The following is a 576,716-nucleotide window of genomic DNA, read 5'->3' on the forward strand; positions in this document are numbered from 1 at the left end:
ATTTTTGTGTTTGGCCAGCGAGAGGGGTTTCATATGAAGCAAGACTGTTTTTATATACTTATGCAATCTCTCACTGGGTCTGTGCAAACAACAAAAGGATAATATGATAGGACCTGTGTTGTTATTTCAGATTACTATGACCATTTATAATTCCTCCCTTTAACACCTTATGTTTATCATCAAAACAAACACATACATTTCATTTTGTTCATTCACCCATTACTGGTAATGGAGATGCATTTCTGTAGTGTAAAGTCAGTCATAATTTGTATATATTGGCTTTGTACATGTTAACTGAAATGAGCAAGATTCTTGCATATTCCCCTTGACCAATATAAACGAAATTACATTTTGGAAATAATAACATATGTTATTGGGTATAATAATGGCATATAGACCTGAGTTAGGTCTGGCAGTTTATCCTTAGTACCAGATGTTTTCTAAGTAAACATGGATTTTGTGCTCTTCCAGAGTGTGAAAATACAATACATATTTGCAAAAAAAGGGGACTTTGTATTCTGATAATGACAACAAAATACCCACATAGTGTCTTAACATCCAGCATGGCTGAATCTCAGAACCATATTTAACCCCTGATATACTATACTGTAATAAATTTCTGTGTTTCGGGCTATGCTGCTCTACTGTGTCTTCAGCTTTACAAAAGACTTCACCCCTGAATTACACAGGGAGTCAGCGTGTGACGGCCAAAGATAGTGTGTGGCTATTTAGGCAAAGCAGTGGCCCTGTCTTACCACTGAGCACACCTGCACCAATTACCTTACTCTCCTGAAGGCTTTTTAGACATGAATCATCTCATGGACCCAGCTTGCACAAACACTTAGCAGGCTAATCATTCTCCACAAGGGAGAGCTATTACTCAAGTAGCTTTTTGGGTCTATCTTTATTAAAAGAAAAATAGTACTATGAGCCCTACAGCAACATGATCTGAAAAATGAACTCACAAATATTTGCACTCACAAAATGTGTATGTAGGTAATAAAAGAGGCAAAACAAACCATACCCCATGCAGAGATGCTGTTGTTGTTTTTCTTTTTTTTTTTCTTGACTGATATTGTTCACTTTGAGAAGCCCAGTTATAGAAGTATTCACCTAGTGCATGCCTATACAGGTAACTTTGATATCATTAATAGGTGCATCACAGGTGCATCACAAGTTGTGTGTTCAAAATCAAAATAGCATTTTTCTTTAAATGACCATATTTTAAATACTCTAACATTTGAACACCAAAACAAAGAACATATACATATATGTGAATCAGGAAATGTGTATTATTAAATGATTACTGAATTGAGAAATGTTACAAATTACCTTATTTTATTGGAACAATCTAGATATAATCTAATCCAAAATGGCACAAATCTTTATCACTCTGAATTAAACTTATAGCAAACCACGTATTTATGTTTGTTATTTATTATTACTACTGTCTGAGTCTTTTATCCAGGTTTAAAGGGTTCACTCTTCCAATGCCTGTCTTTAATAAAGCACTCATTTAAAGTCTTAGGATCAGATAGTAACCAGTGAACAAGTTCTACAGTTTAGTTTCCTTATTTAATTGCTGTACTATATGTTTGGCTGTGGCAATAATAACGATTAAACTCTAATAAACCTCCAGGTGTTCAAAAGTGTATATAATCTCTATCATATCCAACCACAACAATATCCAGCCTAGACCTACAGTATGTACAGCAGGGGTGGTGTGTAAGAATAACTGCGTGACATTGTTAACTCAGATCCTGTTTTTTGGCATATATCATTTGAAACTGTCTAAACAGCACAAGAGCTGAATGAACAGCACAAGATCTGACTGAATGTCACAATATCTGTCAAATCGGATTTCATGTTTTCTTTCTCTGTCATTTGGTGAAATTTGCTTCTTTTGTGAAATTTGTGACAAGAACAACAACATTAACAAAAACCAGCCTGAAGGAAGGTCAGGGGAAGAGTGTACCTGGGCCTATAGCAGATGAAGGGGTGACCTGTGTCCTTTTTTGAGTGGGGATGCCACCAATCATTCTTCCTTTCTGGGTCCTTTTTGAACTGTAGTAGACAGTTCAAACAATGACAACAACAAACAAGTCAAATGTGCTTCCTCCTATTTCAGCTTCTCAGCCTGCAGCAGATGTTATGCCATCTCCAAACTGAGCGGAGCTTTATTCGCTCTGTACTAAAGTAAGTACACTAATGCTTCATATGGTGGCTCTTACACATCCCTAAGACTGGGTTCTGCTTTTTCCTCCAAATACAATAGTAGCCCCTGACCCACAGGCATGTGACTTCCTTGACCCACTATCTTGATACACTGACCTGTAGGCTTGTGAGTTTCCTGACCCACCAGCACGCAAGTGTCAGCTCTGGGTCCCCAGCAGATGTTACCGCTCTTTCATTCCCTAAGGCTGCTGAAGCCTGTCTTAGTATTGTCTCTGTTCTTTCCTTCAATGCAATCATAAGATTAAAGTAGACCACAAGAAAAAAAAAATAAATAAATAAATAAATAAATAAATAATAATAATATATGGTTCCCTGGAGGACTAGTGGTTGGGCCACAGCGCTCTCACTGCTGTGGCCCGGGTTTTGATTCCTGGCCAGGGAACCAACCCTAGCTAATGGGGATGCGTGCAACAGTGCACTCTCAGTGCCGGTCCCAAGCCCGGATAAAATTGGGGAGGGCTGCGTCAGAAGGGGCATCCGGTGTAAAAACTGTGCCAAATCAAATACGCGGACCAATGATCTGCTGTGGCAAACCCCCTATGGGAGCAGCCGAAAGAGGAACAACAGCAACATATAAGAATATAATGTACAATAAAAATGACTTAAAAAAAAGAACCTAAAGAATTGCAAATACAAGCAGTTGGCTGGGTTTAGTATGGCAAAAATCAATAAAGTAGCTGCACAATTTTGTCTTTGGTTTCATGGAATGAAAAAGTGCTTCAAATGCAGTAGGGACATGAAAGTAAAGTGGCTTGGTATCTCAAGGGTGCCTAGAAATGAGTCTATACTAGGAACTGAAGTGGATCAAAGAAACATGCTATATAATGCACCTTAGTACATGTTAGTTGATGTCAGCAACTACTCAAGCTTATCCCTTGGGAACCTTTGACATGTAGTGAGAAAGTTCGTGATCTACGGTAATGATATATCCTATGGTAATATTGCATTTTTTGTATTTGTATTTTTAATGACTGAGTAGATAGATAAAATACTGTGTAACATACAGTTTGGATGGAATCGCCTTTAAATAGACAAGTACTGCATGACACATTAATTGGCTGTACTAATGAAACCCACACTCAGCCTGGAGGCTTATTCTATTTACATTTCTATTATATTTAAATCCCTCTCTCACATCCAAAGCTCCAGACTTAAGATGAAAAGCCCTGCATTGAGGTATGATCTTGCCTAGCTCAACTCAAAACATTTTAATTTAAGAATTAAAATTGTTCAAGAAAAAAGGCAAATCAGGGACAGTATTGAATAATACACAATATATGTTTGGCTGTTACTTTCTAATTCACTATGAAAATATATATGTACATTTGTCATTATATAAAGGGAGTTATCATGAGCTCTAAAATAAATGGTGTAATGACATTAATCAATCTATACCTTCTAATCCATGAGTGCAGGGGCTTCAGGTAGTGACTCTGCTAGAGATTTTATCACATCTTATACTCTAATCTGTACACTAGATAAAGATCATATTTTGGTACACTAATCACACAGAACAGGGTTTTATCATTTCAGGTTACTTCTTCATTAAAAAGATTTGTGGCAGTTTGATGTGCCCTGAAGAAGGAAAGTAAATTCTGAGAATTAGGCCTCAGTTTACATGCCTCGGTGAGTGCTGTCAGCATACACTGTATAGCCAAAAGTTTGTGGACACCTGACCATCACACTTTTGTACATTTCATTCCAGATTTAGTCTCGCCGTTGCAGTTATATTAATGTCCACTCTTCTAGGAAGGCTTGCCACTAGGTTTTGGAACGTGGCTGTGGGGTTTTGCCCATTCAGCCACAAAAGCATTAGTCAGGTATTGGACAAGGAGGCGTGTGTCGAAGTCATCATTTCAGTTCATCCCAAAGGTATTTAGTGGGGCTGAGGTAGGGGCTCTGTTCAGGCACCAACCTTGGCAAATCATGTCTTCATGGACTTCACAAACTAATCTCGCTGCAAAGGTCTTAAAAGAACAGTTGTTTCCTATAACTTTTGCATTGTTCTTAATCTGAATTAAGCAAAATCAGATCTCATGTTGTGGGAGAACTGCAGATTGTTTTGGAGGTGTATCTGAAAAGAGAGCAAAATTGTGTTTTCAGGAGTCTAAAGTGTGAGAACACCTTGGTGATAGTGAGTAGGAAAAAATGTGTATCTCAAAAATAACTCACAGTAGGAATATTCAGCATGTCTTTAGATGTTGCATCAGTTATGGGAGGTGTTTTCATGAGGTTTATGCCAATCAGGGAAGATAAGTTCAGTCAAGCATCAGATGTATGTGAATCACTGAGGGAGAGAAAGACAGAGTTAAGACGTAGGGAGGGGGGGTTAAAAAAAAGAAGCGATGTAAAAGAGAAAGACACCAGAGGCAAGCAGCTAAGAATAACATGTGATTCTGGGCTGCTTGGCTGATAAATTCCCTGCTGGAAAAAGAGGCATTTAGGTCTATGTGAAGTCAGCAAGCATTAACCGCGCTAAACTCCATGACAACTGCACGAATGTGGGAATTTAAAATGTTGGGATCATTAGCATGAACTGAAACCTAGCTGATACCTCTCTTACCTAGAGAGAACAGATCTTCCAGGCATTGGCTTAGCAAAGTGCAAAAAGATGTGGGGGGGGAAACAGCAGCACACCATGTATCAGCCTCTGAAAAAACATACTCTGTTAACTTACTTAGAGTCATTATACTGAATATATTATTCTAATGCAAACTCAAGTCCTGGAAATCTGTCACCTTATAGAATATAGTATACACCTAGCTCTTATATTCAAAGAGTTATCAGCTAGATCAAGGCTGTAATTAAACTAAGGTGCTGGATCAGGGTTAAGCAGCATTGATGTACAGTAAAGTAACTGATCTTTGTAGGGATCCAGTTCATCACTTCACACACTGGCTTCATTCCTTTCCACACAGCCTATATGTGTTTTGACCCTTAAATGTGAACTAGCTTTAGTATTTAATTCCCCCCTGATTACTTTGTGTATTCTTCAAGTTCCTTCTCATGCAGTGCAACATTTTATCACTAAAAATCTAATGCAGTGGCAGACGTGAAATAATAGAGGAGATTTAAATTTTCACTAGCATGGATTTAACATATTATTTCCAGTCCTCCATGGCAATATGCAGTGCTATTTATAGCCACTGTTCATGGGATGCAGTGATGGTACACGTGAGGCTTAAATGTTTTGCTGGAGAGAATGAAATGTCAGTAGTGATGAACTGCTTCTGTAATTAATAAAGAAAAAAAATCTTTAAATATCCACTACTTAGTGCCATTCAAGAAATTATTTAAAAAATTGCTCCTTTTTAATACACAAGCCTGATAAAAAGGGAAGTGATTAATCTACCAGCTTGTGAGTGGATAAATCAATGACAAAACCATTTGATCACCCATTAGAGCTTATTGTTTTACTTGGAAAAAATGTACTTGGGATAAAATGAGGGCACATTTTGAAGATATTGCTCTTGAAAAATTGCTTTGTGTGAGCACTGAAATGCACTTTGAAAACTCGCATAGACCCAAATGAAAACTCTTGAAAGGATTTTAATTATGGTTCAAAATAGCATCACACTCATATAAAAGATGGAGGTTAAATGGGCACGCCTTCTCTTTCATCAATCATTCAAACGAGGGTGTCATGGGGTTGACCCTGAGATATCACTCCTTGCCTGGCCATAATGAGGCGAACTGGATCTGCACTGTGCTAACTAGGGCAAACAATGTCTATAAAGACAGAGACAACTGCAGTCTTCGGGAGCTGATGCATTCAGCTAGAAAGTAAATCAAACTGTCTTCTGGCAAAGTCAAGACAGAAGGTTCTAAACTACAAGAATGAGTGAAATATAGGAAATGAGTGGCTAGATAATAGGCACTAAAAGTATAATGCTATCTCAGAAAGTAGCAAGAGAACATTCAACCTAAGGTGAGATATGGTATAAGCATTGTTCAGTTTCTCTAAAGCTATACAGTAGAGGAGTTCTACAGCTGTAAAAGCACACATATTTCAGCTGTAAAAGCATATATATATATATATATATAGAGTACTGTGCAAAAGTCTTAGGCTCATGCAAAGAAATGCTATAGAGCAACGATGCCTTCAAAAATAATGACATTGAATGTTTCTACATTAAAAAAAGTAAATGAAACAATAAATGAAACCAAGTCAGTCTTTGGTGTGATGACTTTTTGCTTTAAAAAAAAATAGTAGTCTCAGGTACAATGTGTGCAGTTTTATAAGGAAATGAGCTGTAAGTGTTACTGAGCATCTTGCAGAAGCAGCCACAGTTCTTCTGGAGACTTTGACTGTCACACTTGCTTCTTATTTTTGCAGCAAAATCCAGCAGCTTTCATTATGTTTTTTGTCTGAAAAGTGTCTCTTATGTAATATGCTGCTTTCTTTACTGACATACAAACATTTTTCTGTAACAATTTTGTTTGGAATGTTTGGAAATATAAAATGTTTTTGTACAAAAAAAAATAGGTTTGTACTAAAAAAATAGGGTGCTTAAGACTTGCGTGCACACACACACACACACACACACACATTTGCTGCAATAATTAAATGAAATATATTGAGCTGTTTAGTCACTTAAATTGTGCCAAAGCCAGCAGCGAAGTGATCTATGCCAAACAGTAAGGAGCATGTAATTTTGGCACACACAACACAACAGAAAATTCCCTTCATAGGATAGAAAATGGAACCAGTAATTCAGCCCATGGACCTGGGGTGTTTTATGAACCAGAATGCATATTGCACAATGTGCACAATTTTGCAAATACCTCACACATTAAAATATTTCAGTGCATTTATTCACTACATTCATACCATGCTGCAGGGCTCTCAGTGTGAGGACAGCATGTGTGTAAGAACTGCGGGTTCATGGGAAGTGCAGTGACTCATGATGTAAAGCCAGCCATGTTCACCCATGCAAGCTGATCGAACAGTTTACAAGACTCCCAAATGCCATCCAGCCTCTAGGGGCTGCAGCAAAATGAAAAGACACTTTTCATATTGGATTGGTTGGTGTACCTCCCTGTATTTTCCTCAGGAAACAAACAAACACAAAAAAAATCTCTCTAGTAGTTTGAGTTCAAGATGATAGGATTTGTGTTTATTTTCAGTGCAGTATACATACACTGTATCACTGCCATTAGCCCTTTGATGTAAAATACTTTTTCATGCAGAATTATCATAAAAAGGCAAATATCTCATTATTGTGTTGTGTGCCAAAATTTCATGTCCTGATTGGCATTGATGGCTGTAATTTTAGCAGTTAAATTAGATTTAAAGTCTCAGCTTTTTGTCAAAGGATCAGAGTGTTCTAAATATTAGTCCTTTCCTTATTGTTACTTTAAGTCTAGTTTTAGCTGCAAACAACAACAACAACAACAAGAAGCAGAAATATTCGTTAATGAAACCTAAATAGGCCTATCTTTGATTTTCACAATTTTTCAAATTGTTTTTTTAGGTTTCAAAGAGTAAATGCATTCTTTTTAATTCTCATCACTCTGCACACTGCCATCACTGGCTTTGCCAAAATTATTACATAGTAAAACTTGCATGACTTTGGTAGGGTGTCATCTTGTATGCTAGTTGCAGTGTCTTATTTGGGCTAATATCTGCAAGCTAATATCTGCAAGCTCTCAAGACAATACGAAAAAGCAGGAGTACTTTTTTGAAAGGTTGGGGGTCATGCCTCAGCACTCTCACCACCACGGCCCGGGTTCGATTCCTGGCCAGAGCCCGGATAAAATTATGGAGGGTTGTGTCAGTAAGGGCATCCGCTGTGAAAAAAAATTAAAAATAATAAACATAAAACTGATCCGCTCTGGCGACCCCTAACGAGAGTAGCCGAAAGAAGAACAACTTTTTTTGAAAGGTTAAACATTTTATCACAAAAAAATTCTGTACTTAGCAAATTGCCAATGTTACATTACACATAAGCACTATGCATGTTTCTGCAATCACAAAGCTTTACTGTAAACAACGATACACAGATCAGAGAAGAAAACTGGTCTTTAGTTGTTCTAGCAGCTAACACACAACCACAGTAGCACTACTGGTAATCTAGAAGGATTGTGAAAGCAGCAGTAACTGATTAACTTTTAATTATTGAGGTCAGTTATCAGAAGAATATTAATCACTACACACTGTTACCATTATTCTCCCTTGTCCTTGGTCACAAAATCCAGTATTCACAGCGATATACTTATTGTAGTCTGTTTCCCTCATTCTCAATGAACAGCCCTACCCCAGTGAGAGTCTTTCATAGCAGAGAGCACACTGTCTGTCACGTTTTCCCTAATCATTTGGAAAAGCCCTGGAGTCTCAACTGTGCTTTGCCTGCTTCCCGCTGGTGCATGTGTGTCCTTAACCTGCCACTACTGATTGTGTTTCATAAGAGGAGGCACGCATTTCCATTCTGTCAACTTCTGTGGTAAGGTCTGCTGAAGGCAAAAGACTAACCCATTCAGATGTAATGTATTAAAATATGAATGCAAAAACCTGGGATATGAAATGGTAGATATTTTTTATTGCGTGCACATCATGCATTATGCGTTATAGTGATACTGACTGTGCATGTCTTAATGCAGAACACTGGTTTAACGTGTTCTGCTCAAAGCCTTATTGTTCTCTGTTTGCATGTTTGTAGGGTATACACACACACACACTTATGTGAACAGATTTAGCTGTAGTGGCAGGTAAAATGCTAACTTTATACTGATTGCAATATATAGTGCCAGTTAAGGGTTTTTGAACAGTTAAAAGTCCCAATTATTATTGTTACAGAAGATTCAGATCAAAAAGATTCAGAAATGCAATTAAATAAGGAAACCTTAATGTAGAACTCACTTTCAGATCCGAATAGGACTCTAAATGAGTGCTTTATTAAAGGCAGATACAGTTGGAGGGTAATAGAGCCTATAGTCAAATAGGACTGGATTTAGCTTGTCTGGATTGGGGGTGCAGTCAAAATGTTCGGTGGGCGTCTTTTACAATCGAGTTTGCTGATAATCAATTAATAAGTTTATTCTATCTATCTATAGTGACCCCCAAAAGTATTTGGACACTTAAGCTACACTTACAAATAAATGAATTTTCACTGCATTAGAAAACAATATGCCAAACCAAGTGGCATTTATTTTAAAGAAAGATGCCACAAGCACACTTTTCAAGCAAAACATTTCATCAAAAAATAGATTATGTTTAAAAGATGTACTGTTCAAAATTAGACAAGAAAGTATTCAGACACTTAATAGTGGCTTTATTAAAGATCACAGTTACAGTGTCTTAGTATTTAATTTGTCATCCTTTGCTTTGCAGAACTTCTGGACAATGTCTTGGCATGGAATCAGCCAGTTCCTGTAACAGTTGCTGTGGATGTTTCCTCTAAGTTTCAACTAACAATACTTTCAGTTCATACACACTAGAGCATCGATAATCTGCTCATTTCCTCTCCATTGCATCCCATAGATGCTCTGTATGGTTTAGGTCAAGGATCTAGGAGGGTCATTCTAAGACTTTACTTTTCTTCTTAGCAAAGTATTCTTTCAAAAGGCGGCTTGTATGCTTTGATCATTATCCTGCTGAAAAACCCATTTCTGTCACTTGAATAATGTCTTAGCTGATTTCTGCAAGTTTGCATCCATAAAGCCTTTATACACTTCTGAGTGTACATGTAGTGTGCTATATGTGCCTAACTAATTGATAAATATTTTGGCCTTTTCTTTTCTAGTTCTAGATTGTTCCAATAGAATAGTCATTTAATTAACATTTAATAACAAACACTCCTCAATAGTTTTGAGATATGTTGTTGCATTCCATACAAGAAAAAAGTAGTGTGTTAAAAAGTACACATGTAGAAGTCATAGTGACACTGCTGTAAAAAAGCTAGGATTAGGACAAGGATTAACAAGACAATCAATACCATGTGTATGATTTAATCTTCTAAATCCTTGGAAAATTAAGTCCTGTGGCTCTTGTCTATCCCTTCATATGAGCTGTCAGCCAGGCTTAATGTTATCATTACCTTTCCAGCATCTGTGATTAGACCTGGCTATGTCTTGGGCAGATGTGCACTTTGACCTTCCTGATGGTATGCTTAAATGATTTGGAGTTCCATGCATGCAAGTGAAATAAATTAGTGTGTATATTTTGTACTTAAACAACTATGAAATATACTAGAATACAATTTATCATCTTGGCACGTATCATGGCAATAAATTCATTGTGTTTTATTCATTATTGTTCATACATTTTTATATTTAATGACATACAAATGAAATACACATGTGTAATGTTAATTATGTGCAAGACTGCTTCCACTGTGGGGTGAGAGTGGATGTTTTCTACTGAGTTGAAAGCACATTGTAAACACTAAAACCACAAAAGTATCCTTCTCTAGAGAAGTGACTATTTTCGGAACAGAAGTCATCTTAAGCATGCAAGCAGATAGCGGATAGTCTCACTGAAAGCAATACCTCATACTTTCCTAGTTTTCTAGTATTTTAAATATGCTGGCTGTCTCCTCTGACAAACACTCCATAGATATTAGCATAATGTTAATGAGAGGTGCCTTATTTGCATATTTCTAAAAAGATGCAATATGCATGGACATTGAGTAGGATGAACTAGGATGCAATAGTGTCAGATTAGTTAAATCTTCTCCTCAGTGACATGCAGTTTTGAATTTATTTTACTGCTTTTATTGCAAGAAACTTCTGTCCCAGACAACTTCATTGTTAAATGTGATAAAAGCAGTGAGCTTGAATATTGCATTGACTTTAACAAATTTAAATAAATACTGTCCTATGTGTCAGGGGCATGTAATATACCTCCTTGTACAGAGTGCAGTTATTTCTGGATGAAGTGACCTGGATTCTACCTTTTTAATATAATTTGACAATGGATTACTAAAATTACTTTATCCTCAGTAAATTGGCCCCTAGTGCTCTCCCCTAATGCTCTGGAGGTCTTGTGGAATAATTGTCTCCATTAGGATATGACAGAGAGATGGCCTAATGGACAACAGGAACAATATGAAACTGATTCATTGACTGGGAGTGACTGATAAGGAATTTAGAGAGATTGAAATTGTCATTTACTCTAAATTTGTCAACTTCAGCTAAATTTTATAACGTTCAGGTTTTTAAACCCTCCGAGGAGATTAGGAAAGGTGTTGGGTATTCGGTGCAGTGAGATAGCATGGCATATTGGAGTTTCATTTAACTATGGGATTTCTAGCCATTCAGGTTACTCTCTCTGTGGAGTTACTCATGTTCTCCCTGTGTCTGTGTGGGTTTCCTCCCACTACCCAAAAACATGCTAGTAGGTGGATTGGCTATGTTAAATTACCCCAGATGTAATAAGATGTGAATAAGTGAGAATGTGTGTGGATGTGATTTTTCATCAACGGACTAATGATCCATTCCCAACTCTTTACCACCACACTTACATGCACATATCAGTATAAATAATAAAGTTTGATAAGACAACTAATTGGCAAACAAATGGAACATGACCAAGAACATTTTCTCTAATTCTAATTTTCACACCTAAAACTTCTTAACTGGACTTATGAGAAATATAAAAATACAATTTGTTTAATGTATTATGTGCTCCATTATTTCTAAGACTGAACTGTCTGAATCATCGTTCTCCGGAAGACCACTGCAATATATTCTGCTGTTTTATGGCCTGGCTTTATGTTTTCAAGCATACAGTCGATTATACTTAATATTTCCTATAAAAGATGCCATTTTTGTTATAACCCAATCAAATCTTTCTTGTATTAGTCAGAAATAAGTCTCCCTCAATCGATGTGAGTGCTGTATTAGTACTAGTAATTAATCTCATCTAAGAGGGACTGACCTCTAGCTAATGTATGAATGTCATTTACTGTATTGTATTTGCTTCTGTCATCAACTTAGAGTGGCGATAAAGCACTCTAATTTATTCAACAATAAATGAAACGTATAGAGCAGCATTAAAACTGATGCCATTAGTGCCATTGTGTGTTTCAGTGTACTGTGAATGTGTCTAACAGTAGGGTTATTAAAAATGTATGTTACTTATGTATTCAGAGGGCTTATTAATATGCATCAGGACAAAAGCAGACAGTCGCAGTTATGTACAGTTTTCTGCTGCACAGGAGTGTGGACTATATTACTCTGACAAGATTATGTAATGTGGAAGCCGGAAAAAATTGCACATGACAATAAACAGAGCACATGCAACATGAGGGCAGGAAACAGCTGTACACTTGGCGCTCTCTCAATTAGCTTGTGTATTATGACCTCTGGCATGTTTGCCTGAGGGACCAGCCCCATAATTTCACCAAACATGACATTCTTAGCTTCATCCTTATTTTTCTCTCCCACTTTACCTCCTTTAACTCCCTTTAGGTATGTCTCTTTATTACTTTCTCTGCCTCTCTCTTTCTGTCTTTCAAGCTTTCAAAAAAGCCCTATTTTGTATCTCTAGACACATCATTAGTGAGAACAAATACTGTGCACCCGGGTATTTCTGAAACAGTTCTGTGTAGAGTACATTATTCATAAAGATGCCTCATTCACAGGGTGTGCTTAACTCTGCAGTCTTCTCATTTAAAGAAAGATAAAGGTTATCACATGATTAATCTAATTAAATCTTGTCTGTGATAGTCAATGTTGTCATCTGTGTCAAAAAGTAACATCTGAAGCAAATTCCCAATACTAAACGTTGAAAATATAATATCCTTTCATGCATGTGGCTTTTGGGAATGTATAATTCTGGATGCTTGCAAAACTGAAAAAATCTGCTTGTTTTAGTACAAATGATTTTGTCATATTGAGAGATGTTTGCTCCAGGCCTACAGACTGATTCCACCCTCAGTGTCATCCCAATCTTTGCTCTGTGTTACACTGATATCTTCTCCATCCATCTGCACTAAGCTGTCTCTAAAACATCTCAGAAGGAGTTCTCAAGGATGAATACTATCATTTGTCACACTCAATCTCCATTCAGAAGATCACATTTAAAAAGAGTTGAATGAGTGTTTCAAGAGAATGATTGGTTGTGAAAGTTGTATCTTCAACTACAACTGAGGACTGAGTAGGGAATTCCTGTAACCCTAGGACTGGACTGAATATATGTTAATAATGTATACACCCTAGTTCTTGGGTACTTGGCATGCCCCACTCTAAGATGCCTCTAATCTAATCTAAGATTGTGAAAAGCCTTGCATCATCATCCTTCCTATAGTTGTAGAGCTCACAATGGTCCCATGCCTCTAGTCCTTATGCAAAGGTCTGACCTTCCTCTTCTGACAGTAATTAGGATAGGGGCAGTCTTAATTCTAGCGTTAAGATGGATAGTTTTGGTTCTAAAATCAGATTTGCTGAGAGGTTGTAAAATCTTTGATGTATACACATCTGTCTGCATTAAATGTACCAGGTTTTAAACCAATAAAACAGTTACAGTTGAGCCATTGTTCTGTTCATAGAATACCCTATTCAATGAATGCCTGTTATGTTGCTTAGCAGCCAAAGTACATTGCATTGCTGCTTTACAAAACCGATAAGCCACTTGTGCTTATGTGCATTACAGTGATTTTATCATGGGCAAGAGTGTTCTTAGGCTCGACGTGAAGCAAAAGCTGAGGGAAAGCCAAAGTAAATACTCCCATTTACTCCCATTCCTGTATTTTGCATAGGATCCCAAACGCACTAACTCCACCACTGTCCAGGATAACACTTTGTTAATTAATATTCTCTATATATACTATATACTCTGCTTTGATCTCCTTCTGTATTACTTCTTAGTTTTGAATTTATTTGTATAATTGTTTATGCACTTAGTTTTGAAAGTGTGCATTTGTTACTGATTGTCTAAACACTTAGGTTGAAATTCCAGCACTTCTACAAACTAGGAGCTGACTCTTGTCTTTCAGATAATGAGTACTTGCACAGGTACACTAGGTGCTTTGTATTGCTGCACCTTCAACTTCAAGAGTGTCTGCTAAATGACTAAATGTAAATCTAAATTATTTTAGTGTCTGTACCTGCTTTCATTTTTCCTCACTCATTGTTTTGTTTGCATTGCATGTTCAATCTAAATTCCTTTTAGCTGCTAATGCATTATTTTCCATTATTTATATGTTATTGTGCAGGCAGAGGTTAAAATAGGATTTAGGAGGTGGGGGAGTCCTACAATATAGGTATGGTACTGTTCAATTTCTGTGTTATTTGGTCAACAAAAGTATTCAACCCCCTTAAAAGTCATCAGATTTGTCTGGATTACAAATGACGCTTTGATAGTTTGTGCTTTTTCATATATTATTTTAAAAGGCTGACCCTCAAACCTAATTAATTTACAGTAATGTTGGTTTTGTATAAGAGAGTATTCTCTGACAAAAAATCGTAACTGAAAAATGCTGTTTGCATAAATATTCAACCCCTGTGCTGTGGAAGCTCCAAGTTTATACAGATGAAAGATATTGCTCTAGCAAGGACACAATTGGATTACAATTTTATGGATGAAAGATAAATTCAAGTACCATTGACAGCCTGTTGAAGTTTTTGGGGTCAGATGAGACATCGGTGGAGCTTTTTGGCCAAAATTCAAAACTTCCCAGCAGTGAAGTATGGAGGTGGCAGCATCATGTTGTGGGGGTGCTTTTCCTTAGCGGGAACTGTTAAAATTGAAGAATGGAAGGATGGTGCAAAATATAGGGAGATATTGCCAGCCAACCTGCTTTAGTCTGGTAAAAAAAAAAAAAAAAAGCTTGAGAGAAACTTCACTTTTCAGCAGGCCCATGATCCCAAGCACAAGGCCAAAGCAACACAGGAGTGCTGGTACAATGGCCAAGTTAAAATGCAGATCTCAATCCAGTTGAGAATCTGTGACATTGTTCGAAAATTTTGGTCCACAACGTCATCCAACCAACCTGAACAACCTGAAGCAAATCTGCCTGGAACCAGTGTGCAAAGCTGGTAGGATCTTACCCCAACAGATTTAACACTGTTCTTACAGCAAAAGGTCTACTAGGTACTAGTATAGTAGTAGGTACTAGAAGGTACTACTTATTCAAGCAGTATTTTTCAGTTTTTAATTAAAAAAAAAGATTTGCTGACAAATAATGAATTTTGACTAAGGTGTTTTATTTGGAAGGCACTGTATATATACACAGTGGATATAAAAATCTACACACTCCTGTAAAAATTCCAAGTTTTTGTGATTAAAAAAATTAAACCAAAACAAGTTTAATTCTGTATTCCTCATATGTTATTAGTTCTCACAAAGATACATGTAAAAGCCCTTATACTAAGAAAGTAAAGCCCTTATACTAAGAAATACATAATGATAAAAAAGTGTATGCCATATTGTGATTTACATGGTAGAGGTTACACAGAATGTACTTGGTTGTGGAAGTGTGGGTTTTGTTTTGACTTTCTTTAGTCTTTAAATGGCAATCAGTGTATGTGTCTAATGACTGTTATGGAGAAGCCTTTGTTTTAATTGTTTGGTCTAAATAAAAGTATTTGTTCATGTTTAGCATATCTTATTTGCAGCCATTCCCCATAACCAGATCTTCCTGGGCAAATAAAGGTCCTGGCACCATACAAGTAATATTAGTCATTCAGGTGAGTATTTTATGAAAAACTGCACAGTATCATTCACTAATATACCCAAACTTTTACATAAGAAACTCACCTTGAAAACAGTAACAAACAACTATAGAGTTATAGGAAGGTGTGTTTGTATTGTCACATGACACAGGTTGAGATAGACAAATTCCAAAAAAAATAAAAAAGACCATTGTTTATTGCCTTGAAGCCTAAATGCAATGTATCATTGACTCGGCTGTAGCTGGCACTTGTCAATATACAAGAGGAAGTTTGTAAGTTGTCCATTTTACTACTTTTACAACACCAATCTGTAAGTGTCTCAGAGAAAGATAACCTCACTTTGTAGCTTTTCTTTCAGCATAAATTGGGTTTTTCCCCTGCATGGAAAGTGATGAAGATTAAAACTGGAATGTTCGGGCTGGTGGAAAAATAGCACAAAGTATGAACTACGAAAACAATGAGAAATTATTAGGATTTATATTTATTTGTCTCAATTACCTTGTTACTTTGATCCTCTACTTAAAATAAAGAGTATTTCACTGTTATTGTTTTCCGATCTGAATCAACTGAAAAGATTCATGTTTTATTACAAAGGTTTTTGCTGATAGTTCTGAAAGGTATATGAAATAAAAATCTGCTTATTAGGTCAGGATTCTTAAATCTGTAAACCAATGGCAGCCTTCAAATAAATTTATAGTGCAGATCACTGCAACATATGACTATACTATGTTTTTGTTAGGCTCCCACATGTTTCAGCATAAATCTAGGCAAATACATAAATGGTCTGCATATAAAGGAGTTTCACAGTCTTGCATCAGAAAATAGATTTTCGTTTAAAACAATGCAACCATTAGCATTAGACCTTTTCTCATGCTGAGTCTTTTACAATGTTGTGATAAGCTATTGATAAAGATTAAAATGCATTTTTATTCATATTTGCATTCAGTATTGATACACTTCATTCACTTTTCCTCTCTTATTCACTGATGTTCAGAAACTGCTTGCCTTCTTTGTTCTCCACAAACATTGCTGAATGTACAACAGTGCACATGTACAACTGCAGTAATGCTTACTACAATAGTATTTACTGTGAATATGTGAATGTGTAACGTGTAATTTAGAAAGATTAGAAAACATGCAAACGCATGAGAGACTTAATTGAATATGAATATAAAATTAGACCAAACAAAGTAGCACAAGAGCAATCCTATAGAGTTTTCAGGCAGATAAACACAATTTCTAGTATTTACAACGGACAATTTTCTAATATCTGACATCTACCATATAGCTATATATATATATATATATATATATATATATATATATATATATATATATATATATATATATATATGTATATATATATATGTAGCTATACGGTAGATGTCAGATATTAGAAAATTGTCTGTTGTACATGTTGTATAGCTACATATATATATATATATATATATATATATATATATATGTATATATATGTATGTCTGTGGTATACAAATTTCAAAGGATGACAAATCTGAGAATTTTCTAGCAGAAAACTAGTATAAATCTGGAATACACAAAGGGGTATTGGCTGTAAATTAGGATTGAAATCCTTCCTTTTCTGTTCTCCATCTTTCTCTTGCTTTTCATCTCCAACTTCAACACCTTGACCTCATTCTTTGTACTTCAGAATTAGATGGCAACAAGAGCCTAATTCACATTTCTTATCTCTCACCATCCATTCCCTTTAAATCTACTCTGCAGAGGATTATCTCTTTGACCCAGTCTTCACTCTTTACCTCCAAACTGACTCCTTCATACTAACCTTGCTCTGTGTCATGCCTGTGGAATGAGTGTGGGAATGACTTTGTAGAATGGCCATAAATTAACTCGGGGTTCTACATTCTAACATATGACCATTGTTCTGCAGACATAGACAGCAGCTATACATTCACAGTAGCTCAAATTACATCACCTTTTTGATTTGAAGATACTATGACAATTACTGTTATAAAGTGAAAAATATTGACTGAAATGACCTGCATTGCTCAGGTCATGTCTGAAGTCAGTCTATGTGGTGCAGTACATTTCATAGTTGAGATACAGTATACTTACAAATATCTTGTATATGAGATCACTTGGGTATGTAGTCATGAGGTCAGGAAAGAATCTTGATAGGCTGCATAAAATGTTATGACTGATGTAAGCTCCATACCTGAGATATTGAATTAAGAAAATGATAAATGCCACTACCGCATTTCTGCAACCCAGTACCAGGAACCAGGTATGTGCAAAGTACTACTCCATAATTGTTATTCACAGCTCTGTAGCCTAGAGGAAGGACCAGCACAGCGCGCAAACCTTGCATGAATATTCACTGTCTTTTGCACCTTTCTACATCTGGTAATGTCTAACATCTGTAGGTGCAAATTATTTTTATTGAGACCAACGCTTAATTAAACAAACATTATAGCTGCAAGTCTTCTGGGATCAGCTTTGCACATCTGCATCTTTTACACATTCAGCTTCTTGGTTTTGTACCACTCCAGTGTAACTTTGGCAGTGTGCTTGGGATCAGTGTCCTGTTGGATGGTGAACCTCCACCCCAATCTCATGTCTCTTGCATACTGGAACAGGTTTTCTTCTAGGATTGCCCAGTATTTGGCTCCATCCGTTATGCCCTTAGCCATATCCAATTTCACTGTCACTGCTGATGAAAAGCATCACCGCTTCAAGATTTTGGCTAACCTCTCGTATTTCTTACTGACTTCATTGCTTTCATGCTGATTTCACGCTGCCTGCTTCAATGACTGTTCCCTTGTGCCAGCACAAACAATGGAATGGAAAATAGGAATGGGGTATGATTTAATGTGTGTAAAAAATAATAAAGTTAAATAATCAATTTAACTTTAACTCCTTATTATAAAGGTAATCAATTTAACTCCTCCCACTTACCTAGTGCATCTAGACAGAAATAAAAAATACATTGCTTCCACTACTACACCTTGTCATGCATTGCAGTAGTGGAAGCAAACAATACTAAGAGAAAACAACAGACAGCAGCGCTAAACAGAGCAGAAAAATCAGGGCATTGCCTTCCCAAGAGAAACTGATAGTAAAGTATCAAAGATTAAGGTCTTTCTATTCTCACAACATCTCTGAGATCGACTGGTTGGCAGTAATGGAGGCCTTTGCACTGTGCAGTTCCAGCAGAACTTTTTTTTTCAGATCCTATTAATTTCAACAAAAATCTGAGGCAATGACTGTTTTTAGCTGCTATAACATAAATGATAACAGGAACTAATTTGGATGTTACACAGATGTTCCACATTACATGGGACTATCCACCTTATTCCTGAAGCTAATAGTGTAGAAATCGTTCTGGATGAAACTTCCAGTAACTAGCATAAGTAACAGTAATAGCTGATGTTGGATGAAATGTGTTTTGCTGTGGTTTTGTTAAATTGTTTACTTTGCACTTTCTCTGTATTTTAATGCACAGTATGTTGTATTATAACTGAATGAATAGTGAAAATGTCATTATGGTGGACAAGTGTGCTGTCATTTTGGGACAAGAGTGCCATTAATGGCTGTACTAACGATCAGGCTAAGCTAAAGCAATTGCTGAAACAGGAGTGGTATGAACACAAGTGCAATCAAAACAGGAATGTTCCTATCAGCAATTGTACAGTTTTCACTGTGTGCCAAATGAAAATGAACAAAGAAGAACATGGCTGAAGAATTTATACTGAAACAGCCCTCCCAGAACTCTGTATGTGTGATTTTTTGACAATAATCCAGCACAAAAGAACCCGAATCCTCTGCTGTGGCTAGGCTAGAGACACCGGCGAAGAGATCATGAGTCCTCTAGAGCATTAACATGATGTTTCTTGACCTTTCAGAGTAAAGATAATGCCTGTACGTGCAGAATGCGAATTTTGTTTTTGGTGTTTAAAGACAAATTTTATTGCTGTTACAGAATGACCTATTAGTAATGAAGTTTTTTTTACATTGTGCTGTTAATTCCTGTACAGATGAAATAAGCGAAATAAGTGTACAAACCAGTTGTCTGTGTACTGCACACCAGTTGTCAGAGTCAAAAGAACTAAATATGCTACTGTAGGAACATGTTTGATCATTCTGGAACATGTTTGGGGCTCTTAGCTCCAGTGAAGGGAAATTATAATGATACAGCATACAACACATCTTTTATGTGCTTCCAAATTCATGGCAACAGTTTAGGGAAGGCCCACATATGGGTGTGATGGTCAGGTGTCTACAAACTTTTAGCCATATAGTGTATGACATATCATACTTTGATGGTTGATGGTTGGATCACTTGGTATATTTTACTAGCAGGAATTCAAGTAGAAAGGTTTTTTTAAAAAGCATTTTGTAGAAGGGGACGCCCAGGACAACCCACTGCACAAGATCAGGCTACAACACATGTCTTTGGACTGGGGGAGGAAACAGTTACAGTATGTTACAGTATGTTGGCCATTAACGGAAGTCATGACAGTTTTGTATGATTTGGATTTGGGCTGTATATTCCAGCTCTTAATTTACTGTGCTTACATTTTCTATATAGAGTAAGTGCAGCTTTGGAGAGGCCAAAGGCAGGCATCAAAACAAGATAAACGGATTTAGCCAAGACAGAAAAAAGGAGCAAAGTGGGTTCAGTTTTAAAAGATGACCTTCACATCAAGAGCCCCACATCCTTTTTCTTCTCTTTCAACAGTTCAGCTCCTTCAAAAAGACTCTTTTTTTGGTTCTGTATTTTTCCCCTAAACCCACTGCCCTTTGCTTAAAAGGGTTCAATTGCTAAAGATAAAATGCAAGATACAGCCTTTACTCCACACATTTTTTTTTGTGCTTAAGTGATGACATTTATATTTCATATTATTCACCCCACTTCTTAATCTGACTGTGATTTCAAGAAGTGAATTTTTTTTTTTTCAAAAATTGTTATGCATTTCAAAAAAGAAAACACAACTGTTTTGTACAGGCAATTATTACTTTTTATTCTATTTTTTCACAATCTTATTTTATTTTATTTTCCACATTTGTGCTGAGTATCATACAAATATTTTAGATCTACTCTTTAAACTACACCATGGAATTTTTTTCCTTAACCTACAAGGTAGAGTACTTTACAAATACTCATTACTCATTCCCAATTGTAGTTTAATTTCACACAGCCCTTTCAATATCTAATAATGAAGTGGCAGCCGTGGGCCTCAGCAACATTAGGTCTTTAAAGCATTTAAAGAAAGTGTTAAAAATTTGTGAACAAAATTCTACTAAATATAGTTTTAATTCTTACTCTGTATTTCTCTCTTATTTCACTCTGTACCAGAATAATGACAATGTTGGGGGAAGTCATGACTGCATCTCCTTCAGAAGCCTGTCAGTCTCCCTCTACTCAATATACTGATTGTTGTAAGTATTTTTTGGAAGAAGGGGATTTGACATCTGCCTTTATTTATTGGATAGCACTGAGCTCTCTTTATGCTGGGATAGATATAGGTACAGCCGTGCGATGAGGCATGCTCTCTGAAGAACGGCACACTTAATACCTGCCGTTATCTCTGGTAATCTCCTGTGACTATCACTCACCTAAACCAAATAACAGCACATGGTCACCTTCCCACCACACGTCAGAGACAGATGTCACCATTGTTCATGCTTGTGTTCAAGCTGTCTGCGTTTACACTTGCCATAAATGGGGACACTTTGTTGTCATTTTCAGACAGATTGCAGTAACTGAGGATGTGCTGCAATGACAGGAAGAACACCAAAACAAGAACCTAGAAATGTTCAATAGGAGAGAATTTATTTTGGTTTGTTTGGCTTTCAATAGGAGAGAATTTATTTTGGTTTGTTTGTTTTCAAAGAAGACATAATAATATCTTTTCTATAATCCTTTTGGGGAAAAAATTAATGCTGCATATAGTGAGTCTAACCATTTCTTTCCTTGATTTCTACCATTCTTTTTTTTTGTCAATGAAAACATTTTAGTCCTTAGTGTGTGTAAATGTCATCAGTTTGCTACCCTGTGAGAGTTCACACAATTGGGCTGCTCAGTTCCAACTGTTTTTTGGTTCTACACTCATTAACAGACACACATATATAATAAACACTCACTGGCCAGTTTATTAGGAACACCTGTATACTCACATATTCATGCAAATATCCAGTCAGTTAATCATGTGGCAGCAGCACAATGCGTAAAGTCATGCAGATACTGGTAAAGAGCTTCAGTTCATTTTCATATCAAACATCAGAATGGAGAAAAAACATGATCTCTGTGACTTTGACAGCTCTAGGTTTGTTGGTACCCGACTGCCTGGTTTGAGTATTTCAGAAACTGCTGATCTCCTGGGATTTTTACACACAACAATCTCTAGAGTCTACACAGGATGGTGCAAAAAACACCCAGTAAGCAGCAGTTCTGCAGGTGGAAACGCCTTGTTGATGAGAGAGGTCCGAGGAGAATGGTCAGACAGAATCGGAGGCTACATAGCTTGCTACCAAACCTGGACTGTTGAAGATTGGAAAAACAATGCCTGGTCTTTTTCCAATCTTTTCCAACAAGACTGGGCCCACTCTTGGCTGACAGGAGAGGAATCCCATGTGGCATTGTGTGCTGTAGCCCATTAACCTCAAGGGTCAATATGTTGTGCATTCTGATATGCTTTTCTGCTCATCATGGATGTAAAGAGTGCTTATGTCACATTACAAGAAAACACCTGTTTAAAGAATTGAAAGGTGTCTGACAGGTCTGTGTGTGTGTTTTTTTTAACTAAAGAAGTTGCTACATATTGCAGATGTATTTCACAGTTTATAATGTATGCAGGTTTATTTATGTTGGTGTATGTAGATCTTTTATATTCGTATGGGGTAATATAAATAGTGAACATCCACAAAATGAGGTTGTAAGACTGCACTTGAGGTCTTATCCTTGTGCCTGGGTCTTGGGTCTTGGGAGGAGATAAGGCATGTGCATGTTTGAAACAAAACAAAATAACAAAATAAAAATTCATGGATTCTGAACGAAGACTGGAGACTGACATGGTCACGGCAAAACTTTGTAAAAATATATTTTTTCTATTTATTTTGCCTTGTGTTTTGGATTGTTGTCTTTTTGCAGGACACACACATTTCATTTTTGACTTCCTGGAATTATTTTAGTATATATTCTATTTTTACCCATTCAAAAGCAAAGGGGGATGCAAAGTTTTGCACTCAATTGTACACATGCACATATTTTTAAATAGGATCAAACAGAGCACAAATGGTACCAATCTTATGTTTTTGCAACATTTATGAAAGAAAGAAAGAAAGAAAGAAAGAAAGAAAGCTCAAATTATGAGGCTCTGCAACATGTCTAAACAATCTGACATTATATTATTTCATATCAATATTTTTCCATTAGAAGCAGTTAATATCACCTTAAGCTAACTTTAACAGATTCTATTTATTAGTTTCTCTATTCTATTGTGTCGAGCTAAAAAAAAACAAAAAACCTTGGTGTAACCTCTAAGTGTCAGGTCTTTTCAGGAACTTTAGAAATCTTTTGAGTAGTGAGTTCATGTTTAGCCTGCTAACCTGGCCTGCCCTCTTCTCACTAACCTCAACAGGGAGGTGACTAGGCACAACACTGCCTCTGTGTGGAGGAGCTACAATGTCTGCTTTCCCTCAGCATCCTGAGCCCTGGATGAAAGGAGCAGAATGAGCAAGGCTACAGTAATTCTCTCTTCTGATATGCTACTTAACTGAAGTTCTGAAGTAATCCAGCAAAACTTATTTAAAAGTTCTTTTGGAATTCAGCAAAACTGATTTTGATATTTTACTTTGTTTAGAGGAAACAAAATAATCTAGCATTGGAACATCATACTGCACCAATGTTATACTACTACTACTACTACTACTACTACTACTAATAATAATAATAATAATAATAGCTTGTTATTTATGTGCTTATCTCTAGATAATGTTGCACAGTTTACACTACAATTTGAATTTTGAATTTGTATGCAGTTTCTTTGTGCTCACCCGCTCTAATGAATACACATTGAATTCTGAGCTGAGGTTTTATTGTGACCTTCAGTCAGTAACAGTGTTTGAACAGTTATACCTCACACTGAAAGACATCTGTAAAAACTCCACTCAACAAAGTAATTATTGTGCTGAATTTTTCAATCTGTGGTATAATTCCTAGAAAACAGGCACTGAAACATGCTTCAGCTTAAAAAGTTTGGAACAAAAACCTTTGGAACACACATCATGAAAAATGACCCGTCTGACAATTTTCCTGGAATGATATTTCCATAATATTCCAAATATTTCCAGAAATTGATAGTCAGGTATATGTCCCTCACTGAATGATATTAAAATACACAGTCAATTATTTTATAATGAAATTCACATGGATAAAATGTTACTAATACTGGAAAATCTGCTATAGGAAAGCAAAGATGAATATCAGGATGGAAGTTCACACACACAGTCTATTTGGTCAGGATTTTCTCCTGCCAGAGGTTTATTTTTTATCTACAGAAAGCCAATCTTGCAACTGGACCAAAAATGAAGCCTGCAGGACTACAATGCCAATATCTGTATTGTTTGGATTATACACAGCTGATCTAGGGAGGAGGGGAATTTGAGAAGTTAGTAGTTTGTTTAATACTGAAACTATGCTGGAAATCGTTTCAAGAAGTCATATCAGTGCCAACACACTGATTTGCCAGAGTTTATATGGTACCTAATAAACAGGCATCTCAGGATAAATTAATATACACTGAGTCGACAGTTTATTCTGCACTAGATTAAAGCATGTAATAGAAATCATAGGTTTACTTTAATGCACTTAGTCTAATATCATTTAGATAGTAACAGCTAATTCACAGGCACTTCTATGGTGGACACTCCACACTATTTAAGACGAATGATAAAAGGATTTAAACATGTGCTTTTATTTTAAAAAGAAAAACATATCATTGCTGATATGGTGAAGTGTACTGAAAAGAGGTGTCTCAGGTGTCAGCGCTTTGTAATGCTCAGTAGGTTTTCCACTACAGGAGAGTCTTCAGGAGGATTTTGCGCATATAGAGTTCTTGGATTGCCTTGTCTTATTAACTTCAAAAGAAATAAAATGAGCCTGGTGAGGGAATGACTGTTTATAGCTGCTATAGCACAAGAGATAAAAGGAACTACATGTCTTGCAGATGTTTCACAACATTAAATGAAACTATGACATTTTGTTCTTTAATTAAGAGTAAATAAAAAAAGCCCACTTCTTCACACCCAATCATATGATCCAATCACATAATTGAATGTTTTCCTACAGTATAACAGCATGTTCCCAAAATACTTTATTCCTTACGTAATAACAATGATATTGAACAAATCTTAACAATGTTTCATAGTAACATTTTGTATTATGAATTGTTATAATAATCAGATCCATTCAATACCTTAACAGATAATCATTTTATAGTTGCACCCATTATGCAGTTTGTTTCTATTTTTTAGAAATATCTGTGCTAACTAATATATACAGTGTATCTGTGTAGTATATTGAAGGCATGCAAAATTGTAGATTTGTATTGGATGCACTGGACCACACAAAGAAGTGACTCCAAGTCTACAGAAATACAAGGGAATTCCTATTCCATACATTTGTGTATGCAGACGGTGATGTACCACAAACGATGGCTAAAATCTCTCTACCCCATACTTCTCTAACTACATACATTGCATACAAGACGTGGCTCGGGTTTAGTTGGCCCTCTTGTCTAGATGGATCCAGATGCCCTTCTCTGGACGGAGGATGAGCTCCCCCAGGGGTCTCAGCTCTTCACGACTCTGACACGCCTGCACATCAAAGTGACGCAACACAGTGGCAAGAACAACCTTCTCTTCCATCATAACAAAGCGCTGGCCTGGAGTTACACACACACACAGACACAGGAGAAATCTGTCATATACTACATTTCTACCTCACATTTTATACCACTGTAATCTTTGTATTCTGATACAAAGTTCAGTGCAGGCAGGCTGCAGACAGAGGGCTGAACTGATTAATCTCTGAAGACATATCACATTCTTCTACACACTCTCTCTCCGCTCTCTCTTGCACATGCAGTGATGCTCCCTTTTGAGTGGCCCGTGGGCTGGAACTGCCAGTACCACTTGATGAGAGACACTCTGTCTCAGTCAACAGTGGAAGACAGGTCTGTGCTCTCTGGAGATAAATGCAGGAGGAAAGTTAGCAGCTCCTCCGTTTTAGCCGGCCATGCTAAATGGGTGATTGATTCTGGGTGGAGTGTAGATACGCTTCCATGAATTGCAGTGTAATGGTGCTGGGACGCCATATCAAAACAAGTGGTCTTGCTAATAGGATGTGACCTGCCTGATAAAACAGAATAACCCTGACCCAGAAATTTAGCACCCTGAAGTTTTTCACTTCTTCACTAAGAGTTGCGAAGGTGGTTTACAAAGTTAAGGGTCACAGACTGTTTTGCTGTGATTGGAATGGAGTGTGATTGATTATGCTTCAGCAGCTTTCTTTTGGCTCTTACCAATGCAGTTACGAGCACCGGCGGAGAATGGGATGTATGCATATGGGTGTCTTCCTGTACTGTTCTCTGGAAGGAAGCGCTCTGGTCTGAACTCCTCAGGGTCTGGAAAGAAACGAGGATCACGATGGAGAGCGTAGGGGATGATCACAGCATTTACGCCTTCTGGAACTTTGAAATCATCTGCGGAAAAATAGTAGAGCCATACTTTTTACAACAATCAGTCTGTGATTAAAAAAGTGAACATTACGTGACAATGAATAATTCCGTCACATAACCCTGAAATGTTTTCTGTCTGTTATGGGACATTTTCAACAACAGTGTTCATTAACTGGGTTCCCTTTCAGCTGTAATTCTATTTAGCTTCATAGAGAGTGTGATGTAGGTGAAGCAGCTGAATGTTTGATCTCAGGCAGGTAAAAAGGTTGGAGCCACTTGGAATCTGATTCAGGAAGACAAAACGTCTGGTGTTTCACTGAGATGCAAATGGAGGCAGTGACTTCAATGATCCACGTTTCAGTGCACCAAATGATATGATGACAATGTGTTATAGCCTACTTATGTGACAGTCCTCGCATATGCTGCGTGCAAACAGCGGCACTGCAGGGAAGAGTCGCAGACTTTCCTTGATGACACACTCCAGGTACCGCAGCTTTTTCAGGTCCTCCACTCCCACGTGGCGCTGTGATGAACCTGACGACAGTGCAGAGAGAGAAAGAGAGAGAGAGAGGGAGAGAGAGGAGGAAGGGCAAGTAAGACATTTCTCATAGCTGCATTTACAAATCAGTATGGTTTAAGTTCTGTCTACAGAAAATGAGAAGTTATTCAGTTTTTTAAGTGACATTTGAAATAAAAGCTGCAAACCCAGCAGTTGACCAAATACTCAATTTTTTAATAAGAAATTTCATAGTTTATATTACAGTGCTTATATTTATGTTATTTGGACCTAGGATTAACAATGCAAAATGTGTTAAAATGATCGTTTCACATTTCGTGTCCTATTTGCACTCTTTCCATCAGCATATGAAGGGGGTTTGCATGTCGCTGCCATAAATATTATTTTGATTGCTGATAATGATCTGTTCAATTATTAGCAATAAAAAAACAACATTTATGGCAGTTAACACACACTTTCCATCAACATGTGAATGGGTTTTCTGTGTTGACTACCATAAATATTGTTATTATAGCTAATAATGGAACAGAACATGAGAATATAAGCGGTGTTACCAAACACTTCCTGTAGCTCTGCTTGTACTTTCTTCTGGACTTCTGGATGAGAGCCTATGAGATGTAAGGCCCAGTTCATGGAAGCTGCTGTGGTGTCATGCCCCTATTAAAGATACCATAAAAAGTTGGTATCAGTTACAAGCTTGTCCACTTCTAGTGTAGTGTAGTGTATTTTGCTCCTACCTCAAACATGAAGGTGTCCACCTCCTCCTGAATGTCCTCATGGCTCAGCACAGCACCAGCATCATCTTTGGTTTTTAACAGCATGTCCAAGAAGGCCCTTCTCTTTCTCAGTCCATGGTCTGACTCATTGTCAGATCCTTCACTCGCATACTCTGCTCTCTCTTTGATCACCTTCAAAACACAAACGGCATGAAAGACTTGAAAACACACTTAGATTTTGGGTCAAAGTCCGTCGGCTATATTTTCCATCAAGAGGTTTGCTGTTTTGGCTTCAAGCTGTGGGTGTTTAAAAAAAGAGTAGGATCTACCAAAAAACTTATTTTATCATGTATTTATGATATTTTATTGCATTCATGTATTGTTGATTTTTATTATTTGAGAATGAATTATATCAATGATATATGATTGCATGATTTGTAGTTTGAGTGTGTTGCAAGAGGTTTACACTCACCGTCCACTTTATTAGGAACACCTGTATAACTGCACATTCATGCAGTTAATTAATCAGCCAGTCATGGAGCAGGAGCACAATGCAAAAAAAATCATGCAGATACAGATCAAGAGCTTCAGTTAATGTTCATATCAAATATCAGAATGAAGAAAAAGTGTGAGAAACGTCTGTGGGTGGAAATGCCTTGTTGATAAGAGGTCAGAGGAAAATGGCCAAATTGGTTCAAGCTGCCAGGAAGGATATATTAACTCAAATAATCACTCTTTACAACCGTGGTGAGCAGAAAAGCATCTCAGCATGCACAAAACATCGAACCTTGAGGTTGATGGGCTACAGCAGCAGAAGACTGTTAGAAGTGTCAGTCAAGAACAAGAATCTTGTTTTTTGTTTTTTGTTTTTCGCTTTTCGCAGTCGTGGCCTAATGGTTAGAGTCTCGGACTTGTAACCCGAAGGTAACCTGAAGGTTGTGGGTTTGAGTCTCAGGTCCAGCAGGGATTGTAGGTGGGGGGAGTGAATGACCAGCTCTCAATACCACAACTGAGGTGAGACCCTTGAGCAAGGCACAGAACCCCCAACTGCTCCCCGGGCACCACAGCAAAAAAAAAAAAAAAAAAAAAAAGGCTGCCCACTGCTCCGGGTGTGTGTTCATGGTGTGTGTGTGTGTGTGTGTTCACTACTGTGTGTGCACTTGGATGGGCTAAATGAGCAGAAATTCCGAGTATGGGTCACCATACTTGGCCACAAGTAAAAGAATAGAATAGAATTCTGTGTAAACTCTAGAGACTGTTGTGTGTAAAAATCCCAGGAGATCAGTAGTTTATGAAATACTCACATGCCATGGTTAAAGTGACTGAGATCACATTTTCTCCCCATTCTGATCTTTGATGTGAACACTAACTGAAGCTGTATTTGCATGATTTTCGCACTGCGCTTCTGCCACATGACTGGCTGACTGGATAACTGCATAAATGAGCACTTGTACAAGTGTTCCTGTTAAAGTGTCCGGTGAGCGAATATCCTGAACACATGCTGGTATTTGGATTTGCAACTCTCAATTGCCGCTAGGTGTGAATGAGTGTGAGGATGCATGTGTGTATGGTGCCATGTGATGCTTTGGCATGTTCCAAGGATAGGCTCTGCAGCCACTGGGACCTGACCAGGATAAGAGTTTAATGATCATGACTGAATGTTTGTAGCACTCCTGTCACACTGACCTGAACAAATACATTTCACTTGATTTCCAGTTGCTCCATCACCTAACCTGTCACTGGACTCACAACTGACCTATTACCTACATACACTCGTAGTCCCCTGATTACTGACCACACACAACTCATCTATATACACACTGTACTATCCATAATGTCTTGGCAAAGATACACTCTGTGATGTTACTGAGCCTTTTCTCCATGTTCTAGATCTTGAACATGTCTGTTTAGATCATGTGCTAGATGTTGAACATGTCTGTTTAGATCTTAAACATGCTTTAGTCTATACTACTGCCTTTTTGGTTTTGCCCAGTTTGTGCCTGTTTGCTTGTTTCTCAGCCTTTTGCCTGTTTTTGGTTTCGATTATCACCTTGCCATTCTGTTGTCTTGTTACTGGTTAATAGACAAAGCCCTGCATTTGCATCAACTTGTCTGCTAGTCAACCCCTACAGTACAATTCCATCCCACATGTTTAGTCATAGCTCACTTTGCTGCTACTGCTGTATGTTTGCTATCCATTTGTTTTTCAATTGGCAATTCTTGTATCACTTTCAGCTCCTTAATAGAATTTAACCTCAACTGTAAGTTGTTTTGGACAAAAACTGTAAATGAAATTTTTGGAAAAAAAAGTAAATGAAAAAATGCAATAAAACCTTTGGATCTTTGGATCTTACAGTAACTTAGTTAATATATTAAAATTATCTGAAGCTTAATCATATAATTACTAATGGCCATACAAAATATATGGATCAAAATGTTCATGCCTTACAGTTAATCAAAAATGAGAAAAGGGACTTACACCTGCAGTGAAGGCGTGTAAAATCCTGAGTCTTTTTGCATGCTCTTTACCCTCTCCGAACAAGTTATAAATCCAGTCAGGCCACCACCACGGTGCTCTCTGTCTCCGAGTGATGATGTCACTCATCCTGCGGGAAGTTTAAGTGAAGATTGGATTACATTGTACAGAGTATAAATATATGCTACATGGTATACATTTTTCTCCAGCATAATTCAATGACCAGTCACATAACCCCTATCTCTGTTCACAGCCCCCTGAGTACTAATCATGCAGACCTGTCTCATATTCACACACTTCCTGAAATATCCTGGACTTTCACACACATACACTTAAGCAGTCTTGCTTGTGTGATTCCAAGTATGAGCTCTTTGCTGTTATTCATGTAGTTTTACTCATAGTCAGTACAAGTTTGTTAGTACTGCTTAGTCTAGTCTGTTTGATGATCGCATCAGTGTTTGCCTGGTTTTGATTATGATTTTGGATTTTCCCTTGTCTGCCTTGTGATTTTCAATAAACTCCCTGCACTTGCATCTCTGCATCATACTTGACAAGTACAGTTTCTGATGTGGCCTTATGAACTCTAGTTTTTTATTATAAGGGTGTTTGCTCAACTACTTAATTTACTTTTGCTTATTCAGTCACACTGACATTTGTATTTAACTGATTTGTTTTCTAAGAAATGACCATAGAGACTTGCTTGTGATGATTATGCTTTTAGGGCTTAGCCTGAACTAAAATCAAAATAATTATCACTAATTATGTACAACTAAAATTGTACATATTGTAGAGTTACATCTACAGTATTAGAGGCCCCTAAAATAGAGCTACAAAAACTGCAGCCTCCCTTTACTCCATCCATTCAAAGGACCACTATAGGACCACTACTGTACAGATATCATCATCGCAGTGCTTAATACATTCATACCAGTGCAACACATACTACAAAGTCACTACTCTCAGTGTCACTGGTCTGTTTCCAGTGAGTAAAGGGCGGTGGGAAACAGTCAATAATTTTATTCCAACAAAATGCACTTATATAGTAGATGTACCTGTTGATACATATATTAATGTAAATACTTACTTATACACAGTCTGGACATATTCTGAGTCTGCATTACTCTGCGCATAGATCCTTTTGCCCATTGCTGTTTCTGTTTTGTGTGGAAAATACATGCCCACAATATTAAAATTACTGCATAGATATATCTGCATAGACAGATACTGTATACCTCTCAAGTACCTAATTATAATGGCCACATGAGTATTTGGTAATTAGCAGTTAAGAGTTTAATTTCAAACAATACTGGTGATTCAAATGTATTGGAATGACAGACAGCAGAAAGAAACTATACCAACCGCATATAATGTCCAAGGCACAGAAAGTAATGTAGCTGAAACAGTTAAATGGTTCTCCGCCTACATGTTTCAGCAGCTTCTGGATCAAAATATCACTCTGTTCATTCATCACCTCCAGGAAGTCAGTGAGGATAGAGAAGTGAAATGTTGGGGTCAGCATTTTCCGTCGACTGCGCCACTTGTCTCCTGTACTGTAATGTGTGGGTGGCAAATAATAAAATGCTTGTAGTTTAGCTTTCTGAAACATTTGAATAGTGTTTTCTTAATGTTTATTGAGAACAGCTGTCAAAAGCTGTCAAAAGAAGTGATTTACCTCCCAGCTAAGAAATTCTCTAGGTGGGACCTATCCATCATCACTTACACCCCCTGGCTAAGAATCTATGTATGGATGGACTCAACCTCTCCAATCACATCAAACAACAGATCCTAGTGACTACAGATGGCTACAGAGTCTCATACAAACTCTAATTATTTCCAGACCTAATGACTGCAACTTGCTTCTTGTTGGACTCCCTTCATATATCATACCTCCTCTCAATGCATTCAGAAAGCTGCTGCTTGCCTTGTTCGTAACCTCCTAAAATTCTGTCATAAGACTGCAAGCACCCCTCTCCCACTCATTCCCTATTGAGATCACTCCACTGGCTTCCTGTTGCAGGAAAGATATAATTTAAAGCTGTTGTCCTCACATTCCAGGCATCAAAGGGCTATGCACCTTTATCTATGCACAATGGTTCAAAATTACATACCTGCACACCAACTCAGGTCTTCAACTTCAGTACAACTGGCAAATCTGTCTCCAAATCTGAGGTCCAAGTCTGCTCATAACAAAAAACTCACTGCTTCAGTGTCCTGGCTTCTCACTGGTGGAATATCTTTCTCTCTACTTTGACTAAGTCCATATCTATTTTTTTTTTTAGGATAATGTATTATTTTTTTCTCTGCACTTATTTTGTGTTGGTTGTCTTTTGTAATACTTCATGGTTTTCTGAACGTTGTGTATTTAGTTTTAAAATTCACAGGCATTAGGCTCTAGCCATTTGTAATTGCCTAGATGAGACTCTGGTACTTGCACAAACTAGCATTAGTCTCAGCATTAGTTACTCTGGATCAGAGCAACTGCTTGTTGATAACTTAAATGTAATGCTCTTAACTAAAAACAATTATTCAAGAGGCTGGTGAATCCAGCCTTAAATCCATGCAATTCACAGTAGACAGGTGCTTATCTGTACCTGGTGAGTAAACCTGTGCCAAGCCAAGGGTGCAGAAATCTGTAGGGATAAGATTTATCTAGATGCTTGGAATTGCTGAGGACAGCCTGGAGAAAAAAAGAAGCAACCAAATTTAAACAAGAAAATAAATGCCTTACCTAAACAAGCCATTAATAAACTGATGACATCATTAATAATTTTTTTTATGTGGAACAAATATTTGGCAGTTTCCTAGCATCACATAGAGTGACCATATGAACATGATTCATCACATTTTGTTGCCAGAATAGCAGGTATTATAACTAATGCTTTAATTATACACACCTCAATTGTCTCTGCATGATATAAAATAAGGAAGGGGATGGGTCCCACCCAGACCTTCACGAGAGGCCTGTGTCTGTTTTCATTAGTCCCTTCAATAATCTGGTTGAAAAAATCTTAAATGACATACAAATATAAAATGCAATGCACCAATTCTTTGTATTGTACACAACAAAGGTAACTCTATTCAATGAGGAAACATGACAAAATAACAACGTTTGCAACACCTTACCTCCTGCATTAGCTTTGAACTGTAGAGCATTACCAATGAAAGGGAAGGCACCTTCCATTCCTGGAATTGGCTTCATCTCTCTCCATATATGTATGTAACTTTTAATTGGAGAACGTAACATACACATCAGAAGAATAAGCAGGAAAGTTATGCTCCCCAGAGTGTACAATCCAAACAGAATTTCCATTTTGCAGTAAAGGAGTTGGCATCAGTGAATGTTCTGATTCACTCAGAACATTCCCTCTTAAATGAACTTCAGACTTAACTTTCACTGATTCACAAACAAACAAAGGGTTATCGGGCCATGCTAGTTTATTTATGGCCTCCAGCTAAATCATTGACAGGAGAAGAGCAACAGGATATCACATATTTTGCCATGCAATCTGTTCTTCAGTTTGGATGATTGCAAAAGTGGTGTGTTTGTGTGTAACACTGACTAGCTTTATTCACTATTTCACTGCTATGCCAGGCCAGAAACTGAAAAGAAAATAAATGCAGGAATATGGAGTACATTGCGTATAAATGGTAAATATTGCAGTTATGGCCATTCATATTCTGGTAGAAACAGTAATATCAGTAGTGGCTAACCAGGGAAAAAAGTACAGAAAAATATGTTTATGTGCAAGTATAGGTATTGTGTCAAAATCTTACTCAAATACATGTGAAACCAGCAAGTCAAAATTATAGTCAAGTGAAAATGTCAACACTTAAAAGTAGTCTAGTATTTAAAATATAAACAAGTAAAGTAAAAAGAAGTATTTTTTTTAAATAAAATCAGAAGTTCAAGTTCAATCCACATGAAAAGATATTAAAGTTAGAGTTGAAGCCTTACAAATATTTTTGTTTGAATTAGTACAGAGTTTTTGATGTGGTTTTTTCATTAAAGCATTTTTAACATATCCAGTGAAACTATTATGCAGTTCATAATTATTCACTGTGTTTAAGAGGATGTAACTGACTAAAATTAGAAGTATATAGTGACAGACTATAAGTGAGGTATTCAAATATCTCTGGGTATAGCAACCATACAACACACAGTTCTCCAACTACAGTAAAAATCATTTATTGCACTACATAATGATACAGTAATTTTCACATATACACTGACTTGGCATTTAACACAGGCATGTAATTCCTAATACAAAATAAGTGAGAACATAACAAATGGTAACCCGTATGTTAATTTTAAATGTTGTCAGCATAATTACTAATATCTGGGTGTTTCCACAGTAATATAAAATTACTGTGCAACTGGCCATAATACAACACATTCTGATAGTGCAAGTAAAATATATACTGCAAAGCACCAAATTATATTATTCTTCTACATTATTAGAGTTGGTGATGAGATGCATTCTTTGCAGTGTCCTTCAGCATTGTAAACATCCTTTAAGTGTGCTGTGGCATTACAACATGAAACTTCTTCCTCCCATGTATTGGAAACCGACTCAATGCCTTCCGAGCACCTGAGAAATGTTAAGATACATTTGTATTTGTTTACAGATAAATCAAAGAAGAATGCGGTACTCTTGGTTTTTGTGTTTGTCCTTCAGCTCTCCTTATTAAACACATTAATTAATCCCAGTGACTTATAAACAAAACAATATTTCATCTCATGCATTATTCTAAAAAGGTTTCTCATACTTAAAAGCCCCTCTTGTATTTGTTATTACTTACAATTTAGTTTGAAAGAATGCACTGTATATCTATGGAGATCAAAATTCAGTTCTACTCGCCTCCTGCTTGAGCTAGTTTGAGCTAAAACATTTAAGATCAGAATCAAATTAGACATGTCACATTAGATTTAATATGATCTACTTATGCCACTAGTATAACAGTGCAATACGTAGCTCTGTTGCCCAGTACCCTGAATTGGCAATGAGACACTGACTATGAGGTTGCAGAATATAAGCTTTAATTTGAGGGTATTGACCTTTATTGTGGGGATAAGCCTGTTTTAAGTGATCAATATTAAAAATTAGTACACTTACGTATTGTGGTTGATGTCCCCCTACAAAGTGAAATCATTCCACTGGGTTCAGAGGCATTTACTTGTACCTGAAAGGTGCTTCTTTGCACAGAATTTATCCTACTGATGGTCAGCACAACATCATTGATGACAAGTGAACCTGATCTTGCAAGCTTATTTTGCATAAACAAACAACATGTGGTGGGTTGGCACAGTGACGCAGGGGGAAGCAGTGCTACCTCATAGCTCAAGGGTGTGTCGAGCCCCAAAGATCTGGTAAGCCACTGAGTGTTTCAGGAGGGGGAGAGGAGACCTTGCACAAGCTCTGCTGAAAAAGTGTGAGTATTGACAGCTACTGCGGATACTGCTGATCAAGGATGGGGCACTTTGGGGCCCTCCTTAACCCAGTGGATATCTGGGGTATTTTCAAGTCCATCTCAGTGCCTAAGTTTCCTATGGAATTTAAAAACCTTCATACCTTCAAAAAGCAGATATGGCCAGAGTTGTTAGGACAAGGCTGGGATTGTGATGTTAACACATCTATTCAATCTTGCATGGAGAGCTGGGGAACCTCCAACACCCACTTGAATGTTTAGCTGTGAAGCAACTGGGATGAAAGTCAGACCTGGTCCAGACCTGGAAGATCAGACCTGGTCCGATCCCAAAGATGGCCTCCTCTAAAAAAAGAATGGGATGTTTCTTTTAGGTGAGGGGACAGACCTTGCTCATAGTAGAGAACCTTGGGATCTTATTCATGAGCGATGAAAAACTAGAGTGTGACAAATGTATTGTGTTTATATTCGCAATGTTGGAGTCTTTTTGGTGATGACGATGGAGATCGGTTTCAGGTGAGGTCATCTGTTTACCTTTCAATCTACATCTCTATCCTCAGCTATGGTCATGGGACTGAAAGAATAAATGAGGTACCTCCACAGGGTTGATAAGATGAGGAGACAATCTGGGAGTGCCTTGGAGTAAACATGCTGTTCCACAGAATCAAAAGGACCCAGATGACATAATTCAGGCACCTTAAAAGGATACCCCAGATCAGCTCCCGCTACAGCTGTATTAGGCACTTCCTACTGGATGGACACTGCAGGACAGACCCAGGACACACTGGCGAGATTATATCTCACAGCATTGGGAACATCTAAGGAGGAGCTGGCTGTGGATAGAGAGGTCTGTGCTGACCTTCTCAGTCTGTTTCTACTGCAACCCCCAGCAGGAAAAGTGTAAGGAAAATGAATGCATGAACATCCCAGAATTTAAGCTGACCTTCTGCACTTATAGTCCATCTGCATTTATAGTCATTGTTTCATATCAAATCCAGAGTGCTGTATTAGAGAACCAGAAACCTAACTGCCAGTGTCCAAATATGTGTTGCTTAAGCATAAATAATTGCTGTATATTTACCTAATGATCCAAGTACAGTTATGTTCCCCCCCTCGCCATCAGAGGAGGACAGAAGATGTGTGCGTCTCTTCGGTGGTGTGGCACAGTCAGAAAAGCCATTAGCTGTAGAAGAGGTGATGCCCATGCTGAAGCCTGTTACACCCATAGGTGTGCCATCACCTGAGATACAAATTCAACATACAGTTTAGTAACACTTCAGACACAGACAAAACTCAGATCACAATGACCCTACATACACTCTAATAGATTTAAAAGTGAGTAGTTATTTATGGGGTATGTGTAATAATGTGCATGGATTTGAGCCGTGATAAACTATTGTAATATACATTTTAACTTGTTATTCAAAGAGATAAACCTAGTATTAAATAAGACTTTATATTAAAGCAATATATTAGCAATATACTGTACAGTCCCCTCTGAAAATATTGGAACAGCAAGGCCAATTCTTTTATTTTTGCTATACACTGAAGAAATTTGGGTTTGATATCAAAAGATGAATATGAGATTTCAGCTTTCATTTCCTATTATAGGAAATGATATTTACTTCTAGATGTGTTAAACAACTTAGAACATGGCAGACCACCCAATTTTTAGGTGAGCAAAAGTATTCATCATATTCATCTTTCGATCTCAAACCCAAATGTCTTCATAGCATAACAAAAACAAAAGAATTAGCCTTCCACTCCATTACTTTTGAAGGGGACTGTATGTAATATTAATAATCAGAAACAAGTAAGCGTAATATGCGTGTGTAACAGTAACACACATGTAGCCTAGCTCTCACTCAGTCACCTGTTTTGGAGAAGTTCCCAGTGAAAAGGCTTCTCCCTGTCTTCATACTAAAGGCAAAATCCATGGCTGTGTAGGAACTTTTCATGGGTGTTTCTGACTGCAGAATGTAACGAGACATGAATTACACCAGACCTTGTTATCTTACCCTCCATATAAATTGTTTGTACAGCAACACCGTATTTTAACAACACAATAATGCAAACTCAGAGGAATCTGGTGTTAATAGTTCAGTGAACACTTGCACTGCAGCAATTATAAACACCCTACAACGCCCACAACATAAAGCTCCTTGGGAAACCATCTCTATAACACTATAACATTCTTATCTTTATCTATGAACAGACAGTTGAGTAATCCCAGCTGTTGCAAGGCTATTATGATTGGGCATTATGAATAACTGAAAAAGGGGAGCTGTCCTTCTTCTTAAGGTAAAATACCTTCCCCAACAAAATACACTATATGGCCAAAGGTTTGTGGATAATATGTGCTTTTGAACATCTCATTTGTCCTCCCTTTTTGTTGTTTGCTTTTTTGCCAGATTTTGTCCTCCCTTTCCTCCACTCTTTTTAGAAAGGCTTTCCATCAGATTTTGGAACATGGCTGTGGATATTTGTCCATTCAGCCACAAGAGCATTAGTGAGAACAGGCACTGATGTGCCTGGGTGAGGAGGCCTGGGTCAGTGTTCCAGTTCATCCCAAAGATATTCAGTGGGGTTGAGGTCAGGGCTCTGTGCAGGCCACTTGTGCATGCAACTTCTGTTCTTCCACTCTTGGCAAACCATTTCTTCATGGACCTCACTTTATGCACAGGCGCACTATTGTACTGGAACAGGTTCGGGCTCCTTAGTTACAGTGAAGGAAAATTGTAATGATATGGCATACAAAAACATTCTAGATAATTGTGTTCTTCCAAGATTGTGGCAACAGTTTGGGGAAAGCCCACATATGTGATGTGATGGTCTGGTGTCCACAAACATTTGGCCATATAGTGTAACAGCAGAATAAGCACTCCCAATTCTACATTTCTCTACAGGTCTGCATACCAGCAGGTCTCACAGGACATGGTATAGTCCAATTTAACTAAAACTGCTTTTAAACGGCCTTCAAACAAACCTATTACATAATCCTAGTCCAATCAATTTCCAATCCAGGTTCACTAGCACTTCAGGTGTTTTTGTGCTTCAAACATCTGAAATTAATCAAGAATTGTCTACTACTATGGGTGCAGGTAGCACAGGATAGCAGAAATCCCCAACTTTGAGTCATGTGAAGGAAGAAGAGCTGAGCACTAACACTCCTGCAAGTATGTGTGTATGTTTTTATTTGTTTGTCGTGTTTCATTGTAATTTATACCCTGATAAGGTGTTAGGCTACCACAAGCATGGAATGATATAGCATCCAGTCACCACAACCCTGTGTCAACTCAAATAAATACTTATTAGAGATTTTGGAGTGACATGGTAAACAGTGCTCTCTTTTGAAAGAATGGTGCTCCTCCCTCCAGTTCAGATCCAGAGACTTATGCAAAAGACATTAAATTTGTTCTGGTGGCTCATGATGGCCCAACACCTTATTAAAATGACACCTTATTAGTCACCATCAGTGAGCTCTACAAACAGCTCCTTTAAGGACTCTTACTCTGAACGTGTGGTTGGTGTTGGGGCGGGATAGGGACTCCAGCAGTAGAGTTGGCTCTTTCAGGGGTGGGAGGCTGGACACTGTGTGCACTGCACCACCTCTCATGATCCGACCCCTGAGCTAGAAAAAGTGAGTGTCATATCACACTGCCATTCATTCAGTTTCATAAACACTACTATGCATTTAACCATACATTTCTGCTAGAAAAAAGAAAAAAAAAATTATATATATATATATATATATATATATATATATATATATATATATATATATATATATTACACATACACACACACACACACACACACACACACGCGCACACACACAGCAATGTCCATGTTACAGCATCAACTAAAAATCAAGGAGGCAATTGGATCAGGCCACCAGTGACAATGTATGTTACCTGTGTATGTCTCAGAGCAGGAATGTTACAATCTTGCTCTGCACAGTCAGAGTGGATGAGAGGAAGTCTGTGGTTCTGAACTGCACTCACAGGTGGAGTGAGCAGGTCCTCAGCCACAGTGGATCTGCAGCACAAACACACAGTCACCAATTAAAAGAAGTGTGCTTACGTCTGCGGATATGTCTGGAGATGCTCCAAGCTAGCTCTGTGATCATTCCTGGTGATAAAGTTCATAAAGTGTCATCGTTCATTTAGGGTCCAATTTACCAAGTTTTGACCCTCAGACGACCATCTACAGTGTAAATCCCGCTGCCGTCACATTGTTCTAAAGTTGCGTTATGTATTAAGTCTGCTTTACAAAAGAAACAAAAACTTCCTGTAAATGGCTTTAACCACACAGGCAAAAAAAAAGAGAAAGAATCTTAAATATGTACACAGAATTGCTAGAGCAAAGAGTTTTTTTTTTTTGGAAACTTTAGTTCCCACTAACTAGCAAAATTAGTTATTGTTTAGTATCATCTAGGTTTGTGAGACCGTATCAGTGGGTAAATCTGGGATTATGACTAACAGTCTGGTTCCTCGCAGGGAGCTTTGTGCTGGGAAGTTGTGTCGCAGAAGAGCTCTGCCGCTGAGTCTGGGGAGAATCCGCTGGCCAGAGGGTTTGTGTGAGTGTGTGCTCATTCCACTTGGGGTCTTCAGGGTGGTGAGTATGGTGCTTCCATCATCTGAGTCACACCTTTAACAGAATCAACACAAAGCAAAAAAACCTGTGCTGGCAAAATTGAACTTTTGGTAACTACAAACAGAATAACTCAATCCAAATACATAAATCAGAACCCCTTTGACTAAACCAAATATAATAATGCATTTTTTCATTACCAGTTATGTATATCAAGATAACTCAGTGCAACTAGATTTTGCGTGTGGTATACTAGGCAGTACAATGAAAATAAGATAGCATCTCCTAATGTTTTATGAATAAAGAACATGTATGTCAGAGAACACTGTATATATTAGGAAGCACTTTGCACTATATTCTTATCAGCATAGCATAATCAGCATAGTTATAAAAGCATTACAGTCAGGGGTATAATTCAAAAGAGCACTGCTCAACCATTATTATATATCGGTTTTGCAAGTGCTACAATGATTTTGTGTGAGATTTTGTGACTATATGAGACTTACAATGACCTCTCGCCATATCCCTGCTGTCTTTGTTGCAAAGGCTTTGCTTGGATTGTCATAACACCATTTAAATTAGTCTTAAAGACATTTGAGTCCTAATCAAACACAAAATGAGAGAGTTCATTTATAAGAGCAGAACTGTATTGCTCACATAACAGCTTTCTGTATTTCTGTCTTGTGTTTTTGTTGTAGGTTGGTACCTGCCCATGATAGGTGTTTGGCCATAGAAACATGCTCCTGCTATTAGGGCCTCTGCTAGGAGAAATGTGGCTTCCCCTTGATGGGAGGTGTGATGAAGTTTCACAAACGATTTGGCTTGAGCTCTCCAGCGTCCATCTCTGTGTTGCGCCGTCTGATACCAAAGTGGCATAATGAAGACAAGGGAAAACTCTGATGGTGCCTTTAAGTACTAGCAAAATAGTAACTTTGAATTTTTTATATGTATATATATATATATATATATATATATATATATATATATATATATACACACACATATATAAAAGATAAATCACAGATCTAAACAACTTCAAACAGACTGCTATGTGTAATGTTCACTTTGTGTACATACATCACCCAAGATCACTTGATCCTCTATATAATACTCTTGTTACACTGAACCTTCCTAAATATTTAATCATAAGCCTAGATGTCCTTAATTCCAAATAAATTACTTAATGCTCTTCTTTTCTTTCTTTCTTCCTGTCTGGATTGTGTCTCCTATTATTGCAACTTTGTACCAATATGAATTAAGGATTGGCCTCACTGTGCTTCCTGAAATTTATGGAAATGTATGACAGAAGCACTGGCGTACAAATGTGAGCATCTCTGTCAATTTGAATTAGGTACACTCACCAGAATGTTGCTTCTCCCAGTGTTTGCGCAACAAATCTTCCAGTAAACACACTACTTCCCGCCATACATCATCAAACAGCTCATCAGCCACAGCACCACGGATGCAGGCGTTGGGGGACATGCGGGGGATACCATCCCAGGAGGCAATGGCTGAGGCCTTCCTCTGATCCATTCCCTCATTGTCCCTAACAAAAAAGAGCCACGCACACTCTCACACACTTCATCCTCAATGTGTAATGTACACAAATGTCTCTACTGGTGTAATAAACTAGCAGGACATTTTCTCCCGATCAACACTAATTAATAATTTATGAAAACTAGTTTACGGACACTGAAACAATCCTATTTTAGTGCTTGTTTTTTTAGGCCAAAATTTTAATAAATATGAAGCAATATTATAATCGATTTTTACATCATGAAATTTTATAGTCTGGATCAATTTATATAACAAATTTTATACAGTCACAGATACATTCCTGATTTCTTTAACTGTACAGACACCTGCCATCAGCAGGATCCCAAAGTGTAAAGGTTTTGTGTGTCTATGTTAAAAGCCTGTGGCATGGGTCAATGTGACATCTATTTCTATGTACACTCCAAGAAAAAAAAAAAAGGTTTGGTGTAGCATACTGTGTCAAGGAGAAAAAAAAAGGTTCATTGTAACTACAATATCTTTTCTTTGGTCAATAACAACAACGCACTGAATGTGCATTAAAAACAATTATAGTTTGCTTTAATTACAGTAACTTATTTTTGAAAGGAACACTACTGTTAAAATTCTTATAAGAATTATGATTTGGTGGCAAAAAAGTATTTTCTCCAAATCATATTTTTATTGGATATTATTTTTTTTAATATATAATTTTATTCAAAATTCACATTTTTAATGTAGTCATTGTTCATAACATTTATTTTCCACAATATTTTCAGCCAATTCTATTAATGGGTGATTCTATTAATAATTCTGTATGTTGAACACAGTAAAACCACTCCAGGTAGCTCTAATTCTTAACCAACCAGAAAACCCATCAGGAAGCCTCTTTAAAGAGTGTAGTCAACAGAACAGAAATATGTGTACCTGAATCTGATGTGAAGAAAAGAAAAAAAGCTCCTAGGATCATAAAGTTATTTGGATTGTCCCTGTGAAGGAACCCTTTATTTAAGGTTTTTACTGAGAACCATGTGAGATTCTGTTTTAGAAAATGTATTTACTTTACTTACTTTTGCTTAATTACTTACTTTCTACACAGTGCACAGTGAATGCTTAAATAAAGCATATATAATGTTAATGTGGAAAAACAGAAGATTGATCGTGTACAAGAACTGTTGTGGCTTACGTTTCTCTCCCATCATAAGCTAGAAACTCCTCTATCCTGCCCTCTACCTCGTAGATCTCCTCCTCTTGAGGGATAAGAGTGCATGATAGCTCTGAAATAGGCAACCCAGAGTGTACAGACTGACCAGACCAGGATCCCGGGGCTAGTCTGTGGCCCTCCACACATAGCCTGCAGAAAGGGAGGAAGAAGAGGAATCAGTGCAAGACAAAGAATGCAAAAGAGAGAGAGAGAGAGAGAGAGAGAGAGAAAGAGAGAGAAAGAGAGCTCTCTTCATAACTGGGCCAGACTGATAAATGCAGCACTTATGGGCATTTTCACTACAATCTCATCCCATTACTCCACAAAGCACTGCATATTTTAAATCAGGTATGGAGCTTTCTGCTAGAGGGCTGGTACATGGCAGTGTACATAAAATAAAAACATGATTTGCGCTGTACATTTGGAGTCAGTTGATGAATGCTTTCTAGTGAAAGAAAAAGCAGCCCTCAAACAATTCAGTAGCATGAATCCATGCATCAAGGGCTAACACATTACAGCGCTGAAATGAAAAGTAAGAGAAAAGTACCTTTAGAAGGTTTACTAGTAATTCTAAAGAAAATGCTAAAGAATAAAAAAAACATCACACATAGGGCAACATTTGAGGGCACACCCTGGTAAAGAAATTAGGGTATTGAATACTAACAAACTATGGATGGAATTTAGGTCAATCTCATAGCTATAATTGTTGCCATGCACGTGGGTCACATGAGCATATTATTGTAGTTTTCATTGAAATGGTAGGACAACAGGTCCTTAGCAGATTTATGCAATATGTGAATCAGATAAACATTTGCTTGAATTTGTGATATAATAAAGTGTTACCCCATTTTGAATGGGCTCAACACATGCAGACTACATGACTAAAAGCTGTGATGGCATAAACTCAACCTAGAAGTAGCCCTTAATCGCCTTAGTGCTGGTTCTGTGATAACTGTTGTTGTTCTTTTGGCTGCTCCCGTTAAGGTTTGCCACAGCGGATCATTGGTCCGCGTATTTGATTTGGCACAGTTTTTACATCGGATGCATCTGACGCAACCCTCCCCAATTTTTATCCAGGCTTGGAACGGGAACTGAGAGCGCACTGTGGCACGCAACCCCAGTGGCTGGGGTTAGGGTTAGAGTTAGGCCAGGAATCGAACCCGGGCCGCAGCATTGAGAGTGCTGTGGCCTAACCACTAGTCCTCCAAGGTCCTGCTAGCTCTGAGATAACTAATAATTACAAAATTATTTATTTATTTATTCATTTATTTTTTAACTTGCACAAATTATGGGCAAATTGTCAAATTTGTAGAAAAAAAACCCACTGAATGTAGAACTTCACACCACAAGAAGTCTATGAAAAACTCTTAAAGCACTGAAATGCCCAGAGGGGATGGATATCTCGCGTAGGCTGTGTTCTTAATCTGGTCGTTCCCCGCTCTGCAGCACGTGCGTCCCTTATCCATCTGTCTTATCTGTCTGCTGTTGGCCTTGTGCCTACCGGAGCCGGTCATCATTTCTCTCCACTATCAGAATCTCCCACAGGGCCAGCCATCACTTTCATTCAGTCAAACACAAAATGTCACTCTCCAACTGGGACTCTAATAGGCCTACAACACTGGAGTGTAATACCAGTTAATTAGCACTGCTTCTTTCAAATTTCACTGTTTATCCGCAATTTGTTTCTGTAATAAATATGAATTAAATTAGTTTGTTAATCAATTTAGACAAATGTTTATTCAGACAAATATATTTTTCAAATTCAGATTTATTTAAAATTATATACATACATACATACATACAAACACACACACGTGTATATATATATATATATATATATATATATATATATATATATATGAGAGAGAAAAAGAGAGAGAGAGAGAGAGAGGGTAATTGTCTAAATACATGTTATAATAAATATTATTTAAGTAGTTTTTCATAGTAACCAGATTGATCTGGTCAGGGTTATGGTAGATCCAGACCCTATGCCAGTAACACTCATTTCAAGTTAGGAACATATCTATCAACCAATTTCTCTCTCTCTCTCTCTCTCTCTCTCTCTCTCTCACACACACACACACACACACACACAGTAGCAATTTAGAGTAGACATTTTAACTACCATCAAGGAAAGGAAGATGGAAGGGAACTGTAAACATTTGAGGAAACTCAGGATCGAAAAATAATTTTTATGATTTTGCAAGTGGGATAAAATCTCAAGAGATACGAGAGACTGGGGGAAGTACACATGCATCTCTAAGTAGTGCACAGAAAATGAGTCTTAATCAGACTAATTTAGGTATGCTGTCAGCAAACATATTGTCTTTCACAGGTTTGCATCACATTATAACATAGTCGGTTCTAGTGTGTGTGGATGGGTAGATAGGTGAGGGCTTACTCGCTGTGGTTGTCTCTTGTATCCAGGCATGCAAGTGACGCTGCAGTCCTAGTGCTAGTGGCTCTCCAGTGCACATACTGAATTCCCTCTTGCTTTGGAGGCTCCAACTGATTGCCTAAAATCCTGGGGCATCACCAAATGCAGTTTGTTTAAATAGCCATTGTTTTTTTTGTTTTCTTTTTTGTTATATGAAAATGTTGCTACTCTGTTACATTAAAATGATAAAGAATAATAAAATTCAACATACATACATCATACATATATGATACAGTATTTCTATCCGCAAAAATAAAAAAATAAAATAAACAAATAAATGGATTTTAAAAATGAGCATTTCTACAATTTGAGGAGTCAACAAAAACTTTCAACTATTCCTTAATGGTGCTTAATGGTATTTTAAACTGCTTATGTTTTTATATCCATTACCTATCAAGCTGTCTCTTTATTATTGAAAACTCTAGATGACAAATTTTTCCCCCTAGGATTTGTTTACACTTATTTTAAATATTCTTTACGGGTGTCAGTGAGTTTACTATCATTTCTATCATTTATCATACCATTAATCAGTGTGTATAATGTTTATTTTATAGAATCATTTCAACCAATATCTTTAAGGGTGCCAATAATTCTGGAGTTGACTGTTTTTCTCCCACTTTCCTTCCATGAACAAACCAGTAGTCACACTCTAAAGTCAGAAAGGCACAAGCACATCCAGGTGCTGAGGTACTGAGAACATGTAGATGGGTGTGTACCTGAGGTGGGGGGAGTGTGTGTTCCACTCCTCACACTCCTTGCGCAGAGACTCTGATTTACTGCACACTTTACCTTCATACAGCAGTTCATCCAGGGCGCTAAAGAGCTGTCGTACATGCTGAGTATTCTCCTGGTCAAACTCCTGCATGTACAGCACAGAACACAACTCACACCATCACCCCAATGGACTAGTAATGTGCTCATAATCAGTTAATCAACAGTATATTGTCATATTCCCCACACAATATGTTTTCTTCAGTTGAAAATATTGTTACGGCCCTGGTGTTCCATTTGGGAGCCAGGTTTCAGGGTAGGGAGAAATTCTAGACAATGTTGGTGCACGCCAAAGATAAAGAGTGCCCAATTTGGATGCCAGCATATGGAGAGCTGTCTTCTATTTCAGCATGTATTTTTCTTTGCAAAGGCAATCGAATAATTCTGCACTGGCAAGTGTTCCATGTTTGAGAAACATGGCAGACAGAACTGGCTCACTGTCTGCCTTTCAATGATGTATGGGTGACAAAAACTGATCCAAAACGTTGGGGCCTGTGATTTTAGTGGCTGTGTTAATAATAAACTTGTCAATTAATCTAGAATGGCTGCACGAAAGAGTGCTTTAATCTATTAGACAAATCATTTACTTTGCTCCTGACATGTATAGTCGAGTCCATAAGTATTTGGACAGTGACACACTTTTCATAATTTTGCCTCTGTACACCACCACAATGGATTTGAAATGTAGCAATCAAGATGACTGAAGTGTAGACTTTCAGCTTTAATTAAAGGGGTTTAACAAAAATATTGCATTAACCATTTAGGAATTACAGCTGTTTTTACACATTCCCCCAATCTTCACCTTAAATTAAAGCTGAAAGTCTACACTTCAGTCACATCTTGATTGCTTTATTTCAAATCCATTGTGGTGTATACGGAGACAAAATTACAAAAATTGTGTTACTGTCCAAATACTTATGGACCTGACTATATATCCAGCTAATCAAAACCATGTGATTGATATATGACAGAATCAAAACTACGCTATGTTTTAGATGATAAATAATAGTACTTGAGTGTGCTTTATATGCATCGACTTGAAAACAAATGTCAAGCATAAGGCTTTAGATCAAAATGACGTTGGAATTTACTGCAGATTATTTCAGATGTTTATCCTTTTTTGTTGCATGCAAATTCACATACTAAACAGTGATGGGATATACTGAGCAACAGATGGCATCAAAATCCTTACATCATATCTCCAGGAGTAGATGGAGCTGTGTTCGGTGGAGAAGCCTGTGGCGTAGCCAGCGCTGCATGAACACGTTGTCAGAAGGCTCGCTGGGCTACAGTCACCAGTGGAGCTCTGAGAACACACTGAGTCACTGAAACAAAAAAAAAACCCATAAATGCCCTAATTACAGCACTGCTTGCTAGAGGATATTTATTTGAGCATGAAGCTAAAACTGTACTAAACTAATCATGAAAGAAACACAATAAGTCATCTTCTCCAGTGAAAGCTGACAGAATGCAAGTCTATTCACACATGGACAAATTACCTTTGGTCATTTGATAGGCCTCTGTTAGCACTTCTGGTGAGTTGGACAGGGCCTGAACAACTGTATTTGTTTGGTTCTCTGAGAAGCTTTTTCCTAGAGCATAAAACACAGACAGGAACATAAATACATACAGTGGATCAGCTTTATATCAAAGTGGAAAGTTAGTCATTGCTGGGGTAAAATTGCCTGTCAGTTCAGAGTATAATTTTCCTTTAAAAATATAAATGTCATGCCATGAATTTGTAATGATTTACAGTGTGCTGCTCCAAGTTTTCACTCTGATGAAGCTAATCCTCACTCAGCTGATTATTGTAACATGAATAATTCAGATATAACAAGGACAAAATACAATATGCAGACATGCGAGACATGAAGTGTCACATGTTTCATGATGATATATAGCTTCCAGTGAAACACATGGCTCGACTGTTGTCTTCTGATATTTATATTAAAAAACAAACATTAGTTTTTAGTATTAGGAAATAATCTGTAAACTATAATAAAAAATGTAAAAATCTAAAATGTAATACCACACTAATCTCAAAGGAATTTCTAAAGCATTTAGAGAAAATAACATTTAATTAAGAAATCATACTTAAATAAAGAATTTATTTTAAAAAATTACTATGGTTTTCCACAATTGAAGGGGCTCTGAAATTCCATAAATGCACCAACTTACCCAATAACAATGAGTTCCACATTCCTGCCGGACCACCCTTTCCTGTAGCAGTCTGTATAAACGTGAGTGGGCAGAGAGCGCAAACTGGGTACTGAAGTAGAATACCCAAAACTACCCAATGTTGCATTCATGGATGCCACTTGCTATAGTGCCAGGGGACAGAATGCATTTACAGGCAGCATCCTCACCTGTCCATCCACATAAACCCTCAGCGTCTGGAGGAGGATCTGTTTACCTGTCTGCTCTCTCAGCTTGAAAAGGTCAAAGCAAACCCCAGGGTTAAAGACAACCTCATCCAGCTCAGAGACTCATCTTCGCCCTGCCGTCGCTCCTCAAATTCCTTTCTCTCCTGTCCCAGCCTTCACACGTCACCTGTGGTCCATTAGCAAACAATGCTCTTCCTTGCTCTCATTGCTACTCTCAGTGCTACTCATCTGTACTACAGTTGATCCAGCCTTAGATAACTTGAGATGACTTTGTGGTTCTTTGGGGGTTTTCCTCTGTCCACTCTTTCTCCCGCCCTCCCTTTCTATCCTTCTGCCCTCCCTCTTTCTTTCCTTCTTTTTCTATCTGCTTCCCCACATAACCCTAATACACAGCAATGAAATGCACAGATGTGGCTTCTGTTGTCACAAAATACCTGCTAAATTTTGAAACTGATAAAGCAAAGCTAATTTATAGCATTGCACGTACACCATGATTTAAATCAAGATGCAGACAAGGATGCAAAGTAATCCAAATACTGGGCAAATAAAAATCACAAAGTGAGGCTAGCTCAAAAATTAATGGACATGTCACTGTTGAAAGAACCACAGATGCAGTTCTGCTGAGTTTAAGGGGCTAAGGAATTCCAATATCTGATAATACCAGAGTTTATCATTTCATATAGTCAAAACTTACACAGAGGCGCTCCCAAGAGTGTGTGCACAACTGGCTAAGGTTTCTGATAACCCTGCTACTGCAATTCAAGAGAGCATCATCTACTCTCAGAAGAGAAGGGTTCCAAAATGTTCCTTTGGATGTGTACCCATTTTAGATCCCCATAGGGGATCTACTACAACTTTTGTACAAATTAACTCTTACAGGAAAAAAGAACACTTTTTGCAAATTATCTACAATGGTTGTTTGAATTAGCATCACATTAATGAATGCACTTTTCCTATACAACTGTTATAGGGTAAGGGCATTATTAACTAACCATTAAACCATTTGTTTGTGCCTCTGTGAGACCCTTTAAATGGTCCACTTTAGAAAGCAACTATCCAAAGCTCCCTTGAGAAACACTTTTCTTTCTAACAATGACAAAAAGCCTGGGGAACAATATGTTGGCTGACTGCTGACAGCCTACAAAATTATTTAGTTATCTGCTGAACTTTCACGCTAAAATGCAACACAGAAGCAACGTTGCAGCCAAGAAACAGTGAAAAGAAAACTAATTAGCAGAAGAGTTTGGGCTTTAACGGGTGATGGAGGCTGAAGAGTAACCTTTGGCACTGGTGACAGATCATGTTTCCCCTAGAGAGCAAACAGCAAATAATTTCAGCAGTTTGCTTGCCAGGCCTTTATGAAACATGCATGACCTTCATGAAAGCCAAAAGAGGCGGCTGACTGATGTGGATTCAGTTTATCATCAACCTTTTACCACCAAAAACAAAGGTGCTGTTATTTAACAGAACAGATATGTTGTAAATTCTCAGCTCACTTTCAGAGTCACGACACTGACATGACTGAAAGAAAGTAAATGGGTTAAGTTGTGTTCTTTTTGTGGGTACATTGTGGGTCATTCTGGTCAGTAACTCCCATGTGTCTCATTTTGGGTCAGTGTGTTCTGAAAAATGTCCTACCACTAGAACATCAATCTATCACTAATCTCACTTACCAGTGCATTCACCATTTGCACCATTAAAGAATAAATGAATAGAATTAAACAATCATATGTATAAATATATATATACAGTATTTTAAAGTTTATTGCACATTTACCCATATGATTGTTTAATTCTACTCATTTATTCTTACTTTATTTATATATATATATATATATATATATATATATATATATATATATATATATATATATATATATATATATATATATATATAATTAAAACACACACACACATATCTTCTTGTGTATATACTATATGGCCAAAAGTATGTCAACATGACCATCATACACTTATGTGGGCCTTCCTCAAACTGTTGCCACAATGTCTTTGTATACTGTAGCTTTAAGGTTTTCCTTCACTGGAACTAAGGGGCCCAAACCTGTTCCAGCTTGAAAATGCCCCTGTGCACAAAGCCAGGTCCATAAAGGTCCATACTGTTTGGGTTGGTGTGGAAGAACTTGAGTGGCCTGCACAAAGTCCTGACGTCAACCCCACTAAGCACCTTTGGGATGAAATGAATGCCGACCGTGTGCCAGGCCTCCTCGCCTGACATCAATGCCTGATCTCCCTAATGCTCTTGTGACAGAATGAGCACAAATCCCCGCAACCGTGTTCCAAAATCTAGTGGAAAGCCTTCCCAGAAGAGCTAAGGCTGTTAAATACAGCAAATAGGAGACTAAATCTGGAATGGGATGTTTGACAAGCACATACGGGTGTAATGCTCAGGTATCCACATCATTTTGGCCATATAGTGTATTTACTTTATTTTTGCATCTCTATACCATTGCTCCTTATCTTCATCATACCTTTAATTTATATAACCTAGTTTACTTTAGGTAAGTTTATTCCTTTATCTATTTCTTGTACCAGGCAGTATACATATAAATAATACTCATATGTGCAACATATCACGCAATAAAACTGCAACTGATTCTAAATAACTAATTGTATGCAAACTGGTTTATGTAATATTTTACTTATTTTGGAACTGACCTTCTTCATGTGGTTTTGTTAGATAACACACTGTAAGTACATAACATTAAAACATTTCCTGACCCTGTGATGGACATTGATCTGTGTAATGTGTTATAAATAAGCAAATTTGATTTTGCAGTTATAACCACAAAATGCACAAGGAAATCCTAATAAAATATACATGTGTAATAAGATCAGTGGTATGAAGTATTTGATTTTATGAAAGACAGCCTAATTCAAGCTGATCAAATACTTTATCATTTACTTATCCTTGATTAAACCCTTTGCTTGTGAAAAGATATGCATATTCTGCATCCTTAAAAGATCAATAATATAGAAAATGGAAAGTGAAGATAAGATAAGATAAGAAAAGAAGACTTTATCGTCATTATACAGCTGTGCAAAACAACGAGATTAATATGGTATTCCCTGAGTTCTTCAGAAAACAACATAAAGCAACACACACACATAAATATAAAATAGTAAATTAAACAACTGTAAATAAAGCAAAGTGGTGCAATAGGACAATAAGACAGTAGGACAGACAATAACACAAGATGTGCGGAGGTGCATGTGCAATTGCATGCATGGAAATAATTGTAAACTAACCATTTCTTTGTCCTTTTCCAAAGAAAGGCTATAATTGGAGCAAAGGCGAAACTAAATGCTGGTGTAGATGCAGCAATTAGATATGCTAGGCCCAAAGGAAAGACAATACGCACAATCAGTCCCATTAGCCTTGCATGTGATGTGCAGCACTGCCCAGGAAAAGGCATGGTGAGTGACATGAATTACAATAAATTAAAATTACAATACATTTCAGACTAAAAGATGTCCTGTAGCACTGCATTTTTTCTTGGATTTTCATCCTATCCATTACAAGCCACTAAAGGCAAAACAAGTTGGCTTAAACAAACAAACAAACAAACAAGCAAGCAAACAAACACAAACAAACAAACAAACAATCAAACAAAACATCTGGTTCAACTACCAGGATTCAACTAACAAAGCACCTTAATGCACCTGATTCTCCTTCTTCATCATCTTCTCTCAAAAAGTGGGTTCCCTGCCAAGTCTTACCTTAGGCTGATGTCTTGGCTTGAGTTCACTGTATCTGGCTCCTTCCTCATCTTTTTGCCTGGAAATTTCCGGCTGAGATGCGACTGATGCTTTTCCAAGTTGGAGCCGGAACTCCTGGCCAGGGAGCCAAAGCACTTGGAGGCGATGGAGGCGCACCGTGGCGCAGAGATGTTCTCCACAGTCACTTGCATGTAAGTGCAGAAGTTTGCACATGTAAAGAGCTGTGTTCATGAGCTGGAACAGCCGCCTGCCTCAGATAAGCAGGAAAAAACCAGGTAGCTAAGGACGCTTAAAGTCAAAACCTGCCCTCAATGCGTCACTGATTGAGTTCCTCAACAACCGAAGATGTTTCTGTGGAGCTGAATATGGCTCTATCTGATTGGTTCTCGTCGCTTGTCTGTCAAGAAATGTCCCTCCCTAAATTTTACAACTCTGCACGCGCTGTGAACGCACTGCTGATGGGCGAGTCGCGAGCGAGTCGGTTCCTTTGAACCACTCAGGTGAATCGATTTGCTCTTTTTGAACGAGTCACTAAAGTGAACAAACTGATATCAGTCTGAAACTTGGAAGCCAAAGCAATCCATTTCCATCCACATAAATGGGTAGGTAGGTTTAAGTTGTAAGTGTATGGAAGTAAAAAAAAAAAAAATCAAATTAAAGATCTGAATAAAAAAAATATTGAATGGCACTGAATTCTTAATACTGAAAATTAAAGACAACTGAATTAATAATAATAAAACCTTGAAATTAATTTCTTTTTCAGTGTTCAGAAATTCACAGTCTTCTCTATGTGTGTCGCGTGTACTTCAATATGACAGGAGTTGTACATAATTTAATATTTTTTTGTGTTTCCTTAGTAAATGTTTAGTAGCAAAGATGAAATGAATACAGTCATAGAAAAGTGGTGCATGACTTTTTCTACTCGATTTGCATATGGGTCTGAGGAACTTTAAAATGATTTAATTTTAAAACTTATGGAAAGGTTGTTTTCAGTGTTTCTTGATTTGTGTTCACTTTAAGGCCTAGGGTTATTGTGTTAGAAGAGAAGAGCGAGGCTGTAATAACAGGAAAGGGGGACCAAGTCCGTATTAACGCCCATGGTTTTGGAATGGGATGTTCAAGGACAGATTGGGTTGTAATGGTCAGGTGTCCACAAACATTGGCCATATTGTGTATTTCCCATTGACCTCCTTACTCGGTAAATACGGCATTGACATTGGCCACTGAAAAACACATATCAGCCAACTACTAGCCACAAGCTGTGCAGGATATTTCCGAACTCTCTATGCAGTCTGGCAGTGGGTTCAGTGAATAGAGAAAAGGAGCAGGTTGTAGGTGTCAAAGCAATTGCCAGAATCAGGAAGTGTCAGGAGACCCGACCTGTGGTTGTCAAGTCAACATAAATGTAACAAATGACTCAGAGGCAGATAACAGTGCCAATCACCTGTAAATTACCAAACATGTTCATGGCACAGCAGATTTACATATACAGATTTACATATACAGATTTACAGATTTACATGATGCCTGTCACAGAGAGTTGAAAATGTCAAAATGACATCTAAATTGTGAAAGCGTGCCTTCTAATAGTCCAGTAATGCAGCTCAGCCATCATAAAACCTAAAGTTTTATGAAGGCATGAAATAATGGCAACAATTCACAATACTTTTTTTCTCATTGTAATTGCTTCATCTAGACCAAATCTAAACCACACTGTGTGATGAAGACAAAGTCTTCACAAATGAGGCCAATGCTGATAAAGAAAGCTCCCCACTTTGAGCCTAGCTACTCTTGGATTCTGTTTTTCAGCTCCTGTGAGACGATGTGACAACAGCAGTCTCTCTAACCACAGACAGGGCACACGCTTAAAGTGCACTCATCGCATCCAGACCGTAAAATTATAATGATATTTTTTGATCATTGAATAAGTTCAATGATTAATGATCAATGGCCGTTAGTCTGGATATGGATATTCAGCATAGTCCTTCTCATGACCAGAATGTAGAAAGCACTCAGAAAACCTCTTCCTTCCCACACTTGAGATATAGAGGCTTTAAAAAGGGTGTGTGGCCCCATAAAAACGAGTGCTAAAGAAAAAGTTACAATGTTCCATAAGTCATTACGTATGAATTATTAATTCTAGATGCATTATTTTTTTAGGGATTGTTGACTTCTAAAATGGAAGATCCACAGATGAATATTTGCCAGTTTATGGCCTGCTGAAAATAAAAAACAAACAAAAAACAAACAAACAAAAAAAAAAAACAAAAAGTGTAAAGTGTAAAAAACATGTGTTTTCATTGTCATTATATATTGATTTTTGTAGGACTTTCAGAACTGTAAATTTTAGCAATTTTAGATGACAACTTAATGAGCCTACAGATATTTATTATATGTCTAACACAGACACACACACAGTTTATACAGTATATACAGTATGCCCATGCATGACAAGATTTACCATGAAAAGAATGATACCACTAGGATGTTTTAATTAGCAATGCAAAGTATGTTTTTTTTTTTTTTTTTTTGGATAGGTAGGGTTTTTTGATTTGGTTTGTTTGTTTTTGGTTTCATTTTGTTTAGCTGGGATTTTTACCCCTGTTTTTCTTCCCAATGTTTTAGTCATTACCAGTTCCCACGCACTAGCTAGACACACCTAAATTATTTATTATTTTTATTCTTCCAGTGCTCCAACACTAAGGGCTATGTGTTGTAGCATGTGTTGGATATACCAACAAGGGTGCAGTGGCATTACATGGATAAAATGAATCAATAAAATGTGTGTGCAATTGCCCAGCTGGTCACAGCACAAATGTCATGAACAGAAACACCTCTAAGCAAGGTCCCTGATGTCACCATGCTGTTTGGACTGAGCTCTCAGTAAGACTCTCTATGCTAAACCAGTCAATCAACCATCTAATGGTGTAAATGCTAGCTGGGACAAATCAGGCTTTCCCTTATGAGAAATTGCTCAGGGTACAAAAAGCACATTGCTATTCCTAAAGATTTTCAGTCAGACTTTGTTCTTTTTCTTAAAAGAACTTGGGGGCAGAAGAAGAATTAAGTGGTAATGCATGAAGTGTGCTTATTCGCTCAGTAGATACCAGACCAATAATCAAACACAACCTTCAGTGAAAGCTCTATATAATAACACATATTGAAATCATAACAATACATATAACAAATTGAAATCAACACTGAAATGTCTCACCCCTGAAAGTAGAAAATGGAGTCAAGAGAGTATGTGGTATCAGAGACAGCCACACCCCAACTAGTTTTTTTTTTTTTTTTGTAGATATAAATTTAAATATAAATATAAATTTATATGTAGATATAAATTTAAATGCCTTAATCCACTGTTCTGAGGTCCGTTTTAGAGCTAAATGACAACAAACATGGAGCATGGAAATCTAGTCCCATAATTGTGTGTGTGTGTGTGTGTGTGTGTGTGTTAGATCAGTGTCTCCTTACTGCTTCTCTTACACCTGTGCTTTAAATAACCTCTGCTGGTGTCATGTCACTCAGGAGCTGAAGATACAAAATCCTTCCAGGTGAAAATTAAACTTGTTCTATTTAAAATGGCAAATGTAGTGTATCTTATTTTCAGTTTGTTATGCGCTTGTTCATGTTATAGTTCATTTTTATATGCTAAGACAGGTATAGGGTGAATTATTATATGTAGGCTTGTCTTGTCAGTAGAGTAACAACAAGACCATATTACTTTTTCCCCCATCCTTCTTTTTTCTTTATTGTTAGTGATACTGTGATATTGACTGATATCTGACTTGCTTTGAAAGTGCAACCGTTATAGATTGAAGGTAAATTATACAATAAATAGTTTAAGTATAGCTTTAGAATGTCCTTAATGTCCTTATGCCATTATCACAGATGCATTATTTCCTAAGTCTATGAAAAAAAACAACAAAAAAAAACCCTTATCCCTGTTACTTATTTAGTAACAAAAGGCAGCCTGTCAGAAAAGAAAAAAAACAAAACAAAGAAGACTGTTGCCTGACATGTTGCCTTAAACATGCTTTCTTAGATTCATGTTGATAGTGACGTTAATGTTAATTTACAAAGTTTAAGTTACAAAGCACCCCTATCATGGAATCACCCCTACACTGCAGTACTACTATTGCAAAATGCACTGTACTATATCAAGTAATGTCATGCAATACATTTTAATGAGGCCATATTAAAAATACAGAACTTCCTCTGGCAGAAGTTTAACAGCTCAGAGCCCTCTTCAAGCCAAAATTATGGTGCAGAATGTCCTAGAAAGACGCACACTGAATTATACAGCCTCATGCTGATTTGGTTTTTAGTTCTTCCGTCATTTAGAGTATTTTAGAGTATACAGCAAGCCTTAATGTCCACTGAGAAAGCCAAGCCAAGAGTGACAGGATAAGGAGAAGATACCTTGGGAGAAACCAAGACTCAGAAGAGGTAAGCAAGAGGAACGTCATCATCCTTACCAGCGTGAATCACGAGTCTCCTGTGTATCAGATAATCCAGGTTACACACAACAGAAAGGGTAAAATATGATAGTTTTTACTCTAGGTAAATGTTGATCAGAGTCAATTGTCAATCAATAAAGCGAGAACAGGAGCTTGTGGGCTCCAGGATGACTGGATGATTTTTATAGTAAAGGAGTTTCATGCATCATCAAATACGTCTAGTCATGTGTTTATTGTCAGAGTGACACCTGTCAATGAATTAGAAAAGGCTGTCATCTTGAGCATCTCGTTCTTCTCATTCTTCTGGACCAGCAGCTTAACACAATGCCTATAGCTGTATTTTACTATTAAGGTTTATTTCAAATTTAATCTTTCCTATTAAGTGCTTGCATTTGAAATAGAAGAAATGTAAAAAAAAAAAAAAACTTTAATGTACTTGGTGTAATATTACTGTGCACGCACTGGTGAGTTATTTCTATTAACGTCTATATTCTGTGTGTCTGTACTGTGTGTCTTTGTGTGTGTGTGTTTGTGTATGTCTGAACTTGTGCCCTTCACACTGCTGGGGAAGCACACATCTGAAGTTCCCTTGGTAGGAACTAAGGTCATGACTAAGCAGGGATTTCCTGACAGCATGTATGCCCAAGTGGCCAGTGCTTTCTGAGCAGCCTGTGTGGAGGAAACGCTGGATTACAGGGTTATCCATTATGCCTCCATCCCACACACAGCTGCTGGAGATGCTGAGAATGCAAAGCAAAATGAACTTTTGGCTTATGAGCTGGCATTCAATATTCTGAAATGTAAGTCATGCCATTAGTAGTTTGCACATTTATTTATTTAGTGATATCATTAACAATCTCTAGGTTGAGTTCTTTTGGAATTGCTTAAGCATATATCCCGAAATATTAATAATATTAATAAAATTCTCTAATGATTTCTGTGGATGATCCTACATAGATACCCTAATGTATTATTGTACTTCCCAATAAGAGCCCAAGTCTCACCCTTGCTTCAGAGGATAATCTCACCTGGATATTGTAGCTTTGTACATGAGACCTGCTCCTGCAATCATAAAGACTATCCTGTGTTCATTCACAATTTTACTGAACATCATTTCAACACACTGAGTAATGTTTTTACTCTTCTACACCTGCATACTGTAATGAGTTATAATCACATTATTCTGCATCACCCAGAAGAGGATAGGTTCCCTTTTGAATCTGGCTCCTCTCAGAGTTTCTTCCTTATGTTGTCTCAGTATGTTTTTTCTCTCTGTGGCCTGATTGCTGAATTTTGTGTAATGTGGGCAGAATAAATGGTATACACACATATAGAGTCCTCTCTGAAATGGCAAGGCCAATTCTTTTGCTTTTGCTATTAACAGAAACATTTGGGTTTGAGATGAAAAGATGAATATGAGATGATAGGTCTGAATTTCAGCTTTCATTTCCTTATATTTACATCTAGATGTGTTAAACAACTTAGAACATTGCACCTTTGGTGGCAGACTGCACAGTATTTAGGTGAGCAAAAGTATTGGAACAGATAGTCTTAAAGTAAATAACACTTAATATTTGGTTGCACATCCATTGCTTGCAATAACTGTATCAAGATGGCGACCGACTGACACCAAACGGTTGCATTTTTCTTTTGTAATGCTTTTCCAGGATTGTAACACAGGTTTTTTGAGCTGTTTGTTTTGGGGTTTTGAAGAGGAGACTGAAATGCATGTCCTGTTGAGTTAAGGTCTGGTGATTGACTTGGCCAGTCTAAAACCCACTTTTTTCCCCTGATGAAGTTCTTTGTTGTGTTGGCTGTGTGTTTTGGGTCATTGTCTTGCTGCATGATGAAGTTTCTCCCAATTAGATCGGATGCTTTTCCCTGTAAATTGTCAGACAGAATGTTTCTGTAGACTTCTGAATTCATTCCGCTGCTAGTATCATGAGTTACATCATCAATAAAGATTAGTGAGCCTGTTCCAGAAGCAGCCAATGAGCTTGTATGTTTTGGATCATGAGCAGATCCTTTCCTTCTCCACACTTTGGCCTTTCCATCACTTTGGTAGAGGTTAATCTTGGATCCAGAGCTTTTGTGGCTCATTTCTGTATTTCTTTGTGAATTCCAATCTGGCCTTCTGATTCTTGAAGCTGAAATGTGTTTAGCAAAAACAAAAGAATTGGCCTTGCTATTCCAATACTTTCAGAAGGAACTATATATACACAACAGCCTGGACACAGATAATGATGCACACCAAAGGTTTTGCAATGTATATGACATTTAGCATATGACTCTTTTTGTGTTAATACTGAAAAAAACATTTCCCATCAGAATAAAAGCATTTCTTACCTATAGATGACTGCACACTGAACCTTTTAAATGGTTTGAATACATTAAATGCATTGATATTTTACTATCCACATAAACAATAGAAATAATTCATGGAAAATGTCAGAATATGTGAAATCGACATTCTAAAGGGGGTCCGTTAATGGATATGACTTCAATTTATGCACATGCATTTGTATGCATTTGTATAGCATAAGCAGTAAAACAAGTACAACAAAATATAATTGCAGCTTCCTTACTGGATGCTATTAGCATGCATTAACAAATCATTTGGCAGACACCCTTATCTAGAATGACTTACATTTTATCTCATTTATACAACTAAGGGCCTTGCTCAATGGCCAAGCAGTGGCAGCGTGGCAGTGCTGAGATTTGAACTCAGGACCTTCCAATCAGTAGTCCATGTTAGAGCATGTGAAACACTAAAATGTGTAGCACAAGGGGTACGCCAGGGTTTGGAACCTGTGCCCTAGTGTATACATCACCCATAATGCAACCACTTTGCAGTTGGCCATTACGAACATACGCAAAGCGGTCACATGTTTACGTAATGAAGCTTTGAACATGTGCTTAGATCATGTGTTTATGGCATATTATCCCACACATCGAAACAGTTGAGTTCATTAACGTAAATGTTTTGAGGTAATCCGTTTACGCAAGAAAATCAAATTAATTGAAATTGAAATACAGCTGTATTGATTCGTAATTTTAATTGGACAATGTATTTTTCAGTAGCCGCTAAAGATGTATTTATGGCAGCATAGTTCTTTAATAATTTAACTGGATGTACATTTTAAATGCTGTCATTAAGACATGGGTTATTACATAGGATTGCCTAAAGGGAAGCTATGAAGGTGGTTGTGTTGGGAAACAATAGATACCATGTAATCTGGATTGCATTACCCAAATAAAAAAAACTCAGGTGCTTGATGTTTGAGTACGATACTTTTCAAAGTATACTTGTGCATACATTAGTTAATTTTATGGATTACTTGACTACATCTTTTATAGCCTATCAAAGAATCATAGTCTCCTCCATCAGTTCCTAATTTACTCATTGCACCCAAGTGAATATAGCTGTGTGTGGTTTGTATAATCCCACTTAGTATCATTTAGTACTAAAAATGAACTATGTGAATTATGTAATTTTTAGGCTTGCTGCATTTGAGCTGCAAAGTAGGGAAAAACATGGATGCCTTCATGAAAGCATGTGTTTTGTTAGCAATAAGCTTGCAAGCTAATATTAGTGACCATGAGTGTATCATGCATTTATGTTCTCAAAACAGTGAAGTGTATGGTTAGTGTTATAGATTTAATCAATTTATGTGTCACTGTTGACTGACCTAAAGTAAAAGCTACTACAAACTCATTTAACGTAGTAAAGTGATATTTTATTTACTGTTGATTGTATGAGCGGCCATGTTGACATGACGTCACGTGGTGAACTGGGGGTTAAGGACACCTCAACTTTCTGAGAAGGAATTCTTGGTTGAGGGGGGCATTTTCTTTGGGTTTAGTTGGACACTAGACATGGAGGACAAAGAAATTTGTGTGCCTCATATGCATCTGTAGGAAGTCCTACTCACCACTAGGGTGAGCCACAGTATTGGAAACATAAATCAAAACCTTCACGCTGTAGAACCCAACAACTAGTTCAACAGAAACTAATAAAATCTAGTTTCCTGACTTTGCTATTTTCAGTTCATTTAAAATATGTACAATTAAAAGACCACAAAGGCAAATAATCTTCATTCAGTTCACATTATTAGGAATATATCCTAACACTGTAACAGTTGGTTATGTTTGTTGGCCTGCTGACAACATGTCTGGGGTGTGAAACAAACACACATGTCCTACAACACTGTGAACATGAGGCTACTCCTTGTATGTACAACATTTGTGCGAGTGATCCTTTCAGCTGCCTGTCAAATTTGTTAGGCATTCCACAGGAATTCGTTTATTGCTACCTCAGCTGGAGTCACAGAAATGCCTGCAGGCGCAATAATTGTTTATATGGGTGCAGAGTTAATCTAATGGATGGCTTGATTTTATACTTCTTGAAATGGACATATTTGCAAGAAGATGTAAAAAAAAAAAGACAATTAAATGAAATGTGTGAAATATGTACAGCTGTCTGTATACATGGTTCAGTTGTATATGTGCTATGTGTTTGTGTGTGATTGAATTTGGAACAGAAAAATTATTAACACAAGAGCTATATCTTAAGCAACACATTGAGAGACAAATGTGCTATCCATTTGGGCTCTTTTTTAACAGATTTTAAAACCATATCTTTAAAGATAAATCCCCTTCATCAACGTTTCAACTAGAAATATAGCAAACGTGTAACTTTTGCTAGCAATAGTAATTACGCATTTAATTATTATTTAAAAAAAAATTACAGAGAAGGAATTGTCCGCAGTTCATAGATGTTTATATAGCTTGCATTTCTATAATTTGGATTAAAAATAGCGTGATATGACAGAATGAATGGTCCTCACTTTGAACATTGTGTAACACAGCAACAACTGTACAAAAACATTATCTTGACTTGTCTATGTACAAAACCTTTTTGGAACTAAAATAAACAAATGACCAACATACGCCTACGATGCAGATATGTCTGTTAGGGCCATTACAGGGAGCTCTTGTTTTTAAGGTGCTTTGGTGGCAGGCTTATTTATGAAAGCAGGTATAAATAGAGCAAGGGGATACAGTGTGATCAGGGTTGCGGGTTAGGGGCTGTGAATCCTGGGAGATGGAGAGATGAGAGAGCTGGCGTCGCCTTGGGAGGGCGTGTGTTGAGAGGTATTGAAAGGTCATGTTGAAAGTGATAGGGCCATAATTCAAGCCCCTCATCCAGACATCTCCCAGCTCTCTGTGGATGCCACTTTACATCTTTGTTAAACATAGGCAGTAACCATGAGAGGTGTGATGTAATCCAAATGAATCAGATGACCTATAGTCAGCTTAACTTCCCTCAAACCATCATCATCATGATGTATTATACATGAATAGAATGCTGATCATACTTGTATTTGGTGTTTATTTTTTATTTCTTTGTTTAATACAGTATACTGGATACCATGTATACTGTTTGGTAATGATGCATTATTTTAGTAAATGTTGTATAAGGAAAATATTCATAAATCCATAGTGTTACATTATTTGTCTAATTCTAATTAGCTTGTGTTGCAGTGAATATTGAACATTGGTGTTTATTTTTAGTACATAATGTACAGTTCAAAGCTTATCAGTCACATCATAACTGGCTAAAATGTTACTATGAAAACAAACTAATAGGTCTGGTGACCCTCCATGGTAATTGGGCAGTATTTATGCTTTATAAGCATAGTGCTAGTAAAATGGATTATTCCTGCTTGCAGACACTGAGCACTTATAACCTTCACTGATATATTCAGTCCGTCTGCTTTGATTTAATGCCGATTACCCAGCCTACCCCACTGCCTCTGAGCTCTGATTGGTCCGCTCCTGTGCTAATCCCAGACAGCTTATTGTATTTGTAAAACGTGAGACACAAAGAGCACATTTGTTCCATTTGCTGGAAGGCTCTGTCTGGTGCTGCATGTAGAGGATGCTCCTCATAGCTGAAAATCAACTCATCTCCTGCTTGCACTCCAATCTGTGTCAGACCGCAGCATCATAGAGCAGCAACGGGCAATTAGGTCTGTGTGGAAGCTTGTGGGAGCTTTGTCCTCAGCTGAAGGTTAAACACAAAGGAGATACATTCCAGTGGCAGGGTGAAAAGGAGAAGACAAGCAGGCATCTCAGTTTGGATAGCTGGCAAAAGAGCAATTGAGGTGACAGACACGTGTTTGGGATAGCAGCAGAGGGGCTGATATGATTCCCCATGCAGAGAAGATAACCAGAGGGCTTTGGATTTATCAGTGATTTTGGGTTTGTGTTCATTTGTGTGTCCCTGTGCCAGAACTAACAGCCCTTAATGACATTACACAGCCAGAATGCCTTCATATGAAGGTAAGTGCAAGTTAAACATGTGGGATTTAAGTCTGTCAGTTATTTGATTTTTTTTCTTTGGAAATGTATTATTTGTATTAATTATAGAATTAAGCATTCTAATAATTTGTATTGTTAAATAATAATTCTCCACAATTTTCACAAAAAGCACAACAATATAATAAAATAACTACATTGTTAAAGATAGTAGACTTGATTAAAAAAAAGATTGTAAATTTAAGAGGAATCAAAAGGAATTACTTATATATAACATGTTAAAGAAAGTATTTATGGCTCGCATACAAATTAATAAAACATTAAATTGAAATATACAAATATAAACTTATACATATAAATTGAAAAAAATTTAAACATAATCCACACCATAATCCACAATCCAATGTTCATTAAGATATTTAATGTACTAATAAATGTTGTTGCCTTTGTGCAGACGCAGGGCCACACACTGGCTTTGTAATTTCTGAATTATCGTTCAGTTTAAAACTTCATTACCAAGGGCTGCATGGCACAAGATCACCTGCAGGCATAGTTAAATATTGTTGCATAAGTCAGTTGGCACTTTGTCATTTATGTTTCTGGACAACTTGATTTACATTTCAAAGTGACCATCAGTGAAGGATTGTCATTCCTTGTGCCAAGTTTAATCTTACACTGGAATCCAATACGTCTTTAAATAAGTACTGTTTAATAGGTGTGAGTCAAGTGTAGTCATCAATAAATCAATTTAGCATAATTATCTGCTGACTGTTAACTTCTGGTAACACGTGAAATGGCTTAATGTGTGAGTACTGAATGATGTATGTTTTTGTGATATATAACTTGGGAAATGCAATCCTTGTTTACATTCTACCAGCATGAGGTAAACTGATGTTCATAGGTAGGCTGTTGTGAGTGTATACAGATGAAATGTTGAGAGAATGTGAGATTTTGTGATGTTGTGACACATTATTGGGTCGCTACTGCCAGACTAGACAGCACTTCCTCTCTAAGACCAGAAAAATGGTAAGCTGCTTGAACCCTGCTGTTGCTGATGTCCTCTATAACAGCTGCCCAAGCTTTTGTGTGCAGGTGTAGCCCACCGTAACCATATACCTTCCCTTTGTGAAACTGAATCATGCCAGTTGAATTAATAGCTTAGGTTGGGAATGATCTGACATAAAACAGTCACACTGTGACCTGTAGATTTTATGGTTTGCATTAGTGCATTATACATTTATTTAAATTATTATCTGCACCAAAAAAGCTATACTCTACAAAAGCAGTAGATCACTATTAAGGAACACTTCTTTATAAGGAATACAGCTACCTCTGTGTTTCAGCCACAGATCCTGTGTGTTTTATCCAGCTCCAAAGTGAACTTTTTTCTGAACGTAGAGTTCCTTGAATAGCATTCCAGTAAACTGCTCACTGTTTTGTCTCATTCACAGAACATAGAGTGAAGCAGAGACTTTATTTATGTCACATGGACAAATCCCAAACGTCTTGAAGGACAAGCCATTAACCTGATTATTTATCCCTGCTGTGCTGAAAAATATTGTACAGAACACAGAACTATGTGTACTCTGACCTCTGAATAGAATTTCTTTTAAATTGCAAATGTCTTATATTTATTTTGATCCCTATGTGAGGGCCCAATTCATTGTTCTTCATGTGCTTTTTTTTAAATTAAAACTATGGGGAAAAAACTTTTTGAAAACGGTTCTGTACCTCCTGTACCACCATGTCCATTTTTTAAAAATAACTTATTATTAGTATTTTAAATGGAAATACTATGTAGATACTATGTACTATGTAGATTTTCACTGTGCTACATCAAACACACTGCAGGTAAAATTCACATTATGGTCACACAAGTCCTCAGCAATTTGTGCACTTGCAAGATCATACTAATACCCACTAATACCCAACTTTTTAATAGGTCAGAAACAGAGTGATGATATTTGTGTAATTTGATAGCCTCCCTGGATACAGATACAAATTCACTTGGTCCAGTTTCCTGTGAGCTCCAGGGTTTGGTGTGTCTTTGTGGCCATTGTGCAAAAGGAGTATGGACAAATATGACCTGTTTTTCCCAGCCTGTGGCTCTAGAACAACCGTGCTTGTCTCCTGTGTCATTGTACTCAAGCAGATTCCAGTTTCGCCCAAGTGGGTGTGTTAGTGGGAAAATATAAAAGAAGAATGGCATGGAAGCCACTCTTTAGTGGACAGAGGCTTCTCTGTCCTCAGGTAAACCTATCCTTTCGGGGGTCCCCCAGCGATCAGGAGCGACAGGGCTTCATCGGTTTAGGGTAGTGATGGTTTCCTACACCTCTAATCAGAGATCCTTTTCTTACTGTGTACTCCAAAGAACAATGAAAGGAATCCTGTTGGACTTGTTGGTTGATATTCTAGTTTTGGTTGCCTGTAGACATGGTGAAAGTGAACTTTTAATGTGTTTCATTCCATAGTATCTGTTTCAATACAGAGTGAAATATCAAGAATGTGCTCTGTGTATCTGAGTTATTCAAAACAATTTAAGGACAAAAAAAAAACTCTTTAAAGGTGAAACTCCTAAAAAACATATGTTTCATGGAATTTTCCATGACTGTCCATATAGAATTCCAGGATAGTAAGAATTCCAGTGCCTAAAAGACAACACCGTCCTGCACAGTTTCCCTGTTCAAAGACACTTGATTTACCAATTAATTACTAGTTTTAGCATGTGTGTTACACCAGGGAAACTGTGCTGGACAAAAGCCCTCCTGAGTCAATAACCTTTGGAATAGGCCATTATGTTTTCTGGCAATGTTAAACTCGGTCAATCAGCTACATGTATCTCTAATAGTTTGACTCACTGGTGTGTTATCTCAGGTCATCATTAAGTGGTATTTCTCAGTTGGATAGAACAAATGTAGGGCATCATACAAAAATAATAATGGGATACTATACATAGTGCTGGTAGTACTCTATATTTGGCTATAACAGTCATGGTGCTATTCACATTATAATGTGAAGAACTGCACACAAATAGTATAATGCTGAGGTTTAATCCACCTACGGATGTACAAAAATATCTCTAGGTTTATCCCCTTATATGTATGTGATATTACATCAGGCTACTAAGTTGGCCTATTTGTCTCTACCAGGTGTTTGTGCTTCTCAGTAAATCCTAAAAAGAGAACAAATATTTCCTTTGAACCAGATTAACATGAGTGGCATTCCTGTGATCTTAAAGAGCTGAATAAAGCTTTTGAGCTGAATTCTGAGCACTAAGTAAACATGCTCCGCTTTTAGGAAATAACAATTTTGATGGTTAACCACTTAAACTCACAGGACCTGTTGGTGGGTGCGACTGACATTCCTCACTCTTGTAACCTCATACCTTTCCTATTAGTTTCACTGTGGTTACTGACTAATTCAAATTAGTTACTATACATCACTACTTAGGGGACTGATTGAAGCAGTTGAAATACATACATGAGGTGAATCTCAGCTGTTAGACTTTGTTATGCATTTGAGTTTTATGATGATTGATTGTGCAGGTACCACAAACCCTTAGCGTAAACAAGTGTGTTTCTAATACTGGCCATTATCCACCACTTAGTTTTCATATCAGCCTTGTATAGTCTTCTTATCAACTGTGTGTCTGTGCCTAAGGTATAATTATGCCCTTCTTTGGTAGCACAGTCCAGTAGTAAAGGGTTGTTGACAGTTCTGTTAAATTTAGATATGCAGCTGAATTTATCAGGCCCAGAGTGCTCCTTGGTGTATTTAGATTGGCAGTTTGTATTTAGATGGTGTTCATAGTATTCTAACAAAGCATTCATATATCATTATTTGTGTATTGTGACAAAGAGTACACAGAATTAATGTTTAACTACAAAAGTTTCCTAGCTGACATTACGCCTAGGTTTTTCATGCAAGTATGTAACAGGAACGTTTCTGATATAATATGCTAACCCTTGCAGAAAAGTCACATGAATTTCACATGTTAATAATCGCATGCTCCACATGTTAATTTTAAATGTGGGTTTTAGACACCGCACATGTTATATTTGCATATGTGGACTTTTTACATGTAGTTCATGTGTTTTTATTTTTCCATGTGATTTCTCACACAATTCATTTATTTTCACATGTGAACTTTTCTGTTTCTGACATGCTGTTTTTATTTTCACATTGTGATTTTCTCATATGATTATTTTTTCACATGTCAGGCATGATGGTTTCACTTTTCACATACATAATGTACATGGTCTCTATTTTTGTAGCACATAAAATTTATGGGCTTTATCATATCGTAATTAATAATTTTTTCATCAGTCAATCATTCATAAGTTTGGATGAGCCAAGTAGTTAATTGTGTTTAGCCTAATAATATTTCATATCAAATTTGATGCAGGAAAAATACTGTAATAATAATAATAATAATAATAATAATAATAATAATAATAATAATAATTTTTTTAAGTTAAAAAAAATAATACTCTCTTGAGCGTAAAAGCCCTCTCATGCACAACACTTACCAAATTTATAACTCTAGATCCACTTGCTACCAATTTTCTTCAATAAGAAATGTGTCATTAGTCATTTGATAGATAGATAGATAGATAGATAGATAGATAGATTTTTCTGGAAAAAATTTAATATAAAAGTCCTCTTATACACAACACTGTACTAGTACTAATACTAGTACTAATAATTATTAGCATTATTAATATAAGCATTATTTTCATCAATAACAAATCATTAGACAATCATTCCTGACTGTGAATGGGTCAAGTTGCTTGCTTTTAGATTAAGAATGTTTGATGATAGATAGATAGATAGATAGATAGATAGATAGATAGATAGATAGATAGATAGATTTTTTCTGGAAAAAATCTAATTTTCTCATTAATAAGTCCTCTTATATACAACACTGTACTAAAGATGATTATTTTTTATCAATAACAAGTCATTAGACAATCATTGATTACTTTGGATAGGTCAAGTAGTTGCTTATGTTTAGCCTAAGAGTGTTTATTGCTACTCATTTTTACACAGGAAAAAATGAAATAAGAATGTGTGGAATTTTAGGTTAGATAAACAGACAAACAAACAAACAAACAAACTTTATTTTCTTGAAAAAAATCTCTTCAATATAAAAACCCTCTCACGTCTAATATGTTTTAATCATTTATTTTAAAGAAAGAAAGAACACAGCGTACTGCTGTACTAAAGAGCATAGCAAAACCTGCATATAGGTACTATTTCAGCATGCTGTTTAGTAGGCTTCTCTCTAGTACGCATTCCTGCGTGCTGTGTACTGCGCCATGTCCGAGCGCGCGACAAGCCAAGCGCGCTGTTGGACATCTCTATGGCAACCAGGATCCTCTTCACGCCAATGAGAGCGCTCCTCAGTAGCGTTAAAGCCAGGCGGGGTCGCCATGCCTCCTCAGTGATGCGCGCTTCTGCTGCTCGGCAGGAAAACACGCGGGAGACTGAATACTAATCAGAGGAAGGATGGCTCGGAGAGCTGTAGTCGGTTAGCTGTTAGCTCCGGCAGCTGCACTTGTCCGGAAACGTGTTGAGCGCTACATCAGTGTCAGTACTGCGTCTTTTTAATCCTGATAAACAGAAGGATACGAGGCAGAAGTGTGTGTGTGTGTGTGTGTGTCTGACTGACTGGAGGACATGGACCTGTGGGGTTTCTCAGGTTCCGTTTGTTTGGCTCCACAGCTTGTTTAAGGTAGGTAAAATGAATCATGAAGATATTTCTGTAGCACATCTGGCTATGTCTGTGAACATGTCTGTGAATGAGACACACACACCATGTCAGTAGCACAGAAGAGTGAATTACGGACGCAGGACAATTAAACAGCGTATTGAGTTTATTCAGCCTGGATGTTTGTAGTGATAAACTCCAGCAGGGGGTTGTTTAAACATTAACCAGCAAACAGTTGCTGAGCGACTGTCATTAATGTGTAACCGACCGTGTGGCTCATCCGGCTTGCTGCAGGTTCCAGGAGTCTATAAAGCTCGAGCATCAAACACGCACGAGGGGCATACTGTCCTGCAGCTGCGTGACGTCACGAGCCACCTGCACTCATGACGTCACGCAGGTGCAGGACGGTTTCACCCTCGTGCAGCTGCGTGACGTCACGAGCGAGCTGCACTGACAGCAGGCTTTCATGAATTTCATGAAAACATAAATGCTTATTGCACTCAAAACACAGCGTGGGGAAAAACACAGAAAACTGATAGCAAAAGTTAAAAGAGAAAAGCATTTTAATAGTCGATGACGTGAACCATGTTCTCCCTGTGACTGCATGGGTTTCCTTCAGTTCCTAGATTTCCTTCCCTCATAAAAGTGTCCCAGTGGATTGGCTACTCTAAATTGCCCTAGGTGTAAAAGTGTGTATATGTGTGTGTGTGTGTGTGTGTGTGTGTGTGATGGACTGGGTGATCCAGGGTGTATTCCTCCTGCCTCATGCCCACTGCTCCAGGGATAGGCTCCGGGTTCACCGCAACCCCAACCAGGATGCTGGCCAGCTGTTACTGAAGATAAAATGAATAAATAATGTGAACCTGTGGCTGCCAGAGTGCTCTAACACTGTTTAAATTCATAATCTGCTAATCCATACAAAACCAGTGTAAGACCTTTGTTTTTGTACTTAAATACCAGCATGCAAAATCTCTATTTATTGTTATCAAAGAAAAATTGCATTGTACTGAATATACAGTTTAGTAAATTCAATTGAGTGGTTTATTCCCACAGTGAGAATTAATAATGCAAAATGTGTTTACATTGAAAAAGTATATCTTAAAAAAAAAAACTTTCTAAAGTACAGAGCTGTAATTGCAGTGCTTTATTGGGAAGTTAAAAAGTGAAGTGTAAAAGGAGACACAATGTGTGATTCACTGACAAAGTGCAAATCCGGATAAACAATAGCAGATGTTTTAGAGGAACATGTGAAGTTGAATTAGTCATGCAACACAAATGAGGCTTTTTCAGGAAACAGTGTTTAAACATGGTTTTTATTGCAACCATCAGTATATTTGATAACAGGGTTAATATTTATTAATCCCCATAATCATGTTGGATAGCATCTAACATGTGTTTTTTGACCTTGTCGCTTTTTGAGCAACCAAGAGAAACGAAGGTTCTTCATGTTTCATGTCTGCATGTCTGTTTTTGGAAAGAGGCAAAGGTGTGTATCAGATCCTATCAGTATCAGTTTTAAGGGTTCGCCTGGCGTAACTCCGCAGCCATCTCTGGTATGAGAATATGAGTAATGTTAGCTTTGTGGGGCGGTTTTCTTTGGCTCAGGTTTGTGCTGACATCTTCAGTCACGGTGCATTTTCTGAGCTCCTGGGTGATGCTTTCCCTTCTGTTCAGTAGGTTTCCAGGTGACTGATCTCCTATGTAAATAGCTTTATTTCTTGTGCTACAAACTGCTTAATATGAGGTCATGCACCTTGTTATGAGGATCAATTCAAAATGGTAGTTTGCTGTACATGGTCATGGTTTTAGACATATTCATGACATACCTAAGGAGTATTATGTGTGCTTGTTTTTTTTCTCAACACTTTGTTGAACATTCCTCTGCAAACATTAAAGTTTAACTCAAATTTGTGTCAAATCCATGTTATATTGCACGTGTAATGAAGCATCATAAATTGGTTTGAAATCGTTTCAGCATGACATATTCATGACGCCGACTCCTTTGACTGAAGGTTGTTGCTTACATGATAAATGAGAACTGTCATCACAAACAAACCTTAGAAGCAAAAATAGAGTTCACGTCATAAATGTTACCAGAGCTGAACACGGTTTCACCTGAGGTTGTTTTTCAAATGTGAGCCCTTGACTTTGTTTGCTTTTTTCATATCTCTCGTTATGTTACGCACTTTTCCTGTTTGCTTCCTCTGAGGTTAAACAAGGAGATAATGTGATCAGAAACAGAAAAAAAACACATACATTTTTGGCTTATGGGAAACTCTAACTCTTCAGAGACAGTGATTGATTTTGGCTAACTTGCCAGTTAGCATTAGTGTTTTCAGCTCGTACACAGCATGTGGCATGCCGAGGCCCCAGCCGAGCTCAGATGTTTGTCCTCCTTCTGTGCACTTTAAGTGTTGTCAGTTTCCCTTCCTGAGGCACGGAGTAACTTTCAAGCCTCCAGACATGCATGTCTCCATCTGAAAATAGCTCAAACCGCAGGGCTTGAGCTCTGGAGCGGGGGCTTACTTTCTCCCCTCTTCTGCCTCCAGAAACGGGCAGCAGCCTACCAGTTTAACGCTGAAAATCTCAGAGTCCTCCTGCGCTGAAGGCTGAAGAGGAAGAAGGGGAAGTGGAGCTTGCTGCCTGGCGGCACAGATGTCTTTCAGCTCTAACACGTAACCTGGCTCGCTCTTAATGCCTGGTAAGGAGTGAGTCCTCTCTGCCTTTCATGCTGGGATACAGGTGAATTAGAGTGTTTAGAGGAGGCTCAAAGGATTCAAACAATCTTATCTTCATAAAACTCCTATTTATATTCTGTCATGGAATGGGAAAGAGCACTTCTTCATGAACAAGGTCTAATATTTCTCATATTTTGTATCACCACATATTTTTTACAACAACACATAATGATATTGTTAGTGTTGATAACAGGGCTTTAACCATTATTTGATTTTACTATGTGAAAATTTATTTTCCTTGTTTTGTGTATTTAAAAAAAATATATTCAGTACATTTTTAGCCAGAATAGTATTTTTAGATCAGGGCAGCCTGAGTGAATTAACACCATTAGGTTCTTTCTTTCTTTTGGTGACAGTCTTAGTTAAAAGGGTTACTTAGCCAGGGCAATCTTTAAAGTCTTGCTAATTAAATCATGTATGCTGAAAGCAGGGCTGCTTCTTGCTGTAAGTGGTATAAGCAGATGTTTAGGGCCCCAGGACCACCAAGAGGCCCCATGATTTTTATATGATATGCATATATGCAAAACAGATATGCAAAAAACAAACTTTGCTGTCATTTTGCGAAAATTTTTATGTATATGCAGTTAACGTAACTAAATTAGGTAACTAACGTAACTAATGTCAGAAGATTGCAAAGAAGTGGTGATCATTAAGTGGTCATATTTATCTGGAAATGAGAAACAAAAAGTAAAACGTAGAAGAGGCAAAATGGCTTCAAAACACTCGCAAGAAATTACTTTTAATTATTTGCATTTAGTCAATTTTTCTGCTTTCTTCCTTCCGCTTGTTGATTTAATTTGATTTTAAAATGGAAAAAGCTAGTGTCAAACTAGTTAGTTAGTTAAATAGTTAGTATCTAGAGTAAGAAGTGTTAGGCTAACACCTTTTAAGTTGCTAGCGTGTTGCTACTAGCTATGACAACAGTAATCTGTTGACTCATCCAAGATAAGGAAGCATTAATTCTGTTCATTCTTGAATATAAAACAATATGTTTGGTGAAGGCCCCCTGAATAAGTTGTCGCTTAGGGCTTCCACGTGTTCAGATAAGGTACAGTAGAAAGCAAGAGGAATCCAAATCTATCACGTGTTTAAGCCCTAGTCCACACTAACATGAATAATTTTGAAAATGCCATCATTACGTTTAGGCCACAGTAATATTTGCGGTGCATTTCCCAAAAGTTTCCCATCCACAATGAATTATACTGGGAACGTGCACTGGGGGCCATATTCAGAGTTGAGTTATGTGCGTGTATTGAGGATTTATTGAGATAGTATTCCACATATCAGTACTGAGAAGCCATAGGTCTTCTTCCCCTGTTCAGAGATTTGCGTGAGATTTGCGCACATGGGTGGGGTTTCTCTAAAACCGAGGCATGTCTCAGTTACATGCGATTCTCAACCTTGGACTTAAGCACATTTTTCTTGCACCACGACACAACCTAAAAAAGGCTGTATTTTTAAATTATTATTATTTTTATTGTTGTTGTGGTATTTGGTGTAATTGTTTCAACATAATTAGCCACAAGAAACTATCTAAACCATGTGACTTTACATGCAGTTATGCATATAGTATGTACACAGAGATCCTGTTTGCGCTTGGTTGTTTCATGTGTCTTGAGTATTGATATTAATCGACCACATAAACATGCAGGTTGAACTGTACCCTGATACATTTTTAAACAAATTTAAATTTGATGGCTCAAACCGTTTCAGGAGGTCAGATGTTATGCATCCAGCTCCCCAAGCCACATTCCCTCCCAAAACATTGCATAATAATGACGTGGTGCATAACTATTTAAGTTTTCACCTATAAGAACGTTAAAAACACTTGTCATAATTTCTAAAAATATAAAATCATAAAAAAGCATATTTTTTTTGTTTGGCAGCCATCTTTTGAATTGAACAATTTAAATGAACAGAACAGGAAGATGGTTGTCAAATGTAATGAGCTGATTTGCATGTAGTCAAAATATTTTCAGGAAACAGTCCATATACAAGGACATGATAAGATAGTATAAATGGTGTCAAAGATCTGGAAGCATGACAGGGTTTCTTTAAAGAATAGTGTTTGCTAGAAGAACAAAGACACTTTTTTTCAAAATTGTTTGAACGTGAGGTAATAATATTCCCCTATTCAGATTATATGCATTTTCATGTTAATATCTGAAATGTGTGTCTTAGTTCTGCAATTCAATCTGTATGTTCCACACTGAATAACCATGAGACCCTAAATATTTGACAAAAAATTTATTTACTGCCATTCATTTATTCATCTTCAATAAGCGAATTTATCTTGGCCAGCAGAGTTGTTGGATCCAGAATCTATTGGCAGGAATATGGCCTGGATTGGACGTCAATGCATTGCAGGGCACAATGCACACACACATGTTCACACACTCATCCACACATGGGGCGATTTGGAGTAGCCAGTCCACCTATCGGCGTGTTTTTGGGATATGGATGAAAAGTAGAGAACCCAGAGGAAACAGGCACAGGCGCAAGGAGAACTGATTATATTGACCTTATTTTGCATGGTTATTGGTAGCTACCCACCCAATATAATGTGAGCTATGGAGGCAAATCAACCCAAGTATAGAGAAAAATGGATGGGTTTAGTACTTAACAGTGTATAGTATTTTTCAAGGAGAGCTACTCTTAGATGCTAGCAACATGTTAGCCACAATCTCTGCTAGCCTGCTAGTTGGTGGGGAATGTGGAATGATGAGAAAACGCAAATGGATGGATCGCCTAAGTGGAAAAAATGAGCAGAATCTGCAGCTCACTGTATGGTCAATATACAGTCAGATCTGTAAATATATGGAAATTGAGAAGGTAATACTGTATGTAGTAATACTGCTGAGAAGAACATTCCTTACAGCCTGTAGCGATAAATGTTCACATACAAGAACCACAAGTGTATAAATGCACGCAATACAAAATTGACTTGAGGCTAACAGGTGCTAAGTTGCAGAGTATCATTCCACAAATAACGAGTAAGAAGAAAAGCACGCTCGGCAAAGTAGAAAGAAATGAGAGGTGGCTATCCCCACCTACACATCAGGTTACCTGTAACTCAGATTGTGGTCACAAACTATTAAGCCAGGGGTTCCCAAACTTTTTGAACTCCAAACCCTGACCACCCTACATTTTTTTAATTCCAGATTTACAATTGAGGACTTGTAAATCCATATTCAGTAAATGTTTTGGCATAATTTTGTGTTGGTTTTCTTGACTTCTGTTGTTCAGCTGAGCCAGAGTTACTGGATGTTTTTGAGGAACTAGTGGCAGAAATTTGTCCATTTTTATAGCTTATCTCCTACAATAATTCTGTATGTCTGGACACTGAAAAAGACTACAACAGCATGTACGCTTTTAATTTAAATATAGCTTGTTTAACACTCACTACCCCAATTGTAATTCAAGCGACCCCACATGGGGTCACGACACTTAGTTTGGGAACCTGTGTTAAGCAGATAGCTCCATGCCATGCTCATGCAGTCTGAAATGCACACGGTGAGAGTGAGAAAGGGAATGATGTATGCCGGTAGTTGTGTTTATGTCACTATGTCACCTTGTTAGAATATATCTGCATGTGGTATTCAGGGGTTACTCACCACACCTGGTCGTCAGAAGGGATGAAATTGAACAATAATATTAGCAATATAATTAATGAAGTAACTGACTTCCTGACTGCTGGTAAGCAATACGTACAGGACTGCTGGATATTCTTTGCATGCTGATCTCATGTTATGTCTCATTATTAACATAATAGCTCCCTAAACAAAGGTCAACTCTCCTCCAAAGGTCAAATTTCTAGTTATTAGTTAATTTTACTTCTAGTTAATAGACTGTTCTTAACCATGGGACTTCTGCTACCAGCCAAACAATTGTTTATTTAGTTTCCGCAAAGCACAGATCTGAAAGTGCCACTGTTCATGAATGTTAAGTGGTTTGTAGGTATTTCTTCTGGTGTACACTGTCTGCACTGGTGGTTCCATTTATTTCTTATGCACGCCACCATCCCAAGCTTTTCTCTCAGAGGTAAATAATGCCAAACTGCAATAACAGTAGATTAGTTCAATGTGATGCGTGAGCTGTGGAGCATTTTGGGATTTTGTTCTACTATGTAAATGCCACAGTAATACTTTGGCACTGTGCCAAGTATACACATTTTATTTATTAATTCCTTCCAAGAAATTAATGTTCCTTGTTTCTAATTTGGCAGAGCAGCAGAATCTGATGAGCTGAGTCACCCACCACACTCAGGCATGATGCATAAATTATTCCGACATTTCCATTTTCTAGTTGTTGGTGATTGAGTATGAGTTCAGCGGTAATGAATAAACACTCGTTATATGGTCAAATCCAAACCGCAGGTTCAACCACCTCATGACTCCCTCATTCTTGATGTTATTCTTGCACCTATGGCTGAGAGGTCTGGCTGTGAGGGGGGGGGGGGGGGGGGGGGGGGGGCTGAGAGTGATAGGTAGCAGACCCCATTACAGTCGAGGTGATGTGAAAGTGGAAGTGTAAATGAAATAGTTTTAGTCTTTCTTATTTCTAAAATCCATTATATCTGTTGGCTATATACACCATACCTGCAATAACCATAAATCATATCTGTAAAAATATACTAGGACATGCCCACCCTTAAGTTTCCTGACCCCCACCCAAGTATTGTCAGATCTGTGGGAAACATTGAATTGTGGAAGCATAACTAGTGTGACCTAAAAAGATTAAAGAAAGGCAGTGAAGTGGCACTAGAGACTGAAGCCTTCCTATAGCCAGTCATGTTTTAATCATGCTGTTATAACCATCAAATAAAGGTAGGTCCCTGTTAGAAACCTATGCTTGAAAATAATCATGTGCTCATATTAACTCTCACTATTTGATGATATAGCTTGAGCTTCTATTTCACATGCTCATGTGCTGCAGTGTGAACATACTTGAGCATGTGATAAAAATGTCACCCCAAGAAAGAATCCAGCATGCATAATTTCACCTGCTCTGAATGTCTTGCACATTTCAGAGAAGTGCTTGTTATGTGTAGAAATGTTTGCTTTGCTTACTGTACAGACACTTTGTGCTGTTGATTAGTTTGCTAAGTAGCACAGCAGCACATATCGCATATTCTTGTAAATTTAAAGCTCCTTGTTGTTGTCCTGTCCTTGGTCTGTGTAACCCCTGTATAAATGTAACTCCCCTTCTGTTATATATTTATGTGTAAATAATATAAATAAATACTTTTAAAAGTAGCACAGCAGCATAATCTTAAATCTAGAGGCAGTGGAATGATTGTTATTTTTTGCATTCTTCTGGGATCTGTTCTCAAGTGGCAGCTTTTCCCCTCTAACACGATACTTCACGACCACTTACATACCCAGTAATAAACTTCTGGATAATTTATTTGCTTAATAATGTTCCTCCACTTGCCAGAATCATTACTATGACAACAGTTACTTCAGAAGCACTTTTGTGTTTTGAACCAACTATGAGATGAAGCTGGCGATGTTCTGTTTATGAGGACAGGAGGACCTGCAATAACTTAAGTAGTTAAATAAGTGACTTTGCAGGTTCTCGGTAGGCTCCTTTAGATTCCCTAACCCTATTTATAAAGTTCCTTAAAAGACATCTTATCTGTGAGTGCTGCAATCAGCATTCACCATGGCCCAAACATAACTCAGTGTCGCGCCATGCTTTGAATTCCATACAGAAATAAATAACACTATCAGAGCCAAGCTTGACTTTTCTCAGAAGCTCTTGAACTCGGTGTGTGCGGCTGTGTGTGATTGAGGCAGATTGTTGAGCTGAGGGAGGCTCAGTGACTTACACTCAAGCTGTTTGAATGTTAAGTGGCTGTCTCTGAGATTCCGAGGCTCTCTACAGCGTTGGCTAGTCCCGCACAGCTCTTCACTAGCACCTGCCCGCTCTGCCAGCTGGACCTCTCAGCCCTGGCATGTATTCCCGCCTTTTCCTAGCCCAGCAGCCTAACAATGCCCAGCTGGAGTCTGGCTCTCACTTTCTCACCCAACCCTGCAGACACCAGTCATAGCGATATTTGCACAAAATCTGCTGCATCATGAGGGGAGGGTTTGCAGTCTCTATCTTAGGCAGCTGCATCAAGAGGCATATAGTTTGCATGGTCACTTAACCCCAACAGAGAGACCACAGACTGCCAGTCCACAAACACAACCATGCCTTATTTGGATATTTACAGCTTGTGTCCTGGATACCAATAGCATACTGATGAGCTTATATAGCACATTTAATAATTTAAAGCCTGTTGCTTAATTTAAAACTGAACAGAGCAAAATGTCACTTTTTCTTAGCTTCTTTATTAAAAATTTTTGTTATGTTTATATACAGTCAGAAAAAGGGTACAGTATGATACAGTACGATTTCCATTCTTAAGACAACTATTAGATGTTTGACAATATCACTGAATCTGCTACAGTATGATTTGATTTAGTGACCAACTTTTGTCACAGTCTGCAGTGGGTAATGTGAATTTGTGAATTATGATTCTCAGGTCTGTTTTAAGTATTTAAGAGTTATGGGCTACATCACCATGTTATCCTATTTGCAGGGTTCCTGTATCAGTTTTTTTTATAATAATTGGTTTATAATTTTATGGATAATAGTCGCTTTATAATTGTTGCCTCGATTAATTTCAATTGTTGCCTTTTAAACTGATGCATCAATCCAAGTTGCCCAATCATTACAACCCCATTTTGTACCTTTAGCATATATCTTTTACCTAGAAAGGTGCATGTTGTGTAGCGTTAAATCTTTAATTTAAAAGGTAATTATGGTCCAATTATGTATCTTAAATCTTTTTTTTTAAGTGTACATTACATCCGCTTTTCCACGTGAAAGCTTAAAGTTAAAAAAGATAAGGGTACACCAGAAATAAGGAAAGGTACAACTTCGTAGACTTTTTTCTGAGAGTGTGTAACATTCTAGAGTTTGCCATCCAACAGCAAAACTATTGAATCCTTTAATTTTTATGTAAATATCTTAAAAGAATGGTATTCATAAAACTCTTGGTAACAGCTACACAAATTGTCCTGTATACCGAACAGCACAGAAAAAAGTGATATTCTAGCCAATAAACCATGGCACAACAAATGTTTCACAGGGTTTCTTTTAATAAAATTTTGATTGAGAAGCTGCTTTTAAAAACCACACAGGCTATCTTGTGTCCTCACAAAAATGTTAATATAAATAGCTCAACTGCAAATCCCAGATGAGAGGAAGATTCTTCCTATTTTGGCTTTAGTAAGCAACATGGCAAGGATCCGGAGCTCTTTTTGGCTTTTGACAGAGAGCACAGTTTGGCACACTCTATTTTACTTGTTTATTTTACTGTTTTGCTCGATAGGCAACACTTTCTCGGTGTAATCATTGCATATTTTTTCATGAAGACAACCCGGGCAAGGAATTTGGTATAATAGCAGTACCAGGTAGGACTATTTTGTGTTGCAGAGCATGTGATATGGCTAGAATTTGTTCATGAACAGTATAAGAAAAGCTTGGTAGGATGCACAATATGCATGATGTTAAAAATAAATGTCTTATTCAGTGAAAACTTGTTTTAATTGTTATTTGTTATCTGTATATTGATAGTCTTTTTGTCTTACAATATATATTAAAAATGGCACATCACCACCAATGATCATCATATTAGCAATAACCAAGGTAGAATCCATGTCTTATGTATATATTTTCATATATAAACACTGTGCCTGATAAGCGAGTTTAGGTAGAAAGAATTATCAGTTCATGTTACTAGAGTTTTTGAGCAGATTTTCAATTTGAGTATATATGAAATACCCAGCAGGCTGCATGCTATTATGTGTAGGAGTGTGTTTCTGTGTCTTTCCGAAGTGCATATAACTACTAATTAAGCCTGTGGCATGATAATTTATCTTAATACCATCACAACCCATCGGTCAATCTGTGATAGCGTTTGGAGCTACAAATCTGTTGTTGTTTGTTATGTAGTAAGTTAACTATACTTTGGGTTGTCTATATATATATGACTTTTTTTAAATTTTGTACTATTAGTAAATGAAAATGAGTTTTAATGTATGAGCTTTAACGGTGTATGTTGTGATGTTGTAGATGGTGTGGCATATCACCATGATGTATTTAGTCCTGTATCAACACTTAGCTGATTGTCAATGAGGTGTGAGGTATGAGTTTCACGCGTCTCCTGCCAAGAGCAATCAGGTCTGTGGGGGGGTTCAGTTTCCTGTCTCTCCAATACACTGTAGCCATAAATCAGGCTAAACATAAGCTGCTATCAACAAGAGACAATACTATTTATCAGGAGCCAGCTATGTTGACAATGCTTTCTGCTGTTGTAGCTCAGTAATCTCAGTGCCTGTTTAAGCCTGTCACAGTTATTACATAACCATCTAATCCATTATTAGAGCTGTCTGGGATTATTTGTTCTGATTGTGATTAATTGTTAGACTCCACAATTATACGTTTCCATCTAAATATATTATACCTAATCAGTAAACATGACACTCATTCTCAACTGATATAATCAAATGGCTGCACCATTATATAAGTAGAAAGAATTATAATCATTATTCTTTGTTTTGAACTATGAAAGATTTGTAACTATGTTTTGTCATGTAACATTGGTATTTAGTGCAGTTGTAAAGTAACCACTACCACTAAAACATATATAAGATGACAAAATGTAATACACCATTATAAAATAGTACATTATTATTATTATTATTATTATTATTATTATTATTAATAAGATTTCTTTGTGTGTCTTCCCTTTGCAGTTTTTTATAGACAGAATTTTAGTGTTTATAATTAGTTGTTTATTATTTTAATATCCTAACAGCATATTTGGTGTCATGGTTTCTCACAAGGTATTCAGGAAACCACAGCCGAGCACTTTAGTCCTGGTCATACATGTGGCTTCTTGGGTGGCTGTCCTGTTCCCATCCCAGCTGTTCTGTCGCCACTAGTCTGCCCTCTTGAAACCCAACTCCATAATCTCCTCTTCATTTATTGCTGACAGGCCGTTAGAACTTTTGATTTACCCCATGTCCGGCGGTGTGACAGGCAAATGTGTCCCCTGTGTTTTTCACCTCCGATTTATAGGCCACGCTGGTTGAAGATTTGTTTTGGGCTTGACACTCAGGCTCTCTTTTCATGGGAGAAATATGAGATGGTGCCACATTTTATTAAGGGTCAAAATAAATATATAGTACTTCTCTTTAATCTGAGATTGGAAAGAGTACATGAGTTTGTTATCTGGCATGATTTAACTTGAAGTCTTTAACTAGGATGGTCAGTTAATCATGCATCAGTGACTCTGCAGAATATCATCTTGTATGGCATTTGACCTCTAAGACAACATGTGCTGAGCTGTTTCCATGATAGGCTGTCAGGTTGGGCAGGTGCCTCTGTGTACAGACACGCAGGTGTACCTTGTCTGAAGTGTTTACATATTGCTGTGTATTTATTAAGACTTACATACACTGCGTACCTCTGCATGTGTTGGAGGATTAGGTAATAGAATAACGTAATGAAATTACTTCCCCACATAGACTCTTCTAGAAATATTTGGCTCATACCAAAATAAACTGGGTATTTTAGGAACAGGGTCATAAGAGCTGTCAATCTGTCACCCAAAAGTGATCAATCTAGGACAAACTGAAGTGGAGTAAAATTTCTTGAGGCTGCTCAACTTGTGCCTATAGTGCATGTTTTTCAGATATTCAGTCAGGTGTTAAGCTGTAACATACCAAAAGAGGTAATAAGTGTCTTTCACAGTGTGTGTGTGTGTGTGTGTATTTTGAAACCAAGCTGCATGTTTCAGAGCAGAAATGCTGGGCTTGTATCACCTTTCACATGGGAGCTCACTCACAGGGGGATTGAACAGCCACACAGAACGAGGACTTGCTGCCCAACACTGCACAGTCATGAAACTGAGAGGCTCACAGAGCTCTTTATGATCAATGTCACATTATCAATACTTACTGTGTGGCTGGTGCCATGTTTATTTGCTTAGACTTTTGTAATAGCACACTAATGGACTTTGTGGTTTTTCAGGACCGTGTGATTTTAAGACCACACTAGAGGAAAAGTTCTTCAACATGAATACAGGTATGATGAAGCCTTTATTAAGGATGTTACTGTGAAAATGAATAGCTCGAGAGTTACCATTATTCCACAGCAAGTTAAGTTGACCTTAGGCTTGATTTACAGCTCAGAATCCATCTGTAGCATCTGTAAAGAGTCTTTATTTTACATTAGTTAAAATTGCAAAAACAAACAGTTAGGTTAAAACAGGTTTCTTAGCTAAAGAGAAAGGTTTTGGGGAAAATAAAACTGAGCGGCGTTATTCGTTAGTCAGATGTATAAATGCTTGGATACTGTTGGATGGATCACTTGATTCCTCTGCGAAACCGAGTGAAAGTGCTTCATTCCTCTGCTACCCATGTCATCGTGCAGTGTCTTTGAGATTTGTTTTTGTAGCATGCTATTGTGCATTCAGCTCAGGGTTTCTGGGAAGCGCTGTGCAGTGCTCCTTGTTAATGTGCTGTTGTTTTTTTTAAATGAAAAAGAAGAAGGTACATAACTACAGTGCTAGGCCACTCAGCACCCAGCCCTTCCTGAGACACAGAACCAAGCGTGGGATTCAGGAGGGAAACCACCAGGCACTGTCTGGCACTGTTAGCACCCCACCCTGGCTCTCTGCAAAACACTGTGTCTCACACTAGTCAGTCTGATGCACTGTTATACAGCTTCATTTTTTTCACACGGGTGATGAAGCACTGACATGTTGTTCTTAGGAGGGATACAATACAATCATATTTTAAAATTGTGATCATTAGTCAAGCATAATCAACTGTGATATGTGAGCTTTTAGCTAATTGCCTAGTGTTAGATAGCAGTGTTTATTATCTTTGGTGCATTTAAATACAAGCTCCCCACTCATATGATTTAACTGTCTGTTAGAATGTAATTATGTTCATGTCTAGAAATTAAGTTAAGACGATCACGTGAGTATGAAGCAGGGTTATTTTGATGGACAGATTTATACATGTGAAGGTATACAGCAGTATAATGTACAATCATTCTAGCTATCATGCAGCCATATTTTAGGGGGATCATAGCATTTTATTAGACACTCTTGATACCTGGCGACTTTCTCAGCAGTTGGTGTGCAGCAGTTTATTAAACTTGTGGACAACATTTAAAGTCTTTAGAAACATTTTAGGTCATTACTTATGTGTCACTTAACAAGAAGCTTTGCATGCAGCTTGATTTGAAGAAATCATAACATGCTTGCCTAAATGCAGTTTGTGTTTTTTTCATGATTGTGCCAGAAAGTGTTTTTGATGCATGTGCTTTGGCCCTGTGTGGGATGTTTGTATGTGTATGCTGCCATGCTTCTCACAGACAGCGGAGGACGAGCTCACAAGAGCACCACGCTCTCACTCACTCTAACCCCCATGAAGAGAGTCCAGAGTTCCCCAAACCTATGTGGGCTTGCAGGTACTCTTTCCACCCGCTGCAAACTCACACACCCACTACTTCGCTTTAATACTAAGCAATAGACGTATATGGGATGGGTTTTCCCTAAGCATTATAAAACAAAAATCTAAATCCGCTCTACAATCTTTAAGCTGGACCCAGACCGATTTAGAGCTCAATTATTACTTGTTAATATATGATGGAGGGATTTCTCACTTCTGTCACCAGAAAAGAGACAAAAGTTAGTATCAAAATCTAAAAAGTCTAACAAGGGCATTGCTAAAGAGCTGCTGATCATGTTGGCTCAAATGCCTTATATAATTGATGCCTTTTGGTCCCTTACATGTGAGATCAGTGTTTGCATATAAATTGACAACCTGTGGCCAAGAGTCAGTCAGCAGGCAGGAATTCCTCTTCACTCGATAAGCATCATTCACTTCTGTCTCCTGCTTTCCTGCTTTCTCTCACTCCATCTAACCAGCATTCAGGGTGGTTTGTTTTGGGTTTCAGTAGCTGCAACTGTTCCTCCCCATTACTTAAATGGAAACAGACTTTCACAGGAGTTGGATTGTTGCCATATTTGTGCCGCTCCATGGCAACAATTGTGCAGCCCATTGCTTTTTTCCTCCCTGTTTTTGCAGCCTCGTTTCATTTGTTGGTGACCCTTTTTGTTTGAGCAGCTTTATCGACTATGACCTCACACACACAGTTTTCATTGTTTAATTATTCTGCCTGTGGGGCTGAGAGAAGACTTAAGGGTCATGAATATGCTCAGTAGGCAAGCTTTAGGTGAGAGAAAAGTTATTAAGTTAAAAAAAAGTCAATATCAAATAACACAAAAGTGTGTTTGTCTTTTCAAAGTGTGTTTTTAACTTTATCAAAGAGTTTCAATAATGCATAAAACAATGTGTATTTGGACGTGTGACCTCACCAAGAGTCAAGTCTTGGTTTGGCTTTGCATTCTGATCTAAATATTTGTTTTTACTCTACTTGGTCCTACTTGATCTGGAATAAGAGTGAAAACTCTCTTTCATTACTCCATCCGGTTTGTCCAAATATCTTCCTCTCTCATGTTCTCCTGCTGTGAGCTGGAGCAGTGGTCTGGAACACAGCCAGTAATTATATCTGATGAGCCACACAATATTCACACACAATGGACACTGATGAGTGTTATAGAGCTTTAGCCATCTGTGCAGGTGCTGCGTAGCTTCTAATCTTTGAAGACTTCATGCTGCATAGCCATATTCAGTACATGGTCAGGAAGAAGCTTTCCATATGCCTTTTAAAAGCCTCTCAAACACCTAACTGCCTCGTTTCTTTTATGGTTTAGGCACAGAATCTCCACTGACAGATTCAGGTAAAAAATATTATTCTTAGAAGCAATATTCATAGTCCCAGATTAAACAGCAGTTATTTTATAAGCGTATCATGATGATTTATGGTAAACTAAAATGGAGCTTTTGGTGCTGATATATTGTTTGTTTCATGTGGAATGTTCTAGATATGTGGTGGCACTACACTGCTGGAGATGCTCTAAGAAATGGCAACATGGCCACTTCCTCTTTGGCGGCTAAAGGATTCAGAAGTGTTAGGCCCAACCTGCAGGATAAGAAGTCGCCCACTCCGGTAGGTTAAGCTCCACTCTCTTTGGCTCAACAAGTATCAGGAAGCTGGGTTTTTTTTTAACCCTTCCGCAGGACATGCTTGTGGAAATTCAGCGGACAAGCGTCACTAAATTTATTGTTCTCTGTTGGGCAAAGGTAGCAAACAGATACATGTCTCTACTTGCTCCTAACACAGTGGTTAAATTTGTAGTGCTATTATTAATTACTGTTTTGCTCTCAGTTACGATGCACAGTTACATGAGAGAGAGTTGTGACTGAGTTACCTATTGCTAAATTGCAAATCTGCAATGACGATGGCCCCTGTTTTCATGATCATGGAGAGCAGGATTGTGATATTAGCTATATATTTTTGGTATATTTGTGACCATCAGCACAGGCAGCAACCTGTTGATGGGAGAGAGGCATAGTTGTAAAATGGGGTTGACTTGAATGATGCATTATCAAAGTGTTAAAAGTGTAATAAATGCGTTTTCTGGCTTTTCATGTGCATTTGTGGCTGTTCGCCCACATGTGTGAACCTCTTAGAGATAGTGTTTATATTGTCTAATTCCTGGTCTCACTGATGGGAATAAATTTGGCCATTTGGCTATTTAGTGTGTGTTTTTTGTAGACATTTTACTGATCCAATTAAATACATTATATTTTGACCATCAAATGACAAATTCCCATTTAGTACGCATAAACTGAGCTGTGTGTTTTTATTTGTTATGGATAAAATAATTCAACTAAATAATAATAATTATATATATATATATGTATGTAAATATCAGCATATTGATGCTATATGCTTTCCCCACTATAAATGGGGAGTTTTTTTTCACTTGAATTTCCTTGTAAATAAGTATATTTGGCTCATAATATAACTTTTTTCTACTGTCTTATTTCTTGCTTGTTTGCATGTTTTTATGGCTACACAGGGCCTCGCTCCTCAGAGAGAGAGCTCTCAGCTGCATCCTGCTGACTGTAATCCAGGAACATTTAGCCTCCATAATTATCCCACACAATGCTATGATGGCCCACTGCTCACAACACACAACTCATTCTCCAGGGGAGCAATGTCTGCAAGCTCAGAGCAGAGCTCCAGAGGCAACCAGTTCTCTGACTCCAACACCAATGACTCTAAACAGCCTCTCAGCTTTAGCAGTTTCCCCAGGGTATGTGGCCCTGAGAAAGCTAGCATCCATCCATCGCCCTTAGATCACCTTAACTCACACGCCCCAGTTAGGCAGAAAAAGCAACATGTAGCCTCCCTGTCCATATGCATTACACCACGGCATCAGACAGAAGCCAGATACACACAGACTCTGTCTCTCAGCCCCCACACTCCACCCAAAAGGAAGGACCCTCTGGATTCCAGAACAGTCTTTCACCCTTCACTGCCCCCTGCAGTCCAACAAGTGGTATTCATGTTTATATTCATAGTTGCTATTCCATCATCATAATAACACCCAGCATATTTACAGTTCACCATGACAAAGTACTAATGTCATTCAATCCTATTGTATCTTAGTATCACAAATCTGAAGTCATTTGGATTTTGCTTTATTTTATTTGGTACATGTTCACACAGCACTTACAAGGCATTTTCATGTTCATATTAATCATTATCCTTATTTTATATTCATGGCATTTATCACAAGTGCAGAATTATTACTACTGAAATCTGATAGTTTTACAACACAAAACCTCCATCATAGAAATGAAGACATCTCTCCTAAGGCTGTAATAATTATGGACTAATTATTGTTATGCAATGCAATGCATACATGCTCTTTTATCCATCTAGCAATCAATTATTTTTTATTTTTCCCCCCGAAGCAGATGACATCACTTTCACCGCACTGTCTAATACATGGCAATCATCCCCATCAAACTACCACTTTCTTCCACTGTTTCAGCCACTGAAGCTCACCTCCCACTCTCCTCTGTGTCAGGCCTACCCAGGACCACCGCTGGCCTCCTGCTCGCCCCCTAACAGGCCACGCTTCTTTACCGACTACACCTGCTCTAGTGCCTCTGACCACCATTCACTTCCTCTTTCCCATGGGCTTGCCTATTCCAACTTGGATCCATATCCACCTCTGAGTGGCTGTTCTTCTCGTGCTCAGAGTGTGTCTTCCATGGCCATGCTGGAGGAGCTGAGAACGTGTGGAATAGACTCGGAGGGAGGTTCTGCGTCCCCTTCACCCACCCACTGCCAGCTGAGCAGTTCCACTGACAACATGGCGATAGACATCCCTACAGCTAGCTCTGCTAATGTAACTATTCCCCAGGGTCTGGATCTCTGAACAGCTTCCTCATTCTGTCTTACTGTTTTCTTCCTGTTCTATATTTTCCACAATGGACCTCACTGCTTTTACCTGCTCTGATTCCCAGTGTCTAAAGCTTCACTCAGTTGACCAAAGTGTTTACCAGTGTGTTCCTGTTTCAAATATTCTCAACTTTACTACATTCTTAGTTTCCTCTGTGTTCTTTCTCCTCTCTTCTTGAATTCCTCCATTTGTTTTTTCTGTTACTTTTTGTACTTTTCTCACACTTTCCCTTTGACCTTTCTCTCCATTTCTTATTCTGTTTGATTGGTTAGTGCCCTCCCTCTGTCCATTGCTCTTTCTCCCTCCCCATTCACTCTCTCCTGCCTTCTTTTATTCAGAATTCAAAGGCTTAATCCACAGACACCAACCACCCTGTGATTCACATTGACTGGTTTTACCGCCTTTGGCCTTTGGAATGTTTGTGTGTGGAACAATACTAATGATAGTCTAGTTCCAGACCCGCATTTACTTTTTCTCAGGACTCTGCTAACTGCATTTGCCTTTCAGCTTCCCCTAGTCTCATAGTTCACATAAGTGCTAGGATGCTTAAGTGGTAGCCTTCCTTTGTAGAAGGAGCTTGGGTTTGGGTACAGGATGAGATCGTGGTGGTATTTTGATTGTGCCTAAACAATATCAATGTCAGGGGAAATAGCTGTAGCAAAAGCATACCACACCCTGCTTCCTCTCTGCATTCTTATTCTTTGTCTTTAACACTTTGTCTTTATCCTTTTGACGTAATTATTTCCTGATTAAAACCTTAGTAACATATTAAACAATACTGCTAAAATTAATCTGTTAAATCTTTTCATCTCTTGACTAAGTTTTTTTAAATTCAGTATTTTTTTATACTGCTAATAACCCATTGTTTTGTTTCTTCTTTCTTACATCTAACATTGTCATTGGTCACTCCACAGGGTTTTGCTGCTCTTTGCTCTTACGAAGTTTGTCTCAAGCCTTCATAGTTAGAACACACAATATGGTCCAGTGATAATAGCTCTAGTGATGAATGCCTTTACATTGTGTTGCTTTAATACTGTCTGGTGTTTTTTTTTTCTTTTCTCTATTACCAAGGGCCAAATGACTGTAAATGGAAGTGTAGGTGTGACCACAGGCCTAAAGAGTCACCTCCAAAGACCCTTCTCCCCTTCCACGTATCCTCCTCTTCCCTCTTTCAGCCCTAGTCTCACAGCCATGCAGCAGGGCCGGAGCACTCGTGAGTACAAGCTACAGACGAACTGGAATTTCCTAAAGTGATTAGAAATATGTTTGTCCCTGTTGCACTGTTCAGTCATATTTATCCTTTAATCCTGAAAATCTGAAACAGATAATTTTAAGCACATGAAAAGATTTATCCAGTTAAAGGAGAATGTGTCTGAGGTTTTTATGTTTAGAAATGTGTGCACCCAAACGCAACATCTACCACAAAGTAAGGGCGAATGTTTCACTCCTCACACTTCTTGATAAGTCACTTGTGTGGCATGTCAAGCTGTAGTGCATTGCTGATGAGTGTGAATGTGCAGCCACAGTTTAGTCCACTGACAAGTGATGCTTCCTTGTTCATTTTTCATCACTTGATCTCTCTAATCCCAAGTGGCAAGTGAGATCTGTTTTAGGAAGTGTTTGAGGGTAAATAAAGGGGGATTAACGCAATTTTCATACATATTGAGGCTGCATCCAAACGCCAGGCAGTGCACTCGTGTATGGAGACAGATTTAGAGTTGGAGCATTGTGCTGGTGTTTGTGAATTTATTATATTCATTTTATCTCTTGTGATGTAGGTTCCCAAATTCTATTAAATAAAATCATTGCATTGATTACTACTACTACTAACAGATTTTTGTCTGACCCTGCCTTTCCCCCTCCAGCTGCTGAGTCCATTTCTCCAGTCTGTGCCACTGTGGGTTCAGTGACTTCTATGCATGCACCAGATGATGAGAGGAGAGGTACAATGGGCAAAACTCCCCATTACTCAGGCATTGGCCCTGTGGATGAGTCTGGAATTCCCATCGCCACTAGGACTGTAAGCAGACCATGCGGAGTTATGTAATCTTTATGCTATCAGTCTTTTTTGTGCTCTCTCTCTCTCTCTCTCTCTCTATATATATATATATATACACACACACACATAAATTGATGTTATAAAGTCAAACATTGATTTTTGTACCCTTGCATTATGAAAGTACAATTGTGTTGCCTCATATGAATGTAGTTTATGGGCCTAGAGTATTTGAGTCTGGCTGTTAGAGCATTTTCTAATGTTTATCCTCAGGGAAGCAGGTAACAGCTAAGGTCAGCATTATTGAATGGCCAGACAGCAATGTTAGTGTTTCAGTGTTTCACATCTCAACATAATATTGGCATCTATATTTTTCATCAGACTCACATTTTATCAGCAATCATTTTATTGAGTACAGAGCAAAAACATCTGAGAAACTGCTGTTTTGTTGCTAACTTAGACTGTGGACAGGCCAAAAGACTGGTACAAGACTATGTTCAAGCAGATTCACGTGGTGCATAAACCAGGTGAGATGGAATCTTTTACACAATACTATATATTGATAATTAGAATCATATCCATGTCATGAAATCCATATAATATTTTATAGTGTAACATCCATTATATGCACAACAGTAAGGAACTCCTGATATAGTTTTGTATTATGTTCAACATACTGAACTGTTCAGATTAGACTGACGTCCTCTGCCCATTCATCATGCAATAGATGAATCTCCTTAGATGAATCCCAGTATATGTAGGGCATCTGCTCTTGCCATGTGTTTATAGCTCAAGCTTTCTAAGATCAATCTGCAAAGAGAGGAATTGACAAGTTTTTCAAATAGTGCAACATTAAAAGAGCTTCACTCAGCAGATTGTGGATTAGAGCTGAATCATTCCTGGAACCTGACTGTGCAGCCCCACTAGTATCTGTCAGATGTTGTCCTGGGGATTACAGAGGTCAAAGGGACATATGCACTGAGCAGGAATGGCAGCTGATCTCTCTGCCTAACTCATTATGAGCTTTAAATTAGGTTTATTTTAAGTCTCATTGTGCTGGAAGAAGTGGAACTGTTTACTTGAATACCACTATTAAGTTTTGACTAATCTTTGTTTCTATTTACAATCTGTTTTTACAGAGTTTGAATATTCTGGTTCCCGTACTGCCACTCAGCCTACTATGAATGATGGTGTGTGTCCTGTTCACTTTCTCAAGAATTACACAATCATAAGTAATTTTTCATGATTAGCCAGAGGTACTGCTAACACATTTTGTAACTAATAATAAGGAAGAAATGCTAGTTTTGTTCACAGTAAAAGTCCAGCTGGTAGCAAATAAGCACTCTAAAAATTCATTCAAATTGGGGATTTTAATGTATTAGCAAATGGATTTTTATTTTTACTATTGGCTGTTTTTTACAGAGAAGCATAGTCCAACTAATAATGTCCAGGCACACCCTGCACCTAAGAGCAATACATACAGACCCATAACCAAGAGCATCTCTGATAATGGCACATGTGGATTCAGAACATCCAGCTCTTCCTCCCTGCCAACTTCATCATCAGCTCAGCCATTGTCTCAGAACCGTAATATCCACCAGAGTGGCAGTAGCACCCCAGACATGTGAGATCCAGTTCCTTCTCTGTTTCTTATTTACTGTTAAAAAGTGTTAAAAAGTGGATTTGTCTAATGTAATGTTGAGCCTGGGATGAGCCTGATAGTAAGATTAAGCAGCCTGAAGCATAACTGTGTGTGGTCTCCACAGAGTGTGAATTATACATCTAAGACATTGAAGTCTGAAGTAGATATAGCAGACATGCTGTAGTCACCTTCCAAAGTTTGTACAAACTTTGCCTCAGGCTTGTACAAAACTGTGGTTGTTATATGATATTATTTAAAAGCATTTTATTGCTTCTCTTATGCTCTTAGGAATCAGTGGGGTCCTCCAGATAGAAAAGTGGACACTCGCAAATACAGAGCCGAGCCCAGGAGTATCTTTGACTATGAGCCAGGGAAATCCTCTATTCTAGATCAAGAGAAAGCAGTAAGTGTACTCTGATTTTTCCTCATTATGTAGCACTGCAAATAGTTAAGATAGTGTTGCCAGTTGTATTTTACATGATTTCAGCTTTAGAAAAAAGAACATATAGAGACAATACAGAGCTCCCAAAATGTTTAGTGATTTGTATTCCTGTGGAAATTATATTATAATTATGTCAATATCAATTCTGTTTATATAGCACCATTAAAAACAACACAGGTTGACTAAAGTGCTTTACAACAATAATTACAGAAGCTAAAATAGAAATAAAATAATATCAGTAAAAAAACCAACATTATAACTGTTGTTTCATAACAATCATATAACAAATTTGAAACTTTCTCTACAGCTGGTCGAATGCCAAGGAAAAGAAATAAGTTTTTAACTTTGATTTGAAAATAGTTAAGGTGGGAGCAGTTCTACTGTGTAGAAGCAGGCTATTCCATAGCTTAGGGCCAGCCACAGTGAAAACACGATTACCTCTATGCTTCAGTCTAGATCTGTGAACTGTTAGTAGCGCTTGATCACAAGACCTGAGACTTCTAGAGGGATTACGAACAGACAGAATCTCTGTAAGGTATAAAGGAGCTAGATTGTTCAGAGATTTATTAACTATTAGAAGTTATTTGAAATCAATTCTGTAGCTCACCGGTAGCCAGTTTAGTGAAGCAAGAATAGGGTAATGTGCTCACACTTCCGTGTACCCATCAGGAGTCTGGCGGCAACATTCTGGACTAATTGTAATTGGGCCATAGATGTCTGATTAATTCCAGTGTAGAGAGAGTTGCAATAATCCAGACGAGAAGCGATAAAAGCATGGGTCACTTTTTGAGGATCCTTAAATGTTAGAAAAGACTTTAGGTAAGAGCCTAAGTTGAAAAAAAAACTCGATCTGACAACCGCATTAATCTGCTTGTCAAGTTTGTGATCACTATCCAGTAATAAGCCGAGATTTTTTACGTGCAGTTTAATATAGGATGCAAATTGTTCCAAGTTAGGTATTAAATTTGGTGCGGTAGACACCGGACCAAAAATAGCAATCTCAGCCTTACTCTCATTTAAATGTAGGAAATCTGAAGACAGCCATAATGTAAGTACTTCTAGGCAAGACAAAATTGGTTCAAGAGCATTTGAGTCTCCAGGTTTCAGAGGCAAGTAGTTTTGGGTATCGTCAGCATAACAGGGAAAAAGACACCCCATGCCTCTTAAAGATAGCACCAATAGGGAGCTTATAAAGGGAAAATAAAACTAATTAATTCATTAATTTGATAGTCTAAGGTGATAGTCTCCTAACATCCAATAGCAAGTCTGTCTCAGAAATACATTATCTTGATAAGGAGTATTTCTAGGGCTGCCTTGAATACCAGAATACTCAAGTATTCCTTAGTTACCTTGGTATTTGTTTCTCTTTTTTATTTGGAATCTATAGCACCAAGTAGGCAGTGAAAAAGTGGTTTATTCACTCTATGTAGTGCCCTGTATGTTCAAATCGTGAACCGTTTGAGATTCACTAATATGCAAATAATTTCCTGGAACACTGACACTACTTCATAACTACTGATCAAAGACATTGTCAGACAAAAGTCTGTCTATATGTATCCCTGAATCAAAGTTATAATATTGGGGACTCAAGCCAGATGCACAAGGTTAACACCTACAACCCTTATTTTTAATTTTTTACCTGTGATTGTTGCACAGCTACTGAAATACTTTCTACTTTCTATGTGCAGCTGATTTCAGTTTATTTGCACAGTCACCAATATTAACTTTCAATACAGTGTTGCCATCTACTGGAGATATTTGGACCTGCAATAATATTCATATTTCAATATTTGGTTAATTATGAATTGTAAATATTACTGCTTTTTAGAGTGGTATTTGGGAACTTGTTTGGAAACCCCAGTGAGTATTCAAAGCCTGTAAAATGCTGTTCAGGCCTACCTTAATTATTTGAAATGATTCCTAAATGATTTTTTTTTACTTTGTATGGGGTTTGTATTATTGGCAAATGATTATAATTTCTAAGATAAGGGTAATCTTCCAGAGGTTAGGATTATTAAATGCAGTAGGAGGACATTGTAGTTAGTAATTATGTTGTGTGGTTAAGTGGTGGGAAAAGGTCTGTTACTGCTCTCTGTTGGAATGGGCGGGGTACTGCAGCTGACCGTTAAACTGCAACGCAACATCCCATTTTTTGTTGTATTATTTATTAATATTTAGGATACTGTAGAAATAATGCACTGGCCTTAACAAATATTCATATTTCACAGTTTCTATCTTGTCAAAGCCATTCTTTATGTTGACACTTGCATGTCTATGGCCATTACTCCTTTTCATTCCTGTTCCCTCTCTCATCCCTCTCCTCTTTACCCACTTTTGTCCATTCTACAACCAGAAGAGTAACTTAACACCAGAAGAGCTAGCTTTAGAGAATGAGCCCTGGTATAAGTTCTTTGCAGAGCTGGAGTTTGGACGGCCGGTAAGTGGGGTGTAGTTGTGTGTGTTTGGTTTGATGCTGCTAGCATGGCACATACAGTGGGAAGCTTGTTGGCTTCCACAGTAGTTCCCTTACTGCTGTGGTCAGGTCTGGAATGACTGGTTGGAATGAGCAGAAGCATTTAGGGGAGCTTCTTGATAATAAACTGTATGATAAACTGTAACTTGACCAGTTCTGCTCTGACCTTCCAACATTTTAGCCTTGTGTCTCAGTATGTCACCAAGCCTCTGTTCTTCACACATCCAGCTCTGCGGTTTTTAGCACATGCAAATGGCATGTTTGATTTTGAGACCACTTGCATGATTACATATTGCTTTGGTGAAAGGTGTAAGGGCTAATTGTAGTGACCAGTAGTTAGTACTGTGTGTAGTGGTGCTAATTGTGTGCTGGTGTATAGTGGCATGCCATCTGATTCTTCTTCTGCAGTCAGGTAACTACTTCCTCCTTTTTTTCCTTTCATTTCTGGCTCACCTCAACTCCTTCTGCCCTTTCTTCCTGCTCTGGGTCAAGCCTCCTAAAAAACGCCTGGACTATGATCCAGAGAGTGCGCTCCGAATCCGTAATGAGGTAATGAGGGACTGGGGAAGAGAATGAGTGATAAATAAATGATTGAATGAAAATTAGTGATGGGACAATTCAATTCAATTCAGTTGTATTTTTATAGGGCTTTTAACAATGGACATTGACACAAAGCAGCTTTACAGAAATATATAAATATACATTATAAATTTATCCCTAATGAGCAAGCCAGAAGACATGAGGAAGAAACCTTGAGAGGAACCAGACGCAAAAGGGAACCCATCCTCATCTGGGTGAAGATAATAAGTAATGGTGTAACGTACAATCCATCACCCTATAGTTGGGAGATCACAAGTTTGAATCCCATTGCTGTCACAGCTATCTGTGGCCAGGAGTCCATGAAAGCAAAATTGGCCATGCTCTCTGGAATTATTCTCTGCCCTGTCAATCATTGTGACACTAACCAATCGTAGGTGTCTGTAAGCTCATGTATACAGAAGAGGGCAGTTGGAGCTTTCCTCCAGGTGTGTTCAGCTGCCCTGTGATGTAACATGAGCATCAGTTGTGTCTCAGAAGAAGCGATGTCGATCTTCACCCGCCCTTTTTGGTAGGTGTCATATGATAGGGGAGAACTAGATAGTGGGTGGGAATGCAAAATGACCGCAATTGGGTGAAATGAGGTAAAAAAAAAAAAGGAAAGAAAATGAGTCAAAGATGGATGGATTTCTGAATATGAGATAAAGAAAGCATACAGTAAGACAAAATATTGGTTCATGTTACTTCATTTTTCATCACATGTTCATCATTCTCTGTCAGAAACATCTTTCCTTTTTTGTTATATCCATCTAATTAGAAATGAGATGTTATATAACAAATGAGCATATAACAAATTGGTTATATGCACAAAAATGTTTCAGTGCACATGGTTCATGACTTCCTGTGCTAGGTGTTTTGTTGTGAGACAAGAGAACTAGTTGGAGTAAGTCAAGGATGTAGGCATGCTTCATTAAGGATCAAATGACATCCCATTTCACACAAGCTGTTTGGATAAAATTAGCCTGCTGCCACCTCTGTCAGTTAAAAATAGTCAGCCCCTTTGTTAATGTTTCCACTTATGTTTATAACATATATGTGTGCAGATAGGGCAACCTTTCTGAGTAATCTTATTTCTATGCGATTAACTATTATTCAATGCATCACCAATTACAGAGACTGAATAGTGCGAAACATGTGAGACGATGGTAAGACCTAGACCCCTTTTGTAGGCAAAGATAGTGGGTGCTCACAATTACACTTATGTGTGGAAGACTGCTATAAAGCCATACAGAGAGCTACTTAAAATTGTAGTGGGGCTTCACCGCCCTATTAAGAGCTTGCCTGTGAGTTAGCTGTCACTTGCTCCTGTTATTTATGTTGACTGGCCACAAATGTGTCACAGCAAGTGGACATTCCTGCCACCTCACAGAGGCTACTTTTAAAACCTGTTAAAAAAAAATAGATGACCAGCTCCCACAGCTCGAGAGAATAACTCCAGTTGATCCTCCTCAGAGCTTCAGTAGAAGGGAAAATGGTTATTTACTCCAGCCATGCGCACAAGGAATTCCCTGCTTCATTTGACATCGAAACACTTGTAAGTGTTCTGCATACAGCTGCTCTGCAAGTGACTGAGCTTTTCTTCTCAAGCGCAACTGCATCTGTTGTTCCCTTTTGGAAAGACAGCAAACATGTAATTTGGGGAAAGACGGCAAATACGGCATTTGAGGCAACTTTGTTAGCTTTACTGAGTGTATTGGGATTTAACTGGATCTATAAGATTACACAATTAACGGAATCCCTTTACTCTTTATTCTCTGTTTCAGACCTTTCTTTATCAGCCGTCTGCTGACAGAAGCTTTGAACGGCCCTCAAGGTAAGTTGTTTTTCCCGTCTACTGTACAGCAGCCATTATTCATTTTACCCTCAGATAAGAAATATGAAGATGTGTCTTTGTTTGGATTAAGATGAATTAGAAATATGTCTATGCTTTCACATTTAGTTTTTCTGAATAACATTGATTGTTTATGTACAGTAGTAGTAGTAGTAGTTCTGAAAGAGTAGGACAGCTGAAAAAGCCTTGTCCTTGTGGACTGTCAGCAGGGCATCAATCATTGTCCACTGACCCTTCCCTCTGACCTGGCACAGCCTGTCCTCACTGTCTCCTCTAAATATTATGTGTTAGAATAAGGACTTTTAGGGCCATGTGTTTATTGTGTTTAGATGTATTTTTGTAAAAAAAAAAACAACTGTATTTTTATCTGTATAGTACTGTTTGGTTCTGATTTCATCCTAATGTTATTTTGAAGCAAGATGTTTAATAGCCAGGATGTTATCTAGCTAGTGTAGCCTTACAGCTGTTGATTGCTATAATTTATCCTTCTGGTAGAGGCATTTCCCCACAATCTGAGGGAAAAAAAATCAACATCTAAGATTGAATCTCCCAACATGTCTGCTTCACACTAGAATGCTTTGATCTGTACCCAGTATAATCAGTATTGCACTGTTTCAATTCTAATGGCTGATGTGTAGAGGGGAAATTATGACATAGAAAAACTGAAAAGTTCTCATTAGAATTTAAAAAGCTGCTTAATGGTTCATCTAAGGTAAAAGAAATATTGCAAATAATAACCTTTTATTGGAAAATTATCACAGTTCTATGAATTTAAATGCAATGTGTGAATTCTACAAATCCTGTGAAAACAGAAGCCCTACAATTTTATAACAGAAGACGTAGTAAAACAAATTACTAAAGACTTCTCAGTCTCCTATATACGTCGAAGAGTCCTACTTTGTGGCTGTGATCCATGGTCAATTTGCCAAGCAAAATATATATATATATATATTCTAGCCTCAAATACTCCTGATTTAACCTATTTCAAATATATGATCTTTCCCCTCACCATTTTTTAGTTCTGCCAGTGATAACAGGACAAGAAGGAAGTCAGAGCCCACGGCCTCCCAGTCTCGGCCTCAAAGCTCACTAAGCTCCACCCAAAGCATTGGAAAACCAATGGAGATTCATGCTGCTCACCTTCCTGAACCAACCAGGACCAGCATTACCCAGAGAAAGTCCTTAAACACCCCTTCTACTTCCTCCTTGTCCAGGTCAAAAGGTAGATGTCACACATAGTACTAGGCAAAAGCTTAAGTTTTCATTTTTGCCTCGTGTCAGTTCATTGCAGAAACAAAATCTTAAAAAGCTGCTCTGATTGCATGAATCAGATTTTTTTTTTTTTGTTACAGTTTTCACTGTTTCAGTTACGTTTGATGTATAATTATAAGCCTTATATCAGGGAATTTTTTTTTTCAGAAATGAGTAGAAAATATATTTGTTTTTCTTATATTTGGATAGATGTGCTGCTGTAGCATGCACAAATCCATTCTTCTCAGCTAAAGTCATGTTAATGCCTTCTCAATGTCTCTCTCTCTTGTCATGCTGCTCGTGGTGGATATATAAAGGTGGGGATATTAGCACAATGCACTCAGCACATTTAAATGGTCAGAATCCGAGCCATGATACCTCATTTGAAGTAGTGGCCTCATATGGAAATAATGACCAAAATGAGGGCTTATTCACTGAAAAAAAATCAAACAATGATACCTCACATGTTTCAGTAGCCACATCTCAAAATGATGACCAAAATGAAGACACAATCATTCTGTCTGCCTCAGACGACTTAAAGAATGGCTGGCAATCAGAACGAGAGAGTCCTAAGCCCAGATCCTGGAGCTATGACGATCTTCTCTCTGATGGTCAGGATAAAGGAATGGGAAAATGGCCTGAAGGCATTGTCTCGGTGATGCAGAATGGAGAACAAAAAGTTTTTTCCCACAGTGACAATAGGAATTCTGAGGAATGCAGAGAGCGCAGCCGACACTGCTCAGCCCATACTGCACCAGGTTTCCTCAAATTGTACAAGAAGATGCACTACATCAACCGACAAGAGCTTAGCAATTCACATGTTTGCTCTGTCAAAACCAGGATTCAGAATTATGAGAGTGATCAGCGCAAGGACCACTGCTTGAGCAACAATGGTTCCAGCAGTGAGATACCTCATGATATGGTGCACAACAGGATCTCTGAATTTGAGCGTTTAATCCAAAAATCCAAATCCATGCCAAACCTAGAGGGTGATTGCCAGAATACAGGTCCTTCCAGGATTACCAACCAAAATCGCAGCTACTCCATTGAGTCCTTGCTGGATGAAGAGCCACAAGCCAGAAATCCTCCAGAAGGACAGCCACAGTACCACAAGATTGTGCCAACAGTGCCAATTCACATCCAAGGGTCCAACAACCACATAAGATGCCCTACTGTCCAGCAAGATTTCTCAGACAGTGACCATGATGCTGTTGTGTCTGATGTTGGTGACTTTGTACAGATTGAGGGCTCATCCTACTGCAGTGAGAGTGACTTTGACCACTGCTCCTTCACATCTTCTGAGAGCTTCTGTGGATCAGGCCATCATCATCAGTATAACAGGCAGCTAGTGAGCTCCTGTAAAGGCGTGTGCCCAGCCTCCTTCACACGCTTTACTACCATGATAAAACACGAGAGGGCCAAGAAAGAACAAAGGCATCGACTGCATGTGGAGGAGTCTGACATCGGCCTCAGTAAACTGGCCTTTCTGGTCAGCCCAGTGCCTTTCCGTAGAAAGAAGAACTCCCACATACCAAAACCCAAGAGGTGCATGTACAGAGCTCTTGACTCAGCCTTGAAGGACATCTATGAACACATTTGCACTGAAAAACGCAGGGGCAGCCTGCCAGAAAACAGCATCCTCCACAGGCTTCTGGCAGAGTTGCTACCTGAAGTTCCTGAGAGGAAGTCCTCTCTGCAGGCTCTGGACCAATCCAGTCCAGCCCAGCTTTCGCCTTGCCATGCCCTGCCTGATGGAATGTACATGCAGGACCAGCCAGAGTACTCCCATCTGGCCTGCAGTTCCTCCTGCCACCACAAAGACAACAATCAGAGCAATCATAATGCTACGAGATGCTCTCAAGGTGGATTATATTGATCAATCACCAATGTTCCCATATTCTCTTTCGTGTTTGGGCTCACATTCCTCCAACCACCCTCCATGGCCTGCACTCAAATCATCTACATGTTTTTGTGAATGTGTTTTGTAGTAGAAAAAATTTTGTCATTCTTCATTGGATGTTTCATTGAACCATGATTTCGCTGATTTTTTGTTTGTATAATAATTTGTTAGTACTTACAATATCTTTTGAATGGACCTGCTGTATACGTGGGTGTTTCCTGAAAAAAAAAATGGAAAAGTGAAGGTTGCAGTCTAAAACGCTGTATGCCAACCTACCAGTGGATAGCCGACCTGTGATTGTGTTCTATGTCTTATGGCATGCATGCTACATCTTTTATTTACATTGGCACAGGGTTTATCTTTCCAGTCTTTAAATAAACCTAATGGACATGAAGTCCTACTTACTTTTGAAAGGAGCCAAGAGCTTTTAAATGACTACTCCCCTGAGCAAAGAGCCATGCAAGCATTTGGCAATGAGAAATCCTTACCATGTGAGACTTGCATAAATACATTTGTTCCATGCAGGGGATCTGTTTCCAGTGCTAGACTATAAATCTGCCTGAGTTGGCTGGTAGAAGTCATTCAAAAGAGATCAAAGAGATTTTAAAGATCAGATTTATGTGTATTTTTGTATTAGTGAATTAGCTTCTTTCTTTCATATAATTAGCTATATTGCTTCTATAATTGTTCTGAATAAACACACCATAACTTCACCAGTCCATACATTCTGCATGTAATTGTAGTAGGTCTTCTGTCTGGATGAATTGAATTTCTTCTTCCTCATTTTTTTTTGCTTCTCTCTTCTCTCTAGATCAAGACACATCCAGAGGTTATTCCTATCCTGATGTAGGCCGACAAACTCCACAGAGCAGGAGGCCTACACCTGAAGTCAGAGAGGTTATTGGCTCAACAGCTCATTGCTCTTTAGCATTGAAAAAAGAATTGGCAGTGGAATAGCCTACCTCAGAAAATAGAAGTTAAAAAAAAAAAAAAGCCAATTCAGATCAAACCACAGGCCATGCTCAAAGTCACCACCACATAATTTTTTTTGGCTGAAATCATCTGTTGATAAGTTAATCTAATTTAATCTGTTAGATTAATTATTAGATAGAAAAGCTTCGAACTGAATAATTGAGCAATTGTGGTATTACACTGTTATACACACACAAACACACACACACAGTTTATATGAAGTTACTCAACAAGACAATCAGCCTACAATCAGTCTTCCCTTTGTTTCTCCAAAGTACAGCTGATTGCATCCCTGGCAGGAAAAAGAATAAATAGCTCTTGTGGTGACGCATGAGAAGTGATGAGAGACAAAACCGGTCCTTTAGGGCCTGTGATTATAGTAGTTGTTTAAATAAATGTGCATGTTGAAGGGTCTTAATGTGCACGTTGAAGGGTTAAATACTTATAGATATGCCATACTTATTATTACACTGATCATTTACTTCACTCCTGATAGGCATGTCTATGATGTTTTTTTAATCTCGTCTGTAAGAAATAAGTGGAAAAAGGAAGTAGTCTGGGGTTCATCCTGGAGGATTTGGAAGTTTTGAAGTTCTGCCACTGTTTTATTAGTAGGATAGGAATTCTATATGACCTTCTTAGAAAATCCACAGTTATAAAATTAATAATCATTTCCTTACTTTTCATAAAGTAAATGTGTTTAAGTCTCAGGAACAATGCAGATCTTGGGATGGGAGGAATTGTACTGTAAGAATGGGAATCTGTTGGTTTATAATGGAAGATGGTTTTCAAAAAGAAGAATCTTCTGACTTCTTCTGGAGTTTCTAATATCAAACATTTCTAATATCAACTTGTTTCACCTCCTACAGTCTCAAAAGCAATTTGCTTGCACAACTGATAAAGGACTTTCATCCAGAACATCCTGTTTCTCTGGAAACTTTGTGTACCTTCAACAATGACTACATCTACTGTTATAACTGAAGTACACTGCAGTTACTTCCTTAGAAAGTTCCTTAGAAAAAGTTCAAATGTTACAGAAAAATATTTGTATGTCAGTAAAGAAAGTAACATATGTTATAGACCACTTTTCAGACAAAAACATAATGAAGGTTGTCGGGTTTCACCTGCAAAAACAGAAGCAAGTGGAACAGTCAAAGTCTCCAGAAAAACTGTGGCAGGCTGACCAGACAATATTCTCATAAAACTGTATGAAGTGCATCTGAGACTACTGATGCATTTTTAAAAGCAAAGGGTCACACCAAGTGTTGATTTTATTTAGTTAAATGCTGTCTACTGCTATTTACAATAGATTTTGTTCTTATGTAGAAAACGTTTAATTTCATTATTTTTGAAGGCATCTTTGCCTAAGACTTTTGTGCAGTACTGTACATATAGAAAACTGAGCTTGTTATCCATTTATTCATTTTAAGTATGTTATTCAGTAACTACAGTGAAACTGTACGCATGTGGTTAGGAGAGTGAGGGAAGTCTTAAGGGGTTAAATCCTTAAGTCATGGATTATAGGAATTGTGCATCAATATCTAATGTCAAGGCAGACATTTTAATCTCTATGCTTTTCATATCATACAGAAACTGCCAGCCAGAGCAATATACGACTTCAAGGCACTGACAGCAAAGTAAGAAATGTTCTGTATATTTACAAATTTAGGTTTTTGTTCAAGCAAAAATTATTATATTTTACAATCATTGTGCATGCCACAAACATCCTCTATAATAAAATGACTTTTTGTTTATCTTAAATTACCTATGCAGAGAGCTTTCATTCAATAAAGGGGAGATTGTGTACATCACACGGCAGATAGATAATAACTGGTTTGAAGGAGAACACCATGGGAAAGTGGGCATCTTTCCTATCTCTTATGTGGAGGTTTGTGATATTCAGACATAACTTGATCCCATGTCAATACCAATTTTGATTTGTGTATGTTGATTAACTCTTTATGCTTCTTGTGCTGTCTTTGTGTGTTGCTGTTTTCAGAAAATCTCTCCATTAGACAGACACCAGCCTGCAAGGCCTCCTCCTCCAGCCCAGAGTACAGAGATTGGGGAAGCTGTGGCTCGCTACAACTTCAGCGCTGACACTAATGTGGAACTTTCCTTAAGAAAGGCAAGGCTCAGTCAATGTTGTAGAATATGGTGGTGCTGTTTTGCAGCTAGTAAATATTGGAGATATCATGAATTTCAGATGGAAAACCTGGTTGATTCTGCCAGGAGGTTAAGTTTGTGGATTTTAAGCCTGTTGAAACCTGTAGTCTCAATTAAAGAGGGCAGTCCAGATGCAGAAAGTGGAGTGTCTAAGATCCCTCTACAGGTTTATCCAACCTTTTTAGACGTTATAGGTAGAAGCTTAGTGCTGTTATTCTCTCCAGACAAGGATTCACCAAATATTAGTTGTGGGGTTGCAGGTAATTTTAAAGCCAATACAGAAATATATTTACGTTATTTAACAAACGATGGAACGTCGTAATATATTTAAGTCAGAAACATCATTCATTGTATGTTATGCATCTTTCTGCAGTCGGCTGTCTAAGTCTTTATATTATGTAATGCACATGCAGTTACTATACACGTGTTGTATTCATTATGGACGTATTCAGAGTTAAGTTATGTGCATGTAGTGAGGAGATTTGAACTTATACAATTCAATATTCAGACCTCAGGTCTCAAAAATTGTCTAGGAGTTGCAGATGGGGTGGAGTTTGTCAAAAAAAAGAGGTGTGCATAATCTAAATCTAGCCAAGTACTATATTATAAGCTGCTGAATAATGATGAATAATTTGAAGGCTTGCCATCTTCTCATTTATTTATCATTGTGTTAGATTTTCTTTTCATTTGTTTATTTTAAAATTGTCTCATGCTTTTATATTACATTGTATTGTCTCCAACTCTGAATACAGTCTTAAGTGAACATTGCCTCAATCTCTTCCAGGGTGAACGTGTTATAGTGCTGCGCCAAGTGGACCAGAACTGGTTCGCAGGAAAGATCCCTGGCACAAACAAACAGGGCATCTTTCCAGTGTCTTACGTGGACATCATCAAGAAATCTCCTGTGAAAAGTCCTAGCCAGCCACCAGGAGTTGCACATAGTTCCTCCAGTGACCGAATGCACAGCAGGGTAAGTATAAGAGTGGACACCGCATATGGGCTATATCTCTTGCTAGCTATATAGGTCAAGGTGTGGGAACATTCAAAGCTATGAACTGTGATGTCAGAAATAAACAATATAGTCTCTTACTCATATTAACTTTCAAAGGAGGCGGTAATGGCGATGGTCACAGTTCAAATGCCTAATAAATCATGACAAAAATAACATGTCAAAAAGTTGATTCAGTAGGATATTTATGCCCTGGATTAATGGGACCTTGTTTGGCTGAGTGCCAAATACTTCATTACAGCAGCCCTGTACATTAGCTCTGTGTTAACTGTCATTAAGTGCACTTGAATTGTAATGCTATCTGAAGCACAAAGCAGTAGACACTTGACCCTCTGCTCACATGACCCATGTTAAGACAGACCTAGCTTAGCCCAGATAAATTATCCAGCCTGTGCAATCATTCTGTTAGGCTAATTATGGGCTGCAAAAGTCAAGTGTTACTTCTGCATGTATGTACTGATTGGGCTGCTGTGTCCTTCAATTAGCTGTTTCTAAACAGAGAGATGGAAGTGAAACCATGGGTACATAGTCTTCACAAATTCAGAGTATACAGCATCTCAGCTTTGGCGGCAAATTATATACATTTGTACCAGTGCCAAACACACAACCATACCAGTGTCATTGCTATGCTGAGAATGATTCACCACTCAAATAATATCTCAGTGGTTGTCTACCAGTGGTTCCTTTCCAATGATAGACAGGATAAAGAGGTTCTGACAAATTGTACATAACAACAAATGGGCTGCAATCCATTCAGCAATGTCCTGGAAATGCTTCACTATAAGACCATAAGCATTATGAAGCAGACAGACGGACAACAAGTGCAGGATTTCTGGTTTTATGAAAACCAGTGTAGCAGACAAACTAAAGGGCTAGGCACTAATCAGGTCAGGTGATCATCAAACAGGCATAAACTAGACAAGACCAAATCCGTAAGCATAAAGCAGGCACTAATCAAGACAGGCAGATAACAAATACTTGGCCTCATCACAGACATGATGCTGGAATGAGACTAAGCAAAGTAATGCTGAGAGTCCGGGTTATTTAAAGGGAGCAAACAGGTGTCATTAGTAATCATGTGCCGTGGAGCTTCACTGGGCAGCATGTGATTGTATTGTGGGAGGTGTTTTGAACATGGGGAGTTGTAGACATTTGTGGAATTTTGTGCTGGAATTTTTTTTAGATAAACTGTTAAATAGAGGTTTGTTTTTTATTCATTTGTTTACCCAGAAAGCAAAGGGGATGCCTGGTGGTCATATTCTACACTGCAAAATTTTTATTTTTATTTATTTATTTATTTTTAATTTTGTAATAAACCATTATGAATCGGACTGCTATTATATATTAGCAGAGTTTTCAAAGGCACTGTTGTTGTTTTTGTGGGTTACTTCTTCTCTGTTGAAATAGCAGGCAGCACATTAGCCAGAGAGGTTTCTCATAGGAAGTTATAAACTATTGCACTTCTTTAAACTAATGCTGAAGGGCACCATGGTTTATTAATAATGATGTAATGTGCATATAGTGCCGTGTAATCATCATAGGGCCAGGAGGGCCAGTCTGATGTGTTGACATGCATTTTTCCCCTCTGAATCAATGTTGTTTTCAGAAAACAAAGGTATGCTCTTTCATGTTTCATCCATCAATCCTTTACCTTTTCCTTCCTGCTACATTTTCAGTCTGTGCTTTCACTTTCCTCTTTCTCTCTGTTTTTTCTAAGCCATCATCTGCACGCCTCATGACCTGCTCTCCCTCATCCACTCCTCGCCAGCACACCTCACCCTCCCTCAGCTCCCAGAGGGCAGCTCATCTGCAGGCAGTGACTGGCGAGTGGCTCGCCCTCACACTCGGTCTGTCTCCCTCAGGCACTCCTGCCCCTACACCTCCCCCTTTACCCTCTAATTTTCAGCTAGATTATGAAAGGCTGGACTCCCCTGCTGCCTCTGCTTCCTTCACACCATGCACCCTCACCCCACCACTCAAAGAGGGTCACTTTGTTCCCATCAGCTCTCCGAAATCGTACATGTCTCCTGATCCCAGTCCCTCACCTCAGGCCTACCTCACCTCAGCGTCCTTTACCCCGTCCCCCATCTCCCCCACTTTTGACTCCAGCCCCAAGTGTGGCAGCGTGATAGAAGTGAACACAAGCCTCAAGCCTGGTCTGCTTGAGAAAGAGCAACATTTTTCAGATAGCTGTGGCTTTGATAAGTTGGACTCACCTAGATCTTGCTACCCAAATTATCTGGTTGTGTATGAACCTGAGGAGCAGCCCTCATCCTCAGGGTTTCCCTTATCCTCCAGAGAAACTGAGGAGGATGTGTGTGAAGAGCTTGTGTCCATCATCCAGGCCAGCCAGGCAGAGCGCCCCATTTTGGAGACAGCAGAGTTTCATAGGCAAGAGTTGACAGATGATTCAGATGATCTACCCAAACTGTTCATAGAGGAGGATCCAAGTGATGACAGCAGGGCTTATTCAGACTCCCAGTCATCAAATACCTTCACTCCAGTCCACCTGGTTTGTAGTGAGATGTCAGAACATGAGGTAGTGTTCGGTTTGGTTGTGTGATTTGGTTAATGTGTCTGTACTAATAAGAGCAGAAAATATGCTTGACTAACCCATACTTACTTGAAGTATATACGTCTCAGTGATTGCTAGATGCTGAATTTTTTTCACTTCTTCAATTTTCCCTGAATTTAAGTTCATCATTTCTTCCTGTTAGCAGGCTGAAGTTACACAAAGTCCCCCTATGTGTCCGTCATCCCCTATTTCTTCAAAGCCTTTGAGTTCCACACCCCCTGCATCTCCCAAGTTCTCCTCCCCTACCCCCCGCTCCACCCCTCCACTCCCTGGGGTGTCTCACTCCCCTCCTCCTTCCTCCAAACAGCTCCGATCCCCCAAGGTCAAGGTAAAGAGGAGATGCTTGACAGTAACTTTCCTCAAAAACCTTCTCTACCCACATAGTGTCCGTAACTCAGACATTAACAAGCCCTGATTAAAGTGTTGTATCTGTATCCACTCCTATACTGTATATTGGAAGTAAATTTATTGTTACTGGATGTAGCTACTGTGTGGTGTTTCTGTACCACCAAAACAATTCCACACTAGTCATCGCATGTTTATAGTTACAACGGATATCTGTCTCGTTCTTGGTTCAGTCTGCCTCAGTGTCCCTTTACAAGCTTTACAGACATTCTCCTTAAAACAGTGTCCACTGGCAAGGAAATAAACTGGCCGTAGTGCACAGAGACTGTAGAGTATGATGAGATGGACAGATGGGCACATAGAGCATTATTCAGAGTTGGTAACTTAAATCCAAAAGTGATGTCAGTATTTACACTGGGAATGTTATTCACATCCAGAGAGGGATTACGCAGATGCTTCCGTTGATTTTCTGGGTGGCCCATTCAGATTATGCAAATGACCTGTGTCTGAGACAGAGTTTTTTTTTAAATTATGTTTAGACCACCACCTTTAAACACAAGGGTACTGATAAATGTAATATAATGTCATATAAAAGCAAGAGACAGTTTAAAAATGAAATATATTGCTGCATGAATAGTCCTAGTTGCACCTGTCACATTAGTCACTGAGCATTTGGATTAATTTAAAAAATGTGGCTTCTACCCTCATTATTTGGCAGTTTAAAAAAAATAGAAAACATAAAAACCTGCAGATCCTATTATTTTGCATTATATTTGTTTATATCATGCACTGACAGCTTCTTGTGCACACAATTTAATGTAGCCAATCATAATGTATGTACAAGATGTAGGCTATTTTATTGTACTTCTAATTCACCATTTTGAGAGGTCAAATTAATAAAATAATGAAATAATTTTGTTCATAGATTTATCCATAAAAATAAAGGGATTTTTATATTAAATATTTAACTGTCATATTTATCTAATTAATATTGGCCTCAAATTACATTGTGTAGTTTTTTGAGTGTATTTACAGCCCAAAACATGAATTTCAGCATGGCTTATTGTGGTTACATCAAACTGTCAGAGAGTGGCACAGGAGGACTTCATGCTGCTTCTCACTTGAGCCGATATTACGCAAGAAAAATGTGCTCAGAATTTCAGAATTGGAGACACGCCTCTGTTTTTGGCGTGTTCAGCTTTTGAACAGCTGAATAGGTCTTATGGCTGTAGTAATCTCTGAGGTCTGAATTAAGGATGTGTGTAATGTCAGTACTAATTTCTCACTATGCGTGCATAACTGAATACAGCTCGTAATGTGTAAACAAAGAAAAGAAATGTACTTCATTCTCTAGATTCATACAGTCTCTGCATGCAAAATTACAACGATTACATAATGTACATAATGGCCATATACCAAAAATAGATTCGTTCTCTAATTTAAATTTGAGTGCTTGGTTCAATTGTACTTAAAGTTTTCTAGTTAACCAAACCATTGCCCCTGCAATATGTACCGCATATTTTTCTCTCTGTTTATTTTTGTGTGGGTGGTGTGTGTGTGTGTGACAACCCTGATGGAAGACTCTTCTGGCTCTGGTTCTTACAGCCTGTGTTAAGGCATGATGTTGTGGTTGTCGGTAAGCCCCCCCGTAGCCCTGTGATGTCTAGGAGGTCCTGTGGATCACCTGTTAGAGGGCAAAACTATTCACCATCTCATAGGGTACGAAAACGTGCACTTTGTGGAAATGGATCAAAGCTGTGTCTAAACCTACGCTAGTGTTTGTCGTGTCAGACCATATACATGCTGTATACATTCTAATATATCAGTATGTTATCTAAAACTAATGCATTGACTTGGGTTATTTCTATGCAGCAAATTAACAATGGATTTATTTTTTAAGAATGTTGGGCACTGACACTGAATTTTGCCTTCATGCATGATAGACAGCTATTATCTAGAATTAATTGCCCATCTGTTTCACTATAATTTAAAGTACCCGTGAGTCTATGAATAAAGTAATATAAATAATATTTAAAAGCTGAGTTCATTTGAACACATGCCTTTTTTTGTACCCATTTTACCAAGAGTGACAATAATAGCACAGTTCAGCAAGTTTCGCAATATCTGCTAAATAAGGATGTACCAGTTCTATTAGGCATGTACTTTTTTTCTTTTGTGAGGTTAATAATATCTAATCAGGAGCAAATAAGCAATTATGACAGCAACAATATGTGTTTATTGCGCCTGTTGTGTTTGTGTCTATGTAGATTTTGTTGCATGAGCATCAGGATGGCTGTTTGGTCAGAAACTGCGAGCTGCTGCAGTCTGCCAGTGTGTGACCTGGATGTGTCTGCGCATTACAAATAGCTTTTAGCCTTGCAGCCGAAATGTGCATAAGGGCCTCTTCTGCTGTGTAGTGAGATGAACAATGAGTACAAGTGCTTAGTCTACCTGGGATTGCTTGTAGGAATGTCCAATGATTTTTCCTGTGTACACAGCTTAAGCAAGGTGTTCTCCCCAGAGCTAGACAAGTGGCTCATTCCCCCAAAGTCCAGCTCGACAAGGGGAGTACAGTACTCATTTTTGGGATCTCAAACACGACTGTGCACTGGGTTGACTAGAAAAATCAGTGGATATGTTACCACAGTCTGGTGCAATGCTTAGAAACAATCCTTAGCCCCTGGTGGACCTTGATTTCATGTGTCTATGAACTTTCAGTGCTGTTGTTCTTCTGTCTCTCCAAATTACTTTAAATGTGATGGAACGATTGTTTCATTCTGTGTGTTCATATACACATTTAATCCAGGCATTACTATATGAGTTACTACAAGCTCCTGTGGATACCTTATTATCAGCTGGGCATATAATTCAGTGATGTGTGTGCAACATGCAGCATGTTTATATCAGGCCTGTTTTTTTTTTTCTCAGCGTCCAGCACAGGATCCTCTGGAAGGAGGTGGAGAACCGTGAGTGTCTCATTATTTCATACTAATACCAAAAGATTGCCACTGTAAATCTGTACATTTGTTTTTGTTTATTTGTTTTGTATTTAATTTTCCTAAAGTTAGATTGTGTTCTGCTTTAACACTGTAATTGCTAAAGGATCAGTGTGAAAAATAGATGACATTGTCCTGTTCCAGACTGACTATAACTGTTTGAATATTTAAACCACCAGGTTTCAGGCCCTGTATAATTATATGCCACGCAACGAGGATGAGCTGGAACTGAAAGAAGGAGACATCGTCGATGTGATGGAGAAGTGTGATGATGGCTGGTTTGTGGGTAAGTCTACAGTATATACACTGCACACTTCACCACAAGATGGCACTGTTCTCCAAGTAATATCTACTGGCTCGAGACCCTGCTCTTACTATAAATAGAATAATATAGAAAAATAGTAAAAAAAAATATAGTCTAAATAAGATCTGAATCTGCTCTTCAAACTCTTTCTTTATTTCTTTCCAACAAAATCACTCCACACATCGTTTGGAATGATTTCAGGAACGTCCAGGAGGAGCAAGTTTTTTGGAACCTTCCCTGGAAACTATGTGAAGAGGGTCTAAGCTGAGCTTCTCTCTGTGTTCTTCTGTACATGTCTGCTGATATGAATCCACAGAGTAAATGAAGAACGTCACCTATTTTTCAGCTACATTATATTACTATCAGCCCAATACTGCATGAGAAAAGTGTGTGCAACCTAGTCTCATTGGTCTCGGAGTGGATTATTACACCTTGTACATTAGCTGAAGGACTGGAATCCCTCAATTCTCAAGCAATCATATATAAACATAGAATTGCATCAAAGACTTAAAAAGTTGGCTTTTTTGATTGCCTATATTTTTAACATTATTTTTCATTAAAGAAAATCGGCATGCCTGCCATTTAGTAAAGTTGATGAGTTTCAAAGGAAAGAATTAACAAAGTGCCCTATTTATCTTTATTTATTGAGAGGGATATATTTTTTCTTGTTTTGGGGTACATTGGAAGGTTTAGAGAATAGATTAGGAATGTTCTGATGTTTTAGAGACAAGGACATGCCCCTGCTAATCTGAACCTGCAGTCTGATCTAATCTACATCTAGATTGACCAGTATCGCAGTGTCATGCTGAGTAGGATACTTCACTACTTCTGGCACATGCACATATTTCTATGATTTTTGTCCCTCCAGACATTCCTATAAATATCTAAAGGATTTTCTAAATGCTTATGGTATTTTTAGGTCAGAGAGTGTCATGTTTTATACAGTGCAAAAGTCATTAACATTGATTTTGGAGAATAACTGTGTGCTCTGCATAGCTGTGTATGCATTTTAACGGTATAATTTAATTGAACCACAATATTGTCTACTGCCTAATACTAATATTTAATGCCATATGATCATGCACACTGTAATCTCTTATTTATAATTCAACATGATATAGCTTGTATGTAATATGGCCATTTTAATATGTATGAATCTGAGTGAAAAGTGTATTTTTTAAAAAAGAAATCTATTATTTTAATTCATTAGACAGAAGTGTTATTCTCTTTCAGAATTATTAACTATATATTTTGTTAATTTTAATCTTCAACATATGTTTTGTTCAGGCTTTAAGACTGATTTAGGAAATAATTAATCCCCCCCCGTTTGGTCTTGCCAAATCCCACCCACAAGCTAAATCTCCCCTATCACATGACAGCTACCAGCTGAGGAGGGTGGAGCAAACACATGCTTCCTCAGAGACACGTGAAGCCTCCACATCTTTTCAAACTGCTACTCATGCAGCGTCACAGGGCAGCTTAACACACTCGGAGGAAAGCACTATCTGCCCTCTTCTGCATACATGAGCTCACAGATGCCCACAATTGCGTAGTGTCGCTCTGATTGACAGAGGAGAGATAGTAATGCCACTTCTCCCACCCAGTAAGCATGGCCAATTTTACTCTCTTGACTCCCAGCCACAGATGGCTGTGGCATTGTTGGGGTTCAAGTGCTCGATCTCCCAACGATAGGCAAATGCTTTTCTGTTGCACCACTCGGGAGCCCCCCAAACCTTACGCTTTAACTGAAGCACAGAAATCATCCAAAAGCATCTGCATTATTGGGAGTGTTACTTTTATTTGAGGCATTATATATATTTTTTGCAGACTTACATGTGTTGTCATACAGTTTGGGTTACCAGCTTCTTCCAATTTCACATTAATTCGTAAAGCATAATAATCAGTGCAAGACTCTTCTCAAATTCTACATAATTCTACAGTCTCAAAATGTGTTCAGTGACCTTTGCCATAATAATGACATTGTTCTACTGTGGACAGGAAGACACTTAGCACTAAACAGAGCAATAGTTTGATTATCTCTGACCTCAACTAGTATTAAAGTTACCCAATAACCACTGCAGTGCTTTGTGTTGGTGTCTAGGTTACATGAGAACTGTGTGCTTATTTAAACTAGATCCCTAGTCTTCCATCGTTTAGTAGCAGGTCTAGCAAAATGAGGTAAAGTTGCTAGTATAGTGCACTTGGTGAATAAATCTACAAAATGTCCTTTATGCAATTCAGTGTAGAATGTAACACAAAACTATATCTGTCCAGGAAACTGTGTCCAAGTGTTAATTGTGTAAAAGATGGAATGTATAGAAGAGTTTATCTCATGCAGTTATTTGACACTATGTTTAGACAGACTGTGTGGCATAAAGATACAAATCCAAACAGATGAATCAAATCGATGTGATTTAATTATCTGGACTATCATCTTAAATTTTGTCTTATTAATACTGTTTAACTGAACACTTAACAACTGATTAAAGGTGCAGTATTTTTGCATACTATGATTATCTGATGCTGAGTAAATTAAATAAATCAGTGGTGTAATTAGATAGTACCACTTTACAGTGTTGAGATGTCAAAAATATACACTACAGGCCAAATGTTTGAAAGCAACACCAGCAATGTAAAACACAATTCTTTTTAAGGGATAACACAAAAAAAATGTGTTTATTAACTTAGATCAAAACTGTTGGCTGAATGCCTGCAGCGATAGTGTACAACTGAGTGAATCCTACAGTTTAAATGGTTTTAAATGGTTTAAATTCAGTTTAAATGACTCCGGATATCCTTTTATGATTTTTCATCATGTATGTTGCTGGTATAACATTCCAAGTCTTTGTAAGTCCTTTATAAATCATTGTTGACATGTTTTTCTCACTGAGCATTTGGACTGGTGAGAGATGCAATTAGCATTTGTAGTATACCTTAGTATACTAAATGTGATATTGTGTTGGTTAAGAATTCATTTAAAAAAATCACAGCTTGTTTTCACACTTTTGGCCTGTAGTATATATGTGTGTATGTATATACTGTAGTTAATATCACAGTGTCTTCCCAGCTGTGTACAGTATATGCAGACGTCCACCAGGACATCATCTCTAAAAGCAATCTGTTAAACCCAAGGCCAATGTTTATTTTTATATTTCTTTCTTGTTTCTCTCTGTGGAACTGTACATTTAATAAACAGATGCTAATCTAATATTTTCTGAATGTGATTTCTTCACTTACAGTTTAAGCTCATATGAACAGCACTCTGGCACTGCTGAGCTGCAGCTATTGGTGTTTCAGTTAGGGAAGACCTGCAGGAACTATGCAGTTTTGTGAACTTCCAGTTACAGCTTATTATGACTACACAGTGCTGATAATAAGGGAATGTCTAGACAGAAATGTATAACTCAATTATGGTTCTAGACAATACCATTTCAGGTGCAATCCTTTATCCAGATTGAACAAATTAAAATGTTATGTACGTATGTATTTTTTAGTTAGAGCTGCAGTCATGCATTACCAGTGTCTTGTAGTGTTGAGCGGTGCTTTAAGCCCTGGCTATTAATATCCTCACTCCTTCCTATAGTTGTCCACTCACCACCATAGCAACCCCATAAACAGAGAGTTGCGGGGAGCAGCCTGGGTTTCCTCTTGCTGAGAAAGAATCAGAGGCATCTGTTGTCCTGATGGGATGCCAAAGCTTATATCCACACTTGGAGCTTTTTTACTGTAGGCTTTTTAATATGAAGCAAATCCCGCCAGCATTCTATTAATCACTCAATAATGATAGCTGAGAAGTGAGCTTTAGCTCAGGCTCACTGCTGCATTAAACCCACTGAAGTTAATACAGCTGAATGAAGGCATATGCACACAACAGCATGTCCAGAACAATTTTAGAGAAGGGAGGCACATATTTAGGCATGGACGCCACCAATCTCAGAACAAGCGGCTATTTTAGCTAGCAACAAAAATGACATTAACTCAGCCCAGCTTTTTAAAGTTACTTTTCATGAATCAAAATGAAACCGCATAGTTTTCACAATATTGGTTTACCAAGTTTCCTCTCTGCTCGATCATCAAACATCCTTCTTAAATTTTCCCCCCTATGTTTACAAGCCAACATTAAACATTTGATATCCAAGGATGTTAGTTCCACATAGCGCATTAGGCAAGCAAGTGCAAGTCAAAGCACTACAGTTTCAGAATTTTATTTAAAGCCACAATTCGAATGTAAACATAACACGTTTTGTGTAATTTTTCACTGATATAGACTATTTTTTAAATCTGGTGTTGGTTGTCATTGAAGCTACAGGTTGAAATGCATTATTATTATTTGGAATATTGTATTTTATTGAGCTCCAGTTGGCCATGTTTGAGATAGTTCTTCTTCAAGCATTAATATTGGTATCTTACTACGGGACATGCCCCCTTATATTGTCGCCCAGAAGTATTAGGGCAGACAAGATGTGTGCATTGCAGAAGCTCGACTTCCTTCTGCCTTATATCTCATGCTGCTATGTCATCTATTCAGTCTAAAACCTGTTCTCGCTCTCTGATGATGAGCAAAACCTGTGGGTTAGCTAAACCGTTCATAAGGGTGAGCCAACAACTCAGTCAGAGAACGCTGCCTGTACCAGTGTCATCTCACAAGAGAACATTCATCTGTTTACAGTTCACCTGTCTCCAAACAGTAGCCTTAGCCAGCTTGCTACAACAATATGAAAGAAAAGCATGTTTGATGGAGGACATCTGTGTCTAAACCTTTGAATACTCCATGGGATTTAGCTATAGTGCTGGAGGTACTTGAATAATTAGATGCTTTTGCTGAAAATGATTCTGTTGCTGACACTGGCCTTAGCAGAGTGTGTTAGCAACATCCATGCTTTGTCAGTAAGCATATTGTGTATGAAATTTCTGCAGGACTATGCTAAGGTTTTACTAAAACTTAATCCTGCACTGATACTAAAGTTAGCATGTTGCTGAGCTTATCAGCTCTTCGTATCATGGACTGTGCCTCACTTACTGTTGGCATCAGTTTTCAAGCCTGTATGGCAATTCAGTGGTCACAAAATCTCATAACAAGATACCAAAATGATTGTTTCAAAGAGAACTTTACATTATAACCATAACCCTGGTTCTTTGATAGCTACACTATATGGCTATGTGGACACCTGACCATCACACCCATGTGTGGTTCTTCCCCAAACTGTTGCTACAAAGTTGGAAGCACACAATTGTCTAGAATGTCTTTGTATCCTGTAGAATGTCTTTCCTTCCACTGGAACCCAGAGGCTCAAACGTGGTCCAGCATGACAATGCCCCTTGCTCAACAACAGCCCAAGACTGAATAGATGATCTTGCGGCATACAAGTCATGACTTATTGCTTCTGGAGGACACTGCAAGAGGGTGTGTCCCTTATTGAGATACATCACTGCTGCTATGAGAGAACCAGGGTTACAGTTGGTGGCTTATGGTAAATTTCCACTTTCGAGTTCTACACGCTACTTCCTATTCATCAGCGGAGTACTCTGCCAGATCCTCATGGCAAAATCGGTCTAGTTGTTCTCTGGGAAATGTTCAGCAATGTTCAACTTTATGCAACTGCAGCAGCCATGTTGCATTTAGCTAAATAGGCGATGGTTTGACGAAGGGACAAACTTTTAATTCACCATAACAAAATCCGTGTCAGTAGGAGCTGGTGGCAGAAATGTTTAAAATGTTATGTAAAAATGTTCCTAGAAACCTGATAGGTTGAATCAAAAGTTCATAGAACTATAGTTTTGGCTAGGTTACTAACACAAAATAACACCAAGAACATTTTACATAATGAGGAATGTCATTGTTTCTTTAGCACCTTATGGAATTACAAAAACATACTTATTAGGGAAATAAAACTCAGAAAAGTTTTGTCTTAGTTCAGCATCATCCTTTGTCACCAGCGAGAGACAGTAGTTCAGTATTGTTGCCTGAAGCCTCAACCAAATAAGGAGTTGTTCATGTCTGAAACACAATCAAGGAGATCTCTATTCATAAACAGAACAGCCACCCTTAACATCTCACACAGTAAAGATGGCCCTCGCTTGCCATAAAGTACAGAGTGACTCTTAATTTATTTTGTTGAAACTTGGGTTTCATTTGGTGAACATATCATAAATCAGCTACAGGGAGATTTCCATGGATAATATAATTCAAACAGATTATACACACAAGGATGGCTTAAGATGAATGGCAAGTTAGAGGTCTTATGTGGTTGCTCCAGGAGGGAAACCACATGTAAGATCATGCAGGAATGTTGAATAGGTAAAAATGTCAGCACTGATCTCAGTTGCCATGTGATACCTGCGTACTGTTACTGTGGCATGCAGCCTTTGAAAGAGGAGCTCATGCTTCGCTCCAGGTGATCCATCACTCGCCAGTTCTGAATCAGAATCAGGGTCAGAGCAGTTTCACAATCGTCTACTGAAAGCCAGTGGCTTCCTCATTTCTGACACCTTCAAGCTTGCAGTGAACAGCTGAGATGGTGAGCTGATGCGTTTGCTTGATCTTCTCTGTAGGCCAAGTCTCTGACTCATGTCATATCTTTGATATGGTGAGTGATGCGTGAGTGATGTTCCTGTCAGATCTACACAGATGTCTGTCTGAGAGAGAAGAGAAAACTCTTGAGTAGACGGCTAGAGTGGCATATAGAGTGAGAGATAGTGTAGGAGAGTGAGTGGTTGAGTAGCAAAATAAATTGGGAGAGAGAGAGAGAGAGAGAGAGAGAGCGAGAGAGAGAGAGAGAGAGAACATGCTGTAGTGCACTACCTCAGACCTTCAGTTTGCAGCATGATCTCACTCTGAGAGGTGGGGCATCCTGGCATCCACCTCACACTGACTGACACACACATAAAAGGGATTTAGGCACAGGCACTGACTGCCAATCAGTGTTGGTGTGTCTAGATACAGAGGAACAGCTGATTCTTGCAGTTGTGCAGCTGCTACCCTGTGCTCGGGTAAAGAGCGAAAGACAAGAACAAAAAGAGAAAGAAGGGAACAAGCAGAACGAAGTAGAGACATGCCGCAGAACGTGCTGCTGGAAGGGCCTGCCCCATGGGGATTTCGACTGTGTGGTGGCAAAGATTTCAACCAACCTCTAACCATCACAAGGGTGAGTGATAATAAGCGGGCACTTTGCTACAGTCTGGGGTTCATCACACACTCCAGCAGCGGTTGAGATAGGAATGCCTTAGATGTGCTGGGCAGGAGAGGCACAGGCAGGAGAAACCTGTGGGTTGAACTGAAAAACAATACAGCTTTTCTCTTTAAGTCCTGGACAAGACACATTTGATTGTGAAGCCAAAGGGCTGGAAAACATATGGAGTATGTAGATCTGACCCACATGAAGTGTGAGTGTATATATTTATGTAGTGCAGTATATATACACTATTTGTACTGTTTAATATGATACACACCATCTACGTTGTTTTATGGATCACATGAATTTGCACTCTTACACTCACCCGTTCATTCTGTGAAAAAAAAATTATGTGTGTGATGTCTGTGGCATTGCAGTATTTCACATTAGGGGAGTGATAATATACAGTATGTTATACAGCATAGAGAAAATGTCATAAAATATATGCAAGTTTGGATTATATTGAAAGAACAAACATACCATGTGAAAATCTACTAGCAGTTTCATCAGCCAAAGAATTTAATATATGGACAGCAGGGTTATGTCAATTAATGTCATCCTCTTTGAACAAAGTTATAAGCAGAAACTTTTAAAATGTTTTTAAGCCCTCTATGTTTAACATATGTTGTTTATATTTCAGCTGAATATATTTCAATCAGTCAATGATGGCTCCACTTTTTTATATGAATATAAGCTTGTCTGGCTGGTTTTCATAACATTCATTACCCTGGAAATGCATGGATTGTCCACCCTCAGGGTACTGCTAAATATAGGGAAGGATTATACTATCACTGCACCAGACTAATTCTCTCTCTCTCTCTCCTCTCTCTCTCTGTCTCATTAGCCTTGTAAGGACCTTTCATTCACATCATTATTACCGTAACTAATTAATTATTAATTAACAATTAATGCTATGCCTACACCTAAACCTAACTTTAACCTCAGTAACCAAAAAGAAATATTTCAGCTGATTACATTTTTTTGTTTGTTTGTTTGTTTGAATTTTTTTTTTTTTTAATTTTAAATAAAAGTTTTTCTCAACAGCCTCCACAAGGTCAAATCTATCAGATATTCTTGTCCTACTCTTGTAGGCATATTTGGTCCCGACCAAGAAATAAAATCATGCCCAAACCACCACCCCCCCACACACACAAACACACATATATGTCTACAATCTGGCTCCAGAGGGCTTCTCCACACCTGTTGCTTAGTGATTTGTTGGTCCCTCAAGCCCACAGCTCCTTATCCATCTGCTGAAGGAGGAAATTCATGAAGGGTGGAAGGTTAACTAAGAGGTAGTAGATATAGTTTTTCTGGGTGAACTTTGTTCAACTGAGGAATTTGGAGTTATTCCTGAGTAGCTCCTTGCCACTCTGAATCTGCATAACTGACCACTAAATTCTCTACTGTGTAATCTCTCTTAACATTTTGCAGTTGACAGACAGTTGCTATTACTCAATGTAGCTTGACAAGATGTTACATTCACTTTGTCTCACTTTAGTGTAAGTTGAATGGTTCTGATTAATATCGTAACACAAAATTGGCTAATGTTGCTATTAGTACTGACATTAGATACCTGCAGTAAGTGATAAAATCTGCATGCAGTTTCTTTCACTGCTATGTAACTCTGATGGACTATTTTATTTAGTGGAAAGTAGTAAACAGCAAATCAATATTTTGCTTGTTTTTTTTTTTTTCTTACCATAGCAAATGATCAAATTCTGTGTAGTTTTGGCAACACATTTTATGATTGTTTTAGGCTATGTACTGTAAGTCTGTGTTCAGGATGATAGAGTTTTATGCTTGAAGATGGCTGCAGTTTGGTGGAATACACTCATAATTTGTAAGACATAGTTTAGACTCATTCTGTTAAAACTCTCATCTCTGGTGACAGCTGGTTATTTTTTTATACCTCCTACACAATGCACCATTCATAGGCTTTGATGGACTAACAGTGTATGAAAACTGACTGTACAATGAATAGTATAATGAAAAGTGACTGTGGCAGCATGAGGCCTGGTTTTCATTCATTCATTTTGTCCAAGTTTAGTTGAGTTCCAAAGCTCTAAAATTATGGCTAGGGAATACTAATTATAGGTCTCTGATTAAATCATAAATTATGAGCCCTGAACAGTGGCCCAGTTGTGACATTTCATATAAATTGCATATAATAATAATGAAAAAAGACTTAAATTGCCTCAGAATGTTTTAAATGTATCTAATTTGGAGAAAATCAGCAGGAACCATAAGATTTTATTATGCAATAGAATAATACAGTCTGTTTCTGCCTGTGGTTGGTTGGACAGACGCATTCAGCAGACATAAATAGTGATGTCATTCTTTCAGTCTAATGGTTTTTCTTGCAGAATTTACTTACAGTCAAGTGAAAGATCAGATTTAAAGTAAACAGTATTCAGAAGGATTATTATGCGAGTTAGTTATGAGTGAAAACTGTACGTGGCTGACTTAACATAATCGCAGATATAATACTATAATACAAATGAAGGGCGAATTTACACAGCTGTCTTGCTTCTTTCCACAAAATACACCAAAAAGAAAACTGGATACAACAGTGGTTTTTAACACTGATGCCTGTGTGATGACATCATGGCAACCTTCAGCTGTGAGCAAGCTGGTTTCTTCTTATATTAACCTTCATAAACAAAAGTGCAAGGAAAGTAAGAAAAGAAAAAAAGAAAAGAAAAGAAAAGTTGACCATGAGAAATTCCTTCTCCTTTTTCCCCTGTTGTAATATCATGCGTTGATATGCAGCATGTTTCAACACGTATCATAATACCTTTATGTTGTATTTTACTCATTCTTTAAGTCTGAAGTCTGAAGTCTGAACACAGACAACAGGTGTTCTCTACAACCAAAATGGGCTTATGTGTTTTTCTACGATATTTACAGTCCAGCCTTGCTAGCAGCTGCTCTGTATCCTCATTTGCATCTGAGAAACCTGTTGGTCATTTGCTAGAGTGGTGTTATGGGACCAATCTGATTTTCTTTGTTCTAAAGTGCTGTTGGGGCACATTTCTACAGCAATTATCTTCAATTTTGACTAGCACAATAGTACCAGGTGTTTGCATTAAAGCAGATCGTGTAACAGTACAACATTCAGACAACAGCCTACCTCCAATAGAGCAAAGACTCTGCTTATCACAGACTGTCTCATCAAAAACTCTGGTCTGGTGAGCAGACGATAGTCATTTGTACCTCGGGCTATATAACAGAGAATTCAACACGTTGTCAGTGAACATGTTAAATACACAAGTGTATGTATAGTCCTGTTTTACTCGATACTATCTTCAGCTAATAAATCAGGAGGTCAAAATAAAAACCTCAAAAATTTTTAAGACATTAACACCAACTACAAGAAACTAAACCCCCTCATCTATAATAGTTGCCATGGCATGATTTAAACCTCTCTGGGGAGAGGCACAGAGCTGAAAGATGATAGGGAGTAGGATCTTATCAGTCCAGATTAGTCACAGCCTCAGGTAGACAACCAACACATCAAGCAAAGGAGATAAATGTCTGCAGGGGGAGAAAAATACCTGGGAAATGAGTTGGTCAGGGATAAGAAGAATGAAGGATGAGACAAGTAAGGAATGATGTCAGGATCCAGTAATGAAGCAGAGGCAGATCTACTGGAGTGCACTGAATGCCACAGAGGTTAGATCAGTGAGCCACCAAGCTTTAGCCCCTCTGTGGGTGATACTACACTTCAATTGACAGATGCACTTCACTATTTATAGATGACTTTCTGCATGGAAGAGTCAAGAGATAACTATAAAATATCATTCTGTCTATGAGTTCCTTCCTAGAAATGCAGCATAATTCTGGCTTTTCCCAAGATTATTACTTGTATGATCATTGTGTGGCTTTACAACAAGTATACCATTAAACACTGTTTTTAGGTGACTCCTGGCAGTAAGGCCTCACTGGTCAACCTGTGCCCGGGAGACGTCATCCTGGCTATTGAGGGAGTCCCAACAGAGGGAATGACTCATGCGGAGGCACAGAACAAGATAAAAGAGACTACTAATCAGCTGTGCCTCAAAATAGAGAGGTGAGGATGATGAAGGCATTGCATCATTAAAGACTTAAGGTTTTTTTTTGAAGATACCATTATCACTTTGATTCAGAGCTAAACTGCAGGTTTGTGTCAGGTTACAATCTGTATCTTTCCTGTCATTATTCCACACCTGTTTTGTTGCATCTTGTACTAAAAGGTAAGAAAAGAAAGAAAAGATGATGATGGCTGATGTGTAATGGTACAGCCAGGTCTTGTTAGATATAAGACCTTGTTGCCCTTTTGATGTTTGCTGATACATGTTATAACCATGTTATTAAACTCCTTCCCTAACATCTTCCAAATTGATCATATTGTCTCATGTGGAACATTTTTAACAGACTGGATGTATACTGTATATCTTGCAGGCCTGAAACCAAACTCTGGTCACCACAAGTCGTGGAGGAGGGCAAAGCACACCCATTCAAAGTCAACCTGGAAGCAGAGCAACAAGTAAGATTAACAAGGAAAGCAAAAAAGAGCCACATGTGCAACCATACTTTTCTGCTTTCTCATAATGTAACAGAGGCTTCTCTGTGTATTTCTTCTTGAATGCTTAAGTGCATGAGAAATATGGAAGAGATTGACTGCCATTGCTCTGGTTTATTTGATGGAAGGGAGCACTCGTTGATTTAGAAGCAGTGTAGTCTTACTCTTGGCTAATAGGACCTGCAATAAAGTTTTAACTGCCTGCATATTTCCTTTAACCAAGGCTAACAATCTGCTTCTAGGCAGATCCAGACTTGTGTTGTGCACGCATGCTTTTTCTATCAGTTTCTTTTTATAACCACTAATTTTCTTTAATTTCTACACGTTGCCACCTGTAAGAAAATCCTGACTGACAATTTTTTTCATCTTTTTTGTCAAGTCCCCTTCGATTTGTTTGGAAATTGTTTCGTGAATAAATCATAGATTAAGTCATTAGAAACTGGTGGAAAAAAAGAGACTTTTAAAAATTGAACAGTATGTCTTTTGGGTTGTCAAAGCTACACCAACAAGATTGCCGACCTCAGACTAATGGAATCCAGACACAGACCACTGGGTGTTGTTAGAGGCACATAAAACATACATGGACCATACAAATAATATTTAGAATTTCAGTCTAGTTTATACAGACAGGTCCATAAGTATTTGGATATTGACACAATTTTCATAATTTTGCCTCTGTACACCACCACAATGGATTTGAAATGAAGCAATCAATATGTAATTGAAATGTAGACTTTCAGATTTAATTCAACGGGTTTAACAAAAATATTGTATTAACCTTTTAGGAATTACAGCTATTTTTGCAGAGTCCCTCCATTTTCACAGATTCAAAAGTAATTGGATAATTGACTGATAAGAAGTTTTATGACCAGGTGTAGCTTATTTCATGAAAAATTAAGGAGATAAAAGGTCTGGAGTTGAGTTCCAAGCGTTGAATTTGCATTTGCTAACTGTTCATGGGAACTCTCAATATGCGGTCCAAAGAGGTGTCAATGCAAGTGAAGGAGGCCATCATTAAGCCAGACCTATCAGAGACATAGCAGAAATTTTACAAGTGGCCAAATCAACAATTTGGTACATTTTTAAAAAGAAGGAAAGCAATGGTGAGCTCAGCAACACCAAAAGGCCTGGAAGACCATGGAAGACAGTTAAAGTGGATGAATACTGAATTCTTTCCTTGTTGAAGAAAAACCCCCTTTACGACATCTAGCCATGACAAAAACACTCTCAAGGAGGTATGCGTATCTTTGTCAAAGTCTATAATCAAGAGACACCTTCGAGAATGTAAATACTGGTAACACTCAAGAACAAAAAGGCTAGATTAGACTTTGCTAAAAAGCCTCTATACATAGCAAGATAACAAGATTAACTTTTACCAGAATGATGGGAAGAGAAGAGTATGGAGAAGGAAAGGGAGGGCTCATGTTCCAAAGCATACCATATCATCTGTCAAACGTGGTGGAGGCAGTGTTATGGCATGGGCATTTATGGCTGCCAGTGGACCTGGGTCACTGGTGTTTATTGATGATGTGCCTGCTGATAGAAGTAGCAGGATGAATTCTGAAGTTTTATAGAGCTATACTTTCTGCTCAGACTCAGTCAAATGCTGCAAAACAGTGCCTCAAAGTACAGATGGATAAAGACCCAAAACATACAGTGAAAGCAACCCAATGGCTTTTTTCAAAATAAATGTAATGCTCTTAAATGTCCACTTACTGAAGACAAAACTAAAGGCAGAAAGTCCCACAAACAAGCAGCAACTGAAGGCGGCTGCAGTAAAAGCCTGGCAAAGCATCTCAAGGAAGGAAACTCAGCATGTGGCGATGTCCATGGGTTCAGATTACAGGCAGTCATTGACTACAAAGGACTTGCATTCAAGTATTAAAAATAATCCTAATATTTATGATCATGTTATTTTGTCCAATTACTTTTGAGCCTGTGAAAATGGAGGGAGTATAATTCCTAACAGGTTAATGCAATATTTTTGTTAAACCCCTTGAATTGAATCTGAAAGTGTACACTTCAATCACATATTGATTGCTTCATTTCAAATCCATTATTGTGGTGAACAGAGGCAAAATTATGAAAATTTTGTCATTATCCAAATACTTAATTACCTGACTGTAGCCATGGCTAATTTAATGTTAGCAATAACAGTCATGGGAAAAAAGACAGTACAACCTCCTTCTGTTCTATGCTTTTATTAATCAGGGCCTAAATAATGATTGTGTGGTCCTCACCAACTTCTATAAACAAACAAATAACCTTGGTTTTCACCAAACAAGGTACTGTGCTTGAGGACCAAACATCTCCAGCTTGGCCACATCAGTCCAAAGGATATTGTTCCAGAACTTTTGTGGTTTATTCAGATGCAATTTTGCAAACCTAAGTTGTGCTGCCATATTCTTTTTGAAGAGAAAATCCATAAAAACCATACCTGTTGGATCTTTTTTCTGATTGTGCTGTCATGAATGTAAACATTTAATGTGCTAGCAGCGGTCTGTAGGTCACATCATGTAGCTCTTGGTTTTTCCTTTATAACGCCGAGCATTAAAAGATTTGACCTTGGACTGAATTTGCAAGGATGTCCACTCCTGGGGCAACTGTCTTGAAGGCTGTTTGTAAACAATCCTCACTGTAGAATAGTGAATTTCAAATTGTTTGGAGATGGCCTTATAACCCTTCCCAGGTTGATGAGCGTTGAGCACTGATGTCCTTTCTTTTGGCATGATGTAGACACACACTTGAGTGTTCCAGAACACCAAACTATCAAAAGTTCTGCTTTTTTAGAGGTAGTCACACTTCTTAATGATTAACTAATCTTGTGCATTTCATTTGTAACACTTGGCTGCTAATTACTCTCTTAATGTTTGTGGAAGTAGGAAGGGTGTACTTATTTTTTCCCATCTGGCAATTGTTAGAACATAGAATTGAAGGACGATGTACTTTCTTCTTCCCATGACTCTATTTCTTGCTGCTATAGGACTGTTATATGATTTGCAAATGTTTCCACTCATCAGAAAGAAATCAGATGAACTAGTTGTCAGGTAATAATAATTAAACTTCACTAACAATGTTTTTTTTTTTTTTTTTTAACTAAAATTTGTAATAATAAATGTTTTTACTAAAATTATTAAATATGACTAAATATGATTTATTCCAACTAAGACTAAATAAAAAAAGATGTGATTGATGTGATGTGATTATGTATGCATCATCATTTCTAAGACATAAGTGGTGGAGAGATTAAGGGCAACAAAAAGTGAATAAGAGGTAGAATGTCACAGTGGGTAGCATAGCCACCATATACTGTAGCTCCAGTGTCTAATATGCCAGTAGGTGAACTGGCTACACTAAATTGTCCCTAGATGTAAATGAGTATGTGAATGTGTGTGTGCATAGTGCCCTATGATTGGCCCATTGGCTTTGGATCCACCGCCACTCTGACCAGGATAAAACAGTTACTGAAGACAAATGAATGAATGAATGAATGAATGAATGAGAGGTGTGTGAGCAGAATGATTGACTTGGGAGAAATATCAGTTCTGAAGTAGTTGTTATTCTACAAGTAGATTAAAATGCAAAAAGTGATCATGAATAGCAGCAAAAAGTAAAACTTATAAAAGGAAATTGCAATGTGTTGTGATTTTTGCCTCAAAAATGTATGGTCCATGTAATGCTTCAGCATGCAGTGTGTGTATGTGTCCAAACATACAGGAGTTTAAGCCAATAGGCACAGGCCATAACAGAAGAGCACAGCCGTTTGTGGCTGCTGCCAACCTGGATGACAAAAGGCAGGTGGTGAGCTCTTCTTACAACAGTCCCATAGGCCTCTACTCTGAAGGCAACATCCAGGATGCCCTGCATGGACAAATCCGCGGCCTGGTGCATGACAGGCCTAATGGGTGAGTGACAGTCTGACTATCAGCAGCTATAGAAAGAACCTCACTAGTGTCTCATCTTCCCGGAGTAACCTGCTTGAACTCTAACATGTGTCTGTGTTTTAACACATCTTCAGTTGGGGCAGAAGTTCTCCTAGGTCCTGCTAGATAGCAGAGGTCCATCCAGTCCAGGTTTACAGCAAATAAGCAATTCAGGGCACAAATTTATGCTGTTTGGATTGGAGAGAGGAAAATTAAAACTAGAAAAAAGGAACTAAATTATTCTATTTCACACCAAAGGTATAGTTTTTTTTACCCAGGTAGTTTCGACTGAGTTTGCTTAGTCCATAGACCAAGTCAATAGTCAGTAGACCAGATGTCTTTAGGTAAGAAATGTCAGACCTAGGAGGACTTCTGCTCTCTTCCTGTCAACCTCTAACTGACTCTCTAAAGTCTCCTTCCTCCCTTCTTATGTCTTGCAGGACCTTGGCTATTTCGAACACCAGTTTAATGTCAGGCCAAAGCCCTTCACACCTGGGGGTCAAAGCAGGTTGTTAGACTATTACTCGATTACAACAATCTCCAGTTTCTGTAATGAGAAAAAACATAAAATTCATACCTTCGGTTCAATGGTAATCCAATGAAATCTGTCAAATGTAGACATTGTATTATGTTGAACAACATACTTTCCTGTAGAAGTTAAAATCTTCATTTGGACTTTTCTAACTTTCTTTTTTCACTATTTCCTGTCCTTTGGGTCCGTCTCCTCCCTGTGCTCCTTGCTGTCCCTTTGACCAACACTATTTCCACCATGGCTTTCTATAACCCAAACTGTTCAACTTCAGAGATAACAGATCTCAGAGGGTGACGCCGAATGTAGTTAAGGGGACCGCACCAGTTACTAATCGCAGTCAGATTGAAGCCCTGGCTCGTTCCACTCAGTATAACTCCCCCATTAACATGTACTCAGATGCCAATCTATCAGAAGCTCTACAGCACACTCAGTTATCTGCTGTAGCTGATAAACCAGGAACCAGGTAACCCATGCTTGATTAAACTTCCATTATCTCATCTTAACCAACTCACACATCTACAATAAACACCATATTGATAAAAATGAAATTACATGTCTTTTTGTACTATATTGATATATTTTGGGACACTAACATGCCAGTAGTTAGTAGTGTTTAGGACATGTATTATTGATGTAGCTTATACTACAGATGTTAACTCTACATGTAACATTAGTGTGCTTTTGTCCTGTTTTTGTTCTCAGTGGAAAAGCCCTGACATCCATTGAGGACTCTGATGTGTACCGAATGCTGCAGGAGGATCATGAAACTCCTCATGAACCGCGCCAGTCTGGCTCCTTTAAGGCCCTGCAGGACTACATAGAGAGTGACGGTCAGTTACCAGAACATGTATGAATGATACAAAATGGAGCAGCTATAGTATCTTGTTGCTACTCCACTTCTAGAATACACTTAACTAAGTCGTGCAGCATGGTGGCACAGTGGGTGGCATTGCTGCCTCACAGCTCCAGGGTTCCTGGTTCAATCCTGACGCTGGGTTACTTTGCATGTTCTCCCTGTATCTGTGTTGGTTTCCTCCAACTGTCCAAAAATATGCTAAACTGCCTGTGAATGTGTGTGCCTAGTGCCCTGTGATGGACTGGTGTCCCATCTGGGGTGAATTCCTGCTTCTTGCCCAGTGTTCAAGATCCACTATTATCCTTACCAGGATAAAGTGGTTACTAGAAGATAAATGAATGAACTAAATATTGAGTACCACCCGAGTGTGGCATATCTAAGAATACATCATTTATAAGAACCTACTGGAATTTTTGACAGGTACCAAGCCCTTGGTAACCAGAAGTGTCAAAGCTCCAGTGACGAAGCCCCAAGCAGCCTCAGCCACGCTACAGAAACTGCCTCTGTGTGACAAATGTGGCAATGGCATTGTGTGAGTTCAGCCTCAAATATTTCAGAATGAATCCAACCTATTGCAAGAAACCACAGTGTGCTGTACAAGGCTCTGTATAACATCCAACCCCTCCACAGTACAGCACCCTTTTGAGATGTAGTTGTAAATGCTAAGCTGAGATATAAATTCTAACGTTAACTCATATGGCTGATTGACAGGGGTACCGTGGTCAAAGCCCGGGACAAGTTCCGCCACCCTGCGTGCTTTGTGTGCTCTGACTGTGGAATGAACCTGAAGCAGAAAGGATACTTCTTTGTGGAGGGACAGCTGTATTGTGAGACTCACGCTCGAATCCGAATGAGGCCTCCCGAGGGACACGACCTGGTCACTGTGTACCCTAATGCTTAAAAGACACTACAGCTCCAGTCTTCACTGCCTATTGATGCTGCAATCCATTGAAGCATGCAGGAATGTTTGTTGCTTGCTGAACCCTGGTCTGGCGTGTCTGCTCTAAGGGAAATATTTACATTATAAGAGAATGCTTGCTTGACAGTTTGAGTGCCATAGTGAGACACCAAATAAGAAAAAGCAAGTGACTGAACATAGTGTCATTTTTGCAGTGCTGTTATGTTAGAATGACAAAACAGGTTCTTTCAGGTGTAACATTTTGATTCTTTTAAAATGACATTATTTCTGTAATGTATGAAAAGCTGATTTCAAACAAATTCAAATGTGCCATCAAATATCTACAAGGTCATATTTATTTGTTCCAGAATTTTTGTAATTGTAACTATTATTTCTTAACCTTAACACATTAATGTAAGAAACTACCAGTTTAAGAAAAACAAAAACCCACAATGTCCTTAAAAAGACAGAGTAAAAAGTTTGATATGTGAAAATGGACTCTATGGACACTCTCTTCGTAGCCATATAAGCTTTTAATAATTAACCAAAACAGTGTTAGTGAAATGTTTTGTAAACAAGTTATGATAGTTGGGAGATCATGTGATATATATAGCAAAGTCCTCTCACACCCCATTGCCAACAGTGAAAGATCCCGCAGTAATTGACTATTACTGTTTTATAATAAAGATTTTGAGATTTGTTTTTACCACTTACTGGAGCTCAGTATACAGGGCAGAGTTCATTTCTAATCTGGACTAATTCCTCTTTATATAACTGGAGGTGGTCAGCCCTCAATTGGGTTATTTAGCTACTAGGCCTGCTGCACTACATAGCTCTGTCCACAGGGTGGCAGTATTACAGCCTGAATATGTTGTAATTAAAATCACCAAAACATTTACAAAATAGTTACTTTGGGTGTTTTTATTACATGATCGATGAAAGCGCATGCACTAAACAACAAACTTTGAGAAGGCAGGGCAATATTGTCTTCTAGATACAGCCTCAGCTTCCGTATACATGTTCTGCAAGTGAAAATGTTCCACACATGCAAAGTTATGATATGCAATCTCTTTTGCAAATCTGACCACAGTGAGCTCTGTTGCCTTGTCCTGCTTTGCTGCCGTATCTTTTAAACTGACAACATACTTCAGAACATAATAATGATGAGAAGATAAAAGATGTTTGTAAGAAAAGTATGACATGTATGGTTTACTTTTGTGCACCTCCAACCACAATAACATTCTTGTCTGGCATTGAAATTATACTTGCATCAGTACGTTGCCAGAAGATAGAATTCATCTTCAGTTTTCCAAGAGCATCATCAAATGGCTCAGGCCAGACATCGCCACTTAATATGCCATTACAGAGGGGACTTGATTGTAGTTGGTGGCGTTCACAAACCTGCAAACAGAACAGTGAAAATGTCCGTAATTTATTATCCTGCCTTGGCTGACGTCCTGCAAAGATCATGTTAGATAAAGAGCCAGTTTAACAAATGCGGTGGTGAAAGGTCAGTCTGCTTAAAGATGCCTAAAAGTTAGCCAAGTGTGATTTCCTCACACAGTGAATGTTAGTTACATGTGGTAATTAAATCTACATACGCCTAACCAATTCATACCAGATATCAGCTGTCAAACATCTGTAATGCTCCACTGTAATGCGCCACTATTGCAATGGAATATTTAAATGCAATTTTCTCCTTTTTTAATTTATGTTTAACCAGACTTTAAATTGCTGTATACTACAGTGCCGGTACATTCTTGAATCTGATTGGACAGAAGGTGTTTATTAATTTTCTGTAACAGCATCTCTGACAGTTGTTCCAGCTGTAACTCAAATCACAAGTTTATATTAATGTGCTCTTTCTAATACTGTATTTTACCGTTTCTATAGTAACAACTCATTCACAGGGACTTGCATGGCAGATACTCCACATAATCTAAGTTTAATAATAAACAGCTTAAAAATGTGGTGTTATTTAACAAATAAAAATGTATAATCAAAATGTTCTGTAAGTAGACATTTATTTAACATTTATGGAGCCTCGGGTGTTAGTGCTTTGTAAGGTCAGTAAGTGTTGTGCGACAGGAGAGTCTTTTTACATCTTTGCACTTTCTGGTTTCTTAACACAGTAGGTTTTTTTTTATTAAGCTTATTAACTTTAAGAGAGAGAAACAAAGACAGGCTGGTGTCTGAGAACGACTGTTTAAGAAGAAGAAGATGAAGAAGAAGAAGAAGGCTGTAACTTTTTAACTATTATAATGTAAGTGGTACCAGGAATTAACCTGACTCATTGATGATCCACAATATTACAAGTAATTATAATAGGTTAAAAAGCACAATGTATCATTCATTAATAAACATTAAAAAGCAGTGGTTAGCAAGTAATAAAAGGAATAAAATCCACTCTGGGGTGGTAACAGTAACTCGCATTGCTGTTTCCTATAACAGCATGCCCTGTCTTGTATTATTCCTTACATTTACTTCTGGTTGAGATATACACAAACAGGAAACATGCTTCAGTTCAGGAAAAACTGGAGTTTGCAATACTATATATAGTATAGTAGACAATGACAAGCTTCCATCATATGAAGGCGTTTCCCAGGCTGCTCCACACATACATATGTGGTATTTGCACTTTCAACAGCTTACACAATACAGTTTTCATATTAACATCAAAAACAGTGATCTTATTAATATGGTGATATGACAAGCTGATTTCTATATGAGAACAAGTACATTTTTGTCAGTTTGTTTAAACCGTATGGTATAGGCTAAAAATCATTCTGCATATCATGCTTGTTTTAGCAGGAGTCTTACCTGTTCACATTGAGAGAGATAATGCTCTTCACTGGAGTGCTCTTTGGGCCGGGCGATGGGCGAAAGACCCCCTTATTTGTGCTCAGAGAATCTGATTTCGGCTTCTTAATGATGTAGGGGTCTGTGGAATGGGATGGGTATGGATCGAATGTGCCTGCTTTCATTCCTCCAATCTGATATATTGTGAAGAGAAAATAAATTAATCTATTAATAACCACTAAATAGAAATGCATTGGTGTTTAAACCTTGCATATAGCATGTATTACCCTTTTGCTAGGAGATGATGGTTTGAAAGGCACAGCGAAGTGTGTCTTTTTTCCCTCTGCCATGTTTGAAAGTGGCAGAGGTTTATTTAGCTTGTAAGGATTGCTATCGAAACATTCCGTTGGATGAAGGTTCAAAAGAAATGGCCCCCCTTTCATCTGAGATTTGTGAGCTGCCATTTCACGCTGGAAAACAGATTATCCGGCTTTCATTTGCAATGCAGAAGTATGGTGACCTCTTCTCAAAAGGCAACATTACAGTTTTTTTTTTTTATTTCATAATTGTTTACCTTTAGCAGCTCTCTCACTCGGTCATAGGAGTCAGAAGAATACAATTCCAATTTGGACAGTGTGACACCTGGAAAGCTATTGAACAGATGGGAATATAACTCGGTCTCAGTTCCAGTTATGTCTGAACTGAAAGCACTTTCCTCAGGCTCCACTGTAGTGGAATTAAAAATGGTTAAGCGAATTCCCCATGAGAGGAAATTCCCTAAGCAACATCACTGATCTCTAACTCCCAGTCTTTCATTCTAAATCACATCCATGCAGTTATGAGACGAGTTAGATCAAAAATGGTTTGTGCCTGCGATATCCTCAAGAGGAAAAGTGTCATTCTAACAATACATGGAGTCAAGACAACATAAGCACACACAGATCAAGGAACTGTCTTTATATTAGTTCACACACAAAAAAAAGTAAAGACATGCCAGTAGGAATGATGAAGTCCTTACTGACCCATATCCACTTCCTTTCTTGGGTGGACTGGTGTATATGTTCTTGCCTGGGGATTTGTATGTCTTCTTGGGAATCTCTAGGGGACTCATAGCCTTAACAGGACCCCCGAGTGTTCCATAGTAACTGCCAATACCTGAGCTGCATAGCATTAACAAATATAAATAACTTATTTACAAGGCACAGAAACAGTAAATTGCAGAACAACTGTCTAATTAGAGGATGTTTAGGGGAAAAAACTTCACTATAGATTAATATTCATTGTACTAAAATGTACCTTCTTTTTTAAGTATTATGTGGTAGTGTGGTAGTCTGAGAACATGGGCAGAGTGTGGTTTGTCCTCATTAAGATCATGACGATACCTTGGCTGGAGTTCTGTATTTGGGCCAGACTCCAGAGCGGTGAGGCCCATGATGGAATGGAAATTCTGAGTGTAGGCTCTTCTCAGTGAAAATGACCATTACATCATATTGCCCTCTGTGGCCTCACATTCAAGTCACTGTCATGAGCCTAAGTACTGCTTAGAATAAACTTTTAATGAGTCCACCGTGTCGTAATATGCATTAATATGTGTAAGAGTCCATTTTCCATCAACCTATGCCAAAGGTGACTGCTATAACATTTTTATCTAATGAAATGTCTCAGGAAAATTGGAATGCAACGGGACACTGTAAGTTGCTTCAGTCTAACAGCTACATTATCCATTCTGCCCTCCAATCACTGTAAAAGTAAATTCAAATGTACACTTTCTCAAAAGAAAATCGACAAAATAAAAAAATGAGTGTTTTTCTTACGATTTCTTTTCCCCACTGCTGGGCAAAAACGCCTTTGCTAAGTTCTTCTTTGCCTGCTGAATCTGGTACTGCCTTTGGATTTTGATAAGGTCCGTCAATGCCTCGTTCTCAAAGATCCGCTTGAACCGAGCGTCAAAGTAGCCAGCCTGGAGTGCTGATTTCTTCTTCAGCCCACTGACCAACATCTGCTTATTTTTATAAGCAGCTTCATTAAATGGACCTTTCAAGAAAATATATAAGAGGAATACACACGGTTCCTCTTATAAACGCTATGAAACAACATTCAAGTTCAGGTTTAAGGTTTAACAAATATCACCGGGGCAGACTTAGCACTAGGCAAAGGTAGGCAACCGCCTTGGGCCCCGGAATCCAAGGGGCCCCTAAAAATGCTAATTATATATATATTTAATGATTAATGCTAAATAATGGGCCCATTCCTATATTTTGCCTAGGGCCCCCAAATCACTAATTCCACCCCAGAATATCACCATGTGAAATCATATACAATTCCAGCACCAGCAACACAGATCAGCATGCGAGTTGCTTACAGTGGGATTTCGTGTAATAATATTTAGACCTACGATAAATAACGGGTTTGTATTTGTCCCCTATGGAGATGTAGCCCATTTCCTTGAAGAGCCCAACTCGCTCCATGTCAGACTTTGCATCAGGCATGTTTCCAAACTCCTGCAGGAATTTCCTGTAAGAAACAGCTATATAAATTGAAATTAAACATATTAAAACAGTAATTAAAGCTTTTTTTTTTTTTTTTTTTACATTTTTTTTAAATACTCCAATTACACATTCAGTGAATTTGTCCTACATAGCTAATTTATTCAGAAACCCTACCCCCAGACTGCCAAAAATAAACAAAAACCCATTAATTAATGTGTTAATAACCTACCTTTAATATCCACGTATTTTGTTGAGGTCGTTATATAACTTGTTGATGGTCTGAATTAAGTTGTTGCTTGTGTGTTTTCGTGGTTGTTGAGGTATTTGTGTACGTTTGTCTCCTTGGTACCGGGTGTAAGCTAACCGCTAACACTCACCCTGAGCTGAGGCGTCTCACCGGTCAGCTCCTGCTAGCACTCACACAGCAGAGGAAAACAATAACAACAATCAGCAACGAGAACTAGCAATAAAGTGCTTTAGTTTAGCATATGACATTAATACACGACTACAAGGCTTTCAAACTCTTAGTCCAGTAATACCGTGGGGGTGGTAGGAATTCTGGGTCTTGTAGTTACACAGAGCATTAAAGCCACCATCAGCACTCACTCATCCCTGGTGTATATTAAACTATAGGTCTATGGTCCAGTGTTTTATAAATCAACTCAACACACTTCAAATCTGGATATATACTGTACTCAACTTTCCTGAAACTTTATTGAAAAACATGCACAGGGGAAACAAGATTGCACTGATCAAAAACAAATGTAACATTAACATTACATTTCACACACAATAGAACAGCTGATCAGATTTGCTCTTGGTCTGTGTAACAGCTCTGATCAGCTGAGCTCACGCCGCTCAGGTCATCCATGGTGACAGCGACCACCTGAAAAGACAGAACACGTGACAAAAAAAAAAAAAAAAAAAAAAAACTCTTTTTGCATTCACTAAACTAACTGCATTCACATTAATGAAGCTTTGTGAAGTTTACATTTTGATGCTGCGGGTCGTGATAGTCGCAGATTTCCTCCGGGAAGGCGGCGCGGATCAGCTGCTTCACTTCAGCCGGATACACGTACGTGGGTTTGTGCAGCTTCCCGCATCCAACACCGTGATGCAGCTGACAGCGGGACGGACACGAGTGTGTATTTAGGACAGAAGGAGCACTTTGGTGTTGGGACATCTAACCAGAGGCACAGGTACTAGATGCGGGATTTTAAATCTGAACCCTTTGAAATGTTTAATGACAGTTCCAAATGCTTATTCCTGGGTGGATAACATGACACACATACAGCGCAGATAACTCTATACAAGTTAAATAACACTGTTCTGCGCAATTAATGCGCTATAATGATGTTTATAAAGGTCAATCATTCAAGTCATTATTAGGATTCCCTATTTAACCGCCGAACACGTCCGTTAATTGTTTAATAACATTTTATTGGCTACCAGCTGCTACGGTGAGAAGCAGGATTAACCAATCAGAATCGAAATTGAAAGACACTATGGAGCTTACACTCTTACAGAGCTTACAGTCTTACACCACACTCTGAGCTTACAGCTGAGCAAAGACTAGAGGTTTACTGCAGCAGGATAAAAAGAAAGGTAGCTATTGTTTTGTAAGGTAAGATGGCCGTATTGCTATATTAATAATTAAGGAACTGTCATGACTGTATTTTTTTTCTACGCCTATTAACATTATCGTTATAGTTATTAATAATATTGTTATTTAAAACAAAAACAAACAAACAAAAAAACATATCCTCATCCCAGCTGAAATGAATTCCTAGCTACGCCAGTGGATGTAGTGTGTTTGCTCCTCGTTTTCTTACTAGTCTCCGCTGGATGAGGCGGTAGGCTTTCCTCCGCCTGGCCGGGTCACCTTTCAGCCTGGACGCTGCGAGCAGTAATGGCGCCACCCAGAGAGGAACACTGTGCAGTGAGCACGCAGCGTGAGGGATAACAGGTTTAATTGTTCTCTAAGAATTCACACAACTTGTAACAGACAACAGTTGCTAAATGACATTTTGGACTGCCGTTCGTAACCGTGTGCGTATTAAACTGACAGAAAACAGCGTTCAGTTTGGTAAAAAAGTGATTTGTGACACGGTCATAGCAAGATTTTACCTGAAAGAAGAGCACAGAGCAAAGTAAATGTCCATCTTTCTCATGTCGGTCATTGAGACAAAATAAATGAACAACCTGCTTCACCAAAAAGCACCATATACAGAGTGGCAGGTTCCTTTTGTAACAGTCCAGTACAGAATAGACGTTTGTACGCATGCGCAAAACAGCAACCACAATGTCCATATTGAAGAAAAAAAAAAGAACATACAAAGAAGGCACTAGACTTCTTAAACCCCATGATTTAAATTCATTTTAAAAATTAAATGGTTTGAGTACAGTCTGCAAATGAATAACATTTATATTTACTACAAATTCCTGAGGTATTCCAATTTAAGTCTCTAATTATTTAAATATATTTATAATGTTACAGATAAATATCTCTATTATACAGTTTCACTGAGTTAAACGTGGATGACAGTCATGTGACTGTGAACAGTCAGTACTCATTAAAATCATAAATTTCATTTCACCATTTTCTTCTGTTCTCCCTCAGATTTGAACTGCCATGTTCACAATTAGTGTGTTAATCATCTTAATTTCCTCTATAAGGAACATGGTCCAAATGCCACTAAAACTACTCTATCAGATGTACTGGACAGCTGTGCTGTGTGCTGGAGCAGCATCATTTGCCTTCCTTGTCTGACCATTCCTTGTAACCTCCTGCATAGTTCCGTGCACTGGAGAGAGAGCACACACACACACACACACACACACACAGTGATTAATTAAGAGAAGAAATAAATATTCAGATGAAAAGGTTTTGACCCCTATTTCTATACACAGACTGTATTAGCTGCTAACACAATAACACATTTAATCCTGATCATACTTCTTGAAGCCGAGGCTTCTGGCTTTCTCTGTAGCAGCTCCTCCACGCCGTCCCATCTGGCAGTGAAACACCAGATCACGGCTATCCAGCAGGGGCTTGGGGACACCAAATTTCTCTTGAAAGGCATGTGCATCCAAAGAGAATTCCTTTTCCACATTGTCCACTACAAAACACAGTAAGGACAATAAGGACATGGCATATTCATGGGTTAATAACAGAATAATAGATATCCTATTAAAGGACAATTCCACCCTGAAACACATTAAATGTCTGTGATGTGCTCAGCTATTCTGGTATTATCGGTTTTTTTTTTATGCTGTATTTTCATTCATTTCTGTGAGAAGTTAGTGTTTGTTTGCCACACTGACATCACGGGGGATGCTGATAATTATTATAATTATAATTATCTCAAAACATACGGGATAATGGTAAGGTTTGCTCAAAAAAAAAAAAGAAAGAAAAGAACAAGAGCTTCTTTTCTCATTCACAATTTTCCAGTGGCGTTCAGTGTCATATTAATGGAAATCTAACATAGCTGTAGTGGAGACAGTAAATGCTGAACTCAAAGTTCCTGAATGTAATAGGAATGTAACAGTTGCCCTGAGTAATAGCAGAGACTCAGCTTGGCTTGTCTTGGCTTGACAATAAAGTTGAAGCCTCAGAGCCTGATCTTTTTTTTCTTTTCCCCTGAGTTTCTCTTTAATTTAGTCTTGGCCAATTCCCGCCCACCAGTCAGGTTTCCCCTATCAGGGGACAACTACCAACTAGGAAGGGTGAAGGCTAACACATGTGTCCTCTGAGACACGTGAAGCCAACTAAATGCACCTTTCAAGCTGCTGCTCATGCTGTGTCATGGGTGGTGTAACTCAGTCAGAGGAAAGCACTATCCACCCCCTTCTGCATGCATGAACCTACAGATGCTCGTGATGCTAGTGTTGCTGTGATTGACGAGGGGGGAGGGGGTATGCCATCTATCCCACCCAGAGAGCACAGACTTGGGCTGCTGGACTACCAGCCATGGATGGCTGTGGCAGCTTTGAGAGTCGAACTCGCAATCTCTGGATGGTAGGGCAAAAGCGTTTCTGTTGCACCACTCGGGAGCTCGAGTCTGATCTGTTTGAGCAAAGTGTACAGATGAGGAGGTGGGAGAGCTGGACAGACTAAAGGACTAAAGTGCTGCTGCATCAGTCTCTTTTGGTAGAGATGAAATGAGGCTAAATACTAATGATGCCACTATTATTTGGCCATCAAATGGCATTGTGGGTAATTCAGGAAACAGTTAACCAAAGTGAAGATAGACCAAAACAGTAGCCTCAGATTTCCATTACAAAATAAATCTTGGACACCATTGAATCTCAGTGTTAATTATACAAATGAATATGCTTTTAATATTCCTTTACTAATGAATTAATAATTAATACCAGCCGTAGTACTGCGCAGTATTACAGTTTGTTGCTCTGTAACTCACGTGGGATATGGATGGAGCCTGGGATGCGTCCTCTGTCCACTTCATCTTTGGAGCGCACATCCACAAGCAGAAGGTCTTTACTCTTCTCTCTGAGGGATTTGAGATCGCTGTAGGAGATATCTTTATCTAGAAATATATAACAAAAATGTCACATGCCGAGGCTTGCTTAGCTGCAGAGCAGTGGTCCTCAAAGCGGAATCTGTGATTTTCTTTTTTTAATTTTGTTACAGTGGTGGAAATCACAACCTACTATTATCAAAATTATTATTACATTTATTATTTAGGTTCTTATAGTTATTAGCCTTAATTGAATGGGTTTAATCCAAACCTCAATAACTCAAAAACAAGAAGGTCTATGAATAATGTATAAATAATTGGACCTAATGTGTTCTGTCTGTGTAAAGTTCAGGAATAATTAGCTCTTTGTCTCCAATAGATAGGCAAAATATTACTGTGCCCATTTAAACAATGAGTTTAATATTTGATTATTAGGATTATGTTCATAAAATAAATCTGTACTGAAGGAGACTCTGATTTATTTATTTATTTATTTATTTTTTTGGTTTAGTAGTTAAAAGAGGTCTTTGGCTGTGAAAAGTCTGCAAACCCTGCTGTAGAGGAGCTACTGTCTGGCATGGCCAGCCTGAAAAACAGGAAACACAGGCTCTTTGATAGAGAAGGTTTGTAATATTATTATTATATTATGCAATAAAATCTACACACAGCGTGTCTCGAGTATGCAGTCGTTATTTCAAGCAGAAATCTGACTTTAAGAATAGAATGGTTATTTTCCAGTAGATTTTACTTTAATGTGAGCAGTGTATTAGACTGGAGAACAGTAATTTCACCACATCTCTGAAACCTTCTTCAGAAGTGGCAAGAAAGTGCAAGTCATTATTATCTGACGTCAGTAATCTCCAAGGATCACTTAGTCACATCAGGGAAACACAAGTGATGAAAAACAATAGTTACAGCAGAATAAAGTCACAAAAGAATATAAAGACCAGGATACACGTAACACGGGCCACGCTAACTGCAACATTTGTAAATAAAATCAATAATGTATACTAAATATGAACCTGACCAGATCCCAGGACACAAAGCTTTTTATCTGCCGCCTTAATCCCAAATCAGACCTCACCGCCGGTAATGCATACCGCTAATGAAACATTATTCCCGGTTTTACTGTACAGAAGCGTCGTGTTGTGTTGGGGAAAATGAAATGCTACAGGTTGTAGAATATACTTACCTGTATTTGCCATGTTGACACTTTCACCCGGTCGACAGCCAACAGATGTATGTACAGCTATACTTCCTCGTTGTTGTATTCATATACGGGTAGGCGTGGCACAAACGGGCCGTCCAATAGCAAATGCCTTAATATTAATATTCAAAATAGACACCGCCCTTCAACCCACCCCCATACGCTACTATGTATAAAATAAAAGTTCCATACCACGGTTAAAAAAAAGACTAAAACGAATACAAACAAATAAAGAATAAATTTAAAAACAAGTTTTAAAATGTCGACTTATAAGGTGTAAAATTAAGATAGGGCTTGCATATTTGAAATGGACTCTATCAGTAATTTATGCAAAACGATCTGCTATTGTGTTCTTTTATAGTAGGCTGATTGTAGTGTAGGTACTGTGTCTATGAAATGTATAATCACGACCTGGTAGTGTACTCATTTACATTTACATTTATGGCATTTGGCAGACGCCTTTATCCAGAGCGACTTACAGAAGTGCTTTGAAGTCTATCAAAAATACATTCTGATACTGGCTCACTAGGTCACAAACTAGGAATACCATCAGTCCAAAACTCTGTTGGGGATTTTTTTGTTTTGTTTTGTTTTGTCTTTTTGTGAAAGTGCTAACTTAAGTACTTTATGAAGAGGTAAGTCTTTAGGCGTCGTTTGAAGACTGCCAGTGACTCAGCTGTTCGGACATCTAGGGGAAGTTCATTCCACCACCTTGGTGCCAGAACAGAGAAGAGTCTCGATGCATGCCTTTCTTGTACCCATTTACACAGGCACAAAGTAAAACAACTTTATTTATTTATTTAATATAAGGCTATCACATATAATAACTGTGAATTGAATACCTTTACTTTCCCCCTTCAGCAACTCTATCTTATCTTTATATTAATTTTTCATATTTCAGGACTGGTGGATGCTGCTCTTAGTATTTAATTTCATAAGTCTTCCCTAAAAACATACCAGATGGCCAAAGATATGGAGTATGTATATATACATTAAGTGTATGGTGTATAGGGTGCTATTTGTGACAGACTTACTTTGTGTTTAAAAAAAACAGTCATTATGCTAGATATTTAAATGCGCAATAAGCTTTAAGTGGTTTAACTTTAACTCATTAGATCACTGCCTAACCAGCCTTATTTCCCTCTCTTGAAATTAATAAGACAATAAACATAGACTGTCAGGTCATAGAGAACCTGGTTATGGAAAAATTCCTCTGTCCTGAAGACATGTTTTTAATCTGATAATATGTTTTGATTTGAGTTGTTACTATGGAAATGATAACATATCAGAATGAATGCATTGATATAAATATTAATATTAACCTTTATATTAATCATCTGAATTGCAGCTGGCACTACCATCAGAACTGCTGTTATAGAAAATGAATCAACACCCTCTGACCAGTCAGATTTGAGAATTCAATGACGCTGTGCTATAATTAAATTTATATTTATTCTACACCTTATTGAAGGCTACACATGCATCGCAATCAAATTTATTTATTTATTTGTTTGTTTGTTTTGGTTACAGCTCTGTCATATCTTCAGAGTGCGAGTAATAAAAGATCCTTACTTTTTCAGTATTCAGAAATGCAACAGACAAATCAAACTCACATGAAGTAAACCTTTTATTGATCAGGTCTCAGAGAAGACTTGCTTAAGTGTACGAATCCCTCAATACTGATTTGGTACATAATGACATCCATAATGAGTCTCTTCACAGTGGATAGAATCCATTTCTATGGTTTTGGGTTCTAGTACAGCAACTTTGCATAAAAACAAACCTAATCAAACAAAACATCAAACTGGGGATCAATACTGTTTATCTGGAATATTGGAGTGCCACAGATCCTAGCGTCTTATACCAGCTATAGGTTTGCACATTACAAGCCACCTTTTGTTAGAAATATAAAATGTGATATTATGAACAATATTCTACTGCATAAAGGAAAATCTATACACTGTACATAGAGATATTTCGAAAAAAGCAAGTTTCACAGTTTTAAACTTTATTTAAAGTATAAACAATTTTGAACACTTTACATAAATTATTTTTGTCTATGACTAATTTGCTTAAGCAACTCAAAATTAATATAAAAACTTAATGAACATTTCTTACATATTTTACAAAAGAAAATACTCTGTTTTCTTGGCTAAAAATGGTGAAGTCTTCATGATTGTCATTGAGTACTAAGAATAATAAATACATAAATAAAAAGAAAGAACGTAAAATAAAAATAAATAATTTCTTACACTAGTTACAGTTAAGCAGTTAATCTTGATAGCATGAATGTTTTTCTTTTTTTTTCTGATGTTTCTGTACAGAAGTGCCCTGGTGAGCATCTCACAAATCTACTGCAACTGAGATGTACAAAACTATCTCATCTAAAGCCCACTCGGAACATCAGTGTTATCTGACACACCACAGATATTATTCTAATCTTCCAGTGACAAAACAAAACTATGCTGGACATTGACCTTATGCAAATATAGCCATAATTTTTCCTTGTTTAAAAAATCAAAAACAAATCAAACAAACAAACAGTTATCCTTTGTAGGAGTTCTGCTTTCTTGAAGAAACATAAAGCAGTCTGTGGATGGGACTTGCCGCAGCCGCAGTTGGCAGTCCTATTATTGAGAATATGAGGCCTGAGACTGATATGACTGATAATCCACTTTGTGGACGTTGCTCAGTTCCAGCGTTGTGACTAGGCCTCTGTAACAACTCAAGAGAACCGTCTTCTCTGCAATCCGGATCACATAGGAACATAAAGTACCATCTGGCACCAACATCCTCTCCGAACCCAAAAAATATGGGTAAAAATAGTATCTTTTTTAAAAAGGGGATTTTGTTTCATATTAACAGCCGATCTGTTTTATTTGCAGTTATTTGCAGTGCACAAAACAAAGACAAGTTCTTGCAAATTATTTTTTGCCCATGGCAGTAATAATAATATTCTTTTTAAAAGTCCCTGCAGCGTTCAGAGAGTTACCCCATAAGTTTATTTATTCTCCGTGGGTAAAGGAGATATAGTTAAAAGGAGAACGGGGTGAGACAAAGAGTGGTGCAGAGAAAGAGAGAATGAAGATTGCAGAAGATAAGAATGCGCTCATAGTTCTGTTACCTCTTGCCCATCTCATTCTGTCTGAGGAACTGGATGTTGGTGCTGCTGTCAGCCAGTTCAGGGTATTGCTCCACGGGTAGCACATAGTAACCGTCATAGCCCTGAACTCTCCCTGTGGAGAGCAGCTGCTGTCTCTCACCCTCGGTCCACAGGCGGCTCCCTTCCTTACCATCCCGTGTCCTCTGCTGCTCTCGCAGCCAGGCGCCTGCCAGTGCCCGCTGGCGTGCCAGCTCTAGCAGCCGGGCGCGTTCCTCATCCAGTGTGTCCTGCGCCAGGCCGTAGCGCACGCTCAGGGACAGTGCAGTCGACCGCAGCTCTACAGTGACACCACGCCGTGAGCGCCCACTCACTGTAACATTGATACCAGCTCCCTCCAGCACCCTGCGCCCATTGCTGAGGCCCAGCGCCAGCAGGTCTGCATCAGCTGAGCCGATCTTCACAAAGAAGTGGCAGTCGTGGCCATCCTGCACGTAATGCGTTCCCTCCAGGTAGATGGCGTTGTTGAGAACTAGAGCTACCTTCCTGCTGTTGTCACTGGCCGTACTAGAGACACCTGTCACTACACGACCCTCTTTCACAGCCAACATCATGCCCCGCCCAATGATGGATGGCACTGTGCCAAACCAGTGGCCTGGTTTATCATGCTTGTTCTGTCGATCTTTATTGAGCAGCTGACCCTCTAAAGCCATGAAGGCCTGGTTGTGCCTCTCAGCCTCCTGCTGAACTCCAGACATCAGCTGCAGGGAAAAGAAGATGGCTGGAGTTTAGCGGCAGTACCCTTAAATATTATGGATAATTAACATGGACAAGAATTCCAAACTACGGACAGTTGTTAGAGCAGTCAAATAAATAGTTATGAGAAACATTATGTAGTATGCTTTCATTAATTCATTAAAGAGTGTTTGCACATTAATTTCTAAATCTGTTTAACTGTTCATTTCAGAGATGAAATGAGAAAATTTGTGGTTATGTTATCAATGCAGTCAGTGTAGCTTAAACATGGAAGTGCCTCATTTTCCAGCTGATCAAAAAGTTAGAGAATACCTTAATAACCAAAATAACTTTTTACTGTATTGAATCAGTGGTTGTAGTTCTGTTACAGTTGTAAAATTTACATTATATAGACATTTATTGATGGAATTGTCATTAAAAGTGAGTTTTGCTTTGGCAGGTCTTTACACATTTTTCTGAGTACAGGGAAATGTGTAGGAAAGTATCGTGGTAATCACCTATACACTACAGATGCAGTTGAAGTTCGCTCAAGTTTTCCTATAATTTATAGCATTTTCCCTCAGGGATATGATGATCCTGTTTTACTATGGCTTTAACTTGTTAACTCACCTGGCCATTTTCAGACTCCTGACTGGCTTGTAGCTCATATGGTGGATCCACAAAGTATAATGTGTGTTTAGGAAAGCCAGGGATGATGTTACTGAGCTGGAAGCCGAACATCACCAGCCAACTCTTTACATCTGAGCAAGAAAGATAAAACCCTTGTGATTTTAATTCACAGAAACCCAGTTCAAAAGACTGTTTTTTTTTTCATTTGATATACTGATGTCAAAAACTCATATTAAATGAGTCTCATTAAATGGTCTCATTTTGTGTCATCCCAATCGGTGAGTCTGTTCCCCCTGCTGTAAGACCAAACACTTACCTGTGACATAATTCTTCACATCCAGCATATCGCTGAGAGGATTATTGTTCTTGAACATGTACAAGTTAAATGGAGCCAGGTCCTTGCTGATCTTCTGCCACATGGTATAATCAGGTGATGTCCATCTGGCAGCTAATACATCATAGTCCCTCTGTGTGAAGTGCACTAGCTTGGTCAGCGAATCATAGAGGCCACCGTGGAATCCGATTACCAGCTGGAACTCAGGATTGGAGTCGTGGTACACCTCACCGTAGGCCGTGTACTGCACCTGCTTGATCATCTGCCCGTTGCTGCTAAAGACGGCCAGTGGTGTTCCTGTGTTGTCCGAGGCAATATAGTACTCTTCGCCGCTGCTCACCTCCATGGCGAACAGATGGCCTTGCAGGTCATAGTAGAGTGAGGTGATTTCCGAGCTTGAGTGGTTGAACACATGTGTGACTCGAACTGGGTTGTTCAGGTCTGCATAGAAAAACTGCAGGTGCTGGCCCAGGCTGTTCTTGGTGGAGACTCGTCGTCCGAGGCCATCATAGCGGTACTGCACACTCCATCCTCCTCCTACACGGCTGTAGGCTCTCACTAACTGTCCTTTGGAGTTATAGTCAAAGATGTCTGTGCCCCTCTGGCTGAGAAAGCCATCCTCGTCCAGCTTGTACTGCACATCGCCGAGGCGTGTGATTCGGTCGCGCAGGTCGTAACGTAGTGGCATGAGACGGGCACTGTTGCCAGGGTTCAGTAGGTGCAGATTGCCATTGAGGTCATAGCTGTAGCGCCAGGTGGACCAGTCATTGACTTTGACCCCACTGAGCTGCCCATCACCATCATACTCATAGCGGTATTGTGTGGTGTTGGCATATGGCCCAATCTTCAGCTCGCGTTTGATCACGCGACCCATGTTGTCATACTGCACCGTCATCCAGTACATGAGCGAGCGAAAGATTTCGTACTGCACCTCTTTTATGCGGCCGTGTGCATCAAAGTGCTTGCTAAGTGTCATTACAGCTGTGGTGATGATCTGATTGATGTCATAATAAATGACACCGAACTTGCCAAAATGCTCCACCTTGCCAGAAATCTCATCATAGCGGTACAGGTCCACAGGTAGTGGTGTTTCACTGATGACTGGCTTCATGCTTGCTATGCGGAAACTGTTGTCGTGATAGGTGTAGTCAAAGCGGGCATTCACCATGCCTTCCTCAGAGAAGCGGTAGATCTGTTTGTCCACTAGGGGTCCCATCTTACGATATCTTATAGTGCAAGAGAAGCCTCCACTCTGCAGATTGACCATCTTGAGTACACCAGATGTTTCATCATAGCCAAAAGTGACAGCAGTGCTGTCATATAAAATCTCAGAGAGCTTGGCCAGTTTGCCATATTTGTAAAGGACACGGCGTCCTGTACCCAGGAAGTATGTGGCCTGAGGGCGGCTGTCTTCACTGAAGTCATAGATGATGGAGGCATTGCTTTCAGGGGGGTTGTAAGTGTTTCGGATATAGCCGATGGAGACATGGGTAAACATTGTGTGCCGAGCCACGCTAGGCATGGTGACCGCAGTGATACGATCAGATGGATCAAACTCAAAGATGTACTGCCTCTGACTCTGCAGGAGCAGCACCATGGACTGTATAAAGAAAAACATGAGACATTTATCTTTATTGCAATCATTGGTTATATAAATAAGAAATCTCAAAACAGTATAGCAACCATTAGTAATACTACACTAATCTAGTACACAATACTATACACATAGCAATGTAGTAGCAATATGTAATTTTTAAAGGCATTTGCTGTCATAGAGGTGATCTGAAATTGCAATAAAGTAATCTGAAATTGGACTGACAAGTCTGGGCAGCTACAGACACACTCACCTTGTCCAGGTAGCTGTAGCTCCACACCTTGCCATCAACAAACGTGCGGGAGAGGATTCGTCCTTGTTGGTCAAACTCTGTCCTCTCACTCATACTGCCACGGTGCAGGCCCACAAGCCGTCCTGTGGAGGAGTAGGAAACGTTTACCACAGCCAAGCTACTGCTGGGCTGCCAAATAGCAGGTCTGCCCTGAGCATCATAAGTGATCCTTAGTGTGAACTTCCTGTGGTCATCATAAATCTTCTCTGTCCGCGTGTTTCTGTCAAAGTCGATGGAGAGCAGGTTGCGTCCGTGGGCCTGAAAAAGAGACATGTTAGGTGAAGGGTAATTTCCATGAAGGGACTCTGTTGCTATGCCTCTGGACATAGCTGTCCACACCAATTGAGAATGTTTGATGAAATGCAAGTAGTGCATCAGCTTTACTCACCCTTAGTTTCCTGCCGAACACCGTGACTTTGCCCTTGGTCAGCTCCTTACGCAGTCGCCACTCTATGGAGTTGAGACCATTGTCGGTGGGCAGGGTGATGTTTCTGCGGCCAATGGTAGGGCTCACAGAACCGGCCAGAATGTGAGGTTCTGTGTGGTAGCTGATACCCATCCCGTTAGCATAGATCACTCTCAGTGTGCCATTGTTACACAGCTGGTAGCTGTTCCGTACTTGATCTGTAGAGGCCAACAGAGATTTAGAACAAAGTAATCTAACATTACATTTCTGAAAAAAGCCAATTAAATGACTTAAAATTTTACAGGCTGATGTTGCTGTTGACTATAAGTAACTTTTGTTATTTGATTTGCTATTTGGTTACTTTTGTTCAAATATTTTTGATGGCTCTCACATTGAAAGTTCAATTTCAAAGCATGCTGTATAACACCCACCCACCACATAATTATCACAATATATATATATATATATATATATATATATATATATATATATATATATATATATATGTGTATATAAGACTTGGATTGGCTATTAGAATTGCTGTTCTGCACTTGAAATGCATTAAATAGACCAACAGACTGAATGTTTTATAAATATGCTGATTTCTCTTATCTGTTACTAAGTCACACAGTAAATTAAGAGGTGGAAGTAGGATTCTAATGAGAATTCTGTGTGAACAGATGTCGAGCAGGAAACATCTGGAGATTTTAATGATTCTCAACTTCAGGTAGCTGAAGTTCTTTCACTGAGGCTGACTCCTCAATTAAACTTGTATATTTTCCCTCTCCAGGCCCCTAGAATGCACGCTAATGGTATTAATTTTGGCTCTGTCTCACCTGTTGTATGGGTCAGGGAAAGGGGGCCCAATTGCTCCTTTTCTTTAGGTGTGTATCTCATACCTGTTCTAGTCTCTTTCCCCTCTCTATCACTCACTCTCAAACACACACACTCACACACACACTTTGTTCTCTCTCTCTCTTTCTCTCTCACTGCTTCTGGCAGTTCAAAAGATAGCAAGGATTTACGGTTTCACCCAAATCATATTTGGTGCGGCAAGGCAGAAGCATAGGAGACAGAGGGCTAATATTTTAACTGAGACGTACAAAAGTTGTATGTCACTGCAGAAATAATGTATGTCAAAAAGTATGGTGCATACAGTACATTGCATAACCTTTTGTACAAATATATAATTTATATAGAACACAGTTAAAATTATTGAATATATATTTCCATGTACATTTTATGAATCTACGTGCTGTAGAAAATTAATACCTCTGAAAATAGTCACCATAGAATTCTGTGGATTTGAAGGGAAAGATCTTCAAACCCCACAATCTATGCAGAGTTCGTTAAAATCAAAATTTAAGATACAGCATATAAATAAGAGCTTAAAACATGTTATCGGACAAACTATAGTTCATAATAAAACACTGTTAGAGTAAACACCTTGCACTACAGTGTAGGACGCCTCTACTGATGAAAGATTTGTAATGACAGTGATGTCATCATCTCTGTTTGAGCTCTCGATGTCAATGTTAATGGATTTCTCAATCTCTCTGTGTAGGCTTGTCACCATTCCGGTCGGATAGGTCATATTGGTAAGCCTTCCCTCGCTGTCATACCTGCAGGCACAACAAGAAGTTCACAAAACTAAACTTCACAAAAAACAATTCTGAAATGATGAGAGGAACCACAATCAAGTTCTGTGATTTTTATGACTTTAAAACTGCCTCAGCAGGCTGTTTCTCATGTAAATGCATCATTGCATCATTTGGGTCTGAATGATTTTTATCATCAGAAGCACAGCAGAAACTGTGTGAGTATGACAGTTCTGTCACATGAAAGCTGGCATCTGTTGCTCTCATGTGAACTTGTAGGGTAATCTCTGAGATCAAAAGATTAGAATGCAGATCGAATGGTGAGGGTCTCTGTATTGGCTGGCATGTCCCTAGCCTGCTCTCTCACTTTCTTTCTCTCCATCTCTGTCTGGAATTCCATGGAGACTGTGTTTAGCGCCTTTTCACAGATCTGTTCCAGACTAACTGATGTCTGTTTCAGTGGAGTGCAGTGGAGGGAACACGTTCTCCCTGTTTTTTTGCTTCCCCTTTTTTATTTATTTTTTTTATTTTTTTTGCAGACGGGTGCAATTACATAGGCAGACAGCAGATGGAAGCAATGTTTCACATAATTCCCATTATGTAGGGATGATCCTGAATACAAATATTTACACATCCTGATTTCATACAGTCATAGGGGAATAGACACGTCATGCAAACCTCCACAACCCATTTTTATTCAGAGGAAATTGAATCTGAACCTTATTAAAATGCTGAGCTCTTGCATGTGTGTTTCTAAACACAATACTGAATAGAAGATTTAAACGAAATGACTCTGCAGAGTCTCTCTCTCTCTCACACACATACACACACACACACACACACACTCACTTACTCGTAAAATGTTGTCCAGCCTGTCTCGTCAGCCTTACTGGCCAGCAGGCCTGTGCTTCCACTGTAGCTGAACTGTACAATCTCTTGGTCAGCAGTGGAGATGGAGCGCAGACTGCCTCCTATATCCATTCCCACAGTTAACACCTTGTTGTCAGGCAGTAGGTGGAGTCTAACTGTGCTAGCTCCACTCAGGCCGCCACCCTCCCTGCGCACTAGCACAGTGTTGTTACAGTTATCCACGACAGCAGCAAGCTCTCCTTCAGGCGTGTAGCTAAAGTTGTAGAGACTCATTCCACTGACCAGACTGATGGTATGCAGGTGGAGTCCCTCCTCACTGAACACATAGAGCTCCTGTTCTCGTGGTGATGCCACTTCATATTGGCCTGCTGCATTTGGGCCTGGGCGGTTGGCATGTACAGCACGAATGCGGATGTTGTTGAGGTCAGCGATGTAGAGTGTGCCGTCAGGAGCCACTGCTAGTGAGGTGGGGGCATTGAGGCTGGCATCAGTCGCATAGCCTTCATCGCCAGCAAAGCAGTTGCAGTTGACATCGTTCTTGCAGTCACACTCGGAGGTGGCACCAGCCAGCAATGAGATCTCACCATTGGCACTGACCTGCCGGACACGGTTTATTTTTTTCTCATCGCTCTCAGCAATGTACAGGACGCCAGAATGGGAGACAGCAATGGCAGTGGCACTCTCCAGTGCTGAGTGGATAGCCAGCCTGCTGAGGGAGTAGTCGATGCCTGGAACCTGGCAGTGCATGGGCCGCCCAGCCACAATGCTTACCTGATGGTTTTCAGTGATGCGTAGGATGACATTGTTCTCTAAAACGTACAAGGAATTGTCCATGGGGTTGACTGCTAGGTCAGTGGGCCACTCCAAACGCACCTAAAACAGAGCAGCAATAATGGTACATATGCCAAATAGATATCCATTCTCAAACATTTTTAAGGACTCATCTAATAGTCTACCAATCAGAATTCATAACATGTTTCTTAGTCCAGCTTCTACAGAGCTGCCTTCTGATCAGCTTAAAGTGTGTTGCATTTTAGGGTCAGACAGTGTGAAAATCTGGAGCCAGTTCACTATTCAAAAGCATAGGTAAGAAAAAAGGGACTTCTACTTTGAGGATTTGTGTGATCCCCTGGGCATGCAAGGATTAGTCCTCTTGGCGCACCTGGCTGACGTCCATGCTGGTGTCACAGCTGAGTGGCCGTACAGCAGTGAGATCATTAGCCCCCAGCAGTGTAGAGATAATCCCATTCTGGTCCACCTTCCTGATCATGGTGGCATCCACAAAGAACATCAGCCCATTTTTGTCAACTGCAATACCTAAGATAGAGAGAGTAAAGAAGAGAAATAGTCTGCCAAGGATTCTTTTTTTTTTTTGCAAGTGTACCATCAGTCGTTTTAAATGGTAGACCCTCCTATCCCATTTCCGCTCCAGCAAATAATATCCATCCATCAAATGTCACCTTCATCAGAGCATATCAGGTTCACATATGGGGGCAGAAAATGAAATAGACCAAAATAGCTTTCAGAGACATTGAGACAATGAGAAACAAATAGAGGAACTTATGTAGGTGTCTGACGTACGGAGGTCAAAGCTCCTTTTCAGCACCGTTGTGACTGAACTGAGAGGCAGAAAGACAGGAAGACAGACTCAAAGAGAGCAAATGCAGGGCACAGTAGATGCAAGAGTGCCTCTGCTGATGCTTCACTGCTCACAGTCATCTGGGAGTTAGGAATCAGGCCTCTGTAGTCTGCTACCCTCTCTATTCATGATTCCATGTCAAAGATGAAAAATGTGACAGTGTGACATTTCTGACAGTTTGGTGTCAAGTTTCTTTTTTTTTTACAATCCATCACAGGATTTCACTATAAGGGTCGTATTCAAAGTCGGCAACGTAAGTTCAACAAATACATCAATATTTAAACAGGGAAAATTCTCTCCATTCAGTTACCCAATGCACAGTTCAGGCCACTGTGGTTGCCAGATTTTTCTTGTTAAGCGCTTTTGGGACTGGAGATTTTATTAGTTGTGTCTAGCATACTGCCTTTCAGTACAAGCATTACAAAATGTGGACTGACAAAACAGGCTGCATTGTTTCCTGTGCTGTTAACTGCAATATGATTTGCCAACAAGAGACAATAAAAATACAGTTTACACTGTGTTAATATTATAATATACAAATGAGAAGAAAGCAAATAAAAATCAAATATACTATAATCTACTATATTGCGAATATATTAAGACTGATTGTCATCAACAACATGAGGAACAGATCTTAGTTGTTAATCGTGCGATCACCACAGTTTTTCAAATTTGACAAGATGGGTTCCACCTACATTAATTGGCTGCAAGCCACTTAATAGCACTTGATACAGCACATCCTAATTTCTGCATGATGAACTAGAAATAGTTTAATATTATGTAATGCAGCAGCATAAATCATGGAGCTTATGCAGAAGTGAAAACGCAAAAGTTACAGAATCATTAATCGAATCATGGGAAGAATTATTATTTATTTCTTATTCCGTGTCTCAATGTAGTAAATTAGACACATAATTTAATATGACAACAAGAAGCTGAGGTCATGAGTATGAGGTGGTGTGTGTATTTATTTCATGCTTTAATTAATATTCTGAATTATTATTATTAATAAATTGTCCCCATGGTTAAATGGATAAGCTGTAGTTAGGTAAGAGGTCTGAATACTAATGTGCACAATTTTGGTGTTCTCCTCACTTAGTGCACATAGCTCATTCGTAACTCTGAATGTGGTGCATAATGTATTTATATTAATTGTGATTCTTACCTATGATTTAATATTTCATATTTCACATTCAGTATTTTTTTCCACCTTATGCTGTGATGGAATGTATTCATTTTGTATTCATTCATACTAAATTGTCCAAACTGTTAGATATTCACAATAATATACCATGATTTTACTAATAAGTATTCCATAAATATATTTCATAAAATCAGTGCATTTTGTGCATTTGAATTTTTAATAATTAAACATGATGGGTATCCTGGTTTACTGCTCCTCCTTCTGTTAAATATGTTTATAGCTCTTAGTGCCAGTAAAATGTTTAAAGCCCAAGCCAGGGGGAACACCGACTAGAAAGACAGCAAAGACTATAAGGCTGCACTGACTGTTGATTGAACAATCAAACCTAAAAAGAATTAATAAGGTTGAATGTTCACTTTCACTGAAACAGGACTCTTTTATACGTTAGATGTCAAAGGCAAGAGAACCAAGACAAATGTATTATCGCCTCTACCTGCTGCATAATTGAATTTACCTAGTTTTTCTTCTTTTCTTTTCTTTTTACCTTTTGGGCTCATAAGAGTAGCCTCCACAGCTTTTCCTCCATCCCCACACCGCTCGTCGAAGGGTAGACACTGCTCTCCTGTTCCTGCTACCACCTCAGCATTGTCAGCCAGTAGCCGACCCCCAGTGAGTGAACGCACTCTGTAAATCCTTCGAGAGTTTGTGTCTGAGATGAACAGAGCCCCTGTAACTGGGTCTACAGCCAGGAAGTACTTATGTGTTGGGTTGTTGCTACAGGAAATGAACACCAGATTTAATTTTTAACATATTATTCAAGGATCAACACTTAAGTTACTTAAGTTAGAGAAAAAGCCAAGGCTCACCTGTGTCGAAAATCCTTATTTCTTTGGGGCAGAAAAATGGAAGATAAGAAAATATAATTCTGACATGTGCAACTACGGTAAATATATAAGAAAGTATATGCAAGAAATAGATGAATCCTCTTGGTATACCTGAGTTCTAGCACACGAGTAGTATTGAGAGACGGATAAACCCTGCGCACAAAATTCAGGTCACCCACGTACAGGCTGCCATCGATACCCGCTGCCAGTGCGACTGGTGCCAACAGTTTATTCCCATCTGCTAATCCGTTACAGCTCGGACACGAGATACTCCGTCGACGCCCATTACCCATAATGCTGGTGATGACTGGGGGCTGTTGGCAAACAAAGACGTTCTCCCCACAGCCTTTATGAAGGATCCCTGAAATGTAAAAGAAAGCAGAATGTGTAAAGATTTTATAGTAAAAAGAAAAAACTACTTTCAAAAAGTCAGTTTCAATAAAAGCAGTTTATAAGTTGTACTTTATAAGCTTTGTGTTTTCACTGCTGCAGCCATATCGTGAGACTGTGCATTAGGTTATTGATTGACTCAACATCGCTCTCCACAAAAAGCACAGGATGAGCTTTCACTGAGCTACACTCAGTCTTTTCTGCATTTGAGCAATGCCACTCAGTGTAGCAATAAATCTACTTTTATATTGACAGAATTCAACACAAGTACAATTATTTATTAGGTTAATTCATAGACCTAAATACTACCCGAGATGTTAAAAACATAAGAGAATGCATGACGAATAAGCATGATTGAACATGGTTAGAATGTGTGCTAGAAGGAAGGGCATACCACTGCGCAGGTTGAGGATGTGGTGTTTGTCCAGAGACCATCCTCCAAGGTTAGAGGGCTCAAGTTCATACCCCTGCAGCACAGCTGTCCTCTTCTCCCATAACACCAGACTAGGACATGTCTCATACTCATAACCCACGGAGACTGCAGAGAGAATATATAGAGAGAGGGAGAGAGAAAGAGATGGAGGGAGCAAAGGGGAGAGGAACATAGACAGTGCATGTCACTCAAAAGACATTAAAACATTTAATTGATTAAGTGTCAAGGTCCACATTAAAGATGAATCATCTGAAAATGAAGCTAGCTGAAAGAGGGGGAGGATAGATAAATCCTACAGTTCCAAATCTGAAGGATGAGAACCAACATAACTACAAAAGCTCAGAATTAATTTAATTTAACCAGGTAAAAGTATCGGTGAGAATAAAAGTGTTTTTTTTTTTTTTAAAGAGATACCTGGCCAAGGGCGCAGCAGCAAGCAAACAGACAAAGCAAACATACAATACAATCAACAAAGCATCATTAAAAAAATTCACAAAAAACAAAAAAACATCACATCTGTGAGAGATAATAGTAGTTGAGCCACCCTATCTCATCCCAAAAGCTTTATAGTCCTTATAACCTGTATCTCAGTGAGACAGTAAGGATGATGGATCTGCATATAAAATCCTCATATAATCATGCACGCATGGACGTGGCTCTCTACCCTCTCTGCATAGACCTGTACAATTTTGCATGTAACAGGTGCATGTTTTGCATGTTAGGGATGGGTGATAATACTAATATAAAAAAGAAACTCTTTGATTTCTACAGTGAGAATTTATACATTTTAAATCAAATATTCTATTTAAAAGTCATTTCATTAGTGTAAAATAAAATTTAGGCTTTCAGAACACACTCCAGCTCCTCAGCTCTTCCATTGCAGTACTTGCTTTTTATGGAAACGATTAGAATAAACTAATATTATAATTGTTGGTGCCTGGATAATGCCTCACTCTCCAAAGACAGCCTACAGTCTACCTCACTCTGGCTCACAATGGACTATTTGTATTCACTTGCATTCATGTATATCTGACTGCTCCTACTGTACCTAATGTTCTTTTACGTGACTGATTTTTAAAAGGTTTGGTATTCCAACAATATTGATCTGAATACTGACACATCACATTTTGAAACAGCTTCATACAGCTTCAAAATGTACTTTTTGTCTATCTCACATAGAAGAGAAGACATTCCTGTCATCTTGTTGCTGTGTTGTCTGAGTCTATGACTGCGCCTGTTTCCTGGCATGGTTGGTTGAGGGATCACAGGGAGAAAACAGACGGAAATGTAGTTCTTATCTTATTCGGCAACTATTTAACTTTCTTAAATATTTATGTAAATGACAGATTACATATTCAATCTGATAAAAATAAATGCCAGGATCAGAAGTATCAAAACTTCAGTATCAATCCACCCATCCCCAATGAAAAACCCACCTGCATATATTGTAATAATGAGATGCTGGACACAACTGCAGAATTTTACATACATTAGTATAAATCTGTTAGAGAGTAAGACAAATTTCTGCACTTGAATTTGCCAAGATTTGCTATGTAGCTACAATGAGATGAGTTGAGAGGCAGAGTAAATAGAGCCAAGTAGATAAAGGGGGTGGAGTTGCTATCACACTGTTTGCACACACCAAATCAGTGACAGAGCGCGATGCTCAGCAATTTCCTCCCAGCACTAACATCAGCACGGATACCTGAAGCCATTTCCCAAAGTCATTGCTGACAGGGGCTATGGGCAGAGTGCTCTCTTATATCACACTGAATCCTTGGTTAACATGGCTGAGCACCGATATTCTTTATGTGTAAATAAACCTCTATGTGAGCCCATATTACATAGATATATTCTAATGTATTTGAACCGAATTGTTTACTCACCCACTGCCTCAGAAAGGCCATAGACTCGCTGACCATAAGCATCTGTCTTATCCCATATGAAGGTGTAGGCCAGGTTGGGCGAGGCGTGGAACCACTTTTGGAAGAGGTGACCTTCCACAGCCACCATCAGGTGCACCTTGATCAGGCTGAGGGGCACCACCGCCTGGGTCATGGTGATCTTCAGCAGGGAGCGGTAGCCTGCTGCCCGTGAGCTCAGGTGACACAATTTCAGATTGCTGCCTGGTATCTCAATCATTTCATGAAGAACCTAAAGAACAAAAGGCCTGAGTTAGCAGTTAATAGAAATTGGTGGAAGAATTTCTCCCTCAGGGCTAATGAAAAAATAGATTAAGCTCAGCAACAAAGGAAAAGCATGATGGAAAAGAAAACAAGATTGGATAAGGGAAATGAAACTAGGAAGAAAAAAGTTTAAACTCCAATTTACTCGGGTTCAGAAGTAGCTCATTTACGCAAAAAAGTACGCTAGTTAAAATGTAATATCTGTACCCTGCAGTCTCTGCAATGTCAAAGGCTGCTACTCAAGAGAAGCCTGGTTAACTGATGTGCAGTGTAATGTCTGGATAAGTAAAAGGCTTTGACAGAGAAGGGCTCTGGCAGAAAAAAACAGCTTTTATTCAATAACCTTGATAAAAAATAGAGCATGACCCAGAACATTTTGTAGGACCTAGTTCTGACCTGAGTCTCTGGGATAATGGACCTTTCTCCGGGCCGAGAGCTAAAGAACGAGGACAGAGGTGAAGCCACCACAACTGGATCAGGCCTCACAAAACCGCTCAAGTCGCAGCCTGGGATTGTGTTCTCCTCCGTTTTCATCATGAGCGTGTCCATGGCATAGAAGCTGTTCCACGGTAGCCACACTGTGCGCTCTTGGCTCAGGAATGGCGCGCGCTCGAAATGCAGTGTGAGAGAAGCACCTCCGTTAGCGATGAGGTCAAAGCTGTGGGAAAGAGCAGAGAAGAGGAAAGCGTGGAGAAAGAAGAAAAACATAATTACTTGTGCTGTACACATTATTGATGGCACTATTATACTCTAAATGATTTTACAAGTCAAAACAACAGTTTTCTGGGGGGAATAATTAATTTTATTGATAAATTATAGCCATTTCAGCAGAAAAGCTCTGGGTTTACATGACTACTAATGAATGTAATAAACATTTGTTCTGTATTTGTTTTTAATGCAGTGGTATACATCAACAGCACTTCAAGCTGTAATAAACAACAGCGTAGTGGGTTTTAACAATGTCATAAGTAAGCTAAACTCCTAACAATGAAGAGGGTGGGAGGAAAGTATTAAAGCCATTTAATGGTTGCTGATGGATAACTCTTAATGTTAAGGCTTTGAAGTCACTCACGTTCCATCCTGTCGTGTAAGGGTATATCCATAGTGGGGGTACTTAACAAAGGACACGTTGACCCCCACCAGGGGGGTTCCATCTGTAGTCAGAACCTGGCCTCTTATCAGGGATGCCAGACTAAAAAAGACAAAAGTGCATTTAACTGGTGAACTTCTTTAAACAATCCCTGGCAATAAGTCAAAATCAATCAATCACACTGATGTCCTACTGACACAATACAGTGCATTTAGAGTAAACCTGCTGATGTACCTGGCATTGAAAGGGTTTTCTCCCTGAATAATATGCGTGCTATCCCGGCCCACCAGCATGTTGACACGCTCATAGAAGGAGCGAACCTTCTGCACTGGCAGCTGGCTCTGCTGGATCACCTGCAATGGGTCTCGAGAGCCACGACACAGTGGGCTGTTCTGACATGGGCTCTGGATACAGCAATCTGGGTCCATGCAGTCTGTCAGACCATCTACAGAGAGAAAAACCCAGAGAGTCACAGGCATTAAGATCATTTGATTCATTCTTTGCTTTCACTTGTCCTCTCCTTTAAAATATAAACTGATGCTTTTTTCTCCTTCCTAGTACTCCAAAAACAATAGTACTAAAGCAATTTTTTTATTTAGATTTTCTGCTGCTCAGTTACTGCAGTTTTATATTCCACCAAATTATTTGGTCTTTCCCTGATGTTTTTAGTTAGCAAAATAAAGAGGATCGCTAAAATGCTGCAAGCGTAAGCACTGTACATTTTCTGTACCAGCAATCCTTTTCTAAAGCCAGATTATTTTATGTTGCTGTAGCTGAAAGTGAAAGGGAGAAATGAGAAAAAGAGAGAGAGAGAGAGAGAGAGAGAAAGGTGAATACATAAGGTGGGCCTAGAAAAAGGCACCTTGGGTCAGAGAAAGCATTTATCTCTTTAACTGCATCCCACTGAGACGAGCTGTCCACTCAAAGTCACTCTGACCCTTGAGTGGGGAGACTTTCAAGGCCACCATAATACACACACAGATAACACTGTGCTAGACCACAATTAAAATTTCCTGTTTGACCTATTTGACTAAAAGTGGAGGCCGTACTAAAAAAGGTCCAATCTGTAACTTTATGTGCTTGGTGCAATTTCTCTAATAAAATTTTTATATATTACAGTGATTATGTTCAGGGCATTTCAGCCCAAGGGTAACAAGGTGAAATAAAAGTGATTAAAAATGAAGGTCTTGGTACAAATCGAACATTCAAGTGGTTTTAGTTTCTGACTCTGTCCTTCTACCATCTTTTATTCATGCTTTCACACTCCATGATTCACAGACAAAGGGATGCAAGTGCAGGTCAAGCTTAATAAAAAGAGAGAAGCAAACAAGACAGCAGGATTAGAAAATACTTTAAACTGGAAAAAGTACAAAAAGTCAGATTATCAGCTACCAGGTATGAATTGAGAAAAGGGTTATATGTTTATCTTGTGGCCACTGAGGTGAAATATTGTAAAAATGGAGAGCTTGGATTATTTCTCTGTCTATGTCCCAACTGAGGGCTGCCACAAAACATGACTCTGGTGTGATTGGTTTGGGACTAGACAGCACATCAGTTTTGAAATTCTTGGATCCTGGATAATATGAAAATGGAGACCTAGAAAAGTGGAGTGCCCATATAGCTTGTTGAAGTGTAAGGTGTGTAGCATTTTTCTAGCATTCGAGGTTCTTTAGTGATCTTTGTATATAGCGAATACGTGTTCAACCCCCTCTAGCCATTGATGACATTTTTTATCATGCATTTTTATAATGCTAGTTTTACAGCCAATACTTCTCTGTTACCAATTTCGAAATTCCTTTTGGCAGGTGCAGGTTTATATGAAATAAGGCAATAGTGTACATTTTGGCTAGGGACCCTTGGCAGAGAGCTCTGACCCCTTCTTCAGAAGCATCTATTTTAACCGTGAAAGGTCTTAGGTCTTGGTGTTTTATAATACAGGCTGTGGTGAATGCTCACTTGAGAATTTTTTTTAAAATCCCCTCCATACAATCAAGGTGAGGGGGCAGGTATGGCACAAAGACTTTTAATAAAACATTGGTAAAAGTTGGTGAAGCCTAGAAATCTTTGGAGATTATGAAAAGTTAGTCATTCTGTGATAGCACATTGGAGTTGTTCATGTAGACTCCCTCTCTCCAGATAATGTATCCCAGGAATGCAACTTGGGGTACATGGAGCTTGATTTTGGAGAGCATGGAGAAATGATTTTCCATTAACCTCTGCAGCACTGTCCTGACATGGTGAATGTGTTCTTCTAATGAACTGGAGTATATTAAGATATCTAAGTGATGAGAAATCTGCTCAATAGATCTCTGAGGATGACATTTATGAATGCATGAAATATGGAAGAAATTTTGACCAAGCCAAATAGCCTCACTAAATATTGATATCGAGCATCTTCCATTTGTCTTCTCTTGTATGTAAATCAGACTATAGGAATTTGGGAGGTCAAGTTTCATGAATATGGTAGATGTCTTCATTTGCTGTGTCAGAATCTGCTGTCTTGGCATAGCTGATCTGCATGGAGGGATGAACATGTTGGTGGGACTTGAATAGCAGCATACTTTCCTCTCCCAGGGAGAGGTTTATCACAAGTAATTGAAAAGTCAGTGAGAAAGTACAAAGACCACTGACTGTCTCTATAGGCCACTTCAGTGACTACATCCCTTCTAAGCCCTTGACAATAAGTGATGATGAGAGCTGGGTCGTCTCACCACCTGCAGCAAGGGTTCTGAACTCCAAGGTGAACTCTGCCACTTTGTACTGTTCCTGCTTGCAAGTTAATAGGTGCTCACCTGCCTCTTTACCCTTGGGTGATGATTGAAGACAAAATAAGTTAACAAAACAATGATATGAGCAGTGAGAGCTTACTGTGAATCTATGTAACCTCTTGCATCCATTCTTGCAGTGAAGTCATCTATCAGACAGAGGGATGCGAGCAATACAAGCTATTACACTAGCTGAGAATCATGGTAGTGTAATTCGATTATTTTGTGAAGAGGCAAAGATGCCACAGACATCTGCCATCATCCAGGCATGTCTAATTCCAGTAGTACTGCTTACAGTTTCAAAAATTGAAGTGCATGCAATTTATTTTTTTGTAATTGAGTATTTACTGTATTACTGTAAAAAATTGACTTGTGTTTTTTATATTTTGTAAAGGTGGATGTCAGCTATGCTGGCTTATTTGATGCCGTCTGACCTCCTTCATTGTCTTTGTTGTCTGCGCAGGAGGTTTCCATGGCGACGTTGCACCCAGTGCCCCTCCAGCCTGTCTTGCACTCACAGTGCCAGCTGTTCTGTCCCATGGTGCACTGCCCGTTGCCATTGCACAGGTTAGGACAGCCATCTGCAAAAGAGGTGGGGCACAGGGAAAAAGAGAGAGGGAGTGACAGAGGGTACAGTTGGAGTTAGAGTAAAGTAAACCACAAAATGGCAAAAGTTAAGTCGAGTCACTGGTTGACACGTCCTATGGTGCCTAAGGGCATGCAGTAACATGCACACTCACACACATGCAATGTAGACATAAACACACTTGCAGCACTCCCTTGAGTTCTTGTTGATTTGGGAATATTCGATAAGAACACGTATAGAAGCTCCCAGTGGGTTAATTTGGGGGAGATGATTTGATTCCCTTGGCTTGCGCACGCAGCTCTCCATGTGCGAATGTGATTAGGAGAAGCTAGAGACAGATCAGATCAGATTAGAAGTCTTGTGTGTATCTAGGTGAGAGTGTGTGCATGGGTGAACTTGAGATAGTAGGCAGATTTAGCAAGAGAGATGAGTGGGAGCGAGGTGACAGAGTAGGTGAGAGCCTTGGGTTATGTGATGAGCTACATGTAAGAGTGGGAATAAATTTGTGTGAGTGATTTTGTCAAATGTGTGCCAGAGGCTGAGATATGCCTTAGAATTAAGTTCAGAGTTCCTACTTAATAACTTCATAAAGCATTTATAAGATATATATTTATAACTTCATAACTTCTAAAACTGCAAATGGTGTTTCCATAAAGTCAGAAGAGATGCGTTTTTTATTTGGAGAGTTTATAAATAAGTTAAAAATTTATGTTGGAATGTTTGTAAGAATGAAAAATAAAAGACAGTAAAAGAAAGTAAAATAGCCAACATACTTTCTTATTTTCTTTATAAAGGGATCTCTGGAAAGGTCCAAAATTAAAGTGAAAACAAACCTGTCACAGCTGTTTCTTGTGAGGTCACCGCATGTATTTGTGGATGCTCTGGGGAGTGTCTGTGTTTATGACTGACGGCTGAGCACACCGAACCATGAAAAGGGCAAACTCCATATTCCTGCAGCTTTACCAGGACATAATTAAGCACCCTGGAGTTATGACCTGACATTCCTTCGTAATCTGGCACTTTGGTAATTAAAACAGCAAATATTGTACCCAACAGTGACAAGATTAATGATCGGAATCAGGTATTATCAATTATATTCTAATATACACCAAAATTTCAAGCATGGAGGAAATTTAAGCTCAGTTTGTATTACTCTAAGAGGATTAGCACATATGTCAGTGTGAGTTTAGCCATGCTTAGGCCAAAAGCCCAAAGATTAACCTTAAACAGTTAACACCTTAGCATGTCGGTGACATCGCTGTTGGTCACCATGCAGATATGGCCTTTTGGAGCAGGCCAGTATCTTTTATCATATGGTCATTATTTCTGCTTGATTTGGCACAGGTGACATTTCAGTGGATTTGTGGTTAGGGAGGACGTTATGAGCAAAAGAGCATGAAAAACCTTGAATGCACTAAGGCCCATTTACCCTTCATGAATTAAATGCAATGCGGCTTTAATTAATACAATTTTTCGACATCTGAGGTCCTTGAGATGCCACATTAACAGCCCACTATGCATTGATTGTCACACTATATTGAGTTGAGAGAAAAGTCACTTAGAAATTATTGCTTTTTAAATTAAGTTGCCATTTTAGACAGCCAAATACTTATGAAGCATCAAGACAGCAGAATCTATAGTGGCCATTGATCTTTTTCGTTGGGCAGGACTGAGCACAGCCCCCCTTTTATGCCAAAGGCCAGTCAATTCTCCTCACAGTACCTAGAATAAAGTGGGGCTTCACAAAGTATTAAGACACCAAGCTAAAGTAATGTGATTGGACATCATTGTAATCCCTTGAAAAAGGAGGTGAAATTGCCTTGGGTTATGGGTCAGTACACATGCTCAGAGAAAGAGAGATGAAGGTGGAGGGAAGGCAGAGAGAATCCCTATATGTAGTTAGAAACCAGAAGGACTATGTACTACGGAAAGAAAGAAAGAAAGAAAGAAAGAAAGAAGAAGAAAGAAAGAAAGAAAGAAAGAAAGAAAGAAAGAGACAGACCTTAAGGTCTGAGCGTGTGAGGCAGTGAAAGAAACAGGCCAGGAGGGAAAACCTGCTCTCCACCACATTCCACAATCTGCTTGTGTGCAGCTCTATCCCCTTTAAAGGTCATAAAACTAAAGGTTAGATTCATAAATCCTTGAAACTATCCTTAGGATGGGACTGATAAAAATCACATAGTGAGAGAACCTATAAACTACCCTCCACTAGGACTCACCTCAGCTTGATAGTTGTACAACCACAAAGTCAAATTTCTCCCTAAACTTCTCATAGACAGAAACTACTAGAAGATTAGATGAGTGTTTTCACAAAGCTCAGACAGTCTACTGCTATAATACCACATACAAGAGAAGTATGAAGAATGTATATCTGAGAGCTGTCTGAATTTATAAACACAGATATGATACACTTCTGGGACAACTCATAAATAATGGCAGAATGTATGGCACATTGTAGACGATATGGTTTCTTGTTCAATTGTCTTAAACATGTCAAATGTAAATCTTATTCTCAGGCTTTGATTAAACATTGATGGACAAATTGAGAAATGCACATTTGTCTTGCATGCCTCTTCATTCCCAGTGACCATGGCTTACACATGTGGTCCAGTCATGCATTTGATCAAGTGTAAACCACGTTCACCAGGAGTGCACCAGCATGTAAAGTTAATGTGCACACTGAACAAGTTTCTGCAATCAGTCTTTTCCTCTTCCCATTCTTTTAATTAATTTTGCATTAGGTATATGCTTTTATTTCAATATATTACAACTAAATGATAATGCATGTTATTTTGGAAGAATATACCAGGAGGAATTCAGCACTGGGTTTTCTCCTTTCTCTAATTTAAATGTTAAAGGCCCCACCGATGCATCGTAATGGGGTGATTACTGAAGGTCCATCCTGTACCACATAGTTACTTCTTACACACTGTTGGAGTGCAGCACACTCCAATCCCTCCATTAGTAGACACTGAGACAAAGTCATTACAATGTCTTGCTATGGCCCTGTGCCCTGCGAGCAAAAATATTACAGAAAAATTCTGCACCATCTCCCTGCCCTCAAAACTCTGCACCATTGGCTCATGAAATTCAACAATTACCTCAGGAACTGTGCTTTCCCTGGTGCCTTTAACCTCAGCTATAGTCCACCAATTTCAGCCTTTGCAAATCTGGTGCACATGTTCCAGCCCCACCTTCGTTTGTTTTCTCTAATTCAGCTCTTTTTGTTTGAGCTCTAGTCTGTAGGGCAAATAGGAAAAAAAAAGACTTGTCCTCCCATGTTTTTTTTTTTTTTTTATGGGAGAACACTATAGCAGGCTCACACAGTCTGCTAAGAGTAGATGGATCCTGAAGAGACACATCATGTTTGATTTCTATTACTCTGCCAGAGATGAACTCTCAGTGACCGCTGAGTCCTTTCATTGCACTTTGTCTTTGTGATGGGTACCATGTGGAGACAGATATGAATCCTGGAAACCTGGATATGAATCCTGGAAACCTGGCTTACACCACCATTGATGATGTACTGGACCACTGGAAATTCACCAGTGGTTATTTTAGAGGCATCTGAAGCTTCTATTATCTAAAAGCTTAAATCCATTTGCATTAGAAAATATTACACATCACAGAAAGATAGAGAATGATCTGAGGCTTTATAACCTTCATGTTTATAATAATCTGGTACAAGAAAACACGGACGTGAAGAAACACACACACCTGCTCTACACAGCTAGGCGCTCTACTGTACACCACCAAAATCTAGTCTACAGGACACACTGTGGGAAGCACACAGTCTCTACACAGCCAAGCTGTCAGGAGAAGTGCTTGCGGCCAGTGCCACGGTGCAGCTAGCACTAGGACATAGTGCGGACGAGGTACAATACCTTCTTTAGTCTCATCCCAATAGTCTGCAATAGAGAGAGCACGCAAAGAGGGGGGAACAAGAGGGCGAAGTGAGAGGCAGGAGACATGCATACATGCAGTTATTTTGGTATATATGAGAGATTTCTGAAGCGATGCCGCTTGGCTTTGAAAAGGGTTTAAGGGACCATATATGGAACTTGATGGCTGACTATTTCAGAGGGGATATGATGACAATAGCCAGACAAGCTCTCTGTAAAACTGTAGGGGGGAATGAACTAAAATCAAGAGATGTTCAGACAGGTAAGACTTCGTTTGAGACACTTGTGTCATCCTGCAAGTGACAGACTCTCTCTCTCTCTCTGGCTCAGACATGTATGCACACATACGCACTCACATACAAACGTAAACTCACACTGAGACTTCCAGACACTGACAGAAAGACATGCTCATGCTCATCGATTTTTTATGTCTATTTTTATGAGAGAGAAGTCAGTGGCAAGCTAAAGGTGTGATAGTTTTCAGGGGAAGACATCTGGAGCTTTCACTTGCTGTTCTATTATGTGAGTCAACATACCTGTCTGTATTGTTTGGCATGTGAGAGCAAATTTTTCTCTCATTCAAACAAAACACAGTTCGAAACCTCCCCAATTCCTCCGATCCACTATAACCCTTTTTTTTTCCTTCAACTGTTTTACCCCAAGTCCAAACTTTCAAATAGACTTGATCAAATACTCTTGTAAATACAACTGCTGACTTTGGATTATGTCTCCTTATTGACAATAAAATGGCCTAAAGCAAACTCCCCTCAACATTCTGTATATCTTCCACTTTGAAACTCAGACACTCTGTTCTTATTATGTAGGTTTTCTTTGTAAGTCTCAAATTGGACTGTGTAATTGGACTTTATTATTGTATTATTCCTTTTAATTTTATTAGAGTCCTATTCCTACATGTCCTACAGTTCTCATCATATATAAGATAAAGTTAAAGACTTCTACTCCAGCTTCTCCTATCAGTCAGAAAACCCAGTGTACCACTTTGAACCAGTGGTTTTCAATTTCAGATCTAGGGAAACTATTTCTGTTTTGCACGCTCTGGCACCCTTTATTCAGACCACAAAGTGCTTGCTCTTGAGATGATGGGCTGCATCAGACAAGTGCAAAGATTGGAGTTCTTATGACTATAAAACATTGTTGTAGCTGATCACTGTGTTTCTTTTGTACTAAAGAAGGACTTTGTCCCTCCCAATGCTCTGTTGCTTTGAATGAATGTGTCAAGACAGGCAGAGTGTCTACTGAGAGTGGATGTGTGTATAAATGGAAAGAGGGAAGCTCTGGCCATGTACCTACCGATGGTGCAGTGTTCTCCATTCCATCCCTGGTGACACTCGCACTTGCCGTCTTTGCAGGTGCCATGCTTTACACACAGGGGACTGCACACACGCTGATCACATGCCTCCCCTGTCCAGCCTTCTTCACAGCGGCATGAGCCACCCATACACACGCCGTGAGTCCCGCAGTCCACTGAGCACACCTCTGTAGACACATGCAGGAGACATATTATATGTATATTTTTAAACGTAAGATAATTTGAACAACCACACTTTAAAGCATTATCAGATGATGTCTTGTTCCTATGTCCATGTAGTTTCAACAGCTATTATCAGGCCTCTCAATGTCTACAAATTAAATAGCAGCTCCATTTTTTTCCAGAATTTTTTAGAAGGAGGCATCCAGCTAAATATCTCAACAATTTAATGACGTGATAAAGTTGATCACGAGTTATTATGTCTCACTGCAGAACTTGGTTAGCCTTTCTGATTCAGATCCTAATTAATTGCTGTGAATACTATGTCCGACTGGGTATTTTAAGATCTATGCAACATCCTGCAGAGTCCCACAAGGCTAAATCATGGATCCCTTATTTCATAATCTAAATATGCTGCCCCAAACTAGGAGAATTAACTATTTGTATTTAGCACCAAATGCCTACAAGACGATCAGCTTCTTGTTTGATCACATTATCCAGTACAAGTTTGACCTACCAGTTTCTGACCTGCCCAATAATTCTGCTCCTAAGTCAAATGTTCACAATGCTTCAGCCAGAATCCTCGCATGCTTGAGAATGAGGGATCACATTACACAAGCTTTTAAATCCCTTTGTTGGCTAACCATATCCTGATTTAAGAATTGATATATGAGTCTGGTATTAATTTTGAAAGCTATTCTACCTTAGTCAATTGAATATTATGTACACTGTTTGCTTCAGGTAGATCAACAGGTTGGGCATAAGCAATTTATAGATCATTCCAGAAAAGAAAAGGGAACATTCAGATTTTAGTTACCTCTGAAATTCCCTCCGTGCTGTTTTTTTTTTTTGCATGCTGTTGACTCTCTTATCGTTTTTAAAAAGCAAATGCATTATTCTTCAGCTTATCTCCTCTGTATATTTCACTGTGTTTTAATTGCTCTGTACATCACTTTGTAAGGTTCATTAAAAAGTGCTATATAAGTAAGTATTACTATTCACAATTGCAGTCCTAACATTGAAATAACCCTAAATTTGAGATAAAATGTGTAAGCCTAGTAACAAACTAACATCAAAGGTGGCTCATATATTATTGACACCTCATTTAAATGCAAAAACCTGCAAAAGCAGTGAGGTGGTACTGACCAATGGAGCAGTCTGGGCCCATCCAGTTAGGGTCGCAGCTACATAGGCCCGTGTCAGGAATGAAGGCACCATGACCGTGACACTGATCAGGGCACTGGGCTCTGGGCAGCTCACAGTGTGTTCCTCCCCAGCCTGGCTTACAGTGGCACTCACCACTCACACAGATACCATTATTCGAGCAGGAAGGGTCCAGGCAGTCCACTGCACACAAAACACACCACACAGAGTGCTAATGTTGTAAAAGAGAATAAACCATTAGACCTCATCAACATTAAAAGAGGATTGATTTAGGAAATACTATAAATGAGTCTAATAGATGAACTGAATGCACTAATAGTAGATTACATTTGAAGAATGTAAGTGAAAATCTAACAGGCACATGAGATAGCCAGTGGACTTGAGTCTGAGGGGTTTGTGACAATAACATACACACACACAAAACCTTTCATTTGAGCATGAAAAATCGATATCCTCCACACTGTAGGTCTGTGAATGAGTCTTTCCTCTCAAATGCTTTTCCCATCTCCCCCTCTCTCCCTCCCCAATCTATCTCCTTCTCTAGTCTTTCTGAATTGTCTAGCCCGCTCTTTGCACACTAGCTTGAGCTGTTCAAGAGAAACTGACATTGACTGCTAAGTTGCCAAGGTGATCAGACTACTTAAACAGTGTGAAAGCTATTTGACAAATTGGCTGCCCCTAGCCCCATTTTGGGGGTATCACCTCCTCTCTGTACAACACCGTCTCAACCTTCACTTTCATACCATAAAGTCGTTTGTGGAAGGCTGTTCTTTTTAGGCCGCAGAAATGGTGCATCGCGTTTATTGATTTTTGTGCTTCTGCTACTCCAGATAAATTGTCTGAGCAACTATACTGTGATGAAAATCTGACATGAGGGAAGAAAGAGAGAGAAAAATGTGCTGTAAAAAAAAAAAAGGAATAAGTGCCAACCTTGTACTCGAAACAAACTCCAGCTCTTTTCATTGCTGATGTGCTCTCACTTTCTGTCCACAAGATGATGTGCCTGCCCTCCTCTCAACCCAATATTTCCTCTTACCTTCACCTATTTTTGTATGTAACCCTCTCTCTCTCTATGTAACAATTTCCTTGTCTGAGTGAAAAACATACAACTCATCTCTCACCTATCCATTCAACAAATATCATTCTCATGAGAATTTTTTTTTTAATTAATAGTGTTTTGTGTCAAAACTAAGTTGCACACTTATAGAATAAGTGTTTATATAAAATAATCATTGATGCCTTGGAGCTGCTTTGAGGCTAATGGTCCAGGTATTCTTGCAAAGATATTTGATGGCATGAACATACATGCCGATCAACACAGAAATGCTTATGGGAACACTAAATCAATGTTTAAAGTCTGGATTTTTGAACACCAGTGAAAAATTGAGAGATTCAGTCTCTGGATTTTTGAACCCTAGTGAAAAATTGTACTACTTAAGAAAACACACACACACACACACACACACACACCTTCAGCACAGTTCTCTCCCTTGTAACCCAGTGAACAGACACAGGTGCCCTCCTTGCAGGTTCCATGGCCACCACACTGAGGATCAATGCATTGATTTATAGGAATGTCACACTCTGGCCCCTTCCATCCACTGTAGCACGTACATGAGCCTTTATCATACTGTCCATTACCACTGCAGAGCACTGGACATGCAGCTGTGAGAGAGTGAGAGAGAGAGAGAGAGAGAGAGAGAGAGAATTCACTGACACATGATGGATCTATAGTATTCTCTCAGACAGGTATGTTAGTAAATCACTGAGACACAATAAATATAAAAAAATCACAATAAACTAGACCTCAAGTTTGTGTAAGCAGTTTACAAAGAGCTCACAGACTCCACTGATGACAGATGGAGAAAAAGACTTGATTGCGGATTACATGTGCCTGTGATTACAGCGTTGTAGGAACAGAGAATATGAGGAACAAAGAAATAATGGGCATGCACAATCTGCATACATGACAGCAGAAGAACAGCAGGGAACCATTCCAACACATTTTTTTATGGATCCGCGTATGATTGTGGCACAGATTTATTTTACTTCATTCATCTTCATAATTATCTTCAGTAACCGATTATCCTGGTCAGGGTCACAGCAGATTCCAGGAGCACTGAGTGTGAGGTGGGAATACACCCTGCAGGGGACACATAAACACACTCACTCATACACTCATTCACACCCAGGGACAATTTAGCGTAGCCAGTTCACCTAGCAGCACGTCTTTGGAAGGAACCTGGTGTACCCTGAGAACATGCACAGAAACTGTGCATAGACAGTAACTGTGGACCCTGTAGCTGTGCTGCCTTTATTTTAATTTCCCCTCTTAAATTATTAAGTACATTAGACAAAAAATGTACAACCATAATTACTTATTGGCGCCACTGGGGCTTTTTTATTGCTGAACTTTTCACCCATAAAACAGAAACCAGTAGGTTGTGATATAATATCGATTTGAAACCTTTTATATCATAATAACTGCATTTTTACTAGTTCTTGCAATTTGATTCAAGCTGACATTATTTATACATATTTGTAAATTATTGGGCTTTAGATAAAATACATTTAATTATAGTTAGCAGTCAGTTAGGTTTATAATGATAACAACAGCTAAATAATAACTAAATCAACTATAATCGACCACTTATATACTTGAAACACAAACTAAAAAACAAACAAATACATAAGGCTATACATCATGGACCCCACTTTTGTCATGAATTCCATTGTGGCTCCCAGCACAAATAGCGCTGCTTCTGTGTTTTGTATTTAGTTCCTGTCATATTTTGTTTATAGTCATATGGTTTTGTTTACGTCATGTGATAAATGTGCATTTTGTTTTGATTCAGTCTTGTCTCCGCCTCTTCCGTGTTTCCTGGTTATGACTTGCTCCTGTTTCCTTGGATTATCCCAGTTTGTTTCTGCCTGTCTGTTCTTTGACCTTGATGATGACCTTGATGATGATATGTAGGATATATAAGATATATGGCCAAATAAAACACACATTGAGTATATGCTCTTGCATCCTGCCTCATCTCACTGCATGTCACAGCTGTGAGAACAATGGGTTTAAAGAACTGTACCAATAAAGTTTGCACTATAATTTTTGAAATCAGAATAATCTCTTGTTAACAGACAAAATTTGATAAGGCAATATGAAGCACACTGCTGTTGTGTGTGGATGACTATAATTGGTTGGGACTTGTGAATAGTGTGTATGTAAGTGAATACAAGTCTCTCACTATGTGTGTCAGTGTGTGCTCATTAATGAGTTGTGATGGATGAGTGTAGGGATGTGAGAACAGATGTGCTCATTGGTTTTTGTCTCATTTATAAGTCTGCAACCATAAAGAGTGAACTCCTTCCTTTCAAACACCCCTGACGACAGCACACACACACACAATGCACAGTGCAGTAGTTCACCAGGCTGTTACAAGCTGTGGGGTTGAGATGGTTGCCTCTGGTGATACATTTGCAATTTACTTTAATGGATGCTGCTCAAACATGTTCCCCAGTTGCATTTGACAACAGCTGACTATGGCAGATTCACCCTCAGCAATGTCCCCCAACTACATCACCCATAACCCTGCCTTAGATCTGTGCATCTCTCGCTGGTGTAATCTCCACCTTTTATTAGAGCATCCAAGGTTAAAGAGGAATCTGATAGCATCTAATGTTTTCAGCACACACACACACACACACACACATGCAAATCAGCATAGATGGAGATGAAAGAAGAGAAATAGAGATAAATAGATGTGTAGCTATGCAGTGAGAGGAGAAGGGAGGTCAGAGCTTACAAAGGAGGAGAAGATGGCAGAAGGCTTAAGATGAAGAAAACTGTAATGAAACAAAATGTAATCTAACAGTGAGGTAACTAAACTATTAATCACAAGGCTCCCAGGTGAACAATGGGAGATATTGGCTTGCATGAACTCACATCCATCATCGCAATGCCTTAGAGACGCCTGCGTGCGCAACCATACCCTCCCCCCAACACACACACAGACCCAGAGAGAGAGAGATGTGTGAATACAAGAACTGTTTTTAACACTTTAGATGAATTGGGATGTGGTTATTACTTTGAGCAGCCTGTGTCAATACACTAATTTTGTGAAAGCACAGCAGAGATATTATCTAGTAAGACTTTAAGACACAGACACACACACATACATACACACACACTCACAGTGCTACTCAGGAAGTTCCAAGGGTTGCAAGGGATGGGGCAGTGAGAATAACAATCCCTGGGACATATGGTGAATTAAAAGCCTCTAAGGTCAGGGGCTAGATTAGGCAGGAGTGCATGGGGGTTCAACGTTCTGGCATTTTTGGTAAATGTAAATGGCAACCTCTATTTATCTTTCTGATAGGCAGCCCCTAGATACATTTTATCTATTTGATGGATGTGGGTTATGCTACTAACCCCTGTTGCTGCCCTGCTGATGTTCCATGATCATTCCAATCCCTGATGTTTACTGGCGCTGCATGTTTATAGCTATGATTGGGATGAGGCAAGAATACACTATGAACAGGACACCAATCCAGCACAGGACCCCATGCACACACACACACACACACACACACACAATTTAGAGTCTCAAATCCACCTACTGGCATGTTTTTGAGAGGTGGGAGGAAACCCACACAGATGTGGAGAGAACATGCAAAACTCTGTACAGATAGTAACACGAGATCAGGATCAAACGGAGAACCCTAGAGCTGTGAGGCAGCAATGCTACCCGCTGCACCACCATGCTGACAATTTTCCCCAGATGAAGGTAATTGTTTATGTCAATGCAGTTGTTACCAGCTGTGTATAGATTTGATCGTTGATGCAATGTGTGCTCATTTTGCTGGTTTAAAGCTTTACTATATCATGTATCATTGCCAGAATATAATCAGAAAATATTTTGATATGATTTTGATGCCAAAACGTACAAACAAAAAATATTGAACACCTAAGCTCTGGACACGCAACTGCAGTTTGTTAAATTAAACCCTTAGGAAAGAAAAAGATATCAAAAAACTTTACATTTACATCATACCAATGTTGATAACTCCAAATAATAACACCCATGGAAGAAGTACAACTCCCCGTAATTTCCTCACGCCGAAGGTGTTTTAATATAAGAGATGTTTCAACAAGGTCTCCCACTCTTATTTATAGTCCAAATAAACAAAACAAATGCACACTTCGTTTTCCCTTTTATGATTATCAATGTTATGTTCTACTTTATGTCTCATCTCCTTTTTTTCCTCATGTTTTTTCCTTTTCACTGTCTTGCTCTTGACTTTGTTATCCCAGCCTCTTATAAAACCACTGAACACACTATTTCCTCTGTACATAACCTTGTTTCTTCTTTGACTCTAGCATGTACCAGGGGACTGTAATCTTTCCCCTGCCAGTCTCCATGTGTACACTTATGACAGAGGTCAGCACGTAAATTGGAAGGTGTCCTACCTTTCGAGCAGTCCATGCCATGGAAGCCGGGGAAGCAGTGACACACTCCTGACACACATTCGCCGTTTCCATGGCAATTCCTCGGGCACTCTTGCACTGAGTCTGTGAAAGGGAGGACACTTGTCTGAGAAATGGCGGTTATAACAGGAAAGATGACTGAAACCTTGATAGGAAGTGCCTATTACACTTATCCTATTCTTGTTCATCTTTCCAACCCTTCATCTCTACCTCGTCTTTCACAATCCTAAAATAGATGAAAACTCTTTTTATAATTTCATGTTCCAAGGTCATATATGTGCAACTGCAACTCCAGCTGAGTCCTTGGCAAAGCCCTCTTTGTTAAGTGAGCATTCTTGAAAATTCATGACATTGACAATATTCCATCAGGTTCTGATGAATCTTGGTGGGGTGGACTGAACAATAAGAAACATTTCATGTGTAAGTCTATCCTTTAGGCTATGTACACTTACTATGAAGGTGATTTGATGACTGATTTCTTTAGTGTGTCTCAAATATCATTTTAAGCCACTGCCAGCAGGTGTCTATGCTCTTGCACCCCAAGGGTCAAATAAGCAAAGAGCCCTGGGCTAAACATTGGCTTGAATCATTCTCTTCTCTTCTTGTCTCTCTCTCTCTCTCTCTCTCTTTCTCTCTCTCTCCCCAGAGCCCTGCATCATTATTGTTACAACCAATTCAAACCTCAAAGCATTTAATTAGCCATGTTCAGCAGCACAACTGATGTGCATAATGTTAATTGGTGTGATATCACTTATTACAGTTATCTATTCATGTGTGAATAATATTTCTGTATGTGCAAGGTGTGTGTCTCACTCAAAGTTAAAAGGCTGTGAAGTATTTAATTTATTTAAATGCTTTACAGTATCTTGGTATTAATGATGAAAAAGGCATTAGAGGCATGTTCCTTATGCCAAGACTGCACTCAAAACACAAGTCATTCAATACATCTGTTGTTTAAGATGCTTCTCCATCTACCTTATCACATCTCTTGTTGTGACTTCTCTTTAATCCTGAGGGGTGATCTCTGACATTTACTCTGTTTATCCATACATATAACAATATTTTATTACACAGTGATTTGAATGGCAGATGCTCCACTCACATGGATTTTTTATTATTTTTTTAATATGATGAAGTTTTCTGTGAGAAGATGTTTCCTTTGTATTTTTGAAAGGAGTGTCTAGTGTCAGAGCTTTGTTACAGTCAGAGGTAAAGCTTGTTTTAAATTCAGGACAGAAGGCTTCACGTTAACATTTAACAAACAACATTGTTTGTATCTTATTAGCTTAATAACTTTTGTTTACAAGAGAGAGAAAAAAGAGAGGCTGATGAGAGAACGACTGCTTCTAGCTGCTACAATGTAAGTCAGGGCTTTTAAAACTTTTTGAAACAGGGAAATAAATGAAACAAATAAATTCCATGTACAGATGTTCATAGACCCACCTGTTTTTCATTTTTGGATTAAATAATAATAATAACTCAATAATAAACATAATAGGTTTGCTGAAGTTGGATTGTAATTTCCAAAGGAAAAAAAAGAAAGAAAAGAAACGAAACCCCATAAAAAATCACCCTGGCTATTTGGCTATGCTTCACAGACCCCTTGGGGCCCTTCACTTTCAGAACCACTGACGTAAATGATAACAGGAACTAACTTGTAGACATTCCACAAAATTGAAATTTAACTATAAACAAATACAATGTATGATGTATCATTCTTTAACTGGTAAAAATGTAATCATTGTCAAATTACTGTGGTATAAAAGGAATAATACACCTGGGACATGCTGTTATTGGAAAATAATTCCTTATTCAATATTGCTAAACCCAAACAGCTGTGTTCTCAGTTGACAGTTGTATTGGACCTTCCAATCTCTGCCAATCACTGTAGTCTTAAACTCCTGTGAGAAGGGTAGAAAAATCAGAGAGGCACCAACCCTCTACCTCTTTGCTTTTCCTGTACCACTCTTCAAACCTCTCTGCTCTCTCCAAATGGAAGTGGAAAACAACTCTGAGTGAATTTATTGGCCAGTGGGAGATAAAGGCATAGAGAGTGAGTGAGTGAGTGAGTGAGTGCGTGAGTGGATGTGAGTGCGGGAGGCTGGCTGACCTAATATAGCCGTGCTGAAGGACACAGACTCTTTCTCCTTGCCATCATTGTAAAAGGCCAGGTGCCATGTGCCTGGATCCAGATACTGCACAAACACGGCTTCGTTCAGAACCACCGTCTGGATGCTGCGTCGCTCTCGAGGAGACTCCACCACACTCCATTTCTCCTTCCCATCTAAGCACTCCATATAGTCATACTACAGAGAGAGAGAGAGAGACAGAGAGAGAGAGATGGTGAGTGTCAATAACAAAAAAATTTGGCATCTATGGGTATATACCAGTGCTGTATACCAGTGCTAACTGATCATTTACAGAAGTTAATAAAAACACTGATCCCTGTGTGTAACCTGGACACAGACTACATAATTAAAGAATCTTCCTGTCCTTGTCATCTTTTTATAAATGAGACACTATGACTGGCTATAGTGTGACCTACCTGAGCCAGATAAAACACACACACACACACACACACACACACAAACCTACATACCACCTATGTATCACCTGTATGAAAACTGATCCATATACAAAATCACAGAAAAAGCAGTGATGCTCAAACGATGAGGATTCTCACTGTTTAACACACTGCAGGCAGTACACTACATAAAATTACCTGTGCATGAGATGGGGGCAGGCCTTTGCGGATATACACCCCAAAAAGTGCATCTTTTCCCAGGGAAATGTTGAATTTGAGAAACTGGGGCTGGCTGAGATGGAGCAGGGATCTCCAGAAGACACCTGGTGGCACCTCCTGGGTCACCCGCCTGCCTACCTCCAGATTTCCTGTATCTATGCTGCTGTTTCGAAACGCACCAGGCCCTAAGATAGACAGAAATGTGGAAAAATTAACCTCTCTCTTATGGGAGGAGAATAGAGAATAACAAAGAAAGCATCCTCTATATGTCTCAGAAATAAAGCAATCTTAGCCTCAGATCTGATTCAAAATGGATGAAAAAGAAAGCGCTTCCTCCTACTGCTGGATGTACAGTGAAAACAAAAAGTAAGTGAACTGTTAGAGAGTTGAAGAAAAAGAAAGGAAGGGGTTTATATTTTATTTAAAGTGATAATGCACATACGTTAAATATTGCATGCTTTGCAACTTGTTCTTTTTTAATTAAGCATAAAATATTCCATGTTCTATTGTACAGAAGATCAGGGATGTATCATGCATGCAGTATCTTCAGCTTATAGGAAATGTCTACACTGAAAGAAAACCGGGGCAGAAACTGTAATGCACCAAGATACTTTAGATAGTACCACATTTACTGATCTACAACTTCGTCATAGCACATTTCAAACTTTCATTATAGGCTGAAGGATATGTTTGAAGTCAATATGGTACAACTAAGAGGAGATCATTTGTTTCATCACATCTGCAAGATAAAGAAAGCCAAGAAATGTATCGGTTTTTGATGAATCCATAGGGAATATGTGAATTAGGCTTCTACATTACCCCTTCCTCTGATAGCAGCTCCAGACAGGAAAAGTAGGAAATAGGAAATGACACACTCTTGCAGCTACAGTATCTGTCACTCAGTCTCTCTCACTCTTGTCCATCTCCTCCGAGACTTCATCAAAGTTTAAAGAGAGCTCCAACATGATAAGAGCGTGTATATTCTCCAGCCTGAGGCCTGTAGCGCATGTCAACAAAACACAGTCCCTGTTTACCCTCCTAATGACACATGCTGTTATCCACTTCTGATTTAATGGAAAACACTCTCTCTCTTTCTCTCTCTCTCTCTCTCTCTCTCTCTCTCTCTCTCTCTCTCACATACACACACATACACTCAGTCTATCACTTTTTGTTGCTTCCAGTGATGGTTGAGTGTAAATGGATGCAGCAGACTCTTATTCTCTCTTTTGCTTTTGTGTGAGGGAGAACACACACACATACACGCACACACACAGTCCTGCTGTAATCAGGTCAGTTCGACGCAGGAGACCACTGGCCTGACAGAGTAAAGCTGTGAAAAATGGCAAAGGAATAAAGAACAATGAAAACACAATCAGGAAAAAGTGGCTATCACCAGAGTGGAGTGAGCCACTGCTCATTAATACAGGGCAGCGGAGAGCAGGGCGAGAAATGGAGCAACGGCGGGAGGAAAAAAAAAGAGTTGGGTCGGGAAGGAGACTCCTCAGGGATAGCTTGGTGGCACTGCACTGAAACAATAGTCCGGCTCTATTTCCTAGGAAAGTATTCGTTAGTTAGGGCACAGTCAAATAACATATAAGAGTTATCTTAGAGCAGACATAAAAGTTAGCTAGAAAAAATTAAAAAAGCATACAACACTGATTACCCTGAACAAAGAGAAACATGAAAAGCCACAGTAATAGAGAAATACAGCAAAGCAGAGAAACACAGATTAAAAATACGGCATAGAGGAGAACAAAAGCATCGTTAAACAGCCGAGATCAATCAGAAAACAGAGAAATAAGAAATGCCTGAAATGCATATTCATAAAGTGCACATGTGCAGGTGAGAGTAGGCCTGATGCAACCATGTTGAAAGGTGGAGATTTGAAGCTCTTGAAATGGAGTGCATTTTTTCCAGCCCACACTTTAATCAGAGAGGAGAGCACTTCCAACTCATCACACACTCACTCGGATAGCAGTGTGCGGAGAGGGAGAATGAATGCAAAACTGAATAGAGGGGGGAAAGAGAGAGAGATTTGTGCTCGACACTGCCATGAAGTTAAGCGCTTGAAGATTATGATTGGGGAAACTGTTCAGCTGTCTTTGCGGGTAAGAGGGAATGTATTGTGACAGAAAGTGTGTGTGAGTGTGTGAACTGCGAGAGAGAGGCTGCAAGACTGGGGTGCAATTGCAGAGCTCAGGGTGAGTGAGTGTTTGACTAAATGCTAGAGCATCACTATACTCTTCAATGTGTGATGTCTGTCAAGATCTGGAGATATTTTATAAGAGACTTGAAAGAGATTTTGAACCTGTGTGAACAGTGTGGGATTATCTCAAGCATACTGTACCAAAACATTTCTGTTCTTCTGCAGAAGTACCAGAGCTGCAGCTAAAGGAATTAAATATCCAAGGAGACGTGCAGATGAAAGATGAAAGAGTATGCGGCTTTGTGTGTGAGAAAGAGTGGCCGAGAGAGGCAGTGAGAAGGCTAGAGAGAGAGACAGAAAAAAAGAGCTTCCTCAGCAGCTTCGCCGAAATATTGTGCGGGTCATTATAGTGTGAGAGAACAGAAATCATTAACCAAATGACATGTGCTGCTCTGTTAGAGATGTCCAAGTCTACAAATTAGTCAGAACGTGAGGCGGCCTTTGGTCTGTTCACTCTCTAAACTCTTACACGTACACCTCTGTGCCACTCATTCCCACCTAAATGCAGCCTCGTTGAGTGTTTGGACCACAGTCCTGTCGCTCCAGAGACTGTGTTGCTTACCTCTGCCTCCAGAGGGCCCTGTGGTATCATCGTTGGTGCCAGGCATGCCTGCTGTGCCCAAGCCGTGGCTCAGCACGGGAGCTTCCACGGGCTTCAGCTGCCAGGTCAACCCCAACAGGTTTAAAGCTGCAAGTATGAGGGAAAGAACAGAGCAAAAAGAAAAGGAAAAGTGTCAGTGAAAACAGTACTGAGGACAAAACGCCTACCCCAGGGGTGTCAGACTCCAGTCCTGGAGGGTTGCAGCACTGCAGAGTTTCGCTTTCTTTCTACCTCATTTAACACACTTGATTCAACTCGTAAGCTAATTCCCACAGCTTTCATGGTCTGAATTTACTGTGTTAGAAGGCAAACACAAATCTCTATAGGACTGATGCCCTCCAGGATGTGAGTTTGATATGCCTACTCTACACCAATATTTCTGGTGAGCATTTCATTCAAAAGGATTGAAGGTGTAAATGAAAGATAGAAAGCAACATGAAGTGCAGAGATTAATATCTGGAGGGATGTGAATCAGATCTCAACAGAGACTGGATGACAAACACATGCGATGGTTGAATGACTTCTTGACAGAAACTTCTGATTATACATTTAGTGGGACTAATGGGAGTGCTTTAGTCTCTGTTCAGACTTAATCGCAATTGCTAACTATTTCTGTACCTATTTCGATTCTCCCAGCACAGTCCTGGCTTTTGTATATTCTTGAAAAATCTTCCATATTTTCCAACAAAATCATTCCCATGACTGACCACTAAACAAAAAACACTTTATATCTTTACTCAACATTTACTTTACATTTATTTATTTTTATACATTTATATATTTTATACAAAAATAGCAAGAATGTGTTACTATTAAGTCAACAGGATTAAGGAAGATCTCTTTTTATAGAATTCAGAATTCAGGAAGAAACTTTCTTTTTATATTTTTGGGACAAGACAACCCTAAGGTTTGGAAAATATCCCTTTTTCTGAGGTGCCAAGGTTGGCACCTGTGGCTTGGGCAATGATGAAAGCTATCTAACACATCTAATCCTCACCCATTTAGAAATCTTTGCAATTCTGTCTTTGTAAGGAGAATGACAATTATGACTCTCCGTTCTGTATTATTTTCCGCTTGCAGATGTTGGGAAAATAGACGGTAATTGGCACTTTTCACAAAATGCCTCAACACTCTTTTTTTTGTGGAGGAAATCATGGACCAGTGGGAGGCAGCAAGAGAGAGAGAGAGAGAGAGAGAGAGAGAGAGGGAGAGAGCAAAACAACAACCAAAGCTAAAAAGAAACAAAGTATCTGAAAGACGGGAGATAAAAATAGACTTCCTCACATAACAAGAAACTTGAAGACACCTCTTTTTGTGTAAGAGCTGACACCATTTTGAGTACGCAGTAAGCGACAGGCAAAAAGCAGGCAGTTTCTCTTTCTTCCCTTTCCTTCATTACTCACTCTGAAGCGATTTGATTTGTTTGAGGCCTGAGTTCAGTCAGCAGCTCCACATCTCCTCAGCTTCTTCTTTCAACTGCTGCCAAGTAACTTTAGCAGAAAGACACGGAAAGACAAAGCTAACTTCCCTAAAATGCACCAAAGAGCCACAGAAAGTAGACACACCGCCAGGCTGATTGTGGGTCTTTGGTCTGAATTTCTGTCACCAGCTCCTCCTCCTTAATTAAAGCAGACTTGCTTCTGAGAAAATGTCCTTCAGCATCTCTATCTTCCTCACTGTTGACACCGTTCACAATAAAAAAAAAAAGCGGACGACTCTCAAGAAAAACGAAACCACCATGAACAACAGAAACCATAATGAACATTTCACTGATAAATATCATGTAATGGACAATGCCCAATGGAAATGCAGGGAGGCTCTGCCAGCACTGCCACGCTGAGACATATGATGTCTCCATTGACAAATCTCTGCAGAATACATACAAGTTTTATAGTGACTGGGTTAGTAGAGTAAGGTGAAAGATTAAACTATTTTCTTGTGAATCTTTTTCCTCCTATTTGCTCAGTTAGTCATTTCCTTTCACACACACACACACACACAAACACACTCACAAACACATCTTCCCCGCAGTGATGGCGTGGATAGCGGGCTGTGTGTTAATGACTCCCGCCCCTTTGCTCACCTTCATTCTACTTGCCTATCACACCTAAATCTCATCCCAGAAAATCAATTTTCTCTCTTGTCAAATTCCATCTCCCCTCTGTCTGTGCCTCGGAGAGAACAGGGCCCCCCTCTCTGTCACTCTCTGCTGAAGGAAAGAGCTGACACACATAGAGAGTGTGCAGATATACTGCACTAGCTTTTTTGCCTCTCACTTCTCTCTCATTTTATCTCTCATTTCACTGATGCACTTTTCCTCTCTTTCTCTCACCCTTCTTTTTTCCTCCTCTTATTGTATCACTCCATGCTGCTGTTCTGCTGAAGATACAGGTTAAATGGAAATTATATAATCAGTAAGGAAATGAGTCAGTAACACACAATGAGCAGCATCCGTGGCGGCATAGAGAGATCAGACACAGACGGATTAACTGCAGTTTAGACACTTTGGCTCTCTGTGCTAAGCTATATATATTTGTGTGTGTGTGTGTGTGTGTGTGTGTGTGTGTATGTGTATATGTGTATGTATGTATGTGTGTGTGTGTGTGTGTGTGTGTGTGTGTGTGTGTGTGTGCCCTTGCAGTGTCAGTAGATGGCAGTGTTGAGTTGAAGCCACACTGTGGAATGCAACAGGCGATCGGTGAAAATACGGAGTGAGTGAAAATGATGAAGCGAGAAAAAGAAAGCAAGGAAAAGATAGTTTGAGGCACCCTTGTGTCATGCTATAATGCATACACCCTCCGACACACACACACACACACACACACACACACACGCACACAAACATTTTAAGATAAATTGATCCTGAACGTATTACACGGCACGCCTTAACTATAAAATGTATTCTATTTAAAAATGAATAACTTGCACATTTTATGTACTCCTCATGTATAATTCAGTGTGTATAGTGCATGTGTGTGTGTGTATGTGTGTGTTAGATGATACAGCAGCAGATGGGAGACTTTACGAGTGTTGACTGCGAGCCGAATCCTGCGGTTTACCAAGCACACTCGCCATCAAGGATGTGAGAGGGAGAAACGGATATGCCGTGCATGAGTGTGTGAGCGTGTGTTTATCTTGGCCGCATTGCCGTATGACATTGCCATGGCAGGTGTTTGCATCTGGAGTGTTCCAGAAAGACAAAGCCTGGCTGGATGGATGGCAATCTGGCAGTCTTTCCACAAGGTTACACTGGTCAGGGAGAGAGAGATCGATGTGGAAAGCGAAAGAAAGATAGAGCTGTTTTGGTATTGTGTGGTTTAATACACATGGAATGACAGAGAGGGCTGCTACCTGGAGAAGGCAGTCATCCTTTAGGAAAAGGGAGACCCAGAGGAACCTGCTGGCTACAGCTGGTGGTTTGTTTATTATTTTGTTTATATGTGTGTGTATGTGAGAGAGGGAATATGTGCATAGTGAGTACTGAGAAAATGCCCATCTGTGATTGAACTGCACCTGTCATCACCGGTTAGACCCCTATGTCCATATCATGTATCCACAAAAATGCAAACACACCCAGGTGGCTGGTGGCTAATAGTGGAACAGGCCCATATGCCTGCGTCCAGTGCTGTTGTTGGCGGTCTGTTTCTATGCTGATGAGAGAAAATCATGTGCTAGAAGATCCCTGGGTCCAACTCCACACTGAGTCTGAGCTAAAAATAATAGCACAGAGAGCCAATGCTGGCCTCGCACTCTGCCACACACATACACGTGCACATGCTGAAACCGTCAGGAGGCTCTTCTGCTCAACCAACACCAGCTGGATGCATTTCGGAGAGTTAAACACAATGTGTCCACGATAAACACTACAGTGAGGTGAAACACAGAATCTACAAATTGCGTTCAAATTTCAACACAAATGTAGCATTGGTGACCTGCGACAGACCAGGATGAAGCAGCTCCTGAAGAGGGATGAATAAATTAATATTTTTATTTGTATTGCAATGTATTTGATTTATAATGAGCATGTGTTTTCACTTAAAGCATAAGGTGAAAATTGTATGACATTCTTAAATAAGGAAAACCACAAGGAAGTAACATAACTATCATAAATTGTAATGTTTCAGATTCATTCTTATTTATTTATACACAGTAATGTTTATTTGTTTCTAATTCACAGTGAGACTGAATCTAAAATAATTCTGTTCACCAAATATGCTCAGTACATAGAGTATAATATAATTTATATAGCCATTATTTTAAACACTATTTTAGATTCAGAATGAATGACTCCAATAATTGACTCCTTATTACAGTTACAATTTTAATTGTTTAATTAAATCAATTAATTAAACAATTAGAATTAATTAAAAAAAATTCTAGCATAAGAATGTGGGAAAATAAAGTATGCCACAAAATGACATGTATTTATTTAATTCCCTTTTTCCACACGAAGCAGCATGAGTCATTTGGCTGTTGTGAACTGCAGACGGGAGGACGCATGACTTCAGGCACTATTCCGGGAACACTGGGCAAGAGACGGGAATATATCCTGAACGGGATGCCAGTCTATCACAGGGCAACATGCACATGCACGCACACACACACACACACACACATACACATTCGCACACTCATTCACACCTAGGGGCAATTTAGAACAGCCACTTTGCCTACAGGCATGTTTTAGGGAGGTGGGAGGAAACCGGAGACTCTGGAGGAAACCCACACAAACGTGAAGCTCAAGCTCCAGACTGAACCGGGAACCCCGGAGGTATGAAGAGGCAACGCTACCTCCTGAGACACCATGCCACCCAGGAAATATTATAAAAGATTAAATTCAAATCTCAAATAGTTAAATTTTTTCTGACATCCCTACTACACACCCTGTTGTCAACTGATCAGGCATCAGTTGGAAATCAAGAACGTTATCTCTGTTGCTATAATAGCTGACAAATTTATAATTAGGAATATTATTATATGAAAATAAAAAAATTTTATTTGAAGCTACTATTAACAGAAGAATAAATTATAAATAATAATACATGAACAGAGAAGCTTTGAGTTGTGCGCCATGAAACGTGCACGCCATCACCAGTTGCCTCAGTCTGCTCTCATACTCACTCATACACACACACACACACACACACACACTCACTGCGGTATATGTGTCACTAGATTTAGCCCCCTGTCATATGTGTTGAATATGAGCATACATATCCTATCAAAAAAAAAAATCATATCATGTGCTCACGTCCCAGGAGAGAGCGGATGGAAATATGAGTTTTGGCAAGCATTTGCTATATGCATACATATCCATTATTCATAAAACACATCATCTCTCCCATCCCTGTCTCAAGCTGTCTCACACAGAGCACACACTAACAGGTTTTCACTTCTACACCTGTGGTACACTCAGCATGCTTCCGTGAATTCTAGTGTGTGTGTGTGTGGGTGTGGGTGTGTATGTGTGTGTGTGTGTGTGTGTATGGAGCGGGGTGGGTAGAGAAAGAAAGAAGGGATGTGTAATTGCTTCCCTTTTTTTGTATGCACACATATCGAGCTCTGCATGTCCTATTTTGTGTTTGCCATCTTATGTGTCTCTATTTCTGTAAGTAAGCATTCTGTGCAGCAAACGATCTGCCTATGTAGTGAAGGTGTGTGAGTGGGAGAAAAAAAATCTGTTTGACTGGGATGTGTGCGTGCGTGCGTGTGTGTGTGTGTGTGCCACAGATGAAGGACAGTGTTGGGTCGTCCTTCTCTATCACAGAAACCAGGACATCCCATCCATTCCTCCACTCCCCACTCCACCCATCACGCTGTTACAGTAGCGTAATTGGAGCAGGAAAAAGACCTTCGTAGTACTTAAAAGGTAATTTTCCCTTACCTTATTTTTACAATCTCCCTTGGCCTTCCTAATATATGCATATTAACTGTTCTAATTTACCACTAAATTAACAAGACTGACCTCAATTAGGGCAATAAATGTAAGCTGAGACTCACAGGATAGTGAACGCAACTGGTTTACGAATCTTGGCACACAAAAAGAAATTGCTCATTTAATCCATTGCCTTTACACAAAGGACTCACGTTTAATCAAGTGCTCTCACGCCTTCTCTCTTCATCCCAAAGAGGCGCCTCTGTTTGGCACAAACAAACAGTCCTGCTTCTGCGGCTATTAGCATCTCCCAAACTGTCAAACTGAAAGCTAACGTTTTAATGACTGCTGGCTGAGTGTTTGTCACTTTCATGTGGTGAGATACAGGCGAGTAGGCTCCAGGAAGCTGAACGCCTGAGACGGAGGTGGTTCATCTGAAACTACAAGACGCAGAGGACAAAGCTTGGACGGGAATAGTATTTTCGATGTGTGGATATGCGTGTGTGTGAAAAAGGGCAACACTGGAAGCAGATTCATCATAAATGAAGAGCCTAGTCATAGAGCTTTGAAGTTTGGCTCTTACAAAGCTTAGGAAAGACCCAGGGGGACTGTGTATTTGAGTCTGAGTGTGTGTTTGGGTGTGTGTGTGTGGGGGTGTGTGTGCAAGTCCTGGCCAGTGCCCCTAGGGAGAGGAGCAGCTTCAAATGCACAGTTAATGAGAGAAGCAATCAGTAGCATCCTAACCCATCAGCGCTCCAGCCGTAACACACACTCTCCTCCTGCGCCTCCAGGGACGAGCGCAGCCTAATGATGAAACCAAAACCTCATTGACTGTAATTCAAAGGTTAGAGCAATTGTCCTTTGACTCTGTTAGTAACACACACATGCATGAATGCTGCAGATGAATGTCACATGCTTGACTTTCTCGTGTTCATATAAGAACGTCACATTTTTTAGACATGGAAAACAGACGTGTGTCTGATAGATTCTGTTAGCTACGACAAACTGCTTGTATTGCCGTACATCACTGTGAGCTGATTGGTCTCTGGCACACATACACCTTATTTCCAGCTTAGATTGAGAGACAGTGAGTACGGTCTATATTACAGTGTGTGTGTGCGTGCGTGCATATGTGTGTGTGTGTGTGTGTCTGCCTCATGGCTCATCTATTCACATTAGTGACAGGAAATGAGAGGCAGCTGAAATCCTGAGCTAGATCAATGCTACAGTCAGACAGCAGCATCCGCACCGTCTGCCTTTATTATCAGGTCCTAACTCATCACTCTCTCGCTCGTCACCCTCTCCAAATAACAGGCCGAGGGATAAATAATACTCTCTCAATTTACACAGAAAAAACAGCAAACTATAACAGTAGCAATTATTTTTGCTCAATGTTCCTATAGTTAAACTGTAGGATATCTGCACACACTTCCTTGTTCTGGAAAAAGAATAGAACAACCTGCTTACCTAAATTTAAAACTATAACTGTTACACGTTAACAGCTAAGACCAACAGTAGGATGGGACAGATTTAAGAGAATGACTTAACATCAAGTCCTAATGTCGATTTATTCCAATATTTGAAAACTGGATCAATACAGTAAAAAGTCATTCTGGTTAGGTGAGCTGTACTTTAGGTTTTGTGATATCCATGCATATTCAGACCCGTGCAATGACATTAGCAATGCAAAACCACATATCCTTTCTAGACAAGTAATCCCATCTCTATATTGACAAATTATATAGATTGGATGCTTAATTTATGAATACTTTCAGGTGAAATATTTATAATGTTCTGTCAAAATATGTATTTCGCATACATGTTGATTGATTCCTTCTACATGTGCCTTTAGACTTTTATTACAAATGAGTTACAGTAAATGGGGTTTCCATTCAATTCTCCAGTATATGGGAATGTGTGAAAATTTTGCCTTTACTCTTCTATGCCTGTATACTTTAATGATTTATAATCCCACTCTCCAGTGTCGCCCAGAAGAAAAAGGTTCCCTTGTGAGTCTGGTATCTTTTTCCCTTCATTTTTCCATGCCACTGGCACCTCTGGCTTCCTCATTAGGGATCTAAAACTACATCTGGATTCTGTAAAACTGCTTTCTTAACAGTGATATATACATAAAATTGAATTCAATTGAATTGAAATTATTGTGATTATAGTATCGTATTTATTGATAGATTAGGTTGAAAATGCCGGAGAAAACTGTTCCGCACGTCTATTTGTGTGTGTGTGTGTGTGCATGTGTTTGTGTGTGTATGTGTTTGTGTATGCTTGTGCAAGTGAGCTTGTGTATCTTCATTAAGAAACAGTTCTAAAGTATGAAAGTGTGTTGCTGTGTGTAACGAATGTGTACGAGTGGGTTTAGAGGTCTCAGCTCTCTTTGTAGTCTCAGTGATGCTCTTTGCACATTTTCTGCTCTCACTAGTTACACACTGATTTATTGACACTTGATAAAAATGCTTTTTGACACTTGTTTTGTAAAAAAAAAAATACTGTGCAACCTGAAGTGGGTGTAGATCATTGGGAAAAATATAATATCTGCTGCTGGTTATGTGAACATAACCGCTATCAATCTTGCAAAATGTTGCAACAGACACACAAACTTGGATATAGATAGACAGGCAGACTGACAGGCAAGCAGACAGACAAAGCAGACAAACTGACACATGCAAACACCAATGCTGTACAAATCCGGAGCTAGCATGCAAAGTATGATTGATTAGAAAAATCACCGGACCAGAAGAGGATAAATTTCATCACTGACTATTAACGGATTGGCACGGTGAGCCAGAAATCAATGTAACGGCCTCTGAAAGACTCATTAATTCTTTACAACCAGCCACTGAGGTAATCTTTAGCGGGGCCTTTGGACTGGGAGTTTCGCATGGGCCTGTGATCTGAAGGAAGCCACCAGTAAGTCAATGACAGACAGTAGTGGAGGGGGAAAAGATCAAAAAGCTTCGCCTTAGAGATGACACTCTCTGGTTTTGTTTCAGAGGAAGAGATGGTGAGAGAGATGTGTAAAAGGGGACATGAAGCTGACATGCTACGGGTCAGCCAGAACATCAGGGAGTTCTTCACCTAAAGCTCATATAGCTGGAAACCTTGGATCACCATAAGTACTACTAGACACATCAGTCAAATCTGACAAGGGGGAGAGAGAGAGAAAGAGAGAGAGAAAAAGAGAGAGAGGGGAACAGAAAATAGCAAACGGTTGCATCCTTCGTAGTCCCTTTAGGGAAACAGGGATGTAATTTGAGTGCACTATCGTCCTTCCCTGGCTTGTTGTGTCCCTCCTGTTATTTCGCCCTTGACTCCTCTTGCCCTGCTGCATCTGTTAATAGTGACCCGCTTAGCAACTGATATTGAAACAGACACACTATACACAACATATGCTTCCTGTTTCATATGCACCATATGCTAATCTCTCTCTCTCTCTCCCTCTCTCTCTCTCGTTTTCTGGCTTTTAGTGCCGTTATGAAATGGCATTCTAGTTTTAGGGTCAATACTACAACTTGGCATAAGCACAAACACAAACTTTTCACACACTCTTCACACATACCTTTTTGAATGAAATGGAAAGCTAAAGGTGCTTTCACATTTGGCGTATTTTTGTTCCCACAGCCAGCTCATGTTTTACATTTAATTCTGCAGGAGGCAGCCAAATGGCAGCTGGAATGTGGCTGCTATTAAAAACCGGTCACAATGGAGTGCTTCCAAAGGTGAAACAAAGTTCAAAAGTAGAGAGTGATGTCAAGCACTTTTTTGACCTCCAGACCAGTCAGGTCACAGTCAGGGGGCAAGCGAGAAAAAAAAGGGGGCAGAGAGCCAGCAAAATATTTATCTTGTTAGTGAGTGAATATAAAGACATACTGAATCGACAATATTTCGACAGTATTCTAACACTGCAATATAACTAAAATGAACAATTATGCTAGTTTTGGGACATTTACTGGTACTGTAGTGTAATGTTCCACATTAACTTTGGATGCATTCAAGTCATATCAGCAGACAAGCAGCTCCTCCTTTCGTGAGTTACACCTCCTTATCACCACAGTTTAACCTTTTCTTTATTCTTAATCACTTTATTGTTTAATCTTTTATACATAATATATAAATATATAAATAATATATAAGTATAAATAATATATAAGAAAATTCTTATATATTTCTAATATATAAGAAATGGTTCTGGTTATAGTGTGTGTTGTGTGAGTGGGTTTTTCCCCCCCACAGCAGCAGGTAAGACCCCTGGGCTAGTGCTATTTCTGTAAAAAGAAGATGCAAATGTGAAAGCACCCTAAGCCTGTTAGAATAAATTTCAGTACTCAAATATGATTTACATTTTTATGATATTTATGTATACAAAGGCAATAAATCCATGCTCAATTATTTAAGAATGTTTATGATGTTATCATTTTTTTTTTTACATAATGTAGATTTTTTCCTTAAGCATTTTGGCCAAAACACCCTTCTCCATCAATGTAGGAAAAATGCTCTGAATAAGGCCTGGCCTTATTTATTGTGTGCTTTATCACAAAATATGATTATGTATACATTTTCCAGTGATATCTCTGTCAAAAATTTCCAACAGAAAAATTTCCAACAGAGCATTTTTGTAACAGTGTGGTGCTACTACTAATATTTGTTATATCTGTGCCAGTATAAAATTGTAAACTAATAAATTTTTAAATGCATTCAAATTTGAATGTTTCTTTTTTTTTGGAAAAAAAAAGACAGTCCTAGTACCCTCAAGCTGCCATAAAGTGTGTGGGATTGCAGATGTGTGTGTCGTGCTCTAATCAGTAGTGAGCAGATAGGGTAAGCGGTGTAATAACACAGCTACGCTGGGTACATGGCATTATGGATAGAGGAGAAAAAGGAGTCTGGTGAGAAGGTTATGGAGTTACACAGAGTGCTCAGGGAGTTCGAGATAAGTCATTGGTGGGCAGTGGAAAAAAGTGATGATGAAGCTAAAAATATAGGTGGAAAGGATAGAGACAGGGAGGAAGAATGAGAAAGAGAGAGAGAGAGAGAGAGAGAGAGGGAGGAAAAAGAGGAAGCAGGGCAGGAAAGAAGGAGCTTTCATGACACTCGCCACATGGCCTGTCTCTATTGATGTATGAGGAGCCACAATGTCCCAGCTTGCATAGAGGTGACACTGTATACACACACACACACACACACACACACACACACCAGCTCAAGGGCACCAACACAGTCAGTAACAATGGTGGATAATTTATTATGCACCTGTATGTGAGTCTGCATCGTGTGTGTGTGTGTGTGTGTGTTTGCAATACAGATTCATGCCCTGGCCTTTGTTTTCTTGAAGTTAAGCCCTCCACGTCTGTGTTTGGACTCATTCTGATCCATGAGTATCGTGTGTGAACTGATCCTTGCCTTTCTGCCTGTCCGTCTGCTGTCTAGACAAGAGCACATCGAATCAGAGTGGAAGCCTGAAGGGGCCTAAACCTCGTTATAGCTATTACATGTTCCATCTGTCCCTGTCCTTTCCCTCTCTCTCTCTCTCTCTCTCTCTCTCTCTCTCTCTCTCTCTGTATGTTTGATCATGGTTGATCCCCAGGAATCAGGCAAGCTTTAGAGCAGACGCATCTCGCGGGAGCCGAATAGCGTTTTGTCTCCTCCACAACACATGATGACAGACCTGCTCTTCTTTTGCATCAGGACCGCTCACCTGTATCCTAGCAACCGCCTCCCTGCTGTGGCAGCCACTCCATGCAGAGATAAGCGAGCGATCAGGAGGGCACAGAATGAGTTATATGTCCCTATTTTTTCTTTCACCCTTTTTTATTGGTCACCATTTCTTTATTATTTATGTCACCCTGTTAGCACATTCTCTTACAGCAAAATAAATTCTGTGTGAATTCCTCTTTTACAGATTCAGTGCCCAGAATGATAACTTCTCTCTGATTCTGTTATCTTCTGTTCTTTGCTCTCTTTTTGCTGTATGCAGGTGTGTGATTATTGGCCATATGGGAGTGCACATATTATGATTCTCTCTGAACGCATACATCTCTTTCCTGACTATAGTTTCTGCTGAAGTACCTGGGATTGTAATTCATCCCTGTAGAGAAGGTAAGGCAAAGCGGGATCTTTTAAGCATCTGCAAAGAATGAAAAAAAAAAGTCCTCTCCTCTTCTCCTCAATGCACTTTTGTCATCTCTCTGGTGCCAGGATTGCTGGGCCGGTCTCAGTGGAGCCACACTCAGTGTCTGCACTGAGCAAAGTGCTGCAGCAGCACATTTCACCATGTTCAGTTACACATGCACAGTCACTGAAGGCCAAAGACAGTCTCAGTTGGCCTACAATTAAGGTCGCTAGTCCTTAGCAGAAACAATTCAAATAAGCAAACTCTCTCTAACATATCTACATGTTGAATGCATATTAAAATTGCTTATTATCTCAACATGGTAAGTGATTCTCTTAAATCCAGCTCTTGTTGGGAAAGAAGTTTATCTAAATGCACTAAATGCCAAATTAGCCCAAGGAACTTTCCTGAAATAGAGTACTATTCAGACGGGATAAGATTTCTAATCAAATGTCTGTTAACTAATGATACCAGAAGATGTTTGTAGTAATTATCATTGAGTCACACGGGATAACAAATCTCTGTATAAATCAAACAGATGGATATGTCTTCACTTGTATACAGTAAAAATTCCATGTATACTACATACACCTTATTTTATTACATTGCTTGCTTTGTCCTTTATCATAGCCACTTGTTTTACGGCTTCTGGCTGCACAAGTTCGCTTGATCATTAATAGGTCACATGACAATAGTATGTACACTATATAGCATGGACACCTGACCATCACACCCATATGTGCGTCTTCCCCAAACTTTTGCCACAAAGCTGGAGGCACACAATTGTATAGGATGTCTTTGTATGCTGTAGCCTTACAATTTCCCTTCACTGTGACTAAGAGTCCCAAACCTGTTCCTGCATGACAATGCCTATGTGCACAAAGTGAGGTCCATGAAGACATAGTTTGCCAAGGTTGGAGTGGATGAAATTGAGTGGCCTGCACAGAGCCCTGACCTCAACTCCACTGAACACCTTTGAGATGAAATGGAACTCTGACGCACCCCAGGCCTCCGCTTGTGTCTGAATGCTCGAATCCCCACAGCCACATTCCAAATTCTGGTGCAAAACCTTCCCAGAAGAGTGGCGGTTATTATAACAGCAAAGATGGAACTAAATCTGGAATGGAATGTTCAAAAAGGACATATGGGTATGATGGTCAGGAGTCCACAAATTTTTGGCCAAACAGTATATGTAGGATTCATCTGCGCTAGAAAATCAGTAATGTACCTAAAACCCTAGGAAGCGTCATTTCCTCCAATGCATCCTTTTAAACATTATCTAAATTTATTGTTCTATGTTTCAAATTCAGTCGATACTTGCTTTCGCTTCTGTGGGAGCCGGTAGAACAGAGCACTTCCTGGAGTGTCTTATTCAGAAGAAAAATTGCAAAATGTCTTTTCCGACAGGTTAAAATGGAATCTTTTCCAACATCTCAATTTGGATGGGATATACTGTATATTACATAGGGTTGTATCTACTGGTCATTTTATAGAAGGCAAATTATGGTGTAATCTTTCCAGATGTGTGCACACTCAGTATGTAAAAAAAAGATTGACTAAAATCCCAGAGGTAATAATTACATTACCCCACCTCGCCATGTAAAACTACTTCAATCCGAACAGGGCTTAAAATAAGTGACACACAACACAAAAGAAATACCCTTGTTTTTGTCCTGGAAGTTGCAACAAGCCTTGTTCTTGTTCACAACACAAAGCTACCACCTGCTTCCCTCCGGCTATGATGGACAAATCTCAGGCATTGGTATTTGTGATTTGTTCACTGAGCCTTTCAGTTAAGCCGCCACTGCATTCAGCTAGGCAGGTAGGCGGCTCTGTAAAGCAGAGGGGGGCCGGGTGGAGCCTGAGGGACTGGCGGCGGATCCAGCACAACATTACACGGACGACTCAAGGACGAAGAAAAGATGTGCGGATATTTGAATACAAGAGCAGAGACAGAGGGGGGAGATCGAGGGGGGGACTTGTGCTGATTCTTGCACTTGCTGACTGGCCCATCTGTTGAGCGCAGTCTCCAGGGAGGGGGAGGGCAATGCAGGGCTACGTGACACATCTGCCCTTAACCGGGGGCTTTTAGAGAGGGACAGAGAGGGGACAGAGGTACGGACATCGGGTTCAGCTCCATGGCTCAGGTGGAGACTTCTAATGGGAGCCATCGAAAACGAATGTGTCTCTCATTCAGTCCATCTCATTTTTCTGTCTCTATCTGTCAGTGTGGCATTTACTTTTATATTTTCCTTTTCCCTCATTCCATTCATATTCTCAACCCCAGACTGATGACCTGAGCACTGTAAGGACATAATATTAAAAAAAACTATTTTTGTGTAAGCTCTAACCATATGGCAAGCACAAACATAAAACCATATCAGAGAGGTCAAAAAGTGTATGCCGAAAATAGTTACACTCTTAAAGATGTCCTTCACAGTCCCAGTCCTGAGGTGTAATAAAGCACACAATAGCCATGAGTGAGTCAGTGGCTAATGGAGCCTATCAAAGGCTACTACCAGAGGCAGATTGCTCAGAATCAGTGGGAGAAAATTACCATTCCTCATCAGACACATCAAATAATGAGTGGAAGCATCTAGATTAATCAGTACAGTCATGGAAACACAAATGCATGCAATATGCACCAGCAAATGCAAACCAGAGTCAAAATCCTCAGAGTCAGAAAAGTCAGTTCAAACAGAAGTTGTTCTGAAGCATTGTTTGAGATGGACTAATTTGAAAGTATCAGAGTTATGGCCAAATCACCTGTGCTAGCCTATTAAATTATTTACACATCTGTTTAAAAATATGAATTATTTCTTACACACCAGATGTCTGTCCCTTTTTGATAACAATCTGTTTATGACTGTTGCATCTAATAATTTCAATCGTTGCCTTTTATATCGATGCATGGATCCAAATCATCAGATTGCTACACTCCTACATGCGTCTCAACAATTTTAATTTTCCATATCAGTTCTGAGGACCCACGACTCACATCTGCCAACCCCATCTGTCCTGTGCATTTCTTCAGGCACTGAGTCTATCACTTGGACATAAAAATCCTCCTCTCACACTTTTTATATGTGGCGCACTAAATTAAATCATGATCCACAACATCCATAATCATGACTGTGAAGCCTATAGTTGAGCAACAGTAATAATACTAATTCACAAACGTGTATACTACTACTACTACTACTACTACTACTGCTACTACTACTACTAATAATAATGACAAATACTGTATTGCCACTCGGTAGCCTTTAACAGGATTTTTATGACAAATATGATAAAATACGCTTTTAAAGCTGTAAATTTTAATACACGAACCCCAAACCATTACCTGTAAAGATATGTATGCTGATACAGTTCTTTGTTTTAGGCGTGAAACCTCTATACGTATACTCAAGGCTGCTGCTAACAGTAACCATACTCAGTAACCATACTGCTAAATCCCAAATGATTTTACTTAGAGTACAGTCCCTGATTTCACAACACTGCAATCACGTGAAGCTACTTGTAATGTGCTACCTATAAGTTGAAGATACTATATAGTGCATGTGTGTTATGTGAGGCTTTAAATCGCTGATTTAAGATGAGTTATGATGGAGGTATCCTGCATGGTTACTGTGACAGTGTTTACCAATGAAGTAGGACAGCAGGATGGCCAGCAGGGTGGCGGCTGTGATGGCTGTAACAGCGGCACATTTCCAGCTGCAATACTTGGAGGGCTTCTTCAGTTTGAAGGCGCTTCGAGAGAAGGTGTTTCTGGGTAGGAGCCGTGGCGGGGGCGAGTACACTGTGCCCGAAGTCAGTGGGTAACCTGGAGATGAGCTGCTGAAGAGCGGTGTGGTTCCTGAAGATGTCTTAAACAGGAAGTGCCTGTTGGGGAAAGACAGAGAGAGAAAGAAAAAGAGTTAATTTTTTGTTGAGTAAAAAGTATTTATGGTCTCAGTGATGAGGCAATAAGAGTAGTGGAGATAGAGGACATGGTGAAAGAGAGTCAGAGGTCAAATCAATCCCAGGTTCAGAATTGCCTTCATTGTCTCTTGTGAGTAGCTTCGTATACTCTGTGTCTATGTGTGCGTGTGTGTGCGTGTGTGTGTGCGCGCATGTGTGGACACAGGGGGCTGCAGAGTGCTGCAGGGATGCAGTGGGGTGAAGGATACTGTGTCCAAAGCTCCTCAGTGCGGCTCTGTGGACATATGGCATGCGGACATACAGTGCTGCAGGCTGCTGCTGGCCCAATGAGGGACACTTATACAACACAAACACTCAATAATTCAGGAGGCTTTGCTCTATGCATGTCCAGAACACACACACATGCACATACACACACACACCCGCTCCCACAGCCCGTGTTCTGATGGGGACATTAGTGACAATAAAGCTCGGAGGAAGATGGTGGTGCCACAGGGTGCCAATGATAATGAACTGATCCAAAAAGATTTTTGTATTTTCGGGAGCTAAATAATCTTTGTTCCACTGAGACACACTTTAAAATAGAAAACTGCTAAACACCATTCTGTCCTTTCTCCCTTCTTGAGCACGAGAGCATTTAGTGCTTAAGGCGTTTTTAACCGCACTTTCAAAACAAAAACTGATCCATAGAGAAAACAATTAAAGTTAGACGACCAAAACAAAACAAAAAATCAATTCGGCTTGCAGTGATGCCACACTTAGGTTCAACATGAAAGAATTGCCTAGATTAAGATTTCTTTGCTTGATTGCCTGTTTAGTTAAATAAAAAAAATCAATTAATATGAACTGACTGTTGAAGAAAATATGGCAGAACAAAAAATTTGTAAGCACAGTTTCAATGCAGTTGCAACCCATTTGATCAAAAACATTTTTTGTTCATGTGCCAGTAATGTTTGTGTAAAAATAAAACAGCACAGATATTGCTTTGAAAGCACTATCATGGCATCAATGAATCTGACCATGTTTAATTTAGTGTGTTTAAAGTGTGACTGAATTTTGCATTGGACCTAAGAGCAACAAACATTGCTCCTAGGTCCAGTGCCAAGTACCATTAGCTATGCTTGGTACCATTGTTGAGCAGGAGCTAAAATGAATACAATTGTTACTAAACCTGTGGGCAATGAAAACAGAACAGTTTTGTTGTATCAAAAGTTGCAGTAAATTGTGCAGTCAAAAATTACATCTAATTTATTCATTTTCCCCCCACTGATATAGTGGCAAACACTTGAAGTCAAGAGCAATAATTCAGTAATGATCATGCTTGAAGAATGCATTCTATGTACCAGAGCAAAAACTCACTCACTGTGTATGAACACTCTGGAAATTAGAATTACTGTAAAAATCATCCCTCAAGATATAAAGACATACTACTTAAGATTTGCAAATGCATTCAAACACATCATTATATTGCTGTAATAAATAGAGAAACATCATTGAATGAAGTCCTCTGTAAGACCTGTGTTTCTGTATACTTCACCAAAATTCCATAAAACACATTCAGGCTCACTGCAGCTGTAAAGGCATGCAGGTGCAAACGGGTTTTGCACAAAGCTCTTAAATGATGCCTCTCAATATCTCAAAGCAGCATAACCTCTTGAAAAAGTGAACAGGATCCTACATGGCATAGTGTGTATAACTTCTGTGACACCTGCATGCAGAATGATCACTGGCGTCTGTGCTGCTCATCTACCCCGCCCAGACAAAGCCGCATTCCCATTAACACACACTCCCGAGCAGACTGCACGCTACATTACATTATAGATGGAACTTGTGCTTTTTCGAGCTTTGTGCAGAAAAAAAAAATCATTTAGCCTTTAATTACAGCACCCTGTGCAGCACCCCATGCCTTCACCTCAGTAAATGAAGGCTCTCAGATACTGGTGCCTTGGGGAAAGCAGCAGCGGAGAAGGCCGGTCTAAATATATTATCTGCAGCAATCAGCCAGGCTTGGGTCACTGGGTCCGTCAGTTTCATTAGGCCCCGGCCTCGATTAAGACTCTGATGGGAGCTAAAGTGAGAGGCTGAAAGCTTTCCTGGCCTCTGAGTGCCTGCCTGGAAGGTGTGTCCTGCCCTGGCCCTGGCACATAGATCTCTCCGGCCCCTTAACACTTAAACACCACGCAATCACATGAGCCTTAATAACAACTTTCCACAAGATGGATTCCAATATTTCCAAACATGATCCCATTTTCCAGAGCTGAGCTGTGGTGCGTTTGGCTCAAAGCCCAGCTGTCTGTGGGTGTGTGCACTCCTGTCGCTCCCACACCAATCCATCAGCACGGATTCAGATTCCCTCCAACCACAGCCCCATGGGGTCAGAGCCCCAGGACCAGATCAGTCAGGTGTTCCTAGCCATTATCTCTGGCTGCACCTGCCCACCTGCAGCTCCATACACACACACGCACACACATATTATACAGTGACACACAGGCCAAACCTACAATGTCTAGGAAAACATACCTGTACGTAATCATGCAGTGAGAAGAGAAGAGGAAGAGATGCTTTTGTCCTCTATTCTGACCACGAGGGGGAAGAGAGTGACTAATTCACTAATGAATGGTAATAAATGATAATAATGCAGTAGGAATAATGAAGGCGAGGCAGTGGAAGATTCCACGTGCGGCTTTACATAACAAAGCTATTTCTCACTGCTGTGTCTGAAATTTCTGCCACCTTAGGCATTACTAATCATGCATGCACACACACACACACACACACACACAGAAGGAGTTGGAAGCAGAATGGTAATTGTGTGTTTGAGCTGTCGTCGTGCGCCGAGCTGGGAGTCTGGGTCACTGATGGAAAAAGCTAGCACTTACGCTCTCATTCTATTCATCTCCTGCTTTCTTGTGTCTCTTGCTCCATTCTTCTCACATCTTCAATTGACAGTGTGCCACACACATACACTTCACCCTTTCCTCCTTCCCTTTCCTCTTATTTATCTCCCACTCCCTCCTTTCCCTCTGTCCCTTCACCCTCCCCTCCTGCTTCCCCTGTTAAGCAGAGTGAAACAGCCTCAACAGGCAGGAGGAGGAAGATCTGAAATCAGTCTCACACTGAAGGGCAATACGATGGACAGGGTGTAAAGGTGCCTGTCCAAAAATACCACACTACTTCCTCCAGGCCTTCTCTCTCTGTCACTGCTCCTCTCGCTTCTCTGTGACGGAGTGACTTAGCCGCCACCCAGGCGCCACTCGTGAGGTTGAACGAGTCATCTTGAAATGCCACAGTATTTTTACCAGCGCACAGGGTTGTGGCTACACATTTAGTCGCTGACAGGGGTGATGTCGAGAAATTAATTAAGGTGATTTTGGGGTGGGAGAGAGTTGAAGGCGGTCTGTATGCGCATGTGCATGTGTGTGGCAGGGAGTGCGTGTGCAATCTACTGTGTGACACTTATTCCATTAGTTCAATGTCTGTCTGTGAAGTTCATTTAATTTCCATTTGCAAGGGAAAGTGAGAGTGTTGACTAGGTGTCGTAATTGTGAAATGAAATTAGAGAGCTTGATTTTTTTGCCTCCGTGCCTAATTGACAGTGATTTATGTCGAGCATTGTTTGGGAGGAGTGTGGGAAGACATGTCAACACCAGCTGGGACAGGAGACAGAAAGGGAGAGAGAAAAACAGATTCAGATTCAAGCAATCCAATGAACAATAAAATATATATTCCAGATAAAATGTGGCTCATAGTATTCAGAATAGTTATAGTGTCTGTCCTGGCAGTGAAGGGAGGTGAGGTCCACTCACCTAATACAATCGCATAATACAAATTGAATGAAAAATAAATGATTCTTTTTAAATTGGCATTTCGAGACCCTTCATATCATGTTTTGTATGAAATAATAATAACAACAACAACAACAACAACAATAATAATAATAATAATAATAATAATAATAATTCTCTGATATAAAATCCTGCATGCAGCGCAATTTGTCTTAATTTTCAATAAAGAGCAGTTATAAAATTTTGGCAGCACCAGAATAGGTGACCCCACTCTCTCACTCCACTACCTAATACAGAAGCAACTGTATTATTTCAACTTAATACTTTGTTATTTTGATTTAATAACTTACTTCAAAATGTTATAAATTCCATCAGTCTAAGTGCTAGTAGTCAAAATAATGAGATGAATTCAATATAATTAAAAATGAGATATTACACCAAAATAGACTTTTTTAAAATAACTTGCTGTTCAGGGTTTCTATAACATAAGCCACTTAAAGAAAGAAAAAAATAAAAGCAAGAGACTATTAAATCACCTCATTATGAAGCTCACTGGTTCAATACTTATGTTAGCCTCAACCTCTATTCTCAACTGATTACTAAATGATTGAAAGGAATAACACATCTCCCATTAAACATTTTTAGCCCTAATTATAGATATACAACACACCTTATTCCACAGAGTGACAGAAAATGTTATGGTATAAATGGTAAAGAACCCCCCAAATGATTAATTTATTAGAAATATATTAAAAATCTCAAAATCTTTCTGCAATGTATTGGCATTAATGTTCATCTTGTGGGAGAGGAGTAAAATTGCTTCTAGATTGGTGCATCCTGCCACTGCTGGAGGAAAAACCAATGAAAAGAGATATCAAATGTTTCTAATATAACTGCTTTTTATTTTTTATTTTTAATAATAAAAAAATATGAGCTAATCACCTTCTCCTTTCATTTATAACACAATGATTAATTTCAGTCCTCTGTACTAACATAGAATTGTTGAACTAGACTGAAAGCCAGACAAATACAAGCTAAGGGAGAGAGGGACGAAAAGATGAGTCCGGAAGAGATAGTGGACAAAGAATAACTGGCATGCAGCTCGGAGAAGCGGTGAGAATCAGGAAGAAAGGACAGGTCTACCCAAAAAAAGGACAGCTGACACCACAAGGGGAAGTGGAGGTCAGTGTCAAGGCTTTGGCAGTTTTGCAGTTTTTAAAAACCCTGGGGAATTTCAAAAAAGGAATAATGCTGGAGGGAAGACTCACAAGGGAGCAGTAAATGTAAAAAGAGAAGAAGAAGCTTGGTGTGACAGCTCTCTCTCTCTCTCTCTCTCTCTCTCTCTCTCTCTAGACCCTGATGGAGATGTAGGTGAGGTCATCCTGTCGTTCCTCTGAGCTGGCTGATTAATGACCTGTCTGAGTTGGACAAATGTGCTCTCTCTCTCTCTCTCTCTCTCTCTCTCTCTCTCTCTCTCTCTGTATCGGTGTATCTGCATGTGTGTATGAGACAGTCATCAGGTCCTTTTAAATAATGCAGCTCTCCAAACGTATCTTGCCAGTCATTAGTTGTGACACAGGTGGTAAACCCCTCATCACCAAACATCCACTTAGTGTCAAACACTGGGCTGTTTACTTATTTACCCCTTAAGGTTTTCATTTGCACAGATTTCTCTCTCTCTCTCTCTTTCTCTCTCTTCCTCTCTCTCTCTCTATCTCTCTCTTATTTTACAGTCTGACTCCACTGACACTCGGTGCTGGATTCCGGGGCATCACTTTCTCCTCTTGTAATGAGAAACCAATTTAATCAGGAGCACACTGAGGTGGTAATACATGCTGTACAAAATGTATTTTGTAAAATACATTTTGTCTGCATAGATGCAGCCTAAAACAACAATAACTTGTGATGGGCTGTAGTGCTTTTTATGTGCTGATCCATGCACATACAATCTCATGCCGTCAATAATGCATCAGGACTACTGTGATAATGGATCAGTACTACAGGGAGCTATTTAACCTTTTGCAACACTACAAAGCTATAGCTGAGCCCAAACTTACAGCAGACTCACAATCACTAAATTTTAAACTCCTCCAGAAACAAAAACATCTGCTTACCAGTTCATATAAATACACTCGTTTGACTCTTTTCATTGACTTTAGCTCTGCATTTAACACTGTCATTCCCACTAAACTGATCACCAAGCTCAGTGACCTGGGCATCATCACCTCCATATGCAGTTGGATTCTGGACTTCTTAACCAATAGACCTCAGTCTGTTAGGTTGGGCAATCATATGTCCTCTACCCTCATCCTGAACATTGCTTCCCACAAGGTTGTGTGCTGAGTCCGCTGTTCTACTCCCTGTTTACCCATGACTGTGTGCATAACTCCAACATCATCATCAAGTATGCATATGCAGATATCACAGTGATAGGTCATATCAGCAACAATGATGAGTCGGCTTACAGGGAGGGCATCCAAAGCCTAGCAGCCTGTTGTTCCACCAACAAGCTCACCCTCAACACCAAGAAGGCCAAAGACCTCATTGTGGACTTCTGGAAATCTAAAAGCAGCAGACACTCTCCCATCTACATAAAAGGGACTGAAGTAGAGCATGTCTCCAGCTTCAAGTTCCTGGGTGTCCACACCTCTGAGGATCTGTCCTGGCATGGCATAATACTTTGATAGAAATGCACAGCAGCATCTTTACTTCCTGAGGAGACTGAAGAATGTCTCCCCAGATGTTAACAAGTTTCTATTGCTGCACCACTGAGAGCATCCTGACCAACTCCATCATAGTATGGTATGGCAGCTCCACGATGTCTGAAAGAAAAGCCCTGCAAAGGGTGGTGAAAACCGCCCAACACATCATTGGTGCCCAATGACCAGCCATTGAAAATCTTCACCACAGTAGAGCATGCAACATCATCAGGGACTCCTCCAATCCCAGTCACAAACTGTTCAAATTCCTTCCTTCCTTCCTTCCTTCCAGGAGGAGATACAGGAACATTCGCACCAGAACCAGCAGGCTCAGGGTCAGCTTCTTCCCCACAACCATTACCCTGATGAACTCTACGCTACACCATTAGGCCACTGATATTTTTACTGCTTGTAATCATCCTGCAGCTCTATGCTCTACTGTATATTCTGTATTATCGCTATATAATTGCAGATTTATAGTATACGTATATCTTATGTTATCTTCATATATCTGTATATTATCTGTATATACATTGTATATTCTCCATAGATAATCTAGTACTGTTGTATATACAATCTACATATCTCTTACATATATTTATGACTTATATACACATATATAATATATTATACCTATTAGAGTTTTTCTATTATAACATAGTGTAATTTCCATTCATATTGATATCTACTCAATAGCTGCTGCACATATTCACTGTCCATAGCCTTGTTATTTATTTACTGTATATATTTTTACATATACAACCTGAACTTTGTTAATTTGCACGATTCTACTATTTGCACTTCTGGTAGTTGAGTACATGTACTATGCATATGTACATGTACTAAGCCCATCTCAGTGTCCTTTTTCTATAAATACCTGCAGCTTCTGTGGATTCACAATCCACAGCCACTGATTTTCTAAATACACAAACAAACGTCTCTGAAATGTTTTCTAATTACAGCAGCTTCAGTTTGTATGCCATGCCCAGTATTCAATCTGTGCGCTGAACAAGGAGAGAAATAGCCCATAAATCTTCCCTGAGCCACAGGCTCCTGCCTTCTGATTGGCTCCTGTTAGGATGTTAGGATAACAAATTGGCCTCGGTGTGCAGCAGAGAATGTAAATGTGCCCCACACAGATACCTTGGCAACAGAGAGAGAGAGAGAGAGAGAGAGAGAGAGAGAGAGAGATCTTTTCCCTGTGAATGCCTGGTGACTCTGAATTAAGGAGCTAAAGAGGGTTATAGATAATTACCAGAATGTAAACAGGAAGGAGACACTTCTCTTTCTCTTACACCCCTACAAAGGACTTTTCAGCAACAAAAGTTACAGCAATTGCACAATTACAGTTGCCTTTACTCACATTATGATCATCATTACCACAATGTTGTTGAATTCTCAAATCTGATTGGTCAGTAGGTGTTGATTAATTTTGTCTAACAACAGGAACTTGTATGGCAGATTACCAACATAATCTAATGCTAACAATAAACATATATAAAAATGTTCTGTTATTTTAAAAAGAAAAATGTTTATATGGTGAAATTTTCTGTGAGGAGACATTTATTTAACATTTGTGGAAAGAGTCTCAGGGGGTCAGTGCTTTGTAATGGTCAGTTTTCAGCCACAGAAGAATGTCTTCCAGACTTTGCACTTTTTGTCAGCAACATTCCACAACACGTAACTATAAATCCGCTTTGCATCAGCCTGTATCACACCACCTCATTATCTATTATTTTCCTAAAAACAGCATGCCCCAAAGTATTTTACTGTTCACTTAATAAATATTAAGTGTGGCTAAATTGCATGTGTTATTGCATCTGATTAAATGCACTGTTCCAAAGAAGTTTATTCTTTTTTACATTTTCTTGCAATTGAAACAGGACACAACTGAGCAGTTGAAGTTTAAGGGTCTTGTATCACATACTGATTCAATGTTTTGTCTTACTGTCATTAAAATATAGTAAAATTTGGCTAGAATGTGTTTGTGTGACAGTTCTGTGATTTATGTATTTAATTTATGTAGCAAAACATTCATCTAAATCCCCAGCAGCTCTGTTGGCAGACAGCCCTTTTCAAAATATGAAATATGTCACACAAACAGTTTGTGTGCCTGAAGAGGATGGGGGAAAGTCCCCATGCTCAGACTGTTCACTCTCACACACACACACACACACACACACACACAGTCAACCACACTATAATCATTGAACTATCCCTGAAAGTATCTCATATGCTATGCATGTAAATGGAATTTTTTTTTTTTGCTGCCTAAACTGCAATGCTGTGACCCTCTTAGGGATCTTATACTGGAGCGGGTGTGCGGGTGTGTGTGGGTGTGTGTGTGTAAGTATGAGCAGAGAGGGATAGCGAAGTGCACTGTGTACTGAGATGAGAGTGGAATTGAAACTGGCATCAGCTGGTGAAGAGGCTTCGCTCTGCGATTGGAAATCATCCGTTGCAGCCCTGCATGGCCTCAGCCATCTTTAGTCATTTATGCTGCTGCAAACTGATTCCTTTCTGTTCTTGCTTCTCTGCCTGTCCCTCTATCTCTCTCTCTCTCTTTTCCTCCAACCCACACAGCCCAGGTCTCTTTCAAGTTATCTTTCTTTCAGCTCTCCAACCCAACAGGAGAGACTTGATCTATCAAAATTTGGAATTTTTTATAGCACACACAAATATCTATCTCATTTCCAGTGACCAAGTGACCTTTGCAGTTAAAAAAGTACTTTGATATAAATATAAATATCATGCTTTTTATGTACAAAGCACTGGCTTTGAGTGAGATTTTGAGGTTCCCGAATTTAATACAAACTCACTGTCTCTCCATCACCCCTCTGCATTTCACTGTTCACTCCAGAGACACTTTGCTTTCTATTTTCCTGAGATTCATTTAATTTCAAAGTCTCTGAGCAGATATTGACTAAAGATAGCAATCAATCCAGAGAAAACGAGAGTGTGGGGAAGAGAAAAACCTTTCTTTAATAGGCCTACGGGGAGGCTGGTTGCTGTAGACTTCTCCTGTTCCTGCACCTTCACTCGGCTAGTGGCTGTCCCGTTCGCGATAATGGAGATTTCTCTCCTTTTTCCTTGTGAAAGAGGAGGGGTTTGATAAATGTCCCTTTCCTGTACAGTCAGAACCAGGACATTGGTGAGAATGCCCCTTTTCCCTGCTACTGGAGATACAGAAATAAAAATAGATAATATTAAGTTTTGTGCGGTGTCTGCGTAACATTTGACCTGGAGGGGACGAGGGAACGGGTACTAATGGCCTAACCTGGAGAAGTCTCACTATCTCAGACTGCCTTAAACAACCTTAATCTGCCTGCCAGAGATGAGTTTTCATCAAGACTCAGCACCATAACACTCTTATTTGCGATACAATTAACAGCCTTGATCACCTTGAGGGCATCCAGCCATGAAAGATGCATGTTATTACACCACTTAAGAGGCCTGAAAGCATGGGTTCATTAGAGGAAAATATTATTTTATTTTAATAGCTCTTGTACTTTACTTGCTGCTTGTTATCAGTCTCATGCAGGTAAATGAAGGCGACCCCCTCAGAAATGGACTTAGAGTTTTCACGGGAGTCTGCAGTCAGATTCTGGGTTTGTTTAGGGAAGAGCATCATGATCGCAGATCTGTTTTCCCACAGACAAATTTGTTGTGAATTTGCAGATCAATTACATACTTGTGCTGTGCAATTTTTTTTTTTCAAAATAATAGGTGCATCACTTTATTTTACTTATTAATGATCAAGTTATATATTATTTATTTAATTTGTGCTCTGTGCTTTAATTTGTGGTCAGTGCTTCAGGTGAAGGCTTTTAGTCAAGGTTTCTTAGCAACTTGCATTTGAATGCGTTTTTCACTCCATACGTCTAGAACTGGCACTGAAAAAGGGTAATAGATCGTACTCTATTTCCTTTGCAGACCACAACATTCCTTTCTCTGTCGATGTAAAATTTGAAACAGGAACTAACGTGACAAATTCAACCAGTCGTCTTATGTGCTGCCTGGTCCTGTGAGAGGATCATTTTCACGCATAGTGCTTTCAACACCTGAGTACATTTGAAGCAAATCTGGAACCTCAGTTTTTCAGGTGGACTGACCAGTCTACAACCAGGTTGAAAAACAGCTTTCACACTTGGCCAAATAGACTGACATTTCAGTGCAAGTGGCGTCAGTTCAGTAAATATAGGCAAGTGTGAAAACACCTATAGACAGACTGAGCAGGTAAAGTGTGCCATGATGGGCAGTGCCAAGAGAGATTCTGGCTCGACTAATCAGTCCGCTGCATCAACCATGCATGCACTTCCTCCACCAAAATAACTACCTAATGAATTTGAATACAGTAGAAATGAATTATGGGTGTGTAAAATAAATTAAAGGTGTGTGAAGGTGTGTTTGTGTGTATGTCAGGTGGTCCATTTGCACTGACAGAACTCCACTTAAAAAGCAACTGAGATAGAGTCGTGCTTGCTAGGAGGGAGTGCAGGGAGAAGAGTAAGAGTTTAGTGCTGTTTGCTGGCACAGGGATCCGTTACGGGCAGTGGAGTCTCAACAGATGGAGGCTCGAGATTACTGAGCCTGCTCCCTTAACAATGTTTAAATGGGGAAGCTTCGGCATGCACGCAAATGAATGTGGACAGTCCTTTTCATTTACAGCAGATGTTTCATAATTCATATTGAACTTCATATTCTGTTTACCATTGCTCAGTGGAGTTTTGTTTAGCTTGACAATGTTAGAAATACCAGAGAGTTGAAAAATGGATTTCTGTTGAAGATGATACAATAAGGTCCTAGACAAATTTCCAAATACAGACAGTCACGACAAGCTTGGCATTTAAAGCGTGTTAGCAGTGCTGCTAATGAAACTTTGAGCCTCAGCAGTCATCTCTTAACTCCTTTTTTTAAATCTGATAAGACTAGTTGTCAACTTAATTTGATGTTTCATATCCAAAGGGAACAGTAATATACGCTGCACTGCAAATATAGATGAGGAGCCCAGGAGCTTGTATTGTGTTCTGTAATGCCTCGCGCATCTACAATGTAGGGCAGTAATATCGATCACTTCACAAAACAAAATGAGTTTAAACCCAAGTCACACTACACAGCCAGATTTACACACACACACACACACACACACACACATATATATATATATAAAATTATAGCCCAAATATTTTCGGCTTCAAACTGCATTTTTTTCAAAATACCATCTTGTTTAAGTATCTGTTAGCATTTACTTGTTATAAGAAAGTGATTTGATCAACTTCAAGTATTTATCATATATCACTAAATGACAATATGACAGTCATGATAAAATATTCCTACTGTAAGAAAGAAACTTTCTTGAGAGATCATGCCAAAAAATATTCAGTTCCTCTGGCAACATCCGCAGCCTTGGAAGTTACAAGTGAAAAAATTCGTACAATTCATACAAGTACATTGACAGCTCTGGCTACACGGCTGCAAATAATGACAGGGTGAAAGAATGTGCCATTCAAGCTCAATGGATAGTTAAGAGCAGAGAGCAGTGTGTGTGTGTGTGTGTGTGTGTGTGTGTGTGTGTATATACGTGTGACACCCCAGCACATGCCCCTAAGCTCAATAAAGGCCTGCCACTCTCTGGCCCTGAACACAGAGAGCCCAGCAGTCCCACTGTATTCATGTCTGAGCTGTGGCTGGAACTGATGACATACAGTACAGACTATCAGGCCTGCTTTAATTACGTGCCAGTCAGGCACCTGCAGTTCCTACAGGCCTGAGCTCTGTCCAGCTGAATTAAACATGCCGCCCCGGGCTCATGAATAGTGCAAGCAGCACCCGCGTACTGCTCTGATCCAGGACCAGTGGGGGAGACCAACTGACCAGCAGGGGGCTATAACAAAGGTCTGAGAAAGAGAGAGAGAGAGAGAGAGAGAGAGAGAGAGAGGGAGAGAAATGTGTGTGTTTGCATCTTAGGGGCCTATACACAAAATTACACTTCCAACAGTGCAAACACTGTGTAATGGTAATGCTTTAGTCATTTCCAGTTTATTTTAGGCACCTGTCCAGAAAAAAAAGGAAATTCATTCTGAACGTAAACAAGCTTACATCTGTAAAATGTCAGTTCTATCAGATCTGGGTCAGCTTTCCATTGTTTCTATTGTGTGAATGACCACTCTTGTCATGTGGGGATTTTTGTTTGCATAACTGTCATCAATCCAGTTGTCTAGGTAGAAAATAGCCCGTGTGACAGTATTAGGCCATTTAAAAAATATATAACACCGCAAATATTAGAGTCATAGTGAGAGGAATTATACTGAGAGGAAGTCATTACTCATTTTGACTGTTTTTCATTTGACTGATTTTCCCTCATAAATTGAGAGCTGACTCTCATCTTCAGGGCCTGTGGGCATTTTACAATCCAGGAAATTAACTCCAAAATAATTTAAAGCTTTGTAATGTAAGGGCAACACTTAATAAATAGAACTGAAGAGAGATACTACACTGCAACAGTGCATGGCAACCATTTTGTGTGTGTGTGTGTGTGTGTGTGTGTGTGTGTGTGTGTGTGTGCTTGTGAGGCTGGACTTGACCTGGTCTCCAGAGGAACGTTGCTGTTGAGCACCCAGCTGTCCTGCAGCTGCACTGACTCAGGTGTGGTGGGCGCGTCCCCAGGGGCGCTGGGTGGAGCATGGACAGGGTTGCGTCTGCTGCTTAGTGTGTTGCGGTTGAGAGAGTTGGCCGAGGTCTGATGGTGAGACAGGGCCTGGGCGTTGTGTGGTGGAGGCAGTGGGGGCCGCAGTGTCGACTGGCTGTGGTGGTTTGGAGCTCCTGTGCAAACACACAATCACAAACACTTCAGCACAGTGGAAAACTTACCATTTTATTGAATTGGCCCTGAGATATGCTAGCAAAGACAGGAAAAAAACAGAGCACTGGCATTTGCAGTGATGGATAGAGGGAATATTCAGAACTGGTTTTCCTCAGCAGGGAGGATAAAATGCAGTCAGAAAGGAGAGGATAAATCAGAGGCAAACTGGTGGACACAGGATGCCTCTGCTGTTGCTGTTTTGCACTTAAATGGCTAGAAAGATGCAGTCCTGGAGTTCTGAATACGCAGTGACACTCGGCCAGTTAAGACACTCATTAGAAGGGAAAGACTTTGTTCTCCTGCTCTTAAGCTGTGGTAATGTTGCTGGAAGCAGCTCATGCATACTTTATGAGGCATCATTAACTGACATGATTGTTTGCTTGGGTGTAATCCTTAATGTGGCTAGAAATGGGAATGTGTGTGTGTGTGTGTGTGTTTGTGTACAGGTATAATTTCCTCCTGAATGTGATATTACACTCTACCATTCACCTGCACAGTGTCCAAAAACAGCAGAGGGCTGGCATCTTTCTTCATAGTGTCACTGGAATTTGTGCACACACAAATGGAATGTTTGCTTTATGGTTGCATTGATACTGCTACCAGTATTGGGTATCAGTCTGATACTGTGAGCATTTACTCATGAAAAATGCGCTAATGCCAATGTCCAATACCAGATAATACTATGTGACATAATCCTAGTGTACTGTGTCACGCTAATGAACAGACTACACAAAATGACAGTGATCTGGAAGTATCTGACAATTAATGATGGCAATCAAACAAAGCAGCTTGCAAATTGGGCTCTGTGAAAATACCAAGAAGAGGAACTGCAGCACTTGATTAAACATCTTAAACATCAAACTCAGTACGAGGAGTTCACTGCTAGCAGCTCACAGCAGGAACCAACACCCCAGCAAACGCTGGCTAGGCGAGAAAAAATGTCTACAGACAATGCTAGGTGAGTAAAAATAACATCTCTTATTCAGTATATTTGTACTTGACGATCAGCCACTGTCAGTCATTAATAAAATAATTAATAAAACATGCTTTACTTTCAGCTGTACAGAAGCACTTTTCCAAAGAGGAAATATAAACAGAGCTAAATAAAACCTTCTATTAATAGATTAATACTAAGCTGGTTACTCATTTCGATATCAGTATCTGTATCTTTATCGATGAGTAAAAATGTGCTTTTTCTTGTACTCGGTCTTAAAAAATGGTACTGATGCATCCCTAGTTTGAATGCAATATTAGACCTGAGAGAAAACAGGCAAAGTTGTCCTAATGTTACATTTATTGACTCTGATTGGTGGCCGAAAAAAAATGGGGCGAGGGAATAAGGAAAGCAGATTTACAGCTCTAAATCCCACAGTAATGATGGTCATTCCACTCCCCCCAAAAAACAACACAATGCAACAAAGATGAACCTCACAGTCCATATCTATCCTACACACAAACAAGCATTAGCGCTATCTGTCTCGCTCTCTCTCTCGCTCAATTCCCCTTCCCTGCTTATCTCCTGCTAGTTGATCCATGACAGCAGACAGAGGACGATATCCACTGCTTGATCCTGTCTGTCACAGGCAGACATCAGATTCTTTCCGGCATCCGCAGTCTGAACAGCAGAGGTGTGAGAAAAGAGAACGAGATTTAAACCCTAACACATCCACACATCTCAGAAAAATTCAGCACATCACTGCATCCAACAAAAGAATACAGTAATGTTGCAAACACAGGACATTGTAGGAAAATAAAACTAGATCGATGAACTGTAATACCTCTTTCATTGCATCAGAAAATAGGATTATGGGCTTAATATTTGAACAACATAATTAATACACATAATTGCATTCCCTGGAACCTAAATAGACTGGCCTTTGGCAATGCAATGACATTCATTTCCTGTTTTGCTCTGGAAAATGAGATCACAAATTTTTATTTATAGATAATTTCACAAGCGATGTTAAAGCTTTCTTTCTGTCTTCAATTTAATTTTTTTTTTCTGCGAGTCTAAATCCATATCACTAAATAGACACTAAAAAGAAGGCTTCAATTATCTTGGCCTAAGAATATTAAGAAAAAAATGTGCAAATGTGCATAGGTTTGTGTGACAGAGCGACAGTGAGTGAGAAAGAGAGAGCGAGAGAGAGAGTGTGAGAGAGAGAGAGAGAGAGCAAAGAAATATGGGATTAAATTCATAAATGAATTTTCAGACAGGATCAACAAAAATGCAAGTCAATAGAATAATAACTAACAAAACAAAACAAATATACAGAGGTCTTAATCCTACCAAAGCAAAAAAAAAAAAAAAAAAGCCAGTGTGTGTTTGCGTGTACGTGTGTGTGTGTGTGTGTGTATGTGTGTGTGTATGTGTGCGCGTGTGCATTTCAGTAGAGCGGATCAGTGGTGAATTGTAATGGTCAGGCCATGTAACAAGCTGAGAGCTGCTTTAGAAAGCAAAGCCAGAGCTAGATCAGGGTGCGAATAAGCAGTAAGCTCATTGCAACCTGTAATGCACTGTTGGCTTAGAGTGATGAAGGTCCCTGTGGCACAGTAGTCCCAGGCCATGACCTTATTACCTTGAAGAATAAAACACGATATACAACTGATCTGATCCATCATCAGTGCCTGGTGAGAAGAGAGGAAATGTTTCTCTCTCCAGCGTTGCTCTGATACCTCCACACGCCAGCACAGAGATTACGCACATTAAATCAACCCCTTTAGGCAATAATGTACTATACACAGCCAAATGCTTACACACACACACACACACACACACACACATTTAGGACTGTTATTACAAGTCCTTGTGAAGGAGTCGAGACATCGAGTGCATTTCATCAGCCGCTTAGACCCGAAATAGGGCCAGACATCATTAACGTGTGTGCTAGTCTGTGTTTAAGTCTATGTGTGGCTCGTCTCCAGGTGGAAGATGAATGCATCCTGTCCTCTGAAGCCATGTTCCCAGTGGTAGGATTGTAGTGGAAGTGCATGTCAGCATGCTTCTATAATAGTAAAGCTGGTAAAAATGACCTGATTGTTGGGCCAGGTGCAAGGGAAAAAAGAGAGCGAGTTACAGATGATTCATGTAAAGGAGGATAGTAAACGATAAGGAGGGAGATGAGTAAAGAGAGGAGAGGAAAATGAGTCTAAAGCCTTGTTTATGCTTTGTTAAAAATGCTTCTGAGAATGAACAAACTTCTTAAACCTAAGGAAGTTCATGGCATTTCCGAATACTAAACTCTCAGAAAAAAAGGTATTCAGCTGTTCTTTTCCATATCACTGGAGTGGTACCCTCAAAGGTACACTGAAATGTGGATATATTGTAAAATTAAAAATGATTTAAGTTACATAAATGGATCATGAATCTTTTTTAGAGTAATGTTTTACACACTAGTGTAAAAATACACACTAAAGGTACAAATGATGAACCCTCGAGCATAACACACCATCGACAAGGAAAGGTACAATTTAGGACCCTTTTTTCCTGATAGTATAGGGTATAGGGGTGTAGGATAGTTAGATATCCTAGATAGATACCAAAAAAGCTAAACAATCACACTGAGAAACACATTCATTATTTTTACTTTGAAAAGTGAAATAAAAAAAAGTGAGACTGAAAAGTGCCTCAAACTGACAAGAACTATATAACTTGATGGAGATGTCCATCAACACAGCCCTCCAGCCTCTCCAAGATCCTTCTCCAAACTTTCTAAATCTTCAGAAAGAACCACCATTTACTACACCCAAAACAGAAACATCCTCAGTACACCTTCAGGCTAGATGTCATGGAAATCCACCTATAAGAATTTAAAGAGCCAGAACTCAGGCAAAACACGTACACTTTATTAGTAAGGTTCTCGAGAACCCACAAGTCAAGAGCACTTCTGCTGAAGCTTCGTTACATTGGTTATTTATAGGGTTTATTAGACATGGCTCAACTTCATAATCACGTATGTCTGGCGCCTTTTGTACAAAAACAGCATATCATGTATGGAAAAATGTTTATATGACTAAACAGATTATACATGGGTTAAAGTAGACAATAAGTCTGGGTCACTCTGTCCTTCATATATCATAAACAGAACAACAAAAGGATGAAGTCTGGATCATCCTGTCCTCAGTGTATCACCAACAGTGTTGTAAGTAGAAGAACAAAAAAGAGAAGTACATCTTGTCTTGAGTCAAACAATACAGAAGTTCAACAGTTAGTACATTCTTAACGTGAACATATGTTCAACTCTTAGTAATGATAATTCTTGCATAATAAGGTAATATTTGCATAATAAGTAAATACTGATTCATTGTCATTATTGATCATAAGTAAATTTTATCACCACATTACACATAATAACCACATTACCTCAGGTGACCTGCATCCCTTGACACTTGCCCGTCCCAGGCTTTCACAATTTCAGACCTTACAGAAACTCACACAACACACAACAACGAAAGAAGTCAGCCGGTTCTTCATTAAAACTGGATGTAGTAGCTGATGAGCAACATGACTTTGTGACCTGCTACCCTTCCATCTGGGAAAAAAAGTGCTGCTTCACTTTGACAGAAAGGACTATTTAGAGCTCTCACTGTTCTAAATTTCTCTGATATTTCTTTTCTGAATATGCCCATTACGGTGTGCTTAATTTAAACGCACACAGTGGCTCATTCACATTACCAGCCTCAAGCAGCGAGTGTAATACGCATCGTTAAAATGATGAAGTGCATTTACTTTCCTGGTTAGGCAGAAACGTGCCAGCATTCAGGCATAGAACCTTAAGGTGATGCTTTCAGGATCGCAGCAAAGACAAATCTTCTGTTTTCTCTAAGCTGGAGAATAGCATGAGCAGGGCAGGCAAATAGAAAGAGAGGGAAACAGAGCAAAGAGAGGAAGGAAGGGAGATGCTTCACTGTATCCCATCAGCCCTTTCAAGACTGTTGAAAAAGTTGTTTTTATATTCATGAAGAAGCATTCTTCATATGCAATCTCTGCACGCATCATCAGCTTTCACCGCACAAGTGGCTGCATGTGAAATGGCTGTGTAGCCACTATTTGTGTGTTTGTGTGTGTGTGTGTGTGTGTGTGTGTGTGCGTAAGGTCTGACACTAGCAGCATACAGATAGCTTTCTGTCCTTCTTCACCTCCCTGCCTCTCTGGCAGAAAGAACACCTTTACCCACAAATGAAAAGCTTTACATTTTCATTGTGCATAAATATAAAAGACACTGAGGTTCATTAAGCCATCATGTACAAGGTAGATTTTAGTGACAAAAATGATTTCTTGTAAAAATGTGATAAGATATAGATTTCAAAGACAGTTCTATAATACTTATTTTAATGAATATTTTTTTTCTTATACACGTTTACCCTTATTCATCTAAATTGTGAATAGAATGACATATGAATGACATATAACAATGAATCTAGGTCTAATTTACGAAACTCTTGTACAACATCAAAACAAGAGACAATTTGAGCGTAAACGATAAATCTGCTTCAGCTGCGTGGACACAATCCTGCCCACTGGTTACTTCACGTCAATCCTCAATCCACCATCAAATCATCCATTTACATGAAACCCACAGGTCTTGCAATAGTGAGCCAATAAAAAGAAAGTATTCAGTAAGCTACAGTTATCCAAAATGTGAACAAACAAGTAAATGGAGAAATTAAAAGCTGAGTCCATACCAAGCACTGATTCTGGGCTCGCTTGGGGGCAAGGCCCATTGTTGCAGGTTTGCATTCACACTGAAGAATTCCTCCTGAACTGTAGCTCAATTGCACAATTCCATATGTCACATTTGTGCATGGAGGTTTGCAAAATTTGTTTATTATTTTCCTGTGGTACCAACACACAGGAAAGTTTTGGATGCATGGCATTTCATCGTGCAGGAATGAATGCAAAAGTAGGAGCTGCTCTTGTAAAAGAAGACATAAGATGTGTGTATTTAGTGAGGCTCTCAGTGCAAACACTGGCAGCACAAAGGTCAGTTAATTACAGTGCTCCAGTCCTGTGAAAGTCTGGTTTTATATATCAATGCCCATAACAACCCATTCCTCGCCATCACGATACTTGAAACAGGAAGTAAGTTCACAAGATCACTTGGCAGGTGGATAGCTTCTACACCTGATGGAGAGCGTGGAACCCTGCACCACTGCTTTCAAGAGGATCAGGGATCAGTTCTCCGGACTGTTCCAGGACTTGTAAACAACTTTCACACTTCACCAATTGCACTGAACTCTGGGCTCAAACGAACCCATGTCCAGGAAAAAGTGTGAAAACAACCTAAGAGATGATTGTGTCTGTGTATAAATATGCTCTTCTGATATCTTTCCAAAATGGCATAATATGTGAGCACAAAATAAAACTAAAATCAACTGTTAACATTTAATGCACGTTTTACAATAGGATTTGATCATTTGCTGAACTTTGATGAATATGTTTCATTGTGTCAAAATATGGATTTTCAGTCTGATTTTCCTTTTTATCATTCCACTTGACAGAAAACGCAGGCAGCCCACTCAGCAGCGTTATGACAGCAGCACAATGGTCGGACAGGCAAATTGACAGCACTGCAGTAGAAGAGCTAAATGATGAGAATTAAACCGGCATGTTTGTACTGCCCTTAACCACTAAGCCACATCTGATCCCAAATACCACCTGTCTCAACACCTTTATTCCTTCAAGATATTTCAGTATGACACAAATGGCTGTACACTGTGGGCTGTCAGCCTCTGGGAATAAGCAATTTGGAATCAGAATACACAGCTGTTTATATCACTCAACTGTAATGTGAGAATACATTAGGCTGGTGTTTTAAATGCACTGTAACTTCACAGGAATTTGCATCTTTTTAACACATCGAGGCTGTACTAACACATGGCAGTCCTTCTATCATGACTACATAAACACTGAATATCTTCATATCAAGCTAGAAACATACTTAGGGACTTTAGAAAACAGGGCAGAGACTGATGAGAAGAGCTACAGCTAGAAGGCATAGAGTGAGAAAAGGCACTGTAGTTAGTGGAGGTGGTTACAGAGGAAAGATCATCTCTCTTTCCCTCTCTCTCTCTCTGTTCTTCTGTGGCCGAACAGTGGTGACGGAATGAGTGAGAAGTAGGGCATCATGGGACACTCGGCCAAGTGACACAAATGAAAACAAATCGTCAGGCGTGAGCATCCCGAAACCGGAGAAACAATAGGAGTAAAAGCATAAATGTCAATTTGGGATGATGAAAGATCCAATCTAAAGGTAATGGGGAGAAGCCCCTCGACAGCGGGCGCTAATAGACACTGTGATTTCAGCAGGCCTCCGTCTGCTCCACAATAAATGAAAGAGCGTAATTAGAAAACAGCCACTGAGACCGTCCTCCGCACCGACACTCTCTCCGTCTCTGATAACGAGGTGTTTTTCTCATGGCAGGAAGTGAATATGGAGCCTCTCTCGGTGCTAGACAGGCACGTTTGTGCCACTGCAACATACACTGCAATGCTGGTCCATTTACATTGTGACCAGTGGATTAATAGGAACTAACTTTAACCCTCTGCTGCCTGTTGCACCAGCTGAATGTAAGCTCTATCATAGTCTATTTTGAATGTAAATAGCCACTATATTTAAGTTAACAAATTACTAAAAAAATATCAGTTGTCCCACAAGACATAGTTTCATTGTAGCCTTAAAGTACAACTTAAAATTTACACTACCCATTATTTAGGTACAATGTACACCATAAATAAAACTACTCAATTATTCTGTTCAAAGTGTACAATCCTGAGCACAGAAATTTTTTATTATTTACATCTATAAATCTATTTTGTTTTCTTTATGCTTTGATAGGAAGATTTCTTCATGTACAGAGTTGTATTCTATGATCACTGGACATGGATACTTCATAGAAATATACTTTCTATAATGGCGTATTTAAACAGGAGGGACTATAAGACTACAAATAGGCTATTTTTATATCAGTCAGTGTGCCGAGCTTTTTCCCTGGGTTCTAAAACAAATCATTAAATTCAGATATTGGCAAGGTATATTATACTCCACAATATCACTGAAAAGTTTAACAAAAATATTATACTATTCTTAGTTATTTTTCATGCTGTGGGTTGTGATGCAGAAAATACAAATACAATAAATGGATAAATTGAGTCACCACTTTATTGTAAAGCACAATCTTTTTATTCTGTTCTACAGTTAAAATATATATATCTAACATGCAATAAATATATTACACTGAGACAAGGGGACATTAACAGCTTCCCTGCATCTCGACACATTTTGATATTTCCTGTTTATGTGGGATTGCGTTTCTGATTGGATGGTGATGGTGAAATATGTCATTCTGTATGACAAGGTTTCGATCTACGAACGCTTTACAGAATATTAGTTACTATGTACCCGTGGTGTGTCTCTGGTGCAACTGAAATCCTACTGTGATACTTAAAAAAACAAACAAACAAACAAACAAAACAAAAGACCCATATGGACGGTAGGATCATCTTTACACCCTTACATTCAGCTGGTGCAACAGGCCCCTGACATCTAGAGTTATCTATGTTGGCTAAATTTTATTATACATAGCAATAAAATACATAGTAAAAACAAAAATTGAGTAGTCTCTGACCTCATTTCTATGCTTGCTTCTATGAGCTGCGAAATTACCACATACCTATTGCCATCTCCTGACATTTCCTGTTTCAAAAAGTTAAACTGACCTGACTGTAGATTATTTATCATATGTATCTTACATATCTGCAGCAGAACATGACTATAGAATTTGCAGGAGTGAAGAATATTGCTGAGTGTGGCATGAGGTTTGCATCAGTGCCATTACAGAAAATACCTAATGCATATATGCATGAGCACAGATGTATTTATGTCAGAAAAAAGATGACATCATATACACACATACAAAAACACACACATATTTGAAGCCTGACAGATATTTGTATACTGACAGACATCATGTTGAGATGGAAAGTGTGCAAACATGGCCACATTGCTGAGCTCAGGCCCCAAGCGGGAAGCCATGCACAAGCAGACCACTAAAAGCCTGCTGGCTCACCATGCACATGTTTGTGTGTGTTTTTTTATGTGTGTGTGTATATGTGTGTGTGTGTGTGTGAGTGCATGTTCCACTGTTAAAAGGAACGCAAAGCACTGAGCTACGCAGATAGATTTCTAGAGACAGCACAAACACAGTTCTAGACCTACATGTGTCTCGTTTTCAATAACTGGAGTTTCACACAGATCTGTAGTCTGCCTCAGGACAGCATTAAATAGCGCTCTCTCTCTCTCTCTCTCTCTCTCTCTCTCACACACACACACACACATTCTCTGTCTCTAAGCCTGTGTTAGGGCGAGGGAGGCTGAAGAAGAGCGGGTTTTCACCACCCTGCATTAATCTTGCAGTGATGCTTTGAAAGCCTACTGGCAACAGGAACAAGGCTGAAGTTCTCGAGCTTGGCTTGAGCTCAATAAACTGTTTATTGACATTTTCTGGAGTTCAACACGCATATCACGAGCACAAGGCTAGAAAAGATGCCCGCTCAGCAGGCAATGGAAGGGCCCCTCTCTCTTTCACTCTCAGTAATTTTGTTATCTTTAAATACATTTTCTCTCAGCTGCAACTGTATACAAGCATGCAAGTGCTTTCAGTGTATCTATAGCTATGTAAATAGCTGTGTAAAAAAAGTCTTTCTGAAGGACACAAACCTGTTTGCAAACTGGCCTCGTTAACTCCTTCTCCTTCATTTCTCCTTTTTCTCTAACAGCTTTGGTTAAAACACTGGCTGCCATAGCAGCGATAGCGTGGAGGGATGGGAGCGATGGCCGGCCTAAATATTCCACCCACAGCCGGCATCTGCCTGGCCTGCTCATCTGCTCTAATGAGCAATAATAGCCTGTCTGAGAGTGTCCTCAAAATCAGCCTAAAAATAAACAGCCTTTTTAAGGACCACTCCAGAACTGAGCCGGTCACACACATGCATAAACACATACCCACACACACTCATGCATGCATGGCAATATACAATATTTGGCATACTGAGAAGCACCAGAACACTCGCACAAACAATTTCACTACTGTAACTGTAAAGCTAGCATCAGCTATAAAAGGGGTTATGAAAAGACAATGAGAACACACTTCTCAAAACATGATAAATAGTGTAAACATTTGTAGCATGATTAACACGGGATGATTTCCCTGGCAGGGTTATACCACTTCACAGTTTGTAGGCAAAAAAAAGGACACAATTCCCATTTATAACGAATGGCCAGAGACACATGCCTGTGCTGCACCAACCCCAGCGACCTCCCTCCCTTTCTCTCTCTCTTTCTCTGTCTCGTACTGTCAGAACACTTTTGAGCATTGCGATGCTCCAATTCAGTAGACAGTCGTCACTCTTCTCTACTCCGGATAGCCTCTTTTGCCAATGCTCCTGGTCCTGCTCACTCACTAGGAGGAAAATCTCCTTCACCCCAATATTGGGATACATGCTGACTGTACCATGTTAGTCCAGATAACACATAATGACATTATTTAAATTCAGTCCATGCTCTCCACACCAGGGCTGAGAAAGCACAGTTGCATGATGCAGCCCACTGTTAAACAAAACCCAGAGCTCAGTGTGCTGCAATGAGGGACGCAAATCAAACACTCAGTGTTCAGCATGCACCAGCAACTACTCAGTGCCTAATAGCCAGGGTCTGCACACTGCACTGTTTTAAAATCAGTAAAATTATTGGTTGTGGTATAAAAATGTGCAGGTCTAAGGAATGAAAACAAACACAAACAAGCAATAATTTACTTAAAAGAAAACAGAAATGTAGACCATTTTCATTGCTCTGGAATGGAACATTAAAATATCTATACTGAGTTTATCACATTATTTGGTAACATTTTATTTGATGAGTACCTACACTGGGCCTTCACAGCACATTCAAAGCATTACAGAAATATTTTATGAATCACTACTGAAGGATTTACGTAAGGCTTATTTCATGGCTTAGCTCATGAAATAAAAGTTTTTTTTTTTTTTTACTTTGAAGTACTTTGCTTTACAATCCCCTTCAGTTGAAGTGTTGGTGGTACATTTGCATTAAAAACTATTAGAAAGCATCATTCCAATACAACTGCACATCTTTTCTGAAGCCTCTATGTCATGAATGATTTGAACGCCCTCAAAATCAAGTGATAATCAAATCTGCATTTAGAACACTATAAGAAGCATTACGTAAAGCGTTTACAACTTTCTCAGTGTCACAAAAAGTAGACAAATTATAATAATCTGCAAGGTTATTATCTGCAATAAACACTTTCTTCTCTCTTTTATGTAAATACAAAATCACATAAAACCTGTAACGTCACCTCATAAGTTTTGACAAAAGCCTTTCATAAATTCTGCAACATGATTTCTTAAAAGATTTATGCATAGCTTATGAAAAGCCCTATGGAGATACCCTTCAAATTAACTACTACTCATTATCTTTTCATTCCATGTAGCCTACAACTTAAAGTTATAATCAGTGATTTTGGCAGAAGTTAGATAAAGGTGTTTTGAAACACAAGCTGCTTCCTGGACAGCAACACAGACCGCCTAATCAAATGCGTCATTATCCTACCTGTAATCATTGCGAGACTGTTAAAATCGCTAGGCTAATTTATAAAGGTGATTCTATAACAGCAGGGACGAAAGCTCTTCATTTGCTTTTCATAGCTTCTTTCGTCATCTCATCTCTCATTCATTTAAAAGTTTCATTAGCAGACTATGCAGTTGAAATGTTTGAAACAGCCCATCCAGGTACAGGAGATTCGCAGGACATTTCTGCCTGTAAATAAATGCATTGGGAGACAGGTGTAATAAATGTCTGCAATACCCACACTGTATGAAATCTGATCACAAGTGGTCACTGGAGACGCATTCATAATCTCAGGTGTAAACAGCTATGTGTTTTGCTGTCCACTTGTGATTGGTTCACGTGAGACAGATGTTAATACCAGGGGTGAACAGGGCCATCGTTGTCTCTGTGCAGCTTCATGGAGTTGGAGGTGTAACACGCAGATGAGGAGTGTTAATTTGTCTTTAAACCTCTCTGCCATTGTTGAGCTTACTATTAGCTTATACCTAAAATTAAATACTAATCTAGAAGATCCAGAACAGATCGTTTCAGTAGGTTTATATGAGGTTTTAGGAGGCGTTAGGCAACATTAGTCAACGTTTGTTAAGATTAGGTCTGTAGAAGTTAAATAGGTAGAGCTGAATAAGATTTGAATGATTTTTTTTTTTTACTCCTTGACCCTTGTACATAAAGCTCCGCCCCCTGAAGCTACAGTGGTTCAACTAGAGTTAGCATGCCAACTAGAGTTTGCATTAGTAAAGACTGTCAAGATATCAGTTTCAACTGCACACGGATATACATTCACCTGCTTGAAACCCAAGTTATAACACTATAAACACGCTCATAAAATTAGGCTTATAATGATTTATAAGGATGTTCACAAGAACAGTTTCTGTCCTTTGTTTCTTTGTAATAACCTCAATTCATCAGTAATAAACTGCGCCATCAAGGAAAAATTTCAGACTGAGATGTGGACGGAGTGAAGGGGCGTTAGGGAGAGTCTATAAAATAACCTACAAGAGACCCATCCAAACACAAACAAGCCTTCTGGCCCAGAAACCAGTTTTCCAAATGGGTTTTCTCAGCCTTTTGCTGAGGCCATGTCTTAAAACATGATTTTTTTTATCATGTTCTACATATTTTTCCAGGTTATTTGTACTAGTAAGACAAACAAATGACTATTGCACCTTTAAATCTAACACTGCCCTTAATAAGTAAACCATTTAGTGTTAACACACAGAAACTGACAACAGAGAGGCCACGGTATGTCTAGTCCACACAGCAGATACGCAGTAAGTATGTCATTTGAGACACAAACAGAGATGTCTTAATGATTGGTCAGATCTTTTACATGTGCAACCTGCTACACCTTATGTGCATTCCTTCTATCGAACAGTATCAGCAAACAGGAGGATATATTATATATTCAATAGCCTTTCAGCTATATGCTCTGTGAAATGTCTGATGCACAATATAATTGCAGCCAATTAGGTCACTTTGCTGAAATGATGAGATGCTCCTCAAACTGGAGGAATCTTATTATCTGATCATCTCCCCATTGTTCATCTCATCCAGGGGAAAATTTCTCAACAGATTTGCCATAATGTGCAGCATCTATGTAGATGTCAAACAGTTAAATGAAATATTTCAAATATAAATCAAATATTTCAATAGTTGAGTGAATATGGCCTCTCTGTTGTCAAAAACAATGAGAAAATCTTTTTTTGAGGCTGCAAAAAAGACAATAGGTTTTAATAAAATAAATAAAACTAGAACTAACAATAACACAGAATTTACCATAAACATTAATTTAGGTTACTAACTGGCACAGAAAAGAAAAAGTAGTGGAAATCTGCTTAATGCACAGCAAATGCCATTAGTATCGATTTAGGATAAAAGCAGACATGGACAGACAGACACACACACACACACACACACACACACACACACAGATCCACTTCGTAGCACACTTCCTCTTTATAATCATGTCTATCTTTCTGCCTCAGTGGGCTGGGTTATTGGGCAGAAACCTCATTTCCTGCACAGCGATCTCCCTCAACAAGATCACAGGACATTTAATTGAACTTGGAAACACACGCACACACCCGCTCAGCCACATACGTCACAACTCACACAGAAGTCACTCTCAAAAGCATAAACAGAGACACTTGCTACGGCTACTTGACAATAAGCCAATTATTTACTGAACTCTTTTTAACCCACAAGTGAGAGTATAAAGTATTTTCAAGTGAATGCTTATTCCGGGGAAATGTTCATCAAATCTGTAAATAATTCACAGAATTCTATATTCAAAATAATTATTTTCATAAGGCAAAGTTATGTTATAAAATAAGGAAGATACATTACATTGCCAAAGAAAAAAGTAAACAAAAATAAAAAAAGCAAGTCTAAGGTACTCTTATTATTAGAGCCTGTATGAGGAAGTACACAAACACAATATAACATTATATATTTTATTATAAAATGTGCAGGCAAGACATATTTATACTCCAAAACTTTAATGAACTAAAGTGACACAGGCTATAATGCAGATGCTAGAGTGATTCCATATAGAAATGAGGCTCTATATAAACGCAATATTATATGCAGCTTCTTGTCTCACATCTGTCAAGGCTCTGATTCATTTTCCAGCCATGTTTTTCCCCCAGAACTGTTACACTGCTGATCCTGAAGTGAATTTATTTACAGCGTGGATTAGCCTGCCAGTGATTGATGTTACTCCACCAAACAGTAAACCAATTAGAGGCATGATGTAATGTCATTTTAAAAGGGTTATAATCGTGTTGCGCTTGAACTTGGGGCCCTGATCAGGCGTAATAAAGATTTATAGCAGATCAAAGGAGAGGCTAATACCATTAACAATAGATTATATTCCAACAGAAATTACATTAACAGCTTTTTCTCCCTCCCCTTTGCTAAATATATCGCCGGAATTGGAGATTTTGATGCAGGAGGAGAGTTTAGAGGACTGTGCAGCACAGAGAGGGCATTAATAACTCAAAAAAGAGTGCAGCTGTGCTCCAATAACTCATCGGCTTGTTCCATTTGGAGGAAATTAACCAAACCTTGTGCCAGAATCCAGGGCAGACCTTACAGGAAGTATTCTTTAACTTTAATGGTTGCAACATTTCATTCACTGAATTACAGCATAATTTAATTGTCTCCTCCTCCTTCTTCTTTTTCTTCTTCTTCTTCCAATTAATTAGTTAAACATTTTTATGTGTTTGTTCACTAGCCATACGCATGAACGAACTAACTTTTTTTTTAACCTTCCACATATCAAATTTACTTTGGAAACAGCAACATCTTGTTATGATGGCAGAATGCATCCTACTATGTGGAAAAACTTGAATTCCATGACTAGTGACTGAACCCAGAGCAGCTGAGGAGAACTCAGTTTTGACAGTTTTGGCCTTTGCATATTATGAACAAAACACTATGCTCCCAGGCTTTAACTTCTTGTTGAGAGGTATGCAAATCATATATCATAGACTAACATCTGACAATGTGGACCTCACAAAAATTTTGGTCCAGGTTACGGCTTTGAAGGCTCAGTCTTTTTTTTGTGGTTGGGAGGGAATTTGGGTGGTAACAGGACTGTCTCTGTTTCGATGCGTTTTCCTATTTGGGCTTTAAAAAATGCAATGCTGTTAAGAGATTCAAGTGTACCTGTTGTGCAAACTGCACTGCACTCATCTGTCAATTACTCAAATTGACTAACTTTTATTTGTACATTTTTGTGCCAGCATTCTGTGTGGATTTTATTTTTTTCTGCATGGAAGAATCATCAGAAATGTGTGACTGCACATACATGCAGCTTAGAGGGAACAGTAGCTGCCACCATAAAATATGCAAATGATGGATCATAAGCAAGGGTGGTATGGAAATGGGAAGCAACCAAAGAAGTTGGAGCTTACCTGTGGTAGGCTGGGCCCTTAGAAGGTATGAGTTGGGGGAGATTTGGTCCTCTGGGTGGGGCTCCAGCATGGTGTGGGCAGAGCTGCTGTCCAGCAGGGGCACCTGGCACTCTCTGATGGTGGGTGGAGCTTGGTGGAGTGGGGCAGTGGGAGGAGAGGGCGCCGGTGGTAGAAGGCTGGAGGAGGCAGTGGAGGGAGGGAGGGGACGACCTGAAGAAGGGAGAGATAGAAAGAAAGGGTGTAAACCATGAGCCATGAATACAGCTTTACACCTTATCATATAGTACATCTTATCATACAAACATTCATTGGAGTTAAACATATTTCCATGGACACTTCATCACACATGCAAACTGTGAGAAATTAAAATGTCACACCATTCAAAATGTACATTACTTAGAGCCTCTAGAGAATTAAGCTGTACATGGGATCCCCAAGCAGCTGCATAAATCAACACAGGAGACAGAAGAGTGTACAACAGTGCAGAATGGAAATGCTGCTCCCAATATTTTTGTCCTGCACAACTCTCCACACACACACACACATGCACACACACACACACACACAGTGTCCCTTGACATTACTCTAATATAGATGTCCTGCATGTGATTTCCCTAAGGATCCCACACCAGACCTACACAATATACAACTACAAGAACAGGCCGTCTCTCACAAACCCCACAGTGTTTTTAAAGGGAGAAAACCACAAAAGGGACAAGTCATCATTTCTATTACAAGCACCTATAGCTTTTGCTATAGTTGCACTGATGTTAGAGGTAAAACTGCAACCATTTTCTCTCTTTTTTTTAAATAAGTACATTGTCAATCCTCATAAAAGCCGAATTATGTGGCTATTATCTTTCTTAATTACTCAGAGAAAACAATTATGGTTCGAGACAAAGTAACAAGTCTGCTATATTTTCTTTGTACCTCTTGATGCATCAGTTTTTTTGGTGACTGATGTGTTTCTATCAGATTCTTGACAGCATAGCTAAGGACCTCAGAGTCCAGATGATAACATATTGTCCTTCATCTCCTTAATTAGAATTAAAAAGCAGAGAGGAATTATAACGCTTCTGCAGTCCCTATGGTCTCTGTAAGGTACCACGCTACCAAGAGGATTGATGAGTCACACACACAGAGGTCTGCATTACACTTTCATGCATCTTTAAGCCTTTAAGTGTGTCAGTGCTTTCATGTACATCAGGACTGAAAAAAAAAAAGAGACGGGACAGTGGCTTTAAAAGAGTGTATAAGACCTTGAATGCTGAAGCACACTGACACTACTTCATACAACTTGCATCTATGCTCTCTCTCTCTCTCTCTCTCTCTCTCTTTGCAGAGACTCATTGAGAGGCTCATTGAGAGCGTGACTGCTACCAGCCAATACACATGTGACTGTTAGCAGTCAAACTTGCTGTTATTGATTTAAGACTCCACTGCTCTATAGATTAGACCCACATGCCCAGTGTCACAGCAAGCTTTGTGACATCCTCACTCCAGTAACCAGAAACACACACACACACACACAGAACTGACACCATTCTTTTCTACTTCTTTCTAGTGCCCTTTTTTTCCACCCCTACTTAAGACATACTTTGACCTCAGATGCCTCCAGATGAAGCACTGTTAATGCATATACTAAATTCCTGCTGTGTAAGGAAGTATATGCAGTGCTAAGCAGACCCCAGGGATGCGGCTCTGCGTCCTGTTAGATAACGAAAGATGAGAAAAGGAGGAGAGCACTCTATGTTTACAGCCAGCGTGCGATTACTGAGATCTAAGTAACTCAATCCTGAAACATATGGGAATTCAGAAAGTCAATTCAATAAGAGAGAGAGAGAGAGAGAGAGAGAGAGAGAGAGAGAGAGAGAGAGAGAGTTGAATATTTTAGAATAAATCTTCTTTAAATAGGTTAAATACCTGAATTATTTTTTTTTATTTCAGTAGTTGACATCAAAGAGACAGGGGTTCAGAGAGGGTAGACACCTTGGAACAGTCATTAAAATAATTGAACACATTATTAAGCTAGAAAAAATAGTAGGGAAAAAAAAAACCTTATTAAGTGAGAAAACGCTTGAAGTCTAACATAAATGCTAGTAGCAATCACATAATAAACCCCTAAAGAGGAGCCATGCAGGTGCAGGGAGAAAAATCCTCTGTTTGCAGAACATCAGGTTTTAAGATCCCCAGAATGCACAGATTTTACACCAACCAGCTACAAAGCTCCCCTGTGTGATCATAAGAAAGGTGATATAGTGTAGCTGACGACTGGCATCGTTTAGGCATCGTTTATTATACTGTCAAGGTGCTAATTTTCATTTTCCCACTGCTATGTTTACTGTTTCAGCAACAGGCAACCAAATGAAACAATGACGTGAAATATATTTTAATAATATACAAGTTAATTTGGTGAAAAAGTTACAGTCTTATCCAAGTAAAGGAAAACATGCCCACTTCATTTACACAGTTTCAAGTGAAGTGACATTCAATATTAAAAATTCAAAAGATTATAAGTTACCTCAGACCAGCCTAACAGTTCAGAATTTAGACTGTAAATCTATGTAAGAATATCCTGAGGAAAATAAATCAAACAACTCAAATCATTATACTGTATACTGAAGGGGTCATTCTTCACAGCGGACATGTTTCTGCGCATTTCTTAATGGCATTTTATTAGTCCTTATATCTTGACTTGACTGACAGTTCATGATTTCTGACCATTGTTATTAAAAAAAATTATATACAGTTCTTTATGAATATCTATTCTGATTGATGAAATTATTAAATTTATATTTATACAAAACTATCAGTATGTGATTTAGTTTTTATTTCAATATAACATCACATTTATTACCATACACAGTGGGGTCCAAAAGTCTGAGAGCAGTAGTAAAAATGCTTATGTTTTACATTCTTTTCTAATGTAATACAATTTTCATTACAAAATATATTATTGACAACAACTTGAGTGAAAAGTAGAATATTTGAAATATAATACATGAATTTCAGAGTTCTTAGTATTCGGTATGTCCCCTTTTTGCTGTAATGACAGTGCGCACTCGAGCTGACATGGACTCCAGAAGTTTGTGCAAAACTTTATGATCCATTTTTAGATCAAATCCATCAGAGTGCTGTCTGAACACCTACTTCAGTAGAGGAGATTAGACATGAGGAAAATCTGACATTTTGTACAAAGCACTTAATATCACTAATTTGCTTACATTTAAATAGGGACCTAGAAATAGTGCAGAATCTTGAATATTAAATTTCTTTGTTTTAAACATTTAAAAATTCTAAAAACTTCTATTTATTTATTTAAATGAAAAAATCCCAGATTTTCAATGTGTTCTCAGTCTTTTAGACTTCACTCTATATCTAGAACAGTCCTGAACATGTCAAAATTAGTTTCACATATTATATTTATAGCTATAAAATCTACAAATACTACATCTATATTTAGCAGTGGTTACTATTATTATTATTATTAATTTAGTAATATTATTATTACAGTGTGTTTATATGTGATTTTTGCATACTTTTTAGTTGTGATCTGTCCAGTTAGCGTCATGCCCAATTGAACGTGTCTCTGGAATGTTCTTTACAGATAATGGAATGCACAACAGAGGTGCTCTTTTGCCAGGCAGACACCTTTTGGCATGACAGCAGGCACTGCAGATCTTAAAGCGGTGGGGCGAAAAGTGTGATTTCTTTTTTTCACTCCCAGTGATTCTGATTCAGAAAGTAACAGACTTTCAGCCAGTAGGATTCCTTGCTCTTTTGGAAACACGGAAATTCAGGAATCCACACTCATTTAGCATGTACCACACTGTACCACAGGTCTAACAAACTTCTTTTTATTATGACCTGAAAGAGAAAGAACAGGGGAATATGAATATCTGGTGTTAGATAACATCAGGGCTTGTTGACTACTCAAAGTTGCCTTGTAATTAAATCAATAAACCCAACACTGCCCCAAACAATCAAATTCTGCAGCCGTCCAGAGTAGAGATATTCTTAGCAGTGTATTCTATTCTGGCTCTACTGTATCTCATCCACTTATCTCCTTGATTTATTTGGGAAAATGTCTCCAACAGGCACTGTTTATACTACTCTAAATGATATTTTATCACACAGAACCATGCCAGATCTTGATGAGAAACTGACTGCATAATAAGATTAGAGACAAGAGTAATAAGTGTAGTGGCAGTAGACAAAAAACTATGGAAGCATCAATACAAATACTGGTATTGGGTATTGGCCTGATATTGTGCTCATTTAGTAGTACTCATTGTCATTAAAAAAATGCTCTGATACCAGCTTCCGATACCATGTGATACTACATGATACAGTGTACGTTGCAGTGGTAATGAAATGACAACATGGAATATCAGGGATCTTAATGATGGCAATCAAAGCATAGCATACCTACAAGCAACCTGATAAAGCATCTTACGGCATTTAAACAGTATCATTAACAGAGAGTGTGAGAGCAGCTGACCTGAGTGTGCAGACCAGGATCAGTAAGTGTGATCATTTAAAATGAACGCAAGGTGCCGTGAATTACGCACACAGAAAGGTATTCGCTAGCACAGACTTTTAAAGTGAGCAAGCAGAGAAACTGTCACGCGTGAGAGCACTTCAGTTCTGCAAGCACTGAGCACTGCTTGCACGTGCTTCCAGGGTCTACACTCTGCTCGTGAGTCAATGTACAATTAATTTTTAATGACCACGCTTGCTGATACTCCTCTGCACACTCAGGTCGGCCACTCTCTAGCTCTCTATTAATGATACTGTTTAAACGCCATTACATCTTAACATTCATTGCTAGCAGCACATGGCAGTGGACAACATAAACAGAGCGAAAGAAAAGTTCTGTGTTGCCCCTGATTGATTAAAACTAAGTAGGGCACTTATTTCTCTATTAATATCAGTACCCAAAAACATGTATCTCTACAAGAAACACAGATGAAGTAATGCATGTGGATGTGTATGTACAGTAAGTGCACTGTGTTACGTGTATGTGTGTGTACTGAATTAGGGTTATTAAATTTTTAAATCACCTTAATCACAAAAAACCCCAAAAAATTGCATTAGATGGCCAAAAGCAATTATGGGAAACTTAATCTCCTTTGCAATTAGGCTCAGGGGCATTTCTTAACTATTGTAATTTACTTTTGGTACATTTCTATAAAGGTCAGTGTAAATTGCTTTGTGTTATTAGAGCAAAAGGTTGGGAGGGGGACACATGATCCTCTAGATGATTCTTTTTTTCTTTTCTGTCCTTTCCTACTTCCAATCTCTTCATCAAGCGAAGGCTGTTCCGGTTATTGAAAGCTCTGATGTGGATATGACCTTGGATGTCTCTCCAGATAGATGTGCTGCAGTGGAATCTCTGCCATGATGCTGTGACAAACTCAATCGAGCTCTGAAGAATTTCATGCTTCTGATTGGAAAATCATAGCTAAATAGAGCTGCCAGCCACACATTGACCTCTATCACTCTTCAGCCATGAGGACTCAGCTATCCATTACTTTGGATGAACACTATTTTAGCCCAAGTTGATTTTGCAGCCTTTCTACCCACAGTGGAAGACTAAGGTTCAATGCTTAATTTCACTCATGAACTAAGATTCAGGAGTATTATTATTATAGCAACTGCAGTGGGTGGTTCTGAGATACTCAGTGCAAGGCTAGAATTTCTATTATGAGGTGTTTAATTCCTATTTCACACACAAACATCTCATACATCCTGGTCTGGTGCAAGGCCACAACGCTCCCTCTCTCCGCCCATCTGTCCAGTGTGGAGATGGAGAGCCAAAGAGGCCAAAAAGCACAAGGAGTGACAGCTGGAGCCCAGTCACACGGAAAGTGACAAATTACTACCTTAATGAGTGCAATTTATCATCTCTTCCCCTTATTCTCCCTCCCTTTCTCTCTCTCTCACTCGTTCTTTCCTCTTTCCTCTACTTTCTCCAGTAAATTACATGACTACCTTGAGTTCTGCTACAACAAAGCAGCAGTGGACCAGGATGATTAAAGTGAAGAAACAATTCATCTGAGACAACTGAAAACAAGTATACTTCCAATGGCTAAACAGTTGCCAAGGTAAGTGAGAGAAACAGAGGGAGAGAAAGAGAGGGCGGTGGTATCAGACCTGATAATTTCTGATCATATTACTTCATCACTGTACCACAGCATTAGTGTCGGACTTGCAAAAGCTTCACTGCATTACTATCAGACCTGAAAATGCCTTACTGTATCACTACATCAATGTCAGATCTACACCTGTCTCACTGTATAACTGCATCCGTTAGACCTGGAAAGGTCTCACTGTATCACTGTCAGACCTGCATAAGGCTCCATGTATCACTGTATCCCTACATCATTGTATCATTGTGTCATTTACAGACATGACAGTGTCTCTTTGTGCCACTGTATTGCTACCAGAACTGCAAAGCTCTGACTGCATCACTGCATCACTGAATCCCTACATACCTACATGACTGTGTCACTGCATCAAATCGCTCACTGTATCACTGCATTTTTCCACACTTCAGTGTGTTACTGTATTCCTAATACCACTGGAAATATCTCACTGTAACCCTGCATAACTGTATTACTGCATTACTGTCAGAGCTGCAAATATTTCACTGTGTCACTGTATTCCTATATCACTGTATAACTGCATCACTGTCAGAACTGCAAATGTCTCACTGTATCACTGTCAGACCTGTAAATGTTTCACTGTATCACTGTCAGAGCTGCAGATGTCTCACTGTATCACTGTCAGAGCTGCAAATGTCTCACTGTATCACTGTCAGACCTGCAAATGTCTCACTGTATCACTGTCAGAGCTGCAAATGTTTCACTGTATCACTGTCAGACCTGCAAATGTTTCACTGTATCACTGTCAGAGCTGCAGATGTCTCACTGTATCACTGTCAGAGCTGCAGATGTCTCACTGTATCACTGTCAGAGCTGCAGATGTCTCACTGTATCACTGTCAGACCTGCAAATGTCTCACTGTATCACTGTCAGACCTGCAAATGTCTCACTGTATCACTGTCAGACCTGCAAATGTTTCACTGTATCACTGTCAGAGCTGCAAATGTCTCACTGTATCACTGTCAGACCTGCAAATGTCTCACTGTATCACTGTCAGACCTGCAAATGTTTCACTATATCACTGTCAGAGCTGCAAATGTCTCACTGTATCACTGCATCCCAAATCACTCTATCACTACGACACTATCAGACCTCCACCCTCATGTGCACTTTGAAGCTACCTTGCTGCTACAAATGACTGCACTGGCAGCCAGAATTTGTGCTTTGAGTCCACATGGGTAAGTGTGCTTACCACAGTACTGTACACCCTGACTGCCAACACTGACAACTATTTATGGAGGTAGAGCAATCAGGCCTATTAAAACACACACACACACTTCACAAGCCAGCGAAAATAATGGAACACAGTACTACTCACTCACAAATGGACACATATTTTTTTTTAAATTAGTCTGAAGTTCGTGTGTGTATTTGTGTGTGTAAGGGAGAGAGAGTAAAGAGAGCGTAAGCAGTATTCTGACAAAGACTGAGCATAAATTAACTGTTAGCTTTAATTAAAAATTTGGCATTTATTTGCTTAAAACGTTTTTTTTACGAGATAATTTACATATTATTCCCCGAACAATTACTTTGATATTTAACTTCCCTTACTCAGAACATTCAGCCCCTCTAGTTTACAACTCCACCGTAATCCTTCCAAAACAGCTCAGCATAAGAACAACTTGAGGAAATACAAATCAAATCCACTTATCTGAAGCTGGTTCGGAGGGACTACTGTGGCTCTTCAGAAGGTTTATAGGTAGAAACAAAGAAAATGGAAATGTAAACATATGCAAACATAATGGAAAATCCTGCACACTATACATGCTCACTGGATGGAATTATTTTCAGTAATTTAACAGAACAACACATCTCCTCGTGAGGCTGCGAAGAACATCTATGAGGAATATGGCAAACCAAGTTTGTCTTTTGTAGAGAAAAAAAAGGAAATTTAAACTAATGTATGGCTTTACATAGTAAAAAGGCTACGCTGTTTTGAAAAAAAGAAAGCAAGAATGAATGAGCTGAAGCCTGCACACACAGGGAGCACAATAAAGCGCTAACATTATAACCTACTGTACTGGTAGTGCTGCACATGCTTAAGAATTTAATATATTTGTATGTATATATAAAACATTTTATTCATTTTTCCTGTTGCGCTTGTGTGAGCTGCTACAAAATGGACACAGTCGAACATTTTCTTGAAGGAAGGACAATGTTATAACAAACAGAGACTTGCCCCTAAATCTCAAATATATCCTTTAGGACAAGCACAAGTCTTTACACAGATCCTTTTAATTACTTTAAAAGAAAATTACATCTAGGTAAAGCCTTCTGCAACAGAAAAGTGTGCAACACTTCTCCTTGACTCAGGTCAAGGAAAAGTGGTCCTAGTAACCGAATGGCCAAACATAGCTTCAGATCTCTAGAGATAAATCGATATCTAGGCTTACCAACAAAAAGTATATAAATATACCTTCTCAACCATGCTGAAACTACAGAACTACTAATTATTTCCTATTTCTCCTAGATCTTTTTTTGAGCTATTTTACACTTATCGCCTGATTTAAATGTTCCTCCTTCAAAGCTGGTGAGATGTTACACAGATCGTCTCTGTAGCTGTAGCCCACAATGACTACTCAGGAGTGTGTACTCACTAGAAGATACAGCATGGATTCCAATTCATGCACATATATTCACCATCACATATGTTCACACTCATACTGCTGATTATCAGTTATGCTCAGGCCACTTCTCTCACTGCATTACCATATAAATTACATCCGTGTTGTTGATGTGGATTGCTGATATGGCTATGGATTCCACATTGTCCTTTTAATGAACAGAATGGAAATAAATGTTTACCATCAAGCCTCCACCTGACTCCACCTCAGACATGGGAGATACACATCCGTTCACTTACGAATTAAATCTTCTCTACAGGCTGTCTTAAAGCCTCACGAATTCTCTATTTATCTTTCTCACACTGTGAGTTTGTGTATGCACACACACACACACAAACACACACGCACGCACGCACACACACACACACACACACACACACACAATTGCTTGGCAACAGTTTACAGTTTCATCTCAAGGCTGGATATGTTGCATCATATATTAGCAACAAAATGTTTACTTCTTAAACACTGTTGTGAAAGAGTTTTTAATAAAGCACTTTAATGGGCCATCCAGCTGTGCCCTCAAACTGTAAAATTTCACATTTTTCTTTGTGTTACAAAAACACTAAAAGTTTTTTGTCAGCTACACTATGTCTTGTGTGCTTCTCTACAACTTGTTCAATCATGACTTACTCAATAAATTAAACATAATCAACTATGTTAGTGAGCTTTGAGCTGAATTCAAGTGAGCTAACTGATCAGTATTAGTGTTTTGTAGTGATTGATTGATTTTGTATTGATTTTGGTCCATTAAATCATAGCACATAGAGTTACATTGTGTTTATATTGTATTTAGAATCTGAATTTGCTAAAGGGTCATCATCATCTTAAATGCTTACTGACCAATCTAAAAGATGTGTTAAAGATTTGTCTGTTTTGTTTCAAAGATATGATTTGCTTTAAAAGAATATAGGTATAATGTACTAGGTGATATAAAAGGATGTTTCTGTTGAAAGTGCAATAAAACCATCACCACAGTGAAGCATGGTGGTGGTAGTGATCAAGTTAAAAGCCGCCTGCTTGTTGCTTCTCTGACTAATCCGTACCAGTTACCCGGTTCTTAGCCGGTCGCTGACTGACCCAGTCTTTACCCAGTCACTGAATGTTGGTGGACTTTCTGACTTGTGGATATGCCATATTCCATTTTTAATATCAGATATAATGGTGCTCTGAACGCTGTTCAAAGTTTGGGATATTTTCGTATAACCAAACAAGAACTTTGCCCCAGACTTATCTGGATAGCTCTTTGAGGCTGTTTCTAACAAACTATGAGTACTATGGGGGGGACAGGTGTATTTATATTTTGATCATGTGACACATAGGTGACACGCTGTGTGTGCCTTTAAGGTTAACAGGAGCGTCAAAAAACCTTAATGTAAATGCTAGTGCTGCTTGGAATAACTCTGGTATTCTTCTTGCTGCTATATATGAGCTATCTCTGTATCTCTGAGAATATGGAGGTAAACCGTAAGATCCCTTCAGTCACACACTATACTACACACTCTATGCGTCTCCCAATCTGTATTGTGCAGAACACAGAAGGTGTGAGCCAAACTGGAAGCTCTGAACGTGTGTCTCCTAACTGTAGACACTACCAGGTTGAGATACAGTCAAACTCATTCTGACAGATCATGATATCACAGCTACAATGCCACACTGCTGCTGAATAAAAGGAGCTCCGGCTCAAACTGCTGACTCCACTCTCACTGAGTCCTCTCATGGCACCATTTCTCTCCTCACTTTCCTCCAGGTCCTTAAAATGTTTGCTTACGTCAGCCACTCATGAGAATGCATTGTGTATCTGAATTGCTAATTGTGTTCTAGCCTACTTTTATGTCTCTGGCATACAACACTATTTTTATGATTGAAAAAAGCCATGAGAATGAAAAAATCTTCAGATTCCTACCTCGGTCTCCTTCTCTACATCTTTTCATGTGTCCCATAATCCCTCGTCTCTAGAACCCTCTTCTGTCATTTTGAAAATCAAAGCGGGAAACAAAGCTCCTTTTTCTCAGTTTAAGAAAATTCCAGCGTGACGATTTTGCTCTGCCTTTCCTTAAAATCGTTGTCTATTTACCTTTTCGAAATGTGAGAGTCTAAGCTCCTTGTTTTTCCTCTACTGTTTTCTTTTAGCTCCCTCTTAACCCCTTTCTTTAATTTCTCACCCGGCCCTTAAAATATTGCTTTTATTATTCTGAGTTTTTTCCTCTTCTGTCACTAGCAGCTAATGATGATAATCCATGGATACAGGATTACTGAACTGAAGGGATGGCTGTGAAGGGTTTGGTCACGGTTGCAGTGCATCACTGAATTTGGGAATCAGATCTCGGTAATATAATTTTCGGAGGTAATAAGCCAGCTGAAGAGAGTGGGCTGGGGAAAGCTTTGAGTTGGTGTGTCTTACTTTATGACTGTGGAAAGGATGGACATGCTCTACTTATTTAATATAATTAAAAAAAATATCAGAATGTAATGAGTAATAGATAAAGACCTCGCTTTGGTGCAGGTCTTTTTTTTCATTAAAGGAATACTTGAGGCTTTTTGAGTCTAGCCTGAAACGTGTATGTGTTTTATACTGAGAGGAGAGAGAGCGAGAGAGAGAGAGAGAGAGAGAGAGAGAGAGAGAGAGAGAGAAAACACACAAGACCCATTTACTAAAACTTAATGGTGGTTGTTGGGGCAGTCAATAAGCATTTACTCAAAACACATTTCTTTTTCCGAATGCTTTCATGAAGTCTTCAGTTAAAAGTCTTTTGTGGTTATGCATTGCTAACGTTGTGGTGGTCTGATTACTCATGTGCATCCCAAACCTTTAGGATATCTTAAATAACTGGAATTAAGAGCTGTTTTTGTATGATATTCTTTCACGACTGTCTTATCCTTTCTTGTTAAAGGGTAACAGCTGTAGTTATATAGGCACATATTTAAACATTTTAATGGAATTCAGCAACAGATTTCTATTGTTGTAAGTATATGCATGCTTTCCATTCTTTTCTCAGTACATGGGTATGTGTTAGAATTACTCTCAGTGGTAACACAAACGGTAGCAATTAGATAGTTAGTAGAGAACAGACTCAAAAATTCTGGTGTATTTCCTTCTCATAAAATTTTAATTTTAAAGCATCTTTATGAATGATAAAAAGACAGAGAACGAAGCACAGTTTATACCATGCTGATCAATCCATGCTCACACACACATTAACACACACACACACACATTATAGGTAAAAGTAGAGTCATGATTTAAATGCAGCAGCACTTTGCATCAGCTGACCCTGAGGAGAGATCCTGCTCCCTGTGCACAGATGTTTGTTTAATGGAGTACACCTGATGCAACATCCCTGATACGGTGCTCTCACACACAGACACACAAACACACACGGCTGGTCGTCAGCAATGCAGTAATTAAGTAACCTGAGAGATTACAGAACAAATAAGAGATAAGACACCCCACCCCCTCTCCCCTTCCCGACCCCTGCAGTACATGATATACGGTTAAGATGAAGGAGAGTCAGCGCCTTCTAAGCTCAGAGTTGAAAATGAGATTTTTAATTACCGCATGACCCGGGGTATATTAGCAACATATTAATGTGCGTCATTAACCTAGTGGTAACTAACCCCGTCTGCTGATTAACTACATGTGATTGGACCTGACTGAGGGGGAAACTCGCACAGACAGAGCAGCAAGGCTCATTAGAGTGACCTGCCATGGCACAGCTTATCTCCTAATTACACAAGTCTTAACATTCCTGTGAGTCATCATCAGCTCGTGATAAATAAAATAATAATAATAATACAAATAATAAAGGTGCACAGTAGACTTTATTTACAATGTAGAAGACTGGGCATCGTTTTTTTTCTATGTGAATGTATAATTTGTTTTTAATTCCAACACACACCTGCATATCTAAAATAAATCCTATTTGCATAGCTTTGTGTTTACATTGCGTTTCAAGGCATAATCAGACCTTAACTGAGAAATGCATTCTAGCACAATAGCACAACAGCACACTCGATCAATATCGTCTAAGCCTAGAATCAATATGTGCAAACAAAACAGAAGGAGCATGGGGATGACTTAGAGCACAACACGCTGTTTTATACCCTGCTGTTTATCAGGGACTACATATCCCACAATCCCACACCAATAACCACCATCATCTTGATCATGCTGCCAACCAAAACAATTTTCAGCCTGTCTTTCCCCTCAACACGTTACAATCAGTAATTTCCCAGAATGCACCATTAACTCAAAATTTGATACGTAACCATTAACTCAGTTACGTACTTTGCAGAATAACAAACATGATCTGTAATTAAAAACACACAAATCAAACTTTTATCAACACTAAAAGTCTCTTACCATCTCCTGACTCCATAGTGACTTTATTTCACCCATCCATAATAAGAGCAGAGGATGTGAGCCACATGTATCCCCTCGCTGTCTGTCTTTGCCTCAACGGTTTCTACTCTCACACTCTCACACACTGCCTCATCGGCATCTGTAACACACACTTGTCTCCTCGTGCACTCCTTCTGTCAGCTAAGAGCTGAGTGTGAGAAAGCTGGAAACCTTCCCTCTCTCTCTCTCTCGCTCTCTCTCCCTTCCTCTCTTGGGTGCAGCTCCAGTGCTGTGCTGCCATTAGCCGATGCTCTGTGGGAATGGATAGATGCTTTTATCAGTGTTGTGTGTGTGTGTGTGTGTGTGTGTCAGAGAGAGTAGGGGGGATTCACTTCATATATGCACTCAATCTTTGCGTGCCAAGCTCAACTCTTAAAACACTTTCCCTATTTCTCTATTCCACAACTAGTCACCTGCATGACTAGCAAGCATCTTGCAAGTTAGCCAGCATGGCCAGCACCCGATCAATGCAAACCAGCACTAACCAGCTGGAATTAGTTTGGAATTCATGCTGATCTGAGCTGCTTCTGTCAGCTCTGTTGTTCAGCGTACACTCAAGATCCCCTCACTTTTAATAAAGCATGCTCCCTATTCCTCCATTTCAATTTAGAATAAAAAGCTGAATACATAGATATAATACATAGATTTTAAGATATAAACTTCTGAATTCCACCAATAACTTGCTAGAATGTATTAAACATGTTCTTAGATGTTTTGAAACATTGCTTGCTATGTCTAGCTACTGCACATTAACCAGAGGATATAACACGAAGCAGTTAGCTGAACTGCTGGCTTCCAGGTCTCCTCCTTGTCTCTACGGATTGAGCGTTAGCTCTGTGTATGCTGTATTCTAGTCCTTTATATATCCAGAGAATTAGCAGGAAAAAAATAGAGACTTCAATCATCCTGTCTGAGCAGAATGACTGCAAAATGTCAAGGTCTTCCATCTTTCCAGGAGTTAAGGATACCGTGCAGGGCTTCAGATTAACTTTGTTGCTCACCAGCCACTGCGGCTTTAAGTAACCTGGCTAAAACACTGCCACCCCAAACGTAAATTGTACACAGGTATACAGTTTATAAAATGCCTACACAATACATTTGTAAGATTCAAATGAATCGGTTAGTGTATTAATTATTCATTTATTCTGCGCTGCTGAAACAAACATACAGGTCATTATGGAAATAACATTTGTGTTAGTGCAATTTTGCTCTCCAGCCAAGTTAAATAATTAATTTAATTAAAAAAAAAACTAAATAGCTAACACTGACAGTTTTGGCAAATATATTAGCTTGTTTGCTGCATACGTGAGACATCACGTTTTATTGAAGCATCTTCATTATGCACTTCTTTCTGCTTTTCATTATTATTTTCCTCTTCAGGCTCTTCTCTAATCTCCTAATCTGTCTCCTAAGCTGACGTAATAAATAACATTAAGATGAAAAGGTGAGAATACAGGTCAAGCTGTGTGTAGAAAATGCACATGCAGGAAGAGATTCATTCATCTTCAGTAATCGCTTTATCCTGGTCGGGGGCATGGTGGGACCGGATCCTTTCCCAGGAACACTGGGCATAAGGTGGGAGTACACCTTGGATGGTTTGTCACATGCACACACAAATTCATAACTAGGGCCAAATTATCATAGTCAATCCATGCATGTATTGGGAGGTAGGAGGAGACTCTCGTGCACATATGGAGAACATATACAGAAACTTCACACAGACAGTAACCTGAGCTGAGGACCCTGGAGCTGTGAGGCAGCAACACTGCATGCTGGGCCACTGTGCTGCCCATGCACAAAGAGATGTAATACCAAAACACATTTCATAATAAACATCATTTTCATCTGATAGGCAGCACCATAAACCTAATAGGTAAAGGTATCTGACCATCCCATACATTTACCTGCATTTAGCGAGCAGCTCGGTGTTAGTCTCAAAGTGCTAATTCCATAAATTCCATGGTTTTTAATGGACACACACGTGTGCATGTGTACAGAAGTGGATGGTGGTGGGTGTTAATTGCCATTCCCATGTGTGTGTGACAGGCAATATAAAACCAGCGGGATGTCTCCACCTTCATTAGGTTCTGCTGATGATCCAGCTGCATGTTGCAAAAGAGCCGCTTTCATTCGCTGTTGTCTCTCTCTCTCTCTCTCTCTCTCTCTCCAATTTCTTTCACTATTCTCATTATTTTCTGGTATTCATTTCTCCAAGAGTGCCTTGGCGAGCACAATGCGAGCTCAAAAGGCCTACCAAGGTTCCTTCCTGCCCAATCACTAGAACAGTTCTCCAAGATAAAGCCTTATATCTGCACTGCCTCTAAGCTGCACCCTTAATGCTCTTCTCTTCTCTAACACCCCCCCACCCAACAAAAACCACCCCCACCACCGCCATACACACCCACCACACCAGTCTTCCAGCAGCCAGCTGGAAGCTACACATACTATACCCAATTATGATGCAGTAGAGCCCCAAAAATCTGCTAATTAGTGCTAATTCAGAGACAGACAATTTATTCTCGAATAGCACTCCTTGTTGAAATAGCTATAGAGAGCCATACAGCAATATGCTGGTTACATTAAAGCAGCTGGTTTGAGGAAGAATGCTGTGATAAAAAAGCCTTCACAGCCAGGCACAAAAATACTGGATGAGTGCCAAGGAGTGCACCACTCCACTCAAAGAAAAGATACAAAACACTGAGAGAGAGAGAGAGAGAGAGAGAGAGAGAGAGAGCAGCAACAGGGTCAAGACAGCACCCAAGATTTTTATTATTAATTTTTTTCTTCTTCTTCTTCTTCTTATTATTATTATTATAAAATCACAGGACAGGTGTTGAGTGAAACAAAGTGAGATGAAGAGAGAAAAAGTAGATCATAAGAACTGTAAGAAAAAGTAATGTGTTGTGAGATACTTAGCAAAGCCACAAATAGTCTGATCTTCAGATTCATCTACAGACAGCAAGTGTCTGTCTAACTGGCACAAGATTTAATGGAGAGTGACAAATAGCGGTCAGCGCATTGCAGGGACACTTCTTCAACACAGCTTGGTTAATTTGACCATCATCTGCTTCAGACGTGATTGCATAAAGGATGCTGTATTCTCTCATGTCTCTTATGTCTTCATAACGAGCGCTAAATGTCTGGAAAGACCACAGGGAATAGGTATAATGATTCATGTCTGGGAGAGTTAATGTCCAAATTTTCAAACACAGCAGTGACTGGTTAGCACCCTGACAGTTAGAGATGAGAAATCTACCAACCTGATAGGATTTTTTCCGGTGCCTTACTATATATCACGTTGAATCTTCTTATTACAGCATGAAGCATAGTTCTTATTTAGGTAATGTATTTCTGTTCAGGACTGCACTAATTTCTAATTCATATCAGCTCACTGGCAGAAGAGGCTGGTGGAAGTGGTGACGGAAAGTGTGAATAAGAGAAAGAAATAAAGAAGAATAAAAGTGACACTTCCATAACATGCAGCACATTCAGCACTGTCGTCTCCATTTGTCTCTACTGGTCTAATTTTACGTTGCTCGACTCTACCTCTTCACATATCATGTCTCTCTCTTTCTCTCTCTCTCTCTCTCTCTCTCTCTCTCTATCTATCTATCTATCTTGCTCTCTCTCCAACATTAATGTTGTTAATGCTGGTCCTAATGACAGTCAGCACTGAAGACATTACACACAGAGAGAGGTGGATGAATTCCCCAAGGCTTCTCTCTCTCACTCTCTCTGTCTCTCATGCTCTCTCTCGCTCTCTCCCAGATCCTACAGGAATGCAATCACGATCAGTTAGCACCGAGCTTTGGTATACTCAATCGCTCTATGCAGGGTGAGCCAAGCAGAAAATTGTTTTGGACATCGTGATGAGAAAGAGACTTTTTTTTTTTTTTTTACATTTTTAATGCAAAAAAAATCAAAAAAGGTAGATGTCAAAGTTATGCATTTCATTACAGTACACTGATAAAATGCATATCTATTACTGGAATTGTAGCTCTTTCCATCCATAACCTACAGGCTTGATATCTTTTTCTCTCCTTGGCACCTGCCCTCCACCTTTATAGCTTCACTGAGAACATTTAGAGGCATGATAGTCAAAGCAGCAGTCACTAAAGCATCCATGCGGGTATGATGTGTGACGCCCGACACACACGTACTACACACTACATGTACTACTTGTTGACATTTTCTTCATTATTTTCCCATTTTTCAACTAGGTCACTTTGTGTAACTCTTTAAATGTAGCAGAAGAGCATTCTCTCTCAGACACACACACACACACACACACTTCATCACATCACACATACTCAAGACTCACACTCCTGTCTAGGGCTGCTGGCGGGAAACGTCTTGATGCCTCACTCCGATCTCCACGGATCCGCTGAGTGGAACCATTCGGAAGCTGACGTTAATTAACCTCTCAGGGCTTCACAGCAAATTAAAAGACTAATTAATAAAGTAAACAACGTAGAGGAGATGTGGCGGCCTGTTTTAGATGAGTACACATGCAGACCACCTCTCTTTTACACAGCAAGGGACCTGAAGCAGATGCTCATGGAGAATTAACTTCCTTTCTAACCCCCAAGTACCAGGCGTGAAGGTTAACCTTCAGGCCAGGCTTTCTTTAGGGGTTAAACTCATATAAAACATAAAATCTTATAGAATCCCCAAAGTTCTCTCTTTCTTTCTCTCTCTGAAATTGGTCTCTTTTTTCACCTATCTCAATCATAAGAAAAGTTCTAGCATTTTAAAATCTGGTTAGAGTGAAATCTATATTTCAAGATTATATTCTGATTCCACTTAAAGATGCCCTGCCTTCCTCTACATTTAGAACCTGATCTACTTATGTTAAAATAACCTTACTGGATTAAAGAATTATAAGTTTACAATGGGAAATGAGTTCTCACTTTGATTATCAGCATCATCCCCATCAGTCTCTGTCTCATCACCTGAAGTAAAAGTAACAGGCGCCTCAGCATCATCTCTTCACTCCAATGATCTCCGTTCACGCTAACATCAGTGGAGAAATAATCACTGATTAATTCAGTCATTTCTGTTCTGGTAGCTACATTTCTTTTTATTAACGTCTTTTTATTAGGTCATTCAACATTTTAAAACTGTCCGCTCTTGTCTGTACGCAGTGTGTAAGCACTGTTCACTGTTTTGATGATGATGTGTCAGTATGGCCATGGCAGATGTCTATCAAATCGTGAGAAAAACCTGTGTAGTTAGCAAGGTTTTAGACATCTTTAGGCAGACTGGGTTTGTTAAACTGGCTCCTTACACTATTTGATTTTTTTCAGGCAGACAGCCAGCAAATGGTGAGAAAGTAGACTAAATAAAAACATTTCCATGTCATTTTGGCAAAATATATTTTTGTTTTCTGAAAATAGGGAAGTATAATGTGGGCACAAAAACTCAATTTTGGTCAAAACTTGTTTTTTCATCTTTTTGAATTGATCATTTTTCAGAATTCAGTTACAGTGATATCCCATGTTTTCCGAGACAGCCACACAAATGTGAAAACGTGAGTAGCTTGAATGGGTGTGCCCCGAAGCCCAAAGATGGGAATGTTGTCATGTCCAAAAATGAAAATATTTCAGTATAAAAAAAGGAAGCCAGAGACATTCATAAAGTATATGTGCATGTATTTTCACAGACTTTGTGTGACTGGATTGTTGAGATTATTAATTCATTCCCATACATGTTCATGAATTTTACTGCTAACACTTTGAGTGTAAACATGAAATTACCTTCAAACACCAGGCAGCTCTTCAGATACATGTGAAAGGATGTGTCTTTGAGTTCTCATATATGGATTAAAAGACACACCTACTGACCTGTAGATAGACCCTCCTCTGATAGTGGGTCTCAGTCAGCCTGTACTTGTGACACTTCAGATGGACTGGGATAACACACACACACACACACACACACACACACACTCGAGTACTCTACTAATAGCCACAGACACTCCACTACTCACATTCAAGGCACTGATCTACTGTGTAAAATGCTCCTAATGAATGGTTCTGTAAGCATGAAAGCACACAGTGTAGTTATGCTAAAAGCTCTGTGTTCATTTGTCCCCTTTCCACAGCTGAGTGAGATCAGGGCCTGACACTGCCGGCTGTTAAATCCTCCTTTCTCAAGTTCTCTTTTCTTCTCTTGCTAGTTTTACTCCTTTCTCATTCTCTCTCTCTCTCTCTCTCTCTCTCTCTCTCTCTGTGTCTCTCATCTTTCTCTTTCGCTCCTTTCCCTCTCTCATGTCTTTGGTTTTAGCTCGTCTGTTTCCTGAAATCAAGGCATCACCACAGGAAGGTGATTGGTGTCCTGTTGTCTCACGCAGTGACTCTCTCTCTCTCTCTCTCTCTCTCTCTCTCACACACACACACACACACACACATATGCTCTCTTCTCTTTCATATATGGTGATTATATTTCAAAAGTACATATATGTGAACAGGCGCATGAAAAAAACATTAGATATTAAAACACACATACACTTGCACCTTGTAAAGCGCCTTTACAAGACTGATGTTCAACCCACACAGCTTCCGACTACCGAAGTGTGCTGACGGGAATCTTTTCTGGCAACTCCTCACATTTCAATTATCAGTAAACATGAGAAATTGTGAGACAGTAGGACAGTGAACAAACAGCATATTGTGTTTATTCTGCATCCCTATGTTGGTGTAATGAGTAACACTGCCATACAAACACTTTGCTCTGAAGCTACAGGGTACACATTGTTGTAGATTATGTCTTTAAATATGGCTCATAATGTATAGAATGTGTGTCAGTGTGTGACTTCAACATAACTCTGTGGAGTCTACATTCAGTCACCTGAAAAAATGGGAAAAGAAATGCATTGGGATGGATAGGGTGGCCTTGTGAGTGACACATATCACACATATCATTCCTCACAAGCTGGTGTGGACTGAAATGTTAAAATATCTGTTCTCTGAGATTTGCAGTGCAATTTGGCCTTAAGATGGTGGTCGGTATGTGTGTGTCATGTCTATTAGTAGAGTGATCCTCTAGTACTGCTGCAGCAAATTTTACATCTCTCTCTCTCTCTCTCTCCCTCTCTTTCACACTCCCCTCTACCTCTCTATTGCTGTCTCCATCACTTTCTCTCACGTCCCTCTGAATGTAACTTGCTGATGCTCTTATTTTTTTATTTCCCTTTATTTTCTGCAGGTTGGTAGATATTTTGTGCTTTTTGGCTTGCTTTATGCTGAGCAATGATGCCACATTTTTCTTTCCTTCTGCAAACCCCTACTGCTACACACACACACCCACACACCCACACCCACGCTCACACTCACTCTGACACCAAAGCATCATGCTTAATATATCCATGATCGTTTCAGTATCTCCCGTCTCCTCCAAGAGTGCTCCATTTTAGATAAACAACGGATGTGGTGGGATCATTAGCCATGCTAAGCTAATGGAGAAGAACCCATCTTGCCCAGTGCTTCTTTTTAATAGCCCCAGCTTCTTTCAGACAGAGGACTCAGGCCACTCTCAGATGCCATAATGTTTAATGAACGATAAACCGTGCATCTGCTGAATACAGACAGCGAGCTTGATACAGCTTAGTTTAGCTGTTGTTTAACCAACCCCACTGCAGAACCTCAGCTAAATATCTACAATGGGTCTCATTATCCTTTCGCAATGTTGTGTCTAAACGTTCTCTTAAGCCAAACAAATCTAAAAAAAAAGTCCTGCTAAATTTGCAAAAGTTTTGGTAACACAGATTTTTTAAATATTCATATGCATATGTTGATGAATGCCAATTACCTGTAACGTACCAAGCACATTCACTGCACAGCTAATTTGCATTTAGCGACAGCCACAGAACAACATAAAAGGCAAAACTCAAGAGTTCAGAACTACAATATGACGACTAAGTGGTTGTTTTAGCATGCAGAGCTACCTTGGGCATGCACTAACTCTTCGCCCTGTTATAGGGCGGCATTTATTTCGTCCTAATAGAATAGCTAATGTTATTTAGCATAATTTATGGATTTGTTTTGGATTGCTTTCTTCAAATAAAAAATTAATATGAGTTTGTGTGTACAATTGATATAAATAAGCATTTTAAACAGTGCATGGCGGCTAAGTGGTTATCACTGTTGCCTCGTACCTCTCGGGTAGTGTGTTCAAATCCTGCCTCTGCCCTGTTTGTGCAGAGCTTGCATGTTCTCCCTGTGCTTTGGGGGTTTCCTCCCCCAGTGCACAGACATGTGTTGTAGGTTGATAGGTTGATTGGTATTTCCAAATTGTGAATGTGTGATTGTGCCATGCAATTTGTTGGCACCCCATCCAGGGTAGCCCTGAGTCCCCTGGGATAGGCTCCAGGCTCCCATGTGACCCTGTGTAGGATAGGTACAGAGGATGGAACGAAGTGTTTTAAACTTCACAAATTAATCCATAAATAAAATTGCAGTAACTCATCAGGAATTAGATGATTAATCTGAAGCCTGTCAGTCACGGTTTACATTAGTGAGTCTCCTTATATTTAAAGTTACACAAACAGTGTAAAGAGTGTACAATGGGAGATCAGGAACTGATGTTGGGTGAGGAGGCCTAGGGTGGAGTCATCGCTCCAGTTCATCCCAAAGATGTTCTGTGGGGTTGAGGTCAGGGCTCTGTGCAGGCCACTCAAGTTCTTCCACACTAACCTTGGCAAACCATGTCTTCATGGACCTCAAACCACAAGGGCATTGTCATGTCATGTTTGGGCCTCTGTCCAGTAAATGGAAATCTTAAAGCTACAACATTCAGGAACATTCTAGACAATTCTGTGCTTCCAACTTTGTGGCAACAGTTGAGGAAGAACCACATATGGGTGTGATGATCTGGTGTCCACATGCTTTTGGCCACATTGTTACATTCCATTTATATTACATCATAAGAACTATCTTTCTTAAATTTGAATTGCATTGCTTTCCTGTAATGGCCACGCATCTGATGATGGTGCATAGCACCCACACCCTCACCCACCCACCCACCCACACACACACACACACACACACACACACACACACACACACACACACACACACACTAAATGATGCATCATCTGAAGGTGGCACTAAGGGACATGTTTCCCTTAGTCATCCAGCCTGGAGCTCCTTATTCCACACACACAATAAGAAAGAGAAAAAAAAAGAAACAAAAGTTTTTTTTTTCTAATTTACAAGAAAATATACAAAGTTAGTTCCTCAAAAGGCTGATTTATACTTTGCAGGAAGTGCTGCTTCAGAATGGTCGGAAACACAGTTTCTGGAACATTCTGTTATTCTGTTATTAACAAACGTTCTAATACATGTGCAGCAGGCTGTCAATCAAACAAGGGTGGGCTGGTGTAGTAAACAGTAAGTATAGAGAAAAACAAATATTTTGTAGTTTGTAGACTAGTTTTGGTGTGATACGATATAGATGATACAGAATCACACTGTCTTGGTAGTGTTAGGCAAGCTACTTAAACATATTACCAGACAATTCCTTAAACACTGAAGAAACAATTTCATTGCATTAACTTGCAAGAAATAAAATAGTCAGTAAAATCTTTCATGCTGTCATATGCCACTTGATTTATAAATGAATGATGCCACCTTGTAACTGTGAAATGTAGCTATATGAATAGCTCTGCTACCGGTAGAGATGCTACTGTCTTGAACAAACATTCATCACAGCAGCAGAATCAAAGCCATCAATTCTCAGCCTTCTTCATACTGCCAGCCAATATCTGCAGAGGTGGGCGGCACATTCAGACATTTCTGTTCCAGAGGGTGACTTTTCTGAATTGCCTCAAATGCCTTTTCTCAGAAGTGCTTTACCGAGCTACTAAAGCTTTGGAAACCTGATTAACTGGAGCCATGAACCAGCTTTTGCATTGTTTACCAATGCAGCAGGCTCAGTTCTGGTTAAGTGCAAAAGTTATAAAAACAACAGCAAATTCTGGAAGACACAACAGCAAATTCAAAAACACATCAACATGAACTTGAATGAAAACAGAAAGGGTAGGTCCGAACTGAACATCACATGCATGCTGCTCACTGGACACTACGTATGACTTTTAATTTTTCAGGCAGTTTTTCAGCCTGTTGTCAAGTTAGCCTACCAAAAATGTGTTGTCTGATTTGCTGATGTGTTCTGTTTTGTTAATGCTTTCACATATGGGCCACTATACTCAGAATCATACACTTTGAATTACACAAAGGTATCTACGCATCGTGAGACATGACACATTGAGGGCCCTGCTTGCAAGCGTGACCTAAAGAGTTATACAGTGTCTGGAAGCAGCAACTTGAAATATAACTATTAAAGCAGTTACATTTTTCTCTGAACTCCAGATTGTGGGGGAGTGTTTTTCCTAGCACACTTTATTTAATGTTAAAATTATCTGTGGAATTATTGAGTTAAAGGCTACAAAAAGTGTTTATTGCTCAATTGCTATGATGATAAATGGAATTATACTAAGTGCATCTAGAAAGATGCTTTTTAAAGTTTCACTTGCACTTGATGTGAGTTCCAATGAGTTTTTAAGTAAATGTTTGAAGTATTAGGCATGACTGCTATAATTAAGCTAAGCTCTATGGAGACTTTTATAGAATGCACACAAATCCATTTTTCAATCCTCATATACAATATATAAGGCCAAAAGTATGTGGACACCTGACCATCACACCCATATGGGGGTCTTCCCCAAACTGTTGCCATAAAATTGGAACCACAGAATTATCTAGAAGGTCTTTGTGTGCTGTGAATTTCCTTTCACTGGAACTAAGGGGCCCAAACCTGTTCCAGCACAACAATGCCCCTGTGCACAAAGCGAGGTGCATGAAGACATGGTTTGCCAAGGTTGGAGTGGAAGAACTCGAGTGGCCTGCAAAGTGGAGCCCTGACCTCAACCCCACTGAACACCTTTGGGATGAACAGGAATGTCGACTACGTGGCAGGCCTCCTCACTCAACATCGATGGCCAGCCTCACTAATGCTCTTGTGGCTGAATGGGCACAAATCCCCACAGCCACACTCCAAATCAAGTTGAAAGCCTTCCCTGAAGTGTGGAGGCTGCTGTGATGGCGAAAGGGGACTAAATCTGGAATGGGATGTTCAACAAGCACATATGACTGTGATGGTCAGGTGTCCACAAACCTTTGGCCATATAGTGTATTTTCTTGATCACATCCCTCAAGGAGGTGAGCTGATTTCATGCTGACGGGGTCTCTGAATCCAGTAGATATTCTGTCACCTGCAATTCAAGGTGGATGAGTAAAGATTTGACTGGCTGTCTTTCAATGAAGTACAGCAGACAGAATCGGATTACTCCCTCTCCCCCTTGCTCTCTCTACACTATACCAGCTGGGGGAATAATCCCATTAAGACAACAGTATGGGCTGCTGAGCATCCTTTTTCTCAAGCAATTATAAAGCACCAGAGACAGGCACAAGCCCATTCCTTTCTTCTCTCATCCCATCCATCATCTGTTTAGCTGCTGATGGAGACTCACTGCTCTAAGCTTTGTTTGGGTTAGCGCTGCCTGTCTCACTATGTTTAGGAGCAGATGATCAGTTTTTTTTTAATAGATTATGTTCAGGCTACATGAGGAATTATACTTTTAAAAAGAGAAAGAAGTGACTGATATCACTTCTACTGAGAGAAGCCCATAAAAGGGGAAATTACTGTAAGCAGCTACATGATAATACTTCATAATAAGCCAAGTGATATAAAATGCAGATAAACAGTGCCAACAAGCCTTAAGAAAGAATAGAAAGAAATAAAGAAAGGTATATTGGGTGATTAATATGATAAAGTTAAAATGTAGCTCACATAAAAATTAGCATAGTACCTTTGTGAGAGAGCAAGAGAGAGGGAGAGAGAGAGAGAGAGAGAGAGAGAGAGCTGGATGACATTGAGTAGCTGTGGCACTGATGAGATGAGATGTGATATGCCCACACCAGCAGTGGCACTTTAATTAAAACTGCCAGCCACACAGCCATTTCATTATAGACGGGCACAGAGAGAGAAAGCGGGGTGACACACGGCAGTCTGTGACCTTTGCTTTCTAAAACTATTCATATGGACAAACATATGAGGGTTAAGTGATTACAGCTACAGAGAACATGGCCAACACTATAGAGAGAGTACAGCAGTGTATCCTTGGCACTCAGGCAAGACATCAGATGCAGAGTTAGAGCACACATGAGTTTTTTTATTTGTACTTGTACCCTTGGTATGGTACAAAAACAGTAACTTAAAAACTTATTTAAAACAAATCACTCTGCAGATTTCCAGCTCACTTGCCAGTTTCTGCTCAGCTTTCACTTTGTCTGCTCATGGCCACACACACACACACACACACACACACACACACACACACACACGCTTGCTCAGGTCATTACTCAGGGGGAGAGAGAGAGAGATCACATAACTACTGTATATGTGGGATAACAGGGCTCAGGGGTGCCATGTTAGACGTTACCCCAATAGCCCGTCCCCAAACACCTCCATCCCAGTACATGCTAAACCACAGCGCCAAGTTATTAATACATAGCAACTTCTCGACGTTTCTATCTCCACGCAAAAGACTAGGTCATTTCTTCACATTTCTTTATCTCCGCCTCAACACCCTGCCCTGAAATAAGTGAGAGTCAGCCAAGGGACACCAGTGAGGTGTTGCACAGCAAGTTACTCTACGGGGCCATGCCAGATGTGAAGCCACAGCGGTTCTGTTTTAATCCCTCTATCTCCACGGGTAACACTTTAGTGCTATCTCTAAACCTCCAGCACAAGCAGAGAAACAGATTGAAAGACAGAAGCAACAAAAGCTTTTTTATTTAAAGGTGCAGTAGTCAATTTTTCTATTATTTAGTAGTACAAAATAATAAGGAAAAGCCATAGCCTCAGCACAAGTGTATTACATGGCTGAGAAAACTCATTTGGAAAACTGGCTTCCGAACCGGGTCTCTTATCGGCCATTTTATAGACACTCCCCCGCTCTGCCCCATCTCAGGCTAAAATCAGCAAGTGCTCAGTGCAGCCAGGTAATTCTCCTGTGAGAAAAAAAAAATCTTGAATAAACACTGGCAGCATTTTTCCAAGATGGAGTCATTTATTACTAGATCAAGGAATGAAGCTGGATGCAGAGTTAGCAACATGTCTCCTGGGCATGTATGTAAAGGCAAACTGTACAAAGCCTGTTTGAATGGCTAGCTTTACGTAACAAATTAAATACATATGTTTTTTTCATTACAAAGAAAAAAGTGACAACACTCATGAATATCCTCATAAATCATTATGAGGTGAATTGCAGGAAGGACTCAAGGAGTAAAAAAATAATTTAAATCTGATTCAATTCCACCTATTTAAACTTTAGATACCTAATTGTGTCAAATTGTGACAAATCTTACATAACACATAATAAACATACCTTAACATTGAAATAAATTCTACACAGAATTCTCACTTTATACTTTCAATAGGAAACCACCTGAGCGCATTTTCCCTCCCACAGTCTGTCAATGTCATGCTTTGAGTTTCAGAACCACACACACACACACACACACACACACACACATGCAGGCATGCACGCATGCACACACGCACAAACAAAAATAAAAAAAAAATGGATCCAAGGCCTTAGAGACCAATTTACAGTGAAAGCAAATGGAGAAGTATGGGGGAAAAAAATCCCTAAACACCTACCGGTAGTCATCATATACTTTGCAAGCTGCTAACTGTGCATTTAACATTTAATACAATTAGACGACAGCTAAATGGCATTAAACTTCTGCAGGGCATATGAGGTAGCAGACTATTTGATTTTACATCAGCAAAAATGATGTCTTGCAGTAAGAATGTTTATAGTGTAAGTAAGCTTTAAGTAAAGTAGAGTGAAGTTAAAGGCTATGACAAAAAATAAGGCAAATTAATTGTAATGGCCTGTCTATGTTTAATTAGAGTATATTAAACTAATTTAAATTTATTTATTTATTTATTTATCTAAATCCTAAAAAAAAAAAAAACCTGGTCTCAGTCTTGACATGACTTATCTAGATGTTGGCTTTGACATGATCTCAGCTTTATTGTTCATGACTACAGTGCTACAGATTAGTTGCTCCTTTGTTTGAACAGAACCAAATGATGCAGATACACACTTAATAAATGTCAAACAGCTTCTAATATATGTCATACAGTTACTAAGTGTAGCCATTATGAAACTCCAGAGGGACGCTATCACTTTTTAAATAGCTGGTGCAATGGGAAAGACTTGGCTGAGTACAAAACAGCTCTCTATTTAAAATTTAGTGCACTATTTAGGATGATCCATGCTGTGCACTACATAGGGCATAGGGAGCCATTATCTACTGAAATTGAAAGGCTCATTAGTTTTAGAAAAAAACAGAACATTTACAGTAAGTAACAGCACGATTTCTGTAGAAACTGGCATGATCAGCCAAACTAATGTGTTCAGAGATGTTCAGCTGTATAAAAGCCACGATCCAGAAGAGACTGCAGCTACTGAAGGGACCTGTTTAAAATTTCCCTTCTCCGTCAAGCATCATTTGAGTTGTAAAAAAAAGAAAAAAAAAACAACTCTTTTAATCTACTGTCTTCCAAACTCAGATTACATTTATAAGACTCTAGAAAACATGTTGCTCAGCAAACCAATAATTTTCGTCTCTTACATGACAGAAAGAGAAGATAACACAGGCAACAAATTGCAGTCAATCCAAAGCATGTATGTCAGGCTTCTCCTCATTATTTAAAACAAAGACCTCTCTGTGCTCCTGTCCCTAATGCGAAGGCTGTGTGTGTAAAAGCGGAGATTGCCTGTCATTCTTAGAAGATATACACATGGCTCGCACAATCAACTTTATGACAACTACACCCTTCAGGGAATGGCCAGGAAAAGGAGGTGTTGGTTTGTCTTTCTTGAAGTAAAAGTGAGAGAATAATAAAGAAAAATAATAATATGAATTCATAGAATGGAACAGAAGATATTAAACATGTAGAGAAATGCAGGAAATTATTCACTGATTCAAGCATGGCTAGGAGGGATGGGGATTGGGGTTAGGATGACCGGAAGACTGACAGCACAGGAAAATAAAAAGTGAGGATGATGAGTGAGGTAAAGGCAGATATGAAATACAGTGGCAGAAGAACTTTCCTGGTGTGTGAGGACTGGGCACTGATGCAGCTCTGGGTGCATGACTGACAGGGAGTAATGAGATGGGTGACCTATTGATCGCCCGCTGGGTAAGAGGAAAAAAAAAAAAAAACAGCCTGATGCTTTCAGCTGATACAGACAAAGATGAGGATCCACAATAACACATAGACACAGTCTGTCCAGATATACATACTGTATACCTTTATATGAAGTGTAACACTATGCCATTACCTGCTTATCTGTTTAGTTCTCCAAATATCTACATCTGTATCTGTATTCAGATTTAAATCCAATGTGGTTTTTTTTTTAATGTAGATTAGGCAAACATCACCTGGTCTTGTCCATCTTCAACTACCCTGTTTAGGTGAACCTCAGTTTCCTGTTCTTGGCTGACAGGAGTGGAACCCGATGTAGTCTTCTACTGATGTAGCCCGTCCGCCTCAAGGTTCAACATGTTGTGCATTCTGACATGCTTTTCTGCTCACCACAGGTGTAAAGAGAAGTTATTTAAGTTATTCTAGACTTCTAGAATGAGATGTCATGGCACTCGCAACCAATTTCTTTTGGAGCTTATATTAACATAGCATTTTCTAATGTTTTACAATGTACTTCCGATCTGTAAGGGATCTCAGGAATCACGTCTAAAAATCTGTTGACATCTGGCTTCTAATAACATCTTTTCTGCAGTGGGATCTTAAAGGCTTCCTTAGTGGTAATATACTAACATTCAGCCTCTTCTAGACTATAGAACAGCAGCAAGTGGATTGGACTTGATTTGGAAGACGGGAGAGACAGCTGGAGCATGAGGGAGAGTGTGGGCTACATATTAACAAGAGACAGACGTCCTTAGACTGACATTCTAATTAAAGGATTTTTCCTGTTGCGGCAAAGAATAAATTAGTCCATTAGAGGAGAGAATTCCCCATCACCAATCCAAACGCACACACACGCGCACATACACATACAGACCTGCCATCTACACATACATAAGACCTACATACAGTGATATGTATGTATACACAAATACGCATTCGGACACTTTGTGTTTGTTATTTAATATACTTCTTGTGCACACGTTTACTTCAAATTCACACTCATAATAACTTTATTCTTATAAATATGAACAAAATAGTATGTATTCTAACATACATGTTATGTATGCATAAACAAAGATATGTTTTAAAAAAGAAACTGATAGGGAAAAACTTATTGGGACACCACAAATTACCAACAGTGGTACTTTGTTGCAAAAAATACTGTTGCCAATTACAGCTTTCTATGGTACCACTACAGATTTCTATGGTCAGAAATAATTAGATATTTGTAGCATTATGGTTCAATTTTGGCTCAATCCTCTTTGTAACTCGTCTTCAATTGCAAAGGTTACAAGGGTCCCTCTGATGGATTTGCAATTTCAAAATACTTCATACATTTTCAAGCCATTCTTGAGTTTTTTTGGCTGTATTTTTGCTATTGTTGTGTTGTTGAAACATCCATCTTCTCCCAAGCTTCATTTTCTTGGCCATTGAGATTAAATTCTCCTCTAATATCTCCTGGAGATGTGTGTGGTACAGTTCACTGCTTATTATTCTCTGTGTAACTGTTGTTCCTCTGCTTTCAGGTTGTCCTGCAACTGTTTTCGTGTGACTGCTGGCTCCTCTCTTGCATTCCGAATCATAGAGGAGCCAGAAAGAATGCAAGAGAGGAGCCAGCAGTCACACGAAAACAGTTGCAGGATGACCTGAAAGCAGCAGGAACAACAGTTACACTCTTGCATGATGCACCTGTCCTGAGACGATCAGTTGTGGTTCCATGAAATTTCCATCTGCATATTATTGAACCAATGTACTGACTGGGATGTTTAACGTCTTTGTTATGGCTTTTTAGCTTTTTCTATTTGAGTTGTTTTATAATGTCGAGTTGTTTAATAATGTTGTTCCCGTGAGCATTAGGAATCTCCTTTATCTTCACCATGACTGCTACTTGTTGCGTGAAATCTTCCCAACACTGTAAACGTCACCAGGTGCGATTTGCATGAGAACATTATTTTTATGCAGAATTTATACCTAGAACCTGAGTTATTTTTATGTAACCTATATATGTATATATTTTTAATAGTGTCTGAATTCTTGTTTAAACATATCTTTGTTTATGCTTATGAATACCTAGATTTTGTTCATATTTACAAAAGTACAAAGTCAAATTTGAAGTGGACATATATATACATTGGAAGAATATTAAATAACGAAAACGAAAACAAAAGTGTCTGAATACTTATTTCTCCTCGCTGCAACATTTTAACTATAACACTCTCACACACACATATACACACACTTCAACTATAGCTCCACAGAGCCCCGCCCAGAGTCATAGTCATCATATTAGGTGACAGGTGTGACCTCTTGGCCATGCTGCTGGTGCTGGACTCACTTAGCACACATATTCAGCCAGTGGGCTCCTGCAGGCGCTTGTGTTCTAATCTATGTAAAATGCCCAGAAGCTTTACACTGCTGAGGTGCACAGAAGTAGAGAGAGTGTGTGTTTGTGTGTATGAGACTTATATTGTGTGCATTTGCGACAGGACCTTGCAGACTCCAAGTCTGTAGCAGCCAGCTCTCTAACTGATTAAGTCTGCAATGTCAAGGCCAAGCTTTCATGTCTGAAAAAGATTGATTCTGGCTGTCCTTGACGGATGCTGACTGATGAGCTATCAATAAACAAATGTGACTAACTGAGTTTATTTTGAAGAAAACTTAATCACAAGTGTAAATATATGACACTCTGCCATGCCTCTTGAAGGACATAATAATAATAATAATAATAATAATAATAATAATAATAATAAAATGCAGCTCTCAAAGTGCTTTATATTTTGAAGTTAAAAACAAATACAAAGAAACAAAAGATAGTCAAAAATAAAATAGTAAAATAGCATAATAAAAATAATAATAATAATAATAATAATAAATGTACAATAATTAAAATTCTATAAAAGTAATGTGCCAGTAAAATCAAGGCACATTAAGGTAATAATCAAGGGGTTAACGATTAAGCATCATCAGAAGATTAAAGTGTCCCCAAAAGTTTGATGGGTGTATATACAAAGTCTTGCCAAAAATAAGGGCTCCTTTATGGATGCTCGACTCTGTGACTGCGTAATGAATAATTGAGAGAGTGCTTGCTATTCAGAGATGGAGGTAGCGAGGGAATCAGTGTCAACTCGCTCTCTTTTCCACTCTCTCTCACTCTATCCTTCTTTCCCCCTCTATTTGTCTTTCCTTCTCACTTCCGCTTGCTCTCTCTAACAAAGCTAAAGATCGCTGTCTTTTCCTCTCTAACCTTGTCCTCACTCTTCCTTCCTCTCTTGCTCTCTGATTCTCCAGTGTCTCTGTTCCTTCTCTTTTAGTTTCTCTCTCTTACCCCCACACCTCCACTCTCTCTCCCTCTCTCTCTATCTCTCTCTCAATCTATGATTAAAAGTAGTGCAATTTGCATAGGTAACATTAGAGGTGTGCAGTGAGACTGTGATCTTGGTGGAACCAACGGTTTGTAGGATCATGTGTGGAGTGGGTGATCACACATAAAGCTCGTGGGACAAAGATAGGACATTAACATGGGAACATACTGGACATGGTGGATTGCACACATGCTCGTTGACCACATTCCTTCATTCATCTTCAGTAACTAGAGTTACTTTAGTTTAAATTATTAATCAGTTTATATTTTGGGAAATAGAACCAACAGAGTTAAACAGAAAATATCACAGATGGGTTCTTGCAAAAATAACTGTGGGAGCAGGCAGGACTTCCTTCAGAAATGTGCAGGAGTGGGATTTAAAAAATAAAAACACACCTCTACATGGCATTATCCCGGTTTCAAAAATGGTAACAGCACCTTGCGATAATTCATGGGCCAAAGAAGTGATAAACAGAACTAACAAATATGAGCACTGTACCTCTTTCCATCATAGGTGTCTCTACAGAATTCTCTACTCTCTGTGTATGTGATGGACAGAATGCTGGGGCATCTCTGTGTTGCTTTATCTTCTGGCACCTGCCAAATCACACAGTACAGTTCATAGCTTGCTGTAGTGAGAAAAAAATGTCCAGGTAAAATCAGCTGGCCAAAATAAAGGCCTGTTCTCTGTGCATCTCAGCCCAGACTCAGGCCAGACAGAATTAGACACAAGTGCCTTGGCTTTGGTGAGTCACACTCAGCCACCAGTCATAAATTCACCAATACATCCAAATCCATACACAGATCCGGGCACAACTATCGACCAAGCACAGGCAGAGAAAGCACTGGGCATCAGGTACAAAGAGAAGAATACCGCAGCCAAGCCAAAACAAAGAGGCCAAATCAGATGATAAATGACATGCTATTTCTGTGGTGAGATTTATGTACTGTCAACATTACCTGCTCTATTATAGAGAATGGAATTGTTCTGTGTTTTCCAGAAGAGGCATAAAAAACAAACTGGCTGATATCAAGAGAGAGGACTAGGAAGTATCTGAGAGAGAGAGAGAGAGAGACAGAGAGAGAGAGAGATTTATGCAATTTATGCAACTTAATTTAAATATGAAAAATGTTGAGGCAAGCACTATGAACCCTTAGAGATAAACAAGAAAACATATTCTAACATGTGTCATTACTTCTGCTCTAAAACCAAATTATTATTGGTCTTTTCATTAGAGTGCTTTAATACAAAGCTAATAATATGCCATCTGTGATTGCTTGGGTTGTTAAGAAATGAGTGCGTTTGGATTTAGCTTTAGCTTCTAAATGAGTCAGAGTGACCTTAATGAAGGTTTAGAGCAGACGGCTGTGAGCAGCCTGGCTATGCCTCTGCACCCTGACACTCTCCATCTATCTGAGAGCAGAGATAAAGAGGCTCTTCTTTCCGCCCAGCCGGCCTAATTGTGAGTAATAATGATTACTGAACTACATGAGACATTTTCATTCAGTGACCGAAAAACAGAAATGAGAAAGAAGCTGAGACTCATCTAATTTTTAAGTTTTCTAAGTGTGTCTCATCTTGTACAAAACAAAGTGAAGTCTTTAAGGTGATTGAAATACCACTGTAGCTGAGATGTGTACTCTTTTTCTTTTTTTGCCCTTCTCTTATCATCTTTTGCTCTAGCATTTTCTTTCACATTCACATCATATTACATCTAGTACATTACATTTTTATCTACTCATGCAGCTGCTTTACATTAACGACTGGGGATTTGGCTGGGTTATATAATGCTTGATAAATTAGTTATGTTTAGTGATGTTTGTAGGAAAATCTCTATATTATATACAGTGCTTTGTATAAGTTTTCGAACTTTTCCACATTGGACTTGATTGGGATTATGTGTCATGAGTCTACACAAAATAGCCCATAATACTGAAGGAGGCGGGGTGTGGTCTATATAATTCGCAAAACTATGTACAAATATGAAATGTTAAAGTTGTGATAACATTCACCCATATTATTGTGAAACCCCTAAATGTTGTGACCATTTACCATCAGAAGTCACACAAGTAGCTGAATGGAGTTCTCTTGTGTGCAATTAAAGTGTCAAATGATCTCAGTTTAAGTACACTTGTTCCATGAAGGCCACTGAATTTATTAGAGAATATACCTAAACAAATACCATCATCATCATGAACAAGGAGCTACCAAACAAGTCCGGGACAAAGTTCTCTGCCTATAGAACCATGACTCTGCCTAGAGGAGGCCATCCACCAATGTCAGTAACCAGGTAAGAAGAGATTTAGTCAAAAAGAACCAGTCAAGAGACCAGATGGGAGAAGCACTTTACATAACAACCATAGCTTGAACAACATTAAGCTTTATGGAAGAATAACGAGAAGAAAGCCATTATTGAAAAAAGCCATATGAAACCCCATTTTGGTTTAGAATATGCAGAAGATGAGAATGATGTAGTGTGGCCTTTTATAGGCTGCACATGTGAGGAGGTCAAGGTCATGAGGTGATGACTTTGCTATTAGTAGCTGGTAAAGAAATGAGCAAATGGGAATACTTCATTAATTCCAAAGGAAACCACCCTGGGTGGACCTCCATTCAGCCATAGAGCTACAATTACATTCATAACCTTCCGAAGTCATACATAATCATTTGCCTCCATTCAAGCTTCTTGTATCTTCAAGGTGACTAGATGTTACTGTTAATGTACTTAATTTGGGCCAACTAATGTTCAGGCATTTCTGTTTCAGTAATTGTGTTCCTCTCTTTTGCTGCTTCCCCTGAGCCAAGGTCATAACAGTGTGTGCACAGCAATGACATCTCCTTTAAGTAAGGTCATGTAAATTAAGTATTTAAATGAGTGAGAGTGAAAGAGAGATGAAGAGAGTGTTAGAGATGACTATCTTGGCCTGGGGGAAATGCTTGATGGTGTCTCTGTTGTTTGATGTAGATGGAGTTCAGTGAAGTTCTCAGATTCATTCCCCTTGGATGGATTTTTATCTCAAAGTCGACATGTTCAAAGCCTGCTTAATAATGGAGCACATACTAAATTCTAGGCCACATTCATATGGAGGCCAATTTTTTTCCAATTATAGCTGTTGGACTCCTACAGAGCAACACACTCTTGGGGAATGACACTTTTATAGAGACACATTCAACTGTGCAACACATATTTCTGTTAGGTTTCCATAAACGCTTCTGTCATTTTCTCTCTCTAAGATGTACTAGGTAAGAACAGCTTCACTGCGTCTTGACATTAATTCTACAAGTTTCTAGAACTGTACTGGAGGGATGAACACCATTCTTCCAAAATATACTACGTCAATTGGTGTTCTGATGATGGTGGTTGAGAGTGCTGTATGAGTCACGCTGGATGAAACACACTGGTCCAAAATCTCCCGTAGGAGATTTTTGGTTTGCAGTCTGGTGACTGTGAAGGCAACAGCATATGATTTGCATTATCATTTTCATATGCGCTCTGCCCTGTGGATGGAAACACTGTCATCCTGGAAGAGTCCACTCCCATCAGGATAGAAATGTTTTATCATAGGATGAAGGTGATCAGTCAGAATAGCTTTGTATTGATTTGCAGTGATTCTTTCTAAGGGGATGAGTGGACCCACCCCCCTCCCCTGCATATTTTCCCAGATAGGAATTGGTAAGAAGTAGATTTATGTAAGAGTTTCTGCTGTCTACGCTAGAGTAACATTCAGGCGAATCGGGAGCCTCTCCCAGGAACACTAGTCATGCTAGTATACCTTTGAATACAAGTTGGATAGGATGCTAGTCTATATCAGAGCACCAAGCACACACTCGTTCACACCTAGGGGCAATTTACCTTAGTCAATCCACCTACTGGTATGCTTCTGGGAGGTGGAAGGAAACCAGAGACCCCAGAGGAAACCCACACAGACAGAGGAAGAACATGCATGAAAATTCCACAGTAACCCAAGCTCAGGATCACCCCCAGGAGGCGGCAACTCTACCTGCTGCACAACTGTGGTCTCTAAATCACGTACTTTTTTCTTTAACACTATTCCTGATTATTCCTTTATCCTATTTTTTTCTAACCATTATTTGTGGTAAAAAGATGCTGAAAATTTTACACAGAATGTACACATGTGGATCACACTCCACATGATGTTCTTGCGCATCAGGAACTAAACAAAAAGAACCTTGGCTGAACATTTTAGTTGTCAGGATACTCATAAACAACTCAGCGTACATCTTTCTAGACCACTCTGCTCTGATAGGGGGTGCAGAATGGTTTTGACAGGACTGTGAATTGAGCAACCTTCATAACATCACAGTGTTGCCAGGTCGGTTTTGCCTCGGACTACTTTTGTCCTGCTGCCAAGAGTATGTCTGTATTTTTAACAGCACCTTATTAAAATGTATTGCATGGCATTCCTTTTAAACATCACAGTGCATTTTGCAACAATAACCATGTTGTTAGACTGTATACAGTGTGAAAGGGCCATATTTTGAGTAGTGGGCTCATTCTGACCTGCTTCTTCACATGGCAGCCCTGTCAAACTGAACATATAAACAAAAAACAGCAGTGTCCTCAGTGAAAGAGTCATGAAAGTTGTGTTGTTTAATGATAACAGGCAGAGAAGAAAGGTTGAGCTGTCCCATGAACGCGTTTCTGCTGATTCTTCTTCCACAGCCACAAGCAAATGCGCAAACACAGACCTGGAAATCTGCAACTGTCTGCAGTGACACAAGCAACCATGTGATATTTAGAAGGATCTTAAACAACAGCAGGTCTCAAAATAACAGCATGGTGACTAGGAGTTCTGTTTGCAAGCTTGTACAAACAACTGTGCACAAACTCTCTCAAAAGAGAGAGTTCTTGAAACTTTTTTCATGCAAAGTATGCCTCCAGCTTAAGGAACACTTAGTATATGCTCTAGATGTATTAAATTCCAGGCTTGATCTTTTATTCTGATGCCCCACAGTCGGCATAACAACCCCCTGCTTGGCAGAGAAATAAAGGTCAATTTCCTGCTAAGCCACTGTCCTAAAATCTGGAGTGATTGATTTGACACATTAGTCCACTGAGGCTACTCTTGCGAAATAGGAGTAGAGTAAAGTAGACAGAGAGCATCATATTGTTAACGCTTATTCTACTGAGACATGCATAGATGTGTGATGTATATAAAAGGTTTTGGATTGGAGAAGGATAGACACAGCAGAGATTGACAGACCAAGCACATCTTTCTCCTCAGAGGGAGCTCTCCATTATTAAACACTATGAGAAATGTGAGATATGTCTATACCACTCACAGATCTCCACAGAGGGATCCGTTCACTTGCAAGATGTTTACTCCATTACAGGCTGTATCAGATCAATGCGGTATCACTTCTTCCTACCACTCTGGGTGAGATGTGTTCATTATTCACCAGATCACTGATGGAAAATGCAAAAGGGGAGGAAAAAAGAAAGCAAAGCTAGAGTGAGGAGAATTGGGCCATTTGTACATGCATTTTTATGGTTCATAGTTATGTAGGTCAGTTTTATACTCCAGAGAGAGGAATTTGTAAATCTGACATAATAATGCATTTAGCCCTTGGTGATGCCTTCATGGTGTTTCTCGTTTTGGTTTTCGTTGTGCTGATCCTCTAGAATAAAGCAATATCTCAGCACCAGGCCACAGAATGAGGCCATGCAGGTGCTGCTGCCTGGGGAAGGTCCTACCAGGCACAGCACATATGTATGTATGTGCTGTCTAAAGTGGCCTAAAACTACAGTAAGTGACTTTCCTAGTGGCTATCAGGGAAACATCTGCATGACCTACTAGCAACTAGCCAAAGGGGTAACAAAGTTTTACTTGGTGTAAGAGGAAACATTTCAGTCCTGATAGCCTGCTCACCCATCCGTCAGCTTTGGAAAAGACAGAGTGCTGTGCAAAAACCCAATTCATCAATAATTCACCTCTCATGCAGAACATGAAATCAGTGCTTTCTCCTGATGTAAATGCCTGGTGTGTTTTAAACTGAGACCATATCTCCCTGCTTATGACCCAAAGCATCAAAATAATGGGGGAAAAAACAAGCAGTACTCCATAGCTCCACAGACAACTCCATAGCTTTTGCTTAAGTCTGAAACTGGGTTTTGCATGTGACCTTGGAAGAATAGAGAGCAAAGACAGACTGTTAGACAGGGCATGTGTATTTGTGCCTCTGTGTGTTTATGTGTGTCCCAGAAGACAGAGCCTTTAGCTCTAAAGAAAGACCAGTGGTGGAGAGAGCTCGATCTCTCCTGAGTACCTCTAAAAGCTCTAAAACAAGACTGCTGAAAATGCACACCAAGAGGAGAGGAAATGGAAAGAGAGTAGGAAGGAAGGAGCACAATAACAATGGAAAGTTTGGGGAGTTGGAAAAGAGAAAAAGTGATAGAGATGAGTTTGGAAAAGAATATATTTAACAATAAAAGTGTTTAATGAACAGTGAATGTTCATATTTCCTGATTTTTTAAATAATGCTCACATTATAAATAATCAGCATTTGACAAATAAATATATTGTAGTTATTTGATATAATAAAGACAAGTCAAATATCCCAACACTATAATATAGAATGTTTCCTATGATGAAAAAATGATTTACTCCATACAGTCCACAATTTTACTCTATATCCCAACTGACACAACAGGGGCAAAGATAGAGCAAAAATGTGGAGGGCTCTGAGGACTGGTTTGAGAACCACTATCCTAAGGAAAAATATCATGAGAATGGTCTTTACGGATGTTGCATCACCTTGACTGATATTACTAAGTATTTCCAAGGAATTCTCAATTTCTAAGATCTGTAGCTGATTCTGTTCCCACTGTTGTGAAGATGGAGGATAAAGAAAATCCTTGATCTACCTGTAATCACCATTCCTCAGAATTACAGAAGCACTAATGGAAGTCATTGTGGGTCTGCTGCCGGATCCTTCCATCTACACAGCCACCACTGTGATTAGCTCAAACTCTTCAATCAGCATAAGCTCCCCTCCAGTGCCTATATCTAATTATCACCGACATTCAGCCAAAGAAGTGAATTGGATACCGAAATCCACCACGTTTCATAGCAGGGCAAGATCTACTAATCTCTAGAGTTTTTTCCGATCCTAATTTAACACACCTACCCCAGCTAATCCAGGCCTTCATGAGCATCTGAGCATTAGATTAGGGATGACCAGAAGCTTTGGCACTTTCTGTTGGAATGATATAAAATCCAAATGTCAATATGTACTCTGCTAACAGGAAAAATAGTCCTTTTGACAGAAGGGACATCTTCACAATGATGATGTCAGCATATTCTGAGCATGCTCATCTCCACATACCTGACTCAGCTGCCACACAAAGGCAGGGTCCATGTCTCAGGGGGGCTCTAGATTTTCCCTTGGCTTAGGACAAATGTCTGTTACTCTATGGACTGAATGTGGTAAAACAAAAGGGGTTTTGCTGTCAGAACAGTTTAGTGCTGACATTAGATCAATATTCTGTTCCCAAACTCTCATTGCTTATATACTCCATAAAGGTTGGTGGAACCGTAATATTGTGGCCTCGTTTCTCTAAATACCGCACATCCTGATTGGGCTGTCAGGTCAAAACAGGAAACAGAGTACAGGCATCTAATAGTCATTTGGACATATCCAAATATCTCAAGCGGTAACTTTACTAGAGAGCTTTCTTTACATGCGTTTAAGATTGGTCCTGACAGCTCTCTCCGTGCTTTGGGCTCTAAATGAGATTTCTAACAAAGCAACAGCCTTTCTGATCCGGTCACGCTAATTTCCTTGCTGCTCCTGTCTCAGTTGGGAATTCAAATTACACCCGCCATCATGTTGCCCTCTGCTGCCACGTACCTGCTTTGACTGCACCGAAAGCACAGATAAACAAACTTCCACCCATGACTGGCAGCCTGATGAAGGTAAACAGGTATCTTATGCAACCCACCCAATAGTCTGTGTGAAGAAGTCTTGAAGCCAGACTGACCCTCACTGCAGCCTCTCTCCACAAAGTGAGCTGCAGTACTTAAAGTGCTCTAGGATCCATAAAAAAGTCATCCATCCAGAAAGCACTTGCTTTTTTCTTCTGACTGTGAGGAAAAAAAGGAACACTGAAATAAAACCAAGTGAAGCCTTCTCAATTCCCTATCTGCAAAAGCATAAATGGTACATTATCAAGACTGCATAGTGTCATACTCTACATTTCCTCTAGTGACAATACCAAAGTGAAATGGGAATTTCTCCAGTGGTGGTACCATGGCACTGAAAAATGCATTTCACCGGATGCCAATGAGCAGGCACTTCAAACAGACACTCTAAAGATTGTAGAGAGAGTTCTCAGTGTGTACACGCTGCCTGATCTGCTGCAGCTTTACTCAGTTTGAACATATCTACCTGCACCTTCGTCTTAAGCCTCACAGCAAGTCTCACAGGTAGAGCACAGGGAGAAAGAAAAAAAAGATGACTTTAGATGACAATGCAGCGTCAGACTCAGACAATATTCTTTTTCTCCACTTTAACTCAGAGCAGGAAGGCATGACTGGAAAATATCTTCACACACATACACAAACATGTACACTAGGGTTGTAAAACAATGCTACTATCTGTATCTGCATATGTATCTTTTTAATGCTCCAAATATTCAGATCTGTACTCGGAGTTAAACCCAAAGTAGGCGTGTTTTTTTTTTAATTACAAATTAAACCTCCCACAATGACCCCTGGCCTGTGAATTCTCATCACTCAGTTCATAACTGGTCTCAACTACAGAAGTGCATGGTACTGTTTTTAATCATGCAGTTCTTATTTTTGGTTGTACCGGCCTGTGATAATTTCAAAAAAATTTAGTTGGTACTATTTTCCAAAATATAAACAAACTAGCAGTATGTCCAAATACACACCTATAGTCTTAAAAAAATCTTATTTTCCTGTGTATTTGTATTTTTTTAAAACAGGTTATTTGCTCAATCCGAATTGACACACACTGATTCAGGCAACCAAATAAACGTTACATTTTAAGTCCCTGCAAAGTGTAAAAAGTTCTAGATGAGACAACATTAAACTTGAATTACAACTCTTAAGAATAAATATGTGTGTGTGTGTGTGTGTGTGTGTGTGTGCGCATCTGATAAACAATCCCAATCATCTAATCAAGGATTAGAGTGATGCTATTGTGTGCTCCCCTTGGCGAGAGCTGATTCTCCAGGAGGGAATGTAGGAGCAGCAGGTGGAGAGAGGGGAAGGAACACAGGGAGAAATGCCCGACCGATCTCTCTCCATAATCACCTGTACAGAAAAAACCTACTGAGATAAGCCTTCCACCATGGTTCTTTCACACACCTCCTTTCCACCTCTCACTGTTACAGCCTCCTCCAATCTCTCACACACATTTGCAGAAACACACAAACTCACTAATGACATACTGCAACGTGGGTCACGGCTCTGCCAATATCTGGGAAAGGGGGGATGGTTGGCATGGCAACAACAGGCTGACGGTACACCTCCTCCCCCCCGACCCGAATGGTGCCTGAGAAACTCGCTGCTTCCCAGAAAGCACTAGGAGACTTGGAATCTCAGCTACATGTATTTTCACACCTCCTACTCCTCATAGGGATCAATGCACAGGTGATTATGGAGCAGCAAGGAGGGGAATGTGGAGAGCACTCTGATGATAAGGTTGATATTAATCACTTGTTTGTCACCCACTAATTGTGCCAGCTGAGTGCTATCTGGAGACACAGCATGTGGGGAGTGTGTAGGAATGCTCAATGGAGTCATGTGTAATTATGTCAGGCTTTGTCCAGAAAAAAAAAACACTTTGTGCATAATGGAAAAGCTTATTTGCATGACATACAGTCTATAGAGATGAGGTTGTAACTCTAAAATTTAGTAACAGAATTGATTAAAAAAAATTGATATTTAGATCTTGTTCCATTTAGATACAGTTCCTGGTCCATCATTCACACTCAGTCTGTCTCAAGCAAAGAAACTAGCAACAGAAATTAAGCAGAATAATAATGTAAACCACCTTAGTAACAAAAGAGTTCCAGAGAAAGAGAGAGAGTGAGAGACTGAAAGAGAAAGAGAAGACAGGGATAAAGAGCAAATGGAAGCCTGTTGACTGTATGCCTGTTTCTCCCCCCGATGACCCACTGATTACACAAACGCATTGCCGTATCATTTGCAATGTTTAAAAATCACAACACCCATCTGAGACTGAGAGAGGCCTTTAGAGGGAAATTACACAGTGGCATGTGTGCTTACAGGCCATTATCAGGAGGGAATGGTGCAAAAGCCATAAATAACTTGCCTAGTGACATGCCAATGCAGGGAGAGTAATTATGGGAGTGCGCGTGTGTGTTTATTCCTCCTGTCATGTGACATTTCTCAGAAGGGCCTTGACATTTTGACACTAAATACTATTGTGGCAGTCACTTAGTCTCTTTCCTGATCTTACTCTTAAATACATTTCTAGTATAGCATTTGCAGAACTACAGAATCTGGTAAATATATGCATAAATATTGACAATTAGGCCATGATTTACTAAGATTCAAAATATTCAATGGGATAAACTGTGCATGCAAACACAGTCTTTTGCAGGTTGTTTACAAAGAACAATTGCATGGATTATACCATGCAATTTTTACGCATGCTAAATGTTCCCGGAAGCCATGACGAGTTCAGATATCAGACAGATTCCTAGAAGAGTAAAGTGAACTTGAGACTCAAGTAGAGTGCCGACTAAAGGCATTGTTCAAAATATGGTATAAATAAACGAATAAATGTGTGTAGACATAAGTGTACTTGATGCTAATATGGCTAAATGTTAATTACAATCTTGTGAAGGCTCTGTTTAAAGGGTGCTGGCACTGGATGTCCAAAATTGTGGTAAATATACAGTATAATAAACTGAAATTACTGCTAGAGTAATATGGTAATTCATCTTGAGAAACATTCAGATTATTTTATTAAGGCATAATTTAGGTGAAATTTCTTATTATTAAACCTTTGCAAGTGGAAAAAATGTGGACTTCTGCAAATTTAGTTCCTGCCCATTGGTTGTATTAATTTGTGCATGCAAATGGCATTTCTAAAGTGTCTTACATGCTTGGTCAATAGCATTAATTTGTTTGCTCTATACTCTGCACCTTTAGGTACAATGCCATTTTGCTCATGCGCGAAGGCACAAGGCTCCATAAAACCTGTTAGTAAATCAGCTTGCACGTTTTTGTAGGAGTTCACATTTGCACATGTGTTTACCCATAGTAATCATTAGTGAATCAGTGCCATAGCATACTGCACATCTGTACGTACAGCTGCAGAAGAAAATCGACTCAGAGGTACCACAAAAACCTAGACTGGGACAATTTTCTTATCTTGTTAAAAAGTTTCTCAAAAGGCAGATTTAGCACTTTTCAGTATAAACATCTACCCTAGATCTGCACAAATAACTGTATTTTAATCATGATTATGATTTTTGAATAACTAATAAAGTACTAAGTATTATATACTATGTGTGAGCTTTCTGAAAAATGACACAATTGGCTATTAATAGATATTTCTGTTTGTGGTGCACAAGCCCCTAATTAGTGTGTTTTAACTGTCTGTGTGCTTGCATACTGTGATGGCATATTTACTTGCATATTTATTCAAGTCTATTTTGTTTAGAATTAGCATTATCTTGAGTGTGACTGAAACCTTTTTTTTAAATATACAGTAATATGCAATGTCAAAGAATATTTTGTTCCTAAATTGACTCAAATTGTGATGGAATAACAGTAAAATCAGTACTGAGTGACATTATTAAGTGGATGTAGTCTAGAAATATGCATATTACAGAACGTGTGTGTGTGTGCGCATGCATACAGTATGTACACATGTCTGCCTGTGTATAAATGTGTGCATGTGTGTCATGTGGGCTACAGTGTAAGAGACCAGAAGACAAGAGTAATGGGGTAGTGGGGTAGGCCAGGCTGTGCTTAATGAGACAGCAGGAGAATGATTCATCCCCATCAGCTGTGAGGCCTGTCACGGCCAACCCAGTGTGCTAATGCTCCTGATCTCAGTGGTGCACACATCTGCACCTCTCTCTCCCTCTCTCTATCTGTCTATCTATCTCTGTCTCTCTCGCATCTCCCTAGTGCTGCCTCTCACTTGAGCCTGCTTCATTCTCAATCTCTTTTTCCATTCATTTCCCCAGTCTCTGCCTCTCTCTCTTTTGTCTTGTTTTAGCACTAACACTAATGCCATTATCTTTCTTCTCTCGCTCCACCTCCTCTTTTATAACCCTCCACTCAGCTCCCGTTGTTCCTTTGTCCATGATTTTCTCTACGGCTTTCTAGCTACTGAATTTAAAGCATTCAGCAGGTCTCGCTGAGGCACAATCCTTCTTTGTGTGTGTGTGTGTTTGTGTGTTGCTTTCTGTGATTGTGTGTGTTTGTGCGTTTACGCAGTGCCAGAGATCATCATCAGAGCAGGAGCCCATATGCGCTGCTGCCATCATTCTGCACATAGCTGCAGGACACAGTGCCTGCGCAAGATGAATATGACATTCTGAGGTGAAGCCACCCCTAGCCATGCAGATTTGCATTTGTCATTTCCAGCATGCATTCTCTTTCTTTCTCTTGCTTCCCTCTTCTTCCCCCTTTTCTCTTCCTCCTGCTCTTTCTTTTACTCCACAGCATGTTCCAAGCTGAAGAAGTGATGATTTGGGAGAAGCTGGCATATCTACCTGCAGGATTATCCAGCATTACACAGTTAATCCTCCTGTCCTTGTCCTCAGAAAGTGGCAGAGAGGGAAGGAGGGGAATATTTAAATGATATTGAACGTTGGAGCTGTGGATGATAACAAACCAAAGGGCTTCTGAGTGTGTAGCATGGAAATAGCTAAGGAAAGCAACACACACATAGGGCGTATTTTTCCTCGACCTTGTGCCATTTGCATCAAGATTCCATTAACTTTGGTACGCTTTTCGAACTTGGGTGTAGTGTAGAAAACAGAAAACTGATCTCTGGGCCAGCTAAAAATGGTGGTCTGGGGTTCCATTCAAGTGAATTCAGGTGTAGACTGCATTACTCCACTTACAAGTGTGTGCAGTGGCGTTCTCCTATCAATTTGTGCGAGACCTCAACTCTGAGACAGCTGTAAACACACCTACTGTGAGTTTCCTGCTGATCAGGAACACTTCTCACCAAATATAACTACAGTCCTGTCTCATACACACACAGTAAACCACAGCAGCAGTCACACAGAATGTATGAAGCCTGCTGTTGTACACAGAGGCAGAGGGGAAAACCTCAGTCACCTATCATGTCGCACAGAACTGGATGTGAGCCCCTGTGGCTGAAGCAGCACACAGAAGCAGCACCCTGCACACTGCTTCAATACCACGCAGCAATGTGAGAGAGCGTGCAGCTTAATAGGAACAGTGTGTTAGTAACGGCTCCAGCAGTAGTGCTTCAGGATGTGTGTGTGTGTGTGTGTGTGTGTGTGTGTGTGTACGTGTGTGTATGTGTGTGTGAGCCACAGACTCAGACCCTGGCTTCCAACCATTGATCTGTTTGAAATGCAAAACTCTGCCATTGACCTACTCCGGCTCAAAGAATGGCTCGTGCATGTGCACACACATAATCATGCCCACAGTGGAGAAGTAGAAAAAAAAGCCTTCTTCCACTGTCTCTGAAAGAAAAGGAGACTTCCTTCTTTTTACACTAGGTATTCCAGAAGTTTAGGCAACCTCTCTCAGAAAGCACATATCAGGACAAAACCCAAATGTAAAGAAGCAGTCCAGTGTGTTCAGCTTGAGGAATATCGCTGCTCTTGGTTCCTGGGCTGCTGTGGTTCTGTGAATTAAATGTACTGTAAGAGCAGAGGAAGCAGTTAAACCCTGTATTCTGTATATCAATTTGAATTGTCAAATTCCTCTAAAAATGAAAAGATTCTTGTATTTGAATATTGAAAGAACAGATTCTGTATGACTGATGGGAGACATTTTGTTTGTGAGAACCTGTAATGTGTAGGTTTTGTGTGTGTGTGTGTGTGTACTGGCATGAGCTTCCCAGACAATTGGCTATGAACAGATCTGATGGCAGATCAATAGCAATCTGGAGATGGCATGAGCAATGCTAATCGCCTGCTCCTCCATCTGGCAGTGGTTCTGCACACTATACACACTTAATTCAACCAAAAAGGAGACCCCTTTATGTAAATCTAGTTACTGATAAAAGCACGGCTGTATGCAGGTAGACAAAAGAACAGGGCACGGGTTTTTCTGAGGGCATGTGTGCCTGAATGTGTTCATATGCTTGTATGTGTGAGTGTGAATGAAAGGCAGACGTGAGGGTGATATCACTGGGTAATCAGGAATGATGGATTGAATAGAGCCTTTCCCCCGCCCATTTAACTGAAAGCCATTCCTCAGAGTCACACAAACACAGATGCAGGGGACAGCACTTCATGCTGTTATTGTCCCCAAGGCAAGGTCACGTTTCTATCACCCCACTTCTCTTTATTAGCTCCTGCACAATTCATGGCTCCATGGATCCACACACACACTTAAACACAATCTTTTTCTTCTTCCCCTGTCAATCTCTCTCCAAAGTGTATGAGGAAAGAAAAACAATTTTGCTCCATGTATGTCTCATTGACACACTGTGTGTGTGTGTTTGTGTGTGTGACCTTTCTCTGTGATGCTGTTCTTCTGGCTCGCCAGCACTAATCTCACCTCATGTCCAGGCAGTGTGAGGAAGCTTGCAGCGGGATAACAAAGCTCCCTACAGCTAACTTTCTCCTTAAGCGCTGTCAGTGGCTGACAGGGTGGGAACGGCTCAGCCCGCGAGTCATTTTCACCTGCTTACTCTCTTTTAGGTGTGGCTTCCCACCTGCTCATCCTACCACGGGATGAACGGCGGAAGTGACATAAACCTAACTTTGTGATTACAGAGATCAGTTGCGCTTTTCAGTAAGAAGGCAGAAGGACATACACAAGGAGGTCCTGCTGCCAGAAGAATGAAGGAGGCAGAATTTAAAATAATTAATAAATTGAGACTTTATAAATGGAGAAATTCATGAATGTATATAGTTGCATAATTTTTGACAGGTATTTTACCTTCAATATTCAGTATATCTAGGTGAGCATCCACTGTAAAATGTAGATGCTTCTTTAAAATGACCAATGAATATCTGGACCTGTCCACTCAAAGAGAATTCATTTCAGCTGTAAATACAAACAATACCTACCTAAACAAAACATAAATGTTATCTAAAGATAGAATAACATATCTAAATTCATATCTAAAGTCATAATTCTATAGCTAAATAAATAAATAAATAAATAAATAAATAAAGTATTTTGCCAATAAATAACAATGCAATAAATATTAAGCATAAACAATAAAGAAATTACACAATATATATTTCATTATTTCAATATTTATTTGTTTGCTTGTTTTTTTATATTAAAATTAAAATGATATTGTATATGACAAATATAACAAGACTTCCAGAATCTCAGTTTAATTTTTCTTTCATTCCTTATGCATTTGCTGACAACATATGTCATGAGATTTCCGTTTATTTGAGTTAGATATATCTGATGTGTCGAATCTGCAGTTATGGTTTATCTTAATAGCGTTTACAGCATAGCTTAGGTTCACAGTGCCCATCAGCCAAGCAGGGTTGATTGCCTTACTCAACTTCTAACACCACTCTTTCACTGTTATTAAAAGACTTGTCCAGGAATAACTGCAGGAAAAACAAATGTTATATTAAAGTTTTCTTCTCCTTACAGTTTAGCTGCTTCTGTTATTGTTAAAAATCAATGTCTGGAGGATATCAAATTCGAGATATTAGTTTGATGCCCATTTTACCATCCACAAAACCTCAGTGTATGATTTAGTAGAACTTTTATTCTGCCTCAAGAGCTTTACTCCATTCTGATTTTATAAACAAGCACTTTTCATCCAACTGAGCAGATATATATATATATATTTAGTTAATGCTCTTTGTACATGACACTATCTTCCTATCTATCTATCTATCTATCTATAATTTAATATAAATAAATAAAATTAAATAAATAATATTATTTTAGAAATTCCTACATATTACTCAGTAACCAAAGCTGACTCAAGGAAAAACCAAACAGCTTCACTATTTTGTCTGTAACATATGAATTCAGCAGGCACAGTTTTCTAACTTACAGCTTTTGAAACTGCCCCTTTACTCAGTACACGACTGTCCCACCTGCACCAGGACGTCTAGCATAATGTCATCATAACATTGTTGTATATATAACAACATAGAATTATCCTTAGACAGTGATATGTCGGCAGGGCAGAATGGCAGGGTTAAAAAAAAATAAAAAAGCTTTAACTAAAATCACCTTCTGATTAAAAAAAAAAAAAGCAAAATATTATGCATACGTATAAAGGTCAGAAATATCGAACACATTAAGATCACACAGCCATTGCAATGAAGGCAACTGGAACCAAATGTACCTGCAGAGTCCAGCACTCACATGCTCAATGACTGTAAACTAGCTGCATCAGGAAGCTCTCTCCTAACCAGCAGCCTGCTGCCACCTGTACAAGGAGGCACTGCAATATCGAAACACTCACTACATCTGGCCCACAGAGCAATAAATAACCTTTCTAAATCTGACCATATGCAATACAACTGAGCACATTACATCATCCATGGGGGAAAGAAGAGAAATGTAGGACTGGATGGAGAAAACAACAGACAAGAATAGACAGGATAATAGAGAAGTGACGTCAGACAGGGCTGGCCCCTTGCATAGGTGACAAAACCAGCCGTGTAGAGTGCAAAATAGAGTGCAAAATCAGACAACCACTGCCAACAAATGCCTTTTTTTATTTTGTTTTGATTTTGTTTTGATTTATTTAGTTGTGCGCCATACAACATTTAACACTCCAGCACCCACCCCTTTCTGTGACCAACTTAAAAATTTCCTGAAAGGCAGATAACATGCTTAACAAGGCATGAGCTGTGAGCCAAGTGTAGCCTATCACAGAGAGCTTTTTAGCATCACAAACAGGTTATGATGCTAAAAGTGAGATAAGATTACAAAAAATAAATAAATAAATAACAGTCAGGGACACAGTTTGCAAAAAGAGTACAGATGTCTCATCCATACTGTTTGCATCTCTGATGTTTCATTTTTATTACAATTTCAAACATATGGTTGCCTATCATTAGCTTTACAATATACCTAATGTTAATAAAGTACATCAATTAATACAATGGCATTAATAAATGGCATACCCTTAGAATATATGACCCTGTCAACCATGCACATAGACCAGATTTAAATTTGGTCTCTCAAACCCCTAAAGGAAGTCTGAGTCACATTTTAGTCAGATGCAATAAAAATGTAAACGCATCTCTTTTCAGGGGAAAGTAACTAATGCATACCAGATGACATCATGGATTGATTTGCATATGCATTGAATTGCCATGCTCATTTGCATACAAAAGCATGTTGCATGAAGAAGGAAGGCTTTCAGAAAACAGAATAGAACAGGGCTTTTTTCAGAATAGAAAATTAATAGATTATAAATTATTTCTTATGAAAAGAAGAAATATTTAATTATGGCATCACAAAGTGATTAATGCAGATGAAGTAATGGTAGTGAGTAGACAGTAAATAGACACAAAGGTTATGCATGGAATAACATTTATTACTTGAAGAACAAAGAAATACATGGGTGGGACAAACAATGGAGATCAGTGATTGGTCATTGGGGACAATGGTGATCAGTGATTGGTTTTTGGGAACAACGGTGATCAGTGATTGGTCATTGGGAACAATGGTGATCAGTGGCTAGTTGTCAGAAACAATGGTGTACTACATTTGATCGTTTGGCTGCCACTTTTGTTCAAAGTGACTTACAAATGAGGCAAGATAAAACTGAGCGGTTGAAGGTTAAGGGTCATAACCAAGGAACCAGTCATGGTAGTTTGGCGGTGCTGGGATTTGCATTTCCTGATCTGTAGCTCAAAGACTTAACCACTGAGCCACAACTTCTCTGATAGTGGCAATGGTAATCAGCGATTAGCTGTTGGGAACCATGCTGATCAGTGATTGGTTGTTGGGAACACTGGTGATCAGTGATTGGTCATTGGAAACACTGCTGATCAATGACCGCTCATTGGGAACAATGGTGTTCAGTGATTGGTCGTTGGGAACACTGGTGATCAGTGATTGGTCATTGGGAACACTGGTGATCAGTGATCAGTCACTGGGAACACTGGTGATCAATGATTCATCATTGGGAACACTGTTGATCAGTCATAGGTTGTTGGGAACAGTGGTGATCAGCGATCAGTCTTTGGGAACACTGACAATCAATGATTGGTCGTTGGGAACACTGGTGAACAGTGATTGGTCATTGGGAGCATAGGCTTGCCCAACTCATATAACTAGCAGCTGTGATGTGAGATGCAGAGCTGTATCAAGTGCAGGACTGTTGCTAACGTCTGCCCAAAATGTCACTAGATTTGTTGCTAGGCTACTTTTTTTTTAAAAATAATGCCACTAAAGGGATCTTAAATGTCACCAAATCTACCAAAAAACTAGCGATACTGGTACCACTAATTCATCTGTCCATGTCACTTTTGAAAACCAAAACTCCTCCCAATACACTCTGGGATAGAGTACATGCTCCATGATTTCCAAAACCGCTGTCTTTAAGGAAACTTAAGGAAACCCACAGGAACTACAAGTTTAAATGCATGTGGTAAGAGTCTTATCAAAACACAATCTAGACACAAGCCACAGGGTCTTTGTTTCTGTCAATATAGACAATCAGCAAAGAGCGTATAGATCAAGGTCACGTCTGGCACAGGAATGACACAGGGAGGGCTGGAAGGAGTATAAAAAAGAGGGATGGTAATGGCAGGGCCAGAACTCATGGCCTGTCCACATGCAGCTGTGGTGCTTGAGTGAGTATGAAGGCAAGCCAAATTCCTAAGACAGCCAATTGGCCCAAATCACCACAAGAAAATTAATACTTCCATCCATCCATCTTAACAAGCCAGGCCCAGCTAAACACACATTCTTAAACACACAGCCATTCATCAGCCTGCTTGCTATCAACACAGCTAAATTGGCTAAACACATATCATGTGAGCAAACACACACATACACATGGATGGTATTATAAATATCCTGCAGGAAGAAAGGACGACAACAACCTCCCTTATCTGTATCTTATCTTATCTGAATTAATTAAATATTAAATATAGGTATGATTTGCAAAGAAGCAGAAAAAAGAGCTTATTTATGAGTGAAAGTTTATCTTTACAGAGTCATCCATATTATTTTATAATGTTTTATTATTCAGGTACATAACAACAATGATTTCAGAATAACCAGTGCTTTAAATCAGTTTTCCTGCATTAATCACACACATGCACACACCATACACCCAGATGTGATTAAGCGTGTGTGCTCTGAATCTGAGAAATTCACTCTGCTGTATCTCAAGGGCATATTAAGCAATGGAGAGCTTAATGGTTTTACTGAGCTAATGACTCAAGTGAGGAGTCACCTCACTTGACCGTGTGCTCCACATGCTAATCAATAGCACATTACAGACTCTCCTACCCTTCTTCATTAAACGTGTCAACACCTGCATGTACAGTCACTCCACTCCACAAGTCGAGAGAAGTTCTGCACTGAGTGAAAATTAAAAAAAAAAAACTGTTTATTTTTTTAAATCCTTTTCACAAAGTTATTCTATTGTTTGAACCTTCCCACAATATTTTCTCTCAAATTTAGGTGGTTTTATTTCCAAAAATATACACAATCTAGCAACCTAATTTAAACCACAGTGACCTTGATCAGGCAGTTACTAAAGACTGCCACATGTTAATGTTAAAGTCCCCATAAAAGCCTCTTAGCTGTGATTTGATTTCATATGTTGATGTATTTCCTCCTTAAACAGGAACCCAGTGTGATGTCATGTTGAACTGCTTGAATGACTTACACAACAGCCAACAGCGTACGAGCTACACCACACTGCCGAATCTAAACAGACGTCTGACAGTAGCTTAGTGAGCTAGCTACATACAGAGAACCGTGAAGAGATTACCAAGCGCATTTTACTTACTCTTACTGATGTTGAAAGCTTGATGGTGTATAAAGATAGAACCAGGCTCTCAGTTAATCTGAGGAAGTGACATTCCAGCACTGAACAGCCCGAATGTCGCTTCCTCAGACTGTGCAAGAACATGAGCCCCAAGATCACCGAAAACACCACTGAAAAGTGTTTCATATAACCACAACTTCATACAGTTCTCTGTCTTCCAAATAAATAAAACTCCATTTTTTTTTTTCTCAACCAACCAATGATTAGAAAACTGAAGAGTATGCAGGAAAAAGCACGGCATGCAACACACCGATAAACCATGTTTGCTGCTAATGAGTTCTATTAAATTGGACACTAAAATTTATTGTATTTTAGATATACTATTGTATTCGTGTCCACAACATTACAGGACAGGAGCATAAAGCTCTGAGCTTCCAATTTTGATTTCATGTCCTGTTTCATGTCCCCCATTCCTGATGCTCGCCTCTATTCAGATGCTCTGTTAACCTTTCTTTAAAAAAAGTGCATTTCATTTTGTATCTGTTTAGAACACATTATCTGTTCATTCCAACATTTTGAATAATGTATTTGTATTTGGTTAAATCCCTAATACATACATACATTCATCTATACATACAGACACACAAATAAATGTATCCGTGTGTTCTGTGCATTAGCAAGAGCAAGCGCCTCCCTGTGCTAGTACTAGTGGCTATTTGGAAAATACAACATGCTTGCTCGATGTGTGTCAGCGCTCATCAGCATCTGTGCTCCTGTTTCACCCACACAAACACACAGACTGCTCCCACAGCACACATGCTCACGCATACACTCAAAAGAAAAAGAAAAAAAAAAGCATTTTTAATAATTATCTTTTCAGTTCCAGGTCACACTTGCTTTTTGAAGTAAAAGAAAAAAGGTCAGTGCCTTGTGCAGTACCGGAAACTAAAACAGTGCCAACATGCGCCAGATTTTGCAACCGTTCAAGCTAGGAAAGGTATTTGTTTGAATAAACACAACCATTAAGCCATTACTCTCCAATTACTAAGTGTCAAGTTAAAATGACAGTCCTGGCTAAAACACTGCCAGTGACAAAAAGAGGGCTTATGTGACCAGACATGAAATTAGAATGATGACAGGCTTCACAAAGCCTTATTGTGTGGAGAAACTAAAAGCAAGAGTGAGTGGGGAAATTTGAGCCAATACACTCACGGCAGAGTGGAGGACTGAGGGGTGTGTATGTGTTTAAATCCGTATGAAAGAGCTGACTGATCCTGCTTTAATAGAGATGAAAAGAAAATGCCTCCCAGATTGGCTTTTTTTACTAACAAAAACATTTGTTTGTATATGTGTGCACCTTGCTTTCTCTCTCTGTAGATGAGTGCATGCTCAGACACGATTTACAACATGACTCCAGGTCCACACCTACTGAAAGACACAGGGAGCTGAATCCAATCTTCCACTGACCTTGAACCTCAAGGACAGACAGAGTGTGACAGAAAGATGGAAGAGCTACAGGCTGAAAAGTGAGGAGAACAGAGCAAAAGTGCATCTGCCTCTTCTGGCATCCAAGAAAAAAAAATTGGCAGAGTGTACAAGTGCAAGGTACTTCACCGACTCAGGTATTTTCATTCTGTGTTCAGTAAGCTGCAACAACAGCAACCAAAACAGCAAACTGCTGCAGGAAATGAACACTGCCCAGCTTGGTAAGAGAATGGCCAAGTGAGTGATGGAAAAAGTCATATGTTTATGCATGGAGGGTTCAGTGTGTGAGTCAGGAAGAGAGAGACTCGTAAACACTTTCAGTGTTATCATTTGCGACCCAGTCTGGAACTCTCAGTCCTTGAAAAAAAAAAAGATTGTGTGTGAGAGCGAGTGAGTGTATGTGTGTATGACTGTAAGTGTGTGAGGGGCTGCGGAGGCAGCACCGCGCTGAGATCCAAATGAAGTGGGCGCCCACATCACACAGAGTTTTATTACCATCTGCTCGTACACATGCTTATTAGCTTAGCCATGACATGCACGTCCCTTGCAAAAAGGGACACAAAAGTAACACACCTACTCAAGCTTATGTCCTCTACCTCAGCGAATAAAAAACCTGTACAAGCTAATCATGCAGCCATGCAGGTCAAATTGCAATGACTCATAAGAGGAATCAAAGCATACAATACTGAAATTGAAAAAAAAAAAAAATTATTAAGAGCTATAGAGCAGAGGGAGGTTAAAAGCGCTTCTGTTTGCATGTGTATGTGGGTGCTGTGCTTGCAGGGTCCAGTAGGGGGGGCTGGTGTCTGGCTAAAGGCAAGCAGGAAGAGCCACGGAAGAATATCAGAGAACACAGGTAAAGAAAAATGAAAAACGGGGGAAAAATGAAAACACATTAAGACCTAACAGGGTTTTGAGATGCTACATGCAATATGACTGAGTGTGTGTTACTCAACGCATTTCATTACATTTTGAGAGGAATGATTGATTTGCAGCAACCCCACATATAAGAGAAAAGAGGCAGTGCTGTTATAAAAAAAGTCACCTGATCGTAACCCAATCAAGCTGATCTGCAAGGAGTCTGATTAAACAGTTGAAGAGAGGTGTCCAGTCAAGAAGCATGTCTCACAAGAGGAATGACAGAGCATGTATGAGGAATAAAAAAAAATGACTGGCAGTTACAGTGGAGGATTTTCAACAAATGTATATCGTTGTGTTAGCTCAGAAGGTATTACATCCTTTAGAGATGTGTATTTTCTGCTCAATTTCTTAACAATATTCAAAACCAAATCTCTCAAACAAGTAGTATGCCAGCAATCTCCAACTTGTGAACTTTCAGATTCTTATTAAGTTACAAATTATTCAGCAAATACAGTAAAATTAATGCAAGTAGTTATGTGAGTGAAGACGGTCTGGACTTATGACAGGTCCTGGAATTCTACGGCCCTATTTCCTCACTTCTCCACCATGCAACCATGTGGGCAAAGTGTAAGAACCTGAGCGTATGAGGTATTGGCGCGTGTCTGATCCTAGTCATTCTCCAGCATTAAGACCCAATAAGAAAGGATACAGGGCTTGAGGTATCTGAAGAGGGCTACGAGACTCTATCCTAGACAGTGCACTCATGTGAAAAGACTAGATTTTAAACCTGATTGTTTTACTGAAAATAAAGATGGTTAGTCTTTAGAGAAGGGATGTCAAATTCCATGTGGCATCCTAATAACACATCAGCAACTCATCTTAAATGTTTTCTTTTACTGGCATTTATCTGAAAGTCACATACTAAAAAACGTAAAAAAAAAAAAAAAAAAAAAATTGATTGCATAATTATTCACCATCATTGCTGTAAATTTGCATCAAATTTAACATTTAACTTGCTAATGAAGAATTACATATCATTAGCACATTTGTCAGTAGCTGAGTTTACGGCCCTGAGTTTATTGCTCTATTTTAATCCTTACTAGAATAAGAATGACTAGCTTTTTTATTTTTATCTTTCAATTACATTATAGTCCACAAATTATTTTTATATACAGCATGGATTGTAAATTCATTTATTGGTACTGATTGAAACTGTTATCTTGCCCATGGACCTATGTTTGACACTCCTGCTTTAGAGTGTTAAGCTATTGTAAATTTGGCAAAAATAAATAAATAAATGAATGAATGAATGAATGAAACTATTGATGGACAGTTCATATTTGTCTAAGGATTCAAATGTGCCCATGCTTTAGTGGTTGATGATCTGTCAAGTGTGTGTGTGTGTGTGTGTGTGTGTGTGTGTGTGTGTGTTGTATCCCTGTGATGTGATCCATAAAGAAGAGCAATCTGATCCATAAAGAAGAAGCAGCATTTACATTCTGGACCCTGTAAATGAAATGTGTGCTTCTTCATCATCTTCTTCTCCTGTGCTTCTTCTTTACTTCTGCACTGCACTAATGAGATGCTAATTAGCCGCCCTGGGCTGCAGGGTTAATGGAATCCATATTTCCAATTAAAATCTCACCCCTTCCCTCTCACACAGGAGAGAACAACAGTGTCCCCATTGCCACAAACAGACCCTTGATCATTCAAGTAAACAGACCCAATTAATTGTGTCTCTCCATCTCTGTCTCCATCATGCTCTCAGTCTCTCTCTTCATCTGAATGCGCAAGGTTCATGTATCATGGAGTCACCCAGAAATGTGATCAAATGAGCTGGCATCTGAGTCACTGACTCCAGCACCAAGGCCCACTTATCAGCAACACGAACGAAGCCCATTAAAGAGACAGAGCAAGAGAAAAGCAGGAAGAGAGCCTAATCCTTAAACGTATCAGTTCCAGCTGCGTTACACAGATCCTGTGTGCTCTAATTCTGGATCACAGCGGCTTCAAATAGCACCAGTCCCATCAGGCCAGCAGCTTTCTGTTAGTGGAAAGTGAATTGCATTGCATGCTTTTGCTGAGATCAGCTGCTACGGTGTCCTGTGATGCTCCACCATCTCCGCTTTACCTCGCCCATTCGTGCTGCTTGCTTTTACAGCCAGCACTGCTCTGCCCACCTCAGCTGTCAGTGTTAATTTAAGCGCTTTGCTACATCCCCCTTAACTTGTATCTCTGCCTCTCAGATACACAAAAATAAATAAAGATGGGTTACAAATTAAATATGTTGGGCCACCATGAGCTGTTGAATGCACCTTGGCATAGATTCGACAAATCTCTGTACTGGAGTGAACACCATTCTTACAAAAGATTTTTCAAGTGGTGTTTTGATGATGGCACTATAGGACACATCAGTTTCACCTGGGTTGAGATATAGTGACTGTGAACACCATAGCATATGATTTACGTCAGTTTCATACTCATGAAACAACTCAGTAAGCACTCATGCCCTTCTGTCATCCTGGATGAGACCACTCCCATCAGGATGGAAATGTTTCATTGTAAGATAAAAGTGATTAGAAAAGCTTTGTATTGATTTGCAGTGATGCTTCACTCTAACAGGACCTTCACAGAATAAGAGACGCACCCCACCTGCTCACTGTAGGGGTTCTCTTGGTGTACACCATGTGTTTGCCCACTTGGATGGACTCTAATTGCTGACAGTCTGATCACATCCTCACTTCTGACTAATGCACAAGCATTTTCAATCAAATTTTCCAACTCGATTTACTGTCATTCCCAGTCTAATGGTAAGTTCTAAGTGAACTTTAGTTACTATTCCTACTGAAACTTCAGCAAGTTGAACAGTCTTTGTGATTAAAGCTCCTGCCCCAATAATGAACTCTTATATATTTTTCTCTTCTATACATACCACAGCATGGCAGGATGTTAATTGCGTAACTGTGTATCTGCACATCAATCATTTATTCAGTTAATAATAATAATAATAATAATAATAATAATAATAATAACTTTGAAAAAAAGGGGGGGGGGACACGATACACAATAGACTTTTTAAGACAAAGCCACCCAGGACTTCAGTCCGTAATTGCCACAATGGGAACATGTGGCCACTGCAGACTGGATCATGCCAATCACATGCCATCTGTGTAGTCAATGTGCTGCAGACACCCCTTGCTGTTCTCTGATTCTGCTCCACTTACACACTTACACACTCCTACTCTACCCTCAGTCAGGCTCACTGGGGCTTCATTCCCTCAGCATTATTCTGAATTCAGAGTTTCTCACTTGAACAATCCCTTTCCCCAGTGTGTACATTTCTAAACACAAGCATCACCATCACTCATGAATTCTTTAATTATTCATGATCCTGGAGCCTCAGACAGAACAAGCACTTTGTTTCTCCAATGGAATGCAAATCTTATAAATATTGGCAATTTGGGCAATTTACTCAGGATCCAAATTATGCTAAACTGCAGGCTTGTAAATACTTAAATGCACACACACACACATGCATCTGTAGTTAGAGACAAATAAACAGGAATATGCATATGTGGGTGCGCACACATACACACACACACAAAAATGAATCAGTCATGAAGAGAAGACATTTGGAATTGGTGACACGTCTGAATGATGTCTGTGTCACTCATCGTAATCACCATTATCTCACGTCTCTGCCTCAAATGCCAGAGCTTTTTTGCGTGACCTTCAAGTGGCATGCAAACACATTTACATGAGAAGAGTGTTGCACAGCTTGGCGCTGATGGATTCAAGATATTGTCAGATGTAATTCTGTAGTTAAGCCTTAAACTAGCTCAGTAAGCTTGGTCTGAATAATGTAATCTCCTGCACTTCAGATGCAACTGTCCCAGCGTCTGACACATGCATTTCCAGCCACACGCACACAGATACTTGTGGTGACTCTCTCTACAGGGTCTTACCTGTCTCCTGCGGCAGCATTTTAGCCTTGATGCCAATGCTGCCTGTGTGATGCATGGCTCCGTACATGCAATCTCCTCTCCTATCTTCTTTTCCTCTCCTCTCTGTCTGTCCTCTCCACAGAAGACAGCGGCACAGCAGTGGACAGCGGCAGCAAACACGTGATAATGAGCTTCAGCGTTCAACAGTGAGCAGCAGTCCTGCTCTCTCTACCTCTTCCGCTCAACTTCTCTCTCTCTCTCTCTCTCTCCCTCTCTCTCTCCGTCTCACACACACACACACGGAACGCACACACTCTTTTGTCTTCTCCGACACGCGATGTATGAGTGCTTCTCTGTAGTAGTCCACCGATTAAGAGGTTGCGCAGGGCTAGAGATGCAGATGAAAGGTGGGGAAGAGGAGGGAGGGATGGACTTGAAAGAAAAGGGAAAAAAAGGAGAGGGGAGTAAAAAGAGCACTGGCTCCTTTCAGCCTCTATAAGGCAGCGGGGAGGAGAGCAGAGACGAGTTCTCAGAGCTGTGGATGCACATGGCTGTGCCTACGAGCGCTGCCTGAGCCACAAGAATTATACAGGCTCTCCGCTGAGCGAGAGAGAGAAAGCGAGTGAAGGAGGGGTGAGTGAGAGAGTGGGAGTGTGAGGAGAGCAAAAGGGAGGAGGGTGACAGGGAGGCTGAGAGAGCAAGCAAAGGAAAGAGAATGAAACAGAGAAAGAGGGGTAAATCAACCAAAATGTGACAAAACGTTCATCAAAGGCTAAGGGAAGAGGGGGATGAGAGAGAATATGAGACAGAAAACAAGTGCTACTTTGTCCTGGTTAAAATACAGAGGTGCATTGCTAACAGGAAAATCAAGCAGAGGAAAAGTAAAATTTTACCATAAAAAACCCTTAGCGCACAACGGTACACGGGTCTGCTCAGTGATAACAGCATAAATAATAAAATGTATTGGTTCAACTGATATTTAACTACAATTTGCAGAAATGTTTGGATTTATAAGCTACCAGCCGAGAGCAGAAGCTTATATTATAAAATTAATTCATATAAGTGCATATCCAGTCTAACATTTACATGACAGTACAAAAAATTGCTTTTTGCACATATACTACTGACATTAAAGGAAAATATAAAGCAAATCAAACAACTCGTCTGCTCAAATAGAAAGACAGAATATTCATTTTTCATCATTTTAATTATTTTAAAATAATGATGAAAATTATAAAAAAAAGGAGAAATGTCAGCCTACATAAAATATTAAATCCTATTCTGTTATTTTACTATTATTTTACAACCATGAGAACTATCTGTTACAGGAATTCAAAATGCTCATTTATTATTATTTTAATAATAAAAGAAGAACAACACATTCCAACTTTATGTATTGTAACAATCTGTCATATCCTCAAGGTGCTCTTAAAAGAGTCTACGGATGACATCTATCATATCTACAGTACAATATACTGCTTTATCGTCCAGTCCTATAAACACAACAGAAGTAAGAGAACTGCAATAAATCCATAGCTAGAACTGCTGAGGGTCTAGATTTATTTACCTTATTTGGTGTCAACTTACCTTTAACAGCCTAATGCAGCACAAAACATTTAAACTAAATTCGACAGATGACTATATACACAGCGACAACCACGCAAATCCCCACAATGCAAATAAAATGAAAAACAGAGCTGAGATGACCCGTAGTAACAGAATAAGGCTTGCTCTCAGTTTAAAGGTTTGCTATGAGGTGAGAACTAGACTGCTGAAGCTTCTGAACCGAGCTTGCGCTGTCCAACAGAGGGCAGGCAATCTGATCAGTCAGAGACTGATGGCATCCCAGCCCAGCTCTACTCAGCTCAGCACTAGTCTGCTTCCTGTCTCAGCAGGAGCCAGACCACACACAGACAAAATCAGACTCACAGACTGCATTCTTCAAACCTCTATAGAGCCATTTGACCATAACGTCCTATTCCTTCTTCATTGATGGACAGCTGATTTCAAGTGAGTCTCCTTTACTTAAAGCTAAAACTATACTGATTCCAGTGAAAACAAACGTATTGAAATCCCTATAGCTACCTTTTAGTCTGTACTCTACGTGAACCACAATTCCTAGACAGATATAAAAATAACTCCCAGTGCCAGTCCCAGATTCCCAATGGCAGCCAGAGGAGAATTGGTGATTAGTCTTGGTTCCTCCCAAGGTTTTTTCCTTCTAGCTCTGTCCTAGGGAGCTTTTGCTCGCTGCCCTTGGCTTACACGCTGGGGGTTAAAGCGCTGATGTACGTAAAGCTGCTTTTAAAAAAAAAAAAAAAAAAAGTGCTTCAAAAGTCTATTCTATGATGTAAGTTATAAAACATGATGGGGCATGCTGTTATAGAAAAATAATCTGTGTTATCACCCAGAAGTTGATTATTTTTCAATAACAGTATGTCCTATAATGTCTTATTTCTCTAAAACAACAGCAATTTTGCATACAATTGTTATTTTTAATTTATAAATGAATGACATGCCTTTTTCATTTCATGCTTTTTAGCTGTTTATAGCTACACTTAATGTTGTGGAACCTCCAGTGAGACAGGCTAATTCTTGTTATAACACATTATAGCAGCTGTAAATGGTTGTTCCCTCACCAGTCTCTCTTTTTCCTGTCTCTTGATGTTGGTAAGAGAAAAAAAAATGGAGCTTGTCCTGTTACAGAGAAACCACAAAGTCATCTGTCCTGAAGAGTCCAACGAAATTCGATTCAATTTTATTTGAATAGCACTTATAACAATGGACATTGTCACAAAGCAGCTTTACAAAAATCCAACTGTAAAATTTTAATTAATTCCTAATGAGCAAGCCAGAGAATGCTAGGAGAAACTCCCTGAGGTGACCTGAGGAAGAAATCTGAAAAGCAACCAGACTCAAAAGCGAACCCAATCTCATCTGGCTGACACCAGAATTGGAGTTTTAGTCTCCTGTGGCGAAACACTTACTGACTGTTACGAAGTGCCGACAGTCGAGAGTCCTTCCACAAGTACATCTCTGCTTACAGAAAGCTTTCAAATATCAATGATTTTACTTTTTTATCCATTTATTATTAGCCTTAAATTATCTAAATTACTTAAATTACTGATACAGCCAGTCTGCGTAAACGGTTACTCAAGTTTGGAAAATAACATGGGTCAGTTCCATTTAAATCTGGATATACATTATGTACAAACATAAGTGAACAACCACACACTCCACATTGACTCTGAGGCGTGATAAGTGAACAGTTTTAGAGCTCCGCACACACCGACTGTAATGCATTCAGCCGGAGCATTGTACAGTCTCTCGTGCCCTTGGCCTTTCACACATGCATCACACTGGTCGTTAATGTGTAAAATAATGTGGAAATTACAGGAATGGCCACTGTGGCTTTTATTTTATGATGCTTATTATAAGGGATATTACCATGGCTATTATAACATGTTGTCCACCCACTCTTGTAATGAATCAGTAAAAATGACACACACATACACACACACACTGTACACAGGACAGGACTATCAAATGAAGCATATTTCTCTAGCTGAGTGTAGCTCCAGCTCACACCGTAGAATAGCGAGGAGGGAGATTTCTGGAGCTCTCCAGGGTATCTCTAATCAGCATAGACTGAGTCTGGCTGTAGCATAAGAGGCTCTCATTACGGCTGCGGCAAGCACACAAGCAGACCAGACAGCAAATCTCCAGCAAAGACACACCAGTGCAGACCACAGCAACACAGTCTGAAGTCAGGGCAGACCACAGCATGGCTACACAACTCTCCGTTCACCGAATATTATTCAAAATAAATTTTACACACAGACATACAGTACATATATATACACATTTACAGAGACGATACACATATTACAGTCAGAAAAAGGGCTCTCTGTCTAGCAAATCCGTTACAGCTAGCTACATGTTTACAGTGGAATGGCTGAGCACACTGTTGAAATTGAGAAAATGGTAGCTAGGTTAGTTTGTCCCAAACCAAAAATATATACCCACAATAAATAGCAAAATATTTGCCCATGCTATTTAGTACAGTAGTTTGCGAAGCTGGCTTTGTCTTTAGTTATTCATTTGTTGACAAGTAATACACACAACTGCCACCTGCGTAGATGGTAAGTTCTTTCTACTCATGCATGTGCTTCTCTGCTCTTCACTGGTCAAAATGCTTTTTTACAGAAGAAGGAAGGCAATGGGAGACCATCATCAGTCAGCTCTGGTTGTGTCTTCAACATCAGCATGGTATGTCTTGACACTTAGATCTAGGCTTCAGAGTTATCATATTAATAACTAATCATCAAGCACCATGAATTTAGAATATCTATAGATATCTTACACAGTAAGAGGGAAGCTGCTAATGCATTTGCAGAAAGGATGTAGAAAAAACAGAACTAAAACCGTGTAATGATCTCAGTACACCTCCAGACACCGCTACCACCAGACCTCTTTTAGAGTATTTTTTTAAACTTCTCCTTTTGGCCTCTTTCTTTCAGTCACCTTTTCATTGTCCTCTCTCTCTCTCTCTCTCTCTCTCTCGCCAAGAGAACAGTGGAATGAGGCAGTGGGGGAATAAGATGTGTGATGGGGGGGACCCATGAGGTGAGCATGGCGATTTGTCTTCCAGTGAAGGCTTAAGAAAAGACTAGTTAACCTTTACTGCAAAGACCTCAGGGAGAATTCAGGCTGGAAGAAAAAAAAAACAACCAAGAAAAACATCTGTAGATTAATGGATGGCCAGCAGTGCTCTGAGACCCATGTGCAAAGTGCTGCAATAGACACTTTTGACATCTGGGTCACCTGCACTTACCAACAAGGACGGGGTGACTCAATATATATAGTTTTGTATCATGATAAATAAATGGAATAAACTGTCCTATGTTGCAAGAGAGCTTGATCAGTCATTTATCAAGTTGTCAATTTTATGCACAGTGTCTGACAGCACCCAGACAACCTTATTCGAGATGCATTGTGAGAGCTATAGTTCTGAGGATGAGTCTCCATTCCTGTATGTGGATTGTCACTGGACTGCCCCATGATTGGCTAATCGCTGTGCAGTGGCTAGCGACTGCTATCATTCACCTCAACCACCCCTGAACATGTCAATCAAAAGCATATCCCTGCGCCCACAAAAGGGAGCAGCCAATCAAACGCCTGCAGTGCTGTGGAGTTTGCAGCTGCTATGACTGACAAACGCGTTCAGTTAAAGCAGATATTCAAAACAGTTTAGAAAACAGAGCTCTCTCTCTCTCTCTCTCTCTCTCTCTCTCTCTCTCTATATATATATATATATATATATATATATATATATATATATATATATATATATATATATATATATACACATATATATATTTACAAACAAGTAGCAAGGCAGAATGTACACACATAACTGTGCCTGTATTTACAGTACTGTTGTAGCAGTACTGAGAGCGTGTACCACTGGATGAAGCATAATCAGACTAGATGGATAAGGTTTTGATAGGACAAAGTTTGGAAGAAGTGTCTACTTTTAACAAGGAACTCTCATAGCTACTTTTGATTCCTGCTCACTATTATCCCTCGCTTCCATTCTCTTTTGTCTTTGTCTTGTAGACACAATCTGTATGGATCTCCTTCACGCTCCTTATTCTCTCCAGAGAAAGTCATAATAAGGGATGAAAAGCAAAGAAAGTGAGAGAGATACTGAGATACAGAGAGGGGGTCTGGTTGAAGGAGGTATCAGGGGGTTCCAGTCTGGCCCTATCTCTGTGGTTCTGATTACAGAGGAGTTGGCCAGGCCGTTGTAGACTTGCTGGAGCTTAAAGCAGGACTTTCTTAAAGAAACATTCTAACGAGTAAAAAAACAGACAATGTAACTGTGAAAATATAATTGAACAAGGCTGGAAATGAATCACATGGTTCGTCTGCATCATCACTGCTTGTCTGTAAGCAACAGTATAACATCACATTAAATAACAAATGACTAATGAACAAATGAACATTACATATGCACATATAAGAACACACTCATTATCGCACTCCATTTCTATCTCTCTCACACACACACACACATACACACACACACACACAGCCTATCATCCACAACCTCTATCCAGTGAATGATTAATCACCTCATGCTAATGAGTTATTTACTAATTAGGGTCTGACGTGCAAGGGGAAGAGGAGAGCAGCCCTGGCGTGTTGACATGGGTGCCTGTGATGCTAAGCGCACATTCAGCCCAACTGTTCAGTGATTAGGAGTGTGTGTACATGTGCGTTAATGTGTCGTGTGTTCATGTGTGGGGAGGTCTCCTTTAAAAACCCTCCCTCCTCCTGTTCTGTTAATAAAAAGCAGCACTAGTATTTAGCATCTGCTCATGATGGACATATGCTGAGATAAAGCCAGAGCACTAGCTCTTTTATTGCAGTGGCTCTCTTGTATGCTAATATTTGGCATTTAATGTGGGGAGATGAGAGACAGCTGAATATGGGAATATAGCTGTCAATCAAGTGTGGCTGCAGCCGTGGCAGAGAAAACAGATTCGTCAGTTGAGCCGGTTGAGAACTCTCACGTACTGAAAGCATTAAAGCGGAGCTGGCCTCTCAACCCACAACCATAATGGCTCTCATACAGGTGCCATGCAACAGGTCAGAATCAATCTCCCCCCGTCTATTTCTTGACACAAAGGCTGCCAGGGTACGTGTGTGTGTGTGTGTGTGTGTGTGTGTGTGTGTGTGTGTGCATACCATTCAACTCTCACACTTGGGAGCTTCTCAGCACCATGGACAGCACCATGACTGTCTCATCAGGACTCATCCCAGCTCTAATAGGAGCAATCGCACATAGACTAAGCCCTCTTATTATTCTTTTCACTATTAGAAATTAGAAATCTAATGGTCTGAGGTGTGTGTGTGTGTGTGTGTCTGTGTGAGTGTGTGTGTGTGTGTGAGAGAGAGAGAGACAGAGAGAGAGAGAGAGAGAGAGAGAGAGAAATGAACCTTTTGGCTGTCTACTTGGTCTGTAGAATTCTCTTTGGAGTTAACTAGAGAGGCACAGCATGTTGCCAATGCTCCACCAGTAGCAGGATACACCAGCATGCAGGTGTGTCCTATGAGCTGCCTTTCAGATGGGGATAAATGAGAGAAGATTGCGCTCTCTCTCTCTCTGTCTCTCTCTCTCTCTCATCAACAGGTGCTTCTAACTGTGGTTGTTTTTGCCGGAATCTGAGAGTAGAGGACGTGCAAGCTGCCTCTCACTTTGCTTAATGTGTTATTGTTCATATTGTCTTATGTTCTGTGCTTACATGTTTGGCAAATGCCAACGTAAATCGGCGTGAGTGCACACAAAAAGAAAGAATGACAGAATGACAATTAGTCCTGACAGAAACTGAAGAACACAACATGGAAGGTAATACTGAGGAGATAAATGCATTCATGAAACAGAAGCCTGGCATTGTCATGGCTCCATGTCAGGTAAATTTTTCTGGCCTGCAGTATCACTCAGACATGAGCTGTGCGATCCAGAGTGCCTCGGGGGATCATGGCCCACAGGTGTGTGTCTGTGCCTGTCACTGAGCCATCTCAGTGTGCCTCAGGCCTAAACTCTGCCCCTCGTGCATCTGGAGCTAGGAGGAAGGCACCAGACTCCACGCTCCTCAGAGCTAGCACAGCCACCCACGGCCACCTGGGATCTGTCAAGCTCTGCTTTGCTCCACTCCAAACATGCATGCACCTGCAGGCAGAGATGTTTCAGAATGATCGGTGTGCATGCAAGGGTGAGTCGCAGAGCATTTTCCTCAATGTCAGTGTCGAACAGATGTGTGAAGAGCGTGGGTGGGAATGAGGCCTGATGTGATTAGATTAGCTGGAGCAAAATGAAGCCTTGGGTGATTAGGTTACTACTCATAAATGACCCAGCAAATCTGATCTGCACTGATCTTTCACATTCAGTCACGGAACAGCTGTAAAGTCTGTATGACTAGAGCACACAGGCAATGAGAGGTGTAAGGAGCAGACCTGGAGGCTGCTGACATACAGGCAGTAAAAATGGACTGAGTGAGGAAATATAGAGTGAGTAGAGACAAAGCATGATCCCAGATTTGAGCTCAAGTGCTATCTGCTTACTTATAATCTACTTCATTAGCATCCAATATGTCTCTCTCGCACTTTCTCTCTTGGTACAGGAACCCACACACAAGAGCACTCATTCACTGTCGTCCAATCAGAAGGAAGCTACATAGGTATGTGCAGTTTTCCAACAGCACTTACACACTTTTATTTACAAAATAAAATCTGTTCCATTCAGAAAACAGATACCCTCTCCTGTATTTTATTTTGGTAAAATTTAAAGTTAGGGGTGCATGTAATAATCCTGGTATAGGCAGTTCCATAATTCTACTCAAAGGACCAGAGGCTGATGAAAGTTTATGGACCAAACTGTCACTCAGACAGATGAGTGTGCTAAGAAAGCAATGTTAATTTCAGAATAGCTATGTCAGAAAAATAGTTGGGATAACATGTGTGCTTGTTGCCAGACATCATTCCATGGTTAAAATGAGCTAGCTAACATCACCATGTCACCTTACAGATTAAGCAGCTATCTTATTTGGCTAACTTGCTAGCTACTAACTTGCTAGCTAGAGTACGTCAATCAGCTAACAGTAGTCTATCTGTGTTCAACACCAGAAAGTTAGCTGCCACTAGTGTGGGGGACCATCCTCAGGTTGCTTGAACTAGCAAGCAATAGTAAATGAACAAATTGAATTATTTTCTGGTTAATGCCTAACCAAATAGATGCGTTTAAAGAATGTGGCCACATCTACAGTTATAGCATTTGGCAGGTGTCCTTATCCAGAGTGCTTCATAGAAAAAAATACACTCGTGCTAGTACAAATAATCTGATCTAATAATGCTATTAAACTAAAACCTTCATATTGTAAGACAGAAATACATGTTAGTACACCAGATCCAGATCTGATCACAGAAATGATAAATACAAACAAGAGGCACACAAACACATTCCACTTGGCAAATGTTTTAAAATATACTGCATGCAAAAACCTTCTTCTCCATATCTCCTCCCATTACAAAGCAAGCTAACCAAACAGCATGGCTTTTATCACATCAAAGGTCTTACATTGTCCTACTGTCTTGCAGAGTGCTTCACTCATAGGTAGGACATTGGTCATGGAGGTTAATTATTTAAAACTCTCTGGAGTCACAGGATGCAGTTCTTAATGTGCTTACTTAAAGATGTTGTTGTGCACCTCTCAAGGACAATAATGTCCCTGCCATTTTGAATACATTTAGAATTAAGTGGGAAAAAAAAGAACTTAAACACTCACACGTTCTCTCGCTCTCTCTCTCTCTCTCACACACACACACACACACACACACACACACACACAGACCCAGTTACCGTAACATATTTTGGCACATTATGATAAGTAGCGTTAGTCACATCCACCCTGTGGTTCATGCATGTCACAGCTGTTAAAGTCTGTCATTACACCATATGCACATGCCCACTGATATCACCTGAGTCTCACACATGAGCTTTAACACTAGTGACTCATGTTGTCATATGTGTTTATCAGTAAGAAGCGGTAATGAACTGTAATGCAGATTGAGTAGTGATACTGAAACATATTATACACATGTTCTGTAAACGCAGAGGAAAGAGAGATAAGAAAGGTGACTCTGAGGGAGCCATGAAGGGATGGAACACTACAATGTGGCTGCCATAATCAGCAACACATACAGGGAAATATTTATCAAGGATAGTGCTAATTATAGACTTTTTAGTAACCATTTGCTGTGGTGGTGGCTCATTTAATGGGTGATCTACTAAGAACTTGGATACAAATGAGCACACATGCATTCCATCTAATTAACATATGACCGGCACAATATAAATCCCTGTTTTGAGCATGTCGTCCTGTCAGCAAACAAACAAGCAACTCTGGGGTATCTGAATCACACACGTTCATTGGTGGCTTGTAGGGTTAATGTAAATTTATTAATATGAATTGCATATATTGTATGGAGTACATTTGGAAACTGTATAGTGCAGAAAAAAAATACATTCACCAGCCACTTTATTAGGAACACCAATACACCTGGTCATTCATGCAGTTATCCAATGATCTGATCATGTGGCAGCAGCGCAATACATAAAATCATGCAGATACAGATCAAGAGCTCCAAACAACAGAATGGGGAAAAATGTGATCTCAGTGACTTTGACTGTGGCACTGTTGTTGTTGACAGACAGACAGGTTTGAGTATTTCAGAAACTGCTGATCTCCTGGGATTTTTATGCCCAACAGTCTCTAGAATTTAGACAGAATGATGTGACAAACAAAAAAACCATCCAGTAAGCAGCAGTTCTGTGAGCAGAAATGGCTTGTTGATGAGAGAGGTCAGAGGAGAATGGCCAGACTGTTTTGAGCTGACAGGACGTCTACAGTAACTCAAATAGGAAGTTTACAGTCTACAGTAACTTAAATTACCACTCTTTACAACTGTGGTGAGCAGAAAAGCATCTCAGAAAGCAGAACACATCGAATCTTGAGGTGGATGGGCTACACATCAGGTTCCACTCTTGTCAGCTAAGAAGAGGAATCTGAGGCTACAGTAGACACAGGCTCACCAAAACTGGACAGTTTTTTTTTTTCATTGAGTACATCCTTGTCATTTGAGAAATGTATGTAATTCTGAACATTGTGTGACCTCAGTAAACTTAGATAGGGGTTCTCCTTTAACAACATGGATTGTACAATACCACTACATTTGTGACATTTTTGTTTGGAAAAAAGTGTGAATGCACATAATTAGCATATATTCGCTGTTGTCGAGTTAAACTTTAAATATGAATTGTAACAAAAGCACAATACAGCCTAACAATATGAAACATAGCAATATGGAAATAAAAATAATGCGAGCCTTGGGCCTGCTTCCAAGGGACATGATGGTTATAGCGTGGTGTTTTTGGTGGCTGTCAAAGCTGAAAACCCCAAAATCATACATATATATGGATGGAACTGGCAACCGCATCTTCAGGTTATTCTGTATTTACTTTGATCCGGAAAGACAGGAGAGACTGTGATGGCAATAATGTCCTTAATTCTCCTTTTATGCTTTTGGTTCCAGTTGTTTGCCTGTAGGCAGTTGGCTTCCAAGCTAGAAACATTTTTAGTGGCCAGCTGGACAAACCAAAACAAAAAAAAAGTCATGTGAGTGTGAGGTTTTTATTGTTGAACTTTAAAGAACAGGTAATCGAAGCTTGTACGGAGGGTTGCCAGGATTCAGAACTCACAAACAGCACCAAAAGACCTGATCCAAGACCAAAATGTTCAACCATAGAATAAGACAGACATATTTTTCTTCTTTTTCTAAGTCTTCTTGGCAGAAACAAGTTAACTGTGGTGCGCATTTCTGCATATATCTGCAATATGACGACACTGGAGAAACCTGAAAACCATGATCCCAGAGCGTAAAAAAAGAGTAAGTTTACATGATAGGAGATGCACTATTCAGTTTCAGCCGGACGGCCTTACTGAGCTCCAAATAAAATCAGGTTTCTACAATATTTCTGTACAAAGAAAAGAAATATGCTTCATATATTATGACACAGCTCCATATAGCTCATGCAGACTGCACATTGTGCACAGAGCTGCATATCTGTGCTAAAAATTGTATGTTCATTGTGCATGTTTTGTCATTCTTAAATGATCGTTGTCCAATGTTATTAAAAGAAAATGCTCTCAGAATATCAAGCACTAATGAAATGCCACTTACAGGATCCATCCCGTTTTGACTCACAGCAGCACTGTAACTGCATCCCAGCTTTATAGTAGATTCCGATCACGTGTCCTGAGAACTTTTCTGATCTTTCTGAAATTTTACAAACCCACAAACTAAGGTAAAGCAAAACAGATTCTTCATTTAGGAAAGACGTTGCTTGAAACATAGTTAACTTGCAGACCACACCCACTTTCCAGGTAAATCTGAATACGAAAACAGGTATGAATATTCTGTGCACTAGACAGATACTGATATAAATATAGATAATGGCATTGTGTTACACCCCTTATGTGCTAATATGTTTGTTCAAACAAACGAGTGCACATGCTTTGACAAAATTTATCATCGGAACCACATCATTCAGTACACCGTTAAGCTCTGATGATAGCTTCCTGCTTGTCAGCATCTCACGATGAATAATACAGTGAGTTTAGTGTGCACTTTTTCACTCTGGTTATCGGTGCACACAGCACAGAAGGCCCAGCTGAGTTTCCCAGATATGTATTTAATCACAGCTTTAAATATCTATTCCCTTAACATTTTGGTTGGCGGTGTTTGTACAAGGTAAGTCTTCCTACATGCTATCGGGATAGATGTAGTGAACAAATACAAATAATATTTTATTTTATCCAATAAATCCATTATAATATGACTTGTCAGGTGTTTTATTTTTATTTATTTTTTTTTACAATGTATTTACTACTAGAATAACCACTGCCTTGTTTCCACTAAAAATAATCAAGCTTGACATATTGTCATTTACAGGTATTAAATCATGTGTGCAATTACAAAGTCAGTAATTACTATTATTCTTAATAAATTTTACTATGTGATTAATTACAATAATCTCCTCCCAGTATTCTGCGCTTTGCATATGCAATGAGGTAAAAGACTCATACACCTGTTTTGTAAATGGCACACAATATTAGTAAATATGCTGTGCAGTGGTGAATTCCCAGACATCTAAGCAGTATGGCTTTATCACACCTTCCCACCCCCTACTAACAAAGCTGTAGAGAGAAGAAATGGCTGGCCTGTACATTCCTTTCTCTCTTCTTGCTAATGGTGATAAATTTGACTGAGAAAAACTCAATTCCAATCTGATGGCTCTGAATCCTCAGCGGAGTCCGAACACATGCTCGCTGCCTTTCTGTGGCCTGTGTTTCTATCACAGCATCAGATATAGGCTCTCGCCTGGACATATTAACATGGCCATTGATTTTCCTTGCACTCCCCTCCTACATGCCTACAAACATAAGTCAAAGTCATTCATGAAATCTGCCTTTCTATAAAGTGGAATGCATTATGTTGCTTATCTTGCTTGGATCAATAAATGTAAGCAATGGACAAATTAATTGTTTGTGACATAAAAAGGTAGACCGCATACGTTATTTGGAGTATGGGGGGAAAGGGAGAGAAAAAGAAAGACAGAGACCATGAAAGAGAAAATGCAAAAATGGGTACTATAAAGAAATAAAAGAGATACAGCAAAAACATGAGGGTTGGAGGAAAAAAGGAAAGGTTTCAAGTTAAGGTTAAATTACATTAAAGAACATTGGCACTGCGTTGACATGCTTGGCTTTGGCAGGAGACCAGACACAGAAACATAAACTCAACAGAACATCCTTGATTGGTGGCTTAGTGGGAAAACAGAAAATGGATAAAGATAAATCTAAAGAAACATATACACTATATGTCAAAACATTTGTGGACACCTGACCATCACATCCATATGTGGGTCTTCCCCAAACTGTAGCATAGGATGCCTTTGATGTATGGGATGCCTTTGTGTGCTGTAACATTACAATTTCTGTTCACTGGAACTACTGAACACCTTTGGGATGAAATGGAATGCAACCTATGCCCTAAATCATAATAATATAATAAAGTGTTATGATCAGGTGTACACAAATGGTGGCAGCATTGCATTTATAGAACATGCACAAACTGTACTAAAGTAGTAAGAAATGACAGAATTGCCCGCAAAGGTAATTTGCACAGAGCAAACTCAAAAACAGAATCATGCTCAGGAGTCTAAGGGCATTTTCACATTTAGTCCAAATATTTGAGGCCACACTCAGGACTGATTCTAGGCTCATAATCAGGGCGGGGCTCACGGACACAGTTCTGCATTCACACTGAAGAATTCCTTCCGGACTGTGGGTCGATTGCACAATACCATAAGTCACTTTTGTGCGCACAGATTTTCAAAATGATACTATGTTCATCCATTTGCTGTTTTTATCATTTTCCTGCTGTACATTCAAAAGAGGCAAAGAACAGAGCTTTTTGGATGAATGGCACTTACTTGCAATACCTGCAAACGACGAGCTGTTCTCATATAAGATTTTTACTCATGCAGATCGGCAAGAGACGTGCGTTTTTCACGATGCTCTCAGATCAAGCACTCGCACCACAAAGGTGGGTTAATTACACTGCTCCAATGTATGAAAGACTGGTTTTATATATCAATAATGATAATAACCTTTTCCTTGGGATCACGAAAGTTGAAACAAGAAGTAAAGTGACAGGTTTAGCCAATCATATTATTGGCATGTGGCCCCAAACGTGGAGAGCAAATGTTATTCTAAGGCTATGCTGAAATTAATTGCAGTAAATGCATAAGCTACTAATCGCTCTGGAGAAAAACAGCATATTTTTATCTCAATATTGGGTCACATTTGCCCAAATTGTAATAATCTGTCCTAGCTGTGATATTTCTGAATAACACAGCTGAAAGTATTTTACCTGGGGAAGGGACGCACCAGTTTCTCCAGTCTTGGAGAATGACTCAGCTGCTTTTAAAGAGAAGTGTACAACATGTTTATTTGACATGTAGAAATGCAAGCTGTGATTTATTTCTTTTATTATTTTAATTAGGCATTATTAACGTTTTATTCTGCAAATGTTTGCAGTACCTGTTGTTCGGAATGAGCTGATGTCTTATTTGTAGTTTGTGACATGCTGCTGCATGATGTAGTGAAAGAGCATTGCGGTGCAGGAAAAAGGGAGGAGAGGTGGAAAGGAAAAGAGAAGGAACGAAACAGAACAAAGGGACAGAGAGTAAGGAAATACAAATAGAGATGGTACATCTGCTTCATGTTGCTGGTGCTCTCTCCCTCCCTCCATAGAGCATTAAGATGGATAACAGCATGCCAGAGGGGCTCCCAGCAGAGAGCTTCAAAAATAGCAACTCACTCCTCCTTCAACACTTCTCTTCCCCCATCTCTCTTTTTCATTTCGTCCCTCATTTTGCCTCTGTGTCTAACCTTTGGCCCCTTCTCTTTGTTATGGTGATCTCTCTCTCGTCCTGGATCTGGAAGCTCTGTGCCAACAGCTGTAAAACACGTAGGTAGGTCGTGGCCTCTTGACCCTATCAACGGCCTTTTAAGTATGCACTTCTATATTCTGTCTTCATCTCATCACCACACTCCTCCTTGTGCAAACAAGAAGGTATGAGAAGGTTAGACAAAAAACAGAGGGGGTATGTGCTCAGATATGTTAGGTAAGGCTCAGCTCCGTGTGTGTGTGTGTGGGTGTGTGCGTGTGAGGGAAAGCTCAACTCAGCACAGGTGTCTCAAATAGGAGTGAGAATCATACAGAGAGAACCAGAGGAATAGAGAGAGAATCACTTCATGATCCTGCATGTCAGTATATAACACCACCTTTACTTCTCTCTGTGGCTCGACTTGTTTTTAATTAACAGTAGAGAGATTTAGAGCTTTGTTTTTCTTCTTTCTTTGCTGTTTGTTTTGTGTTCCCTGACATTTCTTTCTTTCTTTCTTTCTTTCTTTATTTATTTACCAATCCTTTTTTCCCCATTTTTCTGAGAGCTGCATTTCACTAAAGATAAAAAAAGTGCACAGGAACACAAGAGGAAAACCATTTTACATTAATGTTCCACTGCATAAGGACAGCTGTGTGTCCAGGATTTCAGATGTGAGTCTTAGGTGTATCTGATTTGTAACATTAGGAAATTAGTAAGAAATGATGGAGAAGGTGGCAAGAAAATGAATCTGTAAAATTTACACAAAACAAACTCAAAAACAGAATCACATCCAGGCATCTAGATGATCTAATGTTATTTTAAGACTATGTCTAAATTTCTTCAATGCTTTCCACTGCAGTAAAAACATAAGCTAATCAATCTAGAGAAGGAGACTACAGTTTATCACTGTGAGTGGCCACAAAATAACATCACTGAATTCCGTTTGTAGTTCCTAATGCAAAATGACTTATATCAAAAATCAAAATGATTGGAAATGCAATGCCTAGTCTTTTTCCAATCTTCAACTGTCCAATTTGCATTACTGTAGCCTTTGGTTAGCTCAAACCAGTCTGGCCATTCTCCTCTGACACTGACATCACTCATTATCAAGACCTTTCCTGAATCAACTATAGGTTGCACAATCATGACATCTTTGTAGTGCACTATAGAAATTGTGGCTTTGTGATTTCAGTGGATTTCTCTGGAGTTTACACTTCACTCCCATGTGGCTGCACCCCTCCACTCGGACACTACACAGAGTGACTGCTATACACTAATACCCAAATAAAGACTACAAATGGGCACTCCATAGTGAGCATACTGTACATTAATGCCCCACTAAATGCTACAACCACTTAGAAAAAAGAGTTTCTCAGGGGTTATTGGGATAGTTAATGATTTTCAAGGGGTCTACTTTGAGAGACTACATTTACATTAATGCGCCATTAACTTCTACTTAAGGATACTTAAAAAGAATGTTAAAAAAGACACTAAAAAGAGCCCTTCAAAGTTATGTGAATAGGTAAGGGTTCTTAGCTTTCTAAAAGGGTTCTACCTGAAATACTTTCTGATACTGAAATAGTCAGTTTTAGAGTTTTACAAAGAATTGTAAAGAGACAGAGAGAAAGAGAGACAGAGAGGGAGAGAGAGAGAGAGAGAGAGAGAGGACACCTGCACCAGATCAATAATGCATATGCAAAGATCATATCTCCACCCAGCCCTCTGTCAAGGTGAAAAGAGAGTGGAACAAGAGAATGAGAGAGAGAGAGAGAGAGAGAGTGAGAGAGAGAGAGAGAGAGAAATGGGGGGGTCGAGACATGGCCCGAGATGCAGACAGAATGGAACAGAGTGGAGAAGTGGAGATGAGTGTGATGGAGAGAACATTACAGACATCAGAATTGTGGGTGACCTGTGCTGATGGCTGATGAGAATGGACCCTCACGTCTCCCTCCACACACTCACTCACACACAGTAACACAACCAATCAAACTAAACCGGCCACAAAGTTGGAGAGGTTGCCATGGAGATGCGGGGACAAAGCTTTTTATTACTCTTTAAAGCACTAAACATGCAACAACAACAAAGAGAGTGAGAGAGAAACAGATTGACAGAGACAGACAAGCTGTCAGTAGTACTGAATCCGGGGCAATCAAAACAATTTATTATGGAGAGCCACAGAAATGAGGCCAAAACATAGCACATACTAATGCTGACTGATGTTTTATAAAACTCTCTCTCTCTCTGTTGTTTCATGTTTAATGTTTTAAACATGTTCATGTTTTAAGTAGACATTCTGTAATAAAAGACATTCAGTGATCATTAGGTTTCATCATTAATTTAGGGGGGAAATAAGCTCTCAGTGAAGTGTGTGTGTGTGTGTGTGTGTGTGTGTGTGTGTGTGTGCGCATGTGTGTGTGTGCGTCTGTGGTACGGTTGCATACAAACTGCCACGTTCTCTGACAGGAATACAGCAGACGAAAGACTCTGACCATACATTTCTTGCCAGCTCTCTCTCCCTCAGTCTACAATTCTTCTCATAACCTCCACGCAGTAGAGTTGCTCATTTCTTTATCAAACATCTGCATCGTGAGGATTAAACGACATTATTGAGATCCCAGTCAGTTCTCAATGTTCAAACCTACAGTAATTTCCTCAAGGCGTGTGAGCAGAATATCGGCCATGAGCAGAATGGTTAAGGAATAGAAAAGCTCAAAGTGAAATACACATGGAGATGAATGGAGTCTAGATGAGGGTAATTCTGAGCGTAGAGAGAAAGATACACCTTTTCCATCGACACTGTGCTTTTACTTGGATAAATTGTACTTCTGGCTTTGAGAAAATATTTTACCATTCAATACCAAATCATTCCGTCTTTATAGACAGCACATAGACAACAATCATGCACAAGATGAGGGATACTTTGCTTGTTATAGCTTTAGCTGATTAAATTACATTTAGTTTATTATTAGTAACGTAACTTCTACTGAGTTTCTTGAAATTGCCAGTAAATGGTCATTTCTTCTTCAAATCACTGATTCATTGCTGAAATATTCATTTTGTCAACAATAATTTTGAGAACCCCCTTTTTTTTTTACTGTGGTTTTAAAGTCAGCATACTGTAATTGTTTGTGATGTTTCCAACAGCTATCAATAAAATATCCGCTCAGACCATGTGGCCTCTGCGGTGTCCCAAGTTTTACAGAAAAGCATAAGAATGGACCACTAATATCCAAGCAAACAGGATAAAGAAGAATCCCTACTTGGCTGCTAATTCAGAAAGATTCACTACTTCTGGCTTAGTACTGTGGTTTGGATGTGGCTTTAGATGGAGTAATAAAGGGAAAGGCTGTATTCATTCAAACTGTATGTTTCATACTATTAAAAGTGGCTTTGAACTATTCATATAGTTCAAAGTTCCATTCATATGGAACAGTGGTCAATGCAGGGAATCAACACTCTTGCTGACATATGGGATGTAGATGGGATGCTCAGCTTCCAAAACATAGTCTTTTAAGGTATCTGCTTTATCCTTTTTTTTGTTCCTATAACTGCGTTCAGCGCTCAGAGCATATGGAGTCCTGCGGGGAACAGCTCTCAAAACACATCCAGTTTACAATTGGTTCTTTAATTCCCCACAACGAGGTGTAGTGTCAGCAATTTAAGTCTATCCCCCCTTTTTGAAGTTAAGCAAAAGCAACTACCACTGCACACAATGTGGGAAAAATAGCTATCCATAGACAAAATTGATTGGGATGTGGTATGGGAAAACATTTTCTGTGCCTCAAAAAATCCGAACCACCAATTAATTCATTTTAAATTCTTTCATAGGTTATACTGGAAAGCAAAGAAGCAATTCCTCATCAAATTATCTCCAAATCCCTACTGCAGTTTTTGTCCCTACCAACAGGTGGGAATATTTATGCTGAGGGTTTATGAGTTTTGGGAAAGGATCACATGTATACTGTGTGGAATGACAATCAAAGAAGTACTAATACAACCAACCATTCTACTTCTTAATGATGATTCAAATTTAGGTCTAACTGAGAGACAAAGGAAGATCTGGCTGGCGGGACTAACATCTGCCAAAAAGTTAATTGCACAAAGATGGCTCCCTCCTCATGAACTAACTGTGCGATACTGGCTACTTGTGTGATTGTATTGTTAGAATTTCCTACAGCCAGAATAAGTAAAGCCAGAGCCTCAACACTTGAGGCTTGGAAAGCTGCCGCACTAAGCTTAAAGATGGCAGAATTTAAAAGGGACATAAATTAGGTCAATTTCTTGTCCTGTTCAATGTGGGATTATGCTCAAAACTTTATAACTTTCCTTTTGTAAAACCAATAAAAAACAACAGATCACAAATTGTAAGTTTCATTTTAAGTTTCAAAACAGCTTGATCAACTAACTTCCTCCAATGTCATGGACTATACCTTTAACAGAGATCTTATAATTAACTTTAGTTACTCGAATAGCTGTTATGACACAAAAGTAACACCGTGCTAAAATAACCTGAGCCCCCAACGACACCTGTTAGCATTTTGGTGATTGGGAAGAAACTGATTTTTCCAGCTGCCTCTTTCGTGGTGGAGACATGTTCAGCACTTGGTCTGTAAAAAGGACGATAAATGAAAGGGTTTCTGGATAAAGCAGGACTTCTGGCTCTATTCTATGATTCTGCTTTTAAGTCATGCTCACAACAAGAGTAACTTGCTGTTGGGTTTCAGTTGCTGTTATGCTTCTGTGGGTAGGTGCATGTTAGTTTGGGGTTTGTGTATGTGTGTAAATCTTGCTACATGTCCGTGTGTGTGTGGGTGTGTATTTTGGCAGGCAGATCAAATAGAGTTTTTTTGGGTAGAGAGACATGAAAGGGAAACGGCTGTGAGTGTGTTTGATGTGCAGCGAGAGCAGTCTGCTGAACGGCTGCCAGCTCTCTATCAACAGCGCAACACATTGCCAATCGTCTGGGAGGAGGAAGGAGCGCGCTGTTGTGTGCTAATGTGTCTGTTTGTGTGTGACCTGATTAACAGGAGAACTCCAAAAGGGCCAGCACAATCGGCCTCTCTGTCTCTCTGGAATTGGCTTCTCTCCGTCTCCAAGCGTAGATGCATGTGTGTGTATGTGTGTGTGTGTGTGTGTGTGTGTGTGTGTGTATTTGAGTTTCTTTTCTTTGGGGATGGTTTTAATTCATTTTAAAGAGGATACTTCCAATGGAGGCAAATACGTAGACAGACTAAATAAAAGCTGTGACACAACCCGACGTTGAAGAACTATTAACTTCCTGTCACTTTGCATTTTGGGAATATATATATAAACTTAGTTCGACTAACTAGTGGGCAGCACAGTCACACAGTGGGTGGTTGTGCACTGATGTCTCTGCATGTATATTTGTGTATATATGTGTAATAGGTGCAATTAAGTGTATTTCTGTGAAAGTCAAAGCGCCATAGCGCAACTAATCACACATCCTCTGTAGAGTTAAGAGATTTGCTCTGAGTTCAGTGTAGCTAAAAGATGCTAAAAGAGCGTGGGGGAGAACCAGAGCTGAGTTAATAGCATTTGTGCAGAAGTGATTTGGAGCATTCAGGGAAAAGTGGCTCAGTGGACTAATGGACAAAATTAACACAAGATTCACAAATACACACACATTGGTTTGTCTTCTTGTTCTCAAGATAGAATGGAGAACAGAAGTCGATTCACAGAGACACTGCTGTTTGTGTGTACTCACATGCAATTGTGTGACAGCAGAAATGATGTGTGTGCGTGTGTGTGTGAGAGAGAGCAAAGAAAGATGGTGGAATCCTGAGGGAAATGCATCTCTCAGATCGCACAGACATTGGCTGGCTGGCTCATGGATGCTTGCACAGACGGGGATCATTAAGCCCCAATTTTCTAATCTGTCTCTTTACACCATTATTACACATTACCCATATCTTTCTCTCTCTCTCTCTCTCTCTCTCTCTCTCTCACACACACACACACACACCAGAGTCTGCTCTATAAATCATCATTGGAGGCAAACCACTGGCCCTCTATCAGCTGAATAGCATCAGAACACTGACCAATTAGCAAAACTTTCTGACCTATCCACCTCAGCTTCATGCCACAAACTAATAACAGCATGAGTGAAGAGGCTAGTCTCTTGGGAGACACATTCCCTTGCTAGACATGTACAGTACACACACACATTAGCCAGCACAACTTTAGGACCTGCCTTTCTCAGTCACAGGCCAACATTCCACAAGATGGCTGCTCCGTGTGTCCTGGAGTCACATTGCTCTCACGCATCCTCACAAATTAATGCTATATGGTTCAATATTATATACAGTACTGTGCAAAAGTCTTAGGCACCCTATTTGTTTTAGTATAAACTTTGATATAGATTTTTATTTTATGACTTCTACATTATTGATTCAGTACAAAAACTTGCTGCTGGGTTTTGCTGCAAAAATAAGAAGCAAGTGTGACAGTCAAAGTCTCCAGAAGAACTGTGGCTGGTTCTGCAAGATGCTCAGTAACACTTACAGCTAATTTCCTTATAAAACTGCACAAATTGTACCTGAGACTACTATTTTTTTTAAAGTGAAGGATCGTCACACCAAATATTGACTTTGTTTCATTTATTACTGTTTACTGCTCTTTACAGTATTTTTTAATGTAGAAACATTTAATTTCATTATTTTTGAAGGCATCTTTGCTCTACAGCATTTCTTTGCATGTGCCTAGGACTTTTGTACTACTTTTGTACACAGTAGTATACATATATATATATATATATATATATATATATATATATATATATATATATATATATATGAAATACAGTTATGAACTATTTCACATTTTTCTAGTATACATCACATATATTTCAACAGCTCTAATTTCACATTATGACATAAAATCTTTTACTCTTGTAAAGTTTCCCAACAAACTGGTTAGTCTGTCAATTTAACAACCTCTCATATACAAACCCACCTAAAATTCTGAATTCTCTAAACTGGTGCACAGCAAATAGGTTTAAATATAAAGTCAGAATGTGAAATTTGAGACACTGACAATGACAATAACTAGGGTAATAGAGGAAAATTTCTGCATTTTTAATGGATATTAAAAGCAATGGAGATTACTTTTAATTATTCAGATGCATAAAAAATATGCATACGGTAGCTGGGTGCAGGCATGTATGCACAGTTACACTTTAAGTATAACACACACTCACACACACATACACACACACACACACACTCACACACCATACACATGGCTGAGAAAAAGTAGCTTTTTATATGCTGTAACACATCCTGTTTGTGCCTCTGTCACTCATAAACACATTCTCTCTCTCTCTCTCTCTCTCTCTCTCTCTCTGTTGTCTTTCTCCTACATTCCCCATGAGCTCCTCTAAAGAGCATTGTGTATATCTGCATGTGTGAGTGTGTGTGTTAGACTGCCTGGCACAGGCGGAGGTGGGATGTTGCACTGAAAGTCTGCTTCCTCTCCAGTGCATTCGCGCGGCGCTGTAACCTGAGCCTCCACACCTCAGCGCCTCTCCACAAACGCTTAACACACAGAGTCAAGCACACTTATTAGCAATTACCTTTTTCCCCATGTGTATGCATGTTTTTTTTTCTGTGCTTCAGCATTTCTATTCCGCTGCTATTCCAGACAATGTACAATGTGCAGAAACCAATGTTACTAATTAAATGCTTAAGTCAGGCATTAATGAAAAGGTAAACAGCTACAAAGCAACCTAATAACTCACAGAGCTATTTAAAATCAAGAATAAGGTTAATTCATATGATCGTTGTGGCTAATTATGGCACAATGTTGAAAAAGACGTGGTTTTTAATTAGATTTATTTATTTTTTTTGCTTATATATTATCATTTTGAGGAGCTGGTTTCTGTGATACAACTTCACTATTGTGGTGCGTGTGTGTCTGTGTGTGTGTGTGGCATCTGTGTGTGTGTGTGTGTGTGTGTGCAGATCAAAGGTTTCTCTTTCTGCTCACAATCAAACTCCTCTTCCTTTTTCTCTTTTACCCGTAAAAGTTCTTCACAGAGCAGGGCACGAAAGAAAAAAGGGAATAAAATATAAGGTCTTATTTGGATTCAAATGCCTTTGTAAGGGTAGAGGACATTTGTTTCTTTTCAGTTCTATGCCTGTTTTACTACATTTCACTAAGTCTGTTGCAACATACCATCAATGTGAATATGAAGAAAAGTATAATTTTAGGAAAAAAGGACTACACACAAAAAGCACTAATTTGTCTTACTTCTACACATTTCTGTTTAAAATTCTATAAAAAAGCAAAATTACATACCATATATAACTGTCATTCTGTGAACATCAGATAACCCACAGGGGAAACATTCCATATATCACCTGGATACTTTTTTGTCTGTGCACGCATAAGCTTCAATAGTTAGGAAGTGACTGTATGACATACATGACTGTATAAATACTGTTGTCAAATGCCCATCGTTTCCTTGTAACCTTCTTGCTGTGTTCCTCTTGGGTCACTGCTGGTTCTGAATGACAGGGAACCCTGGTAGTTCCTTTAACACTCATAACTGCCAGGTGTGGTGAACACCATCTTGATAACATCTGCCACAATGCCATTAAAAGCCAACTAACTATAGGACTGACTGGAAAGGTGTCTGGAGATGACTGCTGCACTCACACTGCTGTAGAACCTGGAAAAGGAGCAAGGTGACACCTAGGTACCAGCAGCAGACTTCCTGGAATGGCATGCCTTTAAGTAATGCCCACGAGGATGAGACACACTGCGTAGAGTGTCATTTTATGGTAGCGGCCAGGAAGTCTGTCTGTAGGCCAAAGTGCTGATGTCTATTTAGACAAAAGAGCTCCTCATGCTTTCCCTTTGTGGCATCTGTCCAGTACAAATAGAACCTGCCTGCTATTAACGAGGAATTATCAGCAGGTTCCCCCTTATGGAATGCTGAAAGGTCAATTGATTGGTTAACAAAAGTGAGTTATATGACTTTGGTCAGAAACCCTGAGTTCAACCAGAAGGTCACTCTAGAGTCTTTAGAGAGCCCCATTTCAGTTTTGTATCACTCATGGGCTCAAGAGGAGGTGTTAAAGGTACAAGGGTAGGATCCTGCACCAGACTGTTGGTAGAGCATGGTGGTCAAAGGCACCTTGGTCCATTTTTGAGGTAGTGAGAAGTTTATGAGATACAAGTTCCATCAAAGGCCGCTGCATTCAGAAGTGTCTCCTGGACTGCTGGTCACAGTCATCGGCCTTTACTTCTCTCCCAAACCCACAGATGCAGGTAAGCTTGCCAAGGGTGCCAAATCTTTCCATCCATTGACTACCAATCTATTCAGGGAGGAAGCTGCGAAGGTGTTCTTACCAATGGATAGAGCAGCAGTGGAAGCTGAGGTCTAGCAGACCAAAAGCAGGAGTGTGTTTCCCTGACTGATATTGATATCTAGAGAGCTAGTGCTTGTCTCACTCTAGCTGAGATAAGGATGTGTCTCTGTCTGTGGTATTTGGGATAACCAACTTCTAAAATTTCCTTAATTCCAACAGATCCAAAGCAGTGGTTAACAATTCTAGCATCCTCAGCAAGAGCTGGTATTGCACACAGAAATCTGCTCGAATTCGATTGGCAAGCATCATAATGTTTGCCAGACGTGGGGATGAGAGGGTGGCTAGCATTCTCAATGAATCAGATGAATTGTATGGCTGGTATTAGGGACCTCTTTTCCAAGTTCACAGTGAGACTGAGCACAGTAATATGTGCAACGAGGGTGGATGTGTCCCAGATGGCCTGCAACTTGGTGTGTGTACATAGAAGCCAGTCAATATCCTGATGCTTTTGACCATCAGAGGCAACAGGGCCAGCTGCATAGATCTTGAGAACACCGAGAGAGAGAGGCTGAAAAGTAGAACTTTGAATTGGAATGCCTGCTCTTAGAAGGCAAACCTAAAAATGTATGTCTCCAGACCAGTGGGACCATAAAAATATGCATTGTGCAGGTCCACTGACATAAACCATTCTTGTGGCTGCACAGCATGAATAACATATGATGGCCTTAACATCAGAAACAGGAAGGCATTGAGAACCAGTTTAGGAACAGTGTTGGAAAACTGAATAAAACTACTTGATTTTTTTAAGGTTAGGATTAGGGCCGTGATTAGTGTTCACACCTTCTCTTACAAATGTATTCATATGAAACTGAATAATGACATTGCCCACCCTTGCTCTTTTGAATTTGTGTGAATTTTTCATGAGATCTGGTTCAGTCCCACTTTATTATCATTTAGTTATTTGGCAGATGCTTTGACCCAGAGAGACTGATAAAAAGTGCAAGTCCCAAAAGTAAATGCATTGCAGTTTACTTCTTGATACTGCTTACTTAATGAATCTTTATGTACCGCAGATTGCATAACTGTTTGTCAGGCCACATAAGGTCAGGTGGTAAGAAGAAAATCAAAATGCAAGGTTCACAAAAAAAAAAAAACAAAAGTCAAATTTATATGCAGAAAACAATGTGCACCTGTAGCAAAAAGCCTTGAGGTTTGAATCACACACTCTCGCTGGATGTGAATTCAGAACAACTTTTATTGCAACAGGCTAGAGGAGAAAGGTACAGTGAGGGAGAGAGACAGAGAGAGAAAGAGAGAGGGATGACCCATGAAATGAAAAGCTTTTTGGTATTGTAACTGGGAGCAAGCAAGAGCGAGAGAAAGGTCTTTGCTGGATGTTGTTATTGCTCATGTATTACACACTTTACTTGTTCTCCTGCATTGCTGGCAAAGGTCATTCCATTTTACAGGGAGAGTTGATGCAGGGACCAAGAGAGCCATGCTACATTTTTAGACTTCTGTTTTTGAAAGAGCTTGATTCAATTAAGCTGCAAGTACAGAAAGCCAAATCGGTGCGGCTCAAAATATCTGCTCTCACTTTGGCATGCCCGGCCAGTCCAGGTTGAACAGATGGGGGGAATATGATTAGATGCATTTATCAAAGACTCTCATGTTTTTAATGAGCAACCAGAAAGGGAGATGAGCAACCAGAAAGAGGGCCAAAAAAAACCCCATAAAAGTAAGCATAAAGCTTCCTGAAATTCACTGACTATCTGGAATGAATACACACACACGCAAACACAAACACATATAAGAGGTACTTTATCTTCTGCATTTCCATAGCTTTGTGAAGTGTTTAGGCCACATGGCAGCTTAGCTTTAGGTGTGAAACTGGAATTTTAGTGCCTTTGAAAAATCCTCCTTTAGTCACATAGGCCACTGCCACACTTTGAGCTTCACTGACTCATGTGCATTATTCCACAAAGCACTGCCTAACTGCTCTGCCATAACAAAGACAACCTGTTTGTATTTTTGCACTGTTTTCACTTTCACTCAGCTTCCAACATCTTTTCTGCCCCATTTCCATCATCTCAACAAAACTCTCTCTCACATACAGATATATACACACACATAAACACACACAAACACACACACACAAACACACACACACAAACACACACCGGATGTGTCTGCTGGCTGAAGGCAGGCGAGAGAACCGATAACGTCAGAGAGAACAGCAATGGCTCATATTGCAGTGAAAAGTTAGACCAATGCCTCATAGTACACTTAATTAGCTCTAGGAAATATGGTCACTATATATGCCACACCACCAAATGAATATATGGCCTGACTACACATGGCTCCTCTTATCATACGTAAAGCCTTATGCTTTTATTTGGTTTTGCTAATAGTTTATTCATTGTGATTGCTTCTATTGGCATTTCTAGTTTAATTTTTTAGCTGATTGGGGACTATGGTTAAATGAAGAATGTTTATTAAGTCTCACCAATTTAATCAGCAGTGCACAGTCCTGTACACTTCACAACAGGTGGTAATACAGTGTAACCTCACCCACAATCAGCTGCATTTATGGGAATTACTTTGATCAAGTGAATGTGTGGAGAATTAAACCTGTCCTTGCCAGATGACGCATTGTGCTTGGGCTAAAATTAGAGAGAATGGGGTTGTTTCAATGAGGCTGGATATATAGAAATATTCTCCAAAATGAAGTGACACAGGGCTATTGGCATTCTTTTCATATGTTTACAATTTATATTTCTCTTCCAGTTTTTAGCACTTGCAGTCAGGCCATGATTTTTTTCTTAACCAGTTGAGCATTTCTATGTCTGCTCTTTTGTTATAAGCAGAGAGAGCAAAGTGACATTTAGGTAACCAATTTAAATCTTGGCCTCAATGTATACACTATAGCCAGACATAAGATATACCAGTTTTAACTTTGTGTTTGGACATTTAAAACTGACAAATTCGATAACCTTATTGAATAATACCCTGAGTCACTTAACCCGCACTATTTTATAGGCTTGATTTCTGCATGCCTTAGGGTACGATATGCATATTATGGATGTGCTTTAATTGTAAATTAATAGAAGTAACAGCTTTGGCCTGTGCTCTTAGTTAATTATGAAAGTTCTCAATTAATTAATGTAATTTTATAATAAAGTACTTAATCACAGTCAAGAATTCCTAGTTGTGATCAGCATTAGAATATAATCAGTCACAGTTATTTTATTGTGCCGTGTCAAAACACTCCCCATTTGCTAATATTCTATTCTTTGAGGGCTTTTTGTGACTGGTTTCAAGTGCAATTATGATGCATTTTGTCTGTAAACTATGAGAGTTCCATACAAAGGCAGCATACAAGCGTAGTTCATGTTCCATTTACAAGGTAACACACAAAATGGTTTCCCTCATACATATTAATTTCACAAAAAGTGAAAAGCCAGTGCAAAATAATGATGGAGAAACTGCATAGGATGTGCTGATTACATAATTCTTTAGATTTACTTAAGCTTAGACAGCTAGAGGCAGCCAGTTTGGCATGTGATTTTCTCCTTCTCTTAACAGACGTATAGTAGCAGCATGCGTGTTGATATAGCAACTAGTTATAGAAACTAGATGGAGGCACAGGTCCTGAGGACATGCTAAAGAAATATTTGCTGACAAAATAATGCTAATTTAGCTCTCAGAACAAAAATCAGCCTAAAACCTGCCACACAATGTTTCAATGTTGTGAAGCTGTACAAACTGGTATCTGGATTATTTTAATCACCAATAGCTGCTGCAGCAGGAATATCACAGATAGTAACTGCAATGAAATTTACCAATTAAAAAAAAAAAAAATGCAGGTGCAGTGGCTTAGTGGTTAGCGCTGTTGCCTTGCACCTCCAGGGTTGGGGGTTCAAATCCTACCTCCGCCCTGTGTGCGTGGAGCTTGCGTGTTCTCCCCCCCGCTTCGGGGGATTACTCTGGTACTCTGGGCTTCTTCCCCCAGTCCAAAGACATGCGTTAATTGGCATTTCCAAATTGTCCGTAGTGTGTGTGATTGTGCCCTGCAATGGGTTGGCACCTTGTCCAGGGTGTCCCTTGCCTTGTGCCAGCTGTCTTATGTCATCCTATTTCTTCTTACCTACAGGGATCATAATCCATTCTTTGTAAAGCGTAAATCAAGCCTAAACTTTTAATTCAATGTTTGAAATTTGAACAAGTGAGAGTTTATGAATAAAATTGTAAGAAATTTTAGCTGGATCTAAAAACAGTATGGTAAATTATATGCTTGCTTCTGATGCAGCAAAATCAACAGAAGAGCAGTAGGGAACAGCGTATGATGTACTCATGTGTCTTTTGTCCTTGACATTTACGCCGACCAGAGCAAGGGTCACTGCATCATGCTGAACACTGCTATTTCACTTCCTGTGTGTGTGTATGAAAGATGGTGTGTCAAAACTGACCATTCACCTTTAATGGTGGCGTAAATGACTCATTGATTGGTGAAAAGGTGGAAAGGTGAAGAAGCTAATCCACTGAGTATAGGGTGAGTGGAGGCAACCATTGATTGGGGACTTGTGAGACTAACCCATTAATTTGAGACAGGGGTCAGTGGTGCAACCCATTGATTCAAAGGAGTACTGTATAGAACGATGAACAGAGGGAGTTCATGGGTGAACTTCATCATTTATCATCAATTTTCATTATGCAAAATAAAGGTTTCACTGCTAGCTATGAGTTAGATATCAAAAGGAAGTTCACGAGGTTAAATGGATATCATTAAATGAAAATTCATCTTATATACACTATATGGCCAAAATGTCCTTGATGTCGGGTAAGGAGGCCTGGGATGCAGTCGGCATTCCAGTTCATCCCAAAGATGTTCAGTGGGGTTGAGGTCAGGGCTCAGTGCAGGCAACTCGACTTCTTCCACTCCAACCTTGGCAAACCATGTCTTTATGGACCTCACTCTGTGCACTTTGGAATGCTGGAGCATGTTTGGACCCATTAATTCCAGTGAAGGGAAACTGTAATGCTACGGCATACAAAGACATCCATGCAACTGTGTGCTTCCAACATGGTGGCAACAGTTTGGGAAAGACCCACATGGGTCAGGTGTCCACAAACTTTTGGCCATATAGTGTACCTCATCTTATAATAGGAAAAGTGATAGAATAGAAGAGCTGAAGTCATGTTCACGTCTGGCAGGCTTCAACTAACAATACAACACTACCAATCTGGCAGCCTGGTACAGATCATATAAAGAGAACTGAGCACATTTACAAACTACTGTAGCCTTTCTGCTGCCACATGAGCTCTGCTGAGTCAGCATTTTATTTTGGTCCTTGCATAGGTAAGTACCCTATTCATTTAGAGTACAGTTGAATTTAGCGACCTATTGATTCCTAAAAGATGGGAAGCATCCAGTGGCAAAGGGGTGTCCCCTGGATTTCCAAGATGGAGTAGGTGGAGAGGGTAGTAATCAGGGACTGGGATTGATTGTGGTTGCTGAAATGGAGACTGAGGCATTTATCAGTGGCAGAGAGAAATTCCCTGGCCTACAATGCAGCCATGACAGTAATGGAGAGCGAGCACCCTGGGAACAGGGATGCAAGGCTTTCCTTTCAGACAAAATGAAAAAGAAACTTTCATCACAGGGCACTTTTTTATGCTGCACGCTACGGGTCCTTTCCCTGGAGACAGACACAGGGTAGAATATGGAGACTAAAGCCTTCAGAACCAGAACCATGCTGTTTAAACTATATCATATATGAGATTCCTGATGGCATTGAAGATGCAGAAATCTCTATGAGTAATACAATAGCATCTTGCAATAATAGTTTTGTGTGCATTTATGACTTGAGTTATCTGCTAAACTACTAATTTTGTCAAGTGTTTCAGCATCCTGATAAGAATGAAGACTAGTTATGTCATGTTTGACTTTTTTAACACAAGACTCTAGACAGGCTATTGATTAAGACCTATGCCATTTAAACAGCAGCTTTTCCACTGAACGATGTCTTCCTTGACAATATTACATTCCATCTGTTATCCATATATTGATGGTGATTTGTCTGCCAAGTTTGAATGTGCAAATGAATGTGCATTGGATTCTGCTGTTGTTTCAATTATAAGTCCCTCTAGCACCAGAGGTAATGCATTAGATCCAGTTCTGGGTGCGAATTAAAATGGATTTGTGGATTTTCAGTGTAGTCAAGCTTTTCTCAAATAAACAAAAGTCAAAAGACAAGAGTGGAGCAGTTGGTAATGCAAGACAGGAAACTTTGAAAAGGGTGTATTGATCAAAGAGAGAGGTAATACACCTTTGTGTTTCAGCACTGACCTTGGGAAAGTTCCACTTTATCCTATTGAGTTTATGTTGTGTGGAATTCATTTTAGGGAATTTTTTGTACTATATACTGCATTTGTCCAGCTGATTATGAATACATAGTGCCTTCAAACAGATGCAGTAAAGCAGAGCTACTTAATTTCCTGAACTGAGCAAATACTTCCTTTTTTCTTTTTCAAAACATACAGTCTCAAATGAAACATAAAAAATATGCTTTTCCCTATTGTTTATAAGTCACAAAAGATCACTAAACCCAATTAGGTAACAGTAAGCTTATTAACTGGGTATGATGTGTTTAGATTAGCCTAAGCATGAGCCCCAGTGGGCCTGGCCTCTTCATAAGATGAAGAGTTTGTGTCAGGTGTGAGAGCAGGGGTCATATGTGTAGCCTTACCACTCACAAAAAAATTTCACACAAAAGCACAAATGCATACACACATGCACATACATACACATATGTGTAACTGTGCAGACACACTGCAAAAGGTACATCTATGCAAGTGAAAATGTCTTGAATATAGTCAAATTTATCTAGTATTTCCTATTATAAAATTACCATAAACCAAATAAAAGATTACTAACGACTGACCATATTAAAGATATTTTCACTTGATAAGCCCTAATTTTTTGCAGTGCATGGACTGCAAGATCTCTGACAGAATGCCTCAGTGGAGGATTGATCGATGAGACAGCATGCCACACTGATCAATCTGGATTAGGGTGCTGCTGGGAGGCACACCAACTTCCACTACCTCAGTGCAATGACAGTAGCTGACCAGTAGGAGACCTCAGGCCTCAGGAAGAGTGCAGTGATAAAATGGCAAAACGTTGTGATATTCCTCGAAAAGAAAGCACACAGCATGGAGGTCAGCAGTGAAAAGTATAACTGAAATTAAACAGGGCAGAACTGTGTAGTTTAGCATATTGATATGAGATGTCCATCTCCAGGCAGACACAAGCAGCAGAAGGAGACTGAAAGGAAAAAGTGATATAAACAAATAAAGAGAGAAAAGCCAGAGGAAAACAGAGCTATGTTTTTATGCAAGCATTATATAAGTATAATATGGTGATATAATGCTGTCCTACTGCTAATTTGGTTGGGAGTAAGCCATTTTTTTCTCACTCTCAGCCAGTTGCTATTTTGTTACCATAAATGAACATGCCAGTGCTGACAAGCAGTGCAACACGGATATGACATCCAAAATCTGCTGGCACAGTGGTATTTTCAAATCTGCCAAAATAATCCAAATTGGCATATCATTATGAAAATGTCACTATGCTGAACCACTGCTGCACACTCAGTTTTTAAAGGTATAAAGAGGAGTGGATTTGATTTAATATCAAAATAGCTTGTCTAATTTCTGCTTGAAGTATTGTTAGGCATGATCTTGTGCCTTATTCACTCATTCATCTTCAGCAAGGGTCGTACTGGATCCTCAGCCAATCCTGGGAACACTGGATGGGACACCAGTCCATACCAGGTGCCTTATGTTCTCACTGGCATTATGATCTTGAAACTAGGACCCATACATTATGTGGATAAAAAACAAGCCTGGTCCAGTAAGTACGCTTGAATGGCCATGGAGAGCAAGAGAAGTTGGTGGTGAGGTAAGTACGTCACTTTGCCCCATAAATGGCAGGTGAGCCGATGAGGTTTGAATAGTAATCTAGGCCCTAGAGCGGAACCTTTATAATTCTGTAGTCAGTGTATCACAGGGCCAGGCCTTTGCCCTGTTTGCTGATCTACTCCTGCATGGCCTAGCAAGCTAAGTAGATCAGACCTTAGATTCTTGCTGCTGGAGCTAAACTGATTGAGAGACCCTGGGGCTTTTGGTGGACTTGCTCAAGGCAGTGTTGGAATTCCAATTGTCTTGTTAGGTCGAAAAAAAAAACAAAAAAAACACAGAACACAGATATAGCTATGCGTAAAAGAACACAATGTTATAAAGAACTGAACCATTTAGGTGAGGTCTATCAGCAAAACTGGCAATGTGTTTACATTTTGTGCTCCACTATGGGCCAATTTTGTACAAAGCCCATTTCTGTAACCTGTAATGGAGGAATTGTTTTGTGTGATTAGCTTACGTAGCCTTCTAAGACTAGCCAGACCAAACACCTGTGATCATTATCCTTTCATTGCTCCATTAATTAACAGAGTCTGAGCCTCTGGCTGTGGCAAACAACGCCAAGTCATTAGATGCACAGGAGAAAATCATAAAAAAAAAACATTCCCATTGACAACAAATTATGGTGTAGCACTTACAAATCAAGCTTTGACAATCTTACCCAGGACACTGAAATAATATTTCCTAGTTATAATATTTCAGATCACTGTAAACCTGAAATAATGTAATGGCAGGATCTGGCTAAAACTGTCAGTGTACACTTGGAACCTAGATGGCTTTGACACTGTAATTAGTTAGTAGTGTTGGTTCTGAGAGATCCTTTAGAGGTTAGAACAAAATGGGACACCTGAACATGAGAGCCTGGTCTCAGTTAACCACAGTCAGCCTGTCTGAATTTCTATATCCACCATATTCCCTGCTGATGTTTAGGCAACTGATAGAATACTGAGATATATTAAGAGGTCTAGAAACAAAACAAGTGCACATTATTATTGATTGTTCCTTTGCAATCAAAATGCAATACACAAATTAAGCTGTCATTGTGGTTCCATTCATAATTGTATTAAAAAAAAAACATGGGCCTTTTATATCCCTGATGGAAGGCAGGAATACAATATGCTCTGCTGAGGAAGTAATTGTACTAATAATTGTACAATGCCCATGATAAATGAACGGAAAACACAGACTTTGCCAAAAAAAAAAAAATCTGAGACTAATTGACTATGAAGCTGTTTAAAGAATTGTGATTAATGACGTTCATAACATGCAGGCTTTCCTTGAAACACCATCTGTCATAAAAGAGAGAGGAACACATAATTCCATATAACGTTTTAGTGACATTTACTGCAAGTCTTTGTGTGTGTGATTCATGTTTGAGTTTCTCTTATTGCATAACAAATGCCTAAGATTTGAGCGTCACTGCATATCACACAGGAAGACCATGTGACTGTATGAATCAGTCCACACTCACCATGTACCTGGGAACAAATGTAAACTTGAGAATGCAATAAGAAATAGTTCCCCATGAATCTATGCTTCAAGACAACACAAATAAGATTTGGATTTGAAGGCAAAGGGGGAAAAGGAAAAACCTGCTGGGAAATTTTCTTCAAATGACTGAGAACAAATATGTAATAGAATTGGAGTGGATGAGTTGGAGAACAACATGACCACTGTTTCACCACAACATGGCAGGGAAAATAAAGTTAAATCCCACACATTCAACAAACACAGATTTTAGCATAGAATGAACCTTTTCAAAAGACATAAAATAGAGCATGGATTTCTTTCGTGAAAGTTCCACAGAAAAGGATTACAAACATAAAAGAGTAAGAAAACGCAAGACTGCTGACTGGCAAGGACTACAAAGCACAGGACTGAATAACACACTGTAGGTTCATTTATGGCAGAGTCCGTCTTGTGAGCAGTTAGGAGGGCTAGTGCGCACAGATGGTTTGAGTTAATAGAGGTGACTGATATATTGAACCTTACTTATTTCTTACTGGAAAAATGTTTCAGACCTATCAAATTGTCATGGGATCTCCTGCGCACTCATTCCACAGGTTTTCGATAGGATTTAGATCTGGGCTCTGACTGGACCATTCCAAAACGTTGATCTTCTCTCAAAGCCATTTCGTTACGGAGTTAGATTTGTGCTTTGGGTCGCTATCATGCTGGAAGGTGAATTTTTTTTTTCATCTTCAGCTGTCTAACAGAGGCCTGCAGGCTTTGTGCCAAAATAGACTGCCATTTGGAGCTATCCATGATTCCCTCTATCTAGACTAGAGCCCCAGTCCTAGCTGAAGAGAAGCAGCCCCATAGCATGATGCTGCCACTATCATGCTTAACCATGGGTTTGGGGTTATTTGGCTGATAAGTTCTCTTGGCTTTGCATCAAATATATCTTTTAGAATTGTGCACAAAAAACACATTTTCTCCATGGGTTAATGATGGTCTTCACAGTGTTCCATGGTACATATAATGTTTTGGAAATTATTTTGTATCCCCTCCTTATCAATATGAGTTTGATTATGATTGTTTAATTATGAGCACTTGTGCAACCAAATTATTGTAAGTTTTTCTTTTTCTTTTTTTCCTAAAAATATTTTGTTCTATTTTTTTTTTCACTTGAATTTTGTTGGTTGCCATATCACATTAAAGATGGAAAAAGATCTGGCATGATTTATCTTGGTTTCATTTTTTACATCACACAAACCTGCAATTTTTAAGAGGGGTTAAATGGAATATCACCATATGGGTCATTCATCTCAATCATCATTAAAGTATGCATTAGAGGTGGCATAAGGTAAAGCAAAGTAAAAAGTAATAATAAGTTGACATAAATAGAGTTCGCAGTTTAGTGCATGATATCCAGTCACACTCAGACTTACTCAGAAGGGTGACCACTTGTCTGTCAGTTTTCAATGCACAAGTGCACCCAGTGTCCTGTTGTTTGCTTGACTGCCTCTGTTCTTCTCTTCACTTCAATGATTAGAGATTCCTGAGTCTCTATCACATAGAAGTTTTGCAATGCTTCTAATTTAAGGCTGATGAAGACCCCCCCACCTCCTAACACGCAGATATATTAAGAGGGCTAGGGCCTGTTGCCTATCTCGATTAACTGGCTCCATTTGTTGTGATGAGAACACTACTCAATGTGCATCTTGTTATCCAGGCACTGAGAGTTGGATGTCTGTTGAAGCAGCATTCTAAATGGAGTTTAGCTCACACAGTGTCGTTTGCACCACACATTCTTAAGTAGAGTGAATGTATTTCTCTAAAGCCTAGGGAAAGAAGTGCATTTTACAGTAGGGTTGGGACGAGTTAGTGCAACAAATAAGCAATTAGCCTTTGCATGTGTGGTGATCTGATTTTAGATCTAGAATCCTGATTCTAGATTGCGGTTATTGTAATGAGATATAACACATATGCAAACTGTAGAAAAGTGCAGTTGATTGGTACATTTATCAAGCTTTGTTTCATCAAAGGCCTCCAAAGGAGACTAGTTAAAGGAGGTGAGAAAACCCTTCGAGATGGCCTCCAACCCCCACACAACAAATAATTAGAGCATCACCACAGCTATCCATCTATGTCAGCCTGGCTCACTGCACACTGACATGGAGCAGCAGCCACCATCACACAGCCTATACCACAGAGACAGGAAACACGCCACGCAGGACAATTACCCAAGCCCCATAACCCATGGAAGATCAGAAATACAGAGCACACATATGGGAGAATGAAAGGGGACATAAATCACATTTACAGCATTATTAGCTGCCCATCACGTTATACATACCACTGCTTTTCAAACCCTATTTGGCAATACTCAGATGGTCTGCAGAGGATTAAAAAATATGCTGATTTAAGTCATTTAAGTGTTTCTATAAATAATAACAAAACATTGAAAAATGTGTAGCTGCTATGTTAAAGCTTGCTGAAAAAGGCTTTTCAAGGACATCAGAAAGTTCACATACTTTCTTCTGGAGGACAAACTTAACTTTTTTGTTAGGTCATTCTAAATAAGATTTAATACAACCTTAATATAAAATAATACAGCTCCCAAAAGCCCCAAAACAGTATGAGGCTGGTGACCCATCTAGTAGGGAATTTCCTAGTAGGAAATGTTTCTCTAGGCAGAAATCTAGTGGTATAGCAACACTTACAAGTAATGAAGCAATACACAACCTTAACTCTTATATCATAGAGTGGTTACACCAGTTACTTTGACCCAAGCATAACAAAATGAGACATACAAATGACAGTCAGCCCACCCATCATGAAGGCATGAATCTAAAAAGTCCAATATAGCCTAACATGACTAAATCCTGATGCACACTCTGTCTGCCATTCTCTGACATTTACAGACTTCATTAAGGCCAAACTACTGCTTGCTAAATGAGGCTGGCTGCATCAGTGCTGCTGTAAGCAGAGTATGATAAGTCATTATTGCCCAGTAAATTCTCAATTAGCTGGGTGCTGTTGCAGTCAGCATGTTTTGGATAAATGTTGGGTAATATTTTACTACTGTTACTGCTCCCAAGGAGGCAGACATAAAGGAACCACAATGCAAAGCACCCTCCCTTACACTGCTGAGGCTTCCGGAGGTCTGTATTGCTTGTGTAGTCATAATTGCACTCTATAACGGGTGGGGAGATGCTATGAGACCGAGAGAATGTTCAGCTGTGGTCCTGTTAGCCTGGTATTGCTGTCACCCTGGGCTTTTCTAGGATGGAGGAGCTCATATTGTCATGGTGCTGATGGCTTGTTATCTTGCCCATCTAATAGAAAGTTGATGAAACTTGCATTGATGAGCAAATGCAGCTCAGTCCCCTCAAGGTCACTTACGGAAGCTATGAATACCTATTATAGAGAACCTTCAAAAAATTAATACAAGAAACAGTATGCACACTAGATTCACGATTTCTAAATAGCGCTTAAGTAAGCAGGCATTTAGTGTCTTGAGGCATTCGTGTATGCTTATGCAGCAGGGGGAGAGGAATCCTTGCTGTGTTTTTCCCCATAAGAAAAGTTCTCTCTCTCTCTCTCTCTCTCTCTCTCTATCAGCATGATTCTGATGTTGTGACCTTGCATGGACTCCCTTTTTACAAACTCATCTCACACCTTTTTTTTTTTTTTGGAAATCCAGTGTTTCTTCAGAGAGCACACTAGGGTACTACATACTTTTGCAGAGAACAAACGTATTGTAACGTAATGTAACATAGCGTAGTGTAATATAAAGTAGGATAATATAACAAAAATTATTGAAATCTTAACCTTAAATTAAGCTTACCATTTACAGAAGTACACTGAAAACATATTCTCATTCAAAATATGTTTTTGCAGTTTGGACAGGGTGTTGTAAGGCACCGCCTCAAGATTACAGAAGTCCTCACTTGAGGGAACCATAACATTACAATGTATGAACCTGACTTGGTGCATGATTACTTAAATGTGTCTGTATACACTTTGTAGAATTTTATTTATTCCTTAGTATAAATTGCTTTACCACTGATTCATGAGCACTGTTATCAAAGATTTGTGCCATTTTATCTAGTCTAAGCTTTTTTTAGTAGTACTTTCTTCATCCAATGGATATATAACCTTCTGAGTTTTTTTTTTTTTCATTTGGTCAGTGGTGTATAGAGAGAACTTTTTTTCATGCAAGGGCAATAAAATAAAGCACCACCAACAAAGCAAGAGCAACAAAAGACCTTCAGTCCTTCACTGCATCTCAGAACTGAACAAATAACCTGCACTACTACAAGAGGAAAGTGGCATAAACAGGCCAGACCATCAGGACTGATCAGTGGTAATAGTTTGTGAAAACACGTCTGGCAATAGAGGAGGAAATGTAAGATCTTTCCTAGAAGTCGTGCATAGTCTAATAGGTAAACTACTAATTAACCGATTGAAATTGTGAGTTGTGTTTTTACTCAGTCAAGTATCTAGCATCAGCATCTACTCTATGACCCACAACACTTCAGAAAACACAAAGTGGTGTATTAAACACAAGGGTCAGCTATAGTGTGGTTACATTATATAACTTTGCTATGCTTATAGACACAGTTCAGTAATTGTGCTGAGTCTGTGCTGGTTGGCTCTAATCTGTAGATTTCTGGGGCAGACAAAGCAGTTGGCACTGAAAATTAAGAACTTTTTGAAGAGCACAGACCACAGATCTCATTCTTGCTCCCCAATCTAGTTTCAGGCCAGTCTGGGCCAGATTTTACTCAACTGAGGACATATTCTGTGATTATATCACCCACATGCTCTCTACGCTGGGAGATGTTAGATAGAAAACGAAAGTAAACCAAAGAGTGTGATCCCACATGCTCATTAAATTGCAAGTGAGTATAAAACCTCACTTTTTATTTACATTTGTGTTAATATTCTGATTTTATTTTTATTCACAAATTAATGATCTGTACTACAGATGTCCCCATTGTAAATTTTGCCTATGCCAGATTAATAATCGGTGCTAAGAACTAAATGGTCAGCCTGCCTAGACTGTGATATAGGCAGCTAGACTGTGTGTATCAGTTGCACTGAAAGGGATAATGATGGGTACCAGCTCTGATGCCAGGACCACACCAGCCAGGCCTAACCCAGTCCACTAGCTCTTTATGGCAAGACTCAAGCAGGAAATGGCAGCCACGATCAATAATATCCTCTACTAAATTATAGCGGCCCAAGCAAACCCATTAAAGGGTGCTTTATGCATGTAATACCTTCAGCCCAGTAGGTTTGGTCCAACATTATCTCTTCTGCATCCTTATTGAATTTGAAATTGCAATAGTATTCATGCTCAGATTTGTCCTGTCAGCTGTTATTGTTCTGTTGTCTGTGGTACATTCATCAGTGCTTCTATCATTGATTCTGACCAGGAGAGAGCTGGGTTTGCTCCAGTCTTGTACCTCTGTACCTTTTATTCTTTCATAGTTGCCAAAATCCACTATCTCAGTAAAGATAGTCAGGGAAGCCACAGCTGAAGCTACAAGCACAACAATATTAAAAGTACATCCGCCTTAAATTCACTATCTCAGATCATACTCTCAAGAAAAAAAGAAAGAAAAAAAAAAGTAAGAGGATATTTCTTAAATTCTCCACCTGAAATACAATAGTAGATTTTTTTGTGTTCAGCTTGAACATACACCATATGACTATAAAAACCTAACCTGAATATAATAAAAGAAAAGTTTTTAACTTCCAAATGAGTTCAGGCTGCATAGCATATAAAGCTACAGGCCTGTCAGTGTAATATTTTGGTATAATTCATCATGGTGCATTAATTCTATAATAACATTACATAACCCTTCAAACAACACACTGCACCACCAGCAAACTTAATCAGTTTGTTTAGGTCCTGACTCCAAATAACACACACTCCTCAGGGTGTCCTCAATAGGCAGTTGAACACAATCCAACAATCATTGTTTTTGATTTGATCACAGTTGACATTCAGACATAACATAATTCATTCTTCAGTATCTATTCCATCAAGAGTGACTACATGGTATGGATGTTACATGGTACTGTGTTCAGGAAATCAGTAATACTTTACCGAGATTATTTAACATGTTTGTAAACTTGACCTTTAGCTTTAATACAAGTAACATAACACAAGACAATAACATATGCAAACATACTACATATACACTTACATCATACATACACATATAGTACAATATGCACTAAACCATTTCCAAAGACTATGGAATAGAAGTATGTTTTGAGCTTCAGTTTAATAAGGGTCAAACAAGTAACATGTATGATGTCTACTGGTAGACTTTCTCACCTTTTCGTTTTAGATGAGATAGAAGAATTGTCAGCAGTAATTGTCTGGTGGCCTTTGAAGGTCTAGTAGCAGTATGTATACAAAGCATACAGTATCTCCAATGTAAGAGAGAGCAGTCTGTTTACAGTTGAGGCCAAAAGCTAAAGATATTCAATCTCAGTTTTTTCACAACTTTCATGTTACCATGCATTTCTTTTGGCAAGTCAATTAGGGCCTCTACTTTGTTCACATCAGAAGTCATTTTAAAACAATCTATTAGAGACAGATTTATTTAACTTTAATTCACTATATCAGAATTCCAGTTAGTCAAAAATGTACATACACGAAACTGACTGTCTCTTGAAACATTCTGAAAGACTGATGGAGAAATTAATGTATTGACTTTTAGAAGCTTCTTATTGGCCAAGAGTCATACTTAGGAGTTAACTGGGAGTTGTGTGCCTAAGGACCTACTTTTAGAGACACTGTGTTTTTGCCATTGATACCATGAAAAATCCAAGCAACTGAGCTTCAAGTCCAGTTCCTCCTTAGGAGCAACAACAACTAGTTTAAGGAGTTGGAGGCATCAGGCAACAAAGTATGTAAGTCCACCATTAAATGAGACCTACATTACCATGGCCTGAAAGGATCTCATGCAAGGAAGATGCCCCTACTCTAAGATTGCTTTTAACAACTGCAATGATCTTCTTCTCAAATCTGTATCTGTACCCCAAGACTGATTTTAGTTTTAAATAATAAACTACACAAGTTTTAAATAATAAACCAAATAAGCCAAATAATCAGCAAAAACCTGCATTAACCAATGTTCATAGCATCAGTGAGGAATATGAAGCCCACAATGACCAATATGAATCACCAGCTTAATTAACAACTTAATTAAGCAGTTGTTGATTGGCAAAAAATGAGAACTGGGGCTGAGGCAAGTTCCAGGATTTAGATCAGGATTTAGAGTTCTGTAAATTATTAGCATTGAAAGCATGCTGTAATTTTTTTAAGGTTTTGCTAATGTATGTGGACTTATTTTTACTCATGGACTGAATGAACATTAGTGAATGTAGGTGTGTTTTGTTAAGATTTAAACAAAGTCAAATTAATAGATTGCTACTTTGTTAAGATTACTTATGGTTCAGTTACACTGAAGATAATGTTAACGTTAACTAATGTAATAAGCCTCAATGTAAAGCGTTACCAGGAAAATATGCTGGGTATCATTATAGTGAGGATTATAAATATGCACAGTAATTATAGTGACATTGTGCTCATACACTTCAGAAAGGGATAAAGTATAAAAGAAAGAGATTTACTTTTGATTCTGAGCAGTGGGCATCGGGTGTATGAGAAGCACTGGCTAAAGCTAAATCACAGTCTTTTGTCACAAATCAAAGGTGAGAATTAGTACTGAAGAATCTATTACCAAACAGCACATTGTACGCATCAAATGTTCCACTAAGTAACCAAATTCGGCGGCCGCGCACACTGCTCTTGCACAACGAAAACTTCTGTTTCTCTACTGCTACTAACAAGTGTGATAAATGGAATATGACTTGCTGTGGCCGTGTATGTTTTGTAATTAGCACAAAGTAGTGCTGCTCTTGAATCAGTGTACTTATAGCGTTAAAAGTCTCGTCATCTATGACCAGTGCCTTTGGAGCCTGATGCAGTGAAATGTTTCAAATACAAATAAACACACCATTAAAATTTTACTATTCCACTATTTTACCACAAAAACTCAGCAGGGGCACTGTGTGCATGAGTGGGTAAGTGTGTATTTTTTCCATAGAGATGTAGATGAGACACAGCATGAACAGTGATGCAGGTTCGTGCTCTAGTCACTTATAATCTTATGTAATAAAAATTAAGGTTAAATAGAACTAGCGGGGTGTGTGTATGTGTGTGTATGTTTGGAAATGTTTAAGTATATATAAAAATAGTAATGACTTTTAACCTTGTGGGCTCTCGTGAGGAAAACTGCTTTTTTTTTACCAATAAATAAATAAATAAATAAATAAATAAATATTAAAAAAATAAATAAATAAATAAAATAATAATAATAATAATAATGTGGCTGTTAAAGAAACTAAGAGGCACTAGGCTTCCTTCAGTTACTGAGCTTACATCTAGGTGCAGGCATAACCTCAATTGGCTGCATTAATATTTATGTCGTTGGAAAATTCACACAAAGAGAGTAAGACAATGCATGTACATGAATAAGTGTCCAGGTAACTGATTAACTCAGAATGACTCAATTTGACAGTGGGCTATCTTTCAGAAAAAGAGAGGTTTCAGTGCATGGTAATCAGAGCAGCCACAAACTGAGAGACAGGCAGGCAAAATTAAAAGCAGAGAGACAGGAGGGAAGAAGCCTCTGTCCAAGAAAAAACAGTTTCCTAAAAAAAAAAAAAAAAAAAACACCTTTCCGTCCATGTAATTACAACATTAATCCATTGTGACATCCAAGTCAGGACCCTTTCTATGACGTATTATTCCTCCATGGCAGTGGGGTAGTGGACAGTTGCCCCCATAGCCCTTCAGATGAGATAGGATGAAGGCTCGTTTAAGATTTACTGAGGATCCAATTGATCTGTGCACATTAAAGTCCCCCCGACTTGGACTGGGCTTGTTTCATTAACTAAAGCTGGCCTTTAATGAACAGCTATAGCAGTACTGACTTTTAGCAGGAAGCAGAGCTCAGTGGGACAGGCAGACAGAGAGAGCATGAAAGGCTCAAGAGTGTAAAAGCCTGGGACATTTTATGCCTAAATCAATGCCCAAGCTGGCTCTTATTCCACCTAATGCATGTTCATTTTTTTCCCAAGATCAATGTTATTTGGATTTGGGAAGCCGGCGCAGCCACAAAAATTTACAAGAGTTCTCCTTTTGGTTGAGAAAGGTGACAAGATTGGCAGTTTTACAAGCACGTCCACTAAGCAAGCATAAATCTACTGAACGCTTAGGGATTATTTATTGTTTTACTTCTATATAGTCAGTGATGCTTAAATAAAACAACCCAGTCTCCTAGAAAAAAAAAATCTGCAGCACCTTCTATATAATGAATATCAATGTTCTGTCAAAAGCATATGTTGCATATCTACATATCAAATATTCACTCCAAAGCTCTGTATGTTACATTCGGCACCATGGTAATTTAACCACACCAAACTCTACCACTATGCTGTTTGAATAAAGAATGACATGTAATAAATATTTTACCTCTTTTAAAAAACATATTAAGCATAGTGTTTTCAGAGAAGAAGTTAGGCTTTTTATAAGTCCAATCATATGCTGTGAAAATCTTACATTAAGTGCTCAATATGTTTAAAAAAAGGGGTAAAATTACTACTTAAATATTGATCATACTCAAATAGAGTAGTGGTAGAGGTGGGTGTGGTTAAACTACACTATTATAGACAAAAGGGGCCTTTGTGGGCCCTCCCCAAAATTTTTACGCAAAGTTGGAAACACGATTATCTAGAATGCTGCTGTATTCTGTAGCATTAAGATTTCCCTCTGACTGGAACTAAAGGAGTCCAAACCTGTTCCAGCATAACAATGCCCCTGTGCACAAAGTGAGGTCCATGAAGACATGGTTTGCCAAGGTTGGAGTGGAAGAACTCAAGTGGCTGAACACTGAACATCTTTGGGATGAACTGAAATGGCGACTGCACGCCAGGCCTCCTCACCCGACATCAATACCTGACTTCATTAATGCTCTTGTGGCTGAATGAGCAAATCTCCTCATTCCAAAATTTAGCATAAAGCCTTCCCAGAATTGTGCAGGCTGTTTTAGCAGCAAAGTGGACACAAACTCTGGAATGAGATGTTCAATGAGTACATATGATTGTGATGGTTAGGTGCCCACATACTTTTGGCCATACAGTGTGCATTGGTCCAGAACATGACATATAATCATATAGAAATGTGCTGCACATAAGTTTCATTCAAATGTTGTTTTTTCAGACTGGGTTGAAATATATGTATAATTGTATAATTTGTTCTCCTTTTTTATATGATTACATATATAAAATATAAATTACATATGATTACATATTTTAAAATAAAATGATTTTTTTTTCTATTTTCCAAATGTGCCGAAATTGATAATAGATACGTTTAGCTCTCCAGCTTATGTTGTTTTAATGGCTACAGTGAGTTTTGTCATGCATGTTTGTGTGTGTGTGTGTGTGTGTGAGTGAGTGTATATGCGCGTGTGTGCGCTCTGCTGTGCTTTAATATTGACACTCATGCAGGCAGACAGAAGACCAAAAAGGTTTAACTATGTGAAAGACCCTATCAGTCATTGGATGTCCTTTGCTAAATGTGCCAAAGAAAAGAGCTTCCTGCCTCCCTCACACAAACCATTCCCTTTTCTTCCTTTTCATGGTTTTAGTGGAGGAAGTCAATATGACCTTTGTGAAACTCAAAAACAGCTTTTGGTTGTTTCCCTCTTCAACCTCTCACTCTGAGAAAAAGACACAGGTGGGAGAGGGGAGGTCATGAGTAAACGCCTGAATGCTGGGGAAAGTGCCACCTCGACTCTCCATTATTGATGTCTAAATAGGTGCATGGCATTGACTCATGCTGTCAAGACTCATCATGTGAATATGTGAAACTGTGAAGATTGTTGAAGGCTGTTCACATTAATTGCAGGGTTTACAGGGTTTATATCATAAATAAGATATAACTGCATCCTAGCACAAATTGGTTTACATTTATAAATGTGAAACTTTAACATATTCTGGATTATACTTGAACAAATAGAAATTAATGAAAGGTGGAAGGTGTGTTGTCTCTCCATGTGAGAGGTACAGTATGTGGGTGAGAAACATAACACATAGTACCTTTAATGAATACTCCAAGGAGGGGAAGGGTGACACTGTCAATCAGAGTTGACAGTGAAAAAAGAAAAAAACATACACTCTGGAGGGATACACATCAAATCCTTATTAAGGTACTATGCAACACACACATACACGATTCACCCTAAATAATTTCTCAAACAAAGTAAAACAAAAAACAAACTAGCAACTTGCACCCTACAATACCACCAATAAGTCCTTCTTCTCCTCCACATGTAGCCTTACACAGATATGACTTCACTTATTTAATGAGACTTATTCATTTATCTTCCTTAAGTAACATAATTGACTGTATTAAATCTTGTTGATTTAATGTATCTACCTCATCAATGCAAGTTAAAATTACACAAAGCATGATTTATGGTTATCCAAATGTCTTCCACTGACTCCTGGTACATGACTGTAACTGATTTATTATGTTTGCTTAGTGCTAGTTTAGCAGTGCAGATTTAAACAAAGTCACATGGTTACATAATCCTTCTACCTCCGAATGCACGTTATAAAACACACACATAAACACAGACACACAGAGAGATCTGTCTATGTCTACACATTCTTAACTGACAACAAACTATAATAAGAAAACATTATCTCATAAGTTTTTATTGTTCTATAAAATGACTGAAAAAAGAACAAATTAAAAGGAAAAAATATATAGATACATTTTTTTCTGAGTCTCCAACAAAGCTTCTTAAATGCTTAGTGACACAGATCAGTGACAGAAAATACAAATAATCCAGCAGACAAAAACTCCCCACTCTCCTCTCAGCATGAGGCGATTGGGCCTCTTTGTTTCCTGAACGTGACATGCAATGCTGATCGGCCAACACTGCCTGTTTCCAGTCATGTGGGACTGCAATTGAATGATGGGATAATTTTTATCTCTTGTCTGTGTACACCTATGCAAACAAACAGGTGCAATAGAGTGTGGCAAGGACACACACATTCTTATGCGGTCTGCTCAGGGCCTGAGGGAGCGACTACACCGCAGCATAGCCACAAATAAGACGGTAAACTGAAACGCAGCAGACGTGCTGGCAGAAAGCTTGTTTTAAAAGTCCAGTCAGACTCCAACTATTTTGATGCATGTACGTGTGTCCAATAAAATCTCTGCAAAAGTGATGGTTTAGACTTATTAAAGTGCAACGCAGAATGTTAGAACACTGTTGGAGCTTTAAATAGAAATCACACAGTTTGAGGCAGAGAGGGAGCACAAAGGGAGCAGTGGTGTCGGAGGTGCGGACGTACGTGCCCTTGTGAGGTGAGGACATCTGAGTCATTTCTCTGAGTGGAATAGTTCGCCTTAATCAATCACTGGGCCAGGCAGCTCAGAAGCGAAGGCCAAGAGAACCAGTATCCAGGCTGCTTAATTAGACAATCAGCTAGACATGAGACCTCATTATCAACCTCCTCACTGCCCTGTCTTCTCTCTTGCCTCTGCAGATGACACAACAGGCAGGAATCCATCCATCCATCCATTTTCTGTACCACTTATCCTACACAGAGTCACAGGGAGCCTAGAGCCTATCCCAGGGGACTCGGGGCACAAGGCAGGGGACACCCTGGATGGCGTGCCTACCCATCGCAGACCACAATCGCACACAAATTCACACACCCATTCACTCACGGACAATTTAGAGATGCCAATCAGCCTATAACACATGTCTTTGGACTGGGGGGAGGAACCGGAGGAAACCTCTGAAGCACAGGGAAAACATGCAAACTCCACAAACACAGGGCAGAGGCAGGAATCAAACCCCCAACACTGGAGGTGTGAGGCAAAGAGAGATCTGCCCAAAGACTCCTGCATGGCTGCCTGGAAGCATCAGTTTTCAAATGTATTGTTTTTAGATTATAGTCTCCGTGTACTGGTCAGTCTCTTTTCTCACCTTATGGTCACAAACTGTGGGTAGCGAATGAAATCTTAGAGATCATCAGAGTAGAGGAGACAGTAGAGGTGTTTTAGGTAACTTACAACCTGCAACTTCCAACAAAGTGGAAGAAAAATAATCAGAGTTTGCCAAATTACCTGCTTTGTCCTGGTTAAAGTCGCAGTGGATCTCAGGAACACTGGGCGCGAGCTAGGAATACACCCTGGATGTCAGTCCATGGCAGGACACCATGTACACACACTCTCACACTCATTCACATCTAGGGGCAAATTAGCATAGTCAGTTCACCTACATGCATGTTTTTGTGAGGTAAGTAGAAACTGGATAACCTGGAGGACATAGGGAGAACATGCGAAACTCCACATAGACAGTTATCCAGCTCATGTTCTAAATGGAAACCAAAAACGCAAAAGTGCGTAAGTATGGTGTAAAACTAACTAAATTAGTTAGTGACGTAATAACTTGAATGGAGTCCTGTGTAAATTGTCATGTGATCTCGATATATCAGTTTTTATATTTGATTTTCAAAATGTTGGTAGGTTGATAGTCACTCAGTGTTTATCAAAGCAGGCAAAAAAGAGATAACGAATGGAGATCTTTACTTGACCCTATTCATGCTACCACATCCTAAAGCCACTGTGAGTGACACTCGTCAGTCAAAATGACTGGCAGTGCCGACACATCCATACTGAGGCGATAGTAGGAGATGACAGAGTGAGAGAAAGACAGTTTTTGCATCTCTATGCACAGACAAAGAGACAAAGAGAGAGTGATATAAATCTTAAAGCATCTTTGTTGAAAAAGGAGAAGAAGAGGCAGGTTCACTTACTCTCATTCCATATTTTCCCTCCATTGCTTAGGAGAAAAAACTGTATGTCCATATTCACCATATTGTATTAGAGAATTGGTCTTGCTCTTACATTACTTTTTAAATGTTTTTTTCCACATTTTTAACCTCATTGATCACAAGCATTCAGTAATACACACATTGCAAATATAATACAAGTATGAATATCTGTTTAAATAAATAAACTACAATATAAACAGCTTCAGTGAAGGCAGGGCCATGTGGTGGCTGGTTCATTCTGTGTCCTTGTGCAGTCCTGAGCTAAGAAATAAGAATCATGCTAATAAAGCGTGGATAAGAGATTAACATGGCAATTAGCTGAGACGCAATTATCAGCTAGTGAGATGAAAGTGACTTCTCTTTCAAGGTGTTTTTTATGCATTCAATAGCTGTTGAGGAGTTTGATAAATTGGGTGAGTTTTTTTCTGATGTTGGAGTTCACAGCTGACGGAACTGCTACAGTTGTGTGTGAATCTTGCTAATTAGCCGAGTTTTTTTGTCTTTTCATTAACCTCGTTTGACACCTCCTGCAAGCCAAGCAAGGGTTTAGGATGGCACCGAATTAACACGGAAACATGGAATCGAAGGATGTTATGCACAAGAACTGCCAAGAGAAACACTAGAGCGAAAATATAAACTGCAGCCACGAAATGAAATGAAATAGATGCGTAAATGACAACTTTTAAAGAAAAATAGTCAGATTCTGAGTCACTTAATAAGAGCCTCCTGTCAGGCAGGCTACCAGTTAGAGACATTTTCCACTGCGTAATGAACATTTATAAACTGAAGCTATGCTTTTTCCATTGACAAGAACCCCAGTACCATAGGTACTAGCTGTATGCTTTTTGATACTTGCTGAAAATTGGTACCAACAGGACCTACTCTTACTCAATACTTCAATCTAGTACTATCCACACTACTTTATCAAAAGTTTGTGGACACATCACCATCAAATCCATATGTGGGCCTTCCCCAAACTGTTGCCACAAAGTTGGAAGTATACAATTGTATAGGATACCTTTGTATGCTGTAGCATTACAGGTTCCCTTCACTGGAACCAAGAGCCCCAAACCTGTTCCAGTGGTCTGCCCAGAGCGCTTAACTCAACCCCACTGGACACTTTGGGATGAACCAGAATGTTGACTGCGCCCGGGCCTTCTCGCCCGACATCATTGCCTGACCTCACTAATCTTTTTGTGGCAGAATGGGCAAATCCCCACAGCCACTTTCCAAAATCTAGTGGAAAGCCTTCCCAGAAGATTAGAGGTTATTCTAACAGCAAAAGCAGAACTAAATCTGGAATGGAATGTTCAAAAAGCACATATGGGTGTACTGGTCAAGTGTCCACAATTCTTTTGGCCACATAGCGTATTTCAAAAGACTCGAGATGCTCTGTTCTCTGGAATGAAGAGGTAGACACAGGCAGTGGTAAGATCATTGCATGAGGAACTCATAATGCTGTCACTTTTACTGCCATCAATGTAAACATCCAGGTGTCTTTCAAGGCAGAGGAAAATTAACTATGAGTGGAAGTTGTGGTTGTTCCTATTTGGGCAAATTCAATTCAATTTTATCTGTATAGCAAATTTAACAATAGACATTTTCACAAAGCAGCTTTACAGAAATCACTATTCAGATTTAGAGATTTAGATCCCTAACAAGTGAGCGACAGGTAGAGGTGGCAAGAAAAAAAAAACCCAGAGAGGACATTAGGTAGAAACCATGAGAGGAACCAGGCTTAAAAGGGAACCTCTTCTGCCTGATTCCAGATAGTGGATTATACATCATTACTTTTCTATAACTGTATAGCATAAAGTTAAACAGTACTTTAAGTTTGTTTGTTGAAAGGATGCTCAGTATGAGTGAATTGTGAATAAGAGTCCTGTGATGTGCACAGAACAGTATTAATGATTAGAGCAGCAGTTCTTAGGTCCAAATCTACAGTATCCAGGTGAGACTATCGTCTGAAGTAAAGATAAGACTTGAGCATACTTGAACTGTTTTTTTGGGAAGTACAAATCTTTAGGGTATCTATGTGGGACAGCAGCAGAAGGTGAGTCACAAGTGTAGAAGCTCCAAGCAGAATGAGAACATCAGGATGAATCAGCCAGATCCAGAGGGCAGTTCTATCTAAACGTGTGGTGTAAAAATACCTTTAGCTCCTCTTATCAGCCTCTAAATTTGGTTAATATAAAAAGACCACCTCATATATTTATGAATCTCTTAGTGTAGTGTACAATTAATCTGAAACAGTGTTGCTGTTACAGTAAACTCTGCTCCCAAGACAACTTAATTTATTTCATATGTGAGAAACAGTGAACCACAAACACAAAGAATGCAAATAAGGTAAAACCTTGAATCAAAAATTTAAATCCTTGCCTTTTTTATTTCTACATAGTTTTGCATTAAAATGGTTTCTGAAAACCACATTTTGCGAGAGCCTCAATCACTTTTCTCCACCCCATCTAAGTCGGTTGCTTACTCCTATCCTCATTCACTCCCACCTACCTGACTCATCATCAGACTTGTTCTCGTTTTCTGAATCAGTGAGGGTCAGGGCCGAGTTCTCGTGACTGGACTGACCGGAGCTGTGACGGGACTTGACGTTGCGGGTGCTCCACAGCTGCATGGCTCTTTCTGGAGAGATAGGGCCTTCAGGATCTGAGTCAGCATCAGAGCCTGCGCTCAGATTATAGCCATGCAGTAGCCCAAGGTTGGGGCAGTAGGTGTTCTGGTGGGAAGTAGGCTCGCAGATCCCTAACTCTGCCAGAGTGAAGTTTCCTGAAAACACAAAGCACGAGAGGCAACTCAATTACTGTTAAGCTGAACTGTCTCTTAGACCATAGAGACGGACAAGGTGAACTGGATACACAACCTGGACAAATGCAAAACTTAAACCAGACATCTTTATTCTAACTACTATTTTTCTTACCAGATTGCATTAGCCCAAACTACTGGAACATCAACAATCTTCATAAACACTTCATTTATTGTATATACAGTATAATTAACTACCGGGTTAACTCATTCCACCTATATGCTACAGTCTTCCTGTTTAATATTCTGAGGCTTTTGTCTAATCTTCTCACAGTTATTTCTCTTCCAGATTTTATTTGAGACAGTAGATTATCTGTAAGTACATAATCCATTTTCTATCATCTAAACAAGCAAGGAACTTCATGAAGCTTCTCAATGTTGACTGAAACAATATTGCTGACAACATTCTACACAGTGCTGTTAAACCAGTGTTGACAGTGCCAGCTACAGTTGCCATCTTTCATATGAACTGTCTCTGTAGACACTTAGTTTAAACATACAGGGCATTATTATGCCTGTAGAATAGAATAATAGTGACAAGACACAGTATTGACTAAAAATACACTATATTCCCAAAAGACACCTGACCATTATATCCATAATGTCCCCTTTGCAGCCTCCACTCTTCTGGGAAGGATTTCCACTAAATTTTGGAACATGGCTATGGGATTTGTGCATTCAGCCACAAGAGCATTAGTGAGATCAGGCACTGTGGGGTGAGAAGGCCTGGGGTGCCGGCGTTCCAATTCATCCCAAAGGTGTTCAGTGGAGTTGAGATCAGGGCTCTGCACAGGCCACTTGAGTTCTTACACTCCAACCTTGGCACACCATGCCTTCATGGACCTCAATTTGTGTACAGGGCCATTGTCATACTGGAACAGGTTTGGGCTCAACTTCTTAGTTCCAGTGAAGGAAAAATGTAAACCTACAGTATACAAACACATTCATTTGTGTGCTTTCTGGGATCATTCTTGGGAAGATTCACATATGGGTGTGGTGGTCAGGTGTCCACATACTTTTGGCTATATAGTTTGCATGGTCAAGACCCAGAGAAAAGAAGAATAAGAAGAGGTAAGAGGTTTAAGTGAGCAGATCTGTGTGCAGACACTTGGCCATGTGAAAAGCAAGGCTACCTGTGGATGGACCCAGACCCCATCACCAGATAAATATATAGTATAACATCTTCCAGATTAAAGCACATCAAATGAAATCAATAAACACAATGGGGGCCCAATTACAGCCAAGCCAAGGGAAAAGCAATTAAGAGAAAAAGGCATGCACAGCGACTTTCTCCTCTCTAGTAATTAAAAGAGCATTGTCAGTGCAATCCCTCACAATCAGCTAAGAAAGAATGCACAATCTTAATCCTTAGTAGTGTTCAGTCTTACCCCACAAGTATTTTTAAGATTTTACTTTAATATTTATATCTGGTACATAATATGTTACAATAAAATTGCTTCAATCATGTAGACTGTTTAACAATTATTAAACAATTTGTTTTAAGAAATAATAGACTTTTTAAATTCTGTCTGCGATTATGGTTGTTGTGAAAAAAGAAAACTAATCAAATATAGTTAACATAAGTAAACAGAAGGCTAATGGTCATAGAAAATAAAATCAACTAGATTATTACATTTAGATACAGTGGAAGTACAATTCAGAGCTCATACAGAAATGCCATTTGCAGCTATTGGCAATACTAGTGTAAAATGAAAAGCAGAGTGGTTACAGCCTTACAGTTTGCAGAGCTGAGGTACGTGATATGTGTCCATTGTAGTTTGAGTTTTAATGGACTTGCACTAAACAAAATGTATCTCTCTTTTATCATACAAGATTCATATCTGACCACCTGCTCCCACCTGCGTGAGTGTAAAACCAAATACCCCGATAGTGTTTTTACAGGGGTGTAACAATACACAATAGCTCAATATGTGCCTTAGTTTTCCATTTTCAATTGATTAAAACATTCAGCATTATAAAAGTACAAGAGTTGAAACTTAATGACAGTGTTTACATGATTCATTCAGACACTTAATAGCATAACACAAAACATTACAAAACATTACATCACAAGGGGAGGCATGTCTGAAGCATGGGGATATTCTTATTCTGCTGTTAGTTAGATATGTTCTCAGAGTCACGCAGCTCTCAGTAGCACTAGGTGTGTTTCTGAATCTGGCTCTCACCACTACTGAATATGAATTATGAATTACCTGAGATTTCATGAGACCCTGGACTGAATCAACGAGGACAGGCTGCCTGAACGAGCTTGCTGTGTGGCTGGGTGTGCGTGTATGTGTGTGTGTGCGCACCGTATGTCTGGCTGTAAATGTAAACAAATGCAAATGTCTGCCTGCAGATATAGCACACTGTAACATTTCTGTCCATGATTCATTAGCCATAAGCTTACCATGAAGCAAAAGTGCTTCCAAACACCAAACATTAAAGACTTGGGGAATCTAGGATCTAGTATGCTAGCATATTGTCTTGTGAAAACAGTGTGGATAAGAGATGCGTATGTTTTTTTGTTTGTTTGTATTTTTTTGTTTTGTTTTTTTAAATACCTGTAGCCTTTCCTGATTCAAGATAGGAATAAGAAGCTACTGTTTCAGAGGAGAAGGAGTGTTGCTGTGATTAAGTTTAAAAGTTTATTACACCTCAGGTAATACAAGAACTATTTCATGATGAATAGCCTACTGTATTTTGCAGTCTGCTAAATGTATAAGTACTCTGACATATCAAAGCAAGAGCCTTGTAACAACTGAAATGATGGGACATGTCATATCATTATAGCCAAATGATTTTAATATTTGATTACTGGCATTCATTCAATACCCGTGTGCACCCTGATACCTGATAAGAAGTACTGTACAAACACAGGAGAGAGCTTCATACAGGTTTTAAAAGGAAAAACCTTGATTTTAGTTGAGAACAATAATAATCAGTGACTTGGTTTCTGAAGCCTTGATTCTGAATAGTTTAGCTTCTTGTAATATCAAAGTAATAACCACAACAAGGCCATAAAATCTTCAATAATATAGCATTTATTGGAATACATAGAAAAGAAGAAAGACAAATCAACTATCAACTATGAACCTAATTCTAAATAGGGACAGATAAAGAAGAGTTGTGTGTGTGAGAGAGAGAGGAAAAGAATGTGGGCATATTGTGTGTGTGTGTGTGTGTGTGTGTGTGTGTGTGTGTGTGAGAGAGAGAGAGCAGGAAAGAGAGAGCACGCGTGTCTGTGAGTGTGTGGACGTGCGCTCTGCTCTAGAGCTCGCGTGTCTGTGTGAAACAAGGAGAACAATAGGGAACAGAAATATGATGGGAACTTTAAAAGATTTGCACGTGGTGGATGACCAGCGATAGAAACTATAAAAAATAAGTTCCAAAATGCAGTAACATTAATGGGAATAATGATATCTGGATCTTATTTTTCCTCAAAATAAACGGAGATCACTGAGTGAGTGACCGTGCTAGTAAGTACAGAATGAGATCACATGCAAAGATAAGAAAGAGATCAAAGAGAGAAGAAAGAACATTCGCAGTGGCGCATGCGATTCCCTTTGTTTAAAATAATGCTCAGTTTAACAGTTTGTGGTTTCAAATTACACAACACGGAAAAACTTAGAAAGAATCAATAGTGAACACTAGCTTTTCCTGCCCAGATTTACAGTTTTATTTGGAGTTCATCACAAGCATGAGAGGAATGCAGCTCAAGCCTTTGAAGCATGATTGTGGATGTGGAATGAACACCGATTCCTTTAGAAGTGTGTCTTCTGACTGTCTTCGTGCATACATGCAATTTGCAGGCTGATCCATGGATTCGCTCCCTGATGAAATTCAGTCAGGCTCAATAACTTGCGGAGGTCCAACCATCCAACGAAGTTGATGTTCACATATTGTTATTCACTGTTCGCTGTTTCACATATCGTTAAAAGTGAAAGCAAACTTGCATGAACAAAATGAAATACAAAAACATATGTGATGCTAGTGGGTATCACTGATTGATTTTTACACCATTGAGCAGGTCAAGGGAGAAGAGTGGAGAACCATCTCTTTGCAGCCAGACTGCAGGGGGATCAGCCTAAGAGAGGTGAGATTTCCTCCCTGTTACGGTCCAACCTGTGAGGCTGAACCAGCAGATGGTTCAGCCTTTCGATGGTTCACGGGGGTGACGTATACTCATCTTACATACTTCCGGTTGCTTTAAAAGTACTTTAATAAAGGTGCGTCCCCTATCTGTGGATGCATGGTGCCTACACACATATGTCTCTACATTTATAAGAGACATATTTCTTTGTATCCATAATCACACAGTTTGTAGTTGATTTTGACTTGGATTTATGCTGATAAATGCTCATGGTGACAGCATTGTCAATGAATAAAGAAATACATCAAGAGGGAATTACCATGTAGTGAAGGGGAAATGAAAGCTTTTCGAATTACGATAAAATCAAGTATGTTCTCATAGATAAAACAGATAGATAAAAAAGAATCAAGCTTTCCAGAGAGAAGAAAAAGGTGACTCCAATAGAGCTAGTCACTGAAGTGAAATATATCTTCCAATAAGAAGGAGCAAAGAAGACCATGACCAGGATGATTAGAGATGATTTTCCATCTCCATTCTAACAAAGCAATCTACTTTTTTCTTAAAAAGAATTACAGAGTATAAGTATACTTTACAAAAGAAATGTGACCATATCTGGCACTCCACAGGGGCAATGCACAGTCCTGCTGTGCTTTTAATCTCTTTTCTGCAGTTCTGAGAGAAGTCGAGCTGGAGCAGCCCACCGTCTCGTGCAGATCGTCTAAAGGCTGCTTTGAGATCCTACATTAGAAATAACCATTACAACAATCTGACACAGGGTTTTATTTTAGCCGTGACTTTGCCACAGGCAATCTCTCTGCAACATTGCTTAGTGAGTGCGTTCATAAAATATGAATGTATTAAACTCTGGTCCCCCTTTTAAAAGGAGGTATCCCTGATATCCTCTTGAATGCAACTATTGTAAATCAATCTTGCTCCATTCTCCTAATATTCAACTGAACATTACCAAATGGTGAACCTGAGACCAGAATCTAGCAAAGTGTAAATCTTTCTGGAGCCTTTTCTTTCTGACTTTTGAACATTTGGGGCCATTCTGATGCATTTATATAAAATAAGAGTTTTAATTTTCAGGGCATATTTTTCCTATACATAATGATAAAAATTTTACACATTATAAATAATATAAATAAATGTAACTGTTAAATATAAACCTAAATTTTATATGTTAAATGTAAATATTAAATGTAAAGGTAAATGTTAAATATAAATCTAAATGTCAAATGTAAACATTAAATGTAAATGTTAAATATAAATGTTAAATGAAAATATTACATGTAAATATTTATTATGTGTAGCAAAACTTTTCAGTGAAACTTAAAACTGTTATTTTCAGTGAATATCTAACTATCAAAATGGCCTCAAATGTTCGAAAAATGTCTTTAAAAAATTGGTGGCCTGCTAGCAATGAAAAAAAGTTTCATTACATTAAATTTAAATTCAGAGAATTTACAAAACCACATCTTCTTTTCTGCCTCAGTCCCTTCTCATAGTTTTCATCACAGCTTCGGTTATGATTCTCTATGATTTTGAAAGACATTGCATTTGAGTCACAGCTCCCTGCTGAATGGCAGTCTGATGTGGAGCATGGTGACTATTAACTCTACTGCAGAAGTCAGAAGAGGTGAGGTACTGGGCGATGCTGGTGGATACAGTTCGACAGAGGTGAGCTGCTCACAGCTTTGGGGGGCCTGGAAGAGCCATAAAGATAAGTGCAAGGAGTGGCTGATGATGGCAAATGAAAAGAGTGCACTGAACCCTTGCTGAAATTGAGTAAACAGCAACAAGGACTACAGGAAAGCCTCCTTCCACCTGAGACTTGTCATTGCAGTTTTGAGTGGAGTAGGCAGGTAGGAAAGAGGTGGAGGAGAGAGAAGCTGGTGGTAGATATTGAGACCAATGCTAAACAATTTGATTAAGAGGTGGAATAATATTAGGCTTCAGGGTGATAAAATTAGGTGCTACAATTAACACACAGTGTATGTGGATATGTTTTAGAGGTGGGATATGTCTGCTGGCAATCATCACATGTGTATGAGCCAGCTGTGCAGAATGAGATTTTTCAGACATGGCTTTGTTATTATACTGCATGTGGCTCTTTTTTAATCGGACAAAGCTGGCTGTCTGCTAGCTGGCTTATCAGGATTATCTGACCCATATATTCCCTCTTAGACAAGCACAAATATTGTCATGTGCTCTTACAATAAATCACTCAAACAGATAGAAGTGGCTACAACCGGCCATGTAAATAGTCAGGAATTGGTCTTCTTATTTTTTTATTTTAGCTTTGTGTCTTTCTGCCTTTAAATGAAAATTTCTTGGTTTTTATATATAGCTTTAAGATAAACACAGATGATATTAAAAAAATCCCTCACATCCCATAACCCTAAAAGAACTTTATAATAAGAACTAATTAGTAATATGTGACTCAAATGCCCAAACAGCATCTGAACAAATGTATTTTAAAATACATTTGACTCATGATTTTCCAGCCATGGCGGGGCTGCCTTTTAGTCATACTCGCCTGCAATGGTATCTTTCTCTGGAGCTGGAACACACACTGAGGTAATATGCCACCGCAGCTTAGCCTTGAAGCCTGCGTAAAGCTCATTGTAGGCCCCAGGGGTGGAAATTGCCCATCATTATGCTTCATCAGACTCATTAAAGAGCCATTTGGAGAGACTGTGAGAGGTAGGCAGACTGGCCTATCGGAAAGAATAAAATAGCACCTGCTCCAGCGGGGGGAGGAGCTGGCTTCTAGTCAGAGATCAGTAGAACCCTCAAGCCACCTGGAACCCCTGAGGCCCTGCTGCTGATTGATAATGCCTGATAATGTCCATGTTCAATTTGTTCCATTTGTTAGTTGCTTTGTACACTTCACAAAAGCCTAAAAGCCCAACTGGCCCCATGGAATGCTGAGAACTGTGGAAACGTGTCATTGAAAACATTGCGCTTTCAAATCAGAACTTGCATTTATGGCAGAGCAAACTTTTACGAACAAAAGATACACAGAATGTAAGTATAATATCTATGTCCATCAATGAAACAAGTGTGGGGAAAAAAAACAACACACATGTTTAGAATTTCACCCCTCAAGCAACTTGGAACTACCTTTGGCATCATGGAACGGGAATGAGATGGACACTGAAAACACAAAACACACAGCAAAACATTAGAGGAGAAGAAAAGCAGTGAAGTCTGAGCACAAGGCAGTAATGCAATCACATGATAAGAAAAGAGCAGATAAACCCATGGATGTTCTCATGGGCTACATCCTTTGGAGTTTGTGGGCATCACCTGATAAACACTTCAAAGGAACAGACTTCTACGTAGGAAACGAATACCATCAGTCTGGCTCACAGAGAGTTATTGCTGTTTCTTTTTCTGCTGAGAGAGTAGAGAGCACTCTTCTTTCCTTTGGGGGCACCAGTGAGGATCTAACACCTACCTGTAATGTGGCTTTGAGGTACTTACAAAGCCTTGATCATTGACAGTTGTTACCTCCACTATAACACCACCCTTTTCTCTGTGCGTTGGTCTGCTTCTCCTCTGCTTCTCTATCTTTCTGACTGGCTCCATGCAAGACTAGTGCATTTATTGGCAGGAAGCTAAATTCTATATACAAAGTAGGAAAATTTATATAAAATTGATGAGTCACAGCTGGGTTTATGGCTCAGCATGGCAGCTGATGATTTCCAGCAGAGAGCGACTGACTTTAGTCAAAGTGTGGCAGAGCAGTGATGGAAAGTGTGACAAATGAATAATTGCCTATGATCTATATGGAGTTCAAGAAATTTAAAGGTATATTCAGTGATTTTGGTGGAAGCTGACTGAAGCTTCACTTAAATACGGCACACTTCTTCAGTGTTCCTTCCAATGCCGTGGTCCCAATACACATGCCTAAGCTAAAATGCCTGAATGCTAGTGCAGGACAGAGGGCTTTCTAAACAGACAAGTAAGTAGAAATGCCTCCTGCTGACTTGGTTGCTGGTTGTCCAACTCATTTGTTTTTCCACATAGTCTGGAGCAGCCAACAGATATTTTACAGACACAGTGCTGCAACTTCCCACGATCCATAGCCCATGAACTCGTCACATGATTATGCATCAATCACCTATCCACGTTCACTAACACTTGATTACTGATTGGAATAGCCTGTTCACAATCACCTTGACTCCCATAGATAACTTGGACTCTCCATGCAGCCTTTCGTAGTTTTGTTTCAGCCTGTGATGAGTCCAAGTGTTTGTCTTCTGCTTGTTTTACCTTGTTGTTTTGACCATAGAGCTCTCACTGTTTATCCTGTAGTCTTGTGTAGTTTATACTCTTTTGCTGAATGCCTGATCATTAGCCTGTCTCTCATTTTGAGCATTGTCTGACCACTTTGTCTGCTAACCTTTGCAACAGCTAGAAACTATTTTTGTTTGCATTTTTACCCCCTTTTCACACAGTTTTGATCACTTGCCATTTCTCACCCACTAGCTCTCAAATACTAGCTCTTTCTTATTACATGACAGCTAGCAAGCACGGAGGATGAGGGCTACCGTGTGCTTTCTCTGAGACACATGAAGTCACCCACTGCATCTTTCCAAACTGCTGCTCATGCTACGTCACAGGCAATGCTGAACATTTGGAGGAAAGTGCTAACTACCCTCTTCCACATACATGAGCTCAGAGACACTCATGATTGGCTAGTGTTGTAGAGTTCTTCTGAGTAACTATTTTAAATATAAAAATCACTGAGGTCTCATTTAAAAAATCTAGTGAACATGCCAGTGGAGAGGATAAAACTCACAGATTTCAGGTGTACAAAGTGTTATCCAGTGAAACATTCCCAGTTGGGGTTAGGTTCTTTATATATTCAGTGGCTGTCAAATTGAAATTGGAATTGAAAAGCCAGTTTCTGTCAGTTTTTGAGAAGAACTTGCCTGAACAACTTAGAAAAAAGGGTGACCAGGCTGCTCCAAAAAGAAAAGACAGAGTGTGTTGTGGGTAGTAGGAAAAATAGTATGAAAAGTTGGGGACAAAATGAAAGAGGAATAAAGAAGAAATAATAAATCAAGGTCAACCTGCTGAGTTTCCCCACCACGATGTAATGCTGTGAAAAGGATTGTGTTATTGTGGTTCCATTAATAAAATGATACAGCTGTTTACATGTCTTTTTGGATCTCCTAACAGTCTGATCCTTTTCCAGAGCCACGAATCAAGCAGCTATTGCACACACACCCACACACACACACACACACACACACACACACACACACACACACACATACACATACAATGAGCACCGTCAGCATTAGTCTGCCATCCAACAATTACTAACAAGTACTCTGCAATTACATCTCAGCGGAGACCCCACTTGGGTTCTTCATCACCTACTCCTGACAGCTACAGCTGCATGTAATGGAGATGCACATTCCCTGATTCACTGTCATTGACAGACGCACAGACACTGATATTTATGAGATAATAACTTGTGGACTGCACAGTCTACGCTAAATCTGTAGGGACTCAACATCTGAACCTCCCATCTAACATACTGCAGAGAACTTTCTTCCTGTTGGTGTGACATCGCTTCTTGTGCAGGACATGTCAGGACTGTGGGTGGTATGTTGTCACTAGTGGACTCAGGAGGGCAGGGTGTTAATTGCAAGCACTAACACTCAGGGGTGGGTGTCCGACTTTCACACAACACACCAGTCCCGAGACACAAGGAACATCATTAGGGTCCCCATTAGAGCTGGGCCGTAGAGTTAAAAGCATGTCTAGAACATGGCCCTGTCACTGTCAAACGCACCAGCCCTGATGAGCCACCTGCAGTACATGGCCACTCAACACCTTTTAATTGGGCCTCCAAAATAGATCTGACTCTATGGGGAATGGTGTCACCTCTGAAATACCACCTGATTTCAACTAATGTTTACATAAACTCATGGATGTGTCTTAAAGACCAAAAAAAGACAATAATAATAGATAATAAATAAGATAATAAATGACAACCGGATAAAGTGTGTGCAAACATTTACAGTGTGGAAAGATGAAGATATTGATGCTTAATAATCCAGGTGAAGATAACCCAAACATTCTACCACAGCCTAAGCATTAGTATATTTAATCATCATGCATTATTTATTAAAAATCACACAACAATAAAACACTCAAACTTATTGATAAGTACTTTCATAATTTTTATGCACTAATGGTTCTTCGGTATTTGTAATAGAGAGTACTGTCTCCTTCAGATCCTGAGCAATAGCCCTCCAGGCAATCCTGCTAAAGAGGCCGCCATTTTAAGAGACAGAATAGATTTGACAAAGTATTAAATACCCTGCACTCAGCAGCCCCTTATAGTAATTGAACCCAAGGGCAAGTTCCTTCAAATGGGCCTGCACTCACTACCACTCCGTCTCTCTGCCTTATAACAAATGGCTTTAATCAAACTAATTATGTCCACTGGAGAAGAAAACAATGACATGGGTAGTATATTAAATAGCATCTATGATTAGGCATTGCTTTGCATGGAGAGTGTCAGAAAAGGTCATGCAGATGCCCCATTATGAGTGTGGTCAGCTTGTCAGTGCTATGTATATGTTAGTCGCCCCACTTCCCCTTCATCCTCTTATTAACTGACTCACCCTCCCCACCCCCACCAATGTTCCAGGAAGGTTAACAAACCAACAGGTCCATAATCCTCATATCCAATGAAACGGTGCCAGGTGTTAGTGAAACCCTGTAAAGACAAGGGGTAATCAAAGCCTTCTTTTTGGTCTCAGCCAGTTAGACTGGACCCAAACCATGGGCTGCTCTCCACACATAAGCACTAGGGCTCAGAAGTCCTGACTAACCCAGGCAACTCCTCTTTAGGGGCAAAACATGGGGGCAGCCATGGCCCACTGGATCACACACTTCAGTCTCTGATGAGACCTACTGAGTGGAAAGCTTCCTGAGTGCCTTCTGCTGTTGATAGTGAAGAAAAAAAAAGAAAAAAAAGTGTATCGCATTAATCTGAGGAAAGAAAATTTATCTGCAGAACTGGATGTCTGCAATGCCAGGGTAATACACAGGTTAAGTGCTAAATTGTTATGCCTTTTCATCCTCTATACATAAGATCAAACATATGATCCCTCATCACTTACTCTGCTCAAGACACTGTCTAAAGATGAACTGTGCCTACTTCTCTTGTTTGATTTAGCAAATAGAGATATGGGATGGATAGAAAGATACAGAGGGAGAAAATGTCAGAACACTCAAAACCAATTCCCAAGCTAACAACCAGTCAACTAGATACCTCTCAGCTGTCACCTACTTGATTCAACAAATGGTTTCTGGGTGTTTTGGAGTGTTGACTCAACTTGAGTTACAAAAGCAATAAGAAGAAATCAGGAAGGGGAAAAGAGGGACAGAAAGAGAGAGAATGTGTGTCAGGGAGAGTGCATTTAATCTCAGAGTCATTTATTTTTAATACCCACCAGCTTCCTTGTTCTCTCTTTGATCTTCGGCTGCCTGGATTTATTGCAATGCACAGACAAAGCAAAGAATCAACAAAATAAAATGATGAATGAAATGTGTGACTTGACAGCTAATTTCACATCAAAATACCAACTGTGAGAAGAAATAATTGAGTGAGAGATTAAGAAAAAGAGAAGGACTAAGTGAAGTCAAGCACATGGTCCTTAATAAAAGTGCTGTGAGGTGTCTGAGAAGCTTGAGACAGAAACACCTTAAGAGCAGTTCAGACATTTCTTTTTTCAAAGAAAACCTCATTACTTTATAGCTAACATAAAGCTGATTATGGTTTAAGTACCTTATGGTACCTGTGTCACAAGCAGAGATCCATCTGAAAATAGGATCAGATCAAATGAGATCAAACATCCACATTCCAGAAGTGAAACAATGGACTAATACACTGGTTGATTCTTTGATTTTATCAAGAATTATAACTAACTCATAAATCTTCCATCTGATTGGAGTTATGTATAAAAGCCACTTTGATAAGGCTAGGCATGTCAGGAAGCATAACATGAAAGCCTGTATTCTTCTGAGGAAAGAGTGAAAAAGGAACAGATCAGTGCAGCAGACTTTAAACACAGCATGATGTGATCGATGCAGAGAGCTGGGTCTGCCCTGGCTCTGCAGGAGGCTCGAGTGAAGGCCTGCACATAGGCAGGCCCAGACATGCTTCTGATCTGTGGGGCGGTAGCTATGTTCGATCCACTGCACTCTTCCTAGTGGCCTTGGTTTTTAGCCCGCCTCGAAAGTTTGGAGTGTGAACGATAACTGGGAATGCAACGTTCAATTTTCATTTGCACCTGTGGAGGAGTGAGCATGTGGTTGTCTGACACATTCAGATCAGCAGAGGAGAGGCCAGGTCAATATGCATTCTGGTGCAGAATAACAGGAAGTCATATTGTCCTGTCCTAGATGAACAGGTTAATAGCTACAGCAGAGAAAAAGTTGAATATGGAAACACTTTAGTCTCATTGTTGGGAGATCGCAGGTTCAAATTCCAGCAATGCCACAGTTATCCATACCCAGACGTCCAAGATAGCACAACTGATCCTGCTATCTGGATAATTTGAATGACATCACTGTCAGTCAGTGCAAGTCAGTGGCTCATGTATGTGGATGTGAGCAGTTAGCGCTTTCCTTCAAATGTGCTCAGTTGCCCTGTGAGGCTGTGTATGCAGAGGTTAGAAAAGATGTAGTAGCTGGCTATTTGTATACTACATGGCCAAAGGTTTGTGGACACCAGACCATAACACTTGTATGTGGTTTTTGAACATCCCATTATAGATTTATTCCCCTTTTGCTGTTATAATAACCTCCACTCTTCTATGAAGGCTTTCCACTAGATTTTGGAATGTGGCTATGGGGATTTGCTCATTCAGCCACAAGAGCATTAGTGTGGCAAATGTTGGGCAAAAAGGCCTGGGGTGCTGGTGTTCCAATTCATCCAAAAGGTATTCATCTGGGGTTGTGGTCAAGGCTCTGTGCAGGCCACTTGAGTTTTTCCACTGCAACTTTGGCAAAGCATGTCTTCATGGACCTCGCTTTGTGCACAGGGATATTCTGGAACATGTTTGGGCCCATTAGTTCCAGTGGACAGAAATCTTAAAGCTACAACATACAAAGATATTCTGGACAATTGTATGCTTCCGACTTTGCTTCCAACAGTTTAGGGAAGGCCTACTTATGGGTGTGGGTGAGGTTTCCACAAACTTTTGCCTATACAGTGTACAATGCATAAAGATAAAACATCACCTTTAATGTTCAATAGCAAAGTATACAAATAAAGTGAAAAACAATCAGAAACCTTTGCATAAGTGTGCACACCCCTAAACTTATACTTTGTTGAAGCATCTTTTGTCACCACTCAGTTTTTTTGGGTAGGAGTCTGTCAGCGTGGCACATTTTGACTTGGCAATATTTTCCCACTCTTTCTTGGAAAAACATTATAGATCCAACAAATTGTAAGGGCATCTCCTGTGCACAGCCCGCTTCAGGTCACCCCACAGATTTTTAGTTGGATTCAGGTCTGAGCTCTGGTTAGGTCATTCAAAAACATTGATCGTCTTTTGGTTAAGCCATTACTTGATTTGGATGTATGCTTTGGGTCACTGTCATGCTGAAAGGTGAAATTCCTTTTCATCTTCAGATTACTAGCAGACACCTGAAGGTTTTGCACTAAAATCGACTGGTATTTGTAGCTATTCATGATTCCCTCCACCTTGATAAAAGCCCCAGTTCTGGCTGAAGAAAAACAGCCCTAAAGCATGATGCTGCCACCACCGTGTTCCATGGTACAATTTTTACCCCTCTCCTGGTTGATTCCTTTGGACAGTGAGACCCTGTACAGACTTTGTTAGCTCTTTGTGGACCATGGCTTCAGCAGTCAGATGAAACCAAGAAGATGTCAAGAAAATCCTACAGAAACAGCTGGTCTTTATTTGGGGTTAATCAGAATAATTTCATTCATGACAGCTGTAAGATAATTACTTTTGAACATGGGACTCAATGTGATTGGTTCATTCTGAACACAGCCACATCCCCAATTATAAAAGGGTGTGCACACTTTTGCATGATTCTGACATGATTTATCTTTAATTTTTTTCATCACAAAAGCTTGCCATTTTAACAGGGGTGTGTAAATGTTTTATATCCACTGTATCTTCAAATGAAGCACATGCTAACTTTCACCTTTTCTGTATGGTAGTTGTTGTGTGATGGGGAACTCAATAGGCAAAATATTTATTCAATACCAAATAAAAAAGATTCAGTACCAAAAGTCTAAAGAAACATTAAAAAGGTAATATTCATCTTCTCAGAGCAATAAGAAATGTGGGTTGTGGTGACTACTGTATATGACAGAGAGAGACAGAGAGAGTGAGATTTGCTCATGACCTTTGAGTACCATTACATATGGACTCTGCACACTGTTAGTCTCCCATGGCAACACTTCCTACAGATGTGTCTGCAGTGGCTGAGCTATGAAACCATCAAGTGACTGATCCGAAGAATACATCAAGATGACAACCTGTGGTTCTGTACCTGACTACTCTTCCCTGCTCTCTCTCCCCACACACACCATCTAGCCCATTTCAGCCACGTGGAACATGTCTTGACTATCTTTGCTAGAGCTTCGTCCCATTCATCCTGTGCTGGGAAAAATTGCAGTCCACATCACTTTCAGATGGCTGAGCCCTGGGTCATCTGTCATGAACACTGAGATCAGATGCAGTGAGAAAAAGGAGGGGAAAAAAGACTGTGCTCCATCTGTAGTGAAAACAGGGTTCAACACTGATCATGATGTTATCGACTAGAAATCCACTTTAGGCAAGAGGATCAATGCAAGATGGGGCAGATGAGGTTTAACAACTGGATGGCACCTTTTCAAGATGACCTATTTACGCCATCGCTCTGGATCAATTATGGCCGACTCATTAGGATGTTGTATTAGGTTGTACTGCATCTTGCCAGAACACACAACCCTCTCACTCTTTTCTTCTGATTCATCTCTAAAGCTCCGGGCTCCTTTTATTTTTCCTGTCACAAGGCAAAGTGGTTGACTGTCCTCATTAGTGTGATCAAATACACTGGGAAAAAAAGCATATAAGGTGCACAGAGTGAAAAAATTGAGATGTAGTAAGGAGGCAGTGCCCCCTATGGTTGTTCACTTTACTGAACGGATTCTTGATTCTGAAAGCAGGTAGAGGGGAAACCTAGAAAAGACTCAGTTTTGACTATAGGACAGATGTTGATAAAAGAAAATGAGTTGCCAGTATCAAAGAGCAAAAAGGAATCTATTTCTGTATTTCTTTGTTGCAAAATAATAGGTCAGTTAGAAAGGAATATCCTTTAAGTTAGGAAGTTATCTTCCACAAGCAGTAATGCTGATATAAATGTCAGGAACTTTAAATCAAGACAACAATTTTGGTCATGTCAATTTTTCAGATTTTTGGATAAATTGCATATAAAACCCAACAGAAAAGGTTTCTTTTCACTGTTTTTGTCCACTCGTGACCTGAAATTATACTTAAGTACAATTATAGATTACTTACTCAATTAAAAGTAGATGTATCCAGAAAAAATTGCTCAAGTGAAAGTAAAAAAGTGTTTCGGCTTTTTAAAAGTTGCTACTTTTAAATATACTCGTGTTAATAGTAAAAAGTAAACATTTTAATTGATTAAATTAATTCACATTATGTTTTCATGTGAAAAGTAACTTTAATTACTTATATAAAAATTTTAGATGTTGAATTTTGTTTTAAAGCAACTATGCCATTTTACCTGAAAACAACAGTCAATCTGTGCAAGTTTGCAATATTTACCCATAGCTAGAATTTGACTTGCTGCCTAGGCCTTTTTGTAATTGTTTGTAACCGTCCTATCGTGCCCCCTAACTATCGTTGATTGGCTACACATGCATGTGTTGAACAGCAGTGGATATAAGTCTCCGCTCATGTTTTGAGAGTGAAGATATTCACGGCTTTATCTGCTCAGCAGCACAGACAAAGGAAGCTAAGATGCGTCAGAGAAAGATGTTTTGTTGCTCTGCTCTGAAGTCAGACAGGTTGGTATAGGATACAAAGCAGGCCAAAAGGAGACACATATTACGACATACAACACACTTTAAGTTTGTTGATCTTAAAGCTGCAGACACCATGTTTTCTGACAGGCATGTTAACTTGTCTTACCTTTTCAGCTGTTGTGACAGATGGAATCTATCTGCGATTCCTGATAGTATCCTCAATCGTGCACTAGATTGGATGCTAAACTGAAATGACTGGATGCTAAACGAAACCCATATAGTTGATATATAGCATACAGTCATTGGCTCGATGAGGGAAGAAAAAACCTATGAGGGTGGAAATGTAATTAAAAAAGAGCGTTCAACTGTTCAATTTCAACAATACTCAAGTAAGTACTCAAGTACAATTACTCACGTATTTTCCACACCTGCTTGCAACCACCACAGTAAAGCTCTGCCCACTTGGCACTATCACATCATGTCATATATCCACAAAAGCTTGCTTCCTGATATATGTCAGTTTCAGAGTCATTATTATACATAGTACCTTTATGATATACAAATACATTTATAAACCCCACTAACTAGAGTGGAAGTACATGAAATCACATTTTATATTTAAAATCATTTTTCTCAAAATCAGCTCTTTTCTATTTTCAGAATCAAAATTTTTAGTTCCTAGATGACCTGCATTCATGAAATTCATTTGTTTATTCATATCCCTAATTAAAGGAGATATTGACGTTAGATTTTATACTGAAAATGGCATAAAATATTTTCTGCAAACCATTCTGTCTTTGTCTTGAGAGCGCCTTCATAGTGAAATAAATATTTTAATTCTAGTTATATCATTATTCTAGCTAAATCAGACAAAGCTTTATTTGATAAGGTAGATGTACATTTTTGTAAAAGTTCCAATATAACAAATAACTGTAGGAATATCAGCAATCAACTGGCAAAGATTGATTTTGATATCTGTTGTTTACAAAAAAATGACTCTACTAACCTGTAAATAGACCTTCATCTCCAGCTTATATTCTGTTCTAAAACATTGATACAGGTACAGGTCTATGACTAAAGACTAAAAACTAAAAGCAGAGGACCTGACTGTCCTGTGATTGAGACACAGTTCTAAATGAGGGGTGAGGCAAAGTAACAGGTGACAGCTAATCAGTGGCATCGAGTAGGAGGATGTCTGATAAACAGGTGACATATTCGGAGCAGCACTAGGTTCAATGAAAGGTGTCTACTGTAACTCAAGAGTGTGTACAGAGATCAGCTTACATGCCTTTCCTGTAGCATGCAGGAGCACAGATCTCAGAGATCAGCTACAGTGAGCTAACATTACAAGAACAGTGGAACAAGCCTGTTATGAGCATATGTTTTACACCTTTACTATTGAACACACTGGCATGTGAGCTCGGTTGCTGTTCAGGGCATCAGAAAAAAATCAAATTCAGGAATACACAGATTACAAGAGTACCTAGATAAGAGGTAACATATATTCATTTGGTAGATGTTTTACCTAAAACAAAGAGTTTCCAATCTAAGCATACAGCCTATCAGCTAAGAGAGGCCCAGCATCAGTCCTGGAATTTGAGCTCACAATCCTCTGCACTCACGCACTCATCTTCATACAATGATTTTTTTTTAAATAACTTTGAGTTGCTACCATTCAGTAAACAAGTTTTGCCAATAATAAAAGGTGTGAGCTGTGTCCGAGAAGAAACTAAATGTTTGTTACTTCTTCACAGCTTTTTATAAAGCTGTAAATGTATCCATTATCACTTAATACATAATCTAAAGACTTAAATTAATAAATAAGCTGATGCTTGCACTAAAAAAATACAGATTTTTACATTTCTAACGCAAATATTAGTATCAGAAGAGCCACACTACCAGTACCCAAAGTCATAGCCAACTGGCATCTTGGTGAGTGCAAGTTCACTTTTTCTGGTCAGATGAAAAAAGATAAATTAGTTTGGATCAGATGGGGTTGAGCCTGTTAGGCGTGGACCTAGCCAGGACCATCACAGGACTGCATAATGCAAATGTGAAACATGGAGGAGGGAGTCTGTTAATAATCTGGGATTGCATGAGTTCAGCAGGTGTAGGGAAGATGGCCTTTACTGATGGCATTGTGTATGCTAGAGTGTACAAATACTAAATAAAAAGATGAGTCTCAGTCTCAAGACGCTTGGCAGGAAAGGAATATTCAAACAAGACAATGATCCTAAACACACTGCAAAAGAGACACAAGCATTTTTTTAAAAAGAAGAAAGTGAAATCCATCACCTGACCTGAATCCCATAGAACACCTTTGGGCAATCCTAAAGCAGAAGGTAGAGAAGCGTAACCCCACAAGCAAAGAGGAGCTGAAAAGAATCATCTGTGAAGAATGGCAATACATCTGTCCACAGCTTTGTGTTAGAATTGTCATCCATGCCAAGGAGGCTTCAATATGTTACCAGCAACAAAGATGTACACATAAAATGTTTGAAAAACAAACAAGTGAACTCCCACTAGTGTAGGGTGTACTGACTTTTGTTGCAGTTTCTTTTAATGTATAGACCCTTCATTACAGTTTAACCAGTTGAACATTTATGCTTTTTATATTAATTTGCTGTAATAATTTTTTTTCTTTAAATTAAAAAAAAACAAAAACAAATAAAGCTGTATTACACCAAAAAGATTTTTAATTTTCTCACATTTTAGTGATATTCAGCAGGGGTGCACTCACTTTTGTTACATACTGTAAATATATATATATATATATATAACCTTAACTTTAACACAATATAAACTTTTAAAATACAATTATTATGTTTCACCAATTAGCAATAACGTAGTGTGCAAATTGTAACCACCTTTCAAATTCAGTTAGAACAGGTAGCGAAAAAATAGAATGCTTAATACCTAGAAGTGTGAAAATATGAAAAAGAGACAAAAGGTACTATAATTTACACAGAAGTACTCAGCTTAACTATTGATGTAGAAGCAGCACTAAACAATTTCGAAAACAATGAAGTGTGGCATCATGTCTAATAAACGGTGGCCTATGAAGAGCCTGGTCTTTGAGGGGTTTGTCCTGCTAGACCAAAAGACATCATCTAACAGTTTTGTCCCTGCTGCTTTTGCCATGAAATTTGGCAAATTAAAAATAATTATAGTGGACATATCAAGTCTTTTTTCTTTGTCTCCCTGAGACATAAGCCTAGTGTGTATGTACACAACATGAGAGATGCAACCGAATATAAACACATTATGTGGATTGATCACATAATGCGTTCTAACCAAATCCATATACAGATATGAAGAGAAGGTACACTATTCCTATTTATAGGCAGCTTGCAGGACAAACAAAGACCATGAATGTGTGGCGTTGTGCAATGTAGTTATGTTAGTCCTTAGTAACGTCCTGATCAGGGTTGTGTTGGTTTGAGTTTGGCTACTAGTTTGTTTATATTTTTGGAAATAGAACCAACTAAATTCATTAGAAAATATCAATGGCAGGTACAAACAAAAATAACTGTGCAATTGAGATTAAAACAATAGTTACACATCTCTATCTCAGACCAATTATTAACTGTCAGAGCTGGAATTCACATGATTATGCTGATAGAGCTGGCATTTCTACCTCTGGGTGGTTTTCCATTGATTTTTTTTCCCAGCAGCATAATGGTAGGGTTCATTGAAAAAAAAAAAGTTTAGGCCACATCCACAAATACATATATAAATAATGGCATTGCATTACACCCCTAATGTACAAGTATGTTAATGCATGTGTGCGCACATTAGCACAAAGATAAACTTACCCATCCCTTGTCTGGAGTATTCATCTGCTTCATGGTGTACTAAGTCAGTCACACAGCCTCCATAAGGCAGACGAGCCTCATGCTCAAATGCCTTGAGTGTCTCACTGGAGCTGTAAGATTTCTGAGTGGGCACATCCAGAGTCGAAGTAGTGAACTGGAGCTCTTTGGCACAACGGTTGCGAGTCAGAGAGCGGTGTCTGCGTTCCTTCAGGTCCATGGCTGCAGTAGCCACTTCTAGAGGTGAAGCTCCAACCAAACTGTCTACTCCTTCACCTGTAAGAAACATGAGAGATGAAAATCATGAATGGTCTACACAAGAAAAAAAAAACATGGCAGAACACCATTACCATACTACTGAACAACTGCTGAAAGTCAGTGGGATTGCTCTTTTATCAAAGGGCATCCATGTGTTAGGAGTCATGACTTGATGCTAACAAGGGACTAGCGGCAAAAGTGAGGAAACACAGAATGGTAGACGAAATGACTTGCGGGCATTACGTGTCTCTCATTCATTATTGGGAGCAAAATGAGGGGAGCTCCCCCAGAGGCCAGGAGAGGATAATCACACATGCCTGAGTGTACTGTAGATGGAAGGGGGCCCAGCACATCCCTCACACTCTCACCATGCTAATCTAATGGCCTCACTAACACACTGCCACTGATACACCTGGGGCAGCTATGCTGTGGTATTGACAAAAAGTCAGTCCTGCATATGTCGTCCAAAACCATAAATCACGAAGCAGTCCAATGCTGATAGTAATTAGACAATAATTAAAAGCAACTTGAACTACACCAGTAGAGCTTTAGGCATGACAGGTGGTGCAAACCCACACAAATATGCCCACACACACACACACACACACACACACACAAACACACACACAAACACACTATTCTTAGCCGAGAACCTTTCAATAGAATAAGACTGAGATCTGAACTCAGTGATAATAAGTATCATTACCTAACGGTGCGTTCATATACAGTCAGGTCCATAAATATTGGGACAGTGACACAGTTTTGGTAATTTTGCCTCTGTACACCACCACAATGGATTTGAAATGAAGCAATCAAGATGTGACTGAAGCGTAGACTTTCAGCTTTAATTCAACGGCTTCAAGAAAAATACTGCATTAACCGTTTAGGAATTACAGCCATTTTTTACAGAGTCCCTCCATTTTCACAGGCTCAAAAGTAATGGGACAATTGACTGATAAGCAGTTTCATGGCCAGCTGTGGCCTGTTTCCTCCTTATATAACGATAAATTAAGGAGATAAAAGGTCTGGAGGTGATTCCAAGTGTTGAATTTGCATTTGGTAGCTGTTCATGGGCACTCTCAATATGCCGTCCAAAGAGGTGTTGATGCAAGTGAAGGAGGCCATCATTAGGCTGAAAAACCAAAACAGACCTATCAGAGAGATAGCAGAAACTTTAGGAGGGCCAAATCAACAATTTGGTACATTCTTAAAAAGAAGGAATGCACTGGCAACCTCAGCAACACCAAAAGGCCTGGGAGACCACAGAAAACAACTAAAGTGGATGATTGCAGAATTCTTTTCTTATTGAAGAACAACCCCTTCACAACATCTAGCCAAGTCAGGAACACTCTGGAGGAGGTAGGCCTATCATTGTCAAAGTCTACAATCAAGAGCCACTTCCATGAATGTAAATACAGACGGTTTACCTCAAGATGCAAACCACTGGTAACACTCAAGAACACAAAGGCCAGATTAGATTTTGCTAAAAAACCTCTAAAAAAAAGCCTGACCAGTTCTGATGCAAGATTAACTTGTACCAGAATGATGGGAAGAGAAAAGTATGGAGAAGGAAAGGAAGGGCTCATGATCCAAAGCATACCACATCATCCGTCAAACATGTGGAGGCAGTGTTATTGCATGGGCATGTTTGGCTGCCAATGGAACTGGGTCACTGGGGTTTATTGATAATGTGACTGTTGATAGAAGTTGCAGGATGAATTCTGAAGTGTACAGAGCTATACTTTCTGCTCAGATTCAGTCAAATGCTGCAAAACTGATAGGACAGCGCTTCACAGTACAGATGGATAACAACCCAAAACATACTGTGAGAGCAGCCCAAGAGCTTGGAAATTAAATGTTCTTAAATGGCCGAGTCAGTCACCTGACCTCAACCCAACTGAGCTGCTTTTCACTTGCTGAAGACAAATCTGAAGGCAGAATGACCCACAAACAAGCAGCAACTGAAGATGGCTGCTGTAAAGACCTGGCAAATCATCTCAAGGGAGGAAACTCAGCATTTGGTGATGTCCATGGGGTCCAGACTTCAGGTAGTCATTGACTGCAAAGGATTTACCTCCAAGTAATAAAAATAATCCTAATATTTATGATTATATTAGTTTGTCCCATTACTTTTGAGCCTGTGAAAATGGAGGAACTCTGTAAAAAATGGCTGTAATTCCTAAACGGTTAATGCAATATTTTTGTTAAACCCCTTGAATTAAAGCTGAAAGTCTACGCTTCAGTCACATCTTGACTGCTTCATTTCAAATCCACTGTGGTGGTGTACAGAGGCAAAATTACCAAAACTGTGTCACTGTCCCAATATTTATGGACCTGACTGTATGTAACACTTGGTCCATTTGAATAGAACCCAGGTGTGTTTATTCCCTCCATGAGGTTCATTTCAGCAGGTCAGAACAGCAATTGCACTTGGAGGCAGATCAAAACAACGATTCAAAACCACCTAAAAAAGAGAAGTGCTCTCAGTCCACTTCCAAGTGAACTCTAGCCCAATGGGAATGCAGTGATAAACTGATTCAACGCTGAATTTACCAAACTACAGGAACTAAACCAAACATGCTGTATTTCTTATATGTAAACAGACAAAACACAACTTCCACAGCTCCAAGATCCCTGGTTCAATCCTAAGCTTGGGTTACTTTCTGTGTTCAGTTTTGCATGTTCTTCCTGTGTCTGCGTGGGTTTCTCTGGGTTCTCCGGGTTCCTCCCACCTCCCAAAAACATGTATGCAGGTGGATTTACTACACTAAGTGGCGACTAGGCGCAAATGAAATATGTGAATGTGTGAACGTGGTGCTCTGCTATGGCCTGGTGTCCCATCTAGGATGCATTTCTACCCCCTACCTCCTGGGATAGGGTCATCCACCGTGTTTACTGAACATGAATGGATGAATGGAAACCAAACTGTAAGAACAAGACTAAAACAACGTGAGAGTGCATCACATACTGTATCTTGATTCTTTATAAGGAGTGGATGTGGTTACCCTTCTAGCTCGTGTGAGTGTAGTTCAAAGCAGCTATGTCTGTCCTAAACCCCTTTTCAACAAACACGGAGTTGGTTCCAGAGCCAGCATTTGATCTCAAACCCTCTCACACTTTTCCACCAAAAACAAGTCAAATCTCTCAGCCAGCAAAACTGGCACTGTTCCAGTACTAAAATGCTTCTCAACTAGATTTTACTATACTAAGCAGAAACTAAACTAAAAAATACTCTGAGGATACACAGCTGAAAGCAATAAAACCATTTGACTGTTAAATTGCATGTGATAATGTTGTGCTGCTAATAGACACAGGATTTGACATAAAACAAGTTACAGTAAAATATTGTATGTTCCCAAAAATTCACATAAAATTTTTATTATTTTATGGTGCATTAGAAAATCCGCACATCTGATTATGTTGTGGTTAGACATTTGTATATGTTATGGTTATACTGCATAGGGTGGTCTTATGCAAGACAGTTCCTAAAAAGAACCGGCACTTTATAAGGAGAATCAGTCACCAAAAAAGAACAATAATATGAGAAAAATCATTAGGTCAAAAGCAAAAAGCAAGGGAGACCATAAGAGAGAGAGAAAGAGAGAGCAGACTGTAGTCAACACAATGCAGCAGATGATGCTTTTAATAAGGATTCATTACGGGAATACTCCAAGGTCAGTTTGAGATCTGTTGGCAACGGCCATTGATTAACTGCTGGCATTAATGTGTAAAAGATGTCATTAAGGAATGAAATATGGCATTCATCAACAAGGTCACTAATTATTCAACACAAATATAATTTCTGTAATGAATGCAAAATAAAAAGAGGTGAAAAAATACAAATGAATACACTGGACTCCAGAATGTATTAGTATGTCTTCAAATCAGGCAAATAGACAAATAAGCAGTTTGTCTTAAGGGCAGTTGTGTCAGGAGCACTTAGATGTTGAAGCTGAGGGGCCTTTTAAACTCCAGTTGAAAGGAGTGTGATGACATGCTGGGTCTCTGTGAGTGCAGCAGGAGGGTTCTGGAGTGGAGAAACAGCAAAGCTGTGGTGACAAGGTGGTAAGATGATGTGAGATGGCTTGGAGGAGAACCAAATCAGCACACGCTCAAACTGCAGAATAACCAGGTCACTTCTCCAATCCACTCCAGACAGAGGAAGAAAAGACAGAGCCTAGGGGTAGGAGTGAATTGGAGCAGTCCTGCATGCTCTCCCATTCCGCTGATCCAGCCCGGGAGAACAGGACAGGAGAGCCACAGAGAGGGAGGGAGAGATGGTGAAATTTAGGACAGCAGATCAATCATTGAGCTCCCACATAAGTGAGCACTGCAAGGTTAATGGTAACTGGCTTCTGGCATGAGGAATGTATGTGCTCATACAAACACACACACACACACACACACACACACACACAACCATAACCCATTATCACTTCCTACATCTGCTAGTAAAATTCTTCATGAAACATGAGAGCTCACATTCTCAAATGGCAACAAATATAAATTCTTTGTGGGATTACATGATACAGTAGATGCAAATTCCTCAGAATGAGAACTCTGCTCATTATCCATTCACCACAGCTGACTGGATGGCATAACTGCAAAACGAGTGCAAATTCATCTAAAAATTAAAGCACAAAATTTGGCATGAAAACCTTCTTGAAAGGCTAAAACATATCAAAAGCTAAAAGCTTCCTTTTGCAATAAATCCTGTAGTCATGTACATATAGGGGTGTTACAGTTTAAATTTTTCATTTTTCATTGTATGATAGTACTAGCACTATTTCACAATATCATGGTATTAATCGACCTTTTAAAAACACACAAGCAGAGAGTAAAATTTAAAGTAAAAATGCATTATGAAGTCTTTGTACAAAAGTATATTTACATATCTTTGCATATCTATCAAAAACAAAAGAAAAAAAAAAGATCAAATCCCTTAATTGTTTTTAAAAAATAAAAGATATTTTTGAGAACAGACAGACGGCCCGTCTTCCGTTTATATGCAGCACCATTTCTTCTGTCATAATTAAATGATTAGTTCTTTTTGTCTTAATTTATGGGTTTGTGTTAGCTCACTTTCTTTATTTTTTATATTCTTTAATTAATGCCAATAATAAAAGCAACAATTGTCACCAAATTTTCTATATAAATTTTTTATATAAAAGTGCAGTAATCCATGCAAATTATATGATTTGAAGTCAATCAAGTTAGGTTTACACTAGTTTACTAGTTTACATTAGTCTACTAATGCATAAATTTACGCACACTCAGGAGCACGAGTAGAATATGAACGTTTTTCTGAATTTACAGGATTTTCATGAATACAAAACTTCTTGTGTAAATACTCATACAAACAATTAACAAAAAAAATCTGTTTGTATCCAGCTTTATAAATGAGGCCCAATATCAGTGTCATTGTCAGTATTGGTTGTGGCAGCAGAGCTAGCAATGTAAAGTTTTTACAACAGTAGTACAACAGGCAAAGGGTTTTCAGTGCAGTCCACGTTCCCTGCATTTTAATCTGTATTTTGAAAAAGTCAACAGTCATGACTCTACGATTAATCATGAAACCGTGATACTGTAACAACTCTGGTCATGAAAGATGCATAAAAACACTTAGTTGTGGGATTTAGTCTTGAGTGATGTCAAGACGGACGCCTGTGGTGCCTGTGGTGCCTGTGTTCCATCCCAGACACCTTGACCAAAAACAAGCCCAAAATGACAAATAATCAGGAACAAACCTAGCCATGGTGTGAAGTCTCTGACTCAGCTCTCTAGACTGCTGCACTGAATAACCTCCAAACATCTACTTCACTAATCAGACCAGCTCAAAAACACCTATTACTTGAGTCATCTAATTTAATAATGGCAAAATTAACAACCCACAACGACAGCCATAGCTCCTAGCACATCAGCACATTCAAGCAGCAAAAAAAGGTATTTTGTCTGAGCTCACTTTATTCCCTGCATGTGGGCCTGCGTATACCATATAATTCTAAATCTGAATTTGAACTGAATTTGAATAATAGATCAATCAGCATACAAAGCCTGTTATCACAAACTGCAGAGCTTAAGAATAAACAATTTCGTGTTGGTCCTCTATGGCACTGTAAAATTACAGCCTTGCTGACATGTTGCCGGCTATGGGAAACTATTTTGTTACACCGGTGATGGATATGCTTTTGAGGTTAGCGCTCTGAATTATCACACTGATATGTTTTGGCTGACGGCTTTGCACTGGTCTCACTTTAATGATAACATATATTTTGGCTTGTGGTGTAGGTTTGCAGCAGGCAAAGACAGCACTTTTTTTTTCTGTTTACACATTTTGGCTCCAGTACAGAACGCTTTCACTGAACAGCATAATGCAGTCTTCAATTAGTCAACACACTGACTATGACACGGTAGAGACTGATACAGAATATACTGTTTTCACTTCTTTCTGAACATACAGTGTGTCAAATGAACACCTTTTCACAAAGCCTGATGATATTGATTTGCTGTTCTGAACCTTATTCTCATTTATAATTTTAAGCTAAATGTTAAATATTTGTGGTGGCCTGCAAAAATCTGAATTCTGGAACACAGCCAAAAATGACCAAAAAAAAAAAAAAAATCAGGTTTTCAAAAACTAAAATTTTCTGCCAATAAATACTTTGACACCTCAACTTTAAGCCAATATAAATTTATATTACAGTTTAACAAACAAACCTTGCTAAAAGTGATTGTAAATTAGGCTATAAATTTAGAAGTAGGTGGGATAGAATGGAATATTTATTAATATGTGCAGATTTGACCTTGTGAAAGGTGCCAGGCCACCACACACGAGCTTATTATAATTTTATACTTTAATACTGTATTTAATAATTTAGTTTAATAAAATAGCTGTTTGTACCAGAAATGGGGCAAATACAATTATATTAAAAATGTAACACTGAAAATTTCTCCTGATTCATAATCCATTATAAAATAACTAATGTTACTGCTTGTGTCTTGTTTCTTCTAACATTGTTAACGTGCCAATAAAACAACAAATATGATTTATGTAATACATTATACTTCAGCACTCTTATTAAACCAAACGTATTGTACATGTACATGTAAAAATATTCCATTTTCTCCACTTTTTCTTTGCTGCACTTTCTGTTTGCAAGTTATCTAGCATCAGGAGCACAGGTAAAGGCTTGTGCATTAATTTTAGCAGGGAGGACACAGAGATTTATCTTAAGAAGAATTAGCTGTCCAGACTGCACACACAAAAAAAAAACACTAAGGCAACTAATGCCTAATTGCATCCTACTGGGACAAACTGCTCACATGCCTTTCAAGAGGGAAAAATAAAGGGTGGTAGGTGTCTTTCCAGCACAGAAGGACTACAAGATGGGGTTAGGTGCTAGCGTGCTCATCTGCTGTTATTCTTACATATGATATTAATTACCCTACTTCCCTCTGGCTTAGACCACAAGAACAAATGTGAAATTGTGTCACAGCATTGGTGGTGAGCAGAGGTAGAACACAGAAGCATTGTGTGGCCTTCGATTGAGATTTTAATGAGTGAATCCTCTCCCGGGCAGGGGTCATTAATCACACCCAATATGTAGGTGCAGTCGATGGGGCTGAGTCTGGCCATGGCACTCCTTCAGCTGGAACAAGGAAGCCATTTTGAGTCCAAACAAAGAGCAGTGCCAAGCCATAACCAGCCCACAATGTGCTGCTCTACAGTGTGATTAGGCTTCATCTATCTCACTCATTCTGCCTTTCTCTCTCTTTGGATCACTCTTTTCCCCTCTCTGTCTCCTTCTAACTGCTGACAGCTCTCAAATGAATCTGCTTTGTGTCACATATTGTTCAACTAGACATTAGGATATTCAGCAAATACATCCAGTCTGGATCATATTATAAACATATCAGAGTCATTATCAAAGTGATATGGCCTGAGCAGAACATGTAAAACTAAACCGTGTGTAAATTGAGGTGCTTTTGCAACTATTTGTCTGTCTGCTGAGTCTGAATCATTGACACTTTTGGTTCGGTGCTTTTTGTTTTTTTACACTGCACATTATTAAACAAACCAAAAAGCAAAAAGGAAAAAAAAAACACTGACTGTAGGGTGTGTGGAGCTGAATGTCCTCATTAATCTCTTTCATTCATTAGCCAGAAATACACTGATGGAAAAAGGTGAACAAACCTTTCCCAAGTGCATGCAAGTTGATTAGTTTTTTGGATATGCCATAGTCCTTAGTAAAACAGACATAAGAGTGCTCAACACATACTAGATAATTATATAAATAATAATCATTAAAGCATTAAACCCTTTTGTGTATGCATTGTGTATGCTTGTTTTCTCTTTTTGTTCATCTGTTCAAATATCCATAACGCATCGCATTTCTACACTGCTAGAGCTCTGTGCTTTGGCTCAATTTGTGCCAGTTATTTTGCTCTGAACCCGAGTGCAATTGTGGTGTTTTTGGTCTGCTTAAATGAACCAGACTAAGGGGAAAAACACATCAGGGTTCGATTCAAATGATATATATCTGGCTCAGTTTTTCTATAGTTCCTATTCATGTGACAACTCAATATGTAGGAAGAAGAGGCTCATTTGACATTGCCTGGTTGTTTTACTCACCCCTCTTCTTTTCCTTACAGACTTGTAAAAAAAAAAGTGCAGCAAAAGTTACTGTTTTTAGACTAATCTCAAAATCCACATTCATCCCGAGCTATGAACTCCCTAATCTGCCTGAAAAGAAAGGGATTTGAGGCAGTCAAATGTTCCATGCTGACACGCTGATGATCTGAAAGCAGCTGTCACGGAATGACACTGTGCAAGGACCATGATGCAACTACACACAGTAATTAAAAGAGCAGCCACTACTGCAGAAAACAGACAAAGATCAAATCAGTCCCATAGGAACAGGCTTCTGACACCTCTAGAGATTACACAGAGACTAAACCAGACCTGCATCTCGATGCCTAGACAGAGACGACTGCATGAGGCAGAAGGAGATTGGTTTTTGTTGTTTTAAATAGGGTTAAAAATAGTATTGCTCAAGCTCTTCCTGACATAACAGAGCCAACAGTGTTTTCTCGCCTTTAAACTTCAGCGTGAGAGCACGTGTTGAGGCTGGGTGGGAACGTTCATGAGTCGAGAGAGGATAACGAGGCTGGCGCCTGCAACAATGGAGCAGATGAAGGTGTACAGGGTCGCACTTAAACACAGACACGATCACAGCCCTATACTCTGAGTGCAACCTTGAAAAAAAGTCGAAAAGGTGCAGGGATTTCAGCACTGATGGGATTAAGGAGAAGAGAAGGTGTTACAACCTCCAGGTGGTAGCAGCAGTGCAAAAATTCAGACGAATCAGCATGGAACACTGTATTATTAAAACAATACAGCACTGACAGGCTCATAGCTTCCACCCGGGGGAAAAGGGTAAAGATAAATAAATCAGTGTCACTGCTTGACATTCTTCCCATCTGCTAGGTGAATTATTCAAATTTGCAATAAATGCTAGCACAGAAAGTGGTGATGCCGAGTAATTAGCTCTCAGACAGAAGTGACGCATGACAGCTCGTTTTTCCTAGCTGATGTTTTTTTGACTTTTGTTAAAACATCAGGACCACATAGCCCATTACAGTGCTATTGCTGCAGTATTTAAACCCCTGTCCCCCCTGGGGGTAAATGACAACTGTGATCAGGTTCTGTGACCCCTCTACGCTGATTAAATGCCAACCCCAAAAAATGTCAGTACCAGTGCCAAGAGAAAGTCAGCTCATATCTAACCTTCATCAGGTGAAAAGGACATAGCTCTCTGTCATCCTAACTTGATAAAAAACGAAATTAGATTGTATACAGGCATCAAGTGACAAAAGTTGTAACATAAATGAATCTTGCCTCAAAATCAGAAATCCAATAAAAATTCATTATAATTAAATTAATCCCAAAAGTGATTAGTTCTTTAAAAGAGTGGTCTTCTACTGCTTAAATTGGCTCATGCAGACATTAATAAGTGTCTCATGGGCACTGGAAGAAATGGAGCAGGTCATTTGGTCAACAGGTGATCTTTTTTCAGTATGCATTGCCAAAAAGCGTATTGGTCCTGTGAGACTAAGCTGCATTGCACTCATGACATCAGTACCAGGAACCGAGGGGAAAAAAAAAGAAGAAAAAAAAAAAAACAGTCTGGAACAGCCTGCGACTGAAGTAATGTCTCAGTGAGAGCAAAGAGTTATCGTTAAAAACTAAATCTTATCTGTAACATAAAAGTCATCACAGTATAAATACAGTAAATATCCAATTGGATATGCAGTTGTACACAGTATGTATTTAACAATAAACATGCTCTCTTCCATATATGAAGGGTTCTCAAATTGTTTTGCAGCCAGGGATAACTTTAACTGTAAAACAAATTCCACAGTCCCCTCAGCAAAGATTAATTTCATGAACATATAATCAAGCTATGTAAATATTAGGCTCGCTATGTACAGTACATGTGTTAAATGTGTATAACAATATTTGGGAAAAATAAAAAAAAACACAGAGCCCCTGGCTATGGTTTATGGCCCCCTGTGATTCTCCGGACCCAACTTTGAGAACCTCTTTCATAAACAATACTTCTCATTTCAGCAGTACTGTCTTACAGGCCTACATTCACATCTACACTCCAGGGTGTACGAGAGGCTGTTGTTTGGACGCATTCTAATAAAGGAAGCAAAGAGTAACATTTTGTTGGGGATGTTGCAGGTTGGCGTTGTTTCTGAAGGGCACTCCACTCTCCCCAGCTGTGCTACACATATAATGGGAGTCAAATACAATACCTAATTACGCTGCGTATAAAAGCCAGTCATGCAGGCTAAAGAGCATGCTCTATAGACCTGCACATTAATACATTCATTCACTCCTATCGTCTATCAATCTCTCTCTCTCTCTCTGTCTCTCTCTCTTTCTCTCTCTCTCTGCGAGGTGCCACTGGACCAAGGCCGCTCCAGGCACCAATAGAAATTCAGTTCCAGCTCTAATGATATAGTTCACTGGTCGAATTAAGCATGGTAGATTTGGTATCATTAAAACAAGCATCTTCGGCAAGGAACGGAATCAGGATTAAATGAAGGGTAAGTGAGAGCGATTCCCTATCCATCTGTGAAGAATGGGAAAGAACTGCAGGCCTTCCCGAAATCAGACCACATTAGTTCACACTCCAATAAAACAAGATCTAAGATAACGAAGAGAGCCACAGACAAAATATATAAGATACAAGATTGCCTAATTTAGAATTTAACAAAGGCAATCTGTTTATTCTTTCCGTGGTACAGAGGTCCATGTGCATTGTTTTAAATTATATTTCTATAAAAATCTGTATTATATTTTGGTTTTCTTTGTAGTGTCTTGGTACACTCTAAAATGGGAGATTAATTCATTTTTCATCAAATTATTTTTAAAAATAAAACATTCACTCATTTTTAATAGTTTTTTTCTTGTTTCACCAAGTCTAGAAATCAAATATTCATTTAACTATTAAACTATTTAACTATGAATATTTAAATGTTATATTTTAATATAACATTTAAATATTCATATAACTATATGAAAATAATGCCCACTGCAGTACATTTCAATGTGAACAGTTGACCTTGAAGTACAAGTATATTCTACAGGCTGTAAACTGGAACCTTATTCTGTTTTTTCAAAAATTAAGATAAAAATGGGATTGATATATACGTACAAATATATTTTGTGTGATTATAATGTCTTTAATTTGCTGCACCTGGAAAATCCTGCTGCTTTTTTCAGCCTTCATTAATTGTCAGTTATCAGGCGTCCTCCTTTAGCGTCACCCTCTCGCTATTTTTAAAAAGCATGTAGTGTTCCACATTAGCATCAGGCACTAATGGCAATCTGTAATTTACCCTTCTCTCTACAACTCAATAATTGCAGATACGCATTTGGGTCATTCAAGATTGTTCATTAATTTTAATTTTTTACTAAAATGAGTCTGAAATAATGAAAACAAATAAGAGAGCTATTTATACTATTTATTGTTTTAAATCCAAAACTGTTTTAAACATCTTCATGAATGCAACATACATGGGCTCACAAAATGAGCAATACAGGCCATTCCTAGAAATTTCTATGGACCACACATGATGTCCTATTTTTCTGTCCGGCTCTAAGCACAGCAAGAGATGATGACAATGGAAGTTTAACCTTGACTGGGACCTTGAGAGAGGCCTGACTGCTTGAGTGTGAAAGCATTTGACCCCTAGCTATTAGAAGGAGGTGGACACTACAGGGACCTCCACTGTCCCAGATCAGTGTAATCTAGTCCTATAGAGGAAAACAAATGTGCATACTTCTTTTGGACACTGCAGCATCCAGATGATACATTAGAGAATATTACAGCCCACAAGTCCAACAAAGTCACATCAAAACTTCATAACATGAGTCCCTACTGACGTAAACCAACATCAGAAGTTCTCTGGTAACAATGTGTGCAACTGCTTTAGTGATTTAAAGTGTTTTAAAAGCAGTTGTAGTGTCAGCAGCAGTTATTTTGATCGTGCCAGTGGAGTGCTAGAACAAGTGGCTCTAACAGTAAAAGTACTACTGCAAGTCTGGGCAACACATATTGATGGAAATGGTTGCAAAAATGCCTCTTGCCTCCTTTCCCCTCCACGAAGGGATCCGTTGGATTTTTATGGTCATTGCACACCCACCAGTCACAAGAGTGCATTAGTTTGCCACTAGAGCCTGCAGGCAATAGTGCTTTTTTATTTGTTTATAATGTCAAAGCATTCCACAAATGGCTGAGGCTGTGGCGTAAATTGTGCATACTTACATTTAGGCAATTGACAAAGCTCGTTACAACAAAACAGGGCCTCAATTCATTCTGAATGGACAGAAAATCCAATGTCGGGAGAGGTGCAGGAAGGGGGGAGGAGGCCAAAGGAGCGAGGCAGTAAAGGCCGATGCTGCAAAGGTAAATTGAAAAAGAAAATGAGGATTGAATGTTCTGTGCTAGGTTTGTCGCATTACAAATGCAAAACACAGGTAAAAAGAGACTATATATTAGTGCTGAAAGATAGGATGATATTATAATATTATAATAAACGTTAAAATACACTCTTCACAAATACTGTGAATATTGCCAGTACTTTTAATATTAATTTCTATCATTACTCAGCATAATGATAATGATAATACATTGGGCAAATATATGTTTGTATAAAATGCTTCATTTTCCTTATTTAATAAGTTGTTTTTATTTAAATAAAAGTATAATTTTCTGAGGCAGCACCACTGATTTGCTGGTGCTCTGTTGGCAATTCAAGCTGCTTGCCATCATCACAGGTCTGCTTTATTATCGGCACATTTAGTGCTGTTCCTTATATGTGAGGCGGATGGCGCAGGTGTGAAACACAAAGGACACATCACATTCTGTCTTTATGATCTAAGACCCTGCCGTATATTCTATAAAGGGGTTGATGGCTCAAAAACAGTCAACAAAGACTAATGATATGATTAACTCTGTTGCCTTTATGTTTTTTTATGGACAATGTGGTTATCTGGGAGATGAAGCAAGACTAGAGATTGTGTCAGAGTGTAATATCAGCATAATCAGCAGAAGCGCTATGGTCTGAACATGCAAAGCCTAAGATCTCTCCTCTTCTTTCTTAACCATCTGTCATTTTCACTCCGTTTGTTCCAGACGTCACTCACATCTGTTACTATGATCTCTCTCATCTATCTCTCATTATCAGCATATTCCAGTGATATTTAATCTTCTGTGAGTTTCACCAATACTGTGTCTCCCTACACATTACTTTGATGGACTGAAAGCCTTTTTTCTTTGCTGTTCATACTGTATATCAGTGGTAGCCTGGGAAAACCCTTCTGATTCAGAATATATATATTTACAATGGGAAGTGAGTTATCATTCTGATTATCAGCATCATCGATGTCACCTTCTTTCTCATCACCTGAGCTAGAGGTCACTTGCATTTAAACACAACTCATCATCGTCTCTTCACTCCACCGATCTCTGTTCAATCTGCATCTTTTCATTAGGTCTTTTACATATTTTAAAACTTTGCGTGCTATTATCTGTACAGAGTGTGTAAGTGCTCTTCTCTGTTTTGATGTGATGGTGCAGGAGCATCACAAACATTTTGACAGCTGCTATCTGATTACAAACTTCAGTGAATAGAATTATGTATATTTTGCTATGATACTGTATGCAACTATCCTAAAACATAATCAAACGAGTCTCCCGAGTGGCACAACGGTGTATGCCCTACCATCAGGAGTTCCTGCGTTCGAATTCCGTCAATGCCACAGACATCTGCGGCTGGGTGTCAAGAGAGTAAAATTGGCCATCCATTCTGGGTAGGCGAGATCGCATTACTGTCTCTCCCCTGTCAATCAGAGCGACACTAGGTAATTGTGGGCGTCTGTGAGTTCATGTATGCAGAAGCGGGCAGATAGCGCTTTTCTCCGAGTGTGTAGCAGTAGCAGTGAGTGGCAGTTTGAAAAGATGCGGAGGCTTCACATGTCTCTGAGGAAGCACGTGTTTGCTCCACCCTCTGCAGTTGGTAGCTGTCATGTGATGGGGAGATTTAGCTAGTGATTGGCAATTGGCAAGATCAAGTTGGGGGAATAATCAAACCATGAGAAAAACACACTCAACAAGATTTTAGATATCTTTAGACAGACCGATTTTGGCTGTTTTCCAGAATTCAGCCAGAATAGGTTTTCCCAGACACACATATATCAAATACACTGATAAACACAATTATTTAAATATGCTCTGTCCTTTGTGAAGGTTTTACTTTCATAATTACAGACTTGTAATTGACAAGTTGGATAATGTTATGCCAAATGTAAATCTGATGACATTATCTTTATTGTAGATAATGTACTATAAACACTGTATTTTTTAATTGTTTGTCTTTTATAGAACATCAATCTAATTACCTTTTCTAATTTTATCTGGGAACAATGCTGCATACTCACTTGTCTTTGTGTAAATCACTTCACTTCAAGTAAAGCATACAATTAAACACTACCAACAGGAAGCAATACTCATAAGAAAGTGGAGAAAGAACATTTTTTGTTAAGTAATGTCAGCACAGATGAAGAATATAAAATAGGATTTGAGCTAATTATGCTTATATCCTACTCCCAAGCGAATCCGCACCACATTCTTATTAGTGTAAAAAAATGTCCTTGCAAAGTCAGTATCTGGTCTCTTGGGAACTAAGCATATGAAGGGCCAATTGCAATTTTAAGAAATAAAACCTCAAGCATCTCTGAGGTTTTAGGGAGATGACTGATGTAAAGAGAGCTTAAAAAAGGAAAGAGAATAGAAAGGTAGACAAAAGTGTTTGATGGCATCTCCAGAGTGTGCTTACTTAGGGAGCAAGTGTCCTCTAAAAAAATAAGATTTTTTTATTGTAAGTTCAAGTTCACTGTTTATGTCGCGTAACCTCAAATGCAAGTATACATATCATAGTTCTTTCCTTGATAATGAATATTAAATGAATTAAATGAGGACGGTGTTTGGAACTTGCTTTTTGTGCAGAATGTAAAGTTTTCTTCAAATGGTCTTTTGCAAATTTGTTTAGGCCTTGGTTTTAACAACAAAAAGAAACTGTCCCATAGTGAATTTGTTTTGTGGTTTTTGATTTTGTGGTTAGAGGATCCTGTCATCCAGTGTCATCATGAGAACTTCTAGCTCTAGTGTGTGCGTGAGATTCATACTAATCAGAGTTTATGTAAATTAAACAGATCTGTCAAGAACACAACGGTCTCATAAATGACCTCACCTTAAAATGGAAAGTAGAAGAATATTTGCAGGGAATCAAAGTGACAAATATCTAAACAAATAAATGAAGGGAGGGAGGGAGAGGGGAGGAAGGAAGGAATCCTCTTCACTTACGTAATAACAGCTATAAAGAGTCAATCCATCACCAGCATCTATGCACATTAGAACAAGTGCATAAATATACCGTATGTAAAGCTATCATACATGTTATAGCTGGAACTACTGTCCATGCCGTGTTGTTAAATTTATAATATAAAATAAAAGCCTTCTGACCAATCAGATTTGAGACTTCAACTACACTGTGGTATCAACTATTTTATAATGTTCTATCTGCCAGCTAATCTTCATCCAGGATGAAAATAAGATGAACGCAACATAGATGGCCTATATATATATGAGTGTGTGTGTGTGTGTGTGTGTATATACACATATATATCAAGCACAGAACAATGCAAGTAGTCCTACCATATAAGATTTTTAATTGAGTGCTAGACAAGCAAAGTGCACAGAGTAGAAGTGTAAGAGCTAGTGTAAGTGCAGAGATTTTTTTTTTTTTTTTACGTGGTGACAAGTTAGGCGTTAGTTATGTGTGCACAGAAGAGGTGAGTGTTTAGCCATTTTTTTGAAGATAGTGACGGATTCTGCTGTCCAGACTGAGGTTGGAAGTTTATTCCACCACTGAGAGACGTCAGTTTGAAGGTTCGTGATAAAAAGTAAGTCTACAAAACAGGTACAGTATAAGTCTACCGTACTCACTAGTTTTAAAAATCTAGCTACATGCAATGTGCTTAATAAGCTGAACTTTCCAGTGTAGCCGGGACCTGAGGCCAGCTAATAAGACATGTTTGTGTGGAGGTACAGAAAGGTACTGTATTTTCTATTGTACTTTAATATTGGTAATTGTTTTATAGTTAAATTTCATTAAATTAGGAACAATGTCAGGTTTTAAAAAATGAAATATCTTAGGTCTTAGAGAATACATTCAGAAAAATAAAACCTCTTTAAAAGTATTCATGATCATAATTTGGACTAAATAGGCTCAAAATGTCTTTATCTTACGAGATTTTTATTTATTTAGTGAGATTAATAAGAAACAGCCTATACTCTAAAAAATAATATACTGGCTCAAATTAAAAAATTAAGGTAACAATTTGCATGGATCTTTTAAAATTATTTCAACTCAAGCCATTTTTGAGTAAATATTGTGACACTTTTCTAGTTAGCCCAACTCAATTAGTTTAGCACAACCAACATGATTTGAATTGTCCTCTAAAAGCTTAATTAAGTTGAGCCACCTTAATAATATTATATGGTCAAATTAGTTAATTTAAGCTGCTCTATCTTATTTATTTTGATTTCAGTCTACTCAGAAATGTCTGTCAGATTCTGTCAGAATAAAAAAAAACAGCAGTTTCAATTTTATGATAATTTTTTATTGAATCACGCTCTGGTCGAAACACAAAGGCAAACTATTTGTAGATTCAGTGAAATTCAGTGAAAACTGTGATAGACACGTTTAGACACATTTAGACACTAGACAAACATTGCTAAATAAAAAAAGTTCTTACGTACAAACACATTACAAGATCGTTCAAGCATAAGAATAAACAAGATGGTGCGTCTTCAACACGGTTAATCTTCAAAGTACAACACAACAAAATGGTGCTTCTACAAGAGATTCAAACTCAGTGTTTGTGTTTGCAGTGTTTGAACTAATGCTACAAACATTCAATGCCGATTACAGTCATTCGGCTGCCACTGTAAAACAAAACCTAAGAAAACTAAAGACACACAATAGGTAGCGGTCAACTTAACTAAAAATTAGCAAAGGGATGCTGTAGCTAACTTAGAAGATGCTAGCTAGCTAGCTGAAGTCAACTTTCAAATGGTTGATTAGCAAGGGGCAAGCTGTAACGTTACTTTAAAATTTAGTGTCCTGTGACAACGATTTTTTTGCACTGTGTGCCGATATATATTTGATAGCTGTTGCTAGTAAAACAAATCAAAAATAGTTAGGCTCCTCTGCATGTACCTTTGATATGTGCACTCGTGCTCATTCCTTCATTGTTCATTTCTGCTGTTGTTTCTCCTCCTATAGGCTTGGTCTGGCTCTGGCATGTTCAGACAAGGTCCAGCCTTGTTCTCAGCTTTTTAAGTTTGCTCACTAGATTTTAAAGTTTCCCTAACTTAATACTTTTTTGTTGTTAGGTGAAAGCAAGACAGATTTCTTTCTTTTCAGTGTGACAAATTTCGTAAAATAACTTGTCAACTCACTAATACATGCACATGTAACAAATTTAATTTTTTTATGTTGAAATTGTTCTTTATTTTAAGCTTTTCTCACTAGCCACATGGATAATATTTAAGAGTGTAATAGACCCTTATAAAAATAAAGAATATTTGATCTTATCAAATTAATAATGTTCTGTCTGTGTTTGCCCATTGTTAAAAATGTATAGAATAGTCTCAGAAATTTAATAATGTTAATTTTAAGTAACCTTATAGTGTAGACCTTGCTGAGCTGTAAATATAAATTTCAGTACTTTACAGTTATGCTAGCTGGAAGGTCAAGGAGGTCCTATATCTCAAAACGTCTCTTTACCCAGATAGAACTTTATAACACAAAGGTCACAAATTACTGCTGTTCTATTTCAGCAAACTGCTGTAGGTACATTTTATTGTAACTTCTGTGAACCAATCCTCACCATCTGACAAAGATTCAGTCAGTGACGGTGAAACAGCACAAAAGAAAAGACTTTCACAAGGTGTTGCTGAGTGGGCAGGGACTCCTCGTATTGTCAGACAGAATACAACAGTAAAACTATGGCGTAAATATTGAACTGGGCTCACTGAAAAACGAATGGCTCAATCTACCTTTCTACTAAGAAATGCAATTACAAGTGAATAGTGAATAAAATCATGTTGTGGTCTACACATTCCCAAATAAATATGGGTCAATATAAATTTTTGCTGCACTTGGTAATTTGTTCACACTGGGGAAAGATTATCACCTTGCTGCTCATGATGACAAGAACGCACACACACAAACACATACAAACACACACACACACACACCCTAGCTATCCCCTTCATATTTCTGGCTGTCAGGACCCTACGTGTCTTTCAGTCTCTGAGTAAGTGCCTCAGAATCTACCGCGTTCTTTCATTTTTTGTGTCAGCGCAGTACTCAGCCTCATAAATACTGACCATATCAAGCCATCACACTATAGCGCACCTCATATATCACCTAACATGAGTATACCCTTGCCTTTTCATCCTGAGGCAATATGAATAAAGATATTGAAATATTAAACAAAACACTGTAATCTTCATGATGACAAAATGGGAAAAAAAAATGATCTTGTGGTACACAGTATTAAAACCTGATACAGACTACCATCACATTTAGAAGAAATCACATTTAATGATAGAGCACACAATCTTGCCAGATGTTTTGTGAGAGAGTTGATTAGGCTAAGTGTTATATCTAACAGAGTTTAGTACACAGTGTCAAGGAAATGGTACAGCAGATGTATTCAGGCACCAGGTGAATGAAACATGAAGGCATGTGAGAGACAGAAGGAATGCAAAGATAACACAATTCCTCATGGTGTTTTTAGTCCTGTTGTAGTAACAAACTCACAGAGATGAATACCTTCCACACACTTCATTTTAAAAATCAACGTCAACATTAACAATGAAGTGCGCAGTGTGTGTGTGGATTGACAAAAGCTAAATTAAGCATACAGCATGTGGGTTATGAACTCCCCAATGCAGTGCAGCTAAAAGGAAACTTGCAGGATATCTGCAAGTTTGATGTATGGACAAATGCCCAAGTAAGACACTGAGACTTTGCAGAAGCTGTTGTTAAGTGAATGCTAAGTAGCCACTGGTGCAGCAAAGGCAGGCCATACAAGGAGGTGGGAGCTAATGGCAGACATTAGTTTTAAGATCCAGACACTAATGCACCTCGTGTCAGATTAAAGAGAAATTTATCAGCACAGGTAGCTATCAGTAGATGGGGGATATAGAGATCTCCCATTAGACAGTTATTATGGGTGTCCTGCATTGTCTCAGGGTAATATTACCACGTACTTTGTTAGAGATTTAAAAGTATACTGGATAGGGCTTACTCCAAAAAGTTTCACCCTAAATGGAACCCTTGTCCTGTGGTGCCAAGCCAGTGCCAGATTTCCACACTTGTTGCCATGCATAAGCCAGGTTGGTGGAGAGTTAACTCATATCCTGGCCTAGGTGTTCCACCACAATGAGGAAGACCTAGCCCTGATCATGCTGCTTGTGCAGTGGCATATTAGTTAGAACATGCACCACAGAGCCTGGGTGCATTTGAGCTTTCTGTTCAAATCTTCTTTCAAAGATCTGAATAAAATCCTTGCACTGAAGTATAGCGAATTCTGTTGCAGCTGGTGCTGTGCAAGAAAGCACATTGGGTGTCATGGGCTGCGCAGCACTATCCAACCCCACTCAGGGCTTTTTTCAGAACCTGCCAAGGCTAGTTTAGAGCCTGTCAGTAGCACCTGCAAGATTGGACTTACCAACTCATTTTTAGGCTTTGCTGATGCTGTTGTTGAAGATGGTGTTTGTAGAATCTTTGCAGTCTTCCAATAAGTTACAGGGACTGTGACTAATCGTTAGACTATAAGCAGGACTGTTGGAAGACAGTCTCAGAGATGTATGTTCTCAGGTGCTGAATCACTGATTTCAGCAAAGTCATGTCTGCCACCAAGTCATTTAACTACCTAGAAAATTACTCAGATTGGTTTCTCGACTCCTACTGAGCTGTTTAGGCTGTGTTGTTTGGGTCAGTTTCGACTCCAAATCAGGGTCTAAATCTGCCAGCATATCATACTGGCATAGAGATCACTGCACAGTCAGTGCAGAGGCTGTCCAAGCCAAAAGCTGTGTCCTTAAATGATGCATGCAGAGGCATTGAGTACATACCTCATGTCTGTCTTTGAGTCATTGGGCATGGCTTGGTTAATCACTTGGTATATTGTGAAAGAACAACGGGTCAATAACTAGAAGTCTAGCTAACTTAGCAGATTAAACCAAGAACAGCTTGTGGTATGGCACAGGAAAACCATTTAACCACACTACCTGTTTGTCGAGACAGGCCCACAGGGGTCAATGGAGGAAAACCTGACTCCAGTCTTGGTACTGCTAGATGAAGTTAGAGGAATCTAGCTAACTTATCAGTCTCAGTAGTAGAAGTCTGTGGTATGGGTAAACCACTACACCATGCTAGCAGCACATAGTCACCGGCCCACAGGGTGGCTGAACGGTGGTTGGATTTGAAATCATTGACTGAGATTAAGCCAAGGGAGAACCGAACCCAGCAAGCAGAATGCAAGATCAGTGCAACTCACTGAGCAACAACACAAATTTGTAGTTAACTGATGAACGAATGAATGAGTATTGAATGCTATCTATTAAGTCTAGCAATTCTAACAAGAAAATGAAACTCAATGCTAATGGACTCCATAGAGTTTTCACTAAAACACTATAGTGAATTACTAAAAAACATACTCACCATGGCAGAATAAAAAAGAGGAGGCACTGACTAGATTTGGAGGACAGGTTACCTGTAGTTCAGACCATAGTCATATGCTGGTAAGCTAACAGCTCCATATGGAGTGCATGTGGTCCAAATGAAAGGCAAAGATGGCTGTATGATGGTGGAGTTTTTTTGCAAATCTTGCATCATGACTCTGTAGGAAGGTCTTGGCATGCATGTCCATGCAAAAAAGTCAGTATCCAGGTGATTCTCACTAATTTTCCTTAAATCTGTATGAATGCACTTCTCCCAATGTAGGTATGGGTTTCCTCTGGGTTCTCCAGTTTGTTCTACCTCTCGAAAAATATGATAGCAGGTAGATTCTATTTGCTAAAGTGCCCCTAGGTGTGAATGACTGTGTGAATGTGTGTGCATGGTGCTCAATGATGGACTTGCATCCCATTCAGGGTGTATTCCTGCCTTACGCCCAGAGTTGCTGTGATAGACTCTGGATCCACCACCAGGATAAAGTGGATACTGAAGATGAATGAATGAATGAAGGAAGGAAGGAAGGAAGGAAGGAAGGAATGCACTTAACTAGTAACTACAGTACTAAGTAGCTTGCCAGTCAAATTAATTTAGTTACCATTTTGTCCTATTTAACCAAAACATAGGATTAGGACATGAGACTATGTGGTCCAGCTTTTTATCAACTTGATCTAATGTGGTGAATCATTAACAGTAACAGTAACAGGGCAAAAAACAGAGTGGGTTTTAATTTGATGCTGAAAGAAAGCTGTCTAGAAGGCTCAGCACACAGGACATGCTATAAGTGGGTTACATTTAGTTTGTGTAGAACGCACTGTTTTAGAGTGTGTACATATAGAAGTTCCCCTGCAGCTTGGCTAAGCGTATGTGGATTGTGTACTGTATGTGTGTGTGTTGTATTCTTGACAGGAAAACAATGTGCTCGATCATCTCTTTTTCATGCAGCCTAGGGAGTGATGGGGGAGGATGCAGCAGAAAACAAAAGCTGAGTGAGCATGCTGATAGAAGATATCACCAAGCCCAATCATTAACTGGACCTGGGAGTGAGTGTATGACAACAGCTATTTTACAAGATGTCTTTCTCAGAATAACAATTTGTCATTGGATGAATTGCAGGTTCTGTTAGATGCAGAGGTACAATTCTTAGATGTAAAGCATGTAGATAGCCTCAAAGACTTTTATTATTACTTTTTAAACATCAAAATATCAAGGACATAATATTTTTTGTCATTTAATTTATTAGTAATATCAGTATATTTGTTTACTATTTCCATTTGAAAGCCACTGGGCCGTTATGATTATAAAGGTAAATGTTTTGACTAGGCGTCTGCATCTTTTTAGTAAAATGTCAACACGCAGTCAGCACTATTACTGAGACTGTTAGAGCCTCATAACCTGAATTCATTGTTGTGCCTCATTATCATTCAGCCTAAATAAAGCCATAAGATTGCTGATCTGCAATGAGTTTCTCTCAGGCATGAATAACGACCTGTTTTATAACACGAGTCCTCCCTGCTGAGGAGAGACGGAGTCTGCTAGTGATGTAAAGTGTGGTGCACACATAATTGTAGTGAATCTTTAATATGAATTTTCTTCCACACAGAAATAGTAACGTGCATGGACAAAGCTGCATGATTGATGACCTCTGGTTATATATCTGGTATGACACTCCAACAACAGAAACTTAGAACTCTCCAGCATCCAGAAAAAACACTGGTTGTGCAGTTCGACCGCAATAAGCAAGTATTAGGGGTGCAACACACTGCCATTATCTATCTGTATTTGTTTACTGAATTCAGATTTAAACCCAAGTGGGTGTGGATTCCACCAGAAGGCTTTTTTTATTCAAACTAGTAACCTAATGTAAGCCACCGCAAACCTGACCAGGCAGTTACTGTAGGTGCTGTAAATGCATTATGTAGTGTCACATGTTAATGTTGAATGTGGTCTAATTGTCCCACAAGCTTCATATCTAACTGCTTGCTTGTGGCCATCATCAGCAAGTGGAGAAAATGGAGGACCACAGTGACATTACCAAGAACAGGAAGTCTCTCCAACATTTACAAAAGGACAAGACATATACTTACCAGGGTGGCTGCCATGAGACCTGCGGATACATTGAAGGAGCTGCAGGAATATTCGACAAATACTGATTCCTCTCTTCAAGTGACAACAATCTCTCGTATTATTCTCATGTCTGGGCTGCTGGGTAGGGTGGCTAGACAAAAGCCCACTCTCACAAAAAACACTGAAGCCCAAATAAATCACCCCAAACTATGTGACAAAATATGTTATGGTCTGATGAGACCAATTCCTAAAGGTATGTTTGGTGCAAAAAAAGCACATCACCAAAGAACAGCATACCTATGTTGTAGCATGGTGGTGGCTGCATCATGCTTTAGGGCTGTTTTTCTTCAGCCAAAACTGGGGCTTTCATCAAGGTGGAGTTAATCATGAATAGCTACAAATATCAGTCAATTTTAGTGCAAAACCTTCAGGTGTCTGCTAGTAAGCTGAAGATGAAAAGGAATTTCACCTTTCAGCACAACAATGACCCAAAGCATACATCCAGATCAACAAAGGAATGGCTTAACCATAAGAAGATCAATGGTTTTGAATGGACTAACCAGAGCTCAGACCTGAATCCAACTAAAAATCTGTGAGGTGCTTCAACAAAGTATTAGTTTAGAGGTGTGTACACTTATGCAACTAGGTTATTGTAAGTTTTTTTTATTCTTTTTTCCCTATAAATGTTTCTGATTGTTTTTACTTTATTTTTACACTTTGCAGATTGCAAATTAAAGGTGAGAAAAGATCTGACATGATTTATCTTAGTGTCATTCTTTTACTCCACAAAAACCTGCCATTTTAACAGGGGTGCGTAGACTTTTTATATCCATTGTAAGATGACTTAAATTATGTAATAATTAATTAATTATGAATAAAACATTTATTCAAGTTCTTTGTTTTACCAGCTCTTTTAAGTACTTTCTTTGGTTTTTGTTACCATTTATAAAACACACATTCTCACACAAAGGATATATTGTAGGGCTGTTTGTCCAGACCACACATGGAGCAGATGGTGCTACTGAACATGGATTTACTCCACTGTTACACATTTGTGAAAATAAAGACAAATAAAACACTTGTCTGTGCCATTCCTAACATATGGCACACTAAAATGCTTTCAAAGGAATCTTTTTTAAAAAAAATAGGACTTAACACATGCTTTGGTGTTAGAATACCGCTGCATGAAGCAAAGTCCAACATCTATGCTGACAAATTCTCTAGGCAGACAGAAAAGCCCAGCGGAAGCCAGCTCAATGTTCCATCCACAACATGCAGTTCAAGCTGCGCTAAAGCCTCCCACAGCAACCCTGCTGCCAGTATGTATCCACATGCCTCATTCTACCTAGTACTATACATTGCCTAAACTGATTCACTAGCTGATTCACTGATTCAGCTGTGGTGCTCTTGGGAACTGTCCTCTGCCACATGCTGACGCATTCCGCACACTACTTGTAATGTGACCCAGTTCAGGGTGATTCATTTGCAAGGAGAACATTACAGAAACATCTCTGAAACACATGCTCAGGTGGCCTCCATGCCCTCATTGTGCAGTTCGTTTTGATTCAAGCTGGCACTTCACATACGACAAATTGAAGCAGCCCTGGTAAACATGACTTCAAGAGTTAGACCTGTAGTCCTACTGGGAGCTGAGACAAGAGGCTCAACTCTGGAACAGCAGTGGCACTCTCCAATTACTGATGTTTTCCTGCACAGATCAACAGGGAGTGCCCCTGATACAAGACTGATCTGACAGATGCTCAGAATGAAAGCAAGAAGCCAGAGAGAGTCATGCCACAGTCATCTTCCTTTACCTCCCTACAGACATGCTGCTCCCAGCTCTACCCAAAATTATTCTCTCAGGGGTAGATGACAGAAAAAAAAAACAGGCAAAGCATTTCGGTTCATTTTTGTTGTGGACAAACAGAACTTGGCCCTTACTTTACAGCTGATAGAGGTGATAGAAGAGAGAATACACAGACTGAGGGGCTACAAAATATACGATGTACTATTGGGATGGCATAAGATTTCCAGACATACTCTGTGTCTGTTATGTAATGTTGCTGATGCAACACTGCAAAAGCAAACTGCAAACTGATTGCTTTGTCCTTTATTATAGTTGCTTGTTGAAGGACTTGTGGCTACACAGGTTGCCTTTAATCATTTGTAGGTCACATGATCATGGCATACAGTATATGTAAGATTTGCCTGTGTTAGGAACCCCCGGAAGTGTCATTTCTCTCACACATCCTTTTAAAAATCATCTATACTTTATTGCTCTGCGTTTGAAACTCAGTCAGTACTTGGATTCATTTTAGTTTCAGCGGGAGAAAAGAGCACTTCCTGAAGTATCCTTATAATATTGAAATTGCCTCTTTTTCACAGAATATATATTACCTGGGTTATTTCTATTTTATAGAAGGTAAAATATGGTGTGCTCTTTCTAGACATATGCACACACACTCCTTAAAATAAACTCTGACATTACATATTCAGACAAGACTAAAATCCTACAGGAAATTATTATATATTCAGACAAGACTAAAATCCTACAGGAAATAGTTACATTACCCCACCTCCCATGTAAAACTAGCTCAATCCATTTTTTTTAGATTTTCAAATGTGCACAAGCAACAAAAGCAAGAAACAGCTACTTGCAACGTGCAATATGCCAACCATACTCTAGTCTATGTACAGCCCCAGTTAGGAGAATATTTCTCGGTGTTATGTCGGATAGTCACGGCTCTTACTCATGCTGATGGTTAGTCCCATAGTGAGGAGAGCAGCACACTGAAGTAAGAGGTGTATTTTTAGCATGTGGCCTTGAGCATTGCAAAGACCCAACATGTCAGATACCTGTGAGTAATCCAAACGTACTGACTGAGGTTCTCAAAAAAATAGCCAGAGATATATGAGGGCAGGTTGTTGTTGCGGTCTGGAATATATTACCACATAAGTCATGTGCTATAGCTTTTCTCTATGGCAGTGTGTCAGAATAGATGGTAGAAGCCTGCTGTTCATGAGACTCACACAAAGCAGACTATATTAAAGGCATGACTTGCCCAAGTAAGGGCATAATTATGTTGTTCATATTATATGAGAGCAAAGACCAGGTCTAAGTTCAACATACATACATTAGTATTACTGTGACCACAACTCTCTCTCTCTCTCTCTCTCTCTCTCCCACTCTCTATCTTACTAATTTGTGACCAAAAAAGAGCACTGAACTCCTGATTCCTGTGCTCTTACAACAAGTCAATGCAGCAGCACAGCGTGCCTGACCTCCCTTTGTAACCCTTAAAGGGAAAAAAGGCCCTAGCTAAGTTTCACCTGCTCTAAAATATTTATCTGAGTTGAAAAAAAAGAAAAACACTTTTAATGATCATGAAACTGAATGCTGCTTGCTTTGTTGGTGCTCTCAGTTTATCTCTTCCGCTCTCTCTCTCTCTCTCACTGTTCTCATTCTCTCTCTCCCTTTCTACCAGTTCATGAATAATGAAGGGAAAACATCCAGCTTGTCTCTGTAGAAGAATACATGGCTCTCAGTAGTTGATCAAATAAGGTATACTAAATAATTGAAGGCAGCCCTTTTATCATGCAAATAAATGTACTATAAGGAAGTCTGGGTTGGATGCAGATGTCCTGAGTGTTTGTTTGTTAGTTTCTGAGTAAGGTTTTACAGAGGCATTCTAGAATTGTTTCTATGTTTGCTTGCACAGCTGATGAGGGACTTCTTTCCTGTTTCTCTGGAAACTTTGTACAATTAACTTTTACTACTATCACTACTACTACTATTACTATTATCTTCTATTATTACTGTTCAAGTACACTGCAGTTACTTCTTGGACTCCTCCTGTTTACAGGTGTATATACTCTATGTGCACTTCTGCACATTCATGCAATTATCCAATTAACTAATCATGTGGCAGAAGTGCAATGGATAAAATTGTACAGATGTGTTGATACAGGTCAAGAGCTTCAGTTAATGTTCACATCAAACATCAGAATGGGGGAAAATGTGATCTCATTGATTTTGATCATGAAATGGTTGTTGGTGCCAGAAGGGTTTCAGAAACTGCTGATGTCCTGGGACTTTTACGAACAGTAGTCTCTAGAGCAGAGGTCTTCAGTTTTATCTGCAAAGGGCTGGTGTGTCTGCAGGCTTTTATTCCAGCCAAATTGGAGGTGCACTAGATAGCTGATTGGAGACCAAGATGAACTGATTAAACAAGTGGAATCAGGTGTGGCTCCTGCTTGGTTGGAATGAAAGCCTGCGGCCACACCGGCCCTTTGTGGGTAAGATTGAAGACCCCTGCTCTAGAGCTTACACAGAAAAGTGCGAAAAACAAAAAACATCCAAAAAGCAGCAGTTTGCATTGATCTTGTTAATAACAGAAGTCAGAGGAGAATGGCCAGTCTGGTTTGAGGCTGGTTCAAGCTGACAGGAAGATTAAAGTAACTCAAAAAAGCACTCTTTACAACCGTGGTCAGCAAAAAAGCATCTCAGAACACACTGAGCCATTCTGCAACTCTCAACCCAGCACCAACATCCATGCCACAGTCAAAGATCACATTTTTTTCCATTCTAATCTTTGTTTCCTTGGCATTAGAAAAAACATATGAAAGAATTGACCATTCTATGGAAGTGATTAGTTTAAAATGACATACCCAGAGTACTTGAATTATTCTACTTTTATTGAATTTTTTTTTTACTTTTATTATTTGTCACATATTATCATATCCATGCCTACCTGTGCCAGTCCAGACCCTTGTAGCAGGTCACGACAGACACTAAGTATAGTGGAGACTGCTTTGACATTAGGCAGGCCAGTAATTAATCAGAGACTGAACGAACATGAGCCAACATGAACAGAGCAATTATACCAGCAGATAAAAGCTCATTACACAATCAATGAGCTGCTTTGTTTCAGAGACCTACTAAACCCTGTTATCCTTTGCTGGAAGCTCTCTCTTCCTCCCTCCTTTTTATTTACTCCACTTGTCTCTGTCCCCGGCGATGTCAGACGTACGATAAATAAATGAAATGGTGTAGTGAAAGGGAAAGAAAACAATACAACAAGCAGGGCGAGACAAAATTCTTCCACAAACAGCCTATGCTAACAGATCTGATCGAACCGTCCCTTTGAAAGAAAAATGGCTTGGAGAAGATGTGATTGAACATCGATATTCTTTTTTTTACCCATTTGCTAACTCTGCTTCTCAGACATACACACAAACCCTCACACACATAAATGTTTGACTTACTGTCCTTGTGAGGACCTTCCACTGGCATAACTGTTAACACAGTTAATTAATGTTATGTCTACACCTAACCATTTGGCTCTTTTTTGTAAAAAGCTGTTTTCCTCATGGGTCAAAGGTCAAAACTGATGGATACTCCTATCCTTGTGGGGACATTTGGTCCCCACCAAGATATAAAAACATGCCTACACACAGGCATGCACGCATATGTATATGAACAGTGCAACTGGCAAACAAATACAGACAGATGTTTGTCATCAGCATCTTATATACAGAAACACAAATATGGGCACAAAAGATATAATCATAGAAACAAGAAAAGCAGTGAAGCTTCGCATGCAATAAAATGACAACGTGAACGTTGTGTACTCAGTTCAGAAAGCTGTGACAGTAATGTTTCTGAGATTACTCAATCATGGCCTATATGCATATGCCCTTGAGCCACCAAGTGTGACTGGCTTTATGTGTCCTCTTCCTGGAAAAGGCACTCTGATTACATTGAGATACAGTAAATAATTCTCTCTCTCTCTCTCTCTCTCTCTCTCTCTCACACACACACTATCTCTCTCATATACGCACACACACAGACTCATCAGCCCTTTCTCCACAGCCCGTTGAGCAACACTGATTTATGAGGTTAGACCTAAAGATGCACCCATAAGGACACATGCACACATAAACACACACACATACACACACATGCCTCATAGTTCATGCTACAAAGCACCATGAATATTTCAGGCTGTATCTCTCCTGCGTATTACCCTCATCTCGACAACCAGTGGTTTCTTCATTTTCTGCATCCTCCTCAATTTCATTATGCTAATTAAAATCCATTGTGTGGATTACAGCAACAGAGCTTTCTGTTCCGCTGATCATTTCATCACCACGCTGGTTCTCGAGAGGCACTGCGGTGAGTTCACAAGCTGCTTAAGCGTGACTCCAGAGCACACAGAATCCTCTTGTGTCAAAACTCTTGTAGCATTGCTCCATGTGACCAATACCCAGGTCTCCTCTCCAGCCCTCTCCCTCTCATATTCTCTAACCCCAGTTTACAATTTAAAGAAGCTCAGTTCTTAGAGCTAAGCACATGTTGCTCCCCATTGCCGCCTTTGTGTGTGTAGTGTGTGTGTGAGTGTGTGTCTGTGGGGACCACAGCTCTAAGAGGCTTTCATTAGTCCAGCTCCTATGTGTCTGGCCGTATGTGTGCAATCTGAGCGACAGGGTGCCTGAGGAGCAGGCTGGATGAGCTGCACTTTCACACCACTTAACCATGCCAGCAACACACACACACACACACACATGCAAACAAACAAACAAACAAACAAACAAACACCCTGCATAAACAGGGCTGCTTCCTGTTAATTACTGAAAGGGCCATTTTGTCTGACAAATGCATTACATTCATTCATGCATCTTCATGAAGTGCTTATCCTGGTTCAGAGTCATGGTGGATCTGGAGCCTATCCCTGGAACACTAAGCACAAGGGGGGGAATACACCTCAGACAGGACGCCAGTTCATCACAGAGCACCATGTATACACACATTCACACATTCGTTCACAGCTAGGGACACATTAACTTAACTCCTCACAGACAGAACCAGAGCTCACAATCAAACCAGGGACTGTGTGGCATCAACGCAGATGTATTTCAGTGGTGGACAAATCCTAAATTCATTAGCTAGCCCATGAGGCAAGTTGAATCTCTAATGCACTGCTAAGTCTCATGTTCTGGTTGCCAGGAAACATTACTAACTAGACTAAAAAGTGTTAGCTAACATAATTTTTACACAATATCACCAAAAGTTTGTGGACACCTGATCATAACCCCCATATGTGGGTCTTCCTTGAACCTTTTGCCAAAAGGGTGGAGGCACATGATTGGAGAACAATGGAGTTTGTAATAGCAGCAACTCATATTAATGCCATGTATGTGGAATAGGATGTTCAACAAGCACATATGGGTGTCATGGTCAGGAGTCCAAATACACCAGAAAAAGACTGTCAGCCAGATTTCACCTCAGCGGTGGTGTGGTGCTACACAACACACATTGGCTGAGGTGCGATCTGGCTGACAGTCTTTTTCTGGAATCATATATGTGGACACCTACCAAATGCAAAAGTCCATAAAGAGTGGGGTTTACTTTGCACACAATGAAGCACTAAGTATTTATAATATGTTTATAACTCCAAAAAAAACACTACAGTTGCTTTATAATTATGCACAGTCCATTTTTAAGTATAAAGCTTGTGTTACGTCATTAGTAGTTATTAAGGGATTACTTTATAAACACATTATTAGAGCTTTATAAAGCATTACTTGAGTTTATACAAAAATGCTTACAAAAATCGTTACCAACTGAAAATTATATAAGCACAGTTACAATGACTTATGGATATGGACCTCAAAGAAGTGTTACTGATTTGTTTTCTTTTTCTGGTTGTTTAACCTCTAATGGGCTACTATTTCATTAGTTTCTTCTTGGATTTCTTTCATCTGGTTTGAATTAGCCCCTGCTTGTCCCTATAATAGATCTATGTATTTGGGTGGACAGCAGCAGACACACATCATGATTTCTGAATAGTGAAAGTAGATAAATATAACTTAACCGTCAATAGAGTAGTGGCGCTTCTCGGCACTGCAGAGCGGTGGGGGTGTGGTTTTCCAGACAGGAATGGTTATCTGTTAAATCACAGAGTGAAATCCCACAAAGTGGCTATTGCTATATGTTGACATGGAAAAATGGAACCTCCAGTAAGTGCTTGCGGAAAAAAAAAAAAGCTGCAGCAGCACCCCCCGCCCCACCTCAGTGTGATTATTAGTTAACAGCAGGGCTGGGGTTGTGGTGCTGCCAGCTTGGCCATTGTTGTAAAATCAGCAGGGAGCTGGCAGTTATTAGTTACCTGACTGGTGTATCTAATAAATTCTACACGGGATGTATTTGTGCAATCCATAGACATGTTAATTCTTGTGTCATACCCACTCTCCTCTAGTGTGAATCTCATGGAAAAGTCCAGTGTGCTAGACCCCAGGGATTTGTGGTTTTGAAGATGACAGTCTATGCCACAAATAAAATGCAGTCTTGAAAAAAGATTCTCCTATCTATGTCTCCCTCATGGTATCGCCAATAAACCACTAGTCTAGTCATATCCACAAATCAATTGTAACATACAGTGAGATGAGGTAGGACACAAGTGCGGCAGCTCGGTATAATATTTATTGCGGGCAATCCAGAAATTACAGTCAGAGTCCATACCCGGTACAAAACACAGGCAGAACAACAGAACAATTCGTGATCATAAAACAGGCATGGGTATGAACAAGAAACCAGGAACAAAGATCAAGGAAGAAGGAACAATGCTCAGACTTAAAGACACAAATACATAATAAAAACTTTGCGCAGAACAAAGACACAAGGGGGCATAACTAGAGCAACTAATCAGGGGCTAATTCAAACCAGATGAATGAAATCCAAGATGAAACTAATGACAAGAAGGGGGCAAGAGACAGAACCAAAACAGAAACCAAAACAAAAGCACATGGCACTTGTCACCACAGGTACAAGTTCACAATGCGAACAGGAATTCATATCATTAGTCCTGTGAAGGTATTAAGGAAGTCTGGGAAAATACACCGACCTCTCAATAGCCATACTATAAATACCCACTCACTCGCTTTCAGTAACCACTTTATCTTAATCAAGCAGTGATAGCAGTGGATCCAGAGCCTATCCTGGGAACAGGGGCAGGGGTATACCCCGGATGCACACACATTCACACCTAAGAGCAATTTATCTTAGCCAATCCACAATGGCATGTTTCTGTGAATTGTGAGGAAAATGAAGAACCTTCTTCTTACTAATCTGTATGCCTCAAATACCCTTAAAATATACCTGGACCAAGTTTGGAACAATGCCAAAATGTAATCAGTTCATCTGGTGGTAGCAAGGATATGTCTATATAAGGCTACAACCACATTAATCCGGATAAATTTGAAAACGCATCTTTTTCTCTACATTTTGGCCTTCCATCTACACTGAGATAGTGTTTTTGTCCAGCAAAAATTGGAGCTTTACGAAAACACTCCCCCAAATGGATCAATCTGAAAACGTCATTTTAGCATTGTAGTGTGGACTGAGATATTCAAAAACAATTATGTATTTTTAGTCATGTGACACAGTCACGTGACCCATTCAACTCAAAACAAACAACTTTATAGTCTTGCGTTACCCACAGCAACAACGTCACCTCTTTGTCTATTTAAAAAACTTCCTCAACATTGCCACATCAATTCAAATAGAAGGAAAGTAAATAAACACCTGATGAAAATGACACAGGCCAAAGCTATTACGTTTTTACACATGCACAGTATAGGGATGTAAGCTCCTTCAGAAGTTTCAGTGTGGACAAGCAATTTTTGGAAAACGTTTGAAAACGCAGTGTGGACAGAGAGTGTTTTAAAATGAAAATGCAGTTTTCAGATCTGTCCGGATTAATGTGGATATAGCCTAAATCTTACATTTAACCACTTATTTTTGAGATATATTGCAAAGATGGCAAAACTCGTGGATAGTCAGAAAATGGGCCTCGCGTTCCTGAACCTGAAATGTATTAATAACATCTCTGTATGTCAAACAGGAAGGAATTTATTGAAGAAAAACAATTTGACATTTGACACTTCTGTGACCTTGATGCTCTTTGGATTCCAAAATTTAATCTATCATTGGTTACAGAGATAACTCCATTTAAATCCTACAAACATTCAATGACTTGTTCTTGAGATGACAAGAATAATGAGAGTAATGCGCTAAGGATAATCTTGGACTGACACACAGATGGACACACAGACATACGGACAACCTGAAAACATAATGCCTCCACCACCTAGTGGCAGAGGCATATAGTCCTAATTATCTGTGATTTCATATGCTTCTATATGCCTGTGTATTCACTGTATGCACTGTTAACAGCACACAGAGATCTGAGAGCTGAACAAATCAGGCAACATGGGATTTTTAATGTAATGCTAACAAGGGTGGCTGGCCTCTGTATGTGAGGAGCTCCCTTCGTTTGGCTGAGGTTCCTTGGCCGGCTCACCAGTGAGGCTGCAGCAGTCGAGGTCAGCCTTTTCACGTGCGCTCTAACTGGGCTGATACAGCGTGAGCATTGCCACAGGGCCTTTCCTGTAAATAAACACCATCCAGGGACCAGAGCGCAGCATGTTAATGCAAGCCTGCTCCATATCTCTGTCTTTCACTCCCTCATTCTCGCCCTCCGGCTCTAGCTCACCTCTCACAACCTATACCATCCAACCCCATTTAATATTAGTGAAGCACCGAGATTGTGCTTCTATCATTGCATACTTTACAGAAATACAGAATTATTAAACTAGAAGGTAGTAAAAAACACCCATAAAATCATAAACCCACAATTTCTTGCACATTGAGCAAATAGTTTGAAATATCAAATCAGTGTCTATCCTCTGTGCCACTGAGCTGTTAACTGTTTTTTTTTTTCTAAACTGTTCATTAAGCAACATGCTGTCTTATTGCTATTGTCACGCCTATTTTGACATAAAAACAGCATGATATTTTCATCCCAGATAAGCGCTTTCAGCAAGCAAACAGATGCACAGGCTATACACCACACTTAAACATGCCTTTTTTGATGCTATAATCCACAGTTTCTGCCATCCTAAAAATAAACTCTTACTAAGACATAAGACATCTTGAATAGGTCTAATCGTCTGACCTAACCCTTGACAGACAATGATATTGCTCATGTTGGAACTAACGTTACACAAATATTTACATTAAATTAAATGTATTTATCATAAATAGCAGCTTACCAAAATACCATATTTTTAATGAAAATATATCATTCTAATTATTTTTAGATGTTTCCCAGCCCTACATTGTTATTAAATGGTGGAGAATATCTCTGGCACAGTGTTGCCTGTTTGAACAGGTGATCAATAACCAGAGCAGAGCAATGAAAATATATTTGACCAAAATATTCGGCATCAATACTGATTCGACCACAAATCAAAGATGTGAATTTTCTTCGTGTTATAAACAAATACACTCTGTATCCACCTCACTAACACTCTTGTGGCTGAATGAGCAAATTCTCACAGCCACGCTCCAAAATCTAGTGGAAAGCCTTCCCAGAAGAGTGGAGGTTATTGTAACAGCAAAGGTGGACTAAATCTGGAATGGGATGTTCAGAAAGCACATATGAGTGTTATGATTAGGTGTCCACAAACTTTTGGCCATATAGTGTATGTGTAGTAGCCTTCAGATGTCGCAGAGGCTGAACTCTGAGGAACTGAATTCTGAAGAACTGAGGAACAGGTACTTCCAAAGGCCATCAGTGCAATGAAACAGTCCTCCAGAATCCCTCCATAACTGCCTACAATGAACAGACCCTCACACTCCACATATCTGCTTACTGTACTGACAAGCATCAGTCACAGATCAACTACACAGTAACGTGATATCACTGGCACCTGTATCAATACTGTCTTCTACTGCTCTGTACTACAGAATACTGGTCAGAATGAATATTGCACACAGTGTCTATTCTTTACTTACACTTTGAAAACTACCTCAGCCTCCCAGTATTGTTATAAGTACTGCTGTTACTCTGCATATCTAAAATTATTGCACTACAATGTAATTGCTGCCTATACTTCTACATAGTCTACATTGTTTGCATTTCCACACAGGAATACACACTATTTATGTTAGCATATTTGTAAACCAACTCTCATCACTGTTAATGACCTTACTGTAGATTTGTTAATGTATACTAATAGCATCCAGTAAGGAAGCTGCAATTCAATTTCTTTGTACTTATACAATGGTAATGAAGCTGCTCTGTTCTGCTCTGTTCTGTTCTGGAAAATGACCTAATAACATATAACCTGATTTTAGAAGACATTAAATGAAAGATGTTAATAACTAGAAATTTCACCAACAGAACAGAACTGGCTGAATTATTCAGCGATTACTGCAGCACTGAGGTGATCAGTTTAGATGCCTTGAGATAAGAATACAGACTAATGTGTGAATGATGCTGATGATTACAGTGATTACACATAATGTAAACTTACAATTCTTTGACAAAGTGTTAAACAAATTGTATATACAAGATATACAAATTGTATATCTTATTTCTTGCATATTAAATTAAATGCAAATGAAATCAAGAAATAGCTCTTTTTTTTGGCAATCAATGCACTGGTGTGTCTGAGTGGAGTTATCTTTTTTTGAAAGCAATTTTCTCCTTTTTTACTTTTGGGGTAAACAGACTTTACAATGCTATTTATATAGAACTTTACTTCTGGTTGAGGTCTAGTCCAGAAATATATAGAGTAGAACATGTCAAAATTTGACCACCTGAAGAATTTTCACTGGAATATCCTGTGTGACATTTTTTACAATTTGTAGGACATAAACTTACGCTGGCCAATATGACATTCTCGAAATTTCAATCAATAGGTCCCACTGTCCCCCTGGAATCCCCAGAGTCAAATGAACTTTTGGTTTTAATTATAAATTACTAGCAGACTATGCTGTCAGTCAACTGTTTTTATGTCAAAATTTTCAACCTTGAGGCAGCTAGTGAATTATAGCGTACAAGCTTCAACTTGAATCTCCATGAAAGAAAGTGTCACATCCATGGACTCCACACACCACTCAGCAGTTACTCATTTCTGTCACCTCTTCTTAATTGTGCTGTCAGCGAGGACGAGTGGAGCATGCCAATTTGGTCACTAAGTATTGATTTACCTATGAATATCATGTTTGTCCTACTTCTTATGGACCATGATTTATGGAACATCCTGAATAAAACTCTGCTCATGGATCCTCTAGTCTCTCCTGGTGCTTTTGCAGCATGTCACTGATACATAAAAACAGCAATGACTGATATATTCATTGCTTAATTGAAAGCCTGAATACAGGTATTGTGTCTCACTCCAGGGCCCTCATGTTGTCCGCAGTGATGAGCTGAAGTTGCCTGTGACCTTCAAACATTAGCGGACAACCTCTCAAGTGGCAAGCAGCTTGATAGCCCGTGTGTGTTTGTCTCAAACATCTGTGTGAAGTGTGAAAACTCAAGGTGTCATCTCATTAATCCTGACAGCCCCACCCACATGCAGAAAAAACAGTGTCCACTATAGCGGTACCTGCTGATGTCTGACCGCAGGTTCCACAAATTCCCCATCAACCGCGCACCTGCTCTGCTCACAGAAGTGTGTTTAAGTTGCCAAGCTGCAATCCGGTTACGTCTTCAGTGTGCTTGCTGTATATCATTTGTGAACCAGAACGGAGATAGAAAAGACTCTCACCTGCCACTGCTAAGATTTGTGTGTAGGCATTCTCTATCTGGTCATCTAATGCTCTTTCTCTCTCGCTCTCTCTTTTCCAACAACCTGGGCATGAAGTGGAGAAGAAAACAGCCAGAGGGAGACATAAAACGGCTACAGGGCATTTACTACCCTTAAGGCTGGAGCTAGCAAATAAATAAATAAATAAAGCAGTAAACAAATAAGAAAAGAAAGAATGGAAAAAAAGAAGGTTTAATAATATTGACAATAAATGTCAATTTACAGAGTACAGAGTGGCGATATACGTATATACACAATAAGTCTTAAAGCATTCTTGCCACAGGCACATGCACGCACACACACACACACACACACACATATATACAGAGCATTAAAATATCTACCCTGCTCCCAGTTACCTTAATAAATTGCACTGCTCTAAAGTTTGCTTGAACAAGAATATCAATATACCCAAGTCCACAGAATAACAATTTTAACAAAATGCTGAACTTACATCGAAATGCGAGAACTTTCCGATTGTTATGACAACCATGGGATTTCAAAAAAAAAAAAAAGTGAATTAAGCTGCACCGTTACACCTGTAATCGACAGTGCAAATGGATATTGATGGAGTTACTCAGTTAAACAGGGGAACAATTATATTTCTTTCTACTCCAGACAAAGCCGTCCAGCTTTTAGCATATTCCTCATCATTGAGTCTCTGCATCCTGCTGTAAGTGCACTTCCTCTCTCACTGGGGCTTAAAAAGGAGGACTGAAACGCATTACAGGAATAGCGGGAAAAGACAGCACTGCTTCAGGGACTTAAATGCACTGCACACCAGAGGTGTTTCTGTATGCTGCAGTGCCCTGTGTTTCACTAAGAACCCTACACTTCATATGTGGCCTGCACTAGAAAGGGTGTGTGGGGACGGGGACTGAATGAAAGTTTGGATGAAAGATGAAAACAAACTGGACATAGAGCAAAAGAGTGGCCAGGAGGCGTATTGCTATGTGAAGCATAACCTCAAGGAACAAGTGGCAGAAAAAGAAAGGGGGGAGAGAGAGAGAGAGAGAGAGAGAGAGAGAGAACAGGTGTTTTATAAGATGGTGCTGCAACAGTAACAGGAGGAGACAACGGCTCTGTCTTGTGTTGTGTTATGTAGCCTGGAGCTAAGGCAGGAATCTGCGTGCATGTGTGTTTGTCAGTATTTGAGCATACACAGCCATACACAGTCATACACAGTCAGGGAGATCTGTGGTACATCCTGAGATGACACTGCTTTCGCTGTAGGACACTTTTCATGTCAGATGTTTACACTTGGGTGCCTGAAACCCCCAAAGAAAAGGTCCTTGTGTATAATCCTGATCCAGTGGGATGGAAAAGTTCCCCAGGAAAATTCCCCTGTCTGCCTTATTCCTAAGCCCACCACTTACTAAGCACACACTGCGTTCATAATTGATACCATTCTGGTGCCACAGCTTGTGCCCCTTCTCTGCAAAAGAGATGCTGTGTGGCAAATCAGCCTCTTTCGTCCAGCAGAAGCTAAACACTAACACTGGGCATGCGATGAGCTTGCTCTTAGGACCAGAGCCAAAACCTGCCAAACACTCAGCGCGAGCTTTAGATGTCCCAATTTAGCGGTTTTCTCATCTAGCGGGCAGAATGGGGACAGAGGGACATTGCGATTGGGATAGAATGGAGCAAAACAAATGAAAATTGCTAGGCTTTGATGGGTTTGCCTTTTGCTGTGTAGTAACGATATTCAGAGATATGGAAGATCTTCTGGGTCCTTTTTTGCCTTTGACTAAGAAAATGATACAACATGTTTATCAGGGTGGCATCACTATAAAAGAATTCAATAAATGTCTCTGCTGCTGTTCAACACAGAGCACATGCACGTGTAGTTTACATACTTGTATTTAAATTTAACAATGAACTTAGTTACAGCTAATAACTCGTAATGTTTATCTATAGAGGTCTAAGAGGTCCCTCTTCCTTCCACCCCTCAGAGCCACAGGCAATACTATCATCACATACCAATAGTTAGTGGGTACAATAGGATGACATATATATATATATATATATATATATATATATATATATATATATATATATATATATATGTATATATATATATATATATATATATTACCCATAATCTCACAAGCCTAACCCATTGTTTTTTTTGTTTTAATTTTTTAATGCCAAGTCGCTGCCATTGAACTTTCTTTCATGCTATGAAAGAAAAACATATTTTTGGTTTGCTGGACTTACCTACTAACCGCCTGTATAGCACACTGAGAATTTTTTTCTTGCAAATATATTGAAATATACCTCAAAATATCTTATGATAAGGTTAACATAGTGGTGGTCATCACCATGCTAACTGAGAATGTTAAGGCAGTAACCCAAGGTCAGGATCAAACCAGGGACTGTAGAATCATGAGATAGCAACGCTACCCACTGCGTCACCATGCCACACACGAGAACCTAAATCCATGTCATTATGATCTACTGTAGAGCCTTGGCTGCCAGCATTCTCATGATTGTGTAAGGATAGAGCAGGTGCTCTGTGGGGAATTCAAATAACAATATCCTCAATATGTAATACTCAGATAAATCAAAGCCTCAGTGAGACAGTTAAAATGGCATCAGGATGGATATAATTAAGCAGCCTGTGCACAGGTGGCAAAGGAAGCTGGGCCCTGCCTCAGGGAGATCGGTTTGACTGACACCTTCCTCATATTTAATGGTTTGCTATAAATTACGAGAGCTTCCCTGAAACGACTCGCTTTGGACAACTTTATTTGAGCTGCACTGAAGGAACAACTCCAGCATCAGCCCATCTGCCAATAAATCATTATTTTAATCAGGAAGAAAACTTTCACAGCACATCAAACCCAGCAGAGCATGACTCTGTCTACACACGCACACACAAACACACAAACACACACACACACACACACACACACACATAAACAGGCTTCACAAAATTCCAGCAGGCCTCAGTTTGTCCACTTAACCTTCTGGGAGTCAGAAGTGGCATATGAGGACACGAGCTGTTTAAACAAAGCAGCACTATGCATTCGTAATGAGATTTTGCATCCTGGACTTGGTGTAGTTCAAAAAGCTAACATTTTCTTGTTCAAGTGGTCAGGAGTGCATGCTTGCTGGGTGCTCATGTGCTTTGTTAAGCAAGAAATAAAAGCACTGAGCCTTGCGCTCAGTGAGTTCAGTTCATATTTTAAACCAAGAGCTTCTCAGCTTCTTCAGAGCAAATTTTAAACTGCACAGAAACCACAGAACAGTGAACACACTGCTATTGCATGCTAGCTAGTCTTTCACCTCTCCAGTAAGCAGTCAGTTGAGCATATAGCTTGCACTACAGAAGGCACAAATTACTGAAATTGCGTAAAAAATATCTGTGAATCCAGACTTATATTCATCTTGTACATATCTTCCTAATAGTTTCACTGTTACTGAATAATTCATATTTATTATTCAGTTTACTGAGTATTATGCCTTAAATGGTTTAAGAGATTTAAAGTATAAATATACTGTTGAGTGTGTGTTGTTAATGTCCTCTGGAATGCTATTTCCGCGTTTAGTGCAATTCAGGCTCAGTATTCTGATTAAACTCTCGTCTCAAAAGAGCTTTACCTTGTATGCTGAGACAGCATGATATAAGCTATAGTGATGTGCAGGGAAAGAAAAAGCATTGCACAGGCACACATAATGATATGATTGGACATGGGGTAATATAATGTAGCAACTCTTACTCTGCCCAAATCAAATAGTCTCAACTGAAGGGAATCTGTATGATGCTTCTGTTTTTAAAAGAAACATTATCTTCAAAAATTAATTAGATTAAGGGCAGGCCAGTTCAGCAGAGAATGTGGATGTACAGCATAAGGATCTAGGTACTTAAGTCTATAATCACATGCTTAACACCAAAATACAAATATAAACATATCATACAGTATATGGACAGAGAGACAGACAGACACAAACACACAAGGGTTGAAACTTGTCACTGCACACCTACTTTTTACTGTCTTGTGCCTAGTTGTATTATATTTTATTTTTTTAAGTCACATCACTTTATTAGGAACAATACCACCTGATCTTTTCCAATTTTCAGTTGTTCAGTTTCAGTGAACCTGTGCACACTGTAGCTTCAGATTCCTGTTCTCAGCAAAATGTGGTTTTCTGCTGTTGTAGCCTGTCTGCCTCAAAGTGTGAAGTATTGCACATTATGAGATGCTCTTCTGTTCATGGTTGTAACGAGTGGTTATTTGAATTACCATAGCATTCCGGTCAGGTCAAACCAGTCTGGCCAATCTCTCATCAGCAAGGCATTTCCACCCGCAGAACTTGACTGGACATTTTTTGGTTTTCGTGGTATTCTGTGTGAACTCTGAAAACAGCAGATTCTGAAATACTGAAACCAGCCTGTCTGGCACCAACAACAATACCACAGTACATCACTGAGATTACATTCTGATGTTTGATGTGAACATTAGCTGAAGCTCTTGATCTGTATCTGCATGACTTTATGCATTGCGCTGCTGCCACATGATTGGCTGAATGGATAACTGCATAAATGATCAGGTATATAGGTGTTCCTAATAAAGTGGCTAGTGAGTGTATGTATCCAATCATACCCTCATGTTTTTAGCTTTAGTTAAATAAAAACTAAATGTTTATTTGGTCTTCATATAGTTCACAGAAGCCTGCTACAATTACTACTCTTTTCACATAATTCTTGGAGTATTTACTGAAGTGCCTGAGGAAAACTACATCTGTCTGTATGTGCTGTGTAGTAGATCACACCAGCGTGCAATTCCTTGCTTCACATGAAACTTGGACCACTGGCTACTCCTTTACTCCCTCTCTTTCCAACAAACTAGATTCACAAAATCTCAGCCCACGGATAACGCTGGTTCCCCATCATTGTCTTAATGAAAGCTTAACTACAGACCTCTGTTCACAGCCATTCTGCTAATCCAATGTTAATTTGATATCAATGTGACTAATGTGTATAAAAGGATGCAACTAAATTAAACCTGGAAAGCTAATTTTTTTAGGCTCGAGAATGTGAACATTGCCTAAGTTATAATTGCTTTGTAGTTATTAGCTAATTGCAAATCCTAAAAGACAGACAATTCTTTAATATTTTTTTTATTTTTGATCCATGTGCAATCATTATGCCTTTTGTGATCACTCTGAAAGGTCAATGAAAACCTTTTTCTCTTCAAAATGATTTGTTGTTTAAATCAACTAATTTTGTCCAACTTGTGTTATGGTGTAGCATGTTAGGTTGCGGAAAGTGCTGAGTGAATGAGTGCTGAGCGATGAGTTTGCCGTGACTTTACTGAAGTCGACAATCTTGTTGACCTCTCGAGCTCTTACCTTGGAGGCACCATTAGTCATAGGTCAAAGATTACAATTCAAGTTTGGACTAAGAGCTGCCCCTCTCAACTCTGATGAAAACCCTGACTTAGAATAGGTTTCTCTGCTAACCCTTAGACAGACTCTAATGTAGCAGCCCTCCGGCACTTCTCAGAATACCATGTTTAAGAAAACTGCCATGAGCATGTTCACACATTGTCAGACACTTCTGCAAAGCCCTGGCCAAATCATTATGCAAAGTATTTCAGTGCAATTTTAAATTCTGCTTTAGATTAATTCTTCTTTATACTAATGATAACTGTCATACTTAATCTATTGTATCTGTAAATGCTGCTTCTATAAAAGTGTGCTGTGGCAGGAACTGAAGCCAGCAGTGAGTTTCTTTATGGAGGAATTGCAAGAGTAAGGGGACTAACCCCAGAGTAACCCACCTGTAGCCAGGCTTTGAAGTTGACGCACACAGTGAAAGCTACTGCAATGCACCTTTTTGGACCTGTGGGTACACCTGCATCTTTACCCCTTGACATCCTCAGTGCTCTTTCTCCTTCCTGAAAGTATAGTTTTTAAAAATGCCCTTGCACTAAAGCACAACCTATGGTCCTACATCTATACTCCGATTAGCAATTAGAGATTTTTATTGTGTTTAACCAATTGCCGAGTTGGAGTCAGAACCATTTGATACTTTCAGTCCATTTCTATTTGGTTTAGTTTTTTTCTCAGCGCATAAGTATGGTGATAGAAAAGATCAATAAACAACAGAAATCACAAAAAACACCTGAGCATGGAGGACACAGGGCCGGCGCTCAATAAATGATTAGATAATTATATACAGTACATAAATAGTTTAAAGCATTTTGTGTGTCACATCCACTGTTTCTCTTTTCGTTTCCCAGCCCACATCTACAGAAAAACATCCGCTGCAAACCAAAATACACAACTTCATGCAGTTGGGACGATTCAGGTATGAATCGCTTTCAAACAATGCATCTGAGCAAAGTGGGCTCAGACAAGTTGTTGTGGTCCACACCCAAGTGTAATTGTCGTGTTCTCACCTGTCCAAACATGTACCAGGTACCAGTGTTAAACCAGTGTTAGCATTATGCTTTACTAGGAAATCATGCAGAAGAGCCAAGATTATGCAGCTTAAAGGTCAATTCACATAATTCAGTTAATCAAAACCACAAAATTACACTTCTGATATGCTGTGGACCTTATTTAAAGTCATAATTTACAAAGATGTCATGACTGAGCAAATTCTTTGTGCAGTTGTGCAAGTCTTGCATATTGAGCTGTGTTGTAATTACCGCCGCCCAACCTCAGCTGTCCCCAAAGTATCATTTACACAGTTGGCCATTAGTATTCTTGATCATGGTTTTACTGTCCTCTTATCTTCACTAGGGTTTATCTTCACCTAGATCATCTCCCATAGGTAAACTCAGAGCGGTTCTTTTCACTTCAGTGTGCTTGCTGTATTACTGTGATTGCAGTGTTTCTGAGATTCTAAAATACCTCAATAGCACTGCTGGATTGAGAACAGTCCACCAACCAAAAAAGCTTCTGACCACCAACGAAGACCTAGAGGTTAACTAATAAGAGAAAAATAAGCTATAGCCTCTAAGTATACACTTATAGGTGTCCAAGAACGTACATATTTCGAATTAAGTGGCTTTTAATGCTACATTCACACGGCAGCAAAATGAAACACTTTCCTCAGCTGCAGTTGGCCACTTTGGGCTTGTGTTGCTAAAAAACAAGCAAGTCTAGCTGTCAGGAGTAAAGGGCATGCAGAGTTGTACTGTAGATTTGTAGTGAAATAAAGTTGCTGGATATACTGCAGCTTTGGAATATCTTTGTTAATTTTTCTTAAACTTCTTAAATTCTAAGTGTACTTCTTTCCAACACTTCTTTTAATTAATGTATTTATCTCCCAGTCAGTGTGCATTCTACTATCGAATAAATTGAAAGATAAACCTTATGTAGTTATTTCTTTTTGCGTGGTATACTGGGCTATAAAAAGTGATCTTCAACCACTGTGATGCTTTTAATATTTTCTGGTTATGGATATTTGCTACTTTGCTACATCTTCCTTCTTGCACTGATTTCAGCTCTTCCCGCCACTCTAATGCATTGTAAGAATGCACAGCGTTTATAAACCATGCTGCTGAGCCTAAAACACTCAGACCTGCACCACACATATGACATGCCACATGTCAGTGTCACTGCTGTTCTGAGAAAGATCCATCGGCCAGATAATATCCAATCAGTGGTGACTGCATGGTGGATGGCACTGCATAGCAACAGATAGCAACAGATAGTAACAGATAGCTACAGACAATAACTATTGCTATATATGGAAGATTTACCCTATAAACAGGACTGAGTGTACAGTAGCATATATTGAATCAGTGTATTACATTCTGTGTATGTAGGACTACTCACGATATTGACATACACTGATAATAGCTCATAAAATTTTTTCATTTGTGGCTGCACTTCTTTGCACTGTATCTACCCGAACTTACAGTAAACTTTAATACAGTTGCTGTAAAGCCCGCTTCACTCATTCATGCTGTCAGAGAAGGCCTACGGCACCTCTTCAGGCCAAGCCAATACACACAGTGCAGAGCCGCACAAACACTAATGCAGCCTGGCGGGCTCCACAGCATGAAGCTGGACACGTTGTCAGTGATTGGATCTGATCCGATCTGATCTGACGGGCTCTGGCACTGCAGCCCTCCTGTATTTTTCTCTCATGCCCCTGACAGCTGCAGAAAAGAACGCTAGCAAAGCTCACACACACAGACACACACACGCTCACACATTGTACATCATGTTGCCTTACTAAGACAGAGGCCTGAAGTTTGCTGATAATACTTTGGGGAAAACTTTAAACAATGCACCTCATTTTTTAATCTTTTAGAAGAGTTGTGTCTAAAAGTTTTCATAGGCCAAACTGAACAAAAAACGCTTGCCAAATTTTAAAGGTTTTGCTAACACTGATTTACTTTGTACTCATGGGCGTATTTTGATAAATACCAATCACATGTAAAGTATCAAGCATGTTCACAGCACAGCTGATTTACATTTCATGGAGGCCACAAAACTTGATAAAACACAAAGCTCACAGAGCTGAAAACAAAAAAATGATCATTAAACATTGAAAGGTTGCGTCCTAAGCACAGCACGCACTATATCTTCCAGTAATGCAGTTTAGCCATTGCAGCAAGTCTGCCACTATAAGCGCAGTGTAACTCTTCCTCCTTTTCATAGGGTGCAATTTCTTTTTTCCTAACTGAATTGATAAAATGAGATAAAATGTAAGTCAATCAGGATAAGGGTGTCTGCCAAATGCCAAAAATAAAAATGAAGGAATAGCAGGGCTGCAGGAATCTTCATGTCTGGTGCCTTGGCATATGTAAATTTAAAAAAATAACATAATGAAAAACAAAATAAATAACTTTGTGAACATGTACAGAAAAAAAAACATATACTGTATTTCACACACATGTACATATACAAAAATAATCTTATTTTTGTCAACATGAAAAGTTCAGTGGGATATGATGGGTGTCCTTTATGACATTTGAAGCCTGGAAAAGTGTAGTACTAAAATTGAGACATCTATAATTCCCATTAATGAATCAGCCTGGCCAGATTTAAAATGCCCTCTAAGTATGTGAGGCCATATTATGTCTGACATATTCTGTATAACCACAGCTGTTGCCTTTTTTGTTTCATAAAATAATAATAAAAAAAAACCTTTCAAATCTAGGCTTACCTTTAACATTTAGCAAAGATAACTTTCCATGTGTTTGTGCAAAGATGTGTAAAGTGCTGATTAGAGTGTAAATGATAAATCTCAGCCAAGTGTAAAGTGGCAAAAGCATGCATATAGTGATGTATTACCATACACCCACCCATTTCCTACCATTTATTGCAACTATGTTCCTGATATAATGCATTGTTAATGCTAGTGCAGAGTTATAGCACCAAATCTTAAGAAAAAAAGATTTAGGTACAGGACATATTGTATTGTACAATATGTACACAATTTTCGTAATTTTGCCTCTATACACCACTACAATGGATTTGAAATGAAGCAATCAAGAAATGATTTAAGTGTAGACTTTAAGCTTTACTTCAAAGGATTTAACAAAAATATTGTATTAATTATTTAGGAATTACGGCCATTTTTTACAGTCCCTCTATTTTCATAGGCCCAAAATTAATTGGATAATTGGCTGATAAGCAATTTCATGGCCATATGTGGCCTGTTTCTTCATTAGTTCATGACAAATTAAGGAGATAAAAGGTCTGATTCCAAGTGTTGAATTTGCATTTGGTAGCTGTTCATGGTAACTCTCAATATTCAGTCTAAAGACATGTCGATGCAAGTGAAAGAGGCCATCATTAGGCTGAAAAAACACAACAGACCTATCAGAGAGATAGCAGAAACTTTAGGCCATATCAACAATTCGGTACATTCTTAAAAAGACGCAATGCACTGGCAAGCTCAGCAACATCAAAAGGCCTGGAAGACCACTGAAGACAGCTAAAGCAGATGATCGCAGAATTCTTTCCTTGGTGCTGCTTTCATGAATGTAAATACAGATGGTTTACCTCACGATGCAAACCACTGGTAACACTCAACAACATAAAGGCCAGATTAGACCTCGCTAGAAAACATCTAAAAAAAGCCTGCCCAGTTCTGGAAAAAGATTCTTTGGACAGATGAAACCAAGATTAACTTGTATTAGAATGATGGGAAGAGAGGAGTAGGACAAAGGAAAGGAAGGGCTCATGCTCCAAAGCATACCACATCATCTGTCAAACATGGCAGAAGCAGTGTTATGGCATAGGCATGTATGGCTGGCAGTGGAACTGGGTCACTGGTGTTTATTGATGATGTGACTGCTGATAGCAAGATGAATTCTTTAGTGTATAGAGCTGTACTTATACTGCTCAGTTTCTGTCAGATGCTGCAAAACTGATAGGACTGCACTTCACAGTCCAGATGGATAATGACCCAAAACATACCCAAAAGCTACCCAAGAGCTTCTTAAGGCAAAGAAATACGATGTTCTTAAATGGCCAAGTTAAAGTTTACACTTCAATCACATCTGGATTGCTTCAATTCATCTCTATACTGGTGGTGTATAAAGGCAAAATTACAAAAATTGCGTCACTGTCCAAATACTTCTGGGGTTACTGTACGTATAATGTATGTGTGGTTTGCTGAAACGTCTGGTGAGAATAACTGCATTCAAATGTAAATGTAAATTCAAATGTAATCTTCACACAATGAAATTTATGTAAATATGTTAGGAATAGTATTCTAATTCACTTTTACTTACTTAGGTAGGGTGCTTATTTAACCTGTTTGCGTTGCAGTGTAGCAATTATATGCAGAATATGCCACAGCTAAATCTCTTGTCAGCAAGCACACAGAATCAAAAACACTTTTCACTGAGATCACTCAACAACACCCAGCCCAGCCTGATACAATTTGACAAGGTCATTATTGAAATGTGGAGAAATATTAAATTAAATTTGCAATTACTGAACCAACACAATCATGCACACGCCACCACCACAATCATCCACATGCTCAAGACTGAAATAAAGCAGCAAAAGCACACTATGATGTTATTGTCACTGCCTAAATTCTATACTGCCTATTCATTCATTCATCTTCAGTATGAATTTATTCTAATCAGATTAGCTGTGGATCCAGATCCCGGGAACACTGGGCACACGGCAAGAGGCAGAATATTGGGGATACAAAGTTGGAGAATCAAAAAGATTTTGACTTTCAGATACACTTGACACTTTTTATTTCTCTAATGGTTACTTAGTAACAGATAAGAGATGTTGTTAAGTAGAAAGGATAACCACACACCTAAACATAGAACACCTATTCCTATTCATGTACGTATTCAAGATATGTTAGGATCTAACACATAAATGGCGTGATGTATAAGAGAAATTCACTTGCCTGTTTATTTAACTACACAGTAATAATTACTTAATTAATATTGGAGATATAGGATGTTTCTGAACAAACACTTGAACAAACACTGCCAGCTGCTAAAGTAACTTCTGTGACACACTGTCATCTGGCACATACTGAACATAATATGAACGTGAAATTTATCTGTAAATAGGACTTCCCTTAGGTTATTTATTTAAAATTCCTGTAATCAGGGCCTATTCTGAACATTTGGGCGCCCTAATGGACATTACTTAGCATGGTTAATTTGAGTTCAGGAAAATCATTTCTTTATTGGTTGTGATTGTCTGAGTCGAAATAGTTCTGAAAAGAAGTGTATGTGATTGAAGTTTCAGCAAGCTACTGTTGTCATAACTGGTAGTAACAAGCTAGCAACTAAACTGTATTAGCCTAACACTTCTTACTTTAAATATTAGCTAGCTAGCTAGTTAGCTAATAATCTTTTCCATTTCAATTACATCAAGTGAAATCAAGAAAACCAATAAACAAACTGACTAAATCAAATTGATTAGCATTAATTTCTTACCTATGGTTTTGGTTTCTCTTCTTTTGCTTTTTTTCTTTTTTTTTTCATTTGTCTGCCCCAGACAGATATGAACACTTCATGATTACTGCTTCTTCGTAATCTTCTGACATTAGTTACCTAATTTAGTGACGTAAACTCCAGTTTCTATTCTTTTTGCACCACAAGAAAGACCCTTTTGACTGCCTGATACATAAACCTTTTCAAGAAATGATAGTAAAGTGTGTATTTTCGCATATTTCTTTTAAAAATCATGGGGCTCCCAGTGGTCCAAGGGCCCTAAGTGACCACATACCACTTATAGAAAGAAACAGCCCTACCTGTAACAGGAGTAAAGGTGTCATATATAAGAATAACGAGGTCTGATTTCAATCTTCTGCAGGAAAATACAAACATAAATGTGATGAGGTGGTGCACTCTGGAAAGTGTCATGACTGTTACGGGCGTTACAGGCGATGTCCACAGTGACATTGTTTGGAGTGCCCTCTCAGGAAAATTGCATGAGAGAGGACGGCTAAACGTTGCTGTCTGAGACTATTTTGAGCCACGGAGTCACAGTTTAAATGTGAGCATTTAAATTGATGAGAGAAAGCCCATGCAGTGAGTGGGATCATGGCAAGATTAAAGTCTTGAGGCAGAGGCCAAACGGCGTATATAGTAGAAGACAAAAAGACAGTGGAGAATCTGGACTGGTGGTGTTGCGTGGGTCTGTTGGGTAAAGAGACAAAAAATGCCTGGAAGCAATGGATCAATATAGACACTAAACTCAGTCCAGCTCACGTCTATATACGCACACACTGTAATGTATATACACACAAACCATACAATCTTTAAAGGAGAGGCCACAGACTGAATAAACACACAGGCCCATTCTACATGCAGTGAAACTACAGTGAGACGGAAGATTTGCTATATATATATGACACAAGTATTCAGCAAAAAAAAAAAAAAAAAAAAAAGCCATTGTCAGCGAATAATGAAATTGATCAGCATGAAAATTCAATAGGACCTGTTCATAAATAGCCATTTTGCACACAGACAGGCAGCTCATGCTTTGAAAGGTGTCTACTGGTCCATCGCTTTTAATACTATTTATGCACATCAATATATTGAACCAACATGCAGTATATATACAACTTACAACTTACAGTCTCAGCCCCAAACAAGCAAATTAAATTCTTGATTGAGAACAATTAAGTTATGCACATGTGAGCACAGGCACACAAACACTTCAACAGCCAGCGCATATTTATTTAATAAAATCTGGGCTATTAAACATTTTGTTAAACAAGAAGCAGTAATTTGTGCATTTACACACAGCATAACATTGTACTGAAAATCCTCTAATGGAAAGCCATATGGGGAAAAAGGTCTAGGGCTTTTTAGTAGCTTTTCTGTAAATATTAAAAACAAATAAGGAAAAGGATGAAAAAAAGATAGGAATATAATCACACATTATTTAATCTATTCAGTCTCTGACAGACTGATGCAATTGTGCAAGGCTGCAATGATACCACAGAGCTTTCATGTGGGATTAAATTATGCCTTTTGATTCCAAAATGTCTAAATTTGCTAAGAGAATTTTATGTATGTATGTATTTATTTATTTAGTTAGTTAGTTAGTTAGTTACTGAAGAGTTTTATTTATTCATTTAGAAATTGAGAAGTGATCATTTAACAACACAGGAATCCTAAGAGAGTTGCTAGACAAAACGTACCAATACGGGCTTCTAAGTGGTGCAAAAGAAAAAAATAATGTTTATTAATTCATATATTTTTGTTATTAAGTTGTACAAGGAATAATATGAATGGTGAATTTGTCATAGTTGGATGTGGTCCACTAGTAAAATTAGCTAACTACTTCTGATTAATGGAGAGAAGAGACGCATTAGTTACTCAGGTAACAGTTAAGCCACCTGGGTTTGTTTCCGCATTCAGTCATAAAAGGGTTGAGGCAGGGTACTTGTAAGGTGATACACCAAAAACCGTGCTATCAGGTTGTACAGTTACCAGAATATGAAATTTTCATAGCATTCCAGCCCTAATCAAGAGAAAAGGGATAATACCAACTGAGCTGGACGGTGTGATAAGGAACAAAAACAAAAAAAAAAACCAAAAAAATATATTCCCATGTTGTCATTAGAGATAATAGAGGCATTAACATTCAGGAATGCTCCTCTGTGACACTTTGAAACACATTCTACCTTTTTTCAGCACCAAAATCAAACTGCCACATGCTTCCCCTATCAATTTTTACAGCCTGCTTAATGTGAATTTAATGATACCAATCTCCTATTTAACATCGGTGTGTTCTGTAATGGAAGACTGGTAGTGGGAGGTCACTGCATGATGGGGAGACAGTGGAGAGAGGAGCCAGTTCCTGAAAAAGGTGGACTCCTGTGTCAGTCAGTCATGACTGTATTAGCAGTGAGCTAATTGGGACTGCTTAAGTAGCCTTTACAAGGTGTGGGTAGATAAAGTAGAAGAAGCAAGGAAAGGATACACGAGACGCATGCATCAACATAAATATGAACACACGATCACAATGATAATAAAATGGTTAATAAGATCTCTCTCTTACCCTCTGTCTCTCTCAACCCTGACATTATCTACTACAACAGGAAGCTGGTTGACCATAAGCCAATAAATAATGAATGATGCATTCATGAGAACTGTTCAGTAATGAGTACATACTGCATACAAAAATACATAATCCATACCTACAAAACAATTACAATTACACCTACAAAATCCTAACAGCATGTTCTGTGTCAACAAGCCAACAAGGTGAACACTGATTGGCTGAGGCAAGGCAATGAGATGATGAGACGTTCTGATGAGACATTGTGATAAAACGTTGTGACGAGACGTTGTGATGAGACGTTGTGATGAGACGTTGTGATGAGACATTGTGATGAAACGTTGTGAAGAAATGTTGTAACGAGACATTGTTAGAAGATGTGATAAGATGATCTGATGAGAGATTGTGATGAAACACTGTGATGAAACATTGTGATGAAACATTGTGATGAAACATTGTAAAGAGACACTGTGACAAGTCGTTGCTATGAGATGCTGTGACGAGACGTTGTGATGAGACAGTGTGACTCCTCTTCCATAGGTTATATAAAGGCCATAATAATTCTTTAATTTGACTGCAAACCTTGTATCGCTCCAATGCAGTGCAATAATGAGCGCAACGCTCTGTGCTGATGTGGTCGACTTTAATACCACATAGCTAGTGGTGATTCACAACCTGGAAGTAGGTAGTCATTTTCTGTGTTATTACATGCACAGCTTCCCTTTTTCTCCATTCATTCTGCATACACAACGCCCTCATGTGTTCCCAAAAACACAGACACCGAAGAATAAACCAGGCTTCACTAATACACTAAGCTCTAACATAGTGCAGTCTCAAACCACCACTACTCACCAATGTCAAATCAGAGTAAAACAAATGATTAGTATATTTGGAAAACTGTAACAATATGGCGCAAAGAATATAGAGTCTCTCTCCACGATCAGAGATCCAAATCAGAAACAGATCTTGATCAAGTACAGGCTCAGTGACCACAGTCTGGTTATAGAAAAGGAAAAGGAAGATGAATGTGAGGTCAAGACAGAGGTAAACTTGCTTCTTGTCTTGCTCCTTGACTACTAAGAAAGAAGGAAAGAAAGTGGTACATTCTCTTTTATTGTGAAAAGTAATAAAAACCTTTACAAATAAATTTGCACAAATTAAAATGTGAAGAAGACAAGTTAAGTGACTGTTGATTATTTTGGGAGAGAGGCACACAGTAATGTTTTCTGCTCAAGAGTAATAACAAGTGTTCTGCATCTTCACTCTTCCTCGAAATATTTTGTATAAGTGTATGTGTAAGTGTTTTTATACACACACTGTTGAAAAAGAACAAATGTCAATGATACTGTGAATACTATAGTTTTAATAGCAGTCTATTGGCATTCTTTTGTTTGTTTGTATGCTGATAATCCTATAACTGTCTTGGCAATACTGTAAAGAAATGTCGTGCCAGTTGTGTCGGTAATGCAAACAATGAAATGAATTGAGGGAGCGAAAGAGTAGGCAATGTCCTGGCAAAAAAAGTGTAGGAAGAAAAGGCCGAGATGAAGTGAGTGTGAGAAACAGAGAATGCTTAGTGCGATTGAGAAACTGTAGGGAATATACTGGATGGATATCAAAGCTCTTCCCACAAGACCAACTACACAAAATAAAGAGACACTTTTCCTTTCACCTCTTTTCTGTGGGGGTGGATGACAAAATAGAAGAAAAGGTGAAAGTATCTAGACACTATAAAACTAGGAAATACATTACTTTAATCCAAACTGATTCTAGCTTCTTTTTTTAATGCTTTTCTTTTCATGAAGTTTAAGGCTAGAGAGACAGAGTTATAGAGTCGTACAGTGGTAGTCCAAGCCCCCAGTCAGGCTGATGCTCTTCTCCGCTCTGTAAAACATCACATTAAGGCTTTTAGCACCTCGAACCCACAGAGCAGATCAAGCACACCACCGCTGGCTGCTGCTCTCATCAAAGTCTCTGTGTGTGTGGTACTAGACAAATCATAGTGGATAAGCTTCAGAAGCTCCACAGTAGAGAAAAGCCATTAGAGCTTCTCAGCAACACGTACACACTGAGTTTATTCAAGACAAGGATGTTTATAACAGTGAAAACTTACAGTTATTAATTTGGAAATTGAGCACACTGGTATTCAGATATCAAATAACAACAGAGTTACATTATACTTGAACAGCTGTGAGGGATTTGTGTGCGCAGACATAATATGCCAAAAACAGAAACGTCTCTCAATTACACATGATTCTGACCTTGAACTTCAGCAGATTTTTCTTGCATGATAATGGATCAATCGACAAATAGAAATAAGTCCACTGTCTGACCGTTTGTAACAATGAAATTTATTATTTGGGCTGAAATATTAAATACACACACAAACAGGGTCATCGAAACGGGATAGTTGAAGATGAGAAAAAAAAATCACCTTGTCGTTTTCCAGTCTTCAACTGTCCAGTGTCGGTGAGTCTGTGCTCATGATAGCCTCAGGTTCTTGGCTGACAGGAGTGGAAACTGATGTGGTTCTCTGCTGTTGCAGTGCAGCCATCTGAAGGTTTGATGTGTTGTGCATTCTGAGGTGCTTTTCTGCTCACCACGGTTGTAAATAGTGCTTATCTGAGTTAATATATCCTTCCTGTCAGCTCAAACCAGTCTGGTCATTCTCTCTGATCTCTGTGTGTCCGTCCAAGATTCTCAAGTGGTTGAATGTTTGTAGGATTTAGGATTGTGGAATTATCATTGTAGAAAGCAGATGATTAGATTTTGGAATTGATCCAAACATATATTTTAAGGGTATTTCTGGCAAACAAATTAGTAACAAGAAGACTTGAGATGGAGTCATCTGCTGTGATGCCGCTGACATTTCTACTTGTTTTACGGTTAAAGGCAAATGCTTTTCTTTAAAAGGAGTTATCTAGATGCAACTGAGTAAGCCAATCTCAGACACCTCTACTTTTTAAAAAATATGGCAATCTCAGAGCTATGAATTACTCACAGGTGATTTTAGTAACCTGAATGAACTGCACAGAAAATCAACCTAAATAACTGCATAAGTCAACTCTGAATACACAGAACTTTCCTCTACTCATATATTCTATTCTATGTACAGCACTTTGGTCAACTTTTGTTGTTTTAAATGTGCTTTAAAAATAACATTTACTTACTTACTTCTTGTGTAAATACTGATGTACTTTTTGAAATGTATCACAGCAGGTTATATCTGCCATCAAATTGCCATAAAAATACTGCATACATGAACAAGGACATCACATATATAAATACATAAGTGAGGTGTGTCTTTAACAATCCTTGAATAACTCTCATCTATGCACATGGTGTATGTGTGTGTGTTTGTGGGGGAGGCAGACAGAGGTTGAACTTGTACTCCTGAAGTGTTCCCAGCAGAGATTAATCATTCTGTGCTGGAATGCAGCATCACAGCCATAAATCATCAAAGCTGACCTCTCTCTCCCAAACAGGACAAACTGGACAGAGGTCTTACCTCAGTTTCAAATGTCAAGTAGTGAAGTAAACCCTTGTCTCTCCTTACTTAAATACATAAAAAACATTATGTATTATCAAGCTTACAATGGATTGATGAATCAGATTTGAATTCCCTTTACTCATCTATGGTCTGTAAACAACAGCATGCTTAACCCTAATCAAACACTCAACAATATTATATCAGACCTCATGAGATAACCTCACTCTGGATGGATCTTAACCTATGACCTATGGAGCGATCATTACTCTCTTTGAAATGAAGAGGGAAAATGCAGCTAATATATGTGGGCGCTTAAGTCTTCTTTATGAAGTGAGTGTCAGAGTTTATTTAATTACCTTTATGAAAAGCCCCCTGACGTTATCTGATCCTGGGGTTCTATCTCAAACGCATTCCCCTTCCTCCTCCTTTCCAGCTAAACCTTCTAATACACACCAACACAAAAATACACAGTATACCTCATTTCACGTATATAAAAAAGTACTGCTACACCACTGTGACAGTTTAATATTGGCAGTCATGTACTGGCAGTCAAAATGTGTACGTCTCAGCAGAGTGGGATAAGACCAGATGTTTTTGGCGTTTAGGATGCCGAGTTAAAGCACTCCTGTCAGCTGCTAGGCAGATATGTTTAAATGTGACCACCCACTCCGCTCTCCTCTCCTGCAGAAATGACAAAAAAGCGCAAGCGTGATTGAAGGTGAAGTGTGAGGCCCTAAGCACTGCAATTACCACCAAGCCCTCTGCTGAGTCTGTGCATCCTAACACAAGGACACAGGGATAGTGGGAGGGCTAAACCACATCACTCACACACAACTGACTGGCAGAAATAAAAGGTGGAGAAAACAGCAGAATTGGACTCAATGTCACAACACACTTATGCACCTGGTTGCTATCGTATTGCATTTAGTCCTGTATCGATACCTAATAAAATGTTTCCCACATATCTGGGGGATTGTTAAAAGGAGAAATAGCCTGTTTTATACAGATTTTTACTGATATTTTGAGTACGATGTAAATTTACCTTCCACTTTATTAGGAACACATGTACATCTGCACATTCATGCAATTATCCAATCATCAAATCATGAGGCAGCAGTGCAATGCATAAAAACACTCAGATATAGGTTAACTGAAAGAGTTTCAGTTAATGTACACATCAAACATCGGAATGGGGCAAAAATGTGATCTCAGTGACTCTGACTGTGGCATGCTTGTTGGTGCCAGATAGGCTGATTTGAGTATTTCAGAAACTGCTGATCTTCTGGTATTTCAGAGCATGAAAGTCTATATTTATATAGAGTTTATATAGAATTGAAAAAAAATCTTTTTGCAGCAGTCCTGCAGGTGGAAACACCTTGTTGATGGGAGCAGTCAGAGGAGACTGGGAAGACTGGCAATAATTGACAGGAAGGCTATGGTAACTCAAATAACCACTATTTACAACTGTGGTGAGCACAAAAGCATCTCAGAACACTTATTTGAGCTTATCTCTCAGTCACATTCTACCGCTTGAAAACGTGTTGTGTGACCACATTAAGGTGGTTTATTCCACTGAGAGGGGTAATGAGGGAGCTGTAGCTCTAATGCAGCAGTGCACACTCTGAATCTGATTAAAATCCAAATCTTTGAATTAACAACTTAAGGTGATGATATACAGTGGTGATTTAAGTTTACAATCATCTGATAGTCAGTACAGATATTTGCATGGTATATCGACTAAACCGGTGCAAAAAAGCACAGAAATGATTGCTGAACTCCCTGTGTAGGCTACTTGATGCCCATAAGCTGTGTCCAGTAGATTAGAAAGTGTGAGCTATTTGTTTCTAGATTCTGCAGTGTTGTGCTGTTCTGTCCTCGTCGTTTCTTGCTTCCCGATCCCCTGACCCTGTGCTTTGTTCATGTCACTGCCAAATTGGAAATAAAGTGCATTGTTTTTAAATAAATAAATAAATAAAAGCATATATTTTTTAATTGGACAGAATATATTTGGGCGGTCATCAGTTTGTGTGGGGCAGACAAGTGTCACCTATGTGTGGGAAATTGACAGCATCTGGTGCACTTTAGTTCATTTAACTGAAAGAGGACACACGTTGTCCGGAATCAGGGTGTGATCAGGTTTATGGGAAGTCCTGCTGTAACTCAGTACACAGCCATGGCCATTGGGGATGGGAGAAAATTGGACGTCCTGGTGACGGATGCCTGTGAGGTTGTTTCTCTTTGATTCAGGGTGAATATAGACTACTGGGCCAGAGCCAGCCTGGCATCGAGTTTACCCTCACAATAAGACTCCATCAATCAGGTACTCCCTCCTTTCTTGCTCTAAATACACACACATACACACAGGAATACACTCTTACACACAGTGCTCAGATCTGAAAGGTCAGCGCAATCGCCTGGCTCCTCCAATCAGCATGAGGGCCTGTTTAAGCCAAGTGCTCCCTTGTGGTATGCTGTTCTCCATTATATCACACTGCAATATAGGTCTGTCTCTGCTCTGAAACACTGGCCAGGTGAGTGCCTGATGGAGCCCTGAGGTACTTAAAACAGAGGAAATTTGGAAAATGCTGCCCAGGTAGAGCAGGATTACATACATCTTAAGGCTAAACCATGCAGGACTGTGCTCTGACACCTTGACCAAGTTAAAGAGAATTAATGTATTATGTCAATGCATGTCATTGGGAATTCGTGTATTATGGCTGTGTTGCTGTGCAATGATTTTGGTAGGAACTAGTGGGGGCTTTAATTTTGTTGTAGTGATGAGACATATATGCTTGAGAAGAGGTTGTCAGAGACTCAAACTCAAAATTATTTCGACGCATTTCCCAGTAGTGCTGTGGTAGAGCTCTTTCTTTTCAAATAAAGTAGGCTAGCTTGTAAGCAAATAGCTAAACTATTTTATCAAATGATTAGATTAGCGGGGATGACAAGCACTGTCTTAAATTGTTCATATTTCTTGTTGGTTCCTGGGACACAGTTTTATTTCATGTCAACCAAATGTAGTTTTTTTTATGAATTCAGTGTTTAAGAACTGTTTGTATAGTAATTTGTAGCTTAGCCAAACATGCCAAAACAATAAAGTCACACGGAAGACCTCAACATCCACTAAACATGCACTTTCACCTATTACTTGCTGCTCACTAACCCCTGTTTAATAGGCAGTTTGCAAATAGCTACTGGTCTAAACATACATGAATAATTTCTGTTTTTAGAGGTGTTATGGTGGTTCTCAGAAGCATTCTGAAGAAGCATAAACCAGGCTTTACTTTCTCTCTGTCTTTCATACATAAACATACACACATTCACTGACATATAACACCTCAGCATTTCGTAAGCTGCCACAATGTGCATTTGAGGAAAGAGAGGTGACACATTGGAGCTGGCAGCTCAAACCAAGCCTATGGCCACCAGGTCCACAGAACTGACCAACATCAAATGCGTGCACGTATTCAGACACACACACACGCACACATAAAAACAAATTGCCTTGCACATTCACCATCTATTATTGTGTTTCAACACAACCCCTCCCCTTCGCTAACCTACAAACAACACACCAAGGGCCTCACGCTCCCTAGCTATCACATCTCCCAGTTCTCCTTCACACACAGCTGGTGTGGCTGAAGGACACAGGGGCTTGAGCGGGAGCAGGATATTGATGCAGCTGTTCTGCACACTGCAAATGGGCTCGTGCTCCAGGAGCTGCAGCTCTACAGTGCAGCAGGCCCGTACATGCCAGCCTGAATTTTGCCTAACAATGATAATTTGTTGAATGGAGTCAGGCTTCTGTGACACTAATGAAGATTGATGGCTTTTATGTGCACTTACAGACGCTGGAGGGGTGTGTATAAATACGCACTGCGGGCTAACCCAGATCCTGTGTTCTTTGTGTGAGGAGGTAGAGACAACTGCCTCTCTCTCTCTCTGTCTCTCTCTCTCACATACACACATACACATGCAGGCATACACTTACTCATACCATGCACAATACTGAATGTCTGCCAGTTGCCTTGAAAACAGTATGATGCACACCATAAAAATGTGCAATGTAAGAGAGAGAAAACTGATTGATTTCTGCCAAGCTTTGATGTGCTCTGAAATGGATCATGTGAGAGCCCTGTGATTCACAGCTTAGTGGAAAGAGAGAGGATTCAGAATAAATTTCCTGATATGAGCACTTCCTCATGTTAGCTTTTATATAAAGCTTAATGTGCACACATAAAATTTATAGTTGAGGTAAAACGTCTACATACACATAGGCTAAATACATTCAAATTCAATTTTTCACAACTCTACACATTTGATGTTCCCATATATTTCCTGTGATAAGTCAATTTGGGTATCTGCTTTATTTCCATAAGAGGTCATTTCAAAATAATAGCTAACAGACAGATTTGTTTCATCTTTTATCTACTCTAACAGATTTCCAGTGGGTCAAAAGTTTGCATACACTTTGTTAGTATTTGGTGGCATTGCCTTTTAACTGGTTAACTCAAACTTCCACAAGCTTCTCACAATACTTTGCTTGAATTTCTGCTCATTCCTCCTGACAGATCTCGTGTAACTCAGTCAGATTTGTGGGTCTCCTTGCTCTGAACTGAAACTTTTTCAGTTCAGTCAAAATTTCCTATGGGATTCAGGTCAGGGCCTTGTGATGGCCACTCCAATACTTTCACTTACGCCATTTTGCCTTAGGATATGCTTAGAATCATTGCCCTGCTGGAAGACTGAGTTATGAACCAAATTTTAACTTTCCGGCTGATGTCTAAAGGCGTTGCTTCAGCATTTAGATATCTAGATAGATAGATAAACTTCCTTCCTTGTGATGGCATTTATTTTCTGAAGTGCATTAGTTCTTTTTCCAGCAAAACACTCCCACAACATGATGCTTCCACTCCCATGCTTCACAGTTAGGATGGTGTTTCTTGGATTAAAAGCCTCACCCTTTTTCCTCCACACATAGCACTGATCATTATGACCAAATAGTTCAATTTCTGTTTCAGCTGATCAGAGAACACTCCTCCAAAAGGCTAGTTTTTGGTCCTGGTAATCACCTGTTAACTTCAGTCTGGCATTTTATGCTGGTCTTGAAGTAGGGGCTTCTTTCTTGCACAAGATCCTTTCAGGTCATGGCAATGTAGGACTCTTTTACTGGCGAATGTACATACTCCTTCACTAGTTCTTTTATGTTGTCTTGGGGTTCAACCTTTCAGACGAAAGTTCCTTCATCCCTGGGAGTTAATTTGTGCTTCTTTCCTGAACAATGCAATGCCTGTGTGGTCCCAAGATTTTTAGATTTGTACAGAAGGAGGAACTGGACTTGTCGAGGTCCACAATTTTTTCTTCTGAAGTCTCAGTTGAGTTGCTTGGATTTCTCATGGTATTGAGGGCAAAAATGCACTGGCCCATAAATAAAGCCACAGGTGAACTCCCAATTAACTCCTAATTATGATAATTGGACAATCAGTAGCTTCTGATTAAGTACATTACATCGTTACATTAATTTTTGGAATCTTCCAAACTGTTTAAAGAGATGGTCAAGTTGGTGTATGTAAACTTCTGACCCAGTGGAATTCTAATATAGTAAATTAAAGCTGAAATACATCTGTCTCTAATCGACTGTTTTAAAATTGTGAAAAATTAAGACTGAAAGTCTTTAGCCTAGATGTATGTATGCTTCTGAACTCAAATGTAACATGAGTAGCGTTGATGCAAGTTCATGCAAGGACTGCATCTCCTCATGTTTGCAGATCCCTTAGGGGAACATGGTGTTAGAGAGGCAGTGATGCCCATGAGACCTTGTATGAGCTTAAGAGGCTTAGGGCCACACACATGCATAGTGAGGCCAGCTTGCTCTTCTAGGCTGGTTGGAACCATGAAGCGCCAGCTGGGCTAGGCTGAGGGATTGTATGCGACATGCACGACTGTCCAGCACTAAAGCTCCACTGCTGTTAGGGCTGAGGTACAGTGCATGTGTGGTCATGTGAGTTATCCAAGTTGGAGAGTGTCCAAATCCACCACCTCAAGCTGCTTTCTCACAGACGTAGGCATACCTGCTGACAGCAGGCCAAGAACCTGGCTGGGTATGTGTCAAAAGGATTGTAGGCTTATCTGCAGAATCTTCAGTCCATCACAGTGTGTCTGCAAGTTTATAATGCTATTTGCGAGCTAGAATTGGTAATGAGGAAAAGACATTTTGCTGATCCTATTGAAGCTTTTTTCCACTTATTTATTTCCCTGTTTCCAGCATCATGAAAATTAGCTCTGACTGAAGAGTGCGTGTGACCTGGTGCATGGGTGAGGGATCGGAAATCTATGCTGGGATAAAAGTGTGAAGCCCAGCAGGGAACCATCTCTCTTCATCAGTCGTCTTTTCTCCAGCATGAGCCATCGCCTCATCTGTGAGTGACAGCATACACATGGCCGTTGGTGATGTCAATAAGTGGCTTCTGCAGACGTACCAAAGCATAGCGCATGTTTTACGCACACATACATGTGAAAGAAACTTTGAGAGACAGTAACCTGGGCAGACACACAGAAATAAAGATTTGCAGCCATCAAAATCAGGGAAGAGCATCCCAAAAGAGACACACAGAAACAGAAAGGTTGTGATAGAGGTGCGCTTTCTCCATCACTGTGATAAATTCCATGACAAAAGTCATCTTCTTTAATGACGAGCAAAACAGCACATTTCTTACAGTCTAACAGAGGATAAAAAAAACTATTATTGATTCTTTAAGGGCAACAAACTGCTGCTATTGCTGAGCTGATTTAAAGCCAAAGAAATGTGAGCAATTGATTATTTTCTGTGAGCAGTCTGTCTGATCGCAGACGTTCCTGATATGAGTTTCTGCTGGAGCTCTGATTAATTGTTACGTTGGCAGTGATCGAAAAATGAATCATTAAAAATAGTCAATGGAAGTGATCGAAAAATGAATCATTAAAAACAGTCAAATTGATGGATAAAAATCATTCAATTTCTTAAATTATAGGGCATATCACAATCACTTACTGTAGTGCAAAACTGTAATATGTTAATTTTGTCCATACTGGGCAGTCCCACATCATTTTCTAATTTTTCTTACCTAAATTCATCAGTGGTCATATTTGGTGACTTGAGAGCATCTATTCTGTTTTGTGACATTGATTCTGTTATATTGTCATTAGTCAGTTTCTCTGCTAGTAATTCTGCTATACATGAATTGGTCTTTGGTTTTGTTTAATATTATTGTTATAATATTGTATGTTCATATATTAAGTTCATTCTATCCTATATAACAAGTATAGGATCCAAAATCTGCTTAGATGATACACAAATAGGTTGCAGGCAGTTCATACATTTAAATATTTTTAATAATTGGGGTAATGAAAGAACATATGTGAAACATAATGCATTGAATATCTTGCATAAATTACTTATTTTATTTTATTTTATTTTATTTTAAGGGTATGAAAACTTTGGAACATTTTATATGAGAATAAATATTGTTTCTCCTGTATTCTGGATATATTTCATAACTATCTGACCTCCTACCACAGGTCTGAGGGTTTAACGATATGATGCATACTTATTTTATTTTATTTTATTTTATATTTTAGGGTATGAAAACTTTGGAACATTTTATATGAGAATAAATATTGTTTCTCGTGTATTCCGGATATATTTCATAACTATCTGACCTCCTACCACAGGTCTGAGGGTTTAACGATATGATGCATACTTATTTTATTTTATTTTATTTTATATTTTAGGGTATGAAAACTTTGGAACATTTTATATGAGAATAAATATTGTTTCTCCTGTATTCTGGATATATATCATAACTATCTGACCTCCTACCACAGGTCTGAGTTTAATGATATGATGCAGTATTTTCACTATTGACCGAGGTCATGAATCTGCTCGAGCCGCTTCTCCAATCCTGTCCTGTCACTAATGGCACAGCCTTGCTTTTAACCATCAGTATTTTCTCTAGTTCCTCTTTGTCACTGATATTTTGCTAGCTTCTCAGTGTCCTTCCTTTGCATGATACCTGTCACTTAGTAGTGTCACTGCTGCTCACACATGTCTCACTGCTGCTCTTTTGTCCTCCTTATCTATTATCACTCTGTCTCTTTGGTATCTATTACTTGTTTATTTGTCTGTCACAGAATATTATCTTTGTTTTTCTACTACTCAAACTTGGATATGGGACTGCCCAGCCTATACATAGCATACATACAGGAAATATATGTAGAGAGAACTGGGTCGAAAAATGAGAGAGAGAATGGGAAACAAGGAGACAGACAGGCAGAACAGAGAGAGAGAAAGAGAGATGGCGATGTCAGCATGTTGCCCTGTGCGTGTTTGCCCTCTCGCCGTTGCTAAATTGATATGTTTGTTATGATTATTGTGAGCAGGTGCAGGAACAGGGCTAAACGCGCGCGCCGTTAGTCCTGCACATAGTGCCCGAGTGCGCGTGCGAGTTCCCGGGATAAAGTGGAGCTAATGGGAGACCTGGGAGGGGGGAAAAAACACAGCAAGGTGAAACGATACAAACCAAACGAGAGCATCAGTACGCCGAAATGCGCCTCCCTATAAGAGCACACCTTTCACACTGGGACCGTCTGCTATGCGCAGAACCCGTCATAACGCTAATTGGCGTCATTTTCGGCCATGTCGCTGACAAGTGCTTCATATAGGCTACAGTCTGAACAAATAATATAATATAAGACTCTTCCAAATAATATAAGACTCCTAACTGCGTTACAAGAGGCATAAAACCATATTTGTTTCAGACAAAATGTGTATCAGGTACGCTTCCGTCTCAGGTACACAAACGGGACACGTTTCTCTCTCTCTCTCTCACTCTCTCTCTCAGACACACACACACACACACCAGAGCATCACCAAGCTGCAGGGTTTTATACCAGTATACCAGCAAAGCGTTAACTCTTACCTGTACTGGGCACCGAGGCGTCTTTACAGGGCATTCATTTCCCTGAGGAAACTTTTTCTGTCCCTCGGGGAACACCTCTCCGTGAACAAAATCGATCTGTAGCGACTTTTTTTCTTCGCCCTCACAACAAATTCGTCTACTTCAGACGCGCTCGCGAAAGCAAACGCGCGCGCCAGTGAACTGCGGAAATCTAACGCGACCGTGAAGCGGCGGAGTGCTACAGCGTGAGGGACTGGGGTCCCGGTTTAAAGAGTCATACGTGTCTAAGCAGAGCTTGTATTAAGCCTAACTGTATCTACAGCCTGTCTGTTTGTCTGTCTGTGGGAATAAACCCCAAACAGGGAGAGCGTCGGAATGAGCGCGGTGTCCGCTCTCCGAGCGGCGTGAGGTGACGGAGACTGGAAGCTACCACTGGCAGCGCGGGAAATTGGCCACAGCAGGTTGCGCGCGTGCGTGCGTGTGCGTGCGTGTGTGCACGGGCGTGTCTAATCGATTCATCTTCTTTCGATAATTTCAATAATTCTGTCCTGCCGCATAACGGGTGTGTGTGGGTGTCTGTATGTATATATATATATATATATATATATATATATATATATATATATATATATATCTTATATCTTTAACTGTCCAGTTTCTGTAAGCCTGTGCCCATGATAGCCTCAGATTCTTGTTCTTGGCTGTGGAACCCAATGTGGTCTTCTGTAGCCCATCCACCTCAAGGTTCAATGTTTCTGCTCATCACAATTGTAAAGAGTGATTTTTTGAGTTAATATATCCTTCCTGGGGGCTTTAACCAGTCTGGCCACACACACACACACACACACACACACACACACACACACACACACACATATATATATATATATATATATATATATATATATATATATATATATATATATACTGTGCAAAAGTCTTAGGCACATGCAAAGAAATGCTGTACTGACATAAAAACATTTTTTGTAACATTTAATTTTGTGCTGGAAAACTAGTGTTTGGAAATCTAAAATGTTTTTGTACTGACTCGATAATGTAGAAGTCATAAAATAAAAATCTATAACAAAGTTTAGGGTATAAAAATAGGGTGTCTAAGGCTTTTGCACAGTATAAGCAAAGAGCAAAGATGCCTTCAAAACAATACTATAAAGAGCAGTAAGCAGTGAGGAATGAAACAATATTTGATGTGATGACACTTTGCTTAAAAAAAATTAGTAGTCTCACGTGCAATTTGTGCAGTTTAGTAAAGAAATTAGCTGGTAAGTTTTACTGAGCCACAGTTCTTCTGGAGACTTTGACTGTCACACTCACTTCTTATTTTTGCAGCAAAACCCAGCAGCCTTCATTATGTTTTTTGTCTGAAAAGTAGTCTCTTACATACTATGCTGCTTTCTTTACTGACATACAAACATTTTTTGTAACATTTAATTTTGTGCTGGAAAACTAATGTTTGGAAATCTAAAATGTTTTTGTACTGACTCGATAATGAAGAAGTCATAAAATAAAAATCTATAACAAAGTTTAGGGTATAAAAATAGGGTGTCTAATACTTTTGCACAGTATATATATATATATATATATATATATATATATATATATATATATATATATATATATATATGTATGTATGTATGTATATCAAGATCCTGCACTATTTCTCTATAGGTCCCTATTTAAATGTAAGCAAATTAGTGATATTGACCATGTGAACTGCTTTGTACATAAGGTCAGATTTTCCTCATCTGTAATTTCCTATTCCTAATCTCTTCTATTGATGCATGTGTTCAAACAACACCCCGATGGATTTGATCTAAAATGTTTTGCATTTGATCTTAAATGTGGAGTCCATGCCAGCTTGAGTGCACACTGTCATTAAAGCAAAAAGGGGACATTGCAAATACTGAGAAAGATTCTACAAAGATTCTACTTTTCACTCAAGTTGTTGTCAATAATATAATTTATAATTAAAATTGTTGTATTAAATTAGAAAAGAATGCAAGATAGAAGTCACTAGTGTTCTCAGAACTTTGGACCCCACTTTATATACACTCATCGAGCACTTTATTAGGAACAACTGTGCACGTACCCATTCATGGAATTATCTAATCAGCCAATCGTTTGGCAGCAGTGCAATGCCTAAAATCATGCAGATACGGGCCAACAGCTTCAGTTAATGTTCACATCAACCATCAGAATGAGAAAAAAATGAGATCTCAGTGATTTTGACTGTGGCGTGATTGTTGGTGCCAGTTGGGCTGGTTTGAGTATTTCTATAACTGCTGATTTCCTGGGATTTTCACACACGACAGTCTGTAGATTTTACTCAGAATGGTTCAATAAAGAAAAACATCTAGTGAGCGGCAGTTCACTAGAATGCCTTGTTGATGATAGAGGTCAATGGAGAATGGCCAGACTGAACCTGACAGAAAGGCTACAGTAACTCAGATAACCACTCTGTACAATTGTGGTGAGCAGAAAAGCATCTCAGAATTCACACATTGAACCTTGAGGTGGATGGGCTACAACAGCAAAAAACCACATCGGGGTCCACTTCTGTCAGCCAAGAACAGAAAGCCGAGGCTACAGTTGGCACAGGCTCACCAAAACTGATGAATCTTTCTGATGACGCACACAGAACGTAGGGTCATAATTTGGCACCAACAGCATGAATCCATGGACCCAACCTGCCTTGGGTCAACAGTCCAGGGTGATGGAGGTGGTGTAATGATGTGGCACTATTTGAGTATTGTTGCTGTAAATCCCTTCAGGGCCACAATTTACCCATCTTCTAATGGCTACTTCCAGCATGATAATGCACCATGTCACAAAGCAAAACTCATCTCAAACTGGTTTCATGAAAATGACAATGAGTTCAGTGTTCTTCAGTGGCCTTCCCAGTCACCAGATCTGAATCCAATAGAATACCTTTGGAATAAGGTACAGCAGGAGATTCGAACCATGTAAGTGCACCTGAAAAATCTGCAGGAATTGCGTGATGCAATCATGTCAACATGGACCACAATCTCAAAGAAAAGTTTCCAACATCTTGTGGAATCCATGCCATGAAGAATTGAGGTTGTTTTTAGATCAAAGGGAGGCCCTACCCAGTATTAGTATAGTGTTCCTAATAAGGAGGATTTTTTAGCAGATACAGTTAGTTAATTTTGATGAATGTAAACTCATTAGCTGATTAAGACCAGAACTACACTTAAAAAAAGAAGGTACTAAACTTTTCCATTTTTTGTCACTTGTTGTACCCTCAGGGCATCAGTGTATATTTGTTATATGGTACTGTTAATGCAGCTTGCCTTTACAAATGATTTAAGGTACATAATAGGAACTTTAGAGCCACATTTGTACTTTAGTTAGATTTTAGAGTAATACTTTAATTAGTTTTAGAGTAATAAACTACATGCTTATTTCCAGGTAAAAGATGCAAACTAAAGGTACAAAAGATGTACTCTTGAGGCTGGCACACTGCCTTCCTTGCAGTGACAAGGAAGGTACAGTGTAGTATCCTTTATCTGAGAGTGCATGATGTTGCATGTATTGTAATTTCTCTGTAGTTTCTATGGAACCTAATCAAAGAATGTGCCCGACATGGTTCCTTACTCCAGAATTTTTTTTTGCCTAATTCAGTGTCCTGAAACCTGCCAGTGTGGTCTGTTCTGAAGTGATGAACAATACGCTGGGCCCCTCAAAGGAATACAGCCCATGGCAGCCATTTGTAGGGTCAATCCAAGCTGAAAAGATGAAAAGCATTTGAAAGCCCTTCAAAAGGCTTGTTTTAGAAGGAAACAACTGATGGACACTTAGTTTCCAAGGTTCTTTGCATATATTTTGGTGAATTTTTATTCTGAAATGACAAACAAGGGCCATGGCAACAGGTGGACAAGTTTAGGTCAAGTCCATGTAAGAAACATTATCCATTCATCTGCAGTAATAGCTTTATCCTGGTCAGGGTCGAGGAGGACCCAGAGCCTATCCTTGGAACACTGGGTTCAAGGTGGGATTGGACCCTGGATTGGACACCAGTCCAACAATTCAGAAAGATTTAGTAATGTACATTTATTAATAAATGAATAACACAGTGTGAAAGTAGGGCTGCTTTTGCTTTTACAAGAGCTAATTTGGCTGATGCTTTTGTACAAAGCGATTTACAGTTCTGATTTACAGTTCTTCAATTTGAATTCAATTTTATCTGTATAGCTCTTTTAACAATGGACATTGTCACAAGGCAACTTTACAGAAATAAATACATTCAGGACATAAATTGTAAATGTATGAATTTATCCCTAATGAGCAAGCCAGAGGTGACGGTGGGATCCCTGAGATCACATGAGGAAGAAACCTTGAGAGGAACCAGTCTCAAAAGAGAACCCATCCTCATCTGGGTGACAATTATAAATAAATCCCTTCTATAACTGTGTACTACATGGACAAATAGTGCAATTGTGTAACCAGGAAATTCTCTTGTCTACATGAGCTTCAATGATAGACTGGAGTCAATAATCACACCAAGGTCTTTTACTGCTGCACGTGATGAAACAGAAAGGCCATCCAGAGTTACTTTGCAATCAGAAAGCTTACTTCTAGCTGCATGTGGTTGTAGTACAAGTACTTCTGTATTGTCAGAATTAAGTAAATGGAAGTTAATAAGCAACCAGTGTCTAATGTCCTTTACACATTCCTCAACTTTATTAAGTTGGTGTCTGTCATCTGGCTTTGCTGAAAGATACTGTGTGTCATCAGCATAACAGTGGAGCTAATACTATGTTTATGAATAATTTTGCCCAGAGTTAGCATATATAAATAAAAGAGCAGTGGGCCTAAAACAGAACCTTGGGGAACACCAAAGTTTATCTTAGTATGCATAGAGAAGTCACTATTTACATCTACATACTGATAACAATCAGTCAAATAAAACTTGAGCCAGGGGAAGGCTGTTCCCTTAACGCCAACAACATTTTCTAGTCTATCAAAGAGAACTGCTGTGCTACAACATTTTCTAGGATCTTGGAGATATAGGGGAAGTTTGATATTGGCCTATAGTTGGACAATTGACAGGAGTTGAGATCAGGATTTTTAATCAAGGGTTTGATAACTGCTAGTTTAAAAGATTTAGGTACATAGCCAGTGCTAAGGGAAGAATTATTATTTTTAGAAGAGTTTCGATTGCCTCTGGAATTATCTGTTTGAAGAAACATGTATGTAAGGGATCCAGTATACAAGTTGATGATTTTGATGAAGAAATTAGTGAAAGTACTTCTAATCGTTGATCTGATATTGTTATATTATTATCTACAGCGTTGGTTATAAAACTGTCTGGTTTTAAATTAATAGTCTGAATTTTTTGCCTGATATTTCATCACTGCTATATAATGATTATGTGCATATTTCTTTTGTGGTCTTATTCCTAGTTAATTTTGATACAGTATTAAATAAGGATCTAGGATTATTTTTGTTATCTTCGATTAGGGTGGAGAGATACATTGATCTAGCAGCACTAAGAGCTTTTCTATAGCTCAGGAGGCTCTCCTTCCATGCTGTTTGAAATACTACCAATTTAGTTTGATTCCTTTTACATTCTAATTTTCGAGTCGTCTGTTTTAAGGTGCGTGTGTGATCATTACACCAGCTTTATTTGTTTGCCACTGTGTATTTACGAAATCAGGCCAAGTGAACACCAGCTCTTAAATATAACTAGTGGCGATGTGGTGAAAGTTTTGTTGTTTAGATTATTAAATTGCAATACTTGTTTTTGGTTACATAAGTGTCTGATTGTATTACAGTGAACATCAGCGTCAGCTTTATAAAGTGCTTTCTAAATGGTCTTTATTTTGAACCCCTGCAGAGGGGACCCTGCAGAATTTTCACTGTGAAGGGTGGAGGATGATTACTTCAGAGCAGGCCACAGCTGGTATTGCTTGAACACTAACCCAATGCATTGTGGGATATTAGGAGAGCTCTGTAAATACTACACTATGCTTTCAGGCATAATCATTAAATGGACAAAAAACAGAGCACTTTCTATATAGAATGGTTATAGGAATATCTCTAAATAGAAGGCAGGCTATTTTAGGTGAAAGTGAAACCACACTCCCTCATATTAGGATGTATAAGCAAAGCAACTGGGGAAAAGCTGATGTACTCAGGTGAGGACAGAAGGGGCTAACAATGGTGTACATGCATGTGCCTACTTTTAAGGTTGCCTTCATTGGTCTTATTTCCAACAGTTGTTTCTGCCATCCTGTATGAGAAATTAGCTGAAGTCAAGTTAAATTGAAATATGCAGTCTCAAAATGAAGTATGTTTATTTATGAAACAGCAGTCTTTGTTTGCCTTATAAGTCTGAATAGCAACACAGCCTGTTATGTAGGCTATACTGTGTTTTGCAACAATTAAACTTGTCATTTAAATGTAACAACAGTTCAGTGAATCATTTAGAGAAAATGATCTAAAAAGTGAGTTTCCCCCATTGTAAGGATGAAAATGCTGAAGGCCTGTTGACGATAACCAGGATAATATATTTAACCTCAGTGTTTTAGATACTTGTTACCATAGTTTTCATTTAGTGTAAATTCAAAACACTTTGTGTATATCCGAAGATTAGCCACCTTTTGATTTTGTTCACAGCACCATCTTTTCCAATTATGTGTGCTAATGCATTTGTAATGATGCCTCTTTAATAGGCCTGAGGAGGAGGCATAATGGAAATGAGATGCAATTACAGACTATAAGTAGGGTGTTATTGTTGAGGGTTTCCCTATTCCTCTAGGTCAAACAAAGGTGTGACTGCCTTGTCCAGTATCTGGAATGATTTCCCTGGTCTGTGACTCGGGAATATTCAAATTGAGGACATCAACCGTTTAATAAATTGGCAGTAAACAGCATCTCTGATTTTAATTTACATTTTTGGTTAAACTAACTTTTAAACAGTACCTTATCCAGACAAATAAATTTTATTATTTCAAAAAAATTAGAAAACCTAAGGGGGAATCCCTAAAGCTTCTATGTAGACCTCTACAACATATTGTTTCCCTATCTGAAAAGTAGAACCCTTTAAGGAGAATCCTTTAAAGAACCCTTGAATAACAAGCTATGCACCTTTTGTGCATTGATTTACAGATTTGACAGGGAATTGAGGGTGGAAAGTTTTTACTAAGGGGTCATATTTTGCAAGAAGTACCTGTCCGTATTTTTGGTATAGATAAAGCATGATTAGATACTGCCTGTGTGTAGTTTCACATGATCTCCCTGTGTTCACATTTCCTCTGGGTTCTCTGGTTTTTATTTCTACTGTCCAAAAAACATGCAGGTGGGCAGTTAAATTGTCCCTAGGTGTGAATGAGTGCGTGAATGTCTGTGTGCATGGTGCCCTGAGATGGACTGGCATCCCGTCCAAGGTGAACTCTCCCATCTTGTGCTCAGTGTTCCTAGGAAAAGCTCCAGATCCACTGCGACCTGTTTCCGCTAGTGCGGTTTAATGATTGGGTCGAAGTTTGACAACTTATGGATCTCTGTGACAATGGGCACTTATGTCATGCAGTCTGTTGATGTGGTTCTGTCTCACAGATAGAGACAGAAAGAGACAGGCAGGAGGTGTTCATTAGAGACAAGGTCAGGGTGCCAGCTGGCAGTTTTGCACTCTGGAGACAGACCTGCTTCCACACCCACTCTGCACTCTGCTTTGTACATAGTCTATTCCTTTGTCCTTCCAGAGCCCTTTATAGAACATATTAGGTAACCTGTGCTAGTATCTAAATCATTTACTACATAAATAGAATTTTGAATTAAGAAACTAACCCTCAAATATATTTGTTTTAGTTACAGAAAAGATGGATAAGAGGAGCATTCATACATATGCATAATAGTGTTTATATGTTAATATACAGGCCCACGTAAACCTACTAGTAATGCTTCCATGACTGTATGGATGCCTTACACAGCAGAGAGGAGAGTACAAAACACATCTGCCTTACCACTTCAACTAAGATATCAACTAGTAAACTGTGAAAGAAAACAAAGGCAAAAGCAATACAAAGCTGGTATTACGAGGAGCCATGAAATATTACACACTGTTTGGGTGCAGGTCGTTCAATATTTCACCCCTCAGTCCTATTCCGGTTCCAGTGCCAAATGCTGTATATTTATGAGCTGGAGGTTGTCCTCTGACTCTCAATGAGAAAGGCAACGTGATCCCTCCCTGCATCTGTGCTCTCTGCTATTAGATTTCCACCGAGGCTCTCAGAGAGTGAGTGAGCACCAGTCTACTCATAAGCAGATGGAGCACATACAAGGTGTATCAGTGAAGGTATGGAAAAGAGATATGCAGCATCTTCTGAGCCTTTATATTCTGTAGAGTTTATGAGAGTGGGATATCAAGGTGGTGCAGAAAATCCGTAGCTCACTACACCCTGCTTCCCCATTCTGAAGAACAAGCACTGGAGTCAGCAGTAATAAACCTGCCTTCTGAACATGTTACAGCCAAGGACATTTTGTGAAGGTTCTCAGGTCCTTCCTCACAACACTAATTCAGCAGTCTCACCACAGAGCTAGTTAACAATCATGGGTGCTAAGATCTAGTATTCTGCCAACATCCTTTAAAAGCACCATTACAATGCTGAGATTTTTATTGTGTATTTAGGTTCTGTTAATTTTTCAACCAGAACAGTGAACAATGGGTGTAACATTATTAGCACATATTATGCCTCTACATAGGAAGTGAGTGAAGATTGTGGATGTTGGTGCGAATCTCATCAGATCTAACTTAGTCACAGTTTATGATGATAGAATGGGGGGTGAGGCTCATCTGCTGCATTTTGATTAAAATGATTACATATTGAATGGCATTCACCAGGCCTTAGCCATAAATGTTGTCACTAAAATAAATGCACACAACCAATGTTTTTTTTATCATCCCAGTCCCTAATAACAACAGCTGAGAGGAAGATGCATTATACAGTTAATTGTTTAATCAAATGTGATTAAATCTCAAAATGTAAATTAGCTCATTGTTGAACTATTTATTGAATTCTAAGCAATTAAATTGCTACCTTATGAATAGTGCAGATTAGTCAAATTCAACCTTTTTCTTCTTAGCACTTACACATTTAATTTAGGTACAAAAAGGTGTAATGCATATGGGGGGAGGTTTGAACTTTAGCATTTAAGTGTTGCACTGTAAGAGGTTTTGTGGCAGAAATGAGCTTCTCTTTATCCGCAAAAATAATTTGGTCAAAATGGACAAAACCATTTTCAACTGGTGTGAGCCAGCTATTTTCAAGGAGTATGGTGCTTCATAATTTGGCAGTTTAAAAAAAAATTTCCTTTTTTTTCTCTCTTCTGGTTCTAGCAATTGTATTTAGTTTATTTATTGCTCTTTATAACCATATTATATGACATCTTGGCATACTTCATTCATTTATAGCCAAAAAGTTATTTACATATTTTTTTATTTAAGGGCAGGTAAAAATCCATTCATTATCCCGGTGTTATCATTGAGGTTCACATATTTTATCCATAGATAACCTTGATTGTTTCACAAAGATATGGCAACGTAAAATGTTTATTTTGTTAATTAAAGCTAATTTTAAAATGAAGGTTAGAACCATTAAATGGAGAAATACCAGCAAAATGGTTTTCAAGCATTATCCCACATATTTCTTTTAGAAAGGGACACACAAGTTAGATGATGTACAGAAAAGTGTATTTACATATATTTTTATGGTAGAGCAGATACAAATCCTAGCTTTATTATCCTGGTATTATCTTAATGGTTCACAAATGTTATCCATGAATGACCTTGATTGTTAACAAAGACATTGATATGTAAAATGTTTAGTTTGTTTAATGTATAATTAAAGCTAATCCTTTTTAAATTTACTAGTACGATTTAGATGAAGGATCTTGAGTAGTGCAATAGAAAAGCAGTAGCCCTACTGGCTGGTGATCATGAGTTTGAATCCTGACAATGCCATAGCCATCTGTGGCTGTGAGCCAAGAGAGCAAAATTAGCTGTTCTTCTCTGGGAGGGAAGGATGGCATTGCTCTCTCTCTCCCCCTTTTCAATCATATTGACACATAGCCAATTGTGGGTGTCTGTGAGCTCACAGATCATATAACGCTTTCCTCCAAGTGTGTTAAGCTGCCCTGTGATGAGCATGAGTAGCACTTCGAAAAAGTTGTGGTTGGCTGGCTTCATGTGTCTTGGAGGAAGCACATGTTTGCCCCATCCTCCCTAGTTGGTAGTTGTCATGTGGAAGAGGAATGTTATCTAGTAGGTGGGAATTGGCATAATATCCAAACTGGGCAGAAAATGGGCTGGGGGGCTATATAAAAGTGGCAAGTTATACAATATTTACCTGTACCATGTGTGAAGAATGTACCAGCACTATAACAATAAAGGACACAAGGGATACAAAAGGATACATAGGTTTTTTTTAGTTATGCTCTAATGGTAATAGGAGCATGTCTCTTTCAGTAAGAGGTAGCAGTGACTGGCAGGCAGAAGGAGGATATGAGGTGAGAGAAGGGTGACAGAATGAGAAAGAGAGCGCAGTGTGACAGGAAGAGCTAGCTGGAGGGAGACATGAGGCATACTGCACAGCTGGCTCTTAATTGAGTTTTCCCTCCTTTTTTTAGTCAGCATTTTTGCAGCTGTTTTACTAAGATGAGTTAAAAGCTGATACCCAGTGTTTCCCCATAGATACACACACAGCCTTCCCCAGCCACGTGCCTGCACTCAGCTTAAACCAGACTCTGAAACTTTGGCTCCCCTCAGCTAATCAGTCTTCCAGTTATTACTTTGGCTGGTTCATTTGAACAAGCCTGTTCACAGTGCACCTCTGAGTACCTATTAGATTAAACCCAGAGGAAACGTGTAATTGCTTGTCATACAGTTCTATGGTCCCTTACAGAAAAGCCACATGAAATGTAAATAATCAAATGATTCGCATGTGAAATTTACACGTGTTTTTCTTAGACACTTCACATTATATGTTTCACACATTGCATTTTGACGAGTGATTATTATTATTATTATGATTTTTTTTTTTTTTTTACACGTGCTTATTTTATTTTCATATATCAATTTTTCACATGTAGGGCATGTGGTTTTCTTTTTTCAGGTATGATTTTCTAATGTGAATACTGTAAGTTTTTTTTTTTTACATGTTCACATATTATTCACATGATATCACATATATTTACTTCCCATGCAATTTCAGGTTGTAACATGTTAAAATCAACATTCACATTTTTCATGTGTGTGCACATGTACTTACATATGAAAAACATATGATCATATGTGAAATGTATGGGATTTTTCTGTAACGAGTATGAATACTCTAAACTGTTGAAATGTAAAAAAAAAATAAATAAAAAATTAGAGCAAATAAAAAGATAGGGATGGCTTTATTTGGCCAAGCTTACAACTAAAACTCTATGAGCTAGTAACTCCAAAATGTCACAAAACACACAGTTAAAAAAAACATGTTTCCCAAATGAGTTATGAAGTCAATTTGTTTCTGTGTACTGTCAGGTATAAAATTTAATTTTCACAGTACTCGCGTGCAAAACAATACTTTCTGAGCTTCAAGCTTATTTCATTGCTAGCCTCTCATGCTTTTGTGTGTTGAAGCAGAAAAAAATCACATTCAAGATGAAATTCATGAACTGTGAAAATATCACATTTACCCCTATTATAATCCCCAATGTCTTTTGTCAAGGTTTACTGGCTTCAGATGTACTCTTGGTCCTGCAGTGTTATATGCCTCAATGTGTGCATTATTTTTGGTTGTATCACTGATCCGTCATGCCTTGCTTGGCTATTCTTGACCTGAGTCCTGTCAGCCTCTCCTCTGGACATCCCAAATGAGAACCAATTCTGCTTCATTTGAGTGATTCCTTCACAGTATAGTTGACATGAAAGGGAAGGCTGCCTATTAGTTTCTTTAGCCCTGAAGGTAAGAGGATAGCAATGAAACTGCTTTGGCTTCATCTGCTAATTATTATAACAACATTACCTTGGGATCCATGGGAAGCTATTTGCTTTGCCTTTCAATTAATTTCATCAGAATCCCTTGAGAAAGTAGCCAGGAAATGTGTGCTAGGTAATTCTGGACATCAAGGCCTTTTTGAGAACCCTTGTATCTTAAAGGACTTGGCCTTAGCACATAAGGAGCACACTGCTGATCAGCCAGTGTAGCTCATGTGTCCAAGAGAGGACAAACTGCAGTGCAGCAGAGCAGTGGGATCAAGTGGAGGACAAATGTCTGGAGGAAAAAATAAAAAGTCTGATAAAGGAGCAGTGAGAGACAAGAGGAGACGATAGATAAACAACACAGATTGACATGCACCCCTGAGACTAGAGCCACAGAGAGGAGGAGCACTGACATTAGCCTCTTATCTATCCCCTTCCTCTCCTTCCTGCTCTCAGGGTCTCATGCTGTGTATTTAAACACTCGGTCAAGCTCCAGAGGACGTTCTTGAATAAGACGCAGGGGAATCTGCAGACTGGTGTTTATGTCTGTATGTGATCTGTGCATAAGATGGGGTTATATTTCACTGCCCAACTATTTAATTACTCTCGCTCACCAGCAGTGACTTTTTGCTTCCTAGCTTTATTTCTTTTGATGCAAATAATGAAGAACAAATACCTACAATGGTGTGTAACATCTGTCCTCAGAATGAGAGTGGAGAAATATACTTGGGTGTGCTATTTTTTTTTAAGGAATTAGAGGTTAACACAAGCACTATCAATGGGATCGCATCCCTCTGGTGCAGTGAGCCTTTCATTTATTATAAGCAAAGGAATTCTTGTCTTGTCCAATTGAATTGCACTGAAGCAATCTATTGAAAAAACATAGTATTAAGAAATTATTTACTTTTCATTTTGCTTCATTCTGAACAGAAAATATATTTTCACATTCCTTCTCTAGTGTTCCATACCCCTCATTAGTTGGAAACTGGTTAGAATGAAATAAAAGAAAGGTTAATAATGTTCTTTTCATATGATAACCTACTCTGGTCCCAAGCCTGAATAAAAATGGGAGGGTTGTTTCAGGAAGGGCATCAAAACCTGTGCCAAATCAAATATGTGGATCATAAACCAGGTTTCCATAACGGAGAAGCAGCTGAAAGAAGAACAACATATGATAACCTACTCTGATTATAGGAAGTCTAGGGTACAAATAAAACCAAACACTGCATTTAACAAGAAATGTATATTTTTAGAGCTTATTATTAACATTTTTAGAGCATCATTTTACTTTGCAGTTTGGTTTGTTGCTTGCGGAATTGTAGGAAAAAAATATTTCTACACGGATTTTCCTGCCATAGCCCCATTTTTGAAAACCCGGCTATAGTGGCTATCTAACGTTATTTCTTCCTTCAGCCAGGCGTGCAGGAAGTGATGAATTCTTGACAGGAATTTAAGCCTATTGGAAAAATGGTTAACTTCTTGTAATCACACTGGAATGGGAAAAAATTAATTGTTCGCATTTTTGTTTACGCTAAAAGAAAAATTTCATTTGTTTTTGGTTTTCGTTTCCTGTAACATTTCTAATACTTGGAGACATATAATAAGATATACACTTTTTGTATTTGATTACCTCATATTTGCAAAGTTACTTAAAAACCCCATCACACCACCTTTTGTGAAGTATGCCAAATCCCTAAGTATGGGTGACTGAAAACAAATTACATTTGGAATAATATAATTAAAAAATAACTAAAAATATTCTTTTAGATCTATAAAAGTTCACCAATCACATATTAATATATATTCTGTTACTACTCACTGAAAATTTGCAATAGCTTTGGTACCTCTTTTGGATCAAATCTTTAAATATGAAACTGACCTTCTAGGACTACAGCCTCTGTATAACATGCATGTGTTCCTGAGTCCTTAGTTCCTTGGAAATGTGATTCTGTGGTTTAACACTAGTTGTCTATTTTTTTGTAGTTATAAATAAAGATTATGGACATGTCTCTGCTCATCCTATCTGCCACTATGATGAATCTGTCTGCCCATGTTAATGACGCATCACTGAGATGCCCTTATAAAGCTTACATGCAGCTTATAGCTATAATGCATTACAGAGCTACAAGTTATTGTGTGCCTCAGTAGTATTGGGTATCAGAGAGGAGCATTAAGATGGAGTTTCAGGCCAGATTAATTCACCTCCAGAAAAAAGTAGGATGTGCTCATATTGATGTCAGGATGAAATAGATACCTCCAAGATTGGATTTCCGTAATGAATTCAGTGATGGTGTGGATTTATTTGAAACAGTATCATTTATTTTGTCACAGGTGCCAGATATATTTCAGCACACATAACACATTTGAGGAATGTTATTCTCACAGTTTGAAGATAGCGTTATATCCAAACAAAAAAAAAAAGTCTCACATGTCTACAATGCCACTTCTTTTTAACATAGATGGATAAGAATGGCCTGGGAAACATAAAGAACCAAAACTGATCATACAGTAACTTATTAAAAGTAGGAGTGGTTTTCTGCAGTTTTCTTCTTATTGTTTTGCAGATGCTATTTGAAATATTAATATCAATATCTACTTGTGACTATTTGTGTCATCAATTTCCAGATGTCATAAGCATGGTGAAAAATCACTTAATTATGAACCTCAATATTTTTTTTACTCTCCAGAAAATTTGTAAAATCTGTTTAATATTATTTAGTATTATTTGATTTTGAAGTTTGATTTTGTTTCAACACAAACATAATGATACACAGATATTTGGCATGAATTAAACAATATTATAATTAAGTCCGTACAAAGACAAATGATTCAGTTTACATTTTTTGAACATTTTGTCACCCCTATTAATCTTTCAGTACAGTATAGAAATCAGCCCTATTTATCATAGTGAAATTGGTTGCCAAAACTTAATAAGAAAAAGCACACATCTATCATACAGCACTTTTATAAATAAAAATATGTACATAATCTCTTTTATTTAATCATGTTAGGGCTAGTGAGCAGGCAGTACTCTTTTGCAATGGCTTGTTGAAAGGCTGGGAAGGACAAGGCTGCCATGTTGCTGCAACCCTGGACCAAGTGAAGATTAAATGCCTTGCTCAGGAGCATAATGCCAATGGTCAGCAGAAAAGCAGAGAAAATAGAATCAGCCATCCGGGAATGTAAGTCCATATTTGTTATGCCTTCTCTTATTTACTGATTCACTGCAACAATACACCAAATCAGACCTCTGATCCATTCAGATATATAAATATTCTCAATTTTAGAATATCACACTTTTTTGGGGGATATATAAACCAAGATATTGTGAATATTAAGAGACCATGGGGAATGAATCTGAAAATGGATATAAGAAGGTTATAAAACAAAAACAATCTATCATCTCATCATTTTTCCTGGCAATGTTCATGACAGGTGCAGTAGCATAATTTGTTTTCTCTAATAATGGTCTGAATTAGCTGAGATAAGGAATATGGCAGCCCAGCAATCCTGAAAATAGCACATAGGCATCTTTATATGATCATTTAAGAAAAAAAAACACAATCAATTCTGAATTAGTATTTTAATAATATTTGACTGATGATATTATTTTGCTATTATTTTCTTTTTGGAACGATACCAGCTGAAACTAAAGCAAAATTCTGAATATGCATGTTGAAGAACCTATTTACCTATTTAGAATCAAGTCCATGAAAAATATTGCATAGTGAAACAACTTGAAGTTTCCTGAATGTCCTCTTCTATGATGGCACAACTGTAAAAAAAAAAGATTGGTTTGAGTTAAATTACTCAGCGATGATTTAAATTCTTCATACTTCCCAAATAACGTCATACACATGTTTACTTCTTTTATCAAGTGCAAGTTTTCCCATATTATCAGCAAGTGCTATACATTTTCACTGAAACCAAAAGAAGTCCCATGTTACAGCTGTATCTGCAAAGTGGCAGGATCACGTAACATTGTGTGGATTACAGTAACTGTAACATCTCTCAAAAATGCTGTAAACTTACATATACATCAGGGAAAATCGTTAAATGTTGGACAAAGTTAAATCATTGTTATGCATTCATTACTCTGTATGACATGCCTTTGATGGCAGCTTGTAAAATATTGTAAAATATGTATGCACAAAAAAATGTACAAAAGATCATTACATGTCCATTACACACATGCAGAGAAGTTTTTTTTTTTTTTTTTTTTTGTATCATAGTAACCATGATTACTATGCTATAATAAATGCTTACTATAGTTTAACTATAATTCTATAATTAAAAAAGGACAACGTATTTATGTGCTCAGCATCAATTACAATTTATTCTCACATCGGTAAAAAAATGTTTGTACTTTTTTTGTCTCAGTGCTTTCACCTTTTGCTACTCTTAACAGTCTGAGACTCTCTGTAAGATTCTGTATAATTATAACGGGTGTTACAATTATACTGCATACTGCACTCATGGTTTCTCACAGTCTTGCAAACAGAAGCAACATGCACAAACTCTGAAACTACAATAACTGTTAGTGTAGAACTCATTCTATACAAGTACACCAATTTCAGTTTCCGACCACATAAGGAAAAAATAATATTCCAAAAAACATTTTTACCTATATGAGAGAAAATCCCACTGTTTTTTTTAGATAAAAATGACAAGGAGAAGTGAAGTACTATATGCATATAATAAAGTTGCAGTTGCATATGTGCATTTAGACAAATAAATGTGTTAAATTTGTGCCATGTTACAATTGTGCCTGCTCTTCCCTGTACACACAACATTAGGATTCCATGAGGCTAGAGTGCTGGTGCAGTTTATTTGTTATTTTGTAGTTTACTTGGTATTAATTATACATCACCCATCCTTTTCTTACCTCAGTTCTAATAAAATCCCTCTACAGAATATTCCAAAATCTCCCTAATGTCCACCTCTTTTCTAGAAGGTTTATATTCATACTGTGAATGAGATTCTGTGACAATCATGGTGATATTTCATGAAACGGGTATTATCATTTTATTTTCTTTTTTACCCTAAAAAAAATCAACAGTTCAATTCAATTTATATAAAGTGCACCATATATGTAGAGTCTGCTCAGCCAATCAATAGTTCCTCTTTTCTCTCTCCCATCTCCCTAATATATTGAAAATGAAGTTAGAAATATTGATTCAGTATGTAGTTATACAGGCCAAAGGGAAATTACATAAAAATGTAAATGAAGGCTGCTCCTCTCAGGTTGCCCTGGGGAGGCCTTTGCTGTTCTCAGTTTGCATAATTTGTTATTTGCGACCATTCGCAGATAGAGCATGACGCTTTATGAGTTGGTCTTGATCACTATTGACTTTCTGGCTAACGCACAGTCAAGCTCTTGTGTGAGGACAATGTGAAGACAAAAAGCAGAGCAGATACATTGAATTAAATTATATTATAGTCAAGTGCTATGCAGATTTGTTCACCTGTGGTTTTCACAGTGCTTTGTTCTGTAATTTCTTTCAGCTTGTGCTTGCTGAGACCTGCTGAAAGATATATTATTTGGAGTAGATGATAGCATGAAGGGAATTAACTTGGTATGATGTCTGTACTACTAATGGCTCATTGTTTATATAACATAATATAATATTATATTATTAATATAATATTATGCCTTTATCTTTGTTTGCTTAGGAGACAAAGATCAGTGTTAGTAGGTCTGGCAAATGAAAATAGACATAAGAAAAAATATATATTACTGCAAATATAGCCTTTAACATTGTGGTTATTTTTGGGAATGTACTGTACTGTGTTACTGTAGGAGGAACAATGTACAATATAGCAAGGGGCAATCAGTATTTAAAATAAGTCTTAGATGTAGCAAGGGACAATCTTTATTTGAGCTAAACACCTGCTTCCTGTCAAGCACTTTCAATTAAGCAGAAGAAATAAAGAAATCTGACATAATTCCCCAAAAGTAAGAGTTATCCTTGAATTAAAATGTTTGAGGAAATGCAGAAGCAAGTCTGCCATTAAACCCTATTTAATCCACTCCAGGACATGACAGGATTGTTACACTGAAAAGACTATAACAGACATGTTGCAATAAGAAATTCCATTGGTGCCATTTTCAAATTAATTTCAAAGAGAACAAAATCCTTTGCCCTTTGTAAATCTCTGTATCATTCTGGTAGGAATTCATCTCTCTCTTCTCTTACATGGCCATGTTCAGATCTAATTTGGAAAGTATCAGTGGAGGCCAGCATGAGAGTGTAACTGGCCAGTTTTTGCAGCTTGGTTATCTAAGTCCAGAACACATTCAGGACTTAGCAGATCAGAAGTCCTGGTGTAAAGCCCAAACAGCAGTTAACAACACAGCCTGCTCTCTCCTGCCTAACCTAATTTCTCAGTTCTACAATTGAAGCAGGCAATGTTCAGCAACCTTAAGTACAGTGCTTAGGGAGCCTGGCTTATGCTCGGTGTTCAGCTCAACCGTTATGGAGAATTTCTTTAACAGGATTTATCCTGTTCTTTAGCCTTGCTGAGCGTCTCAACAACCAGTCTGATCCTTCTTCCCCAAGACTTGCATAAGTCAGTGTCTGAGGCTTAAAAACGAGTGCCTTCACTCATTTGGATTTATTTCTTCCAGGTTGAAAATGTGAAGATGCTAACAGTTTCTTCTGGAAGGAGGGAGAGGTGGATAATGCACTCTTTCTGTAAGCAGCTTGCATATAGAACAGCCAAATAGAGACAAAACAAAGAATCACAACCATTTATTTGATCATTTCCTTTATCCTAGAAAACAATTTGGAAACACAGCACAGATGACTGAGACATGTTCAACAGCGTGAAGAGAAGAACAGCTTATGAAAATGTTCAGTGGTTTAACGTCTCACACCAACCATGTGTATTCAGTTTATTGAGGAACCCATACATTAAAACAGACCAGACCAGGCATTTAGAAATAAGTTTGCTGTGACTTGGCATTGCTTGTTTTAGTCATTGTTTTGCCCAACCAGTATCCTATACTAAATCCACACTTGAAATTGCTGTCTGATATTAAGTTTTGATAAGTCAAAAATTATATAAGGTCTTCCCATAAAATATGTATTGCTTAATTTACTTTTTTAAAACCAGAAAATACACTTAAACAGTATAGTAGAAAATTTCAGGATTTTCCTTAGCAGTTGAGCCTCTTTAGCCCAAACATGAGGTTTTGAAACTGTGTAAGTGCAGACTGAGCAGAGCCATAAAGTACACCTAGAGTTTTCACTCTACTGAATATTTCACACTGATTGGTCATGGATTAGACTACTAAAGCCAGTAGATTAAAACTAAAATAGCCCTACATCATCACTTTACACAACTCCAACAAAGACAATGGATGGAAACTCACTTATATACAAAATCACATAGTAAGCAATGCAACAGGCAGCATGTCAAACTGTCCAGTTTTTCCCCCCTACATGCTAGTTAGCCAAATATCTCTATTTTGCCAGGAAAGTGAATATCCCTCAAACTGAACAAAAAGAATTGAGGAGTAGTGATGCTCTAAAGGCAATGCAGACCTCATCCCATACATGTTGCTGTTGATGATGATGATCTACTTGATTTATGTAGATTTTTATTTCAATTTTTTAAATTTCATTTTATTATAGACTTCTAGTCAAAAATATTTGAACACTCTATATTATAACATTTTGTTTAAATGAGATAATTTCAAATACTCAAGGAATTATAATCAAGGAATAGGAATAAGTGAGTCAAGGAATATTTATTGGTAAATATTAGAAATGAATTAATTACTTTTACTGGAACAATCTAATCTGACAAGCCAAAATCTTTATCAGTCTAATTAGGAACTTGGGAATTAGGAGATATTAATGTTTTACAGTTAACGGTAGTGCTCTCTATGGGCGCTTTGCCTATAGGCTTAATACTTTTACCCTCCCAGTTTGTATGTCTTTTATAAAGCACTCAGATATAGTTCCATTAGGATCTGAGAGCAACTACGTATTTAGGTTTTATTATTTAATTGCTGTTCTGTATAATCCTGTTTGGTCTGTGGCAATAATAGTGATTAAAGTGTAATAAAACATAAGAAACTCCAGGGTTCAAAAACATTTTACTAGCAGTGTATGTATATACACATCATCTTCCTCTTAAAAACATTCTTTATCTTGTGTTGCCTTTCACCGTCTAGATTTTGTTAGTCTGTTACTGTATTTATGAGAATGAATTATCCCAAATGTTTTATTATCTGCCTAGATTTATGAGTTTGTCTGTCTGTAAACCCAGGGAAAATCCTGAATAAAGCCTTCTTGCATTACAGCCTCAACATTACACTCTAAAATTTAAGCTTGTATGTTTTCTGGATTACTAGCAACATTTGTGATTTGCTGAGGAGTATGCACAAACTATGAGAATTTTGTATGAATGCTGGGTGTACTGTATGAGCTTCAGTTGTGTTTGTAGGTGCATTATGAGGCTGAGAGCCGGGCCCAGCTGTCTCCTGGCTTCTGCTGCAGAGGATGAGAAAAAAGATCCTCTAGACACTGCCTTAATCCTCAGCATGAGAAGCTGTTCATAAAAATGACTAACTGGAGTTAACTGCCTCCTGCTATGGAAGGAAGCTCTTCTTGCAGATGGTGTGAGAAACCTGCATACTGAACTCACTGTGTTTTCCTGCTGCATGCTATCAGCAGCTACTTCAGACACAAACAAAGTAATATTTATAGCACTCAAGTAATCAAAATCTTTGTGAAGATGCTGTGAACATGCAAAGAAAGTAAACTTCCTGGGAAAGGACATTTCAAAGACAGAGAAAAAAACAGTTCCATGATGCTGTTATACCAACCTTCTCTTTCTAATTCTGAAAAGAAATTAACAGCAAACAGTAATGTTAATATATGCATTGATTTGGTAGCATTTTTCTCATGCGTGCAAATGAATGGTTATTAAATCAGGCCAGCTGCAAAATGATATGAAAGACTTTGCGAAAGCCTATTAAAGTTAAGTAAATTGAGGGAGAGAGTCTTAGAGAAAGTAAAACTGTAGAAGCTGCTGGATGGATGCAAAAGTTTGTGACCTATTTTTGAGAAAGGCAAGAGTGCACCAAAGGAACATCAAAATACATCAAAGGCTTCCTCTGAATGCCTTGTTATTCCTATGTTGGAAACACATTCACTCATACACACACTCACACACACACACACACACACACACTTAAGAGTCTAATTTGACAATAGTGTGAAGAGGTGAAAGCGCAGCACAAGAAAGTGTTGAGGGAGGGTGTATGAGGGTTGATGATCAGTTAAGACTGGTGAGAACTGAAGGCCACTGAGTGACAGAGATTAAAGTTAAAGGACAGAAGAATTTAACACTTTTTGCAGATCTAACTAAAGGTGGCTGACTTCATTCCAAATGTATATACACTGTAGGCTGCCTCATCTCGATCAAGTCAAGATTGGTTTAATTCATGCACTGTTAATGATTGGGAAATGTTTTTTAGAGGAATGAAACTTTGTGTATGTGGAAAGAAAAGACAACAACATGTCTCAGTCGAGACCAATACCATGTTTATCAAGACAAATGACCAAAACTGAGACAAGTCCAAGTACAAAAGCCAATAAGTTTGAAACAAATCCAAGTCAATACTGAAAACATACCAAGTCCAGACTTGAGCCTGTGAAAGACTGGTGTCTCATCCAATTCTACTGTATTCTTGCCTCATGCCCAGTAATTGCGAGACAGGCTTTAGATTCACTATGACCCTTACCAGGATCAAACAGTTACAGAAGCTGAATGAATGAATGATTTTATCCAAAGCAATTACAACAGGTTAGAATGCCCAGAGATGATTTAGCTCAGCAGTGACCCAAGGAACCAACAGTAGCTCTCTGACAGTCCCAAAGTTTTACTTACAATGTTGCAGATCTATATATCCTCTGATCCAACCCTACTAAATGGACAGTACATCAGCGCAATAACTATTAAACTGGGAATGCAGTGTAAGTATAAAGTATAAATGCAATCAAGCCTCATTCGAGCTGCTCTTTTCAAATAGTTCAAATCTATTATTAATGTTAGTGCTGTTTTCTCATATTTCTCACCGGAAAACAAATTAAAACTTATCATGTGAGCTCTCCATGGTACTCGTCACAACTCAAAAGTTTTTGATCACAGCTCTAAATAGTCAGAATAGTCAGAGCTGCTATGAACACCACGGAGAGCTCCTGTGGTGCTGTGGGTGGTGTGATACAGCACCTTGGACAGCTACAGCGACCAGCAGAGCGACATGTGTGCATGTGTCAGTTTCACACGGGTGAATGAGCTGTCAGGCCAAGTTTAGGATGGCTGTGATATATTTTGCAGCTTTTAAATTTTGCAGCTCATCTAAAAATTTCAGCACCAAATCAGATCATATTAACAGGCCATGCTGACCTGTGAAAGAACAGGTCTGTGGGCAGATGCTTTACTCGGTCTGGATAATACTATGGCTCCATATTTGTTCATCACTTCTTTGATCTTAATAAAGAGAGCAAGTACTCATTACAGCAAATTGAAGAAAAAAACCCAGAATGTTTTCCTTTGATGATCAGTGCACCTGAGTGCAATAATGTGTGTTTATGTGTATGTGTGTCTGTGTGTGTGTGTGTTTGTGTGTGTGTGTGAACATCCAACTACTGCTGCTCTTTGTACTATACATACAATCTCTGTAAAAATACATGCATATTTTGAATTCCAGCTTGCTCTATTCAGACAATAGTGTTAAATACCTAAATTACAGATTCACAGTTTCATGGTGTATCAATACTGGTTTGTATTTTTATGTTATGTGCTTTTTTTTTTAGTAATGGCAAATATAAAAGAGTATGAACACAGTATACACAATCAGTATGCTTCCCCTCCCCATTTTTGTTTTACCTCTCTACCCAACCACCCAATAACCAAGAACAACAACAACAACAACAACAGTATTCAGTACAGTTTAAAGCTGGGTCTAATGTTGGTAGCTGGAATAAAAGAATGATTTGTCTATGAATAAAGAGAATCTTCTGCCAAACAGTGTCCACATTTAAGAGTGGAGATGACCATGGGATTGTATTCTAGAGCCTTAATTGGCAGATTTGATGTGGATGTAGCGATGTCATGCAGGACTCTACTTCTCACCAGTCACTGTGTGGAGGCTGTTTGGTTCATATTTAATAAATAATAGATTTTAACAATTATGCTAACACTGCAGTAAACACAACACAAAAGCAGTAGCAGGGCTTACATGTGCTGAAAGACAGAAACCCCCTGCTATAAGCTGTAAACCTTCTTTTATGCAAGTTATCCAATGATTTAAATATTGAAGTTGAGCTTTTATCCTACATTTAAAAGCCTGTTACTCTTATGGTTTATGCAGCTTGTCATATGAAGAGTGTCCTGTGAAATATGGGTTGAAAGCACAGATCTACTGTTCACTAAGTATGTTTTCACCTTGAAATTCACATCCCTTGTTCATACTGTTGTTCATAGTTCACTTTCTAGAACTGAAAAACAGAGAAACCTGCCAATACAAACACTTTCCTCTGAAAAATGTAACTCCTGCTCAGCTCCAGAATATGTTTAGTGATATACATTGCATGCCTCTCCTCTTGGTTATGCGGCAAAAAGCATATATACACTCCAGCAACTTGCTTTTTTTCCTCCCCTTCTATTTCAGCTTAAATAATAATAACTTTTGACACTGACGTTAGTTACACTAACTGCTTAAATCCAACAACTTATGTCAAATTATATTTTGGAATATATAATATATATAATATAATATTTTCTCTGCCCTAATGGTAATCATGATTATACAGTATGAGGGAACAAAGTTTTTGATGTTTCTTGTGTGTGAAGCAAATGTCACAATGTGTGACATACATTGTGACATAAACATTCCAAAAAGTCCAAAAATGTGAGTTGCATGAGGATTACATTTTTTGTAAGACACATGATACCAGAGAGCAAGGAAGGATTGCAATTGGGGAAAAATTAAGAGAAACATGAGAGTGGTTTAATAACTGCAAATAGTACAGCTTGAAAAACATGCTCAGAGTTCACTGCACAGACGTTCTTAGTGATACCTGCCAACAGCAAGTAAGTGTTAAGAATGAGACAGCGAGAGAAAAAATGTCTGAGTAGAATCTAATTTATTAAAATGAAGGCAGTCTGTGAAACTGCACACTTATATGTCACATTGCCGCTGAATTCTTAAATCTAATTGGTCAGAAGGTGTTGATGATTTTTAATTTTTTTTTTTATCACAGCAGATAGTAGTTCTGGTTGTAATTCAAATGATATGCTTATATAAATGTGCTTGTTCTAATACATTATCGTTCTATAGTAGCAGCTTATTCACAGGAACTTGAATCTACAATCTTAATAATAAATGAATTGTTATTTAACAAAGAAAAAATGCATAATCATTGATATGCTAATGGTTTCTGTAAAAAGATGTTTAAGATTTAAAGATGGAAATTCAGGTGTAAGGGCTTTGTAGGAGTAGGTTTTCCACCAGGAATTTGCATTTTCTTCAAGAGAGAAGAAAAGAGCTCATGAGGGAATGACCCTTATGTTTATAGCTGCTATAATGTAAGTGATAACAGTAAATAACTCGTCCTGCCAGACATTCAACAGCATTTAATGTAACTAAACAGTTAAAAAGAACAAGTGTTGTTAATTAATAAATGAAAAATTGCAATCGTTTGCAAATCGCTGTGGGGTAATAGGAATAAAATAATAGGAAATAATAGGTAATAGGAAGCATTTCAGGAAATGCTGTTATAGGAAAATAATGCACTTCAGTTTGTGTTGGGCCCCATTACACCACCCTGCTGTATTTTATTCCTTACTTAAACAAAAGGAAATTACATTTTAAAGTAAGAAGGAAAGCAGTGCAATTTGTGGTTGGCATTTAAATTCTCTCCTATAGTCGTCTTTATTTATCTGGGTTTGAACAGAGCAATTTTTTGCACTCCCAGTTAAACATCTACAAGCTCCTCTGGCAGGCATAATCAGTGAATACGACAAACTGGTTGTTTTCTAAGTGTGAGAAAATTACAGTAAAGATGGGCTTCAGGAAAAACAGGAATTTTTGCTCGACCCACTTGGGTAACATTATGAACTATTTGAGACTGTGAGATTATATACCAAGTTCTTTTTAGAGCATTACTGCTTCTCAATAGTGAGAGAGACAGGTTTTTGTGAAACTGGATTAGCGAGCCTAAAAGACTAGCCTCAGTTTATCAATGTCAGTTTTCACTTTCTCATCAAATTATCAGGTAGATTTAAAGAGAAATTGGATGGTGTGCTATTTTCCCTGGCACTTATGGATCAATTCCTAGCCATCATCTCTGATGATGTAACATGTAAGGATCACATTTCTGAATAGATTGTCTCTGGAATGCTGTGCCTCAATAAATCTGAGTGCTTGATTTGGAGATTTTAAAATGACAGATGCATTTTGTCTGCAGAGCTCAAAAAACAAAAAAGAAAAGAAATAAAATAATGTGATGAAACACTGGCACTCAGAGAGTGAGTTACATGAGCCTAAAAACTCCAAAAGAAGCTTCTGGCATTGCTGCTGGTGAGAATCAATCCACCAGCCCTCATATAGAGAAACAAAACTTTACTGAATCAACAGAGGGGGATTTCGAGCTGGGGGAGTGTGTTGTTCATGCCTTTGCCATGTCAGGAGCCTGATGGGATGAGAATGGAAATAGCAAGGCCAGTCTGAGCTGTAGCAAGTCGATAAAAAGCCTGGCTCTGAGGCAGCCCGTCTGAGGGCTACTGCTCCCTGCGTCTGCTGCCCTCCGGCCCTGCATACTTGCTTCTCAGCCTCCAACCCCATTATTTCACTTCACACACATCCTCACACGCATGTCACACACAGGGACTGTTCGTGCTGTAATGACAGGCCTGGCTCCTCAGGATGCTCTGATGCTGGCAGGGAGAATGAGCCAGGCACACAGACACCTCAGCCTTCCCTAGACAGTCTGAGAGAGATAATGAGTTGGGTGAAGATGCCTGTGGGCTGTTTGAGCGCCATCTCCTCATACCAGAACACAGTGGGGCACTCACACAGAGTGTGTAAACGCTCTGTTACACCCCATCTGTGTCTCATACACATTCCGAAAAAAATGAACCGAAGGATATATAATCACGGCAGAGAGGCTGAGAGGCACACTGGAGGAGAAGAGATTTGGATGTGTGCATGAAGAAAGTGTATATTATAAGAATGCAACAGGGAAAATAAAAAATAAAGTTAAAAGAAATGACGTGTGTGTGTGTCTTTGAGTTTATATCTTGGTGGGGACCAAATGTTCCAATAAGCATAGGAATATCTGACAGGTTTGACCTTATGTGGACATTTGGCTGGTCCCCACGAGAAAAACTATTTTTATGCAAAAAAAACTTATTTAAAAAGGTAGAAGGTACTCACAAGGACAGTTAGACAAGTGTGTGTGTGTGTGTGTGTGTGTGTGTGTGTATGAGTGATGGAAATGCTGGGTGACTCTTGAATCTCCACATACATCCCTCACTGTTTCCCCTTATTTTGCTTCTGTTAAATCATCCCGTTCAGTGCTCTCTCTCTCTCTCTCTCTCTCTCTCTCTCACACACACACGCACACACTTACACACCCACACACATACCTGCATGCATAATGCATAATCACAATTTTACAGAAAGAAAGAAAGAAAGAAAGAAAGGAAGGAAGAGAATGTCACTATTGTGTTGTTTATTGTGATATTATGTTACTAGCACTAACTAGACCATAGAATAGTATTAAAAACAGTATTAATTATTTGGCATGTCAGGTGACTACAGAGCTGTGGCAAAAATTTAATATACTTCCAGTGCATATATCCACTTCAAATTTACACACATAACATCTTTTTACAACACGCGAGTGGAAAATACTACAGAGCCGTAACAAAGACCTTACACATCCCTATCAGTACAATTGTTTTGATAATATCCAACTATTCATCCTAGCATTTAGGATGCTAGGATGATTAATTGGATATTATCAACTAAATACTAAAAGCATTTAGATGTACATCTCTGTGCTTCTGTTTTTTTGCAGTTTTTAGATGTGCATTTGAAGTCTTTGGTAATAATATAGTTAATCATGTTTGGAGAAAGAAGCCTCATGCATATGATCCCAAGAACACAACACCCACAGTGAAATACACAGGTGGACCATCATGACATGGGGCTGCTTCTCTGCAAATAGTACTGTGGCATTAGATGTCATTAAAGGAAACATGAAAAGCAAGACGTACTAGGGCATATTAGAGAAGAATTTAATCTCATTGGCCAAGAAAATGTATCTGTGGAGAAGATGGACATTTCCATAAGACAATGTCCCCAAACATACAGCCAAAATAACTCATGGCTTGCATGGCCTAGCCAATCTCCTGACTTGAACCCCATTAAAAATGTATGGAGGATTTTGAAATTGTGAGTCCATCAGAGGGACCCTTGTATCCTTGGGGAATTAATGATGATATGACAAGAGGAATGGTCTAAAATTGAACCCCAACACTGCAAAAAGCTAAATAGTTCTTACTGTAGAAATCTTGAAGCTATAATTATCAACAACTGCTTTGCAGAAAAGTACTAATGTTGTTAATTTGTGGCTTCCGAATACTTTTTTCTATATTAGTCTTGTTTTTAAACATGTTTTTGTTTATTCTTACAAATATACACTTTTTTATTCACATTTATAAGTACAGAGTCAAAAGATATTATGTGTATAAATTTGAAGTAGATATATGCATTGGAAGTATATTAAATAACAAAATAACAAATAACAAAGTGTCTGACTATTTATTTCCCCTCACTATATATCTATGATAGAGTAAGGCAAAGTGAATAGAACTTCATTTACAATGCTGATAACAGCAACTATGAGATATGTGAGATATAAGCAGCAGAGAAGCAATGGTCAGTACTATACATTTTATTAAGATTCTATAATTTACACTAAATGCTTCAGTTAATCAGAAATGAATATACCACTAAGCCATGAAGTAAACTGCAGATAAAGGCTATAAATAAATTTATTCGATTTTGATTTAACAAAACCATATTCAGCTGCTTGCCTAAAAACATTCTATATACTTCGTTTTGTATTCTTACTGCCTGAATTTGATTTTTTACCCCTCTGGGACAGGAAATTGGAACCTTGACCATGGCATAATCACTGTAGTGTGGACCTTTTCAAGAAAGAAAAAAAAAAGGAACTCAATCAGCATCACCAATATAATTATTACAGCAACCATGATTGCAGTTCCACAAAATAGCCACCTGATTTTATGGTGAATGCTTGATTTTTTTTTATTTTTTTTTTGGAATCTTCAGAGAAATAAATAAAAAATGTCCCAGCAAAGCAATTTTCAGTAAAAAGAATTTTTTTTTCAAGACATTCAAGACTTGGACGAATGAAAGCACTATTAAGGCCCCTAAATTTGCACATGTAGACAAAAATATTCAATATGCAATTTGTTTCATACTTGCTGTCAGTCTACTAAAACAGTGTTTAAAATAGCATCTGCAAAGAAGCAGATTTGCATATTGAATTGCACCTTTGGCCAGTAAGCAGACTGAATTAAATTACCTTTTTACTGCAAGAAAAAATCAGATTTTATAAACAAAACCTGTGGTTGCTGTGTCCATCTGCAGATAATCAAATGCATACATCTACATATAGTGTTGAGATAGAGACTTAGTGATAGAACAAGACAATGCTGTGAGGTGAGCCAAAAATTCTGAAGTTACTGCTTCAGTTAATGAATGATCTACAATTACACAAAGAAATGAGGAACTTCTTTTTGAGTTGCTTTGATCTTAGTTGTTGTGCATAATGCTGCTATTACAAGAAAATAACTCAAGTTTGTGTTAAATAAAGAGATTAAACACTAAAAAATAAATTGTAAATAGAACAAACCAGTACAAAAACAAATACTGCCACAAATCCCCCCTCTTGTTTTGTGTTTTGTTTTGAGTTCCCCATGTACTTTTGTTTACAGTGCCATGTGCTTTTGTTTCTATTTTAGTCCTGTCTCCGCCTCTGTCCCATCATTGGTTTGTTACCTGACTGTTTTCGCCCGATTCGTGTTAGTCCTTCCTTAGTTTGTCTATGTATACACTACTGTGTAATTTTTTTTTCTAATCATGCATTTGGTAAATACCAGTCTTGTTTTCTTGTTTCCTGTTATTTAATGTTTGTGACCCCTGTGTGACCCCTTTGGACTTTAATTAAAATTGTCGTATTCACCCAAATAAAATGTCTCCTGAATTTATGTCCTGATATCCTGCCTCTCAGTGCACTTTACATGTATACGTTATAAAAATTCAGTTTCAGAGTATCTTTACTGTCAGGAGGTTTTTCATCTGTAGTGATAAGTTAGAATCATGCATAGAGGGAAAGGAAGGACCTCTCTGGATAAGATACACAGGTGGCCCAAATCTTTGGCAATTTATGTTGGTAACTACAGAGCTTGAATATTTTTGCCTCTGGCATTACATCAAAGTTTGAATATATTTGCCTTGGGCATGACATCTAAAAACAGTGTCTGACAGTAGATATGAATCTGTATGATAGACTAGACCTCTCTGCCATCTAGACTCCCATGATTCTTACCAACAGACCTACCAAATAAGTCCTTGGGAAGCTCAAGAGCTCTCTGTTGTAATCTTAATAAACTTCCAACCTATAATATCTGTTTGATTTTTATCCATACATGGTGTGTGTGGGCATGTTTTCATATCTTGGTGGGGACCAAATGCCCTCACAATGATAAGAATATCAGACAGTTTTGACTTGCTATTTGAAAAGTTAAAAGAGCCTATATGTTTCATTTTTGGTTACTGAGGTTAAGGTTGGGTTAGATCTAGGGGTAGGTATAGCAATAGGTATAGTAGATATTAGCTTCCTTAATAATTATGGCAATGGAAGGATACTCCCAAGGATAATAAGACAAATGTTTGTGTGCATATGTTTCAAGGTGACACTGCTGGAGGTCAGAATGAGCAGTGCAGTTGTTCCATAGTATAAAGGGTTTCATTTTTTTGGTCTGAAGTCCAGATGCTGGATCACCCACAGGGGAGAAAACACACAAACACTCAAGCCAACAAGGAAAGAAGTCGGAAAGGGGGTGGGCTTGTAGATAGTAATGTACATTTCTTTTAATCTTCCAACCAACCTTGATGTGTCTGTGATGTGATTGTGTTTGTGTGCGCACTATGCTGATAATAGTATTGATGTCAATGCCATGGATTCACAAGAATAATTAAAGGGATTGGTCTGTACCTGCAGTCACAACCCCCCTTTAATATGAGCCAAGGAGACTGTTATCACTCCAGACAACCACACAGCAGAAATACCCCCTCCCCTGTGTGTGTTAGGTGTCAGAGAGGATGAGGAAAAACCTAGGTGTCTCCGACCTTGAATGGCTAATCTCTGGCTGTGTGTGGGCAGTTCAAGGACATGGTGAAGAAAACAGTTTTCACATACCAGCGTGACAGATAACACACATAAAGCGGGAATGACAGAGCATAGCCTGCAGTAAATCATTCTGCACACACACACACACATACACCCTCCTTCTCTCAGACACATCTTAAATAACCTTAAATCATTCATCTGAAAAACAACCTGTGTGTTCAACCTTAGCATAGAAACGAGTGTATTCAGATCATCCATCCTGCCTGCCAAAACAGCAGAAGAAAAGACAGAGGAAATATAGAATAATATAGAATATTATGTTACAATTCAGTCACTGACACTGTCTCTACATGACTAAGAGGATGAGAAAAGGAGCTATTGTTCCAGGATGCTGTTAGTACTGCAGCTCCTTTAGCTTCTCAGCCAGACACCCTCATTACCAAATTTCGGCAGTGATGAAAGACACAGGAAGAACTGAAGCACTGTGTTGCCTATAAATAGACTGGTCATGCCTTTAAACAATGCACTGGGTCATGCTGGCAAGGTAACGGAAAAGGGAAGATGTATCTCATTATAAAGCCATAGAGATGACATCATACACACTATAAAGACCACATGGGATTGTGAGGTGATAGTGATGGGCTGTCACTGGTTCAACCAATCAAATACCACTTCTTAATCTGTGATTGGCTAGTGATCCTATAGCAACAGGTACAGTACCAGACATTGATCTGCTCATTAAATTTTAGATATTCTGATCTAAAAGTTTATGCCTGAAAATTAAAATAGTCATGTTGAAGAATATTTTAAATTTGCTTTCAGAAGAATTGAACTGAGCAGAAGCAACTAACAAGTGATATTTAAAACTGTTGAAAAGAACAGGTCTAACAGGTCTATACCTGATTAATCTGTTTGAGAAAATGGTTTGAGAAGTGCATCAAGACTAAACAGTCTACAAAAGAAAAAAAGAAAAAAAAGAAGTTCCATCTATGGTAATGTGTTTCCAAACCTTTAACTGTTACTGTAGATACTGTCTGTTGCTTTTTTTTTTTTTTACTTTATTTTACTTTAATTAAAAAATATATCAGAACCAGACACCACAACTTATTATGCTTATTTTAAAAAAGCATAATAAATTGATCCACATCTAGATTGCTGGTTAATGTAGGTATTACAGTCACAGAAAAGAAATGAGAGACTTTAATTCCCCAATTTTAATTATGGCCCTGCAACAATACACCATTATGCACATAACAGAACAGGGGCATGGCAATCATACAACACATAAGCACAATCACTGTGCACACACTGTCAGTATGTACAGAAAAATTGGTATACTGTATGCACACACACACACATACACGTACACTGTTCTCCCGCTTTCAGGCAGCCCATGAGGAATGTTTCGACCTGCTGTCATTAGAAATGCTCAGGTGAGGAGATAAAATGACAGACCTACAGGAGAGTGTAAAGGCTCAGCAAGAGCAAGATGGCTGCAGTCTCTCAAGGCAGTGCAAAAACCAGGTCGTAAAAGGTAGATCACCTACTACTACACTACATCTAGCAAATGCAAGTCTATTATGACTTGCAGCACTACTGAATTCTCAAATTCTTCAGCACTACTGAATTCTCAAATCAGAAGGAGTTGATTAATTTTCTGCATTTTATAACAGCACAGCTCTGAGTAGTTCCATAAAATAAGATTTAGGTATATTAATGCGCTCCTTCTGATATATTTTTTTTTATAGTAACAGCTCATACACACGGACTTGTATATACAAAGGGAAAGGGAAAGGGACTTGTATATATATCATTATGCTCCATATAATCTAAGGCTAATAATAAATGGATAAGTCATGGGCTATTATTTAACAAAAAAAACCTATATTTACTGATATGGAAAAGTTTTCTGTAAGGAGGCGTTTATGAAACATTTATGGATGGAGTCTTCATTTGTTCCAGCACTTTGTAAAGGTCAGTAATGTACAAAAAGAAGGGTTGGTGGGGGAACTACTGTATAAATGGTTAAAAACAGTTAAAAACCTGTTGGTCAATAATAAATGACAAATTCTAATTGTTGGAAAATCACTGTGGTATAAGACAAATAACACACTCCAGGATATACTTCAATTTGCATCAGGGCATATTACACCACCCCATATTATTTTCCTATAACAGCATGGCCCATCATTTGTCAGTCCTTACTTAACACATATTAAACTCTGTGTTACTGTGCATTAAGTGTTATTGTTTATGTTTGTGGCAAATTAGGATGGTAAAATGACATTTCATGGGGCCTTAAAGTGATCTTTAAATTAAAATTTGTGTTTCAGAGATTTCTGCTCCTGTCTCTTAGTGTTATGGACACCAGTACAATAACATATGTAGAAAAACATACAAAAATCATTTGGGAGATGAATTAAGGTGCATTTTTGGCTGTGCATCTTCCTATACACTATTCACTTTTCCAACCATCTTTGGTTAAGAAAACAAATTTTACTCATTTTGAAAAGGGTGGATTTTTTGCAAGTTTGCAGTTATGTGATGAGCACTTTTCACTTTTTTTTTTAAAGAGTTTTACCAACTTGGGGCTGTTCAGTGCCAGAATGTTGTGCTACCTGAGACTGATAGAGAATAACATTCTGGCTTTATACAACTTATCTTCACTTTTCCATCAGTGAGTAAGTAATATCATTTTATATATCATTAAGATGAGTCAGATGCCTCCTGTTGACGACCCTGTGGCCCTTTGTCACCATTGGTATCACTGACGATAGACTTCAGCTCAAACATGTACACCATGACTTCAAAAAGACACAGCATGTTGTCCTCATTAAAGTCGACAGGCATGGGTGAAGGTGACAGTGAGATCCCCCACAGTTGACAAAAGGCTCTCATTAAACTCTTTGCTGTTCTCCATATTGAGCTAGTTAGCTAAGGTAATGTCAGGTTTATTTAGATTTGGTGGGGATGTAGTGTACCGAGTGCTATTGGGTGTTGTGTAAATCAGTCAATCACAGCATGCTGTCACTCTGACTTCCTGCTTCAAAGGGAAATACATCTACAAAAGGAATCAATTCATGGCTCTCAAGCCATTTCAGGTGCAATTTAATAAGAAAATGAGCGTTAATAACAGGTCAAACTAGTTGACCTGTAAATTGACAGTAAATTGACAGTAAACTGACTGTAAATTTTACAGTAATTTACTGACAGTAGGGTTGCCAATAAAATACTGTAAACAAATTTACAATAAACAGCTGTAAACATATTGATAGTAAAGTACTGTAGTGTCTTACATAGTAACACATAATTCAGGTTAAGGGTCTTGCTCAAGGACCCAGCTATAGTATCTTGACAGTGCTAGGATTTGGACACACAACCTTCTGAGCTACAATTCAAAGCCTTAAACACTGGGCCACCACAACAAGCTCAACTAGTTTGCATTGATTCAATCACTTCTACCACTGAATCAACTTGAAATAAAAGATTGCCTTGAATCACTGCAAGTTTGTTGCAGTGGCTCAGTGGTTAAGGCTTTGAGTTACAAAGTTGAAGGTCATGTGTTCAAATCCTGGCACTGTCAATCTGCTATGATTGGGTCCTTGAGCAATACCCTTAATGTATGTCATTTGAATGCAAAATGATGTTTCATGCTATGTAAGATGTTTACTGTAAATATGTTTACAGCTGTTAGGTGTAAAAAAAATTACAGTACTTTATTGTTGGTGTCTTGGTGGAGGTGGATTGTGGAACTCCTGAGTGTCAGGAGCAGGAGCATGTGAGGCTTTGGAGTGTGAGGAGCAGGAGCATGTGAGGCTTTGGAAGTCAGCTTGATGAAAGGTTGGAATTACCCTGGAGGCTTAATGTAATGTGCATCAGGAGCATATGAAGCTTGTGTCCAGTTCCCAGTTGTGGCTTATTGCAATTCGGAATCTGAACAAAATAGCAGTATATTAATGATCTATGATTGGATGAAAGAATGAGTGAATGAATGAATAAACAAATGAATGATTGAATCTTAATTATTGGGTTGAAAAAAATCTCTATTGAGATTTATAAGTAACAAATTATTTACATGTTGTTGTGAGTCAATTTGCTACGTATAATTTAGTGCTCCAACATGTTGATTATACGTTTAAAAACTATAATTATACCCACAAAACTAATCTCTTTATTCTAATTAGTTAGATCATGTGAACCTCTCATTTGAACATCTTATTCATTGCTTGAGCCAGAACTTCATCCTATTTCCATTTATTACTATTAGCCGAATGACAGGTGAATATATCTGAAAACTGCTGTGAAAGGATTTTAGAGTAATCTATCTTTGTTTACACCCCTGCAATATTGGGTTGATTAATGTTATAAGAGAGGAAGATCAATCATTTTTTTTTATCACAGTAAAATCATAAAAGTATGATTTTATCTGCCATACTTTTAACCTTACTTTAGTGTGTTTAATTTGCTGCATTTAAGAACCTTGCCAAAGTGGCTCAGAGAATTCATTATAAGCAACAGAAGCCCATTGCAAAGTATGTGTCACATAAACACCACATGTAAATGTTGCACTCTACAAATCTAAAATGAAAATTTCATTATAATGGACTGTTAAAAAGACTAAATACCCTTGATAGTTTGAATGGATATCTTCAGACTATTCACTGACTCCACTGTAGTGTGTGTATGAGAATATGGGTTTTATTTATTTATTTATGTTTTGCTGTCCAAGTGAGTGTATTTTCCTGTTATCTTGTTTATTCCATTAAATGGAGTCATAGCTCTCAGCATGTATAAATATCTGTATATCACTTTATGTGCACATGTGTACAGTATAACTGATCTGCCTGAGCTCTTTAGAAAGGGCTATCAGACTCACTGGAGTGACATGCGCTTTCATATCCTTTACTATCTTATCTTTGTGGGAATGGGACCTGCTTCTCCCAGCTAACAGTTATCTAAAGCTCTTTGTTGCTTCTTCACAATCTATTCCTTACAACAAAGTGATATTCATTTTCAGTTGTATGACCCTATAATTGCTACCAGTCTGATATTCACTAAGCCCTTCCCCTCTGAAGCATTATTGTGAATTTCAGTCAGAAAGGATATTTTGAATAGGATATTTAGACTCCATGCCTAATGAAAATTAATGCTATAAATTAGTCAATTAGTCAAAATATAAATTTTAAGCACCACATCTGCATTTATCTAAACATTTCCAAATTTAAAGAGGTTATATTGTGAAAAATATTTGATTATTCTTGTATTTTTACTTCACATGAATTTGCAGAAAGACCTAGTGTGACCAAAATCTCTGCCTATTTTTATACATAAGTATATGTATAGACAGATTATATAAGTCTGTCAAAAATCACAGACTTTATCTATGTCACACTAGAGATGTGTGGCTGGTCCATACAGTGATTGAAATGAAGTAACAAATGGTGGCATAGAATTTTGACATATTATTTACTTAGTAGTATGCATTTTAGGGCATACCCATGGTCTATATTAAGCTAATGTCAGCTGGTGAGCTCAACACTAAAAAGAGCTTTAAAAATGTAACATTCCTGCTGGCATATTAAAAATAAAATCCTTCATTTCTTTTCTTCCCTCAAAACTCTGTTGTGTTTGACAAAGTTGATTTTTTTGTGATTGCAGTTGAATATCATGCTCCCCTTCCTCCTCATATTCTTCATCAGACAGGCCACAGACAGACACAACATACTTGTGTCAACTAATGAATACTGATGAACACTGTGGGTCTTCTTATGAATACTCATGACTGGCGGGTGTTCTGAGTGAAAATGGACTGAGAATAGAAATCACTTTGGATGTGTTTCATACCTGAAAATAATAGGATATAGCAGAGATAACAGAGATATGTACACCTTCATTTCTGAAGAGTAAACACATTACAATAGATTCTAAATGACTGAATGATTATTTCATCTGTGTGGCATGGTGGCACAGTGGGTAGTGTTGCCTCCTCACAGCTCCCTGGGAACTGCTAGCTTCAGCTTCTGTCTGTCTGTCTGCATGGAATTCTGCATGTTCTCTTGGTGTTTATTTGGGTTTCCTTTGGGTTCTCCTAAGAACATGCTGATAGGTGGATTAGCTATGATAACTTGTCCCTAGGTTAAAAGAGTGGGTAAAGGATGCCCTGGCATCTAACCCATTTAAGGTGTATTCTCAGCCACTGTTCCTGGGATAAGCTCCAGACCAATTTACAGCATCTGGCAGATGCCCATATCCAGGGCAACTTCTCAGTTATACAAGTAAGCAGTTGAAGGCCTTGGTCAAGGGCCCAGCAGGGGAAGCTTGGTAGTTCTGGGATTTGAACATAGGACCTTCCAAGTAGCATTCCAATGGTAGCCCCTTAACCTCTGAGCTACCACTGCCCAGATCCACCATGACCCTGACCAAGATAAAGTGATTACTAAAGACGAATGAATTATTTTATCATCAGAGCAATGTTACTTCCTCTTTGTTCTCCAGAGCAAAGGAATATGCACTTCCTGTTCCTGTTACATACTGTTTATCTCTGGCTGGGTTTAGTGGTCTGGAACTTTCCACATTCAGGCCATGACATTCGGGTCACACCTGTCTACTGCCACAGACACCTGACAGACATGCTGTGACACTGTAACAACAGCAACCTGGGAACTGCACAGGAAGTGGGGGTCAAGGCTGAGAGGCCCACTCACCTGGAGTCCATCACTCACAGGGGAGGTGACATTCCTTAGCTGTCTGAGCGAACAGGTGCTTAAATGTGAGTGTTTGGAGAGACTAATACTTGCAAAGGACAGGGGATGAAAGCAGAACATAGTTAGGCATAGTTAGGAAAGTAAAATGGTTGGGAATGTTGTTAAAAATTCAAGAAACCTCAAAGAGTTGGCACCCATACTTTTAACTCATTCAGACAATCACCAAAATGAGAAAATCTACAAAATATATGTAATAGCACTCGAACAGACAATGCATTTTATCTCCAATAGGCCCCTCGGTCCAAGTGCAGGTGCTGAATGAGAAATCAGAGCTCAGTGAAGCTCACTTAACAGGGCAATCACATAGTATCCTTAAATCTTAATTACACTGCAAGTCAATAGTAATGCTCTCTTGTGAGAAACAGACAGATGTTTCATGGACTTCATTCTTATTTATCCTCTTTATCTCCCTTTTGGGTGATGAGATTTGCCTTCTCTTGAGAAGCATTAGAATCTAACTATCTTGCAGTATAAATATATCTTCTTTCTAAACGTATTATTCAGTTTAACCCCAGCCTGTGTAAGCCACACAAAACAGAGCTGTAGTATTCATTTCAGACCAATTTTCTCAGTTGATAAGATTTTATCCAGATATTTTAGTGTAGCTGCATTTTACAGTTGTTGACACATTTAAAACATCTTATTACAATTACATAACTTTTTACAAATTATAATGTATTGAATGTTACTGAACTACTTTACTGAAAACCAGAGACAGCTAATTGAATGTGAGCTCTAAACCTTTAGGCATCACTTTTTGAGATAAGACTTGATAAACAAAATATTCCTGGAGCACAGCAAGTGAAACAGTATGAGTGTGACAAAAGGGACTTGTTTCTTCAGGGTGATTAATTGATCTGAGCCAAAGTGTGATTTTTTTTTTTTTGTTACATTTATACCATTTCCCCCCAATTTTTTCCACAGGTAATGAGAGTATCGGGTGTGACTTGAAAACATCCTGATCCTGAACTAATTCTCTGAAAAAGTATCAGAAAACTTTTTTTTTTTTTTTTTTTTAATAAAACTTGTTTTCAAATAACTGCTATAGTACTGAGACTAAACTGAAGATAGAGAGTAAAACAACAGTGAGTGTGGAAGAAGATAAGAAAAAATGTAGCAGGAGTCAGGAGAAGATCACAGTTTGTAGAGAGAGAAAGACACGAAAACGGCATAGACAAAATCAGGGATGAAGGCAGAAGGGGAAGGAGAAGCACGACTGTCAGGAAGACATCCCTTGGGTTGGGGAATGCAGAGTGTTTGGTTAAAGCATGTCTGACAGGCTGGATCAGAACCGCTGACAAACGTCCAAGCATGACACATGTTCCTTTTCTAGGAATACATACACATACATGAGGAACCCATGTGTTACAGTTCTTATGATGCTACACTAGTTTGAAAAGTAATCTTGTTAAATCTTGTGTTTCTTAAAGGCAACACCAAATATATGGACACAAATTGGAAACACACAGTGGTATAACAAACCACTACCACAAAGGGATCTTTTTTTAGTATGTGAAAGTACAACCTGCAGTCTTTTCTATCCTCACTTCTAAACAGAATTCCATTCCACAGAGCAAAATAAGTCTGAAAAAAGGCCTTTCATCCCTCAGTTTCTCCCCTTAACTTAAACTTTTTCTTTTGTTGTAAAATTTGCTTTCAAATGAGACCATACTGAAAATGGATCTGTTTTTTGTCCAGTTGTTTTCATCCATCTTGTATACTTTGATTTCAATCTCTCTGAACATGCAGGGTCTAAGGTGCTTGCTTTGGGCTGGAATTGCACACATCTCTTATGCATACTCAAAGCAAAGCTGACTCGTTCCAGTGGTCATTTGGACAAAGCGAGATTGGAACTCAGATTAAAGATTGGTCTTGTATTCTACAAAGATTACTTTCTGTATTCTTTGTGTCCTGAGCATAGAGCAAGCCACAATTTATCATACATAATTAGCTGTTGATGACTTTTCATAGGTTAATTAACTTAGATAGCACTGTAGAAATTAGATTTTGGCATTTTAAATCAGATAAAGTACTGAATAAATAGGAATGCCTATGTTGAATTTAGAATAAATTATAAATGGAATTGTAGAATTGCAGAAGAAATGACATAAATATATTAATAAAAATAAAATTTTGCCAGTTGTGAGATGAGTAAGTCTTTGGATCTAAAAAAAAAACATATGAAGAAATATTTTGCAGTGGGAACACTCAAAAAAGAAACAAAAGGGAAAAAATGAAAAAGAAAGATACAGAATAAATAGGAAGTGATATAAATACAAAATGTGGCTTAAGGCAGCAAAGCTTGTAGATTTTAGGCTGAAGGAAAGCAAAAAGAAAAAAATATCTAATAATGAACTTTCTTTTTTCCCTTGAAGCAAACTTAATAAATGAACATAATTTTAGACACTTTAAATTTCCTATCATAGACATAGGACAGTGTGGCCTTTCACTAAGAATGAGCGTGTGTAATTTGCACCACATATCACAGGCCCTCTTTTTTCTTTAAATTACGTTTGTTAAATCGACTCGTGAATAATTTAAGCTTTGAAATCTGCTCCATATCTCTGACAAGCAGGCCTATTATAATTACAGGCCGCTATTTTATTATGATTACCAATTGAGTAAGGGAGCAAAGGATGAAAAAAGAGAACGAAAACTACTTGCTGTATAACTGTGAGATGATATGCAGAATTAAAGAAATATTCACTGAATTTCCAATGCTGGTTCCTGCGATGCCAATCAGTGAGAGTACCAGACAATTTATTCATCTGACAAAGCGAAGAATGTAAGATGCATATCATCTGTGGTAATGAGACTGAAGCACCCAGAACATCAGCACAATCAGAGGGAATATCAAACCATTTAGTCAGGTTTGTTGGTGGCGATTAAAAGCGACTTCATCATTCCTTTAGGTGATTTGAAATGCTTCTGGTACTTTGAGTGTCTCTTCTTCCTTTTGTACACTGTGTTTCACATGATGAATCAAGCCACATAGATTGAAATGAAGATGCCATTCATAATATATCATTACCTATTAAATGGAGACTTGACATGAACAGAAAATTGCTGTGATTACTACCAATATGATGCTTTGGGGAAAAAAAAATCAATCAATTGCACTGTGGGGAAGACACTAAACAGTGAAATCATTTCAGTTGTATTGCTGATGTTATAAACCTAGGATAGTATTCTTCATTTCGCAAGAAGGATCTTTGTTCAGCTGATGAGGCAGAGTCTCAGAGTAGCATATTAGAGGACTATCACATGCTGGTTGAAGCTGAGGAGGCGTGTATGCAGCTGAACTGCCTCTGATCAATAGAGACTAATTATACCGGAGATTGATCCGCACCACTTGCTAATTTAGATCCAAAAACACAGTCATAAACTGTCTTCTGTTTTTTAGGCAAGCTTGAAAAAATAGCTGTCACAGCCTGTCTTACTATCTTTTTTTGCAGCTTCCTGTAAGACTCAACCATTGTACTCTAATAAGTAAATGGAGAATGATACAACATTGTTGTTTTGGCTCTCCAGGGCACTGAATTTGAAATAAAGCAACTGCGTTGAATTTAAAGTGCACAATTTGTGGAATAAAGCTTTCATTGGTGAATATTTATGCACAAACTTTATGGGGATTTCGGCTGTTAAATGAAAGACAGTTTATTGAATTAGCCAAAAACATGTAACTTTTTGGCCATGAAAATCTTGCAAGTGCTTTATCAGTAAGATTCAGGTCATTGTCTTGGTGCAAGGTAAATTGATTTCCATTGGCTTTTGAGACATTTTGTTAGCTAAGTATTATAAGGTTCTACCTCCCATTCATTCTTATTCTAGATGGAAACTTATAATATTATGGCTCATGATTTGTTTGTGTTTTTTTTTTAGCAATTAACATGCAAGTTAATTTGCTATCACTTTATTAATTAACACAAACAAACCTTTGTATCAACTCGCAGCCTGCATCCCTGTCTTCATTGTCTTCTCCGTGAGGGTGAGGAGCTGCCACTGTTATTATTGGCTGCCAGTCATGCTCTGTTACTCAGCCCTGTACCGTAGCCATGTGCTCACTCACAGTCCATAACAGTGGCTGTGATTTACTCACGCATTTGTGTCCTTGGCCTTGGCCATCCACTATAGTGGAACATGGTGACCAAGATGAGGTACCTGCCTGCGAGGTAGTAACTGGGTTCCTCAATGGCCCATTTTATGGCCAGGGATTCTTGTTCCTAGGCAGTGTACTGATGTTCTGCGGGGGTCAGCTTTCTGCTCATGTACAGTATTGGGTGCTCCTCTCAGTCGAAGATCAAGTCAGGGTTCCTTAGCACCAACGAGCCGGTGAGTGCTGACTCTGCTGCCTCGGACCAGTGCAGCCAGTTTGGTTGGCCCTTCCTTGTTAAGTCTGAGAGGGGTAGGCTAAAGAAGAAGTTAGGGACAAATCCAGGTAGGTTATGGGTAACCTTTGACCGCCTCCATTTTCTTCTTTTGTGGTTTTAGTAGGCCTCGGCCAATGTGGTACCCCAGGCACTGTGCCAAGGTCAGCCTCAGATGACACTTTAATAGGTTTGCCATCAGTCTGGCCTTCTGTAGCTAGCCCAGGACTTCCCTGAGGTGGTGTAGGTGGTCTGACCAGGTGGTTGAGTGGATCACGACATCATCCAAGTAGGCTGCCATGAACTGCCGATGAGGGTCTAGGACAAATGTCACTGGGGCCTTGTGGAGTCCAAATGCCAGAACCCAGTATTGCTAGTGGCTGCTGAAGGTGTTATATGCTGTCTTGGGCTTGGTGTCTGTGGCCAGAGCTACCTGCCAGTACCCTTTATTAAGATCCAGGGCGAAGATGAAGCAAGCTTTCCCCAGGAGCTCCACCAGGTTGTCCCCCCGGGGAAGGGGATACCTGTCAAATTCCGAGACCTGGTTTAGCTTCTGGAAGTCATTACGAAGCCTGGGACTTCTGTCGGGCTTCGAGACTACCATGATGGGGCTAGACCTGGGACTGGTGGTTTCTTTGATAATGCCATCCCATAGCATTTTGCTGATTTCCTCCTCAATAGCCTGGCCGCAGGCTTCTAGGATGCTGTAGGGGTGCTGGCGAACCATGATTCCTGGTGGGGTCGTGATCTCATGCTGAACCAGATGTGTCAGTCCTAGATGTGCTGAGAACTTCTCTGTGAACTGGTCCACCAACTCCATCAGACCTTGTTGCTGTGAGGGCATCAGGTCTACCCCTTTCTGGACCAGGGTATGCTCTGGGGGGTCTGAGGGTACATCAACAAAAGCTGACAGTGCAGGGGCAGGCTCATTCCAATTTTTTAAATAGATTGACATGATATAACTGTGAGTTTTGCTGCTTACCTGGCTGTTGCAGGTGGTAGTTCACCAGGACCCCCCATTCGAGGACTGTGTACGGGCCTTGCTAGTGAGCCAGGAGCTGTAAGGAATGTAAGGAAGCTGAGTGCTCAGCAGCAGCAGGAGCACTCAGTCACATGGCTGGAACTAACAGGGTTTGGCTGGCTTGTTGTAGTTTCGTCGTTATTCAGGCTGTGCTTCCTGCATATGCTGTTTTACTATCAGGAACACCTGATCGATCCACTCCTGCATGTCCTGGATGTATTCAATGGCTGTTCCTCCCATCCTTCCGAGGCCACATGCAGCAGACCTTGAGGTCTTTTCCTGAAGAGGAGCTCAAAAGGGGTGAAGGCTGTGGATGCCTGCAGTGTTTCACATACAGCAAACAGAATGTAGGGCAGGAGAAGGTCCCAGTTCCTCTCTTCCTTGTCTACCACCCATTGCAGGATCCTCTTCAGCATCTGGCTGAACCTCTCCACCAGGCCGTCAGTTTGTGGGTGACAGACAGACATCCTGATATGCTTGACCTACAACAGCTGGTAAAGATTGGACATTAGATACAAAAAGTAAAGGTATACCTTGGTCAGTCAGGAGGCTCTTCGGGATCCCCACACAGCTGAAGAGGTGGAAGTATTTTCTGGTGATGTTCCAGAAGGTGGCTTTCTGGAGTGGCACTGTCTTGGGGTTCTGGGTGGCATAGTCCACAATGATTATGATGTACTTGTGGCCCTGGGTAGATTTCAGGAGCAGCCCTATGAGGTCCATGCCCACCCTCTCGAAGGGCACCCTGATTATGGGGAGGGAGATGAGCATGGCGGACACAGGCATTTTGGGACAGGTTTGTTTACACTGGGGGCACCGCTGACAAAAGATCTGCACTTCTGCTTCAATACCTGGCCAGTGGAAACAATGCCATAGCTTTTCTCGGACTGGGGACTACCAGGAGATCACACTCTGCTAGTATAAAAGTCCACCTCTAATCAGGAAGTACGAGGTGGGCAGTACCTGGTCAGGCCTCTGATTTCCCCCCCTACTTGTAGCATCTGCCCCCAGCAGTGTTTCAGGCACTCATCCTCCTTTTGCTCATGCCTGAATTTGCCCTCGCAGGTCACCTGGTTAAAACACAGAGGAGACAGTATTAAGGATAGTGTGGGGATCATCTTCCACTCCTGCTTCAGCATCATCCTCCTCTTGGGCCAGGTCCACCATTCGGGCCCGGGCAAGGTTCTGTCATGGTTGACTTAGACATCCCCTGGCCCGGGTGACTTTTGTGGGAGTGGGTGGGACCTCGGCAGTTGGTGCCTCCTGGACATACCTGAGAGCGCAGTAGGCTAGGAGTGATGATCTGGGCCCAATCCCCCTTATGCCATCCCTCATGCATTGCAGCCCACTCAAAAGTGTGGAGGTACGCATCGGTGTTGTCTTCCGTAGTCATCTTTGTGAGTAGGTGCTGGGCATCCCGGCAGGGGTCGTTAAGCTTATGGAGGGCCAGCAGTTCCTCAGTGGTGGTGCAGAACCCTAGCACCAGCTCCTAAGTGACTGTCTGTTGGTCTCCAGCAGGTGCTTCAACATTGGGTCCATGGTGTGGGTGGGGATTGGGTCTGTGCCCATGCCTGCATTCTCCACCAGTGTAGCAACTCACAGCAGCTGCAGGCAGAACACAGATACAGCAGAGGCAGAAGTGGTGGAAAAAAGGGAGTGCTTTTTCTTATTTTTTAGGCAGTGCAGGAGAGGTGGTAGAGTGCAAGTGTAGGGGATGTGGACAGCTCTGGCCATGAGTGGTGCTGGGACATTAAGGAGGCGCATCGTTGTGGGCCAGGCATAGGGGAGCAGGCAAGCAGTGGTAGGTGGCGGCAACAAGAGGACCGGAGGTTTCCCGCGAGTGATGGGGGTGAGAGCTCTTGGCACGGTGCAAGGGTCAAGAGTTGTCTTCATTGCTTTCATCAGTCTCTGAGAGAGAGAGAGAGAGAAAGGGATCAGTGCACATGTGGAAGCACAAACTGCTCACCTCACTACAGCCGTGGCGCCCTTTTATACCCTCCTGTCTTCTTTGTGAGTAATGCCGCCAACAGTGGTGCTGAAGTGGCTCTGTACCTTCAGCACCCGGGCGGCAGTTGTGCGAGGAGCATGCAGCGATATATGTGCGAGGACTGGAGACCTGCTGTCACACCTTATACTTCAGCATTAATACACCACAAGTAACAAAAACAGTTGTTATGCTTTTTTTTATAGTAAACCTACTAACACAAAAAAAACACCTACACAATATTCGTACCATCAATGACCAACATGAACCAATACCTTTATTAATATGTTTGCTTTTGTTCACTGTCAAAATTCAGAACTACAGCTGAAAAGCAAATATTTACACCTGGTGTACAGTAAGTTAATAGCATTTAGAAACATGCTGTATTTGAATTTTTGGTCATTTATGTGGACTTAGTATGTGGTCATGAATAGAATAAACATGCAGGTGTATTTTGTTAACATTTAAACAAACATCAGTTAATAAATTAACTTAACTTAATGTTAACTTGGTTGTTTTGTCAATCAATGTAGTATGTAATGTTAGTCATATTAATTTTCTATTACTAAGTTCACCAGTGTGTTCTTGTTTCTTTATTATGTACAAAACACACTCACACAATGTTTTGGCTAACATCTCTTATTAATTTATTCAGAATTTTCAGCTTCAAGAAGGCCTGCTTTAATGGCTTTGGCATTTCATTGGTCTTCATTTTCAGTGAAAACAGCATGGACTCCAGATGGAGAGATTTAGCATAGCTTTTCCAACATAACGATTGTACATGATGAATGATTAAATTCAAATGCAGGTTTGTGGTATGGAGTTTACATCTATAAAATCTGCCTGTCTCTCCATTGGCAGACAATACCAACAACCATAACATCCATATATTCTTTTTTATCTGCTTTCTGTCCATCAGAGCAATGCTAATTATCACTATTAGCTTGTCTGTGTACTGTGTGAGGGCAGTAAAATTGTGTCTGAATGGACCAAATCATCAATCTGAATGGACCGAATCCTCACTCAGAGGCAGGAGTCTGTTAACTCCTTCTCAACCTGGGATATTATTGAGTACTGACAGGAGCAATTTGAGAAATTCCTTAACCCATAAGACATGCCCTCACTTCAGAGGGCAGTGCCAGAAATCTCTAGTGTTTTGTAGCTCATCTCTGTGGCTGAGGTTTCTATGGCGGTTAGACTGCAGGTGTGGATGTGATTTAGCTGGAGATGCTGAAGACACTGGATGAAGTTGGAGTTGTGTGGATAACGTGTCTCTGGAATCACTCTACTCAGTCTCCCAGGAAAAGTCTATGCAAGGGTTCTGGAGAGCAGAATCAGATAGTCAAACCTAGGATTCAGAAGGAACAGATTTCACCAAGTGAAACAGCTCTTTACTTTGCACAGCTTTGTGAGGGGCCCTAATCCAATCTACACCTATTTTGTGGATTTGTAGAAGGCCTACGGCTTGACATTTTTTTCTGGGTGGTAATGCAACTGCATTCTTAATCTTGTGTCAGTATCATAGAAAGTGGGTGTCTGACTCAATGTTCAATGGTCTGTCTTGTCTCCACTCCTGTTTGAGGTTTTTATGGACAGGATATCAACTGGGGGCAAGGATGGTGAGGTGTTCAGTATGGGGGCTAGAAGTAACATCCCTGCTTTTTGCAGAGCCTTGGAGTAGAGCCCACTGCTTCTTCAAATTGAAGGGACCCAGGTACTTGAGGTGCCCTTTACTTGGCTCTTGGTAGATCTGTATCCGGCATGTCCAACCAGGAAAAATGTAAGGAAAATAAAAAAAAAGAATGAATCAATGGATGACTTGTCTGTTAGCTCTTCTGTACAGAGGGTTTGTAGTGCTCTCCTAAAAATAATCACCTGTCCTATGACACTACATTAGCAGAAGCTCAAAAATCATGGTGGCTGACCTCATGAGTAATGTAAGAAACATGTGTTAGCCTTTGCCCTTTCATTTTGGTATCTCCAGTGTGACAGGGAGAAGTAGCTAGTGAATGAGATTTGGAAATTATTAAATTTAGGGTGCAAAACAGAGAACAAAGTTGATCAGTGCTTTAGGGAAACAATTATTATAATAACCTCTATATTAAAATATCTTACATACAAACATTTTTTATGTTGTTATATAACTAAACAATTTAAAATACAGTCTCATAAGAAGGAGGTTTAGCTTACAGTCATAAGAAGTGTAAAGTATTTCTTTACAGAAAAAAGCCTGGTCTCACTTTTCCAAAAAGACCATGTAGTGCTTATATTTCTCATGCCAATAGCCCTCCCCCCGCCCCCTGTTACTCATACCTTTTTTGAATTCTTGGCCAGAAAGTCACAGCATCACAAGTTGCCCAACTAATTAAGCTGGACAGCAGGAATGGAGACAGAGGATGAGGATACAGGGGTGCCAGTATTAATGTTGGGCCACCTGTGCCAGATATTTTTCATTCTCTTGTGTTCTTTTTTTCTACTCAGGGCCATCAGAATCATCCCCACTTTCCCCTTTACAGTACCCCTGTGAGAGGATAAGTGGTATAAACTTTGAAATCAGGAAAGCTGTCCTAGGCACAATGGCTACATTTACATGCACATCAATATTCCAATATTAATCGGAATTTAGCAATACTCTAGTTAGTACTGAGTCATGTAAACGACACAATCCTATTGCCCAATTCAGATTAAGACAGTATTCCGATTCCCCAAAATTCCGATTCCCACCCCTTGAATACACCTGTTTTAATCGGAAATTTGTTGCATGTAAACACCTTATTCAGAAAATTCACTGAAAGGTGATATATTCACATACTCAGTCCACAAGGAATTGTGGGTGCTAACAGATGCTTAGCTGTAGGCTAGGTATTTAGGAATGGCAAGTCAATCATACTTACAATAACCATGTATACAGAAATATTCCGATGCCTGTACGGAATCCATCCATCCATCCATCCATCCACCAACCCATCCACTAATTCACTCCTCTGATCGTCCCTTTTTCTTTGCTCCTGCTAGCCCATCTTCTGCCTCTCCTCTTCCCTGACTTGGTGCTGTAAGTGAGAGTGGTTCAAGCAGAAAGCTTTGATACAGACAGTTAAGCTGAACTGAGTACAGGCTGTGGCTAAGTGCCTCTGTGCTCCATTAATGGTTGCTCGTTTAGCCTGTCTTATCCCAACCTGCACACACTGACAACCCTGCTGCACACACCCACAGACACACACACAACATTGCAAGAATAAAGAAAATCTAACCTTTCCCCATCACATCTGTGGTGTATGTATGACCACAGATGAAAACCTTACTTACTTAAGGGAAGTGTTCATAGGGGTACATGACACCTTCACAAGCACTTTATGACAACTGATATTAAACCTAAATAAACATTTATAAAGGTGTAAGCTGTCATGAAGACTTCACTGATTTTGATGTTGAGTTCATATAACACCTGTCTGAGGTGACAGATTTTGGCATAAAGTGTTATGACACTTTCTCTCTATGGCTCTGGGTACTTCTGTTATGTCAGAGTCACATAACGGTGAAGGAAGGATAACTTACACAACTTACCGAGGAAGGATAAGTGGAAAAATGATAAACGGTGTGTCTCCTGTACTCAACATATGGCAGAAACACAAGAATCTGCTGTATAACACTTTTATTAGTGAATATTTAAACAGTGAGTACAGTCACTGTTGTGTAGTGTATGTTATGTGCAGTTCTCATTACTGATTAAAAGATTTAATGAATACTTGTGTAAATGTTACACCAACCATAAATTGACAAACTAAAAGTGCTCTGAGCTGCAATGTAAGCTGCCATGATATTTTAACATAAGTCAACAGAGAAGGTCTCACAACACAGAAAGTTTCATTTTTGATGTCATCAAAAATCTGTAAATTTACTTGCATTTTATGTCAACTTCACATAAAAAAAATCACAAATGTGTTCACTGTAGCTAAAACCAACTATAAGTGAATAAACGTTTGCAAATATTCATGAAGGTTTATAGGTAACACTAAGTAAATACAACATACAATAGTTATTGAAAGATTCAGAAAGTATTTGTTAAAATGAATAATAAATGATGAAGTGAATTAATGAGGATGTTAACATTGATCTACAGTGGATATAAAAAGTCTGCACACCCCTGTTAAAATGGCAGGTTTTTGTGAAATAAAAAAATGAAACTAAGATAAATCATATGAGAATTTTTTCCACCCACAATGTGAAATTACAGCATATAAAAAAATAGAAAAACAATGAGAAACATTTTTGGGAAAAATAGGAAAAATAAAAAAGTTACAATAACACAGTTGCATAAGTGTGCACGCACTTTTGTAATTGGGGATGTGGCTGTGTTCAGAATGAACCAATTACATTCAGTCTCATGTTCAATGGTAATTATCATACAGCTGTCATCAATGAGATTATTCTGACTAACCCAAAATAAAGACCAACTGTTTCTGTAGGATTTTCTTGACATCTTCTTGGTTTCATCTGACTGCTGAAGCCATGGTCTGTATAGAGCTTACAAAGCCTGTGTGGTATCTCACTTGTTGAAATATATCGATCAGGAGAGGGTTATAAAAGAATTTCACAACATTAGATGTACCATGGAACACTGTGAAGGCCATCGTCAACAAGTTGGGGAAAATGGAGCACCACAGTGACATTACCAAGAACAGGCGATCCCTTGAAAAAATTCAAAAGGACAAGACGAAAACTTACCAGGGAGGATGCCAAGAGACCTATGGCAACGTTAAAGGAGCTGCAGGAATATATGACTGAAGTACTCTACATATGACAACAATCTCTTTTATTCTTCACATGTCTGGGCTATGGGGTACAGTGGCTAGAGAGAAGCCTTTTCTCACAAAAAAAAAAAAAAAAAAAATCCAAGTCCAACTTACTCACCCAAAACCATGTGGCAATCCAAAAGGTATAATAATTTCACAATTCCAAAAGATGTGTTTGCCACAAACAAGCATATCACCAAAAGTACACCATATCCAAGGTGAAGCGCGGTGGTGGGGGCATCATGCTTTATGGCTGCTTTTCTTCAACCAGAACTGGTGCATTTATCAAGGTGGAGGGAATCAAAAATATCTACAAATACCAGTTGATTTTAGTGCAAAACATTCAGGCATCTGCTAGTAAGCTGAAGATGAAAAAGAATGTCACCTTTCAGCACAACAATGACCCAAAGCATACATCCAAATCAACAAAGGAATGGCTTAACCAAAAGACAATCAATGTTTTTGAATGGCCTAACCCGAGCCCAGACCTGAATCCAACTAAAAATCTGTGGAGTGACCTGAAGCGAGCTGTGCACAGGAGATGCCCTCACAATCTGACAGCTCTAGAATGTTTTTGGAAGAAAGAGTAGGAAAATATTGCTAAGTCAAGATGTGCCAAACTGAGTGGTGTAATAAAAGGTGCTTCAACAAAGTATTAGTTTAGGGGTGTGTTACTAGGTTATTGTAAGTTATTTATTTTTCTTTTTTCCTAAAAAAGTTTCTGGTTGTTTTTCGCTTTATGTGTATACTTTGCAATTTCACATTAAAGGTGGGAAAAGTTCTGACACGATTTACCTTAGCTTCATTTTTTTTACTTCACAAAAACCTTCTAGACTTTTTATGTCCATTGTATAAAGTTAATGTGTTTGATAATTTTAATATACACATTAATTAACTAATTAACTAATATATTATATAATGTAATAATAATAAATAGAAACAAATGGAAGCTATTTAACACATTGCTATGACTATCACTTTTTTAAACTGAATTTATTATACTAACATTTGGGATATCGTGTTTTATCTTCCTTGTAAAATTAGAGGAGCAACATGTCCAGCTAAAGTTAGATAGTTTTCCCATGTGCAGTTTATTACCTATGAAATCCTATGTAAACCTGTATTGCAACTGGTATCTGATGGCACCCAAGTTGCAGAAGTGGGCATTTTTACTCCCATGTGGGCAAGAGTGGAAAACACGACCAAGTAAATTCGTTGGAGAATATTGCAGGCGAATACAAACAAAAATCTAAAGCTTCAATGCAGCCCACCTGATCCAATCAAGGGTGTGAGTTTTACCCAGAAGCCGAGCCTTTTTGCAGTCTTTCAACATTTTCTAAGCAAATAATTTTTAAATATTATAAGTGCTTGAAGTGCTTGAGCTGCTTAATAGTTCAGAATAAATGCAATCATCAGTAAGCTTCCATGCCAAGATACAATGTTTGAAAAAAGTATTACAGATTTGTCAAAAAAGAGACAGATTTACACTGACTTTTGTCAGTTTAAAAAAGTTGTGTTCTGCTTTTTTTCTGTGGGTTCTCATTGTTATTTAGGTAAAAACATATATTAAATATTAAATTAAATAGGTAAAATATCTATTAAATCTATTAAATTAAATAAATAATTCTCTGTCTCTTCTGCCAGCTCTCTTCCAGCTCTCTGCAGCCTGGCTCCCAGAGTCCCCATGTCACTGAGGAAGTGTGATGTTGATATGCAGATAAAGCCTTGGCATTTGACCTCCATAGAATAGATTACAGTCCTCCAGATGGGTGTCATGCACTCAGCAGTCAGCTCCGAGTATTTGGCTGTCTTTTTCTCATAGGTGGCTTCCTCAAATAAGAAATAATAGAAAAAAAATGATAATAGAAATAAGGAATATATGTACAGGAATGTGCAAAAAAGGATGTACAAAAAGCAAGGAACGTGCAAAAATGGATGTACAAAATACACATTATGTTATGTATACAGAATATGCAAGTATGTTACGTGTAGTAGCAATACAAAGTGTAATGTACAGTATGCTGAGTTTCAGTGGAGTGCAGAGTGACTGGTGAGTCTTTATGGACTCTTACAGGATCCGTATGGTGGACATATCTGTGTTGAGGAGTGTGATGGCTTGAGGGAAGAAGCTTGTCCTGAGCCTCTCACTTTTAGCCATCAGACTATGGAAGCTCTTGCCTGATTGGCTGAATGGAAATTGTTGGGGTGGGTGGAGTCCTTGATGACTTTAGCAGCTCTGCATAGTTTGGTGTAGATATCATGCAGAGAGGGGAGAACAGACCTGCAAAACAGACTCAGCTAAGTGCACCACTCTCTGCAGGGCTTTGCAGTCCTGGGTTGAGCAGTTACCGTACCACTCTGAGATGCACTGAGTCAGTACACTTTCTATACCCACGTATAGAACGTTTTCAGGATCACTTGGGAGGCCCTGAATTTCCTTAGCAGTCTCAGATGGTACAACCATTGTCTGGCTTTGTTTACCTGCCCTTGGATGTGATGAGTCCAGGTCAGGTCCTTAGAGATGTGTACTCTTGCAGCCTGTAAAAATGTGTTGGAGAAATGCATTGGGAGCATTACAGAGAGTGCAACTCTCTTCTATGCCAAACCATTAGAGGAGGTTGCAGAGACAATGTAGGCTATCATAGGTGGATCTAATCACCAACTATTTGGCCTATTAACTACGGTCTCCCATGTTGCCCAGTGCACATGGTACCCTTGAGACACAGCCTTGATCCTGTACTTCTCTTCCTCCACCCTTGCCACCTCTGCCATGACCAACGTCTTCCTCTGTTTTCTGTTGGCTTTGGACCAGAGCTGCAGTCCAGCCCTGTCCTTCCAGCTTGGACCCTGCCATCGACTTCTTGGTGTTGAAGCCTGCTGTTTTCTCAGTATACATCCTTTTAGGCCTTCCACTTGTTGCTATTGTGCACCTGGGCATCTATGCACCTAACAAGCAGATCAGTGGACTCTTTCAACTCCCAGTTGAGCATTTTCCTGCGTGTATCCCAGACTAATGGGTTTCAATGGAAGCTGAAGTGTGTTGCTCCCAAAGAGGCCCTTTTTGGAAAGGCATCTCTGTAGTCTAAGTCACTTTCAGATGTATGAGTTGGCTATCCCATCCATCCTCCTTGCTGTTGTTACAGGGATTTCACACACTTTCAGAGGCCATATCACCTGCTGATAAATTGTGGTAAAACTGGTTGCACCAGACTTTGTCCTTCCTCGTCCGGTCATCTGAGAATTGCTTCATTGCCATTTTTCCATTGTCAAAGAGTTCTGTGGTATGTTGCCTCCCTAGGTTTTGGATAGGCTGCTCGGACAGCAGTGGAATTCTCCCCTCATCTGTGAAGTTTGTCTTGTCGCTTCTGACACCTTTCCTGAGGGACAAACTCCATGACTTGGAGGGCTTAATTTTCATTCTTTCCCAGGCAGGCCTCTCCCCCGATGGTAATTTTACCTCATTGACCACCTGCCTTGTGCTGATGAGGATGATCTTAAAGGCTGTCACAAACAAGATGGAGGAGAATGAGTATCTCATTGCAGTTCCCACCTCTAGGTGCTGCCATCCAGTTGTGAAGTCTTGCATAGTGCAGCACGTCTGCAGATCTTTGAAGGAGTTGGCCTACCGTGCTTGAGATTCAAGTCCATGAGATCAAGCCATGCGATGTGCAGGTTGTTTCTTTCTTACTTGGCTGTTTGCATCTATTCACATATTGCTGAGGAGTGTTCTATGCATCATAAGTAACCTGGAACTCCCCCATTCTGGTAGCTGGTGTCATTGTAGTTGTTCTCCATTAGGTTCACAGTCATCCTTCGAGCCATGAAAGCAAAGGAAATCTTCCCTTCCACATTTAACAGCATAATGCTGTTGGACTAGTTAAAGTCTTTGGAATTTTCTTCATTGGGGATGAAGGCAGGTACTGCTTTCTGCCACTTGACTGGGATATGTTGTTGCTTCCAGTCAGTGCTCATTAGAGTTCACAAGAGCTTCAGTATCCTGGGGCAGTGCGTGTACAACTTGTATGATATCCTGTTTGCTCCTGGCACTGATGCTGACCTAGCCTTTTCAATGAAATGTTTAAACTTGCAGAACAGTGGTTTGGGGAGGGCGGTTGGGTCTGGTATTGAACTAGAACTCTGGAGGTGGAAGGCATGGTACATAACATAGTGTTCCTAATGAGTCATCTCTTGCTGGGTCACTGTACTGTCCTCCTCTTTTGTGGGTTCCAACTTCCCATTCTATTTGTCCTGCAGGAGCTGCCAGGCATACCTAAATAGGTTTTTGAAGAAACTGGCTGGTTCCTTCTCATTTCTTTTCCTTTCTAATGTGCTCTGCTCTCCATAGGCTGGCTAATATCCATTTCATCTTCCCCAGGACTTTTTGCCAAACCTTCTCAGTCTCTGATTCCTTCCTCCTGCTCCTTCAGAGCTGTTGCCAGCTTTTGACAAGCTGATCAATCTTCTTCTCCTTCCTTCTTTCCCTCTTTGGGCTGTTGGCCAGTTGCTGGTTATTTTGCCGAATATGTATTTGCACTCCTGGTACAAGATGTCCCTGAACAGTTTAACCTTGGTCTCCATGCTGCCATACAGCATGTTATTTAGCACTATGCTGAGGTCTTTGTCCAGCTTCCCCCATGCCTCAGCCTAATTTGCCCTTGGCCTATTGATCTTATTCCTTTTCTATTGTTCCTTCCTCTTAGTTCACACACTTGATTTGGTTCTTGAGGAGCTGGTTGCAATCTGTCCATGATCACCTAGGAGGCTGCTTGCCACCATTGGGTTCTCGTCCTTGCCTACCTTCAGCAACATTGGGCACCTCAGCACTGTGGTTTTCTACCTCTTGTCTGCCCTATTGTTTTAGTTCAAGGTTGCTGATGGCCTTTCTTGCTACACCTCACTCATCCTTGCTCATTACAGCCATTTCCATGTGGTCCTTTGTTCGGACACATCTTATACCCGCCTCTCAGAGGGCCTATGGGCCCATAATTACATATATTATAAACATGATTTCTTTGGTTTAATATGTTATTAGCCCCTAATCACTTTACATAATTAAGGAATTGTCTCCACTTTAGTTTGTGTGCTGCAAGCAGATAATTTTTTAGCAATTTAATAATTGGTTAATAGGTTTTGAGTGTTTTAAAATTGCTTTTAAATGTTAATACCTAGTTAATTGTTTCCAATTTATTATGGCTACTGCATTATAATTTTCTATTTTTTTTATTACTTTTTTTAAAAACTAAAAACAATGATTTAATATTCTCCTTCTCAATAAGCCCCACGTAGATAAATACCACCTTCATCCTTTTATTTCAGTGTAATGAAATCATGATTGTGTGTTTTATTTTTTAAATAATATTATTTTATTTTACAAGCGTACCCTTTTCATGTTGGTGTACCAATTGTGCAACAATACTTGAATGAAATTAAGGCTATGCTGATATAGGGTGGCATGCATAATATATTTCTCACTTGTAAACTTCAAGTCTGGATTAGAGTGTGTGGTGTGTAGAAAGTTTTGCTATTGAGATCCTGCTGAGATCCTGTGTGTGTGTGTGTGTGTGTGTGTGTGTGTGTGTGTGTGTTCAGACGACACACCCTTAGTGGGGAAACATTTCCTTGTACATAGAACAGAAAATGTGTTTACTGACACCAAGTTAAAATGGAAATCTAAGGTCAATTGTTAAACCTCATTAATAAACAATATTTCCAAACTATTACAGTTATCTTCTAACAATAAAGGTCCTAGAATAAGACAAGACATGTCTTATGTTTACACTATTTCAGCAACTTGTCTTGTACTGTGCACTATTGTCACTGGATTCACTTTCTAATAGAACTGTGTATTGGTCGGCGCTGCACTGGGACTTACTGTGCCCATTGTCTATCCCAGTAGTCATTGTACTGTCTTGTGCTGTCTTGTGCTGTCTGCACATGTTTGCACTTGTGTACTTTATGTATAAATTTATGTAGTCCCTTGTAGTTCTGTGTTGTTCTGTGTTTGTCTTATGTAGCACCTTGGTCCTGGAGAAATGTTGTTTCATTTCACTATGTACTAACTGGCTGTATATGGTTGAAGTGACAATAAACTCCAGTTGACTTTACTTGACTTGACCAAAGCTATTCGTATGTATTTGCATCCAAATTATGAATACTGGAGAAATACAGTCCTATTACTTTAGCTTGAATACGAGCAATCGGGTAGAAACTGATTTCGCACTTACGTAAGGCACTTACATTTTTACTTCGAGCTATGATGATTGTATTACTGATGTATAAACATTATTTCTTTCCCCTTCCATTTTAAACAAATTGTACATATTTAGATTCGAATTTACAAATATTATGTAGATTATTTTTTTGTTTCATATAACATATCGATATCTCTTTAAAGCACAGTGTGTCTGCTTGAAAAAAAAATCCCTTAGCAGGGACTGAAAAAACACTAAAACATATCAGGTAATGAAATGTGTTCACTTGTTGGACTTGGATTACAAATCAAATCTAGGAGTTGATTTATATCTTACAGTCTACTTCATCTTATCTCATGTCTGGCATCCACAAATCTTTGCAAATCACATTTCAGAAGACAGAAACATGTACTGTTAGACTGTAAACATCACAAAATGTAAATGTCACTGATCAGAACAAGTTTTTTTTTTTTTAACCCTTCCTGAAGTCCTTGCAGAAAGGCTGTGAGACAGGATATGTAATGACTATGGTTATTCCGGGAACTCTTCAGGAAACAGTACTGCACTCTGAACAACTCTTAAGAAATCTTGTCAATAAAGAAATCTTGTCATTTGCTGTCTAGTTACTCTCTCTCTCTCTCTCTCTCTCTCTCTCTCTCAGCCTTCATGCTCACTATCGTTTTGGTTTTTGAGGGGTGCACTTTAGCGGTCTACCTTAACCTATATCTCCTTCAATTGGATACTGGGTTGCATTTCCACATAAAAGCAGTAGGGAAGTGAAAACCTATTGGAATATCATGGTCCTCCTCTCTGTTACCATGGAAATCTCGATTGAACACGGCCTAGTCCATCAAATAGCCACATTGTTTGTACATGTGTATTTTTTTTTAATATGAGATTACTCTGAATTAGGGATGTAATTGATCATGAATACATTATATGTAGATATAATGTCTTCTAAATAGATACAAACACAAATGTGAATAGTTTAGAAAGCTTGCCAGAAAGGTTCACACGACACCTGAAAGACCATGTTCATTAATGTGTACATACATGTCCTTCATTCATCCTTAATAACTGCCCACTCAGGTTTGTGGTGGCTTAAATTAAGCTACTAGTTTGCTTAAATATGAGAAATAGAGTCAGAATTATACTGTGAAAGTAATTAATGGGCAAAATTGTGGGCAAAAAAAACCAAATACAGATGCAGATATGAATATTTGGAGTAATAAATAGAAACAGATAGTGTCAATGTGTTATATCCCTACCCTGAATGAAGCTCCTGAAGAGGCCTGGATCTATACGGGGAACAAGACTCACCATCTACGGTTGTAAAAGCCTCTTTCTGGAGCTGAAAAACCTCCTGGACCTCCATGTCAAGTGTCATTTAAAAGTAATTATAGAAGGAAACCTGTATTTCTTGATGAAGTTCTGCTCTCTTTTCGTATAGAGGACTGAGCCATGTTTTGTCAAACTCACAGGCTGAAAGACTGCTGAAAATTCTTTGAATAAAATCAATAATTCTTTCAGCACAGACATGGATTTTCTTTCAAAATGTATTATTATTTTGTAATCACAGTTGATTTGGGTCAAGATGGCAAAGACCATTTCTCATTGTATTGGATCCCAGATGTTGTATGTATAATAATAATAATAATAATAATAATAATAATAATAATCATATTTTCTTTTTGAAAATACCCACAATACTGTAGTGCATTCCTGAGTTGCAAGCACGATTGTTTTTGCAGAGAAGCGGAGACGTTACGTAGGAGGTGGGCTTTGCTTGATATGTTTAACGAAAGAGGTAGAACTATAAAATCAATATACATCAACATGTTCGTTTAAAATTTAGCATACAGAGCATTCAATTAAAAGTTTAATAGGCTTGTGCCAGAAAATTGATATTCAGTGTATAAATGCTGCTGCAGATAAGTTGCATGTAATTTTTTTTCTGTGAGACTGTGAATTCTTCACCTTTCTTTTGTTTCTTTCTGTGACCCAATTGAAACCCAGCAGAACTAAACTTATTGAAGCCTTACAAGACCCATAGATATATATGTATATATATATATATATATATATATATATATATATATATGTATATATATGTATATGTATATATATTTGTTTGTCAAAAAGTATATACAGCCCAGAAAGCAAATGTTATTGGAAAAATTGGAGCCAGTTTGTTAAAAAAAAAAAAAAAACACCTCACTCCCAGCATGTCAAATATTGAAGCATGGGCAGAAGCCTTTAGTGTCACTGCATACACATTGAAAGGCACCTTTGGCTTCACTATTTTGACATGCTCAGTAATTCTGTTGTTATCAATAAAAGCCCATTTGCTTTGTCTGCCGGATGCAAAATGCATTTACTGGTTTGTCCAATAATCCTTGTGCTTCAATTGTCGGAAGCAAAGACCATAAAAAAGGATAACGCTTTTGTGATTTTCTATCATTTTGATCTTTACAGTTAAACCTATTAATTATGATATTCATCACTAGGCAAATGTTTTGTGGAAGTCCTTTTATTAATGTTTGATTTTTGGTGCGCTATCACATTGTCTGAGCTGTGTAACCATATTTAGCCATATTTACCATGGTGGTTACTGTGTACAACCAGCACATAGTTTGCCTTATTAAATGCATTATTTTATTTATTAAATGGATAATTTTATGCATACTACTGTTTACATTATAGAATGCGTAGATTACTACTCTAAACACCAATGGGCACAGATGTTTTTTCTCATTAACTACTGTGAATTCGATTTTCTCTTCAGCTGGGCTGGTCAGAGACAGTTATTACAGAGGTGGATAATGGGTTAAGAGCTAAGAACCCTAACAACAAAGAGTAAACCTTACTTGGTTATGTCATGCAAAGTTGTGTTAGCAGGCTGAGTCCTCTCCTTGGTGCAGAAAGAACACATTTGAAATGGAAATTGAGCTCTACTGAACTCTGTCTCCTTCCTGTCTCTCACTGATACCTCTGTAAGTAATTATCACCATTCTCCAATCTGTGCACTTGCTCCAGAGACAGAACATGGCTCAGGTGTGCTCTGTGTCCAGCACGAGGCCTTTCTCCTGAGCTTTGCATTAGCAAATCCTTTGCTCCTTCCCAGATCATAGGTCAGTGTGTCTGGCAAATTACACCCTCATTACAAATGGTGGCACTGCATGAGAACACACACTCTGTGTGTATGTGTAGTGTATATGAGTGTTTGGATTAATGTGAACAGAATACTAGCCTCTGCACCAATGCACAACTGTATCTCCTATACCGGAGATGTTAAGGATAAAAACAACCAGTTTTATAACTACATCATTAATCACTATGAGGAAATAAGTAGTTAGAGTGCATTCAGAAAGTATTCATACTCCTTCATTTTTTTTAAACATTTTATGTTGCAGCCTTATGCTAAAATGATTTTTAATTGTTTTTTTTTTCAAATCAATCTAGACAACATACACCATGACAAACCAAAAAACAGATTTGTGATAACTTTGCAAATTTATTAAAAAGAAAAAACTGAAATCACATTGATATAAATATTCAGTCCCTTTGCTATGACACTTGAAATTTAGCTCAGGTGCATCCCATTTCATCCCGTTTCTACACTTTGATTGGAGTCCACCTGTGGCAAATTAAATTGATTGGACATGATTTGGAAAGATGCACACCTGTCTATATAAGGTCTAACAGCTGGAAATACAAAAACCAAGCCGTGAGGTCAAAGGAAGTGCCTGCATAGCTCAAAGACAGGATTGTGTCAAGCCACAGATCTGGGGAAGGCTACAAAGGTTTTTTCTGTTGCATGGAAGGTTCTCAAGAGCACAGTGGCCTACATAATTCTTAAATGGAAGAAGTTTGGAACAACCAGGACTCTTCCTAGTGCTGGATGCCCAGCCAAACTGAGCAATCAGGGAGAGGGGCCTTTGTAAGAGAGGTGACCGAGAACCTGATGGTCACTCTGGTTGAGCTCCAGAGATGTGTCGAGATGGGAGAAACTTGAAGAAGCTCAACCATCACTGCAACACTCCACCAATCTAGGCTTTATGGCAGAGTGACCACACGGAAGCCTCTCCACTTGGATTTTGCAAAAAAAAAGCACCTAAAATACTCTCAGACTGTGAGAAACAAGATTCTCTGGTCTGATGAAATGAAGATTGAACTGTTTGGCCTCAATTCCAAGCATCATGTCTGAAGGAAACCAGGCACCTCTCATTATGTGTGCAATACCATCCCAACGGTGAAGCATGGTGGGGGCATCGTTTTTCAGTGGCAGGGACTGGGGGACTGGTCAGGGTAGAAGGAAACCTGAACACAGCAATATACAGAGATATCCTTAATGAAAACCTGTTCCAGAGCTCTCAGTACCTCAGACTGGGCTGAAGATTCAGCTTCCAACAGGCCTAAGCACACAGCTGAGACAATGCAAGAGTGGCTTAGGGACAACTCTGTGAATGTCCTTGAGTGGCCCAGCCAGAGCCTGGACTTGAATCCAATCAAACATCTCTGGGGAGACCTGAAAATGGCGGTCTACCAGTGGTCCCCATCCAACCTGGCAGAGCTTGAGAGAATCTGCAGAGAAGAATGGCAGAAAAATCTCCAAATCCAGGTATGCTAAGTATGTCGCATCATACCAAAAAAGACTTGAGGCTGTAATCACTGCCAAAGGTGCTTCAACTAAGTATTGAATTAGGGGTCTGAATAATTATTTCAATGTGATATTTTAGTTTTTTTCTTTTAAATAAATTTGCTGAGTTATCACAAATCTGGTTTTTGCTTTGTCATTATGGGGTATGGAGTGTAGACTGATGTGAAAAAAAAGGATTTTAGCATAAGGCTGCAACATAAAAAAATGTGAAAAAAATGAAGGGATCTGAATACCTTCTAAATGCACTGTATGTAAAGAATAAAACATGATGGGGCATGCTGTCAACTTCTCTACTTCACATCAGGCCTATAACAGCACAACTCAAAGTTTTTTATTCCTCTTTTACTACAGCAATTTACCAATGACTAAAATGGTTTACTTATGAACAAATGACATTTCATAGTGTTTAACCATTAATCATCATATTTAATGTTGTGGAAGGCCTGTGAAACATTTTACTTCCTGTTATCACATACATTATCGCAGCTATAAACCCAGCACCAAGTGTGGTTAGAACAGTCTGCTTTGCAGAATATTTGTATACAAACTCTGTAAAATTTGGTATTTGTGTTAGGGTCTGCCACCCTGAGGCCCTCAAGAGGAGAACCAAGAGTTGGTTTCAGAATCACAAAGTAGCATGGTCAAACGGACCATCCATGTCCACTATTAGGTCACCAAAGCCTATTTCTCTGTTCCAAATCCCAGTTCAATCTAACCCTAACCCTAACCCAGAGTAACCCCCATTCATTCCATGGGACAGGCCCTAAACAATGCACCCAAACCACTAAAGGATCCCATGGAGCAAGGCAGAAAACATTGCTAATTGGGCAGCAAATACAGCATATCAGTGGGTCCTGATGTCAAAGTCGATAGCAGACCTCAAGAAAGTTGTTGCTCTGACTCAAGACAATTGATCTCTTTTAAACAGAGGCATAATCAACAATGCAGATCCCAACATGGCAAAAAAAAGATCCTCCTTTTTACTAGAAAAACAGTTTTTATGTTTTTCATTTGATTCTTTGAGAGGGCCGAATTGGCTCTTAAAGGGGCTCACTTTCTGTAGCATACACGATGCCACCAAGGAGTCAGCCACATAAAACATGTTCACCTTCCTTGCACATTGCAGTGCTCGGTCTCACATTAACCTTAGAAACACGCCCCCTGAAACACCGAAACATACCCTGCAATTCACTGACATGAAACTAGGTTCACTGAGAATGCTATGCACCATGTCAAACATGTAGCAGACATTATTGCACTTGCCACATTAAGTTGCAATGTGCAGTACAGCTCCTGTTGAAGATACTAGGAATTTTGATGGATGCCACAAGGGTATTTCTTTAGGAGAGTGTACTTGAGAGAGAAGTATCTGCAAAAACAAGTGGTGTCCGAGAACTGACAAAGGTTTAGTATGGCACAATGGTGCCAACTCGGCACATTGCCCATTGTGGTTCTCCCTGGCAGATCCAGAAGGCCAATTGTGACAGGATGCAATCCGGAACCCGAAAGGAAACCCACATGGACACGTGGAGAACATGTGTGCTTCAGGGACTGGAGAACCTGGAGTTGTGAGGCCAGCTATTTATTTATTTATTTATTTATTTACGTAGAATCATAAACAAGAGGTAGGAAAAGTGGAAAAAGAGGTATACAAAAATAATACAGGAGACAACAGACTACACACAACAAATGTTTGACAACTAAACACCCATAACCAGAACTTAAATAGTGTTATTCGTGAGGGGAACACAAAAAGGGGTAACAAGTGAGGCATTTTACCAGGTCATGTGATTTGCTGAGGTCGATCGCAGGTGTAGTTCTTCACTGTTACCAGCACTGACAATATACAACATCTGTTTGTGACAAAATGTTAATATTCATCATATAAAATGTGCTGCAATTAAGTTGTATGTAAACATTTTTCTGTGAGACTGGATTCATCATAATAATGTACAATAATGTTGACATTTTCTTTGAGTGGTTTTCTTGATGTGACCTGAGACATTATATTGCCAGTGTTATGACGTATGCTCATGAAGTATGTTTAAGAACACCTGTCCCAAGCCATACATTACACATTAGCACACTTATTATCATATATCATATAAAATTATCATATGACATAAGCTGTCATGACATGAAACCTTATGATACCTATTCTGATAATTAGTGCTAACACAGTGTAACATAACACGTTATTAGACATAAAATGGTATGACAAACGTAGGACAGCATATGACATCAAGAATGACAGGTGTATAACATAGTTACATCTGTGGCATACGTGTGACTGTATACACGTATGTATATGTTACAAATTTTCAGCTTTATTTGAAAATACAGAATCTCTTAAGTCTAAACAATTGCGATTGCTTAAAGCACAGCAACCAGGGAAAGTAGAGAAGAGGGCTTTAATACACCTTCATAAAGCTTTGACATTAAAAATACATTGGAATCCATCAAATAATTTTTTAGGGGATTATCCCTCTGGGGGACCATTAAAGTTCCTATGCAGAACCCTTTAACATAGTGTTTCCATTTCAGAGAGCTTTTCAAAAACTGTAGAACCTTGGTAAAAAGATAAGAACAGTAGATAGGTCATGCATCACAAAGCACCAGCTAAATGAGAGAGTCTGCATTGTTGAGGCACTACAACAACACACACAATACAATACATAGTAAACATAGTTATAATGTCTTATATGGCATGAGTAATACACAAGTCTTTATATAAGACTTTAATTTATGCTTCCCATACAGTCTTAACAAAAATGCTAACTCTAGAGCCCCATGTTCTATATTGAACCCTACAATTATCAGAAACTACAGCAAGTAGACCCAGTTTCTGAAAGCAAAAGACCTTTAAGTAACCATAGAATGCATGGCAAACCCTTGAAGGGTTCTTATTTCTAAGAGTATACAAAGTAAGAGTTATGCCTCTGATAAATTAAAGCAAATGTTAGCCACCGAAATTATGCATAAAACATTTTTTTCATTAAATTGGAAATGTTGGATCTATGCACGCGTATTTAAGGAGAACTGTAGAATAATTTAGCATTGCCTAAAAATATGTATTAGTGTCTTTCATTATGCTGTGAATATAAATAAAGCTAAAATTATTCTTTGCTGTTGTGCTGTGCTCTGACACATGTCAGTGCATTCCTTGAAAAGTAATTACTGTTTGTCCACACTTTCAGCTGCTCAGAAAAGGACAGGCCGTCTGTACTTGGATGCATGCATAATTCAGAGATGGTGAAAGCTGCTCTCTCTCTCTCTCTCTCTCTCTCTCTCTCACACACACACACACACACACACACTTACACATTCTTTTATTTTTATTTCTCAGTTTTGTTAAGTGAAAACAAAGCTATAAAATGCACAATAAATCCACCAATAACCAACATGGTAAAAGGAAACCAGGCATAACTTACACATAGAGGACTAGAATATAGGCATTGTAAAAACAGCTGCACTGTAAACATGCTTGTGCACATAAATTGCTGTGTTAAAATTGATGTAAACTGTGGAATCATTCATTCATTCATTGTCCCAAAGTGGAGGCAGATGGATGCATGTTTTATTAAAATCGTTAGGCAGAATGGGCATCAGGAAACAGGTCAATCAATTGGACAAACAGAATGCAAAAACAGAGGATGATGAGTGGTTTAAGTAGGTAGAATTGATTGAAACTAAAGAGAAAAAACAGGTGAGCTAGTGTTCAGGTAAGTGTGAGAGTCTTGAAATCCAAACTGAAGTAGGACCCATAGTGGTGGCTCCTGGCTCGGTGGTGGAATTTGACATGACATTCATCTTCAATAACCACATTATCCTGGTTAGGGTCATGGTGGATTTTGAGCTTATCCCAAGAAGACTGGATGTGAAGCAGGGACACACACTGGATAGGATGCCAGTCCATCACACACCCAGGGCAATTTATCATATGCAGTCCACCTACTGGCATGTGGGAGGAAACCCATCTTGTGCATGGGAAGAAGATGTCCAGAAACTCCACACAGACAGAAATTTGAGTTGAGGATTGAACCAGGAATGCTGGAGAGGCACCAATGCTATCCACTGTACCACTGTGGAACCGTTACAAAGAAAAGAGTAACAGAAGGTTTTTTCCTGAGATATTTCTAATGAGATGTTGGTTATGTTTAATGACTGTGGCAACTCTCATGTCAGTGTCAAAGCTGCCTAGAACTTCAGTTTAAAACTGACCCTGATAGTTAGATTACAAATGCTTTTGTACCTTTTTCCTCACTGAGGATGGTAATGAGAATTGGGGAAATTTGGGTGGAAAAATAAACACACAGTAACAAACAATAAAGTAATGCACACAGCAAAGTGCATGATGAAGCACAGGAAAAAAAACAATAAAAAAAATTTAAAATAAAAACAAAAAGACTTGTAACATTCCAAACAATATTATAGCGATGCTGTACTGACTTTTGTTAAGCACGGATGTTGGATGATGACTGGGTAAGATTAGGGGAGTCATAGCTTGAGGAGGCTTTATCCAGTCTAATGGCTGCTGGCAACCAAAGACCCACAGTAAAGATTCCTAGCACACTGAGCTACAATAAGTCAGTGTAATGCAAGTAATATTTTTCTATAGGAACAGAAAGATAAATTTATTTTGTTAGAATCATTTAGAACGTTGAAAAATGGGAAAATGCCCAGAATTAATAATGCTGCTGACTCCAGAAAACAGACAAACAGAAAGTGGAATAATGGAAAAACAATGGGAATGATCCTTAATGTAGTCTTAATGGACTTGAACGGCATCGCGAGCTATTTGCCAGTTTGGCTATTGAATGTTGTTATCGTCTATGAGACATGATTATGCATTGTATATGAAAAATGTAGTCATCTTTTTGACAAACGGCACCACAGCATATTCTTCGGAAGAAAATAATTTTGCATATTCATGATCATGTATTTAAGCTTAATGAGCATCAGTTACTATGGCTTTTGCTCTAAAAAGGTAACGTATTTGCTCATGCTTTATAAAGTTAAAGCAACTGTTAGTGTGAACACTTTTTTAAAAGGCTTTCCAACTACACCCTCATTCAACTTCAAAATGATCTCAACACACCCACACTAAAGGTGATATTATGCTTTATGTAAAGGTTTCAATATGCTTATGTAGTAAATACTAGTCTTGATGACTGCATGCTACAGGTGCAGCCTCATCATTGCCCAATTCTTCAACACATCCACACTAAAGCACAAGATAATTCTGCACTGCACAAATGCACACATAATTAATGAAAGTTGCTATTTTAAATACAGTAGGACAAAGGATTCCATTGGTCTCTCGAGAGGATAGGTGAAGAGTCATTTGGCCAGGAAAAGAAAAAATATTGCATGCAAACAGATAATTGCAAGGCTAATTAAATTCAGTCTCACTATACCGAGTCATTTATTTTGACTGTAACATATTTCACTTGTTTTTGCAGCATGGTGCATGCGTTAATGGCCGCAGGGGTGTTTGGGAGCACAGAGGATAAAAAGGTTCTGCTCTCTGCTCTCTATGGGCTGCAGACTGAGCAGAGATAATTAAGACACTGGTGTTCCCCCATCAAGTTTCTACACTAATGGCACTACACGGAACACCATATGGCTCCACTGCCTTAGTCCAGCATGGATCATTGTGCTGTCACCCTGCAATAACAGGGCAAGGCATGTACAAACCCAGATATGGCAAACAGATGAGGAACATCACATTTTAATCCTCTTACTTGTATCCTGAGAATTACCAGACTCATATTTACACTTTAGTCATAATTGTATATATACTGTAAGTATTACTGCTCACTTCCAGTTCATTGACATGTGCAGAATACACAATTGCTTCTAGATGTATAAAACTGTTTGGTGACAGAGGCTGAAAAACAATGGAACAGCTCCAGGCAAATGGTGTGTCAGAATATGACTTATGACAGACCAGCCAAGTGCCGGTCTCTGTCTAATTTACTGTGCGTATGCTGTAGCCTGTAGCCTGGTCAGTATTAATAATAGAGCAATTTAAGCCAGTGGGTATTTGAGTTCCTCTCCGCCAATCATATCAGCTAACGTTTGAGGTCATTAATGCTTAATTAAACATAAAGTGATTGATTTGAATGTTAATGTCTGATTAAACAAGAGTGCAGAGCTTTAAAGCATCGAGTCTGATTAAAGAGTGATTACGGGGCCTGTAGATATAGCCTCAGTGATCATATTTAAGGCCCTATTTCACAGTGCAAGTGTAAAAATAAAGCATGTGTTCAGTGTGTTATAAGTCTTGACCTGGAGAAGAGCAGATAAATTTAAAAAAAAGTGTGTGTGATTTCATTTCCTTAAATAAAATACCTTGGCATCTCATAATGACATTTTCATAATGACATTCTTTTAGATTTCATTTATAGCATTCATGTTAATATTTTTTGCAGTAAAAATAACTGTCTGGTTTACATAACTCCAGGACATAGCATTTATATTGCCTAATTCTTAGGCTCTATGGCAATACATTCTGGTATTTAATTAGTTATGTTAGATATTGTATTGATACTAATTATATGATGTGTGTGTGAATGATCAGCTCTCTTATTCACATTCCTAATTTGTTTGTTATAATTTGTGAGTAAATAATTTAGTCAGTTGTATTTAGTTGGCAGTGAGGTAGCGTATTTATGTTGAAGTGACATAATTAGTGCACATCCACAAAACAGGGTTGTAATTAATAGAATGAGATTTCCCTTGAAGTAAGGAAGATACAGTTTTTGTGCATTTCAGCCAAGATTGTATGTCTGATTTTGTGAAGTATGTGTAGAAAATTAAATAACAGGAGGTGATTTTAAAGGCCACACCCCCTGTTGCACTGCTCCACCTATGACAGGGCAGATATTTTCACTTCTGACAAAAATAGTGAGTGTAAACTCAGTGCAAATTGCAAATTGCAAAAAAAAAAAAAAAAAAAAAAAAAAAATTGGATGACACTCACTAAATTAGCAAAATGTCAACTTTATGGCAGCAAATTACTTTTGCACTGAAAATATACAGTACTTTCGTATAGTCTAAAGTCAGAAAAATGAATATTTTCATGGAAAAAAAAATCACACACAGTGCCTATCTAATACATCATAGACAGAGATTCCATGAACACAGTTCCCCTTCACAACAGGTGACTGAAGCAAACATTTATTTTTCATTCAAATTCAACATGAAACATGAGCTCGGTCCTTGGATCAAGCTAAGTAAATGTTGCACATGCATTCTCTTGGAAGTAGTGAATATGTGACTATATTTTCTACTTTTTTATCTCAAGGCTGTGTCAGAATTTTATCTTAATGGCTGAATTGGGATTAAGGGAAAATGAACAAAAACCTGAAAAGGTAATGAATCATTCTGCCAATAAAGAGGACAGATTTGAACACCAGACATCTGAGCAGTCAATAGAACAGAACGCAGAAAAAGGGATCTGTTCTGATTTAGAAGAGCTCTGAAGAACATGCTTTTAATAGCAACATGCTTGCCAATGGGGTACATACACGTGCTACTGTATTGTCTCATCTTTAGTAAGTGCTTTCAAAGGGGTCAATTAAATCTCGGAGTGTAATTTCATGCATTCACAGGAGGCGAATATTTCTCACTTTAAGTTCTTGTCACAACGAGGCATTGAGGAGCCCACCAATTTGTACTAAATGGCTCAGAGTGTGTCCCCATTTCTCACATGCCCATTTCATTGCTCATTTGCCGACAGATAATCAGAATGTCATTACTGTGTCCACGCTGGGCAGACATAGGAGTAATTGAGCGACATGAATGGCATCAGAGGTTGGATGGGTAATTCAAAAGCAAACTAAAGAAAAATGGGTGGTGAGGTAGGGAGGGAGGGAGGAAAGGAGGGAAGGAGAAGGTCAGGCTGAGCGACAGGTGAGACGTGCCACACTGATCAGGTAGCTTTGTCACTGTCAGCCCGCTCCTCCATCTCATGTCGCCATCATTTGCAGCAGGGTCAGTTACACAAACAGTTACACAAAGCCATCTGTTGGTGTAGCCTTTAAAAAAGGTCAATGACAGGACCAACCTTCATAATCACTTGCCTCACCACAGGTATCATACATAATGCAGTGGATTCTGGACCCCAATTATGAACAATAACAATAAGAACTGTCTTCAGTGCATCTCTGCTCGGGATTGAATTTCCTGCGTCTAGAAGCACATTGGATCAACTGTCATACTCGACCCTCGGTCAGTATTGGGCCAATGAAACTCTCCATCATATATTATTAGACTGGAGGGAGCTCTCATAGACTGTGTGTGATGTTATTTATAGTTAAGATAGCTCTGTTTGGCTGTGCCACAGCCTCCCCGCATGCCCATCTGGAGCAAAGCCAGGGCTTGGAACACCAGAGCCACATTTCCATCTCATTCATCATGGACGGACAGATAATCTGAAAGTCATTACAGTAGCCTGACACCGGTGCTCACTCCGGGAAGACAGAGTAATTGAAGAGCGCGGAAAGAGAGGAGAGCGGCACGAGCCAAGCCCATCGGATAATGAATGCAAGATGTCGGCTGCAATGCAGCTGCAGGAAGGAAGGGATGAGTAAATGAATGAGAAATAAATAAATAAAAAAGTAAGATAGTAAATAAGATTTATTTATGAAGCACATTTAAAACAAATTATGTTGTGATTTGTTTTAAATGTATGCAATGTATGTAAGAGTATGCAACTTGCTGTACATAGGTTAAAATAATAAGAAATATAGGAAAATATAATAAATAAAACAATAAAAAACACACACAAAAACAAAGCAGCTAAACAAAGCAAAATGTTACAACAAATATTTTTCTTCCCAGTTTGGTCATCTCCCACCCACTAGCCAGCTCTCCCCATCACACGATATCTACCAACCAGGAAGGATGAAGGCATACACTATTGCCTCAAACTGCTCCTCATGCTACTTTACAGGGCGAGCATAACACATTCGGTGCTAACTGCCCTCTTCCACATACATGAACTCAAAGATGCCCACAACTGGCTAGTGTCTCACTGATTGACAGAGGAGAAAGTAATGCCATCCCTCCCAAACAGAGGCTGTGGCATTGTTGGGATTCAAACTCACGATCTCTGAGGTTAAGGCAATTTTGTTTTCTTTTGCACCTTGTACAGGTGGGTTTTAAGATGGGACTTGAATTCTGAAATGGAGGGGACTTACTTATTATCTGGTGGTAAGCTGTTCCAGAGTCTAGGGGTGTAGACAGCAAATGCATTGTCAACCTTGTGTTAATCAGACAGCTTTTGTCCGATTTCAATAGTAACTCAACAATATAAAGAGGGGTGAGACAATTATAAGCTTTAAAAACAAATAAATTTAAACTCTTAAATCTTTAGAATTAAATATTGCTGAAGTTGAAATGGGGAGTGGGGATGGGTGGTGCCTGAAAAGAACAGTGAGCAAGGCACAATCAGATGTGAGACATTTCTTGTGTAGATCGCAGGTATCTGCTCCAAATCAAGGTCCACTTGTTTTTCTCCATTTCTCTCTTGCACCTGAAGCTTTGTGTTGCCTTGTTCTGTCGATTCTGTCCATTTCCAATCATCCCACAACACTGGTGCCACAATACAGTATAAACTCACTGACTTTGTCATGTCTACTCTTTTATTGGAGATTATTTTACGGATAGTGGTGCTCCATGAAAGCAGTAAGACAATCATCTTCTAAGAAAATATTGTTTTATGATGTTTGCTGTCTTAATTTACTTGTATGCCCACCCTGATTTCTAAAGAAGTGATAGGTGCAATATGATTATTGTAACAGTCTGAATTTGGAATACTGTAATACAATAATATATTCTTTCTGCAGGTGGTTAGAGAGTAAAAAAGTCATTTAAAATAATTACATTTTTTCTACCTATTGCTTTCCTCAGAAAATGCTGTGCGAATTCAAAATAAAATGTGTCAGTGCATGATATTTTTCATTTAGCAGTGTGATAATGGTAGTGATGCAAACACTATACTTACCAAAATAATAATAAAAAAACCCTGGTTCATGCATGTATTAAGTTTAAAAATGTATGAAACATGGCAGCATTATTGTGGGAGTTTGTTTTTTATCTGTCTTCGGCTTTTATTTAGGAATTGCTTATGCTGCTGACTGCCTACTCCTTTTGCTCATCCTACATAAGTGTTCTATTGTTTCTGCTTTAAATTACATGGTTTCATCTCCATTTCGATACATAGAGTGATTCTTCTTTCTTTCTTTCTTTCTTAAGATACTAGTTAGGTTACTATGTAACTGCTGTTACATAATACTCCTTTCAGATGAAAAGCCGTATTTGACAGATATACACTATAGGAATGAGGAAGAAAGCAGAAAACCAGGACACAAATCAATGAGAAGAAAGATGAATGGCTTAGATTCTCTTCTGGGATACTAAATGGTTAAAAGGAGTCATGCCAGGATAGGTCTTCACATCTTCAAAAGTCTGCTGTGTTTTATCTGTCCAGGCCAGAATTTTGGGTTATCTTTTTTTTTCTTTGATTTTGATATATAAATACATAAATACATTTAAAAAAAAAAAAAAAGCCTTTTCTAGGCAATGTATGATGTATCATCACCATCATCTCTCTAAACCATTCAAAAGCGTGTAATTTTGCTAAGTGCTTTGAATGCATGCTAAGTCAATTATTTATTTATTTATTTATATATTTATTTTGTTTTTTGTGTTAAGCACTGATTGAAGCAGCGGGTTCCAAAAGCATTCTTCACAGTGAAAATGTGAAAGTTAAGACACTGGCATTTTCTTGAAATGCCCCCAGCTGGGGTTGTGGAAATGGGTGCAGTGTGTTTTTATTTATTTATTTTTTCCTTGCAGAACCCCTACCAGGATAAATCGTCCCCAAAAACTCTCATACTTCTTATCAGACAGGACAGACGTAGTCGCGTCACAGCTACCTTTCTGAGCGTCCATCTGTCCATCCCTCCCACTCCTCTGTGAGCATCTGAGATGAGAAAAAACAAAGCCACTCAACACCACTCAGTGTAAACATCTGTTCTCAGAGCATTTGCACTCCCACAGTGCTCTCATGGTGCTTTCAACTGCCTCAAGACACGTGCATCCTACCTGAAAACAATGCATTCCTTTGATAGAGTTCTTTTGAAAATGTTGTTTGAAAAGGGAACATTGAACTGTATCTAATTACTCACATACTTTACTTAATGTACAGTGCAATCATGTTTCTACATTAAAAAACGTATTGGAATGTGCAGAATATGCTATTGAAATCACAAACAGGCACAGTAATTACCTTGATTTTTTCAGAAGATTGTGGTGATACATGTATGCACTACCAGCAGTTTACCTTGCTGTACAATGCATATCAACCCTGTACTGTATTAAGTGTGCACCGTTATCTGTAATTCTGGGGTGCAGTGTGGCTGCTAATCAAAATAGGGTCCTTAAAGTTACAACTCATTATAATATCCATATGATTTTCTGGAATTATGATGAACACCAGTGAAAAATGTCTCCAATAAACAAACAAGTAAAAATTTTAAATAGTTTTTAAAATGAGAGATTCTGCCCTGTACATAGTGTATAGTTTTCTTGGGCTGTATGGAGTCTTAGCTCTATTGGGAACTGACATGGGGATGGCTTATAAACAACATATTAATCTGAAAAATAAATTTTTTAAACCATACTTCTACCATATTGTATAGAAATACAGTATGGTAGATATCTGGTTTTATTTTGGAGCTCAGTAAGGCAGTGTTTATGCCAGAGGTCACTTGGAAGTACTCAGTATTTAAAAGGTGAGTATGTCATAATTAAAAGCAATGTCTGGTACACAAATGATCCATCAACTATAGTACATAGCTTCTTAGGTGAGAAGTACTTGCTCAGATAGCAGATATTTTACTATAATGAATCAAATTCTAGCTTAACAGAATTGACAATAGAGCTGTCACTCAAAACTATGAAGCTGTTTTATTGCACATATCCTAATTTCAGAAAATGCTGGCAATAGTGACAATATTTCTGCTCTTGATAATTACTTTGAATGAAAATTCACAAAATACATTTTTCTTGTTATCATTTAAGACATAAATTTTGTCCCCTGTATGTTTAGTTAAGATAATTTTTGAGGCTATAAAAATTATAAGTCAGAACTCCCTTATTTAATGTACCTTTACAAATAAGACAAATAAGGGAAAAGAACACATAAGGACTAATGCACATAAAAGACAATTTCCTAGTTAGTCCATTGCCCTAGAACAATCTCTTCTGCTTCAGATTCTTTAGGTTGTTTACTGACTGTAGCGTAGCTCTGACTGGCAGCAGCCACACACCCTTCATCACACCTATCCAATTACAGAGCAGCCTCATTGGCAGGTGGTTGCTTGATGGACTGGTGCGTCTGACATATGAGGGTTTGTGTGTGTGTGTGTGTGTGTGTGTTTGTGTTTGTGCACAGAGGGCAAGGTAGAAAAAGATGAAATAGATTAAATAGGATGATACACTGTTGATGTGCTATGTCAGAAAACACACACACATACACACACAATTCCATCTCTATCTATCTCACTGACCCTCCGAATACCTGGATGACTCACATGCGACCTGCTCTAGTATATTCTACCTGTTTATTCTTCCTATTATAGAACACATTGGATATGTTATGCGTGTATAACACATTTTCAACATTTTCACTGTTTCAACTTTTCAAACATTGCACTTGCAGGATCATAAGACTGACATAGCAACATCATGAATGTTCTTAATTGAAAGGTCATTCGCTGCATTGGGATGTTGTTACAGTTTATGCAAAAAAAAAAAAAATTAAGTGATACAAAAATCTCTTGTTACCTTTACCACTAATTGTCAGGTTGGATGCAATATTGATACTTACCATCATAGTGTACCATGGTCACTGAAAAAAAAAATTTTTTTTTTGATTGGCTGTTGGTTGTTCTTTTTTTGTACAGGGATGTCTCTAATGTAGATTTGTTCAAAGACTTAAAGTGACACCATTAAATATGTTTATATTGAAATATTTGTGATATGTCTGGTGCTAAATTGTTGGTTGGAGCTGTATTTCCATTATTACCATGAGAAGTTATCAGCTGTACGTCACACTGATGTCACAGGGGGACATTGTTAGCAAAGTAACAATGGAGTTTAATAGGAGAAAACATTTCAAAGATCTCAAACATAAGAGCTAACAGCCAAGTTTCACTGTTAGCTCCTAAAAGCAAAAGAGCAATGTCAGTGCCATATTAATGAAAAATCCAACATAGCAGTTTAGTGGAGACTTTGAGTTGGACTCAAAGTTCCAGCATGCAATGCAGTTATATGGCACAGTTCCACTGAGTTACAGCAGAGACTCAGCTAGGTTTGTTAGTGATCTTCGAGATGACAAGCACAGTGGTGTTGACAGTGGTATTAGAATGAATGTTGAAGCTTTTTAAATTTATGTGTATGAACAGATAAGGAGGTGAGAAAAAAAATAAACTATCAAAGAAGTTTAAACTAAAAAGTCAACTCGAAGGATCATTGCAAAATAAATCCTGTATGCTGTCGAAGACCACACATTAATTATAAAGATAAATATGCAAGTCATTCAGGGTGGATTTTCCCTGTAAGAACATAAATAATAGTTAGACCACTAAATGAAAATAAGAAAAAATGAATTACGCATAAAGGAATGATTTTTCATCACAGAGCATGGAAATGTTTTAATTAAAAGTGACAAGGGCAGGCCAAGATAATGCTCATTGAGATAACAATTGTATTATGTTACCTATTGATATATGTAGAGCACAATGGAAATTTGGCACAATGAGTGGCTAATGAATTGCTATTTCAGTTATGAGGAAGCTTCTGCTTTTTAAACACTGGATAAGTAGACTTGGTATAAGTGAGATAATGCTTACAGAAGTGTTTCAATATCAAAAAATAATGAGATGATTTTTTCCTCTGTCATTTTCTTATTTTCTTAATTATTAGATGGTCCTTTGGGCATTATCCTGTGCATACATGTATCACTTACAAAAGCAGCATATTTGTGATTAAAAAAAATAGTGACACATACTTGGCATGCTAAAGATTTAGCAATAATATTCTCACAGTACTCATAAGGCTCCATTACCATTATCATCCACAAAAACATGCCATAAGATCATAGTGTTGTATATGATTATATTTCACTTTCTGTATGCTTTTACTTTATCATATCGATTCAAGTAGTAGAAAAATCAGGTGAATGACCGAACTCACAGCAAATATATTTTCTGTTTTCTCTCTCACTAAATGTTATGTGAATATTTTTGTGTTAATGTCAAAAATGCAAGGACTTTGATACAAGTGCACATTTTTGTCTTCTAAAATCCACAAGAATTCAAAAACATCCAAGGGTTTAAATGTAAATGTACAGACATCAGGCTAATGCAGAGATTGAAAGGCATTAAAGAGAAGCCATGCTGAAGGTCAGTGATGAATATAGACAGAATGACAGTGTTCACCAGCCATGCACATATTTTTCCCTCAACAAGTTTTCCCACGATAAACATTACAAAATACAAGATTTATGCTATATTATACAGGCAAAGTCTGCAGTCAAAATTATTAGTTTTTTTTAATATGATAAACTCCTAATTCACACTTCAGATTTCTACCCAATGCTAGAAATACTAAAAACAAACAGTAGTATAATAGGAGAATTAAAGCCTTGTGACCAAGAGCTTTATCTGTGCATGCTTTCCACCAGCTCTGACAATTAAAATCTGTTTACAGTTTGTAAAACATTTACAGTTTCATTCATGTATGCATATGCATATAAATTATTAGATTGTTCAGTGATTTTTTTTTTTTTTTTTTTTTTTTTGAGCTTGTCTTTCATAAGCAGGCCTAAACCTTGAGCACCAGATAAAAAGAAAAACTGAAAGTATAGCACAACTGGAAAGAGACAATTTGTAAATTGCAAAATTAACAAAGAATGCCTTTGGAATCTTAACAGCATTGATACTAGTGAATATTATCGAGTTATCGAGAAACTTTCACATATATACAGTATAAATACACTATAAACAAATAATTTACTGGCATCAGAGTTGTAAATCACAGTATAGTAAAGTACGGTAATATCTTGCATAGTATAAAATAACACATAATCCAAAACATTTGGCTGATGCTTTTAAAACAGCTAGCTCAACTAGCTTGCACTGATCCAATGCAATCTTTTTGTGAGTTAAGTCACTGGTAGAAGTGGTTGAATCAATGTAGGCAAATTGAGTTAGTTGTGGTGGCTCAGTGGTTATGGCTTTGAGTTCCAGATCAGAAGTGCTGCCATGGTTGAGACCTTGAGCAAGACCTTTAACCTTCAGCTCAGTTGTATCCTGCATCAATTATAAGTCACTTTTTTATTTTTTTTAAAAGCATCAGCCAAATGAGCAAATGTACTGATTTATGTGTTACTTCCATGTATAGTCAAGATATTTTCACATGCTAAGATGTCTTTTTTTTTTTTTGAATTGCAGGAACATTGCACAAACATGAAATAATTGGCTTGTACCCAACCAAAATAGCAACACATTATTGTTAAAAAGCAAAATACACTTGCACTTAACCTTTTGTGAGGAATTATGTCTGTCAAATGAATGACTTCTTGAGGTCAGAGCAGATGTAACACTGTTTCCAACCATTAGTACAGTTGTTATGAAGAATATGCCATACCATTTTATTTTAGAAAACTTAATAAATCCTGTATTAACTAAAATACATTAGAAAATATTAGTTTTGATGTTTGTTGTCATGTTGTGGGTTATGTTGTGTCCCCTTCCCATTCTTCTATCCATAAACGGTTCAGAGTAGCTGGAAATAACATAGTAGTGCAAAAATGCTTTAATGGCAGCACAACCACTCAACATCAGGATAGCTATGTCAGCCTGATTTCATTACTCACCACTTAGACCAACAACAAACAACCCCCGGCTACTAGCTCTAATGACTCCCCACTTAGTTTCAACCCCCCCGTTCCCCCTCGCTCTGTCTTTTAAGATGGACTTAAGTATGGCACAGACCAGCTATAATACTATAATACTCATCACTATCTCTTGCTACATCTTCCATTGCTAATGCAACTTCTACATGTAGTCATTTATCAAAGCTTCAGTCTATCTCCTCCTCTTCTCCATTTTCCTTTAAGTATCAGCTCTGATTGTGTTTGTCTGTTTGGGTGACAATGTGTATCTCTGTATGTGAACCAAACCAAAAGTCCCCATAGTAATTCTTATATGTAAAATTATGTCTTTATGAGGATATTTGGATGGTGCCTATAAAAGAATTAAGGTTAGGTTAGGTTTATTAAGGTAGGTTATTTGAGTTAGTTGTAGATGTAGGTTGATCATTAATTAACTGTGAGAATATACAATTACAAGCTTTATTGCAGAGTTAGAGCGATCAAGGGGACATTTTTAGCATTTGGTGGGTTAAATGATTTGTTCAGTTTTACTGGGCTACTTGGCAAGTTATAAATGTTTAAAGGCTACCTGTTGTTTTTGCAACCTTGTCATCAGTCAGAAATCTAGTTACAGGAGGCAAACTAGTGAAAATCTGCCAGAACCAATAACAAGCCTCTGCTTGACTAATGTGAACAAAGTTCATATACAGTATATGAAATCCAAATCCAACTCTAATCTCTGCATTTCATGTGGTCACATGTGCTAATTTACATAGAATGAAAAACATGTTGTTAGGAAATGTTCAGGATGATTTGTAAATTTTCACAATGTTTTAAGTTGTGCCTCTCAGGCTATATTCTGCATATCACACCTCAACCTGGATTGCAAATAAGTTCTATAATTTGTAAGAAACCTGACAAGCTTCATAGTCATACAATGAAATTTTTAGGATAAGATGCCTTGACTGGTTATTTAATTAACACTTTACATTAAGGTTCACAGGAAGCCAGAGTTCAGGAAGCTGTTGACATTTAGGAACATGCAAAGTTTTTGCAAATATTTAGTCATGAATTGAAAAAACTGTAAGTGCAGGTGTATTTATTTCACATTTAACCAAACATCAAACACTAAACGTGTTACGTAAGGAATAAAATATGATGGGGCAAGCTGATATGTAAAAAAATCAATGGCAGGAATAGAGCTACTGGTACCACCCTGAAGTTAATTATTTTCTAATAACAGCATGTCCCAAACTCTTGTATTCCTCTTATACCACAGCAATTTGCAACAATTGCAATTTTTTAAATTTACTAAACATCGTAATTTTTTAACTATTTATAGTTGCACTTAATACACTTAATTGTGGAACGTCCATGAAATGTTATTTCCTGTTATCACTTACATTACAGTAGCTACAAACAATTTTGTAACAGCTTTACCTCTGAGTGTTAAAAAGCACTGACAGTGGAGACTTCTTCTAGAAATGTTATATAAACCTATCCTTACAGACAGCTTCACCTTATTTTCTTTGTTAATTAACGGGACCTTTTTTTTAAAAAAAATATATATATTTTTTTTTTATACTAATATACTATATTTTTTTATACTAAAGTTCATGGTTTGTTAATGTTAACTAATGCAGTAAATAATGTCAGTTAAACTGACCTTGATGTAAAGTGACCTTACTATTACTTCCAGGGACTATATCACTCTTGAAAGATGGTTTGAGGAAAGATGGCTTCTTTAAGTATATCAGCGCCTTTAAATGACAGTTTGTTTTCCCAGCTCTATCTAGCTTTACTTGTTTTTAATGCAGATGGAATATGGCACAATGTTTCAGGCAGCAACTGTGCAGAGATATTGTCACAGACATAAGTCATTGCTTCAAATGAAAAATGTTACTTCGGTGGTCATCATCATAAACTATATGCAGCCTGCCACATCGATGATGTCTGCATGTAAGCAAATTTCATCAGGGCTGTGAGCATCACATTTTGGTTAAGCTCATAATATTCACAATGTTACAGAGACCTTGTCCTCTTTCATCCATCAAGTATACATGAAAAGTGCACTCCCATGAACAACAGTGAAGAGTGTGTGTGTGAGCATGTGTGTGTGTGTGTGTATGTGTGTGTGCAGGTATGTTCATGACACATACATATGCACATACATATGTGAGGGAGAAACAGAACACACATGACCTCTTTTGGCATTGTGCTGCATTGCATTGCTTCAGTCTATCAGTCACTGTCTGCTTCTGCTAATGCTATAGAGAAATGTAGCACAGCTTCGGCACACACCAGACACTATGACCAAACTAAAGGCTGCATAGAAAATGTAGTTTGTCTCTAATCTAGATAAATCCCCTCCAATTGCTGACCAAACAAAAGAGAGAGTTATTGTGGATTAGAACATGGAGAGGACAAAAACCAAATATAGGCTCTGCAATGCTTTGGGTGAATGGAGCTAAGGCTTAGTCTGAGTTTAATGTGATTTTGCCGGAGATGTATTTGGAAGTGAGAAATGCTGGTAGGTGTTTCAGTGGGTGTAAAGCAGTCAGTGCCAAACAAAGCCCTGTATCCCTCTTTGTCCTCCTCATGTTCCCTGTTCCTCAGCCTGCCAATGACATCAGCTGCTGTGCTGTGATACAGGAATCAACCAGCCTCCTTGCGTACAATCTCCCAGCGGCACAGCTTTTTCTCACTGCACATCTGCCTTGCTCTCAAAATCTATAGTACCACATGATAGCTAATATTTCACAGCAACATGTAGCGGCACCCCTCTTACTCCTAGCTCAGATTTGGCACTGAGCTAAAGTATTAACATACAACCACACACACACACACACAGACGCCATCTGAAGATGCATTGTCTGTACAGATGTTTCTCAGAAGCTGTAAATAAAGTCTGCTAACCAATATCAGGTGCTTTACATTGAGCACAGACCTTTTAATTGCTTAGTTACTTTGTTATTTTTAGCCAAATGTGTTTAGAAACTATTTTTTACAAGCTAACATAATCAAGCAGCCATATGGTCCAGTGGTCCAGCAAGGGAAGAAATAAAGGAACCTCATAAAGAACAGTAACATACTGGCCTCCAGGTGGTTGAAGTTTAGACCGTGAAATATCGCAAAAGCCATAAAGATTTCTGTGCAACAGAAAAGTCTCAAAAATGTGCCTGGAGTATTGTAAAGAGATTTAGGTTCTGTCTTTTCAAAAATGAATTAATATTAAAATTCAAACAGTATATGCCACTGAATAAATATGAGAAGTTTTACATCAAAATCCAAAACATTACATAAAGGTATAAAAAAAAAAAATGTGTGGTGACTTGTGAAAATTTTGACATTTTCTACTGTAGTTCTAAAAAAACTACAGGTTTCCTGAACAGAAATATGTTTCTCTCCTACATCCTAACCAGAAGTAAAGTCCCAAAAGTGAAAAAGGAGAAAATTGCATTTAAAGATTTAATTCCACTTCCACTGAAAGATTCCCTGCCTCTACAGTTATAATCTAATCTACTTATGGAAAAGCAACATTACTGCCAAATTTTAAAGCTTTAAATGTTTACAGTGGGAGCTGTGTTATCACTTTGATTATCAGCATCATCCACATCAGTCTCTGTCTCATCACTTGAAGTAAATGTCACCGGTGACATTTAAACATGAGCCTAAGCATCATCTCTTCACCCCACTGATTTCTATTCAACATAAATGGGGAAATAACTTGATTAATTCAGTCAGTTTTGTTCTGTTGACTAAATTTCTTTTTATTAATATCTTAATGTTGATAAATTAAAAATTGTAAAACTGTGTCTAGTGTCTGTAGTGTGTAAATGCTCTTCACTGTTTCGATGACATTTTTGTGATGCTGGTATCTGATAACAAACTGAATAGATTAGGCTTATGTCTGTTTTAATATGGCATATAACTTATCCAACAAAAAATCAAAGTATGGCTTTCATGACATAAGAAAATCACATTTGGTCAGCTAGATTTTAGACATTTTTATTCAGACTGGCTGCATTTACTGCTGTTAGTTAAACTGACTCTTTACACAGTGCGATCAGTGGGACACAATGTGGCAGACAAGCAAGGCTAGAAAGTAGCCAAAAAAAAAATTCTACATAATGAAAGTAGCCACAAACAAAAAACAAACAAACAAACAAAAGACTATATATGTAAAATATATTTATGTTTTATTATGTTTTCTGACAATTCAATTTAGTAAAAACTAATTTTTTTTAATGTGTTTTTGGCTGTCTGCCAGAATTCCACAATGTCACAATGACATTTGACAGGTTTTCTCATTAAAATCAAAATATTATGGCTCCATATCTAGAAGTCTCAGAAATGCTAGTTCTGATGAACTGAAAGGTCTCAGTTGCTGTCATCTTCCTGCAGGATTTTGGAGAGAATGCCTGAAACAACGCCTCCAGTTCCTGTACTGTATATACTGATTAATGTGGAATATATTTGGACCTGCATGTCCATAAACTCCATTGCCTTTAGGAAAGTTAGTCTATAAGGGGATTACATATGGTGAGATGTGAACCCATAAAATGTGTGTGCTCCTTTTTTTCAACTATTGTTTTTTATTTTCTTATTTTTCTCTATCCTATAAAACAATAACTGTCCACAGGAACCAGTAACAATGCTTGCCATGCTCTAAACAATATCCACAAGACAAGATCTAATTTTCAACAAAGCATGAGGATATGAATGTCTGTATCTCAGAGCAGATAAAGCTTCATCTGGGTTATTTAATGATGTCTTACTCTGAATTCGGTGTGATTCTGTGTGTGCAAATGCCTGAGTTTCACAGAGTGCAGGTGTGTTCTGAGGTGAAACCGCTAGAGATGGTGTTTAAGGAAAGACTTTTTTGGGACAAGCGATCAAATGTAGCCTTCTGGTGACTGCTGCTTCAGGATATATAAGGGTGATGACAGTGACTTTCTGAAAGTGTTGAAGATTGCTGATGGGCCATGCAGGTGTGGAAGGACACATGCACTTTCTCTTTCTTTCTCTTTATATAGACACACATTGCAAGCCAGTAATATTTTGGACTATCCATCAGCAAAAAAATGATGGAATGTTTTCGACTTTGCCTGAAGAGATACATTTTTTGTTTGTATGACTACCATTACATCAACTTGCACAAGCACCAGTATTACGTGTAGCCCCATCGATCATAAGCAAACTTCAGCTTAGCACTGCTCCAGCAACTGCTGATGCGAGGCCCAGGCATCATTAGAGACAGGGCAGTATAATGGGAGCTGTGCATCATTATAGTGGTCTTCATAATGGGATTTACACTTTCTTTTGGGGGTTTGAACACAACACCTCAGCTGGATGCATGCAGTGGGGACAGTGTGACATTTATTGCACTCTGATTTTCATTTAATCCTTAATCTGCTAAATACTTAATGCCAAATTGACAATCATTATGAGGGGTTTAGCTGGCAAGGGTTTGGAGGGAAAATCCAATACCATTGTCAGGAAAAGATTAAACACACAATTAGCTTGGAAGCATAAGAGGTGGCATGCAAACAAGCACGACAGGGTAATCACAGAAAAATTCAGTTATCCTCCTTTCTTTCTTACTTTCTTTCTGTCAATTTTTTTTTCATTCTTGCTTTCTCTTTAATAGTCGTTTGAGTGAAGGGTATTTGCGATCATCACTACACCACATTGCTAAAGTAACTGGGCTTCGGCCCCCTCTCCAGGGAGTAGCTGTCCTTAATTATGCCTGCACAGATCATCAGTCTCCTGCCTGCTCCCTGCACAGAGGGCCACAGCCTCTGTCAAGTGTGTGTGTGTGTGTGTGTGTGTGTGTTGGATTAACTGTTAAACAGCTACAAATCTCATCATGCACTCTCCTGGGATCACAGTCCATCTGGGTGAATGCTCATCAGAGACATTTTGCAAATGCGCGCACACACACACACACACACACACACACACACATTAAAGCGAGAGTAGTGAAGCACAGTAAGGCAGTTTTAAAAATGATCTTACTGTAATTGGTTCTAATGACTCAAAATCCAGTTGCTGATTTGATTCTGATTGTACAATTAGACCTTCTCTAATCAAGAAGCATTCCTTTTTTTTTTAACTGTCAAACATTAAAACCCTAGAGTGAGCTTACACAAATGATCTGAACACTGTATAAATCCTGTTAAACTATTCCAGACATCATCCCTAAAGATGTTCTTCTATTGAAAACCCTTTTATTTAATGCAGTATAATTTCAATGTATTTGTCTTGTTTCACATGCTAATTCTTCATATTCCATCTAAGACAAAAGCAGAGATTGTCTCATAGACAAGAATACCTTTAGAAATTCAATTTTCTTTTCCAAACATAATACACAAAAACAGACAAACAAACAAACAAAAAAAATAACACTTGGTTGGGATGTAATGTATGTTTAGAATGAATTCACTCACTGAGCTTTGTTAAATTTGTTAAAGTTAGTGCAGATCTATTTTTGATGGCTTGCCCAGTGTGAATCTTTCATTAAAATGTATTACACTTTGCTATAGGGTTTTTCTTGAAGCATGCTACAGTTTGTTAGAGCCACATTTTTATATTTAATACTTTATTTTTCTTGTAAAGCAAGAATTTACCTTTTAACAGAAGTAAATACATGTGCATTGCCTCACTATAAACTACTTCTACTACTTCACCTCGAAAACTTTTAAAGTAGATCAATGATAAATGACCCCTTTAGATGTCTGTGATTAATCATCAGTGACCTGATTTAGAAGTTTCATGTGTTGGGTGAAAGCAGGCACGATGTTAAGGTACACACTGAACATGTGAGACAGAAAAAACCATCAGAGAGCTTTAAAGAACTGGTACTAAAACAAATGATGTGGACACAAACATCACTCATATACAGTAATTTTACTACTACTACTACTACAATAACCACTACTAATCTCCTACAAATTATTATTATTAGTAGTATTAGTATTAGTATTATTATAGACCATGAATATAAAAAGAAAAATTTTCATAATCACAAAGGATCAGCAATATAGTGCAGATTCTAAAAAAATCTAAAATATAGGCTGAAAGGTTTTCAGTCCAGTTTTAAAAGAAGAATTGTAAAAAGAGTACAACAAAATGGATATATTAGAATACAGAATTTCAGTGTTTAAGGACCATGGTGTGGAAAGATCTTCCACCCAGGGGTTTAATCCCAAGACAGCTGAGTCGTCCCTTTGGTTTATTAGTTCCCGTTTACTGGTTGATGCGCAAAAATAGAAGAAAAACCTATAACTGTGGTTTCATTACACCCTGTGATATACAGTATGCCCTCTCAGTAAATGTGTATAGAGAGATTGCAAAGAAAAATAGAGCTTGGAAGGAATTAGAAGAGACTCTTGATACGTATGGTGACTTTATATAGCTAGTACATTTAGCTCACTTTTCTAATCTGTTAATGATGCTAGTATGAAGCCTAGTATGTAAATCAAATAACCTATTTTCACACTGTTTAGTGCTATAATTAATTTGTATTTACCTAGTTAGCTTTATATATATATATAAAACCATTTCTCATTGGAACTAAAAAAAATTGCTGGACAGCCGCTACACGCCCACAAGCAACAACAATAGCAGTTGCTACACACCCATAAGAGAAAAACTGAAAAACTACAAGCGAATAAGTGACTTGTTGCCTGCTAATGTGAAAGAAGTGTTATAGAGAAATACTTCCATCATAATTTATAAAAGGTAACTATTAACTGCTGGTTGATAATTAAAGCAAAATATGTACATTTTATTAGTTTAAGGGAGGTCCCTGGAGGACTAGTGGTTAGGCCTCTCACCACCCTGGCCTGGGTTCGATTCCTGGCCAGGGAATCAACCTCAGCCACTGGGGTTGCACACGACAGTGCACTCCCAGTACTGGTCCCAAGCCTGGATAAAACTGAGGAGGGTTGTGTCAGGAAGGGCATCCAGCTAAAAAAAAAAAAAAAAAATCAAATATGCGGACCAATGATCCGCTGTGGCAACCTCTAACGGAAGCAGCCGAAAGAACAAGGGCTTGTTTAAAGGACGTTATGATATTTAAAACTGTAAGATCTGCCCATGCAGTTGTATCTAATGAGAATAGACCTGTAGGATAGAAACTAATATATTAAAAAAAAAACCTGTTTCATTCAATTTCGAAATATTGAATAGTCATAATGGTACTGTTCTGACATTGCAGACCCCACCAAATGTCAGTTTTACACCCTGTTATCATTAATGCAAGATAATTTGTTCTGAGGAAACATTAGAAGGCGCTTGGAGAAATGGAGACTAGACCATGTAAGACCCGCACAGCTGATAGAGGACAGGAGTGATATGCACTGAATGACCAGTCCAGAGAGATTAGATGCTAGGAAAGCTGTGTCCATCCCACACACATAGCAGATACACTGGTCACCTGTTGCCCCATGTTTCCTGAGTGTAATTGAGTATTAATGGAGTCCTGACCCAGCCGGTATGAATGTTGCCATCACCAGGCCAAGACTGTGTTTTAGAAGATTCAGTAATCTATTATTTATGAGAGATTATTCTCTCTCTCTACTGTGCAATATCAAGGTGTGCATTGAGCTGATTCAGTAGCAAATACACACTTCCATACATTCTGAAGAGTGTTGTTTTATTGTAACCTTTAGGGTGAGCCCATTATAAATTCATGCACACGCACATACACACATGTACCTGTACTGCTCTGACAATGTGAGGATGTTCCACGCTACTTGTAGCATTCAGAATCTTAGCCACATAGACCATGCACAGGGCTCTGCTTATGCAACCCAACCAGGAGGAGGTGCACCAGCTGCTCTCTCACACCAAGCCTGGCTTGTTTTATATGCATATAAATATTAATAATAATAAAAAAAACACTCTCTTTGGGTCTTAGTCTTGCTTCTGTAATCTCCCTCAAATGAAAGGCTAGCTTCCAGAATCCTGGAGAAGAAGAGAGCTCCTTTGTGATTCATCACTTGTCTTCAATGTGGATAGGATCTGTAATCCATCACAATCTCTTTTCTTATTAAATTCTTAAGGATACTCTTTTCTACTCCCTCCGTGTGCTCCTCCGTCTTTTCCCATTTGAGGAATAAATAGAAAATGAAAGCAAAGGGCAGACAAATTCTCTCCTCACGCCCAAGCTCTACTTTCTGCCATTGCAGTGTGTCCATTGCTGTGTAAGTTTGGACAAGTGTCTCACTGGAGGTCCAGTCAGTATGAGTGAGCATATATAGCTTTTCAAAGAGGCCCATGTGGGTTTGTTTTTAAATCAGACACATATACACCTTAGGCTTTGTTAGCCAGGCAACCAAGCTCACAAATATCTTTAAAAAAATACAGTTAACTCACTGAATTTGAAGTTTTAAAGCTTTAAGTTTTAAGAGCCGTCCCTTAAGTGAAAATTGTTTAATAAAGCTTGTGCTTTTGGCTGCCTTGTGATGATAGAAATAGGAATGCCTGTCTTCTGAGAGTTGCTTACATAACAGCAAGCTGCATTAAGACTGGAAGAGAGACAGCCAGACAGTCGGGAGAACAAGCAAAGCAGATGTTTTCTCATTAATTGAGGTGAAGAGGGACGGAGAAAGTGGATTTAAGTGCCAAGCTGTAATGAGTCATGGCGTGCAATGACCTGGGACGACGTGCTGAAGACAAAAATGCACTCACAAGATGCTGGGAGGTGCATCACAGATGGAAAAGCTGAAACAGAATCAGTGAGTATCTCTGATATGAGAGAAGTGACTCGGAATAGATTTGCACATTTGAAAATTAGAAAATGCAAGTAGTATTTCAGAAGATGACACATTAGTGCATGTAAAAAAAAACTTTTAGCTTCCAGAGGGAAAAAGAAGTCCAGCAATCAGGTGAGAGGAGACTTATTAATCCCTAAAACTTTGCTAGGTTAACAGTGAAAAATGGAACGGTGAAGCTGACCCAGTAACAAAGCGCATGTATCTATTGTATGTGCTCCCTCTTGAACTCTCTCTCTTTTTTTAGCTGATGGTTTACGATAGGTTGCATGGCAAGGTCAAGCTGCATTACCATCAGCTTTTATCTTGAATCACAGATCCCTGGAGCCTACCAGGTCAGACCCGATAGCTCCTGCTCATCTAATGACCTCTGAGCATGGACGAACCCTTTTATACCTCACCCTTCTGTCAGGTTTATCTTCCTAGTGAGCAGGAGAGGGAAAACCATTACGATAAGGCATTGTGCTGGATACAGGGGTGAAATCTATCTTGTACCTGGAGGATTGAGATTAATGGCGTAGTCTTTGTTAAAAACTCTGTGGTGTGAAATATTCTGTGTCCTCTAAAACTACAAGGATAAAATTAGGATATATACAAATGCAAAATGCAAATGCCAGAATGCAAAATGTTGTAAGGTGATATTTGCTAAGTGGGATTGTCCATTTCTTATTCTCATTTTGTGGTGTATTCTGGAAAAGCAGCTAGTCTCTGATCCCTCTGACCTATCCATATTAAAGAAAACCCCAAACCTCTCTACCAGCCCTATGTTCTCGTGAGCCAAAACAGACCCAGCAGTCTTTCTAAATGCTTTCCAATAGCAGCTAATTCAATAAAGGCTCTTCTGCTTCTTGGCTGGTCTTGAGGGAGACACTCAGCTATGAATCAACAAACATGAAAAGCAGAACACATGCAGATATGTTTGGTGCAAAAGGCCCCCTAAAAACATCCTGACAATCCCATCTTTATGTAACCATGACAGAAAAGACAACTCTACTGGATATACAGTAATAGGCTGGCTATACTAGAATTTTCTGCATGCTTTACTGTATATTTTGCACAACAGCTAAAAAAGTATGCATCTCTGCAAGATAGATTGTGTATATTTGGGTATGTACTCACATTTTGCCAGCGCTGATGTCAGTCCCTCAACATGTCAGCACATTCCCTGCCACGTTGCAGCTTTTTCATTTAGTATCCTGAAGTTCAACTGAGACATATCCACTATATCATCCTGTCAGGCCCGGGGTTCATAAAACAAGTGATCATGCTGTCACGTACAAGTTCCGTGTCAATAACCATCTGACGCACAACAGCTGGCTTTGTGCTAATATGATGCTAATTGATTCATAGTTTCTCCTCTACTACAGAAGTCTCTATCAAAAGAAGCTTAGACTCAAAATCAATTTACAGTTGCTGCCAATTATCAATCAAAGAACATATCCTGAGCATGCAGTATAGTACTGAGCATGCAGTTGTAAGTGACATTGCCTTAGGAAGCAATCAAATAGAAAAAGCTATTGATTACAATGAATAGAAACAATGATAGGCATTAAGCAATCAAGCTGCAAGCTACAAACTGAAATTGCTATTACATCAAGAGATAATGGGCAGGTAATATATGAATGAATTTATTATTATTATTTTTTTACAGAATTATCTTTATATTCAGCATTTTATCCTGATCAGGGTCTTGGTGGATCTGGAGCCTATCCCAGAAATACAGGGCACGAGTCAAGAATACACTATGGTTGGAACATCATTGGCAATTTATTATAGCCAATCCACCGGCCACATTTGGAATGTGGCAGAAAACTAAGGAAACACATGTGCATATTGGCGAGAACATGTGAAACTCCACACAGACAGTAACACAACTTTTTATATAGGGAACAACCAGGAAATGACCCAGAAGAACATATGATCAGCATATGGCCTTGATTACTGTTCTGGATGTTATTTGGACTTTGGGCTGTTTATTAGGATAATGTATTGTGTAATGTATAATGTACCTTCTTCAAATGGCTCTGTACACTTCATTTGAGTCTCCGTTGTTGTTACCAAGCTCAAGCAGGGACGCTGGAGCTGTGATATACATGCTCCATTGTTTGACTCTTACAGCAGTGGTGTACAACTAATTTCTGCCGTGTGCACAGTGTTCCCAAGGATAGGCTTTGGATCCACTGTGACCCTAACCTGGATATAGATGTTACTGAAAATAAATGAATGAGTAATGTACAACCAACTGATTCTTAATCTGATTTTGCATTTTGCTTGAGTTTTATTTAACAGAAATTTGATTCTCATATTCAGGTGCTCCTGGAAAATCAATTAACTGAATCAAATGTATATAGAAATTTGTAAATAATTAAATACTAGTCAGTGAAGGAGCTAAGAACATAAATAATTTCCTAAATCTAAATAAATAGAAATCTATAATTCATTTGAGTAAATACAGTTGAGTTTGGAAAGTACTTCTTTGATTAAAGTATATGTCAGTAAACATGCCACTACAGGTGTGTTGGGTGTTAGAAATTTCAATTAACCCTTAATAAATATATAAAAAACTATAATAAAAATCAGAGTGTTATCTAAAGTGGGTTAAAATGTGAGGAAACAGGGCAGTTGCACAGTTGCAATCTTCTGAAAACAGAATTGGGATGAATCTCATTAGCAAAGTAGCTTAGCAAAATCTCAAGTGCTGTCATATGAGGAATGTTCGTTTAAAATATTGGTTATACTCATTAGCCAGATTCTGATGTTGTCTTTTGTGCTTTATGTCAAAGCTGAACACAACACTAACACTGTTCTATTCTAGGATGACACCTACGGTACATGGGTCCAAATCTGTGTGACCTGTTCAATGATCATGATGGAACACTGGGACACTTTCACTGGCTTGAAATATCACTGTACCTCAGTCTCATAGAAACACTGAAATAAGCAGCACAAACTGGGGAAAACTGGTAAAATCACTACCTGTCAGGAACACACACACACACACACACACACCTCACTGTGCTAATCTCCTCTGTCCATGTCAACAGTAAGATAGTAGAGAAGCTGCCTAAACCTGGCCTTTTTTAGAAAATGTCAGTTAATGTCACCATCATCACTTTATTACACAGAGAGGATTAATCTCAAGGCTGTGCACTGGCAGAGTAAATCTAAAGGATCAGGATGGAGAGCATTGAAACAAATTGGATTTTCCATCTGTTATATTATTAGATATAGATTTATTACCCATGACTGTACAATAACCTGCTGAACAGTTGCTCAACTTTTTTTCCTGGAAATTAAGAATGTTTTCTTATATATACACCGTACTTACAGACTTTACTTTTTCATTGTAACATATATATATATATATATATATATATATATATATATATATATATATATATATATATATATATAATATAATATGTAAATTTAAAACAAAATAAAATACCCAGTGAGTAAGCATGTATTAAATCTTTTTGCACATTTATTCTAAGCAGGGAAGGCATTGTAACTTGCTTACAGAAATAAACTTATAAAATGTTTTTCAGGCAGCCAGTTTCAGTTGATCTCCGGCACATACTGTACATATAAATGTATTTACTTTGAATTATTGGGTTTATTCTTAGCAACGCCACTTCAATGATAGGTATATTTCTCAGCATCAACTTTTATAATTAAATTATCCAACTTTAACCAACTAAGCTGACTTTTCTGAAGTTGCTTTTCTAAAGGTTTTTTTTTTCCCCAGCAATATAGCACTGCCATCAGTGCCTCCATCCAAGTCTGGTAGAAACTGCTGGACCCATGCACGGAGATAAAATGCAGCAGGAAGCTTCTGAAAGGAGACTGGGGCAGGAAAGAGCAAACAAGGGAATGCACAGCCACAGAAATGATCTGAGAGCTGTCTAAGTCTGCCAGAGCATTGTCTCTGGAGCTTTGGGCTCGGCTGCACCTGCTGGTGCTGAGGGAACTGCTGCCGCTAATCCCCAGGAGCCTTGTTTGGCAGCTGCACACCACAGCTTTATCACCAATATTTACAGAGAGATAGCACTCTGTGTAAAGTCTAATGCTGGCTCTTAAATACTAAAAGAGCATAGTCAGAGTCCAAAGATGGAAATGAAATACTAAAGTTAGAAGAGAAACTCTGTAACTCTGCTCACTATTTATATCACGCCAATTCAGCATAAATAAGTAACTTCCCCAAATACAAACTAAACACAGCAGAGTGAATTATTTTGAGCCATATTCAGAGTTGTCAACTTAAGTTTAAATGTTATGCCAATATTTATGCCGGGAAAGTTACTTGTATTCAGTTGCAGTTCATTCAGATTAGTAAAAGCACCCGTTCACACATCCAAGTTCACACATCCAAGTTCACACATCCAAGGTTGCCAGGTTTCCATTTAGGAAAGGTGTCCGAGATGAGGTTTCAGTCTAAACCACCACTTTTACACACAAACACTTTCCTTTAAGCCTGAAAAAATGAAGAGTTCATTTCATCTTTTTTTCTTTGCTGTAATTGTAATATCATGTAACGAAGAGACAATTTAAATATAAAAACACAAAGCAAAACAAATACAATGATTTATAAATGAGAAAATGGCAAGCATTCAAATAAACATCTATTGAGAGTCTAGTATATTATCTAGTATATTGCTGTATGAGTAGTCCTAATTATAATTATCACATTATTTACTGCAATATGTCTTATTTTAACAATATGCTTATTATTTGGTATCTTATAAAATAGCACTTGACTCATTTTATTCTGTTACCATGTTACCATGCCATGTTTCCAACTCACGATGTTGCAAAAAAAAGGTGCAATTTTAAGCATTTATTGTGTGATCATGAAAATAGAGCTCAATTCCACATGTGCTTGCTTTTTTTTCTGGTATCAGTCATTTTCATCTGGTAGGGCCAGAAAAGAAACTATTAACAAGGTCAATCCAGACACCATTTTAGCAAAGCATAAATTTGGAATTTACAGACCAGTAATGATTTAAAATCTTAACCAGTAATGAATAATGAAGCTAGAAATGGAGTTTATTTATTCGACACACGAAAGAGAGATTTACAGAACCTTGTGAGGTATGTGGAATAGAATAGCATATAGTAGCAAGAAGACTAAACAGAAAACTTAGGCAAGCTTACCAGGTGATTTATACCCCACTGGCCATAACTTCAAAGTACATGTCCTCATAAATAGATGGTATTAAATGTGTATGAGGAGTTACAGAGAGATTGGGTGATTCATAATACTGACTAGTTAAGAGTCAGTTGCTGAATGTGTATGAGCATGTTTAAGCATAAGCAGGATGGAACATTGTTTTGTGAAAGTCTATCCTTCACACTCATGCTCCATCATCAGAGTCACACCATGGCTCACTCTCCTGTGTCTATTCATCATAACTCCTTCACTGAGCTCTCAGCACAAAACTATGTCATCTTGAAAAAGCCTCTCTCCATCTACCCTTCTCTTTCCTTTCCTTTTCCATTTCTTGCTACTTTGCATCCCATTATGTTATCTTATTCTCTCCATTTCTTGTATAAGAGCTCTCAAGAATTTAGAGCGTAGACCTTGACATGCTTATCATACTATCCTGAGAAATACACAAACTCTAACCCCCATATGATCTTAGAGTCATAAGTATAAAATGGTATAAAGGACTGCACACACATGCTTTTCATGTTGTGTAACTGCTGAGTTGCACTTCTCACAAAGTACTATATACCCATAGTAAAACAGGAGACACAAAAAAGGAGCCTCTATGGATTACATAGGTGATGAAGGTCCCTAGATTCAAATGATTGATTTCATCTCCATGAGCTCAGACAGTAATGGCCCTCAACTTAAAAGGCTCAGGGAGCATTGTGCTCTTGTTTGTGCTGGGTAGAGTGCTCTGAAAGCTCTCAAGATCTCTATAGTGATGAAACTGTGTGAATTTAGGTCAGTCACTCAAGCCATTTTCCTAAAAGTAGAATTTCTGAATGTAAAGTATATTTCATGCATCCATGCACAAAGAGGAAGACAAGCAGAGATAGAAAGAAAGGAAGAAGCAAGAAAGAGTGACTGAGAGGAATTAATTGAAGTCTGCATATAAATCTGCCAGAATGATAGATTAAAGTGAGCCTGAAAACATGCACACCCATTCGCCCTTAAATCTAAATCCATAAACACTTATGACTGAGTCACTGGGCATCTGTGATTTAACAGAAAAGCAAGCCAAATTCACTACACTTTAAACTCTCTGCCTTTAAGGTGCCGATAGAGATGATTATTGTTGAGCTATGCGAGGAGAAACAAATCCTTTCACATTTGGTTTTTAAAACATCACTAAAATCAATTAGAATGAGCTTGGCACTGGAGTCAACCATGAATGAAACTGTCTAGTATAGTCATCTGCAGTAGCACTGGTTAGGAATGTGCAATTTGTAATTAGTTAACAGGTCAAGATTCACAGTTAACATGCCCTCACACATTCCACACATTCATTTAAACGAATTTAAAAATCAAGAGACAGTAATACCAAAGTTATTTCAGTGGGTTATGCCTCAGTGAACTATAGGTGACTGCCTTTATTAAAGTTTACATTGTACTCTGATCCATGCTACTGAAAGTGGCAGAATTTGTGTAAAATCTGAAAAATTTAAATGTCATACACATTGTAAAGTGAGCAAATTCAAAAGTTAATTAATGTCACCTGTTATGTAAGTCATAGCCCTGAGATGCAAGACATTATTCCTATTCTGCTGAGAAAATCTGTAGGAACAGGCAGAGGAAAATATACAGGAATGAAAAATCACCTGTTTAGCAAGGAGGATTACAGACCAGATGATGACCAATTCTGTCCTTGTGTTACTGTCTATATGGAGTTTTGCATGTTCTCCCCTATCTGTGTGGGTTTTCTCTGGGTTTTCAGGTTTCCTCCCACATCCCAGAAACATGCCAGTAGTTGAATTGTTTACTACAACTCTCTGCTTTAAAGTGATTTATCTGTATAATTTAAAAAAACAACAGATAGCAAACAAGAAATACATTCTAAAAAAAAAGTAGAGTAGCGTGACAAATTCATATGAGCCTCCTACTGGGCACACCCTCGGCTTGGGCAAAAGCCTCCATCTAGTTTGGAAATGTGAACAAATGTAGGAAGATTGCAGTTTAAAAAATGTTCATAAAAAATGTCCCTTATTTTTCTCATTGAAGGCAGCAACCGTAACTAATTAACCCTAGTTACTAACCATAACTAACAACTAAAACACCAATTTGCAATTAGCTAACATTAGCTAAATAAGCTAACAGACTAAGATTTTAATAAAGCTGTTAAAGTAAACATTAGGTGAATCATAAAGGTTAGTTTATGAACATTGTGGGACAATACATAGATATTTCATAGAAGATTGGCTGTGATTACATAATTTAAATTACATAATTCATCACCCTGACCAGCGTAACCAGGATCAGTGAACATGTCACGTCAGTGCTGGTGTCTGAGTTCATCGCAGCCTCACAAAATGGCTGATCTGGACTTTATTTTGCATCACACTCACAGCATAAATATCATGGATGAATCAATGTACGAAGCTGGCTAAATTAAAATCAGTCTTTCAGTGTGTGTTAGCTAGCTTAGCCATGTTAGATTAGTCACATGAAACCTTGATTTATTTTTGAAAGAGCAATTTACTTCTTACCAAGCACAAGCAGATTACATTCACAGAGTACACTACAGTAAAGAAGGTATAGACGGGGTTGCTACTAAAAGAGAGCTTCGCTAGGACTATGCATATGTCGTCCAGCACTCGAGCTTTACCCCTTGTATTTTTGTGTGAGTTTATTAGAATTCAACAGTGTACACCTTTTCATTATGTTTGGTTATTCTATCCTACAAAGGCTGCTGAGAAAACCAGACACCCACTACTCTGGGGTTCTTTCAAGATAAAAGTCGTGTGTGTGTTTGGTGTTTATTAAAAGCATATCTTTAAAATCTAATAACATGGAATTATTTGAATTTGGTCAATCTCCTTCTTTTTGATATTTCCTTGAATCCTGAGCTTGAGTTAGTATTTGTATGGAGTTTCTGTGCATGTACTTCATGTGTTCATGTGGGTTCTCTCTGGTTTCCTCCCACCTCCCAGAAACATGCTGGTAGGTGGATTGGCTACACTAAATCGCCTCTAGGTTTAAATTAGTGTATAAATGTTTTTGTGCATGATGCCTTACAGGATAAGCTCCAAAATCATCTTGACCCAGACCAGGATAAAGTGGTTACTAAAGAATTCAAATAATATATGAATAAATGAATCTGTTCACTGAAAAGAAAATAATTTCTTATGTATTAATATGAACTTTTTAATAAATTATACACCTCTGAACATTCGACACTGTGGGTAAACTTTTACACTCTAGTTCTTTCTTGAGTTTTCTCTTTCTATGTTGAAATGTTTATTTTCATTTCATTTCAAGTGCAGTGAAAGCCTCTTTAATGGTGCTCCCAACTATTGTGGTTAAGTGACTGTTTTGGGCACAAATTACTCTCTGTTTCTGTTTTAAGTATTCTGTTTTGCGGGTATTTATTTTGGAAGAGCTTAGTAATAATCTCCTTAAGAGTGCTTAGCATAACTGTGATGCTGAATGTTTTTTTTACATAATTATCTCTGTTTTAAGTGCCCTTCCTGTGTCAGAATGTTTACTTTTTATTGAAAGAAGTGCAGTTAAAATATCCTTAACACTGCTGAAAACTACTGCAGTTCCATTGACATCTGCTGTAATAGTGAAATTCTCACTTAGTATTAGCATAGTCACAGCCTCCAAATGTTGAAGTTATTCAAACATGCTATAGCTGTCTATTAAAAACACCCTAGATGTTCTTGGATTTTATTGTGGAACTGGTGGAAAGTATCCTAAAATTCTAAAATTACAGAATAGACATGTAAGCCAATTAGCAATAAAATGCTAGTAATCAATGAAAGAACACCTTATGATTAAAGTATTTAAGTCAGCCTGCACTAGTTTACGTTCATCTACCAATCACAAAAAAGTCTCATAAGGGAACATAGAGTTGTAAAGTTACTAATTTGGAAATAGCGTATGTTTCATGTAGATACAAACAGCCTATGAATGGTGAACAGTTTTGTTAATGATTTATTCTTTTCAATGTCAAAGCCTACTCTAACGAGGCTACATCATTACTAATTAGGAGCATATCACTCTACTAATTCATTCACTCACTATGGTGATCAGGGTTAGTTGTATCTGGAGCCTATCCTGAGAATGTGAGCAGAGAATACAGTTTGGATGGGATGGCAGTCTACTGCAATGCTATACTAATTCATTTGCTCTCTTTTTTTTAACTTTACATTTGTGTTTTACTTTATTTGCTGTTTTCTCAACTGATGTTGAAATTATTGTTTGTTTGCTGATTTACTTCACTATGCTATTTTTTTCTATCTCAAAAAGGTGTGAGTTTACAAATCAAACACAACCTACTGTGTTTGACCTAAGAGTTCCAGCCATTCACTTCCAGCACTACAATTGTTATGCCACAAATTCCCCATTATGTCTGATGCTCGGTTATTTTAGTCACATTAACATAGGTCTTTGTTTTGATTTGAGTCTTGTCCTTGCCCCGTCCTGTGATTGGTGTTTCCCCAAATGATTCCAAACTATTCATCCCTTGAATATTTTATGTATTTATACTCTCTTGTGTCTTTGTCTCTTTGCAAAGTGTCGTCAATGTTATTATGCATCTCTGAGCCTTGTTTTCCTGTGTTTCCTATGATTGTTGAATTAAACCGAATAAACCACACACTGATTTTACACACTTGCATCCTGCCTCCAATACCCACACGTTATACATTACTTCATGGAAAACTACTCACCTACTGTGTCATGTTATGAGTCATTAACATGAGTAATGTGTTACTACTGACCCATTACTAGTAATAATAATGTTTGAGTCCCCTACAGTAGAGTGGTAAACTATCCTTCAGTCATCAGTATCAAAGTATCACTGTACATGTTGGTTTTTTTCCCCTAATCTAGCCTTATTTTTTCTTTACTCCACTTCATTTCAGCTGCCTTTTTCTCCACTTCTCCATCTATCTCCACTGGGCAGACTCTAATTATGCCATTGGTTGATGACAGGGTGGCTCATCAAAAGAAGAGCACAGCAAAAGAGTGTTAATGGGTGGCAAAACCAGCTCATACACACATACACACGCACACACACACACACACACACACACACTCATATGTACATTTACAAATAGATCTACATTCTCAAGCTTGTTTTTAGACATCTCATAAAAGAAAGCGTTTTAATTACCTTGCTTTGTTCAAAGAAAGATAGTCACTACACTACCGGATTGGTTATTTGGGACACTGAATCATTCCTCCAGTGTGCATGACATCTCCTATGGTGCATTGTCTAGACACTGAACATTGCCAAATGCTTCAATACACATATATGAAAGCTGTAAGCCATTTAGCTGGTTAGAGAGCTCAGAGGGGTTCTGCCATTCTTCACAGAGATTTCAGATTGCAGTGAATTGTAGCTTTCTAAAAATCCATATGTAGATTTAGATCCCTAATGAACAATCCAGAGATGACAGTGGCAAGCAAAACCTCCCGGAGCCAACATGAAAAAGAAACCCTGAGAGGAATCAGACTCAAAAGGGAACCTCTTCTGGGAGACAACAGATAGTGGGATTATAAATGATTACTCTGTAGTATACTATGAATTCAAAGAGCATGAAGTATATTGAAAATATGTTCATTATGAATGTCATAGTCTTTATTATTACAGCAGCATTCCTTAGGTACAATTCTACAGATTATCCACTGAAGAAGGGAGATAAACTGTTTTCAGAGAGTCTTTAGGGTATCAATGTGGGACCATCCACAGCATTTGAGAGTAACTGACATTGTATTAATTGTGATAACATTCATTACTGTGAGAAAGAAGTTAACTAATGAAATTATTAATAAAAATATTACATGATATTATATAATAATTAGTTTTCCACTTAATTTATTTGTCCAGTTAAGTTCTCTTAGCAGTGTTTGCCAAAAAACTGCACCTTGGTGTTATTCATCTTCATTATAAAGTGATGTTTTATATTCAGAAAACACCAATTATAATTGGAAAACCTCTGTGGTTGGTAAAGGGTTTCAAGTTGTCAGATTTAAAAAATGAAAAAGATCTAAAACCCAAATGCCTTAAAAGTGACTTAGCCCTTGGCAAATGTGTACTCAGTTAATCAGTCTCGGCATCATAGAGAGAAGTAATTTGCTCTTGTACGTTCTTACATGGCACATTTTTGAAGCTATGCTGCCTTGAAGTGCAATTGACTTTCTCTAGATGAACAGCATGACAATGTTTTCTACCTAACCACCTTCAGCTCTTTATCCTAATTGCTTGTTTACCCATCATACATGTGCATTTGTTTTTCTTAATGGATATTTTACTCTTAATGATGGCCACTTTACTTTGTTTATCTTCCAACTCCCTGACTGTTTGCATATTAATTTGAGACAGCTGGATATTGCTGACTTACTGAAAGAGGTTAAAAGGCTTGCCATGGCAGGGTGAATGATACTGGGCCAAAGAGCATTTTTTTTCCTCTTAAAAAATGTCAGAACATGTAGCGGTCTTGGACTAATTAGGACTACAGAAGTGCAACTTTAAATGAGGCCTGTGTGGACAAAAATAGCAGTTCGCCAGCTCACGATCTCAATATACTATTAAAACCATAAAATATAAATTGGACAGGAAGTTAAATTTCTGATAAATTTAATAAACATAATGCAGTAAGTAGCTCATATTTAATCACCCAAGGTTGGACTGGGTATTAACTATTTTTTTAGTATAACATAATATATTAGATAGTATGTGCAGAAAACAGATATTCTGCAACTCAGTAAACTACATAAAAACTATACATACTATACATACATACTATACAAACTACATTATTAATGAAGAAATCTGTGTGTGTAAATTTATTTTTCCAGCTTAAACCTGTCTATTAGACTACCAAAATATCCATGAAATAGAGTGTATCGATCTTAAAAGTATTGTGGGAAGATAATAAAAATCGTTCTTTTGGTATAAGGTTTGCTAGTTCTCCTTTCTCCAGTGTGCTGTTCCTACGGAGACAGTGAGATCAGGAACTGAACTTTTGCTTTTATATCTTTATCTAACTGACTGTGGCAGGGCAGCACCCCCTTTGCTTAGAAACCTCTCTTATGGAGTTTTAATTAGCATGTTGCAGCTTGGCTCCTGTGCCTGGAGAAAGTTTGAGTTTGGTAAAAGCTAAGCAGGTGGAGTTTGCTGTACCTCTGTTTCAGTAGGCGAGTCCTCTTTCTGTCGCTCTTTACATCTGTGTTGCTCCAACAGGGGGTAACAACCCACATGCCAAATTGGCTTTCTCCCTGGTGTTTCTCAATTCTTGTGGTTAGAAATACCTTTATGGAAGAGTAATCGCTGAGAAAACCAGGAGATTGTTATAATTAAAAAGACAAGGCATCTCATTGCTAGTCTTTGGCTGCTTGACTGATCAGAAACGTTAAAAATAGTTTATCTCTAGAAACTAAGAAACATAGCAGATGCAGGTGGTTGTATCCATGGCCCAACATGTGACTAATGAATTCTTAGACCAGTAACTGACATTCCAGCACACAACAAAGAGCAATAATATACAAAATTGAAAATAGCACCACATATATGCAGAGAAAGCAACACGAAAATAGATCAGCCACAACATGTAATCATGTCATGTATACATTGGAGTCATTTTCTTATAGCATCTGTATCACTGACAGTTAATTATAAAGCTCCTTTTATTTAATAATAAAAATAAGAACATGAAGAAGAAGGACACTGAGCAAAAGTTGCAAAGCCAACTTCCCAAAATCCTCTTCAGAACTAATTTCTACCCTTGAATTGAATATTGGTTTCTTTAAGAGTCCACTAAAACAATGGACGTGTTGGTAAAGACATTAACCTTGCATCCACACAACATTAATGCACCACTTCCCCTTTCTTCACATCAGTCCTTAATTGTTTGTAATTGATGTAACAATTAGAATGTGACCTATAGTACAAAATACATTTCACCCTCTGCTTGGGTTCTCTCTATCTTCATTAGCATGGCACCAGTGTGGCGGTTATTATTTGCTGAGCAGGATCCCAGTCTCCTGGAGGAATGATTCACAAACCTACAGTCAGTGACAAAGACCGAATGAAAAGAAAATAATTTCTTATGTATTAATATGAACTATTTAACAACTGAATTATGAAATATTACTTATGGTGTCATGAGTTGCTAGGACAGTATACATCCAGAGATGATACCATTACCAGTAAGTGGATAGCGTGGTGATACAGTGGGTAGTGCTCCTGCCACTTCACAGCTCCGGGGTCCCTGGTTCAACCCCCTGTGACCATGAAAAGGATAAAGCCATTACTGAAGATGTATTAATAAATAATTGATTTATAGCTGGTAATTGTCATGACAACTTCCAAAATGTTTGATGCCATAAACAGCTTATATCATAATTTTTGCTGCATTTGGATTTTGCTAAGTTGCATATGTTTTCAGGCAGAAAATCTGATGTATGTGTTTTATGATACATACACTTAATGAAGACTAGCCTATTTAAAACCATGGCATGGGAAATGTAGTAACACTTTATTCGAAAGTTACTTAAGGCATTCATAAGCATTGCATAAATGTTCTATAAATCAATGCTCGAGAATTCACGAAAGTCTTATGTCAAATTGTGTTTTGACATTAAAGGTTTTGTGTAACCCTTAATTACCATTATTAGTATTGTGATCTAGTTAATTACGATGACTTTTTATCCTCATATTGCAAGTTATCTGTTTGTTTTTACTAACAGCACATTTTTACAATCCTGATAAGGTATAGAAGGAATACATAGAGCTTCATAACAGTGCTATAAATGTAAATTTGATTACCATTTTAGTCTGAGGCACTCATTTGGCTGTCAAATGGGCTTTGTACATACATGAAGTTGTATTGGAGTGATTCTTTATAGTAGTATTTAATGCACATGAACCACCAGCATGTCAGTTGAAGAGCGTTCACTTTCATGCTCCTACTTGAAAAAGATAAAACAAGTACTCTTCCCAAAAGGTAAAATAAAAAGGTGAATATTTCCTAAAAGAGTGTTCAATAATTCTTGAGTGTGATATTAGTAAAGACCAAATAATAGCTTCCAAGATACGATTAAAAAAATCATCAACCCATAAGGGTAATTGAAGTTTTTTTCTCTTTTCTGTCTTTCATGCAAGAAAATCTATGCACTTCAGAAGCACTTTTGTCATGTCACAGGTTTTGACATAAGCCTTACATTAAATGCCCACAAAAATATTTATGCAATAATGTGTTGTGAAGGCCCACCCTTCAAAAGTGTCAGTGAATATACACATTTCTGACTAGCTGTCAGGTGTCCAGTCTTATATCAGGAAATCTCAGAAGGAAGTCATTTCACGGCATTAATGTTTTAAATCAGCAACCTCAAAAGGTGTTACCACGTCACAGGACAAATAGTCATCAAGACGTTATTCTCGTTTCTAGGAATTTATTGGCTTTTGTTCATATGAGTCTTTCTTCCAATTTGTTGGGAATTTTACCAGGGCTTATCCAAGTTGTTTGTCATGAAAACATCCTATGTTTTCATCACTGGTTTGTGTTCACACATAATCTCTTCCCAATGATAAAAATGCAGGTGTGATGATTTTCAGTTGAATTTATCAATGCTATGTTTTCATGCATGGCTGCAGTTTGAAGGTAGGACTGGAGCTTCTTAGCATATGGGCTAGACAGTGGAATTAAATTAATCACTTAAATGCAGAGAATCATTGTTAATTCATTATCAATCATCCAAACACAAGATAAAAGATTTGTAGAAAACCTTTCACTGTGGTTTGTTGTTATGGTTACTGGTTCATTAGTTAATTGGTTGGTTAAGAAACAATGTTTTGCCTATAAAAAATCCACATCAATTTATTTTTATAATCCAGTCGAGTTTGTTGACTAATCATTGAAGCTGTAGTCTATAGACTTCAAATAATGAAGTTAAATCCTGGTATAAACAGCATCACTCAGACTTCATCTTGCACTGCATAAATAAAAAGATGGTTAATTACTGAAATAACCTTTTAAAGCATTATATTTGGCCATGCTCAGCACAATCCCAAAAAAAGATACAGGTAAATGTCATCTAGAAGACATCTAAAATAGAACCTTAATTGCCCCAGAACTTAATTATTTTTCTCAGCAGATATAACCTTTATGACACTATGTTGCTCCCTTATTCATTACCTCCCTTTTCTTTTAAAAGACACACACACAGATGCACACAAACACACAGGTGTTTAAGGATGACCCGGATGGTAGGGCACGTAGCTTAGCAAAGCAGCAATGCTTCTGGTTGGCTCAGTGAAGCAGTAAGTGTGTCCGAGTCCCTGCTGGATGTAATGCAGTGCCTGCTCAGCCCTCTCTCACTACCCAGCCCTTCATTAGCTGCTTTTAATTGCTTATTTAATGGGCTCTCCTTGAGCTCAGGAGCCATGCTGTGAGAGCTAGACTTCAACACTGCATGCCAGTAGAAACACAGCAGGGACTCCACAGATTCTGCCACCACCATCACCACCACCATCACCAGCAGCACCATCATCATCATCATCATTTGTTTCTCACTCTCAAATTTGTAGGATGTGATTAGAGTAGAGTAATCAGAGTAGCTTTTCTGACAGACATTTTAATAATAAAACAATAATAGATTGTATTTATAATGCTTTTCTAGACTGAAAGTGGCACAGGATGTAAAAATAAGTGAGAACATCAAAGCATAAAAAGAATATATTGTAGATAAGTTACAACACAAAGAAATACAACAAAGCAAAAGCACATAACATGACAGATGATGGTAGTCCCAGCAATACGAAAGGATGCTAACTATTGGTGTTAAAAGCATTTCGAAAAATATGGGTTTTAAGAAGTTTCTTAAAACTGAAGTGAATTTTGCTGCATTTATTCAGCCACCACTAGGATGAGAATTGATTTTCTTTTTATTGTTCAAATGCTGCTAATAATGCTTACTGGCTCTACAAACCTCTACAAAAAAGTTCTCAAGATGCAGTAACTGAAGCCATTTTAAGTTACTAGCAAATTAAAGTTAGTTCAATGTAAAACCCTCAGTGGTAATTTCAGGATCACAGTCATAAAACACCTGCTGTGTCATAAATTAAAGAGATCTAATCCTGTAGTCGTGCAGGTTTGTCACATTGGATAAGAAAGTGGCTGCTTACTGCGGCTGAACTGACTGCAGTGGTCATGTGCTGATTGAAATGCTATGCACCAGTGGAGGCCATAAATGCCAAACTGCTCATCATGTTTCTGCACGCTGCAGCATGCCAGAGGTGACCTTTCCACTGTTCTGCTCCATCATGTCACCCTTCTAACCGCAGGGCAATGCCAGTGGCCCCACCATGCCAACCACAGTCACTGTATCAAACCTTGTACTAGAATCCATTCTGCAATTAGGAATACAGTAAAAGAAAGAAAGTAGAGTATAAATAGGTGGAAAGCTCTTCATTTTATGATAAATTTGGAATTTGTATAAATATAATTTGAATAGTTTTTTGTGGCCTTATATTGATGGTTAGGACATTACTTTTATTATAACATTAGTTATAATATTTATAATATTTATAATATATTATATGTCCATCATGTCACAGTACTGTCATTAAAACCCATTGTCCAAATATGAGTATGAGCATTATATACATACTGGATACAGTAACTGACAGTACATTAAACAGCAGAGTACAGAGTTTAATTGAGTTCTTCATTGTTGCAAACAAACACTGAGCAGATTTGGTTTTCGACAGATTGTATGCTTTCTTATAATTTTGCATTAATCCATGGAGCTTGAATTCAGTTTGCATACATGACTGCACATCAGAGAGCAAAAAGAAATGTCAATGCCCCTTTTTTTACTCTGAGAACTTAAAAGTATGCTGGCAAGTTTGAAAACAATTCAGTACCACAGGAAGAATATATGTCTATAAGAAAAAAACAGAATGCAAAGTCCATAGCACTATGTTCAATGGACAATCTTCTTTCATTAGCTGTGCAAGAAATGTGCTTCTCAGGCTGTATATACTGTATACTCACTGGCCACCTTAATAGGAACACCTACCCCTGCTTATCTATGCAATTATCAAATTAATCAATCATTTGGCAGCAGTGCAAAGCATAAAATTATGCAGATACAGGTCAAAAGCTTGAGTCAATGTTCACATCAAATGTCAGAATGGGGAAACGTGATTTCAGTGACTTTGACCATAACATGCTTGTTGCCACCAGACAGGCTTATTAGAATATTTCAAAAACTGCTGATCTCGTAGGGTTTTTATGCAAAACAGTCTCTAAACAGCTTAAACAGAATGGTGTGAAAAACAAAAAAACATTCAGTGAGCATCAGAACAGGGTGAAAATTTCTCACTGATGAGAGACTTCAGAGATTAGTTTGAGCTGGCAGGAAGTCTGCAGTAACTCAAATCCCCTAATGACTATTTACAACTGTGGTGAACAGAAAAGCATCTCAGAAAGCCACATTACCCGGTCTTTGTCCAATCTTCAACTGTCCAGCTTCCGTGAGCCTGTGCCTTTTGTATTTAAGCTCTTTTTCTGACACCTGACGACAGTAGCAGATTACCTTACCACCTGACAAGTCACCAATTCAGTCAGCAGAATACCAGCTAGATGTAAGCACTCATGGGGAGTGGGCGTGGGGGGGTGGAAGGAACTGGGCATTGGGCAAGATCTGCATCATCTGCAGGGCTAATGCAATTCCATGCAGGCTCTACAAAAATGCACCAGATGTACTGCAAGTCCTCTGGCGGGTAATAAGGGTGGTATATCAGAAACAAGAGATGCTAACATCATGGAGTAGAGCAGGAGGCCAAATACGCTCCTGATCCCAAAAGACTCTGTTTACATCAGTCAGTTCCACCAGATTAGATTTTTTAAAATTGAAGGCAAAATATTCTTCAGCCTGATGGCACATAGGCTGTCAGAGTACCTGGAAGGAAACCACTTTATTGATATCCCTAGCAGGAATTCCAGTATTTTCTGGGTGCCTGGCGCACATCACCATGATCTGGTTTCATCCAGCCTGCCAAAAGGGATGGATAGACCTCCATGTGGTGTTTCTGGATATCACCAATGCCTTTGGCTTATTTCCCCACAACTTCCTCTGGGCTGCACTTTAGGGCTGCTGGGTTACTTTGGTGTTCCAGAGTAGGTCAAAAGCTTTCATGACATCCAGCTACGTGTGACTATGCTACACCACAGAGTGGCAACATCTGGAAGTGGGTATACTGGTTCTGCTTCTCTTCATGTTGGCCGTTGAGGTGGGTAGAAGTTGGGAGAGGGGATAAAGTTCGGCCTAAGGCTCCCTCACATCAGAGCTTAAATGCTGTAAGGAATTTAGCTCATTTAGATTAAGCTGATGTATTCTCCACCAATATATGTAAGGAAATTAGCAGATCAGCTCAGAAGGGGAAATTTGTAAACTTAATCTTTTAATAGCTGATCAACTATTCGTCGAGCGATAAGTTGAAATGAGTGTATTTATTAATTGTGTATGGGATATTACCTCCGTGGCCACCGGCAATAATATCCTAAATATAGTAAAACACTATATTAAGAGCACAGTAACAAGATCGGCAGTTTAAGGCAATAAATTTGAAGCACAGAGACACAAGACACTGGCCTTTAAAAATCAGATGAGACTTTATTACTATTCTAAAACACAGAAACTAATATAACACACCCACACACATGTAAACAGGAGTGAAAATGGCTTTGAAAAGAGAGTGAATGAAATTCCAAGTTTCTAGAAGTTTCTCAGACCATGACCTGAACGAACCATCAACTTAGGAGTTTGATTTAACGTTCGCTTCGTTTAGAAGGGTTTTAAACTTGTATTAAATGCACCAGTTCAGCGAGAATCTGGAGGTACTATACTTGCGTTTGTGTTGCCAGGGATTCCCTCGTTGCGTTGCTGTTTGGAAGGAGTTTCCGGCAATGTTGATTGGTCGGCGGTCTGGTTGGCCTTATGTAGAGTCTCGAAAGACCAATGGGGCTGATAAACAGAGTGAGGCACGAACCCAGCGGAGTCTCGTAGGCGGGTTGCAAAACTTTGATATGGTAACAGTGGTACACAGCTGTGCGAAGGCGAGCGTTGGAGGCTTTGCAAGAACCAGTCTGGATGCGGAGTCTCGGAGCAAGCGTGATCTCCCTGTGATGAACTTCTAAAGCTCTTGGTTGATGAGACTTCCTTCAGATGTGGATGGAGACTCTTGCAAAGATGTGTTGGATGAGATTCAGAGTTTCCTTTGTGTCAGGGGATTTTAACCCTTTCCAGTTGGGCTGACCCCAAAGTGTTTGCTCCAATCAGCAGGATCTTGGGGCAGGGTGTAAACTGTATTCTCCTCCTCTGACACTAATTAACATTCTGGTCTCTGAGTTATGTGCTTTCCAAACTTTGCACAAGGTTAAGTAAGAACTTTGTTAAGGAATTTGGTAACATGCATGTAATACATCGTACTCAACTTCACGTTATACCAACCCTTAAGAAATTCCATAGTGATCACACACATACCAAACATGACATACCTGCTGTTATTGATACACACGAACACTATGATCCCTGTTAAACGATCAAAAAGCATCATAATGACCTGGTGGCTATAAGCATGATACATATACAGAATGACATTAAAAGAGGCAACAAGTTTCCAACCTATGGTGCATCATCTTAAAAGTCATTGTCCTTACAGGAGATGTAAAGTAGCCTTATGTAGTCTGTTAAAGCTGGGTTCTGTGGAATGTGTGAAGGGTGGCGAACTTTGTGTTTCTGCGGAGAACAAAGGTCTCATTCCATGATGGTCCTTGGGTGAGTTCCCCCCTCCCCTTTTCTGTAGTTATCAGTTTTACCATCGTGTTAGGCGAGCCATCTGGTCTTGGCCAACGGCCTAGATCAGTAAGTTTGACAGAGGTTCCTCTTGGCTGAGAGGGTTCGTCCTCTGGTCAGGGATGTCCTGTCCATTGCTGATTGTTCACAGGACAGTTGAAATCCAGCAATCAGTAAACAAGTGATTATTTACTTGGGTCTGCAAAGTCTGGGAGCAGGATTCCTAGCTTTATGGCTTCTTTGCTTTCCTTACCTGTTCACTTCAGATCCTACAATGCACAACCTAAAAACACACACTAGAATCAGGGCAAAAATATCGACCTGGATCAGATGAAGAGCAAACCCAAAAAGTCCAGAAGCATTTCCATAATCAAAGGGAAGCTGTCAGAACAGTGATTCCACATTTGCAATGGACCAATTTCAACAGTGGCCAAGATGCCCATCAAGAGCCTGAGAATTTGGTATGATGCGTCTTTTAAAGACACACAGCAAATAGAGCAGCTCACGCAGGACCCATTCAGTGACCTTTAGAGAATTAATAGTACCATACTCATTGGCAAACTGATGCTCTGTTGCCTGAGCTGACAGAGTCTACTTATAGCCATAGTGGCCCTCACTTTGTCAACTGGGAGGATGTGGACACCAGCAGAGGCAGCCCAGCAGGCAAAGGTGGCACACCAGCACAAGGAAAAGTACAGCAAGGGAGGGGAGGCCACAGCCAAAATGCCTACAAGGCTACTCCAATCCAGCACCGTACTTTTGTGGTGGAGGAAGTGCATTGACAAGAGCAGGGTACAAGGTATATAAAGGCTGTCATGTAGGCAAGGCAGGGGCAATGGATGTGACAGGAGGGAGCAGAGAAGAGTAAGATGTCCTGGAAAGACCTGTGGGACATACAGTATAAGCATTTAGCTCAAGCTTCATTAGTATTGAGAGTTAGAGTTGTAGCTTACTAGGCTTCTAAAAGAGTTGAGTGTATGAGGCTGGGCTCATCGGCATACCATCAAAGCCCTCTACAAAGCTGCTGCCAGGGCCTCTGCACAAAGAGGAAAGACCCCTCCTAGGTCCCAGCCATCAAAGGGAGTGTACTTGAGATGCCAGTTTTCACAGCTGAACCCTCTGAAGATGTACTGACCAGAAACACTGAGGAAGGATGGTGCCATGAAGATGTCAGCATGATTCCTCCAGAAGCTTTACAGAAGCAATTCTCAGGTGTGTTCAAACCCTACAGGGATTTGGTAGTTCTGTATAAAACAAGTATAAAACAAGTGGTTCATTTTGGTCAATGTGGACTTAATTTTACTAATTGATGATGTGAACATTGTGCACATGTTGATTATTTGGCTTATTTGGTCTACTATTAAAAAATCAATTAATACTAGATTAAGTTTGGTAATGTTACTTATAATGTATTAATGCTGAAGTTCAAGGTTTTTATGTTAACCAATGTTACATAGTTTCAGTTAAGAGAACCTTAAAGTAAAGTATTAATAGAAAAACTATAAGAATTAAAGAACCAAAAAAGTAAAGCAGTTTAGCTGTGGCAACCCCTCTTAAAGATAAATAGTGTGTGAGTGTTTATGTGATGATTGGAAGTAGGGAGAAGGATTACAGAAATACTGTTTTCAAGATTACAAAGTAAGCTTTCATTCCTCTTTCCATTATGGATCACTTAGACATTGATTTATCTAAATACAATAGAAATGCTATGATACATAACCACAAAAACAAGACCAAATAACTAAAACTTATTTGTTGAAATCTTGTGTGTGTGTGTGTGTGTGCGTGTGTTTGTGTGTGCCCATGTGTGTGCATGCACATGTGTGCATGTGGAGCTGTAATTGTACTAAGGAGTAGCAGGTGCTCTCGACTGGGTGTGGATGAAGACAGATGAGCTGCTTATATCCTCTTTATTAAGAAGATGATCTTTTATAATTCTACCCACCTGCACCTTCACAGATTTAGGAAGAGGCAGCCCAACTGGCTGCCCAATAGTCAAACATGTTTATTCATTCGTTTTCAGAAGTGCAGTAATGATATTGGCATGTGGTGCTACACTTGATCTCAGCGGGAGCTCTGAGTTGAGATGATTGTGTCTATGGAAAAAGGTGAGGTATGCCGTATGAGAAGTTTGAGATGCTGGGAAGCAGAGATAAATAGCAGAATTACAGCGAGGAGTTGGGTTGATCAGAGGACCAGCTGTGGGAAAAGCACAAGCTCATATACACATTGCCTTACCCCACATGGTGCATTCAACTCAGTTTTTGGTTGGAACCAGTGGTATTCAGTGGCACTAGAGGCAGTGAAACACTGTTCAGTCATTAGTAAGAAACTGATAGATAAGAGAATGATAAAAAAGAACATATCAAAGGCCATTTAGATGTGATCAGCAAGCAGGGAGGCTGAATCCTCTTGAGGCCTGTCTCCTGAGAATATCTCAGTCTTTCCTGTCTTTTTCTCTTTCTCATTCTCTCTCATTTAATGAAACATTTTGATTCATCTCTATCAAATTAGAAAAGGATGCCAGGGAGTTGGGTTGACTGTATCCTAGTGTTTCAGTCATGTGATTCTATTGTTGTAGTCACCATATTTGGGAGTGAACTTCTAGCTTTGCCATACAACGTGAACATAACAGGTGAGCAACGACTGAAATTACTCACAATTAGGATCATGCACAATTAAAAAATTGTGCATGATCATAATGTACTTCCCCCAAACTGATGATTCCACATAAACAAGAAGAGAACAAACCACTTTTTATAATGGTAAAATAAAATTTTAATCCCTCACTTCCTTTATGGTTATTGCAAACAATAACTGTCAATCCCTGACCCTATTTGGTCTTCAAAATCGCGGCAGTTATATAGTATGACATCACAAGAAATGCTAGGATAAGTGTATGGCTATGACTAATTATGTATATGTGTACAATCAGTGGATACAGAATATGTGAAATACCATATATATGTGTCTTCTGGTTATCCAGATGAACTAATTTAAGATAACTAATTTGATGTGTCCATTGCAAACCCAAGTATCTACTCCTTGTGACTGTGTGTTTCTCCCTGGTTATAAAATGTGTTCGGGCATGATTATTAGAGCGAGATCACAGCCTTGAGCTCAGACAGAGGGAGAGTTGCATGTGCTGAATGAGCAAACCTCTCACTGCCTGCTTAACTATGGCCATGGAATGGCAATATGTTATAGTTATTCTTTAAACATTTCTCCAAGGTCACAGTGAGGGCTCTGGCAGCTGCAAGGCTAACTTGGAGTGCTATATCTCCAGGTCCTGATGCACAAGGTGACAGAAATCAGGCATTCCACTCTGCCAGTGTAAGGAGAATTGGGACAGCAAGAGCACATCTCTAATTCAGCTCGAAACTGCAGTCCATGTAGAAAACACAGGTGAAGTGTTTGTGTCTTTGTCTGTCTGACTATGTGCCCACATATGTATATGACAGGAGGGTTAAAGCTTCAGTTCATGACCATAGTCTTTCATTATTTGACAGGTACCTACACTGGTCCATAATCCATAATCCAATGTCCATAATCATTGTATAAATATTTAATAAAGCAACACTGCTAAGTTAATGAATGTCTTATATCAAAACTTGTAAGCTGACATTAGAGGATTACTGTATGTATGTACTATATTTCTTTATGCACAAGAGAAGAGAAGACTTAATTATCGTTATTGCCAAATGTACAAGACGATAAATTGTTGATCCTCGTTTAGCAAGTTAATAGTTTGTCTTTTGGCTGACAGCACATTCATGAAGACATCTATGAAGTATCCATCAGTCATCTTTCCTTCTGGAAAAATCAAGACAGGAGAATTAGATGGTTCTGACTATTCTTTAAGATATTGAACTTTTATTCAGAAATAGCCTTGTAGTTTAAAAAAAAAAAAAACAGTATTGTTGAGCTCCCGAGTGGCACAACAGCAAATCAGGAAGTTGAAGAATTTGAATCCCAACAATACCACAACCATCCATGGCTGGGAGCTAAGGGAGCAAAATTGGCTGTGCTCTCTGGGTGGGAGAAATGGCATACACTCTCTTCTCTGTCAATCACAGTGACACTAGCCAATCTGTGAGCTCATGTATGAGAGAGTAGACAGCACCTTCCACCAACTGTCCTGTGATGCAGCATGAGCAGCAGTTGGCTGGCTTCATGTTTCTCAGCAGAAGCATGTGTTAGCCTTTATTCTCTGTGGTTGGCGGGTGGGAATTGGCAGATGCATAGGAGCTCCTCAATAAATGCAATGTTAGTAAGGTACTTTATATGGTATATACATATAGCAGTGCAGTGTACAATTTCACATATTTAAGAAATCCATACTTCAGGAAAATTAATGATTTGAATGTCCTTAATAACCTTAATGTGGTAATCAGTTTTTGCATTTATGATGTTGTTATAGACCATTTATGGATATGGATATGGATATATGTCTTTATCTGCCTATCATAATTCTGTATGTGAAATTCAGTCCAGGTTTTCACCTTCTTCATCTTTTTTCATTTATTCATATTTATTCAGAAGTGAATTCAGAAGGAGCCATGGCCCTAACTAACGGAAGTGGTTCTTTATAGCACTGAAGTCTTTATCAATCAATGAGGTTTAAGGATCTTTCAGGGACTCCAGCCAAACAAAATGCCTGCCAGAAAGCACCACGTTAATAAGCCTCCATTAAGAAATTATCACTGGTGTTTTCAGGCTTTTGCCATTGCAGAATCTAACTGCCAATTACGCAGCTGTATATCTGGAGGCCCCATTTGCTACAATGATTAGAATTTTTTTCACATGATTTCTGTTTCATGACTGTAACATCTAAGAGGAGAAGCTCAGGACTCAGCTAGCTTGGTTCAATGCTTATCTGATTCCCAGAAGACAGAGGTGAAGACAAAGCTGTAAGGACTTTTCCTCAACTGGCAGCTTTCTTTTTCAAACAGAGAGAACAAGGAGATGATCTTATTGACCCAGTGGATGCCCTTTGCACATTGCTTCAAGAAAGGGGTTTCAACCTGGATGCCACCAGACATTTTCTCAGAGGAAGAACTGAAAGACAGGCTAGTGAATGGTGAAATGCTACAGTTTTCAATGCAATGTAAATGCCCTTTGTTGGCATGACATTGCCAAAGTCTATATGGTGCCAAAACATGGATTTCTTTCAAGAGGTTTCTAAGGTGCCATTTCAAATGACTTTCTAAGGTGCCATTAAGAAAGGACAATTGATTTTAGAGATACTTTTGGTGATTAGACACATCAGTCAGTGTCAGAATTATCTGTGTCATCAGTTCGTCTGAGCGGCTGTATTCTCATCTCCTTTTAAATGGGGCAAAATCAGCAGCATCTCTGCACTGCCTGTTCCTTTTCCAATTACTAAACCTAATTGAATATATGCAAATCATCACAGAAATTAAAAGCCACCTGCCAGGCGACCCCCCAGGGACGACCTACCCTCGCAAAAATCCTCCCAACAACCTCAAGCCGCCCAACTGTTGTTCCAGTGATACAACTTTGTACAAGTTGATGTTTTTTTTAGATGCTGCTGAATGAATGCTAATCAGTACAGCTCGGCACCTAATCTGTGGAGAGGGCAACAAATCCATATTGAAGCACTATGAGTCCCCAGCAGCATCCTTTCATCTGAGGTCTTCCTCGCTCCATCCTTCTTTTCTCTCAGCCCTCATACTGTTGCCCATCAGCAAGCCCGCCATCTTTGATCTCCTTTCTCCTGCTCTCACACTCATACCCACCTTTAATCCCTTGCATCCACCCCTATCTTCCCTCCTTCCCTAAAGTCCCGTATCTTTCACTCTAAATGTCCTCCCTATGGCTACACCTCTTCAGGGCCTGAAGGTGCCATCTTTACCCCACAGCCCAGCACAGACCTGATGGGGCTTGCCCATGTAGGGGATAAGCTCAATCCTTCCATCTTAGGAAGAGATACATAGGCAGGCTCTCTAAAGCACCATGGTTTAAGATGGTGCCAGAAGGACAGAGAGATAGAAGAGAGCCGTAAAGGTCAGTAGGCAGATGCTGTGCCTCTGTCCTTCCAGCTGTGTGCTGGAGACATGGCCACTTCTCTGTGTGCCTTTGCCTACATTATTGACTGAGATTATCCCCTTCTTCACACAGTGCCATGGCCCCTCTGCTCATATCTCTGTCTGCTAATGATAGAGCTGGTCTAGCCCGACCCTCCTTATTATGGATATATGTGCAGCCACAGATATATGTCTTGTGTCAAGCATTAAATGGCATTTTCAGGTTTTCTGTCCTCCCTAAGCAGCTCAGGGGTGCTGTTAGGGCTGCAAAAATGAGGAGAGTCTAATGGGTTTGAGTTGTGAAGGTGGAAAAAGCCTCACTCCATCAGGTGAAAGGGTAATACTATTACTTTCTCTTGGGAACCCTTAGACTCTTTTATGTCATTGTGTGCTGCATTGTAGCTCTTATTATCCCTTTGTATTGCATAGACTGATACTCAAAGGTTCCATCTATTAAGCACGGGGAGAGAGGACAAAAGAACAGTGAGGTCTAACTGCAGAGGAGTCAGCGAGTGTGCATGCATCACATGGGCAAGCTTATGGCACTTGGCTTCCCCTGATCTTGGGGAATGATTCTTTTTACTGCCCTGAAATAACTCCCCTGATAGCCAGCAACATGGGCCTGTGTGGAATCAGCAGATTCTCTAGCATCAGCTGCTTAAGAGACTTAACAGTGAAATTACACTTGCCCATACAATTTGCACTTTCATGGGTATAAACTGACACTGACCTCTAATTTTTTTAAGTAAAGGAATAAGAAGATAGGGTATAAGTGTACATGCTGTTCTAGAAAGGTATTATTGTTATTTTCCAATAACAGCATATTTCCTGAAGTATTTTATTCCTGTTCCTCTTATACCACAGCAATTATCCAAGGCTAATATTTTCATTGATTAATGAATGACACGTTGTACGTTGGAATTTTCACAAATCAAGTTAATTCCTGGCCTAACTTATAAACTAAGTATAAACTATCGTTCCCTCACCAGCCTCTCTTTTTTTCTCTCAGTCTTGAAGTTTTTCTTTCTCTCTCAAGAAACTGCAAAGCTCTCTGTTCTAGAGACATTGCTGTGTTGAAGAATGTTTCAGCTTTACCTCCTTCCTCACAGAAAGGTTCACCGTATCAACAATGACATATTTTAAAATCAGTTTATGTGGAGTGTCCACCATACAAGTCCCTGTGTAAGTTGTTACCATAGAAAAAACCTATTAGAATGAGTGTGTTAATATAAACCTTCAGTTCAAGAATTCAACAATAGTGTGGTATAAATAGTAATGATGTCACATTCATAAAAAGTTGGAGAGAGAAAGAGACAGCTTATATTTGTACTTGAAGATTAAAAGAGCAATTTGTTCATGGAGTTTATGATATTTGAAGCACAGCCTTGTCCAGACTGTCAGGACCAGGGGTCAGGAATTGATCAGGATGGGTTCCATCCAGTTAATTGCTAAACTTCTGTCCTACTGCATTTTCCAACTGGCCATCATGCATGCTACATTGCTACTTTGCTTTATTTATTTTCATTTGCTTATTTGCTTAAATAATCATTAAAAATAATCATATACGAGATGATTTAGTCTTTGTAGGGCTGGTAATTACATAGAGAAGGAGTATGATTGAAAATTGTGAAATTCACACCCCTCTCAATCTACTCTAGACATTTATACACCTGTCTATTCTTTGACAGATTAATTTAGATGACAAAGTAATTAATACCTTATTCGAATGACAGATTTTAATTTGTAGCCAAACCCTCATAGACATCCCTGTAATGAGCTAAGTTCCTCTATTTTCAGCTCAAATTTAATGTTATTTTCTGAGGTGGTTGTTAAATCTCAGTACACTTTAATCTCATGTGGAAGATGCCAATTTTAGCTTTCATTCATGTGAATCATTTCAGCTAACAAGTTTAGAGTATGCATAAGAGTATGCATGTTTTATGTATTTTGACTGTGCAATTTCTTACTTTTTCATTTTTTTTCCCTGTTCTTGTTCTTGTCTGGACTGCCAAAGGAAAAGTTTATAATGAACAATTTCTTTGTCATTAAAGGTCAAACACCACAGGAAACCTTAACAGACAACCTTTAAGGCAAATGACTTTGCATACTGTAAATGGTGGGGTTGATTTAGTACCTTATTATAAGGGGATGAGTATTACTCTAATGAGTGTGAATAACAGCAGGTCTCAATCCACAGATTAAACCAAGAAGTCATTCAGTGTCCTAGCATGGTCACTCATTGTGGTTTAATGTGTGTCACTAGATAATTACGTACTGTAAGAAAGAAAGAGGAACTCATTGTTTTACAAGATAATTACAAAGGGTCATCATGACATTTTCATAAGCATTGCATAAAGCAAGTTTTCTCCAGGTTCTCCGGTTTCCTCCCACTGTCCAAAAACCATGCAGGTAGGTGGGTTGGCCACACTTAATTAGCCATAGGAGTGAATGAGTGTGTGAATGTGTATGCATGGTGCCCCGTGATGGACTGCTGTCCCATCCAGGGTGAATTCTTTTGCCTTGCGCCCAGTGTTACTGAGATAGGGTCTGGATCCACCTCGCCCTTGATCAGTAAAAAAACTTTTACTGATGATGAATGAATATACCTTTACAGAAAACAGAGAAAAGAAAAGAACATTTAATTGTCATTATGGCTGGATTGCTCAAGACTGTGGATTGTTAAGGAACCAGTATCAGGATGTACTTATTGATTGAGACTTCAAAGCGCTCCTGTAAGTTGCTCTGGATAAGGGCATCTCCCAAGTGCCATAAATGTAAAAGTAAATGTAAGATTGGTGTAACTATTTCACATTTTATCTGTATCTAGCAAGCTAATTAGACCTCTTCTATGAAGTGTCTTTACTAGTGTATATAAGGGTAAAAAGGTGAATAGGTACCAGCTGCTGTAGGGTACAAAATAAGTTAAAGAAAATATTCCTGTTGTTGGTATATGTGTGTATAGCATTAAATAAATCAGTCCACAGCAACCTATTTACGGCAACCTGTTCTCTAATTCATTTTGAGAAACTTGAGATCTTCAATGGCTTTCTGATTGCCAGGTTAGCCCCACACACACGCACAAACACTGCTATGCTCTAACAGAGACACATATTAGCCCTCAGCTCGGGTGGAGAGACCTGATAACAATCGCTCAAACAGGCTTCTCTGCAGATCTTGGATTGTATGAGAGCTTAGGCGCAGTCCTGCGGGAGCCAAACAGCAAAAAAAAAGGATCTTTGTTCAGGAACAAAAGCAAACTTGTACTTTTTTAAAACAAATAATAAGGATTGCTGTCCACTAGTGTGTGTTCCCATGGCAATGGAGTGTGGGAGAAGGCAGGGTTAAATCTTGTCTTCTTATGTATTCATCCATAGCTGTTGTAACTGTAACATATTTTATCCATAACCAGCAAGTTGTACTTGTCCATGTCCACACAGAGTCACACACACACACACACACACACACACACACACACAAAACAAGAACAACAAAAACAACAGCAGCAATAAAAGTAAGAGTGATGAAAAAGTCATGTGCAAATGAATCTGGATTCTACTTTGTTATACTGCCAGTGGTCAAATAGAGATCTTGATAGATAGCAGTGTGCTGTTTATGTAAACCCCACTGGCAAAAATGACAGAAAAGTCTATTCTTGTTAAAACTTTTTTTTTGGCTTTTTTGGTTTTCCAGAATTTAGCCACACCAACATCCAATGAGTTTTCCCAGGACATCAGACATATCTGAGAAGACACAGAGAAACAGAATTAGTCCTACCTGTTGTTCTATAACTCTGTGTGCTCTGAAACCTCTACTTCATTATATCACATCACTCTTTGCAAAAAGGCAGGGGTCATTTCCTATCAAACATCATCTTCCCACAGCGCTGTATGGATTAGAGTCTGCGGCTGGACTGACCCAAACACTGCCAACACTGAAACCAGTGAAACCAGAGCACAGCTGGGAAAAGAAAGGGTACGAGCCAGAAAACATTAGCATAACTCATCTCAAGGTGCCATTGTCCACCATGCTGACTGCCTTGTGGTTTGAATTTCCTTTTGATGTATCCCTTTACAGCCAGCCTTTTCCCTCAGAGAGTAGGAGTGGCCTTACTTTCAACCCTGACTTACTGGAAAAAAGTGAATATGAGCTATCAAAGCTGTCAAGCATGCCTGTATTTAGAAGGCTGATAAATCTGGTGAATGGAATGTAATCATAGTTTATTGCTGTCCACAGATTCCATGTATCATTTCCACAGATTACTTTGAATTCAAAAACAGAATTACGATATTGAATGCATATGAATATAACGAATGATTTACAGTGGAATAGACCCATGTAGCATATCTCACCACTCAGTGTACAATAATGACTCATGATACTTTAGGGTCTGTGAGCCTTCTATTTATTTGATAATCTCTTTTAAAATGAAAACAGAAAAAATTGTATGCATTAAACTTTTTATACTTTTTAGCTCTTTATTAGCAGATGTGCCACACACAGCAGGGCATGTGTCACAGATCTGTTATCAGCAGTGTACACCCAGCTCTCTGCCTCTCCTGAGTACTGTCACCTGCTTCTGGTTTCTGGTCTTGTTACCAGACTGTATATACCACCTCTCTCTGTAAGGCCTTATACCTATTCATGTGCTTGTCACCTTGTTGAGGCCTTGTCTTGTCTGCTACTTATTCTCTTTATTGCTGTATGATTAGCACTAATATTTAGCCCAACTATTTGTTTAGCATTTAGCATTATCTGGTTTTCTCCATGGTTAGTTTTGTTGTATCCTCCATTGTCTATTCCCCAACTGATTAGCATGAGCATTTAGCCTAGCAATTAGCCTAGCATTTAGGTTTGTCTTGTTTCATCCTGTCTAGAGTTTAGCTTAGCTAAGCCTAGCGTTGTCATTACCCATTTCCTTGTTTGTGGTTTGTCTTTTTTGTCTGGTGTTTGCCTGTTTATTTATTAAAATCCCCTGCACTAGTGTCCATGACTGCCTCTGCCTGGGTCATTACAGCATTATTGATTTAGTTAACAATTGGCCTCTGTGGAGTACTGCCCTCTTGACTTCCATAACCTCTATAGGTAATCCAATTTCTTCCCCTCTGGGGGCATCCCTTCCAGTATATGCACACCGGATACTGCATGAGTGCATGTGCACTTGACTCTTGAGGGATGTCTGTCTACAACAAGATTGAAGATGAACTTATTACTTTTTTTAAAGTACCCCCAAAGGTTATATGAAGAACCTTACAATAGAGTCAAACAGAACCTTACAACAGAATCTGTTTAGGAAGTTAAGAAAATGCATAAAAAATTGAGGAGGGGTAACTCCCTCCCCTATAGGGGTAAGCATATACCAAGTAGTAGTAGAGTTTTAAATATAGGCTGGATAAACCACCAAGCCAACAACCAAAAATCAATAACTGTATGTATGTGTCTTGCTTGCCTCATCCATGTATAAGGAAGGTAAGAACACTTAACTGTTGAAAAATGACATTTTTCTAAGGATTTGATAACAAGTGTGAGGCAGGGATCAAACCAAGTTAAAGGAGTTTGTTAGCACTTCCTCTACAGAGGTCTGATAAAGTGTTCTAGCCTTACAGTATGATTCAAGGGCCTGACCAAGAATGCAACAGCCCAGCGGTAGAAGAAAATGAACTCCTTAGGCCTCTTGATTGGAAAAAGAGATATGATAAGGTATAATGTCTACAGCTGTGATTAGAATAGGTCCTCTGTGAATTTGCATAAATATCAACACCTGGCCTTGACAAGCTGAGAATCCTTGACCAGCACTTAACCTTGGATTTCAGACTGCCTTTCAGAAAACAGGTCTCTATAATTACCCTTTCATCTAAGACAGAAAAGAAACAGGGATAGAAACAGAACACAGAATGTGTGTGTGGATGTGATTTGCTTGTGCTTTTTTTTGCAGCTTGCATGTGTTTATGTGCTTTCAGCCTTGTCCAGAAATGGTTGAGCATTAAGCATTATAGCATTTTAATTTCCATTTGTAGCATCTGTGATCACAGCACTTGTCTATGTTCTTGAGAACATGTTTCCTTGACTTATCAGTCTGTTGACATTTGAAAAAAGTTTTGTTTTTTTTAAATTTGGAATTTAATTGAAAGTACTTACTCTGTTTTGTTATACTTTCATGTTATTTTATAATTTTCTGAATTTTTTATTTATATTTTGACATGTGTATATATATATATATATATATATATATATATATATATATATATATATATATATATATATTCATGTATTTGGATATACAGCATACTGTAATACAAAAGTAAGCATAAGGATATCATAAGGAGATTATATATATATATCCTTATGATATCCTTATGCTTACTTTTGTACTACAATATGCTGTATATCCAAATACATGAATATAGTAGCTCTGCATTGCAAAAGTAAGCAATAGTTAATCACCTGTGATTCATCTCACATTTGCAGCATACTACTCTGGAGAATTAACCCATTTAATCTCACTGATTTATTTCAGCCCTAAGCCCTAACTAACTTTTTTTGGTAACATTGCAGGATACATAAATTACATATTCATCAAATAAAGTAAATGTTGTGTAACGGTAATGAAACAAACTGATTTGTAATTGTTCATCTTCTAAAGCTACTGAAGACAGGGTTTCCACTTTGAAATTTGAATAAGAATATGCCAATCTTATTCAATAGTAATATATTGGAATGAAGAAAGATGACAATAGAGAACAGAGAAACCTACATGAACAGGTTAGTTGTGTGAGCTCCACTAAATTTTTCTAATCACATCCACTCATCACATACACTTTCATTCTCATCTGTCTTACAAACTTCCATGCATAATTTTACGGTTAGTAAACACTTTGATTTTCAGACCACGTTAGATGTTAGATGATGTTAGACCTTGGATTTCTCTTAGAGTTCTCTTTCTCTTTTCATCACACCCAACTGGTTAAAAGTGCCTAAGTTAACACAGGCTGTCACGTCATTTGGGATATAGTTCACCTAAATGGAAGAGAAAGGTCATGTGCCTTCTATTTCTCTTTAAAGTCAGTCATGTCTTGTTTGATTTATGTGGAATTCAGTTTGGATTTGGTTACTCTGTATGAGATCTTTCTTTCTTTCTTTCTTTCTTTCTTTCTTTCTTTCTTCCTTTCTTTCTTTCTTTCTTTCTGTCTTTCTTTCTTTCTTTGTTTCCGAAGTTTTTTCTTGGCTCACTTTACTTTAAGTTTCTTCATAGGAAACAATTTATTCTCATCAGCGAAACAGAACATTGTGCTCTCCTTCAAGGGTTGCCATTGGGGCTTATCTTCTATCATGAGAAACCAACACATTCCATTGGCTCTTTCTCATGTTATGGACGTGACTGCAATATGGAAGGCCTGTTTTTCCCCATGCTGTCAAAATCTAGGTCTGTGATTCCATTGGGAAGTGCTGTCCATTAGGCGCTGTCTACCCAAGGCACAGAAAGTATAAAGGTGCCTTGACTATCGACTGAGACGCAGTTCCACCTGTAAGGCTGCATCCATAATGAGCACAGCCACCTGCGAGGCAGTGTAGGGTTTCCAAGAGCACAGCTAATCTGGTTACTACTACAACACCATCAGAACACAACTTGCCTGCATATTTTTAAAGCACTCTGCTCAGATGCCAGCAGAAAGGTAAGATTTAAGATAACATTTGTTCAAAAAGAGCTCAACTTCATCTCTGTGTAATTAAAGAAAAAAATGTAAAACATCAATGTTTGTTGGCAAAGGATATAAATATTAGCTAACAAATGTGAAATAGTACCATCCTATCAGGCTGGTCACATAGCCAAATGTAGTGTATTCCTTACAATAAGATCATTTATTTTAGAACAGGCTTTAAGACTGATGTGAATTCTCCTGGCCTTGGAAAAGATTGGAAAGATTGGAAAGCCTCCTAATACCATTATTGGAGTTAATACTTCCAAGGATGGTAAATTAAGAAAATATTTAAATGCTATTTAGCCATGTTCTTAAAAGGTTAGGTACTTTCATATTTAGGAACAGATACATACTTAATTCATCTTCAGTAACGATTTTATCCTGGACAGGGTCAAGTTGGATCTGAAGCCTATCTCAGGAACACCTGGGTGTGAGGCAGGAATACACACTGGTTAGAATGCCAGTTTTTTACAGGGTACCATGTACACACATTCACATACTAACACCTGGGGGCAATTTAAAGTCAGCAATTCACCTACTGGCAAGTTTTTGGGAGCTGGGAGGAAACCTGAGAACAAGGAAGAACCCACGAAGTGACAGGGAGAACATGTAACACTCTACACAGACAGTAACCTGAGCTCATGATCAAACCGGGAACCCTGGGTTTGTGATGCGGTAATGCTACCTACTGCACTGAACTGATATTTCCCAGTATTGTTCTTATTGATTTGACTCAGTTTCAATACAGTAGTCTTGAATAACCATGTCTATTTATTTATCTATCTATCTATCTATCTAGTTAGTTAGTTAGTTAGTTAGTTATCTAGCTATAAGTGCACAGTAAACAGGACATCCATTGTAAAATACACATTATACTGTATGCCTGCCCATTCTTTTCATGATTCCCAAAATGCTATTTATCTCTTGAATAATCTTTGACAACCAAAAGTCTCCTTAAATCATCAAAGTGGCACAAACACCCTGGAGCTAGATTAGAATATATTTTCCCCTTCTGTAGTGAAGTGTTTTTGTCTCTCAATCAATCATCTCCTATTTAGGACAGACACGTTTGCAAATGCCTGAAGAAATACACATTAAGGCTTCCCAAATCAAATTTGTGGTAGTTATATTCCCTGTGGTGGTTTCTAAGTGGCTATAGACTTATTGGGCATGATGCAGATGCATCTATAGTGAATTGTGATATTTACAAGCTACTAGGTGCCTTCGGTAGTATATTTTTGAGTTCTTGTTTAGACAAGCTGTCTATTTTTCCTTTTTTACATCACTTGGCTTATGTCAGTTTGGGAAAGAGATGCTCTCTCCTTTCATTTCTGTTATGTTTATTTTCAGACAATTGCCTTAAGCTATAATCTAGGAAAATCTGTCTGTCATGAGATTGATGTGCCACGCCCATGCACTCTGAATGCACCTCTACATTTCTCCTAACTTTTACAGCATTTATTTGTTCCACTCCAATGTGGCACAGTTTGCCCTGCTTTTCCCAGGAATGCCTGTCATATTGAACACTGAAGTGGAGATGTAAAGCTACTTCTGTGCGCGTTTTTTTATATGATTACACAGCTTTTACTCTTGCCTAGTCAGGTCTCATCATCTAATTGTTATGATGAATAGTTTCTGAGTTGACCACTTTGGTAAATGTAAGCGCACTTTTTTAAATTGAACAATGTGGCGGTTTTCTTGGCTGACACCCTCCACTCTCCAAGTGCCTCTTGATCTGATCTACACCTCTCTCTCTTTCTTTTTTCTCTCTATCTCTCTATCTTGTATTCACATGCCAACTTTCTTTAGAGCTCTAGGTTTTGGAATATAAATCCAAAAATGCTATGATAAAAAAAAAATCCAAATGGCAAATGGATTTCTTTGGAAACGCTCAGACTGAAACAGATCAATAAATGCGTCCATAGACCTATGAAAGAGGAAGTCTGCTGTTCTTTGACCATTATGGGGACCTGGGAATCTTCTCACCAGCTCAGTTTGACAGAAGTTCTCAAAAATAGGTGTCCCATCATTATGACACACTTCCTGTCAGTCAGTACTTGGAAGTTTTTGTTTCCTACACTACACTACACAGACCATAGGGAGCAAAAACCAATACTGGAAGATTTATGTCAAAACAAATGAGATGACTTCTATGAAGTGTTCTGTCAAGACAAATAGTGCAATTCCAAGAATTGTTGTCTTGTTTCATAATGAAAATTGATCAGTAAAACTGAGTAACACTATTTGCAATGAATAAATCATTTTCCCTGTATTTTATCCATATCTTACAAGCAATGGATTTGTTTTTACTTACAGCACATTCAGGCCCTTTGAATGTTATAAATACAAATTGGTTTATCACTTTATATTTTTGAGGGCAGTGCAATGGAGCAATGGTAGTAGTCATGAATGCAACTGGACCAGGAGCTCTTCAGTTTAAGAGCACTGAATTTCATGTTCCTATAAGAAGTAGATACAATGAACACATCATCCCAAAAGGTGAACTGACAGGTAGACACTTTGTATAAGATTTCTCAATACATCATGAATGTCTGGTTAGTGAAGACAAAATAATAACTTCCAAGATATGGTTAAGAGGTACAGATACTTTTTCAAAATGTCGTTCCATAATATTGACTGGGATTCTTCTGTCTTCTCTTATTGATGTGAAGTCAAAGCAACATGTTCATCATAAAGTCATCTCACTTTTTGACATAAATCTTCCAGTATTTCTTTATAAAGATTTGTGCAATGCTTATAAATGTGTTGTCAAGGCTCAATGTACTTACCCTTCGAATGTACTTACCCTTCGAATAAAGATAGAAACAAACACTTACTTCAGTAAACTGTCAGAAAGAAATTTCCAGAAACTAAGGTCTCTCGTTTGCTATTAGCCTTAATTGAATAGTATACATGAAATAGTATAGTCCATATTATTATCAATAATATTAATGAGATAGTATAAATATATCAGATCATTTTATTTGAACTTGCCCTCATAAGACTGACATAAATGGGCTGTCATATGCTGTCATTATTATCACAGTTGTGCTCCCATTAGGAGTATGTCTCATGTCATGTTTGATGCCATAACAAATCATGTCACATGACAGCACATGCAATAGCTATTGATAACAAATCATTGAAACCCTTTATGATGCTCTTTTAGGCTTGCTAATAGCATGTTATTAAAGTTAAGATAAAAAAAATTAAGTGTTACAGTTGCATATAAACAATACTAGGTGATTGCAAAAATCAATAGGCTGCAATATGAGAATAAAATAACTAAGAAAGTAATTAATATACTAATATAAAGATATAATATAAATAGATACAGTAGGTGTGCAGATAAACAAATCTGTTCAAATATGTACCTACGAACACATATCAAATTAAAATAAGGCGCCACAATGCAGATGTGCATAAGTTTTTCAAGATACTGGTAAACATTAAATAAGCACTGTGCAAATACATTGTGAAAATTAGAGTGACAATTCAAGATAAACATACTGAAGAGTGCAAGTATGATGCCCTTGTTCAGACTGATGAAGAAAGGATGATGTTGTGCAGTTTGATGGCTTCCGGGAGAAGGGAACTGTGAAAGGGCTCCTTTCTGCACTGAGACAGGAGTCGTCTGCTGCTACTGTGTTCTGTTGTGAATTGATTGTCTCATGGAGTGGCTAGGAGTGGTTCTTCATGATGGCAGAGAGCCTAGCCATTGTCCTCCTCTCCACTGCCATTTCTACTGAGTCCAGATTGAATCCTAGGACTGACGCAGACTTCTTAGAATGCCTTCACATACCTTCACTGCATTTAGTTCTTTTGAAATGAACCCTGCTGAGTTTTCCCCTTTGTTCTGTGTAAACTCTAGAGACTGTTGTGTGTGAAATTCCAGGAGATCAACAGTTTATGAAATACTTAAAGCAGCCTTTCTGTGCCAATATCCACAGAGATCACACTTTTTCTTCCTTCTGATGTTTGATGTGAACATTAACTGAAGCTTTTGACCTATGATTTTTTGAATTGCACTGCTGCCACATAATTGGCTGATTAGATAACTGTATGAATGTGCAGTTGTACAAGTGTTCTTAATAAAGTGTACAGTGAGTGTTTATAGTCAGTTCCTTAAATATTTGGACATTGACAAAATTATTGTTATTTTAGCTGTCTACCACAGTATATGGGAGTTGGAATTAATGAATAATGAATATAAGCTCAAAGTGGAGACCTTCAGCTTTAATTTGAGGGCATTTACACAAATCGAGAAATTACAGCATGTTTTATATGTGGGCTCCAAACTTTTTATATGTGGCCTTCAGTTTTGTGTTCAGCAAGTGGAATGCATTCTCAGTTGGATTCAGGTCAGGTGATTGACTTTAGATTGCCATTGCAGAACATTCCATTTCTTTACCCTAACCCTAAAAAAATCTTGGGTTGCTTTCGAAATATGCTTCGGATCATTGTCCACCTAAACTGTGAAGTGCTATCCAATGAGTTTTGAAGCTGAATTATCTGAGCAGATAATATAGCCCTACATATACACTTCTGAATTCATCCTGCTGCATTTGTTAGCAGTCACATCATTAATAAATACAAAGGAACCAGTTCCACTGGCAGCCATATATGGCTGTAACATAAGATGTGGTGGTATGCTTCATATTATGATCAGTTCCTTCCCTTTTCCATATTCATTTCTTCTTGTACAAGTTGACTTTTGTTGCATCTGTCCATAGGATGTCGTTTCAGAACTGTATGGGCAATTTTATGTGTTTTGGCAAACTCTAATCTGGTCTTTCTGTTTTTGAGGCTTACCAATGGGTTGCATCTTGTGGTAAACCCTCTGTATTTATACACCCCGGCCATTGAACAGCTGATTGTCCAATTACTTTTGGTCCCTTAAAAGGGAGTGGCGGTGGGGCACATACAAAAAGTGGTGTAATTTCCACACCGTCCACCTGGCGGATGTAAATACTCTGAAATTAAAGACAAAAGTCTGTACATTGAGCTGATATTCATCATTTAATTTCTAAAACTCCCATATACTGTGGTAGACAGCTCAAATAACAATAACTTTGTCAATGTCCAAATATTTATGTACCTGACTATATTTAATTGGAACGTAACTGAACATGAATACATTATTTTAAATAAATGGATGTGTTCTGAACAGATACAACTACAGGAACAAATTGGAACTGCACATACTAAGGACAACACCTCAGGTAATATTTTTTCCAAAAATATTGTAATATTACTGGACCACTTCGAATCTCAGACTCAGTGGTAGATGTACTGTAAAGACCAATTTATAGCTTGCGTATTTGTGTCTTTGCGTCATGACACAGAGAGGGGGATTGTGGGTAAACATGGCACACAGAGACGTGCTAGCACACAGTCCTCCCACAAGCTAACTACATGTTGTGCAGACCTGTGGTGCTATGCGTCGGGCAAATGCTGGTGGAGAGGTGTGTCGGTTATGTACACAAAAATGGTTTGATGAGACTTTGTGACATTTCTTCTGTGGGTTTAATCAAATTCAGATTAATATTGTTTATAGATTTTTACAATTACTTACACACATTTCTCAATATTATGTTCACTTTTTCAAAACTGTTTTCAAACCAGCATGTAGCTCAGCACAGCAGTTAACCTTACATCCAAAATGCATTAAAACTATTGAAACACTTCACACACCTCAAAACTAGCTAATTCTATCAGAACACTAGCAAAGGTTCTTTCTCCACAAGAACACTTTATCATTCAGAACAAAATGACCTGAAAAACACTAACATCAGGTAACATCAAGTACCAGATTTATCATTTTGTTTTTGATTTTTATACATAAACCAACATTCCATTACAAAACAAGAACATGGTTTATTGTATGGAATGTACTACAGCATACATTACAGGAATGAATAAAAATTCTGCAACACACTTCAGTGTGTTTTATGTCATTTTTGTAGGGAGTAAATCCAAAGTACAAAATAACTGAAACCATAGAAATTCCAAGAAAATAACAAAAATATGTAAATTTACTGTACATACATAGTGCATACACATGTGAGATATCATATATCACCAAACGCTAAAGATATCCATTTCATGTACAGCACAAAAAGTCATGCCCTGAATTGATTCAGATGAGTATATAATTTACACATGAACAAACAAACACTGTTAAGCAGACTTATCCTTACAATAACTGCTCAATAGTACACTGTGGCATAGTGTCTGTTAGGTATAAGGAGACATGGGGCTCCTAGGTCCAAAGATTTCCCCCTTTGTATAGATAGTAACTAAGTGAAAAACAAAATACCTAAGTTTTTTTTTTTGAATTTGGATTTTAAAAAATGTATTATAAAAAGTACCACCTTGTTTGTTTTTGAACTTATATTGATTAGATTTGAAAACAGCATGTAAACATGTGAAAAGTGAGCTGTAGATACACAGAGTTTTGTTGGCACTTGAGTTTGAGTGAGAAATTAATTCATGGATTTTGAAAGCTAAGGTTATTCAATGCATTTTATGTCAAAGCAATGGAAAGTGAAACACAGTTCAGTCCACATAGACCATTGTTGTGCTAATTGTGTGAAAACGTGAACACTGTATTGATTAATGCAGGTAACTAAATGCAAAATGCTGTAATTCAGAGTAATACTGTTCAAAGCACATCTGAAGTTCAAACAATAAAATGCTAATCTATAAAGTGTAAACAATAGTGTAAACAACTACAATTTTCCCTTGCATCCAGAGCTTTCGGTCTCCTATAGATCAGCTTGTGCTCTGAAACCACTTGCTGAAATTGTAGTTAAAAAAATTAAAACAGCTCACGACAGAAACAAATGAAAAATGCTCTGTAAAAATGGCAGTTTAAATATATTCACTCTGTTAGTTTCCCAGACTGATGTCTTTAATAAAAAATTCTCCTCTGTGATAATACTCTCACACTGAATAGCTAGTGTAAATGAACACAAGCGAGTGTCCCCACATGTTTAATGTAAGCTTCACACTGTGATATGATCACATTGTATTATGGATTTATTTACAGAAAACTATAATCATGATATTGTGTTAATATAAATATATAAAGTGTGAGGCTATATAACAGCTGTAGTTCATCATAATGGCCTGTTTAGTCCTGCAGGATCACACATTTTTTTTCTTCTTCTATAATGGACTCCCAATAAACACACAGTGTAGGTGATGTAAACCACAGCAACTCAATAAAAATATAAGCTAAAGCATGGTAAATTAGTGATTGATAGAACTGTGGATTTAAACACTAGTTAAATTGAAGTGCTTTAATACAAAAGCCGCTCATATTGCTGAATACTGATGAGTTAAAACACTTTAGAGATGCTTACAGTGAAAATTCACTTGGTTTATACTTTTTTCTCCAGCACTTTTGTTTCAAAACAAAATTATGTCCGTGTTATATTCTATTTATGATTCCTACAGAGAAACACGGAGCTCACATTGTTTTTCAGCTCATTGTTGTGTAAATCAATAAATTCTGGTGCGGTTCATGCAACAGCACCTCCTAAAGGACATGTTCACGTTACGTGCAAGTATGAATACTTCACTCTGTGAGAGAGTCTGCGCATGACGTCCTGACATGCTTTCAGAGATGCACACACAGAATTATAAATTGGCCTTAAAACTCTAAGCACTTCAAGAATGACACCATCAGGGCTTGCCGCATTCTTGCACATAATTTCCTCAGTTTTGATGGTGTGTGTATGTGTGTGTGTGTGTGTGTGTGTGTGTGTGTGTGTGTGTAGGGGTGAATATTGGGGTATACTGATGGTCATTGTCATATAGAGGTGACAGAGGGGTTGTGATGAGAAAATGCACTGGGAGATGGGTGAGTTAATGGGTGAGTTGATGGTCCATCATGACTTGATAGCCCATTGTCAATCCTGTCGAAGAAATAATTCAACTCGTTTGCCCTCCTTACACTTTCCTGCTCTTGATGGTCTCTAGGCAATTTGTATCCTGTGATTTACCTTACTCTGTTCCACACCTCTCTCACCTTGCTCCTCTGTAGATTGTTCTCCATTTTCTTCCTGTACACTTCCTTGCACTCTCTGGTTCTCTCCTTCATCTCCTTTTGCACTCATTTCATCTTATACCTAGCAGCATCTCCAAAGGTCCACACCTTCTCATTCAGAAGAACTTTAAGGTCCCTAGTGACTCAGATGTTTTTGTTTGGGAAGCAGCACGAAGTCATAGATGGCACAGCACTATCCATATTGCAGTTGATATAGTCAGTGATACGGTTAGTAAGTCCGTCTCAATGCAGCATGCAATTTTTTTATTTTTTTTTAAATAGTGGACATTGTCTTCAGAAGCCAACCAATAGTAAACAAACACACAAAAATACCTAATAGACTAACTAACCCAGCAAAAAAGAACATTTTCTTTCTGAAATTTTTTTATTAATTCCGTGAATCTAGCAAATTAAAAAAAGAAGAAAACTTTTTAAAACTACTAATACCATTTACAATATATGTGTGATGTGTTTGTCTAGTATATATAAAGGCTATATGCAAAGACAGTTAAAGCCACTAAATTCAAAAAGTTTCAAGGCAACCAAGTGCCACACAACACAGGTGGGATAAAGTAAGGATGGTCTGCATATGTATGTAGCATGGTGAGTCATTAAATAGAAATATGGAAGACTCAATCAACCAATGAGAAACTGGGTTAGGAGCAAGGTATGTGGTAATGGGCTGAACTTGGAGGAAAAGACACCCCCTCCACACTGACATAGCCGTACATACAGCACATGAACAGGACAAATAATAAACAAAGGTTGTAACAGAACACTCCAGAGAGTGGTACCTAAATAGTCCCCCAGCAAATCCATAGCCTCTGAACACCACCTCCTGACCATCTTTGTGGCCACTGGTTGTCTCAGTACCAAAAGCTTGTAAAGAGACAGGGGGTGCACAAAGTTATGATCTGAGTTTACAAAGAGGGAAGTGGAATGGAGCTGCAGTATGCACCCTTGACATTTGCATACAGTAAGTCGACAGTAATGTTTTGTCTGGAAGGGCATGTAACAGACTAAATGTGGGTGCAGGAGAGGTTGGCATGTTTAAAATCCTGAGATGACAAGCCGAATAGTGGGTGGCAAGTCTACAGTCCATCAGTCACATTGTGAATGATGAGACACATGGAGACCATGTTGGCAGATGGCAAGGCGTACACTACTATTGTGATAACATGGGCAGACAGTATGGCCTTAAGGTAACTGCTAGTATCTCAATGTCTGCAGTGCCCAGTTGTTCCTTTAAAGTGACATGACAGGATTACACCATCTGTTGTTTACAAACATTGCCAGTACCTCTCTTTTCTTCTTATCACTTCTTATTTCTGTTGTTATGATCTGCACTCATGAATTGGAAGCTCACAATGTTAATATTAGCATCGGAAGTCAGTTTAGTTTAGTTAGATCTCTGTAAAGCTCATAGTACTGCATTTACAATATTCCTACTGGCTCTACGTCAAAGCTGTTAACTCTTCCATTTTGTTGGTGACAGATCTTACATTGCCCATAATGAAAGGGGGTGATGCAGGCTTATCTCTTTGTTTGGATGTTTTACTCCAGTCCTATAGCTCTTGCATGGCTTCCTAGGTTCTACAGGAATTTCAAGTTTCTTGCCTAAGGACACCAGCGATTTCCACAGTGTGAGCAGCTGCTCACTGGTGTAAACAAAGCAAATGAGTTCCTCTGGCATGCAAACCACAGTGAAAAGAAGGCCAACTACCATCTTTATGAGATGTTAACAGTTAACAGTCAGTGCTACAAGTCTACTGTATCTGCAATAGATACAAAAGTAAAAAAGAACATGCCTAAACATGAAACCAAACACGAAAGTTGACTGAGCAAAGCAGACTGAGCTTGTCAACATCGCTTGTAAAATATGTACTAAATGAATTAGCAAAAGCTACCATGCTACTACTAATGGTAACTTAACATAGTTATATTAATTGACAAAAGCTCTCATGGCACTTCATGACAGCACATGATATCTGCCATCATGTGTTTATGATATGGTTGTGTCACAAATATAATGCAAAAATATCACATACATAATACTTACTTTTTTCTTTACAATATAACTATAATATATTCTGCAAGTCTCAGCATCTTTTGAAAATGTTAAATCTGCCAAAAACTCTTGTTCATTCAACATGTACAACACTGATAAACTACTATATATGTATCTGTAATATGTGAATTATACGTATATGTAAATTTTTTGAATATCCAGGAGCTTTCTCTCTAAAAGGTCACATAACAAGACATGCACACTGATTTACTGCTGTGCTTGTCCAGGTAATGAGTCACTCTGTTATTCAATATGAAAACATTGACCCCATAATATGGAAAGCTACATTGCATAGAACTTTTTTTCTTTTGGTCTTTTTTGGAGCCGAGGGACAACAAACTCTATAATATAATCAGCTGTTGTGAGTCGCTACGACAGTCGGAATTGGCCTGGAATTGGTAACTAAAAGGTACCATAACTGCAAACAGTATCATAACAGCAGCAGGATACTCATATGCTCAGAACACAAACCACATACTATTGCACTCTTCCATCCAGCAGTTTTAAATGGTTCACTGGTGGACTAGTGGCTAGCATGTGGCGCTCTCACTGCTGTGGCCTGGGTTTGATTCCCAGTCAGGGAACCAACCCCAGCCACTGGAGGGTTGCATGAGCCAGTACACTGTCAGTGCTGATCCTAAGCCTGGAAAATGGGGAGAGTTGCGTCAGGAAGGGCATCTGGTGTAAAACCTGTGCTAGAATCAAAATATGCAGAGGGGTGATCTGCTTTGGCAACCCTGACCAGGAGTAGCCAAAACAGGGGGAAAAAAATCCATCAGTTTTAAATAAATGAATACACACATAATGGTAAAAGCATCACACAAGCTTTTTGTTTCCTGCTTCCTAGTTTTCAGTTACACTGTGGACTGCCATGACCAAACTCACTGACCCATAGCAACATCATTAGACTCATTTATGAATATATTGCCTTTGGTTTTGGAAAAGTCATATGTAGTGACTAGTTCATTAGTTCCACTACTGTCCTTGCTTCTTAGTTCTGTGCTATTCTTGCTATGGACAATGTTTGTGAATTTGCTGCTTGTGTTCTGACTTAAGCCCAGTTTTTTGGGAAAATCTTCTCTCTTATATCCAACTGTGACTGTAGTGTGTTACAGAAGGATGGTTTATGCTTGAACAAATGAGAGAATGATGGAAATCATGTTTAGTGAACTTCGAGCCTGTTTTTCAGCTGTATTTAATGGCACATGTACTACTAAGAATTAAACAGAAGGTTACAAATCATATTTTTATAAATTATGCACTTATCTGCAGTGATTACAACAATCAACCCTATAACTATAATAAAATCCACTGCTCACATTTTTATTCTAGTATGGATCTGTTGGATGGCTGAAAAAAGAAAGAGGAATGACTATTGGACACAAGCAGCCAGTTGGATGCACAATTCCAGATGCAGTTCCTACTTACGGCTGTTGTGTTGTGGCCCAAACAACTTCCTGAACTTTGACAAAACTAGATCAGGTCACATTTTAACCTGGCAACCAAGAATGTGGACAAGGCCTAGAGCACAGCTGATGATCTCTTCACACATGCCAGCAGGACAGAGAAGAGCTGCGTCAGACGGCGACGCTGTGCTAGACACACGCCATTCTGCTGTAATTAGGGGGATAGCACATTTTGGCCCATGCCCCCAGGGCATTTTCAGGGCACAGCTGGGCCTGCTGAGAGGGGGACGTTCTGGTTCATACTGCTGAAGGGACACAGGCAGAGGAGACAGGGTAAAAGTCACACTGCTGAAAAACATGGCCAGCTCAGCTGCCCTCCATATGGAAGTGGACTAAGGCATTAGAAGGCTAAGAGTCTTGGGAAGAGAGTATGCAGCGAGGGCTTATAAAGTCAGTATTATCCTGAATATGAAAAACTGTGAACTATGAGAATGGATACAAAGGAAGGTTGCGATTGGAGGCTTATTTTCCTCTGTTAAAAACAGGAAATGTGTCAATATAAAGTATATTCCATAAGTATAATTCAGTGGATATAGTCTACACACCCCTGTTACAATGTCAGGTTTTTGTGATGAAAAAAATTAAACCAAGATAAATCATGTCAGAACATTCTCCACCCTCAATGTGAAATTATAACTTACACAAATTAAGTGAAAAACAATCAGAAACATTTTAGGGAAAAATAGAAAAAATAAGATGTTACAATAACCTGCATAAGTGTGCACACCCTTTTATAATTGGGGATGTGGCTGTGTTCAGAATGAACCAATCACATTCAATCTCATGTTCAAAAGTAATTATTATACAGTTGTCATCAATGAAATTATTAACCCCTAATAAATCAGATCAGCTGTTTCTGTAGGATTTTCTTGACATCTTGACATACAGTATCTCACTTGTTACAAGGTATCGATCAGGAGAGGGGTATAAAATCATTTCTAAAACATTATATATACCATGAAACACTATAAAGGCCATCATCAACAAATAGAGAAAATGGGGTACCACAGTGACATTACCAAGAACAGGACGTCCCTCCGAAATTTACAAAAGGACAAGACAAGAACTTACCAGGGAGGCTGCCAAGAGACCTATGGTAACATTAAAGGAGCTGCAAAAATATCTGACAAGTACTGATTACTCTCTGCATGCGACAACAATCTCTCGTATTCTTCAGATGCCTGGGCTATGGGGTAGGGTGGCTAGACAGAAGCCCTTTCTCACAAAAAACATCCAAGCCCAACTAAATCACCCTAAACCATGTGTCAAAATGTGTTATGGTCTGTTGAGACCGATTCCAAAAGGTTTAATAATTCCATAATTCCTAAAGGTATGTTTGGCACAAAAAAGTATATCGCCAAAAGAACACCATACCGACAGTGCAGCATGGTGGTGGCAGCATCATGCTTTAGGGCTTTAGGGTTTTCTTCAGCCAGAACTGGAGCTTTATCAAGGTGGATGGAATCAAAAATATCTACAAATACCAATTGATTTTAGTGCAAATCTTTCAGGTGTCTGCTAATAAGCTGAGGATGAAAAGGAATTTCACATTTCAGCACAACAATGACCCAAAGTACACATCTAAGTCAACAAAGGAATGGCTTAACTAAAAGAAGATCAATGTTTTTCAATTGCCTAACCAGAGCTCAGACCTGAATCCAACTAAAAATCTGTGGGGTGACCTGGAGTGGGCTGTGCACAGAAGATGCCCTCATAACTTGATCAATCTGGAATACTTTTGCAAGAAAGAGTGGGAAAATATTGCCAAGTCAAGATGTGCCACACTTACAGACTCTTACCCAAAAAGATTGAGTGGTGTAATAAAATCAAAAGGTGCTTCAACAAAGTATTAGTTTAGGGCTGTGCACACTTATGCTACTAGGTTATTGTAAGGTTTTTTTTATTTTTATTTTTTTCCCTATAAATGTTTCTGATTGTTTTTCACTTTATTTTATTGGTATACTTATTTGTATGCAATTTCACATTAAAGGTGAGAAAAGATCTGACATGATTTATCTTAGTTTTGTTCTTTTACTTCACAAAAACCTGCCTTTTTAACAGGGGTGTGTAGATTTTTTTATAGCTATTGTAAATCCATCAAAACAAAATCAAAAGGTGCTTCAACGAAGTATTAGTTTAGAGGTGTGCACACTTAGGCAACTAGGTTATTGGAAGCATTCTATTCTTTTTTTTCCCTATAAAATTTTCTGATTGTTTTTCACTTTATTTGTACACTTTGCAATTTCACATTAAAGGTGAGAAAAGATGATTTATCTGATTTATTTTAGTTTCATTCTTTTACATCACAAAAACATGCCATTTTAACAAGGGTGTGTAGACTTTTTATGGCCACTGTAGACTATAATAAAAGAACTGACAAACATAAACCTTTTAGCTGCAGTCATACAGTGTATTATGAGTGATTTACATTATTGCTGAACACATAAGTAATGGAGACACAATACATCACAATCTGCCAATAAACCATCTTTATGAATCTCTGAGAGAACATTAAATGCTCTCTCCCCACCCAAAGAAATTAAAGCTCAGTAAAGCTATGAAGCCAGGCAATCGCTATCTTACAACTGCAAATAGCAAACTCGTTAAAAGACATGAATCACTTGTTATGACTATTTACAAGGATCTTTCCTGTAACACCACCTGAAGAACCAACAGTGCTTGCACATGTACTGTTCATATTACATTTAGTTTGTCTAGGTACCTTACTTAACCTGGTAAAAGATCTTTTTTATGAACAGAATACCTGCATTTCAAGAATTATCTGACAGCTACAATATTACATTTCTCCCCATTTTAATTTCTGCATTGAAACACAATTATAAATATCTACAGTCACATTAGTCATATAAATCTTTGTCACATATGAGTTAGAAATGTTTACAGACCTGAAATGTTCAGCATGCTTCATTACATTTATGCACATTTAATTCATTTTAAATTGGCCAAAATTATAAATCGAAAAAAGCTGCTAAGATCCCATCCCATTATTTTTTCCAACACCTGAGCAGAAATTTACATATGTAAAATGTTAAATATAGTCCTTTTGGGAGACGATCTTGTCTGTCAAGTATAGGGGTGCTCATTATTTTCTTTTTCCACTGAGAGTGTAAATGTACTAAATGTTCCCTGAAAAACGAGAGAAGAGTGAGAAGGAGCTAGAAAACAAATAGCTGCAAGGCAAATGGATTTCTGAGTGTTTCAGAGAGCAGCAATCTGAAGAGATGCCTTGCATTAAGGGCAGCTTATATTAAGAGCAAAGAGCTTCTTTGATGTTGCAGAGGCAATGCATCATCCATCCAATGCATCAAAGGCTCGGTTAAAAATGTATGACATGCACAACTAAAAATATATAATAATAATAAGTTATGAACAAAAAAAATATATAAAGATCAAGTGATTTTTTACATGGCTCTACTTCAAAGGCTTAAGTCGCTGTATAAAAATGTACCGAGTCTTCACTGAGTTACCTAATTACATCCTCAGTGCAAGTGAAGAGTTGGTAAGAATTGGCAAGTCATTGGCAATCACAGTGCAGCTGGCATGATGTGACTAAATGTCCACACTACAGTGAAAGCAGGTAATGACCAGGCAGTTCTGAGGCAAGCCGAGGAACTGTCAGAGGCAATACTGTCCTGCATCTTCAGTCTGAGCAAAGAGACAGGCAGTTACTACACAATTAAAATATCAGGCAAAATACAACATAATAAGGAAAGTGTCTCTCTCTAATTGAGGGTTCAATCAACTGTAGGCAGAATGGAGAACTGCCGTGACTTCCGCTTTATTTAGTGTCACATATGCTAGCCTGCATTGTACCATCTGGCAGCAAATATCACCCTAACAAATGAAACTTAAATGGAACATTTGTAAGTGTGGTTCCTGTGATTCTTTAGCTCATATGGCTATAGATTGATTATAATTCTAAGTATTATCAGCATTACTTAAAATGTAATTATATTTGGAAGAACTCACTGACTAGAAATGCATTATAATCAGGTTGAAATAAAACACAATCCAAAATAGTGGATTTCAAAAGAAGTAGGTTTCTTGATCCCTCAAAGCTTTCTCTCAGAATAGAAGCCTCTCCCAAAAAGTGGATATAAGAGAGTCATTTAAGCCCATGAGCACAAGTAAGAGGCATCAATATGACTCAAGCACAAATTGTACACATCAAGCCATGTGGGATATCAGCTAGGAGCGCTCCAAGAAATGAGCTTCACTTTCAATTTTACTGAATGTAATCCATGGAATTTGAAAATGTTTTTATCCTGAGTCAGTGAATGCTAGTAGGCCGAATCTCTCAAGCATGGTTAAATCAGACAAGATTGAAGACAGGAATGGGGGAGTGAAAAGAACTCAAATTATCTTCACCCCATCCCACACTTTGCGGAATCAGATTAGGGTAATCCATGGGAAATCGTTCCTCTGTTGGTGTCTGTTTAATGAACTCCCGTTAAGGTGCAACAAAAGGCTAAATTTGACATGATCCATTTGCTTTCTAATGTGGCTTCTTTTACGACATCAAGGTCGAAGAAGAAGGGTCAGTGTTCAGGCTCAGCTGGAGAGGCTTTGGAATCCTTTGTGGAAGGAGAACATAGGCCTGGGGCACACAGCTGGGGTGGGAATAGATTTGCTGAGGGTCTAGAAAAAGTGGGGAGTGGAAGACATGTGATCTCTCAGTGGGGCAGCAGTCTGTTCAGCAAGAAGGGACATGAATTATTAAGTGTGAGCTGGAACCCTGTGAAGAGTGGGGAGAAGGGTGGGAAATGCTAACTTGGAGCATGATGGGGTCTCAGTAGGGAGCCAGCGGTCATGGCAAGGCAAGTCCTGGCAAATGATAACCAGAGAGAAGGCAAAAAACTATGTGTCTCCATGGATACTCTAATGCAGCTGTTTCCCTGCTTTTGGCTAAAAAGCTACAACAGACCCTACAGTGGGAGGAAAAACATGTCACAAGTTAAGATCTAACTTCCAATTAGGGGTTATTAATTCATAATAATATGCAGGCTGCCTCAGAAGGATTTGATATTCTGACAGTAACAATACTGCTATAGATAAATGAATGTTTAAAAAATGAATAAACACACGAGAAATAAAACCATTTCAAAATACAGTTTAGTTCAATGAAGCATTAATAAATAAACTGAAACTTTCTATGAACGATCCAGAGAGCTTTAGAACATCTTTGTCATGCATACTTACCCTTGAGATCAGAGTACATTACCTCCCAAAACTACAGTTATACCTTCTCTCTCTTATACCTTAAATGTATTGTGTAGTATAAGAGAGAATGTGTCTAGAGAGCATAAAAGAAGTAAATACAGCAATTTTATGTCAGTGTCACACCAAAGTGCACTGTTGCTGTACATGTATATGTACATATATAGCAAAAAGTAGAAGTAATAAGTAGAGAAATAAAGTTACCAGGCCCAGACTAACCCTGCTAAAGCAGCAACTGAGAAGCAAATGATACAAGAACAAGCAGCTCTATTGGAGGAGAGAACAAGAGAGAGAGAGGTAGACAGAGTGTGAGAGAGTGGCACTTCGCACTTATGGTTACAGGTACAGGCTATTGAGGATTTTTGGGACAGAATATCACACACTCCTATCATCATAGCTATGGGCAGACATGAACACAATACTGAACCTTGTCTAACAGTGCTCGTAAAATACATGCTGCTCAACTGATTGTCTCATCTTGTTTCCAGCTGGTCATACAGTCAACTCCAAAAGTATTGGAACAGTAAGGCTAACTCCATTGTTTTTGCAATGTACTGAATATATTTGGGTTTGAGATGAGTATGAGATCATAGATCAGAATTTCAGCCTTCATTCCCTGACATTTACATTTAGATGTTTTAATAACTTAGAACATGGCACCATTTCCTTGCATACACCCATTTTTCAAGTGATCAAAAATATTGGAACATGTGACTGACAGGTGTTTCTTGTTGCCCAGACGTGTCCTGGTAGATTGATTGTTTAAATTATTTATAGCTTTAAATGTAGACTCGGTTGGTTTGAGCCCTGGATTTCACCTGTGAAGACTGCATTTGTTGTTAAAAAGGTTAAACCAACTTGAAGACCAGAGAGCTGTCTATAGGAGAAAAGCAAGCCATTTTGAAGCTGAGAAAAGAGGGAAAATCGATCAGAGCCACTGGTGCACTGACAACCAGTCATCAAACAGGGCGGCACAAGAAAACAGCAGCTGATGACAGAAACATTGTAAGATCTGTGAAGAAAAATCATTACTAACATTATTAACAACCTCCACAGGGCAGGGGTGAAGATAGCACAATCCACCCTTTGAAAAAGACTTTGAGAGCAGAAATATTGAGGCCATACCATAAGATGCAAACCACTCATCAGCAGTAAGAATCGGAAGTCCAGATTGAATTTCGCAAAGAGCCACAAAAGTTCTGGAACCAAGATTAACCTCTACCAAAGTGATAGAAAGAACAAAGTGTGGAGAAAGAAAGGATCTGTAAGAAAAAAACATACATGATCCAAAACATACAAGCTCATCAGTCAGGCACAGTGTATGTAGTGTCATGACTTGGGCTTGCATTGCTACTTCTGGAATGGGCTCACTAATCTTTATTGATGATGTAACTCATGATAGTAACAGCAGAATGAATTCAGAAGTCTACAGAAACATTCTGTCTGCCAATTTACAGAGAAATGTATCCAATATTCTTGGGAGGAACTTCATGTTGCAAGACAATGACCCAAAACACACAGCCAACACAACAAAGAACTTCATCAGGGGAAAAAAGTGGAAGGTTTTAGACTGGCCAAGTCAATCATCAGACCTTAACTCAACTGAGCATGCATTTCACCTCCTGAAGAGAAGACTGAAGGGAGAAACCTCCCAAAACAAACAACAACTGAAAGACGCTGCAGTACAAGCCTGCAAAAGCATCAAAAAAGAAGAATGCAACAACTTGGTGATGTCAGTGGGTCGCCGGCTTGATTCAGTCATTGCAAGCAAGGGATATGCAACCAAATATTAAGAGTTATTTACTTTAATTTGCTTTAAGACTATCTGAGCCAATAATTTTGTTCACCTAAAAATTAGGTGGTCTGCCACCAAAGGTGCCATGTTGTAAGTTGTTTAACACATCTAGATGTAAAGATCGGAAAATGAAAGCAGAAATTCTGATCTATCGTCTCATATTCATCTTTTGATCGCAAACCCAAATATCTTCAGTGTATAGCAAAAGAACTGGCCTTTGCCATACTTTTGGAGGGGACTGTATATTATAATTAGGTTGGCATGGCAGGAAAGTAGTTTTTAATCACATTTACAAAGATCCCAAGAAAGACAAAAAAAAAAAAAAAGAAACCACAGGCTTTGCGATTTTCAGATATTTAAACAGAGAATCAAACAAAAGGCTTTATTTTTTTATGAAGTTCACTGTGACTGGAATGTGTAGCACGTCATCTGTGAAGAACTGTCACAGTATTTGAGCAAATGTGTAATATAAGACTTATATAAAAAGAATGAAATGATGTGTTCACTATTCCATCAGTCGTCAAAAAGCTTGAAGTCGTCCATTATCTCAGCCTATTACAAACCAGATTACGAAGCTTTTCAACAGGTTTGGTTAGAAAAACCATGCAACATAGTATGGCACTATGTCACTTGTAAAATGTTTCTGTTTAAAGATATAAATGTGCATTTCTTTCTTTCTGCTCTCCATATCATGGCAGATTGGCTGTCTCAATGAGCAGAGGCACAGCAGTGAGACACAGGAAGTTTGGTCATATACATGGTACTGAGCTGAACTTTCCTGCTGCCATTTCAGCTGCATTTGCTGCCTTAGGACACCTGTGCTCCATACTCATTACTGCTCTCACTGTGCTCACTCTAAGCTTCTTGTCTGTCTCTTTCATCACATCTGTCTTGTGTCTATCGCCCTTTGTCTCTCATCCTTTCTCTTTCTGGGTCAAGATGTACATAGGTGAGGAGGTGGGATACAAAGCATGACTTGATGCAGCTCATCACACACAACTCATCACCTGAGACTGCCATTGTGCTGTGAAATGGTTGAAAATTATCAACCACAGAACCATCAAAAAGCTTGGGACTAAGGACAAAGTTTAGTAATAAAGTGATAATTAATGAAAGAAGATCTTATTAAATGAGCAAAACAAGTAAATGGTGTAGAGGGCATTGTTATGCGTTCCAGATACCCAGTACTCTAATGAAAAGACTGCTGTGTACAGAATAAGCTACTTTATATAAAAGTGTGTAATTAAACAGTGTTCAGTTCCTTGTGGTTGCATGTGGCTCCTATAAATGAGCAATTTCACATATTTAATTCGTTGACTTTCTTTGCCAGAGGTGAGGAAATGGATTGTTCATGACTTATGTGCTATGACTAGGGTTGCCAGATCTGTGTGACAAGGTGTATTAAAACATGTTGTTTTCCTAGAGTCTAAAATGGTTTTACACATTTTGTCTGCACACATAGCACTAATTTACACCTGGTGTTGGAAAGGTGAACAAAATCACATGCAAAAATGGATGCCGCTAATTGCCCAAAGTTTTGTTCATCAAACGGAATGTGTAATCAGGCGCTCTTCCTGTTTTTCATTCTTTTTTGTGCTAGCGTTCCACTTTTTTTGCGCAATCTTCCCTCAAATGCATATGTATGAGGTGGAGAGGCGCACTTTGCGTGTTGCCTCGGTACATGATTAACTGTACATTTAAGCTGGTATGCCAGTTTCGTATGCAATGCACACTTTTTTTTTTTTTTTTTGCACTAATGTGACCTCGTGGTGTCTGAAAACTGGTGCAAACAGATTAATATTTCAGGCCCTCTGTCTCTAATTGTCTAGTTTTCTTTTTTCCTCTCTCTCACTTTTCTATTTGTTTTGTCGGTCTGTCCCTCTGTCTCACTCGCTCTGTTTCTATCTCTCTGTATGCATCTATGTCTAGACTTGTTCTCCTTCTCTCTCCTGCTCACACTGTCTAACATTATATCTTGGCATGAGATTCTAGCAAACACAGCAACTGTGTGAGATAAGTTTTCACACACTAACAAAGTGACCTATAATTAGTTGGCAACAATTTCTCCAATAGCATTTTGGCTGCCTGGATTTAGCTCTCTCAGCACACCATGTTTTCGCCCTTATACTATAGGGTGAGAGAGGGTGAGTTTATAGTCAGGGCTTATTATTAAAGAAGGTGTGAAGCAGGAGTCAGCTCTGTCCATTGGGATTAGTGAGGTATTGAGTTGGGCTTGTCACTGAAAGATAGACAACCTCCTGCCGGTAAATACAGAGATATTCAGGGAGACAACACACCCACATAGCCCACTCGTGGATATCAATTAGCAACTGTGCACACATACACCCAGAGCAGTCCTGTGGCGTGCCAAATGTGTAAATATGTCAAGAGCCATTTGGAAAAGAAGAGTTCAGGCTTTTGAAACACACACTTGAACTACATAGAATATTCTACTAAGGACAGTCTTTTTCACTTGTAAGCATATATGCTTTCCAACCCCTGCTTTACATCTTCAATGCCACCTGAAGGACAATCACAAAACTGCAGCAGAGAGCCATGGCATCTTGAGGTTTGCATTATTGATCAAACAGGCCTAGCTCCTCTTGACTTGGCACATCTTAAAAGAAAGGCCTCTCTTTTAAGTCAGTGTACTGTATTTGATAATTCAGGATGTTCTGATCATCCCACTAGCTCATACACTCACAAAACATGTTTCATAATGGCAAATAAAAGCCTTCTTTCTTAGATGTTCATGAGGCTAGACACTACAGGTGAATAGGATCATTTTTAAACGGTATTTTAAAAAGACTTTGAGAGCAGAAATATTGAGGCCATACCATAAGATACAAACCACTCATCAGCAGTAAGAATCGGAAGTCCAGATTGAATTTCGCAAAGAGCCACAAAAGTTCTGGAACCAAGATTAACCTCTACCAAAGTGATAGAAAGAACAAAGTGTGGAGAAAGAAAGGATCTGAAAGAAAAAAACATACATGATCCAAAACATACAAGCTCATCAGTCAGGCACAGTGTATGTAGTGTCATGACTTGGGCTTGCATTGCTACTTCTGGAATGGGCTCACTAATCTTTATTGATGATGTAACTCATGATAGTAACAGCAGAATGAATTCAGAAGTCTACAGAAACATTCTGTCTGCCAATTTACAGAGAAATGTATCCAATATTCTTGGGAGGAACTTCATGCTGCAAGACAATGACCCAAAACACACAGCCAACACTATTTTAAAGGGTAATTAAAACAATAGATTTGACTGTCTTACAAGTACTGTACTGTATTTTCTGTTGGAACGTTGGAGGTTTGTTGGAATATAATTTATTTATTGTTTGATCAAAAATGCCATTTTTAGTATAAAATTTAAAATGTAAATACAACAATAATCACCAGTTCGGGAAATACCTCTGTACTAAACTAAAATGCCTCCTTACTTTTTGACTATAGAAAAAAAAGGACTTTCAGAAACACTTTTTTATGTGTGGTTCAATGTTTTTCCACTTATAAACACTTACAAAGGACATTTACATGTACATATATCATCTTGACAGATAAACTGACATATACATTATATGCCAAAAGTATGTGGACACCTGACCATCACCATCATCATATATGGGCCTTCCCCCAACTGTTGCCACAAAGTGTGAAGCACTGAATTGTCTAGAATGTCTTTGTATGCCGTAGCTTTAAAATTTACCCTTAACTGGAACTAAGGGGTCCAAACCTGTTCCAGCATGACAAAATCCATGGTCACAAAGCGAGGTCCATAAAGACATGATTTCCCAAGGTTGGTGTGCAAGAACTCGAGTGCCCTGCACGGAGCTCTGACCTCAACTCAATTGATCATTTTGGGATGAACTAAAACGCTGACTGCATGCCAGGCCTTCTCACCCAACATCAGTGCCTGACCTCACTAATGCTCTTCTGCCTGAATAAGAGCCTTCTTCAATGTTGCTAGGTTTCAGGTATTATGGTGGTTGCCAGTGGACAAAAGTTTATTGCTGTAGTTTAAGAGAAGACATATTATAGAGATGATTTATCTGAAAAGCTTAAAAAAAAGGATTGACATGATGAAAAAGTGTTGTACTTATACTGTCTTGGCTTTAGTGAAGGGTCAGTTCAGAGTGTCAGACCTGTCAAATGGTGACTTTACTGACTATAGTGAAATGTGTGGAATCAAGCATGATCATCTGATGCAGAAAAAATGAAAGGGAAGTAGAAAATTTCAAAAGAGATGAGATTCTTGTTTCTTGATTCTTGCTTCCTCAGCCAAAGAAAACATATCCATCAAAGGCGTGGTACTTTGATCAATTCTTCAAAGACCTTGTCATCAAAGTCTATTAGGATGACAATCGGCAAGGGAAATTTCGTCTGCTAATATCAAAACCACAGATAAAATGGGTCAGTAATTGCTAATTACTGAGAAAGTGGGAAAGTAGAGTCGTGGACAAGACAAGAGAAGTTGAATACACTGAACTACTTAATGGTGCTTAAATGGGTTGAATATATCAGACTCTAGAGTTAGTCAAAATATGTTGTGGGGGTAGAAATATTTGTGCAAAAATGTTGTGAAATGTCTCTATGCAAGTCGACCTCCTGCAAATACGTTCCTGGGGCTTTTTATAGAATTATTAGTGACACTGCATATAGAACAGCTAAACACATTCTCAGTCTGAAAGCATCTAAAGGTGACATCTAAAGGTTAGATTTTAGTAACTGGAGACAAGGAACACGGTAAGGAGTAGTATCTTAAAAAAAAAAGGGAAAAAGCTACTCAGGCATCAATAAGTGACTCCATCATGGCACCTGTGTGGAGATAAATTTACATATACGTCTATAGCTCATAGCCGTGCGCTCCCAGGAGAGCTGAAATATGAAAGCTATGTCACCCAAGGCACTGGAACTAGCAAGGAGAGAGAGGAGGAGAGAGGGAGACTCTCAAGAGCACTACATGAGAATAATTCTCACCCAAGGAGATATTTTTTGGAAGAAATTAATGATCTCAGTAATACATAATGGACTTTCCTGGCACTATGGCATGGGTATTTAAAGAAGAACATTCTTTTTCTTCATTTTTTCACATCTCTTTGATCTCTTTGTACTTAGTGCGATATTAAATGCCCCTGCAGCATTCAAAGTGGATCCATTTGTTGAAGTATGGATATTTCAAAGCCCACAGGCCTGCATGTCATGGGGCATTCGGTGAAAGGAACACAATCAGAGAACTAGAGCAAGAGATTGGATTAAAGGAAGAAAATATGGTGAATGTGAAACTCATAGAGCAGTGTTCCAGCTTAGCTAATCTATAACCCACAATGGATACCACAAAAAGCTCAATGTGTTACAACCCATTCATACCTGCTCTCATTATTTCTCTCATTGTTGGGCTCAGCTGCATCTATTTTCATCAAAGTAAAATAGTGCTTAACACATCATTTCTACTGACAAAACCTCATCTGGGCAAGATCCTAAGTCCAGGCATAGTTCAGAGGCTCCTTCAGGACAGTGAAACCATTAAGCGATACATCCTCACAAGGATCAACATAATAAAGATGACATTTTTTTCATTTCAAACATGTTCAAGAAAATGTAGTCATTTCCAGTTTTGTTTGCTCTGTCTACTTTTCCAGTTTTCATATCCAGCACTCAGAGCACTATTCAGCTACGCTTGTTTATGAAGTTTCCCACCTGGTTCCCTGCAGACCCTGAGCTGTAGCATGCTGAGGAAGATTGGATTTGAGCTGCATTGTGTCACAGCACTCCCATTCATCAGATTATACAATAAATATGACAACCCCAATCTGGTCGTGTATTGGTAGGTGTTGCGTCGTGTGCTTAGGTCAACAGAAATTTAATCAAATGACAAGTCCACTGAGCCTCTTCCTCCCAACAAAGTCAGAAACACTCGAGCAGAGCAGAGAGCTGGATGATACTTACAAACGTGAGTCTACCTCACGTTGGTAATGAGTATGTGGTATAGTGTAAAACTGCATACATTGTATTAAAAGCTAGACACAATGCATTCTGAATAATCGTTAATGCAATTTGTCATGAACACACATATGATTACCTGTGTCAGTTTTAATTGTGCCTGCAAGTCATTTGCATTAAAAAGATTCATGCATACATTTAATTAGAAATAAAAACAACTGATTGACTCACTCTCTTTTTTTTTCTCATGCTTTCTCTTCCTCTCTAACTCTTTGTATCTTTTTACCTCGAGAGGAGTCATTAGCAATAGCTGACGGCCTAACCTTGGCCACTGTTACTCGGTCCATTGCCACATTGGCTGAGGTTATCTCTGGGAGTCAGTTGTGCATTTCAATGATGGGAATCAGTATTGGACAAAGCCAGCTCCAATTAGTCTGGTGTGTCAGCATTTTGGGCTGCATAATGTACATTTGCTCATGTATTCCTCTGGCTTAGAAGTGCTGGTGTTGTGCATATTTGTGTGTGGGTGAAAGAGAAAAAGATTGGTATACATAAAGCCCAAATTTGTCAAGCCAAATTTGTGGTTGAAGTAAAGCATGACATGATTTGTTTCATGAAACTAACTTGTGCATTGCCTTTATATTGCACATTTACTATTTGTATCATATTTTCAGAGTGAAATTATACTTACCTTTTAAGGAGTACTTACATACTGTCTTTTTGTCAAAGGGTATACACAGTACACTTCAGAAATGAAACCTCCAAGCTATACACTTCTCCACTTTGTCTTTCTGTAAGCTACAATCTATCCAAAAGTTTTCTCTAACAGTTCAAATACAGTACCTTGCACTTGATTTTTTTTTTCAGAGAAACGAAATAAATTGGCTGGTTTTATAGCTCTGGTTTCATCTTACTGTTGTTTTCCTTTCTGGACCGTACGTCTCCAGTGCTCTCATTACACCAAAGTAGAAAGCAATGTGAAAGCAATGCTTGAGACAGTGCTGAATCAACAGCAAACCTCACAGAACCTTCGCATCTCCTGCCTCAGACAGAAAATCCCAGTGGAACGCTTGATTTCTCGGTACCCAGAGTATTTACTGGAGAAAACCCCATGAACAGGTCTGAGCCTAATTTCCAACAAATAACTCAATTTTAATTAGCTGACATTAGAAAAATGTTGCATTTAATTGCTAGAGTAGACGCCTCACTATGGCTCTGATGTACCGTTCTACATACACTTAGTTTCTCAGTTGGTGTCAGGATCACCATGTGACCCGTCCATTTTTCTCAAGAAGTCTGTGCATTAGTGTTCAGCAGCTGCCATGCTGGCACTGACACTGGCCTTGATAAGCAGTTAGAGGCTTGGTGCTGCCTCGCTGATTCACAGCTATTAACAAAACAGCACTTGGTCTGCAGCACTGTGACACTCTTGGCAATGTGCATCTGAGCTTGTACAGACACCCAAATAATTCCTGACTTGAAGCACTAAGTATTCATTACTAGGTGGAGTGTGGTGTCTTTGGATGATAGATACTCAATTAAGACCAATATAGCTTGTTTTTTTTTTTTTTTTTTTCTAAGCACCTCTACCTGACTATTTGAAGATTATTGGCTTAATAATTACAGAAAATGTAAGTATACATAAATGGATAAATTATATGATGAATTAGTAAATGCAAGAGTGCTATCTGCTATCTTTTATAAAAATGTATAAATATACACTTTTAATTTGATCTCAAAGATATCTTTCACATACCTTTTCAAAAAAAAAAGAATAATTTGAATTATTATCTTTATCTTAATGACAATGCAGTTTCAGAAGATTTTAGCAATGATTAGTGTATAATGAATCTAAACTGTGGGGAAAAAAAACTGCTGGATAGATTATTAATAAATAAAATGGTAGGTATATTGTTTTCTAGCATTTCGTCTTCCATGCTAATATAATTATCATTAGTCTAGTTAGGCTATTCATTTTGTAATGGTGACTACAAAAAATATTTGGAAATAACTGAAAAGCAAAGTGGAGAGGTGATTTGTGAGTTGTGCAGGAAGTAGTTTTAAGGCTGTGTCTAGAAATTAATACAGTAAAAAATATATGGCAGAAGGTTATGGTGCATAACAAGTATGTAGCATTGCACATATTAAATCACAGCCTGTAGGTATACTGTACATATCCATATTTAAGCTGTGCTCAGCAGTTATACTCATGCCAGCATCACATCAAAACACAAATGCATACCGGGTCAAGATGTGCAAAGCCGGCAAGTACTTCGGCACTTTATAGAGATAATGAGAATGCTTAGGAGAAGCACACATCTCAAACCAAAAGCCGTTTTCTCTCCTTATTAATATCAGGGCTATATGGGGCTATATTCCTATCCATTCACTGCAGCTACTGCAGTGCTTATTCATCTAAAAAGACCAGAAATGAGCTGCCATTTGGCTTGGACTTTTTTTCATTTTTCAAAGCAGATCAGGTATTTTACAGGACAAGTAGCATGGAGTATAATACAGTTGCATTATATAATGCATTTAAATAGACCAAAATGCCATGATTATACCTTTATTGCTGTATGACTTCATGACCTGCTTCAATATTTTATTAAATCATAATAATCTGCAAACGTACATGTACCACAAAGTACACCTGTGAAAAAAATGTCAGAAAAATCAATAAAAATGATTGATCAGTTCACCTGTTCATCGCTCTTAATACACGCAGCTTGGAGCTAGGCCAACAGATGAAATAATGTCACTCCCTATTTCCCTAATTTATATACCTAGAAAACAACTAGAGACTTAAGTTCTCAGCATGAATTTTGATTCATGAGCCTCTTTTTCCCATTCCTCAAAAACCCTGCAGAGTCTACAGAGAGCAGTTTGTATGAGAGCACTGCCAAACCCAGCCAGCTCTGTGAGCGAGGTTTTGACCACAGACATGGCAGAAGCGATCCGTGTCATATTTTCTGGGAAGCAGTGTTTGACTAATGAGCAGTGCTGACAGGGTTGTGGAAAGGTGCTAGCTGAGTGGAACACATTTGTTTCTCTCCGGTCCGGTGAGAAGTCTGTCAGAGACAGAGAAATGACCAGCAGTCAGCCCCAAGGTGCCCTCCCTTTACTGGCACTCTGACAAATTGATCATATGGGAAAAGGTTGGCTCATATTGCCAGTAAGATTAAGAGGCTTTCAATGTTTGTGATGACTCCTGTTGCAAAAGCACAAAAGATATGACTGCATACATAAACGTTTGTGAATTTGAAATCTTTTTGAAAGCATCCATATCCTGATAAAGACCAATTTCACACAGAGATTGCCTATGTTGCCAGGACTGCCTGATCACATAGCACAACTAAACTGTAACCAGCTTGCCGGTTTGGGGGAAAGGAAAATTATGTTTTAGATGTGAATTATTATAGACAATGAAATAACCAGTGGAGCAAGAATTATGTTTTTCTGTGAAACCAGTTTCCATTTGCAGCATCACCAAGTGATTTTCAGTGATTGTGCATTTTATATGCCATGCAACTTTACTGTAATCAATATGCAGACAATTCTTTTTTTTTTTTTTTTTTAATATTTAAAAATACATTGTTTAAGGCAGTGGTTGTCAAAGTGGGTTCCAGGAAGCATAGCCAGGGGATCGGTGGAAATTTCAGGAATAAAAAGCTCAATGACTCTAAAAAAATAGCCAGAATATCATTATAATATCGTCAATATACAGTACTGTGCAAAAGTTTTAGCCACCCTATTTTTTTTTAGTACAAACTTTGTTATAGATTTTTATTTTATGACTTCTACATTATTGATTCAGTACAAAAACAATTTAGATTTCCGAACATTAGTTCTCCAAAACAAAATTAAATGTTACAGAAAAATGTTTCTATGTCAGTCAAGAAAGCAGCATATTACATAAGAGACACTTTTCAGACAAAAAAACATAATGAAAGCTGCTGGATTTTGCTGCAAAAATAAGAAGCAAGCGTAACAGTCAAAGTCTCCAGAAGAACTGTGGCTGCTTCTGCAAGATGCTCAGTAACACTTACAGCTAGTTTCCTTATAAAACTGCACACACTGTACCTGAGACTACTAATTTTTTAAAGCGAAGCATCATCACACCAAATATTGACTTTCATTTATTACTGTTTACTGCTCTTTATAGTATTTTTTTAATGTAGAAACATTTAGTTTCATTATTTTTGAAAGCATCTTTGCTCTACAGCATTTCTTTGCATGTACCTAAGACTTTTGCACAGCACTGTAAATATCATAGTTAAATGAATTTCATAAAATAAATCTGTGATGTTGGGGGTCCATGGAAATTATTTTCAAGTGAAAGAAGTCCCTAGCTTTAAAAGGTTTGAGAACCCCTGGTTTAAGGTACATATTAGAACCAGTGTCAGTATGTCCCCTGATGTGTGGAACCAGATAAAACCTCAGAGGATCTGGTCCACAGTTTCTCACTTTTCATAATCAATGTGAGTATAAGTCGAGACATACTAGCAAGTTTGAAGAGTCCTATTGACATTGACTCTTTGATAAAAGAGAAAGTAGTACATTCTTTATGCCAGTCAGGCTGAGATTGGCGACTACCTCTGCATTCTTGCCAAGCTGAATGAAGAGCAGTAGCTGTCAGTGAGTCATCAATCTCAGCATTGCACCATCCTTGTGAAGACATCTGTCAACAGCTGGGTCCTCATTACACCACACATCACAAGAATGTACACTTCAGGCTAATTATACCCGTCTGTTTAATAAACATGTTTGAGTTTGAGGGTGATGTATAAATCACACCATTCTTCCAGAATTTTTTAGGATTATATAAGAACTGGCAATTAATTCAATGCGTGAATGTAAGTCAGAGACAAAACAGAGTAGTGGGAGTGGGTTGTTCATATTATCGTATTATCCTCTAGGGGCATAAAGTTTCCTGTCACTTCAGTAACTGACAAACAACATCATGGAAAAAAGCGGTACTATTTTGCCAGCATCTCTCCAACCCGTTTTAAATGTTTAAATGTTCTCAGAGTCATTTTTTGGCATCTCAGAATCAGTTCAACCAGAGCAATGCTCTGCAATCCTTCATATTTTATATAAGACGAGTATTTCATGTGTAATGACTGCAGCATACATCAGATTTAAAGTGAAGTAGACAAATGGAAGGATCAGAATGAGATAATTGGTTGATCCATGATGTCCCATCACAGCACCTGACTAACTGACAGCTTCCTCCCAAACCTTCCCTGGTCCACGTCTGGGGACAAGAGAGCCTCAACTGCCATTAATTGCCTCATTTGTACTGTAATGTACTATTGAGTGAACTGAGGAAGAAGAAAAGCAGATAGTGGGGGAAAGAAAAATGACACCTCATTGAATACACAGTCTGCCTGCGACTAAGAGAAAGGACTTACTGCATCTGAAAGTAGTTCAATGAAGAGACTGAGACACACATGACTGTGTATGTGTGGACTGCATGTCAGAACAATAGTTGGCTTTACATGAGTGGGAAAGTTTGAAAATCGAACATACAAGCATATATCCAGACATCTGGCTAATAACAATCCCACAATTCCCCACCTTGGCTGCATGGGTGATGTGATGTTTCCTCAACCTAAGAAATTAAGTGGGCCTGAGGAAGATTGGAAAAGATGAAGATACTTAACTTAGCATCTGCATCTGACAAGTCGGTGAGATTGGACTGAAGAGGGAACATAGGGCAACCAGGAAGGGGGCAATTCCATCATGCAGACAGATGATATCATCCACTACAATTCTCATACCACATTCCCTCAGGTAAAAATAAAGAAATAAACAGTGGCAGGGAAAATGTAACATGACAACTACAAAAGATTTAATGTGACTATTGTGTGATTTATTCAGCATTTTGTGGGACAACAGATATCTAGTTAGAAGGAGAGCAATTGGACCCTGTGTTTGCTTTGCTAGATAGTAATAACAAAGTAATCCTTTAATGGCTAAATTTGTTTTTATTACCTTTCACATCTCTAATGAAATGTTTTCACCCCTTCATCTATCCACAGGCTACATCTATCCACAATGAAATGTGAAGATAGTACACCTGTATACCTTCTGCATAAGTCTGAGCTGAATACCGGCATGTCAGAGGATTTTTCTGTAGCTGCAGCTACATGAAGTTATGACATTACCAGCAGAAATGAGAAATAGTTTTCAGACAGACACAACCAGAATGAGAAACACATTCTATGTCCCATGAGTGAAACTTTTTTTTTTAACCATCAGGCAAGCAAAGAACTTGCCTACTGCTCCTCTAGACCCACAGAGCTGCAATCTTCCTAATGTGTCAGCACAAAACAAATGAGTGGAGAACAAATGGAGGCCCAGAGTCTAGCGAGGGCTAGCACACTTTCTCCCTCTCTCTCTCTCTGTCTGTCCCAGGGCTCCCTGTGGGGGCTGTCTGTGGCTAACAGGTGTTCCTCTCTCATTAGCATTCTCAGAGAGGCACATTGTCTTCGGGGCCAGATTAGGCTGCCAGGCTCGGCGTCTGTGACATGCACGCCAACCTCAGCGGGGCAAGGTAGCATGACGCCACCTCAATCTGCCACAATCTGTGCCTTCAGATGACAGCCGGAACCACCCCCTTAGCCAATCATAGTCTCAATGAAAGAGTCAGGCATTAGATTAAATGGAGTCACAGCTCAGAGTAAAGAGCATAGTTGATTGAGGCTTGACTCCTCTAGTGGACAGAGCAGACTGTTAGAGGCTGAGGTGATGAGCCAAGGTGATGCTCCCAGTCCTACGGTACTGTCTGAACATCTGCACTGAGGCCTGTCTTGCATTTATTAGCACTCTGCGTACAAGAAAGTCTTGGAAAACAGCCAAAAGGGCATCCTGGACGGTGTCTGGACAGCAAATAGACTCAATGAACTTAATATGTAATGTTATTGTGTGCTCTTTGTAACATGCAGGATTAAGCCAGTTTAACAGTGATGACAATGCCACATTATTTCACTGCAGTATTGAATTGTTTCAGAGATATTTTAGACATATTGCCTATTTTTACTGCATCTATTCTCTACATGCACCATGTCATACAAAGAATTTAGGAATCATCCTCACCACTCTTGTGAATGCTCCATTTTTAGAAAGCAGTGAATAAAAGGAAGAATACTGCATGCATGTACAGTAACAGCAAATGCATAGATATGTAAAATTAAAAAAAAAAAAAAAAAAAAAAAAAAAAAAAGATAAAGATAACTGCTACATTCTGTGGGGAAATGATTAGCAAAATGAGATTTAATGATGTCACCACAGAGAATTTATCAAAGTAAGTAAGGGATAAAGGAGCAATGTGGCAACATGCCAGATCATTATACCTTCCCAACTTCCCCTCTCTTTCTTACTCTTGTTCTCTTTGTCTGTCTCATTCTGTCTCTCCTAACAGATGTGAGGACTTGGTATCCGGAGGCTGGTCTAGTGGAATGAGTTATCCCCATGTGCTATCCAGCCTAATGGAGGCCACTGACTCAGACATCTGTTTCCAGGGCAGGGCATACAGAAAGCCATCTACCAGCCAGTAGTTTATGGAGAACCACAAATACTGACAAGGCAATTACAGAAGAGTCACAGAGACCAGGAGGAAAACCAGGACAAAAAGTAATGTTATGACTGATACAGTTTAGGGATATTTTTATCAGTCAGTGTACCAAAATGTAGACACCCTACCACCCACCCACCCAAACGTATGTATGTATTTATATATATATATATATATATATACTACCTGCCCATCCAACAGCCATATTTATCAAATCATACCTGTTAATTTGACTATGTCACTGAACTTTGGTGAATAGCACACTTATGCCACACATTAAGTCTATAAAGTATAGCACATGCACTAACCTTTTACATCAGCCCTGCAGCAGTCTAGCTTCTTATCTGGGAAAACATTGCGGCGCCGATAACAAGGGCTTTCATATCCTATTTGCACAAATACCCCCTAAGGACCATTTCTCGGTCTCAGCTCAATCTATATTCATAGACAAAAGCCTATTGTGAAATGTTGCTCAACTCTAATTTGATGCAGATAAAAATAATGACAATGAAACGTAAAGATAAGATGAACTTCCTGTACCCTAAATGTCTGAGCGCATTGCTAAGGGGCTCAGTGGAGGCATTCATGGGAGATGGGATGGGTGGAGTGTCTGTCACCAGACAACCTGGTGGAGATATGTAAGAAAAAGAGAGAAAAGGAAAAAGAAAAGAATGTAGAGTCAGTGATCCAAGGTAACCTAGTTAGTTTGGAGGCCACATGGGGATGATGACAGAGACATTGACAGGATTTTATAGTCTGTGATTCATAGAGTCCTCTTTCTATCTCCACCATCACATGCCACAATCAGTAATACACACAGTCTGGGATTAACAGATGTGCCAAATCTCACTGCACACCTTCTGCATCTGTCTACATCCCTCCCTCAATATCTAGGGAAAACCCTTTACATGGTGAAATTTTGACATTTTCTACTATGAAGGCCTGAAAATTACTTGACAAAGAGAGAGAAGATTGCATTCAAAGATTCCATTCTATTCCACTGAAAGACCCCACCATATTAATTGTCTAAGCAACTGCTATTTATTCATTTAATTTGCATTTTCTTCATTTGCAGAAGCAGCAAAATTACCTGTGTACAGATTTTACTTGAGTAGAAATACACTCCAATAATTGCACTTGACATTTAGTCTTGTCAAGAGGAAAAAGAATTAAATATTGATAGAGTATTAATGCACAGAGGAGCAATGGCATAGTAAACTGCTTTCAAGCTTCTTCAAACATTGGTAATTATGTGCTGAGTGCACACAATTAGAAAGAGGTACTAAGTTGTACCTTTCAGGGTTAAAACCCTTGCCATTTGGAAGCAACTCTCAAGGGTATATGGTTTGTAGCTTCTTAAGAGTGCATTGATATTGGTTGTACATTGGGGTACAAAAATGTACCTACTCTGATAGTAGCTCTGTCCAGGTGGGATTAGTTTCAGTGGGTGAAACTAACTGTAATATGCCTGTCTCCTCCAAGATAAAACTGTTGCATTTGGACAGCAATCAAATTGTCGTTATCTATGAACATGCTTTGTCTTGAAACACAGATGATTTTATCTGACCATATATATTATTAGATTAGGTTGAAGAACATACAGCAAATACAGTTTCACAATATTGTGGCAGATGCCTCTACAAAGTCTCTTTTACCAGTCTTTGAGATTGTAGCTATATAAAATCTATACCAAGTAAATTGTTGAGAGGGTCCTCCAAAGCTTTATTTATTTATTTATTTGTTTGTTTGTTTTAAATAATACTTGAAGAAATGGATACTTGCACTAGGCAACTAAATACAGTGAGTAGCATCAGTCAAAAAAAACCCCAAGAGACTACATTTCCCCATTTGCAAAATCACTGATGTGTCTATCCAGATTGAATGGATGATTACCAGATGACAACAGAGTTGGTCAAAAACAATAGGTAATTTGGTCTGTAATTTCCTCAGAGGAGGAGGGAGAAAAGCACTGACATAACTATTCTGGACAGAAATAAAATCACAGAGGAGCAACTGTGAATGATTGAATTACTCCAGGTCCGTATATAATTTGAATCCTGTCTGAATAGGGCTAAGAGAAGATTGAGCAGGAGAAAGTCTTGAACCTCTCCTCCCATGGATGCCTATTTCTGGCTAAACTCAGGCATGCTTGACCTTTAGCAGGTGGTCAAGTGAAACAGATCACCTGCTGGCTGGTTGCTTTTAAAATGCAGGATTTAAGTTCTGGATGAAAAAGTGGAACTAGAAAGGGAAGTCTGTGAAAACCATCTTGACAAACTGGCCATATAATGGTTGAATCCATTTATATCTAGCCCTGAACATACAGATGAGACGTTATTCTCATTTCATATACTTTTCATATACTTTCTGACTATATCAACCATCAATGCATATTCTGAGCAAGCAGCAGGTGTTCATGCAAACAAAAAGACAAAAGAGAAGTAGGAGCAATGTCAAAGCCAAGTTCAAAAAGTGACCCAGTCAGCAGACCAAACAAATCTACTTCAAGGTTAAACCATGTATGTGTGAAATGAAACAAGAGCAAGCTAGAGGAGAGTGTACATATCAGCAGACTGTTACCATAGTCCAGGCTTTTGAGGGGCATATGTGTTGCACAGTGGGACTGTACGTGCAGAGAGGCCCTCAGGGACCGACAGGAGCTCATATGCGGTGTTTGGAATCAAAGAGGCCCCCCTGCCAGAAGCCCATCTCCTGGAAGCAGGGGGTCTCTAGTGGGGTTAAGTGGAGCTGTGCTGTGTAATCAGGAGTACAAGTCTCCCCTCCAGCTATGGCACCATTGTAAGGTGGAAATTGTGGATGTATTGTTTTCCTCTTTAGCGCCCATAGGGTACAGTTTAGCTTTATGTGTTTCATTCACTCAGCAGGATCTAACATTCCACGACTGTGTGATGTAAACTTAAAGAAAAACTGTAGGAGCGAAAAATAACCAAAGCCAACAGTAAATGACAAAATTGTATGGTTTGGAAAATTAGCCCAGTGCCTGATAAGGTATGGATGAGATGATGCCATCTATGGGGCTTCGAATATAAAGAAAATTGATACACATTATGGGAAAGATTTAGTACAGAAGTCTCAATATAGAAGACCATAGGGTACGTCCTATGTACGTACCTATATATAAATACAAACAAGATTTTATCGTATTTGTATGATCACTTATGGAATTAAATATTGGACATGTACTGTAAAGAGATGAGTATTTATAAAGTACAAACAGCATGCCTTTTTTTTTAGTAGCTTTCCTTCAGAACTAGTTGAGTATTCCCAGTTGCTCATTTCCTTGGCAAGTACCAACAACAAATTCACCTCTTGATGTGCCATTCTAGTAAACCCGAGTGACCCAGGTGGCTTGACAGTCCTCCACTCTTTCAGAATCATCCTGAGGGTTCATAATACATTCTGAGGCATTGCATTGCAGTTACAACCATAGCAGTGATGGGATGGAGGAGCATATAGCTGTAGATTTGGCCAGTTGTGCAGGAACACATCTTGGCCCTTTCTTTGCCCTGTTCATGAACCACATTTGCCAGGTATAGGCTTGCTAAAACAGCATATTAGATGTCTGATTATATTTGCTCAGTTGGTATGCAGCTTTCAAAGACAGAAGGTGTGCATATGCTCACTTACAGAGCTTGTTTGGTCACCTCATTATCATATGTGATTTTGTGAGCCCTTGGTGGTTGATAATACTGCCGCAGGGCCTTTACCAGTGCTTCACAGCAAATGGAATGTGGAAAAGTGCATTCTTTAAGTCTATGGTTAGAAACCAAACATCTCTGCTCACATCTGGTATACATAGCATACATAACAGTAGTCATTTTAAAAATAAATTTAAGTCTCTTAAGATAAAATGGGGTGGATTCCATTTCCTTTTTTCGAAACTAGAAATTTGAAATGAAATCAATCTTTTCAGGCTCTCTGGTCTGTGTAGTATTTCTATTGCATGTTTTCTAGTAATGACTGCTCTTCCATAGTCACTATAGCCTATTGGTTCAGGTCTGGTACCTCTATGGGGCTGACTGCAGTGTTTGGCATGGCTGATGGTGAAACCTAAATAATGCATTGTGGTCACTGTGCTCAGTAGGTATTGACTTGCAATGTTTCATTTGCAAAGGGATGAACCAGGACTGTGTAACTTCACACAACTGGCAACTGTGTAATTTCACAGATGATGCTTGGATCCCTGGCACTTCCAATAAATGATTTTTGTCTTTGACTTGATTCATGTCCTTTTCTGACCAAAGACCTGTCCAGGTACAAATGGAAGAAGGCACTACAGGTTTTTACAAGGCTCCAGCTTGAAGTGATGTCTGTTGGCTTTCTGCGCTCCTGGCATCTCTTGCACTGAGGAGATGTTCTACAAAAATGGATTAGGCACCTGCCCTGTATTGGGTGGAGGATCCAGTTTTAATGTTGTCAAGACAGCCTTAAAACCAGTATGCAGCATATGCAATGTTGGTGCTGTGCTATGCTCCTGCTTTACACTCTCATCTGGCTTGATAGCAGGCTACCAGTGCTCTGTGAAGAAATGGGTCTCGAGCTTAAATAATGAGATACAGCCAGTGATAGCGCATCAAAGTTCCCCATAGCTCTGTACATCATTATTGCTAACAGCCTTTGTCTGTAGTCCTTGCCCACTGCCAACTCTTCTACGCTGTGTTACAACATTGTAACGGCACTCACTCTTCCTCTTCCAAGAGACTGATCAGCCGAGACTTTTGCCCATTTCTGCACTGCATTTTCTCTCACTTGTTTTGGCAAGTGCTTGTGTATAAAGGCTGTGGTCTACACATTATTGAAAAACCCAGGCTTCAACACCTCTACACAAGAAAAATCTGGCAACCTCATCTGCCAATACCAATAACAACTTTTGCAATTAATGGATTAAAGCACTATACTGAGTGACTTTGAATACACTTCATCAACTCCTCTAAGTGTGATGTATTGGGAATCTTTTATAGGCTACCCATGTTGCGAACATTGGGGTCATGTTCACAAGTTGATGAATTTGCTAATGCTCCACAATTTTTGAAAGGAACCACCCTGGTAGTCCAGAAAAAAAGGAAGTTGAATGGTCACAGTCACAGTCCTAGAGCCTGTCCTGAGGACACTGGCCTAGACCCTGAATGGGACACCAGTACATCGCAGTGTATCACACATACACACAAGTTCACACCTAGGGGCAATTTTGATTTAGAGTCAGCCTATTAGCATGTTTTGGAAGGTGAGGGCAATGACAACCACTGTGCCACTGTGCCATTCTAATTAGGATTTTTCAATTCTTTCTAGGAATAGTTGGAAAGTATAGCAGTATTGAAATACTTACCCAAGCATTGTATCATAAATTGCAAACAGCCTTCATCTATGTAATTACTGTGTAGTTCATAATGAACTATCAAATTATTATTATTATTAACTACTGAGTAATTACCCAGCATTCATTAGTAGTTAGGTGACTTGGGTGTTAATATAGTATTAATTATTAATCTTTGCCTAGTTACATATGATTTATTGAAAAGTATTGCAAAGTGTTGCCAATGTAATGAACTAAACTGGTTTGATAACATTGTTTAATCAATAATTTACATCAGATTCATTAATATTTTAATATTAATATATGTTTGCATAATATTTTCAGTTGTTTGCTATGTTTCTCCCTCTGAGATAGAAATATAGCAAACACCCTTTGTTGGAATTTATATATACTCAGCACAGAATGTTGCTTCTGAAAAATGTTGGTTGCTGATAGTATGGCCGAATTTGTGAAAAAATTATTCAGGAAAGAAAAAAATCGTCTTTATTTTAGAGATTTTTTCCATCAGTGACTTTGTATTAGGTTTACTTTAGTAAATACTATATAGTGGTAACATGTCAACCCATTTATTAGAATTAGTATTAATATTTGTATTAGTACTAAGTCACATTTTTAAAAACCACTTATGAAGAATAACTGAAAGCCTTGCATTCAGAACCTTTTTTAAAAACTGTAGCTTTCTGTGCCCTTTGGTCTGTAGACTATGAATGCATGTAGAAGGCACACCAAACATGGAACTCAGCTTGTGGGCAAAGAAGGTTAGAGCGCCAATGACACACAGCAACCTACTTAACAGCTTAATTTAATCTCAATGGGGAAGGAGGCTCTTTGTTGAAGAAAAAAAGCGATTAGGCAGGCAAGCAGCACCTTTGCCTTTTCTTAATGCAAATCTTTCATTTATTGCAATTACCCTTTCCCCTCAGGCTCTTCACTGCACATTCATCCTGCCAATCTGCCAGCACTATCCTTTCACAACGTCTATTTATATTATAATCAAGTTTCTATGTTTGAAGCTTTATTTGCTAGAGCCTTTAAGTACCACCATCCTGTGCGTAGAGCAACAGGACCTTTCAGCTTTTATATACAGTATAAACAATATATAAAACAGTTCTTGGCCAATGATTTAACTGCTGAACTAAGCTTACATGTAGCAGTATGCATGTAAGTCAGTAAGTCAGTAAGTAAGTAAACAAGTAATTCTGGAATGACTATACTGTATGTTTTAAGCATATAATTAGGGACAAAGGTATAGTGGCCCTGGATGTCATGACTCTGTTGCATTACCTCTAAAATGTCAAAAGGTAAAGATCCCAAGGTAGAGGAAAAAATTAACCTTTAATCCACCAGAGATGTAAAAAGGTTTTTGCCCACCAACCTCTCACACATTTATAGTTTTATCAATAAAATCAGGTTGTGCCTCAGGGTGAGCACTTTCCCTTGTGATATCCTCCAGGCTCTGACATTCCATCTCTCTGTACATTTAAGCTCTCATATGTAAGAAACACATTTCTTAGCCTTTATTCATTAAAATGAATACTGCCCTGAACTTTTATAACATAAAGAAATTTGGATTACCCTAAGCTAAATTTGCTACAGTTATTCACGACCAATGAGTTTAATTTGTATCAAATTAGAAATCACTTATTGTAAACCAACACAATCTGTGGGAAAATGTTACTTCTGCTTTAACAAGGTCAGCATACTGTATTCCTTTATAGTAAACACAATCATAAAATAAAATACAAGTGGGTGCAAAATGATGTCCTTAACAGGTCAGAAAACTACATATGGAGCTCAATCACTTAGATTTCAAAAACCCATAAACCATAAACAATAGATTTCAAAAACCCATAGACCACAAACAAAGACAGTGTGGTACATAGCAGCCTTGCTTTGAAACAAAACAACGAGTTTAAATGTTCAACTTAGGACAAAATTATACTTTTTTTTTTTTTTGTAGGGGTCAAAATCTAAAACTATTACTGATATTTAAAATAGGTTGTAAAAAAATGTAAGACCACATGCAAAAATGGGTTTGATGTCACAAAAAAGCCATTATTGATAATGGCCAATCAAAAATGCTTCAGAAATCATATAAAAATTTGGCATATATAATGCAATGGTTCTGGTGTATTATATGTGTATGTTTTTTTTTTTATACACCAGACTGTTTCTTTTTAAATTAGAACTGTATGCATGTATAAGTTTGTGTGAGTATGTACATATTGCTAAATAACCTGACAAAGTTGAACTTTTGGTTGAAAGGAGTATTTGTGCCCTCTCCGCAGCTGGGCAAGAGCTTGGCATCTTTACCTCGACACAAGCCTAATTATTTCATGAAATAATTTAATGTCACTGATGCTGTCAGCTCTTCTCGCCAGGACACCAGACTCTCTGCTGTGAAATTTATCTCCGTCACGTTTAATAAATGAGGCGGCCATCACAATTTTGGCAAAGATTCCAGGCGCAGTGTTGGAGCTGGCTCTGCGGCTCCTCACAGCCAGAGAGACAGGCAGTTCCAAATGTCATCATCCTCATCATTTACAATTAAATATATTTATTTGGGAGAAACGACACCAAGTGACATCATATTCCTGCAGAGAGATCTGGGCTCTGTGCCTAACATGAAATGCCCTGAAGAAATCAGCATTTAAATCTAGAAGATTTATTAATAATTCTGAAGATTTTAAAGTTCGCCCTTTAATCACTCTCACTAGTTTTAGCTGTCTACAAAAAAGAATGGGAAGTTAAATTGATTAAAAATAGACTAAGTTGGAATGTATTACTTCGCTGTCCAGATTTAAGCATAAATATTAAACTTTCCAATGAAACCTTAAACAGAGGACATGTAAAAAGCTAGGTTAAATATGCATTAACCTCGGCCATCTTGAGAAAAAACGCTGGTCTGGCACGCATGATTTTACATACTTCAGTCAATAAAGACATACAGCTGCTCAGAACAAACAACAGCGGGTGCATAACGACGGCTCTCCTTTCAAACAGTGAACCACAGAAGCCATTTAAATGTAAAAAGCATAATTTTATAATTCAGCTAATTACACTTAATTGTGAGAATTAGAGGAACCCAGGGACGTCTAGGTTTGTGGGGACAGATATTGATAATTGCAGTTATTCTAATTAATCAGTGATCATACCTCTAGAGAGACCTGCTAGAGTGATGATCTCCCCTCAATCTTATCTGCTTAAGGACATTTTGTTTTTTCTCCCTTGCTTTCTCTCTCTCTCTCTCTCTCTCTCTCTCTCTCAGAAACTCATTGGAGACAAGGGAAATAACCAAGTAACTGTGCAAGCATTTTACTGAAACTGACAATCCAAATGGCATACTGCTGCATCAGTGAACAGAAAGAATCTCTACCTTACTTTTCAATTTTACTTACCAATCGAACCATACGGACAAAATTGAGAACAATATTTTACCTGCTCACTCCCTCTGAAGGTCAGTTGAAAGTATGCCCAAGTCTCACCTGGATCCTGTAGACTGGTACCTAAAAACTGCTGCTGTAATCATTAATACTGTTCTGTGCTCATATTCACAATATGATCATACTAAACATCCTTTCAGAAATCTACACACTTAGTACTGTTTGCCTTTAATCTTCTACAAATGTATACAGTAATGATTTATAATACCACTATCCCAGAAGAGGATGGGTTCCCTTTCGAATCTGGCTCCTTTCAAGGTTTTTTGCAATCTCAGGGACTTTTTCCTTACCACTGTTGCCTCTGGTCTCTAGGGATCTAAATTTACATCCGGATTTCTGTAAAGCTGCTTTGTGATATTGTGTATTGTTAAAAGTGCTATACAATTTGAATTGAACTGAATTGAATCCCTTTTAAATTTATTCTAATTCTCTTCAACCCCCTTTTATATATATATATACGCAACACCACTCAGAGTAGAGTTCAGAGAGATGGAACAAAAAATGCAGATAATGAAATTTTAAATCCGGCACTAACCAAGCTGAATGAGTGAGGAATTTAAAGTACTAGTTGCACCTGTGCAGAACTGGAACACTTGCCACATAAAATATGGACAGCTGTCAGTGTGATTTCTCATGATAGATGAGAATGTTCAAATAACCATGGAGGGAAATTAGATTTCCAGACTGAAAGACATTAAAGAAGCACAACATGCAACATTCAGATAGAAAGAGAAGTACTGACAAAGAGTGTAATGCAGCAGTCAAGAAGCATTCAAAAAGCCAAATTCTTGCAGGAATTACATTTGCATTTCCCATGATGCTTGGTGGCACATGTTTCCTGTTGGGCAATAGGAAATAACCCAAAGGCCCAGAGCAGGGAGCATGTGACCCAAATGTAATCTGTAGGTGAAGCTGATCTAAGTGGCCTCTTTATGGGAAGTGAGGGCCTCTTTCTCCTGATTTAGTGGACTCTGCATTAGCTGTCACACTAGCAGGGGGTCCCTGAGCCTAATTGCACATCAGATGTGTGAAAAACTGTAGAGAGGATGTGAACAAAGGCCAGTACTATGCTACCACTGTAATTGTGATGTCCCTCTTAGCATAAGGACCACAGAACTATTTCAACCAGACGCTTTCGCTGCAACATTGCTAAGTACTACAAGCCTGGGGGAATTCAAGAGGAGCAAAAAGGGATTTATATTAGCATTATGTTGGCAGAATTTGGCCGCCTTTATTCCTTACTACTCCAGTTCAGCGGTTCAGTCCCTTTTTAATCAAATTCACAGCAAGAAGAGCCCAGAGCAAAGACTGTGAAGAGCCAGATCACACACACACACACAAATACACACACGCACACACACACACACACACACACTTTTACATACACACCTAGCCATGTCACACTAGCATGCCCACACACACACACACAGACACACACAAAGAGAG

General features: G+C 38.8%; 8 protein-coding genes across 34 annotated transcripts; 3 read left to right on the plus strand and 5 right to left on the minus strand.

The window, feature by feature from the left end:
* Window positions 1-24,781: 24,781 nt before the first annotated feature.
* On the minus strand, window positions 24,782-33,670 carry LOC113528690 (cytochrome P450 4V2). 2 transcript variants are annotated; one of them, XM_026917327.3, is made up of 11 exons: window positions 33,400-33,670; window positions 33,171-33,283; window positions 32,868-32,953; window positions 31,636-31,826; window positions 31,361-31,430; window positions 30,280-30,406; window positions 27,822-27,992; window positions 27,639-27,741; window positions 26,967-27,101; window positions 26,412-26,591; window positions 24,782-25,772 (listed from the first exon to the last, which is right to left on the minus strand). In XM_026917327.3, the coding sequence occupies exons 1-11, from the start codon at window positions 33,584-33,586 to the stop codon at window positions 25,609-25,611; spliced, it is 1,527 nt and encodes a 508-aa protein (XP_026773128.3). In that variant the 5' UTR covers window positions 33,587-33,670; the 3' UTR covers window positions 24,782-25,608. The 2 variants fall into 2 exon arrangements, with proteins under 2 accessions (XP_026773128.3, XP_026773129.2); XM_026917328.3 differs by having other exon boundaries at window positions 33,171-33,269; window positions 33,400-33,569.
* A 776-nt stretch (window positions 33,671-34,446) lies between these two features.
* On the minus strand, window positions 34,447-52,732 carry fam149a (family with sequence similarity 149 member A). 3 transcript variants are annotated; one of them, XM_053235713.1, is made up of 16 exons: window positions 52,340-52,732; window positions 47,717-47,809; window positions 47,410-47,542; window positions 46,163-46,305; window positions 45,411-45,533; window positions 42,992-43,159; window positions 41,655-41,839; window positions 41,000-41,151; window positions 40,800-40,894; window positions 40,183-40,350; window positions 39,615-39,738; window positions 39,212-39,331; window positions 37,574-37,670; window positions 36,782-36,940; window positions 35,077-35,157; window positions 34,447-34,865 (listed from the first exon to the last, which is right to left on the minus strand). In XM_053235713.1, exons 1-16 carry the CDS (start codon window positions 52,528-52,530, stop codon window positions 34,789-34,791), a joined length of 2,109 nt encoding a protein of 702 aa, XP_053091688.1. In that variant the 5' UTR covers window positions 52,531-52,732; the 3' UTR covers window positions 34,447-34,788. The 3 variants fall into 3 exon arrangements, with proteins under 3 accessions (XP_053091688.1, XP_026773433.2, XP_053091689.1); XM_026917632.3 differs by lacking the exon at window positions 35,077-35,157 and having other exon boundaries at window positions 52,340-52,730; XM_053235714.1 differs by lacking the exons at window positions 35,077-35,157; window positions 52,340-52,732 and adding an exon at window positions 48,396-48,834.
* Window positions 52,733-62,685: 9,953 nt separating this feature from the next.
* sorbs2b (sorbin and SH3 domain containing 2b) lies at window positions 62,686-112,726 on the plus strand. 18 transcript variants are annotated; one of them, XM_053235342.1, is made up of 30 exons: window positions 68,344-68,854; window positions 71,380-71,531; window positions 78,993-79,031; window positions 81,655-81,708; window positions 83,008-83,103; window positions 84,413-84,439; window positions 84,584-84,708; window positions 85,625-86,107; window positions 86,642-86,965; window positions 88,091-88,232; window positions 88,885-89,039; window positions 89,476-89,542; window positions 90,155-90,205; window positions 90,438-90,639; window positions 90,946-91,060; window positions 93,453-93,536; window positions 94,065-94,121; window positions 95,933-95,982; window positions 97,020-97,222; window positions 99,963-100,048; window positions 101,714-101,760; window positions 101,897-102,011; window positions 102,123-102,251; window positions 103,074-103,259; window positions 105,016-105,837; window positions 106,016-106,201; window positions 107,824-107,937; window positions 109,147-109,184; window positions 109,394-109,500; window positions 109,720-112,726. In XM_053235342.1, the coding sequence occupies exons 2-30, from the start codon at window positions 71,525-71,527 to the stop codon at window positions 109,779-109,781; spliced, it is 4,173 nt and encodes a 1,390-aa protein (XP_053091317.1). In that variant the 5' UTR covers window positions 68,344-68,854; window positions 71,380-71,524; the 3' UTR covers window positions 109,782-112,726. The 18 variants fall into 18 exon arrangements, with proteins under 18 accessions (XP_053091318.1, XP_053091324.1, XP_053091317.1 ...); XM_053235345.1 differs by having other exon boundaries at window positions 68,345-68,854; window positions 78,950-79,031; XM_053235351.1 differs by having other exon boundaries at window positions 68,346-68,854; window positions 86,816-86,965.
* On the plus strand, window positions 97,230-99,954 carry LOC128318588 (sorbin and SH3 domain-containing protein 2-like). The gene has a single exon (XM_053235361.1). It carries the CDS (start codon window positions 97,508-97,510, stop codon window positions 99,125-99,127), a length of 1,620 nt encoding a protein of 539 aa, XP_053091336.1. The 5' UTR covers window positions 97,230-97,507; the 3' UTR covers window positions 99,128-99,954.
* A 3,614-nt stretch (window positions 112,727-116,340) lies between the features above and the next one.
* pdlim3b (PDZ and LIM domain 3b) lies at window positions 116,341-129,468 on the plus strand. Of its 3 annotated transcripts, XM_026918279.3 has the most exons (8): window positions 116,355-116,663; window positions 120,611-120,762; window positions 121,134-121,218; window positions 125,618-125,685; window positions 125,981-126,172; window positions 126,412-126,539; window positions 126,986-127,097; window positions 127,277-129,468. In XM_026918279.3, the coding sequence occupies exons 1-8, from the start codon at window positions 116,571-116,573 to the stop codon at window positions 127,464-127,466; spliced, it is 1,020 nt and encodes a 339-aa protein (XP_026774080.1). In that variant the 5' UTR covers window positions 116,355-116,570; the 3' UTR covers window positions 127,467-129,468. The 3 variants fall into 3 exon arrangements, with proteins under 3 accessions (XP_053091468.1, XP_026774081.1, XP_026774080.1); XM_026918280.3 differs by lacking the exons at window positions 125,618-125,685; window positions 125,981-126,172 and adding an exon at window positions 124,972-125,159 and having other exon boundaries at window positions 116,350-116,663; XM_053235493.1 differs by lacking the exons at window positions 125,618-125,685; window positions 125,981-126,172; window positions 126,986-127,097 and adding an exon at window positions 124,972-125,159 and having other exon boundaries at window positions 116,341-116,663.
* Window positions 128,813-135,016, minus strand: c7h4orf47 (chromosome 7 C4orf47 homolog). The gene is made up of 12 exons (XM_026918284.3): window positions 134,879-135,016; window positions 134,584-134,683; window positions 133,743-133,871; window positions 133,291-133,637; window positions 132,981-133,161; window positions 132,658-132,776; window positions 132,077-132,296; window positions 131,285-131,422; window positions 130,837-130,912; window positions 130,550-130,732; window positions 130,284-130,456; window positions 128,813-128,864 (listed from the first exon to the last, which is right to left on the minus strand). Exons 6-12 carry the CDS (start codon window positions 132,749-132,751, stop codon window positions 128,813-128,815), a joined length of 936 nt encoding a protein of 311 aa, XP_026774085.3. The 5' UTR covers window positions 132,752-132,776; window positions 132,981-133,161; window positions 133,291-133,637; window positions 133,743-133,871; window positions 134,584-134,683; window positions 134,879-135,016.
* On the minus strand, window positions 134,705-138,564 carry tstd1 (thiosulfate sulfurtransferase like domain containing 1). The gene is made up of 4 exons (XM_026918288.3): window positions 138,425-138,564; window positions 137,176-137,301; window positions 135,708-135,870; window positions 134,705-135,555 (listed from the first exon to the last, which is right to left on the minus strand). Exons 1-4 carry the CDS (start codon window positions 138,435-138,437, stop codon window positions 135,501-135,503), a joined length of 357 nt encoding a protein of 118 aa, XP_026774089.1. The 5' UTR covers window positions 138,438-138,564; the 3' UTR covers window positions 134,705-135,500.
* A 1,484-nt stretch (window positions 138,565-140,048) lies between these two features.
* Window positions 140,049-415,055, minus strand: tenm2a (teneurin transmembrane protein 2a). Of its 5 annotated transcripts, XM_034306222.2 has the most exons (32): window positions 414,633-415,055; window positions 363,446-363,578; window positions 350,352-350,624; window positions 330,089-330,361; window positions 221,540-221,749; window positions 205,700-205,937; window positions 192,354-192,592; window positions 176,670-176,795; window positions 173,881-174,086; window positions 173,269-173,464; window positions 171,141-171,242; window positions 167,141-167,335; window positions 165,653-165,853; window positions 164,329-164,514; window positions 163,000-163,023; window positions 158,964-159,110; window positions 155,999-156,209; window positions 155,747-155,866; window positions 155,071-155,332; window positions 154,375-154,642; window positions 152,450-152,593; window positions 151,777-152,026; window positions 151,648-151,668; window positions 151,326-151,555; window positions 149,161-149,315; window positions 147,982-148,871; window positions 146,977-147,152; window positions 145,513-145,748; window positions 145,086-145,382; window positions 143,221-144,838; window positions 142,905-143,035; window positions 140,049-142,300 (listed from the first exon to the last, which is right to left on the minus strand). In XM_034306222.2, exons 3-32 carry the CDS (start codon window positions 350,566-350,568, stop codon window positions 141,560-141,562), a joined length of 8,310 nt encoding a protein of 2,769 aa, XP_034162113.2. In that variant the 5' UTR covers window positions 350,569-350,624; window positions 363,446-363,578; window positions 414,633-415,055; the 3' UTR covers window positions 140,049-141,559. The 5 variants fall into 5 exon arrangements, with proteins under 5 accessions (XP_034162113.2, XP_026774075.3, XP_053091467.1 ...); XM_026918274.3 differs by lacking the exon at window positions 363,446-363,578; XM_053235492.1 differs by lacking the exons at window positions 167,141-167,335; window positions 363,446-363,578.
* Window positions 415,056-576,716: the final 161,661 nt, after the last annotated feature.

The sequence above is a fragment of the Pangasianodon hypophthalmus genome, chromosome 7 (genome assembly GCF_027358585.1).
Source record: "Pangasianodon hypophthalmus isolate fPanHyp1 chromosome 7, fPanHyp1.pri, whole genome shotgun sequence".
NCBI lineage: Eukaryota > Metazoa > Chordata > Actinopteri > Siluriformes > Pangasiidae > Pangasianodon > Pangasianodon hypophthalmus.

Coding starts and splice junctions, on each gene's coding strand:
- LOC113528690 (XM_026917327.3), bottom strand. CDS start 33,586: ATGGAAATTCTGTTTGGATTGTACACTCTGGGGAGCATAACTTTCCTG. Junction 30,407..31,360: donor TATGTCCAGACTGTGTATAA/GTAAGTATTTAC, acceptor AACTTCCCGCAG/GATGAGTGACATCATCACTC. Junction 26,592..26,966: donor ATGCGAGGACTGTCACATAA/GTAGGCTATAAC, acceptor ATTTTTCCGCAG/ATGATTTCAAAGTTCCAGAA.
- fam149a (XM_053235713.1), bottom strand. CDS start 52,530: ATGCAAGTGACTGTGGAGAACATCTCTGCGCCACGGTGCGCCTCCATC. Junction 46,306..47,409: donor TCTACTCCTGGAGATATGAT/GTAAGGATTTTG, acceptor CTGTACATGCAG/GAGTTTGACCAGGAGAATAC. Junction 37,671..39,211: donor ACACCAACCACACGTTCAGA/GTAAGAGTCCTT, acceptor TACATTCTGCAG/TCAGAAACACCCATGAAAAG.
- sorbs2b (XM_053235342.1), top strand. Junction 102,012..102,122: donor TTCCTATCTCTTATGTGGAG/GTTTGTGATATT, acceptor TGCTGTTTTCAG/AAAATCTCTCCATTAGACAG. Junction 102,252..103,073: donor TGGAACTTTCCTTAAGAAAG/GCAAGGCTCAGT, acceptor AATCTCTTCCAG/GGTGAACGTGTTATAGTGCT.
- LOC128318588 (XM_053235361.1), top strand. CDS start 97,508: ATGTTAATGCCTTCTCAATGTCTCTCTCTCTTGTCATGCTGCTCGTGG.
- pdlim3b (XM_026918279.3), top strand. CDS start 116,571: ATGCCGCAGAACGTGCTGCTGGAAGGGCCTGCCCCATGGGGATTTCGA. Junction 126,540..126,985: donor GGACTACATAGAGAGTGACG/GTCAGTTACCAG, acceptor AATTTTTGACAG/GTACCAAGCCCTTGGTAACC. Junction 127,098..127,276: donor AAATGTGGCAATGGCATTGT/GTGAGTTCAGCC, acceptor GCTGATTGACAG/GGGTACCGTGGTCAAAGCCC.
- c7h4orf47 (XM_026918284.3), bottom strand. CDS start 132,751: ATGCCTGATGCAAAGTCTGACATGGAGCGAGTTGGGCTCTTCAAGGAA. Junction 132,297..132,657: donor ATACAAACCCGTTATTTATC/GTAGGTCTAAAT, acceptor TTTTCTTGAAAG/GTCCATTTAATGAAGCTGCT. Junction 130,913..131,284: donor AAGAAAGGAAGTGGATATGG/GTCAGTAAGGAC, acceptor TCTGTTCAATAG/CTTTCCAGGTGTCACACTGT.
- tstd1 (XM_026918288.3), bottom strand. Junction 135,871..137,175: donor AGGCTCCATCCATATCCCAC/GTGAGTTACAGA, acceptor TGTGTTTTGTAG/TGGACAATGTGGAAAAGGAA. Junction 135,556..135,707: donor AGAAGCCTCGGCTTCAAGAA/GTATGATCAGGA, acceptor CTCTCTCTCCAG/TGCACGGAACTATGCAGGAG.
- tenm2a (XM_026918274.3), bottom strand. CDS start 414,666: ATGCCCTGTAAAGACGCCTCGGTGCCCAGTACAG. Junction 171,243..173,268: donor CTTCAGCACGGCTATATTAG/GTCAGCCAGCCT, acceptor TCCCTTTCACAG/ACTCAGTGCAAGAGTGCCCG. Junction 154,643..155,070: donor CCATTATCCCAGAGACTCAG/GTCAGAACTAGG, acceptor TTTGTTCTTTAG/GTTCTTCATGAAATGATTGA.